The sequence below is a fragment of the Myotis daubentonii genome, chromosome 17 (genome assembly GCF_963259705.1).
Source record: "Myotis daubentonii chromosome 17, mMyoDau2.1, whole genome shotgun sequence".
NCBI classification, from domain to species: domain Eukaryota; kingdom Metazoa; phylum Chordata; class Mammalia; order Chiroptera; family Vespertilionidae; genus Myotis; species Myotis daubentonii.
This window is the reverse complement of record NC_081856.1, coordinates 50419048-50921881: the sequence shown is the minus strand read 5'-3', so window position 1 is coordinate 50921881 and position 502834 is coordinate 50419048. Positions and strand designations below refer to the sequence as shown.

Sequence of the window (502834 nt, the reverse complement as noted above, 5' to 3'; positions counted from 1 at the left end):
TGTCTCTCAGCCTCAACTTCCTCATCCATAAAATGGGATGAAAGTGCCCCCTGAGTCACGCATCTTTATGAGTATTAAATGGGTCCGCGCAGCAAAGACTGCGAGCTCAGCACAGTGCTAGCCTCGGGTAGGCTCTTCCGAGGGGGAAGCTGCCATGTTACCGCTGTTGGCAGCAGCAGTGGTGGTGGTGGTGGTGGTGGTGGGGGAGCTGCCATGTTACCGCTGTTGGCAGCAGCAGCGGCGGTGGTGGTGGCGTTGGTAGTGGAAGGCGTTTTTCTGGTTTCGGGGACCATGTGGATTTTTCGGCTTCCAGGTGAGACGGCAGAAGGAAGAGACCAGCCGGGGGCGGAGGTTGGCCAAGGCCTGTCCATCCAGCGGAACAGATTCTTCCCCCGCTGCCGCACACGAGGCAGAGCGGACACAGACCACGTGGCTTTTGAAGTTAGACAGACAGAGGTCTGACTCAGCTGCCCCGCCACGTGGAGCTCTGTGATACTGGGCCCATCACTCAGCTCCTTTGAACCTCAAAAGTCCATGTCTTGCGATCCTCTGCGGAGTGGAGCATCGCCTTGTTGTCATGGAGAAGGTCAAAGAGGAGAGGGTGAGCAGACACAGTGGCATGAGAAAGGATTCACTTTAAAAATGACCCGCCTGCCCGGCCGGCGTGGCTCAGTGGTTGAGCATCGACCTATGAACCAGGAGGTCAAGGCTGGATTCCCGGGCAGGGGACATGCCAGGGTTGTGGGCTCCATCCCCAGTGTGGGGCGTGTAGGAGGCAGCCGATCGATGATTCTCTCTCATCATTGATGTTTCTCTCTCTTTCTCTCCCTTCTTCTCTGACATCAATAAAAATATATTTAAAAAATAATAATAATAAATAAAATAAAATAAAAATGGCCAGCTTGACTTTCTGGATTTTGAAAGCGATTCGCCACTATGTCACTTAAATAAAAATAAGAAAATTCAAATAAGCAAAAGAGAAAAAAATGACCCAGGATCCCTCAGTCCATGCCAACATCTTGATGTTTATCCAAGAAAACTGTCTCCATGGTTGCAAGGTTGAGGAGATGTGAAAGCAGGCCACCCAGGGAGAAGGCCTTTGCACATGGATACAGCCACCATCTGGGGTCAGTCGTGTGGCCACTGCCCTGCGGGAGGCAGAGGGCTCCGCAGGCCACAGGCCCAGTCCCCTGCTGTGACCTATTATAAGGGCAGTGCCATCAGCTGTCACCCTGGAGGAAAGTCCGCTCACTCCCCACCCCCGACGTGGAGGTCAACATGAGCACACGAGTGAGTTTTAAAGAAGACCCTTTATCAAAAGGGAGGTGTGTCCAGTCTCTCGGGGTGTCCCTGCCTTTCTCCCCTCCGACTTGTGTTTGGCTCCTGCCCCCCTGTTAGTTCCGAGCTCCTTGAAGCTTGGGGCTCACAGTCTAATGAACAAGTAGACAAAGAGGCAGCGACGTCAGTGTGATGAGCAACCAGACAGAGGGGGACTCCGGGTATGAGTCTCATTTTATAGTTGAGGGTCCCAGAGGGCCATGCGGTTGCCTGAAGTCAATTGTTAGCCCCTGGAGGAGCCCAAACTAGGGACCCGTGTCTGGCTCCAAGTCCAGAGCGTTTTTTCACTGGTACCCCCTGCCCACCTCACCCCAGGCTGTTGCCATGATTAATTATAAACCAGAAGCACATGCATTCAGGGTTCCGTATCCCAGGAAGTAGGGCAGGTGTCCTCCTGGCTTCCCACAGCTACTTCTGGATCACCGCCCCTCCTTCTTCCCAGAAAACCTCTAGTTTTTGAGCTCATGCCATAGGTGGCACCACCTGCAGCCATTTCTTGGCGCAGTCACCTACTGACCCCTCATTCCTTGAAGACTTAGCAGCTCCCTCATGTCTCTCTTGCCCAGCACAACTTCTGTCAATCTTGGCGATTTCAATACACACACGATATCCCCTCGAACACCTCTGACCTCTCGGTGTCTGGCCTTCTGTGCCTGATTCTATCACTTACCAGAAAGTTTTCAAGGTTCATCTATGTTGTAGGATGAATCGCTACTCAGTTCTTTTCATGGCAGAATAATATTCCACTCTATGGACACAGTACATTTTGTGTATCCATTTGCCCATCGGTGGGCATTCGGGCTGCTTCCACTCTTAGGCTGTGGTGAATAATGCTGCTATGAAATCCACTTACAAGTCTGTGTTTGAATTTCTCCTGGGTAGAAAACTAGAAATGGAATTGCTAGGTCGTATGGTAAATGTATAGCTAACATTTTAAGAAATTATTTTTCTTTTCTAAAGTAGCTTCACCATTTTCTATTCCCGCCAGCAGTAAGCGAGGGTTCCAGTTTATCCACATCCTCACCATCACTTGGTCATGTCTGTCCCTTTTATGATAGCCACGCAGGCAGGAGAGTGAAGTGGTACCTACTGTTGTCTGGATTTGCAGTTCCCTGGTGGCTAATGGTGTTGAGCATCTTTACTGTGCCTCTTGACTGACTGTCACTTTCTTTAGGGGCTCTGTGCTTTTAACCTTGTCTTCCCCCTAAAATCGCTCACACACACACTTTCACAGTCAAACCCTGGCCCTTGTCATTCCCTCCGTCATCATCTCCATGTTGCACATTCCGCTCTTAACCATCACCCTCTTTCCAGCTCACTCCCTCTCCACCTCCGACAACTTCTCAACGTGATTGGGGTCAAATTCTATTGATCGAGACACCTTCTCACTGTCTCTCGGGCCCCGAACATGCCTTCATTTTTGTTCTCTGCCTTGGATTCCGTGAGCTCTCGTTGAAGTCATTTCCCTGCACCTCCCTCTGGTCACCGTGCTTCCCTGGCAAAACCACAACTCCGGTTGCAGCCAACGCTACATCTGTGCTCCCACGTTGCCCATGCTGTGAACATGGCTTGAGAGAAAACACACACCATCAGGCCTTTCTTTAAACTCATGACCACAAACCTCACGGTGTGTTGGGTGGTGCCTGCAACCCTCTTACCTCATCCTGTGTGCTCACCCTCCCATCACCCCGGGGACTATTTCATACCTTGTCCTTTCTCCTCAAACCTTCAGGAGATCCTTCCTGAGTCTCGTGCTTAGCAGGTGTCCTTGCTTCCCATTCCGCTGAGAAAATAGAAACAATTATGAAGGCACAGCTAGCCATGGGCACCCTATCTGTACACCCACAAGCATCTGTTGCTACTCTCATGCCTTCCAGTTCCATAGATAGAAAGTCCTTGCTGCTATCTAAGGCCAAGTCACTACCCATGGCGGCCACCCACCCCCTCTTATCTGTCCATGGAAGTCACTGCAGGAATTGTCCTCTCCCACAGGGCAGCCTGCCAACACCTGTAAATAGCACTTTTCCTAATTAAGGCCTCTTTTGACTCCATATCCCTTACAATTATTCCCCTTGTCCATTGCCCTGCTCCCAGGGGCAGCAAATTTCCTTGATAGATTTGCCTTCTATAGTTTGGTTGTCCTCAAGTCTTCTCCTCCAAGTCTTTCTTGAACCTACTCCAGTCAGGATTTCGCCCCAACCATTCACTGCCACAGCCCCTGTCCAAGCTGCAGCACCCTTCAATGTTGCTAAATCCGATACTTAATTCTTAGGCCATCATTTGACTTGACATAGTGCCGGGAGCCAGTCCATCCTTGCTGTTTCAAGGGACCTGGCATATATAGCATACGGTTCTTAATATGTTTGCTCACCTTCTTGGCGCTGTGTTTTAACCAAGGTCACCTCTCCGAGAAAGGTTGAATCCCAAGGTAGGGATTTTCCCCTGAAGTTAGGGAGGGGATGAAACTCCTTAACTAAGTGCCAGGCGGGTAGTTAATCAATTTAACTACAAACAATCATGCTTAAGCTACATAATCTTTACTCCCTGGAATGGAGATAAGAAACGCCCTAACCTTTGTAATAGAGATTGATAGGATTGAATCAACTGGTATAAATACAGTTGTAACAAGACAGAAACACTCAGAACTTAGAACAGAATCAAGAAGACAGAACCTACACGGAGCCTAGAGACAGAAGAACTTCGCTGGAGAGAGCATGCTGGAGGATCCTGGACAGGGACTGGCCTGGGAGCCTGGAGGCGGAGCCTGGAGAGAGAGCATGGCAAAAGATCCTGGACTGAACCTGACTGTGGAGATTGGCAGGAGAGCCTGACTGGAACCTGGTGACTGAACCTGACTGGAGTACCTGGACAGAACCTGGCTGGAGATCCTAAGCAGAACCTTTCTGGAGATCGAGACCAGAACTTGGCTGGAGATCCTGGCTAGGCTGCTGATGAACTGAACGCTGTCTCCGTGTCATTCCTTCTTCGCCGACTCCGTCCACACCTTTGGGGACCCCTGGACCCGCTGGGGTTGGACCCCGGCAACATAGTTAGTCCCTCCCTCCTCCTTAAGCTACTTTTCTTACTTGGCTTTTCCTAAGACGTCACTGATTTTGTCTTCGTTGCTAATTCTCCCACATCTTGCCAACTTTTAAATTGTGGAGTGTCCTCAGGCTCAGTCCCTGGCCCTCTTATTGGTGGAAACTCAGTGGTCCCCCCCAGGCGTGTGAGCGTCAACGCCTCTGTAAACCATGATCCCTCCTGCTGTTATTCCAGCTGCAATGTCCGCTCCACTTTCACGTACCCAGTCGCTCTCTCAGAGTGTCCAGGTGTCTAGAGCATATCTCGGATTTAACAAGTCCATGTCGGAGCTCCTAATTCCTGCCTCCTCCAAACATGCCCCTCTGCTGACCTCACCATCTTAGTCAGTGGAAATGACCTTTCTTTCCCCCAGTTTTTCCATTAAGAATTGGGGACTGACCGGTGTGGCTCAGCGGTTGAGCGTCGACCTATGAGTCAGAAGGTTACAGTTCGATTCCCAGTCAAGGGCACATGCGAACTCTAGCCCCGGTGTGGGGCATGCAGGAGGCAGCCAATCAGTGATTCTCTCTCATCATTGATGTTTCTCTTTCTCTCTCCCTCTCCCTTCCTCTCTGACATAAATAAATAAATGTTTATTTATTTATTATATAAAATAAAGAATCGGGGAGTCATCCCTAACTCCTATATTAGTTTGCTAGAGCTGCTATCACAGAGAGCCACAAGATGGACGGCTTAAATGACAGAAACTTATTTTCTTGGAGTTCGGGAGGTGAGAAGTCTAAGCTCAAGGTGTCGGTAGACGTGGTTCCTTCTGAGGCTGTCAGGGCAGGGGCTGGTCCGGGCTCGTGGATGGCCTCCTTCTGTACCTGCCCGTGGCTATCACTTGGACTCACCCCCTATCTCCTTACCAGCTCCTCCAGGAGTGCTTGCCTCCCAGCTCTCCCTCAACATTTCCTCTTTGCTGGTCTGCCCCATCACCCTAGCAGCCTTTTTCTATTCCTTTCACAGGCCTAGGTGCTCCCCAGTCTCAGAGCTTTTGCACCTTTTCTCCCCGGGGGGGTGGGGGGGGGAATCTTCCTTTAGCTCTCACATAACTGCCTCCTTCTTGTGCTCAGGTCTCACCTTAAGCGTGACCTACTCTGACTGCCCCGAGTCGCCCTCCTCCGAACTTCACCTATCAGCCCCATGTCCCTTTCATAGCACATTTCATCTGCAACCACCTTATGTAGCATTCATGTGCTGACTTGTTTACCATCTGTCTCCTCCTATGAGTATATAAGTTCTGGGGTGGTCAAAACCTCATCAGTCTTGGTCACTAGTCTATCCCCAACACTAGGGGCTCAATCTCACGTTTGGGGGCAGGGGAGGAGATAATGAATAAATGGGTTAATGGGCCTCTCTAATGCCCACCCAGGTTAGGGATCTTTGTCACATACTTGAAACAATTATTTGGACACATACACATACACACATATGTTCAAGTAGATGAGAGGAGACAGAACAGGCAGGAGAAGATTACATTAAAAACAAAGTTTGGGCCCTAGCCGGTTTGGCTCAGTGGATAGAGCGTCGGCCTGCGGACTGAAGGGTCCCAGGTTTGATTCCGGTCAAGGGCACGTACCTTGGTTGCAGGCACATCCCCAGTAGGGAGTGTGCAGGAGGCAGCTGATTGATGTTTCTAACTCTCTATCCCTCTTCCTTCCTTTCTGTAAAAAATCGATAAAATATATATTTTTAAAAAAGAATATGGCAAAGTTTTTAATAAATAAATAAATAAATAAATAAATAAATAAATAAAAATAAAAACAGAGTTTGGAACAGCCAATGTCAGTCTCCTTTGTCCATGTAACCAAAGCCCTTAAAATACGACTTTCCTCTAAGCTGCGGTGGGAAGCCGTGGATTCTAGAAGAACTGGTGGGGACGGCCCCGCTCTGCCCTTGGACAAATGGTGCCCTGCCAAGCCGTGCGACAAGGAAGGTGAAATCACTTTCAGCAGCTGCCACCCAACTTGATTGATGTGACAAAGCCTTTCCACAAAGCACATAAATCAAAGCAGATGACTGACAGCGAAGTAAACATTTTAGAACTAGAGTAATTAGGAATATATTAGCAATTAAAATAAACTTATTATCATTAGCAAAATTGGCAGCTACTTGCAATTTCCCCAGGGGCCTCCTTTCAAGTATACCCTGGTAGATTATATTAAGGCAAGATTAATGTTTTTGTGGATACAGTTTTCATTTGTCTCAATTATTCCTCACAGTGCCTGGTGTATGGGAAGACATTTGATAAATATTTGCTGATGGAAGGAAGGGTGGAAGGAAGGAAAGAGGGAAGGAAGAAAAGAGGGAAAGAAGGAGGAAAGTAGAAAGGAAGAAGGAAGGAAGGAAAGAAGGAAGGAAGGAAGGAAAGAGGGAAGGAAGAAAAGAGGGAAAGAAGGAGGAAAGTAGAAAGGAAGGTGGAAGGAAAAAAGGAAGGGAGGGAGGAAAGGAGGAAACAAGGAATGAACTGAAAGTCTAGAGGTGCCAGTAAACACGGGAACTGTTGACCTGCCATAAAGTTGCAATGAGGAAATTGCTGAAGGAAAATTAATGGAATACAATGGAATTGTAACCACCGTGCTAATTGCTCCTCATAAAAATATTAAAGTATATACAGTAATGAAGATAATAAGAACCCAATAGCTTTCCAGGCCAATGTCCCTGGAGTTTATCCAGCGCAGAAGTAGGAAGGCTACTTTGCTCCTGGAATTGCCAAACACCCTCTTCCAGATTTCCTTCTCCCGCGTATATGCACAAACACAGGGTCACAGTTCCCTCAGGAAGCACCACGCATCTTGTCATATTTCCAGGAGCCCAGGAAATGAGTCTCTTTTGAATAATGATTTGCATAAACAGACACACACCGGGACTCCTTCAACTGTCTCGGCCAGTTTGAGTGAAATGAGCTCGACTTGACTCGGAGCTGTCACGTTGTGTGATTGATTGCCCAATTTCCCTTCCTGTCCCTGGACGGTAGCCACCACAGCTCATCGGTGCGCCTGTCCTTCATGCCCCATGGGCGCTCTGCTTCTGAGAAACACTGTGATGTTGGTGGGAGGAGGGCACGGCATAACCAGCCCAGCTTGGCCCCCTGACACATTATTAAGTAGGGCTCCTGCTTCCCCTGATTCATCCATCGCCCAAGGCTCCGCTCTGTCCCACCAGAGCGCTGGAACCACCTGTCGAGACCCTGTTCCTGGAAGGAGTTCTTAGCCTAGATTTGGGTGAAAAGGTCCCAAAGGCACAGAAGTGTCTGATGACCAGAGGATGGGGCACCCTTCCAGGGTAGCCTGCTACATCTCCTTAAACAATGGGCGCCTTCGTGATGATCCTACTGAAGTCATGAGACGTGGTCCTCTCCCAGGACAGCCACTCTCCAAGAGAGGCTGGCTCACCAACCCGTTCATTCAATCATTCAACTAACAGGTACTGGGCACCTAGTGAGTGTCGGGAATTGTGCTGAGAGCTCGGATTCAGAGATGAGAAATGGACTCCCTTCCTGCCCTTACGTAGCTTTCAGCCTCGAAAATGATGCCGTATGGGATGCAGGTTAGGCCACAAAAGCCTGGATCCACTATCCTCCTGGTGGTATAATCTCACTGGGCCTCCGTTTCCCTATCTGTAACATGCAGAGGATAACATTGCCTGTAGCCCAGGGTTGCTGTGAGAATTAATTAGCACCTCAAAGCACTTGGGCAGCCTTGAGCACACATGCAGAATGATAGTTCCATTGCTTCACTTGTGGAGGGACCAATAGAAGACCCCAGTTTCAAAGGCGTTAAGTTTTGCAGGAAGAATGCAAGGCCCCGAGGACCACTACAGAGTTTAAGAGTGAGGCTGAGAGTTCAAGAGTGAGTTTGTCTGAAGGCGAGGATAGAAGCTGAGTCAATATAGCAGTCACCTGGGCTGTGATTGCTCTTGAGAACTTTCTGGAGTCCTAGACTGTCTCCCTCTTTGGACCCCAGACCCTGAGATCCTTTATACTGGACCCCACTTCATGCCTCTGTCATCTTAGAAACTATCTTCTTATCTGGATACCCCCTAGCACCAGCTTCCTGCCAGCAGCCAGATGAACCCCTCACTGTCAAAATGCTCAAATTCATGCACAGGCATATTTGCTGCTCATGGCAGGCCATCTCCTCCAGGAGGAATCAGACACCAGCACACACAGTTGCCAGTGGCTCGGCCATACATGATCGTCTGTGTGGTTACCTTCACATGGAAATGGGTAAGCTTTAGCTCTGAAGGTGGAGTCACCTGTCTGGTGCCACGCAAATGCCACACAATAATAAATCTGGGTTGGAACTGGTTCTCTGAAGCCAGAGGTCAGACTCTTCACCCCACACCGCCCTCCTTCCAAAACATGGCGAAATGATGGTGGATATCACCTCAATTTATAGTTTGAGTGGCTTTTGGGTACCTCCTTAGAACTCCACTTAAACCCCACTGTTCCAGTTCCGCTCCTTTGGCGTGGCATCTAACACCTCCACCACCCTGATTAATTTCTCAGATTTACTGTCCCAGAACCCCCTCTATGCAGTCATCTCCACTGCCACGCGAATTAGTCCCTATACCACTCCCCCTGCTTTGGCTTTCCTGCCGCTCTGACTCGATCCATGAGCTTGCCTCCATCCTGCAAACCCTCATGACTGCCCACGACGAACCATGAACACTCAGCCGTGCTCTATGAATCTTCTCTGCAAATGCAAACATCATACACATATCAAGGCAAGACTATGACTGGGATGGGAGGGGGCTTCTGTTTTAATCTTTTACATGTTGCCTTTTGTTGTTGCTGCAAATGGGGTAGATAGAGGGTAATAATTTTCTAGTAATAACACATTAAAAATAAAACAACTTTTGGGAGGCGTAAGACATCCAAACATCTGAGGGCGAATGAGCGTCCCTGGTCCAGAATTGGGGGGACAGTGTATGGGGCACTTTAGGAGAGAGGCTTGGGTTACTGGGAGGTGAGTGCGAGCCACAGCAGGTAGACTTCCTACCCTTTACCGTTAAGACAGTGGTGTGTAGGGAGAGTTGACGGAGGGGTAGTGGGTGGTGTTTTATTTTTTTTTAATTTATTTTTAAAAATCTTGATTGTTGAAAGTACTACCTATGTCCCCTCCCCTCTCATTGACCTCTTCTGGCCCCTCCCTGCTCCCCTGCCCCCAGGCCTTCCTAGTGGGTGGCGTTTTTTAGAAAACTTTTTAGTAGGAAACTGGTGTTGGGCTGTGACTTTCAAGAGACGACAACGAACCTTTATATTGAGCCGCTGTTTTTACCAAGTGTCTCTCATTCACTCACATTAGCTCATTCAAGCTTCCCAGGGACCCTTGCGGTCATTGTCGTTACTCATCGTACAGAGGGAGAAACTGAGGCTCGGGAAGCTTAAGGTCACACCGCTAGTACGTGGAGTGGAGGCCAAATCCAGATCGCCGGGCTCCGGAAGGTGTGAGATAAAATACAAAAAGATAAAAGGGTAGAGGGCAGGCCAGGAGGCACGCCCAGCAGGCGGGTCCCACCAGGAACTGAGGGCCCCTGTGGTTCTGGGGTGATCTGGCCAGAGCTTTGTGGGAGGGGATCAGGCTGTGGCAGGTCGAGGGTGGGGCGGGGAAGAGGCGAGGTTTGGGGTGGGGACAGCCCCGTCTCCTCCCGGGAGCCCCTCCACCGCGGGTCTCACCTCTCGGCTCCTCCCGCGCTCAGGAAACGCGGCGCCGCCTGGCCCTGCGCGGCCGCCGTAGAGTCCCCGTTGCCATGGTTCCCAGGGCAGGTGTGGGCGCGCAGAGCCGCTACAGGGACGCGTGAGCGGAGTTCGCGGGACTCTGGGTCCGGCTTCGGGGCCCACGAACCCGCAGAGGCACCATGGGCCGGAGTAAGCCCCCTTCCTCTCCCACCTTCGCTCTCGATGGTCCCCTTTCCTGGCATCGGCCCGGGTCCACTAGGACCCTCGGCGCCAGCTTCGGACCAGTGCTGCCCCTTCCCGCCCGCGGGCCCGAGCCCAGCTCTGCAAATCCCGCCCCTTGGCCCTGGGCAGACCCACTGTGCCAGGCCCGCCTCCGACCCGCCGGGCAGCCTGGCCCTTGAGGGGCTCAGGGTCCTCCTCTATGAAATGGGGTGCGCGAGGGGGTGGCTGAAAGGCGCAGTGAGTGCTGGGGTCAGACACCCCAGGTCGGGCCTGCGCCGGCCTTGCTTGCTGTGTGGTCCCGGGCTCCTCACTGTCCCAGAGCCTCAGCCTTCAGACCCTTGGCAAGGCAGTGTGCCTAGTGGCCCAGGAACCGAACCAGCCGGGATACCATGCCTGTCTGCAAGCTGGCCTGCCTCCTAGCGGGGGCCTCCGGGGACAGAGGAGCGCCCCAGGCCGTGGGCGCCCAGCAAGCCCTGGTGGCCGGCTGCCAGTTAGCCTCTTCCTCCCCAGCCACGTGTGCAGTCATCTCTGCCTGTTTGTGGAGCCAAAGCTTAGGGCAGCGGGCACGTTCCCCTGGGTGGTATTTCTCTCCCCACCTCTCCCTTTCCCTTGTCTTTCTTCCGAAGAACGGACATGGCAAGCCACTCCTGTCACCACAAGTAGCGGAGGGCTCAGCTAACTGCACACGAATGATCGGGTTCATACATGTTTCATATTTTTTAATAAAGGCCAACTCCGCTTCAAGGATGTGGCATGGCCGGGGGGCAGCCGAAGGTGCTGTGCAGGGCTTTGCCTCAACAGATTTAGGACCTTGGGCGAGTTTGCAAACTGCACCTTCCTCCTCTCCTGACAGATGTAAATAGACACTGTATCTACGCATATGTTATTACATGCAAAGCATTTAGGGAAGTGCCTGGCACCTTGTTAAATGAGCAATAAATGAATTTTGATTATCTCTTGGGGTGAAAATGGAATATTTTCACATTCCTAAAATGTAAGGATCAAATGGATTAATAATTTGATTGATTGATTTGAGAGAGGGAGGGGGGTGGGAGAGAAAGAGAGGAACATCAATTTGTTGTTCCACTTATTCATTCATTCCTTAGTTGATTCTTGTATGTGCCCCGATGGGTGATCAAACCCACCACCTTGGCGTATCAGGACGATGCTCTAACCAACTGAGGTACCCAACCAGGGCTTGGATTAATAATTTTTAACAGCCCTGGAAATGCAGGGTTTCTCCATTGTCAATGTCCCCTCGACTTTAGTGTATCTTCTGAAGATGACTTACATGTTGTCCTTGGTTCGAACTGTGGGCCCCAGGGCACCATCTCCAGGCCCTTGGTGCCCGTCAGGCCAGCCCAGTGCTACCCATCCCCGGGCAGGAGAGTCTTGTTGCCCCTCCTCCTCTGAGCAGCCAGCTCCTGTAGTTCCTCCTGGGAACAGACCGTGTGGCGGTTGCTTTAAAAGATCGTGATGCCAACTCCGGTGTCCCTCTCTCCTCTGCAGCTTTCGTGACACTAGTGCTGACCAGGTGAGTGAATGAATGGCTGCACCTTTCCTCACTGCTGCCCTCGGTCAGCCCCACTGTGCCTCTCAGTGGCCAGTTGCTCTGTTTTGGTTTACCTCCACGGTCTCACCCAGTTTGACCACGAGATGCCATGGCCACAAGCCCATAGTCCTCACCCATCAACTCTGTCTGCATCCACACTGCACCATGTGTGTAGCCCAGCCGGCGTGGCTCAGTGGTTGAGCATCAACCTATGAACCAGGAGGTCACGGTTGGATTCCCGGTCAGGGCACATGCCGGGGTTGCAGGCTCCATCCCTAGTGTGGGCGTGTAGGAGGCAGCCAATCAATGATTCTCTCTCATCGTTGATGTTTCTCTCTCTCTCTCTCTCTCTCTCTCTCTCTCTCTCTCTCTCTCTCTCTCTCTCTCTCTCTCTCCCTCTCCCTTCCTCTGAAGTCAATAATATATATATATTTAAAAATGTGTGTAAACCCTGTGCAAAAGAGGCAAAACTATGGGGTCCTGTCCCTTCCCTCTGCCCCACGGTGGGTCAGAACCACCAGCAGGGGGCAGCACTGCTCCGAACTGTTTGATCTATCTGCAAGGAAAGACCCATGGGGCAGTCATGTCATCACCCCATGATGAACATGAGGGCGGAGGTGTGACCTGTGACAAATGTCCTTGCAGTCACGGAAGACCTGATTCGACGGAATGCCGAGCACAACGAGTGTGTGATATTTTCCCTGGAGGAGCTCTCCTTGCACCAGCAAGAAATAGAGAGGCTGGAGCACATTGACAAATGGTGCCGCGATTTAAAGATCCTCTACCTTCAAAACAATCTCATCGGGAAGATCGGTAAGTTCCCAGGACTTTATGCTCATGGTTTCTGGAGCCCCCGGAATGGGAGAACTGTGGACAAGACAGTGTTCCCCATAGAGCAGCAGTTCTCAACCTGTGGGTCGCGACCCTTTGGGGGTCGAACCACCCTTTCACAGGGGTCGCCTAAGACCACCGGAAAACACATATATAATTACATATTGTTTTTGTGATTAATCACTATGCTTCAGTTATGTTAAATTTGTAACAATGAAATTGGGGGTCACCACAACATGAGGAACTGTATTAAAGGGTCGCGGCATTAGGAAGGTTGAGAACCACTGCCATAGAGGAAGACAGCAGCTAAGAAAGAATTTCTTGGGGGAGTGGACACAGCCATAGCAGCCAGCGATCGCAAGGGGTGTAAGGACGACGTGAAAGGTTGCGCGGAGCCTGTGCTCACTGGGTGGGTGACACCTGCTGCCACGATTCGTGCTGTCAGGTACCCAGGGTGCCCGGGCCAGCGCATGAAGATCAGAGCAGAAGGGAGGACCAGCCAGAGCTGGAGGGCAAGGGGTGGGTCAGGGTTGACGAGGCAGAGTGAGCGCCAACCTCTGTGGGGCTGGCCTGGAACCAGAGGTGAGCCCTTGAGGTTAGGTTTTAACTCCTCGTGGCAGAGAAAATATAGGTCAGATGTATTGGGGAAGGAGGTGCTGAATGAACTCGGGACCAATGAGCCGAAGGGGTCAGGGAAAGAGAGGCTCATAAGTACAAATGCCTAGAGCCTCCAGCGGGGCAAGGACATTTGTCACACGTGGCTTTGGCCACGTCTGCAGACATTTCTGGTTGTCACCAGTGTGCGTGTGTGTTGGGTGGTGTGCAGGGGCCAGGGATGCTACTCACCACCCCAGGGTGGCAGCCTCACACGAGAAGTTCCCAGGCCTGGGTGTGCAGGCGCACTGAGGGCCTGAAACCTGGGGTGCACTTGCCTCTCGTTGGCTGGGTAACTCCCAGTTGGCTCTAAATTTGCAAAAACCTAGAATTTGCATCATCTTTTTGAAGATGTATTTGGATTCTTCCTATTTCTTCAGGACGTGATTTCCAGCATCTTGGACTTTTCCAGAAACGGGAACCTTGGCACACTGTTCAATTAAGAGGTCGATCTGACCACCTGCAGCTTTCACGCATGCGGCATTAAAGGGCCATTCTGACCCGGCCGCTCTGACAGTCCCTGCATTTTTCAATCTGCACAGCTGGTCCTCACAATGACGACTGAGAGCGTAGATTTCAGTCCTTTTCAGAGCTGTGAGAAGGCTTACATTTTGGCTTCCACAGTATTCCGAAATTACACAGCCTTTTACACGTTAACAATGGGAGTTTTCAGAGGCGCTCAGGCACTCCTGTAGCTGGGAAAAGGATCTCTCTTGGATTCCACTTGCTCTTGTGCCCTGGGGGTGGAGGTTTGCTCCTGAGCTCCGCCCCTCACTGGAGATGCAGATGAGCTTGGGGGGAAGGCTCTGCTAGTTGTGGGTCCAGCTGTGAGCTGAGGACCCTCTGGGGTCCTGTTAAAGTGGGGCTCAGAACCTGGGCGGTGGGCTCCCAGAATCTGCATTTGTAATGACTTTCCGATGAGCCTCAGGCGAGCCCAGAGCTGCTTGAATTGGGGCAGGATGGGGCTGGCTGGTCATGGCAGCTGGTGGCAGCTTGCTCCGGGATGGCTTGGGCTAGGATGCTCAGACCCCTCCCTGCCCCGCTGGAGGCTCTAGGCATTTGTACTTACGAGCCTCTCTTTCCCTGACCCCTTCGGCCCATTGGTCCTGAGTTCATTCAGCACATCCTTCCCCAACACATCTGACCTATATTTCTCTGCCCGATGATGACTCTTTTAGTATTGAAGAGGTAATGCATATAGCATGTGTGGGAGGAGGAGGTATTTGATTGCGGGCTGGCGATGCTATGTGTTAACTTCAGGTGTTTCTGTTTGGGATGCAGGGTAGACACTCTTATCGGTCAAACCCTTGTCACGTGGCGCTCCGCATGTCCTTTGAGTCTCAAATGCTCAGGTGTCGCCTGGAGTGCCTTCGCCAAGCCTCGGTGCAGCTTAGGGTACCAGAACTGCTGAGAGCACTTGAGTAATTTTCTCTGAAGTTCTCATTTTGAAAAATGAGCCAACTGAGGCTTAGAGATGGAAACTGCTATCCTTGGGTCTGTGATAACATATATGATATTTCGTAAATGTTAAAATGAAACGGGGCGACAAGGGTGATGGTTGTAAGTCATCACAGTTGATCTCTTACTGCCCCTGAAACCCGGGCGGGGGAAGCAGTCCCTCTGCAGGGCTGCCCAGCCACACCCTTCTCTGGGGGGTGGGGGTGGGTTTCACATCCGTGGGGTCTGAGGAAGGACTGTTCTTTCAATGCGCAGTGGGCGCAGTGACTCGCCGCCACGCTCTGGAGTCAGATTTCCTGGCTCTGCCTCTTGACCCTGAACCGGTGGATTGAGGCTTCACGCCTGGGGATTCTCCGGGAGAAAGGGGGAGGATGCCAGGGTTTTCACCGCGCAGGGCCATGTTGAGGATCAGTGGCGGCAGGTATGCAGCACGCTGAGGAAATCCGTGGTTGTAGGAGCACTCAGCAGTGTTAGCCCTGGTGGCATTAGCTGCTTGCAAAGGCCACTGACTTCTCGACTTACTCATGGTGGTTGCTTTGCCCACGTAGGCTTTCTTTCTTTCCTTTTCTTTAAAATATATTTTTATTTATTTCAGAGAGGAGAGGAAAGGGAGAGAGAGAGAGATAGAAACATCAGTGATGAGAGAGAATCCTGCATGGATCAGCCACCTCCTGCACTCTCCCTCCAGGGAAGCAACCCTGCAACCCAGGCACATGCCCTGACCAGGAATTGAACTGTGACCTCCTGGTTCATAGGTTGTCTCTCAATCACTGAGTCCACGCAGGCCAGGCTACATAGGCTTTCATGTTCATTAAAAGCGATGGTCCTGTGTCAGGGTGACTTGGGCTCCAAGTAAAGGAAGATCCAACTCGGTCTGGCTTTCCAGTAAGGAGACCTAGTGTCGGACCCAGCGATGCATCTAGAGGTAGGCAGGCTCCACCTCGTGGTTGGCTGACTCCTCTCTGCTGAGCAGCCACAGTGGGCTTCGTCCTGGACCTGGAACCCTCCTGGTTGCAAGCTGACTTGAGTATCAATAGGGGATCACACTTCCTCCTTTGTAAACATCCAGCAGAAAAAGAGAAAGGAACTCCTCAAGCATGGATTACAGAGCTTCCCCTTCCATCTGGCCGGGAGCGCTTGGCCTGCGTGCCCTTCCCTGCATCACGCCGTTGCCAGGAGGCTGCCATGGGCTGGCTGAGTTACACCTGGGACCCTGAGCCGTCACTAGCATGGGACGTGGGGTTGCCATGCACCGGCCCAGTTAGGCTAAGCCTAACCCCTGGTGTTGGGTAGAGACGTGAGCAGAGCTGGCTTCCATGAGAAAGGGTGGAGGGTGAAACCAATGTTGCGTTGCCAACCCACAGTGTGTGGGGTACAGGTGTGGATCTGAAAGACCGACATGGTTTTGATAGCTGTAATAATTCTTCGGTTCTCTTTACCATCTTCACAATAGATTATACAAATATGTCTTTGATCTTGAAGGTTGATTACATTCTTTGTGTATTTCAGAAAATGTCAGCAAACTCAAGAAACTCGAATATTTGAATTTAGCTTTAAACAACATTGAAAGAATTGAAAATCTGGAAGGTAAGACTTTTCTTCTTATTTTTGCGAATTAAAATGGAGACTTAAGATTCGATTTAAACAGTATTGCTTAAACACTATATCCTCCCATTTTGTGGGGTTTCTTGTTAACTTCCTTGATGGCGTCCTTTAGAGCACAATTACTCTTTTTAACCAATAGCTTTATGGAGGAATAATTGACCCGCAAAAACCTGCACATGTTTAAGGCATGCAATTTGATGACTTTGGACATATGCACACATGTGTGAGACCATCACCACAATCAAAGGTAATAGACATACCCATCACCTCTGTATTATCTGATCTCCCCTCAAACTTCTTTTAAATATGTTTTGGTTGCACTAGATCGATCCCCCATGCCTTTTAACCTGCAGTCCTTATTTAACCCGCCTCGTCTTGTTCTGCAAGGGAAGGTTTCCTGTTTTACTCTGCAGGCTGCTGTTTTGCACTGTTTTTTTGTGTGTTTTTTTTCCTAAGTGTCTGTTAATCATCTGAAAGGATTTGGTTGACTCGGTGGCTGGCGTGGGCTCCTCTGCCCTTGTGAGGTTGGGCTCCCAGGTCCAGCCCTGGCTGGCGGGGCTGCTGCGGGCTGTGGGAGTGGGCAGGGGCGGGCGCAGCGGCAGGCACGCCCACTCCCATCTGCCAGGAGCTAACATTAGGAGGATATTACTTAAGTGATGGTCGTGTTTAGCCTCTTCACCTCCTGGTGCGGAAATTGACATACTTATTCATTATGCATTTAAGATTTCATCCTCAAAGCCTAGAATGTCATCACTACTGAAGACCCAAGGCCAGATCAGTGCTGGCCTTGAGATGGTCCTTCCCGTGTCCGGCGTTTTTCTGCGGTAGAAACAGAGTCATTGCTCTCCCAGCTACCACTCTGCGGCCCTGTTACCGTGTTCCCCTGTGAGCCAAAGGCATGACACATCAATCAGGGTCCATGTTTTGTAAATATCCATCTAAGCTTTCAGAGGACTCATTAAAACGCTCACTCTCAGTGGGCGTGGCCACGGCTCATTTTTAGGAAAGGATCTGAAAGGACAGGGACAATTCTATTTTTGCTGCGTGGCTGGTCATCCACCACTGGAGGGCAGCATCGTCACTGTTGTCTTTTGGGGCTTTGGGAACCAGGGTCCACCTGGGGCCTGTTACCTGGATGCCTCTTCCTGTGGGGCCCCCCTCCCCGCTCTGATATGGATGCACTGGGCCAGGGTGGTTTGAGGATATGTGTGGAGGGACGAGCGCTTGTCAGCTGGCAAGTATGCACTTTTTATTTCATTTTAAAGGTGAGGGAGGAGGAAGATGCATATACGCACTCAGCCCACCCACTTGAGTAAATCTGAATGTAATTTTAAACACAAGTTGCATTTCTGTTTGTTTTGCTGGACTGGAAAAAAATAGCTAGCATCCTTTTTTCCTTTTTCCCTGTTGTGGAATCCCTGGGATAGAATAAAGTACCTTCTTTTTCTATCCCTCCTCCTCACCCACCCTGACCTGGAGGTGGGGTTCCTAACAGTCCGAGCTTTCGCCCTTGGGCAGTCAGCGTGGTTGATTTCAGTGACCTTCAGACCCCCGTGGGTCATCGCAGAGCCGGAGAGCAGGGTGGGGTTCGGTGAAGGAAAGGAGCGCTAACTCCAACGAGGAGGCATTCTCAAGCCTGGCTCGTTCAGCAGGAATCGTTCTGTAAGATGGCAAATGTGGCTGGATTTCCGATGTGTGGGCTGAGCAGAAGGAAAATGAAGAATCCACCTCTCTCAACAATATGATGGCCATGTGGAGGGTCCTTCATCTGCAACTCTACAGCGAAACCCAACAACAGACGAATTCTTAAACCCGTTGGAGTCTTTCACATGTCAGGCTGCTCTTACATGAAAGAGAAACAGCATGGAAATGGCTCCCAGAATCTGTCAGAGTAACTGGGAAATACCGGGAACCTGGGCCTGAAGTTAGATTGCCCCAATGTGTCTCCCACATTTCATAAACGCCATCTGACATTTCTTTCCAACGCAGAACAAACATGCAGGCATGGAGACGCAGCCTTAATTGTATGTATAGACACGTGCAGTTTCGTGTTCACTCTTCATCTAAGTGGCCAAGCCCACAGTTTTATAATTTAATGACTGAATTACCAAGCATATTGACGTGTTTCAAATACTCCTTACTGTGTGGTGCCTGAGGTGTTTTTAATTACGTTTGCCATTGTGAACAGGGCTGTTCTGGTCAGCTTTGTACAATCACCTGTTCTCAGTTGATGTGTCCAAGTGAAATTCTGGACCCACGGGAAGACATTTAAAAGCCTGTATTATGTATTGTCAGATTGAGAGCTGGAAAGTATCATTATAGTCTTATAAGCTTCACAATCGTATTTAAAATTTTGTCTCTATTGTTGCTAGTTTAATAGAAATGATGGCTTTGTTGTCTTTTTTCATATATGTGATTGCTTTTGAAGATGTGACGTCATGAATTGCCATCACCTGTGTAGCAGAATCTAGACTATATAACAGTGTTTATTTGTTCTTGTACATTTTGTTTTTGTTTTTAATCCTCACCAAGGATATATTCTAGAGAGAGTGGAAGAGAGAGGGAAAGACAGAGAGAAACAGCGATGTGAGAGAAACACATCGATTGGTTGCCTCCTGCACATGCCCCGCCCGACCAGGGCCCAGGTATGTGCCCGACCAGAATCGAACCCAGGACCTTTTGGTCCGCAGGCCGACACTCTATCCACTGAGCCAAACCGGCTAGGGCTGTTTTTGTGCATTTTGGATAGTCATCTTTTTACCGATTAATATGTAGTAATAGATTCACAGTTTAAAAAGTCAAAGCGAAGCGCGCTCTATATTTTTGTTGGAAAAGGTGGGTCTTTATTTTGCCCTCAGACCCCTGAGCCCTGCCCCTGGGGGTGACTAGCCTCAGCTCCCCTCTGCTCTGGCACGGCTCCAGACAGTGTGCTGGGACTGTGCGGTATCTGCGGCCCTCGCTGTTCTCATTGGGGGCCTCGTCCTTTGACGTCCCGATGAGGAAGATGCAGGCTTCGCTCTCACCCCACCCCCAGGGTTCTCCGTCCCTTCTCCCCACCCTGCTTCTATTTTCTCTCACATGTGGGATATCGTAATGAGACCTGGCTATGGTGCCTGGGGTTTTGAATACACACGAATCATTTCATACTGTCTTCCCAACAACCTCTGCCCTGGGTACCAACGCCATTCTGATTCTACACAGGAGAAAGCCGAGGCTGGTAACTTCCCAAGGTCTCAGTGCGAGGCTGTGACGGGGTGGGGCCTGGGCAGCAGTGCGACTCGCCAGCAGACCTCCTCCGCTGTGGCTACTGCTACTTGCGTGAACTGTCACCGGCAGTTCACGGTGATGGCCCTCACATTTTATGACCGATGCGATGCACCTCTTTGCTTTCATTTCTCTCACCAGGATGTGAGGGGCTGACGAAACTTGACCTGACAGTAAATTTCATCGGGGAGCTGAGCAGCGTGGAGACCCTCCGGGGCAACATCCACCTGCGGGAGCTCTTCCTCGTGGGGAACCCGTGTGCCGACTTCGACGGCTACCGGCCGTTCGTGGTGGCCACGCTCCGGCAGCTAAAGGTACGCTGGCTCCGGGGACGCAGAAATCGCGGAGAACATGCGAACGAGCCGCTACAGTTCTCCCGCCTCAGAGAACGACACATCCCAGAAAACCAAAGCCAGTTCCTGACTTACTGAGCCGTTAAAGGCGTTGGGCTGAGGTTTCTGGGTTAACAGGACACATGTCTCGTGGAGAATTTCCTTGAGGACGAGAATGAGTGACTCAGGTCATTGAATCTGGAATGTTTAGAATAAAGAGACATTGGCTGATGGTCATTGCCCAGGGACTCTGAGAGAACACACCGGTGGGGGCAGCGTGTCCGAGGGATGGGTCCCGTGGCATCACCTGGGAGCCGTGTCCCCGGGAAGGTGTGGGCGTCCCAGCTGAGCCTGCTCCGTGCGGCTGGGGACCCGTTGGAAGGGTGAGCGCCATCAGGTGGGTGCCCGAGACCTAGGCCCCGGCTGCTCCAGGTGCTTTAGGCTCCGCTTCTCAGATCCCCCTGGACCCCAGCAGGGAGATAGATGGTGAGTGTAGGCGGGGTAGGAAGTCGGGCCTCGGACGGCTGGTGCTCCTGTGGAAGTCACACACGGGGCACGGGGCATGGGGCTTGGGCGCGATTTGAACCCGACGGCCCACCATTCACACTGCAGCCACTCTCACTGCCTCCCTCGGCTGATGTGCGGGCTTCGGAGCAAGTCCTTCCTCCCGGAAAGGCCGCTGTGAGCGGCGGTTACACCAGGCGACAGCCTCTCTCTGAAAACAGCGTTCATAACGGTTTACTAGGACTTAAAAATAGGCTGGTTAACTTGATCTTTTTTAAAAAAAAAATGCATTTTTACTAATTTGAGAGAGAGAGAGGAAGGGAGATGGAGAGATAGATAGAAACATCGATCAGTTGCCTCCTGCACGCCCCCTACTGGGGATGGAGCCCTCAACCCGGGCATGTGCCCTGACTGGGAATCAAACCGTGACCTCCTGGTTCCTAAGTTGATGCTCCACTGAGCCACACCGGCCGGCCACTTGAGGATCTTAATCACCATTTATTTCGCTGAAAGCTGCGATCTACTTGAAAGGAATAGTGTTGATCGTATGAAACCAACATGGACGGAGATGAGAGTTTCTGATGTTTCCCCCATCACCCGGGTGCAGTTCATTGTCTCTAAGTTTAAAATCTCCCCATCCAAGTCAGCTGGGGCTGATTCAGATGGCGGCTCTGGGATAATCGCTCCGTGTCGGCTGTTTTTTATTCCAGTGGCTGGACGGGAAAGAAATAGAACGTTCCGAAAGGATCCAGGCATTGCAGGACTTCCCTGAAGTTGAGCGACAAGTCAGAGAGCAGGAGAAAGCCTACTGCCTCAGACGAGCCCGAGATAAGAGCGAGGCCCAGAGGAAACTTCGAGAAGAGCAGGAGCGCGGAGGGAAGGAGGGCCACCCAGGCTCAGATGGACGCTGGGACGCAGACGTCGCTGTGGATCCGTATGTAAATCACGAGCGTTCATCTTCCCCTTAACTCTTTTTTTAAAATATATATTTTATTGATTTTTTACAGAGAGGAAGGGAGAAGGATAGAGAGTTAGAAACATCGATGAGAGAGAAACATCGATCAGCTGCCTCCCGCACACCTCCCACTGGGGATGTGCCCACGACCAAGGTACATGCCCCTGACCAGAATCGAATCTGGGACCCTTCAGTCCGCAGGGCGACGCTCCATCCACTGAGCCAAACCAGTTAGGGCCCCTTAACTCTTGTTAAAAGCCTTCAACCGTGTTCTCTTCCCAAGGGGTCCGGGCGTGTCACCTGCATCCCAGACGATTCATCTGAAGAGTATGTTGTTACACTGATGGCTCTGGCAGCCACCGTGGTACGTGGAGGCTCTGGTACTGTCTCCGAGAGCCAACCAAGGGGCTCGCAAATAGAAAGCCCGTGACTGGGAGTAACAGCATTGTTTTCACAGGAAGCGTCTGCCCTCTTCTCCCTGTCCCTCCTCCAGGGCTAAGGCTCAGTAGGCCCTGAGTTCGCCCAATGATCAGAACCTCCTGCCAAATATTATAAAAGATTCCTGGGCCTCGACCCAAAGCTGCTGAGTTAGACTCTCTTGCGAGAGCCCAGGAATCGGTACTGTTTATAAGGCTCCCAGGTCACTTCCATCGCCGGGTGTGTGATCCCTCCAATCTGATTCCTGCCGTATTCCTCCTGGTGACAGCCGCCAGCCGAGAGGGCCCGCCCGCGCTGGGCCGGTGATCCCTCCAACGTGGCTCGGATAAGCTCTCCTTCAGACACGTTCTGTCGAGAAGGTAACACGAGAAAAATGAGTAAGATACGTAAGGAGCAGCGTTAAGGATGAAGCCCGCACATCCATCTTTGCTCTCACGTGCTCTGTGTCTTTCTGTTCTCTCCTAGCCCACCTTCTGTGGGGAGCAGAGACCACCCGCAGGCACCGGAAGTACAGGAAGGGGAACCCAACAAGAAGAAAGTAGACGACGTGGAAGATGACCTGGAGTTCTGGAATAAGCCCTGTTTGTTTACTCCTGAGTCTAGATTGGAAACTCTTAGACATATGGAAAAGCAACGAAAAGACAAAGAAAAATTAAGGTATTTCGTTTCTCCCATCATTGAGAGGAAGGTTACACTCTCTTACGGACTCTATTTTCATGGTTGCTCTTTCTTTCACTCGTTATCTGTGGTCAATCTTCCTTAGCCATCACACATAAACTGTGCTTTTTTTAAGTTCAGTGTTTTGTTGAATTGTATTCTCTAATATTTATTAATATCAAATGACCTTTAAAAGGTCATGAGTTACAGCATTTTCGGTAGAGTTTCGTTTGGATGTCTTTAGTTCTTGAAACATGTCGAGTATTAGTAGGGCCTGGGTTAGTAGTAATAGTCATCATGACACCGAGAGAAAGACCACTTTGTCAGATGAATGAGTTCCTTTGTGTATTTGCACTTGCAAAATCAATAATTAGAAATTAATTTCATTAGGTGCTGTATTATCCTACTGCAGCTCTCTTGGACATTTAACGGCATGCTTTCACTTTCACGTTATTTATGTGTAATTGTCAAAAGCTAGAACACACAAGCCGTTATTTCCAGAGTAGGATTTTTTGAAAAACAGGCTCCGTGCCTTTCCAGTTCATGCCCTTGCTTAAGTCCAGCGTGCAAACTGTGCCACCCGTGGGAACGCTTCTGATTCAGGAGCTTGGGATGCAGTCAGTCAGCTCTGAAATGCAGTAAGAAGCCAAAAGAGGAGCAAAGCCAGTGCTGCTTTCATCACATTTTCCTCATGAATTAGGTAGATAGCCGGCTACAAACATGAGAAATTTCGTTAAAATACTTGTCTGTACAACTTGGTGATTTGAGAAGAACATTGGATGACATCAGAAAGTGTGGATTCCTGTTGCAGCTCTGCCACTCACGCTGGGTAACCTCCTCCTCGGTTTCCTCCTCAGTTAAACGGACCACACACCCACCTTCCCTGCCCACTGTATTGTTAAGAGAATCAAATGGGCCAATAGATGTAAAAGTGCTTTGCAGGCTCAAGAACTCTTCGAAATGGAAATTCTATGTTTACTTAACAAGTACAGTATTTCTGATGTATATGCACCCAACTGTATGTGTGTGTGTGTGTGTATGTATGTATATATATATATATATATATATATATATCTGTATATATACACAATATACTTGTATATGTTTATATATATGTATATAAATGTATACATATACAGGGTGTCCCCCCAAATGTGTGTCCACTTTGAATAATTATAAAGGTAGAATACATTTCATTTTCCAAATGTCATAGAATCTACAGCTATCAGCTATTAAAGTGTGTATATATTTTGGGGGAACAACCTGTATATAGACATTCCATTTCATTGGGCCTGAACGCAGGATACATTTTGCCTTCCCTGACAGCCTCAGAGAGCACGGCGGACTCGGGTGAAGGCGCGGCTGCTGCTCAGTGCTCTGCATTCTACCTGAACAGATGTTCCGGATGCCCCTTCGTCGTCCGGCTCAGGAAAAATAATGTTCAAAGGAACATTAATTTATTGGACCTGGGGGCCCAGTTTAAGAGGCAGGGAAGTGTAAATACATTTATATTTTAAAATAAAGTTAACTGACACAAATACCAAAAGAACAATAGGGAATCTAGTCAATAATGTTGTAAGAACTATGTTCGGTGCCAGGTGGGTGCTGGAAGTACCAGGGGGATCACTCTGTAAAATATATGATTGTCTGACTGCTCTGCTGAACGCCTGAATCTAACAAAATAATATTGAATATAAACAGGAATTGAAAAATAAAATTAAAAAAAAGAACAATACAGACCGAGGCAAGGAATTACCTCCAATTTTGTCATCTAAACAAATTTGTCCATTTGATCATTGATCGGCTGCCTCCTGCGCGCCCCCTACTGGGGATCAAGCCCGCAACCTGGGCATGCGCCCTTGACTGGAATCCAACCTGGGACCCTTCAGTCTGCAGGCCGGCGCTCTATCCACTGAGCCACACCACCTGGGGCCATCATCAATGCTTTTCTGTCACTTTTTACATCAGTAGGTGAAGAGCAAGCACATGTTTTCATAGCTACAGAAGATCTATGACTATACCATGTTGCCCCCGTCCCTCCTCCATGCGGGCACTGGGGGCAGTTCCAGAGTGTTGGCATGACAGAAAGTGCTGTGATTAGACCTTCTACATGGGCCCTTATGTTCTGGTATTTTTCTTTCTATAAAATGGATTCTATGTGGCATTATAAAAATTGTCGTTTTAACGAAAGCAGAAGCTGCACACACAAATGGAGAACTGACAGTGATCTGGGTAAATCACGCATAAAATTGACTTATTTGAATATTAATGGGTATGGCGTGAAAAGGATTTCTCCCCCCATTAAATTATCTGGCAAATCGTCTTGCTCACATTTTCGCTTTGCAGACATAGATACAGCCGTACGGAAGCCTGGCTTCGCGGTCAGTTTCCAGCACAGAATGCACTTCCTAGCAGCCAAGTGTGGATGTTGTCACACATTTCTGATTCCTTTTTCTTACGCTCTTCCTCAGATCAGTAACGTGTATTCCTCCTGTTTATTTTTCCCCTCTTCCCTCTGCCCCTCGTTCCCCCCCACCCCCAACCTTCAGCGAAAAGAAGAAGAAAGTGAAACCACCCAGGATGTTGATCACTGCAGATGGGAGGGCCCTGAACGTGAACGAGCCCAAGTACGTGAGCCCACGTGGAGACGAGCAGCCCAGAGGGCGGTGTCGGTCATTCCCATGACAGGTTTGCTCTGCAGAGGACACGCCTGACCTGACCTCTCCCCACCAGGTCGATGACTCTAACAAGAACCACACGTGTGCACATTCGAAAGCAGAGCATCCATTATGTTCTCGGGTGCACAATGTTACATGTTACTGCCTTGACATCCAGAAAATGACCTTGACATACGGAAATCCTGGGTGTTTATGTCTCTCTCGAAACTTTGGGCCATCTACAGCTTTATGTCTGAAAATTGCCAGTGCATCCTTCTTGTGTGTATTAATTTTTTAAGTTCTGCCATGAACACGCTGGCTGAGAATATTGATATGTCTCCAACCCATCTACTTTATTAAACCCTGGAACACATCCTCAAAGCATTCGGGAGCTAGGGGAAAATTGATATAAATATCTCCGTGAAGTTAATGAGAGAGGAAAAACATTCACACTGGAAATCCTTAAGTGTAATAATATCTGATCTACCCTCTCTAATCCAATTCATTCTCTTCCCTGCTCCTGGACCCCCCACCCCCCACTCCCGCCACACACACACACACACACACACACACACACACACACACACACACCAACTGTGCCCTCTGGAGCTTATTCTGTGTCAACAAAACCTGGACAATTCCAATAGCTTCTTAAGTACACCCCGTGGTTCCTCTCTTGGCCTCCTATAATCTCTTCTACTCAACTGAACAAAGAAGGGGGAAGGAAAGGAAGGATACACACTGCCTCTCTTTAGGAAAATTCCCAGGAAGAGCCACACAACACTTTCCTTCCCAGAACTAAGTCACATGACCTCATCTAGCTGCAAGGGAGGCTGGAAAATGTAGTCTTTATTCTGCAGAGCCCTGTTCCTAGGGGTGCTATTCCTAGTGAGAAAGGGGAAGCAGATCATGGGGAATGAACGCAATCTCTGCCATAGGAAACCTCTGAAATTACCTTTCAAGTGATGTATGAAGGGAGAGTTTGGGTTGGCTGGCTGGAACATTGGGGAGTAGCAACCAGGGCAGAGGGGCCAGCACATTAACAAAGCTCCTGAGATGAGATTTAAAAAGTTCATAGGCCATTTGAGTAACTGCAGTCCCGTACAGCTGGACTGTTGGAATCAAGGAGAGTGGCTGCTACAAGCAGACAAACTGCTGACAGCCAGACCTGTGGCTAATGTTACCTTTTCCGAACAATTGGGCTTATATTCACTACTGCTGGGTTATGTGTTTTACAGAATAACGTGCTAAGTGAATGCTGGAAATAAAAGTGACCAAGTAACTCTGACACAGTGATTCTGCACAGCATGGGAGTCACACCGAGGACTTGGCCTCAGGGTGTAGCTGAGAGGCCTAGGGCTTTACAATCCTGCCTCTCTGGGCCCGTGGCCTCTTTCTCAGCGGCGGCAGCTCTCTGAGCCTCTGTTTCCTCATCTGTGAAATGGAGGGGATAAGTAATGGGCAGGCCCAGCTGGTGTGGCTCCGTGGTTGAGGGTCAACCTATGGACCGGGAGGTCAGGGTTCCATTCCCGGTCAGGGCACATGCCCAGGTTGCGGGCTCGATCCCCAGGAGTGGGTGTGTAGAAGGCAGCCGATCAATGATTCTCTCTCATCACTGATGTTTCTATCTCTCTCCCTTCCTCTCTTTCTAAAATCAATTCAAAAAGATTTTTAGAAAAATAAAATAAAATAATGGGCAGTGTCTCAGCATTTCCCAAGGCGATGGAAAGGTGGAGGGAGAAGGAAAAAGATGGCTGGGGAATAGGAGACAAGACCGTTTAAAACTGAAGGACTAGCATGCATGTTGGGTAAGGGGAGACAAATACAGCATTTAGTTCTCAATATTTCCAGTAAAATGGAAAGGAAGACTTTAACCACCAGACGTCTCTGTCTCTGCACAGTGCCCATTTTGTGGATGTAATTTACCTTCAGATCCGCACCTGTAAGCAATGTAAACAAAGTATGAGCACATTATAGGTGCCTGTTGACATTTTTAAATCAACGTCGACATTTCATTGTTCAGCTACCAAAATAAGTGTGTCATGGGAAATTATAATAATTATGAAATTTGCTTTTGGTAATGGGACGAAGCTACCTATAAAGTATTGCTAAAGATGTCATCTTTTTTTCCCCTCCTCCTTCTTCCCAATATGAGTTATTCCTTAGACTTGACTTCTCTTTGAAAGATGATGAGAAACGCAACCAGATCATCCTGGACCTGGCTGTGTACAGGTAAAGACATTTCACTGTGCATTTATGTAACGGCACTTCCACCTGTTTTCATTCTCAGTTGCGATCTCTTGAGTTGTGACACGTTTTGAAATGAAACTTGGTTTGATATAAAACAGTACCCACTCCTCTCCCAGCACTTCTCTCTACCCCCCGCCCCCCCCACACACACTTTTTGATTGCTACCTGACAAACTATAAATTTACTTGTATTTTTAAAAATCTATGGTCAAGGCAAGAACTTTGTTTTGTTTATTTGTTTCCCCCTTCTTATGTCTCCAGCACCTAAAACAGTGCCTGGTACCTGGTGGGAATTCAATAAGTACAGGAATGAATGAATGAATGAATGAACGAATGAATGAATGCTGATGATGGGAGCCAACATTTGTACACATGAATTATCGTACAGGTCTTCCTCTTTTTAAGGACTTTTTTACTTGCTCTCTTTTATTTGGTCTCTCATAACCTGGTGAACCAGGAGGGCTTATTACCCTGGAGTTACCCAGGAGGGGGTACATTTTCAGAGTGAGGGAAAGCCAGCGATCTGAGCACTGAAAATCCAGGGATGAGAAGCAGTAGGGTCGGCGTAGAACGGGCAGGAGGGTGCTTGAGGCAGAGAAAAGCAGCGCACGCAAAGACCTCGCCGGTCGGGCCAGGTGGACACACCTTCCGAGGCCCTAAGCATGAGAAGGAATATGCCATCCACTCATGCGGCAGGTATTGAACCTGAAGTTTTAGGAGACCTTGACTCTCCCTTTTAGTACCAGGATTTTGTAAAAATAAAATGACGTTTTATAAACACTAACTGTGTACTAGGCAACATGCATGCATCTTCATAGCTATCTTAGGGAATAGGCACTATTTTTATCTTGATTTTACAGATGAGGAGGCTGAGGATTAGAGAGGTGAAGGAACATGGTCCCAGGTACTAACACAGGAAGGCGTGGAGCCCTCCCTCACAGGTGTGTGACTGAAGCCTGTGCCTGCAATCCCGGGGTTCCCCACCTGCCTGAGTGTGTCTGGTTTTTGAATCATCACTGGATTTTCTACTACTCAAATCAGTATTTTAAAATATATAAGTAGCCCGGCCGGTGTGGCTCAGTGGTTGAGTGTTAACCTATGATATGAACCAGAAGGTCACTGTTTGATTCCCAGTCAGGACACATGCCCGGGTTGTGGGCTTGATCCCCCAGTAGGGGGCGTGCAGGAGGCAGCAGATCAATGATTCTCATCATTGATGTTTCCCTTCTCTGACTATAGTATATACACACACACACGCACACACACACTATATATATATATATATATATACACACATATATATATGTATATGTATATGTATATGTATATGTATATATATATATATGTATATATATATATGTGTATATATATATATATATATATATATATATATATATATATATATATATAGTGTTTGGCTAAAGGAGAGAGGTGAAATCTACATCTTCCATTTGCTCAGAAAGTCAAGGAGAATAATTGCCAGCCGATCCCGGCGTCTCTGCCGTAGACTGCGCACTCAGCAGGCCGTGCCTTCCAGGGAAGCAAAGCCCGCGGGGGAGATGCTAGCATGGCGGCTGCAGGGCACCGCCAGGGATGCAGAGCAGCTAAGGAAGCGGGCCGGGGTTGCAGGCCCCTAGCAGAGTGCAGTCAGCATCCCTGACTATTCATGTCAGTCTCAGGGGCTTAAAATAAAATATTCACGAAAGACCATGGCAAGCTGGTTTTTGCAAGCCTCTGACGTTTCAGACCTCTGATACTTTTGGGTTAGGGGCAGTCAATGCCAAGTGTACACATGGGTCTAAAAACGGAATTGCTGATACATTGCATTTCCTTTGGTCTGAGGATTAACTCAAAGCTAATTTTTTAAGGCCTGTTTAGCATGGACATTTTAAACTCTCTCCATTTAAAGGGGTCCCCTAAGTGAGGGGTTGTATTTGTAAATTTGTTTGCAAACTTAACGTTCTTGGAAACTCACAAGACTGAGTGTGTTTCATGTGTTGAATTTTCAAGGTACATGGATACCTCTCTGATCAATGTTGACGTGCAGCCAACTTACGTGCGAGTAACGGTCAAGGGAAAGGTGAGGATGCCCTGTGGGCTGGCTCCGTCTCCAAAGTCAACCCTTGGACTATGCTAGTTGCCTGAACGTTTTTTAAAGTAACATTAAAATGGAAAAGGAGAAAGCCAATCTGAAAGCTGTTACTTAGGCATGTGACTCTGCCAGGGGAGGGGTATTTAGCAGGAATGCTTGCTGACCGCTGTGTGGCTGGATAAATTAATATGTTTATCCTGTGTCTGTTGCATGAGTACCTTGTCCAAGGCTGATTTTTATATATGTCATAGGCTACACTTGAAATTATATTTAAATAATATGCCCATTTTAAATTTAAATTGCCAATGCTTTCCATTCTTGGTAAGTGTAGTTTCATCATTTTTGAAAGAGGAGTCTGTGCTAATTCTGATCATTCATCTGAGGTCGCTCAAAGACTTTAAAATGGAAACATGTTCACGTCTAATGACAGTGATTTTTATCCGCAAACTCTTTATCAGCCACATTAACAAAAATGGACCGATGAGTGTTTCCTTTGATTTTGATTGATGATTATTCCTTAGACTGACTGTTCATTAAAATAGGTAAAACAGATCATGCATGTGAAGCACAGCCCATGTATTAGTGCTCTTCTAGTCAATCTAAGCTCATCTTTAAAAATTGAATGTGGAGTCGTAAACTTGTCATGAAAATACCTCCTCAAGCAACTGCTCTCTCATGTCAGATGCACTTGCTCTCTGACACCTGGTGTTCACTTTCAGCCATTTCAGCTCGTCCTCCCGGCAGAGGTGAAACCTGACGGCAGCTCTGCTAGAAGGTCTCAGACGACAGGGCATCTGGTCGTCTGCATGCCCAAGGTGGGTGACGGCACTGGGTCCGCTTCGCGTCTGGGTATGTTGGTTCCCGCGGGTACTTGCCCTGCCAGGGCTGAGTAGGACTTCTGATCCAAGTTCTTCTGGCTGAGAAAGCCCGAAAGGCTATTCCCAGCAGCTCAGGCGGGAGGACAAAGACCCAGGAGAACAGAGAGTGGGACTGGGACTGGGCGGGGCCCAGGGTGACTGGTCCTGCCAGGAGTTCTAATCTCCCAGCAGCTGGCCCTGCCTCTGCAGACCAGAGCATGGGTGGGAGTTGGCCTTTATAAATCGCAAGGTTCTTCGAGCAAGTCTGTTACCGGGTGGTCAGTACTCTCCTTACCCATAACCGTGAGAGGAGATGCTGTCATCCTTGGTATGTGTTTAAATTCCAAACATTGAGCTTACCATGTTTGTGACGTGGGGCAAATTATGAATCTTTCTAGGCCTCCCTGTCCTAATTAATGCTTAAGAGAGACGATACACACAGCATTCATGTACCGTGAGCACTCAATAGATATTGCTAGTGTTATTTTTTATATCATGTTTATGATACGGACAAGATATTATTTTAACTAAAACTCCTTTTTGCCTACTCTTTGGGGGGAGGGTTGGCGTAGATGTACTTTTGCTATGAATCAGAGAAAGAGACAAAGAGCTCTCTCCTGTCGCCGTGGAGTAACAGGTCCTCTGGTTGGTTCGGCCAGCTGAGTCTGTAGTTCAGTCCTGGACACGTGACCCGATCTCTGGCCAAAAGAGATGGTAGCGCTTTGTTGCGTTTCCATTGTTTTCCGTTTGGTTACTGTCACCTCATGGCATGAGCTGGGGGTGGGTCAGCTTTGCCCAAGTCGCTCGGGTCAAAGGGGAAGAATAGATAAGCCAGTTAACGTGGGGTTTGGCTTGTGAAGAAGAGAAGGAGATGGCCGGGCGTGACTGCCGCAGCGAGTCAGCCCGTGATTGACCAGGGAGGCGTCGATAATGACCTAATAATCCTTCATTCTCACGGAGCCAGTTTTGCCACAGATTGATTATGGGTAATCTATGTATTTTCACTCTGAGGCCATAAAACAGCAAGTACAATTTGTTGTCGAGCAAAAAAATAAATACAACTGGAAGAATCTCATTGTCCTTGGTGACGGCAGCGAATTAAGGAAATGTATGCTAATTAGAATATCCTATAGGGAAATGGAAGAGATCACTTAATTACCTCAGGACTTTGATGTAGGCATTTGTATAACACTATGATCAGCGGGGTGTTTGTGTATGTGTGTGTGTGTGTGTGTGTGCGCGCGCGCGTGTGTTGGGGAAACTTCCATTCTGACTGAGGAGCCAAAGACAATGGCAGCTGCTACTTCCTCAAAGGAGATCATGGTTCCTGTGCTATCGCAGGGGGCGGGTAGCTGATGCTAATGCATCTTCCAAATAAACACAGCATCCTATTTCCATGAGCCTTTCGGTGTTTAGATCTGTACATTTTCCATGTTCAATACCCTGAAAACCATAAAAGTTCCATATCCAATAATGTATGTTTTCCATTTATTACTCTTACTTTATGTCTCTCAGAAGTTTTTTTCTCTAGAGCTGCTACATATTCGCAGGTACCATACGTACAGTTTGGGTTCCCATTTTGAGTGGGAATTCCCGCATTACATTTTCCTAAAGTTTATGCTTGGCCTTCCGTATATTTTCTTAAGTGTGAGGTCAGACTGAGTTATACGCCTGTAAACAGTCTCCCCACCAGCGGCCGGGGAGTGTGGGGCACCTGACCTCCTCCCAGGGCAGCCTAACCGGACTTCACTGAACATTTGGTCAAGTCATTAAATTAAACTCCCATCTAGGCCCTCAACAGACAATTATAGGGACACTCCAGGAAAATGCTCCATGATGTCCTGTGGGAGTTCTTGCAGAATAATTAACCGAGATTAAGGAAGTTGCCATGTGAACGGAACAGCAAAATACATTTACAGCTCCAGTGGGTGAACATATTGCTCGGTTCTGCTCCAGTGAGCACAGAGGTGAAGGTCAATGTGAAGGTCACTGTTACAGGCCATGACTCTAAAAAACACAGTCTCCGATGCCCTTCTCCTTATCGGTTGGACATCCATTTCTCAGGACGTTTTACTCAGAGAGACTTGCCTGTGCCCATCCTGAACTCACCTCTAGTCTCTGGGTGATCATTTCAGTGAGGGCTTGCTGGGTCGTCCTGTTCCATTCATACTTCCACTCTTTTCTAGAACACTGCTCCTCACTCCTAAAACTTCCAGAAGCAGCAGGTTAACTTCCACAGACTTCATCCCTCTTGTCTTCCCCTGCTAGGCCTTCCTTCCGGACTCTACGAATGAGCTGGCTGTGATCCATCCAAACCCCCCAAGTGTGTGTGGGCTCCTGTTTCCACTGGCCTTGGAGAGGCCACAGTCCCCTCCGACAGCCCCCTGTTCTCTCAGCTGCTGGTCGCGTTTCCCCTCTGCACCTTACGTTAGGAAACGTGCTGAGCCATCTCCCCTCCTAACAACAGAGCACAATGAAAACGCCCCCCTCCACTTACTGCCCTGACCTGCTTTACAGCAAAACTCTTAGCACAGACATTTATGTCTGCTGGCTGGTCCTTTCTCCTGGCCAGGCCTCTGAGAGTTGGCCAGCCTAGTGCCTGAACTCTGGGACCCTTTCTCTTCTCCATGTATATTCATTCCACACATAATCTCTTCTAATCTAAGGATTTTAAATAACACCTCTAGGTCTCCATCATCTGCTAGTTGCCAACTAGAGAATCAAGAATAGCAAACACAATGAGGAAAAATTCTCAACCTTCCTCATGCCGCGACCCTTTAATACAGTTCCTCATGTTGTGGTGACCCCCAACCACAAAATTATTTTCGTTGCTACTTCATAACTGTCATTTTGCTACTGTTATGAATCGTAATGTAAATATCTGCTATACAGGATGTATTTTCATAGTTCGCTACCCACAGGTTGAGAACTGCTACATGTTTTTAAAACATCTCAGTAATATCAGTACCTACTAAGAGAGTGAGCAGTGACCGCCCAGTGATTCAGAAGGAATGGCTGAGGGAATAAACCATGTTTTCAGTGACTATGCAGGGATGAGAAGAAAAGAGTCACATTTCAGAGGCTTCCGTGGATAGGGGTTCTAGAAACCTCCCCCACTTGGCAATATGACTGAAGGAGGGGAGGTCAATGAGAGGGCACTCGATCCTCAGAAGGTCTGGCAGCCTGTCTAAATGGTTCCCAAGCTGGGCCTTGACTTGAAAGAAGGTGGTCTTAGGTGAGTACCACCCGCCCACACATGCCTCACAAACCCAGAGAGGAAGTAAACATCGCCATGGACTCAAATTTTTGACAGATAGATAAGTAGATAGATAGATAGATAGATAGATAGATAGATAGATAGATAGATAGATAGATAGATAGATAGGTAAGCAGATAATTGTGGGGTTTTTTCAAATAGTCCACAGCACACACAGTTAAGCTAGGCGCTCCCTGAGACATGAGTGGGCGCCAGGAGAAACTCAGTCAGTGTTTGGGAGTCTGGTTATACCAGGCTGTTCCCTTCCTCCTGAGAGTCCCACGGTTGTTGCAGGGTTAGATTTCGAGACACAGGCTGTAAAACACTGTTTTAACTTGAGGTCTCCCAGAAGCGGAAGCTACTGTAGCGCTGTGAGTGCGGCAGTCGGTTTGGTCAGTGAGGGGATGCTGGTCGGGAGCAGGGAAGGGAAGCAACCCTCGGCAGTGCCCTACTGAGCCAGCATCCCCGCGGGCAGCTCTAGGGTGCAGATCGCACACCTCGGGACCCATCTGCCCAAGGGGTGATGGGGCTGGGATGGGGCACACCAGCCCCAGGCTCTGTGGCTGATGGCTGCTCCTGCTGTGGGGGTGCTGGGGTGGGGGAGGGGTGGTATAAACGTCCCAGCACTTCCGCCCTGTGGCTGGTGTGGACCAAGCAGGATGGTCATGTGGACGGAGGACATTTCCAACCGAGACTCCCTAGTGAGACTGTCAAAGGATGTTTTCTCTTCTTTTTAAACATCGTTATCACCCTTGATGTTCGTCCTAACTTCCTCAGACATCTTCCGTTTTAGGCTGTGTTGTGGGTGTCAGATGAGATTGCACCTTACAAGCATGAAAGAATTTTGAGGGACCTATTGTTAGTTAGACATGTTCTACTTTTACTTCAAAGTCTTGTAACTGTCAATATTGATTTCACATAGAAAGATCAGTAATCGCGCCTTTTAAAAATTTCCTCTGACAACTTGGGTAACTTTGGAATCAAAGCTAGTATTTTTATGTTTGTTTGTTTTTTCAAAATTTAAATTTTCTTTGCTGCTATGTATGTACTTATTTGAGATAGAATATACTTCAGAAATGTTTGACTTATATAGGTATTTTTATCTGTTCAAAGAGTTTATATATATAAATGTAGTCTAATGCCAGAGGGAAATAAAAATGTCTTATAGATTCTAAAGTTTTATATTAATACTAGAGGCCCAGTACAAAAAATTCATGCACTCGATTGGGGGGGGCAGTCCCTCAGCCCAGCCTGCGCCTGCTTGCAGTCCGGGAGCCCTGTGGGGATATAGGCCCCCTGGAAGTGGGCCTGAGCCATCAGTCAGACATCCTTAGTGCTGCCGTGGAGGCAGGAGAGGCTCCCGCCACTGCCGCTGCGCTTGCCACCTGTGAGCCCGGCTTCTGGCTGAGTGGCGCTCCCCCTGTGGGAGCGCACTGACCATCAAGGGGCAGCTCCTGCATTGAGTGTCTGCCCCCTGGTGGTCAGTGCACGTCATAGTGACCAGTTGTTCCCCTGTTTGGTTGATTTGCATAATAGCCTTTTATTATGTAGGATTCCTCTGTTTTAGGAATCTGAACTTCGCATGTTAAAATGTTCAATATCAGAATTATGGATAACTAACCAATCAACAGAAACACCAGAGATATGTAAGCAGGTGAACAGTTTATGTGACCCGCCGCCTCTGGAGCTGCTACAGGATTGGTGGAAGCAGCCGCCATTTCAGTGTAGGGCAGGCCCGTGGCTGAGGGCCCTCCCACTAACTGATCCTGCTCCCCCACCCGCCCATCAGGCCATGGGCCTATGTCAAGGCCACTGGTTTCTAATGGTCATAGGCAGTGCGGAAGTTTTACAAGAAAATAATGGGGAGACATTTTTAGAAACTACTTCTGAGGCATGGGCGAAGACATCAGGTGTGCACACCAAACAAAATGCTGATGCACCGTCAATAAATTATATGGGAAGCATTAGTACCAGGCGAGGAAATTACTTCGTCTGTTGGGTTGACCCAACGTGGAAGTGGGGTGCTAGAACTCAGAAATAGAAAGCTTTCTGCAACATCATGAACAACTTTAGACAATGAATGAATTATTAATCAAGCAATTAAAATATTTATTCAATTTACCAAAGATTTATTAAGAAGCTGGCATGAAGAGAGCGCTGTGGGAATTGCTGTGGGGGAACAGTGAGTGACACTGGGCTCCTTGGTCCTTCTGCCTTTTCCCTGTTGACTCCCCTGACCATCCTCCCCGCAGGCCCAGGTCTGCCCTCGGCCCGTTCCTACGCCCCAGTGTTGAGCAGGCTCAGCAAATACGTCTGATTACACCCCGTTTTCTTTGCCCAGTCCCTCTTTTCATTTCCCACCAGCAAATCTTCATCTGAAACAGAGTGATGTCGGCCCTTTCTCATTCAACTTCACACAAATAACTCTGACGTCGAACCATGTGAAATCACCGCTGTGTGGGTCAAAAATGACCAGGTACTGGTCATTTCTGCGGCTCAACCTCAACATCAGGAAGAAAAGCCGTGTCTCTCCCTGGCATCTGTTCACTGGCTTTTTACACGGCGCACCCGGCCTCGGCGTCTCGCGTTGGCAGCTCTCCGAGTTGGTGAAGCAGCCACACACATGGCAATCAAGTGAACAGAGACCGTGTCCGTGCAGGGTGCTGCCTGGGAGGTAATGCGACCTCATCCCCCGGCACTATTTCAGCAAAGGCGGGCAGTCACCTGTCAGGAAAGTGTCGGAAGGGACTGCGCCTTCTGCAGGACAGTCAGCGGCACGGCTCTGCGCGTGGTCAAGTGAGGCTTGACATCCTGAAAACACTCATCTGGACCCGCGTGCCACTCCCGCAACCCACTCTTCAAGCAGCTGCTTACATGTCTCTCTGTGGATTCAGGAAACCATTAGTCCCACGTTACCGAATGTATTAAACAGTCTGTATTTTGGTCCTCCCAGCGTTTCCATTAGTCGCTCCTGAGCGTGCTTAGCACAGATGAAGGAGATGCTTGGTGTTAATGAACATGGCTTCCCCCCCAGAGGAGGAGCAGCCCTACGCCGCCGTGGGCATGGCAGGAGCCCGAGGTCATTGCCCCGGAGCGCCCAGCCCACCATCCTCCAATCGGGAGCAGGAGTCTCTCACCAGCAGAGTTTTGCCTGCGGTTCATGTGAATGTGGGTGTCAGCATCTCACACACGGCTGAGCTCTCAGTCCCTCCTAACTTTTTAGCCTAAAGGGACCTTTGAAACTAACTGAGCTGAAAATAGCTTTTAAAAAGAAGGGACACATTTAGATTCTGGTGCACAGCAAATTCTCTGCGAAGAAAGTCCCACATTTGTGATTCTGTTTGCATTTCCATAAACACAGAGGATCTTCGTCTGAGCTTATTACGTGACAAGTAACAGTGTTAGAAATGGGTGTTTTAAGACGCTAATTATGCCTGTGCTCCCGTTCTTGTTGGTGCATTTACAATACGAAGAGATACACAACTTGGACCTTGGGCTCAAGAGCCTTCTTCTTAAAGTTGCTATTCTCTTCTGTAATATCTACTTTTATTACACAGTCTTATAATTTACTTAATCCCACCAACTTTAAGAAGAAATTCAACATATCTTTTAAAAATGTTTTCCCTTGTTATTGAATTTATTGGGATGACACTGGTTATCAAAATTATACAGGTTTCAGGTGCACAACTCTGCCACACATCTGTACACGCACTGTGTGCTCACCCCAAGTCAAGTCTCCATCCATCACCGTTTACCCCCCTTTTCCCTCCTCCCGCTCCCCGCAGACACCACACTGTTGTCCGTGTCTATGAGTTTTTTCTCTTTTTTCCTCTATCCCTCCGCCCCCAACCCCCAACAGCTGTCAGCCTTCTATCTATGATTTTGTCTATATTTTGCTTATTAGCTTATTTTGTTCATCAGATTCTACATATGAGTGAGATCATATGGTACTTGTCTTTCTCTGTCTGACTTATTTCACTTAGCATAATACTCTCAGGTCCATCCATGCTGCCACAAGGGTTAAGAGCTCCATTTTTGTTTGTTTTGTTTTTTTGTTTGTTTAGCTGCATAGTATTCCATGGTGTAAATGTACCACAGCTTTTTTATCCACTCATCTACTGATGGGCACTTGGGCTGCTTCCAGATCTTGGCTATTGGAAGTAATGCTGCAATAAATTTTCACTAACCTTGGCCTCATTCATGTAATTAAAATGTGTCCCTCACCTGTCAGAGGAGTGACCTGCCCACCAGGGAGATGTGCCCAGTGAATGAAGCATTCCCCCGCCACAGAGAAGCTGCTGATGAGGGTGGAGAGAGCCATGGACACTCGGATCTCTCTCTCCCTTGAAAAGAAAGGGCGGAAGCCCCCACATTGGCCAGGGGACCAAGGCAACAGGAGGCCAGTTTTCAAATTCCTTCTCTCCGCCTACACGCAATCCCTGTCTCATGGGGACACAGGGAGTTGCGGGGTTAAGTAAGTGAAATGTGTAAACTGCCTGGCTCGCACAGCAGCATGGCCCGGCATGCTGTCGGGGCTGACACGCACCCGCACGGCCTCCCCGCCCCTCCCCCGGCGAGCTTCCTGAGGGAGGGTCCTGCGTCTGAACAGCTGTCCCGGATGTTTGTTGGATCGGTTTTCATTGTGGAGACCTCCCATGCGCAGCACTGAGGTCATTTAGCGAAAAAGAAGCAGTAACATCACAGAATTTTTCAGACCAGGGAGGGACCTTGGAGATCACATCTAATTCCTTCATTTCTCAGAGGAAGAGACTGGGGCCCAATGAGCTGGGAGGACAGGGACTCGCGGTCCGGGCTCATAGTGCTTTCCGCGGCAGCACGTTCGCGGGGCGCTCCTCAGGGCATTCGCAGGGCGCTCCTCAGGGCGGTGTGTCAGTCCCATCTGGGTCCCCAGCACTCCCCAAGGGTCAGGCCTGCTGCTGGCGCTCAGGAAACTCATTAGTAAACGAACTCACTCGCCGCATCCCCGGCATGTCCTTTGAAACATAGCTCTGGCCTTACAAGACTATTGTGAACAGATCTATTCTGTTTTATACCTTCCAGGCCACATATAGAGTGTAAAGTGAGGCTCTGCCATGGACTGTGTAGTGAAAATTAAAGCGCTTTAGCGTCTTAAGATATATCCATATTCATATGGAATATGTTAAAAGACATGACAGAGCGTGACACACCGCTTAGCGTGTGCTGTATTTTCATTCCAGGTGGGAGAAGTGATCACAGGGGGCCCGCGAGCACCCGCGTCTGTGCGGAGTACCTCGGAGAGCAGCAGGGAGCGCACAGGCGAAAGGTACCGCCTCCTGGGCTGGGCTGTCTGTGGCTTCATCATCTCATTCTCTTCCCTCTCTCGGGCCGCTGGGAGCACCTCCCAAAGAGATGCAATTATTTAAAGTTTCAAAGTGAGTCATACCAGGAAGGTTAGTTCCCAAAACTTAGACTCGTGATGGGCAAGGCCCTGGGTCGCCGAAAACAAATCGGTGTCCCTGTAGGTCCCGATTTCTTGCGATAATACAAATGGTGGTGTCAGCAGCGACACTGCAGGCGTTTCCTGAGCCCTTGCTCTGTGCCAGCACGTGAACCCGCACGAGCTGTGTCCTCAGTTCACAGATGGGGAGTGTGAGGGAGAGGGAGGTCGTGTCGCCATGCGGTGCTGGGACGCTGCGGAGCCTGCTGCTGGTGCTGTGCACACTGCCTGCCCGGATGGCCCACGTCACCCCATGGAGCCCGACCTCTCAGGCTGCCGGGGCCAGGGGCCCCGTCGTGTCTCCTCCTGTGAGAGGTCATCATCTAGCCTTCGCTTAAGCTTCGTCCCACCGGGACCTTCACCCTCTCGAGAGAACATCCACCCCTTTTGAGTATTTGCTGGTGTTGGCAAGCCTCTCTGATCCCTCACTGAAGACTCCGGCTCTGCCCCCCCGGGGACCCTCAAACAAAGCCCACCCCCCCACTCCAGGCAGGGATGCCCCTTACAGTATTTCGGACAAAGCTCTCATTGTTTCCCAATTCCTCCTCCGAATGAACACCCCAATTCTTTCAACTTTCCTTCTACTTGCCATGATTCCAGACTCCTGCGGGCCAGATGGCAGAGTCTGTTTTGAACCCCCGCACACTATCTTGGTGACACCAATGTCTATGCTGGAATTATCACCCTATAAACACCTGAGCAGGGGCTATATTGACCTCTTGCATCATACAAGCAGTTAGGTGCGCGTGCATTCAGAGACTACTGTCGGCGGTGCGCAGGGGTTTCTAACACGGGTTGGTTTGAACAGGTACGGCGTTCAGTTCCTCCTGGAAAGTGCGGAGCTTTGCTCGCCTTGGAGACCCACTCGTGTGTCCCAGCCGTGATCTCCATTTCAGATACACATGTAACCGACAGAGACTCACGGGCACTGTGACTGTCATGGGTACTCACGGTCAAAATTAACCCCCAACAGCATCAACATGGCTTCAACATGTAAAGATCGGAACCTCATTTGGGAGGGATCGGGTCTCGACAGGAAGTCCAGTCGAGCAAGCAGTTTGGAGCCGATTTCACACCCAGGAAACCCGGCATCACTGTGATCCCACTCGGTGACTGGAGGGGTCTTTGCGCCTTTCTTCCCAGTAGCACCTCCGATGCTATTTTCATCTTTTTTTTTTTTTTTTTTTTTTTTTTTTTTTTTTTTTCGTCCTTCTGTATGTCCTCTTTCAAAAAGTATCTATTTATATTTAGATCCTTTGTCCATTTTTTTTAATTAAATCTTTATTGTTCAGATTATTACATTTGTTCCTCTTTATTTTTTCCCCCCATAACTCCCCTCCTCCCAGTTCCCGCCCCACCCTCCGCCCTCACTCCCCACCCACTGTCCTCATCCATAGGTGCACGATTTTTGTCCAGTCTCTTCCCGCATCTCCCACACCCCTTTCCCCCCCAAGAATAGTCAGTCCATTCCCTTTCTATGTCCCTGATTCTATTATAATCAACAGTTCATTCTGTTCATCAGATTATTAATTCACTTGATTCTTAGATTCACTTGTTGATAGATGCATATTTGTTGTTCATAATGTGTATCTTTACCTTTTTCTTCCTCTTCCTCTTCTTAAAGGATACCTTTCAGCATTTCATATAATCCTGGTTTGGTGGTGATGAACTCCTTTAGCTTTTCCTTATCTGTGAAGCTCTTTATCTGACCTTCAATTCTGAATGATAGCTTTGCTGGATAAAGTAATCTTGGTTGTAGGTTCTTGGTATTCATCACTTTGAATATTTCTTGCCACTCCCTTCTGGCCTGCAAAGTTTCTGTTGAGAAATCAGCTGACAGTCGTATGGGTATTCCCTTGTAGGTAACTGAGTTTCTTTCTCTTGCTGTTTTTAAGATTCTCTCTTTATCTTTTGCTCTTGGCATTTTAATTATGATGTGTCTTGGTGTGGTCCTCTTTGGATTCCTTTTGTTTGGGGTTCTCTGCGCTTCTTGGACCTGTAAGTCCATTTCTTTCACCAGGTGGGGGAAGTTTTCTGTCATTATTTCTTCAAATAGGTTTTCAATATCTTGCTCTCTCTCATCTTCTGGCACCCCTATAATTCTGATGTTGGTACGCTTGAAGCTGTCCCAGAGGCTCCTTACACTATCCTCGCATTTTTGGATTCTTTTTTCATTTTGCTTTTCCGGTTGGATGTTTTTTGCTTCCTCGCATTTCAAATCATTGACTTGATTCTTGTGCTCCTCTGGTCTGCTGTCGGGCGTCTGTATAATATTCGTTATTTCAGTCCGTGTATGCTTAATTTCTTGTTGGTTCCCCAATATAAGATCGAGGGTCTTATTAGTTTTCGTGTAGATCTCATTAAGTTTATCGACAGCTTCTAAACAGTTCTTGAGAGACCTTAAAAGTGTGGTTCTGAACTCTATTTCTTCCATTGACAATTTTGTCCTGTTTCTTTGTCTCCGCATTTTGTTATGCTTCCTTGGTGTACCCCCTAGTGGTCTTTGTTCGAAGTCTTATAGTTAAATCTTGATTGTTGTAGCTAATTCCAGGGAGGGTTTGACCTCCAGGCCAAGTGGCTATGAGAATCAGCTGTGTCAGCAGTGAGAGAACTTCTGTCCTCTAGGGAGGTGCTAATCTAGCCTTTGCCTGAGGCTATCCGGCAAATGCCTCTGTGCAGGGCTTGGGCGGGGCGGGTCGCACAGGATCAACAGGGTGGGCCGGAGAGAGCAGTTATGGCGGCTCTCTGTCCTGTCCCCAGGGGCTCTGCCTCTCTGAGTCCCAGCACCCGCTGCAAAGCTCAGAGAGAAAGCTGCACTCCCTCTGACCAAAGCCAGACAGTCCCGCTTCTCCCGTTTGAGTCTGGGTCCCTAAAGACTCGCCCGGATCTGGTGCTCAGAGTCTGCGACTCCCTCCCGATTGAAAACAACAACCGCGCCCTCCGCCGCCAGCCTTCTCCACGCACTCCGCACCTCAGAATTTGACTTAAGCACTGAGCCTCCTCTGAGTGTCCGTATGCGTTTCTCTTTCCTCCTAGTTGTAGGACTTCCACTCAGCCAGCGTTCCTGTGGTTCTGGGTGATGTCCGTTCCGTGTTTTAGTTTCACTTTTGAAGTAGTTGTTCAAAGCAGCAAACTCCGGCGTTAACCTATGCCGCCATCTTGGTTCTCTCTCTATTTTCATCTTGATTAGTAAGAATTGATCCCCTCGCGACCATACCTGGTGTGTGGTGCTCCTGAGCCACCGACCAACTTCATTACCAACTTCATTACCCACATTGCCCCAGCCCTGGCCCGTCCCGAAGGTACTCGGCCAGGAAGCCCTGGCAGGCGCTCTGGGGCAGACCCGAAGGCCCTGCCAGTGGGGAACCAGTTGACTCTAAATTCAGGGTTGGGGGTTTTTAACCGCCCGCTGCCATGGAAACCACCAGATCTTACGGAAATGTCAGCGTGCGGTGACAACTCAGCTCTCCTCAGTCCTGCGGGGCCAGCCTCCTCTCAGCCCCGGGGGTGGGCTCACTTCCTATTCCCTCCGACAGGAGAGGAGCCCTCCGAGACCCCACCCTCGCCCTGTAAGACTGCCCACCTGGCCCGCTCAGGACCGTGGCCTCTGTCCCCGGACTCCATGGGGTCAGCGCGACCAAGCACAGCCTCAGGGGCCCAGCAGATGCCCCCGGGGCAAAGTGGCTTCGGGATCTGCTTCCCTCTGGGCTCCTGTATCCACTAAGTTCTGATCTCTGGTCGTTCCTTGCTGTCAGGTTCTTCATGACCTCTAGAAAAATTTCAGCTGGAAATGGGAGACTTTGGGCCAAGTACGCCAGCCCGCGTATCGCTATTCTTATGCTCTTTAATAGAAGGAATCAATCTTTGGTGGTTTTACGCCTAGTAATACTTTTTTTTTTTGCTTCCTTTTTTGGTAATAAGTATATCAATTTTGTCTTCCAGTTTTTCTTACTAGACTTAGCGGTTCTGCTTCTGGCAGCCAGGTGGTGGGTGAGACCACGCTGGGCACCCGGGCTTCAGGCCCCGGGCTCTGAGGAGGAAGCAGCAGGGAGAAGAGCCGCCGCCTCTTTCTGTGGGGATGAGTGCGGCCCTCGCGCCCCAGGCCTGGCTGCTCGCTGTTCCTTACCCAGAGTGTCATGAGTAATTAAAGTCCTGCCTGCCAGTCAGCCCTCGGCCTCCGAGGTGGGAGAGCGGCAGATAACCCGCCCAGCTGAGCTCACTCTCTATTACTGAGACCGGAAGTTGTGGCCCAGGAGACACGCTGGCAGCGAGAGAGGCTGTTTTTCCACTAAGTCAAGGACAACGCAATTATAATAGATGATTTGGGTGTTTACTTAATTAAGCCACTGGTATCATAGCCTTTTCAATAAGAATCTAGCAATTAAAAAGTAGAATGCTATTTAATAATGACTTTAAATATTCTTTAAAGATTTTCTTAGAGAGAGAGGGAGGGAGAGAGAGAGAAAGACAGAAACATAGATGTGAGAGCGAAACATCGATTGGCTGCCTCCTGCATGCCCCCTATTGGGGATCAAGCCCATAACCCAGACATGGGCCCTGATCGGGCATCAAACTGGAAACCTTTCAGTGCACGGACGATGCTCAACCTACTGAGCCACATCAGTCAGGGCTAATAATGACTTTAATATGGGTCCCTGAAAACGATAACTTCCTGCATAGTTTGTAGTGTACAGTCAAGGACTTACTACACTGTTGGATGTAGTTACCAGGGGACCTGTCTGCACGGACCACTGGTGTCTAGAATATAGTAGACACTTAGTATATATCTATGGAATAGCTGACTAGACCCGTGGTCAGCAAACTGCGGCTCGCGAGCTACATGCGGCTCTTGGCCCCTTGAGTGTGGCTCTTCCTAAGCCTTAGGAGTACCCTAATTAAGTTAATAACAATGTACCTACCTATATAGTTTAAGTTTAAAAAATTTGGCTCTCAAAAGAAATTTCAATCGTTTTACTGTTGATATTTAGCTCTGTTGACTAATGAGTTTGCCGACCACTGGACTAGATGAATGGCGCAGTGATTCCAAAATAATTTGACTGACCGACAAAATCACCAGGGGAACTTTATATAAATACTGCTCACTGGGCCCAGCTCCGGCCTATGGGATCGAAATGGCCAGAAAAGCAGCCCAGCGACCTGTATTATCTAGACCAGGGGTGGGGAACCTTTTTCCTGCCAGTGGCCATTTGGATGTTTATAACATCATTTATGCACCATACAAAATGATCAGCTTAAAAATTGGCCTGCTGTATTTGGTCAAACATTTAATCAACTCACCCCTGATGCCTTGGCCGGGCCAGGCCAAATGATTTGACGGGGAAGATACCGCCCGCGGGCCAGACATTCCCCACCCCCGATCTAGAGTTTCACCGACTCTTACAATGGGAATCCCTGGCCAGAGGGGCTTCTGTCCCGTGTTTCACTACAGCTGCTGCTGGGAGCTCTGGGTGTGGGCAGAGGAGCAGGTTCTCCTGGGCGAGGAACGTGGTGGGCGGAGCTCGGCTAAGCACCTGCACTTGTAGTGTGAATGCTCCTGCGGTACCACCGCAGGTTGGGTTGTCTGACCCAGCAGGTCCATGGGCCTTAGTAGCGACACTCAGGAGTAAGACCCGCCTGGAGCGATTCCGCTGTGATCCCGGCTGTGGGAAGCAGGCTTTGACTTAGGTAAGCAGGCCTTGGGCCAGCTGACCACTCCGCAGCTGCCTGGGCCTTCGCACAGCCCGGTAGCACTTGTTTACACCCCATTACTCCAAGGTCATGCTCGTGCTTCTACAAGGCCCCGAGCCACGGGAAACCAGGCACAGCCTCTTATCGGCGTTGCTATGCGGCAGGGGTAGTACCTACCACGTTTGCTGCAGAAATGAATGCGCGAGTTGAATCTGTTTGTGATTGAATTTTAAACTATGTTCCAATTTCCCTTGGCCTTTTTTTTTGTTGTATTAGAAGCAGACAAACTGAGAAACTCGAGGTGGATCCCAGCAAGCACTCGTTCCCCGACGTGGCTAACATAGTCGGAGAGAAAACACCAGCACCCAGAAGAGTCCGACCTGAACCCAAAGTCATGCCACATGAGGAAGATCCAGGCTTTGAAGATGACCCGGAAGTGCCCCCGCTGATCTGACACGTCAGGCTGCAGCGACTGGGACCCCCTCCCAGGACCCAGCTTTGCTCAGTGCGGACAGTGTATGCATCTCGCTTATGGGACACACACAGAGCTATTTACCAACATCACCACCCCAGTGTCGGAGCTCCCACTTGCTGCAGTAATATTCTTAAACCACTTTAAAATGAGAAGTGTACCTTAAATGTGCTATAACCCACTATTTGTCTAGAATAAAGTGTTTGCTAGTGAAAATGAATGTTCAGTAAATCATAGAGCTAACCTAATGCAAATATTCCTTAAACAACCAGAACACATGGTGTTATGGACTGAATGTGCTCCCCACCCCCCAGTTCCCATGTTGAAGTCCTAATCCCACTGAGGTGGTGTTTGGAGGTGGTTAGGTCAGATGAGGTCATGAGGATGGGCCCCCTGGTGGGATTAGTGTCCTTAGAAAAGAGGAACCCCAGCTCGCTTTCTCTCTCCCCCCTCTTCTCTCTCTCCACCTCGTGAGGACTCTGAGAAGACAGCCGTCTGCACGCCAGGAAGGACTTCCCAGGAACCGCACCAGCCGCACCTTGAACTCAGATATCCAGCCTCCAGAACCGTGAAAAACCGTTTCTGTTGTTCAGGCACCACCCAGTCTATAGTATTGTGTTACAGCAACCTAAGCATCTGCTGTCAACCTCCTCCCCCACCCCCAATATGAATGCCCCCTTTGCCGGTTGCCTAGAGGACGAATCTGGGCTCCAGCTTGTTGTGAGGTCACAGCTCCCACCACTGCCCTGTGGGCACCAAGCTGCCCCCACACGGAAGTTGCCATCCTTCCTGCCAGTGCACGCGGCCCTCGGAGGGTGGGGCTGTGTGTTGCCAGGGCCGGGTGAGCCCCTCAGGGTGATGGGAGCAGCATGTGCTGCCAAGGCCCAGGGCCGGGGTAGGGGCCCTGCTGGAGGGAGACCGTGAAACCGAACCCTGCCTCCCACTAAGCTCAACACATTGAGGTTATTTTTTAAAAATATATAATTTTTATTGATTTCAGAGGAAGAGAGAGGGAGAGAGAGATAGAAACATCAACAATGAGAGAGAATCACTGATGGGCTGCTTCCTGCCTGTCCCCACTGGGGTGGAGCCCACACCCCAGGCATGTGCGCTGATGGGAATCAAGCCGTGAGCTCTGGTTTGTAGGTGAGTGTGAGCCATGCCGGTTGGCACTACTAGGTTATTTTTAGGGCTGAGTGTGAAAGGTGAGCCTCTAGATCCCCTTGCCTGGGCCTTTGTAAAGGGGAACCCAGTCTGTCTGAGCCTTCGCCGAGGTGGGTTTGCACAGTGAGCCAGAAGGTGCAGCGTCGGCTCCCACTCGGGGCCCAACTCGAATTTCCCTGCCTGAGCCCATCTGCTGACAAAGAAGGGACAGCTTGTGTCCCAGACACTCCTGGGGAGCTCTCCGCGTGCCAGTGCTGCTCCACCCTGCCTGCCCGCCCCTCGGGGCACATCCTCTCCTCCAGGCGCCTGTCTCTGATCTCTGCTAGGGCCCTGACCATGCAGCACGCCTGCCGATTGCACGTGACCTTTACTTGGAGGGCCCACGACTTCGGGGGAACGCACTTCTGCAGGGGAAGCCCTTGCACCCGGCCCTCTGGGTGTGTGGCGGCTGGTAGCACCGGACTAGAAGTGACAGCACCTTTTCCCTCTCTAGCCTGTCTACCCGCAGGCAGACGATGGCCACCCCCCAGCATGTAGTTGACAATGAGCACAGCGATGGAGCCACCTGCCGCCGTGGCCGGCCTTCCGCACATGCGGGCTGTCCAGGAAGGTGTGAGGAATTCTCTCCCGGGTCAGGGGCTCGGCCAGCCTTGCCCCAGTGGGTGAAGATATGGACCTGCCCCCGCCCCTTAACTACCATCCCAGGGGCGTTACATCCTAGGACTGGAGAGAGGCCCTGTGCACTCACACTCTTTCCAGAATGCCCTTTTCCACGCCTCTCTCTTCTCATGTCCTGTCTTATTAACTCTCTTTCCAATGCGATACTGTGATCTATACGACACCATACTGATTCATAAGAAAACTGTACAAAATTCCATACATGTACATCAACAAGATTAAACCCTTACCTCCCATGACATGTGAAGAATCCCAAACTCTCTCTCTGCATGAAAACATTTGCAGTGACTCTAGTTTCTCACCTGCCGTGTCTCTTTAAATCAACCCCTTACTCTTTCCCCCATTAACCAGCCAGGTTGCTAAGCTGGTGTTAACACCACCGTGCAGGGGTGTTAAAGTGTCCCCAAATTAATAGCGCCTCCGCAGCTCCAAGGCAGCGTGTGAGATCGCCTGCCCGAGTGCTACCTGAGCGCAGTTAGCACCCCCTCCGTGCTGGCTTCCGACCAGTGGGGACTCAGCAGAAGAGTCAGCGGGGCGGCATCAGCCGCAGCGAATCCTGTGCTCGGAGAAGGTGGGGCCTTCGTGTCCACGGCGTCCTTGCCACCCTCTGCTCCCCTCGGTTGCACTCTCCCCTGCGCATTCAGCCGCCGGCACTCAGGGCCCCAGGCTTCCAGGACTACTTGTCCGCCTCTGGGATTGTTCTGTCCAGGGCGCGCCCCTTACATAGAGCGCATTGCTTCTCCAGGCAATGGGTAGACCAGTTGTGAGCTGTTGGGGCAACTCCCTGGCACCAAGGACGCTGCCCTGCTGCCTTCAGTGCTGCGTCTAAGCTCCCAGGAACCCCCAGGCCAGGTGGATGAGGAGCTGGGTGGGGGGTGTCAGCATAAAGAAAGCTCAGTGGAGCCTCCTAGTGGAGTTTCCTCCAGGTGCATCTGGAGGCAGCCCTGCCTGTGCTGAGCCCTGCCTGCAAGGTGAATCTTCTCCCCGGGGTAAACACCAGTGATTCCCAAAGCGGCCAGTCTTTATCTTTAAAAAGGTTTACAAGGGCTAATAATCTTATTTGAGATTAAATCTACTCATTTGTCTGTTCATAAAACAGAGCAAACTCGGGCCAGGCCTGTCTGTCCCACAACCAGAAACAGCCTCGTCGACACCAGAGAGGCGCTAGGTAACGGAAGGGCAGGTGGTAGCTGAGGGAAGGACTGAGGTGAAAATAGAAAGTCCTAGAAGACGCAGGTTCCCACAAAGATGAGGCACATCCTTGTTTGCCACTTAGGAGCAGTGTGATCTTGGGAGTTCTATCCACCTCCTTTGGGCCTGAGTTTCCTCATCTGTAAAATACAGTTTATAATAATACTGATCTCATGGAGTTGGTTAAGTGCCTGTGATGCTGCTGGTACATAATAATCATACCAATAACTGTTAATTACCAAGATGATGATGATGATAGTGATGGTGTTGGTATTGGTGATGATGGCATGATGATGGTGGTGATGGTGATGGTAATGATAGTGGTGGTGATGTTGATGTGATGATGGTGATGATGATGATGGTGATGGTGATGGTGGTAGTCATTATTTTGATGACAGAGAAGAGTAATGTATACAACTGAGTGAGTAATGAGAAGTGTGGTATTGGAACTGAATAGAGTCTAGGAACAGGACCGTCCCATATGGACACTTGATCTATAACAAAGGAGAGACTAGAGCGCAGGAGAGAGAGAATGGCTGCTTCGGTGACTGTGCCACATCAGGGACTATCTATATGGGAAAAATGAAGCCTGGCCCCAAGCTCACATAAAACCCAACATAAATGGTTATTTTTAGATGTGAATGCGCTTCTGGGACAGCGCCACCCTGCTGGGGCCTTCCCAGGCGGTTAATGCAATCTGTCTGCCCCCGTTGCTCACCAGCGCACATTTTAATAGTGAGCCAGATAACTATGTCTTAAAAGCGAGAATAAGGGCAGCTGCTTCCTCTTCCGTTTCCCTCGATCCATGTGGTGAAATCCGTTCCTCTTGTTCCCACGTGGTGAACAAAGCTTGGGATGAGTCTAGGCAGGAAAACCATTGTCTCGGCCCCACCTGCAGCATGTCTGTGTGGCAGGCCCGTGACCCTGTCCATGCATGCAGTGGGTGCCTGGTTTCAGAAGCTGTTCTCCAGGACCCGTCGTCTCTCTCACAGCCTCATGAGCACCCAATGCCAGGGTCTGGATGCGGGTACAGCCCTTTTCCAGATGGCCCCACACATATGGAGGTGACATTATACTAAAAGGAGACAGGCTATTAATAAACAAACAATAAGCAAGCCAGCCAGCCCCGTGGTGCAAGAGGGACGGAGAAGAGTGAGCAGGAGGGAGGCACAGAGATTGTGAAGGGGCTGCTGTGACATGGTGTGGTCTGGGAGGGGGGCATTGAAGCAAAGAACTCGGGGAGCTGTCAGAGCCAGGCTGGCTGCTTAGGGAAGAGGGTTCTGAGTGGGTTAAGGAATCAATGCAAAGGCCCTGTGGTGGGAATGAGCCTACTTCCTTGGAAGAGTGACCAGGGGCCACATGCTAGAGAAGGAGGGGCAGGTCAGTGAGGGAGGTGCCGTGAGGGGGCTGATGGGGCCAGAGGCTATGGCACCTCACAGAGCTCTGTTACCTCTTTATTCCGCGTGACACGGCAGTGTGTGGCAGGGAGGACATAAGGGTGGGGCAAGGTGCAAGACTGTTCCCAAAGGCCCACCTTGGCTGCTCCCTAGGGGCAAGGAGAAACGCCAGGGACCTGTTCGAAGTGATGGTGACAATGCAGAGAGAGGCGGTGCTGGCTTGGATGGGGGGTGGTTGCGGAGGTTGGGAGAAGTGACAGTTCTGCATAGAGTTTGAATTTTGAGGAGTGATGCATCAGGATTTGTAGATGGAATGAGTGTGTTTTTTTTGGGGGGGGGGAGAGAGAGAGAGAGAGAGAGAAAGAGAGAGAGAGAGAGGTCAAGGGTGGCACTGAAGGGTTTGAGGCAACTTGAACCGAGATCTGTGAGAGTGGGAGGGACGGTGGTCTGGGCGGTGGAAGGTGGGTTTGTCCAGGGAGATGCTGAATTGCCAACGCCTGCCTTCTGCATAGCCAACGAGGGGCGTCCTAGGCAGACGGGCCCTGGGTGGGAGCATGTTTCAGGGACACTCAGCGGCGACTCTCTCTGCCTCATTGCCAGCGAAGGACATTCACTTGCAGAGGTTACTACGTCTGACATCCAAGACCAGCTGACGAGCCAGCACTTGAACCCAAATCGGAAACCACCCTTCCGAGCAGAATTCCTCTCCCGCTGAAGGAGGTTTTAGATGTAAAAGAAAATCCTGTCTGAGCCAGATCCAGAGCGGCAGCCTCCCCATCACTAGAAAAAAAAAAAAAAGGTGAAATCCCGCTTTGGAGCCGCTCGCTGGCTTCGAGAGCAGTCACGCGTCACAGCTCGCCCAGCGAAGTGTTTCTGGCGGGGACACGGGGGACAGGTCCTCCTCCGCCCGGGACCCCGCGTGCCTGTGCTTTTCCCACCTGCAGGACTGGGACCTGAGAGCCGGCGAAGACGCCTGCGCAGGGAACCGGGGGATGACCCAGAAGCTCCGTCCGCCTCTCCCACGGAGTCCCTCCCGCGGGCTGGGGAGTGGATGGACGGTCCCAGGCCCGCAGCCTGGGAAAGCGGGGCCCAGAGACTGGCTCACGCAGACGGGAGCCGCCAGAGGAGGAGAGGCCGGTCCCGCGGGCCTCTGCCGCCGCCACGCTGGCTGGAGGAGCAGGAGACAGGCTCCGGGGAAGGAGACGCACGTCCCTATGTGCCATCCGTGCAGAGGGTATGAAACGCTGCCTCCCCCGCACCCTTAGGAAGAGCACGGGGTGTGACGTGGAAGAGGCGAGGAGCGGGCGGGGCAAGCTGTTTCCTGCCTCTGCGCCTGTCACGCGCCTCTTAACAGCCACCCCTGTCACATGTGGATTCACCCTTCGAGGAGCGGTTTAAACGTAACCATTTCCAGGAACTTTCCAGGCAAATTGAGGGCCCTGCTCCCACATGCCGACCCGCGTTGACAATGTTTCCATTAGGGCAGGTATTTCATCACGTCCTGGCCATCTCTGTGCCAGCACCAGGGACGCCCCAGCAGCCGCCTGGTGAGTCTGCCCCATGACCTTGAGCATCTCCAAGGCTGGACCAGCTCTCACCCGCCTTGTATCCTCAGCCCCGAGCAGAGAATCCAGGCTGTCGGGACCGCCACGACCTCAGGTATGGCTGGTCACCGTGGTCTGAGGAAAAGGAGTGTGGATAGCTGCAGCCTCGCCCGGGAAGGACACGTCAGTTCTGTTTTCTGGCCAAAGGAGGTCGCGTGGCTGTGCTCCACTTCACAGGGGCAGGGAAGCGCCATGCTCACATGCCAAGCAGAGAACTGGGCCCTAGCTGGTTTGGCTCAGTGGATAGAGCGTTGGCCTGCAGACTGAAGGGTCCCGGGTTCGATTCCGGTCAGGACACATGCCCAGGTTGCGGGCTCCATCCCCAGTAGGAGGTGTGCAGGAGGCAACTGATCAATGATTCTCTCTCATCATTGATGTTTCTATCTCCCTCTTCCTCTCCCTCTCCCTTCCTCTCAGAAATCCATAGAAATGTATATATAAAAAAAAGGAGAACTGGGAATTAGGGCGCACAGTACCAGGGACTGCCCCAGTGGATAAGGCTTTCGGCACTCCTGGAATGGTGTAAGTTTTAAGGATTAGGTAATGCATGCATAAAGTGCTTAGAAAACTGAAATGCTGCACGGAAATCATTTCTAAGTTGTCATCAAAGCATAATGTTACAGACGTGCAGACAAAGAAAATGTTAAATCCTACATGAGAGATTGGGGAAGGCTTCGTGGAAATAGCAGCATCTGTAAAATAATTAGAATCTAGACACGTGGAAACGGTAGAGCAGGCCTCCCAGGAGGCGGGCAGCAAAGGTCTGGAGAGAGTCCAGGAAGGGGCACATTCGAGGATGGCGCGTCTCGGGCAGCCTGCGGAGGAGGCTCTGTGGAAATGGCCTCCCTTGGAGGGAGGAGCTCCAGGGCTGGCTGGGAAATAAAATGCCATCTCAGAAGCAAAGGTGCCCATATGCAAGCACCCAGATGCCACGGACACAGCCCAGCCCCAGTCCACAGTCATGCGGGCAGACCGCTGAGCTCATCAGCCTCCCGAGAGCTCATTACACAGGCTGGCACGTGCGTGCCCCTGCCACTCATCCACCCAGACAGAACCGCGGAGATGAGATCATCCCCATCTGAAAAAAAAAAAAAAATCCTCACTTAAACAGCAGAAATGCTCGGCCACCTGCTGTCAGGGAAGCTGCCGCCCTGGAAAAGAGAGAGAGAAAGTCCCCCAAATTAGTGTTGAATCTCTCCCAAGAACCGTCAATATTTCTGGAAGCCCCCAGAGAACAAATGCTTCTTCGAGCCTGGCGAGATCTGCGGCATTGAAAGAGACTGACTCCAGGCGGATGGCGGGAGGCCACTCAGTGCCGTGTTCGGTGGGTGACATCTAAGACAGGCGGTCGGCAGCTTGGGAGGAGAATATGCCCCGCCCGTCGGCTGTTGAGAACACAGGCAATTTTTTTTTTCCCCCAGAAAACTCAGAGCAGGATGCCTATTACAGGCCTGTGTTCGTATTTGTAACCCGAGTTTTCCACTGACCTGCTCAATAAAGCAGAACCTTCAAATGCTGCCTCCCCCAGTCTTTCCTTTTCGGGCGTCTCACGATGTGAACCAATCTTGTTGGCCATTGTATCGATCAGAGTGAAGGCACTCTCCAGCGAGGCTAACGAAGGAGGGCCTATGAAGGGGACTATACTCAGGGGCATGGGCAAGCGACGGAGGAGTCCCAAGGATGAGAAATAGTGGGATTGTTACCTTCGCACTCAGTCACTAGCTGCCCCACGACAGACATGATCTTGGGTGCGGCAGCTCAGTCTCACCCTGAAGGGACAGACTACTGGAGGGTGTGTGCTGACCATGCTCCCTGTGACCGGCAGCAAGTGCCTCCTGAGAAAAGCATCCGGACAGTCCGTCCACATGTCCGCTGCAGCCCCCCTTGCCTTGCTCAGACCTGCTTCTCCACCTACATTGGGGGCGTCAATCCTGGTGGGCTTCTCTTCCTCGGGGGCACGTAGTAGGACAAACTGCCCGCCCTCAGCTACCGCAGTGGTGGTCATTCTTCCTTGGTTCCCTCGGCTGCCACGAGCTGAGCACTACCCTCACCCCTGCTCATCTGGTTTGCCCCTAAGGAGGCCACACTGTACTAACCATCTCCATCGTCCGGGTGTCAGGCCCCCCTGCCTGACAATTGTAGTAGTTGCAGCCATTAGGCTTTTGACAGTTAAGCCTGCCCACTGGCCTCTCTTGTTTTAGGGCCCTGTCTTCCCCATCGCTGTCTGCAAGCCATGTTCTTTAACAGCCTGTCCTACATCAGCCCTGACCCACCCAGGAGATCCACCACGTTCTGTGATGCTGGGCCCCGCAGCAGAGGAGTCATGTTTGTGGTACATGGTTTGTGTTCTGTTTGGAGCCTTCCCACGAATCATTTCATGGGTCTTCCCCAGTGTAAACTGGTGAACCAATTCCAGATGCCCACTTCCCTGAGCTCTCAATCTCTCCCCTCACCACCTGTCAGGCCGTTTGAGATTTTCAACTTTTCTCAAGTTTCAGACACTGCCTTTCCAATGTCTCTGGGATCATGAATGCATACCATGTCGATGGGTCCTGGGCATGATGTTGAATTCTATAACTAAGGCAAGTGCACTTGAGTCAATAAACTCCATCCAATTTGACATCCTGCCTCCCTTGACCAAGTACCTTAGAATCTACTCCCGCGATACTCTCTGGCTTTGGGTGAAAAATGATGGCTCTGTTTACATCCTGTCTCCTCATGAGGGAACCATCTACGCCACATTCACTGCCCCTAGTCTTGTATTAGATTTATTGTGTTACAGATACTAGTAAAATTAGTGTTGCTAGTGAAATAAATGATCCTATGGATGAGGCAGAATTTTGTGTGATGTTTGAAATTTCTCTATCTTGAGAGGCAACGAATGTCCAAGGGATGCCTACTTGCAGGCATGATCACAGTAAAGAACCCAGAGGGTGGGATTGAACCAGGAGAGACTGAGGAAAGACCAGTTTCATGGAGAAGATGGCCAGTTGTGTCAAACTGACCACACAGATGAGACCCGGAGTGTGGGGGGCCACTGGTAGGCACCACAGGCATTCTTAAAATATTGTCAGCTGAACCCAGGGTGCAGGCAGAGCCACGCCCTGGAGGAGGTCCTAGCCAAGAGGCAAGGATGCCACTCAGTCTGACCTTTCCAGCCCAGGTGCTAGTGGGGTGGATCCCATTATGTCGCCAGGAACTCAAGGCCCCCCCCCCCAGATGTGATGTAACTTCCTGTTACTTGGAGTATAAATAAAGATCCCACAGGTGTGAGAGGGTGCTCTGTTCATCTATCAGGGGGCAGACGCCATACCCAGGCCCAGCTTTTCCCTCTATTTCTGTCTCAGTCTCCTTTTTTCATTCTTCCTTAACCCTCGTCACGTTCTACTCAAGAACCATGAACCCCCGCATTCTCTCTTTCGGCACTGGTCGCGGGAAGAGAGAACGTACCTCCGTACCAGAAAAGGCTCTGGGATGTGCCGAGCAGGAAGTTGGGAGGGATGTGAAGAAGACCTGGCAGAATAGCCAGGACAGGCAGGGAAGCTTGGGACCTTTCCATTTGTTACCAACCTCTGCTTTTCTCCTTGTCGTCCCACGGAACTCAGCACAGTGCTGGCAAAGGGAGGGAAATTTCCTCCAAAGATTAAGTGCAATGGAATGTCCCAACATGGAGAAAATTTCTCCTCTTTCAGATATATCATAAACCCTTTCTGTATTTCTCTGGGGTCACTTTAGAAAGAGGTCTGGGCCCTGGATGGAGGTCTGTGCCCAAGACAGAGGTCTGGGTACTAAGATGGAGGTCTGGGCCCAGGATGGAGATCTGGGCTATGAGTAGAGGATTGAATTTGGATTGGTGGTCAGGGCCATGGCATGGAGGTCTGGGACCTGGATGGAGGTCTGACCCCGGAAGACGGTGTGGGTCCTGGAATGGAGGTCTGGACTAGTGTGGACATCTGGACCCAATAAAAGACTAGATATTGGGTTCGAGGTCTGGGCCCCGATATGTCCTTCTTGTCTTGGCCATAAAGATCTGCGACCCAAATGGAGGTCTGAGCCCCGGATTGAGGTCTGGGTCCTGGGATGGAGGTCTGGGCACTAGAGGGCTGTGTGGGCCCCGGGCAGAGATTTTTGGTCATGGGCAGGACCTTTAAATCATGAAATGGTGGTCTGGACTACCCTGGATGTCTGGACACCGGTAAAGGACGAGACACTGGGTTCGAGGTCTAGGCCCCGGGATGGCGTCTGGGCCCATGCTAGAAGGTGTGGGACCTGGATGTAGGTCTGCGTTCTGTGACGGAGGTCTGGGTACTAGAGGTCTCTGGGCCCCGGGCGGAGGTTTGGGTTGGGGCAGGACCTCCGGATCATGAAATGGTGGTCTGGACTACTGTGGATGTCTAGTGTCCGGGATGGCCTTTTGGGCCCCGCCGAGATGTTGTGGGACCCAGATGTAGGTCTGGGTCCTGGGAGGGAGGTCTGGGCACTAGAGTGATGTTTGGGCCCCGGGTTGAGGTTTGGGTCCGGGGCAGGACTTCTGGATCATGAAATGGTGGTCTGGACTATTTCGGATGTCTGGACCCTTATAAAGGTCTAGACACTGGGTTCTGGGTCTGGGCCATGGGGTCGCCTTCTGGACCCCCTAGAAGGTGTGGGATCGAGGTGGAGGTCTGGGACCCAGAGGGCTGTCTGGGCTTCTGGATGGACTTCTGGTCCCTGGTATAAAGGTCCTGGCCCCCGACTGAGGTGTGCTTTGTGGGCTGCACCTTGGCTCTAGGAATTGAGGTCTGGGTCCTTGATATAGGACTGGATTCTGGGCTCCAGGTCTGGGCCCCGGGATGTACTTCTGGGCTCTTTTATGAAGTTCTGTTACCAGATATAGGTCTAGGCTCTGGATACAAGCTGGATTATAGGTTGTAGGTCCATGCAGTGGGATGGAGGTCTGCTCCCTGGCATGGTGCCTGTGCCCCGGATGTAGGTCTGAGCCCTGGATGGAGGTCTGGGTGTTGGGATGGAGGTGTGGGCCTCAGAGGAATGTCTGGGCCCCAGATATAGGACTAGATTCTGGGTTGGAAGTGTGAGCCCAGGATGGAGGTCTGGGTCCTGGGTTGGAGGTGTGAGCCCGGGATGGTGGTTTGGGCCCTGGATGGAAGTCTTCGTGAGAGAAGGAGTCTAACTTGCTTCTTTTACACTTACCAGCTAATGTCAATGATGAGACCGAATACCAAGTCTGTTAATGTTCATGACTTTACAATCATCTTGGATTCTCAGGCAGCACCTGTCCCCAGTTCACATGGAAGACACATGGATAGGTGCTTGGGAGGTATCTCTTTTATCCATATTTTGTGTCTTAATCTTGCCAAGACCTGATGAGATATGGACAGCAGTCCCTGCTTTACAGATGAGACCTTCCCTCACAGGGAGACTTCCTTGGCTCAAGGTCACCTGGCCAAGAACTCTCAGAGCAGGACTCTGAGCACAGGTCTTCATCTGGGAGGAGACAGGGTTCAGACCTTCGTGGAGGCCATGTGGACAGAGGCCTCTTTTAGAAAGAGCAGTTAGTACTGAGTTCACGTGGGGGACACGCAGAGTTGGGATTCAGCCCTGTCTCTAGAGCTTATGCTTGTAACCACTGGGCTGCATTGCCTCCCGGCTGCTGGCAGCCAGGCTGGCCTGCGAAGGTAAGTGGAACAACAAGTGAAGGCGGGATGGCACATGTGGGCAGAGGGAACCACGTGTGAGGGCTCAGCACTGGGTCTGGGGCAATGGCAGAAGTTCATTGGGGCAGGGGGTTCATCTGGAAGGATCAGCATGAAATGACGCTACAGAGGAAATGGGGCCTGTGTTGGCGATGGTCAGAAGTTGAGTTTTAAGAGCAGAAAAGGGTGGTCAATGAGTTTTCTCAAAGGTGGGGTGGCTGGAGGGCAGGAGGGAGGACTGGCAGGTGGTTTATTTCCTCGTATCAGTTCTCTGTCTCCTGGGAGCACAGGCCACATTCAAGGTGGATTTGGCCAAACTTAGGGAAGCAGGATGTGTTCTGTGTAAGTTCCCTCTGCAGTCAGTGGCCTACCTCTGAGTCCGAGGCGTCCCCCCTTTCTGAAAATGAGTCTTCTAACCACTTCCCTGCCCACAGCTCACCCTCTCCCCGCTGGCAGACTTACTGTCCATGTCCCCTGAGCACTGGGCCTCAGTAGGTACATTGTAGCCAACTCTCTACACAATAGGTCAAGCCCTAGTGGTGCTTTAAGGAGCAAAAATGTCCATACTTTTAGAAAGTGTTCTTTTTCAGTTCACAAGAAGCACCTCATTGATCTCATTTTGACCCCATAATGTGGGCACTCTCATTTGAGAGGTGCGACATAACATAATGGGGCTCCAAGAGGCAAACAAGAAAATTTATGAATGGGCAGGTGCAGCAATTAAAATAATGTTAACTTCAAAGAGCATCAGTTCCACTAGGGGAGAGACATTTGGGGTCAATGGGTGGGGCAGAGTGAATGAGAGTCCTTGGGAAGGATGTTTTGTCTGTGGGGTTCAGGGTTCTGTTTGGTTTATGCCTGGTTTTCATGTCCCTGGGCTGTGGCTCCTGTGTGTTTCTCTCCCTTGGGTTTTCATACTTCCTGCTTTCACAGTTTCGTAGCCCAGATGCATATCCTTAGCACCCCGAGCTCACACACAGCCTCCATGCCTACAGCTTTCCTTCTCTGTGTCACCGGGGCAAGGATCCACCTGGATGTCATGCCTGCAAACTCACCCCCAAACTCACCTTCCACACCAGCTCCTTGCTTCCCAAGCTCACCATCTACCCAATCTCCCAAACCCACCATCTACCCAATCTCCCAAGCCATGGATATGGAGCCATCATAGTTCTGTGTGCACAATACATACATGTCCAGAAAATGTTGCTAGTTCACTCCCCTGTCCATTTGAGAGCTGACGTATACGTATGCTTTTATTAATTAGACAAATAAAGAACTTTGAGAGCAAAAAACAAGGATTATGAAAATGAGGCTGATGATTCAAGTCTGAAAATTTAGTTAAGTGTTGTTCACCCCACATGACTTTGCTAAGGAAATATGGGATTGGAAAAGTATTGGGCGGCTGGAGGAAGTGAGGGGGAGTTGGGAAGAGAGACCACCACTGCGGAAGGCACGCTGCAGTAGAATTAGCCTGTGGAGTTTTGTAGAGAAGCTGATGAGAGGAAGTAGACCCAGGCAGAGGAAGGCACCCATCACTTCTTTCATTATAGAAGGCCGAGCAAGACATCTCTCCCCCCCCCCACCCCCCCTCCCAATCTACAGGCACAGAATTTTGTGTGATCACCCTTTTAGGACAAATTAAGCATTGTGACAATTCCTGTGAGCTCCGCTCTTTCTCTCTCATGTTCCCTAACATGTCTGTTGAAATGACTAACTGCCTGACCTAGATGTTGGAATCATCGAGGGGGTGGGCATTGACTGACTTATTCTTGTATTCCTGGTGCTTCGATCCTGCCAGGTAAATAGAATTTAGTAGTCAATATGTCTGTTGAATGACTGAATGAATGGATCAATAGACAATGACATCTATTATCTGCAAGAAAATTGCAATGCATTGTACGCAGGAGAGAGCACCCAGGGAGAGAGAGTTAGAAGGTCTGGAAAATCCAGGGCACAGCTCTCAGAGCTGCAAACTGTCCTTAGTGTGGGAACAAGGCTGAGGTAGACCGGTAGGCCTCCAGGGCTTCGAATCTGGCCCTAGCCTGTTTTGCTCAGTGGGTAGAGCTTCGGCCTGTGGACTGAAGGGTCCCAGGTTTGATTCCTGTCAAGGGCACATGCCCGGGTTGCAGGCTCGAACCCCAGTCTGGGGCGTGCAGGAGGCAGCTGATCAATTATTCTCTCTCATCATTGATGTTTCTGTCTCTGCCTCTCCCTCCTTCTCTGAAGTCAATAACAAATAAAAATAAAATCTGAATGCCTCATTTCTCCTGTGGTTCGTTCTACATTGCAGACCATGCTGGCAGTATCTTTAAAACGATGGTGCACGATAATTCATAATCCCAGCGTGTTTGAGGTGGAAAGCGCTGGGAAGCTGGGAGATGTCGCAAACCATCTATCTCAGAAGGCCTTCTCACAACGTGAATGACACTCACACGGAAGGGAACTGGAAGACCTGTCAATCCACCTTCCACATTAAAGATGCGTAAGCTGAGGCCCAGGAAAAGGAGGCGATTTGGTCAAGGGCCATGTAATAGAGTTGTTGGTTTTTTAAACATATTTTTATTGATGTCAGAGAGGAAGGGAGAGGTAGAGAGAGAAACATCAATGATGAGAATCATTGATTGGCTGCCTCCTACACACCCCTCACTGGGGATTGAGCACGCAACCCGGGGCTTCTGCTCTGACCGGGAATCAAACCCTGACCTCCTGATTCATAGGTGGACGCTCAACCGAGCCACGCCAGCTGGGCCGTGTAATAGAGTCTTTATAAGTGCTCTCTTGTCCTCATTTTGAGGCCCTGGCTATAAGATAGATAGTTCATGGCCCGAGCAGCTGGTTAAATCCACACCCCAACCCCCTTCCTCCCTTCCGCCTTTCCTTTCTATATGTATATTTTATTGATTTTTTACAGAGAAGAAGGGAGAGGGATAGAGAGTTAGAAACATTGATGAGAGAGAAATATTGATCAGCTGCCTCCTGCACACCCCCTACTGGGGATATGCCCCGCAACCAAGGTATATGCCCTTGACTGGAATCGAACCTGAGACCCTTCAGTCCACAGGCTGACACTCTATCCACTGAGCCAAACCGGTCAGGGCCCCAACTCTCTTTTTTGCTGGGACCTCACGCTGTGGGCTGCTGCACTCAAGCTAATTGCCCCAGGGCCAGGAACGGGACAACCAGGGGCAGTCCCAACGCCCTGAAATGCACTGAACTTGCTCCAACCAGCCGATCCTGAGGGGCTCAGCCTGCCTCCCTGGTTTCCTCCCGGGAAGCCACAGCAAAGGAGTCTGCCCACGGTTCCCCGCTCTGCCTCCTGAGTGACCCCAGAGCACCCCCAGGGGCGACCCTGCCTGGCAAACCCTGCGCCCCCCAGCGAGCTGAGCTGAGAGGCTGACAAGACAGTAACACCCCTTCCAGTCTCCCTCTCTTTCCTTCCCACCCTTCCCTCCCTCCCTTCCTTCCTTTTTTCATCCCTTCTCTTTCTCCTTTCTTACAAAATAAACCACACACACAGACATCTCACCATTGCTAATAGCTTGTTTATTTCTCGTTCTTTGTGGAATAAGGTTCAGGGTGAATGCCTGGGACCTGAGGACTGGCCTGGAAGGAAGTGCATGCCTCTAATGCAGTGGTTCTCAACCTTCCTAATGCCGCGACCCTTTGATACAGTTCCTCATGTTGTGGCGACCCCCAACCATAAAATTATTTTCGTTGCTACTTCATCACTGTAATTTTGCTACTGTTATGAATCATAATGTAAATATCTGATATGCAGGATGTAGTTTCATTGTTACAAATTCAACATAATGAAAGCATAGTGATTAATCACAAAAACAATATGTAATTATATATGTGTTTTCCGATGGTCTTAAGCGACCCCTGTGAAAGGGTCGTTCAAACAAGGGGTCGCGACCCACAGGTTGAGAACCACTGCTCTAATGGCACTCTCCCATCTGACGTATCCTCAATTTCACTTTCTCCATGATCAGAAAATATTAAATGGAGAATTCCAGAAATAAATAACCCTTAAGTTTTACCTTGCTCACCTTCTGAGTAGCGCGAGGAAATCTCGCGAGTCCCGCTCCGTCCCACGTGGACGTGAATCTCCCAGGCACCATTCTGAGTAGCGTGAGGAAATCTCGCGAGTCCCGCTCCGTCCCACGTGGACGTGAGTCTCCCCTGCGTTTGACGTCTTCACGCTGCGGACGCTGCCTGTTGGTAGCGTCTTGGCCATCGCCTCGAATGTCAGGTGTCTCGGTGTTTGCATGCCAGTCACCCCGATTTTAGTTCTTTATGGCCCCAAAGCGCGAGGGCAGCGATGCCAGCAACCTGGTCGCGCCACCGAGGAGCCTAAGCGAGAAGGTGAGTAACAGAAGCTCCGTGGAAACAGGCCGAGTCCGCGAGGAAACGGGCCTCAGACCAGGAGGGGTTGGTGGGCGCTCGGGGCTGGCCTCCTCCCGCGCTGGGAGCCGGGCGGGCGGCTGCATCAGCACCGAGCGGCACACCCACGGCGGCTGCCTGGGGAGGAGGAGGAAGACCAGCTCTTGCTGGGGTTTGTTTTGCTGGGAATGGGAGCCATTTCCCAGAAGCCCCCCCGCGGGCTCCCTTCTCAGGACTCCGCTCCTAGAATCGGCCAAGTATTTGTTCCTGAACGAGTCATGGGCAGAGAGCAGCGTGCAGTCGCACAGGCCTCCCAGACTTCTGACGGTGGCACCACGGCCCTTTTCACACTTGGTGTGTCGGACACTAAGCTCAGCACCTTACCTCGGGGTAGTTCTCCAATGACAGTCCCCGTTAGGACGTTTACAGCCCACGCCTGAGTTTCAGTGTATCCACCATTCTTCATGCCCAGGCATGTGGTGCATGCAATGGGCAGGAAGGCAGCCAGACCTGGCACAGGTCTCTACCCCCAGGACCTTGGCAGCCGGGAGATTCATTAGTACCTTGAGGTTCTGTTTCCTGATCCCCAAATGGGTGGAAATCATAGTACCTACCTCTAGGATCGTTGTGAGGTGGACCTCCTAGGAGATCATCAATACATCTACAGCACAAAGTCATTGCTCAGCATGGCAGCCACCCCCGGGACCAGGGTGAGCCAAGGGCGGGGCCTCAGGTCCCTGCCTGGGTGACAGGCTTGGGCCACTCTTGTCCTAGCCCTGGATATTCCTATTGTTGTCGAACATGTGTTGACCTTCGATGTAGATGAGACTGTGCTGCCCACAGCTTTAGCCAAAGGCCACTAGGAACACACCTGTAGTTGACCATTGCCGCAAGGAGCGGGATGGGGGTCGTTTCAGTAAAAGGGTGCTGGAAAGACCTATTCTAGGGTTCTGGCTTTGTTTGGGGGCTTAGGGGGTGTCTAAAGAAACAGGGCTCTAGCTGGTTTGGCTCAGTAGATAGACTTCGGCATGTGGACTGAAGGATCCCGGGTTCGATTCCAGTCAAGGGCACATGCCCAGTGTGGGGCGTGTAGGAGGCAGCCAATCAATGATTCTCTCTCATCATTGATGTTTCTATCTCTCTCTTCCTTCCTCTCTGAAACCAATAAAAATATATTTTGGGGAAAAAAGAAACAGGGATCATTTCTGGTTGGGTGATGTCAGAAAGCGGGGACAAGTAGATGATTCGGTGTCTAAGTAAATCTCACCTACACTGAGGGCGCAGGAGAGGGCGGATGAGACTGTGATTGAAAGATGAGTCGCAGTCACGCATTCTAGCAGAGAGAGGGTGCTGGCCATTTGGTGGGTGGATATTTTGTTTTCGTCTGAGCTCAGACAAAATTGTGAGGTGGCCTTGTTTTGTCTCATTTCCCCACAGTCTCAGAGTAACCTTGTCCGGCGTTGGCATTGTGTGAGCTTGTCCATGTCCAGCAGGAGAGTGGGCATGCATCAGCTGGGAGTGCCCAGCCGGCTCCCGGAGGGTAGGGGCTGCTGGTTCTTCTTTCTTAGACCCAGAGGCTAGAGACAAAACTAAGTCCCTGCCCTCAGGAAGCTCACAGCCTTGAGGGCAGCAAACCTTTACCATATTCTGTGAGAATAATGCAATTGTCATCATTATTATAATTATTATTACTGCAGTCATGGAGGTCTATCCACAGAGAGGAGAGCCCTCCAGCAGTAGGCGGGAGAAGCAGGGAAACCCCCACAAAGGAGCATGCATTTGATCTGGGACGGAGAGAGGGAGAGAAAACCCTTTATGTGCGCGGCAGGCGATGTGTTCCAAATTATAAATTCAATTCAAGCCCCAGAAACTTTGCAACTATGGACGTTTTTTCCCCCAGGAAGAAAAATAGCCTTTCTATTTTCATCACGGAAACCGCCATTTGTCATTCTCAAGGTGCCTCCCGTGCCTTTGTCTCTTCCGTCAGCTGCCAGCAGCGTTGCTAAAAATAGCAGGTGGAGGGCACCGCTCCACACTGAGCATTAAAAATAGAAAGGGAAGCACTGCTGTGAATAATGCATAGGAGAGAATCCCGCTCACGCCCACGCAGGCCTCCAGGTCCTTGGGGCCTGGCTCCCGGCAGAGGCCCACTGGGCATGGGGGGATTAAAGCCTTTGTTTGGCTCCTGCTTCAGTGAAAGGGCATCCCACAAGTTCCAACCTGCTTCTCAGCCGGCCATGGCAGGGAGGGAGGAGAGAAATGGCTCCGCCAGCATTCTGGAATGCAAAGCAAGTGTCTAATTTGTAGGTGCAAACTCAAATGCCATCCAGAGCCAAGACAAAGGGGGCCACGCCCCATCTAAAAGCATGTCGTTTCTTTCTTTCTTTCTTTCTTTCTTTCTTTCTTTCTTTCTTTCTTTCTTTCTTTCTTTCTTCCTTCCTTCCTTCCTTCCTTCCTTCCTTCCTTCCTTCCTTCCTTCCTTCCTTCCTTTTTTTAATACATTTTTATTGATTTCAGAGAGGAAGGGAGAGGGAGAGAGAGATAGAAACATCATTGATGAAAGAGAATCTTTGATCGGCTGCCTCCTGCATGCCCCCCACATGGTATGGAGCCCACAACCGGGGGCATGTGCCCTGACAAACCATGACCTCCTGGTTCATAGGTTGATGCTCAACCACTGGGCCACAAAGTTTCTTTAAAAAGTACCCACTGCTAAGCGAGCCGAGCTTGTCTGCAAGGGGCGGGGCTCTGACCATCAGGTAGAAATCTCTGTGAAATCCAAGCGCTGCTCAACGTGGAAACATCAGCCAGAGGGCCTCCCCACATCCGTGAGCACCGCAGGCTACCCATCAGTCTGGCTGAGTAACCAAATCCTCCAAGAAAGACACACAAAAATTTCCCTTTGCATCGACTCGTCCCCCATGACCAGACTTGACTTCCTTTCTGTGGTCCCAGACGGTTGGAGCAGAAAGAACTGAGATTGGTGGGTAAATTAGAGGCGCTGAGGTCCAGAGAAGGGGAGGAAGTTGTCCAGGTCACACTGCACCCTAGCCTCACTGGTCTGCCCCTGACTTTGCCTTCCCCATGGGTTCTTGCTGGGTCCCATTTTCAAATCCTTGGTGAAATAGGAAACTCATTCCCAAATGCAGACTCCCTCTGCTCCTCTGAGCCTTGAGTCCTATAGAATTCGTCCGGTCTAAATGGGGTATGCCTCACTTGTGGGATGCGGTCCCTTTCTGGTCCTGGGGTGTGGAAAGTTCAGCATCCGGGTGGTGGGTGGCCATCTGGCTGTTCATGTTCACTGTGGAGGAGAAGACTGAGGGGAAACGGGGCTATTTTCAAATACCTGTGGGTTCTCAGGTGTAAGGGGAAAGTGGGTGTCTGTGTGGAGTGGAGGCAGAAGAACTCAGCAGAGGCAGTGCAGGTATTAAATCTGATTGTCTTCTTTGTCAGGACCATGTTTCTAGAACCACAACTGTCCAGGGGTGGAATCGGCTGGCCATGGCAGGGGACCTAGCTGAGGGCCACGTGGTCTGGCCCTGGGTGGGCAGGGCTGGTTGGGAGCCCTGGCTCCGCCCCTCACCAGCTGAGGGGTTTGCCCACTTTAGTGAACCTCTCCAATCCTACTTCCCCATCTGTGAACTGGTGGTAACACCAGCACCTGCTTCACTGGGTTGTTTTGAGGATTAACTGAAAGGAAGCTCAGTCCTTGGTTAAGTTCTAGTTATAAATACTGAGCTGCTAGGCTAGGAGCTCCCGTGCCAGTAGTTAAGGCTAGACAGTCCCTTGGGATCGATAGTCCAGCTGCAAATTGAGAAGCATACTTAGGACTCTGCTGAAATTTTCTTTCTGAGCCCTCATTCTGTTTCGATTGGATTTTGTATAAAAGATGCTGCTGATACAGCTGTTTCAGAGATGGGTGCTTGCCATGTTTTGACAGTTTCCTTGTACATTTCTTTGGGGCTTCCTGAAAATGCATTTCGATGAGCTGTAAAATGAGTAGCTTCTATCACCCCCAGCTGTCTGGACCTGGAGTAATTTCTGCCCCTGGCCACTTTAATGAAGTCGTTACAGTGACAAAGTGAGTTGTGGGCCACAGCTCCCCAGGAGGTTTGGGCCAGGGAGACACCTCTTTTCAGCAGCAATCCCAGGATGGAAGGGGTCTTCTTTCTCCCCCACCCCCACCTGACCAGTTTTCACGTGCCCATGAGAGTTCCAGGGCATGGGAGATGCTCAGTGATAATGTGTTCTCTCCCCTGACGCCCCTATCGAGCAAAGTGTATGCCCTGAAGGCCCACCAGCCACGTCAGAGCCGTGTAATGGGGACAGTGTGTGATCTTCCTCTCTGCTCCCCTGCTGGGCTCCGGTTGAGCCATTCCATGCTCTGTGCAAGGCATAGGGAGGGAGGGCAATGATGACGTCAGTGGGAGACTGGAGAGAACCATGTGTGTGCAGTGATTCTATAAACATGGAAGCGTGAAATCGCTGCCATGTCAGTTTCAGGGGCTGGCGTGGGACACCAGATAGAGGCAACCTGGGTACCTAGGAAGCTGACTTGAGATCGTGATAATCACTGAAAAGCATTGAGCACTTAGTATGTGCCAAGTGACTTACATGATCTCTATTCTCACAGCAGTCTTGTCACATAGCTGCCGTCGGCATGGCATCTCATCCTGAAGATGAGGGAATTGGGGCGCTGAGGGTGGAAGGACCGTCCCCAAGGTCATTCAGCTGGGAGCAGTACACTTGGGCTCACAGTTAGGGTATATAGGTTTGGTAGCTGTAACAGGTTCAAATACAGTGGCTTAAACAAGTCAGACGTCAGTGTTCCTCATGCGCACGTCTTAGTGGACATTGTCAGGGGCTAGGCTTCTTCGCTCCTGTCACTCAGCCATCCCTAGGGTGTTGCCCCATCATCATGGTCCCTGAGGACTGGCCATCACATCTTCTCCCAGGTGGCGGTAAGTGGGTTAGGGGCAACACCTTACCCTGTTTTTTTGTATGTGTTTTTTTAAAATATATTTTTATTGATTTCAGAGAGGAAGAGAGAGGGGTAGAGATAAAAACTTCAATGATGAAAGAGCATCATTGACTGGCTGCCTCCTGCACGCCCCCCCCTGGGGATCGAGCCCACAACCCAAGCATGTGCCCCTGACCGAAACTGAACCCGGGACACTCCAGTCCGCAGTCCAATGCTCTATCCACTGAGCCAAACCAGCTAGGGCCCTTACCCAGTTTTAAGTTAAAATTTATTGTTGTCACTAATGCAATAGTAACAAGGGAGTAGTAGTGGGCAGCCACTCTGTACTGTATCTCTCACTGAGAGGTATTGGGCAGGGCATGACTGGGACTTTGACATGTAAGACAGAAACATAAGCTGCAACATAAACATTTGGCAGCACCTGCTGTGTACGAGGAAATGTCTGAGAGGCCACGGAGAGGACTTATCCTATATAGTGAAAGCCAAATATGTTAAGTGTCTGACCATTCATTCGACTGTTTGACCAGTTGCTATGATGCGCACTGACCTCCAGGGGACAGACGTTCCAACTGGTAGGTTAGCTTGCTGCTGGGGTCCTGCTGATTGGGACTGGGCAAGATGGGCCGGGCATACCCTGGAGCCCTCCCACTGTCCCTACCTGGCCTTGATCGTGCATCAGTGCGAGGTACCCTACCAGTGTACAAATCCGTGCACCGGGCCTCTAGTAAGCTATAACCCTGCAGACAAGAGGATAGCAGGAGTTGAGTCCCTACTTAGTGCCTGGAACTAGTCTGTATACTTCCCATCAGTAGGTCGTACAATGGTCTCAACACAGCAGTTGAGAGAGGAGAACATTAAGACTCGAAGAGTGAAATACTTGTCTAAGTTCATGTGTGTAGTAAGTGGTCAGGTCAAGATTCAAAATCCCAGCAATGTGACCTGGGGCAGGTTGCTTAATTTCCCTGTGCTATGACTTCCTCAATTTCTAAAGTGGAGAAATGGCACCTATCCCACAGGATTGCTACAGGCTGTGGCTGCTCCCATGCACTTAATGCTCTTGGGAGAGGACCTGGCCCATAGTAAAACCCCAGCAAATAGTTAGACATTATTATTGTTGTTGTTGATATTGCTGTTAGTATTAGTACTAATATTATCTTTACACTCTGCATCCGATCCTAATCCAAGCGTGATAAATGCTACATTAGGCCTACAGGAGGCTGGGAAGGTCCACAGAGAGGGTAGACTATCCTTTTGAATCTAAAACATAAACGAGCCTCATAGGAAAAAAGCATTTGCTGGATTTGGTGAGAAGGATAGGATTTTAACAGGCAGAGATGGGAGTGAGCCTGGATGACATTCCAAGGAGGGGGATCTTAGAAAAAGGCATCGGGAAAGAAGATGGCATGTGTATCAGGGGATCGAGAAACAGTGGAGGTGAGGCAAATGAGTGGGACATGAGGCAGGAAAGGCGGGGTGCACCAAAGCAGGGAGCTAATTTAAGGAGGTTAGCCTTTTACCTGAAGGCAATGGGGAGTCCTCCAAGGTTTTGATCAGCACTGTGCCAGGGGAAGATTGCCATGGCAACAGCTCTGGGGGAAGACTGGCGGGCGGAGAGGCCAGCTCAGTAACTAGAGCCGTGGTTTAGGTAAAGATCCGAATTATAGCTATGGCTTTGGGAGAGGCTAGGAGGGAACTAAATAAGGGCAGCGCGTAGGGGAGAATGAAAGGATCCCAGTGTTTTGTGCATTGAGGGAAAGGGAGATGGAACAGTGAAGCTGCAGTGCATGGGACCACTGTCTGAAGCACAGGCTGTGATCATTCAAGCCTCATAGCCTGACGCTGTCTGCCTGTGGTGACACATTTCTGAATAATTTCCTTTTATCTTTTTCCAATTGGTTTTGGTTATACTTTGAACTATTCACTCACTTTGTTAAGCCATGTGCTCAGAGTCTATGTTAAACAAGTTCAATCAGTAAAGAGGACATGTCTGCTTTAGGGAATCCATTTGTATTTATTAGCAAGGTATAGGGTTGGCTGCTGTAACAAAGAGGCCCTGCTATAGGCCGGATATTTGTGTCCCCCTATCCCTGCTCAAGTTCATATGTTGAAACCTAGTCCCCAATATGCAGAAATTAGGAGGTGGGGTCCTGGGAAGTGGATTAGCTCATGAGGATGGACCCCTCATGAATGGGATTAGTGCCCTTATCAAAGAGACCTCAGAGAGCTCCCTCAGCCCTTCCACCATGTGAGGACACAGCGAGAAAAGGACTGCCTGTGAACCAGGAAGGGGGCTCTCACCAGAGATTGACTTGGCCAGAGCCTTGATTTTGGGTTTCCCAGCCTCTACGACTGTGAGAAATGCTGTTTCTAAGTCACCCCGTCTGTTATTTTCTTACAGCAGCCTGAATGGACAGGCCCCCAGTTACACTGGTTTGAACAAGCCACACATTAATTTCTCTTTCTTGTGTGAGTCCAGTGTTTGTTCAGAGGTGGTTGGAGGGCCTGCGGGTGAAGGGAGATTTGCCTACTTCTCCAGCGGTTCTCAACCTGTGGGTCGCGACCCCTGAAAATACATCCTGCATATCAGATATTTACATGACGATTCATAACAGTAGCAAAATTACAGTCATGAAGTAGCAACGAAAATAATTTTATGGTTGGGTTCACCACAGCATGAGGAACTGTATTAAAGGTTCGCAGCATTAGGAAGGTTGAGAACCACTGTAAGCTGTTCTGCCATCACATAACCCACAGTGGCTGCTCTAGATCCTGCTGTTGTGTCTACATTCAAACAGACAGGAAGATGGGGGAGAAAGGGAGGACTCCCTTTACTTTTTAAAAAAAAGATATTTTATTGATTTTTTACAGAGAAGAGGGGAGAAGGATAGAGAGTTGGAAACATCAATGAGAGAAACATCGATCGGCTGCCTCCTGCACACCCCCTACTGGGGATGTGCCCGCAACCAAGGTACATGCCCTTGACCAGAATCGAACCTGGGACCTTTCAGTCTGTAGGCCAACGCGCTATCCACTGAGCCAAGCCGGTTAGGGCTCCCTTTCCTTTTAAGATCATGACCCTGAAGGTCAACACATTGCTTCCATTCATATCCCATTAGCTACAACTTGTACACATGGCCACCTACCTTTAAGGGAGGCTGCAAATGTACTCTTTAGTTGGGTGTCTATGCACCCAGATTGGAAAGAAAACCTACCATCAAGGAAGAAGGGGAAGTTGGCCAGCAATTATAGAAGCGGTTCTCAACCTGTGGGTCGCGACCCCTTTGGGGGTCGAACGACCGTTTCACAAGAGTCGCCTAAGACCATTCTGCATACCAGATATTTACATTACAATTCATAACCGTAGCAACATTACAGTTATGAAGTAGCAATGAAAATAATTTTATGGTTGGGTCACAACATGAAGAACTGTATTTAAAGGGCCAGAAGGTTGAGAACCACTGAATTACAGTGGTTCTCAACTACTACTCTGCTAAATCCCCAGTGCCTAACAAACTGCAGGGAATTGAGAAGGGACTCAATACATTTGTATTATGACTTAATGAAAATATCACACTAGGTATTGGGGACTCCAAGGTGAAATAATATAGTACTTTCTGCTTTGAAGGAGCTTTTTTTAAGTCTAGAGCTAGGGGTTAGACAAGTAAAGAAATAGATGCAGTGGCCCTAGCTGGTTTGGCTCAGTGGATAGAGCATCAGCCTGAGGACTGAAGGGTCCCAGGTTCAATTCCAGTCAAGGGCACATGCCCGGGTTGCGGGCTCAATCCCTAGTAGGGGGCATGCAGGAGGCAGCTGATCAGTGATTCTCTCTCATTATTGATGTTTCTATCTCTCTCCCCCTATCCCTTCCTCTCTGAAATCAATAAAAATGTATTTGAAAAAACAATAAATGGATGCAATTAATTGCTATGTTGGGTAGAATGGCAGCCTGTGGAGGGCATAGTTTCAACAGTCACCAAGGAGAAAGTCAACAAATCCAACTGGGACAAGAGAGGTCAGACAAGACTTCCTAGGAAGGTGATGCTCAGCCGAGTCTGGAAAGATGAGTAGATGTTTGCCTGGTGCACCAGGTGAGGAAAGCTGTTCAAGGACGAACGAAGAGCAAAGACAGGAAAGCTTAGAAACAGCCTGATATATTCAGAGTAGGGCAGGCGTGGGCACGTGGGCGAGAGGGAATGGCAGGAGAAGCTGGACGAAGTGGGTGGGGGCCAGATCCAGGGACCTAGTGTGTTTCCCTCTGGAAATGGCCCATTGAACAGTTTCGAGCACAGATGTTTCAGGTGGCCGGGCTGTATGGACGTAATTACATTTGCATTTTTGGAAGATTGCTTTGGGCATACTCTGTGGCAGATGAACTAGCCGTGGGGACACGATGAGCAGGGGGAAGCAAAATTTGTGCAGAAGACTAGCTTTTCTTAGTAAACCCTCATGTTTGAGGCAAATATCACTTTCAACAGTCCAATATCTCTCATAAATAAAGCCAGACATATTTTATTTGAAATCAATTAAAGTTGCAGTTGACTATTTTGAGACCGAGGTGAATTGATTATTTTGTCATCAGTTTTTCTTCTAGAGGCCATATTTTCCCTTCCTCTGAATCTATAAACATATTTAGAGAAGTGGGGGGTACCTTTGGGAAGGTCTCCTTCAGGTGCCTTCTGCACCTTACCTGATTGATGAGTGGGCTGGAAGGGACGAACCCCAAGGCTTCTTCCTCTTCACTGTAGGAAGAGTCCGTGGCATCCAAACCATGAAAATGATGAGAACTAAGGAATCTAAGGGGTTAGCAAATGTTCCATTTAACAGTGAAGAAACTGAGCTCAGAGGAGTTCAGTGGTGTGCTCAAGGTCACCCAGCCAAGTAGCAGAACAAAACCAGGGGCCAGGGCTTGGGTCCTTCCTAGTTCAAGTTTTTTCCCACTAATAGAGTCAGGTGTCACAGCCTAACCAAGGGCCCCTCTTGCCCCTCTAGTCTTCACTGACCCTTTCTTTCTCTCAACCAGAGCAGGTATCCTGAAAGGATGCCTTCCACTAAGGTTTCTTCCAGTTTTAAGTTTCCATGATGTATAGGGTTTACCATGAGAGTACTTTGTGGATATTTTTCTACTAACACTTTCACACAACATCCGTTCTCCCATTCATTCACTGGTTTATAATTTAATGAGAATTTTCCAGTCTTATTATCACCTTCAGCAGCCGCACTTTGAAGGACACCCAGTCCTCCAGTCTCGTGATGCCGGACATCATGGTAGCTTCAAGTTTTTGACTTACTAATAATGTGATGAAGAAACCCTCTGAATCTTGACGGGCAGCTCTGATTATTTCCTTATGGAAAACCCTCTACCAGGTTCTGCCTAATAGCCATTTCACAATTACCAAGGCCAACGTAAAATCTTCTTTTAAAATATATTTTTATTGATTTCAGAGAGGAAGGGAGAAGGAGAGAGAGATAGGAACATCAATGATAAGAGAGAATCACTGCCTGCTGCATGTGCCCCCACTGAGGATTGAGCCTGCAACCCGGCCATGTGCCCTTGACCGGAATTGAACCTGGGACCCTTCACTCCAAAGGCCAAGGCTCTACCCACTGAGCAAAACTGGCTAGGGCCAAACGTATAATCTTGATTTACTGCCTCCTCAACACCATGTTCGCTCATGTACACACACACACACACACACACACACACACACACACCATCTGATTTTTCTTAGTCTTACTCATCCATAAATGACACCACATTGTACCCAATTGCTTATACCAAAACCCGATTAGTTACCCTTCATATTCTTCTCCTAGTCACCCTCTTATTGTCCCCTGAGCATGTCCTGCCAGCCTACCTCCCTATGTACCCTAATTCTGTCTACAGCACATCATCTCCAGTCTCAAGACCTTGGCCCAAGCCCCCAGCATCTCTTCTAACACCTGAGATAGCTCCTGGCTCATCTCCTTCCATCCAATCTGACCTCATATTCCTTTCTCTATAGGGCAGCCAGGATAATATAAAAATGTAAATCATTTGTGTCATTCTTCCTCACACAACTCTACAATGTTTATCATAGAGAATTAAGAAAAAAAAATCCAAACTCTTTAACCTGACTCACAAAGACCCCGCCCACCCTCTGACCACATCTCCTTCTGCCCCCTCTCAATGCATTCATTTATTCCATTACATGAAAGGGATAAGGTTACCCACTTGCAAGGTATCCGTGAGAAAAAATCCCCCAAAGATCCCTGTCTCATGGAATTTACATTTTCACTAGACAAGACAATAAGCATAATAAATGTAAAACGTAAAAGAGTCTGTTATGGGTGGTAAGTACTTTGGGGGAAAGAAAGAATAGAATAAGGGATGGGTGAGGCAGGGGTTATAGGATACAACCATGATTGTTGATCAGGTACCGTTTCAGTAAAGCCTGGAGTTTCCGGGGCAGGAGGTTCAGAAGACTGGAGTAAAATCTTATTCTCATTTTTTCTTATTTGTTGTGTTTACCATTGATCTTCCTTACCTGATATTGGCTTTTTGAGTGCAGGAATCTTTGCCTGTTTTGTTCATAGCTGTACTTCCAGCACCTAGTAGGGCACATGGTGTATAGTAATAGCTCATTAAAAAATGAATGAGCTTTTAAACATAGACACAGAACTGAGGGAGCAGGAAAAGTCAGGTCTTAGCCTTCTTCCGACCAAAGAAGGAAACTTAAGCTTCACAAGACTCCCAATGACTGCAAATAAAATCATACCAGATGCTTTGGAAAAGCCGAGCTACTTCTGGAACAATGTATTGCAATTATTTTTATTCTTGCCTTATCCTACTCCACCATCTTCCTAGATAGTGAGAGATTTTCCATGGTTTAGGTTGCCTCTTACCTTGTCCCTTGCCAAGCCTGGAAGATCCTAGAAACTCTTAGGTGCTCCAAAAATATCTAGTGAATGAGATCCCCTTGCATCCGCCACCATAGAGCCAAGTTTCATATCCGTGGAAGTAATGCAAAACTGAGCTCTGAATTTGGAAAGGAAAGGATCAGCTAATTAATATGCAATGTCAGCATCCTTGTCTAGTTTCTGGTTCCAAACAGAACTGCATGTGCCTCTGTCGGTCGATTTCCTGTTTGTTATCACATAGACCTCTTCTAAGGCAGATGGGAAATCTGAAGGACATCTCCAGCCACTAAGCTGGCATCAGTCTTTCGGAGCCGTGTGGAAATACACAACACTTCCCATGAACATTTGCAAAATCAGGATTTCTGCAATTTCTTGATTAAGTAGGAGTTCTTCAAGCTGATAATTGAGCTCCTTAAGTCTATAGTCCTTGGTCCCTGGTGATGTTAGCCCTGTTGTGGCCATCTGCCCCCCTCTTTCCAGAAGTGGAAGGAAATACGGTTGGCCAGCCAAAGGTCAACTCATTCAGATACTTGGTTTTGTGACATCATCCTCCAATAGTAGGGAAACTGGAGGTACTTGACTCTCACCTGGGGTGTCAAATGGATGCCGACCCCTGAAGGTGGGCTGAGGAACATGTTTTGTGAGTAGGGCTGGGTTTGTAGGACTCTGCAGGGGAAAGGGGGGGAGTACAGAATAACAGAATACTCATGGCAGATCAACCTGAGGGATCGTTTTACTTGACGACTTTTGAGAAATATTTTAAGTTAAAAGATGATAGCTATAGTATGGCACATGCAAATGATAAATGGTATATACTATTTAATGGATTATTTTAACGTGTTGTTTTATTCTTATTTTTGCCACAAATAATAACTAGAAAAACACTTGATGGTAAATAACCAAAGAGGAAGAAGGAGGGATTCAAGTTTGACAACCACTCGGGGCATCGCCCAAGAAGAAAGCTTGTGACCAGAGTGGGAAGTACATCGTGGACCAGGGAAACCCTGTAGAATAGGGCTAGTCCCAGTGTGGCCCTTTATTAGGCCTAGCCGATTGGGGACAGCATTGATTCCCCAGAATTGGGGGACCAAGAGTCTCCCCCTCCTTCCCTTAGTTCTTTTTGTTCTTCCTCTTGGTTCTTTATATCACCATCATCACAATCATGCCTGCCACCTACTATTTCTAAATTGCTCCCTCTTGTGTTACATGCTGTGAACTACACTTTACATAAGACCCCTGACTTTATGTCACCTGCTGGGTCCTTAGTGACAGAGGGGTTTGCACCGAATGTAGACCTCTCCCTCCCCCAGAAAAAAATTCTACAATGCAAAAATAAGTCCTTTGGGTCTTTCTGGCTGGCTTGAACTTCACCACAACCATAGGAGGTAGATGTATTCACATCTCCATTTTCCTGAAGAGGAAGCCCAGTGTGAGAAAACTGACAGGGTTTCCCAAGGCCACCTGACCAGAACGTGTCAAGGTTGGGATTGAAGCCGAGGTCCTGAAACCCTAACACCTATGGTTCGATCCCGGTCAGGGCACAGGCCCTGGTGCGGGCTCGGTCTTCAGTGTGGGGCGTGCAGGAGGCAGCCGATCCATGGTTCTTTCTCATCATTGATGTTTCTATCTCTCTCTACCACTCCCTTCCTCTCTGAAATCAATAAAAATATATATATATATATTTTTTTAAAAAAAGAGGACATTTGGACTCACAAAGAGACCTGACGAGGAGGCAGCTCACCTGCAAGCCAAGGAGAGGGGCTTCGGAACAAACCGGCCCTGCCGACAACTTAATCTTGAACTTCTGGCTTCTGGGACTGTGAGAAAACCAATTTCTGTGGTTCAAGCCACCCAGTCTGTAGTAGATTTTTTGCTTTTGGCAGCGCTAGCAAACAAGCAGGCTGAAGTCAGCACTTTATAAACGATGGAGCAGCAAGCAGCAGAAGGTGTCATCATTGTCAGGGTGGCCCTGTTTCAGTTGGTGATGTGTGTATTATGAGAACTGGGTTGTGATTTAAAATGGGAGTCACTGTCACCAAAGGTGGCCGAACACTGGACTTGCCACCCCAAAGCTCTCTTCTAATTTGGATATCATATGAATAACATGTATTATATAAAAATGTTAGTAGGCATGGCCTATCAGTTACACATATTAAGTGCCTCTAATGCCAAAGGTTTACAAATGTTAACTCTCTTCCTCCTGAAACATCCCTCAAGGTCATTGTTCTTCTTCCTATCTTCCAGGTGAAGGTGAGCCTGGTTATGTGACCTGTCCAGGGTCAAACACGGAGCATTTTTCAGGGACAGGATTCCTGCCCAGGGCAGACTGTCTCAGAACTCTGACTCTCTCCTCAGCATCCTTGTGCAGCTACCCATAATCCTCTGTCCGGTTACTTAGCACCCAGGCATTCACTTTCCCTCTGCAAAGAATCATTGATGGAAATGAGGGAGACCTTGGACTGGATAGGCTCTATGGGTACAACGGGTGTTTTATGATCTCAGAGCGCTTTGCCAGTGGCCAAGGAGCTTTTCTTCTCATCTCCAGGGTAAAGGGAGCATCAGAGCATCGGGCTGCCTGTGGGGACGGGTAATGAGGAACAAAGGTCTGGTCCATCAGGACTAGGAGGAGGGGAGGAAATGGCCCGCACTCCGTGTCTGGAGACCCGGTGAATCATGTCTGCACTCCGCATTCAGCCCTCTCTAGCACAAGCAGGCTCCTGGCCAGGCGCTCTTGAAGGTACAAGGGCTCATTAGCAGGAAACAGTGTGGGTAATTGGAATATGTAAATGGCACGGGCAAACAGGGTGTTTTAACAATCAGCCCCAAAGAGAAGGAGCTTAATTTGAAGGAGAGAAAGGAACAGACTGCCCAGGGAGCCAATTACTGCAGCCACAGGAGGAACGCTCAGCTTAGCAGGGGACCACAGTCAGGCTGGAGGGGGGCTGGGACATTGGGTGGGTCTGTTTATGCCTCCAAAATGCCACATGACCCATGACGCAGCCCGCCTCCTTCCAGATTCCAATTCCTGGGGACTCTCCTTCCTGAATACCTTTTGTAGCCAGCACCCCCTCTTCTCCAGGACCTGCCACCACTTTCCTCTGGACCTCAACAGTTCTCAGCTGGGCTCCCGAAACAGTCTTGTAACTGCTCTCATTGATGAGTCTCTCCCACTCCCAGCCTCTCCTGCACAGTCATCAGAAAGCCCTTTCCGAAAACCACCCGGGGACACATCAGTCTGTGCTTGGAGCACCCGTGGTCAGTCCATTTGTAAGCCTGGTACACAGGCAGGCGTGCCCCACGTGACCCCTGCTCCATTCATGCTGGCCTCCACCTTCTGAACCTCTTGCCCTGGAAACTCCAGGCTCTGCCCTGACTCTGACTGAGCCTTTGCATGTGTGGAACCTTCCATCCAGAAGAGCATTCTCAGCAAGTAATATGGCGCAGTGTTTCAAAACGCATAGACTGCCCAGTAGATAATCTGAGTTGGACTCCTGAGATCATCATTTCTTAGCATTGTAACCTTGAGCAGGGTCCTTAACCTCTCTAAGGGTCAGTTCATCATGCTTAACACAGAGGGCAATAACCATCATGCCTATCTCAGAGCTTTGTTGCTAGGATTAAATCTATAAATATGAAGCACTTAGCCCAGTGCCAGGCGTATAGTAAGCACTCAATAAATTTAAGTGATGATGGTGAGCGAGCGTCTATCATGAATGAGCCAGGTCATTGGCATGCGGTTACAATAGAGACTAGCAAATTGGTTTGCGTTGTTGATCTCATCTGTTCAAGTAATGGAATCAATTACTCAATTTTCCTTTCTTTTTCCCCTCCCATTTCTGAGAGAGAGAGAGAGAGAGAGAGAGAGAGAGAGAGAGAGAGAGAGGGAGCGAGAGCGCATGCGCGCGCAAATGCATGAAACAGGCTATCAGGGCTGCTCCCTGAAAAGCTGAATGAATGAATTCTTTAAATGGATGAATTGAAAATTTTACCTAATATAATCACTTAAAAGAAAAAGACAAAAATGGAATTAAGAAGCCTGCAAAATAAATGAAAAGGTTAATGTAAGACTTGCAAATGCGAGGAAGGGAAGAGAAACACTCTTTCCAACTGCGAGCTGTCTGAGCAAAGTCCTTTATTTCTTACCATCTGGAGGGGAGGGGAGCACCATGGGCTCAGAGCTCCTCCATCCCCATCATGCCTGACTTGCGCTCCTTCCACTGTCATGTCTAGACGCCTGCAAGTAATGTGGTCAATTGCATCTCAGGCTGCAGAGCTCCACCTCAGCATGGGTCTTGGAATGGTGCTCAGACCAAGTCTGAGGCGGGGAGGGTAGAAAACACGATCCCATTTTATAGACGGGTAACTGGGGCTAGATATAACTCTAGCCAATTGCGTAAGGTCACAGAGCCAGGACTAGGATTTGGGTGGGGGTCTGACTTCCCGACCTCATCCTCTGGGTGACATGGGCAAGGGCTTCCTTGGCCTCCCTCTTCTGGCTCATTCCCAGGAAGCCTCTCCTGCAGGGGAGCAATTCACCTGCCCTAACGAGTGAGATGAGGTCTGGGAAAAGGCCGCAAAGCAGGCATGGAGGGAGACAAGAGGACAGCAAACCTGAGGATTTTTAGAGTAAAAGATACATATAGGGGAAGGGTCCTTTCTAAACAGATTTCCTTTTGGCCTAGATTATTGCAAGACCCAAATGGGAACCTGCCCCTTCTCCTCTGAAAGAACCAAGGCCATCTCCTTAGCAGCCAAGACCTGCCTACCTGGCTCCTCCCAGAGGTGGGTGTCTAACCGGGGGCACATCCCCTGTTTGATCAGAAATCAATTTTTTTGGAATTCTGTGATGGTGCAGAAGGCATTTTAAGTTCATAGATAGTGATGTTACGGAAGCACCATGGGCAGGGGAGGCAGTCTTGGATCTAGGTGATGTGTCCATTCCTGTGAGGACAGCCCCCTGCCCCTCAACCAGGATCGGAAGGTCCAATGTAATCAACCTGCTACCAGGTGACTGGCTGGGCCCCCTGGGCAGGTGTGACACTGGGGGCTCACCTCTGGTCTCCCCTGTTTGCAGGTGAGGCATGCTGCAGGAGCTGTACCATGCCCCCTGCCTGGCCTTTGTAAATACCTAGTCGCAGAACTCTGTCTTGGTACCATGCCCAGATGGTACCTGAAGCTCTCAGGGACTTTAGACCTCATGAAAGGCTCCTTCCCATGGGACACAGGGCATTTGATTTCCTTTCTCTAGAGTGCTATGATATCATAGTCCACCAAACGGCACTCAGAGTGTACCAGCTTGTCATGACAACTCCAAACCCCCATCTGAACAACTCTGTCCATTGGTTTATAAAACCACTGAAGCAAATCAGCTTGCAAGCAACCCTGGCAGTTCCCCTATCACTGGATTTTACTGAGTCAGGGCTATGAATGTGATATTGACTTTACCTCAGACTTTATGGGAGGCATGAAAACAGCCCCTGCACTTGATCTTAAAACATTCATATTTGACAGTTGGTGGCTCTTGTCAAAATAGAAGCCTCTTCATGTGCCCAAGGGGCCACACTGCCATTTTGGAAATCTGAGCTTTTGATTCATTGCACAGTAATGAATTCGCCCGTCTTTCTACATGGTCCTTGACTACTAGTCTCTGATGCTTACTTAGTGAGGCTTTTTAAGTTCTGTCAGAATATTTTTGTCACCATGTTCCTGAAGTTGCAAGGATTACTAAAACTCCCTAAGAATAAAGACTTTCACCACAACAAAAATCTCATACACAAACATAAAGTGGATGTTCCTTGTGCACCAGGCAATGTTCTGGGGGTTTTACATCCTGCATTCATTTCTTCTTCCTTTGTTCATGCTGTGATGGGTCCTGAAAGCCTGTTGTGTACCAGGCACCCTTCTAGGCTGCAGGGAGAGGCTGCCGTGTCCCTGCTCTGGTTTGGTGAGGAAATAGGAACAAGTGAACAGAATGATAAATCTACTGAATAAGTAAACCAGGAGTGGGTAGAGGGGAAGGGGCGACTTTGGAAAAGGAGCTCACATAGGAAGGGCAGACTTGCTTCCTAGGGAGCTGGGATTGGGCTGGGACAGGAGGCACGTGTGTGTGTTGGCGTCTTGGGGGTGGAAGACTAACTAAAGTTCAGGGGCATGCATTGGGGTGCCCAGCTTCCATTGGGAGCTTTTCAAACCCACGTGATTCCCTTTCTCTGGGCTTTTGCTCTCTTCTGGAGTTTGCACTGACTATGCTCCAGCTCATTGCTGAACGATAATCTATATATATAAAAGGCTAATATGCTAAGTGTCCAACTGTGCAACTGGTCGCTATGCTGCATACTGATCGCCAGGGGGCAGACGCTCAACACAGGAGCTGCCATGATGTGCACTGGCCATTTACAGAGAAATGGCACTGCGGACCTGGCACCCACAAAGTAATACTCAGCTTCCCCTAAGTGGGACACAGGCCCCGCCTCCACCCCAGAACAACAGCCCACCAAATTGCAGCCAACGCTACAGAGACCCCATGGCACAAAATGTGGCCCAAAGCCCAGCTCAGAAACTGTGGCTGTGGGCGCCGGGTAATGACATTACGTAGCAATATTGACTTTCTCTCCCTAGTGACAACTAGCCTCCTTGCAGTTTCTTCAGCCCAGGAACACGACTTGCTTTATAGCCAGGTGGAAACATTTCACACTTCAACCAAATGTCTGTGCAGCGTTTTCCCGTGTCTCATCTCATTTGATCCTCACAGAAGTCCTGGAGTAGGTAGATAGGAGACTCAGTGGAATCCCATTTTCTTTTCATTAGCAAGACAGTGGAGATTTAGAAAGTTTAGAAACTTGACCTGACTGAAAAGAAGTAAGAAATGGTGGACCTTGAAAATCACTTCATGTTTTCTTGCTGCACAGACTATAGTCAAACCCTGCTGCAGTTAAATATTTTACCCTTTGTTCTCCCTGTGTGATCTACAATAATAATCTGCTTCGTGTTGATATTTACTGCTGTGTTGCTGACAATTACCTGAAAGAGAAGTTGGGGTGCTTCACTGGGTTGGAAAAAGTTTAGCTAAATCAGAAAGCAGGTCTAATTAAGCAAGTTTATTCTATATCTATAAAAGGCTAAGCTGACTCGTGCATGCCTAATACATATAAAGCTCTCACTGGTGCCAGTCGCACGCGTGTGTTTCAATCTGTCATTGTCGATCATGAATTTGGTTGACACTTCTATTATAGAGAAAGGGTGAATAGCGATATTAAAATATTTCTTCTAATTAATTTCCTTTCAATGTGCATGAATTCGTGCACCGGGCCACTACTCTATTCAGAAACATTTATAGGGTCCTACTGCATGTGGAGCATCGTGCTGTTTATTGCCTGTAATCCTCCCAAAATCCACGCAGCAGCCCGCTGACCAATGGATAACCTTTCTCCATCAGGTTGTTATGATTCTTCTTATCTTATTAAGTTCTCAGACACTTTCTGGGCAAGCTCTTCTGTTGCATCAAGCAATTTATTTTGGGGCCAATATGACCCTGTTTTAATGATTTTAGCCTTGTAGTATAGTTTAACTTCCTTCTTTTTTAAAATTTTATTTTTTATTGACTCCAGAGAGGAAGGGAGAGTAGCAGGTGAGAGATAGAAACATCAGCCATGAGAGAGAATCATTGATCGGCTGCCTCCTGCACGCCCCACACTGGGGATTGAGCCTGCAACCTGGGCATGTGCCCTGACTGGGAATCCAACCATGACCTCCTGGTTCATAGTTTGATGCTCAACCACTGAGCCACACCAGCTGGGCTAGCTCCCTTCTTGAAACTCCCCCTATCTTGGTTCTGAACTTGCTGAGTTTCTCCCCTCTGACACTTCTCCCCACCCACACACTTACACTTTCCCCTTCCCTCCCCATCTCCTCTTCCCTCCTCCCCTCTCCTTCCCTTCTCTCCTTTACCCTCCTTAGCCAACTTCTCCAGGCAAATCCAGGCCCTCTGACCACTCCTTTCTTATGTGCTAGGATAGATTCTTGGCTTAGCCCTGCTCACAGCCCTCCCCTCTGCCCAGGCTTCAGACAGAAGGGGAGAGGGTGGGAATAAAGGCATCCCTGTGCTGCAGGAATGGAGGGTTTCTCTAACCACCTGGGTGCCATGGTGGGAGGGAGGGAGAATTAGGCCCAACTGCAGGACCCCCAAGTCCCCTGCTTGTGGTTTACAAGATCCAGCCCAGATGCCCTGTGGACCCACTCTCCTCTGCTCTCTGCTGTTCCATAAACTCAAGGGACACCTCACTCACCCTGTGCTTGCCCTCTGGCCTCCAGGAGGGCTCTTCTGGACATTCACATCCCTGATCCAGCTTGTCATTTAGGCCCCCCCTTAAAATGTCACCTCTGCCATGAGGCCTTCTGAGGATGACAGGTCCATATAAAGAAGCTCCCATGACACCCTGTTTTGTTCCCTCGCAGCATTTGCCCACAGTGGCAATCATAAGGCTTCTATTTGTTTTTCTGATCCTGCTTCCACCTTTCATTGGGCTACACGCGGTGTCCGCGCAGGAACCTCCCAGGACCTGGTCAGGGTACATTGCCCCGCTGGGTAGAAGCTTGCTCCTGAGGGCTTAGTCATTGATTCTATGAATGAGAACAGAAACTCAGGCACCACAGGGAAGAAGGGCCAGGAACATGAGCTAGGAGCGAAGCTAGAAGCCAGGATTCGGATTCCGTGCTCTGCCCAAGTCCCCAGCCCTCGGTTCGCCCAGGCTGACGGAGGCGGGGCTGGCCCAGGGCCCAGGGAGGTGAGCGCCCGCCGTCCACCGAACCCAAGGGAGCTGGGAGCAAGTCATTACCACGGAGCGGGGAGCTTCGCGGGGCTCTCGGCCTGGGCCAACCCAGCAACTTGGATTTTACTTAGGAAGCGCAGACACTGGGTCGGGAGAGGGGCAGGGGAAGCAGAGGGAGACCCCACTCCCGGCTCCCTCCCCTTCGCCCCCCACCTCCGCTCCGCCCGGGGAAAGCCTGGCTCCCACGGGAGCGCGGGGAGCCCCGCAGCGCGCCGGCCTGAGCGGCGGCCCTGGCGCTCCGGGCCTTGGGGCGCGCAGGGGTGGGGGCTGCGGGGAGGGCGGGGCGCCGGCGGGGCGGGGCGGGGCGGGACGATGCGGCCCCACCCCGCGAGGCGTGCAGGAGGCGGGTTGCGCTCGGCCCGCGGCGCTCCTCGCTCGCGGCGGCTGGTGCGGGCTGAGGCTGGAGCAGCAGGAAGGGGGCGGTGGGAGCGCGGAGGAGGGAGGAGGCGGCGGCGGCGCGTGTGGCGGGCGGGCGGGAGGGCGGTTGGCACCGGCTTGTAAATAAACTGCGATGCTGTCTCTGGCTCGCCGGCCTGGGTGCCGCCGCCGCCGCCCGGGAGCGCGGGTGCCAGGCTCCCGCCGCCGCGCACCCTAGCGCCTCCGCGGCAGCCTCGCCCGCCCTCGCGCGCTCCCCGCAGCCCTCCCGCCTGCGCCCCCCGGGGTCCCGCGGCTGACCCGCGCGGAATGTGACCCCCTTTCACCCTGTCCGGCCTCCCCTGACCTCCGGGGGGCCCGCCTTTGCCTGCTTTTGGGGCGGTGGGTGGGGAGGGGCGCGCGGATCATGGCATTGGAGTTCCCGGGCTTGCAGCCGCCGCCGCCGCCTCGTCCACGCACCCCGAGCGCCCCTTCTTCCCGTAGCAGCAGCGGAGGAGGCGAAGCGGCCGGCGGGGGCGAGGCAGATGGGGCTCAAGGCGCGCAGGGCGGCTGGGGCGGCCGGCGGCGGCGGCGGCGGGGGCGGCGGAGGCGGCGGGGCCGCTAACCCGGCGGGAGGGGACGCAGCGGCAGCCGGCGATGAGGAGCGCAAAGTGGGGCTGGCGCCCAGCGAGGTGGAGCAAGTCACCTTGGCGCTCGGGGCCGGAACGGACAAAGATGGGACCCTGCTGCTGGAGGGCGGCGGCCGTGACGAGGGGCCGCGGAGGACCCCGCAGGGCATCGGGCTCCTGGCCAAGACCCCCCTGAGCCGCCCTGTGAAGAGGAACAACGCCAAGTACCGGCGCATCCAAACTTTGATCTACGACGCCCTGGAGAGACCGCGGGGCTGGGCGCTGCTCTACCACGCGCTCGTGTGAGTACCTGGCGTTCGGGGCGCCTCTGGGCGGCGGGGCAGGTTGGGGTTCGGGGTGGAGGCCTGAGATGAGGACCGGGTGCTTGACATGGCATTGGAGACCAGCCTGCCCCCAGTGCGCGTGTCTCTGCCGGTTTGGTCTGCGTGTCCATTAACCACTCTCTGGGGGTCGGACCCCAAGGCTTAAAAAAGGTCCAAGCGTGGTCCCTCAGACCGTTCGGAGGTTGGATTGGCGTGTTTGCGCATTGATGACACCTTCTCCGGAGGCTGGTATCCAAGCTGGAAAGAATTATGTGATTTTTCCAGCGAATGTGGAGGTTGAGCAGGATAAAGCGGCTCCTCCCTTGTCCGCTGTGTTGCTTGGGGCGGGTCCTTTCTCTTGGGATCGCTACTGAGTTTGGAGGATGCATCCTGGAGTTGGGATGGGAGTTGCCCACAGTGGTGTGTGTGTGTGTGTGTGTGTGTGTGTGTGTGTGTGTGTGTGTGTGTGTGTGGCTTGCATGTACTCCCCTTCTTAGGGCTGCATCCTGGTCTAGAAAAGGTCCTGGCGTTGCTGTAACTGGGGACTCGGACTGTCAAAGTGCATGTCTTTGAGTTCTTTTTAGGGAGGTTAATGAGAGAGTCTCAGGCTCGATGCCTAGACTGAGAGGCTGGGGCTTACCAGTGCCAGAGGGGGAGTGCCCTGAGGCTCATTTTGGCTGAGACATCTCCCTGACTTGGTGCTGAGCTCCCCTCTGCCTCCACTGCTGCCCGCTCTCCTGCTTTGGCTGGGCAGGAACACGGTAGAGGTGTGTGTGGAGGGGCCTGGGCTGGAGGAGTGCACCTGGGCGCCCTTCCCCCAGGAAAAGTCTCCCTGCAGTCAGGAGGTAAATGCCTGTGCACCCCACACTCTGGATAGAAAATCCTCCTGTGTTTGGGGAGAGGGAGAGGATGGGAGAGGTGGCTCCTCCCCCAGAAGGGGAGATCAGGGCTGTAGGCTGACACCTCTGAGCTGGCAGGGCACATCACCCCTTGCCTCCCCTTGCCTCCTGTCTGAGGCTTAGTCATCCTGATGGTTGCTTCTTAGGAGGCCGTACCTTACTGGGGTTTGGGTGAAGAACTGGCCATGACCTTGACCCCTTATAAGCGTTTGGCTCTGGATATTCGTCTCTGCCCTCCTCCATGATTAATGGGGCCCCAAGGGAGTTCAGAAAGCCTGGAGTTACACTACCTGCCAATCTTCCTGGGTTGGAATGCTTTCCCAGATTTGGCCACCAGGTGGGGTTGTTGGCACAGAACCTCTGAGTTGGCAACAGGTTTCTTTAAAGAGATTACTGAAGCCTGGAGAGGTGGCCTCCCTGGAAACTGAGGTACCAGCAGGAGGGAGGGGGCATCCAGCCAGGAGCATGGGTTTAGGGTGGCCTAGCCTTTGGCGTCCTCATATATCTGCAGGTATAAGCGGTGGAGAGAAGGGTTAGTAGTTAGTGCTTTTCCATTTGCTTTCTTCAGGTGGTAAAAAGGGATTAAAAATGCATTCATCTCGCTGTCTCTAGCACTGGATTTAGTGAAATTGAACTGCAGTTAATACTGGAATATGCGATAATAAAAAGGCACGAGTTATTTGAGTGCACACAAACATACACAGACTCACATGTTCTTTTGCACATAAATGGGGTTCAGTACTTATTAGCTGACTTCCAAACCGGGGGGTCCCCCTTGGAGCTTGTGGGCTTAGTCTTTCTTCTCCCACCTTTTCCAGCCACACCTCAGGCCTGCCTTGCCCAGTCTGGGGAAGGGGTAGCTGAGGCCTGCGATTGCCAAAGTCTCGATGATCCTTCCCTAGAATTACCCATCACCCAGAAGCAGGTATGGGAATACCAACACCTGTAGCCTCAGTTTCTCAGAAGGTTCCAGGAAAACATGAGACTGTGGGAGAGGGAAGAGTTGGATACTTAGCGATGCAGCCAGGTACTTCTAAATGATCACCATGGGCCTATGAGGTGGGACTTGCCTACATTTTGTAGATGAGAAGATGAAACCTTCCAGGGAGAAAACCACCTGTCCAAGATCCCACAGCTGATGGTGCCCGAGCTCACGTCTGAATGCAGTGGGTCAGGGCTGTTTCTGAGCCCGGAACCCCGCTCTGACCCTCTGCCAACAATGACAGGACGCTTAGTATTTTCACTGGGTGTCACTGGGTGCCCCTGCCCCATTGGTAACACAGGACTCTTACCTCCCTGTAATGCCTCTGACCCCTTCCCAGCTCCCAGTTGGCAAATGACTAGAAATGGACTTTGGAATGAAAACGGGCTGCTCAGAATTAGGGGATGTGGGATGGGCTGGGGGTGGGAGTGTGGATTCAGGTTAGTTCGGATGGTGCAGGAAAGCCTTGTGGGGCTGGGTTTAGAGGGTGTTGCAGGTTAAGTAGTGAGTGGGTGACTTGTACATCCTCCTCCAGCTTAGGAGGAAGTCCAGTCAGTTGCACGAAATTGAACCTTTCATTGATGATTCAGGATTTTGCAAGACACTGAAACCATCCATGGATGCTTCGAACCATCCATTATCCTGTCTGGGCTGTGGCTAATGGTGTGAGGGGGCCAGGAAATTGGGCTGACTCTGGGCTCACAGTCTAGTGCATGGTTTGTTTTGTTTGTTTGTTTTTAAATGAACCAGACTCATGAGATGCGATTTTCTTCCCTCTATTGCAGTGGTTCTCAACCTTCCTAATGCCGCGACCCTTTAATACAGTCCTCATGTTGTGGTGACCTCCAATTTCATTGTTACAAATTAAACATAATTAAAGAATAGTGATTAATCACAAAACAATATGTAATTATATATATGTTTTCCGATGGTCTTAGGCAACCCCTGTGAAAGGGTTGTTCGACCCCCAAAGGGGTCGCGACCCACAGGTTGAGAACCGCTGCTCTATTGTAAAGGTAGAATACAGCAAATGTGGACACCAAAGACCCCACCCCTTTGCCTTAAATGCCCCTCCCCCCCCTTGCTCCTGGCTGCTCACTTGGCCCAGCTCTGGGGGAACCTCTGGGAGAAGTTTTTCCCTGACCCTGCAGACTGAGCTGGAATGCCCCCCTCCCCCCCACTTTCAGCAGCATCCCAGCCCTAGGATTTTGCATGATGCATTGGATCCATCTGCCTGTTCGTCTCCCCATTGAACTGAGAGCTGCTTGGGAGCAGGGGCTGTGTGTTCCGTAACATCCTCGGTCCCAGCAGGCTGCGGGCCCCTGGGACCCAGCAAGCCTTTCCTGGATGGATGAGTGCAAGAACCCTCTCAGGTTTGCTAAGACTCCATTCCGTACAGCATTCCTATTAGAACAACAACAACAATGACGATACTAGGTAGCCAAGGTTAGCACGTAGGATTTTACTAATAAGAATGGTTCTCAGAGGTCTTATAATGGAGCTTGGGGAGGGGAAAAAGGAGGGAGACGATGCCCTGAGCCCAGGAAGGCTGGTCTCTTCTCTGCTTTGTTAGTCTTTCGGCTGAAAGGGATTATGGCGCTGTGGAAAGGTGTTGGGCTTGGAGTTCCCATCTGGCCTTGGCCTTAAGACTGTGCTTTGCATGAGCCAGGTTGGGGATGACCTGTCGTTGGGGAGGATAACGCTGCCCTAACACAGGGTGGTTTTTAGACCTAAAGACGATGGTGTGTATGAATGGAATTGACCCGGCATCAGCCGCTCAGTGTTCATTAGTTGATTTCCAGTAGGGGTCTCTGTCACCTTAGTCGTGTGCACTGACCACTGTGCTGTCAGCCATTGTCTCGTGACCCCCCTTCCTGGCCTGTTTGGCATTGTTGCTGGATTGGCATTGCACAAGCACTCATGCCCTGACCACCTCTCCATGGCCTGCTGGGTGTGGCCAGTCACCCACCTCTCCACAGACCAAGGGGGAAGCAGTCACAAAGACTGCCCACTGGCTGCCTTTTCATTTTGCTACAACCATAGGTTTGACAAGGGGTTACTATCCAAAATACATAGGGAGCCCATACAGCTCAATAGCAAGAAAGCAAATAAGCTGATGAAACCAAAGGGCAAAGGACCCAAATAGACATTTTTTCAAGAAGATACACAGATGGTCTACAGGCACATGAAAAGGTGCTCCAGCTCACTAATCACCAGGGAATGCAAATTACAATCACAGGGAGGTATCACCTCACACCTGTTAGAATGGCTGTCAGCAAAGAGACAAGAGTTAAGTGTTGGCAAAGATGGAGAGAAAAGGGAGCCCAGCGCAGTGCTGGTGCGGTTGTAAATTGGTGCAGCCACTATGGAAAGCAGTATTGGTTGAGCTGCATGCACTTCCTCTTTTTATATAATTTAAAAAATTCTTAAATTACAGTTGGCATACAGTATTGTATTAGTTTCAGGTATACAACATAGTGCTCAGACATTTCTATAACTTGCCCTATCAGAAGGACTATCATTAATAAATCAATAAATGACAACTGCTGGTGAGGGCGTGGAGAAAAGGGAGCCTGTTGATCAATATGCTGTTGATGGGAATGTGAATTGGTGCAGCCCTGTGGAGAGCAGTATGGAGGTTCCTCAAAAAACTAAAAATAGAATCTACCATATGACCCAGCTACTCACTTCTAGGTAGTTATCTGAAGAAATCCAAAGCACTAATTCAAAAAGATATATGCACTCTGTGTTCATTGCAGTGTTGTTTACTGCCCGATAAACGATCGGATACAGAGATGTGGTATATATGCACAATGAACACACTTGCTTAGATTCATGGATTCCTATAGACCATATCTCAGGCACTTTGGGCTTTGTCCAGGTAAGACAAACACACAGGAGAAAGGTGCATTCATTTCAAGGCCACACATGCCCAGTCAAGTGCAAGCCTTGTGCCAGGCCCTGAGCCACAACGCTGTCCCTGTGGAGAGAGACTTGAAACAACGGAATTGACATAGTCCAGCAAATGCAATACAGAATGCGATGAGGAGCCGAGGCGAGCAGACAGGGGAGGGCACTGGGAAGCCTCCTGCGTTACGTCAGGAGAAGGATTTGGAGATGGCAAGACCGATGCCAGCACCAAGGCCTCTAGGTTTGCAGGTGTCACGATGCGAATCAGATCCCATCTACACTGTTGCCACGGAAGAGCTAGAGGAGGTTGCTTGGAATGTGTTCCCGAGAAAACAGATGGGGTCAGAACTCAGGACCAAGATGGTTTCTTGCGTGTAGTTTACGAACGAAGGAGAGTAAAGGCCCAGGCACGTGGCCCATGGAGTGTGACATGCGCAGGCTCTGCGTGGCTCCCTCCCCTGGGTTTCTGTCCTTGCTGCAGCCCTTGGGGCTCAGCTCTGTTTCCTCCCCTCCTTCCCATCCTTCAAGAGACACAACATCCTCTGGACCCTGTCAGTATCAGAGTTGCGTTGGGGCATATAAACAATACCACCGTAACAATAATAACCAAGGTTTTTACATGGTGTCATCGCTTACTATGTCCCCCCTTTGGGCAACATCACCAGGGGGCCTGCTCTGTATGTATTAGCAACAATGGCTGTCACAGCGGGTGCCTTCTTACAGATCACACCAAGCCTGGTTCTCCGGAGCCAGTGTTGTATCTGCGGGCAGGCAGCTGTGCACGGAGCTCCTTTGGCGTCGACCCCTCGATGCTCTGTCACCTTGTAGCAGCTTAAGTCCAGCTCTGCCTTGTGGCTGTCTTTTGAGGGGGACAGGATGACATATTATACCCCACGACTTGAAAATACAGAGCGGGGGGATGGGGGATGTGCTCATCCATCCGCGGCTCTGTGCCTGTGGAAAATCTCTCACACTATCGCTCAGTTCATCTCCCCGCCCTGCCCCTCCTAAAATCCCAGCGTGCTTTATCTCTCCCACATACACTGGTTATAGCGGCTTCTAGCCGAGCAGTGTCAGTCCAAACAATGAAACCTCAGGCCTCAGGAATCAGCAAGTCCAATCAGACTTATCAGCAGATAGTTACTTAACGGCCTTTTATGGGGTTTTGATGGATCCAGCACTGGGAGCCAGTGGGCAGATTACAAAACCCAGAGGCCATGGGAGCTGGAAAGAACTCCGGAGGGGAGGAGAGCGAGGCCCAGGGCCGTAGGGTCAAAGGGAGGATGCAAATGCATGTTGCTCTTCATCCAAGGCTGGTCCCTTCGGCCAGGCCAGCCTCCCCTGAGGGTTCTCCACGGCTCTGTGCCAATGAACCCAGGGGTGCACCCACTTAGGACCTGGATCCAATGACCAGAAAAAAAGAGTGAAGCCTGGTGTGGGCTCACGGGCGTCCGCACACAAGCTCCAGGTAGCCTCTTGCCAAGGAGGTTTCTCCTGCTGAAGTGCCCAGTGCCCAGATCCCATTTTCTCTCCCTCTTTTTAAAAAAATGTATTTTTATTGATAGCAGAGAGGAAGGGAGAGGCAGAGAGAGATAGGAACATCAGTGATGATGAGAGAGAATAGGCTGCCTTCTGTTCGCCCCCTACTGGGAATCAAGCCCACAATCTGAAATTGTACCCTTGACCTGAATCAAACCCGGGACCCTTAGTCCACAGGCCAACGCTCTATCCACTGAGCCAAACCAGCTAGGGCCAGATCCCCTTTTCTCCATCCCATACCCCTACCCAGGCCTCCACCAAGAGTCCTGTAAACTAATCTCCGATCTCTACCGAGCTCAACACTGAGTTGAGACATTCACAACCTTCATAATAGTGATAACAAGTGTCTGTAGCCATTTGGGTTGTTCATAATGTCACCTGTGGGGCATCATCATCATCTGTTCCATTTGTGGAAACCTGATTTATTTTCATTAATAACAGTCACTGACATGTATGGAGTCATTTCCCTGGGCCATGTTGGGCTACGTGCTCTAGAAGGTTCTCCTAAGGGGATGTGGTGACTTGAGGTTCCCAGTGTTTCTGTACTTTCTTGGTGGTTCTTAAGTAAAGGGAGTCTCCTGGCCTAAGGCTCATGGTAATTCAGTGGTATTTTCTCCCCTCATTAATTTTTTTCACTTAGGATAGTCATTCAGGAAAAAAAAAAAAATCCAAATTAAAAGTCTTTGTAAATAGGTCGGTTTGGTGCCTGGCATCTTATAATAGCTCATCCATTTGAGCTCTTTTGGGTGCCAGGATTGGAGCATTCTTAAAAGCAACCCTGAAACTTGGCCACTGTCTGCCTTATCCTGTGGGGTGAGGCGCTGTGTTCTGATTTGAGGTTGAAGTGTGTTAGGTGTATTAGTCATTCTCACCAAATAAAACAGGAGAGTTCTTTGAAGTGAGCATGGAGGACTTGTGTTCCGTCAACACTCTCATCCGGCCTGGCTTTGTGATACTTTTCAAAGAATGAAGCAGCGTACTAATTTATAACGTGAGATACATTAGCATTTTCAAAACAACACTCCAATAGCCGTTCCAGCTGCTCTCACAAATTTGGTTGAGAAGACGGCAGAATCTCCGTTGTGAGGTGTGGGGCCCTGCCTTCGCCCTTTGCCCGGCTTCTGGTTTCCTGGGGAAGTAATTCACCTTCAGGATTCTGGAACATAAAAGGGGATCGTTGAGATTTCTTCTCAAATTCCTCTTTTGTGCCATGATTTTTTAAAAATATATTTTTATTGATTTCAGAGAGGAAGGGAGAGGGAGTGAGAGAAACATCAGTGATGAGATAAAATCATTGATTGGCTGCCTCCTGCAGCCCCCACACTGGAGATGGAGCCTGCAACCCAGGCATGTGCCTTGACTAGGAATTGAACCATGATCTCCTGGTTCATAGGTCGACGCTCAACCACCAAGCTATGCTGGCTGGGCTGTGCCATGATTTTAACACCTTATTTGGCTGGGAAGAAATCTCACAAGAATATCTTAATTTTTATTTTTTTAGGTTTATTATATATGCCTCCAAATATCTGGATCAAACTCAGGTGTGGTCATTCGGCAGGCAGGGATTCCAGGCCGAGCTGGTGCCGGGCTTGGGCTAGGAATAGGGGACCCAGCCATGGCTGAGTCAGTGCCCGCCCGTGAGGGGCTCCCGGTCGAGTGGGTGAGTAATTGCGTAGTGGTGTGATGCTCACTCTAACATACCTACCGCAGATCCTCAGATGGCATCCTTTCCTTATAATGTTGAGGAGATGCCCTTGGAACGTAGCTCTTGTCCGTAGCAATTAGCCTGTGGTAAAATTGGTTTCGTTATACGCTGTTTCACCGAAGTGCCAAGAGCCTATTGAGGACGTTGAGTGAGGACTTAATGTGTCCACGGAGCCTACTTGGGGCTCAGGTCGAGTTGCCAGCACCATTGAAGTCAGTCAGGGAAGATGCCCATCGGAAGAAGCAGATTTCAGGGTCAAAGACCATTCTTCCTTCATTGTGTAATTTACAACCGTGACCATGGCTGTGTCACTGAGAACTCGAAGGTCTGCTTTATTCCTGCTCTAACGGAGCAGGGCTGGACTCCATGGAAGGGAACGGGGGATCATGAAACGCAGAGCTGGGTGACCCCTGAGCTGTTTAAGGAGGCTGAGGACTTGCTTCAGGCTGTCCCTTCCGTGAGTGCAAATCTTCACTCTCTGTAGTCCAGAGCCTCGTGTGACACCGGGCACAGCAGCCAGACAGAACGGGGTTCTAGTAAAGGAGAAAGATGGAGCAGTGGTTTCTGGGTAGATACCCATCACGTCAGCTGTTCTAGTAAAGGAGAAAGAATGGCTGCCAGGCCTGGCCCTCTGCACAGTGGGCTGAGCCGTGTGCTCGCTGCCTTTCCCACCCAGAGTGGTGGAGGGTATGAGACCGGGTTGGGAAGCCCTGGGCTCCGATGGGCCTTGCCCTTTGCGATGTCCTGAGCCGCCTGCTGAGCCAGAAAGAAACGACTGGGCGTTCTCTACTATGTGATCGACGCTACTGCAGTGAAGTCTAGTGGGTGGTTGGAGGTGTGGGGTGGATACAGGCGACCGTGGGAGACTTCCCACTGTGTGGCCCACTCCTCACTCACTGGGCACCGGGAGCAAGCTCATTGGACGGGAGGCGTCCTGATGGGCGCTGGACCAGGAGGCAGGATAGCGGGGCTCTTATCCTGGGCTCTTCGACATCACGTATGGAGGGTTCACCATGAAGTAAGTGCGGAAGGATGGGTTAGACAGGGCTCCTGTCTTCAAATAGCCCACCGTCCAGACAGGAGGCAGACATGCCGTGACCACACAGGGAGGCAGGTGGCCTCGTAGTCATGATGTGGGAGCAAATCCCTGTTTTCTCACCGGTGTGACCCCCAGTAAGTTGCTTAACCTTCCTGAGCCTCAAATTCTTCATTGGTAAGATGGGATAATGTGACCTGCCCCTCCGACCACTGTGACTGCAGGATGGCATAATGGCTGTATAGCAGCAGCCCCATACTATTGATGACAGTGGTAACCAATGACTCTCATGCCAAGGCAGATTGGCACACAGACCTAGGCCCAAGTACAGACAGACCTACCTCCAAACCAACCGACAGTTGTTCTGAGATCAGATCATGGCAGGCTTCCTGTAGGAGGCAGCCTTTGACTTGGGCACAGAAGGCTATAGTGGTGTCAGGGTCTGGGTTAGGGCTGAAGGCAGAAGGAGTAGCTTTGGCAAAGCCTTGGAAGTGAGAAATGCAGCAGGTGAGTCAGGTGCAATCGCTCCCAGTGGCTGAAGCTGGAGGCTCTTTGGGTGGGGGTGGGGGTAGCTGGGTGGTGAGAAGATGAAATAGGAAATGTAGTTGGAGGGGTTAGACCTTTTTAAACTATGGAATTGCTGTGCAGCCTTGAATAAGAAACCTCCATGTCTCTGTCCTTTCCTTCTTTCCCAAAAAATCAGGAAGTTGTATCAATTAGCCTGTGGTAAAATTGATACTTTATAGGGTTTCTCAGCGAAGAAGCTATTGCATTGGGGATGTGACCGTTCCTCACTGGGCAGGAACATCACACATTTTGCGGGATTTTCGGCTCCTGCGGCCCGCGTACAGGCTTCCCCAAGAGCCAGTGATGTGTGGTGAACCAGGTGACTCCCAGGCCTTTCCAGAGGCTCTGCGGGGATGGCCACAGCCTGGCCTGAGAGCCCCCTGATGTGCCTGCCTCAGGTTCCCAGCGGCGGCGGCGATGCGTGAAGCACAGATACCGGTGTGGGGGCTGGGGGCTGGGTGAGACCTGCAGGGTTAGCCTCACTGGCTTTTGAGCTGAACGTTTGGCTCAGGTCAAATACCCACAGACATCCTTTCAGAAGGCGGGGAAATGAACCTTACCTAGAGCAAACCACACACAGACACACCCTCCGTCCCTAAGCCCCACTGTTTGGAACATTAATTAGTGTCACTGCATGAGACAAATTAAGCTGGGGACCTTGGTGCTCCATCTGGAAAAAAACAGCGCTGCAAAATGCTGACGTCGGAAGCGGCAGAGCAGGGCACGCGTTCCTGGGATCTCACCAACACACAGACCCTCTGGGCTGTGGAGCCCGCGCCCTTCGGCTGGATGGGGGTCGCTTTGTAGATGAAAAGATGGCTTGTTTCAGTTGAGAAAGGCATGTTGGAGCGGGGACTCAAGTGGCCTGCAGGTGTCTGAATCCCAATTGTGTGACCTAAAGCCAGCTCCACGTCTCTGGACCTCTGTTTCCCCATCTATAGAATGGGGATATTCGTAGTACCTACCTCAAGTGTGGACAAGAGGCCATGGAGGCTCAGCAAGGTTGGGTGACTTGCCCAGAGGCACACAGCCGCATGGAGACCTGGATGGGCCTGAGTCCAACCATGGCTTCCCCTCCCAGTCCGTTCCCGGGCCCTTCTCCCTGCGCTGCAGCCGGCCTGGCGCCCCGATTCATCCTGCAGGAAGCTCTGCCTTGGCAGGTTCCCATGAGTATCCCAACCAGATCGTGGCTGCGTCACGGGCAGGAGCCGTGCGTGATATGTTTTCTGTTCATTGACAGTGCCAGGCATGATGCTGGGCACGGAGTCCGTGTTTAACACACACTGACTAATCCCCTTGGCCTTGCAGCCTCCAAGCCCAGTTCCAAACAAAACCCACATCTGAACTCGGGCATCGAAAGCTGCTGTTGGCATGCCGAGCGCACTGACTCTGTGGGGACTTGGCGGCCGTGCGAAGGGTCTGTGCCCTGGTGCCCTTTCTCACAGCCACCCGGCCAGGTGGCAGAACTGAGCCGGGCTGTTGTGTGTGGACTCGGTCCAGCTTTTAAGCCGGTGTTGTGTGCGCTCGGAGATGACAATAGACAGTTTGATAGGAATTGATCTGTTGCAATCCAGCTTTCTGGAAGGTAGGGAGTTTGGGGTGGAGGGGCACCAGGAAGGAGCTCGCCGACCTCAGCCAGGGGTCCGGGGGGCTCCGTCAGCTCCAGGGGGCCTCTCAGGTTGAGCCCCAGGCTTGTTGTGAGAAGAGCGGAGGATTCAAAGATCGATGTTTCATGGTCTCTGGCCTCAAGGAGCCCCATCTACTGGTTCCGGGCAGCCCAGCATCTCTGCCCTCATCCCCTGCAATATCTTCTCCAGCGTCCACGCTGCTCACTTCCATCCGTTCTCCACCCGAAGGCAGGGTTGTCCTTTTTTTGGGTGAATTTGATCATGTTCCCACAGCTTGAAGCCCCTCAGTGGCTGCCTGTTAACTTTGGCACAAACCCCTCTCTTCTTGCCGAGACTCACAGGCCCAGTGGCATTGACCCTAGCCCCCAACACCTCCACCAGGCAGTCCCCAGTCCCAGCTCACTGCAGCCTGCTCCGGGCACACTGGGCCCTACCTCCCCACGGGAAGGGCCTTGACTCTTACCATTTTCTCTGCCTGGGAGACTGTCCCTTGACGTGTATAAAATGGCTTTTTTAGTTTCTCTTGGGGCCTTCGCGATCAACCACTTTCAAGTTAGTCTTCACTGTTTTTATATCCTTCAAAACACCCTGTCAGAGCTGTCATGACCTAAGCTCTAAGTTCCGTGCTTGCTTATTTGTTTGTTTCTCTGCACTAAATTGTGAGCTCCAGGTGGGCAAGGGCCATGTCAGCTTGGGGTCTGCCCACAGTGTGTGTGTGTTGACTGGCAGAGGGGCCCAGACTGTCTAGAGGAGGGTGAGCAGGACCCCCAGAGGACAACCCGAAACTGCTGTCTTGTTCGATAGATGGAGTTGGAAGGAGGAAGTGAGGAGGCCTGTGAGCCCAAGCCCCGTGCTGTGGGTGGGGACTGCCTTTCTGTGATTTCGGGGGAGCATGCAAGGAGCAAGGGGTAGAAGAACAGCAGGAGCGCCTGCTGATGGGAAGTCGGCACTAGCCAGGCTTGACTGCAAGGGGATGACTGTCTTGGAAGGAAGGGAGTTGACTCACCTTTGCTGGAAGGTGTCAGTGGTGGTGATGAACAGCACGGGGATGGAGTAGAATACAGCCTTCCAAAGGAAGGGCATCTGGCACATGCTACAACATGCATCAACCTTGGGTGCATTATGCCAAGTGAAATAGGCCAGACACAGAAGGGAAAATATTGTGGGATTCCACTTTTATGGAGCGAGGATCAAGGAAGTCTCCCCAAAGAGCGAGTCTTGAGCCTCATCTTGAGGGATGAGAAGTTCTTCAGAAAGGCCCCCCACAAAGGGCATTACACAGGCTTTTTCCAGAAGGTTGAATTCCTTCCCTCTCTAGAAAGAACTTTCTAAGTCAACCTTTCCGTCCATCCTTTACACCCCTTTGCGACTCTGCTTTTCCTCTTTCTTCTCACCCCTTCCCTGTTCCTCACCCACGAAGGGGCAGAGAGAAGAGAAGGGTGATTAGGTGTGGAGGATAGGTTGGGTGGTGAGACTGCTCTTGAAGGAGAAAGATTCCGCCAGCTCCTTCCTCTCCAACTCACAGCCTGTCACGTGCTCCTTGGGTCTTTGCTCGAGGGAGACGGTGCAAAGTTGGCCCCTCTGAGCCCGGTGGTCTTTAGAATTCACATCTCCTGTCCTGAAGCCTGTGGCCAGACCTTCTGAACATGACATGGATTGAATCATGAAGACATTTTCCTGGGAGGCAGGGTTGTCGTCATAATTCAGTGCGAAGAGCATCGGGGTGGGTGTCTGGACCCTGGACAATGGCCCAGGTGTGAGCTTGGGTGAGTCCTCCGCCCATGTCGGTCCTTAATTTTCCAACTTGAAGAACCTGAAGGCTTTGACCTGTGATACCAGCCCCACCCTTGCCTGACCGGTGGGAACTGGTGTTGACCGTTGATCTTTTGCTTCCCACATCAAGCCCCCATTTCTCTCTAAGGACTGGGGAGGGAGCCAGGAGAGGTGTCTTCTCCTGGGGGTGGTGCGGTTTCCCAGAAGGGAGTGGCACGATCAGATGCGTGTTTTGTAAGGATGGCTTTGCCGCTGGGTGGGGAAGGGATGGGGTGCAGGGGTACATGTGATGGTCAGCTGTTGGCTACAGTTCAGAATGGGGCCACTTGCTGAGCTCCAGCCTTGGGCCATGAGGCTCACGTAGTTCTCCAACTCATCAAATCTCTGCCGCAGCTCTGCTCAGCTGCATGGCGTTAGCCCCACGTTGTCGTCGGGATCATGCTCAGAGAGGGCCATTGTCTTCTTGCTCAAGGTCACGCACGTAGCCCAATGCAGCCAGGACCAGCCAGCCCTGAAGCCCTGGGTTTCTTCCTTGTACCAGAGGCAACACACTTCCCTCTCCCACCAGTGAGGCCCTTTTTCTCCCACACCCTCTCTGCAGCCTCCAGGAGCCTCAGGGCCAGGCTTGACATGTGTGTTCGGGAGGACTTCCTTCCTGCTCCCAATAAATGTCAAACCGAATGTTGAAGGTGACTCAGCACAACATAGAATCTGGGGGGAAAGAGCTGTGTATTAACATTTGCAGATGGATAAAAATCTGAGTCCGCCAGCGTATGCCAGCACGCTTGGAAGTTTGGGAGATATTTTTAGACCACGAAATCCAAATGGCACAGACCGTGGGTTGGAAAGATGGAAATGCGAAGATTCGTGAGCTAGCTGTGACCAGAGGTGGCTTCGCTGAGTTTCTTTTTAGCTATAAAATAGCACTGCATAGGCAGAATCCCCTGGGTGCACACTCTCCCCTCTTAAAAAATATTTCTCCTTCCACATCAGGAGGCCCAGGGCTCAGCAACCTGCTCTTGGAGAGATCTACATGCTGTTGGCTTTGAAGCCTCTTGACGCCCTTGGAGGCCAGTGGAGGCAGCCCTCCTGGACCAGCTGAGGATGCCAGGGAGCTTGGTTCTGGGCCCCGGGGGAGATCGAGAGCAGGCCCCATGGAGGAGTGGGCCTTCCTTGGGGCCCAGAACCCCTAGCCCCAGGGGCTGGAGGACCGCCCTGACTTGAGCTGTCATCTCTCTTCTCTCTGCAGACTCTCCCCATGTGGTGGGGACCATGGTCACCCACAGCGTCTGAGCCCCGGAAACTCCCTCTGATTTCCTGTGTATCTCTGTTCCCTTTGGCTTATGTCCTCTGTCCCCAGAGAGGGACTGACCTTGTTTCTCAAGTTAGGGGCTCAGGGTCCCACAGCTGGGTGCCCCATCCCAACCTGTGCCCATAGGGGCGAGGATCAGGAGAGAGAGAGAGAGAGAGAGAGAGAGAGAGAGAGAGAGAGAGAGAGAGACAGCTGCTGCAAATAGGGAGCAGAGTCATTGAGGAGTGCTTTTGAAAATCTTTGACAATAGCACCTGTCATGTATTGAGCATTTACATGTCACCAGGCGCTTTCCCACGGGCTGCCCCTGGGTTAACTCCTCTAGTCCTCATGCCAGCTGTACGGAGTGGGGCAGATACATGGGAACTCAGGATCCGATTGCCCTGTGGGGTTGTGGGGATGACAAGAGACAGCGTTGACGTGTAAGTGGCTGAGAGCGTGTCCAGCGAGTCCCACATCCTCCTGGTTAGCTTCCATCCCTTCAAAAGGTTTTCAGTTTTTATTTCTGTCAGAGGGATATGCATGCCCCACATTGTGCCCGCAGGTTTAAAAGGAGAAGCCACAGCCCTGCCCGTCTGTGGCATCCCATGCCCTGCCAGTCTTTGCCGTCTCAAGCTCCCCCCTCACCCCCCAGGCAGTGCCCATCTTTCTGTCTGTCCCCAGGCCTCCTGCAGGCACTCTCCCCTCCTCTGAATCTCTGGATGAATCAACTCCAGGCATTTTTATTGATTTCCTGTTCTATTTCTGCTCCTTATGGTTTCTGTTCTTTTAACAGCTTCTCTCTTCACCGCCACCCTGCTTCCTCTGTACCGCCAGCCTCAGTGATGCCGTGGTTCTCCCACAGCCTCTCTCCTCTCTTCCCTCTCACACCTGCGAGCGCCCTGGGGTCCTCCCTCCCTCATTCAGAGGCACCTCCTCCCCGGTTTTCTCTGCATTCTTTTCTGTTGTCTTACGATTTCTTGTCCACATCTCTTTCCCAGAAACTTTTAGCAACCCCCCTGCCCCTTCGGGGTATTTTCTTTCTTGATTGATTGACTTTAGAGATGGGGGAAACAGAGAGAGAGAGAGAGAGAGATTTGTTGTTCTACTTACTGATGCGTTCATCGGTTGATTCCTATGTGTGCCCTGACTGGGGATCGACCCACAACCTTGGTGCATCAGGATGATGCTCTAACCTACTGAGCTACCCAGCCAGGGCTTTGGGCATCGTTACTATGAACCTTTCCTGCTCATTCTGCCTTGTATTAGAGTTATTTATAGCCATGTGGTCACCAGTTTTTAAAACTCTTTTTCTTGCATACATCACCTTATGCAGCTTTCAGAACACCCCACGGCATGGATTTTTGGGGTTCTCATTTTGTGGAGGAGAGAACAGAGCATCAGAAGGATCCCACCAGGGACTCAGTCACACAGGAGAGAGGGAGGGTCACGTGCATAAGCTTGGTCAGGGCCAGGGCCCGTGGGACTCCCCTGGTTAACCCCAGCAGGTGCCTGATCCTAGGGTGGCTCAGGACATGTTTGAATGGGATTGGACAGAAAGTCACAGCCCACATAATTAGATGCACTGGACATTTTTCTCTATTATATTCTGATTTCCTGAGGCCATGCGTGTGCACAGACACATACACACATATACACACACTCTCCTACATAGCACACACATGACTCTGGCTCTCAATTCATCTCCTACATTTTTTTTAGCTTTCTATAAATCCTGATTTCTGTTGGGAGGGAGCCCACTTGTAACAAGCCATTGGTGGTTTTTGTCCTCCTGACACTCTGGGTAATTTATGGGCTGAGAGATAGAGAACTGGCCTCTTGCACTGTCAATATCGAATATACATCGCTTCCCTTACGAAATAGCTTCCACAGTTGCAGTAAATCCTCGGGAATCACCTGGCGTTAACTACAGGTTGGTGATGTGCCAGTAATGACACGTTCCCTGGGAATTTCTGCTGACATGTGGACGTGTGGCTTTCATGGTGCCCCAGGACCATAGAATTGTGGAGCTGGGAGAGGGCTCTGGGATGAAGAGCCTGAGCCCGAAGCGGGCCAGGGGTTTGCCTAAGGCAGTGATGGCGAACCTTCTGAGCTCGGCGTGTCAGCATTTTGAAAAACCCTAACTTAACTCTGGTGCCGTGTCACATATAGAAATTTTTTGATATTTGCAACCATAGTAAAACAAAGACTTCTATTTTTGATATTTATTTTATATATTTAAATGCCATTTAACAAAGAAAAATCAACCAAAAAAATGAGTTCGCGTGTCACCTCTGACACGCGTGTCAGAGGTTTGCCATCACTGGCCTAAGGACACACAGCTTACTACCGACAGAGGAGACCCGGATCTGTAGCTCTGTGGTCTTTCCTCCCTCATGCAGAGGCACCGCTTGGATCTCTTTGCCATCTTGAGCTCCCCCTCTCTTCCAGGCAGTGCCCATCTTTCCAGTCAGGGTGCTCTGAGGTCACGCTAATGTATGGCCTGCTGCAGTGTGCCAAGCTCTTTCGCACAGCCCTTCCCAAATTGGGCATTAATTGGGCACTAATCTCATTGGCTACAGTTCAGGCTTTGCTTGACCGGGACTGAAGGTTGACAGAGTGATGCCTGTCGTCAGCTTTGTTCACCTGCAATAGTTGTACTAACAATAATACCTCGCATTTATCCAATACCTTGTTGCCCGTAGCTTTCTTTAGAGCCTTACTGATTTTTAGCTCTCTCCACTGATACAGCTCTCTAATGCAGGTCTTATTATTTTACAAGTAAGGACCCCGAGGCACAGAAACGTGACATGACTAGTCCAGGTTCAATCCCAGACCCTTGGTCTGCAGAGTTCTTGCTCTCAGCCTGTGCACAGTGCAGTCTTTTCATTAGGAATCTATTCCTGATGATCTGGAATGATATTCATAATACTGTTGTGTTCTGTGTGGACACTCTCTACCCGGGACAGGGCACGTGCCCTCATCATAGCACGAAGACACAACCCGGCCAGCGTGGCTCAGTGGTTGAGCATCTACCTATGAACCAGGAGGTCAAGGCACATGCCCGAGCTGTGGGCTCGATCTCCAGTGTGGGGCATGCAGGAGGCAGCCAATCTATGATTCTCTCTCATCATTGATGTTTCTCTCTCTCTCCCTGTCTCCCTTCCTCTCTTACACACACACACACACACACACACACACACACACACACACACACACACACTCAGAGTTCCCAGTGTGGAAACAGCTCGATGCTAGGAGTGGGTCGTGGTAGCTCTTGAGGGCAGGATGGAGTACACAGGAGACAAAGAGAAAGCACCAGAAGGTGCTTTGCCCTCGCTTTCTCAGCTCTCACACCCCGCTCCCTGGAAGCTGGGATTGATGGAGCGATAGTATCATCTCCGTGTTATAATCGGGGTGGGGGGGTGGGGGTGGGGTTCTAGAGCCAGAACACCTGGGTTCGGATCCCAGCCCCGGAACTTACCAGCTGTACCACTTTGGGCAGTTTACTTAACCTCTCTGTGCCTCTCTGAGTTCTCATCTGAAGAAAAGGGACACAAATCCCCTGCTATGAGGATTAAATTACTTAGTGTGTATAAAGAGCTGGGATTAGTGCCTGGCTAACTTAGCTTTCAAAGTAGAAGTTAAGGAAATAAAACAAGTAAGTGGGGAAAAGAATCTCATAGGGGCCGGAAGACTGCACAGGGGTCCTCATGGGAACAGACCGGGCACTCCTGCAACAACCTGCATACATTCCTCCTGCTTCCCTTGTATCTCACGCCCGTTTGCAAAATGGAGAAAACACTATAAAACGAAATGAAAGCATGTTCCCCAGGGGCTGTCTATGGTTTGAGATGGGTACCCCATCGGGCGGGTGCCTGTGCCGGGGAACCTGGGTGGAGGGCCCTGGGGAAGGGGCGGTGGAGGTCATGGGGGCGAAGGTGATGGCATTTGGACCAAGGCCTTTCTCCACAGGCCTAGCCTCTCCCCCTTCTCTGACATGTAGACATCTCTGTCCCGGCCTCTTTCCAAGTCCCTTTGATTCTCATTAATGCTGTGTTTCAATTAAATTATCCTGAGCTCTAGAATCTGCCCAATTAAAGAAGCAATTTTCTGTACTTTCCCTGGAAGTGACTGCTTACCTACCTGGTTCGGGGTGCCTTTAGCCGTGAACACAGCTGGGTGAATTGCTGGGGCCACTGGCTCTGATTGGTGGGCTGGGGTGGGGTGGGAGATTTCCACAAAACCTACCCAGCCTGCTCCCGCCCCCTCCCCCTCCCCACCTTTATCTCCAAAGCCTGTGCTCATTCTCCAAAGGCCTCAGGGATTGCTCCCATTTGTAATTCTAATTTCCTTGGAAATAGGGTTAAATCGCGCATTTGTCACTCCTGTCTTCCAGGATTAGCTCCAGAGAGGAGGGTTTAAGGTTTGAGCCCCAGATAAGATCCAGGCGCCCCCCCCCCCCACTTCTGCCTCCCAAGGCAGAACCTGTCTGGGGCAGAGATGCCACATTGGAGCGCAGATTCCCGAGAAGGGGCGGGGGCGGGGTGGGGGCTGGGCGCTCTCAGTTAAAAATACCTCAAATGTGTTTTTCCTCCAAATCTAGAGGAAAGAAGAGCATGGCCTGTTAAAACTGATTCTGAACAGAACAGGAAGCAGGACAGCGATGTTTAAAGGGGTGAGATGCCTTCAGCAAGGGGCGTGGCCTTTCTGTCCTGGGTGGTTATTTGGGGAAGGAGGATGCTTTGGCTTTGCAGGGCCACTGGGTGACTCGCTGGCCTCGCTGAGAGCAAGAGTGGCTCCCCAGGCCAAGGGACGGAGCGGCTTTCCCAGTGAAGCCGGCGTTCAAGGAGTTTGACGTTAGAGGTTAGAGAGCCTGGTCTTGCAGCCTCTTGTTCATTCTGCAAATATAGTTAGCACCTGCTACCTGCCAGGCTCTGAGATGGGCACCGGCAAAGCCAGCAGTGAACTGAAACTGAACTGGACAACAGATGGGTCCAGGCTGCCTGTCACTATTTGAGCCAATTAAGCAGAGACGGGGTTGAATTGTGTTTGAGCATTTATTCCAATAATGCCGGCAACACGGGAGAGCAGCAGGTCACCCACAAAAGTCTGCTCTGCCCCTCCTTGTAAGCCAGCTGCTTATATTGAGTAGAAGGACGAAGATTACGTGCGGAAGTAGGAAGTGCAGGCATGGGGAAGCAGGCAAAGTATAGTGGTTACAGGTTACAGGCGATGCGGGCTGGGGGGTTGCAAAGGGCGGGCACCTCTGGAACTCCATTGTTTTGGCAACAAGGTTGTTAATCTTTCCAAGATGACGGGTAGTTCTCAGAAAAGGCGAATGGACCATTCCGAGGTTAAGTCCCATGTCCAGGGCGTACAACTCTCTGCCAGGTCAGAATGTGCTTTCTCTAATCAGAACAGAACAATCACGGCTAACAGGACACAATTTCTATTGCTCATAGCCCGGCCAGGATGACTCAGTGGTTGAGCATTGACCTATGAACCAGGAGATCATGGTTCCGTTCTTGGTCAAGGCACATGCCCGGGTTGTGGGCTCGAGCTAACTATAGTGTCTGGTCTCGGATGGAGACCAGTCAGGAGGCTGGTAAAGACGTTGTTGGAATCACGTGAGAATGTGGAAACGGAGCATGCTGTCCACCCCAGTCCAAGTGTTCGACTTGAATGTGTTCAGATAAATCGCTGATTGATTTCAACTCCGGACTTGAAAACAACCCCCAATATTTTGACAGATGGCAGTTTCATTACGTCTTGGGTTTTTGCCATGTTTCTTCAATTTCTGCCTCAGGCCCTAGATGTCTTATCTGGTCACATCTCTACCACGGGCCAGCAGGGTTGCCATGGATTCTTACCCTAACCCCAATTAATTCAATTCCGGTTCCCACCACCAACATGCACTGAGGACCTGCCAAAGGCCCGTCCCCTCTCAGGTGCTGCAGATGTTGTGATAAACAGTGTGGTCCCTGGGGGTGGGACTTTCTGTTCTGGGTCAATAGAGAATTAACAGGAAAACTTTGGGCAGGAATCGGGTTAAAAGGAATCGATAGGTGTCTTACCTGTGGTTCTGAATGATTCTTACAACAACCCCATGAAGTAGATTATATTAGAATCACTGTAGAGATGGGCGAGGCTGATGCAAAGTCACATGCTCAGCGTTGCACAATTAGTGAGGGAGAATAGGTGAGCCGTGAATCCAGGCCCCTAGATCTAGTAAAAGGCCATAGGTAGAGAGGGCTCAGCAGGTACCCGGTTGGGGAACACAGGGCTGGCCTCACCTGTTCCTCCCTCTTGGATCTCTGTGTGAGGGGGCATTGTCCAGGCTGTTGCTTCCTGGGCCCCAGCAAGAGAGATGAGAGTGCATTTCAATTGGCAGACATCACTAGTCAATCACAGGCATCACTGATAAATCATAAAATGAGTCACCCTTAGATACACCCTCCAGGCATCACTTATACCCCTTTCTTCCCAGTGTGGAGACTGTGGGGCCACCTGTAAGGACCACAACCACATACTTGATTAAGAAAAAGAAAAGGAAAGAATGGAATGGGAGATAGAGCTTGAAAGAGCCGAGATGCAGAGCTGGGGACAGGTGTAGAGGGGCAGGCAAAGGTGTAGAGGGACAGACACACCCTGGTCCCTGGGGGGCAGGGACCAGAGGCAGACGCTCTGGGAGAGACTGAAGGAGAGCGAGCAGGCCCGGGAGCCTTCGCAAGCTGAGGCACACTAAGACGTGGGCATGATTGCGAGACTGAGCGTGGCCAGGAAGCATTGCCTGTAATTGGTCCAGGGGGAATTTTTAATAAAATCTTTAAAGCGATTAAAGGCCATTTTATTGAAAAGAGAGCTGGGCCTCTCTGGTGAAGAGAGACCAGCCTGGGCCATTTTCTGCTCAGCTGAGGCTGGGTGGGGACCTGTGGATTTGCTGCCCTCTCCCCTCCTGCCTGGGCCAGGCTGGGGCCACCCTCCCCCGGTGATTCGGGAGGGAGTGTGCACAGGGCCCAGCAGTGGCTTTGGTTTCTTTGTCTTTGCTGCTCGGACCCAAGCCTTGCTGGAACAGGGTTTTATTTTTGCGTTTTCAATTGCCGTTGCTGAGAGAAAACACGGTTTGCAGAAATTCGTTTGCTTCCAAAGAAGCTCCCTTTGGAATCAGACCTGGTAGCAGTTCAAGGGTTAATCAGGAAATAGTGCAGTTATCCAAAAGGAAAGTCAGAGTGGTTTCCTTCCACCCTTCCTGAGATCTGAGACCCCAAGCTGGGCCCTCACCACGATGCGAGTCTTTGATTTGGAGGAGACAGAAGGGGGAAGAGGTGGGACCTCACAGGTCATTGTTCAGTCCTTTCATTTCACAGGTAGAGAGGCTGAGGCCCTGAGCAGGGGATTGACTAGAAGCCCAGGTTCTGTCTCCTATTGATCCAGGGAGGGCACCCAAGCCCTCACCCTACTGCCTTGCCCTTACCCTGCTGCCTGACCCCAACCCCTTTCCATGGCAGACATCACTAGTCAGTCAGAGGCATCACTGATAAATCATGATCCTTGGCTTTGCAAGCAGTGCTTGGGGAGCACTAGCAACCATTTGGATTCTGCGTGTGGGCAGGTCCTCCCCAACCTCCTTGCACTGTACAGTGCTCTCCTGCTGGTGTATCTGTCTTTCTGTGTAGATCGCTTTCTAGTTTTAATCTGTGGCCCACTCCCCACTGATTAATAAGAGCACACATAATGTTAGAGTAGAAGAACTCTAACCAGTCCCTTCTCAAGAGTCCAGGTGTGGTTTGTATATGAAAGTGGGGAGTGAGCGGGAACATATGGATGGGGCAGTCTCAGCAGTTATTTATCTCCTTGCTTCCTGTTATTTGGGGGACAAGGGAGCCCCTAGGGTTACACTATAGGAATTGATGCTTTGGTGCTTTGCAAGGAAGATTTTCTCTCCTGGAAGATGAGAAAGCCATTGGTCAGAGAGCTTGGCCAAGCTCACGCAGCTGGGTTTTTAATCACCCCGTTGGTGAAGGAGGGAGCTGGACCTAGGGTCATAGGAATGACTGAGCCCAGCACCCAGCCCTGGACAGGTGTATTGCAGTCGTTTATTATTCACACGTGCTCACGCCTAGGGAGGGGGACACCGCCCACCACCTGCAGCCCTGTGGGGCCTGCATCTGTGAATAAGCAGCGACAGGGGGAGGCAGGCTCTGCAGTGACAGGAAGGCAGGTTCCTGCGGGAGGATGTCATTGGCTCATTTGAATAACTCTGTGGGCTGGTGGGAAACTAAAACCCGCTATTCAGGGATGAGTGGGGACTGTCCCCCTGACAAGTAGACAAGGAGGGTTGGCAGTGGTCGGCAAACTGCGGCTCTCGAGCCACATGCGGCTCTTTGGCCCCTTGAGTGTGGCTCTTCCTAAGCCTTAGGAGTACCCTAATTAAGTTAATAACAATGCACCTACCTAGATAGTTTAAATTTAAAAAATTTGGCTCTCAAAAGAAATTTTAATCGTTGTACTGTTGATATTTGGCTCTGTTGACTAATGACTTTGTGGACCACTGGCTAGGGGACCTCATGTGCCCGTCTGTGAATGCACAGAGTAGAGAGGAGACTGTGAGGTGAGGCTGTTCAGGGCCCTCCGATTTCACCAAGTGTCAGGGCATAAAGTTGGACCCATATTTTAGGCTGTTTACCTCAGCAGGGTCAGGCAGAGCTGGGATTGGAACCCCGGCTGATGGCTCCAGAGTCTGTGGTCTAGTCCACCCTCCACGGGCCGGCGCTGTGGAATCAGCTATTGAGTGAATGGTCCTTCAGTCTCCTGGCCTGTCGGTTACTCTGAGTGCTGCGTCTATGTTTGTGTTTCTTCACACCGGGGCATTGCGTGGTGCTAACATTCGTTTCCTTCTCAGTGTCTCTGAGTTTGTCACACGACGGCGGCCGGGAACCAAACATTCTAAGTGAGCTCAGGCATTATCTAAGGATCAGAGAAGGAGGAGAGCAGCCAGCGGGGCTGAACACCCGGAGGGTGGAGACCACAGATGGATGCACAGAGTGGACAGGCTGTGCCCCACTGAAATAGTTCCAGTGTGAGCGCGCGCGCGCGCGCGCGCACGCGCACACACACACACACACACACACACACACACACACTAGAACAGATAAACCTTCCACGAGTATTCATATGCCTGGGAATGCTAAGCCTTTACAGATGGGGTCCCCCAGGGGTTCCTTTAAACAGCAAACTTCCTGGTGCATTTAATATTCCAAGTACATATGTGCTGTGTATGCACTGTGAAGATTTTGGGGTCACAGCTGTTAGGAAAGGAGATACAGCATTGGTATGTAAAAAATAAACAGATGCTGCCCAGCTGGCATGGCTCAGTGGTTGAGCATTGACCTATGAACCAGGAGGTCACGGTTCAATTCTCGGTCAGGGCACCTGCCTGGGTTGTGGGTTGGATCCCCAGTAGGAGGCATACAGGAGGCAGCCACTCAATGATTCTCTCTCATCAGTGTCTCTCTCTTTCCCTTTCCTTTCATCTCTGAAATCAATAAAATATATTTTAAACAATCAGAGGAGGACATGGAACAAATAGGGGAGTAAGGACGATGACAACGATGATCACCAAAGCTTCCTAAGTGTGTCTGTGTTGCCTTTGTGCTAAGCCTTCCTTTCCCTGGCGCGTTCTCCTTTACCTTCCTAAGGACCTCTCCGAGCAGGTTACCATGTTTAAGATGAGGAAACTGTGACCTGCAGAATGTAGTTGTCTGAAGTCATCCCGCCAGCCAGTGCTGGGTGGAGTTCACAAATACTTCCCTTGCAGGGCAGTTTCAGGATGAAAGAATGTGTGTAAGGAGTTAGCCCAGTGTCTGGGATGCAGTAAGCTTTCTGTAAGCCAACCTCTCTCTTAAAAAATATATATATATATACATATATATGTATATGTACATGTACATGTACATGTACATGTATATGTATATATAAAGATTTCAGAGAGGAAGGGAGAGGGAGAAAGAAATAGAAACATCAGTGATGAGAGAGAATCATTGATCAGCTGCCTCCTCCATGCCCCCCACACTGGGGATGGAGCCCGCAACCCGGGCATGTGCCCTGACTGGGAATCGAACCGTGACCTCCTGTTCATAGGTCGACACTCAACCACTGAGCCACGCCGCCGGGAGAGTAAGCTGATCTCTTGATCTTGACCCTGTGGGTTACATGCCTCTTGTCCCTCTGTGGCCAGTGTGCTGGTCCTGGCTGCATACCGATGTGCTGCTCTGCTTTGTGCACATCTTGGGTCAAGGGTCTTCACCCACAGCTGTGCTTACAGTTCCTGATTTGCAGAGGGCCCTGGGATCCCCAGGTAGAAGTTGGTTGTAGTGGGCTGAATGGTAGTCCTGAAAAGATATGTCCTGTGAAGGGACATTATTCAGGAAAAGGGTGTTTGCAGATGTAATTAAGTTAAGGGTCTTAACACATTGTGTGCGGAAAACGTGTTTACACATTGTACGTATTAATACGTTTTTTATAGACTAGCGGTAGAATGCGGGTAACGTATAAATACGTAAACTAAAGTTATCGTAATTTTACTGAACGTTGCCATTTGCGCAAAAAATTAGCAAAAATGGCCCGCGCCACCTGTTAGCGCGCGATAAAAACTACCCGCAAACAATGTGTTAAGATGAGATCATCCCAGGTCACCGGGGTGGGCGCTGAATTCAATGACAGGTGTCCTTGTAAGAGACGCAGGAGAGACATGGGGAGAAGAGGAGAAGGCCCTCTGAGAACTGAGGCAGAGATTGGTCAGGGTGATGTGGCCAAAGAGCACCTGGTGTCACCAGAAGCTGGTGGAGTCAAGGAAGGATTTTCCCCCAGAGCCTTCGGCAGAGGGAACGAGGCCCTGCTGACACCTCAGTTTTGGACTTCTAGCCTCCAGATCTGTGGGACACGACCTCTCTGTTGCTTTGAGTCCCCATGTTTGTGGTACTTGGCTACGGGTGCCCCAGGACACTAGTGCAGTCATCCCCTATTATTCGAGGTTTTGCTTTCTGTGGTTTCAGTTACTCACAGTCAAGCTCAGAACCAAAATATTAATTGGAAAATTCCAGATATTTTGAGAGAGAGAGATCACATTCACATAACTCTTATTACAGTATATTGTTATAATTGTTCTGTTTTATTGTTAGTTATTGTTAATCTCTCACTGTGCCGAATTTATAAATTAAACTTTAGCATAGGTGTGTATGTATAGGAAAAACCATAGTATCTATAGGGTCCGGTACCATTCTTGGTTTTAGGCATCTACTGGCTGTCTTGGAACATGTCCCTGCAGATAAGGGGGGACTCCCGTACACCCGTGGTGTCTCAAGTCCCCCTTCTACTCATGGGGCAGAAAGATGAGCAGCCCGAGTGCCAGAGGCCTTGGGCTCTTTCCCTGGTCTGCCGTGAATGGGCTGTGGGCCTTGGGACAATCAGTGCCTCAGTTTCCTCACCTGTAAAATGAGGGGTGGGGGGTGGTCATGACGCAGTGGAACAGGGTGAGCTGAGGTCGTGGCTAGCATCCCTGGAGGTACTGACAGTGTCTGAGTCTCCAGGTGGCTGCGGCATTCAGAAGGGGCAGAGGCTGGAGCACAGCGGACTTGGGAGGAAGGGCCAAGGCCACGGGCAAGGCTTCCCCTTTAGAATGTGCCACCCGGGCGGAGCCAGAGTCTGCAGCCATGTGAGTCAGCAGCCAGCCCGGCCCCTTCCGTGACCTGCTGGTTCATAGGTCGATGCTCAACCACTGAGCCACGCCAGCTGGGTGGCATCTGATGAGTTTTTACAAACCAATGCCATATCTTGGCTGGGCCTGGACACAGCTTGGGGGCGAGGGTGAGTTGCTAATTGGAACTGGCTCATTCCAATCAGGAACAGGGATGTGACTTGGTGGGAAAGAAAATGGATAATAGCAAGCCTTCCATTTGAGATCTTTGAGATTATTTGGCTGCAAAAGCTGAGACACATTTAGGATATTCCTGCAGGTTTTTTTGTGGGGGTTTTTAGAAATCCCAGAAATAATTCTTTTGCCCTAGTTTTAGCTGTGCTCAAGATGTGGTTATAGTTAACTGAGCTCTACCATACGGTTGTTCCGTGTCCCCAAGCCACCTCCAGAGCTGCCTGTCAGTCTGCTCGGGTCCCAGTGGTGGATGGACAGAGTGGGTCAGGGTTAGGCGCCACCTGAACCCCAGCAGGTCATTGTGGCTCCCAGGCAGTGACATGGGCTCTGCCACATGCTGCTGTGTGACTGGGTGAGTGACTGACCTGTCTGAGTCAGTTTACTCGGCTGCAAAATGGGTATCAGTCTGCCTCCCTTGGAGGCCTTTGTGTTTATTCCTCACAACCCCTGGGGGCGGAGCTATTGACCTGTTGCAGGAGGAGGCCTGGCACCAGGAGAAGTTAGCTAGCTGTCGCATGGCCATATCTCATGGCCGTAGAGTGGCGAAGCCAGACTCTGACATGAGTCAACGCTTGAGTTCACTAGCTACTCCATCATTAAGACGTCAGCCCTGCCTGGCTGGTGTCACTCTGATTAAGCGTTGACCCTGGATCCAAGAGGTCACTGGCTCGATTTCCTGTCAGGGCACATGCCCAGGTTGCAGGCTTGAACCCCAGTAGGGGGTGTGCAGTAGGCAGCTGATCAACGATTCTCTCTCATCATTGATGTTTCTGTCCTCTCCCTTCCTCTCTCTCTAAAAATCAATAAAAATATTTCTTTAAAAAAGACACCAGCCCCTTCTCCAGAGCAGGAAGAAGCCAGATTCCTTGTCGGATGTGGTCTGACAAAACGGGGTGCTGCCTCGTCCCGTGACTCCACTGCCTGTGTGAGTAGAGGACACGGTTTGCATTTCCCTGGGGGCACAGAGCGGCCAGGACGGGTCACCACTTCCATTTCTGGGACAGGATGGCGAAGCAGGTGTCTAACAGACCAGATGCAGCGTCTCCCAGGCTGTGGTTTGGGGCTTGGAGCCCTAGGTTGGCCGCCTCCCCATCTCTCCTTCCTCCCACTCGGCAGCCACTGACATTCCAGGACTTACCCCAATTCCACGGAATCAGGTCCACGTCCCAGCAACCTCTCTCCCCCAGAGCGGCCAAGACTTAGTTTCTTCCACCAAACGGTGGTCTCACGGCCGAATCCCATCAGGAGAGGCGGGAGGGGGAAGCGGGTCAGCATTTGCCCATCATGAGGACCCGGGCCTCGGCCGATCCCCTGTTTGAAAATGAAATTTCATTGGCAATTCCACAGACAGGTCTAGGCGGAGCGTCTGCCTGGGCCAGCGTCTCGCATCATGTATCATCTCTCCCATGTTCCAGTTTTCTCCCGTCTCCTCAGACTCTAGCTTGGAAAACATTCTTTGGCTGAGGACAGAAGCACCGGTTGAGGAAAAAAAGACCCCCTTTCCCCCCTCCCAGGTGGTGAGCTCACCATCTGCCCCAGTTAATCCCCGTTTGGTTCCCGCCCCAGCACTCGATCATATGGTGCAATTTTGGTCCTCGCTGCTGCCTTCCTGCTGCTCCTTCTGGGTCTGCGCTTTCTCTTGCTCTCCCTGCCGCTCAGAGACACTTGTTAAAAAATATATTTTTGTCGATTTCAGAGAGGAAGGGAGAGGGAGATAGAAACATCAATGATGAGAGAAAATCTTCAATCGGCTGCCTCCTGCACGCCCCACGCCGGGGACCGGGCCTGCAACCCGGGCCTGTGCCCTGACCGGGAATTGAACCTCCTGGTTCATAGGTAGATGCTCAGCCACGCTGGCCTGGCTAGACACTTTCGAATACGCCTCCTGCAGCTCATCTCCTGCTCCGCTCACTCACTTGCCCTTTTGTAACCGGTGGTTTTTAGAGAGCATTTCCCAGTTCCCAGCACTGGTTTCCTGAGAATTCTTATCGAACCATCCGTGACTAGATTGTCGGAATCCCATTTTCTTAGAGCTTTTTTGGATCAGAGCAAAACTACCATTTTACTGAACTATCTATGTGCCAGTCACAGGCATGAATGCACTTAGTGATCAAATATCTTAACATATTTTATTCATATCTATGGATACAATGAGTACAGTACTGTATGTTATATCCATGCATATGCATATATCTCAGAAAATACGGTGAGACCCTCCTCAGTATACATGTTACTGTATAAACCTTCGAAACATTCACTCTTGTTTCCTTCTGTTCGAACTTCTAGTTTACTTCTCAAACATGACATTTGGATTAAAAGGCAGGTTTATTCCATGTGAACCCAAGCAGCATTTTGGGGGGAGGGCACCTACTATGTGCTGGTTGCAGGGCTGGAGTTACAGAGGGACGTGGGGTGGGATACTTGCCCTGGAGAAACACAGGGGCCTTCTGTGCTGGGCTTGCAGGGCCCGAAGCCACCACCAGAGAAGCAGGCACTGTCCTTGCTCCGGCTGCAGAGCCGGGTGTCGGCTGAGGCACAGGCCTGCTGGGACACTCAGGTGGCAGGGGCTGGAGAGGAAGAACAAGGGGGTAGCAGCCTGGAGTCTACGTCCAGGCAGCATGTGGCTCCGGGGGGCTGACGGTCCTCCCACGAGGCCCCTCCACCCAGGGTCTTCTGCACCTGCCCTGGCTTTGGGGACCTGAATCTCCTTTGCTGGGGTGAGGTGACACAGCCCAGCCAGAGGGCACCAGGGTGGCACTGGGGCCCTGCCAGGTGTCTAACAGACTGGATGCAGCGTCTCCCAGGCTGTGGTTTGGGGCTTGGAGCCCTAGGTTGGCCCCCTCTCCATCTCTCCTTCCTCTGGACTGGCAGTGTATCGTGTGTGACTTAGCATTCCTCTCCTTTCTTTGTGTTGTTTTTTTAAAAAAATACATTTTATTGGTTTTTTACAGAGAGGAAGGGAGAGGGATAGAGAGTTAGAAACATCAATGAGAAAGAAACATCGATCAGCTGCCCCCTGCACACCTCCTACTGGGGATGTGTCCGCAACCTGGGTACATGCCCTTGACGGGAATTGAACCCGGGGGACCCTTCAGTCCGCAGGCCGACGCTCCATCCACTGAGCCAAACCGGTTAGGGCTCCTCTCCTTCCTACCTGTGTGTTTCTGTTTTGCCAGGGTGGATGGAATCTTGTGAGTGACCCCCAAACCCCTTGTGAAACAAGGAGGGTCATAAATTTATAACAAGCAAAACGCCTGTTTGTTCTCTTGATGCATTCTTTTGCTTCATGCCTACTTTCATTTTCATTCTTCTCCTAAATGGATCAGGCCAGTTGTCCCATCTCCTTTCCCGAGATTGGTCCCGGGGGTTGGGCATTAATAACTGTTGACCTGCTAAGGATCCCCCTCCCTTGACTCCCTCCCCAACTCTGCAGTATCTAACTGTCCATCCTCCAGAGTCATCGATTCAGCCACAGAAAACGCGACAGGGCTTCTCTGGGAGAGAAGCTGCTGGAAATAGCAGCTGCATTTGACCCAGCTGGGCTGGTGGTGGCTCAGTCATCCTGCCTGCAGGTGCTGCTCTGAATGTTAAATCCAGAGCGGGGAGGGGAGGCCAGGCATTTCCCAGCTCAGCCTGTGGGGATCCCTCCCTGGGCTTTGTGGGGAGGCTCCTTCCTCCTGCAGGGGAACAAGGACTTCCTAGCAACCAGGGGACCTGCAGGACCTGGGGCTGGTCCTGTCCCCTTTGCAAGGCCGACCCATAATCTGTAACCTGTGAGCTGTTGTGGAAATTAAATGAAATAATACAGGCTAAGCTCCCAGCGAGGCAGGTTGTAGGAACTCAGGACAAGGTAGATGTTGCTGCTGTTATTAATGATTATTATTTCGTGTAATGGGGCCTGAGCCCAGGAGTCACAGGAGGTGCTTCTCCTGGCTGCACACCCCCCTCCGGGAGGCTGGGCCCAGCATCTCCTTGGAATGAATAATTCATCGCCCGTCTCCTTTGCTCCGAAGCAGCAGCTCCTGGCAAGCACTGCAGACGAATTCGCTTGTCATGGGTGGGCGTGGGCAGGAGCAGATGGGATTCCCCAGTCACGTGCGCCTGCAGACAGCGCGACCCACACGCGGAGGAAGCCCTGCTTCTCGGAGGAGCCGAGCAGGAACCTCAGCTTCTGAAAATGGATGCGGAGAATCTGCTGCCATATGTGGCGAGAGCTTTGTTCTGTTCTGGAGGAAAGGGGGTGTTTTCCCTCCTGCTGCATCCTTGGCAACATCTGACAGAGTTTGTTAACCATTGAGGCACCTTCTGGGGATCACAGGGTCCATTTATTTAACTCATTCCACAATCAGGCATTTCATTCCTGCAGGCCTTTGGGCCCTGTGTTGGGAGAACAGAGATGAATGGAGACCCACAGAACGTCATGGAAACCTGAAGAAAGGGGTTGCTGACATAGCATAGATATTTAATCACCCTACTCTGAATGAATAACCATCACTGAAAGCTACTTATTTCAGTTTGTAGCAGTCAGGGAAGGCTTCCTGGAGGAAGTGACAATTCAATGGGCGGTTAGAGGGTGACCTGGAGTTTCTAGATGGAGATTTTGAATGAATGGTGAGAAAGAATGGTGTTTTCAGGACACTCTTAAGTAGATGAATGTCAGAAGGATAGGCATGAACCATGCTGTAGAGGTCCTGGCACACCGGGATGGGTTTACATTGGATCTGGTGGGAGCCACTGGCAGGTGTTGGGTGGGAGCGGCACGTGTGTGATTTGTATGATCGCAAGGGTTCTCTGGCTGCCTTGCGCAGAGTGGGTTGAGCAAAGGACATTTGGAGATTGGGAGGGAATGGGTGTGCATTCACTCATTCTTTTATTTATACAGCAAATAGTTTTCGAATGGATACACTTTGAGGTGTCGGTGGGGTGCAGTGGTCACACAGCTGATGTGCTGAAAGGTGAGGGATGGGGAAGCCAAGGCTGCCTGTTGGATCAGATCAGGATCATTTTGCTTTAAATTAATGTGGGTGACAGAACTAAGCTCTCGGTCCAGTCGGAACCTGCCTCAGGATCCTGTTTGCAGTTGGGACCTTGCATGTTGCCCCGGCTGTGGTGCTGGGCAGCAACTGGCGGTCCTCTGAGTGCTGCCCGGGGCCAGGCAAGGTGGCCCTGCTGTCCTCCCTTTGCTCCTCGAGTCCCCACAGGGCATCAGCATGGCCCGCAGCTTTAGAGCCAGGCGGCTCTCCGGGTCCCCCTGACCCACCCATTCCGCCCCCGACCTAAGAGCCTGAAGCTGCTGGAACACGATGCCAGGTGTTTTGCACGCACAGCAGGGTCGCAGATGCCAGGTCTGTATCTCACTTCGAGAAGCGGGGCAGGTGTGGTTGTGTCACGGGGGCCCTGCTGAAACCGCGGCAGACGGGTCCCACTTTGCCATCTGTCACGCCAGCTATAAATTAGCGAAGCCGCCTCCAAAAATATCTCCGCAGGGTCCCACGCGGTGAGCCGGCCTTGGCATCCCTGAGGCCCAGCGCATCCCTCCTGGCTGGTTAGAAACACGGGATCCGAATGTCTGCAGAGGGGCGGTTGGTGTCACTTGTCCAGGTGTCTCTCCAAGGACCCAGCAGGAGGGTGTCCTGCGGCAGCTGATGGCAGCCACTGAGCACTTGCTGTGCCGGGCACTGGGCAGTACTCTGCCTGCATCGCGCTTTCTCGCAGGATTTCCCATGAGCTTCTCGAGCCCAGCCCCAAGGACTGGTGTCTCCCCTGTGGGCGCCTTTCCTTCTTTCCTCTCACAGCGGCAGGTAGGAGGTCCTGGCGGCCCAGAAGCTCAGGAAGGAGCTCAGTCCAGTTTGGTCGAGCCGAAGGCCCCTGTCACTGGAGCCCCATTTCCGATGCTGTGTCCCTGTGTCGATTCCCCTGGGGCAGGACTGCCCCGCCGCCTCCGAAGCCCAGCCCAGCCGTCTCCGGCCCTCGCGTGCTGGTGTGGTGAGGCTGAGTGGCCAGCTTCCCAGCTCAGCTGGCCTGGGTGGTGGTGTGGCCTCCGCAGTGTCTGGGTGTGACCAGAGCTCTGAGGTGGGTGACAGAGGCCTGGGCAGGGCGCCCTCTGGGCCTCAGTTCCGCAGACAGGAAACATATCCACCACCTGCCTTTCCATTTCCTGGGAAAGAGCAAGAGAGACGCCTAGGAGGAGGGAGGGAAAGGGGCTGTGGTTCATGCCCTCGTGTGCAGACATGGGGGCCTGGGGGGCAATGCACGCGTCTGACCCTGGGAGAGGCCGCTGCTCTGTGCCTCCAAACTGTTTCTCACTGCCTGTCTCTCCCCACGTGGACGCGGCTCTGTGACTCTGTCCCGAGGAAGGGAACACGGGGAAGAGACCCTTTCACAGAGCGCATGTCCTGTGTCCCTCCCGGGCTTTCTCGGCTGCCAGAGCCAGAGCCGCCGGGGATGGCTGTGCAGGAACCTGTGGTGGCATCGGCAGGGCCAGGGAGCTGGCTCCTGGCCCGGGCAGCCTGGGCCCTTGTGGCCATCCTGTTGGGAGCCAGTTGTTCCAAGTTGATCAAGTGTCACTTCCAGATGGTGCTTGAGCACAGGCTGCATGGAGAGGCAGAGCTGGGCTTCGGCTCCGTACTAGCACTCAGACCATGATCACAGGAGCCAGCGACCCAGCCCTGTGACCTTAGAGGTGGATGGGCTTTGAGCTGGCTTTTAGCTGAGCTCCCTCGTTCCAGAGAAGAGCATTCAGCTGGAAGCCAAGTAAATGTGTGTTGGATGTAGTAATAAATTCATGGTTGAGTGGCACATATGTGTTTGTCTGGAGCCCTGTACATGCCCTCCCATCCTTCGCTTGACTGATTCCCACTCACCATCCCGGTCTCAGCTATTGGTCGCTGCTTCTGGAAGCCTTTCTTGACGGCCAGGTTGGGTTCTGAGGCATGCTCCCTCCTTAGCATGAACCTTTGCCTATTGACTTGGCCTTCTTCCCTGCTTGTCTCCTCCACTCGACTGTAAGTGCCTGGAGGGCAGGGGCCCTGTCTTATTTATTCTCTCTCCAGTGCCTGGCTCAGAGTGTGGACAGGAGACTATTTGCCAAGGGAATGAATGAACAAATGAATGAGTGATTGGTTGGTTGAAGCCAGACTGAGCCAAGCAACTCAACCTCTGGAAGCTGGGATCATTTTTTCAGTGGACCTAAGAGAGGTGGAAGACGTGATTTTGCTGTGCATCCATGATGACATACTGAGGAAAAGAGTTTGGAACACTATAAAACAAAATAGATTCAAAGCCCTAAATTGTACGATAGTCTCCCCCTTAACAGTAGCTCTGAAATTGGGACTTTTATTTATTGGTTCTCTAGCAAATATTTATTGAGCATCTGTGAGATGCAGGGCTGGAAATTTATCCCCAGACGAGATGTAGAATTGGCCCTGATGGAGCTGACGGCTAGAGTGGGGAGACCACAGGGCCAAGAGGACTCTGTGAGGCCTAGACCTTCACTCTGGGGATTTGAAGAAGCTCCAGGAGGAGTTTTGAGGAGTCATCTGGGTTTAATAGCTTCTCTCTGGCTCCTGTATTGAAAATAGACCATCAGTGAGAGTGATTCCATTTTTCAGAAGAGAAAACTGAGGCCCAGGGAGTGTTCCTCTGAAGTCAAATAGGTGGTAAAGGAGCGGGCCCTGGGCTGGGTACTGGGGACCTAGAGATGGGCAGGAGTATCCTGTCCTCAGGTATCTCGCCATCTTCTGTGCACGCAGACCCCTAAGTGATGGTGCATTGTGACCGTGACCCTGATGGAGGTCTTCCCACTTTAAGGACACTTGGTATTTCGGACGATGTAAGGGGTTATTGACCTCTCAGGGGCGTGGTCCCCCTTTCTCTCCTCTCTCCAGCTCCATGGGCCACAGGTAGAAAGTGGTGTCTGAAGGCAGGACGGTTGGGGAGGGAGGAGAGGAAGTGGGAATGGGAGCCTCAGGAGAGACGTCTTCCAAGGGGCAGGCAGCTCGTCGCTAACCTAACAGCTTCTTATGAGACCCAGACTGTTCAAACTGGAAGAAAAAGTGCCAAGAAAAAGCTGCTCTGTGGGTGCATAGAGGTGAGAGCTATTTCTGTGACTCGTGGAAAGAGTTTTTATTGCATCGTTGTTAATAAAAACCTGTGAAGCAGGTTGATTCTACTGCCTGTACAGAGACGCAGCTGGTGGATAAACATAGACATCACACGTATATGATGCCAGGAGTGTGTGCGCAGCATCTTGTGGGCACCTCCCAGGGTTTGCACAGGAACCTTGAGAAGCCATGCCATTGTGTTGGTGAGTTTCTTGGATGGCCCGACTCAAAGGGCACCTGCCATCTGGGGGCTCTGACTGTGTCTCCCGGTGTTGCAGGCACGGTGGCTTCACCCCGTGGCTACAGGTGTGCAAGCCGGGGCGAGTGCTGATTGGGGATGGGGTCTGATGTTCCCCTCCTCCCTCTGGGAAGAGCTGGCATCACATGGCGTTGGGAGACAGCCCACTGGATCCCTCAGACACTGTCGTTTATTTGCTTCCAGCTCATCCTCCCACCTCTCTCTCCCTCTCCCCCGCCCCCTGCATTCTTAGCATCATCCAATCTCTTCCTATCTCTCTGTATCCAGCCACCTAACCTGTACTCTTTATACTATTGATACATTTCTAGCAAAATTAAGATAACATTTTTTTAAATATATTTTATTGATTTTTTACAGAGAGGAAGGGAGAGAGACAGAGAGTTAGAAACATCGATGAGAGAGAAACATCGATCAGCTGCCTCCTGCACATCTCCCACTGGGGATGTGCCCGCAACCCAGGTACATGCCCTTGACAGGAATCGAACCTGGGACCCCTCAGTCCGCAGGCCGACGCTCGATCCACTGAGCCAAACCGGTTTCGGCAAGATAACATTTTAATAGAGGAAAAGGTTATGCAAGTAACCTTTAATACAATGTTGAGTTTTTGGGGCTCCCCAAATAAGATTCTGACATTTGAAACTTTTTTTGGCAGAGGAAAAGTACATAGAGAATTTAGAAAATGTGAATAATGAGCAAATCATTTTAGAGAATGCCATTTAAAAAAAATAAAAGCCACTATACTTTGTTTTTCCCCCATTCTTTTCTATTCTGACACATTTTAAAAAATGAATAAAATGCAAAAGCAAAAGCAAGAAGCTCCAAAATTGGGGGGCTCAGAGAGAGTGTTCATTGCACAAAAAAATGAAAAGAAAAAAGAACCAATGAGTCAGAAAGGCAAAGAATGGCAGAGACCTGAAGTCCTTTGTGTCTTGGTTCAGCACAGACTCATTGCAGGGTCATGACTGGATTCTGGGACTTGGGCTTGCCCTTGAAGATGAAAGGTTTCTCTAGAAACCTGATGATTTTATTAACTGATGGGGAATTGGGTGAAACTCTGGAGTTTGATTCTCAGTCTTTGCCTTGACACCATCTGTCTCCCCCTGCTCTCCCCGAGTAACCACCCAAACACACACACGCACACATGCACACACCAATGACCTTGTGAGGCTACTGCACAGGAGTAAATGTTTCATTTGATTTTTAAATAGTAGACATACTTTTCCTTAAAAGACAATCCTAGGATGACAGACAGACAGACAGATGGGTAGATCGTGGTCATTTAGCTTAATTTAGGAAAATAGATTCCTGACCTTGGAGTTAGGGGGATAATGACTTTGGTTCCTGCATCTTCTGTGTGCCCTTGAACAAGTTACCTTCTTTGGGCACTATCTTTTTAACCTTTCAAAATAATTATTATAAATGTAATTTACACTATTATTATAAAGTAATTAAAATTTTAATTAAATTAGTAATAAAAGTATATTTAAATTAAATTTACAATTATAATTACTAAGTGGGAAGGAAGGGCCGGTTCATGCCAAATACTCTATGAGCCAAGGAGGTTTCTGCCTCACCCATGGTCACACCTTAGACCTTTGCTCCCCAGACTGGCCCTCCGCTCACTGTGCATTGCAAAGGCCACTGAAGTCAGGTGGGGTGGAGGGGTGATGGTCAGCCACATGCAGGACGATCACGTGGGACACGGGAGCCCTGCGCAGCCAGACTGCATAGTGTGGTTTCAAGTAGTGATTTGGTAAAATGAGATTTCAGCCCATTAAGCCACCATCAAACTAAATCAGCTGAATCTGATGCGTGTCTTTGGCAGTGGAGCTTTTTATGAAAAGTGCAGTAGTAATAATGCACCACGTGGGAAATGAACGGGCTCAACTGTCAGAAGGTGACATAACCCAGCTATGGTCATCCCGGAGTATACTAATAAATAGTATACTAATAAGTAGTAATAACAGGAACTATAATTATTCTTGGAATAAAGTAAACTCAACCATTATTATTAAGAATATGAACTACTATTTTTTAAAATATATTTATTGATTTCAGAGAGGGAGGGGGGAGGAGAAAGAGATAGGATCATTAATGATGAGAGAGAACTATTGATCAGCTGCCTTCTGCACACCCCCCACTGTGGATAGAGCCTGCAACCCAGGCACGTACCCTGATCAGGAATCAATCTGTGACCTCCAGGGTCATAGGACCACATTCAACCACTGAGCCACGCTGGCCAGGATGAACTAGTATTAAAGGAGGGTAGGCACCATGTAAGATGGAGATCCTTCCATAAACCATCTGGTCCATCCTCATACCCTGCAGGCCGAGGAGTGCCCGGCATGCTACAGGTGCTCAGTAGAGGGCGCTTTTATCACCTAGTTTTTGTCCTTTGGATAGGGATGCTTGTAGCTGCTCTTGTTTTTCCCTTTGACTTGCTCGTTAAGGAACTCAGAAATAAACTTGAAAATCTAGCATCCTGAAAGAACTTCGTTTTCTAATTTACTCTTATTTTGTTTATTTTCTCACTCTCAGTGATGATTCCTTTGATATTCTCTTCCCACGTCTCCTTTCTACTGACCTACTGCCTTGGTCTAGGTTCTTCTTCCCTTGCAGGTAACGACACATGTTGACTATTTATGCCAAGGCTTTCTAGGTGTTCTCTAATGGAATTATTGCGCTGACTTGCTTTACAAAGGAGAAACCAAGGGATGTTGCTGTTTGGTTCACTGCTGTGACCCCAACACCGGGCCAGACAGGAGATCCTGGTTTTAGACCAGCAGATGGCTAGAAGTCAGTGGCTGCAAAGATGTGCAAGTGGCGGTGCAGGAGGACTCTGTGATGGATTAACTGGGACCGCTCAGGGAGGGAAGAATTGAGGATGATTTCCTAGAGTCCAGTTGTAGCCACAAGGAGGGAACCAGTGGTCTTTTCTGAGATGGAGGTCCAGGAATCAAAAGCTTTGGAAGGGAAAGCAAGTATTTAATTTATATATATATATATATATATATATATATATATATATATATATATATTTATTAACGTCAAAGATGCCAGTGAACCGTCCAGGTGGAGATGCCAGGTGGGTGGACGGCTGTGTGAGCCCAGCTCTCAGAGGAGTGGGCTGGCTGCAGCTGTGACTGTGGCCCCGGGGGTGTGGACAAGCTCACTCAGATGAGACAGTGTGCCAGGGGCTTCTCAGGGACACTCTCTTTTAATCCTCACCACAATCCTAGGAATAGGTACTAGAATGCCTCCAATAGCAGATGAGGAAATTGAAATTACTGGCATTCAGTAACGTGCTGGAGCTCAGACAGACCGTAGTGGCAGAGCTGGGGCTGAACGTGGGGCTGTGACACGGCCTAGGACTAGCATCTGGGAGAGGAGCAGACTAGCTAAGGTCATCACTTAATGCCAGTTCTAGTCCCCATGAATATTCCTGGTCTCTGGTGAGATGTGTGTTCCTCTGGGAGGTGCCATTGGTTCCTTTGTACTTGAATAAGTCCCTTAAGCTCCCTGAGCTCCAGCCCCTATACGGGTGGCCCAGTGCCTTTCTGGGGGTGTTGAGAGGAATCAATAGGGAGAGCACCTGTCCCGCCCAGAGGCATCCGAGAAGCTCTGTAGTGCTTGCTGACTCAGAAACCTCCTTAGGACAGGATGCGAGGTAACCACAGGCATTATTACTCTTTGATTAAATGCCTCTCCACTTTCCTGGGTTTGTTTTCATGTTTCTGAACTGCGTTGGGCAAGTTAAAAACTGGTTGTCAAGATGTACTGAGTGGAGTAGGGGACTGCTTTGATTTAAACTGCGTTATGTGAAATCAGACTCTAAGCCAGTGGTTCTCAACCTGTGGGTCGCGACTCCTTTGGCGGTCGAACGACCCTTTCACAGGGTTCACCTAAGACCATTGGAAAACACATATATAATTACATATTGTTTTTGTGATTAATCGCTATGCTTTAATTATGTTCAATTTGTAACAATGAAAATACATCCTGCATATCAGATATTTACATTACGATTCATAACAGTAGCAAAATTACAGTTATGAAGTAGCCACGAAAATAATTTTATGGTTGGGGGTCCCCACAACCTGAGGAACTGTATTACAGGGTCGTGGCCTTAGGAAGGTTGAGAACCACTGCTCTAAGCCATCTCTTGGCTACTGAGTTAGACTCACTCTGCGGCTTCTGTTTGGGCAGCGGCGGGGCACCTTTTTCTGCCAAAGGCCATTTGGATATTTGTACCATCATTCACAGGCCCTACAAAATTATCAGCTTAAAAACTAGCCTGCTGTATTTGCTCAAACATTTCGTTAACTCACCCCTAATGCCTTGGCAGGGCCAGATCGAATGATTTCACGGGCCTTATGCGGCCCACAGGCTGGATGTTCCCCACCTCTGTCTTAGGGCCTGGTGTGGATGGAGAGTTGCAGGAAAAACAGCAGGGACTGGAAGGGAATAGTAAGGAAATGCCCATCAGCGCTGCACCCCCATCTGTGTGCTCTGAATGAGTGACGCTTGGGCTGACTAATCAAGTTAGGGTTGGCAGCCAGGGAGGCGGGCCATTACCAGCAGACCCCAGCCCAGTTTCCACATCCTCTGTGATTGGAGCTGGCCCTTGGGTGTGATGTAAGTTGTATCCCTGGGCAGAACAGGGTTTGTCTTCCCAAGACATCCAGACAGCCCTGGCCAAGGTGCACGTCATCACCTCTTAGCAACAGATGGAGTTTCTCCGTGGGGCCTGGTGCTGGTTAAATAAGCAAATGATCCGATTTGGGGACTTTTCTGGCTAATTAACGTGCTGCAGGTAGACCTGGAACTTCTCCCTCTACCCCACACTCATCACACTGTGCTGAGCCCCCCTCCATCCTTCAAGGACCCATCAAATCATGATGACGAGGTGATAGTGGTGGCCACCTTTTAAGTATCTAAATTAGCCCATTTCATTTTCTAAAAACAGGTTTTAGTGATGGGGGATTGTACTGTTTCTAATCACAATTTGGAGACATGGGGAAATAGAGTCATATACCCAAGGTCTCAGGAAATGCCAAGGATGAAATTTGGTCCCCAAATTCTGACTCCCCAAAACTTAAGGCTCAACTGTGACCTTCTGCTAAAGACTTTACTGAGCTTCAAGGTCATAGTCTACCTCTGTCCTCAGGGCTCTCCTTTGTCTGGATTTTCTGGTGGTGCCCATCACCTTCCGAGTGTGGCAGGAAGGATGTCACACAGCCTGGCACAGAGAAGGCCCCCCGAGTGCTTGCCCTTCTTGCCTTTCCCCCGTAGGCAGACCCGAGTCAGAATTGGGTTTTTATGCCCACAGCCTGTCCCTGGCCCAGGGTCTGTATTTGCCACATGCTGGCTGCGTCTCTGCTGGACTCTGGGGTCTGATTTGGAGCCTGTTTCCCACTGAGCAGATCAAGGGGCTTGGGGATACTTGGCTCTGTTAACAGAAAAAAACATTGAAACCTGTAAAGAATTTTTGTGAGTTTATTTGAGCCAACTGTCAACATATGTCGGGAAGCAGAACCTTAATGAGTTGAGATAATGCTCTGGAGAGTGGCGGGCTACATCTGTATTTGTGCATTGCAATCAAAGGAAAGGGACGAAGGTGGGCTACGTGAAATCCATTGGTGATAGACTAGAGAGGCGAGAGAAAGCAAAGCAGGGAAACCCCTGGGATTGGATAGAAGTAAAATGATAGACACATCCTTAGGTGGGTGCAGGAACAATCAACATGATAACAATGAAGGAATTTGTGGTCTCTGTCCTGGTGCCCAGCACATTAGGTTGTGCCCCAAGGGGTCCAGAAAAAGGGAAGTTACAAGTTACCCAGACATTTCAAGGGTATGTTATTATAGATGCAAAAAAACAGATAGGCTCCGTTAAGGTAAAGGTTGACTTTGTCAGTGAAGATACCGGCTTAGGACGTAACTACCCACCGTAACTGCTTTTAGTTAAAGTTTGATTTCAGACCATCCTTTGTGGCTACGCTAGGTCTCTGAGTTTGCAAGACCGCCATGCAGGCCTTTACTGAGCTTGTCAGATTAGCATGTGGCCCCTTTCGTCCACAGTACCCTGGCTGCACAGAGGGTGGAAGAATACATGTGCAGGGAGCGACAGAGAGTGACAGCCCTCATCTTCATCATGACTCGGCATTTTCACGGAGCTGCAACAAGAATGGGAGATGCATGCCCAGCGGTGGGATGAGCAGGGGCCTGAATGATCGGAATCAGTCCCCACGTTGTCACTTACAATGACCTTAGGAAAAATCACAGGACCACTCTTAGCCTCTGCCCTTTGACCTCTAACTCGGGGCTCAGAGTCCTTCATTTAATAGGTAGTTCTGCGGCTAGAATGAAATGTTTGACAGAACACCCAAGTGTGGTGCTGCCACAAAGTAGGCACTTGATGAATTATGCAGTTTCTTCATCTATTCAGCAAGTGCTTATCGAACACCTACTATGTGCCATGCTTTGTTCTAGATCAGGGATCAGCAAACTATGGTCTGCAGCCCCAATCCAGCCCATGACTTCTGCTTGTAGATAAAGGTTTATTTTGGAACACAGGGTACTTATTGTTCATATACCGTGTTACAAGGCAGAGTTGAGTCATTGAGACAAGGATATTATAGCTGCAAAGCCTGAAATATTTACGTTCTGTTTTGTTTTCTGTAAAGGGAAAATGTGCTGAGCTCTGTTCTATGTGATTGGGATAGAGACACCAGCACCAAGAAGGGTAGAACGGTGCCTCTGACGCTGCCTAGTATCAAAGGGCACTGCATTCTAGGGTGAGAATAAAGTGGTGGTGGGCTGGGGAAGCAGAGGGAGGACTGTTAAATAGGGTGCCCTCTCTCGATGTGACATTTGAAGAGAGATCCACCTATGAAGCCATATGCTTCTTCATGGAAGAAGACTTCAGTGGGAAAAGATGGGCTAGTAATAAAAATGTCAAAATATTTATTAAGGACCTCCTATGTGCCTCATGTTGGGGACTTAGAAGTGAGTAAAACGAAAATTCCTAGTGTCATGGAATCTACATTCTAGAGCAGGGGTGGGCAAACTTTTTGACTCGAGGGCCACAATGGGTTCTTAAACTGGACTGGAGGGCCGGAACAAAAGCATGGATGGAGTGTTTGTGTGAACTAATATAAATTCAAAGTAAACATCATTACATAAAAGGGTACGGTCTTTTTTTTTTTAGTTTTATTCATTTCAAACGGGCCGGATCCGGCCCGCGGGCCATAGTTTGCCCATGGCTGTTCTAGAGCATGTGGGACATAAAGAACTTCAGGAAACAATTTTTAAAAACTACATCTTAAGTTAATTATAATATGAGAAGTGCCATGGACCAGGGTTAAGGGGTGGTCAAAATGGGGTGGAAGAGAGCATTGCAGTTTTAAAAGGGGAGAAGTGTAGGCATCACTGGGAATGTGACACTTGAATAAGAAGTCAAGGGAAATGAAGGGATGAGCCATGTGAAATAAGAACTTCTGGGCCAAGGAAACAGCTAGTGCAAAGGCCCTGGGGTAGAAATGTACCTGGCATTTTTGAGGAACAGCAAGGAGGCTAGCGTGGCCGGGGTCGAGTTAGGAAGATGACGAGTGGCGGTAGTTGAGATCAGACAGGTAATGGGTTATGGGCAGGGCTAGGGGGCCAGCAGAGTGTCTCTATTTTGAAGATCACAGCAAAAATGGTAAATTCTCATCCAGAAAATCTTAACCCATCTCAGGAACAAAGATGAGTCCTAGAGAGTTTCCACTGGAGGCAAGTCAATAAAATTGACCCAAGTGCTGATGGAGGGAAAGTGTCTCACTCGATTCAGGTCTGAGGAATTACGCTGTAACCGGATACATTTCTCCAGGGGAAAAGCCGATGCTGATGGTATTGAAAGGATCTGGCTTGGAACAGCAGGGTAATTAAAGTGGTCCAGGACAGCGTCCTGCGTGCACACAAGAGCACCCCCCCCCAGGTGAGGTATGTGAACACATGCACCTTGTTCATATGTCACGGTCAGAGTATGCGTTTGGTGAGGGCTTTAGGATGGATTATTTTTCCTTTTTCTGGATCAAGAAAACACCGTGTGCGCACCCACCTTCTCCAAGCACAGGAGGCAGTTTCCAAGACAGTGCCGGGAGCATCTGCACAGGAAGCAGTCAGAAGCACCTGGGAGGTCGGCTGCAGAATGCCACTCCCGCGTGGAGTGTGGGCCAGAGGCTGGCTGGCCTAGGGCTGAGCATCAGTCTGCAGGGGAGGAGAATGCAGAGGAGTAAGGCAGCGTTCTGTTGTTTTTTAAAAAATATATTTTTATTGATTTCAGAGAGGAAGAGAGAGGGAAAGAGAGATAGAAACATCAATGATGAGAGAGAATAATTGATCGGCTGCCTCCTGCATGCCACCTACTGGGGATCGAGACTACAGCTCAGGCATGTGCCTTGACTGGAATCAAACCGTGACCTCCTGGTTCATTGGTAGGTGCTCAACCACTGAGCCACACCAGATAGGGCGGGGCAGCCGTCTTTTTAGTCTCCTGCTGCGGGGGGGGGGGGGGGGGCGGGGAGATGTGTTCTGTCTTCTGGCTGCTGTGGGCCAGTGGGAAGGGTGTTTCTGTTTTCCCTCAGCAAGCACTGTGTCCCCAGTGCAGCCTTGCCGAGCAGTAAGTTGGTGTTTGTTTTAGCTCCTAAGGCTCCTAAAATCCTGATCTGTCTACAGACTTGGTTTAATCAGAGTCACTCCCCAGCCACCTGCTGGGCATGGGGGCACAGAACATTGCTCAGCTGAGCACATACTGTATGTCCAGGGCTTTGTATCCCTGATGTCAGCTCAGACTCACCAAAACATGGAGGACAGGTGACAGAGCTGCCTTTGTCACCTTCTCCGTTGTCACCTTCTCCATTTCAGGACACTGAGGCTTGCAGAGGGTATGTGCCTGGCCCCCAGTCAGCCAGCCTGGGAAAGGTGGAGGGGATGCTTAAATTCTGGCCAGTTTCTGAGCGACAGAGCAAATGAACCTCAATGCAGTGCACACCACCACTCACAGGGGGCGCTGCAGCCACTGTCCATAGAATCAAGAAAAGGGTCTAGTCTAGTCTCTGGGGAACTTATAAAACTCCCACAACTGCCTCCTCTCTTTGGATTCTGAATGACATTTGGTATTTTCTGAAATTAAATCCCACCTCTCCCCGCTGCTCCGCCCCAAAGGATAAAGGCTTTCCACTACTGAGCATGCTCTTGATTTGTCCTGAGATTGTAGAAACCAAATATTTAACACTAATAACACTTTTCAAAGAGCTTACTAAGTGTTTGGAGTTATGCTGATTCCTTCATTCACATTATCTAATTTAAAAATATGTGTTGCTACTTTATTATTATAAAGATACTAGCCTATGGCCTGGATCAGTGGTTGAGCGTCAACCTATGAACCAGGAGGTCACAGTTCAATTCCTTGCCAGGGCACATGCCTGGGTTGGGGGCTTGATCCCCAGTGTGGGGCATGCAGAAGGCAGTCGATCAGTGATTCTCTCTCATCACTGATGTTTCTATCTCTCGCTCCCTCTTCCTTCTTCTCTGAAATCAATAATTAAGATATATTTAAAAATTAAAAACAAAAATTGTGAAGAAAAAAATACCAGCCTAATGCTTATTGGGGACTGAACACATGCCAGGCAGCACACCAAACCCTTCATGGGCATTAACATTTGTAATCCTTAGAAAATACTTAGAAATAATGCTTTTGCACCCACTTTACAGAGGAAACTGAGGCATGGAGAAGCACTTAGAGTCCCAGAGATAAGGCGAAAAGGAGATGGCAGACTGGAGAGCGTGTGCCTGGTCTTACCTGTTGCTGCCAGGGCTGCTTCTCCGCCCTCGGGCTGCATCAGGGCGCCTTGGCCTTGGGCGTGTTTGAAATCACAGGTGCCACGCCTCCCATCCCAATTCTGTCTCATTGGTCTGGGATGGAGTTCAGGCATCAGTTTTTTTGTCGTCGTAGCTTTAATATCTTTGTTACTGTGATCATGACATGTAGGAAGAAAAATGCAGGACACAAGTGTACCACTTAGCGGATTGATGTTCAGCTGTGTCACCACCATTAGGGAAGAACAGTGCCAGGACTGGCAGCTCCCGCCCTGTCCCTTTCCATTTACTGCCCAGACTCTCCCCAGAAACTAACCACTCTCCTCACTTCCACAATAATCACTTTCTTGCTTTTCCCTTAAGTAGTCATTGCCAAACACTGTATTTAACCGTTGCCTGTCTTTGGACCTGATGTAATGGAACCAGATACAAGGTATTATTTTGTGTGTAACTCCTTTCATTCAGACTTAGGTTTGTGAGGTATATCCATGTTATTGAGCGTCGCTGTAGCTCATTTATTTTCATCACTGTATGGAATCCCATTATGTGACCAGACCATCAGTCACCATTAATGGACATCTGAGTTGGTCCCGGGATTGGATTATTACAAATAATGTCACTGGAACTTTCTGGTATGTGCTTTTTGGTGCATATACCTACGTGTGTTTGCAAGGTCTGTACCTCGGAGCACAATGGTTAGGTAGAGGATACGTTCACCTTGAAATATAGGATGTATCTGTTTCCCACGTGGTGGCACCACTTTCTAGTCTGGTCTGGTCATAATGTGGGAGAGATGTCCCCACACCACGTCTTAGCAAACCTTCATACTGTCAACCATTTAATTCTAGCCATTCGGATGGGTGTGTGGACCTGTCATTGTGGCTTAAATTTGCATTTCCCTGATGGCTTATAAGGTTGCGCACTTTTTATCTGATGAAAAGCCATTTTGTGAAGTGAGTCCCCCAGCCTCTCCATTGCTTTGCCATTAGGTTGCCTGCGTTTTCCCTACATATTCTGGATAAAAGCCTTTCAGGAGGTGTGTGTGTAGCAAGCAGATATCTTTCCTCACTCAGCGGCTTCACGTTGCTCTCTCTTAATAGTTTTGTTGCTACTGTTTTGTTTTGGGAACGAAGGTTCTGAATTTTAATGCAGTGAAATTGATAAATTATTTCCCTTGTGAAAAAGCCACGCAGATCAACTCCATTATTTTCTTCTACAAATGTCCTTGTCTTTGCTTTTATGTGGGGGTCCACCATCACCCGGGATTTGTTTTTTGTGTGTAGTATGAGGTTGAGGGCAGTGGTTTTTTTCTATTGCTATGAAGCTTTCTCGGGAACCTTTTTTGAAAAATGTGTGTTATCAGTTTATGTCTTCGTATTTGTTTAAGCTTCCCAGCAAAGCCCACATTATAGCCTAGACTGAGAATGGCACTAAGCTTTAAATCATGTTTCATGGAGGGCATTTGGGGGAAAGTATAAAATCTCAAAGAAAAACATGAAAACCACTATAAATCCCACCTCACAGAAGGAGCCACATTTGTTTATTTCCTGAAGACAGTTCTCTTGTCTGTTTGATTTGACAGTGCTTAGAACCCAGTCTGGTACGTAATAGATACTTAATCTATATTTTTTGAAAGAAATAAAAAATACATTCTTGCATGATTATCAGCTGCATCTCAGATATGTTCCCCAAATTGGCACTTGTCTTTAAAATTTATTGTTTGCGTTTTTCTTCTTTGAAAGTTTCACATCTTTATATGCAAAATTTACCCCATCAAACTCTTGTCTTATGGTTTTATCCTTGAATTTCTGCTTTCTAAAGCCTTCTCTGTATTGCCTTAGTGGGAACATCTCTCGGTTTTCAACGTTAGGTATAAGATGTTTCCTGTTGGTTTCAAATAATTTCACCATATTAAGGTATTCTTTCAATGATACTAATTTAGTAAAAATATCAGGAACAGGTATCAAACTTGATCAGTTACCATTGGGCGTCTATTAAGGTAATGATATGGATTCATTCCCTTTGACTTATTAATGTGATGACTCCCATAAATAACTTTTCTAATGGTAGACTGTCTCTCATGTTCTTGGCATAGGCGCCTTGCTATTTTCTGCCTTACTGGACACAATGTCCTATTTGGACACAATAAGTTTTGTTCTCTTAGTATGCAGCTGGATTTTTCTCCTAGGATGTTATTTCAGAAGTTTGATACTGTAAGTATTTGACAGAATGCTTTTTCTTCTTTTTTAAAAAAAATCTTATTTTTGTTAGCTTTTCACCATGACGCTGTTCTCCCCAAAATGGATTGGGAGAACTGTCCTTTTCCCTGAGAGCCAGAGGAATGATTCATGATCCGTTTCTGCTGATTTAAAAGAACTTTAACTTTTTATTGTATCTCTCTGCTGTGTTGAGGGTTTATTTTTTGAACTAATTTTGGTAATTTATATTTTCCTTTAAAATCATCTATCAACTTTTAAAAAGTTCTAGCATAGAACTAACTATAAAACATATTTTTTGTGGTTAAAAATGTATCTAGATCTGTGGTTATAAAAGCTTCCTATTAAAAATTTCTTCGTTTTTATTTAACCAGCTCTAGAATTTTAAAAAACTTATTCTTAATTCATGCTTTTGTGTTTTTAATCCCATTAAGCTATTCCTTATAGTTTTAAAAATTATATTCAATTTAAAGCTCACTTTATTTATTTTAATATAACCTCCTTCAATATTGACAGCATTAAGGCTATACATTTTCCTATGAGAACAGCTTTGAATAATATCCCTAAATTCTGATATGAGATGTGCTCATTATTATTGGCATTTCAGTCAGGAGAATATGCTCCTCTAGGAAGATATAGATCAAAATCACCTAAAGAATTTTTTCAAACAAGGTAGAGATCCCTACAAGTCTGATGTATTCCCTGCCCCACCCCCACCCCATCCCTGAACCCTTTCTTAACATTTGTCTTTGTTACTTTGTTTTAGGTGTGTTTCTAATAGGCAGTAAATTGCTAGGTGTTTTTTCCCCTCTCATAGTGTTTTAAGGATATTTTGATCTATTTGCATTTGTTAGATATTTGGTCATCTGCCATCAGAACTATCTTGTTTTATCTTATGCTTCTATACATTATATTTCCTTGTTTCTTTGCTATCCTTTTGGGTTTTCTTTCTTTTTTGCTGTGGGCCTACTGCTGTACCTCTTTTACTCTTTACTCTAGGGTGGAAATTCTTGATCTGTCATGATGTTATGTAGGAACCTGATGCTGATCAACCAGACACACTGCAAGTTCTTAAATGATGGTGCTGGCTGACGTCTGGAAGGCAGGAGAGGGGTCCGCATACTCAGACTGTGTGTCAAGTGGAATGGCTGCCCATTCTGGGTGAACAGGAGACAATGTACACACCTTGCCTCCCAGGGGCTGGCTGGTCATCTCAAGTGATGGTGGTGTATTGGGCTCTCTGCGTAGGTCTCTTTGCTGGTGGGTTGGGTTCTGCAGAAGCAAACTCTGAGAGGGACATTAGCCTGCAGGACATCTGTGAGGGAGTGCCCTTTAAATTCACAAGGAAGACGAGGGAGCAGAACTGAGCAGAGGGAGACTAGAGCTGCCGTGGAGTCCCTACAAAGGCCTTAGCCAATGCCACCGGATCTTAGAAGCTGGGATGAGCTTTCAGAATTGTGCCAAGTTGGGGCAAGGGGACTGGGCCTTTGTCCCCCTGGGCCGGTCAGTTGATGGCTGAGAACCACCACCTCTGCAAAGAAGTATGACCTTGGGTGAGGGGTTTCTTTTGCCAAGACAGTCCTCTAGGGCTGGTGGCTGGGTGCGTGCAGCATTCCAGGGCCTGGAGGGGCGGAGGGGCGCCCTTTGTTCCTGAAGGAGAATCTGGGAGGTACATCCCAGTGCCCACCACAGCCAACCAGTGCCAGTCACCTGACGCAACACTGTACATGCACCGTCCTGCTGACCTCTCACAAATGACTGTGAGGTGGGCACTGTCCGTGTTCCCATTTTATGGACGGGTAAGTGAGGCATCGAGACATTAAAGAACTTGCCCCTGTTCACTGAGCAGCAGAGTTGGCACTCACACCCAGTCTAAGAGTAATAGACTATTGATTTATAAGGTATAATCCCTGCTCTGAATTTTCCTAGCAGTTACTCTAAAGTATTAAAATAACTCCTTGAACTTGGACTTCCCCAGTGACTCTCTGCTATGCCTCCCTGGTGCTGTTTACACATGAATGGCCAGCTGACAGGTATAGAGCTTTGGGGTAGCAACCTTTTCCCATTAAGCTTCCGCATGAATGTTCTGCCGCCTTCTGAGGTTTCATGCACTGGCCAAGCAGTCCTAGGCCCCGTCTTTTGTCTCCCATTGGACACGACCTCTTGGTTTTGCTCGTATGCTTGTGGGGTCTGTCTCCATCTTGGAATCTCAAAAAGGCCATCCTGTTACTTTAAGATGTTCATTTTCTATTTCCTCTCCACTTGGGGAGATCACTCATTCATTGTTTCATTTTAAAAATGTGTTGGCGTTCAGTCCCTGCCAGACACAGTGGTGGGTGATGGGTACACAGAGATAGGCCAGGCACAGCAGCCCGCAGGGACGTGGAGATGGACAAGAAAATAAAACACAGCACCTTGGGGGGGGGGCGTGTGCTGGGAGACCCACCCAGCAAAGACCCCTTGAGTGTGGGGACCAGGCCGTAGGGAGCAGAAGCGAAGCCTCGTGTAGAAGGTGAGCGCTGATTTGGGCTTTGAAGTATGCATAGGAGTTCTTCAGGTAACAGACTGAAACTTGTACAGTGACTCCTAGTCTCCCCCGGTGGCTTTTCTCTCAGCCACGGAGGCCTGGCAGAATTCATCATGGCTGCTCACAGCTAGTGCTCAACTCAGAAACTCTCTAGATTCTTTTCTTCTCTCCATCCTTATTTCTCAGAGGAGAAGCTGAGGCCCAGAGAGGTTATGTGGCTTGCCCAAAGTCACACAGCCAGGAAGTGGCAGAGGTACAATTTGGTTTCCAGAGGGAAAAGCGGAGCCAAAGGCTCAGTGGTTGACCTGACCCATGCTGGGCCATAGGGAAGAGCCTCCCATAGGTTCTTCCTCCACCAGGAAGCCCTTCCTTCTCCACCCCACTCCTCACCCCATCCGCCCTCTTAGCACACCCTGCCTGTGCTGTGTCAGCAGCACTCAGGTGCTCTGGGCTATGGAGATGAACAAAGGTGGGCCTCTCCAACACTTGTTAAAACAGTGGGGGAGCCCAGCTGGCGTGGCTCAGTGGCTGAGCATTGACCTATGGACCAGAAGGTCACGGTTCAATTCCCGGTCAGGGCACGTGCCTGGGTTATGGGCTCGATCCCCAGTGTGGGGTGTGCAGGAGGCAGCAAATCAATGATTCTCTATCATCATTGATGTTTTTCTCTTTCCCTCTTCCTTCCTCTCTGAAATCAATAAAGATATTTTTTTTTAAAGGAGAGAGTCTTTGTCACTAGTCGATGTCATATAGCAGGGTCTCAGCCAGGGGTGTTGAATGTCTGAAAGCCAGGCAGGTGCTGGACGCCTCCCTGCCCAGCGAGTGGGCCTGACTACCTGGCTGTAGTCACCGCTCTTTCTCTCCATCTTGTTGCCCCTCCTGCAGCCTGAGGCTCTCTCACCTCTGCTGTCCACTCAACACCCCCCTGCTTCCGGTGGGCTGGCAAGGTCCAACCCGGGCCCCATCTCCACGACGATCTGCACTCCGCCCGTAAAACACACTGCGCCGGTCGCTTTTTATTGGGAAACGTCTGATTTCCCAGCCCCTGCATGCCGTGCTGCCTCCGCAGCAGCTGGAGGGAGTCCTCCCAACCCCTTCTCTCCCGCCCCCCTGCCGTGAAGCCTCAGGGACAGGGCGGCATGTGGTCTTCAGAGGAGAGTGGCCGGTTTGTGGGGGAAGACGGCAGGAGTGGTTCAGGCGTGGGGTGTTGTCAGTTGTGGGCTCTTATAAGATGAGGGGGTGGGGTTTTGTCTGTTTAGAATGGGAAAGTTTTAGGAAGAATGAGGATACTTTGGGCCTAGAGTGAGGTGAGGCTCTGTAGAAATCCTGCCTCATGTAACACCCCCAGTGGCCTCTGAGGCAGACACTTGCCTTAGCTCCATTCTACAGATGGGAACACTGAGGTTCAGAGCGGGTCAGTAACTTAAGTGAACAGAGCTGAGATCTGGGTGTAGTCCACCTGACCCCAGGCCCTAGCTCTCCACAGTATCGGCCTACAGAGATGGCACGCCCCTGCCATCTCCCATCCTGTCCCCAATTCCTCCGCCTCTCAGGGCTTGGGTCTGCACTTCCTTTCTTGGGGCTAAAGGCATGTCTTTCCCCTGGGGCCTTGCCTCCTGTCTCCCTACCTCACTCCCAAAAGCCTGACCTTCACAGTGAGATGGGTTCAGTATCCTGTAAATATTCTGACATGTGAGTTATACCTCGGTAAAACGCTATTTCTTCAAAACCTGCACAGATGGAAAGCAGCACATCACTGCCAGCTTCCCCTGTACTTTTTCCTGGAGATGCATCCCTGCATTGGCTGTTACTGAATGTGATGGAACCTTTGCCTGGAGAATGCAGGGGAGGCAGCGGTGGGGGAACTCAGCCAGCGTGGGCCGCCAGGCTGGTAGTGAAATGGGAGTGGCTGCCCAGCAGGCTTCACTCGTGTGTCTGGGATACTCTCACCCCAGTTCTGGCACTTCGCTCAGCTTGACCACAGAGAAGGCCCCCAAGCCCCTCCGAGCCTACATTGTGTCCCTGTGCATGTCAGATGGTCGGGGCGGGGGCCGCATGGACGCTGGCGGTATCTGCCCTCTGCATCCGCCACTAGAATGTCAGTGCCGCACAGCCAGCCTCCCGGTCGCTGATAAATCCCACGCAGCTGGAAGAATGCCGGCGCATGGCAGCGCTCAGTGAGTATTCGTTGAAGGAGACCACGGTTGGAGGTGGTTGGAGGCGACAGTGCTGAGTAGGAGTTGTCCCCGGGGGGTTTCCAGGTGCAGGAAAGCCCTCTCTTCCGGCAGCATCATGGTCCTGGCTCGCTCTCCACATTTTGGGGGCCTGTAGTCTGGGAGCCCGGATACCCTGGATAGGACGTGACATCAGGCGTGATCGGAAGGGCCGTCCCTTCTCGGGGGGAAACTGTATGAAGCCTCGATCCAGATGTATGGCTCCCTTTCCCCTGCCACGTCTCCCTGCCTCTGTTCTTTCTTCAGGAGGGCATCAGGCCCTGCCCATTTGTCCCCCCAGCCAGGCTTTGCCATACGTCGTGACCCCCAAACCACAGGGAGCTGTCTGTGCATCTGTGTGCACAGGCCCCCCGGCGGGCTGGCTGTATGTATGTTCAGTTCCCCTCTGCACCTGTTTCTCACTCAGCTGGAGAGAGAACTCCCCAGGAAGAAAGCCAGTCTTAAGTCTGGTGAATGTGGCTCAGATCCTGCAGCTGTGTGTGTGTGTATGTGTGTGAGTGTGTGTGTGCGCGTGAGTGTGTATTGTATGTGTGAATGTGTATATGTGTGTATGTGTGAGTTTGTGTATGAGTGAGTATGTGTGTCTGAGTGTATGTGTGTGTGAGTGTGTGTGTGTGCATGAGTGTGTATGTGTGAATGTGTATATGTGTGTGAGTATGTGTGAGTTTGTGTATGAGTGAGTATGTGTGTCTGAGTGTATATGTATGTGAGTGTGTGTATGTAGCCCAGGTGTGTGTGTGAATGTGTGTGTGCGTTTATATGTTATTGAGTGTGCGTGTGTATGAGTTTGTGTGTGTGTGTGAATGAATGTATGTGTGAGTGTGAGCATGTGTGAATGTGTATGAGTGTGAGTGTGTATGTGACTATGAGAGTGTGTGTGTGTGTTTAAGTATGTCTGAGTGTGTGTGACTATGAGAGTGTGTGCGTGTGTGTGTGTGTAGCCCAGTTGTATGTATAGGGAGATGCAGGGTGCAGGCGTGCAGAAGGCGGGCTCAGTGTAAGACTCTGGCGTGGGCAGCGTGGGAAGAGTGCCAGGTAGAGGCAGCAGACTTCTTAGTCTCTGGGCTGTTTCGGGGGAGTCCTGGCACCTTCCTCACCTGGCTTGTGATGCACAGCTTGACCCACCAGCGTGGGGAAGATCACTTCCTGTCTGTGAAGGTGGCCGTAGGCACAAAGTGCGACTTGAGATGCTCTTCTCTTTCCGTGGAGTCAGTTATGAGGCTGGGCGGGGCGGCTTTGGGCGTCCACTGCCCTGGGCTCCGGACCCCTCTGCTGATGCCCAGCTGTGTGCCTGGTGCCCATGGAGGTTTTCCTTCTCCGATCTTCAGTTCTCATTGAACTAAGAGTGGGGAGCAGCATCCCTTAAGTCGTTCCTGAACGAGACAGAGGAAATAGTGAATTTTTTCTTACGCCCAGACCAATGCTTGGCACACGGTGGGCATTCAGTGAGCACTATTTGTGCACTTTTTCCTCTTTTATCAAGTAAAACACACAGCTGCACAGCTTTGCATTGTCTTAATGACTGCCATCGTTGTGGTAATAGTACAACCCTAGGATTGGTTGGCCATTATATAATCGTAGGTAGGCTGAGCCAGAAAATAATGCCTTTTTTTTTTAAGATGCCAAGATTTCCTCGGGAGGTCCTGTAAGGGAATCAAGGGGATGTAACCCAGCCCCAGTGGTAACAACAACAAGCAAATACTTAATTTGGTGCGATGTGTTCCCTGTGTTTGTCTCTTGAACAATTAGCTGGATGAAAAAATAGCTGTCTGCCCTCCGAGAGGGAGTATAATATGCAATTAAAATTAGGACTTTCTATTCGAGGGGACCTGTTACATGAAATTATAGGAGGACGCGATCTGGGAATGTTAGTGTTGCGCATATTTAGGAATCAGGGTAATTAGTAGATGGCAAACACCCAGAGCCGCCTGGAGAGGATGCGGGGGGGGGGGGGGGGGGGCAGAGAGGCCCACCTGCTGGGCCTGGGCCGTGGCTGGGGACAGCTGTTACATACAGAAAACGGGGTGTCTCTCAGCCATTGCAAATGACGGGGTGCATCGTGGGGGCTGCAGCCATGGAGAAGAAAGGCGGACAGGCTGCCCTGGGCTCACCTCCGGCCCTCTGTTTAGTTGTTGTAATTTCCCTTCTCAGCTTAGGTTTCCTTCTCATCTGTATGATGCGCTTGATGACTGTGTCCCAGGACCAGCCCTGTCAGCAGTGATGGCGTGGGAAAGCCAAAAGCCAGAATCCACGCCCAGCTGCTGTGGCTCAGTGGTTGAGCATCAACCTTATGAACCGGGAGCTCATGGTTTGATTTCTGATCAGGGCACAAGCCCGGGTTGCAGGCTCGATCCCCAGTGTGGGGCGTGCAGGAGGCAGCTGATTGATGATTCTCTCTCTTCATTGATGTTTCTCTCTCTCTCTCTCTCTCTCTCTCCCTTCCTCTCTGAAAAAAATAAAATAGAAAATAAAGAGATCACTCTAATCCCCTGTTCATCATGTAATAAGATGTTAGGAGTGACATGTGTTGAGTCTTTCTACCCGCCATCCAAGACCTGAGGGTCCTAGGTGTCCCCAGGCCACAGTGTGAGAGCACTTTAAACCCGGTGCTGGCACACTGGCTGCCAGAGTGATGGGCTGTCCTGCGGGTCTGTTCTCTGCAGTGCCAAGTGCTCTCAGGGCAAGGCCCTGGCTCCCCTGTCGGGCATCATCTGCCCTCTCATGGGCTGGGCACTGCCGCCCTCTCCGGGGCCCTCCCTGAGAAGGGCAGCCACACCTGCCGCCTGTCTGCCTTTGCCTGGGTTCAGCCTGCTCTGGCCCATTCCTTCCTCCTGAAGGTTCCCCACAGGCTCCCCTCCCTGTAGGACCTCCCTGTGCTGGGGGCAGATGGGGCTGGGCAGGAACTAGCAGCCGCGGGCAGGCCTGGGATTAAATGCCCCTGAAAGACTGGCTACTCTTTCCTCTAGGGCAGTGATGGCGAACCTATGACACGCGTGTCAGAGGCGACACGCGAACTCATTTTTTGGGTTGATTTTTCTTTGTTAAATGGCATTTAAATATATAAAATAAATATCAAAAATATAAGTCTTTGTTTTACTATGGTTGCAAAGATCAAAAATTTCTATATGTGACATGGCCCCAGAGTTAAGTTAGGGTTTTTCAAAATGCTGACACGCCGAGCTCAAAAGGTTCGCCATCACTGCTCTAGGGCTTGACCTCGGCTTTGTACCCGCCATGTGCAGAGAGATGCCTTAAATGCCAGTCATCCCTCCCACCCGCCGGAGTAGCTCTCGGGACGGGACCACAGGCTGGCGTCACCAAAGGGCATTGGCATAATGAGTTTGCTGTGTGCAGAGGGAGAGTGAAGCACCACCAGGCCCTTCTGGTGATATTTACTCTGGAATTACGGGCCCTTCACATCGGAGCCCTGCTCAGGGAGGATCCAGCCTGCGCCTCTCTCGTCTTAAAGGGATAAGGCTTTATTTTTTCTTCATTGGGTGGGGGTGGGTGGTGGTCTTGTTTTGTTCCCAAACACAAGTGCCTCCCTCCGTGTCTCTGGAAATACTTCTTCCGGCTTTAAGCATGCAATCTTCCAGAAAGGGTCTAAACCAGCCGTGGGCAAACTGCGGCCCGCGGGCCGGATCCGGCCCGTTTGAAATGAATAAAACTAAAAAAAAAAGACCGTACCCTTTTATGTAATGATGTTTACTTTGAATTTATATTAGTTCACACAAACACTCCATCCATGCTTTTGTTCCGGCCCTCCGGTCCAGTTTAAGAACCCATTGTGGCCCTCGAGTCAAAAAGTTTGCCCACCCCTGGCTCTAAACTGTAACAAAAACCTGCTCTTTGAGGGGGCCAGTGTGTTGAAAATGGCCACAAACACACTGATTTCCCACCAACCATTGCCATCTCATCCTTGAAGTCTCCTCTCAGATGCCTCCTACTCCAGGAAGTCTTCTCTGATTGCCCAGACTAGCTTGGAGGCTCCCTCCTGCATCTCACTGCCCCCCCGCACGCCTGGATTCTTGCCCTCACCGTACTTTATTGAAGCCTATGGCTCACACCTCTGCCTCCTGCACTGGGCTGCGGGCCCAAATTCGACCACCCCAGGAGGTAGGGTATTCATCCCATTTAGAGCGAGGAGCAAGTCTCTGAGAGACTAAGTCACTTCCCCACATGAAGTGCCTGTCGTGGGGGTCAGTGTCATTTCCAGTAGATCACATTGCAATCCACACAGCGACTAGAGACTCCAGAGGCACACGGAGGCCCAGAAAATGACAGGAGCCCAAGAAATGGCCAGTCAGCAGATGTGCTGAGGCGCCTGCTAAGCGAGATGGGAGACCTCAGTGCCCGCCCTGAAGATGGGAGCGGGGAGACAAGGCCTGGCTGTGAGGTGACTATGGGCACCATCTCTGTGTGTGGCCGGAAGTTAGTGACATGAGCTGGGAGTGAGCTGGGAACCAAGGGGCCACACTGAGAATTTGGGGCATGGGAAGGGCACAGAGCCCTGGAACAATAAACGGTTAAGGGCTTGGACTCGGGAGCTCATTTCCTGCTTAGCGGATCGCTAGCTCTGTAATCTTGGAAAATGTACATGATCTCTTTGTGCCTCAGTTTCCTGATCTGTAACATGGAGGCCGTGACTCTGACCTTGCTGGGCAGTGGTGAGGAGTCAGTGGGACCAGGCATGACTCCGCACAGCGCTGTCTCTCGTTATGAACACGGTTCTCCTTTGCAGCAGTGCCAGTAAGAAGGGCATTCCCGGCAGAGCTGTTCCTCGGCGTCTGCCCTGGTTTGGGGTGGGTGGTTCTCAGTCCTGCCAACTGTGTAACAGGATCCCCCACTGCTCTGCTGCCAATTCAGCCAGGCACCTCTGCTCTCCTCTGACTCACTGCGTTTCTCTGAGGCTGGAGAGAACACACGGGTCTCTAATGGCACAGAGAGCCTGCCGGAGGGGGCAGGCCAACGGTTAGCAGACACCCCTCCTGGCGACCAGCTCACCAGGGCCCTGGGGGCTCACTGCTCCAGGCAGGCATCCGAGGGCTTTGTAGGACACCTTTATTGTGCCTGTTCCTTCTATGGGTCAGGTTTCTGCAAGAAGATGCATGCATCCATCCACCTGTCCTCCCATCCATCCGTCCACCCATCCGGCAAGCATGCATTAAGCTTAAACATTGCGCTGGCCAGTGTGCTCTGCTTCTCTGGGAGTTGCACATTCTGACTCTCAGGTATGTCTGGGAGCTCCTGGGAGGGGCCACGCCGTTCTCATGGAACACGGGGACAGGGAGCATGCTTCACGCTGACAAGTTACCTGAGGGAAAGGTATTAGCAGGAGGCCTAAGACGACCCACAGCACGAGGTCTACCAGCAGTAACCAGAGCGTGCTTCTGCCTCACCTAATCTCAGCGGCTCATCTTCTTTGTTTGATTGTATCTTTGAGTTGGGGCTGAGGGGCACTAGAGGTTTAGGAAAAACGTGGGGAAATTGTTTTTCAGTTGGAAAAAAATCCTTCTAGTAGCTAGTTTGTCACGCAGACTAAGATCTTGTGCACGGGTGCTACATCTTATTTCTCCAGGTCTTGCCACCAGGCTTAATAAATGCTGGGCAAACAAGTGACCGAATGAGCATGTGAATGACTCAATTGGTGGCATATCTTAGGTCAGCTCTTTAAACACCGGTGTGTTGAAGTTTAAGAACTTCTCTGGGGGGTGGCTGGCCACTGTTGCTCAATGGTTGAGCATCGACCCATGAACCAGGAGATCGGGGTTTGATTCTCTGTCAGGGCACTTGCTCCAGTTGAGGTCTCATTCCCCAGTGGGGGGACATGCAGGAGGCAGCCAATTAAAGATTCTCTCTCATCATTGATGTTTCTATCTCTCCCTCTCCTTTCCTCTCTCTGAAATCAATAAAAAATATTTTTTAAAAAGAACTTTTCTGAGGTAAACAAATAGTCTCATAATCTTGCCGAAACCGGTTTGGCTCAGTGGATAGAGCGTCGGCCTGCGGACTGGAAGGTCCCAGGTTCGATTCCGGTCAGGGGTATGTACCTGGGTTGCGGGCATATCCCCAGTGGGAGATGTGCAGGAGGCAGCTGATCGATGTTTCTCTCTCATCGATGTGTCTAACTCTCTATCTCTCTCCTTTCCTCTCTGTAAAAAATCAATAAAATATATTTTAAAAAAATAGTCTCATAATCTTGCTGAAGAAGGAAGAAATACTAACACAGGAAATCATTGGGACCAACGTGCAGTTGTATTCAGCTGCTCTGAACGGGCGTTGGTTGGTTGGGAGAAGGCAGCAGGCTTTGTGTGAAGTGGCCTAGGCTCCGAGCGCTCTTACATCCCCATCTTTGTTTCTTAGGAATGTGCCCTCCATGCAATCTCTTTCTTTTATCCCCAAAACATCCTTCCTTTGCTGATCTCTACTCATCCTCTAAGACACGCAGCTCAGAAAGAAAGGAAGGAAAACTTCCAAATTCTGTTTATAATGCAATCATAACATATATTGATGCCATAATGATACCATAAACTCAAGGAAGACTGTACAGAAATAGCAAACTACAGTGCAGGCTCACTTGTGAATATCAAGGCAAACATCCTAAATAAAATATTAGCGCAGTTCAGCAGGACATTAAAAGAATATTCCACAATCAAATGGGATTTGTTCTGGGATATAATATTTTCATCTTAGTAAGTTGATCTAAGGAGAACAAGCACACAATCATCTTGGTAGCTGCTAAAGAGACATTTGAAAAATTCAACATCTATTATTTGAAAGATTTTTTAGTAACATTAGAATTGATGTATACTTTTTACCTAGTAAAATAGACTTAATTCAAAAACCAGCATCATGCCTACTGAGAAAACACTGGAAGCATTCTAACTAAAAAACTATCAGTGCTGTTATTTAACATTGTACTAGAGATACTAGCCAATGTGATTATATAAGAGAAAAGAACTGGAAGTATGAAAATTAGAAAAGAGGAGGTAAAATTATTGCTATTTTCAGATAATATGACTAATGCCTGGAGCATTTGAAAGAACCAAGTCAAATATACTAAGAGATGTCATAAGGTGGCAAGGCAAAATATGTATGCACAGAAATCAAATAGACATTAAAATGAAATCAAATACCCAATTGATCATAGTAACAAAAAGATAAAATACCCAAGGATAGCTTTAACAAGAAACGTGCAAGAGTTATATGAAAAGAACTTTACACTACTCTGAAGGTAGTTAACAAAAACCCAAAGCAAATGGGAGGGTTTGGTATGCTCTTAAATTAAAAAGCCTTTACATAAAAATATTGATTCTGTCTATATTCGTCTTTAAAATTAATCCCAAGGTAAGCAGGCTGGTAGTTGTTTAATTAGACAAGTGGATTCAGACATCGAATGCTTGATTTGTTCCAGATAGTGTTTACATTCTTTACCAGCATTCCCTTATTTAATCTATTCACAAACCATGAGTCATGCACCATTATTATCATCGTGTCTATTCTACAGCTGAGGGGACCAAGGCACGTAGAGGTTGTGTAACTTGCTCAAGGTCACACACAGTTGGGTAATGGCAGAGCAAACCTGAAAACTCATGGAGTTCACCTCTAGCACCCTCCCCAACTTCAGCCCTGGTGCTAAACTGGGAAGTAATAGGGAACAGATATTGTGATAGAAAGACATGCATAGGGACCCAACTCACTGTCTTTTTTATGGATAAATGTAGGGGGGGGGGAATGCCTGCCTGGTGGGGTTATTGTAAGAATAAAGTGATTTCACACATATAATGCATTTAGGTCAGTGCTAGCACAGAGCAGCTGCCCAGTGAATGTTAGCCCCTTTGCACCTAGGATGGAGCCCAATGGAGTAGATTTAACATTCACGCCTGAATGTGCTCAGTCTGATTTATTACACTCTTACTCTTTGCAGTTTTTATGTTTGGTTGTGAATAATAAATGAATGAGTGCAGAAAAGAAACAAGAAAATAAAAAGCAAAAAATAAAACAAACTCAGTAGCAGGGCTGCTGGAATAGCCTTTATCCACCTTCCTGTTGACCTTTGCTGTCGCCATACTGATATTGACATTGTGATCAATTGATATTCTTTATCACCAGATAAAGGTGGAGAATAGGAGACAATCACTTCCAAGCTCTGTGATCTTTACCAAGTCCCTACTCCAAGCCTAGTTTCTTTGTAAAGTGAGGAGGAGGATAATAGTACGTACTACACAATGGAATAATCTATACCCGAAAAAGTAGCTAGGCTATTCATCAATGGTCACTACTATCTGATTATTGTCTGTTGTTACTGTTGTTGTGTTGTCACAAGATCATGCTGACCCTGCATGCTATCCATCCATCCATCCATCCATCCATCCATCCACCCACCTACCCACCCATTTATTGGATCCATTAATAAAATAAGCATTAAGTACCTACTATGTACCAGGCACGTGCTAGGCCCCGGGCACACAATGGTAAGTCAAGAACACCTATATCTCCCCTGGGGAATTGACAGTCAAGTAGCAGTGACAGTCTCACCAGCCTGGGCTCTCACCCAGAGCCCTCCTGGGGCCATAAACACAGCTGGCTTTGCCACTGCGATGATCGAGAACTTTTTCATAGTGAAAAGGAAGATTCGATGGAGAAGCCTTAGGGAATCCATTGTAGCTACATAATGAGAAGTTATCTGTTATATAGATGCGTTGCCAACACTTAGAGACCCACACTAGGGTGTGTTTTCCCCCCTTTTCTTCCTAAAGTAATTTCCTCCTTAAATGTTTTCAAATTATACCATCTCGGTATTGCCTTTCACTGTGTTAGCCACATCCTGTGTCATCATCTGTATTCTACCTGCCCTGAAATGTTTTAATTCAATTTTTGCATTATGTTCAATATGATGAATTAGAGCCAGGGAATCATTGACTAAGTGTCAGGGAAGATGGATTGAGGAGTTGGAACTAATGGCATTTGGGGACAATATTTTTCCGCAAATATCAGTCACCAATCAAGAGGTAAGTTAGGTCGCAGCCAAGAGCAGACTTCAATGACACATGGGGACTTTTTAAAGAAGGGAGTAAATTGCATCTGAGTTTGGATTCTTTGGGAAATTCCAGTTTTAAATACAAAGTCAACGAAGGATAAAGTAGAATAGCCCAGGGATGTATTCCCCAGTGGAAACGGTGGCAGGAAGGACGATGGGCAAGGAAGTGGGAGTCAGCGGGATGCAGAGACGGAAATGGGGCGGACGTGGAACTTGGTTTGGAGGGAACCAGAGTGAATAGTGTCGGGACGCTGGAGCCACGTGCTGGGGGTGCTGCATTGGTCCCGGGCTGAGTCTGCAGGCTCAGAAGCTATGGAGGGCACATGGGGACAGTGCAGTGGGATCCGAAGGTCACTCTGGGTCAGCACCTTTGCAGATGTGGGTTTATTTTTAGGAACACAGGGGCTTCTTGCATCAATGAACCCTCCTTGACATGGTGTATTACAAGTGCCCTTTTTTAAATGTGAGTATATATCTATCAGAACCACATACTATGCATGCTCTCTCTCTCTCTCTCTCTCTCTCTCTCTCACACACACACACAGACACACACACACACACACACACACACACACACACACACACACACTACCCTGCTAACATTTTCCAAAGTGTATTCCAAAGGACACTAATCAACTATGAAAATAAGGGTTTAATAACAAAATATTTGGGGAAACTTTCACTTGCCAGTCATTTGGAGAGTCATACTGCACAGAGGTTTATTAAAGGCTCTGAGCAGTTCAGCAGGTTCTAGCCTGCCACCTAGCCTTTACCAAACTCATTTGCCACGTGGAACCTCTATGTTTGGGGGTTTTATGTACGAATACCCTTTAACAGTGTTCCACTGGGTACCATTCGGGAGATTTGAATTAGATGCTCAGCACATCCTGTTAGCTCTCCTGCAGGTGGCCAGGTTTTGCTGGCCGGGCTTGCTTCTGAGTCTGGCTTCTCACCTGGGCACTGCTTCGCTTGATTTAGTCAATGCCTACCGAGTCTGCCAGCTGCCAGGGCTCCTCTGTGAGGTTGCCTTGGTTCCTGTGGGTGCAGCCTCCCCTTCGCCATTCAGACCTTTGCCTGCTGGGATTCCCTACCCTTCACTTCAGCCTCTAAACCCCAACTCGACACGGCGTGCCCACCTTGCTTACCAACTCCTCACTGCAGGCCTCACTGCCATGGTCATGAGCCCGCAGCTCCTCTTGTCCGTTCCCTTCTCAATACATCTGCTCTCCCGCAGCCGTGAACCTGAAGACCGCTATGCCCTTCAGGCCCGCTTGCCTTGGCATTTGGTCGGGGCCTCCTTCGTCATGCTGCCCCTTCTTTACCTGGCTCAGCCCGTGTCCCCTGCATAACCTGCCTCACATGTTCTGCCATCTGGTATCGGGGTGCTTCGGTGCGTGTTCCGTCCCCCAGTATTTCTGAGACTTGCAGACGCCTGGTAGACCGCTTGCGCAGAGTGCCGTCGGTTCCTGTTGGTTTGTTGAAGTACCCGTCTCCCCAGCTGCCCGGAGCTTCTTAGGGGCACGGTGTTTGCTTATTCCTTTCTGTTTCCACAAGAAGTGAGAGGTGCTCAGTAGATGTTTACAAATGACTTGGCAGGTCCTTAAAGCGTGATTTGAATTTGGAGAAGTGGTAAGAACTAAAGGTTTTCCGGGGTAAAAATGCAGCATTCACAGAAAATGCCAGAACCTGTGTTTAGAATCCTCTGGTGGAGCTGCACTTAGATGTTGAAGGACCTTGTTGTGTGGCTTACAGCACATTTTTAGGGTTTATTAAATTATGCTTGTTTCTCCAGTATGAAAGTAATGCTGGTCTCTTTTGAAATATATCATCAAAAAAGATTGTTAAAGAAAATCACCCAAGCCCTAGCCAGTTTGGCTCAGTGGATAGAGGATTGGCCAGCAGACTGAGGACCCCGGGTTCTAGCCTGGTCAAGGGCACATGCCCAGGTTGTGGGCTCAGTCCCCAGTGGGGGGCATGCGGGAAGCAGCCAATCAGTGATTATCTCTCATCATTGATGTTTCTCTCTCTCTCTCTCTCCCCTCCTTCCTCTCTGAAATCAATAAAAAAATTAATAAAATAAAAAGCCACACCGAAGCCACACCCAAAAGAGAAAACAGTTAACATTTTAGAAGGCTTTTTTTTGCATTTTTTCTTTGCTCATCATATAATTTAAAATCCTGCTCATTTCATTTCCATAAAGCATCAGTATTTTGCAATGTTATTACTTAATATTTGCTAACATAATTTTGTTAATGGGATTTTAATGCCTGCATAATACTCCTTCTCATTTATTAGCAGGGGGGTACTGTTTTCCACAATTACATTATTATAAATAATACGGAAGGGCTTTACAGGGCCTATAATTCTGTCTCAGTTTTAGACACATAAATGGACAATTTAAAGGCCTAAATAAATTTTGCCTGAATTAATTTACAAAAGATAATTACCAGAGTATACTTCCTTAATCATTGAGAATCCTGCTTTACTGCCCTCTTGGCTTGTCTAATTTTATGGGTGGAAAAGGAAGTTTTTTAAAAGATTTTCTTTGATTACTATTAATGTTGCCTATTATAGACATTTTGTTTTCTGTTCAGGTTTCTTTACTAATTTATGTATCAGAGATTCCCCACCAACAGAAATTTCACAGTCTGAGAAACAGTTGCTATTATGAGACACAATTAAAACAACGATCGGGAAGTCAGCACCCCGAGAAAGTCAGAGATAAATATTCTATTGATTTTCAAAAGATACAAACATAAGAAAAACATATTAGACCTAAAAGACCTCTGCTTTGGAGATACCAGCCATGGCTATTGGGGGAGTTTTGCTAAGAGGATCTGGGAAGAGAGGTTTACTCAATACAAATAGCAGGTGAGGCCAAGTGCTTGGAAGGGGGTGTTCTCTGAGCAGTTCCATTTGTCACCAAACCACTTGGCTTGAGAGAGGCCTTTGGAGAGTGGCCAGGGGCCTGGACTTTAGAGCCCAGCATCCAAGCTCATCAGCTGTGTTTCCTAGAGCAGTGACTGCCTTGCTCTGCCCCTCAGCTTCCTTTTCTGTGAAATGGGCTGGTGCCAGGGATGAAACTAGTTACACTGAAAGCATCCAGAATGCAGCAGGCAATCTCTAAACATGAACTGACACTGGTTGTTTCCTGACTTGGTTTAAGAGCTGACTGTTCTACTTCCTGAGCAGCCTTTTAGTTCAGGGTCCCTCGCAAATGACTCCACATGCCTTTGGTGGCCCAGGAGTAATCCCTCACATTGAGGAGGGCTTTACAGGTTGCAAAACACTTCCAAGGGGCATGTCAAAGCCTAGCGGTGAAGGTGTCGTGAAGGTGTCGCTGATGGCTTGACCCAGGCAGAAGGGATGAGAGAACAGCAGACCCCTGCCCAGAGCCCCCAGGAGGACAGTCTTGGCAGAGCGCCAAGAGTGGCCAGCGCACCCACAATAAAGGGCAATGGGTAATGCAGCAAACTGGGAGCCGTTCTGGACGTCGGGAAGTGTCTAAGTCATGAAATATTAGCTGCGGTTGCCTGGCGGGATGGCCCTGGTCTGAATCACAGATAGGGCCCTTAGATTTAAACCGAAGAGTGAGCTTTCTCTTGTTTTTGGGGGGCGGGTAATTTCGTTGAGTCTCCACTACTATTAAACTGCGTGGTATGTGGCACTTTGTCATCCTGTGTGACCTGCACCGTTACTCAGTGCCATTCCCAATTGACAGATAAGGAAATGGGGGCTTAAAGAGGTCACATACAAGGTCAAGGTCAAAGAGAGAACAAGCCTGAGAGCAGTAGTGCAGGACATTGTTAATGAGCCTACCTGAGGCAGGATTCCAGCAACAGACAGGGATGGCCCAGACCCTGTTCTCCCTCCACAGGGGGAGCCTGATGGTGCCTGGCTGTGGTTTCTGGTGGAGGTGTCAGCTGCCAGCCTGGACCACCCCTGGACTCCAGGCGGTCCAGGTGCCTTCACCTGGGGGGTCTCAAAGGCCTTTGAGAGCCTGTTGACAGCACTGGCTTCTATCCAGGAAAAGTGTGTTCACACACATTAGGGGCATCCCAGGGGCCCATTCAGATCCACCACAAGCACACCAGTGGATCCAAACCAAGATCCCTGGTCTCTCCACGCCCCACATTTGAATCCCGCATCCCTGGTGCCAGCACTTGGCAGGGTTTATCCATTCTTTCAAACACCCACAGTCATGATTGCAAGCTCTCTACCTCCTCACCTTTGGGGAGTTCTGAGATAACATTGTTTCCTGAATCAAATAAGTCTGGAATGTTCCGTTAGGTTATAAGTTGATGATGATTCTAGAATTCTTGAGCTGGAAGGAACCATGGGCGCCTCTGGGCTGATTTTCTCCCAGGTGTCTTCCTGGGGATCCCACCCCCTTAGATAACCTGGTGTCAGAGTGAACGTGTTCTGTGGCTCATTGAGTTGAGACATTGCTGACTTGGACAGAGGTGACCAGGATTCTTGAGGGGGGGGCGGTTCTTGGGGAGTCTAGGGGGCTTCCCAAGGGGAGGTGGTGGCCAAGGATGGAGCCTCCCCACGCCCAGGAGGCCTCAGAATAGGTTGGTCAGAAACATCTTGCAAGCCCGGTGTTTCTCAGGAAACTCACATCCAACGTGGCCTCTTCCTCATTCTGATGCCAGGAGCTCAGTCCCAGAGGCACTGAGGGCAGCCCTGTATCAGGCGCCCTTTCCTCATGCAGCAGCCTCTGTCACCTTCACACCAGCTCTGCACCTGCAGTGAGACCCTGACCCTGAGCTCAAGGGGCTCCTTTTCTGTGCGGGACATTGACATTTGCACAGATGACAGTTCAGTGCAGTGAGTGTGCAGACTGTGAGGTTGGAGCCCTGGAGACGAGTTAGCTCAACAGAGGGCAGTGAGCTTGGGCTGTGGCTGCTGCTGGCGCCTATGCCCTTTCCCCTCATCCCACGTCTCAGAAGTCCGTGCAGCCCTAGCCGGTTTGCGCAGTGGATAGAGCGTTGGTCTGTGACTGAAGGGTCCCTGGTTCCATTCTGGTCAAGGGCACATGCCTGGGTGGTGGGCTTGATTCCCAGTAGGGGGCGTGCAGGAGGCAGCCGATCAATGCAGATAACTCTGGGAGATCCTGAAGTCTCTGGGGTGGTCTTGGCAGGATGGAGCCCCTGTGCCCACAGCACAGGCTCCCACGGGCTTTCTTCCCTCCCTGCTCGCCCCCTCTGCCCCTCCCCCGTCCCTCTTGCTTCCTGGAGTTACCTCTCAGATGAGCCACCCACTCCAGGCCCTTTCTTCAGGCTCCCCTTTTGGGGAAACCTACGCTAAGACAGGGACATTGAAACAGTGGGTGGTGTTTTCGTTCTAAGTCAAGTGAGTCTAATGCCAGATGGTCTGACTGGGTGAGTAACACAGTATTCTCTGGCTGGTTTAAAAAGGGATGGTTTTCAAGATGTTCTTGGTGTTCCCTGGGTAAGTGACTCAAATCCCAGAATCCCAGGGCCTTTTGTTACTGTTATGATTAATAAATTGTTGTGGATTTACTTCATTTTCTCCCAAGCTACAGGATTACAGAACCTCAAACCTAAAACATTTTCTAAAAGATATCGAGTCCAACCTAAAACTCATATTTAAATGGCCTCTCTGTATCACTTTTGTAATGTGGCCATTACTCTCTGTTGTTTTTCCTCTTGCGACGGGGAACTCACCACCTTCCAGATAGACCATCCTGTCCCTCAGCCGTCACTCAACAGTCAGATCAACTCAGCGAGTATCTATTTCGCATCTGCTGAGTGCTGGGCGCTGGGGGTTTGAGAGGAGCCTTCATCACTGTCCTCTTTGCTTCAGGTTGTAAGTCTTTTGAGAAACCTCACGGAGGTCAGATGGGGCCTGTCTCAGCTTTGTTTCCAATAACATTCATTAGGACCTGGGGCTTTGTCGTGAGCCCAAAGAGCTTCCTAATATTTCTCTTGTCAGATACAGACCATGGGACATGCCTGAGGGGAGATGATGGTATGCAGTTCGGACCCATATCTGGCCACGTCTATGGAGGACTGGGGCTCTCCTCATTGCTCTCATGTACGGAGGACCTGACCCTCCAACTAGGAAGATGAGTGTGTGTCATTCCTGCTTTGTAGGGAAGTGGCCCTGGGATGTCCCATTTTATAGGTGAGGAAACTGAGGTTCAGAGAGGAGGTGTGATGCTCTGAGTGCCATTCAAAGGTGACCTGCCCGCAAAAGCCTGTGCTCCTGACTTCCTGGGATCTAGGTGATGTCTGCCTTTTGCCATTCCTTTTCCCTCTGAACCAAGAGGACCATCTGAATCCCTGGAGTCTTTGTTTTCTGAAGGCAAATTCAGGACCAGGGTTGTTAGAGGACTCTGACTCTAACTTTTCCAGGGATGTGCCTCAGAGGTCCTATGAGCCTAGACTCCTGGGTTGCAAGTGACGGAAACTCCACTTGCACTAGCTTAAGCACAGAAGGGGCTGTGTCAGCTCATGTCAACAGACCACGTGATGGGCAGGTTCAGTTGAAACCAGAGACACACTCAGACCCCGTCCACATTCCCTCTCTCATCCCCACTCCCCCCTGCATGCCCGCTTCGCTCTTTCAGACCAGCCTTCCCACGAACGTGAGAACACTACTGCCACCAACTCCAGCTCGAACTTCCCCTTCTAATTGCTTTGGGTGCTTCCTTTTCAACTCTCATTTGAAAATTCCCAGGGAAGGATTCTGATTGGTCACATGCCAATCCCTGGCCCAATCGCTGTGGTGGAGAAGCAGAGCATTATGATTGGCTCAGCCTGTTCATGAGGGCCTCCTTAGACAGAGGACTCTGGAGAGGTGTGACCAGCTCCATCAGTGTAGCAGCAGCTCTTTAAACCAATCTGTGATGGTACGGGTGGTGGGGAGGCACTGAGGACCCGGCTGGCATACCAGACCCTAGTAGAAACAGGGAAAGAGCTCTTACTAGATGTGTGATCCTTGCACCTTGGGTAAAAAAGAACCTGGAGGTCTTTTTATAGCAGTAATTTATGCTCACCCAGCCCACAGCTCGCAGCAAGGGAAAGAAAAGCATCTAAACCCTGGCCTCCATCTGGTTTCTAGGGGTGTTTTGTGTCATTTCTACAAATAGATCAATTCTTAATTAAGTAACATAAAGAGCAAGAGCCCAACTCAGTGGTTGAGCGTCAAACTATGAACCAGGAGGTCAAGGTTCAATTCCCGGTCAGGGCACATGGCTGGCTTGCAAGTTTGACCCCCATTGTGGGGCATGCAGGAGGCAGCCGACCAATGATTCTCTCATCATTGATGTTTATAGCTCTCTCTTTCTCTCTGAAATCAATAAAATATATATATATATATATTTACAAGAAGAACAAGGTCGATTCTACCTTCACTACCCTGGGCCATTTTAGAACCACCACTGTCGCTGCTTGCCCTTAGGGGTTGAGCCCTGATGCTAGAGCAGCGACAGTATCAGGATGATACTGCAGGCATGCTGCAGGAGTGCTGAACCCCTGCACCCCAACACTCCCCAGGTCAGAAGGCTGCCTGCTGAGGAATGGCAGGTCGGAGGCTACCAGGGAGTAGTGGGGGTACCCCACCCATGCTGCAGGCCCAGAAGAGTGGGAGAGATGGAAATGCCAGGCTGGCTAGAAGCTCAGTGCCAGGAAACATTCACACAATGTAACGAATGCCTCTTGTTTTGACTCCTGCTTCGCCACGCCAACTTCTGGTTATAGCTAGTCTGCAGGGATAGCCTGTCCTGACCTAAGAGCCTATTGTCTGCTACCCTTGGCAGTTGTTCTTGCTGTATAGTCATCATTTGGCATGCTGGTTTATTCCTCAGTGTCTTTGAGTTTAGTTGATGTGAGTCTACCTATGGGAAGAGAGGGCCTGAAAATGGCAAATGCATAAAGGCTGAATTCCATCCGGGAGGGCACATGGCAGCCAGCTGTGTCCCCTGTAGAGAGCCGCCTTAGCTTTCCTTCAGAGTTGTGCAGTGGGCGTTCAGTGAGTGCTCAGCACAGGCTAGGCATTAGGAGGAAAAGCAGACAAGCTCCTGCATCTCCCAGAACCGCAAGCCCTCTCTTGTTTGAAGCCCCGACCAGGTGAATGGGGAGAAAGGAGAACGTGGTCACCCCCAGGCACTAGTGGTCAGACAGGGACCACCTCTTCATGACCACAAGCTGTGATGACCTCTGCCTGCAGCCATGGTAGAGCTCCCAGTGTTCTCTCTCGGCATTGATCTCATCGTTTTGCTCTAAAATCCAGTTTGTGAAGGCAAATCAAATAAGGAAATGAAACTGAAGGCATGACCAGCTCTGCCCAAGGTCCCTTGTCACTGAAAAAGCTAAAAGTTGAACACCCATTTGTCCACTCCAGTTTTGACCTTTTCCATGTGCTAATAGCTGCCCCTAGTTGTCCATTAATTTTTTTTCCGTAGTCCTCTGCCTGAAAATCCTCTCCTTCCTCTTCCACTCCCTTTCCAGTACAGTGGGACCTTGACTTACGAGTTTAATTCATTCCGTGACGGAACTCGTAACTCAAATTACTCGTATGTCAAATCTTAAAGTGAACGAGTGAGACACGTGATGCTGGGCTGATGTTGTGGCATTCACTGTGGCGTTCGCTGTGCCAACTAGTGGTGGGGTATCTGAAGCTGGCTCGTAACCCAAATTTTAGCTCGCAACTCAAAGCAAAAAATCGGCCGAGAGACGGCTCGTATCTCGAAAAACTCGTTAGTCGGGACACTCGTAAGTCAAGGCCCCACTGTACCTTCTTTCTGCCTTCTGCGTCCCCCAGGTCTGCTCAAAATCCTCCTTTTTGTACTCAGCTCTCGTGCCTTCCACGAATGCCTTCCACGAATCCAAGCCGGCATTTTTCAGACATCGTGGCATGTGTGCCACGGGGGTCAGGGCAGCGGAGAACCAGCAAGTCCCCAAACTCCCCGAAGGGTGAAAGCAGCTCGAACTCTAGGAACCATGATGGAGCTGTCAGAGACTCATAAACTCAGCTATGCAAATATGACACATGAGTCATCGAGTATTTTTGCCCTAACAGGTTAAAATAGCATCATCTCCATCAAAAGGAAACATAAAGTCAGAGAAAAGATGAGCACATCCACATGATGTAACTCTTACTTACTAGTGCCATCATGTGGTTAGAGCTGTCACTTCCAAAGCTAAGTCACACCCCAGCCCTTTGCGTCCCCCTAAACCTGATGGTGCTCATTGCCAGCTGACAGGTCTGGAATTTAAATCCGCATCTATTGGAATCGGAATCATTTCAGAGTTCCATTGTTATGCTCAGTATCCCCTTTTACTCTCCAAAGAGGCTCCACTTAGAGGGCTAGTTGTATGATCAACCCATCCGTGAAGTATGATCTCATTTCAGGCAGGTTAGCATTCCAGCTACACACTGGCTAGTGGTGTGGCCTTGGGCAAGTCACTTCACCTCTGAGTACATCAGTCAGCTGTTGACACACAAATGCTGCATAACAAGCAGGCCCCCAATCTTTGGTGGCTCAGGATCTTTTCTTCTCATGAAATTGCAGGTGGCTAAAGGGGTTCAGCTGACCTCAACTGGGCTTGCTATGTGTCCAAAAGTGCAGTAGGGTTGACTAATAAAGACTGGGCTTGGCTGGTGGCTCCACTTCAAACTGCGGGTTGCAGGTTGACTGGGTTCTGTCCAGGGCATAGCTGAGGCATCAGAGAGCATGTCCAAACTTGGATGCACATTCCAAGCTTCTGTGTGCATTATGTCTCATATTATGAAAAGCAAGTCCTGTGACAACCTGGATTGCAGAATAGAATAGTCTACTTTGTCATGATAATATGACACAGATATTTTAAGTACTGGAAGCCACCTCTCCAGGTGTTTTGAATCGGAGCAGCTCACACGTGGGCTTATTATCCCCAAAGCCGTGGTTCCTGATGAGAAGCTGCACATAGCAGTTCACTTCTCCTAGGGTGTGAGTGAGTTAACTTGTAGGAACAGATCACAGTGTGTACGATACAGTATGTTACAGTAAATTACAATGTAGGAAATGAAGCAGAGGCTCAAGAAGCCACAAGCTCTTCCCTGCCTCTGAGCATCCTCGTGTGCTATTCCCCCTAGCTGGAATATTTTCCCTCTGTTTTTATGTGGGTAACTCTTATCCCATCCTTCCTGTCTCATTTTTTTTAAAAAAGATCTTCTTTGATGTGGCCATCTTTAACATCAGTGAAGATGATGATGGTGGTGGTGATGCCAGTGGTGATGATGGTTATGATAATGGTAATGGTGACAATGGTGGTGATGATGATGATGGTAACAGTGACAATGATGATGATGATGGTGGTGATAATAATACTGGTGACAATGATGGTGGTGGTGATGGTGGTGACTGTGATGGTAATGATAAGGCTGAGGGCCCTGTCCTTTCACCTCACAGCAATTGTCACCATTGACCAATATGTTGAGTGAGTGTCAACAAAGGGGACTTGTCAGGCTTTTGAAATATTTTATGAATAAACAGTGGGTCGGGGACTTGGCGGGCGCACACTGCTTGTTGGTGGCCAAGTCACGGTTAGAATCCATACCTATTGATTGGCAGGTGCCTTTTCCAGCACACATCGCTTCTGAGAACCACAGACTCTAGGGGCAGAAGGGCTCCCTAAAATCAGCCTCCCTGAGGGGCTACCAACTTGTGTCCAAGGGCCAGGCAGATACTGTCCATGTGTGAACAGCCAGCACAGGAGAGTGGAGGATGCTGAAAACCTGGCAGCATCTCACCTAGAAGGGGGTTCAATTCAACTGTAAAAAACCAGGCTGACCCATTGACCTGGACTGCTGACCTCCCGTTAGCCCGGCCTGCTCTGCACTAGATTTCCCTCCATGGCATCTCCATAAATGTAACCAGCTTCCCTTCTCAAAAAGCAGCTGTTTGGCACTGAAGGCAGCTCTACACAGAGCCATCTCCCCGGAGAGTGGGAGGGAGCGGCTTCCTGATCTCCCCTCCCAGGCTCTGGTCTGTATGTTGAGGCAGGCTAACTGGTGCGGGGCTCTGCAGCCTCCTGGGCACCTGTTTACCTTTCAGCCTGAGCCTCCTGGGAGATATTTCCAGCGAACAACCAGGAATTTTGTTCCGTGGCTTTGGAGTTGAACCATCAGGTCCAGCTCAACGATGGAAATCACCTACATCCCCTCATTAGACTTGCAGGAAGGGGAACGAAAGGGCGGGCCAGGCCTCTCACCGTGGCGGGAGAGTGCCGAGAGCTCCAGTCTCCTTGTGCTGCAGCGTCACCGGCCCCTCTCACAGAGCTCTCAGAGGACATGAGTCACCCTGACCTTTGGAGAGGCTCCTGCCTGCCTCCCGAGACTCCGGCTCACCTCGCAGAGGCTGGCATCTTCTCAGTGAGTGACACATACGCAGAGGCCAGGAGCAGAAATGTAGCTGGAGGAAACCATTGTGGAAGTGCTAGTCTGCTCTTTTTTGGAACCTGACAGCCAGGTAGGGCATCCCCATGGCTTCAAGTCCCAGACTCACTTGTAGAGTAGTCCCCATGGGTCCTTAGGGTGAGGAGAGTGGGACCAGGTAAGATCGTGCTCTGATGTAAGTATCACTACCACCACCATGCTCACCATCACCATCATCATCACCATCACCCTCATCATCATCATCATCACCCTCATCATCACCATCACCCTCATCATCACATCATCACTGTTGCCATCCCCGTCTTAGTCACCACCATCATCATCACCATCACTGTCATCATTATCCTTTGCATGATGAGGATCATAATTACACCACTTCTCCTGGGAGGTCAGTGAGTCAACATGTGTTGAGTGGCTAGGACAGTGCTTGGCACCGACAACAAACTCAGTAAATGGTTGCTTATTCCATCCCTAAAAATAAGACAAGCGTTCTGCATACACAATCTCGTTTTAGTCCACGTGGCAGCTCCAGGAGAGAGTTATAATTATCTGTATTCCAATCCGGATCTGTCTCCTTCCAGCACCCAGGCCTTCTCCATCTTCTTCAATAATGAATTCATTAACTCATTTAGGAGGCCTGTTTTTCCCTCTGTATGTTCTCACGAGCCTATAAAAAAATGGACTCATCAATTTCTCTCTTTAGAAAGGCTTTTCAGAAGAGAATCTCCGGTTGAAAATTCTAGGCGCCAGAGCTGCTGATGGAGGAGATGCTTATGGCTATGGAGAGGGAGGGGGCACAGCACTTTCCTCAGATGACACCTGGCAGGTAGCTTCCTATGGGTGGACTTGGCTTTGGCAGTGTCTCCTGGTCTGGGCTCTGGTCCAGCCCATACATTGTTCGGAAGAGGTTCCTGAAGCCCAGAGAAGGGAAGAGACTGGCCCGAGGCCACAGAGCTGCCTGCATAGTGGTATGAGGGGAGCTGGAATCTAGAACCTTCTTCAACTCGGATTCTAATGCCTCTTCATCCTGTGCCAGGAGTGCTCGTCCTGTGGGAAATGGGAGTTTTCAGTGTGCACCTGCGTTACTGGGCTGCCCTGCGGCCCCTCCTAGTGCTCCGCACTGGCTTCTGCTCAGGTTTGCTAAGCTGGCCTCCCCCGAGCATGCATAAGCCCCGTTAGGAGAAAGCTCCAGGGGCGGGGATGAAGGCTTCAGAGTCCATGCCTCTGTGAGGTCTCAACAACCCGTCACCACTTGCCCCAGAGCCGGTTTCTGCCTGGCTGTTTCCTGCCAGAAACAGCTGGTTTTTCTCTGTGTCAACATCCCCTCCTCAGGAAAGGGCACTGGCTGACAAATAGCCGGCATGTTCCGGGTGCACAGATGGGACTCCTGGACGGGCGGGTGCCACTGGGCGGATACTTGCACGCCTTCCCTCACCCCGGGCTTTGCTCCGCACACTGCCGTCCAACCACTGACTCCCCAGCAGCCGTGAGACCGATCCCAGCCATGCCGTGAGGTGGACAGTGCCAAGTGTCGGGCCCCCTTCTGAGTGCTGCCAGGATGCTCTCTATTGTACTGTTCTCAGAGAGGGCCTGGGCTCGTCCAAACCAGAGTTAGGAAATGGGAGAGCAGGGACCCAAACCTGCCTTAGACATTAGTGTGTGACCTTGGGGTCACGCCTGACCCACCCCATCAGGGCTTCCTAGGCAGGGTCAGCCACACCCTCACAGGGTCATCGTGAGAATGTGCAAAGCGCTTCTCCCACATTCTGCCCACCACCCGGAAGGTTCTCAGTGCATTGGAAGAGGAAGAAATTGCCGGAAGTCCTTTGCTTCTCCAACCATTCGGCTAATCTGAGGTTTGCCACTGAACCAGCCCCCTTGCCCGGCTCCTCCCTGCAAGCCCTGGCCGGTTCCTGTCCTCCCTCTGTTAGGTTGATTTAGAAAAGTAGTGGGATGCGAAGAACACGACGTGCCATTTTATGAGTTTTCTTTCTTGGTGAGAGGTTTGCCAAGCTCATTCCTAAGCTGAACTCAGGTTTCTAAGTTCAGCTTTATGGCACAGAATCAACCCCACAGGGCAGTGGGAGTGTGGCTGAGTGCTTGTGATATGCCAGGCACGGGCCCAGGCATTTGGATTCAGTCCTCTCACGGAGCCAGATGCACTAACCCATGGCCATGATGATGCAGGGCGGTTCCTGAGCTGCAAGGTCAGCAGCTTCGGGGCGGTGCTGAGCTCTTGACCTGCTGTGAATTCTGTCCGCAGAAACGTGCTCTGAGCCCCAGACTTCTGACCAATGCAGGGCCTGTTGGTACCTGCTGTCATTCATAAGGTGGGAGCTGCACCGATTCCTGAGCCGAGGAGCCACGCTGCCCTGGTCATTCCGCGGGCAGCTTCTGGGCTGCTGCTCTCCTTGAATCTTGATCATCGTCCGGTCTGTCTAGGCCTCTCGTCATCCTGTTTTCTTCCGTTGGGACCGCATTGTTGGACCTAGTCACCCAAGGGTCACAGCTGGGGCAGGACCTGGAGGTCTGTCATGTGCAGCTGTGTGAGTCAGCTGAGGCTGCACAACAACAGTTACCGCGGGCTGCAGGGCGTGGTGGGGCATCATCATCAGAAATGGATTCTCTCAGTTCTGGAGCCTGGGGATTTGAGACCAAGGTGATGGCGGGGTGGTTCCTTCTGAGGCCACTCTCCGTGGCTTATAGATGGCTGTCTTCCCCCGTGTCCACACAGGTCTTCCCGCTGTGTGGGTCTGTGGCCCAGTGTCTTCTTCTTATAAGGACACCAGTCATATTGGATCAGGGCCCACCATAGCGATTTCATTTTAATTTAATTACCTCTTGCCCATCCAGCATGGCTCAGTGGTTGAGTATCGACCTATGAACCAGGAAGTCATGGTTTGATTCCCGGTTAGGGCACATACCCAGGTTGCGTGTTCGATCCCCAGTGCAAGAGGCAGCCAATCAATGATTCTCTCTCATCATTGATGTTTCTCTCTCTCTCTCTCTCTCTCTCTCTCTCTCTCTCTCCCCCTCTCCCCACCCTCCCTCTCTCTCTATCTTTATCTCTGAATCAACAAAAATATTTTTAACAATTTAATTCCCTCTGTTAAGACCCTGTCTCTAAATAAGCTCACATTCTGCGGTCCTGGGGGTGGGGGTAGGACTTCAACACTTGAATTGAGGCAGGGGCATAATTCAGCCCATTAAACAAGCCAACCATCTCCTTTCTCAGATGGGGAAACTGAGGTCCTGAGTAGGTATGGGTCTTGACCAAGCTCCAGGTCTGTCAGCCTAAAAGGGACCCATTTCTCTCACCCCTGTTCCCTCTCCATCCACGTGGCAGACGTTTCCTGAAACACATCCGCCACTCTTGCAACGATCGGGTTTCTCCTCTCTTTACTGCAGGGTCCCCTGTCCCCTTCCGTCCCTCCGGGCCCCGGAAGAGGCTGGAGAAAGCTAGCCTGTTGCTGTGTGGGCGTCGGCTCTGCCCACTCCCGAGCTCCTACCGAGCTGTGGTGTGTGGCCATCCTAGAAACGGTGGGATCGCGGCCAGGGAACACGCTGGCCTGATTTATGCTTTTCTTTTAAAAACATTTAACTAGGACAGTGAATACAACTTTATTCTGGGCTTGTTCAGGCAGGGAAACCTCTAACTCGCTTCATGAAACAATGGAACAGCAGAGGACCTCGATCACAGGGAAGCAGGGGAGGGTGCACATTGAAGTGACAGCCGCTGGAGCCAGGAGGGCTGGCCCCACGCTCTGTGCTGTCCCTGGCAGCTGGGACACCTTGGGAAGGTCACCCTTTAGCCTCAGTTTTCTCATCCCATAAAAATGGAGCCGATACCCATCATCCTTATCCTGCCGACGTGATGATTTGAGATAATATATATGTAAAGAACTTGGCACAACATTGGCACTTGGTGTACAGTGGTGAGCTAGATATCCTGGGGGTGGTGACGCTGTGACCTTGGGAAAATCATGTCATCCTCCTGAACCTCGGTTGCTACATCTGTAGAACAGGCAGGTAATGCCATTGCCATAGTCAAGGTCAGCATTCAGATGAGATGTGAGGATGCTGCCCTTGAGCCATGTTCATCTCAGTTATTCCTGGCATTAGCTCTGCATATGGGCATATGGGCAGTATCATCCCCATTCTAGCAGATGGATAAACGGAGCATTCAGTCACTTGTCCAAGGTCACATATCCAGTAAGTGACAGAGCCGGGAATTTACCCTTAGTGATCGGACTTCAGAACCCAGTCTCATGGTCAAACATGAGAACTACAAATCCAGCCATACAGGGGGGGCAAACGTAGGTTTCCAGTGGTTCCTATGGAAAATAACACAATAATGAATGAATCGTACAAAAATAAACTGTGTTTCACGTACTCACAACTGTAAACCTAACTTTGCTCCAGCCCGTATGTGAATGTTTTTAAGGATTGTACTTTCAAAGGGTACAACTTGCCCAGCTGGTGTGGCTCAGTGGTTGAGCGTTGACCTATGAACCAGGAGGTCACGGTTCAATTCCCAGCCAGGGCACGTGGCTGGGTTGCGGCTTGATCCCCAGTGTGGGGCATGTAGGAGGCAGCCAGTCAATGACTCTCTCGCATCATTGATGTTTCTCTCCCTCTCTCACTCTCCCTCGTTAAAAAAAAATAAAACAAAGTGGATAACTTTACTATTTGTTGGAAGTAAAACCTTTTGGGTTGATTAGAAATCACAGCAGGAATTTATTCATCTTTTTATTTTGTTCATTCATTCAACATGTAGTCCAAGAGGTGTCTAAGTCTGGCCCTCACAGGTGCGGTGGGAGTAAGGGGGTGGCCACATCTGGGGAGCCTAGAACAGTGATGGCGAACCTTTGGAGCTCGGCGTGTCAGCATTTTGAAAAACCCTAACTTAACTCTGGTGCCGTGTCACATATTGAAATTTTTTGATATTTGCAACCATAGTAAAACAAAGACTTATATTTTTGATATTTATTTTATATATTTAAATGCTATTTAACAAAGAAAAATCAACCAAAAAAATTAGTTCGTGTGTCACCTCTGACACTCGTGTCATAGGTTCGCCATCTCTGACCTAGAAGGCCAGGTTGAGGTTGGCCTAAATAAACTCTTCATTGGATGAAAGTCTCCCATCGCAGAGTCGCGAACAGGCCCGTGTCCCTGTGTTCGCTGTGATAAATCCACTCTGACAGGCCGGACCATTAGCGCGATGGAAAGCCCATTACATCATGCCGCGCCAGCGATCCAAGGATTATCGATGGGCCTGAGAGGACGCGGGAGTCCGGAGGGACTTGTCACCGTCATCCGTCACCTCCGGGCAGTGCCGCTGCTTTGTGGTGGGTGCCCAGCAGGCCATCAGACCAGGGTCAGACCAGCCACGGGGCCTCACGGTCCTGGCAGCCTGTCTCAGGCCTGTGAGAAATCGGCCTGTTCTCTGCTCTGATCGCGGGCATGTTTTTGAGGCGCCTATGTGTTGATTTATCCTTTCAACTCACTCGGCCAATAAGTACTGAGCCTGCTGGGTGCTGGGAGGCAAGATGAATGAGAAGGTCCCTGCCCTCAGGAGTCCGCCATGCAGGTGAAAGCAAGGCCAGTAGACAGGCATCACCATGCAGCTGGGGCTTCATGGGATGGTCACTAGAAGGAAGCCTCCTGGCTGAACTCAGTGTCCAGTACTCCCTGGTGAGGGAGCCACACTCTGTTATGCTTTCACGTTTTTCGTTTCTCAGGATCTGGGAGAAAAGTGTCTAATAGGAAAAATTAGACAGACCTGAGGTCGAATTTCCATCATGTCAGCCGTATGATCTTGAGCTTGAACAAGTGACCATCCTCTCTGAGCCTCAGTTTACCTAACAGTCTATAATCTGCCCAGTCTGAGATGCAGGGGTGACTTGGGCTTCTGTCACAGTTCCTAATCCTGGGTTTAACAGAGAAGCAGTGCCATGCCCTCAACATGCCCTGTCTCTTAAATCCCGGCTCTGGGTGGCCGTGGTCAACCCCAGATGGTTACATCTCAGGGCACACTGGGGCTCCCACTTCCATGTTGTTTAATTCCAACTTCCTGAAACCTTCCTTAGTCTTTAGCATTCATCTCGGTTTGTATCTCCAACCCTTGGCAGCTTCTCGCACTCACACCCTAAAGTTTCTCCTGCCCATCCAAGGCCCTTCTCCAAGGTCATGGGGTCTAGATGTCCTTCAAGATGAGGGCCCAGGATGCCTGGGGGCCACCCATTCAGGGTCAGCAGATGCTTCTGCAGCACCCGGCACAGTGTCCCACCCAGCATAGACTCTCAGCAGATCGGCTCAGTGACTGAATGCATCACATCCATTTCCTTCATTTTGCCACTTCGATATGGAGGTAACTGAGATCCAGAGAGGCTGGTAGACTAACCCCAGGTCACACAGCTGGTCTGCAGCAGCACGTGACCCCAGGCTGCACGGTGCGGTGTGCACATGTGCAATATTGAGGTCTGCCTCCGGGCTGGATGCCCTACTCATCTTCCTCCAGGATCACTCACTGATCCTCACAGTGGCCTCTGTCCAAGGTACCTTTGACTTCCCCACTTTGCAAATGAGGGATCAGAGTCTCGGGGACATCAGGAACCAGCCCCCAAATCACAGAGCTTGGGAATGAGCAGAGCTTTATTCTTAACCCTTATTTCTCAGCTCCTTCCTAACACCCAACTCTTTGAGGTGGTGAGTAGTTTAACAGAGTGATGAGAAGAGAAGTTAGGCATATCCAAGGCAGACAAGGTGAGCTGAGCCTTTAGATATCATCTTCCGGGAAGGATGAGGCTGGGAGAGTTTATTTCAGGATAATTTGCCAAAGTCCTGGAGTTTGCATAAAAAGGGCCCATTAATCACTGTGCCTCACCCGGGGATAAATGTGAGCTTTTAAAATACCCCGAACATTCAGGAAAAGGAAATAAGCAAAGAAACACACAGTAGCTCACATGTTCAGAGCCTGCAGCCGAGACTCTGCTCCAGGGTCGTTGTTAGTAAAAAATGTATCTATAAAAGTTTCCAAAATGATAGACTTCTCAAAGATACCCATTGCACTACAGCGAGGCTATTTTAAGGCAGTTCCCTCACTGCCTCCAAGAGATGGAAGACCATTCAGAAGCATGAATCATAGACCAATAACCTGTGATACATGAGAGGAACTTCTGTTAGTTCTAATTCAATTTCAGCCTGAAACGAAGTTGGCTAATCCATAGAGCGGCCTCATGTTCCTCTTATTAAAGTGAAGGATATGACTTCAGGGAGAAATTAGCTAATTGGATAGGAACATTTCACATGTAAGAAAAATGAAGGACGTGGACTGCCCTTGTAAAAGGGAAAACAAACAGGAACTGAGATGCTGTGACTAATCAGTTATCTTCCAACTGGAAGATACTGCGTGCAGGAGAGAACCTGTCTTACAACCCAAAGACCCCAAAGGAAAATGAGCCAGAAAAGCAACAATTTTTGCCACACCAAATCCGGCGGGGCTCAATGGTTGAGCGTCAACCTATGAACCAGGAGGTCATGGTTTGATTCCCAGTCAGGGCACATGCCTGGGTTTCAGGCTCAATCCCCGGTGAGGGGACATGCGAGAGACAGCCAGTCAATGATTCTCTCTCATCATTGATGTTTCTCTCTCTCTGTCTCCCTTCATCTCTGAAATCAATTTTTAAAAATATTAAAAATAAAGAAAAGAAACAACTTTCCTTTTAAGGTAGACATTGGACAAGTCAAGCCCTGGGAGTATAAGAGCTGTTACTCCCCCCGCCCCCGCCATAAAGTCACAGCTCAGCTCCTCCACCATTCACATACACGTGTCCTAACCATTATCCTCTCCGCCTCCTGACTCCCTCGTCCCCATCATTGTCCCTCCACTGCCACCAACCAGAAACCAAGCCCTCATCCTCACCTTCTTTCTCACCCTACCTCCTCCCATGTAGGCATGAGTCTAGCAGGTCCCGTACCTCAGCCACTCTTCAGTCCTGTACCTGGCCACCTTCTTCCCCTCGCTCTCATTGCCCTAGCCCGTGCTTTCGTCATATTCCAAGTAACTACATACACTTCCCCATTTCCCCAGTGTCTCCTCCACCTTGCACCTAACCGAGCTTCTTAAATTATTAACCTGACCACGTCTCCATCTGCTTAAGATCATTCCACAGTTGGTTCTCCATCACTTGTAGGATGGCATCGAAAATCCCTAACTCCAATTTCCCTTTCTGGTTTCTTCCCTTCCATCCCCTCCCCTGGAGTCCAGTCCCCCGTCTCAGCAATTTCTGGCAGATGTCTGAGCAGGTGTCTCTCCCTCAGCTGGCACTCATGGGTATCTTCCTTGCCTGACAAGAATGCTGTGACCTGAGTTGTTTCTAATCCTGCTTATCTTGTAGGACTTCTCGCAAACATCGCACCCTCTGTTAGGACTCTGGTCCCGTGTTGGTGTTGGCATTAGAGGAAATAACTAATTTTGCTCATTACTTTGGAAAATACTTATTGGGTTATTCTTTCTCTCGCTCGTTTCTGTTGCTACCTTCCCATAAAGTAAATTTCACAAGACCAGGACCTCTTTCCATGTATTTTTTCTGTTGCTTTTTTCAAACAGTTCCTGTTATACCAGTTATGATTCTTGGACTGCACTGTTTTGATTATTAAAGGTATCTTTTTTTCAGGGCAAGGCTCCTTTATGACTCTGTTTTTCCAAACACTCCAGGTCTTACTTTTGAACAGGCTTTCTAGACTCACCATCCTGGCTCCCCTGCCTGTGTCACCCCAAGCCCTAATCCAAAAATGGGGAAGTGTCCTCACTGCCTAATCAGGATTCTCTGTTGGGAGGCCTGTGATGCCATACGGACCCCACCTGGGAAAGCACCTGTGCAGTCAGACACCCCCCTCCCCATGTGGGGTGGAAATGACCAGCCTCACATCAGTCAGTTACAGGAACACACATCCAATCCAGGCAGTGGGTTCACCTCCCGGCTCCCATCACTCCTGCTCCCATGAAATGACTACTCTGTGACCCTTACGTGGTGACGGGTGGAGCACTTTGCCCCTCAACCCTGAACTGCTGTGGAGACCAGAGTGAAAGCAGCCTTAAGGGGCCCGGGCAGCAGATTCATGCTTGGAGAGGGAGAAGCCCACAGCAGAAATGGGCGCTGGCGGGGGGTGGGGGGGGGGTAGGTTCAATGGAGACTAGCCTGAGGGTGCACAGCAATGCAGACAAGCAAACAGCTAGTGCATGAGAAAGACCAGCTGCCCATCAGCGGGCCAGCAGGAGAAGGAACCTCAGTGAGGACACAGGGTCCCTCGGCCAGTCTCAGACACTCAGAGTCCTCCCTCCACATATGGGGGCCACACGGACTGATGACTTTAGTTTTCAAATTGCTTTGCACATCACATTCTGGGGCCTGCACACTGTTTATAGTAACTCATTTATGGGAGGGGATCTGGCTTTCCTAGTAAAGGTCATGATATCAAGTTTCCTTCCGTTAAGCTCTAATGAGATTTAAGTGGAAAAGAAAGTTGATTTAAAAAATAGAAAGTCATTACTCTCACCGTAGTACCTGGATAAGGCAACGATGTGATGGAGTGTCTGACCAACTGGCATTTGGAAAGGTCTGGAAGGTTCCTGGGGCTTCCAAGCTCAGTATTTCACAGACGGACTTGCTTCAAGACTTGGCGGTCAAAAATAATATGGACTTGTCCTGCTGTCTTGTGCTCCTTCTATTCACTTCTTTGTTTGCAAAGTCCTTGTCATGCAGTTACCAATTCATTCCTTTAGCTGGAACATGGTGAGAATCTGATTTCTTTTGTGTGGTTCTTGCTGTTCGGTGTTGCAGTTTGCCTAGCAGTGAGGCTGGATCCTGGCTTTGCTTTCTGGGGCACACCTCTGAGGTTGGCAGGTTGAGGGTGCCAGTCCTGAGGGGGAGCGGAATGGCTCATCAGCTCACCCAGCTCTGTCAGTGTGCACATTGCTCCATCCAGTGGCTAAGCCCTAGAAATCTGCCTCTAAATCAAAGATCAGGAATCAACATAAGAAAATACAGTGCCTCGCATAGAGTAGGTGCTTGATGAAGGTTTGTGGAATGAATGAGTGAGCAGCAGGAGACGATCACAGCTAACAAGTCAGATAGATCTGGTCTAGGATCCTGCTGTGACACTTACTGGCTGTGGGATCTGAAGCAGTTGACTTACCCTCTCTGGGCCACTGTTTCTCTGTCTCTAAAGTGGGGATGATAACACTCTTATGTAATGGGGTTATTGTGAGACTTATATGACTCATATGAGCAAGGAAACCATGTCAGTCACCATGCCTGCCCCCATTGGGAGCACTCAGTAAATGCTACCTCTTGTGGTTATTACACCCTCATTGATGATAATAATGATCATAAAAATGTACACAGGCAGTCCCTGGATTACGGGGCCTGATGTGCACACCTGCCTCATGTGTGCCCCCCACATGACTCCTTAGTGAATGGCTTTGAGAACTGCTTTGTTCCCTGTTCTTGAATTCTCCATGGAAATGCCTTCCCCTCCTACACCCCCGCCCCCATCCATGTTCACTCTCCCTCCACAGCCAGGTCCCTCTCCCTGTCCTTTCCCAGCCTGAGTGCCTCGTCCCCTCCTCTGTTCTCCCATAGCCATCATGCGCCCTCTCTCCGACTGTGCTTGTCACTGGATGCTGAGTCACCTCTTTATCTGCTCTCTTCCTCATGGGAGTGGCTTGTCCAGGGTCTGATTGCAGTTGGAGCTACTGATAAAACAGAAAGCCCAGGGACCCAGGAGACCATAGAGGAAGGGAGGGTCTGGGCTCAAAGCCAAGGTCAGTACAGAGCCCAGCTGTATTTTTTTTTTCCACCAAAAACCTGGACCGGCTTCTGTTGTGAGTCCCTGGAGTTGTCTTGCCTTTCCTCATCCTTTCGCCTCCCTGCCTGTGACTCCCCGTGGGCCCGCAGGAAGCCTCTGTGCTTGCTTCTGGGACGGGAGGCAAATGCTGCCGTCCTCGGGGACAGGGAGGACACGGGCTCTCATGGGCAGAACCAGGTGGCCCACGGAGAGAAGAAGCTGGCCATGCCTCTCTGTCATCAGGGAGCATGCGGAGAACCCTGTGGGAGCTTTGTGACGCTCCAGGAGCCACATAATCGAGTCTCTGATCTTCTGCTTCCTCCACTGTAAGACCTAGGGCTTGCTTTAGGAGAACAGAGTTCCCAAGCATTCTCCAGGCTGATTCAGCCGCCAGGACTGGGAAGAAGGAAGAAGCCCTCCCTTTCGTACACTACTAATCAAGAGGCCCTTCCTTGCCCTGGCCAGAGCATCACCCCTTACATCAAAAGGTGTGGGTTTGATTCTTGGTGGAGGCATGTACGAGAGGCAACCAATCAATGTTTCTCACATCGATGTTTCTCTCTTTTTTTTTCCCTTCCTGTCTCTCTAAAAATCAATAAACATATTCTCCACTGAGGACTAGAGAAAAAAGAGGCTCCTCCCCTTCTTACCTTGCCAATCACAGAGGCCCCCTCCCCTTCTCATGCCACCAATCACAGAGGCTTCTCCCTTCTTACACCGCCAATCAGGATAGCTCTAAAAGTGTTTTGCATACTGAGATTTCCTCTGTGCTGTTCTTTTAGATGATAGAATTACTAGTATTTGGCTTTTAAATAGTTTAAAATGCTTCTGAATGAGATTATTTATTTGTCTCTTTCCATGCTCAAAAATGTCTGACACTGAAAATTCCACTAAAGATTACAAAGTCAGTAAGGAGAAGGTGAAGGGATGGGCATTTATCAGCCACCTTCCTTAGACTCTGCACTGCTATGATTTTCGTTTGTTTTGCATTTACCTCAAAGCTAAGCTTATTGAGGATTAGATCCTGCTTGAGATCATTAATTCAATTCAGTTAAACAAGTACTTATAAGTGAGTGCTTTGTGCCTTCCACTGGACTCTGGGGATTCCACACTGAACAGAACATTGGCCCTGCTGTTCCGGAGCTCACGGTCCTCTGAGGCGTGCTGGGTCTGGAAAGGATGTTTTAAACACAAGCTACTTAAACCCAGAGAAGAGAAGTGATTTGGTCCAAGTCACACACAGTAAGTGATATGCCTAGAACGAAGCCTTGGTTTTCTGAAGTGATTGCTATAACCTACTTCACTCCTACCTTCCCAGTTCATTACCTATTAGCAGGAAGACCGATCGCTCCCTCCTGAATTCGCCACAATCTCAAGTTGCTTATGTAGTTTAAAAAGGATCTCTCTCTTTCTCTCTCTCTCTCTCTCTCTCTCTCTATATATATATATATATATATATGTGTGTGTGTGTGTGTGTGTGTGTGTGTGTGTGTACATATATATATATATTTAGAGAGGAAGGTAGAGGGAGAGAGAGATAGAAACGTCAATGATGAGAGAGAATCATTGATTGGCTGCCTTCTACACACCCCACACTGGGGATGGAGCCCACAACCTAGGCATGTGCCCTGACTAGGAATCAAACCATGACCTCCTGGTTCATAGGTCAGTGCTCAACCACTGAGCCACACCGGCTGTGTGGAACAAGCCCTCTCTTATTGTTCCCTGTGGAAAATATTTGGAGTCTACTCAGTCCACTCCTGCTGTCACTTCTCGTGGCCACATGGTGTCACTGTTGAACTCAGGTCCTGCGCAGTCCGGAGTCCACAGGCTGCTTGTTTGCCCTGCTGAGGAGTTATTCCTGGCCCAAATCCTACACTTGCTTCCAAGGAGCCACAAACTTGGGTTCCAAGATTTCACCTCAGTAATTCCATGCTTGTAAGCTTAGCCATCGATTAGCAAGGAATAATTCCATGGCAAGGTGTCTGGATCAGCTTTAGCTACATATGAGACAGGAACCAACCTTCCGCCACAAATTCTGTGACCCGTGTATTAAACCAATGTCACTGACCAAGATTTTCACAATCTCTAAGCCACTTTGTGTCCTGCCTTGGTTTATTTCCATCTTGGATTACATTGACTCTTTTTCCAAATTTTCCACCACCTCCCAGCTCAAGATCTAAAGGAATGGTATCAAAGGTCTGCGTTCACTGGGCCTGGTAACGTTCCACTGTATGTGTATGTAACTAAGGGACATCACCCATGAGACTCCCCCCTCGGCCTCCCTAAGGTTACATGTTGCATCTGTCTAGGAGGATTTTGTTTCCCTTTATGCTAACTTCTAATCCACTCCATTTCTTGCTTGTCTGATCCCTATAGTAATTTCTCTTGGGCATAAATGCCAGTGTACTTGCGTCGTCTTGATTTAGCTGTGCTAGACCTATGTGCACTCAGCTGGAAACAGATTTGTGTATTGGATAGACAGACCCATTTGAGGCTCCAGTTTGCACCCCGCCTCCTTGAAGTCATCATGTGGCCTCTGTGGCTCTGGATTTCAGAGCACTGGCATCTGCCAAGGCCTGGCCGACTTTGAGATGGATGGTCAGGGATCTGCAAGGAGAATAAATGATCCCTTTGCCTGGCTGCTTCTTAGAGGAAGCAAGGGAAATATGTCAGTTCCTGGGGGGAAGCTGTGAAAGCTTAATGGGAAGTAATACCAGGATTGGGAGAGAGGGGAAAAAACAAAAACCAGCATGCTGAGAACAACTCCAGGAGCCAACAAAACATTCATTTCAGGGGAAGAAAGAGCCATTTTTCAATCAACCACACTGGGGTTCGGTGCAGAGTAGTAGAAAGAACAGACGCTGGAATTTGCAAGGGGCGTGTTCCTGCACTGCACTTTGATTGGCGTGGCCTTGGGAGAGTCACTCAACTTTGTGTCACTTTCCTCATCTGTAAAGTGGGGTTGGGTGCCTGTTGTGCACATTTAAAGAAACAACCCAGGGAAGGGAGCTTAGCACATTGTTTGACAGTACATAGCACCATGCACTATCCGTTACCAGGACACTCAAGTAGCCTGAAAATAAAGACTGTTTAATGAAAGGATCATGTGTAGATCACAGGCAGAGTTAAGGGGACAAATAAGGGATAGTGACTAGTAACTTCAAAAGCCATGCCCACCCCAAGGTTGCAAGGACCAGAGGAGGAAAGTGTGTTAGTGGAGCTCATAGAGTGGGGGCCACCAGGCAGAAGCTATAGTTGGGTTGGGGTATAGCTACTGCCAAAGCCAGGGTTGAACCTGGGGGGGGGGGAGTAGGGAAGTCATGACCCACCGTTCTGTCCTCCTGGCTCCTGCCATTGCCTCCAGTTGGAGCCCCCGCCAGCAGGGGGAACTGGTTTACTAAACCCAGCTGGGTTTATTCAGTGTGATGAGCAAGGAAGAGCAGCCTAGAACAGAATTTCAGAATTATCTCAAGAGAGGCCTTAGGGAAGGTACTTGTCAGGTTGTGGGCTGGGGCCAGTCATAGAAGGGTTTTAGGGCAGAAGTTAGTAAGCGTGGTCTGGACGGAGATTGGCCAGACTTTGTGAACGAGGTCAGTGGTCTCATCTCGGGAACAGATGAGTTCACAGGAGCTGTTGTTAATCAGTTTGTGGCCTTATCTAGGAGCATACGGGGCTGAAGGAGCTGGCGTCTTTTAGAGCTTAATCTGGGCTGCATGTCATGGCAGGTCATCGCTCATTGTGCAGATTGGTTTCTGTTTTGTCTCACGCTCATTAGCCAAACCCACCATCAGGCAGCCAGCGAGGGAGCCTGGGTGAGGATGTCTGGTCTGCTAGATCGGCCTCCCAGGCACTGAACAGGACAGCAAAGGAGAAGTGGGTCTGGGGAATGAAGGCAGAAAGCCAGACCCTCACCTGCCTGTCTGCCCCCTTTCTTCGCTCCCTCTCCCTTGCTTCATCTCTCAGCTGATCTTATCCTTTCTGATCTGTGTCACTATAACCTACCACTCTTTCCTCTGTTTATTTCATACTTTCAGAAATACTACTCTTAGCATTTGCAAATTAAAAAATATATATATATTGTAATAATATAATATAATAGTATTATTATGTTATGTTATTGAACATTTTTGTGTGCCATCCCTATGCAAGGTGCCTTTTATACCCAGAAGTAGTATCTTCTAAATCAGCAATGTCCAACAGAACTAACTTTCCAGAAATATTTTATAATCTGTATTGTCTAATATGACAGCCATTTTTCATAAGTGGCTATTGAGCATTTATACTGTGACTGTTGTGAAAACCAAGCTGGATTTTTAATTTGATTCTATTTTAGTTCATTGACATTTAAATAGCCATAAGATGCTAGGGACACTGTGCTAGACAGCGCCACTCTAAACAGCCCTGTGCGGGCTGCTCTTATTATCTGCATTTTAGACATCACAAAACTGAGTCCTGGAGAGGTTAAGGAATGCACCCATGAACACCTACCTGGCAAATGATGGATTCTGGACAGGAACCCAATTCTCAGTGGCTCCAGAGACACCCAGCTTTATGACACAACTGCTCCCTCCACCTGGATACCCTTCTTCTCAGCCTCTTGGCCAACTCCTATTCATCCTTCAAGATCCAACTATCTCTTCCTCCAGGAAGTCTCCATAATCCTCCAACAAAGATTTAAATGCATGTCACCATTATGCTTAGTAAATATCTCAATCAACATGATTTCACATTGTATTGCACTTGCTGTTTAGTGCAGGGGTGGGCAAACTTTTTGACTCGAGGGCCATAATGGGCTCTTAAACTGGACCGGAGGGCCGGAACAAAAGCATGGATGGAGTGTTTGTGTGAACTAATATAAATTCAAAGTAAACATCATTACATAAAAGGGTACGGTCTTTTTTTTTTTTTTTAGTTTTATTCATTTCAAACGGGCCGGATCCGGCCCGCGGGCTGTAATTTGCCCACGGCTGGTTTAGTGTCTTAATAGAATGTGAAGCCTTTGAGGGTACGAATGGAATCACTTATAGGAGACATATAGTAGGAACAAAGAAAAAGTTGAGTCAATGAATGAATCACCGTCATTGGCTCCATAGATGCCATTAGCACTGAAGGTGTCTTGCTATTGCATGGGCTTGTTGGTCCTAATCTCCTCTATTTCCTTGATAGGTTTGAATTCTGTAGATCAACAAGATCTCTGCTGAGAGAAAATTCAGGCCTGCCTGCCTCCCTCTGGGGCTCCTTCTGCACTGCTGTTTTTAGGCGATGGATATCTCCAGCTCAGAGTATTTTTAAGCCTGCTGTCCTTTGGATATGAGTCTTTTCTTCTTCCAGCCATCACACATTTCCCAGCATGACTTCCCAGCAGGGTGCCTGAAGCTTGTGATATGTAATTCAATAGGCTCTCCCCAACAGCATGGCCCACTGACTTCTGGACAGACACATACACCTCTGGATGGCCAGGCAGCCGTGGGTCAAAGGACTACTGTGCTGAGGGCCTTGGGGGTGGGCGAATTCCCTGGCCCAATTAAATAGAGGCATTCTGACTCGATACCAGGGAAACAGCATTGTTACAAATGGATTTGAGCGGGCAGGAGAGAGAGGAAAGCTGTGTCCTGGGAAACCGACTCTAAAGACCAGAGAATGTTCTGATGGTGTCCATTCAGGACTAGTTTGTGGTCAACCCTTTCAGGAGAAGGGACTCAAAGGAAATGACCTTGTCTCTGAGTCTTCATCATTCCTTCCACTGTGACCATGCTTGCCTTCAGCAGCATTGCATCACCCTCAGAAATAAGTGCAAACGCCTTAGCATTGTTTTCCAGCCACGGCAGTAGGTCAGGTCTGAAATGCCAACTAAGGCCAGGTGGACGATAGCAGGAGTAGATCGCAGTTTGGGGGATTTGGTAAGTTGGAAAGCACGGGGCTGTTCAAAGGGAACCCCTGTTCCACTGACATGGACACATGTGAGGATGAGAGGCAGGACCTCCGTTTTCTTTCAGTAGAAGAGGGAGATCTGGAATTTGGTGTAAAACATCTAGTTTCTTACTTTGTAGACTAAGTTGAGCATATCTCTGGGTCAGATTTGGTCCCCGGGCTATTTCACAGCCTTTTACCTGCCCAGCTCCACTTCCTGGATCCCTTCCCAGACCTTACTCTTCCTCCATCCATCAGGCTTGCCACTTCCGGACACTCCATCCTCATTCATGCCTTGGTACATTCACACATGCCGTTCCTTCATCCCAGGACCCCTCTTCCCTCCATTCATCTGTTAAGCCCGTACTAGTGCTTCGAGAACCAGCTCAAGTGTCCCCTCCTCTACAAGTCTCCCGACAACCCCAGGCATTTGCTTTTCCTCTGGGCTCTTCATTTCCACCTTGTCTATTGCATTCACTATTTTCCGTTCTAGTCTGTGGACTCATTTGTGGATTTCCTTAATTAGCTCTGGGACTAGACAATTGGCATAGCCAACGTTCTGCTGGACACTGCTCCTTGAGTGTTCCACAGCGACATCAGACCTGAAGTGTCCCCATTGGAACTGATTCGTGTCCCCCTCCCACCAGCCCAATTCCATTCATACGCCGCCATCTCACCGAATGGCACCTTCACCCAGTTATCAGTCCTCTTAGATTCCTTCATTTTCCTTACCTTCCTAATCCCTGTGAGTTACCAAGCAAGACTCCTTTCAGTATTCCCATTAAATGACCATCTGTGTCAGTTGGCCCTTATTGTCACTTAATAGGTGGCCAGTAAATGCTTCTTTAATGAATTGTTTAGTTGCGGGCTTGTTGCCATATGAGTTTGAAGTCAATCACACAGGGAGCACTGCAGCAATCAGGAAGACTCCCCAATGAAAATGGGCTTGAACGGGACCTTGCTGGCGTAGCTGGGGGCCAGCTAAAGGGACCAGGAAGGTGTGACCGGTAGGGAGGGTAGAATAGTGGCTGGAGTGAGCAGGGACCATTTTATAGCAAGAAGGTGCGGGATGGACTGGCATGAAGTGTCATGGGGTAGACAGAGAGCAGTGAGTGGGATGGGTGAGTCAAAGGGTCAGTGTGGAGGGTGTGGGAGCCTGGAGAAGATATTCAAAGTGTATGCATCAAGAACTCTAAACAGGGAGCCTTTGCTGGTTCTGGAGCAGGGATCTGAGTTTACCTGCCCCAGGTCGGGAGCAACAGGCATAAGACAAAGAAAAGGTGATGGAGAGGGAGGCTCAAAGCATGGGTATGAGCACGGGGCTCACTGACAACTGGGTCAGACACAGGGTAGCTGGACAGCGGGGTGTGTCTGGGCAGGGCAGTGTTGGGAGGGGGAGTTAGGATATCAGAGGAGCATGGCAGGTTTGGAAAAAGGAGAGAGAGCAGTGAAGCCCATCACCTTGTAGGCTGACTTGCTGAGCGCTGGGTTGGCTGAGCCTCCTCTCTAGCGAAGTTGGAAGGAAAAGTGGCTAAGCTGGCAACATGGCTCGTTCTCCTGCGGCTGGCTGAGCCCCTAGGAATAGCAGCGAGTTAATAGGAGGGATGGTCACTGCCCTGATGCCAGTGGCCCTTGTTCATGCTTTCCTGGTGACAGAGCGCTTGGTCACCATCTTCTCTGACTCCCACTCTAGGTCATGGGGGCTGCCAGTCCGGCATCTCACAAAGGAGGCCACTAGGTCCTGGTGGAGAATAAATGTGCCAGAGATCAGGCAAGTGGGGATTCCATTTTCACTTGAGTTTCAGCTTAAAACGTAGTTTCTGGAGCCCAGCCACTGCTGCTCAGTGGGTTGAGAATAATTCCATGCACCAAGAGGTCTCCAGTTCGATTCCCAGTCAGGACACATGCCAGGGTTGTAGGCTCCATCCCCAGTAGGGGGTGTGCAGGAGGCACCTGGTCAGTATTTCTCACTCATTGATGTTTCTATCTCTCTCTCCCTCTCCCCTCCTCTCTCTCTAAAACAAAACAACAAAAAAACACATTTCTGGGGTGGAGTCCCTCCGGGATTCCTTCTGGTGCATGGAGAGACTAGCCTGCCCAGGCCGTTCCTGAAACCACAGCGCCCCTGCCCTGCGTGGGCAGAAGACCAGTTATGTTACAGTTGTGGGTCACGATGCCAGGCCCCGCTGTGTCCCAGAGCTCCGACTCCCACGGCCACGCCAAGCCCCCGAAAGGCCTTTTGGGTCGCCTCTCAGCAGGTACCCACTTTAAAACCTGCCACTTTCTGACAGCCCAGGAGCCTGCACTGTACCTGCCTTCCCCAGCCCTTCAGAGTCAAGATTGAAATAGCCCTTCCTACTGGGAACAAAAATGGAAATCGTGGTACAAATCCTTGTATTCTTACCTCTCAGCAGGGCACTGCTGTCGTCCAGGCAGCCATCACTGCCCACATTCTGCCCCGCGAAATGGTACCAAAGGGCTTTCCCTGTTGGGAAGGGAGATGCAAAAAAAAACTGTTACTTTCCATGATGGAACAAGCCACAGTCTACTCTTGTCCTGCCTTTGCTTTTCCTTGTGTTTTCTTTCCTTCCCTTAATGGACATATTCTTTCAACTTGCCCCCCTGTAGCAGGACTCAGGTAATCCCGGGTGTGAATGTGCCCAGGCACGTGTAGGAGATGATGGATGAGATGCAGTCCCGCCCACAAAGGGCTTCCCATTCGTCGGGGAAACAGACACATCAGTGGACAAATGGGGCTCACAGGCGCTGGGACAGGCAATCTGGGAGGACAGAGAAAGAAGGCACCCGCCCTCTATAAGCCAGTGTTCCCCCTGCAGACAGGGAAAGCGTGGCATCAATTCTCTGACCTTATAAACAGGATGTAAATTGCTTCATTTTTCAGAGAGGCAGGAGAGAATTGTTTGGTTGAGACTTAAAACCTGTGTGCTTGACTCCGGAAGAGGCGATGGACCTGAGGCTCAGGCCACGGGCACCTCCCTAATTATATTCCATTTTCCAAAATGAGGACAATGCCATTTCTCAGATCTCAGAGCAAGGTGCCTCCCAGGGATTAAATATTAATAGGCTCCTTCCTTCCTCTTTTCATCCTTACCACATTTAAAAATGCATTTTCCCTCCTCCCACCTCATTTATGTATTCATTCATTCTGTTGGTCCCTCCAATCAGAATTTGCCAGGAACGCTGCTGGCCCAGGGGGACAGATGAAATAACCACTTCACCCCGTGGGTCTCAACCCTAAGGTCCATTGGAATCTCTCAGGATCCAACTCCCGTATGAATATGAGCGCTCTGGATCCCCCTCCAGATGAAAGTGAAATGTAGGGAAGTGTGTGGTCTGGTACCATTTGTGTGGGAAACAATTTGGGGAGAAAAAAACATGTGCATATTTTTCCTATGTCTGCACAGAACATGCCTGGTAGAATGTCTACGAAAGAGCCTAGAGGCATTGGTTGCCTGTAGTGGTGGGAACAGCCATCTAAATAGCAGAGTAGGAGAGAGACTTGATTCTATACCCAGTGTGTTCAAGGAATGAGATAGTCTCTGAGCACAGGCACCAGAAAGCTAAGATGTAGTCAGAGATGCCCCTACAGGCCAGCTGAGCAATAGGTCGCTCTAACCGGAGCCATTCATGGAGCCACCACATCCCCAGTGTCCAATAAAGAGAGATCCAGGCCCTGCTGGACCCCTTTCCTCCTTCCTGGCGCCATTTCTCTCTCTGTTCTTGGCCTCTTTTGGTTTCATCAACAAGGTTTTCTTTGGACCTGATGGTGGATTTAACATTTACAATCTCCTTCGGCTCCATCCACCTCTGGTCATTTAGGTAAGTGGCTTGACCAGCCCCCACCCTAGGGGCATCATTAGCACCAACCTCTGGGTCAGTGCCCTCGGGGCAGCACCTCGGGGAACAGGATGTCTGTGGGGCCGCAGGGTACATCAGTCAGTATCAGATCAGCCCTGCCATGGGAATCAGAGGACCAGGAGGCGGGGTTCCAGCCCGGGAGGCCAGCCCTGGGGAGAGCCCAGTGAGAGAGCCTGGAAGTCTGCAATCACTGAGGCAGGAGAAGGGTTACCAGGCAGGTGCCCGGCCCGGGACCGAGCTGTAAGAGCTGGGCGACCAGGCAGAGGGTCCTGGTCACCATCAAAACCAACAGTGAGGTCAGCACCAGACCAGCAGGACATGGGCACGGTTCCAGCTCAGGGGACAGGAGAACGGCGGGCACTGGCTTTGGGGTCGCCAGCTCCACCTCGTAATTGTGGCATCTTGGGCCCATTGCTCAGCCCTTGGCACTTCAGGTCCCTTGACGAAAATGGCGACAGTGATTGTGCCCACTCCAGGGTCGCTGCTGAATTCAGTGTGTGAGTTCATCCAAGGGGCTTGGCCGGGCATCCATAGGAAGAACTCAGCAAATGCCGAGCTCTGTGTTCCAGTTAGGGTGAGGCTCTGGTGTATAAAACAGAGAGCCAAGTGACAAAACCGATGTTTCCTTTTGCCTCGTGGACATGAAGTCTGGACATACCCTCTCCAAGGCCGCTGTGGCAGCCGCCGGGTATCAGAGGGGACCCGCCGTGCCTTCCACTTTTCCCTCCACCCTGCTTACTACCTGTCTATCCTCCAGAGCAGGTCAGGGTGTACGATGGCTGTGAGATGCCCCATCCATCGCTGGGCACAGCCTGCTGGCCCTGCCTCTTTCCCTGCAGTGCGTCCATTCCCTGGATGCCCTTCCCCCACCTGGTCATCCTGAACTTCTCCGTTCAGAGGCGCCTTCCCAACAGAAGCCTTTGCTGACATCCCCACTGAGGACTTAGCCTGGCCAAGCTGCAAACCACACTATTTTTAAAAATTATTTCTTCTTGATTTAAGAGAGGAAAGGAGAGAGATAGAAACATCAGTGAAAGGATCATTGATCAGCTGCCTCCTACATGCCCCACATTGGGGATCAAGCCTGAAACACGGGCATGAACCCTGACCTGGAATCAAACCACGACCTCCCGGTTCATAGGTCGATACTCAACCGTGGAGCCACGACAGCCGGGCCAAACCCCACGGTATTGACCTGTCAGCCTGTCCATTGTCTCACATGCCAGGTGGGACAAAGAGCTCCTTGATGTGGGAGCCTCACCAGCTCCCCCCGGAGCCCAGCCCTTTGCCCAGGGCCCGGCATAGAGGGTGTCACCCCAGCCCTGTTCCTACAGTTAAAGAGTTTGACTCTGGGGCTGAAATGCAACCAAGCAGAGCAGCCTGATTCCCTAGGCAGAGTGTTGACATTGGCCTCCAGGGCTGCAGGTGAAGGCTGGACACAGGAAGCTGCCCAGTGGGGGCAGCGAGGTCAGCTCTGAACCCCATCCCCCAGACTGTCACCGCTGACTCTCCCCTGTGCTCCCAGTCGCATCAGCTCCTGCCAGCTGGGTCCCCGCTGTGCTGCCACCCACACATCCTGCCAGTCGCCTCTTCTCTGCAGAAAACAGAGGGAGCTGCTTATTGCCTTTCTCTCCAAGCCTCAGAGCATCCTCCGCCATTTGGGAAGCCCGCTGCAGAGATGAGGGTGTGGCTGTGGGCCGCCTGGGAGCAAAGGCATGCCTGCAGGGCCCGGGCTGTCCATGCAGAATAATAGTGGGACAGCTGGGTCAGGACTGTGCGGGTCCATTTAGCCACACGGAGCCCTGCTGGGCGAGGCGGGCAGCCTTCATTGGGGCAGAGAGGCAGGCATGTGTGAAGGTGGCTGCACTGGGGAGCGTGGCAATAAAGAGGAGCCTTCAGGGAGAAAAACCAATACATCCGCATGGACCAATGGCTTAACACCCCACCCCACTCGTAGTTATGGCAGCCCGGATAAGAGCTGAATCGCATGTATGTTCCCAGGCCCTTTGCTGCCTCTGACCTCCTTCGTAGGTAGAGATTTAAATTTTAGGTCAGCTGGGAATGGTGAGTTCATAAGGGGTTTTTGTGGGGGATGATGAAATGTTCTGGAAATGGATAGTGGTGATGGTTGCCCAACTTTGAGACTATATTAAAAGCCAAATTAAATATGTATGCTTTTTTTAAAAAGTGACTTTTATGGTATGTGAATTACTTGTATGTCTTAATAACAAAAGAATGATATAGGAGGATGAATATATAATTAATTAGATGGAGGATGGATAGACTGAGAGTTGGATAAATGGATAATTGATGGATGGATTGAGGGTTGGATGGTGAGTTGATGGGTGGGGGTTTGATGGATCGAGGCAGACACAGACACATGAACTGTGAAGGCTCCAAGCAGATACATTTCATTTTAGCTGCTGTGGGAGTAAGTTGGGGAGCATTCCATGGTGAGAAACAAGAAAATATCATGGATTAAAATCCTTCCTCATTATTGGGAACAATTTTCCAGATACTAGTGCTTATTACCCCCAGCTACCCACGCTCCAGCATTCCTCATGCCCCCACCAGATGTGCCCCTCCTTCCCCCTTAGCCTAATTATTCTCTACAGCACTTCTCCCTGTCTGACATAGTGTGCATTTATTGCTCATCTTTTAATTGCTTCTGTTCCCACTGGAATGAAATCTCCTTGAGAAGAAGGAACTTTTTCGTGCTCTGTTCATGGCTGTGTAGCTTACAGAGCACTGCTTGACACATGGATGTGTTCAGGAAGTCATTGCTCAGCAAATGACTGTTCTTAGTTCTTGTGGGAAAGGAGATGCAGCTCTTCTTCCCCCGCAGTTCAGACAGGAGAAAACATAGGTCATATTAGCACGTGTTTTGTGCACCCTCCTCATTACATTTGGAACCCACCTGAGTAATTGGAGAAGAAAACTGGGAATGTAGGTCAACTTGGAGCCAGATGGTCTCAACTTGTGAGTTTCTGCAAAAAAAGACAATTAGAAATTTGATAGGGATTGCACTGAATCTGTAAGTCAGTTGGGGAGTATTTTTAACCTTAATAATGTTGTCTCCTAGTCCATGGGCATGGATGTGAGAACATTTATTTAAAATTTTTAAAAATAATTTCAATGATGTTTTTCAGTTTTCAGTGTACAAATATTGCACTTGTTCTATTAAACTCACTCCTGTTTATTCTTTCAGATGCTACTGTAAATGGAATTCTGTTCTTAATTTAATTTTCAGATTGTTTATTGATTTTGCATATAGAAATACAATTGATTTTTAGATATTGATCTTATATTCTATAACTTGGCTGGATTCATTTATTAGTTTTAATCGTTTTTTACTGGGTTCTTTGGGAGTTTCTATATATAAGATCAATGTCATTTGCAAAGAGTTTACTAATAATTTTTCCTCTCTAATTCCAATGTCTTTTATTTCTTTTTCTTGCCTAGTAGTCCTGGGTTGAATCTTCAGTATGTGGTAGAAGTGGTGTGCTGTTCCTGATTTTGCTGGGCAGAGAGGAACTCATTTTTTACTGTTCATTAAGTATATTGTTAACTGTAGGGCTTTTGTAGATACCTTTTATCAGATTAAGGAAGTTCCCTTCTATTTCTAGTCTGCTGAGTATTTTTTTTTTTTCTTTTCTGAAAGGTGTTAGATTTTGTCAGAAGTTTTTTCTGTGTCTGAGATGATCATGTGTTGTTGTTTTTTGTCCTTCATTTTATCAATATTGTGTATTTCATTGACAGATTACATGTGTTGAACCAACTTTGCATTCCTGCGATAAATCCACTAGGTCATAGTATACAAACCTTCTCATTTGTTACTGGCTTCAGACCGCTGCTATTTTGTTGAGATATTTTGCATCTATATTCTTAATGGATATTGATCTATAATTTTCATTTGATGTCTTGTCCTGGCTTGGGTACCTATATTTTCCTTTTTTATATTCTCTATTTGGTGAGACATTGTCCTCATACTTTCCTTTATTTCTTTATGCATAGTTTCTGTTAGTCCTTAGATCCTGTTTAAAATAGCAGACTTAACATCTTTGTCTAGTAAGTCTTATACCTGGGCTTCCTAGGGACAATTTCTGTTGGCTGTTTTTGTTTTATTTGTTTTTATTTTTTATTCTGTGTGTGATCAATACTTTGTTTCTTTGCATGGCTCATATTTTTTTTTATTAGACACTGGACATTTTAAATAATAAAATGTGGCAACTCTAGAAATCAGATACCACCAGGGTTTGTTGTTGTGCTGCTGATTATTATTGCTGGTATTTGTTTGTGTACTGAGTTTGATGAATTAATTTTGTAAACTCTGTATTTTTTTTCATGAGTGGCTACCTAGGTCTTCAGGTAGCGTACTGGTCAACCAGTGAATGGGCAGGGATTTCCTTAAATTCCTGGGACCAGTACATCCCCTGTCCTTGCTAAGGGACTCTCTGTGTGTTAGGGTGTGCCTTCAATGGGTAGGCAGGCAGTTTAAACTCTACCTTAGTCTTCACTTCCTGCTCGTTCAGAACTTCAAAGTGGGCCAGGAGTGACAGCTTAGGTCTTCTCAGCTCTTCCCTGGGCATGTGCACAGCATGTGTATGTGTCTGGTTCTAGACGCCAGGAGCCCCTATGGCCAGATTTTTTTCTGTAAGGTTTTTGGTTAGCTTATTGTTTTCCCCAACTGTGATTGCCACCTTGGTCAGCTGCAACATTTAACAATATCCACTGAATGTTTCCCACAGAATCGTCTCAGAGAAAAGCTGCTGTCGCTGGCCAGGCTTTGAGTTAGGTCAAATAAAGACAAGCCCTTGAAGATGGGATTTTCCAGGGAGCTGCCAAACAGATCGAGTAATGACAGCTACTGGGGGTTGGGCTCAAAGGCGCGGCAACCCATTCTGTCCCCTCCAGAGGCCACTGTCCTGCTGGTTTCCACTCTGATTTGCAGGACCATTAGTTTTTAAGGCTGCTGTGGGGCCAAGGGACGGGAAATGAGATGATGGCAAGTTAAAATGCAACAAAGATGGCTCTTCCTACTGAGATTCAGCTGTTTTCCTTGAATAAATACGCCTGGATTATTCCAAGACTTTGCTTCATTTCCAGAGCTCTGTAAAACTTGGCTTTAGTTTCCATTGTCCTGGTTGAAGAGAGGACGTTAGAGGGTGCTTATTGTGTCGTTCCTGAACAGTCCTTTCCATGCATTCATTCTGAAAACCTTCTCCGTCAGCCTTTGGGATTTGAACGAGAAGTAATATGCACTCCTTATCCTCAAGCTCACAGTTAGAGGAGACAGACGCATATAATGATAGCAGGACGCGATAAAGGCATTAATGAATACAGCCAGTGAAGATACAGCCATCGGTTCTGTGATCATGCTAGTATCCTCAGGAGATGGGCCAGTATATCTCGCTTTTTGCATTGTCTATAATCATAATTTATATGTGTTTTACAAATATATTTTTTTATTGATTTCAGAGAGGAAGGGAGAGGGATAGAAACAAAACATCAATGATGAGAGAGAATCATTGATCAGCTGCCTCCTGCAAGCACCCCACTGGGGATCAAGCCCACAGCCCGGGCCTGTACCCTGACCTGGAATCAAACCATAACCTCCTGGTTCATAGATTGATGCTCAACCACTGAGCCACACTGGCCGGGTGCAAATTGTTTTGTTTTTTTAATTGTTAATTTGTTTCTTAAAGACCCCTGCCATTTCTGAATTTCTTGCTTACCAATCACTCATTTGCTTCACACGAAGGGCATCTTCTCCCCACCACCAGGCAGTGGAGAGGACATCCATTCTGCTGCCCCTTCCATGTATCCCTCCCGCCCTCCCTAATCCCACACTCCTCTCGTGTCAGTGGCACACCAGCCTGATTCAGCGGGTCTGCAGTGACTCTTAAGAGTCTTCATTTGAACAAGTTCCCGGGAGTGCTGGTCCGTGGACCACAGTTTGAGTAGCAAGGTCCTGAAGGGTTAGCAGCTTTGGCGTTTCCAAAACCTGCCCTCCACATCTCCTTGAAGCTCCCGTCTGCTTCCTCCACCTGGGCTATTTATGAACTTGAACTTTAGAATGTGGGTCCCCGAGGGAGCCTGCAGGAGGTTCTTGGTGGCCTTTTGAGTGGAGAAGAAGTTCGTGCTCTACAGTGAGTTTCTGTGAGGTTCCGCTCGAAGGCCAGGAGTAAGCTGGAGGGGATGGCCAGGTCACTGTGAGGTCAGTCATGGCTCTCTGAGTGCTGGGCATTATGGGTGCTGAAGGGGAAGCCAGGAGAAACCGGGTGGTTATAAAACATGGCAGGTGTCTCTTCTATGCCTTCTCCGTAAGCCCACTGAGGAGATGAGGAGGGAAGAGAACACGTGTGTAAAGTGGACCTTAAGGTCCACCCACTCCTCTTGGAGATGGCAAAATGGCCCAGGGATGGGCCCAAAGCCTCCTCATACCCTGTTCATGTTCATATATGACTAGGCCATTAAAGTCCTCAAATGCCCACTTCATATTTTAACATAGGTGTAATCCTAGTTAAACCCACCCCCAAAATTCGGGACTTTATGAAACATTTGACAGTATATGTCCCTCCTCCCCCATATACGTGGTAACCACAAATTATTCACCATGCAGTTGCTGTCCGCTGAGACACAGGTCACGTTCAGAGGCGACATTCCATGGGGTCTGCCTTTCTGTTTCTCTTCATGAACAGATTGCTGAAGAGCCAGCCCTGCCGAACCCAGGGCGCCAATGCTGCTAGGGATCTCACTTCCTCCGCCTCTTGGCTCTGCTCTGTATAGCTCCATTCATTCTTAGACTCTCTCCTCCTGGAAGCAAGACCACCACCAGCCCCGGTGGTGTCCTAGCACTGAGCCATCCCAGCGAAGGGAGAGATCTCTTTCCCAGCAAACACTCTCCCGGCAGGCCTCTGATTGAACTAACCTGCAATCACGCTGCTGATTGCCTGGATCTGGGGCCTGTGCCCAGGCCTGGTGGGGGAGGGGAAGCTCCACATGACTCCCACGGGCCAAGTATATGGGAGTGGAAGGACGAGCCAAGAATATTGGGGTGCCACTCTTAGCTGAGCTGTCTGCTGCTTTGCCCACTGTGCTGGATAGGTGAGTTCCGAATGGGGCAGAGTGGGTCTTGAGCTCCCCCTAGAGGCCGAGATGAAGGAATCAGTGCTCTAGTCACTTTGCTGCTTCTAATTGGGTCAATCCTATATTCTAGCTGTATCTGGACAGGTATAGACTGGGAAAGGTCTGTGGGTCAGCTTTTAGGAGCTACTGTGGTGGAGTCTGGCACCAGAAGAGTAAGAAATGCTGACATTTACCAACTCGGAACCTTTGGTGGATCGTATACCGTCTCAGTCTCCACCTCTGTATCCTAGGGACATAGCACCTACCCCAGGGTGTGGGTTAGGATCAAATGACTTCATGTTTGTGAAGTGCTTGGACCAGTACCTGGCACATGGGAAGTGGAATATGAGTGTGTGCAACTCTTCCCTTCATTTCTCCCTCCTTGTTTAAACAGTAATGTTGACTGGAACATTCTTAGCTTTTAATGGGCATTTCCCTTGCCTTTTAGCAAACAGGGAGTTAGGATGGCTAAGGGGAATTAGAGTTAACTGTGAACTTGGAGTTTATCCTACTTGGGGGACCTTGGCGAACACACTCAGCCTCTTTGAACCTCACTTGCTCTTCAAGATATAAAAGGTACGCAGTGTCATCGCTGGGGGCATTGTACAGATACAATAGGATGGAGAGAAACTGCACACACATCGCTTCAGGTTCAAATTTTGTTGGAGTTCGTGGGGATCCTGAACGCTCCAGGAGACCATGGCTGGGGAAAAGGAAGGTCAACAGATGATCACAGAGATGCTGAGGGAATAGATAGGGATGTAGCAACATGTGTGCTGGGGAAGAGCTAAAGAAATTGGGACACATTTATTCCCAGAAGTACTGTGCTGTAGTTACAAAGTATGGGGTCTTCTATATGTTCTAATGTGCTTAGACCATATGAGACATGCTATGCAGGAAGATAATACAGCAAGTGTGATGCTTATATAAGACACATACCAACCTCTGCATTGATCAGCATGCTGCTAGTTTCAGCGTGGATACTCTGGGCAAGGGGATGAGTCACCTCTCCTGATGATTGACTTGGCAGACGAGTGTCGGAAACAAGTGACTGAGTTATTTCCTTGGTGAGCATGGAAAGACGGGTGGTTAAAATTGTAACCTTATCTACAATATTTTAAACCAGCACCATGGGGGTGGGGACAGGATGCTGAGGGAATAGATCGGGGGGGACCCCAACTCATCCTTGGAAGATGGAACACCAGGTGGCAAAAAGTCTAATACCTGTTATCATTACAGTGACCGTCATTTCTTAGACAGTGGCTATGGGCAAGTAATGTAGAAACACCTCATTGCCAACATGCAGTTGATGAGGTGGATACCAACAACCTATACCTCAGATACAGAAGTGAGACGCAGAGGGATTAAAGCATGTGCTTAGAGCCTCATGCCCAGCACCCCTGCAGTATACTCTCCAAGGTGCTGGGGCCTTTCTGGGGGAGGCAAGGCTTGGACTGAGGTCTGAGGGGTGGGTGGAGTTGGTGAGGGAAGGAGGTGAGGGAAGACCCTCGGGATGGAAGGGCCAGCATGAGGAAAGGCAGGGTGGGGAGAGAATGTGCTACCTTGACTCTGGACGGAACACGCCATTAAGCAATCTGATGTCATGGGAAGCGCACACTGCAACAATCTCTCAGAGCCTCCAGCGTCCCGGGGAGAGAACAAATGAGCCAGGGACGTGGTCGAGGCAGCGGTCGGGCTGCCTGAGCAAAGAAATGGCTCTCCTCCGGCTAACTAACTTGACTTGGGGCGGTGAACACACAACAACAGTATCCAGATGATGGAGTATTGAATTGTACACCTGAAACCTATATGAGTTATTAACCAGTGTCACCCCAATAAATTCAAGAGAAATTTTAAAAGCCCTGGAAAAGTAAATAAGTATTGTTTATATTTCCAACTCCACGACTGCCTCACAAAAGAAACCAGCACCCCAGCCACACCCTGAGGATGCGATGCTAAAGAAGCACATTTCTCTGCAAACCTCCTGTTTCCGTTAACTTTATAGCTTCTTCATAAATTTGCTGCTTTGGGCTTTTTCCCCACCCACATTTCTTCTCTCCTATAGAGAACCGGTTTATTGGAAATGTCCCATTTGGCTATTTTGAGCAGTGACTTATTTATTCCCTTGGTTTATTTAAATCCCCTCCGCCTGTGCCCAAAGGCTCTGGGCATTTGCACAAGAATCAAAAAATGGGAAAGGCATTTTGTTTACTGTAAGCTGCTGGCCTCCCCTGAAATAATTGGGGGCCCCTGGCCATGTCCCATGTGGAACACTGCCCATGCTCTGAATTTTCAAGGTCCACAGATTGGATTCTGGAGCAACCCCTAGATTTTCTCTTCATTCATCTGTTTATCCCTTCATTCATTCACCACTGACTCGCTGAGCATTTTGTAACAGACTCTGCTGAGTTAAAGGACTGCTGAGATATATAAAATTAGACCCATGCCCAAGGAGCTCAGACTAACAGAATAGACAAGCAAATAGATGGCACCTGCCCAGGAAAATCTGTATAAGGATGTAGCAACATGTGTGCTGGGGAAGAGCTAAAGAAATTGGGACACATTTATTCCTGGAAGTACTGTGCTGTAGTTACAAAGTATGGGGTCTTCTATATGTTCTAATGTGCTTACATTTGAGACATGCTATGCAGGAAGATAATGCATCAAGTGTGATGCTTATGTAAGAGACACATACCAACCTCTGCATTGATTAGCATGCTGCTAGTTTCAGCGTGGATACTCTGGGCAAGGGGATGAGTCACCTCCCTTGATGATTGACTTGGCAGACGAGTGTCGGAAACAAGCGACTGAGTTATTTTCTTGGTGAGCATAGAAAGACAGGGGTGGTTAAAATTGTAACCTTACCTACAATATTTTAAACCAGTAAATGTTTTTATATAATATTTGTCTATTTGGAGTTCAATTTCCAAATGCAACATTAGCTGCATGTAGAGGAGGCTGCAGACATAATATGAAAAGAGAGTTTCAGGGAGAAGGGACGTTTTCCTGCAGGAGGGCTTTGACGAGTAGATAGGAGTTTTCCAGAGTGTTGAAACTGAACAACATGCAAATAGGATCAAACTTCAGGAGATGGCCTGAGAATGGTGGGCACGAATTAGATCCTGGGGGCTGGGGGTCAACATGAGGAGCACAGCAGAAGGGAGTGCTAAAGGGCTAGGAACTGAGCTGAATTCATCTCAGCTTTAGAAACCAACCTAGGTCCCTGCAGAGGCCTGCCCAGACCTAGCTCTGGGCTGATGAAGGTAAACAGCAAGAAACTACAGGAGAAACAAGTAGTTCTTTCTACATGCAAATCCAGGCTCTCACATCCATCACCTCATTGAAATCTCATGCTGCCCCTTGAGGAAGTGCGCTGGGATTACACCCATGTTACAAAGGAGGACACTGAGGGACAGGCACTTGGAAATGATCACCAGGGAAACGCAGCTCTTCCCCAAGGCCTTGGATATGGACAGGCACAAGTTCTGTAGGGTGAGGTGACACCTCACATCCCTGAGCAGATATGGCAGGACCCTTCGTGGGGCAAGAAAATAAATGTATGCATGATGCGGTTGACGTTATGTCACTAAATGCATAAAAGAAATGCTAACCGAAAAGATACCCAAGTGATAGGGTAGTGGGATTGTGGGTAACCTTTTTATCTCTCCTTTTCATCGGTTATGTTTGGGCTGTGGTGATGTTACTTTTATAAACAAAACCACGTTTCTATAAATAATGAAACGACTTTTGGCTCCAGGCTCCAGAGTTTGCCGTCAATGATTACGGCTGACACGGGCAGGAATGAGAGGCGCTCCGGTGTGTCCTGGCGCCTGTGCAGACGGGAGGGCGGAGCGGAGGGCCCAGGCTTGTGTCTGTGCCGTGGGACTGGGATTCAGGGCCCTCAGACCGGACCCCAGTCTCCATGGGCACATCAAGGGCTGCTCCATGTTTTCCTGGACACGGATCTTGTCCATGAGATGTTTTAAAAAAGTAAATGGATAAACAGGACACAAGTGGGGGGGTGGTTATGGGCGGAATGAGGTCACATATGTAATACCTTAATCAATAAATTAAAGATGGGGGGGGGGAACATTGCATCATGAAGTATAAGAGGTTTTAGTTTTTTTATTCTTTCAATCTTTTAGGTTAAAAGGAGAAAGTCTCATCTTAGTGATACAGTAGCCCCTCCTTATCCAAAGGGGATACGTTCTAGGAACCCCCAGTGGATACCTGAAACTGTGTATAGTACCAAACCCCATGTATACTATCTTTATAAAAATATATATACATATATTTTTCACGTAAAGGCAGCATTTTATGTTTCTATTTGGCATATTCGAATTGCCAGAATCACTCTTCCGGCACTTTGGGGATATCGTTATGTAAAATAAGACTGACTCGGACACGCAAGCACTGTACTACCGCGAGGGAGTATGGATCTGGTCACCAGGATTGTTGTTCAGCAACTAGCGGGCGGGAGTGTGGATCCTCTGGGCAGAGGGATGAGTCACATCCAGGCAGGATGGAGGGACATGCTGTGAGTCTCATCGCACTACTCAGAATGGCCACACTTTGAAACTTATGATTGTTTCTGGAATTTTCCATTTAATATTTTTGGACCACGGTTGTCACATATAACTGAAACCATGGAAAGGAAAACCACAGCTAAGGGGGAGGGCTTATGTGGTATATTTTTATCACTTCTCTATCACTTGCAAGTTACCTTTTCTCCCTCTTTCCTCCCTTTCTTCCTCTCTTCCCTCTTTTTAAAAAAATTTATTTTTATGTATTTCAGAGAGGAAGAGAGAGAGAGAGAGATAGAAACATCAATGATGAGAATCACTGGAGATCGAGCCCGAAACCTAGGCGTGTGCCCTGATCGGGAATCGAACCATAACCTCCTGGTTCATAGGTTGATGCTCAACCACTGAGCCACACCAGTCAGGCATTTCCTCCTCTTTTCTTGAGAGAGAGAGAGAGAGAGAGAGAGAGAGAGAGAGAGAGAGAGAGGAGAGAGAATGAAAATGCCCTAGGCACAGAACTGTAGTCATGCAGTATGTATCTGGCTGTAACTTAATCATAGTCTTTTTAAAAATTGTACTTACTTTTATAATTTCTTTCTATAATGGCAGATAATATGACATTTCCTTTTAAAAATAAATAGGAAAATACCTTTTATGTTAAAAATTCAAGTCTAGCAAAAGGCACAGTTGATGGTACGGGTGGTGAATACTTATGGAGAAGGCACCCCTAAAGCTGGAGCCCTGCTGTCTGTCTCTGGTCCTGTCCAGTCCTGAGAGTCCAGGGTGTGGGAAGATCAGGAGCCTCGGTCCCTCATCAGTGTCTGAATCTGCACAGGGACAGCCCAGACAGCTGCTTCTGCACTGGGCTGTGGCTCTCCTCTCAGCCGCTGGCCCCGCAGGCTCAGTAACTGCTGGGCCATTGATCTGCCTCAGATGCTCAGCAAAGGCTGGGCGCACGGGCACCGTGCGATGATAATGCCTAGATTGGGAAATCAATGCATCATGCTAAGAGCTTAGAATCTGGATGCAAGGATAGCGGCTGGGCATTTTTACCCTTCCTGGTTCATCAGCGAAGGGAAGGCAGATGATCATGTATTAGTAACTTCATCCTGCTTTCACATGGAGGCTCAGGTAGGTTAAGTAATTCAGCCAGGGACACACAGCTGTGAAGCTGGGAATCAGGATGTGACACCAGACCTCTGGCTCCAAAGCTATTACTCTTCCCATGAGACAGCGCTTGTCTCACTGGACGAGGATGTGATACACCCTTCATCTGAAAGAAAAAGATTCACTTTCTACTGACTGTGTTAACTGTGCTCCCATCAGGCTGACACCCCTCAGAATTCTTCATGTCTTCCCTTCCTGGCCCCCAAACCTTTGCAGTTCCTCTGCATAGAATGCCCGCCCTACTCCCTTCTGACTTGCTCTCCGAACCAAAGCCACCTGTCACCTCCCCTCCGGGAGCCATTAGGCACAGTTCCAGACCACATTCCTTCCCCTGCTGAGAGTGCCAGTGTGAGACTAGAGACTTGTGAGGTTGTGTTACATCTGATACGTGAGGAGTCAAATCCTGGCTCGTCCACATTCTGGCTTCGTACATTTAGACAAGTCACTTTACCTTTCCAAGCCTCGGGTTGCTCATCTGTACAATGGGCTCAATACCACAAAAGTCAAGCCTCCTGGCACATATCAGAACTGAACTGGCATATTAATGGATGGCTCTTCTCCTTCTTCTGTCTAGCATCTCCCCACCCGGATACTTTTTATCCACCAATGCAGAGTTCCTTCTGTAAGAGGGATTGGATGATCTTATTCCTCCTCCAAAGCATGCAAAGACTGCCGGTTCCCTTGTGTAAGGCATCATGGGAGGATGGAGGTGGCAGTCCAGCCCCTGCTGAAAAGTTCTTGTGCACAGCAGGTCCTGTTCTCTCTGAGAGTTACATTCTCGTCTATAAAACTAGGACAGGGAGGTGCGCGCCACAGGATTTGGGTAAACAAAGTGCCTAAAAATGAACATAAACATTGCCCCTAAATACAATTGCAGGTGGTATAGGAAGCCCTGGGAATTCTAATAGTAAAAATAAGTTAAATATTCATTAGTTTATTCAGTAAATGTTCCTTCTGTATCTGTGATGTGTGGGTGCTGTCCGAGCTGCTAGAGAGCCAGCCATGAATGAAATAGACATGGAATTCACATTTTTAGCATACCTAGCAACTCAAGTTTCCTACCGATTATCTAGTTAGAATGACAAGCAAGAAAACGGTCATTATAAAACCAGATCCTATGCTGTTGACGGTGGTGTAGTACAGAAGTCAGACTTGCAGCTCTGGAATCAGAGAGATCCAGCTTCAAGTCCTACTCTTCCACTTAACTGCTGTGTGGCCTTGGGTAGGTGTTTTGACATCTCTGAACATAAACAGAGCCATTATCATGAGGTTGTTTTGGTGGTCAGATGAGACAAGGCACTTATACACAGGGTGGGAGTACCTTCCACCACCCACCCCATAATTCCTTACACAGCATCCTACACACAGCAGGTGTTCAATAAATGCCTGTTGATTATTAGTAAAAAAAAAAAAAATTACTGGACAGAAGCAAGCAAATGCATTAGCCACCTCTCAGGTCAGCTACTGTGACTCACTTACATGCAAGGTATTTGCCATTCTGCGCGGCTCGCATAGATACTTCTTTCCCACTAATGCATCAGAAAGCAATGAGCTGAGTTCACTTCCTGCCCCAGAACTTCGGTGGTGTTGTTAAGTGGTTGTGCAGAGGAGGCTACGTGCTTAAGCATATTAAAATACCCTGCTCTGTCCAGGTGCCCTTGACCATGTAATGCTTGACGCAGTCTGGAGAAAGTCATTTCAATTCTCTCTTCTGTTTGCACTTCTGTGGCAGTTTTCCAGCTGTGTGACCTTGGGCATATTGCTTAACCACTAAGTCTATGTCCTCATTTGTTGAATGGTTGTAAGAATTATAGCTATTTCATAGGGTTGTGGTGGGAGCTAAAGAAATTAATATATGTAAATCCCCTAATATAGCATCTGGCACATAATAGACTCTCATCAACGAATTCATTTATTCCTCAAATATTTATTGAGAGCCTACTGTGTGCCAGGCACAAGGCTAGGTGCTGCGGATACGTCAGTGAACAACACCCACAAAAGTCTCCGTGCTCATGGGGAGGTGGGGCCGGGACACTGCTACTGGCCCAGGGTCTGTGGGCTTCCTGTGATGCTTCTGGCCTCCAGAAGGTATCAGCTCTATTTTCTGGGCTTGGTACACAGAGGAGGTGAACATGGCACAGGCTGGAGGTGAGCGGGCTCCAATCTCAGGGTGGGTGTCTGCCGGTTCCCTTCTGTCAATCCATGTCAACATTTAGTAGCAGGAGGAGCTGTCGTGAAGACAGCATTCCTGCTGCGTTCCCCAGCCCACCTGGCAATGGGGCATTGGGCTCAAGCTCAACATTTCCCTCAGACCTAGATCATTCCCAGGACAGTAAAATTAGTGACAGAGCCAGGATTTAAAGACCAGTCCAAGGGCCGTGAGGGGGATGGGAGATGGGAACGCTGGCATGTATGTGCCACCTCCTTTGTGCCAAAAGTTGTTCTTGGTGTTATGACATCAGGACTTAAATACTCACAACTCACGTACTGTTTTCTCCATGTAGAAACAGGCTCAGGATGTTTAAATGTCTTGGCTAAGGTTGCTCATCTGTTATGGTGTAGAGCTAAAGTTCAAGTTCAGGAATTGCTGTGTTACATTTCACTGAGAACTTTTCTACAATCAATATATCATTGGCCTTCTGGAGAGTGTAGTTCAATCATTTGAGCCCATCTTCCATGTCACATTTCACTGGAAGTCATTGCTTGGGTCACTCATGGTATCGGCACATCGCAGCACTGGGCATGGCCTTTGTTTTTGCAATCTGTCATTTTCTAGGGTAATACCACGCTTCCTGGAGGACTGGCAATCTCCCTGCAGCCTCCTCCTGTCTCAGATTACTTCGAGTCTCATTTTGTCACCCCCACATCATGGGCTTTCTAAATCAGTGGCTTTCATGAAATGTGCTTTAATTCTGCCAGCCGTAACCTGAGAGGTACTTACAGAGGTATTAAATTCCCTCCGTCTCTCATATGGCCTTTATTTATTCATGGGCTACAATGGGCCTGATTATATCTTCTTGGGATTAGCAATTTTCCAAAAGCAGGGTGTGTTTGCAGGAGCAATTAGACCATGGATTCAAATTAAGTAGGAAGGTGGGCTGGAGTAGGGTATGGGGCAGCCTTAATTTTTCTAGCATTTTCGAAATCTTTTCAAGTTTGGTGTGAGGATCAACTGAGATGTGTGCTCAGCACTGAGCACATAACAAAGTACTGAGCAGATGTTATTTCTCCTCCTCCTCCTCCTCCTCCTCCTCCTCCTCCTCCTCCTCCTCCTCCTCCTCCTCCTCCTTCCTCTTCTTCTTCTATCATCATCATCATCGTCATCACTGTTATCCACTCCCCATTGTAATCTGACTGAATGCTCCTTGGAAGGTTATTGTGAGTGCATTCGCTTTGCACTGCTGTGTAACTAATGACCATAACTCAGTGGCTTCAATGAGTCTGGCCCATTGGGGAGCTCTCAAGGCTGGAATCACGGTTTTCAGCAGCTGCATCCTCACCTAGACCTCAGCGTCTTCTTCGAAGCCCATTTGTGTTGTTGTAGGACAGAGGTCTCTGTCCCTTTCGCTGGCTGTTATCCAGGGGCCATTCTCGGCTCTCAAGGGCCACCCCCATTCCTTGCCACGTGGCTCCTTCGTCTTCAGAGCCAGCAGTGGGGACTCCTTCTCACATGGGCTGAATCCTTCTCATTCCTCAAAGCTTCAGCTTCTGACTGCTTGCTCCCAGGGCTCATATGATCAGGTCAGACCCAGACAACCTCCTCCACGTCAGCTGTGCCATATAAGATAACCCAGTCGCAGGGTGAAAGCCTTCATGTTCACAGCCCCTGGAATTATGCAGGGGTGCGTGGGTCCTGGGGGTCTTAGAACCCTTCCTGCCATCCTGGACCTGTAGAGATGATGTGAATAAACCTCTTAGCATCTTCTAAGTCACATCTAATCATAACAAGATGTGATTCCATTGTATATGCCAATTTATCTTATATATATATATATATATATATATATATATATATATATATGATAAATCATATATATATATATGGATTCTGTAAAATATTAATAAAGGTAAACACGTTTTCCGCATCCTCAGGCTGAAACAGAAGGGAAATGAGGGGGGCCCGTGTACATCGGGGTCTCTCCTAAGCAGGGAAGAGAGTGATGTATACATGTGTGAATGAATGAATGGAGGAAAGCAGGATGTAGGTCTATTGCTTTTTCCTCCCATCAGTATCAGAAGTCTAAGGGCGAAACCAAACTTCCATTGATGCTTTAGACTCGGCTGTCCATGTGATTTATTAGCTCTGAGCCAATGCTAATGTTGAGCCTGCAGCTCAAAGATAACCCGGAACACATCCTGGAAGCACAGGGCTTCCCACGCGCACTGGCAGAACATGGAGGTGGAGCGGCAGCTCTCGGCAGACTCAGGATTTCACATTTTCTGTACAGAGTTGAGTCGGAATCGTTTTATGAAATGGACAGACAGCATCTGGATGAGAAAGGGGACAGGAAAACAGGACAGAAGATTTGCTTCCGAGAGACTCCAGCCACAAGTCACAGAATATTCTCATTGGCATTTGGCTGGAACCGATTTACAAAACACGAGTTTTTAACATTGGATGCAGTTTTGCTTCTAAACATTAAATAGACCAGCTGGTGTCGACTGGCGTGTCCTGTCTTGGGTAAAGGAGTTTTTATTAAGGACACTCTGGGCTGCAGTTCGGGTCACCAGAAAGATTGGCTTCAGGAGAGGATTTTATTTTCTCTCATATAACAAGAGAGATGAGGCAGGCAGCTGCGGAAATTTGTTCAGCAGCTCAGCAACACCAGAGCCAGTGTCGAAATGATTATCTTGGCTTCTCCCTTATGTTAGTTGCCTCATTGTGATAAACACTGTGGCTACATTCATTAAACCCAAGTACAAGACAGAAGAAGGAAGATACAAGAAGATTTTATAAGAAACAACATCACAGGACCAGCCAATCCACAAGGGAGGGTGTGGGAGTTAGTGTTTGGGCTGTTCTTAATGATACTGGGTACCATTCATAGTGAAGAGAAGGTAGAATGAATGCTAGTTGTTGAAGAGCATCTGCCACAGCGATAAACTTCAGTAATGATTTGGCGACTTAGAAGGTGGGTGTGTGAACATGTGTCAAGTGCTTCCTCTGTGCCCACTGTGTTGGTTGTTCAAAGGGAAATAAGTCAAAATGCCCTGACGGCATTTAAAATGAAGTTCTTAATTCATTTTGTGCCTATGTTACCCCACACGGTTCTAGAAGCATAGGAAACCCCGAAGGTGTGGGGTGGAGAATTCGTCTCCATGACCGTGAGAAGAGAAAGCATGGGACCATTGGCTGCTGAGACGTGTGGTGCAGATAGAGCCTCGTCAGAGTGTGGTCCGTAGGCCAGCATCACCCGGGAGCCCCACCCCAGACCTGCTGACCAGAATCTGCTGCTGACAAACTCCCCCGGGGACTTCATGCACATCGAATGCTGAGAAGCGTTGGGGTCACAGCAGTGCTGGAAGTGGCTCGATCACATTTGCAGAAACAGGAATAAAGCCCTGGAGCAGGAAAACAGAATTTTCCCGGGGTACAGGGGAAGGAACATGTGCTAAGAGGTCACTTGTCTGTTATTGAAATCTAGGTCTCTTCCTCTCCTATCTGGGTGACCTTCATCAATGCCTGGTCTCCGGTGCCCACTGGAATCTATCGAGATGGTTACGGCCATTCCTCACGAGGAGGGCAAGCCTTGCCTGGTATGTTGTGGGAGCTCAATATGGCAAACCCCCTTCCTAAGAATATTCCAAATGAGAACCAGTTGCAACCATGAGGCGCACCATCGCTCAGGGCAGGGGAAAGAGCTGAAGAACAGGATGGCATGGGGCCATCCATCACTCAAAGCATGAACATGGCCTGGGACACGGCAGAGGCCTGGGCTGGACATCACAAGTGCAAGGAAAGCCTAGAGGCATCTTCAAGGAGACCCACCTATCTGAGTGCGTAAGTTTCCTAGGGTTTCCATAACAACGTACTGTAAACGGGCTGTAAAACACCAGACATTTATTCCTGCAGAGTTCTGGAGGCCAGAAGTCCAAAATCGAGGTGTGGGCAGACCTGTGCTTTCTCTGAAGGCTCCGGGGAAGAATCCTGGCTCACCTCTTCCAGCTCCTGGGGTTTATGGCACCCCTTGGCACCCCTTGGCACCCCTTGGCTCATAGCTGCATCCCTCTAACGCATGGCCATTGGCTCCCTGTGTGTCTTCATATCGTCTTCCTTCTGAGCATGCCTGTCTCTGTGTCCAAATTCTCCCTTTTTATAAGGACACCAGTCATGTTAGATTATTGACCTCATTTTAACATGATTAACTCTGTGTAGACCCTATTTCCAAAAAGGTCACGTGTTGAGCACTTCAGCATATCTTGGAGAAAGGGGAGGGGGGCAAAATTGTACCCATAATGCTAAGCAAGTGTTCTCGGTGAAAAATGGATGCCATTCTTGCCCTAGCCCGTTTGGCTCAGTGGATAGAGCGTCAGCCTTTGGACTGAAGGGTCCCGGGTTTGATTCCAGTCAAGGGCACATACCTTGGTTACAGGCTGGATCCTGGCCCTGGTTGGGGCAGGTGCAGGAGGCAACCAATCAATATGTCTCTCTCACATAGATATTCCTCTCTTTCAGTCTCTCTCCTCCCTTCCACTCTTTCTAAAAATCAATGGGAAAATATCCTCCAGTGAGGATTAACAACAACAAAAAATGGATGCAATTCATGAAGGCATGGAGGTGGCTGAAGCTATTGGGGAAAATAATGTTGCATATAGGGACATAGCAAAATGTTGACAGAGGGCGGGGGGGAGAGAACGAGAACCAGTGAAATATAGTGCATTCTTCCCCAAAATTATCATGGGCATGACTTTCAAGAATTACGTCTTTGCATTGCTCGGTTGCCCATGGATTGGGATAAATCCTCATTTCCTCCTCTCTCCGTAGATACGTTCAAAGTAATGTGGCAGGGACCTCCTTGGTGAGTAGCAGGAAGACTCCCTAAAAGAAAATCCCGTGACAGAATGTGGTGGGAGGTGGGAGGGTTTTCCTTCTCTTTCTGCCTGTGGTGGCCTGGCAGCTGCCTCTTTCTCGCAGCGACAGGCTGAGCCGTGGGAGATGCATTTCGGCTGGGCGTGGGTGTGATTTCTCTCTCTCTCTTCTCCCGGAGGCTTCATCGGGGGAGGCAGGCGCTGTTTGCATCCTGGCCCGGGAACTGTCAGTGTGCAAATGAGGACTTTGAGCCCTGGCTGGGGACCAGTTGGAGTGTTGATTGGGTCTCCCCCTGGGGAGGCAGCCTTGGGGAGAAGCTAGGAGGGGTGTTGGGCACTGTCACCTGTAAGCAGGTGAGCTGGTTCCAACATGACCCTGAGGCAGAGAAACAAGCATGTTAGTGGCAGAGCTGGCTTCCTAGGCATCCTGCCCTCCGAGAGCCAGCAGCAGGTCTTCTGTGAGAGATGCCAATTATGTGAGTTGGTGTATCTACCAACTCCCCCCCTTGCCGGAGAATGGGGCATATTTCTAGTCTTCATGCATTCTGCCTGGGGCTCCTCCCTACCCTGTCATGTTTTGCGCAGAGGCAGTGGTGTATTTGCTCCCTTCCTCAGCATATTTAGTGACAAAAGCATACCTCAGGAAAGGTCTAGAAGGGTCTCACCATCACCCTCTGCTCTTCTGCAATGCCTTGCTTGGTCCTGTCCACTCCCATGGTTAACTGACCACCTATGAGCTTAGGACTCCTAAGTTTCTAGCTCCAGATGGGACTCTCGTAGGAGTTTCAGCCTGTCTCTGCTGACTAGCCATCACAGCCTGGAAACTGCCCCACAGGCACCTTAAACACAACTGTCAGATTTAAACCCATCCGTTTTCTTCCATACCCGCTTCCAAACCAAGAATCAGTGATGGGCACGTGCCAGCCATGCCACCTCCAGTCCCTGTCGTGGTCGATTCTCCATCTCACTGCAGTCGGGAGGCCACCCACATTGACGTCACATTCTCAGTGTATTCCGACTCGGCCTGCTCCTGCTGCCGTCTGGGGCCACTGGCGTGGTTGAGTCCCTCAGCAGTCACCTGGGAAAAGCTGTCACTAGCGGCAACTTCTGTGTCATGCTTCCTCAGAACCAATCCAGAAAGTTCCTTAGGAAACACACGCATGATCACGATCGCACCCCCTCTCCCTGTTTCTAATCCTTTGTCAGGGAGGGAACACTGTCCTTCTACACTCTTAGGTTCTGTAATGGGGCTCTGCAAATTAAACTCAGAGAAAGTGAGGCTTATATACCATCTCAATAGGAGAACGGGGAGGGGAGAAGGGGCAGCTACAGAAAAAGGAATGACCTTGGGGAAAGACACATGGGCCCGGAGGGCACTGGATCAGGTAGCTTTGTGACAGGTTTGTTTAAGTGCTTGCTCATCTCAGTGCTGACTTCAGTTTCTGGTGATGGGAATGAATCTTTCCCCCAGAGCAGGAGCCAGTCTCAGAGGGGGCCTCATGGCAGTTGCAGTTGGATTCTTTTGGAAGGCCCTGCCTTTGGGCAGATGCGGTTTAGGAAGGAGAAAGCCTTTTCCCGCATCTTTTGAGTCTCAAATATCTTCAGCTCCAAGTGATTTCTGATGTCACAGTGATGTATATTGTGGGCGCCTTCTCCTTCAATAGCTTCCTGTTATCTGCAAGGTAAGTGCTCGGCTCCTGAACAGCACATACCAAGCTCCTCAGGACTTGGCCTTCATCTCCCTGGCTTCATCTCACAGAACACCTTTTCTTTCTTCTTTGTCGGCCTCTGCTTCTCTTCTTGCACCTGAGGGGATATCCCTGGCCTTCCAGACATCCCCGGGCTGGGATAGATAGCTCCAGCTCTACCCCAAGATTACCCTTATCCTAACTGTGACCCCAGTGAACCGAACATGGTTCTTGTCTCACTTTCTGTCATAAAACAATAAAAATGAAAAGCTATATTTTCTGAGTGTTCACTGTATTTTATACAGTTTTCTAAGTGTTTCCATGAAGGAATTCCTTTAAAACTCACAATGACTCCCTAAGACTAGATTGTGAGCTGCTTGAAAAAAAAGGATTGTTTTTCATGCAATGATGTATCTTCTGTGGCTAATTCTATGCCAGATGCATAGTAGGTGCTCAATAAATATTTTTCCTTAATAAATGAATGACCAGGTGGATGCATAAATGAATTATTCAGTGTAGTAGGGTACCCCCATGTCCCCATTCTAAAGATCCCCCCTCCAATCTGGGCAGGAAGTGGTGGCTGTGGTCACTGTCCCTTCGTTATCCCTAACTGTCCTAAGCGTGGGCTTAGGCCCTCATGGCCAAGCCGTCCGTCTGGTCTGAGACAGGCTGCTAATGAAAACAAACCCCGAGTCTGCGCATCGCTCTGTGGTTCTGGTGCTTGGACTCGCAGGGAGCAGTTCTGGAGAAACACGCAGACCTGAGTATGCTGCTCTCGGCCAGTAGGACCTCTTGCAGCGATCTCGGGGAAGCAGCATCGGGGGGAAGTGGAAAGAAAGTGGTTGGCGATGCAGAGCCTGGTGCCATGGCGAGAGAACCAGAAACTCAAGGGAAATGTCGACAGGGTCTTGGGATGCATGCTCCTCCCGCAGTTGCCTTCCTAGGACCTCGGGTGAGGGCTCGGACCTCCCTGGGAGTCCTCTCCTCTCCTGTAAAACTGAGGAAACAGATTCGATTGGTTAGAGGTATTCTTACTTTTGGGGGGGGCAACAAAATATTTTATGTTATTTTTTTAAATATGTTTTTATTGATTTCAGAGAAGAAGGGAGAGAGAGATAGAAACATCAATGATGAGAGAGAATCATTGATCGGCTGCCTCTTGCACGTCCCATACTGGGGATCGAGCCCGCAACCTGGGCGTGTGCCCTGACCGGGAATGGAACCGTGACCTTGTTCATAGGTCAATGCTCAACCACTGAGCCATGCTGGCTGGGCTTTTATTTTCTTTTTAATTAAATTTGGGGGTGAACCACAATATCCACAGTAGATAAAAACTCCGTGCTCTGGTTAATGAGGATTTGGGACAAGGGGCTCGCTGCCTTCCCATTTCTTGAATCAGAGTGACATCATCAGACTTGCATTTAAACAGCTCACAGTGGCTATTTATGAAAACTGGATGTGAGGGCCTGGGCTGCAGGCTCAGAGACCATTTATTCACAGAGGCAGTTGCTGTGTGTGGGCTGAGAGGAGAGCAGGGAAATTGTGAGGCTCCAGGGAAAACAGCGCTATGGCCTAGACACAGAGAGGAGGCGGGGAGGCAGCCAGACCCCAGTGCGGACAGACAGCTGCCCACCTGGTCCAGTTAGGTCCCCAAGAAAAGAGGATGAACCGAGAACTGACCCTCACCGAGGGATGAGCTCTGGGAAACCCACTCACCCTGTGTAGGCAGGCACAGGGCAGAGCGTGCATAGAGCTGCTCACCCAACGTGACCTGAGACCTTGGCAGCCCCTGGCAGCATGCCAGGCCTCCCCCCAGACCCGCTGAATGGAGTCTGTGTTTTGTGAGGTCCCCGTGACTGCTGTGCATGGTGCAGTTCCAGAAAACTGTCAGAGGAAACACGCTTCCAGAAAGATGAGTCTGCGCTCCATTCCCAGTTGTCCCATTTGCTGGTGTTGACCTTGGCCAATCACATTCCTCCTCTGGATTTTCTCACCCACAGGTGGAGGCCATAATACTCACCTCACAGAGGGTGTAGGGGGTGGAGGAGCCTCAGGTAGAGGTTAGCACCAAGGTTACTTCTGAAGCAAAGGCCCATGTTTAAGAAAAGAAAGCTCAACAGTAACACATACACAAACACCGTTCCTCTGTGGTCAAGAAAAGAGGCAAGGAAGTGAGCAGGGGCTTGTGCTACTGGTACGAGTTTTTAATATTCTACCTTCTGCAGTAAGGGAAATTTCCTATTTTCTGAGGAGCAAGGGAACATTCTATTTTTAAATGGAGTGTTTCCAGGAAGATTTCACCATTTCATGGTACATGGGAAGGACATAGGTTATGAAGTGAAACAGACCAGACTTTGCCTGCTTAGTAGGTTATCAGCAATGGATGAATGAGTGAAGCCGTTTCATTTATTTCCTCTGCACACTGTCTGGACACTTTTCTAGGGCTCTTCTCCCGTGGCGTGTTGGTAAATGTCTAACAACCAAATCTTAGCTATTGTAAATTGTGCCGCTATGAACATAGGGGTGCATATAACCTTTCTGATTGGTGTTTCTGGTTTCTCAGGGAGGGGGGTCAATTGGGGAAAAAGAAGACATATGTAAAACTTTAGACAATAATAAAAAACAATGTCTAACAGCCAATTCTGAGCAGGGTCAGGGCAGAACCCCAGTTTGCCACAGTTCCTGATTTCTATCATATAAATAATCCCACCGTAGTCAGTTTCAAACTACCAGCATGACATCACGGAACACAGGGAAGAAATATGCACCGTTGTATTTCTACCACATTGACAGCCAAAGCCATACATCACCTCAAGGGCATAGAGAAGAGAAAGACGTAAAATAAGTAGATAGTGATGAGTTCTGAGCCTTTGTCACCTTCATTTTTAATACAATTTATTGTAAGTTTGTATCCTTTAGCTTTTGATACCAGCTGTATTTAACTGCGGCCTGAAAAATGCCTGAGGGTTTAGCAGTCAGCTGCCAGGAGTCCTGTGCACAGGCCCCGGCTCACCACGTTGAACTCTTGGAGTGACTGACAGCAGCTCACACTCTCTGTGCTTCCCTCCCTGTGCTGTGGGGCAGGACAGTGAGCCAATAAGGGCTTCCTTCGATGCAAATAACCGCATGACGGGCTGTGCTCTCTCCCTGCAAGAAGCTCCTCGATCACTCTGCTCGCACCCCGTGAGTGGAGTTTTCACTTTCTTGGATGTGTATTACTAGCGGTTTGTGTATTTGTCCCTTTCGCCGGGGTCTTTGCAAACAAAATTGTGAAACCCAGATGTCAGCTGAAGTTCCCTGTCCTTGGAGATCCAAGTGGAACTGGCTCTAGCCCTGTGGCACCACTGGTGGGAGCCAGCTTCCCTTTTCAGGGACAATCAGTGGGGCCGGGCTGCCTGTCACTACTTGAGCCAATGCGGCAGAGACAGGGTTGAATCATACATGAGCGTTTATTCCAGTCCTGCCGGCAGTGTGGGAGCAGCAGGCCATCCACAAAAATCTGCTCTGCACCCCCATAAGCCAACTGCTTATATTGCATAGATCAGCGGTTCCCAACCTGTGGGTTGCGACCCCTTTGGCAGTTGCATGACCCTTTCACAGGGGTTGCCTAAGACCATCTTGCATATCAGATATTTACATGACGATTCATAACAGTAGCAACATTACAGTTATGAAGTAGCAACGAAAATAATTTTATGGTTGGGTCACAGCATGAGGAACTGTATTTAAAGGGCCAGAAGGTTGAGAACCACTGGCATAGAAGGATGAAGATTACTTGGGAAGTAGGCAAAAGGGTGTTCCAAATGGGAAGTTAACAGGTCTGCAGATTTGCAAAGGCCTGCAGGTGTGCAAAGGCTGGGGGCCTTTAAAGGCTGGTGGTATGAAAGGGCTGAATGTTTCCAAAGGGCTGGCGGCTATTCATCTGTCCGTGATCACAGGCAGCTTCCTGATGGGGAGGGTGGGCCGCATCTCCAGGTGAGCTCCCAGGTCCCGCGCAACTCCCAGCCAGGTTAGGATGTGCCTTCTTTAATCAGAATAAAACAATCACAGTTAGCGGAGCATGATTAGTATTTCTTACAATTCTAGCTGGCCCCCAATATTCTATTTCTGCCTGTCAGCTGGAGTGTGGTCGTGTTTGCCTGGGGTCCTCTGGCTGAGAAGTCCGGCCCAGACCTGATCCTGTGAAAGGGTCAGTGCTTCCCCACTGATGCCTGTGACATCCCAGACCTGGAACGCAGCCCTTTCTCCCCTCACGTCCTTCAGAATGACACACACGACAGTTGGGAATGGAGCAAACTTTCCTGAGCGTCAGGGCTATTGTTATTGCTGTCTTTGTTGTTGTCATTGTTTTATATTCCCATGTGGTTCAGCCCTCATCTCTGTTTAAAGCTTCCCATCTCCCCTTTCTCCAGCCTCCAAGTCTGCAACTCTTCCACGAAATGTGGCTCCTCTCCGTGGATCATGAGTTTATTACAGAGAAATGTGCCTCTTTGTGCTTTTTGGCATATTCTCAGAATCATTCTGTTTACTAATAACTACAGACCCTCGTTCCCAAGTCTCCCCTTTGTCTTACATCAGGGTCCCCCAAATCCAACTAAGGTACAGAATATAAAACAAGGGACACTTTTAGTAAAGACCCATGGAGGGTAGCTTCAAGCTGATCCCACAGGGAGCTCTAGAATGTGAGCCTGGGAAGCTGGCCTTCACCCACCTCACCCCACCCATCAGTCATTGGCTAAGCCCCGCCCCCACAGATAAAGCCATTCTCATGGGCTACTGCCACCAAAGAATAGCAGGTAAAGCTCATTGGAGGCAGCAGCCCAGGGAGCTGTTCGAGAGCCTTGGCTAGAGCATGGGCAGTGTCTGCTACAATTCTTTCAGAGCAAAACAGAACTTCCCCAGGCTTTTGAAAACCTTTCTCTATTTTTCCTTAATCATCTTTAAAAGAGAAGAGAGTGGGATGGTGATTTATTTCCCTCTGCTAGGACCGATATCACAGCCCTTGGATATTGTGCTGCTTTTGTTTGTGGGAGGTAGAGGATAGCCATCCCCAACCGGCAGTCCAGATTTACAAGGTCGTATTTGGAACTGATCATATGTTCCCAAAACGCAGAGGTCGAAAGGACTTGGAGCCCCAGCCCATGCAGGGACTGATGAGGAGGGTCAGCAAGTCCCCTGCCACTCATAGAACGACTGTTCCGAGAGCGCCTGCTGGGCCCAGCCACTGTCTCCAGATACAGCAGTCATCAAGAATGACATGTTCCACCGGCCGGTGTGGCTCAGTGGTTGAGCATCGACCTGTGAACCAGGAGGTCACAGTTTGATTCCTGGTCAGGGCACATGTCCAGGTTAAGGGCTCGATCCCCAGTAGGAGGCATGCAGGAGGTAGCCAATCAATGATTCTCTCTCATCACTGATGTTTCTATCTCTCTCTTCCTCTCCCTTCCTCTCTGAAATCAATAAAAATATATTTAATTTAAAGAAAAGAGGTGACAGGGAGGGGCCTCAAAGCCAGGGAGCTGTGCATTTTTGGAATTGTCGCCGAGAGCTGCTACCCTGAGCGTTTATGAAGTAAAATGCGCTTGACCATCCTGGGCCGCCTCCACTTCTATCTCAAGGGCAGAACTGAGTCTGGAGTCCACTCTGTCCCTGGCACCGGGCTCAGTACAGAGTAACTAGTTGCTCTGTGAACATGTATTGAATGAAGGATGGTGAGTGCATGTAAAATCCAGGAGCCTTGAGATATGAGTGTGGATCTCGGGGAGACCAGGAAATTGCCGAGAACAATCAGCCATGATGGCTATTGTTTGTTCACTGCAGCTGGGCACCCAGATGTGTTTCCGCGGTGCCAGCCTTGGTGAGTGGCTCACGCTTTTCGCTTTAATCACTCTCCTTTGGGAAACGTGAAGCCACTGAATGTTTCCATTCTAGTGCGATTTCCAAACGGAGAGAAAGAGAAAAATCTGATGGGGGGGAAGGGGGAAACAGTGTGAGACCCGAATATTACTTTGCATATGACTTTGCATCTGGTCTGCCTTTGGCTCTCCAAAGAAACCTGGAGCCACTGATAGGAAAGCGCTCATGGGATCAGGAAATAGAAGGTGTTTACACCTTCGGGTTTGGGTCTGAGAGGACCAGTTTTTCTATCTGAATGTGAAAAGTCTCCAGGGCATGGGAAGAAAGTAAGTAATCCACCAATTACATGCTGGCATTTTTCCCACGGTCTCCAGCCTGAAGGCACTAAAAAGACCAGGCACCATTGTGGGTAAGGGAGGTGAGTGCCTACTTGGGATGGTTTCAGACTTCCTCCTCTTTCTCCCAGAGCCTCTGTTCCTCACCTAGCGGTCCGGAAAGAAGGACCTTAGCCCTGTGGTGCCAGGCTGTATTTCCTGTTAAAAGATGGAGTATCTTGTCCTAGCTGGTTTGGCTAAGTGGATAGAGTGTCGGCCTGTGAACTAAAGGGTCCTGGGTTCGAATGTGATCAAGGGCACATGCCCAGGTTGCGGACTCGATCCCTAGTGTGGTGTGTGCATGAGGCAGCCGCTCAATGATTCTCTCTCACCACTGATGTTTCTCTTTCTCCCTTTCCTTTTCTCTCTGAAATCTATAAAAATATATTTTGGAAAAAGATGGAGTATCTTGTGGGAAGCCATCCAGCTCACAAGAAAGAGAATTGGGATTCCAAGCCAGGTCGTTGTAAATGGGGGCGCCTGTCTGGGTGAGTCAGGCACAAAGGGGAGCGGTTAGCAGGGAGGATGCCTGCAGGGTTCCCGAATCCCAGCACCTGACTTGCATCCCGCTGCTCGCCCAGGGGAGCCCCGGAAGCTTAGATCCATGAGAACACAGGACTTCTGTTCCTGGGAAATGAAAGATGGGAAATGTGTAGAGCAAGCATGTCAAACTCAAAGGCTGACATGAGCCAAATAAAGGAGGCATGCAGCCCGTGGGCCGTGAGTTTGACATGCTCGGTGTAGAGATTCAAACTTGGGGCTCTAACAGCTTCAGTAGGAATGGAAGGGCTTAGGCTAAATAAACATGGACCCATATTTCAGTGCCGGGGCCCTCCTGGTGCTGGGGACGTAGGATCCGCCCAGCCCCTCCAACACACTCGGAATCATGTCCTCACACCTTGTCAGTTAAAGGGTTTGTCCTAAAAGACCCAGCTGTAAGGCAGTTTTATCTACCTCTGTTTCATCCGTGCTAAATGCTTATGTGGCCCCATTTTAACATCTCTGAAATGAGGATGTGAAATACAATCAGTGACTGTAATAATTTAATTGGCAGTTTCGCTTTCTTAGTAGTTTATACAGTGATGAGTCTTACAATGAATTGTGTCTGAGAGAAAATGAAATGTTATAGGATTTCTTGGTGGAGTTACCCAAAGATGATCTATGTTTGATGAATTCCAAGTGTATTGGAATAATGACAGCTGCTTCCAGTTATTGAGAATGTACAAATTCCCAAGCTCTGGGTTTGATGGAGTGATACAAAATAGCAGTCATATTAATCATAACAACAATTGCCGCAAGATTTAGTCATTCATTTATGTGTGCCGTGAGATGAAAAAGGTTGAAAATCGCTGGTTTAGATGGTCAAACCTGCACCTCTATTGCACACCTGTGGCTCTATAGGTTGGTGTGTGGATCAGATAGAGATGGGTGGAGATCAAGATACAGATAGAGGTCTCCATGTGCTTATTTATGAGTACTGTTCTCTTACCTCATTTCAAGAACGTGGATGTTTTTTAAGAAATTTGATTTTTGCTCTATACCAGGGGTGGGGGACAGACCTTTTTTCTGCTAAGGGCCACTTGGATATTTATAACATCACTAGAGGCCCAGTGCATGAAAATTCATGCACTCAGGGGGGTCCCTCAGCCTGGCCTGCACCCTCTCGCAGTCCGGGACCCCTTCGGGTATGTCCACCTGATGGCTTAGGCCCACTCCCCATGGACATTGGGCCTAAGTTGGCAGTCAGACATCCCTCTGGCAGCCCAGGAGCCCTTGGGGGATGTCCAAATGCGGCTTAGGCTCGCTCTCTATGGGGGACGGGCCTAAGTCGCAGTTGGACATCCTTAATGCTGCTGAGGAGGAGGAAGAGGCTCCCGCCACTGCTGCTCGCAGCCATCAACAGGGCTTGTGGCTGAGTGGAGCTCCCCCTGTGGGAGCGCATTGACCATCAGGTGGCAGCTCCTGCATTGAGCATCTGCCCCTTGGTGGTCAGTGTGCGTCATAGTGACCGGTCATTCCTAATCATTCTGCCTTTAGGGTCAATTTGCATATTATCCTTTTTTTATATAGGATTCCCGGGCCATAGAAAATTATCAGCTTAAAAAAATTAGCCTGTTATATTTGGTCAAACATTTAACTCACCCCAGACCACATGATTTCAAGGGCCTTATAGGGCCCGAGGGCTGGATGTTCCCCACCCCTGCTCTACACAGTTGTCTCTCAGTATCTGTGGGAGATTGTTTTAGGGACCCTGTGGATCCCAAAACCCAGGGACACTCAAGTCCCTTATTTAACATGGTGTGATATCTGCATATAACCTACACACATCCTCCCGTGTACTTTAAGTCATCTCTAGAGTACTTATTATACCTAATACAGTGTAAATATTATGTAAACTAGAGGCCTGGTGCACGAAATTCACGGTACATGGCAATCAGGGCCAATCAGGGCCTTGCGTTTGCCCGCTGGGACCTCCCTTCCCCGGCTGCCAGCTGCCAGCTGGAGCCTTTCTTCATTCTGAGCCGCCCCCTGGTGGTCAGCACACGTCATAGCAAGCGATCGGTCTCCCGGTCAAACTCCCACAGGGACAATTTGTATATTAGGCTTTTATATATAGAGATAGTTGTAGTAGTATATTGTTCAGGGAATAAAGTCAAGAAAAAAGTGTGTACATATTCAGTACAGACACAGCCATCATAGACCAAACTACACAGGGCATGTTGGCAGCAACCTAACTTTTATTTTTCTCTAATATTTTCAATTCTTGGTTGGTTGGATGTGTGGATGGGGAACCTGAGATCCAGAGGGCGACTATACTATTAAAGGCAAATATTTTTACACTCCCCAATGAATATAAGATGAGAAAGAAAGGGGTAAGAAACTCGCATCTGATAAACGCCTGCTCTTCTCCAGAACCCTAGGCAGTTCACACACTTGGTTCTCTTTGAGTCCACTTGGTCATCCCGGTACAGCTGTAATTAACTAGTTATAAATAGCAGGAAAGGAGCCAATGGAAGGCCAGATATTATAGGCATGTCATGGAGCAGCTTTTCCTGGAAGCTACAGCTTTACACTCCCCAGGGAGCCACCAGTCCATTCCCCGATCACTCGGGGAAGGGACCAGACAGGGAGGAGAATAGACTCACTCCCAGTAAAGTCAGGGTGACTCCTGGAAGGTATTTGTCTATCAGTCATACCTGGGAACAGGTCATTGTCCAAAATGGGTGTGGCCACTGCAAGGGCATGACATTTGGAATATTTTGTCTCATAAACAAATGAGTCCACTCTCTCTCTCGTGCTCTTGGTTGACTCCTGGCTTGTGGGGCTCTCACACTCCTGCTCTCCTGCATTCACCCACATGGTTCATGGCCATGTGGACCCCACACACACAGTGGACTAATGGACTGCAACCAGCCTGATGCTGAACTGGACCTGGTACAACATGGAATGGAAACTGGCCTGCCAGTGTCTTTGCTCCTAGCTCTACTGAAGCCCCAGCTACACTTCTTCAATGACTGGACTAAGGGAAATAGGACTTTGGAATCCAAGGCATGTAATTCCATGCAAATAAAAATAACTCATCTTCCCGTGAGAGTCTCAGAAAATTCCTTTTCTCGAGATAGCATAAGGACTCTCCCCCCAGCACTCAGTGGGGATGGGGATCCCCCACCTACACAGATAAGAATCCCATGAGGTAGAGTTAGAGGACCCCTTTATTCCACAGGTAGGGGGAATCATCTACTTAAAGAGAATCTGCTGAAAATGGAACCAAAACTTCATATCAACAGTGGAGAAAAGTATGAGTACTTTATCACCAAAAAAAAGTGTTATTCAAATGTTTATCTCATAGGCGGCAAAATGTAGGTTATAACTGCAACAATGCTCTGCTTGTTAGAAGGAACAAAGACTGAATCAAGGGCTAATTTGGGGATATATTTTCTACGCCGAAATTACATGATAACACAAGAGAACCTCACATTTCATTTTCTCAACATTCAGGAGGAGGATTGTCTGATACTTTTAATCCTTTGAAGCATCAATCGATTTGTCTTTCGTTGTTCCAGGAGGATTGTCCCTTGTTAATGGCTTTGGTGTGTTTAGCACAGCTATCCATCCTCATATCCATCAACTTTATGAAACCCTGAATCTATTGTACCTCTGCCTTTTGACTTTGCAAATGATTCATATTGTACTATTAGGTGCTGTACCCGATGGGGGAGGCAGAGACTGGCCTGCAAAACCAGGCACAGCGAGGACAGAGGCTGCTGTGAAATCGTCAAGGATGTTTGCACGGAGACGTCTTCAGAGGAGTGGTTTTTGGTTATAAGGACTTTTGCTGTGCTGTGCAATCTCTTAGCAGCAAAGACTGGGGTAACGACTAAGAGAATGAAAGTCCTTTGAATTGTCCTGTGTTATCGATGAGAATTGGAGGTTCAGAAAAATAAACCTACCCGAGGTCATCTGGTTTTCAGGTGGTGAGCCCCAATTCGGATCCTGGCTAACTAGTGTTAGTTATCTGTTCCTGCACACCAACTACCACAAAACTTAGTGGCTTAATACAGCACACACTCGTTATCTCAGTTTCTGGGCATCAGGAATCCCGGCACGGCTTACCTGGGCCTCGTGTTCAGGTAGCTCACAGAGGCTACAGTGAAGGTGTCCGCCAGGGCTGGGGGCCCATCTGAAGGCCCGACCGGGGAAGGATTCTCTTCCAAGCCCCCTTTTGTGGTTGTGGGGAGAATTTGGTTCCTTGAGGCTGTAGGACCCAGAGTCTTCGTTCCTTGCTGGCTGTTGGATGAAAGCCGCGTTTAGTCCCATACCATGTGGGCCTCTCCAACATGGCAGCTTGCTTCATCAAAGCCAGCAAGAGAGAGTCCACCAGCAAGATGGCAGTCACAGTCTTTTGTAACCTAATCGCAGGAGGGACACCTCTCTTTGACTTCTTTCTATTGGTTAGAAACTCATCACAGGTCCCAGCCACCTTTCCTCAGGGGGGATTAACTACACGTGTGAATGGTGAGAGGGGCCCCTGGAGATCATCTTAAGCCTTGGTACAATTAGACCCCACACCTTTCCTTTTTTCCTTTGTGGTACTGTTATGAGAAGAACACGGCAGATGCCTGCAACATGAAGAAGATGCTCAAAACACAACCTCCCATCACTTTATAGCACCTACTCTCTTAGGATGCAGTTTTGACATGTTGAACAAAAATGCTATGTTGGTAACCAGGCTTTGCAGAGAGGGCGGTCCCCAGAGCAGTCCTGACACGTGGAAGCACGCTGCCCAGGATAAGTTGGATGCCATTCTCAGAGAGGGGGTTGGGGACCAGACTGATATCAACATCTCAGGATGGTCAGAGAGATGGCTTGTTCTGGAGGAAAAAGGAAACATCCAGAGATGGCCTATTTCTCCCCACGTGTTTGGCCCAGATCCCAGTGTGTCTGCCACTCAGCCTGGCTGGCTTCTGTCTCTAGCCCTCAGGCAGAAGAGAATGTGACCTGCCAGAGCTTCGATAGCCTCCCCTCTATCTGGAAGTGTCCGATCAAGACAGGGGTGCTGGGGCGGGAGGCGGGGGTAGGGGGGAGGGTGTTGGCTGCAGTGTTAATGGGACTGTTGTGTATTTCGGCTGAGGCCCTTGCTAGTGTGGAGGAGGTCAGAGGCCTGGAACAGAGTAGTGGGTCTGGAGAGGCTGGTAACCCTGGCAGAGGCCTTCACCTTTCCCACGCCGCCCAGACATAATGGTGGTCTTCTTTCGGAGGCTGGATGGATCCGAGGACAGTGACAAGCAGCCCTGCAGAAGTAGCCAAATGGGACTCAGACTGGTGTAGCTGGTGCAGTGCATCATGGGACTCAGCACCCAGCTAGGGCCTCATCCAGTTCTTAGTTGATCTGCCCATTCTGAATAAGGAACCCACGTCTGATGGAATGGCAGCACGTTCCTTCAACCACGTGGGACTCAGTCATCGGCCTGACCCACTGGAGCTAAAATTCACTCCTGTGGTTCCTAGCAGGTCATCGCTAGCAGATACTGACCTGTGAGCTACACCAGGCCGGCGGTAGTGTCTAAGCATTGTCCGTCTCGTTTACTTCTCACCACAGCCCTGAATTAGGAGCCACTGTCATTCCCCTTTACAGGTGAGGAAACAGGCCCCGGTGGTGAGTGACAGCCGAGAAGGAAACTCCAGCCTGTTGGTCTTGGAAAGCTCTTTCGGGCCTTCTCACCGGCCCCGGAAGCCTGAACCCGCAGGAAGTGCCCCGATGGCCTTTGGCATCGTGTAACTCAGTCCCCTCATGTCGCAGACAGACACTGAGGCCTGGGAAAAGGTAGATGTGAGCTGTGAGCTGTGAGCTTCGTCAGCCAGCCCCTTGGGCTGTGCACTGTGATTCCCAGAAGCCCTCGGGCTGACTCCGGGAATAAAGAGCTCCCCGCACACAGTGGGTGCTTTACCTCTGGGGCATTTCGGATGGGGAGCCGTAGCTTTTGTCTCCTGCTGGAGACCAAAGACCAGCGGTGGTGCCTGAGGATCAGGACAGTGGGCTAAGGATGGCGTCAGCAACACCTGCTCTGTTAGGGGGTTCAGCCTGCCTTCGCCTGGCTAGGGAGAGATTGCACACATCCCCATTCAAACAGGTTTGGCAGCTCTGTTTCTTGTCTCAGCCCCCAGACCTTCCACTTGAGACACCAAGAGCAGCTACGGAGCCGCTTCCTGTGTTGGTTTCCTCCCACCCTGTCTCCCCCCTCCCCCACCCCACCCCGGCCTGGGTGGGCAAGGGCAGAGGAGTAGGCTGGAAGCATGTAGGAGACTGACAGTGTCTGCTGTAAGGGCATGTCTGAGACCCTTGACCCTGACTGGCTCATTTGCAAAGACAGCCCACCTTGCAGACAGAAGGCAGCTGTTGGCTCTGCCCAGGACTCGGCCCATAAGCCCCTGCTCACTCCTGAAGGTCCTGGGGGGGGTAGGAGGGGGTGGGGGGCGGGAAGGACTGGGCAAGAAGTGAGGAGAGAGGAAGGGGGAGAGAGGAGAGAGGAAAGGAGAGGAGTGGAAAAGAAGTTAGGGGAGTGCACATAAAAGTGGGGTGAACCACAGAGACGGAAACCGCCATGTCAGAGGAGGAGAAGCATCCTTGGGGAGGCAGGGAGAGGAGAGAGTCAGGACAGGAGAAGGGAGGACTGTCCAGCCACGCAAACCTGGCTTCCACCCCGGCATCAAGTTCAATGGAAAGAGCAAATTGAAACCTGCAAGAGGCCAAAAGGCGTTTCCTCTTCTCAGGCGCAGGAACTTCCTGCGTGCGCTTTGCTTTATAAATAAATTACTGTTCTCAAACCTCAGAAAGCGACTCCCTGAGGTGGCTGGTGCTTTTCCTTCTTGATGGGCAAGGAAATGCTAAGCTTGGCCTGGGGCCTGGCCTTTGCTGCCCCCCGCTGGCCAAAGCCCGGCTCTGCGCCCTCCCTCCGAAGGGAACCGGCTGAACCTGCGCTTTGGTGATTGGTTAAGGCTGAATTGTTGCCTCTGCTGGCTCTGCGGTCCCAGACTATTAGCGGGGAAGGGATTGAGGTCCCCAGGCCCGACCACTGCCCTAAGCTTTAGACTTGAGCTTCGGTCAGCCTGCTGGCTCTTTCCGCAGGTCCACGGCGTGGTTCATCTTTCAGTCCTGCCGGCTTGTGCGCATGCTCCTATGTCAGTGACCAGCACTTGTCCACCCTGTCACCCACCCCCGAGACCTCACAGCTGCTCCTCTTGTTCAGCCTCTGCGCCCCGTTCGTCACAGATCCTGCCAAGACCTCCGAGACCCTCGTTCACTCTCATGGGACCCTTGTCATCTCGCCAGTCAGCCCTCACCCTCTCTCATCCACCCATGTCAGCAGCTTCCCGGAGCTGTCCTGTCCGGGGCAGACTTCGTTGATATAGATCAGGAATGGGAAATCTTTCTTCTGGCCAAGGCCATTTAGATGTTTACAGTGTCATTCGCAGGCCATGCAAAATTATCAGCCTAAAAACTAGCCTGCTGGCCGGCTGGTGTGGCTCAGTGGTTGAGCGTCCACCTATGAACCAGGAGGTCATGGTTTGATTCCCAGTCAGGGCATATGCCCAGGTTGCGGGCTTGATCCCCAGTGTGGGACGTGCAGGAGGCAGCCGATCAATGGTTCTCTTTCATCATTGATATTTCTATCTCGCTCTCCTCTCCCTTACTCTCTGAAATCAAGAAAAATACGTTTTTTAAAAATTAGCCGGCTGTATTTGGTCAAACATTTCATGAACTCACCCCTAATGCCTTACCAGACCAAATGATTTCTTGGGCCTTACACGGCCCGCAGGCCCGACGTTTCCGATAACACAGACAGCGATGTGAAGATAAGATACAGAGGTAGATGATATGGGTGTGGACGTGGAGCTGTGTATATTTAAAGATCTTCTGCTGAATCAAGTCCATACCCTTCCCTTGGTCTACAGAGCCCTTCCCATCCCTCCGCCTGTCTCTCCAGAACCACTGTATGTCCTTTGCCTTTGACTCCAACGGCAGGGCAGTTGCTCATCCCTGAAGTCATTTCTATCCATTCTCCAAACACTCACGGGTTCGTAATAAGTGCCAGACTCTGAGACAGTCACTGGGGTTCAGGGAGAAGCCAGACAGTGTCCGCCCTCAGGGAGTGGAGTCTCAGAGACCAAACACACAGGCGCAGCCCAGACACAAGCTGATGAATTGGGGGGTGGGGGTGGGTGGGAGTTACCCTGCTCTGTAGACACTGGATGCATGTGGCACAGATTCCCATTCCACACTGTTAGTTTTCTATGGCTGCATAACAGCTAGCAGCTTATAAGCAACACGCATTATTGTCTCGCGGTTTCCGTAGGCTGGGAGTCTGGGCACAGCTTCACCGAGTCCTGGGCTTGGGGTCTCACAGAGCAGTTTGGGGCTGGGTGACGTTCCTTTGTACAGCTTGGGGGTTCTCCAAGCTCACCCGGTCGTGGGTCTCACTTACATGCTGGCTGTCAGCTGGGGGCTTCTCTAGGGTCCTAGAAGCCACCACCGTTTCTTGCCTTGTCGCTCTCCAGCCCCTTCACAGCATAGCTCATGCCAAGGCCAGCAGGAAACTCGCTCGCTCCATCCTGCTAAGATCGAGTCTTATATAAAGGAACATCGTCACAGGTGCGTCTATCTCATTGTCTTTGCTGCATACCAAAACCTAATTGAGGGAGTGACAACCCATCATCTTTGCCTTGGTCTGTTGTAAGAAGCAAGTCAAAAGTGCCGCCTGCACCCACGGAGGGGGAGTATGCCAGGGCGTGACTCACTGGGAGCAGCCTTGGGGCAGGCTCACCGCACACGCCTCGTGGGATCTCCCCAAGGTTTACATACACTCTGGATACGGAGCGTAGGTAGGATCTCTCTGAATGAGGTCAGCTGTGGGACGCCGAGCGCTTCTCTCTCCCAGCCACGGGCTGCAGCTCCATGTCCGATGCCAACTCAAGACAAAGCCACTCCCACAGGCTGTGGTTGATGGGTTGCGTTGCAGGGCCACAAGCCTAACATTTTAGATGTTCTTGTTCTTAAAAACCCTTCAGCACGCGGTGAAGTGTGTCCTCTCTGTCATCATTCCCAGCCCTGAAGACCAACTCCCGCCTCCAGTTTTTTTTTTAAGCAAATTTTATTAATTTGAGAGAGAAACATTGATTTGTTGTTCCACTTATTTATACAGTCATTGGTTGCTCCTTGTGTGTGCCCTGTACAGGTATGGAACCTGCAACCTTGGCGTATCGGGACAACACTCTAACCCACTAGCTACCCGGCCAGGGCCCTCCTCCAGTTCCTTCATTTGTGTTGCTGAGGAGGTTAGCAGTCTGTGTCCTTAGGGTTGCAACTTCCACCTTGTCTGGCTCCGTACACGGTTTCACTAGATGAAAGGGGTCCCACCCAAGAGGGACTCTGGGGCCAGGCATTGGGATGGCGTCCTGCCTCAGGCAGTGTGGTGGCTGCTGTTCTGCAGGAAGAACGCTCGGCAATCTCACAAACGATTCTGAAGATCCTCAGTGGAAAGAGGTTATTTCCTTGAGCACCTACTGGCTGTAAAAGGCAAAACAAACAAAAAGGAAACCTACTAAGACGTGGTGATCGAGGCCTTTGCGGGATGGATCACGTTTGGAAGGAGTTTGTGTTTTCCTTACCCTGAGAACTTTTTCACATATTTTAACATCAGAGTCCTGTACGAGCAGGACTTGTCATTCATGCATTCACATTCCTGATGGTTTACTAAAGCGTGTGAAGACCTTTGGTCTCCCGGGGGTTCTGCAGCCCCGGGGTTGGGACCAGGTGATCTAGTGCGAGTTCCAGCTAACTAACCGATGCCACTAACGAGCTGGTAAAGCAGAAATATGCACAGCCTTGCCTTCTTTAACTGGAATATTAACCTTACCCGCCTTGCAGTTTGTTACGAGGTTAAATGGAATATCACGACACATGCCCAAGCCCGATGGAGGTTGTGGCGTCCATCCCACTGTCTGTCACCTTTCCCCGTCTAGCCTCGGAGCAGCCGGGACTCGGCGCTGCCTCAGACTCCGTCTTCTTTCCCTCCCAGGTTCCTGATCGTCCTGGGCTGCTTGATCCTGGCCGTGCTGACCACGTTCAAGGAGTACGAGACTGTCTCGGGGGACTGGCTTCTGCTGCTGGTGAGATCGCCGACCCACCACAGCGCTGCGTTTCTGGTTGGACTTTCATGGCCAAGGCCAGGAGGCTGCCCTTGGGTGCAGTTGTGCCCAGTTAGTTTGGGCTTCCTGGGGTCTCTGGCCAAGCCATGAGAAAGCAGTGCCCGGATGACACGGTCAGGTCTGCCAGGGCCATGGGTGGATTGGGGAGTGCCATTTGTTATTCTAGATCAGATATAACCAGTGCACAGCCTTGGGGCATGCCCACTGCACACGCCACGTGGGGATCTCCCCAAGGTTTACATACACTCTGGATACGGAGCGTAGGTAGGATCTCTCTGAATGAGGTCAGCTGTGGGACGCCTACATTCTAAGCTACATTCTAAGCTACAGCTCCCAGTCCCCTGAAAGTTAGCACAGAGGCATAGTCCATTCCGGACCCTGCCTCTGCTTTCCTTCCTCAAGCCTGCGGGTCTCTAACTCCGCTCAAGGCCAAGTACCAAACCCCGTTCCCGCATAAGCTTACCTCCCCCACGGCCTCTGCCTGTTTTCCTTTTGGTTCCCCGTCAGGGTGTGGTACAGAGAGAGGGGCCTAGCGTTCTTCGGCAAGTTGCCTAATGGCCCTGACTCGGATTCCTCACGTCCTGGCCTGAAATACGTGCAAATAGCAGGTGGGCAGCCATGCCGACGGGCTGGGAGCAGCCTCCTCTGCTCTGGCAGAGGCCCCAGGAGGGCCCTGGCCTTTGGGGTGACCACACCCTTGCTGGATGCGGACTCAGCCCACCTCTTCCGGGAGCGGGTGCCAGTCCCCCAGTTAGGGTTCACAAAAGAGCAGAAGCTTTGGCTGGCACTCACTTGCCATCCTTGGCTCCGAGGCCATAGATTCCTTCTGAGAACAGGTGTTTACGATCCACGCACCCCGAGCTGAGACCTGAGCGGGTGGATCCTGGGCGACCGGCTCATTCCAGGGACTAGGTTTCTGGGGTCACCATGGAGCAGCCGCTCCCCAGGGCCCCCGGAGACCACCAAAGAGAGAGGGAGGCAAAGCTGTCCTATGATCACAGGGAGGTGCAGGAGGGACAGGGCCCACCCAGTGACCCAGGAGGTGGCATGGGGCTTACGACATGGGCTCCATGCCAGGTTCCTAGCCTGGGCTGCTTTCTTTGCCACTGGTAGCCTTGAGAAATATGCCTCCCTATTCCTTGCCTTGGTTTTTCAAAGTGTAAAATGAAGATAATATTACGGAACCCTGTCTGGCTGGTGCCTGGCCCAGGAGCCAGGCCCAGTGACACTGGAACAGTTAGCAAAACCAGGGCCCTCTCTTTTCAACACAACTGCACTTAGTAGGGGCATTGAACACATTAGAGGGATTAAAAAAACAATCCATTGGAGCAGAAATATAGAAAAAGGCCCGGCTGGCATGGCTCAGTGGTTGAGCTTTGACCTATGAACCAAGAGGTCGCTGGTTCGATTTCCAGTCAGGGCATATGCCCGGGTTGCAGCCTCGATCCCCAGTAGGGGGCGTGTAGGAGGCAGTTGATAATGTTTCTCTTTTTCCCTCCTTCTTTCTCTCTGAAATCCATGAAAATATTTTTAAAAAAGAAAAAAGAACAAGTAATCACTTTGCAAGCCTGAGTGTTCGGGACCCTGAGCCCAAGGGAATGAAGGCAGGAGCTGTCCAGCGGAGGGGAGGACCCATTCTCTCCCCTCCGCCACAGAGCAGCGACCGGTGCAGCCACTGCGGGTTCCCGGGGCCTGGGCCCTGGTCAATCCGTGTCTCCGCTTATTTCTTCAACACAGGAAACGTTTGCGATTTTCGTCTTTGGAGCCGAGTTTGCTCTGAGGATCTGGGCCGCTGGCTGCTGCTGCCGCTACAAAGGCTGGCGGGGGCGGCTGAAGTTTGCCAGGAAGCCCCTGTGCATGTTGGGTAAGCCCACCCCTGAGCCACCTGGCCAAGTCCCCTTCCCACACTCTTCTCCTGGGGATGCCTGGGCTCTGCTGAGGCCAGCCCAGCCTGCCGCACCCCCCACCCCACCTCCACGAGTTCCTCCTGCTGCTGAATCCTCCTCTGTGTCCCCTCCTCGTGATTCCACAGAGCAGTGATTCTTCCTGGGCGTGCGGGCACGCTCAGCATTTGGACTTGGAAGGAGCCAGCCCCTTGCAAGCTGTTGAGCATCCCGGTCCCTAGATCGTAGCACCCAGTCATCCCTGCATATCTGGACTGATGGGGGGAGGCGGGGGAAGAGAGACACCACTGCAGGCTGAGAATTGTTTCTAGCGGACCCTGTTGTGCCCATTTTCCAGAGGTGGGGACTGAGGCTCACAGAGCTGAGCCATGTTCCAGTCACACAGTATATTCCTAACATCCAGGTCTGGATGAACCTAGCACCTGTGCCCCTCCCTGCCCCCCCCCCCCCCCACCACCATGTTGCTCTGTCTTGACCCAAGAGTGGCTCTGAGGAAGTGTCCCTGGGCCCTTCATTTGGGTGCAGGCATTCTGATAGCAGAGAAGGTGGGAGCTGTCATTCTCCCCTCCTGGTACAGCATAGACCCGTATGTCCCATCTGAACATCCTACTAAAATCATAGCATGACAAGACAAAGTCTGCCCACAGTGATGGCTAGGGGACGTAGAACATAGAATCCCAGGGATGGTTAAAGTGTCAGGATTATAGAACGCCGGCGCTGAAGGGCCAGCCAGAGGCCTTTGGTCCACATGCCCTCCTGTCTAATGTTTCAGTCCCCTTCGCAGCAGCCGTCAGCTGGTCATGCAGACTGCTTGCATACTTCCAGTCATGGGGCGCTCACTACCTATCAAGGAGTTTATCCATCTTAACTCCTCTGACTCCTCCAGATATTTTGAGTTCAGCCACTCTGTTCCTCCTCTCCATTCCAGTAGATTCTCCTTTTGTCAGGAAATGTGGCTTCAACTACACCTTTCTAGTATGTCCCACGTTCTGTCTCAGGAGACTGATTCCACTTCCCACGTGTGGTTGATGCACGATTTCACAGGCAGGGCTTGGCACTCGCCTGTGCCAGCAGACAGGGCCTGTGGTGGCTTCGTTGTAGCCCGGACAGCTCTGGTCACGGGCCCTTTGTCTGTGCTCTCTCCCAGACATCTTCGTGCTGATTGCCTCTGTGCCCGTGGTCGCCGTGGGCAACCAGGGCAATGTCCTGGCCACGTCGCTGCGGAGCCTGCGCTTCCTGCAGATCCTGCGCATGCTGCGGATGGACCGCAGGGGCGGCACCTGGAAGCTCCTGGGCTCGGCCATCTGCGCCCACAGCAAAGTAGGTGCCACGGAGAGGCCACGAGGCCACGGGGCTCCCACCCGCAAAGCTTTCCAGGGCGTGCCCTCCAGCAGGGTGTCCCCGGAGGGTATTCTGCCACCACTGGTGATGACAAGAGGGGGGGCGAGGGAGGGCAGAAGCCGGTGGGCTACGGGGAACTGAAGCAGGTAGACCTGGGCCCGGCTCAGCTCCACCAGATACAAACGACATGTCATTCAACCCTGTTGACCGCAGTTTCCTCATTTCCAGGCAGGGCTCCTCAGGCCTCTGCCTCTGGGCTGTGGAGAGGGAGACCTGAGCTAAGGCAAGGTAGCGTCGGGGGAGGAGAAGGCTCCAGAGTCACCCAGATTGATTGGCACTGCTGTCACCTCGGGGGCCAAGCACCCAGCACACGCCCAGCATGTGGAAGAGGTTCAGCTGCTATTGGTCGGTGCTGAGCCCGGATCCGCTCAGCCGGGAGTCGGGCACGATTGTTTCCCATCACACGGACAGGGAAGCAGACGCGGAAGGAGGAAGTAGCTGCCCAAGGTCATGCCCTGGGACGCACACCGGGCAGCCTGGCTCCAGCCCAGGTTCCGTGGTTTGCTGCTGGGCGTGGTGGAGCTCACCTCTCCGAGTGAGAACGGCAGCTCGAACCACGGGGCTTAGTCTGATCCCCTCCCAGAGTGCCCTGTACCTGAGCCGGGGTGGAAACTGAGGCAGGCAGAGCCTGTGCCTGGAGCCGAGGTGCTCCATTAGTCCAAACCTTAGCTGTTCCCTGGAGAGTGCAGGAGAACCGTGTGCCTCGCTCAGGCAGGGAAGCCCTTCGGAGGCCCGGGCAGGAGAAAGCAGAGCCAGGAGCCCGCGGAGGGAGTTGTCCAGGGAACCAGGTGACGAGGGCTCCAGGCCCATGTCCCACAGAGTTAGACTCCGCAGGGCCAGGAGAGGCCAGGCTCTGCTCCCAGAACCGAGGACCTGAGAGTGTTGACACCTTCTCGCACACACAGCTCTGATGTGGCCAGAGGGCCCCATCGCTCCTAAAAATGAGCCTTGAGTCACCGAGCCGAGGGAAGAGGGGCCTGGAGCACCCTGCAGAATGGCCCTCCGCCCCTCACTCCCCACATTGGCTAGATCTTCCCTCAGCCACCACCGACCGCAGGAGCTCAGGCAGGTGCAGGCGCCCACGAGGCAGGTGCAGGAGCCACGGCGCCGGGAGCAGCCACAGGCTCTGCTTCGGAGCTGCTGGTGAAAACCGCGTCCAGGCAGGATTACCCTGAATAGCCTTTTAAATGGCCGCAAAGCACAGGACTGGGACACATTTTTGCTCCTCGCCCATAACCATTATACCGCCTCTTAATAACCCGCAGCTAGTTTTTCTGGGCATAGGATGTGTGTTTGGTTAAGCATCAGATGAAACTTCTGACTCACATCTGGGGTCAGAGCGTATGAAAACACGCAGGAACGCTGGAACTGCCCACAGCCTGGCCGGAGGCTGGTGCTCACACAGGAGCCCAGGGAGGGAGTGCCAGTTCCTGCTTGCCCACTCGAGCCCCCTGCAGGGCAGACCCTGGAGAGGGGAGCGGCTGGCTGGATCGCGTGCACCGTCTAAAAGAACCTCTCTCTCTGTGGCGTGAGCTCACACATGTGCACTGGGCATAATGAAGTGTTAGTCATTCAGACAAGTCTGCTTGGAAAATAGCAAAGGCAGCCCCAGCCGGTTTGGCTCAGTGGATGGAGTGTCAGCCTGCAGACCAAAGGGTCTCAGTTTCAATTCCGGTCAAGGGCACGTACCTGGGTTGTAGGTTCCCAACCGGCCTGGGCCCTGGTCAGGGTTCGTGCTGGAGGCAACCAATCGATGTGTTTCTCTCACATCGATGTTTCTGTCTTTCCCTCTCTCTTCCACTCTCCCTAAAAATTAATGGAAAAACATCCTCCAGTGAGGATTAACAAAAAAAGAAAATAGCCAAGACATAAAGGAACTAGAGATAAACCCGCTCTCTAATTCGGGGAGCAGATCCGGGGGAAGTTCACAGTGGAGGTGACATGAGTCTGCAGCTGGCGCCACGCTCTGGTTGGTCCCGTGGAGAACGGCCGTTTAGGCAGCGAGACCAGGGTCGGCAAAGGCCCGACAGAGGCAGGAAGCGAGCTGTCAGTGAGAGCCCAGCGACCCGCAGGCCCGCTGACCGGCCTCCTGCGGCCAGACAGGTGACAGATATTGATATGAACAACTTTGTTTTCTGACGACTCAGCGGGGGTGACAAACCTAATCTCCAGATCATGTGCGTCCATAACCTTGACTTTCTCCCCACCCAGGCTACCGAGCTGCACCTTGAAGCTGGAATAGAATGAGGGAGAGCGAGCCTTAGGGATTGTCCCCGTCGGGTGTTTGAACTCCAGCGACACCCATCATTGCCATATCTCTGCACCATCCTACTCTTCCTTAACTTTTTTGCAGTACCTTTCTCTGGTTTACTTACTCATGTGTCCTAGTCTGTCATGTGATAACATACATGACATCATAGGTTTTAGGTGTCATTTATGCTCATTTTTAATATGGTTTCAATCAGTAGGTGACTCACATGAAAACTGCCTCTGCATTCCCCCAGTAATGCAGGTGGCACTTTCTGGAACTCTGTGGTCCAGTCTTTCATTGTAAAACTCGGGGAACCGAGGCTGGGAGGAGGGTCCTGTGCCCAGGGTCACACAGGCACTTGGCAGGCTGGGCCTGTCCACAGCGCTGTGCACTGTGCACACTAGCCCCCCCCCCCCGCCCCAGTGTCAGTTTCCAGTGGAACGAGCTTTATTCTGCCCAGTCCTGCGTGGAATCAGTCTCCTGAGTTCCAAGCCTTGTCTCAGAGACAGCAGTCTCTGAGCTGTGATATCGGGGTCCTCCCCCTAGAGGTGGAAATCTCCCCCTCCACCGACAGCCAGGCACTCACGGTGTTCATGCTGGAAACAATGACCATGTCACTGGCCCCATTTCACAGTGATGGGAGGTGAGGGCCAGAGACGGTGAGTAACTTGCCCAGGGTCACGGAGCTGGCAGAGCTGGACTCCACCGCCAGCACCCACCCCACGGCCTCCAGGGTCCTCTTCCCTTGTCCCCTGCTCTCTCCAGGAGCTCATCACCGCCTGGTACATCGGCTTCCTGACCCTCATCCTTTCTTCGTTTCTTGTATACCTGGTGGAGAAAGACGTGCCGGAGGTGGATGCGCAGGGAGAAGAGATGAAAGAGGAGTTTGAGACCTATGCAGACGCCCTTTGGTGGGGCCTGGTGAGTCACCCTTTGCCAGCCCCCTCCCCCCCTGCCCCTGCCATGGGGATGGCCTGTTATCCACAGAGAGAGATGGGCGGCTGCACTCTGCAGTCACAGTGAGAGTGAGACCGCCTCCATTTCCCATCCTGCCCTTGGGCGACCCCTCACAGGCTGCACGCTTTGAACAAGCAGGCTTTCCATCGTGTTTATAAGAAGTCAGGCGTCGCAGCAGTCTGGTCCCAGGGTCACTAGGGCCCTTACCTCATTAGTTGTAGGCTGTTATCAACCAAGCCACACGTGTGCAAACACACACGGTGACACAGGCCTTCAGACACACCTAGCGACTCAGCACCACACCCACAGGGACACGTGGCACAAGGTGGCACCTGCCAAAGGCATACTTGCTCCAGAGCGCTGCTTTAGGCACGTCACCTTTATTAACACAGTTTAAACTCAAACAACTCTTATTGTGCCCTTTATAAATGGGGAAACTGAGGCATGAAGCGGGTAAGGAACTGATTCAAGGCAGACCCTGAGCCAGTCCGTGGTTGACCTGGGATTTGAACTCCGGCTGTTGGGCTGTGGAGGCCAAGCTCTTACCTGCTTTGCTCTCCTGCCTCCTGGGTTCACAAGTACATGTGTTCACGTTAATACATGTGATCATACACAGGAGTGCACAGCACATAGCAGACATTGGACACGCACACCTGTGTCCAGATACATGTAAATGCACTCACAAGCACACATACTCGGTAACGTGGCTATACACAAAATCACACAAATACACGTAGGTACATGCACAAACATGTTTGCAGTTACTGAAACATTTGTGAGTCGTCGTCTATAGGTAGGAAATCCTTAACTCAGGGCAGGTGTGCCCTCAAGGATCCATGTAAGTTCCTTGATACTTGGTAGCTTTTCTCCTACGGGATCTCATTCTAAATAGTCACAGCCCCCCGCCCCCAAGTCAGTACAGAGGCTGATATGATGGGGGGAGCTCAGGGATACACCCCTGGTTTCCCTCTCCCTGGGGACCCCTCGTCTGAGCCCCTCTCTCTTCAGATCACACTGGCCACCATTGGCTACGGAGACAAGACCCCCAAGACGTGGGAAGGCCGTCTGATCGCAGCCACTTTCTCCCTCATCGGCGTCTCCTTCTTTGCCCTGCCGGCCGTGAGTACCTCAGTGTGCACCCGAGTGCACACGCAGGACCCTCCCCGCCTGGCCCCGCTCTGCCTGTCACCTCACCTTCCATCCTTCACGCCATGAACTCCAGCGCTGCCCACTCACTGGCCATCCCTGCAGCATGGTGTCTGCTCTCTGCCACGCGCTGTGCAGGTCCCTTTGCCGGGAGTGAGTCCTCCTCCAAGACCCAGTGTCCCCGCTGCCATCTTCAGACTGGTCGTCGCTCCCTCCTCTGGCAGAACCCTGGAGGGCATCTCCGAGCCTGTCCTGGGATTGCTCAGCTCCATGTCTGCGGAAAAGCTGAGCCACACAGATAACAGACTTGCTCAGGGCCTCACGGCTGAAAAGTGGCAGAGTCAGGAAGTGGCCGAGTGGCCGAAGTGGCGGGCAGAGCGCCACTAAGCTGCAGAGGCAGGCCTCCCAGACGTCAAGGCTCCATTTCACCCAGCAGCCTACTCCCTTCTCCCCAGCACTTGGTGTTGTCACTGCGGCCGGGAGTGGGTGGGTTCCCAGGAGTGTCTTGGGGGCTGCCTCCGAGCCTGACTTTCCCTCCAGGGCATCCTGGGGTCCGGGCTGGCACTCAAGGTGCAGGAGCAGCACCGGCAGAAGCACTTTGAGAAAAGGAGGAAGCCGGCTGCTGAACTCATTCAGGTCTGTCTGCTGCGGGTGAGCGGGATGGGATTAAATCTGTGTGCAGGCCTGGTGCATGTGTGCACACATATGGGTGTGTGAACATGCATGTGGTGGCGTGTGCATGTATGTGGGCATGTGTACGTGTGTGTGTGTGTGTGTGCTTCTACAGGGGTGGGCATGCCCGTGGCCTGGGACCCAACCCAGGACCAGCTTGCACATGGGTGGCTGTGGTGTTTCTGTGGTTGTCTGTCTGGCCGGGCTCGGTGGGTGCTTAGTGACAGTCCTATCCCTCTTCCTTCCGGGTCCTAAGCCAATCAGGAAATAGACCATCTCAGGACTCAGACCAACCCATCTGCTATGTTTTTTTAAATATGTTTTTATGAATTTTAGAGAGAGAGAGAGAGAAACATCAGTGAGAGAGAGACATCAATCGGCTGCCTCCTGCATGCCCCCCACTGGGTATTGAGCCTGAAACCTGGGCATGGTTCTGACTGGGAATCCAACTGGTGACCACTTGGTGCCTGGGTCAACACTCAACCACTGAGTCCCACCGGCCGGGACCATCTGCTGTTTTACTAACTAAGCTGCAGTGGAGAATTTGGGTCTTTCTACTCCCCACCCCAGTCTTTACTGGGGGACCCACCAGGAAGTCAGCCTGGCGTCCAGGAGCTGAGCCGGTCGCTTCAAGAAGGTGTGGCCTCACCTCTGCCAGGGCTCGGCTCGGGAGCCCATAAGCCAGAGAGGAAGAGAGGCCTTACACGGGGAACTGAAACTCACGCTGTGTTCCACTGTCACGCATCCTGCGGCAATGCTGCTGCCTGCCTGCCGGCTCTCCGTGGCCAGCACGCCCTGCCCTGGGCTGGAGGCTGGGACGATGGTGAGAGGTGGTGGCAAAGGCAGGAGTGCTCCCATCACGTCAGAGGGACTTCGTGCTTCGTGGCCTCCTGGCCGTGGGGAGCACAGAGAACAGGAGAGTGGAGAGTCCTGGCTGCGGCTGCATGGGACTGAATGGCCACCCACTCGTAACTTGTGTCCGGGTAGTGTCTCCGTGGGTCTGATATGGGATGGTCCTAGATGCTACCCTACACACTGTCGTTTCCAGGCCAGCCCCAGTCTCCAAGAGTGTACACCATGACCCCCCAACCCCAAACCATCCCAGTATCCAGTAATTCTAGCACATTAGCCTCAAACCCCCTCTCCGCTATCTCCTGCACCCAGAAGTGGCACCAAAGACAATATTTGTCTTCCTATGGATTTGTGAGTCTCTCCCTCCAAGGGCATGAGCCGTGCTCTAAGGCTGTGGGACCGTGTGAGCAGTCAGGTGACACCAGGTCGGTCTCTTCTCCCCGCAGGCTGCCTGGCGGTACTACGCTACCAACCCCAACAGGATCGACCTGGTGGCCACGTGGAGGTTCTATGAGTCGGTCGTCTCTTTTCCGTTCTTCAGGCAAGTGGTGGGTGACCCATCTGGACCGCTCAGGGCGTGGCCAGCTGCCCCTCCCATGGGTCTGCATTGGTGCCCATGGGCACACATTAGGATCACAGGGAGCTTAAAAACTCCCAGGGACCAGGGTGATTAATCAGACTCCCCCGGGAGGGACTCAGGCATCAGTATTGATCGGCTGCCTCCTGTACACCCCACACTGGGGATGGAGCCCACAACCCAGGCATGTGCCCTGACTCTGAATCAAATTATGATCTCCTGGTTCATAGGTTGACGCTCAGGCATCATTTTTAAAGAAACCCCAGATGACTCAGGGTGCCGATGCTGAGTGGCTGATAAGGGAAGGTCGTATCGATGTGTGAGCGGGATCAGTGGCTGAGGAAGTGGGGAGCCAGTGTGAGGGGCCACCCTGGCGATGCCTGCTCCCCCGCCCCACTTGTTCTGCCCCTGCTGCCGCTCCGGATGCTGAGAACGGCCAGGCGGAAGCTGCAGGAGGGACCCTCAGGGGACCCCAAGATGTCATTTGTGCTCTCAGAGGGGAGAGGAAAGGAAGGGGAAATAAAACCCCTTTCCATGGCCAGCACCTGGGAAAGGGCGGGAGAAATTAGTGTTTATTAGATGTGCACTACGGTCCAGACCTCCAAGGTCAGGTTTCAGTGAATCCTCACAGGCACCCTCCAAAATAAGTGAGAGGTTCTCAAGTGTAAGGCACGTTGCCATGGAAATGGGAAGGGCCTGGTAGAGCGGGTAAAGGTGGGCACAGTGGGGAGGGAGGACTAGAGGAGAGAGCAGGGCAGAGGGCATGGGCTCCGAATCACAGGCGGAGGATTGGCCATCGTCAGCGGGACCCTTCATCGTCATCGTTGGCACAGAAGGGAAGCCGGTGGGTGGGGCCAGGTGTAAGAGGTGGTGTGTTTGGAGGTGAGACCATGGGGCAGATCTTGCGGAGAGGTGAGTCAGGGTCGAGCGCTGGGGAGGGGGCAGTGGGGAGTGTGATGATGGAGAAGGCCTGAGCTCATGGTCTTGGAGAAGGAGAAAGGATGGGAAGGGATGCCCCTCATTCTTTAACACTGCTCCCCAGTCCTCCTTCTCCTGTCTTCCCTCAGCCCACTCCCGCACCCTTTCCCTCTGTCCTCGTGCTTCAGGGGGGAAATGGGCCAGAGGCTGTGTGGCCAGCCCAAGGCCAGACTGGAACCAGATGTTGAGCTGACCATGAACTAGAAATTCCTAACTCTCCCGCTGTCCCTGTACTCCACTATCATGATGCCTCTTCTCTCCCCATTTCTCCCCTCCCCCCTCCCAGCGATAGGCCAGTTATCCCCTCAGTGTTTACTGTGCACGCACCGTGGGCCAGGGTGTGGGGTGCTCAGATTTTGGAGCTAAAATACCAAGGCTCTGGCCCCAAGCAGTTCATGGGCTACCACGTAATTCTGACTGACACCATGCGATCTGAATACAGTCCCACCTGCGAGATTAGCTCAGTGTAGACCCTGGGGAGTTGGATAAGAAATACACAAAAAAAGAGGGGCCCTTTCTGCTGGAACGCTAAGGATGAACGTGACTATCCCAGGCAGGGCAAAGAGGCAGGGAGTTCCCGGCAGGGCCTGAGTGAAGGCTCAGAGTCACAAATGTGTGCAGAGCATACGCGGCCTTGTGGTTAGTACTATGGGCACCGAGCCAGGTGGCCTGGGTTTGAGTCCTGACTCTGCTGCTTCCTAACTGTGAGACCTCGAGCAATTCCCGTAGCCTCTCTGTGCCTCAGTTTTCTCATCAGGAAAATGGGCATGGTAATACTCCATAGGGTTGGTATCCATAAAAAGCACTTATAATGGTCTCTGCCTGTTAATTATTGCTCAGTAATATTTGTCATGATGATGTCGACTATGGTGATGATGGTGGTGACAGAGTGATGGGTGTGTAGCTGCTAAATGATGACATTCCTGGTTCCCTGGTCTGTCCCCATCGCTAGACAGATGCCCTGAGCCCAGCACAGGGCCTGGGGCAGAGAAGGTGCTCAGAAACCATTTTCTAGATGAGTGAATGGATGGATGAATGAATGGCTGAGAAGAGCCTTGAGCGGGCAGAGCAGCAGGAGCCTGGGGTCTAGCTGGAGACGCCCATCTCATTCAGTGGGTCCCCTCCAGACTCACCGCCTCGCCCTGGGGTTCCTCTCTCTCCCTCTGCCTTCATCAAAGGGAAGCTGCGGGCACATTGTGGGGCAAGGGTTCTGTATAATTCATGCTCTGTTTCTCTCTCCCTCCTCGCCTTACAGGAAGGAACAGCTGGAGGCAGCAGCCAGGTACGTTTCTGATTGTGAATTTCTCTTCCACCGCTGTGTCCGGACGGAGGGCCCAGCTCTGTGTGGTGCAGGGCCCCTGGGCGGCCATGCTGGTGACGGATAGAGCGTCACCTGCTTCATGTTAACTTACTCCAGGACACCTTCCTGGTGGGAACAGCCGCGCCACTTGCTCAGTTTCTCCTCGAGGTGGGTTCGGTGCCGGCAGTCCCGCACCCGCTGTCTCAGTGGGTCCTCCCCACCGCAGTGCACCCCCGAGCCTCACGTTTAGATTCAGGAGACTGGGCTCACTCCCTCTGGGTCACCCGGCTCACTGAGTGACAGACCAAAATTCAAACTCAGGCCTGAACACGAAGACCATGGTACTTCACTACGTGTCGCTTCCTTTGCTTCCTGGGCCCCCGGGTGGCTCTTTGAAAAGGGAGTCGGGACTGGAATTCGTGGCCCCACAGCTGTGGCCGTGAGCCTTCTCTGTCCCTCCCTCTCGCTCCCTCTCGGGAAGATGCCGCAAAGCAGAGAGCCTGGACCTGCTCGAGGCTGTGAAGCAGGACCGTCCCTGCCAACGTCAGCTTAGATATGTATTTGCTCTGTTATGTGGACAGACTGCTTGGGGACCTTGCACTCGGTCTCCTAGCCGTTCAGCTCAACCGCGTTCTTCTGCAGCTGGCAGGAGCAGGGCAGAGGAGGTGGCAGGGCCCTGGACCAACTTGTAGGGGAACCACTTGGGGACAGTGGTCTGTGGGAAACTGGGTCCGTCCTTCCGAATGGGGTCCATGGTGCCCTATCCCCTCCGTCACCCCACCTTAAAGAGCCCCTTACAGACAGCACTGAGCTCCCAACAGAAGCAATGCCGCCTTGCCACCTTCTTTGTGCCTGTTTTCAAAGGACGTGCGTTTCTTTCCTGGACCCAGTTTGGGCTGTAGGGGGCGCTGGGGGATACTGCCGAGGAGGCTCAGGGGACATCTGCTAGGGAACTGCAGAGGCAGAGCGGGGAGACACCTCAGAGGGGTGCTTTTACAGAAGCCGAGCCTCCTGGGGGGTGGGGGGGCAGGTTCACCCCAAGTTACAGGGCCTGTGAGCTCCGGGGGTGACACAGCCAGGTCTCAGGACTCCCAGCGGGTGCTCTTTCCCCTCCTTCTCTCAGGACCAACAGGGTTTTAGATCATGCAAGTGTTGATACTGCAAGTTACTCAGTCTACCTTAGGAGCCTTTTCTGTACCGGCATGAACAGAATTCAGCCAATCTGGAACGTCCATGCCAAAATCACAGTGCACTGGGTTAACGAAGGCCAGAGAGAGGCATTTTGAGGCTTACAGAAAAGTGGGTGGGTGGGTGATGGATAGGCAGACTCTATGTTCTATGAGTGTCAGAGACCCAACTTAAATGACCTGGGACTGGGAGGACAATGTCATGGCTCAAGTCACCCATCAGACGTGCTGGGAACCATGGCAAACAAGGAATGGGGCCTTCTGGGATTCCTCCGTTCTCTCCCCTCTGCTTTTCTTTGTGGTCTCACTCTTTCGGCTGACCTTCGCCATCCTGATAAAGTGTGGGTGCAGGCAGCCCCAGAATCCTACATTTTTTCTTTGCACGCAGCTCCAGTGCAAAAATTCCCAGGGAAGCCCTTGGGTCAGCCCAATTTGTGTCCCACATGCACACTTTGGACAGACTCTCTGGCTCAGAGAGTGAGAAGCCACTGCCAGCCCAACCCTGGGCCATGTGTCCACTGTTAGAGTGACTGGGTGTGAGGTCACGATGCTATGATTGGCAGCTCCCGTTAGAGTCACTTGATTGAAGTTGGACAATCAGTTCCCCAATAGAATACGGTCCTTTTCCCTGAAAAACAGGGATGAAACATAGAGCAGACAAAAATCACAGTTGCCCCTGACAGGCATCAGTTCTCCCCATAAATTCTTAACGCCCTAAAAATAATATTGCATTACACACCATCAACAATGAACCCCTCCGAGCCTCATTTATTCCACATATTGCACCAGAAAAGACGGGTGTGTTGTGTGCGGGACATCATGTGCTCTTGTGTGTGTGTTTATTATTGATAGAGGAAGGGAGGGGCAGAGAGAAACAGAAACATCAGTGATGAGAGAGAATCATTGATTGGCTGCCTCCTTCACACCCCTTACTGGGGATCGAGCCTGCAACTCAGGCATGTGCCCTAGTCCAGAGTCCATCCCAGGACCCTTCAGTTCGCAGGCAACACTGACTAGGGCTGGGACATCATTTTAAGCATCAGTAGGGACTGTTCATTAGAGAGGCAGCATGGCTGATGATCAGGGGCATTTGTTTGATAGAAACTAGCATTTTCAAATGTTCAAAACAGGTACCTGTTGACAATGCTGTTTACTGGAGCCCAGTCGTTCGCCTTGTATTTCCGAGCATTTCAGGCTGAACAGCAGCCTTTGGGCTGTCTCTGCATTCGTCTTTGGAGAGGGAAGCAGTGTGTTCCAGGCAGCTTCTTTATCTCCTGTCTTGTATTATGTCCTTCCCGGCACAGCTGTCAGATTTAGTAGACGATCATTCTTTGGATCAGAGAATTCAAACATCATAACAGTCATTTATAAAGAATGCTCACGGCTTGCCGGGTATAGTTCTAAGCACATCCAGCCTCACAGTGAGCCCTTGAGTAGAAGCTATTTTTAACCCCCATTTTACACATGAGAACACTGCGGTTCAAAGAGGCAAGTGACTTGCATAAGGTTATACAGCTAAGAAAGTTGCGAGAGCAGGACGTGGCCTATCTTTGTAGTTCACGGTCGCAGTCACTGGTAGTTGGGAACTGTTAACCTAATCTGTTGGTTTGTTTTCTTCCGCCTTTTCTTGGCTCACGTACCTGGAGTCCCTGCCATGAGGCAGGGAAAGGCTCGGAGCCAGGATATACTACTGAGGGGAGGAGCATCGACAGGCGCTATAATTCAGGCTTTGCCTTCTCCCTGTGACATCAGCCACATGAAATTCATCTCCTGGGGTGATGGAGGATGTTGGCCATAAATCTCCTTCCGTGCCCTGGAATTAATGACTGTTAAAGGTGTGCAGAAATCGAACGCTCAATTAAGCCAAACCCCTCATTTCACTGATGAGAAAATTATTACCCAGAGCAAAATAAGAGCCTGGCCCCATTCCGACCACTGTTAGTATTTTCTGCCATCCAGACCCTGCCAGTGGGGCCAGGCTGCGAGTAACTGAGATGCAGAGGCGAGGCCTGGGCCAGTCTAACCTCCGGGGGATTCCTGGCACGTCCTAAGGGCTCGGTCTCACTTCTCCTTTTGGAACATGCAGGAGTACCCATTGACAGCACCCCATTCCCTCTGAATTATGAACCAATCGAAAAATAGACAGGAGTTTCTGAGAGAATCAAAGTACAGGCTACGTGCTGGGGGAAGCCCGTGGGCTCTGGGGGCGACAGTGAGCGTCCTAGCCACGTTTCGGATAAAGAGTCGTTGAGGTGACAGGAGGGTGGAAGGTTTCCCGGGAACAGGTCACAGCAGGTGCAGAGGCCCGGAGGTGTGCAGTCAGGGAACTGCCCAGGGGCGGGGCTGGACTTCCCTGGGGCTGAGAGCGGAGTCAGGAGCCCCTGCCGCCTCCCTCCGGACAGAACAATCTTGAGTTGACCTTTCCGTCCCCAACCCACTGAGTTGCAGTTTTCCCAGTTCACGTTTCAGAATCGCCTGTCCTCACCTTCCCAGGAAATGGGGCGTCAGCTCCAGGGAGGGCTTCTCCTGCCAGGCCCGCAGCCCCTCAGAGCCCACGGCCCGAGTCCTGCCCTGGAAGTCCGAGTGGAGAAAGGCCGGGATGGGTTTGAGTTTCAGGGGTGCACTTTGCCTGGCACGTGACGGTCCTTCGGGCATGTCAGATTTCAGGCAACACAACTTAGAGGTAAGCTGATCGCCCACTTTTGCTGGAGGGAGAATTCCCTAAGCCTCTTAGATGCAATGGCCGTGACTTGTGCCCGCCGCCTCCGGGTTCCTAATGCTGATGAAATCACATCTTGTCAGCCATCTTCTCTGAACAATGGGGCATTAAGTGAATGGAGCGCGGCCGTTCAGACTGTTCGAGGTTGCAATGAACCGTGTAAATGCCAAACCAGCGAATCCCAAACTCAGCAGATAGAAGCTGGGGAGGCCTCTCATTAGCTCTCAGATAGTCAGCACTTCCGGGGGCTCTCCTGGCAGGACAGAGTGGCTGCCGATGCTTTTGTTTTGCTTATTTTAATTGGAATTAAGTCCGCATAGACTTATCTCCTGCCGAGGTCAAGTTCAGTGACAATGGGGAGTATTTGAGTCTAGTGTGAATAAGTACTGTAAAATAATAGAATATTGGATGCCGATTGTAATAGAGAAATAAACAATTAAAAGGAGTGCTGTAAAATGATAGAGAGCTCCCAGGAACTCATTTCAGTTCATTAAAAAAACAAGGGCACACAACTATTTTTGTGGCCCAGGAAATGGTACCCATCCTTTCCACACATCATTAACGTTCCTAGGCGGCTGCGGGAAGAGGATTGCTAACGGAGATAATGGTGACAGCCAGCGTTTCTGGAAGGCGCTGGCATCCCAGACAGTGGCTGGCGCTCAGCATGCATTGCTCACTTACCCTCAGTCAGCCATGTGCAGCCAGGGCTGAGAGGAAGCGGGGAGCCGAGAGAATGAGTCCCATGTCCAGGGCACACCTTTCTCAGGACAGGCCCGTGCAGCCTGCTGTTGCCCCAAAGCCCGTGGTTCTCGCTGCTGCCCTGCCCATCGGGGTGTGCCGAGCAGGGCCGTGTGCTGGGTTCGGAGATAATAAGGCAACGTGTCTGCTCTGCTCGGACCACACAGTTCAGGGGCGGGCAGAGTGGGAACGCGCCATCTCCACACAGTATGGCAAACTGACGGGAAAGCGCAGCGTGTCTGTGCGGCAGAGGCGGGTGCGGAATGTCCAGGGGACGCTCAGGCGGCCTTAAAGGGCAGGTGAGGATGGGGGCCGCTGAGAAGGCAAGAAAGGGAGTGACAAGCCGTGGGCCTGAGTGCGGCCAGCCGTGCAGGAGGCGACCGGACAGGCGAGGGGCTTGGTGGGCATAGAAGGACAGACCCTCAGGACACATGGGCAGGGGCCGAGGAGAAGGGGGCCTGAGAAGGGACTGGGCCACAGCCCCCCTTTCCCGCACTCATAAGTAGGGAAATCTTCCACGTGGGTACAGCCGATCGCCTGCCTTGTCAGGTCATTCTCTGTCCTGGTAGCCATTCGTTGTCCTGGCGAGGAAAGCAGGTTTGGAAGCTGTGACTTCAGGTCCGGGAAACTGCATGTCTCTGAATCGGCCCGGGCAGGGCATTGAGGGGGCAGTGCTGTGAGAGAGCGGGCCGGAGGGAGTCGGGATAACAGGGCTTCAGCCATCCACTCCCTCGTGTGTTGTGTTCTCGGGGGCCAGGCGGAAGGCAAGAAACCTGGCAGATGTTATTCTGTGTGATGCTCCCCCGGCGCCTGGGAGGCAGGTGTTGTTAGACTCAGCCCGCGAGGACTTGGTGCGCAGAGAGCACAGGGCACCTGCTCGGTTGGCGGAAATGGGGGTGATCCAGCCTCCTCTGCAGCCCCAGCACCCGTGACCTCCTTGCCACGCCACCACAAAGATGTCAGCAGCTGGCACCATGCACATGGCTGTCATAACCAGACACACTCTTTAGAAATGCTAATTATCTCAGTTCCATGCAGAGCTGGTTCATTTGCTCACGCATTTATACCACAAGTGCACCCACTGTGTGTCAGCCCCATGTGGGGGATGGAGAGGGAGCACTGAGCTGAGTATATTGGTGTGTGGAAACATGCAGTGTGGGTTCTCTCTGCTGTGTACCTCCCAGAAAGGACTTCATTCCGCATGCTCACTAGGGCTAGAGGTGCAGGACCGGAAATAGAAGGCACAAAAGAAAAACAAACAACAACAACAAAAGAAATAGAAGGACCAAAATAATGTCTAGAGCACCTACTATGTGCCAAGCTCTATGCCAAATCCTTGACCAACATCATCTCAGCAATCAGGTGAAGTGGGGATGCTTCTCTCCACTTTAAAGATGTGGTAACTGGGGCTCACGAATGGTCCCAAGGTCACAGAAGTGCCCAAAGGTCACCTGGCTGGTGAAGGGTAGAGCTGGACTTCAAGTCAAGGTGCAGCCGGGTTTTGCACCAGGGCAACTTTACGTTTACTGGTGTTTATGTTTTGTGTGTATGTGCCAACCACACTCTGGGCGTAGGAAGCCCAGGGACCCTTTCTCAGAATAGCAACTTTTAATCCACAAGTAAAATGCATGCAACTACAAAAGAAAGTGGTTACAGGGAACCCTTGAATAACACCAGTGCTGACCCCCACAGTCACACATCCACCTGTACCTTTTGACTCCCCCAAAATATAACTACAGTGGTCCCTGGTATCCATGGGAACGGGTTCCAGGACCCCCGCGGATACCAGAATCCATGCATGGCCCAGGTCCTTATGTAAATGGCAAAGATCAATGCCTACAGTCAGCCCACCATGTCTGTGGATGCCCAAGTGCAGATCAGAAATACTGTTTTGATCCTCGGTTGGGTGACTCTGTGGATGTGAAACTGGGGGACACAGAGGGCCAATTTGTATAATCTTTTTTAAAACATGTTTTTCATTGATTTCAGAGAGGAAGGGGGAGGGAGAGAGAGAGAGAAACATCAGTGATGAGAGAGAATCATTGATTGGCTGCCTCCCGCACACCTCCCATAAGGAATCGAGCCCACAACCTGGGCATGCACCCTGACTGGGAATCAAACCATGACCTCCTAGTTCACAGGTCAGTGCTCAACCCCTGAGCCACGCCGACCTGGCTAGCGTTTTACTAGTACATTTACACCTAAGCATAGGAGGAAACTGAAGTCGGAGGAGCTCAGGCGCATGCCCAAGGTGTAGCTAGTCCACCGCGGAGCTGGGATCTGCACCCAGCCCTGCCCAGTCCCAGCACCTCCAGCAGCTTTAGCCCTGAGCGCCCGCCCCGTTCAGGCGCGGAGCAGAATGTGCGTGTCTTTATGGAGAGGGTCGGGAAGTCCGAAAAGCCTGCACTCAAGGAGGAAAATTGTTCACTTTTGCTTATTTTGTAGCCAAAAGCTGGGTCTCTTGGATCGGGTTCGCCTTTCTAATCCTCGTGGTAGCAATACTAAAGGAAAGCTATTTACCCCTCTGAATGTAGATGCCATAGAAGAAAGTCCTTCTAAAGAGCCAAAGCCTGTTGGCTTAAACAATAAAGAGCGTTTCCGCACCGCCTTCCGCATGAAAGCCTACGCTTTCTGGCAGAGCTCCGAAGGTAAGGCCTGTCCTCGACCCGGCCCGAGACCCCTCCCTTCCTTCCTCTCTCCCTCCCTCGTTCCCTCCCTCCCTCCTTCCCTCTCTCCAACTCTCCCCCACCTTGAAGTGCTCTCCAGTCTGCAAAGTAGCCCATCCCCTGCCCTCCCTCAACCCACTGCTCACTGCCTCCTCTTTACTCCCTCATCCCCACAGCTTGAAGGGCAGGGGGCGCCCAGGTATCTGTTCCTGGGCCATAGTTACCACACTCACCTGCGCAGACGCGGCTGGGAGCTTGGGGGCCTGTCACCATGGTCCCTTGGGTGGCAATGATGAGTGCATGGCCATGGAGTCCACGCAAAAGGTGGAGAGGGGCCGGGTGCAGAGCGATCCGCAGCCCGGGGCCTCAGCACCCTCAGGGGTGGGAGGATGTGTCAGAGAGCAGCCCTCAAGGGTGTAGGAACAACACCTCTGTGTTCCCTTTCACTTACGGAGAGAGGATAAGTAGGGCTCAGAGAGTGACCTCCCCCAAGGTCACCCGGCTGAGGACTGGAAAGAGCAAGAATGTGAACTAATGCCCACCTGTGTGACCTTTGCTGCCACCCTGGGAACTCGGAACGCACGTTCTGAACTGCAGACACCCGTGGCTCAGACTTCTGGGTAATAGGAGGGGATGCTCAGAAAGGCTGAGTGACCTCACAGCTGGAGGACCCTGCGGGGTTCCCGGAAGTGGGAACACAGACCCTGGAGCTGAGCCTGGAAGGCTGTGGCCGAAGGAGGGCCCTGAGCCTCTGCAGGTGCTGTGGCCGCCGTTGATACACGTGTCTCCCTCCCAGATGCCGGGTCCGGCGATCCCCTGGCTGAAGACAGGGACTACGGGAATGACTTCATCGAAGACATGATCCCCACCCTGAAGGCCGTCATCCGAGCCGTCAGGTGAGGCCCCACCCCCGCCCGTGGCCTCCCCAGGCCCCAGCTCTGCCCAGGACAGGGCTTTGTAAAGTGCGCTTGGCTTTGGGGAGGTGGGCAGGAGGCCCCGGGAGTAACCGGAGGCCGATGCAGAGTCTGTCCATACTCCACAGGGGATGCTGCTGAAGACAAATGATTGCACATCAGCACGTCGTCATGGGGTGTGCTACCCCATAAAGCAGCAGTTCTCAACCTTCCTAATGCCGCAACCCTTTAATATGGTTCCTCATGTTGTGGTGACCCCCAATTTCATTGTGACAAATTGAACATAATTAAAGCATAGCGATTAATCACAAAAACAATATGTAATTATATATGTGTTTTCTGATCGTCTTAGGCGACCCCTGTGAAAGGGTCATTCGACCCCCAAAGGGCTCGCGACCCACAGGTTGAGAACTGCTGCCTTAAAGGAAACTTTGATCGGAAGGCCCTTGCCAGGTGGCCCCGTTAGTTAGAGCGTTGTGGGTTCAATCCCCCTTAAGGCACATACAAGAGTCAGTCAGTGATGCATAAATAAGTGGAACCACAAATCAGTGTTTCTCTCCCTTTCTCTCTCAAATCAATTTAAAAAAATAAAATATATCCTAAAAACAACTGTGATCAGGATACAGGCGTGTAGAAAGTCCACAATTCACTGCCACAGTGAATTCTAGAAACTAAGTTGGTTCTCCAAGAGCCAGTCATGGTACTTGCAGAAGGTCCCGGTGCAGTGAGTCGGGGAGTGTTATCATACGGGGACCTCAGCAAAGCCATTGGCCTGCTTTCTCATGACACCATCGTGTCCAGTGTGACCGTAGTGCCACTGGTGAAACAGCTCCTGGCTTCCTGCCTGGTGGGATGATCTCCCTCAAGAAGACCCAAGGAGGCATCTGCCAGCCTGGAGGGAGGCCTGTGCTGCCATGCTCCCTGGTCTGCCTTCTGTCCTGTCCTTGTAGCGTGTTCACTGATGCCTTCGTTCAGGGTGGGCAGGCTTTTTTCTGTAAAGAGTCAGATAGTAAATTGGTTACACTTTGTGGCCGTGCATCTCTGCTGCCTGTACTCAACTCTCTGTGGTTGTGGAGACAGTCCATACATGGGTGGTGTGGCTGTGTTGCAGCATAACTTTCAAACCAGGCAGTGGGTGGGTCTGGCCTTGGAGCCGCAGTTGGCCGACACCTCCCTCAGTGGAGGTGTGCAAAGGGCAGGCTTATAAAAGGACACGAGGTTGGAGGGGATGGCAAGTCAGTCGGATGGTTTAATCAATATGTCAGAATAGTGCTGAGGGACCAGAGTCATGGGCTGTGACAGAATGAACTTTGCACAGCGGCCATAAGAAGGCCTGTGTGAGCACTGGATGGGGTCAGCTGTTTCCTACCGCTGGCCTGCGGTTAGGGGTTGTAGTTGCCCCGTCTCAGTGGGCACTGGCCTCGGCATGGGCTTCAGGGAGCATTAGCCACCCAGGTGGCTGCTGGCTCCCAGGAAGATGGAGGTGAGGGCTTGGCATCTATGAGTCCTGGGTGCCCCCTTTACTCAGAGCCTGAGAAAACGGGGGGAACAGAAGCCAGTTTCTCTTTGTGAGGAGCTTACAAGCCAAAGGATTAAAAAGGCGATTCAGGAAGAGAGATGTCAGCTGTGTGACTCGGGCCTTGTCAGCATCCAGACCTGGCCTGAGGAGCGCTCCGAGGCTCTTGGCAGGTGGCCCCGCCCCGGGAAGCGCCCGAGCTCTCGGCCACAGTCTCGCCGTCCAGAAAGCGGTCTGTCCGCAGATTGTTCATGAAACACGCAGCTCAGTGCCTGAATGAAGACTCGGGAAATGTTCGCTCGCAGTGTTACTCTAATGTTCTTAGTATGCAAATGATTGAGGGGAGGCGCCAAGGCGGAGAGGTTCCACCAGCCTCGTCTGTGTGGCTCGAAAGGCTGTCTCCCCATCAAGTCCTTTTCTCTTTGGTTCTCTTTTCCCCCACTGCCCCCGAGTTTGCTAGTCTCGAGTTATAGTTTCTCTACGCATGACACACACGTCTCTACTTCACCTTACAGGATTTTACAGTTCCGTCTCTATAAGAAAAAATTCAAGGAGACGCTGAGGCCGTATGACGTGAAGGATGTGATTGAGCAGTATTCCGCAGGGCACCTCGACATGCTCTCCCGGATCAAGTACCTTCAGACCAGGTAAGACGGCCGCACGTGGGAGGACGGTGCTCTCCTGACCGCAGAGGAGCCCAAGCCAGGTGGACCTCAGAGCGGAGCGTGCCAGGCCTTCAGAAAGCATGCGAAGTGCAGAGAGAAATTTGAGGAACAAATAAGTCCATCAAGCACTGCGGATGTCGGAGCCAACCAGCTCCAGGTCAAGCAGGCTGGGAGGAAGCTCGGTGACATTGACACGGCCAAGGTCAACCCCCTGATGGGGCCTCGTGGCAAGAAAGCATATGTCCGACTGGCCCCTGGCTGCGATGCTTTGGATGCTGCCAGCCAAGTTGGAATCGTCTAAACCCAGTCCAGCTGGCTAATTCTAAATATAAATTTTTCACCGTGTTGAAAAAACGTGCATCAGACGTCAATCCTAATAGCAAAAACATGGAAACAGCAACAATGCCCAGCTAATTGCCACCATATTTTGTTGACCACCTGGGTGCTCTGCCTATATGTGTCTAATCCCTTATCACCCTGTGAGGCAGAGCGTAAAAGGCGCCATTTCACTGATGAGAAAACCAAAGCTCAAAGGGCAAAGGACTTGCCAAAACTTACCCAGCCAGGAGGTGGCAGAGCTGGAGAGCAATCCAGGTGCCACTGGTTGCCTCACTCCTACTCTCTCTAACAGCCGCACCTCCTCAGTCACAACATAGACCAAGAAGTGAATGTAGCCCAGCCTTGGTGGCTCAGTGGTTGAGCACCAACCTAAGAACCGGGAGGTCACAGTTTGACTCCAGGTCAGGGCACATGCCTGGACTGCGGGCTTGATCCCCAGTGTGGGGCCTGCAGGAGGCAGTGGATCAGTGATTCTGTCATCATTGGTGTTTCTATCTCTCTCTCCTCCTTTCCTCTCTGATATCAATAAAAATACATTTACTTAAAAACAAAAAGGAAAGAACGGTACCTACTCTCATTCAAGTTATGTAGCCATCAAATAACATTTGCAAAATATATATCATGCGGTGAAAAAATTATATGACCTGTGAATATATTAGTAGCCATAATATGATTACTAATGCACTCAGCCCTAGATATGCACACGTACACATGTCCATATGCATGACTATGTATGTGATTATATTTAGACATATGACTTTATCCTCTGATGGCCAGAGAATACTCCCAGCAGCAGAGACCTGCAGAGCCAAGCACAGAGCCTAGGGTGTGGCAGGAAAGGCTACCTCATTGATGAGCTGAAGGCCAGCTAGGCCTGCGGGGCACAAGGCATTTCCGCTGAGAATTAAGGAGATGCCTCCCTCACCCTGTCTCCATGGGCTGGCTGCCTCTCTCTCCCCTGGGATGGGGATGATGCCGTCAACACCAGCGGACCCAAAAAAGATAATCTGTTGAGATGATACATTTTCTCTTTTTCTTTCTCTCTCCCTTTCTCTCCCTCCCCCTCTCTCTTTTCCCTTTAATTCCATATTCCACACCCACACCTGACAGGAGGGATTAGAATGAGTTGCTTTCCTCTCTGCCCATGTAAAGCGCCTTGTCACTTAATCCCCTCACTGTGTGTTCTCTTCCAGAATAGATATGATTTTCACCCCCGGACCACCATCCACTCCGAAGCATAAGAAGTCTCAGAAAGGGGCAGCGTTCACCTACCCGTCCCAGCAGTCTCCCAGGTGGGGTCTGTGCACAGTGCCGGACAGGCTGTGGGCGCCACAGCCCCGGGGGCGTCCCCATCCCCGAGTCTCTGTGGTTGCTTTCTGGTCGGGTGAGGTTGCCGGTCCCCGAATGGAGAGTTTGAGGGCTGCTCTGATTTGTGGCCATTTGAAAGGTTTCTGTGCAAACCCTGACCTCCCGTCTCTACGCAGACCACGTGGTGACACTTTGTTTTATGGCTGTTGAAAATGAAAAGCATGGCTTCTTTTTTATAAAATAAGAGGTTTTATTGGAGCCAGTCAAATACTTCATAGTAGCAGAACTCGGCACCCATCCACCTCCCACTCCTACCACGTCATCTTTCACGCCGTTCTCTAGATTCCGCATGTTTTCCACTCTTAATAAGATGGGAGGGATGAAATGCTGACCCCCACGGTATAGAATTTCAGAGGTTAGACCCCTCCCTGCGCCCACACCACACACACTTGGGGGAGCTCCCAACCAGCCGCCTGAGACTGAGGCCCAAGGACAGTCATTTCAAGGAACCAAACACTGGGCACAGTCAGGAGCTTGGGTCCCTTCCCTGGCCCACATGGCCTGCGGGATTGAGTGGCCTTTTCCAGCTGCACACGGGTGCGGTGGGAGTCATGGCTCCTGGGACCATGGCCCGCCGAGCTGAAGCGACCTTGCAGAGCAAAACCAGGTTTAACGATCTTATAGGCCTGTTGGCTCTTTCCTAGGAACGAACCCTACCTAGCCAGAACATCCACGTCAGAAATGGAAGACCAAAGCATGATGGGGAAGTTTGTGAAAGTCGAAAGACAGGTAGGTCTTTCCTTTACTGACCCAAAACTCCAGCATATAAATTAATTTCCACATGTCACTTTCCTCCCATAGATCAATAACACACGTGAGTATCTACCATTCCAAAAAGGATGTGGAAATTCAATGCCAGCTCCACAATTGCTGGCTGGGTGATCACGTGCACATTAATGAATTGTCCTGAGCCTCAGTGGCCTCACCTGTAAAATGGAGATCTTAATCCTCCTAAGCTTGCTGTGAAAACGAAATGAATTGGTGCATGTAAATTACCTAAAAAGGAGTGGGTGTACAGGAAGCACTTAACAAGTGGTAGCTATCATTCTGTGCTTCACGGTGTTCCCTTAAGAAGTGTTGGTTTCCTTCCCCCCTTCCCTAGATCCTTAAGGTTACCCGGGAGAAACGGCACTCTCAGTTGCTATTAGGATTTCTATCCATCCTTCTATTTTATTCATAATTCACAATTGGATCGGTGCAGGAGAGTGAGAGAAAAGCTCAATGATTCTTCTTTTTTGGCCTGAAAAGAATATCATCGTTCAGTTCTAAATTTTAATTTATATTTTAAAAGATCTCAGCCCGTCCACTTACCAGCTCTGTGACTTTTGACAAGTTACTTCATCTGCTAGTGCTTCTGTGTCCTCGCCTGCAAAATAAGAGTGATACTAGTATTCACTTCATAGGGCTGTGAGAAATTAAATGAGGTCGTATCTTGGAAGTGCATAAAGCAGGGTCAGATAGTAACCGCTATGTGTTAGTGACTGACGCTTGGCTACCATCTCAGCCATTACCTAATTCTGTGCTGTGCATCCTCATCGGTTGGAGGGGATGATATACCTGCCCACAGTGCTTGTTTGGTGAGTATGACTTGTCAGGGAGAGAAGGTCTCACACACACATGCGTGCATATACACACACATGCACACATGCATGAGCACACAGAGACACATGTATGCAGGCGCACATTCACACATACATACTCACATGCGCGCACACACATAATGCACACACATATGCACACATGCGCACACAGGCAGGCAGGCGCACACGCCGCACGCACACCGGCATATGCACTCACAGAGATTAAATAAATCCCCAGTTCGGTAGGTAGGAGCAGACCAGCTTATCTCTGCAGCTCCCACTGGCCGCGAAGGCCCCCAGGCAGGGTCTCCAGTTCTATGAAGCTCAATCCTTGCTCATCACCGCCCGCATCTTTGGGGCTCACATCACCTCGTAGGAGCAGCAAACACTACAATCCACATGCTTCTGGCTAAGGGAACGCTTGCAAATCAAGGACTCCCGCTCCTCAACCCACACGGCTGGCAGCCTGGCCCCTTCTCCCAGGGGAGAGGGAAGGCCTGTAGCGCCTGTCCTCGCACTCCCCGCCTCCAGCCTTCGCTTAGGCTGCCTGGGTTATGTCTAGGTTTGCACCACGTCGTGCGCAGGGCTTGCAATGGGGAGGCACGGACGAGTTGGCCGTCAGCATCAGGACTTGCAGGATCCCTCTTCCTTCCCGATAATTAAATGTGGTTGTAGCCTCTCCCGACAGGTGACAGGCACCCGCCCCGAGAAGGCAGTGATCCCGCCTCCTTGTGTTCCAGGTGCAGGACATGGGGAGGAAACTGGACTTCCTGGTGGACATGCACATGCAGCACATGGAGAGGCTGCAGGCGCACATCCCCTGCTATGACCCGGCCAAGGGCACCTCCCCGGCCGCGGAGGAGGAGAGAGGGGACCCCCGGGATTCGGAAATGAAAACCATCCTTTGCAACTATTCTGAGACGGGGCTCCCGGACCCGTCCTTCAGCTTCCACCAGGTGCCCATCGACAAAGTCGGCCCCTATCGGTTCTTCGCCCACGACCCCGTGGGCCTGCCCCGTGGGGGGCCCGGACCTGGCAGGGTTCCCGGGACCCTTTCCTCCTCCACCCCGGCGTATATGGAGCGGCCCACCGTCCTGCCCATCTTGACGCTTCTCCCGTCCCCCACTGACCCACACGGCCTCCGGCAGAGACGCAGCTTCACGCGGGACAGCGACACCCCCCTGTCCCTGATGTCGGTGGACCACGAGGAGCTGGAACGGTCTCCCAGTGGCTTCAGCATCTCCCAAGACAGAGACGACGTGTTTGGCCCGGGCGGGGGCTCGAGCTGGATGCGGGAGAAGCGGTACCTGGCCGAGGGCGAGACAGACACGGACACGGACCCCTTCACGCCCAGCAGCTCCATGCCTCTGTCCTCCACGGGGGACGGGATCTCGGATTCCATATGGACCCCATCCAACAAGCCCGTGTAAAGGGGTCCTGGCTGACTCCAGGGAACGTCCACAGACTCTGTATAGCTCACTTGCTCTCACGCCTGACACTCACCAGTGCGGTCCCCAGTGGCCACATCCGACGCCTGCATGTGCGTGACGGCCCCCAGCAGGGGCCGGCCATGGCCTGTCCTCCCTCGCCACCACCGTGAGGCCGCTTCCTTTCAGCATGGTCTGCATGCCCTTGCACTAGCTCAGTGGTCCACTCGCCTCCTCGGGACACACGCTCACCTGCTCTTCCTCTTTTTGCTCGCAATCGGACCAGTCCAGGGAGAGATCGCCCACGAGCTCTTCGTCTGTCTGTCTGGTTGGCTGGTTTGGGTTTGAGTTTGGGTTTGGTAAGCAGGAAGGTAGTTTAGGTTCTTTCTCCGGTCACCACCCCTTTCTGTACAACAGGCCCGTGGTTGGTCGGCTGTGTGTGAGAGCCAGCCACCAGTGCTCTCACATGCCAGTGAGGGTGTCTCCTGAGCTAAGATGTCAGGAGAGGAGTGAGATAGTCCCACATCGACAAAACCAAGAACCTTCCAAATTGTTTCAGTGAGGCCCCCAGCCTTCTGAAAGCCCTCCACAGGACCTCACGTGGTCTGCCATTGTCTAGTGTCACGCATCAATTTCCTCATCGTAAAAAATGGTGGTTGTCCCAGTGTAGCATTTCCGATGAGTTATGAGTTGGCGGGGAGAAAACACACACACACACACACACACACACACACACACACACACACATTTAAAGAGTTGCCAATTCCTGTAGCCAAAGATGGTGACATTGATCAGAAGTGGGGTGCCCCTCTGCACAGCAGCCAAGTTCAGTGCCTTCAAAATGAGGTTCCCACTCACAACCTCCCCATGAGACTTACACAGAACACCCATCTCAAGTGGAAACCGGAGTCACAGGGCACACGGCCTGTCTGGTCCACGTCTCTTTGTAAAACTGCGAAACCTTCGGCTCAGCTCAAGTGACGTGCCCGGGGCCACGCCGTTGTCCCTGGAGAGCTGGGCCCGGAGCCCAGTCCGCTGACTCGCTCTGTTCCCTGGGCTCCTGGCCGCACCGCTCTGCCCTTCCTGCAGGGGACCCGGGAATTGTGCCAAGACACCTGTACCCTGTGTTGTGTGCAAAGCACTTACCACACAGTTTATCCAGGAGGAGGGGGTTGTCTGCTCTTTTTTGCCAGATACACTTCCTGATGCGTTGTGTTTGGGATCCAGAAAAAAAATAATAGTACAGGAAAGCTACTTGTAATAGTAATTAATATGCAGATGGGCAGTATTTCCAGAACCGTCCATTTTCACTCCTGCAGATTTTTCAAACCACTCCCCACCATGAGACAGCGGAGGTGTCAGCCCCCAGCCTGCAGAGCACTGCTCCCCTGTATGCATCTCACCGTTAATCACAGGCCTCATAAGCTTAAGAGGCTGTGGCCTCTTATGGGATGCCGCTACTCTCTGAAACACTTTGATGGAAAAGGTTTCTGTGAGGTTTGGGCTGAATTAGCTAAATGACGGCTCTGCAGTATTATCACCTCACCCTTTTCCGCACATCTCAGCACTGGTTGAGGATGGTCGCCATGGAGACCATCAGGATGACTGAAATGGCGTAAACAAATGTCTGCATGTAAGTGCCACTGATGTCCTCCCTCAGTCTTGTCAAGAGCCATCAGGGCCGTGGCAGACATCTGGTTGATGCCGTCATCATTACCCGATGCAGCGGCCTTACATCCTGCTGGAGAGAGGGGCTATCTCCTCACAGTTCAGTTTCTGTCGACAGGGACTGTACCAGAGGCTCAGCATGCAGCGAGCAGGCAGGGCTGCTGCCTGGCCTGAGGAATTCCTGACAGGTAGAAAGCGCCTTTTACATGGAGAGTGCTCTGAATGGCTGGGTGTTGACCTTGAAGTCTGAGGTGGGAAATACACAAGAATGATCACACACATCGGATCTGAAACCCCTTCCCATATGGTTTGCCTTTGACCTTCCAGCAATCTGAAGGGCAAAGGGCATGGCTCATTGGTTCTCTTCTCGGCTCCCCTCAACATGCCTGCCGGTGCCATTGGAGTTGGCGCGGGAAAGCCTTAGCCCCTTCCTTAGGGCTTGGTTCTTGATTCTGACCTCCTGGGATCTTTCACCAGAAACGATGGAGCCACCTACCATCTAGCATGTTACTGTGTTCTTTTTTTATGTATGAGTTATTTGAAACAAAAAAAAATGGAGACTGAATCAAACAATCTACATAGGCACCAGTTATTCCCCCTAACTTATTAATATTCTTGAAGAACCTACTAAGCTTAGTATCTTACAAATGGATCCATGTTCCAGGAACTCAGTGGAGTTCGCAGCTGGAAGAGTGGGACTTCTCATCCTCCAGCTAAGAAATAATTACCATGGGCCCAAGGTGAGAGGACTGCCTTAGGGTCTTTTAATAACTTACGAAGGAGGGAGCTTGTATTATTTCCCAAACCGCTGGCGGGCAGGCCAGCTTCCCTGCTGGCTCCTAAGGCCAGGATGGCAGGGACTGGGTTTGTGCTCCTCACCACCAGTCTCCTACATGTGTATGTTGCCATTATCAGTGCAAAGACCGAATACATTTTTCATGAATGAATAAAGGATAAGAGTCTTAAGAGCTATTCTTTCCCATCTAAAAAAAAAAAAAAATCTGAAATCCTTTGCTTTGCTATCCTCTTTGGTTTGAAAAGCAAACCAAACCTGCTCAAGTTGCCTGCCCCCAGGCAGTATCACCAACATGATTGGCGCTGATGAAGCAGAAATTCAAGGTCTACGATTGAGCATAAGTTACAGGGAGAAAGTGTGTGCTTCCACAAAGATCTTTGTGTCAGAAGAACAGAATGATGGGATAATCCAACAGCACTGGTTGATAATGTGAAGGTTATATTTCAGATACACCAGTGGTTCTGAAGCTTACCCAGGAAATTGCAGTGTGAACAGGATCCCATGAAATAGTGACCAATTAATTCCATTATAAAAAGTAGGAATGGTTTTCCCAAGTGAAACTATGGCCTCATTACACAGCTCCAGGCTCTGTGTGTCGCAGTAAGACACATGAGAATGTGAAGAGGTCATGTTTTATCAGGATCAAAATGAATGAGACAAATTTACTTTCCCAGCGTCAGGTAAAGGGATATCATTGGGCTGAGAAGAAAGTACTTGATACCAAGTGTGAGTTCTGACTATCAAATACCAGCACACGAGGAAACACAAAAAATATTTTTTTTAATTGTGAGAGAAACAACAAAAAAACCCCACACCAAATTGAGAAAGTTCTATTCACTAGCTGCTTTTTCTGGGAACTGAGCTTAGATTTATTAGACATGACATTGATATTATGAAACTCTGGTTTTCATAAAAAAAAAACCTATCTAGAAAACCCCAAGGTATACTATAGTTCAAAATTAGCTAATTAATTGACAGTTGTGCATTATGCCTTGCCTATTTTGTGCCAGGCAGTTCCTGGACACTGTAAATTGAAAGAATAATTACTTGTTGGAAATCCTAACATAACAGGATCTACTCATAATTTGCCAAGACCATTCTCATAATTTGATGCCACTGTAATGACTGTAATAAAAACATTTACTTATTAATTTATAAGATTAAGCTGTGTGCTGACTCTAGGCAATGCACTTGAAATTCAGAACTATGAAAACCACAGTTCCTGCCATCAAAAAGCTAGGAACTTGGTGGCCTCAAATATTGGAAGTCCCCTCAAACTATGTGTACCACCAATGGCAAGTCTCTGATTTCATCCCTGAAGAACGCTCCACAGACAGGAATGTTTCCTAGCTTGGAGTCACTGGGAGAGAGAACATGGAAGAAATGGAGAGCAAAAATTCTGCATCAAAACAGTTATGACCCCATCAACCAGAGAAGACTGAACGGATTGAAGGGGGACTTTGAGTTTGGGTTCCATGCTTTGGACTTTACAGCCCCAGATAAGCACACGTGAAGAAGGTTCTAGAGTACCTTGGAAGGTTCTTGGGGGGCAGTTAGGGGTACAGGTTTTTCCTCTCCAAATACCTACGAGGATTGAGTTCTGGCAAGTCACTGAGCTACTTTAATTTAATTGTGTTGACCAAGAGAACCGCATGGTACAGGCCCAAGACACAGCGTCCGTTACAGGAGAAAGGTGGGGCTACCTGTGGGGTCTGCTGATCAGATTCTTCTGGGGCAGGAGAAGAAGTTTATCCAGACCTCCGAGAAGCGGGCTGCACTTTGGAAAGAGCTGCCAAGCCCACGCCAGGCTTCCCCCAGAAGGTACCACGTAGCTGGTCTGTTTTCCAGGAATACGCTTCCGAGGCATCTAGAACCAAGGCCTCGGCCTCCACATAGCACATACGTTTCAGGGGGAAATAAGTTAAAATGAGCTCTAGATACAAGTGGCCTGAGTGTGACTACAACGGAGCCATCAGAAGCCTAGCCCAGGGCCTGGGAACATACTCGCCATTCCTCTTGGAGTTGTCAAATGAAGGGAAGTTTGATGCCGACGAGTAATGAAACCTGAGCATGTTCTTCAATGTCCATTCTCCTCTGCCCAAAGACGGAGGCCAGGGTAGGCGGAACTGGCCCTAGGCTCTCTGTGAGTTGCTGGCGATGTAATAGTTTTCTCTCTTGACTTCATGCAATCCTCTTTGCAGCCCATGGGGGAGGCGTGTGGTCCGCATCCTCTAGGTGAGGACACTGAAGTAGGCAGGGGAAATACCGCGCCATGGGTCACTCATTGTAAGAGTAGATCTGGGATCATCATCAAAACCCATGTACCTCCAAAGCTCATTCTCCCCCAGCCACGTCTCCCAGGAAAAGCTGCCAGGTCCCGCCCTGCGGTCCTTCACCACCTTGCCTTCCTCCGCCCGGTCAGCTTTCTAGTAAAATGATCACAGACCCATTGCTTCCCTGGAGGAAAGAGAGAGTCCAGTGTTGGTTGCTCCACTTGGTTATTCAGCGGGTCCTGCCTGTTGCTTTGAGTGGTTTCACAAGCCAGCTTCTGTCAGTGGCAGGAAACAATGCCACGTAAACCACTCATCTGGTCCATGTTGGAATCCGTCGGCTCTTAGAGGTGGGTGTGGCTGCAGATAATCCCCTGAGCACCCCTTGTTCTCGGTCCCCAAGGATCTCCTGTCATTGTTTTAAACAAGGTCACTGTCCCTCTAGACTCTGGTCTTCTGTGTCTAGACTGTACCTTTATGTCAGGTCTTTGAAAACCTGCAGAAACAGGTGCATCTTCCAAAACACTCTGTGTTTCTCTTTCTTGATGGGAAAAGATCAAAGTTCCCAGGAGAAGCCAGCTCTGGGGATGGGGCCTTCTTTTCCCTTTGAGGACTTTTCCAAGGAGAGGAGAGCAGCCCCCCCTTCCACACGCGAGGGCTGTGTCCAGGCGGGAGGCCAGGTTCCAAGATGGGTGGAGTCATTTTATCAAGTGTCGGGGGTTTTGCTACTGGAGACAAGAGGCAGGCTCCATCTTGAAAATCCCCGTAGAAAGATGGGCCAATTTCATCAGCTTTGTCCATCATTCCATTTTAATGAGAAAAATGCTCTCTCTGTTGCTTCCGATGTGATATGGCTGTTCTTTTTTTCTCTTTCTAATGTAGCAGTGATGGAAAACAGAGACTCACTGTATTTGCTTTGGGATTGTATTTTCTTTAACCCCCTTTTACGGCATAGAAATCTGGTGCCTTGCTCCCTGAAATTGTCTCCATGCTATGAGTACGCTTTCTTCACCTTCTGGCTTACACGGGAACATTCCACAAGTGGCCTTTAGTGCTCTTTATAATATCATTTCCTATGATTTTTAAACTGTACGTGTACTTTATATTCTGGCTCCGTCCAATATTTGAACAACTTTAATAGGTTGATTTCCATATATATTATGCAAATAATTCTTACCTGATTTTTTATGTTCTCTCTTAAAACAAGTAAATACTGCACCACTTATTAATAAATAGACATTTCAATGATTATGTGGCGGAATGTTATTTGCTTCAATGATGACAAGGAGTGACAAAAAAAGAATTGGTTATTGGTTGCAGGTGGGGCAATGAGGGAGACTTGAGTATATTTGTAAGATGTGAGGAAAGAAGCAGTTGAGAGGGAGAGAATAAACAAGAAAGAACACAGTGAGGGAGTGAAGACCCAGAGGAAGACAGGTGGGTGCTCACAGCCGTGAAGAGCGCGCTGTGGGGGTTGCTCATTTCCTTGGAAACAGCCACTGTGCAGGCTGTGGACATACAGGGTTTAATAAAACCTTATCCAATTATTACAGTTTTAAGACATTACTACTCCCACTTTACAGATGAGGAGATCGAGGCCCAGAAACATCAAAGGACCTGCCCAACGCCAGACACTAATAAGTGGAAGAGTCACACACAGACCCAGGACCTCCTGCCCCTGGGCCGCATGTGACTTCCTTTGGAGAAGGCCCCCCCCGCCCCCAAGCCACAGAGGAGGAAAGCAGGTGACTCAGAGACAGAGTCAAAGGTCATATCAGACCCCCTCTCCTTTGTCAGTGTAACAGGAGGAGGTGTTTTCTCATGAGAGGGTGAGTTAGGGTGGGAACCTCAGGGTTTGTGCCTTAAGTTACCACCTATAAAGTGGGGCGACTACTGTCTACCTTGAACGGTCGTAATCTGGGTTGATGTGAGTAGAGAACTTAGGATCCAGCACACAGCACATCCTCAGTGAGTAACTGCTTGCGACCTTACCCTTGCCCACAGGCCCGGGCTCCACAGGCAGAGAGACAGGTGCTGGTGCAGAGCGTTTATTTGGGAAGTGATCTCAGGAAACGCAACTGAGATGGTAAGGCCTGTGGGGGAAGGGCCAGTGAAGAGTGGGCTCAACCCACCAGGAACCCTCTAAGGACCCACATAAATGCACCGCGGAATTGTCCCGCCTTGGGCAGGAGTCTGGGCCACTCCTCCGCTCACTCCTCTTCTTTAAATGCCTCCCTCTGACAGGTCTCCCTGTGCGACAGTCAGGCCAGCTCTGAGGAGCAGGACGGCACGGCCAGTGGCGCTGGGGGCTGTCAGTGTGCTGCGACCCACCTAGTGCAACTGCAGGTGAACTCGGGTGGGGGGAGGGCATTCGGGGTGGGATATCAGCGTCTGGCGCCTGCGCCCTCTTAAAATCCCTACATTCACAAAGGTAAACAAATCCAGCCAGGTTGCCCCAGTTCACGCTCTAAGTCAAAGACAGCACTGGGCAGCCGAGCCATGATGCCCGCGGGCATGACTCATGGTGAAAACAGTGCTTTAGCCTCTAGGAACCCGAGCAGATGATGCTCTTCTGGTACAATGTCATGATCCAGCTCCGGGGCCCACATCTGTCATCACTAAGCCCGAGGCCGACTTTGCAATGATGAGCAGAGCATCCACTCCGGCAACCATTCATTCCTCCCCCAACCAAACTCCCCCGCCCCAGCCTCCTCCGTATGACAGGCAGAGAAAGAGCCTAAAAGTTATATCCCTGAGAAAATGCCTTCCCATCTGCACAAACGGAGCAAGCCCATTCACAGCCTCCAGTCCCAGATACCCCCGGGGACAGTTACTGTTCCCAATAATGTCCGTTTCCAACAATGAGCGGAGCATCCAGGTGACCTGGGACCCAGTGGCTTCCCGGGAAGACGTGTAAGGTGTCTCCCCTGAGGAACTACCCCATTGTCCTTGTACCCTGCCTCCACCTCGATTATGGAAACGCGCCCAGCCCAGCGGTGTACCTCCTGGCCCTGGGCAGGTCAGCCTCAGGCCAGGGGAGTCAGCAGAGAGGAGAGGAGGAAGATACAATCAGAGGAGCGACAGGACAGGTCATGAAGGGCCTCGTGGGCCATTACAAGGACATTTGCTTTGACTCTGAGTCAGACAGGAAGTCACTGACTAGAGGGGTGACAAGATCTGATCTTTGCTAACGGGGTTCTCTGGCTTTTGTGTTGAGAACCCTGAAGGAGGCGAGGACAGCAGCAGGGAGATTAGTCAGGAGTGGTATTGTCGCTGACAAATCCATGCAGGTGAAAAGCAGATGGTTGCCTGGGGCTGAGGGTGGGTGGAAGGATTGACTGTAAATGGGCACAAAGATCTCACTGGCTGGCAAAAATATTCCCAAACTGGACTGTGGTGGTCATCCAACTTGTCAAATTTAAAAATTACAATGAGTGAAGTTAACAGGATATAAATTACACCTCAACACAGTTGTTTAAGAGATCTCACCTGGCCAGCATGGCTCAGTTGTTGAGTGTGGAGCTATGAACGAACCCGGAGGTCACGGTTCGATTCCCGGTCAGGGCACATGCCCAGATTGAGGGCTCGATCCCCAGTAGGGGGCGTGTAGGAGGCAGCTGATCAGTGATTCTGTCTCATCATTGATGTTTCGATCTTTCTCTCCCTCTTCCTTCCTCTCTGAAATCAACAAAACTATATTTAAAAAAAAAAAAAAGATTTCGCCGAAACCGGTTTGGCTCAGTGGATGGAGCGTCGGCCTGCGGACTGAAAGGTCCCAGGTTCGATTCCGGTCAAGGGCATGTACTTGGGTTGCAGGCACATTCCCAGTAGGAGATGTGTAGGAGGCAGCTGATCGATGTTTCTCTCTCATCGATGTTTCTAACTCTCTATCTCTCTCCCTCTCTCTCTGTAAAAAAATCAATAAAATATATTTTTAAAAAAAAAGATTTCTATGGCTGATATAAGGGACAGTCATGCAGGGAACCAAGAGTGGTAGCAGGTGACAAGTTAGCAAGAATCTCAGAAGCCCAGACAAGGAAGACCAGCCTTGAACTTGGGTGGTACAAGCAGAAGGAACATGACTGTGCAGGTTCTTCTAGGCCCGGGGTTGGCAAACTTCTCCTGTAAAGGGCCAGAGGGTCAGTACCTCAGCCTTTGCGGGCCATGGGGTCTCTGTCCCAACTTCTCAACGGGGCCGTGGTAGCACACACAGCCTCGGAGAGGAAGAATGAGCGCAGCAATGTGCCAGTAACACTTTATTTGGAAACATTGGAATTTGAATTTCATATCATTTTACGTGTCACAAAATACTGTTCTTTTTATTTTTTCGCCCTAAACCCATCTGAGCCAGGAACATAGGCAGCGGGGCCCAGGCTGGCCGCCCCGGCTCCGGGCACCTGCCGAAAGGGGTGAGCGCTGCCTCCGCCCGCACGCCAGGGGCCGCTTGGCTCCCAGACCTGCCGACAGGAAGGGGAAATCATCGCTCAGGACCCTGCCTGCTCCTCCAATTCACATAATTGCCGTGTGGAGCGCCTTCCAGCCCACGCTGAATTGCTGCTTTGTCATTCCGCTCACGATTCTATTCAGCCCCTAGCACCGCACTTTTCTCCAGCGAAGTTGATCCAGTTTCACCTCCCTGAGTTCTTGGTAGGATTATTATTCCATCCCCCGCTTCCCCCCGCCCCAGGACTTAAAGCAAAATGATCAAGGCTTCCCCACCCCGCCACCTCCTGTATCTTTCACTAAGAACTCATATAAACCCACAGGCCTGCCTGAGCTGCTAATCTCTCTGGCTGCTGAAACCCTTTGAAGCCGCTGACCCTGCTCAGGAGACAGGTAAGTCATACACTGTCGATACTCCAAAGCCCTCCGGCTTCCTCTCCCCCCACCCCCTCCCCCCAAAGCGTGGAGCCAGCGAAGAATGCATCTGCCATGGACCCCAAACCCTGGGCTCCTGGATGCTGAGAGATGAGCAGGAGGAAGCTGGGCGTTCTGTCACCCAGTACCCACGTGGCACTTGTCTGACTGAGCCTTAGTTTCCTCAAACTATAAAATAAGGGTCATCAGCCCGGCCCGCGTGGCTCAGTGGTTGAGGGTCGACCTATGACCCAGGAGGTCACAGTTTGATTCCCGGTCAGGGCACCTGCCCGGGTTGCAGGCTTGATCCCCAGTGTGGGGCGTGCAGGAGGCAGCCGATCCATGATTCTCTCTCATCATTGATGTTTCTATCTCTCTCTCTCTCCCTCTCCTTTTCTCTCTGAAGTCAATAAAGATACTTTTAAAAAACAAAATAAGGATAATGACAACCAAGTAGGGTTGCTTCGAGGACCAGTGGGAGGACACATGGAAAGTTCCTGGCACAGCAGATGGTCAACAAGTATTAGATTCTGCACCTCGTTTTCTGCGTCGACTATCTTTGAAAAGACAGAACTATTGCTGGAAAGGGGGCCTGGCCCTGCCCGGGGCAGGAAAGAGGTCCCACAACACGAATCCAGGTGGCTTTGTAAGTCTGTCTATTAAAGCTGGGGACGGTGAAGCAAGGGAGGGCCAAGGAAGGGCCAGGATGGAAGAAGCCATAGGAACGCCCAGGCCGGGCTGCCCTGGTCCCTGGGTGTCAGAGAAAAGGGGGCCTTGGAGACAGGTTCAGGGGGTGAGCCGGGGCGAGCGGCCGCTGCCCATTGCTCTCCTGGTTGCAAGTCTCCTGGGTCCCTTAGAGTTTAGGAGATGCAGCCTGTGGGGGAGGGGAAGGGGGAGGGAGAGGGTGCTGGGTCCTCTGTCCTAGGGCTTTTAAGGGTGGGATTTCAGGGGCAGACTCAGGGCAGGGTTTCGGCAGAATATTCCAGGTGTGCCCTGTCAGGGTCATGTCCTCCACGGATTGGTCAGCGCCAGGGAGGTCATTAGTCATGGCAGCTGGTCCTGGCCTCGCCCTCCTGGTTTTGCTATTTTTCTGGGCCTGGGGCTGAAATACAGCCGAGGCCTAAATCAGTGGTTCTCAGCCGTGGCTGCCCATTAGAATCACCTGGGGATCTTTTTAAAATCCTGATTTCTGGGCCTCATCCTCGGGAAATTCTGTTTCTTTGTGACTAATGTTGTGGCCCCACCCCATCACAGAGAAACAGAATTTCCGGAGGACGAGGCCCAGAAATCGGGATTTTAAAAAGATTCCCAGGTGATTCTAATGTGCAGCCACGGCTGAGGACCACTGGCCTAGATGTTGGCTCCAGGGAGGCGGCCTTCCGTATCTGGCTGTAAATCGCTCGGCCAGTCTGTTCAGCCACCTGCCTCAGTTTCCCCGGTCCACTTGGCAAGGGATTTCCCTAGCTTCTTCCTATGCTGCCTCAGAGCCTCAGCCTTCAGTGTTGTCGGCCAGGCCCGAGTGTGCAGTCTGGGCTGCCGCTCCCCTGTGGAAGGACCCTGGGCCAGTGGTCTGGCACCCCGGGTCAGGAGGAGGGAGCTGACGCTTAGGCTGAAGGCGGCTGAATGAACCGACCGGGATCATGTACTGAGAGCATGTCGCTCTCCCTGCGGCTGCCCAGACGAGATGGGACTTCGGCGTGAGTCCCCGCTCCACGGAGCCTCGCGAGGATTCTCTGTCTGACGGGGCACCTTCCTTCGGCTGCCCAGTGCGGTGAGGAGGGCGGGGTCTTTGGCGGCTAAACTAACCGTGGCCGACGGTGACCCTTGTGAAGGGGACGTCACGCAACGTGAGGCTCCAGGGACAAACTGTGAGTTCATTTCATAAGAATTTTGGGCCGATTCTTGGCTCCTCGGTCACAACAGCACTCGGCAGCCCTTTTCGGGGAGTGTGACTGAATTTCTCACTCGGTCCGGCCACCCAAAGGCTTTGCAATAATAACCCTGTTGGTCCTCAACGTCAGGCCCATTCCTGGCCGTCCAAGAGGGCGTTCCAATGGGCGGGGGAACAGAGTAAAAGGTGGTGGAAAAGGACACAGACTTCAGCATCTGAGGGACCTCAGTTCAAATCCCAGTTGTCCCACTTACCAGCCCTGGAACCATGGGGCTCCACCTCTGGTCTGTGGGTTCTTCTCTGATGTCATCGGAATGTCAGGTCTCTCTCAGAGGATGATGGAAAAGGTAAAATAACAGAGACAAGTGGGGGGCGGGGAGGGGAGAAGAAAATAAGAGATGATGCCTAAAAGTGAAGGCTGTCAATTACACTGTTGGAGAGTTTCCTCCACACTCTTAGGTTTGGGGGCGGGGTCCTGCAAATACAACCGGCAAAAGACAGGGCGACAGCACAAAAACATTTAAAGCTCGTGTCCAGCGTGGCATCCAGACGAGACACCAGTCCCTACCTACCAATAATTAAAAAGCAATTTAAATGTTTATGAGGATCTTTCAACAAAATTCCAAAGGTGGGTCTACCAGGGGTGGGCAAACTTTTTGACTCGAGGGCCACAATGGGTTCTTAAACTGGACCGGAGGGCCAAAACAAAAGCATGGATGGAGTGTTTGTGTGAACTAATATAAATTCAAAGTAAACATCATTACATAAAAGGGTACGGTCTTTTTTTTTTTTAGTTTTATTCATTTCAAACGGGCCGGATCCGGCCTGCAAGCCGTAGTTTGCCCACGGCTGGCTAGCCAGATGGACCACAGAACTTCTTAAAAGATGTTCTTACTTTGCCACGAAGATGCTCAACTCCTAAGTCGCTTTCCTCAACCCCACTTCCTCTTGACTTTCCTCCCCTCCCTAATTCGCCTTCCAGATCTATTTCATTCTCCACCAACGGCAAATGCCTGCTCTTTTCACATCACGCCTGTGCAGGCTGGGTGCTAAATGGGAATTACGCGAATACTGACACACACAGGTTCTGTGGTTGTTAAGTGATGATATGCGTCAGACGGCATTTTGTGTGGTGTCTGGCACCCAGACAGCACTCAGGAAATTGTCACCATTATTCTTATTAGTCTCAGCTCTGCAGCCTCCACTGTCACACTAATTCTGCGCAGCAAGTCCCAGGGGGACCGCTGGGACACAAAGGCAAGCAGGTCTGAGCACTCACACACACTCACATGTTAAATGTTTCCTAAGCAGCTAGGATGCTGCATGTGGAGCGTCGCTCCCATCTAAACAGCCAGAAAAGCCATGGACTAGACACTGATTCTCCCTGAATAGGGGTGCACGCCCCACTCCTGTCCCCAGATCTCCTTCGGGTAGGCAGGGCCGCGTGAGTGATTCTGGCGTGGGCTGTAAGTAAAAGTGAGTGTGTCCCTGCCCGCCAGAGCATTTACGAATTGGTACACAGGCCCGGTCGGCGTGGCTCAGTGGATAGAGCGTCGGCCTGCGGACTGAAGGGTAGCAGGTTTGATTCCGGTCAAGGGCACATGCCCGGGTTGTGGATTCGATCTGTTGGGGGCGTGCAGGAGGCAGCCAAGAATTGATTCTCTCTCATCATTGATGTTTCTATCTCTCTCTCCCTCTCCTTCCTCTCTGAAATCAATAAAAATGTATTTTTTTAAAAAGAGAGAGAGATGGTATACCAGTGATGGCGAACCTATGACACGCGTGTCAGAGATAACACGCGAACTCATTTTTGTGGTCGATTTTTCTTTGTTAAATGGCATTTAAATATATAAAATAAATATCAAAAATATACATCTTTGTTTTACTATGGTTGCAAAGATCAAAAAATGTCTATATGTGACACGGGCCCAGAGTTAAGTTAGGGTTTTTCAAAATGCTGGCACGCCGAGCTCAAAAGGTTCGCCGTCACTGTGGTACACAGTCCTCGGCTCCCTCCTTTCCACTGCGCAATAAATCAATGGCTAGGCGGCCACAAGGCCCAGATGGAGACTTACAAGCCCGCGGAGCCTCCGCCAGCCAGGGGCCCTGAGAGACAGTGTTGCTCCCTCGCATAGCCTCCCCTCTCCTAACTATGCTGAGCCTTCTCAGCATGTGCTTCTCATGACGCCCAGGCAGTGTTCGCAAGGATGGTCTGACCCAAGGGTCCTCAAACTACGGCCCGCGGGCCACATGCAAATACAAATATTGTATTTGTTCCCATTTTGCTTTTTTACTTCAAAATAAGATATGTGCAGTGTGCATAGGAATTTGTTCATAGTTTTTTTTAAACTATAGTCCGGCCCTCCAACGGTCTGAGGGACAGTGAACTGGCCCCCTGTTTAAAAAGTTTGAGGAGCCCTGGTGACCGATGCTGCTCGTCCCCAGGTGGTCCCGGACGCCGCCAGCATGCCGGGCTTCCTGGTGCGCGGAGCCCCGGGGAGGCTGTGCGTCGGCCTCGCCTGCGCCCTGGGCCTTTGGAACACAGGTGGGTCCAGTGGGAGTTCGGGAAGTGTCCGGTCTGGGTGCTGAGCGTGGGGACTCATTGTGCCGTAGGGACGGGCAGCCGTCAGCATTTCAGGCCAGACCCCTCGATGCGCTTGCCCGAAGTGGCAATAATAACGTCCCCATTTCTGGTTTTGGTCCCTGACTTTTTGCAATTGGGCGCCGTTTATGCAACAGAATTATCTCCACCGCCACCGTTACCGCTCTTGCCCAAACATCGTCTTCTCTTTCCCGGGCCTCGAAGTCAGCTCCCGGCTTCTCCTCGCGTCTCTCCAGGGTCTGTTCTGCCCTCACCTGCCTGACTGATCCCCTCAGAAAGCTCATGATGTCACCTTCCAAGTTCCTCCCTCATTTCTATCCCCTCCAAGTAGTTATCCAGCAACTGCCCACTTCTTTTTGGAGGGGACCTCACGTCTTTACCTGATGGGACCTGCCCCTGCCCCCCACGCCTGGGCCACTTCCTGCAACCCCCATCTCCTTCCTCATTCCCTGAGTCCCATCACTGCTGGCCTCTTTTGCTTCTTTAAAGTCACGCTCACGCCCATCTCGGACGCCGGGCACTGCTAGCTGTGCACCGGACGGCCCCTCCGCCAGTTAACCCACTGACACCCTCTCCCGCCTCAGGTCTCCGCTGGCTGCCACCTCCCAGGGAACCCTTTCAGATCACTGAGATTGTGTCGGGCTCCAACATAAGCCCCCAGGTGCCCTTCGAAGTCTCTAACATTGTTCATAATAATATCCCGAGCCTGCATTTTCTGGATGTCTGCCTTCCCGGCTAGAATGAGATCCATAGGACAGAGTCTGTATCCGTTTATTGTCATACCGCCCTGGCAGCGAACACACACAAGGCCTGTGCAAGTCCAGGTGCTGAAGCGTCATCCATCCTTAGCACCATCCCAGCCGGTCGGCACATATCTGATGACTAAGTGACTGAACGACAAGCTACGTGTGGGATTGTCAGCTGCGTCCCCGTCCCAGACCATCATGTCCTGTCTTTCACCTGAGTATTTTGGGTTCGTTCCCTCTGAGGTCATGTCTGGGTTATACTTTTCCTGATGAAAACTCTTTTTATTTTAGTGGCTGCTATTAAAGGTGAAGCCAAGAAGGAGAAGGTCACAACCTTCCTACCGACAACAGGTACACGGGCAGGTGCTTCTCCCAGCTCACTCTGTCTTGGGCAAATTCCTTGGCTTCTCGGAGCCTCAGTTTCTCCATCTGTAAAATGGGGATTGTGTCTATAGCTCAAGCTCTCACAGTCATAGGTACAGTTTCTATGAGTTGCTCATTGCTTTACGGTTCAGGGAACTCCTGGATTCTCCTGATCTTATTAAACCCACAAAGACCCTGACATTCTATGAGCGATGGAAGATTTCACAATGGGAGGTATTGTAATATGCCGCCATCATCGCCTTTGAAATAAGTCCATCTTTCTTTGCAGTTTTTTTTCTTTTTTCTTTTTTTGGCATCTGGGCAAGAGGGTGAATGCATTCCAACATCAAGCACACTTCTGGGTCAGGGGCTGGGTTTCCATTTCTCACCTTTTGCTGAATGCACGGGGTAAATGTTTTGTTTGCTTTTGCTTTGGGGAAGTGAGATGGGCATTACTCTTTCTTTTTAAAATTTCACTTACTTTTAATTAGCACATTCATATGAGTCAAAATGCAAATGGTACAAAGTGTGTAAAGTTGAAATGCTCTCCTAGCCCACCAGAGGACACCGTTTATACTGATTTCTTGTGTTAATTTCCTTTCCTTTTTTTTTTTTAAAAAAAATGTTTATTGTTGACAGTATTACAGCTGTCTCCCATTTTCTCCCTTTTTGCCCCCCTCCACCCAGCCCAGCCCCACCCCAGGCCTTCCCCATGCTATTGCCTGTGTCCAGGGGTTATGCATATAGTATAAACTAGAGGCCTGATGCACGAAAATTCATGCAAGAGTAGGCCTTCCTTCCCCCGGCTACGGGCACCGGCCTCCCTCTAGCACTGGTGACCCAGGCTGCTTCGCTCCGGCCACTGGCCAGCACCCGGGACCCAGGGGGCTTTGCTCCAGCCCTGGCTTCGTCGGGAAGGACATCTGGTCTAATTAGCATATTACCCTTTTATTATTATAGATGTTCTTTGGTTAATCGCCTCCTGTCCCCTCTCCCGACTCCCTGCCTCTGAGATTTGTTACTGTTTCGTGCATCCATCCCTCTGGATAGATTCTGCTCGTTGGTTTATTTTGTTCTTTAGATGACATGTATAAGTGAGATCATGTGACACTGTCTTTCTCTGACTGGCTTATCTCGCTTAGCATGGTAGCCTCCAGGTCCCTCCATGATGCCCCAGAGGGTAAGAGAGCCTTCTTTTCTACAGCTAAGCAGATACTTTCCAATAAACATGTCCCCTGTGTGAGCCTCCAGTTTCCTCCTCTTTAAATGGTAACAACAGTTCTGCTGTCCAATTAATAAAAGAATAAAAGGCGATAAAAATACTAAGGGCGAATACGTACGGAAAGTGCCAATGCCTTCTATTTTAAAGTTACTAGAATGGTGGCCTTTTGATGTAAAGAGAGAGCACCAGTTGTCGATGGTCTGTCTAAACAAATGGATTTGAAAAAGGCTGTGGTGTAGCATCCTATTCAGAAACCCCTGCTTTAGGCAGTTCAAGGCGCACTGCAAATATTGTTATCAAAACCCACCCGTGGGTTTGTCATTGTAAAAAGGGGGTGGTGGAAATAATTTCTTTCTGGGAAAGCAGTGGTGTTTGAGTAAAGTTCTTGGTCCCAGCCAGCGTGGCTCAGTGGTTGAGTGCCGGGGTCCAACCCCAGCAGGTCCAGGGGTCCCCATAGGTGTGGACGGAGTCGGCGAAGAAGGAATGACACAGGGACAGCATTCAGTTGATCAGCAGCCTAGCCAGGATCTCCAGCCAAGTTCTGGTCTCGATCTCCAGAGAGGTTCTGCTTAGGATCTCCAGCCAGGTTCTGTCCAGGCTCTCCAGTCAGGCTCAGTGTCCAGGTTCCAGTCAGGTTCTCCTGCCAATCTCTGTAGTCAGGTTCAGTCCAGGATTCCTTGCCATGTTCTCCCGCTAGGCTCTGTCTCTAGGCTCCGAGGCCAGTCCCGGTCCAGGATCCTCTGGCATGCTCTCGCCAGCGAAGTTCTTCTGTCTCTAGGCTCCGTGTAGGTTCTGTCTTCTGAATTCTGTCTCCTGAGTTCTGAGTCTTTCTGTCTTGTTACAACTGTATTTATACCAGTTGATTCAATCCTATCAATCTCTATTACAAAGGTTAGGGCGTTTCTTATCTCCATTCCAGGGAGAAAAGATTATGTAGTTTAAGCATGATTGTTCGTAGTTAAAGGGATTAATTACCCGCCTGGCACTTAGTTGAGGGGTTTTATTCCCTCCCTAACTTCAGGGGAAAATCCCTACCTGGGGATTCAACCTTTCTCGGAGAGGTAACTTTGGTTAAAACACAGCGCCAAGAAGGTGAGCAAACATATTAAGAACCGTATGCCATATATGCCAGGTCCCTTGAAACAGCAAGGATGGACCGGCTCCCGGCAGTTGAGCATCAACCTATGAGCCAGAGGTCCCGGTTCAATTCCCCGTCAGGGCACAGGCACAGATTGTGGGCTCAATTCCCAGTGTGGGGCGTGCAGGAGGCAGCCGATCAATGATTCCCTCTCATCATTGATGTTTCTACCTCTCTCTCCCTCTCATCATTGATGTTTCTATCTCTCTCTCCCTCTCTAAAATCAATAAAAATATTTAAAAATAAAATAGTCAAATGCACAGAAGCAGGAGGGAGAAAGGTGATTCCAGGGGCTGGGGCTGGGGCTGGGGGAGGGGAGGCAGGGCCACCAGCCAGGCGTGGGCATTAGGAACTTTGCTCCCCTTTTTCATGGGCCTCGGAGTCCTCACCCTTCCAGGGAGCGCTGGGCAAGATGCTCGTAAGGATGTCATCAATTCTGTGAGGCTCTGCTCCCGTGATGCCATTTGAGTCCTGAAAACTTGCATTGCAGGGGCTGGCAATGAAGAAGCCGGGAAGGAAAAAGCCGGGGCTTTCCTTGGTGTGACAGGTAACGAGGCCTTTGGTCCCGGCTGTGACACTGTAACCCGGGAACACCCGTCTTGGCTTCTCCGGGCCTCGGTCTTTCCATCTGTGGAATGGGCATAAGGCACTGTCTCCACCGGAAGGCCACATGGAAAGTGGTCATTGCAACTAGAATAGTAGCACGTGCTGTGCGATTAAATGGCATCTCATCCACAGCAACGGATCTTCCAGATCTCGGCTTTACGTCACTTCCACGGCCGGGGGCCTTCTCCATCCCCTAGACCAGGTTGGGTGCTCACGGCACCGCATTGTTCCCTGTTTGATGCTCCTCACGTGCCATACGCGTGACTCTCCCTCCCCCTCCCTGAGCCACAGACAGTAAAAGCCACAGACGGGGAGCTGGAGACCTGGTCCTTTTCCTTGACCCATTAACCCCACACCTCGCACCCGCTCGGCCCTCGGGGCGTGTTTGTTGAATGAACGAGGAATGCTGAATGCTCGGCTTTTCAGCATTCCCTTTGACGTGTCCTTCTTGGAGGCCACAAACTGCCGTGCGGGCAAGTGGCCTAATATTTTGAAGGCCCCGGGCTCTCAGCTCTAGGAAGTAGGTCCTGACCCCTTCCCCAGGGGCTCAGATGTGCAAGTTTAGGCAAGTTTCTCTCCCTCTCTGAGCCTCGGGCTCCTACCTGGGTAAAGGGCGAGGCAGATGAGTCCCCCGCACCGGAATCGCCTGCCTGTTCCTTAGAAGGTGCACGTCAAGGCCGCCTGTGGGCCCAGGAGGCCAGACTCTCCAGCGGCGACTTGGAATTGGCCTTTTCACATGGTCCCCAGTGACCGTCACGGCCACCGGCCTGAGGACCGCGCAGTGCAGGCCTCACAGGCTGGGGTGGGAGGCTCCATTTCCCCCAAGAGGAGGCTCCTGAAGGTGAGCCACAAGGACCCATTCTCTTCCAGAGCTGCCGGCCAGGGCGGTGGACCTGTCCGCCCTGAACCTGACGGAGGTGGTGAACAGCATGCTGAGCAGAGCGTTAAAAGGTCAGCTTTTCTTGCCCAACAACATGGCTTGGTGGTTGAGCTTCGACCTATGAACCAGGAGGTCACGGTTTGATTCCTGGTCGGGGCACGTGCCCGGGTTGTGGGCTTGATCCCCAGCGGGGGGTGCACAGGAGGCAGCTGATAATGATTCTCTCTCATCATTGATGTTTCCATCTCCTTCTCCCTTCCTCTCTGAAATCAATAAAAATATATTTAACAACAACAAAGGTAAGCTTTGCTTAACAGCACCATCCAGGCCCACCTCGGCCTTGGGCCAGTTTCTCCGCTGGACTCTGTGACCTGGGCCCACGCGTGAGCCAGCTCCCCTTGTTCAGAGTGAGGGTGTGCGGTCCTCGCTAACGCGGGCGGGAGGGAAACACCCGTGCAGGAGGGCTGCCAGCACTGTGAGAGCTGGCCTGTCCCGCACGCCAGGTGCCCAGTTCCCGGCCATGACTGCCTTCAGAGAGAGCTGTCCTAGATCCAGGGCCATTCATGCAACAGCTCTTTACGGAGCACAGAAAATGCAGCCAAGTGGCGTGTATTTTTGCATTTTTTAATTTGCTTTTATTTTATTTTTTAAGTCACTGTATTAGGTGTCCGCTGTGTTGTTAATTTCTGTGATCGGTTTGCGAATGTACGTTGGTATTTACCTTTGTCAGTAGGCGTGTGTCCGTTTCTTTATCTCGGTGTCGTTGGCAGATCGCAAGAAGTTCTTCTCCTTGCTCAGCATCACGTCCTACAGCTCCTTCGCCTTCCACAAGCTCTCCGTGGCCGTTTACAACAGTGAGTGCCTCCTGGCGGCCATCACGGTGGGCGGTGCACCGCGGGGACAGGTGGCGTCAGGACCCTGTGCGGACTGTTTCTCTTTACAGTTTCTCACCTGAAGACAGTGGACCAGGCCACGTTCCCCACGCGGTACTGCTACTGCTTAAGCAATCGGACCAATGACCTGTCAGGTGGGCGGGACTACCTACTGCTTCAACTATCAAACCAATATCCTGTCAGGTGGGAAATTGTGGGGTGAAACAGGAAGGGTGTTGCAGATCATGTAGAAGTTTGTAGGATAACAGGGGGAAAACAAGTCAGCAAAACCATTACTCAACAATATGGCCTTGCACAGCTCTTGGGGTTGGCAGACAAGGGTTTGGGGGAAGAGGGCAATGGAGGAGAAAGAGGGTTTATAACGGCGGGTCCAAAAAGTGTTCTGCCTGCCGGAAATTAAGACTTTTTAAAATAACGAGTGGCATTTATATGATTGTTAATATTCCTCAAATCTCTGAACTGAATCAAACTTGTAAAATTGACTCTGAAATATCCAAATATAATGTACTTTCCCCTTCAAGTCTCAGAAACTGAAAGCTCCTCAATCTGTCTTGCAGATTTCACAGCCCTGCTGGTGGACATCATTGGGAATTCCACCAGCTACCTCACCGAGATTTTTAAGTCGACCTCTATCCTCTCAGGTGTGTTTATCTTGAAAACACTTGGCAAATTTGAGATTTGGCATCTGCCATGGAGTCTAATCAAACCCAGTGGACCACCCCAATCCCTGCCCCAGCCCCTGCCATAGGCCAGGCTGCCAGGAACGTTAGCGTAAGTTTAATTTAGACAATCAGAGTGTCCCGTTTCAACCACCAGCACCTGCAGGTTCCATCTTCCCATCAGAGCTATTCCTGGTTCAGAACATTGGAGGACAAATCCAAGGCTCAAAGTTGGGGGGAATCTAGGCAGATTCAAGGAAACAGCTTCTATTGGACAGCTATGCTCCCATTTTAAAGATGAGAAAACTGAGGTTCAGAGAGGTTGAATATTTTCTCAAGGTTATTCAGAATTCAGATTGAGATCTATGCGGAGCTGAGAAAGACATGCCTCATTTATAAGGTGGCGTCACATAACCTCCAGGCAGTTCCCCTGGGGACCCACTTTGCAAAGCACAGAGTTAGTTAGCAGCCCAACACTTGGGCTCATCAGGAGGATGGCTTGCTACACTCTGGAGAAACTGCTGTTTTAGAAGAAGGGAGACCGGGAGAGAGAGATCATGATAGATGTCATTAGGTACATGTACCAGGGAGTCTTCTAAAGGCTTACCGTGTATTCCCTCATTGTAACGAGGACGGCACCCTATACAGCTACGACATTGATCACCACTTTACACGAGAAACTGTGGCACAGAGAGGCTAAGCGACCTGCCCAAGACCATTCAGCCGAGATGGAATCCTAGACCCAGGTGATCTAGGTCTGACGTTCATGCCCTTGGTCACTATGCTAATTCATATGATGATAGTATCACATTAGTGGCAACAATAATAAGTATTATAACTCTTTATGGAGCTTTTCTATCTGTCAGGCATCATACTTAGAGCTTCACGCACATCTCATGGTGTCATCAACACCACCTCACTAGGGCCATGCGACCACCCGCCCACAGTCCCTAAAGGGACCAGGATGTTTAGGGACTCAGAAGCTTTCGGATGTTTGAGGGTCTAATACGGTGTCTGCATCGTCCATGACACAACCTTCAGCAGCATGAGGGCGGCCTCCTGTCATCAAAGACGCCCTATTCGATTAGCAGAGGGTGACCCTGCCCACCACGTGCGAGAGAGAAAGACACCTCACATCTGTCAAGTCAGGTTTGGCCACCAAATGAGTTTGGTACCAAAATGACATGAAACCTCCCATCATACAGAGATCTGGGGATTTGCAAATTGCAAATAAGGGACTGTGGGGTGAGAATGTTCACCATTTTAAAGGTGGGTAAACTGAGTCCTAGAGAGGTCAAGCAGTCCGTCCTTGCTCAGGTAGCTAGGAAGTGGCAGGCTGATATTGTAACGGGGGGAGCTGACCCCAGAGGCCGTGCCCTTAGCCATTTCATTATCCGGCATCCCCCCCCCCCCAGCCCCCCGGAAAAGCACGGCTGCCTTCAGAGTGAAGACACAGCCTCGCTTCCCACAGCACCTGCGCTGGGCATTTGTAGCTTCATTTCATTTCGACCGAAGACGCTGCAGCTCCAGAGCCATTGCTCAATCTCATGTGCTGCTCGTTGTCTTGCAGTGAGTCAGACGAATGCCTCCGACTGCATCTTCATCTGCGTGATGACGGGGAAGGCAGGTGAGCCCGGCCGGTCCTGGGCAAGTTCTCTGAGCTGAGACATAGACGCAGCCGCCAGCAGGCGGCCCAGATGGAACCTGTCGGTGGGGTCTTTGCAGGACGGAACCTCTCTGACTTCTGGGAGTTGGCGGAGAAATCTCCGGTCATCAATTACACCTTCACCAGCAGCCTGGCCGCGGCTCCGGGTGAGTGGAAACGGACCAGACACCAGCTCTAGAGTCTCCAGGCCAGGCTCCCTCCTGGCAAACGGAAAACAGAAGACAGAGCGCTGCCTGCAAGGTTTTATTTAGCTATCCTCATTAAAAAGGAGGGTGTTGCCATTTTAATTTTTGCAAAAGATCTGGATCCTCAATCCTGGATCCTCCCCCTCACTCGTGCCACAAGCAACTGATGTTGAGTAGCTGCCGCCCTCATCCCCCCACCCCCCCAATAGGAGGGCCACCTTCCTCCTGTTTGCCGCAGTCCTCTCTGCTCCCTGTTGCCTCGCACTGGGCTTTTGACAGCTTTGCCTTCTGTTCGCTGTGCTTCTGCGCATGGCTTTTTCAGAGGCTGATGTTTTAGATTAGTTTGTCATTCAAGGAGAACCCGTCTCTTTGGTGACATGTGGAGCTGGTCTGAGTAGGGTTTGAGTCTCTGCATCCTAAATACGTGCTGTACGATGATGACCTTCCAGTGATGCAACAGTTCTTTACGTCCAAAGTGACAAACATGTTACAGCTACCAGGGGGACAGCTGTGGCTTCCAAGCTCACACCCACAAGCCAGCAAACACCGCTAAGGACAAGCCCACCACGCCCAGCCCGGAGCACCGGCGTGTCTGCTCTGAGAGCCTCTCCCTGGACCGAGGTGCCTGATCCTTCGGAGGGAGAGCAGGCGGTGAACACAGACAGGCTTCCTGAACTCCTCGCCACGGCCACGGCCACGCCGGGCAGCGTCTCTCCCACCCTCCCAGGCTCGGGTAAGATTTCTCACCCTTTCCTCTCCTGCCCTGTTCCACCCTCCAGTGAATATAGACAGAGAGCTTTCTAGGACCCTTCACCCAGCATCCCCCAAGGAGAATCTTTCAGACTTGAAATATATTGTAGCAAAAAGGTATTTTTATTTCAGCAAAGCATTTAGCAACGTCTCTCCTGAGATTCACACAAAACGGTGAAATGCACTCAGCTCTGTATGGCAGGGGTAGGTTAACTCGCAGCTGGCTGGATAATGATGCCAAGAATATGTTAATGACGATGCTGGCGTGAAAAGCTACCGCTGATGGTGGGCCAAGAGCGTCCTCCTTCCCCACCATCTCTGTGGGCACATCCGTGGTATTTGCGCTGAAGACGCAAAAGGTGTGCTTATCCTATTTGGAAATAAGATACAACTGGGGTGACTCTTTCAGTTAATGAGTTCCAGCAATGGACCGGTCATTTACTCATCCATCCATCCACCCGTCCATCCATCCATCCATCCATCCACCTACCCGTCCGTCCGTCTGGCCATCCATCCATCCATCCATCCATCCATCCACCCATCCATCCATCCACCCGTCCATCCATCCATCCATCCATCCACCCATCCATCCATCCATCCACCCGTCCATCCATCCATCCATCCATCCACCCACCCATCCATCCATCCACCCACCCGTCCGTCCGTCCGTCCATCCATCCATCCATCCATCCATCCATCCATCCATCCATCCATCTATCCATCCATCCAGATGTAGTTTATACCAGACACCAGGCTGGCTGCTAACAACACAGCTCTGTCAATGTTTCCTTTCTTCCTGAGCTCACAGACCAGGGATAGAGACACAGGCAATAAACTGATAGCTGTGATCCAGACTCCAAAGGGTTCTTGTCCCGGAGGCCCAGAGCGGGGCTCCCCACGGAGGTAAGGATTGATGAGTCGGGCAGCAGGCCTAGAAGAACACATAGGCAGTAACATCTCGGACATTCCTCAGAGCAATATTTTTTCTGATATATCACCTAGGGCACAGGAAACAAAAGAAAAAATTAACAAATGGGGCTACATCAAACTAAAACGTTTTGCACAGCAAAGGAAGCCATCAGCAAAATGAAAAGACAACCCACTGAATGGGAGAACATATTCGCCGCTACATCTGATAAGGGGTTAATATCCAAACGTTATAAATAGCTTATAAAACACACCACCAGGAAAAACCCCAAAGAATCCAATTTAAAAATGCCCAAGGGACCTGAATAGACACTTCTCTAAAGAGGACATACAAAGGGCCAGTAGATATATGAAAAAATGCTCCATGTCGCCGATCAGCAGAGAAATGCAAATTGAAATCACAATGAGGCATCACCTCCCAGCTGTCAGAATGATTGTTTGTCATCAATAAATCTACAAACAGCAGGTGTTGGTGAGGCTGTGGAGAAAAGGAATCCCTCGTGCACCGCTGGTGGTCATGCAGACTGCTGCAGCCACTGTGAAAAGCAGTATGGAGTTTCCTCCAAAAATTAAAAATGGAACTGCTGTTTGACCCAGGATCTCCCTTCTGGGAATATATCCTAAGAAACCCAAAACACTAATTCAAAAAATATATGCACCCCTATGTTCATTGTAGCGTTATTTACCACAGCTGCGATCGGGAAGCAGCCCGGTGCCCACCAGTGGATGGTGGGTAAAAGGCAGCGGTGCATGGACACAAGGGCATGCTGCCAGGCTGTGGAGGGGAGGACATCTTGCCTTTTGCAGAAGTGGATGGACCTGGAGAGTGTGGTGCTGCCGGCAGTGGGCCGGTCAGAGGGGACAGGGGCCATGTGATATCACTTATATGTGGAATCTAATGAATAGAATAAACTCACAAACAAAATAGAAACAGACTCACAGCTGTCAGGGGGGAGGTTAGGTGGAAAAGGTGAAGGGATTAAGGAAAAAAACAACCACCTCATAGACCGACAACAGTGTGGTGGTTACCAGAGGGAAAGGGGGTTGAGGCAGAGGTGAGGGCAAAGGGGGGATAAATGGTGATGGAAAGAGACTTGACTTGGGGTGGGAAACACACAGCACAATGTACAGATGACGGCTTATAGAATTATACACCTGGAACCTATATAATTTTATTAACCAACTAGGGGCCCGGTGCACGAAATTCGTGCACTGGGTGTGTGTGTGGGGGGGGGGAGTGTCCCTCAGCCCAGCCTGCCCCCTCTCACATACTGGGAGCCCTCAGGCATTGATCCCCATCACCCTCCAATCGCAGGATCAGCCCCTTGCCCAGGCCTGACGCCTCTGGCTGAGGCATCTGGCCCGGGCAGCGGGGACCCGCAGCTGCAGCGGCCCCGCGATCGTGGGCTTCGCTTTAGGCCCAGGCAAGGGACCCCTAGCTCCCGGGACTGCCAGCTTCGACCTTGCCCAGCTCCCATCGCTGGCTCCACCCCTACTTCCTGCTATCACTGGCCAGGGCGGAAAAGGCACCTGATTCTCCGATCATGGCTGGGGGGCAGGGCAAAGGCGGCCCCAGGGCCGCCTTTCCCCTGCCCCCCAGCTCTTAGCTCCCCCCTGGGTTTCCGATCACTGTCAGTGGCAGGGGGCTTCTTCCTGCTTTCCCTTTCGCCTCCCTGCATTGTGCCTACATATGCAAATTAACCGCCATCTTGTTGGCAGTTAACTGCCAATCTTAGTTGGCAGTTAATTTGCATATAGCCCTGATTAGCCAATAAAAAGGGTAGCTCGTACGCCAATTACCATTTTTCTCTTTTATTAGTGTTGATGTACTATTGTCGTGAGAGGTGGCTACAGGGGCCGGACTAATAAGGTGGCAAGTACAACAGGGTCTCGAATGGGATGAAGAGAGTCGGGCAGCAGGAAAACAAGGATGGGGAAGAGGAATCAGCTTATTAACTAGAAAAGTCCTTAGTCCCATAGCCGGCATCATGAGACGCAAAGCTAGGACGCTTTACGGTGTAACAGACGTGACTGCTAGTGGCCAGAGGAAGGATAAATGTCCTCGCTGGATTCCGCACAGAAGTGCTGGCTTTATGTACACAAAACCACACAGCTTTCATGAACTTTTTAAAAAAAGCATCTTTAAGTCAATGAAGCAACATACCGTTTTCTGGATAAGGAATCTGAGTATTTTGAAGATGGCAACTGTTCTCAACTTAGAGGTTTAAAATCCTCAAGGGATTCGTTCTGTAAAACTTGAAAAAAATGAATTTTAATCCCTACCATGGGAATGGACAAGCGTGAATCGCTAGCGGTTACTTACAAGACCAGCCAGGGCAGGTTTGTCTTCATCACCATCCTCTGATGCTATAGGGTGTCATTATGATCTCCATTTCATGACAAAACTGAATAGCGTTCAGTAACTTGCCCCAAATTTTACAGCACGGGGGACCCTCTGGGTCCCCTCACCTCAGCCCCATCACCTTTCCACTATGACACGTGGTTGGAAATAATGGCGAGATTGCTGGGGCGTCCCAAGGGCTTGGAGATGTTTCTATATTGATAGTTAGGAAATGAACGTTTAGTTTGGTCCACGTATTCCAGTTCTTGGTCGCGTTTGAGTCCCTAGATTATCAGATTATGCAGGCACCGCGCATTTACCCTGCAATTACATTTCCATGTCTTAGCAATTTTATATCTAAATCAAAGTGGTCAAGCATATAAATGGCCTGTTACTGTCGCTTGTGCAGCTACCAGGAGGGCGGCCGGAGCTCCATGGGTGACAGACGGCAGGCAGGCCTGGGCGTCCACACTGCCCGCGCCCCGGGCTCCGACCACTGGCGAGGAAGCACCCGGAGGGCCTCCCTGGGAAGCACTTTCCTCCGCAGCGACATCGCCCGCAAAGACCAAGGACACGGGGACCACGGGGAGCCTTTCGGAGCCTCCTGCCGGGGCACACGGCAGCCCTTCCCAGGCCAGCCCAACCTCGGGTAAGAGAGATGTTCTCCCCCAAGCCCCCCGCTTTAAAAATATATATAATTGATTTAAGAGAGGAAGAGAGAGAGAAACATCAATGATGAGAGAGAATCATGGATCGGCTGCCTCCTGCACGCCCCACACTGAGGATGGAGCCCTTAACCCGGGCCTGTGCCCTGACCGGGAATCGAACCGTGACCTCCTGGTTCATAGGTCGATGCTCAACCACTGAGCCACACCAGCCGGGCTATTTTTTTCTCATCGCTGCATCCTCAATGCCCTGCCTGGTCCCTGACTGGATAACCAACATGGGCTGCCTAGGGCAGGACTGGTGGCCCGGGCCCCTGAGAAGTGCAGGCTCACCTGTGTCCCATCTCACCCCAGGGACACTCACCCCGGGCACACAGACTTCCAGTCCCACCAAGGCCCCGGCCCCCCGGTATCCACAGACAGGTAAGACATGCGTGCGCTGGGAAGGGGGCCCCAAACCACAGGAAGGAAACCGCTTCGGGGCAGGGCCCGGTGGGCCGGGTGTCAGGAGGCGGACAGAGCCGGCGGTTGCACTTCCTTGGCGGGAGTTGAGCAGGCGGCAGCGCTCCGCCTCGCTGTGCTGCTAACTTGCCCGTGAGCCTGGGCAGATCGCCTCCGCCTTCGGGGTCACCGTTTCCCCATCGATTTCGAGAACTCTTTATCCTTCAGGTGCTGCGATTCTCTGCTTGTGAGGTTAGCCCAAGGCCACTTGGTTTGGAATTTTGAGGCCATACTTGCCCCTTGCAGGTGACCTTCTGCGGCCATTGCCCCCTGCAGAGGAGCCCGCCCTGGTCCCGGGACCCCATCACGTTCATGTCTCAAGTACGTCCCGCACTTGTCACTCCTGTTGCTCGTGTTGGTTTGGGGCGAGGTCGTGCAGCACCATAAAAAGAGGTGTGCGTGAGCGATCCAGAGTCAGACTCTGGGACCCACAGCCCAGCTCTCCCATTTCCCGGTGAGGCGGCCCCAGAACCCCGTGCCTACGGCCATATCGCGGGGATAACAACCATCACTCGGGCCCTGGAGACGGCCTGTTCCCCCAGGGCTTTGTCTGAAGGGAGACAATGTGTGTGGAAGTGGCTTGGAACGGGGGCTCCGTGTGATTTAATTCAGCCGATTGTTGTTGAGTGAGCGCCCGGTGAGAACGCCTGAGCCCTTGGCGAGTGGACGTTGTCCTAACGGGCGCGATGTTAGAAGAGAAGGAGGACAGAATGACTCCAAAATTCAACCCCCACATTCTGGGTGCACTTGGCCTTTCTTCTGTTTTCAAGGCCGCCCTGCCTTCCACAGCCCTGCGCACTTCGTTCTTGTGAAATTCCAGACGAGGACAGCCTCCCGGCTGGGGTTGGTGGTCAGAGGCCTGGGCCCGGTTTCTGTGGTTTGTGCTGTGCTTTGGGGTGACCCTCCTCCTTCCTGTTGAGCCGGTTTCCATGAGGGGGAAATGGATCCGAAGGGAGTCCTTCAGAGCTGACTGACCCTCGCGCCCTCCCTTCCCGGAGGCCTTTCCAGACGGGCCTCCTGATGTCCCAGGCGTGTGTCAGCGAGCCTTTATTAAACGCTGGCGCCTGCCCAGTCTCTGTTCCTATCGCCCCGATCGGCCTGAACCCCGCCCTCAGCCTGCCGTGAATGGGCCCCTCACACACAGAGACGGGATTGTGCTGCCGCAGGAAATGGCAGCCCTCCCTCCCCGGGATCCACAGAAACTCGCCAGCGGTGCAGAGGGGGCAGTGGGCAGATGGACCTTGAGAAAACAAGTTGGCTGTGTCTGGATCTTTGCTGTTACTGGCCCTGGAGTTGGCTCCGACTCCCAGAGACCCTGTGAATGAGCGACGGCCACATGTCCCGTCCTCCCAGCATGCTCAGCTCCTGCAGACTCCTGTCCGTGGCCTCTCTCACGGAGTCAGTCTAGCTCCTAGTTCGTCTTCCTCTTTTCCTGCTGCCTTCGATTTTCCCAGCATGATCATATTTTTCAAATAGCCCCGTCTTCTAGGTCTACCTGTATCTATAGCTATCGCTTTATTTGATCTATACCTACATATCTATGTTTGCTTATATAGCTCTATCATCTATGAGAAATCCTATATAATAAAAGGCTAATATGCAAATTGTCCCCTCGGGAGTTCAACCAGGAGACTGGGATTTCGATTGTTCACTATGGCGTGCACTGACCACCAGGAGGCAGTGCGGAACATGGCGGGTGACCAGCAGCAGCAGGGTGCTGAGGGAGCGAGAGAAGGAGGAGGCAGGGAGGCCAGCTGGCAGGGAACCTAATTGACCCTGATCTCCAGCCAAGCCTAGGGACCCTACCTGTGCATGAATTTTGTGCACCGGGCCTCTAGTCTAAGTGTAAAATAACAGGGTTCTGGCATCTTTCAGTATGTGATTCTGCCCATTCACAACGTATGCCACCAACTTTCTGACATCCACTCATTCTTCCACTGGCTAAGTATGTATTGAGTTCCTCCTGCGTGCCAGGCGCCGGGTCATGCCTAGTCTCACTTTCTCTCCGCAATGATTCTGCAGGGCAGGTCATGTTATCTTCAACCACTTTTAGTGAGTCCTTCCTAGTAAAGAGTGACTCTGCTTTGAGCCCAGGTCTACCTCATTCCCCAGCCCGTTCAGTGTCTCAGATCCTTGTGGGACGTTTACTCCTCAGTAGAACCGTGTCTGGTTCCCTCCAGGAACTGGATCCCACTTGTCCTCCTCCGTCCGCTCAGACCTGGCGCAGAGCTTTACAGGGCAGCGCTGAAGGATGCCAGGCTTCCCCGTCTGTCTCAGAGCCGCCTGAGGTCAGGGCAGGACCACAGCCACTGAGCACAGGATCTACCAAAGGGAGACCCTGTGCACACTTTTGTTGACTCGACTGGTCTGGGATTGTGTCTTCCAGGGTGTCCTCAGCAGCTCCTCAGAGAAGGGCCCCTGACAGCCGGGCCCCTCCCCGGGGCCGCCCACAAGCTCACCCCCTGCCTGATGGAGCTGTGCCGGTTTTTCCAGCAGTGCCTCTGCGCGAGCCCGAGGAGGGACCCCAGGATGGAGGCCATGAGGTAACCTGGGCCAGAGGCCGCCGGTCCAGCATTTATGCGCGTCCTACTCCGCACGGCTTCTCTGCAGGCACGGACTGCAGAGGGGCGACAGGGGCGCCTCAAGGAAGGGACTCCCCAGTGAGTTCTTTGCTAGATTGTCACCTTCTCAAGAGCCAGGATGAAACCTTATCCATTTCTGGTCCCCAGAGCCAGGTGCAGAGCCTGACATAATAAGTACAGTTAAGTCAAGTGCAATCAAGTGGAGTTGAGTTGATTTGAACTGTGTCCTACCTGGTGGAACGGTCTCAGAGGACTCTGAGTTGTCCCCAATGCCTCCATCTGGTGAGATTCGCTAGATGATAATAATAATCAGAGGACAGGTCTGATAATGATCTAAATGACAGGTCTTCAGAAACCCCGCGCTGTCATTTGCAGGCCAAATGAGAAGGTTGAGCCAAGAAAATTAGAAGGCAGACCCCGTTTTCTATTAAGAAGTTGTAGGCGTGGGCACCCTCCTGCCCGGGGATGCTGACACACTGTTCCGTCTTCTGGAATTTATTCTTGGCTGGAAACCCAGAGCCAAACAACCTAGATAACTAGCTCTGCTCCCCGGTCTGAGGTCAGTCTCCCAGACCTTTAATGTGACTTTCAAAGTCTATTCTATCCTTCAGCTCTTCCAGGCTCCATGATCCACCGGCTCTGAGCCTCAAGGTCAGGGTTGCAGCCTTTTCCCATCACCCCTTTCTGGCCCTGGCCTTGGACCCTTCATGAGTGTGGCTGTTTCCTGCACCCAGAGAGGGCCATGAGCAAGACGCACAGGCCCGCAGGTACTAGCCCGCACGGTGGAGGCATTCCCTCCATGGCGAAGGCAGCGGCGTTCTTGCCGGCACTGCCAGGCTGTGGTGAGAGCGAGTGGAGCTGAATGGTCCCGCACAGGCCCGGGCGGCTGCATGGTGGCTGCTGGCTGCTGGAGATACTCTCGCGGTTGGCGGTGCCTCGTTCCCTCCTCCACTCTCATGCCACGTTGGAACCTCAGCTCTAGCCTCCTTGATACGTTGTCGCTGTGGCACCAAGTACCCAGTGGCCGTGTCAGCTGTGGACCAAGCTGGACACGTCAAGGTTGTTGACCGAGGTTTGGAGATGTCACCGTGAGAGTATGAGGTCACACGCTCACAGCCAAGTACCCCTGGTGGTGGTCATCATTCCACGCGGCCCTCAGATCCACGCTGCTCTTTCTCTGCCATGTGTGTGGTGGGGGCGGGGGGGCACCCGGGGGAGGCCGACTGGTACATGTCCCATCTCCCAGAATGCCTTTCCAGCCGTCTCCTGTAAGTTCATTCAATGGGAGATACCGGCAGGAGATTGGGGGACAGAACAGAGAAGCCAAGGATTTTCTCCCCTTTATTTCTACTTTAAACAAGACTTCCCTGTTGGTTTCTTCTACCTCCTTCGTAATGGTTCCCAGCATTGATTCCCTCTGCAACAGCTGGGGTTTGTCTTCTCCTCGCGGGGCCCGGGCTCTACCGTTCTTCTTGCCCAGTAGATGGCAGTGTGTTCCGGCTCTACCACTTGAAAGCAGTGTGTCCCTGGGCGAATCCATTTACCTCTGGGCCTTGGTTTTAAATTGAGGGGGATAGAACCTGGGAAGTCTTTATGGCTAACTTTCTTGAGCAGTTAGTTGCTCCCCAGCGTGTGCTAGAGTCACAGGATGATGGTGATGGAAGAGAAATTGGAGAATGCTGAGCCCACCCTCCTCATACGTCAGGTGAGGGTTGAAAGGGAAGTGGATTCCCAGAGCCCTGCAGTGAGCCAGTCACACAGCTGCCCTGAACCCCTTCTTCCTACAGCAGCGGTTCTCAACCTGTGGGTCGCGACCCCTTTGGGAGTCGAACGACCCTTTCACAGGGGTCGCCTAAGACCATCAGAAAACACATATATAATTACATATTGTTTTTGTGATTAATCACTCTGCTTTAATTATGTTCAATTTGTAACAATGAAATTGGGGATCACCACAACATGAGGAACTGTATTGAAGGGTCGCGACATTAGGAAGGTTGAGAACCACTGTCCTACAGGGTCATCAGTGCTGTTTCCCCTCAGCCCTTCGAGGCAATTGTGCAGACCCCAGCCAAGAGCAGGGCATTGGCTTGCAAAGTCTTCCTGCCCTGTTGACTATAACAGCACTACGCACCGCACACACAAAATAGATCAATGCGCATCGTTTATCGAGCACCTGTGACAAGCCTGGCACTATTCAGGAACTTGGCAAATCCCCACAGTGTAGGTTCCAGTATTGCCTTTCATTTACAGACGAACAAGCTAAGGCCCGGAGAATTAAGGACTCAGCCTGAAGTCACACGTCCTCCTAAGACCTAGGTAGTGATGCTCGGACTAAAAATAGGTCTTTCAGATTCCAACGTACAAGTGCTTTCCTCCTCATCCTGTACCGATCCTCCCACACCCTGTGAAGATGGAGAAGGGCTTCCTTGCTCTGGATAATTGTCCATTATGACTTTTTTTAATAATCCTCACCCAAGGCTATTTTTCCCATTGATAGTTTTAGAGAGAGCAGAAGGGAGGGAAGGAGGGGGATATATATATATATATATATATATATATATATATATATATATATATATATATATAGAGAGAGAGAGAGAGAGAGAGAGAGAGAGAGAGAGAGAAAGAGATACAGATGTGAGAGAGATACAGTGATTGGTTGCTTCCTGCATGTGCTCTGACCAGGGCTGGGGATCAAACCTGGAACTCAGTTACATGCCCTTGACTGAGAATGGAACCCATGACCCTTTGGTGCAGGCCAACATTCTAACCACTGAGCACACTGGCCTGGGCCATTATGACTTTTTAAAATCCTGGTCGTCTCCTAACAGCCACAAAAGATAGCGATTGCTCTCAGCTCTGACTTAAACTTTCAGGTACTGTCTTGAGTTCTATTCCTGGTTTCTGAAGAATGCAACCCACATCTGCCAGGAGGCGAAGAGGGTGCCCCACTCGCGCAGTGAGTACGCGGCCGGGCCGTGCTGTGCCGGCGATAAAGGCTTCTGGGACAGGGTCTGGCGCTCTGAGTGTGTTTCCTGCCTCAGCAGGGGCGCGGGAACTCACCTGGTCATTGCTATTCCAGACGAGGAGTCTAGGGCAAGCATGTCAAACGCTAACACAGGCCAAAGACATGAGGGGGGCGGCCCGCGGGCACGAGTTTGACATGCTTGGCCTAGGGGTTCCCGATTCCTCTGCACCCAACAGTTTGATATTTCCAGTCGGTGTTAAAAAAGCAAAAAGCCGGAGTCAGGCAGGCCGAGCACTGCTGCTTTCTGTGTGTGACCTTTCTCCTCCCGGGGCCCGTGAAGCTAAAGACACAGACAAAGCAAAATTCCAGACAGAAGACACCCCCAGGACACCCACATTCCCGACCCAAGCAAAGGTACACAAGTAATGCAAGCAAAAGAGGGCGCCCCACGCTGCTGGAAGTGGGGTGTTTGGTCCCCCTCTCCTCGCTCGCTCTCAGGGTGCCAGGCGTCGGCTTTGTCTTGTCTGCCGCTCCTGCCGACAGAAGCGCCGATCTCGCCTGCCTGGTGCTGAAGCCAGTGCCTGGCCGTTCCATTGTGCCCTCTAACAGCACCGTCTGGCCAGGGGCCTCTGGTTTTCCAAAAACCACGGAATTGTGTGCCACCCTGTGAAAACGCCTTCCTCAGGAAACCCAGTGTAAACATGGCCCCATCCTGGCAATGTTTTCCATTAGAAAACAAAGAACGTTTAGCCACCCAAGCCTTCCTGTGGCTCTTAAGGGACATCCAATGAATACCGTGACCACACTTCTTAGACACTCTTCTTACTCGCTTGCCCCCGTCTTCTCTCCCTTCTACCAGCTGCCGTCTCAGAGCCTCATCCTCGCTTTTTTGTCCACCTACCACTCGGCAGCCCCCTAACACCAAGCTTCCTGGCTCCCCAGTGTCCAGGCGCCTCCTCTGTTTATTTTCATTTCCTTTGCCTCAATGCTTTCTTCCTTCTCAACACATTCCCTTATTCTGCAAATCCATCTCCCCACTTCCTCTCTCTCTCTCTCTCTCTCTCTCTCTCTCTCTCTCTCTCTCTCTCTCTCTCTCTCTCTTCCCCCTTGTTCATCCTCACCTGAGGATATTTTCCCCTTTGATTTTTTAGAGAGAGTGGAAAGGAAAGGAGGGAGGGTGATGGAGGGAAAGAGAGAGAAACATTGATGTGAGAGAGACATATTGATTGGTTGCCTCCCTCGTGCACCCCGACCTGGCCTGAGGATTGAACCCTCAACCCTTCAGTGTGTGGGCAGACACTCTAACCACTGAGAAACCCAGCCAGGGCTGTCTCCTCTTTCTATCATCGCCTTTTCGCTGCAGCACAAAACCCAAGCCTGGGAGTGGCACGTGGGGGCTCAGCAGTCAAAGGAGAAATCCCTTTCCCTGGCGCAGGTAGAACTGGGAAATCTTGCCAACGACTTACAATTGAACCAGTGTCCCGGTGCATGGATTCGTGCACATTGAAAGGCAATTAATTAGAAGAAATATTTTAATATCGCTATTCCTGTCTTGCTAATGAAAAGAAAATAGGATTTCACTGAGTCTCCTATCTACTTACTCCAGGACTTCTGTGAGGATCAAATGAGATGAGGCACGAGAAAATGCTTCACAAACATTTGGTTAAACTGTAAAATGTTTGCATCTGGCTATAAGCAAGTCGGGTTCCTGGGCTGAAGAAACTCCAAGGAGGCTAGTTGCTAGGGAGAGGAAGCCGGGCGTTGCTATGTGGTGTCATTACCTGGTGCCCACAGTGACCGTTTCCAGGCTGGGCTGGGTTGTGGGTCACATTTTGCACCCATGGGGTCTCAGCAGCGTTGGCTGCGATTTGGTGGCTGTCACTGTAGGGTGGTGGCGGGGCCTGTGCCCCCCTTGGGGGAAGCCGAGTGTTGGTTTGTGGGTGCCAGGTCCGTGGTGCCATTTATTTTTAAATGGTCAGTGTGCATCATGGCAGCTCCTGCGTTGAGTGTCTGCCTCCTGGTGGTCAGTGTGCGTCATAGTTACCGGTTGGGCAGATGGACACAGCCTTTTATTTATATAGATAGCTCTTCTTTTGTCCTGGTCACATTAAAATCGACACACAAACAACATATTGCATTTACGGAGCAGCACAGGAATGAGCTCAAATTACTTTTATGGAAACTGGGCAGATGTGTGGGTACAGCGGCATTAGAAAAACATCAGTGAACAGAGAGCCGCTTTCCACTCAACTTTGCTGCTAACGAGCCAGGGGGTCTTGCCCACGGTCTTTCTAACTGTGCGGGGAAGGGAGGGAGTCTGGGCAGCTCCCTGCCAGTCCCTGCCCCTGGCACACCGCCCCCTGGGAGAGCCGGTGCCCTTAGACTCGATGTCTCTGTGGCATCTCCTCCTCAGCCCTTGAGCTCCCTCTTCTCCTTTTCTTTTTCAGCCTTAAAACAACGATGCCTGGAGAACATCTGCAGGTCCGTGTGAGGCCTTGAGAGAACAATGGGACCTCACCATGAACCCAGCCATCTCTTCGCCCTGGCCCTGGCCCCAGTGGGCTGCACTGGCAGGAGTCACCCGGCCTCAGCTAGACCAGGGGTGGGGAACCTTTTCCTGCCCAGGGCCACTTGGATACGCCCAGCATCATTGGAGGGCCATACACAATTATCAGCTTAACAGTTAGCCTGCTGTATTGGTCAAGCATGTAGTTAGCTCACCCCCAACGCCCCGGCAGGCCCAGACCTAATGATTCTGTGGCTTTACCCCAGTGGTTCTCAACCTTGGCTGCACATTAGAAGCACCTGGGAATCTTTTTAAAATCCTCCGAGATGAGGCCCAGAAATCAGGATTTTGAAAAGATTCCCAGGTGATTCTAATGTGCAGCCAAGGTTGAGAACCACTGCCTTATACAGTCCTGGGCCGGATAGATCGCCAGCTCATTGGAAGCAGTGCTTTTGGAAGCAGCATTTCTTTCTCTCCCGTGAGCCCACGGGAAATATGGAAGGGGGGGGGGGGGGGGACGGGCGTGTCAGAAGCCTCAAGGTGAATGCAGTCCCACCAGCCCTCCAGCTGCCCAAGGTCACAGAAACCTGGTCTCTCCGCTCCGGACACTTCCATGATGCTTTGCAGCCCCCTGTCTCCCAGAGTTTAAGGGGGAGGTGCCCCGCCCTGAGCTGAATGCTTTCTGACTGGGGGATGCGAGAGCAAGGAGGTCTCGGGGTGCTGTGTGTCTGTGGCCACACGCTCACTGATGCGGTAACCGAGACAGGCGGTTATTGTCCCGCTGTCGAAGGAGACTTGGCAGTTACACGTGTGACATCATTAAACGGGATTCTTCCTGGAGACAAAGGCGCAGGTGCTTTTCTGTCCCTTTCATTCTTGCCCCAAAGAAAAGCCAAATTAGCTAGAGAAAGAGGAGGGGGAGGAAGGGGTGGGAAGAGGGAGCAGAGAGATGGGGGGAGAAGTGTTAGTGCAGTGGTTCTCAGCCTTGGCTGCCCATTAGAATTACCCGGGAATCTTTTTAAAATCCTGATTTCTGGGCCTCATCCTCCGGAAATTCTGTTTCTTTGTTACTAATGTTGTGGCCCCACCCCATAACAAAGACACAGAATTTCCGGAGGATGAGGCCCAGAAATCAGGATTTTAAAAAGATTCCCAGGTGATTCTAATGGGCAGCCAAGGCTGAGAACCACTGTGTTAGGGGGAGGGGAGCAGGGAGATGAGGCGGGGGTGGAGGGGGTGGTGATAAGTGGAGGGGAGCAGGAGGGAGGTGTGTTTCTCAGTCCCTGTGTGTGCACGGTGCGCCCTGCTGTCGCTTCCTGTGCGTGAGAAGCCGGGTGCTGTCATGGTGCCATCTGTCATTTAAACTCACGCGGCAGCCTTTCCCTCCGTGCCTGAGTCCCTGTAGCACCTTAACTCTCACCCTGTTCCGCCCCCAGAGAAGAGAAAGGCCGGAGCCCCACAGCAAAACCCATTTGGCCCCAAGTGTCGGGAGTGGTGAGGTTGAGGGACAACGAATTCTTCAAAGAAACGTTCAGGGGGCTCAAAAGGCTCGACTCCCCCCAGCGCCACTGCTGGGCGAGCCCTGGGTCCCCAGGAGGCCGGGAGACCGAGCAGCTGAGGGTCGCAGCCGGGCTGACCTGCAAGCCCAGAGTGTCCCATCACGTGGGCCGGGACAGACGCCTCGACCTGGAGGTCACCCTTCATCCTGTCTGTGCGATGGAGCTGATCTGCACCTGCTGGGGGTGGGGGTGGATGGCAGGGCCAGACGCCTGTGGACACACCTGATTGTGGGGTTGATGAGCACTCGCTACAGGTGCGCTCTCCTTGTTAAACTCGGGGAAGGACTCATTCTCGAGGGCCATGAAGGCAACGAGCCCACTGCCGCCCCCACACTTCGCGGGGCTCACCTCACTCTCCATCCTAGTGGGACTGTCCCCCTAGGGTGGCCTCAGGAGCCGAGCCTGAGCCGGGAGCTCCATGGCCCACAGGTAATCCGAGACCAAGCCTGGCCCGGCCCCCAGGAAGCCTGGGTACGAAGCCCCCTCCTGCCCTGCTCCAGAGCTTAGGAGAAAATCCCCGAGGAGCGAGGCATCACGTTCCCAGCCAGGAATGTATGAGAAGAATCATCGAGATCTTGCTGAAGGATTAGCTACAAAGCCGGCCCCTTCCTCACGGAGAGCCAGGACTTTCACCGTCTCTCATCTCCCAGGTCACCTGTCTCTCATCCCCCAGAGACCCCGAGGCATAATCCCGGCTCCGAGCCTTTGAGGTGGGGGGGGGGTGCGGAACAGGAAGCCTTTGTTCTCTAATGAGAGCCCGGGGCTCCCTGAGGCTCAGGGGCGGCCTCTCCCCGAGCTGCACCTGCCGAGCCCCTCGGAGGCAGCCCACCTGCCACTCATGGATGACCGGCCTCTTGATGAGAGGGGAGGGTCACATGACCCAGGTCTTTCCTGGGCGTATAAAGGGCTCGTCCCCAGCTTGTTCAAAGCTGCGTCCAAGTCCGTCCCAGGGGACCTGCACGGTAGGTAGGCACCCCTTCTCCTGATGGGGGGGCCAGGAGGGAGGCAGGGAGGGTGGGGGCGGGAGAATCAAGGCAGAACGGGGTGAAAGAAGAAAAGAAGGAAGGGAGTTGGGGGAGAGGGAAGGAGAGAGGGAGGGAAGGGGAGGAATGGATAGAGAAAGACGGGAGTGGGGAGGGGGGGCGCGTGGGGAGGGCTGCTCCCAGGGGTGTCTGAGACCCGGCACTGCTCCCGGGTGTAGCCAGCAACCCAGGGCGCCCCAAGCCCTTGTCCGAGCAGCGGCGATGCCGGGAAACACCACCAGGTGAACTCACTGGGGCACCATCACAAGGCCCTGCGATCACTCCCTGCCCCCCGCGCCTGGAGCGGGAATGGATCCTGCATCATGGCCGGCCTTCCCCAGCTCCCCCTGCGCCAGGCACGCGCCGCATGTACCAGGCTTAGCCCCTTAACCTCCCGACGCCCCATGAGGCACCACCAAGTGGGCATTTACTGTCACAGAACGCGCTGCAGGCAGCTTCCACGCCTGGCTCAGGGCCCGGTGAGGGCAGAGCCTGAGCCCCACCCAGTGTGGCCCGTGGCAGGCCCCGCTCTAAGGCCTCCCCACACTGCGGGGCTCGGGGTGTGCAGACCAAGGCGAGGCCTGAGTCCCTCAGTCCCGCAGGACAGCACTGCCCACCTGCTCCTCCCCCAGGGCCACTGGCAGCCCAGCGGCTTCCTCTGCAAACTAGGAAAAGGCATCTTTCCTCCAGGTGGACACAGTCCCACCCAGAGCCCCTGACCTGGCCACCAGGGGGGTGCTGGGTGCCCAGGAGGGGGCAGCCCTGGCCGTGTCCCCCTGGACCCTAGTGTGCCTGTCCCATCGGGGCTCCCTCACCACTGCTGGGGCCGCCCCGGTTTCCCTTTCCTTAGCTCAGCCGGGGGTTGTGCCGCGGGCCTGCCAAGCAGGTGTCACAGATGCCTGGGAATTGAACCACGACCCCCTGGTCCATAGCTCAACACTCAACCACTGAGCCACGCCGGCCGGGCGCACCTTACCCTTTGCATTCGTTCAGCCCACGTTTATTTTACAGCCACCAGGCTGTGCTAGGCCCCGGGGTGGGCTCGGGGCAGTGATCCCACAGCCTACCGATGCCTCCTCTGAAACGCCTTCCTCAGTACCGAGCCCCGCCCTCCAGGTGGAGTGGCCCCCACAGCCCTGGGCGCCTATGCAGGACCCTGGGGACAGGGCAGCCTCCTCGTCTGGGAGGACAAAGAGGAGGCAGTGCCACCCGGCTCCCCACCCCACTGGTTGTGCAGCCCTGCAGGGGGCGAGCTGAGAGTTGAGCACAGGCTGCGTTCCAGCCCCTCCTTGCTGGCTCAGTGCCTCACTCTGGCCCAGTGCGTGACTTGGATGGCCGTCCCCAGCAGCCCGATGTGCCACGGGGTCACATGATCACACTGTCTTATCACACTTGGTCCTAAAAACACGCTCTAACGCAGAATAGCCATGCTCAACCATCCTCCGTCTGACATTAAGGAGTAACCCCCCCAGGAGTTAAAATCATTTAAAACCCCTCTGGTCTGTAAGGTTTTTTCCTTCCCGGGGAAAAGCATGGCTGACCTGCTTGAGTGCAGGCGGCACCCACCAGGGTTAACTGCTGATCTGAGCACAGGGCAGCGGCGACGGACATGGTGGGTTCCTGGACCCTGTCCACCTTGGCCCTTCCCCCATGGCAGCCCGAGGCACAGCTCTCTGACCCCCGGGACAGCAACAAAGTGTTCAGATCGCTCTTAAGCCAAGGCAAGGAGGCAAGAGGGAGCATAACTGGCTAGCAGGCAGCGCCGTCGCTCCACGGCCAGGTTTCTGCGCGTCACGGATGCTAGTGGGAAGGCTGAGGCCTGCTGAACAGTGTGGCACAGGAATGCGGCCGCGGCGTCAAGTACAGCTCAGTTGGCCCCAGTCAAAGCAGAGTGCCGGCTCAGCTGCCTCCTGCCAGGGGCCGGTAAACACGGCACAGGTGCTATCCTCACCTTGCGGCCCAGGATCCCTGCCACCTGCCTGACACAACGAGTGACCGTGGAATGAACGAGATGTTTCCTCAAGGAGCACCCCGTTAAGTTCCCATTTTACAGACGGCTAGACTGAGTCTCTTTGGTGGCATAGTGTTAGTTAGGGGCAAAGCCGGGACCAGACGCCTTTCAGGCTTTCTCCTTGGCCCTCACTGCCTGTGGGACAAGGGCCCCTGTGGGTTCTTATTTCAGGGGTTTCGGGAAGCAGACTCGTCACCCCCCCGCCGGCTTCTCTCCCAGGAGGCTGCTTCTGTCCCGCCTCAGTCCTTCCTGGGCTCCACGATGGCCGCGCTTCTCCTCATCGGCATGCTGATGGCCCCGGGTGCGGGTGAGTGTTGGTATTTATGCCGCCTTCTGCTTAGCGTGTGATTACTTAACCTGATCCCTGGGACCGATTGTCGAATTGCATCTGACCTGCTCCTGCCTGCGTCATGGACAGCAAGTGAGTGATGGACAGCAAGCGTGCATGAGAAGCTGTAGGTTTGATGCAACTGACCGCTCGGAGCATGCTGGCTGCATACGGCATGGAAGGCGAGGTGGGGAGCCCGGGCGCGCAGGCCAGGTGGCCGGTGAGCGATCTGCTCTCCGCCCGGCAGCACCCCTGCCCCTCGCCCCTGTGCTCAAGGCCCGCTGTCCCTTGTGCTACTGTCCTTGGAGCGGCCTTGCACCCCGTCCTCCCCACTTTTGTAGGTATGGCCAGTGTAGAAGGTGAGAACTGGCACCCCCTGCTCTAAACTTGGTCCCCTGACACCAAAACCCGGTCATCAGAGTAATTTCTTGGCAGCTGGGGTAACAGCTCCACTGGAAGTCTTGGTTTTGAAGCTGAGTCTTCAGCGCCGTCTAATGTTCTGTCTCATTCACACGTTTGTGTCGCTCTCAACACCCAGCCCACCTCGCCCACTTCTCTCCTCCCACGGCGGGCTGGGCACCGTCGTAACCGAGGTCAGCCTGTATCTGGGCCTTCTCTGTCCGTTCCCAGCTTCAGGCAAACTCGACCAGCACACCCTCCCCTCTAAGGCAGTGAGGGTGAGGCGAGCGGATCCACAAACATCACTGGTAGTTTACTTTGACCACGACCCAAGTCAGCGGACGGTCCGAGAGGTTGCTGGTTACCCAGAAGCTTGTCAGTTGAAATTACAGCATCACCTCTGTATCAGACTCGACGTCTTCCCCAGGTCCAGACCCTCCAGACTCCACCCAGACCTCCTTTCTAGGCAGAGAGGATCAGCCGCCTCGACAAGCTGCTGGTTCAAGCAGGAGATGGTTGGGCAGAGCGAGGCAGGGGCCGGATCAAGGAAAGCCTGTGGTCAGTGGGTCTCAGTCTCACCTGCAATAATAAAAGCATAATATGCAAATCGGCCGAACGACCGAACAGCAGAACGACTGTCCGGATGACCTTCCAGATGAGCACGCTATGACACGCACTGGCGCCAGGCCAGCCAAGGCGGGTGCCATGCAATTGGTCAGGGGGCCCCACCATCACCCCATGATTACCCCGCAGAGGGAGGCCCAGGCCACCGGCTGTGGTGGGTGTGCAGGGCTGGCCAGCAATCTCCCCGCAGAGGGAAGCCCAGGCCAGCCAAGCGATCACACCCCACGCCTGTCGCCCACAGAGGGAGGTGCCCGGTGGCGGGGCGGAGGGGCGGGACAGTGCCGCACAGATGCCAAGCAGTGGCAGTGGCAGGGGTGGAGCCAGCTGCTGGCAGCTGGGGGAAGGAAAGCCCTGATAGACCCTGATCGCTGACCAGGCCTAGGGACCCTGCCCGAGAGGTCCCAGATTGTGAGAGGGTGCAGGTTGGGCTGAGGGACACCCCCTCCCCCTGCACGAAATTCGTGCACCGGGCCTCTAGTTGTCTATAAAATGCTAATGATGACAATACCTGCCTCACAGCATGGGCAGAGGGCGGATGGGGTGCTGTGTGCAGAAGGAAGCCAGGAACAGTCTGCATGCGAGTCAGCTTCGCTCATGGCCACCTTTTACTGAATCGGGAGCATTATTCTGGTGGAGTTCCTCCTCATGTTCCTTCTGGCCTTCCGTCCCCCCTCCCCCACCCCTCTGCACTGAGTGCGCCAGCCCAGGCCTCCGAGATAAACAGTTTAAAATCCAGGATGACTCTAGAGGCTGCTAATGAAGATGTGTGGGCGCCGATATCCTGAAAGCAGGGAGGGCGCCAGCACCCTCTGTTAGCACCTGTCAGTAACGGGGTCCCCTCCACCCTCTGGAACCGGGTCCCTGTGACCAGCTGCACAAAGGAATGCCGGCGAAGGAATTGTCAAGAAGCCGGCAATATTTTAAAATATATATATTTTTATTGATTTCAGAGAGGAAGGGAGAGGGAGAGAGAGAGAAACATCAATGATGAGAATCACTGATCGGCTGCCTCCCGCACGCCCCCTATTGGGGATCGATCCTGCAACCTGGGCATGTGCCCTGACTGGGAATCGAACCGGTGACCTCCTGGTTCATAGGTCAAGGCTCAACCACTGAGCCACGTGGGCGAGCGGGCCATGTTTCACGGGGGCGGCTGGAGTGTTCTGGCTGCTGGCGGGTAAGCTCTCTAATAGCTGCTGAGGCCGTTGGGCCGAATGCACCCAGCGATTCCATTCCATGGGCTCTGAGATACGAGCTCAGATGGAACTGAAGCCCCCAGAGCCTCCTGCTGGGGAACCTGCGTTGTTTCCTTCAAGCGCTGCCAGGACACCCCACGCAGGGCGGGCGCCAGGGAAACACGCACCGGATCGGGTTTGCGTGCGTCCCGCTGCCGTCCTGGCCGGTCCTGGCCGCCACCCCGGCCTCCGCCAGCCAGCGGGCCGGGATGTTCAAACCCCCCCTCTCCCCCCGCAGGGAGCCACCCTCTGGACACCCCGCACCGTCCGCACGAGCTGCCTCCGGGACTCTCAAAAAACCTCAGTGAGTGTCCCTTGACCTTTCCCTGGGGACTAGCGGGCAGGAGGTTGTCTGGGGACTTGGCAGAGAAATGACCCCCGATGAGCAGCTCACCGAGAGCCGCTTCCTGCTGGACGCCGGCAGCAGAGGGATGGCGTGGGACCCGAAAGGCTCTCCCTCGGCAGAGCCCGGACTCTGCCCGCCATGGGCCTCTCCTTTGAGACGAAGCGCTAAGGAAGTTCCCACCAGCAGATAAATGTCTGCCGAGGGCGAACCAGGAGAAAGGAGCTAGTGGTCGGGTCAGGGGGTAGCTGTGCTTTAGCTTCAGGTTGAGCTCGGATCTCCCGGAGGCAGAGCCATCGGGAGATGGTGCCTCACGGGGACTGGAGGGTGAGCACGTTCCCGTTTCCTGCTGGTGGGTGGTGACGGCTTCTCCGGGAGGGGCTCCCGCGGCCCTCGCTGAGGAAGGGTGCGGTGAGCTCTGATGCCAGCGCTGGGCGGGAGGCTCGCTGCCCACCTGGTGGGGGGGTGGGGGGGAGCAGGCAGCCGAGTCACCAGGTTGTGTGTGTGATCCCCTGCAATCGAAGTGATGAGTCCCACCAGAGCCCGTGACCATGGCCTCCCTCCTCACGGCATGGTCCCCATGGGCAGTGCCATGCCCGCCAGGAGGGGCTAGGTGACCGTTACCCTCGGGCCACGCTGGCTCTCGGGAGGGTGGAGGCCGCGAGGCAGTGAGCCCGCAGGCCCGCAGCCGGCCCTCTTCAGGGGCAGCAGTCCCGCAGTGACCGCACAGCCCAGGGGCCCCGGGGGCGTCTCAGGGGCAGGGCCTGGGCGCCGGTGGAGCAGCCTGGACCCTCTGCCTAGAAGCTTCACTCTCCACAGGAGTCCGTGTCTCCCGTGACCGCTGTATGGCTGCCACTCCTAGGCTGCCCAGAGGGGCGTTCACCCCTAGTTCCCGCCAGTCCCGGCCACCCTGCCATCCAGGGGCCCCTTTGTGTTGTTAAATCACTGAGCAATGTTGCCTAGTAACAGAGGCCCCGTTCCATCTCATCAGGTCTCCATGACAACCAGTGTTACTAGAAGTTAGCCCAAGGTCAAATCTTTAGAGAAAGAGAAAGGGTTTTAACGACTCTTCACCCAGGGCCTGCACAGGGACCGGAGAAACCACGGCTCCATCATCATTTTTCTCTTCCTTCCACTTAGATGCCACACTCTTCAATGGGATGTTCAAAAATGTGGAGAGCGCGACCGAAATTTTTGGTAAGTTCAATCTGAAATGGCTTTTCACCCCCTCCTCCCCGGCCCAGGTGTCAGAGCACACGTGGGGGGGGGGAATCTAAGGAAATGACCTTGGTCTCCACCCTCGGGGCGCCCACAGTGGGACCAGGTGCTGAGCGGGGAGGTGGTATCTGTCTTGCGGGTGCCTCAGAGTAGCTTCAGAGGTCAGTCCTGACCCAGCCTGGCCAGGAGGCGAATGGTAGGCCTGTTTTACAGAAGAGAAAACTGAGTCTAAGGAAGTTCAGTGACTTGTCCAAGGCCACACGGCTGGACGTCCTCCTTGGTCCAGAGCTGAGTAACCTCCTCCCAAGTCATCTCATCTTCTCTCCCCAACTAACAATGGGACATGAGGCCTAAGAACTGCAAAGGGCATCTAGTCTTCCATTTATCAGTAACAGAGCTATCAATCAAGCAGCTGTCAATCATCACAGCTGATCACGAAATTACTAAACCATCAGATGATACCGTGGCAGACACGAGCCACAGATGCTGAGCTGCTGCTGGGTTAGCGCTGGGCATGCGGCTGCGCCTGCCGGTGCGTGTGACTGAGCGCAGGCGCCCTGTACGTTGTTAAATAAGTTTATGTAAACACACACCCATCTTTTTTCTTTTGTCATGTTTTTATTTTTAGAGAAGAAGGGAGAGGGAGAGATAGAAACATCAATGATGAGAATCACTGATTGGCTGCTTCCTGCATGCCCCCTACTGGGTATCAAGCCCGAAACCCAGGCATGTTCCCTGAGCGGGAATCGAACCTGCAACGTCCTGGTTCCTGGATCGATGCTCAACCACTGAGCCACACCGGCTGGGCCACAGAATCCTAGAGTGGCTTTTTCCATCAGCATAGAGTCATTCATGCTTTTTTCAATTTATCTTCTTTGTTGAGGGTGTTACATTTCTTCGTGTCTAGGATGAGGGCATGTGGAAATGAAACATGGGAGGGCGATTCATGAGGGAGGAGGCAGCTGGAACAGTTGGGTGGAACTGGTCCTTATGGGCAACTCTAGATGCTCCGCACCGCCCGCCCCCCCAGCTCCCTGGTGCGACCCCTGCACTTCAGTGAGGTGGGATCACCCCACTTAGCCCTTAACAGCCCTGCAGTCAGAATGCCAGAGTGGAGACAGGGTGGGCATGAGGTTTAGAGCCAAAGCACTGGACACCATTTTCTTGCAAGTTTTGTTTGCAAAAGCATTTTTAAAAAATATGTATTTTTATTGATTTCCAAGAGGGAGAGGGAGAGATAAACGTCCATCACATCAATGATGAGAGCGTCATTGATCAGCTGCCTCCCGCACGCCCCCCACATGGGATCGAGCCCACAAGCCACGCCTCTAACACACTTCCCTGACGTTGTCTGGGCCAGACCCGGGCTCCATGCTCAGCCCCAGCCCGCCTTGGGAGCATGGGATGCCCACGACCTGCTGAGAGTGATCATGTGACCTTGCAGGGACCTGGGGAGACGGCTGTTTGTTGGCGAGGAAGAGGGGCTAACGGCGGTGAGGTGGGCAGCCAGCAGGGGCCCTGGCTTATCAGCCGGCCTCGCTTTAAGGGTCCCCCACAGTCCTGAGCCCACAGCAGGTGCTCAGTAGGTTGAGGAGACACTATCAGCTCAAGCTGCAGGGGGTGAGGGGGGGAGGGGGCTCCTCCTGGCCGCTGCCTCCAGAGCCCACCCTGCTCTCCTGCCGCAGACTGCCTGGGCTCCCACTTCACCTGGCTGCAGGCCGTCTTCACCAGCTTCCCCGCGCTGCTGCAGTTCGTGGGTGGCCTGCGGTGCGTGGCTGGCCTCTGCCCCCGGGACCTGGAGGACTATGGCTGCGCCTGCCGGTTTGAGATGGAAGGGCTGCCCGTGGACGAGTCGGACAGGTGAGCAGGAGCCAGGAGCGGCGGCCTGGCTGGCCTGGGCGGAGCGCACGCACAGAAAGCTCCGGATGGGGTCAGGCGGTGTCTGGGTTCTGTGACTCACCACGGGCGACTGCCTTCCTCATCTCTACGTTGCAGTTAATCTGTGATCTGCTCGTGTCCCAGGGAGTTCTGGAGAGCCTGTGTCAGGCCCGATAGGCAAACCTTTCCTTTCGTTTCTCATCGTGCGGGTCCGCTGCACAGGGCCACCCGGCTGCTTGCTCACAGGCAGCCCAGAGGCCCTCCCGCCCTGCCGACCGGGCACCCCGAGCTGGGCACCCCGAGCTAGAACCGGGAGCCTGGGCTTAACAAGCCGCCCGGGGCTCTTCAGCGGAGAACGTGAGAATCTTTTTAATTCAGGAGAGTCCTGGCCACCAGGGTAAAGCGACGATGAATTCAGTTTCACAGACATGTAGCAAACACCACCGATACGAGACCTGGGCTTAATATAAACACAGCCCCCCGCGCCCCCCCTCCCCCCGGCCTCGGAGAGGGGCCAGCCCAGCGGGAATGTGGGGACAACAGAAGTGCCCGCGAGAGGGAGGGTCGGCTCAGGCATGTGTATTTGTACCCGCAGCCCCTGGCACACGCAGCTCAGTAAATTAACCCATGACGAGGGGGTCAACTTCCGATTGCTTCTCAGAGATGAAAAAAGAATTGATTAGACAGTGACATGTCCGTGATCAACAAGGACTAATGGCTCTGGAATGAAAACACAGACCTGCCCCATCTTCAGATCTCCGAGAGGGTGCAGGTCACTGGACCGGAAGGGCAGTTTCCCGTTCCGGGGCCAGGAGGGGGCCGGCCCGGAGCCAGCTCCCTGACTTTCAGGAGGGGGAGCCGGTTCTGCCCGGGCACGGTGCCAGGGCCATTTCTGGGAACACTTTCCTTCCGGGTCCTCCCTTAGCGCTTCCTTTAATAATTAACACACCCGCAAACCTACAAGTCAGAGAAATGGAGCAGTAATTCGTCACCAACCCAAAAAGAAAGATCACAGCACGGAGGGCGGCGAACTGGCAGAATTCTGGGTCACGCTCAGCTCCAATCGCGTTCCACAGCTCAGCTGGCGGGGACGGGCTCCAGGCTCCTGGAGGGCGGGCTACTGCACCTCGAACTTGCCGCCAGATCGCAGAAATAACTGCTGCAGCCTGCGGAGGGCCCAGGCAGGGTGGGGTCCCTATGGAACCCCCCAATTCTTATGCTGTGTGAGGAACTTAGTAACTTGCCCAAGGTCATCAGCTGCCTGTATAGTTTTCCTTCTTTCCATCGATGTCCTGGGTGCCAGTGCCCCGACCATGCTGAGGCTCAGGAGGCTGGGGTCAGCCTTGACCTTGGCAAGTTACAGAGCCCACATCTCAGTCCCACAAACCTAAAGGCTCCTGATAAGAGCAGAACCTGCTGCACAGGCAACATACTTCCAGTATTGTGTGTGTGAGCGTGCATGTGTGTGTGAGCGTGTGTGTGAGCGTGTGAGCATGTGTGAGTGCCTGAGTATCTGAGACAGACCCCGCTGGAACCATCTGGAGGCACCGGTGACGGCAGGCTGCCTGCCTCCCTCCTGACCCTCCCCCACCCCCAGCTGCTGCTTCCAGCACCGCCGGTGCCACGAGGAGGCGGCTGAGATGGACTGTGTCCAGGACTCCACCAGGGTGAGCACAGATGTCAACTGCGCCAGCAAGAAGATCACGTGTGGTGAGCATCCCAGGTGCCCGGGGCTGGCGGGGAGGGGACCGTGGAGAGGCCCGTCTGGACCAGGCCGCAGGCTCACAGCCTCTCCCTTGCACAGCAGAGGTGCAGCGCGTGCTGAGTTGACACAAGTTACTCAGCCGGTTATTGGATTTGCAATTTTCACGTGTTGCAACCCAGGGACCTTGGGAGGGGCAGGCTGCTGCCTGAGCACCAGTGGGGCGATGATTGCCTCCTCTGAACGGCTAAGTGGGGGGCGGAGGGGGAGAGAATCTGCCTCGGAGAGTTATGGGAATGAACGCTCCCAGAGCAGTTAGCTGGGCCTGGTGGACGGTAAGGAGCAGTGGTGGGCGTGGAGGGAGGGACTCTGGGTGCAGAGGCCGTGGTGGGTGCTGTAAGCACCAGCTGCCCACCCTGCTCGCCGGGGCACCCGGGCACTTTATTTGTCTCCGGGCGGCAGCAGCAGCGCAGGGAAAGGCACAGGGAAGGGGGGGCAGAGGGGCAGGCGCGTTGGCGGTGCATCTCGGGGCCGCCCTCTCCGATGCCTCCAGGTGCCAGACGCTTTGCTCACAGCAGCCCCATCTTCTAAAGAACCGGGCACACGGGGCCTCACCCCAGCTCTGACCGGGAGAGGGGAGCGCAGAGAAAGGGAATAACTTGTGCAAAGTCCCATCAGTGCAAAGTGGCAGAGCCAGGGTTTGAGTCCAGGTGGGGCCGGCTCCACAGTCCTGGTGATGGCGTGGATGAGCTGGAGTACGAGCTTCCAGGATGTGAGAGAGGCACAGTGAACACTGAAAGCATTCACTCACTCACTCATTCATTCATTCATTCTCTCATTCATTCAACTGATAGGAGCTAAGCACCTACCCAAGTCCAAGACATGTCTAGGCACTGGGGACACCCTGGCATTCTGGAATTTTATCATGGTTGTCAGACGCTGCAAATACCAAAGACAAATGATACCGTCTATTAGTGCCGCGAGATGTGGGGGATATGGAGTCAGGGAAAGGCCTGGCAGGCGGGGTGGGGGCCCTGTTGAAGTAGGAAGGTCAAGAGAAGGTGACAGTTGAGCAGAGACGGGCGCTGTGCATCTGGAAGAGCCGTGTGGACGGCGGAACGGCCCCGGGACCCTGAGGCTCGGGGGCCTGGTGCTTGAGGAATGGAGGCCAGTGAGTCAGGACCGGGGTGAGGGCGGAGAGGAGGTCTGAGAGGGAGCGGGATCCGTGGCTTTGACTTTGAGGTGGGAGGTTCGGAACACAAGCACAGATGTGTGTGATGGTGTGACCTGAGCTTTCAGAGAATTGTCCTGACTCCTGGGAGAACAGACGCTCAGCCGGGCAGAGGCAGGGAGAGGAGTCAGCAGGCCACCCACGTAACCCAGGGGAGAGGCGAGGGGTGGCCCGGGAGAGCGAGGCGGAGATGGGGAGACGTGGCCGACTCGAAAGAGTTTCACTGAAAGCAGAGCCCGTAGAGGGCCCGACGGGTGGGGTGTGAGTGAAGGAGGGCGCATGGCCCAGACGGGACCTACACCGAGGAGGGGGGACACTTGCAGGGGGCGCAGGGTTTGGGCGGGCAGGTCGGGAGCTCAGCCTCGGCGTCTACATTGCCTCTGGGGATTCCAAGTGGCTTTGCCCTTGGTCTGTGCAGAGTCCAGGGACCCTTGCGAGCACCTGCTGTGCACCTGCGACAAGGCTGCCATCGAGTGCCTGGCCCAGGCCACCATCAACTCCTCCCTGAACCTGCTGGACCCTGCCTTCTGCCTGGCGCCACCTGCGGGTAGGAAGCACCTGGCCCCTGGCCCCTGTTGGGCTGGCGGTGGGGGCAGGGGCTGGCGTGGGTGCTCATGCTTCAGGAGCCAAGTCCAGCACCTCCTCACATTCCACACACAGCCCGCAGGCAGGAGCTGACAGCCCTCCTGCCCAGAGGTCAGGCCTCCGCAGGAGGCAGCTGCTCCCCGGATTGAGGGGTCATGTATGTTCACCAAAGTTCCCACGCTCTCCCAGCCCCAACACCAGGGGTACCTGGGGGTGGGAAGTTCAAGGTGCACCTCCAGAGCGTCCCCCGTTTCCTGAGCTGGGGTCTCTCTCAGAAATCGTCCTGCAGGGCTTGGTGAAGAGGGAGCTGGTGTGGGTGTGGGTGGTGGATGTCTGGGCGCACACGTGTGACATGGTGTGTGCATGTGTGGGGTGTGAGTTGCGTCTCCAGGTCTCCCAAGCCCAGCCGTCTTTGTCCTCTGCACCTTGCCTCCCCTGAGAACAGGTTTTCTCGAATCAGGACACCACACTCCACAGCCAGGCCTTCGGCTCTGCAGCCCTTTCACCGTCACAGCCTGTGCTCATGTCACCCTCGCCAGAACCCAGAGCCTCTGGAGTCCCTCTGAGCTGGGGCCTGGTTGGCACCTGCGTTCTGGGAGCTGGAGGAGGTGGGGGACCCTCAGGCAGAGGAGCAGCCCCTCCCCGGGCCCCGCAGTCCCCACCCAGCCCGCTCTGGGCCGAGACCCTTGGGAGGTGGTGTGGGCAGTGTCTGCCACTCATGGCTGCTGGGGCTCTTTTTCAGTGGAACCTGTGGAGCCCACAGACGCCAGCCTGGCGGCCCTCTCAGGAGAAGGTGAGTCAGGGACAGGCGTGCGGCCCCAATGCCCACATTTCCACTGTAGTACTGGACTAGCTGCAATGACCTCCCCTCAGATGCAGGTGGGACAGCTGGTGAGGAAGTGTGGTCCCCATCATGCGATGAGGCGATGAGGTGTTGAAGTCGGGCAAATGTGGGGTCGAATCCTGCCTCCCCCGCTTTCAGCTGTGCGACTTTGGGAGCGTGGTGCAACCTCTACACCCTTGCACAAAGCAGGGCTCGGCAAACTTTCGGTGAAGAGCCAGACAGTAAATGTTTTCATACAGGATCTCTGCTACAGCGACTCAGTTCTGCCACTGTAGCAGGAAAGCAGCCGTAGACGATCCATCACTGATGGCTGTGGCTGTGTGCCAATAAAACTTTATTTACACAAACAGGTCAAGGGCCAGCCCCTAGTTTGCCATCCCCTGGAAAGGGATGATGACACCTGACTTCAGGGTGGCAGAGGATTACATGATGGAGAGCGTGGAAGATTCTGGGCTGGCATCTTCTTCCAGAAATTCCAGTGGAACTTTAAAAATCAGCACATGCCATCAAGGCACATGCAGGACACTGGACAGCTTGCTCGGAATGTATAACCCCCTCAATGCTCCCACAACGTTAGGAGTAACTGCTGCAACCTTCATGTTGAGCTGGTACACTGAGCTGGAGGAGGCTGTCCAGGACACAGAGCCGAGGGGTAGGGCTGGGATTCGAGGCCTCCAGTGGGTCTTCCCTTTACTCCAGGAAGCAACTCCCTCTCAGGCTGCCTTCCCACAAGGACTTGGTCCGTCAGGCCCAATGCTGGCTCTCTCTCCCATTTGCTGGATTCTCTGAACACAGGACTGCCTCCAATCTGGCCCCCTCACCCACTGAATGGGAACAGAATTGAGCACCAATGAGTGGACAACTTACTCCCTGATCAGATGGCCGTGGGCCTTCTCTCCTTATCGCTCAGCTCCCTCCCAAACACGTTTTGTTTGCAGGTGATCCTGGCCTGGCCAAGGTGCTGAGCTGGACTGGTAACTGATCACTGACTGACAATCAGTTGATTTCTCTTCACAGTGTCTGCTGATACCAGAGCTGACCAGCTGGCCACGCCCCCCAGGACGAGTCAGCTGACCACTCGTTCCAGGACAGGTAAGTAGAGGGGCCTTCAGAGGACAGCACAGAATCCCGGAGAAACGCCACCTAAATAAACACTCGTGTTTAGAGCCCAGAGGAAATTATTATAACCCTTTGCAAATAATACAGGAAACTGAGGCTCTGGGGGTTAAAGTTCCAAGTCATCCAGCAAGTGATTTGTTCTGGTTTCTAACCCCCGACGTGAGGCTAAGACTTGTTTTCGTCCCATTACCTGACAGTGACTCGCGGAGAACAGCCCCTTACCTAAAATACTAAGCCAAGAAATACTAAGATGGAGAAAGCTGTCCTAACCCTTTACTTGGCTTGTGATGAATAACCATGGATACTTTATTACTAAGAAAAATCACTGGTAATGACTACCTACTTGTTACTGAGAATGGTTAAAGGGCAGAGACATGGTTGAGGACCTCGATGTGGTAGCATGTGTCTACGCCCCTGCATACAACATTCTCTGAGTTATTCTCCCTGGTTCTGGGAGGCCCATTTTCACCCCCATTTTACAGGTAAAGGAAAAGCTCCAAGTGGTAGAGTCGTCTGCCTGGGGCACAGCGTGGATCCCTTTACCTCTGAATCCATGCACTTTGCCCCAGCGCAGACGCCTCAGACCCTTGGCTGGAGCATCTGCGTCCCATCAGTGCACGTCTAAGCCTGACGGTCACATCACACCATCACAATCCTGATCTCAGACAGAGTTCCAGGCAGTTCCTTCCTTTCCAGAGCATTCTGGAAGGAGTGATTATCTCTGGTCTTTGTGGTTCAGCTAGTGGTGAAACTGCAGCCTAGCGAAGTGGCTCCCAGGGTCAATGCTAGCAGGTGACCTGGGTTTGCATTCTGCCACTTTCTAGCCCTTGAGCAAGTGACCTCACTCTTCTGCAGGTCACCTTTCTCATCACTGAAGGAGGGAGGGCATTGCACTAGCTCATGGGGTTGTTATGAAGTTAATCTGAGCAAAGTGCTTAGTGCTGTACCTGGTGTATAGTAAGCCTAGCCCGTTCAGCTGCTGGAACAAAATGCCAGAGACTGGTGGCTTAGAAACCACAGAAATGTATTTCTCATAGTTCTGGAGGCTGCACGTCCGAGGTGGAGGCACCAGCAGATCCGGTGTCTGGTGAGGGCTTCTTCTGACACAGACACCAGCCGTCTTCCTGCTGTGCCCTCCCAGGTGGAAGGGAGCGGGAGCTCGCTGGGGTCTCTTTACAGGGCTCTCATCCTATTCGTGAGGACCCCACCCTCATGACCTGCTGACACCACATTGGGGGCTGGGGTGCCAACATGGAACCTGGGGGAACTCGATCACTCGGTCTGCAACGTAGTGCGAGCTTAACTACTGTTAAAGCAACAAACTCATTTTGCAGAGAAACAGGCTCAGCAGCCTTCCTGGGGCCACACAGCAAGCAAAGGGACTCAATTCTTCCACATTTTTCTCTGTTAAAAAAAGAGATTTCAACAGACTCACCTGCAGTTGAGTTTCCCAGCAAGCCTGTGTGAGGGGAGGGGATGGTGAAGCTGGGGTCTCTTTTTGGCTCAGCTGTTGTCCCGGGAGGTGGCCAGGGGCAGAGCAAAGACCACATGGCCCCGGGGCCTGGTGGGTGGGCGCTGCCTCGGAGCAGGTGGGGCAGGCTGGGGTTGACACTTACCTGTCTCTCTTTTGGGAGCAGAACCACTCCAAGACCTGGAAGGCACTGAAGCTGCGAGGACCACAACCCCTCCAGGTAAGCACGCTCAGCTGCTCCCGCCTTTGGCTAGTTGCTGTCCCTCTACACTCATTAGATCAGGTGTGTCCCAAAGAGCCCGGGAGAAAAGGCCCCAAATTCAGTGTGGAAGCGGTCAGGGAGCCAGTTTACTGGTAGAGCCCCGCGGAGTAGACAAATGGAACTAAGAGGCTGATCCATTCATAGAAAGAAATGGAAACTTACCTGCTAAGGAGATGCCTTGCAAAAAACAAAGCTCTATCTCGTTTTCCATTTACATCAGCTGCAACCTCACACTGTAAAGGGAGCACTTTTAACATCTGAAGGTACTTTCTCCCAGTCTCCCCAAGTGTATCCACAATGATGCCCAGGCCTCACCCAGGGCCGGGCACTGGGCTGGGCAGCAGACGGTGGGGCCCAGTCACTGGTGCTCCTTGGTCTGGACCGGACTGGGCTGGAGGCGTGGCCTGTGGGATGGAGACCCGACTGCCTCCAGCTGAGAGGGCAGGTGGGGCTGACTGACCCTGAGACAGGGGACCCAGGCGGTGCCAGGGAGCCCGTGTGAGGGGGGTGCCCGTGTGAGGGAGCAGGGCCTTGCTGGCTGTGGTGCAGACTCACACTTAATTCCAAATATGGCCAGAAGCTGTTGCCGTGTTCTAAGGGTCAGAACAGTGTTGCTTGCCTACATGATTGTGGCCCATGCGTCGGGCTAATTTCCCCACCATTCTTGTCCCTGCACTTGTTGACGCTGTGATGGGACTTCACTTGGCCGGCACATGAGCGTGGACACGACACAAAGGTAGGCCTGAGGGTGACGGTTCTCACCCACCAGATGTCATCCAGAGGGTCTAGCCAGGCCTGTCAGTTTCACAGTTATCATAGGAAACTGGGGACCCACGCAGCATTCCGGATCCCCGAGACGCAGCTCTGACGTCTGCAAGCTCAGTCTGGTGCTTTGTTCCCAAATGTCTGTCTGCCTTTGGCCTTGACCTGGTGCCCGTCTGCAAATCCCTTCTTGGACCCTCTTGGATGAGGACTGTAAAGTTGTGCATTTTCAGGATCCGCAGAGATTGCTGCCACAGCTGGAGGCGTGACCGTGGTCCCCGCCGGCATGAAATCTCTGGGGCTGGCCGTGCCATCCGTCGAAAGCGGTCCTGAGGAGACGACTGGGCAAGGTGAGCAGCAGGCAGACAGGAGTCTGCCCTCCCGGCCTGAGAGCCTCTGGTCAGGCGGTTAACAAGGCCACTGTGTCGCACTGACCTTGGCACGTGGCTGTGACGGGAGGTGTTGCACGTTCCCTGGCAGACGAGCCTGGGAGAGGGGCACTGGCCGGCAGGCACCAGGGCTGGGGGCAGGGCCCGGAAATGGCAGGCCTTGGGCCAGCGCTCACCAGCACCGTCCATGCCAGTTTCCTGGAAAGAACGAAACACTTGGGTCTCAATAGTCCTCCGCAGGCCCTGCACCCACACGAGCACCAGGCAGCGGGACCCAGAGGAGGCACTGGCACTGCCTTCTAGTGCGCCATGCAGGGCTGTGCACGCAGCTGTGTGTGGGGAGGGGGGGATGGGCCTTCTTAGTCCTTCCCACCCAGACTATGAAGGTGGGGTTTTGCCCAGTACAGGAGGAGGGGGAGTAGGATGGATGGAGAGAGAAAAGCAGAAATAGAGACAGAGAAACAAGGTCTGGAAGACAAGCCCCATAGGTGTGCTGACCTGCGAAGCCAGGCAGCCTCAGGGGACAGCCAGGAGCTCCCAGGATGCTGGGTCCTGCTCAGTAGTAAATTCGGCCCTAAGAGCATCTTCGGCCCTGACGAGTCCCCATGCTGAGGGGCGGGGGAGGTATCGAGGAGCCTGGGCAAGCAGAGCCTGGTGAGGAAGACTTCTCCCTGAAAGACGACCATCCCAGACAGGGCCTGGGCACAGGACAGCCTCCAGGAGTGGGAAGGGGGTGAGGACGCAGGCTCCTGGCACGACTGGCCACGTGGAGCCCTCCTGGGAACGCTGTGCTGGCACTCCTGGCTACCTGAGCCCTCCTCTCTCCCCAGCCTGTGACAGGTCCACCTTCCTGCGCCTGGGAGCCGGGGAGGACACACAGGTGATGCCGCAGCTGGGGCAGATGCTCTTCTGCCTGACAGCCCGGTGCCCCGAGGAGTTTGAATCTTACGGCTGCTACTGTGGGCAAGAAGGGCGAGGCGAACCCAGGGACACCCTGGACAGGTAGGTGTGCGAGGGTGGCAGGCGATGGCGCTGATGCTGCCTGCAGGGAGAGGTGAGAGCCCTCCTCCACCTGGGCCGTCACTCGAGGTCCACAAAGAGCTTGCTGCCTGCCTTACCTCCCTCGGGTGGCTCCTTACATTACAGGCCCATTTTCTGGGTGAGCAGCTGAGGCTCGGCCTCATCTGAGGTCATTCATCCACGAAGGGGCAGAGCCTGGCAGACCAGCCACCTGGAGAGGGTCACTCTAAACACAGTGATGAGCGACAGAGAGGGTGGGTCTCATTGATGTGTGTGACGAGAGGCCACGCTGAAATGAGCTCCTCAACAAGGTTTACATTCTGGGCAATTGGAGTGACTTTCACTTTAGATGCCTGTGCAGTGCGCAGCCTGAGCCGGCACGCGTGGTGTAGGAGCCAGCCGTGCACACGGAGGGAGGCACTGGCTCACTGTGTGGGGGTGCAGGAGAAGCAGGCCCTGAGGGGCTCCCGGGGCGGCTGGGAGCTGGGCAGTAAAGGCTTCTCCTTGGTCGTAGGTGCTGCTGGTCCCACCACTGCTGCCTGCAGCAGGTGGGGAGGCTGGGCTGTCAGCGCGGGAGGCTTCCTCAGCCGCCGGTGATGTGCGTGGATGGCGCCCCCAAGTGTGAGTGCGTGGGCCATCCGGTGGGTTATCCTCTCACCCGCTCAGCATCATGACCACTCGGGCGTAGACACTCTCCCAGCACTTTTTCATCCATCGCGTGACCCAACAGGTCTTCCCTCTGAGGCGCGTGTTAGCCCCCTAGTCCACTGAGGAGTCCAGTTCAGAGGCGACGTCCGCGCCCAGGGCACAGGGCTGGCCAGGTGCACACCGGGCCGTTACACAGGCCGGGCGCATTGCGTGCTCACCGTGTGCCGTCTGCTCCAAGCTCCTGCTGTGTGAGCGAGTTCATCCTCACAACCGGCCAGGCCAGAGCACCAGGAGGCACCCAGGTCACACAGGCAGAGTCCGTGCTGAGCTGGATCAGGACCTAAGATCCCACGGCCGCAGACCTCGAGCTGAGGCCTCACCAGGCCCGTGGGCCCCTTTCCCTAAGCAGAACCTTTTCCCGGGTGACATCTTCCGAGGGGCCCCGTCAGGATGGTGGCCCTGGCTGAAGGGCCAGGTAGGCTGCAGCTCCACTCCTCTCTCTCCTGGAGGCTCCTCTGTGGCTGCTCAGGGCCTCAGGCAGGATGGATGGAAACTGCCACCGCCCCCTCTGCGCATCACTCTTACAGCACAGCGAGGGTTAGCACAGGCCTGTCGACTCTCTGGCTCCATTTCCTCATCTGCATTTTCCTGGGGAAGCCTCTGGGGGCCATTAGTCGCCCCCCCCCCCCTTCCTCTGCATGCACCTCCTTGTAGGATCATGCGTGCCTCTCACTTGCCCGGAGCGCCATCCCTTCAATTTTCTACTTACCCAACAAACCTTCATTGGTAACTAGGAAACAGTGAGCATGCAGGATCCCTGCCTCAAGTCCCTCAGCCTAGAGGGAAGAGAGACAAGTCCGTGACTCCCCCAATCTCATGCCACACTGCTAACAGGAGGTGGAGCCTGCAGAGTCTGGCAGTGAGGACGGGAGAAGTCAGGAGAGCAGTGAGGTGAGATCTCAGGTTTCCGCAGGCCACGCTGGTGTGGAAGTTCCAAGGAAAGGGAAAGGAAAACCGAGGCATTGTGGGGACTCCTGCAGCACAGGGTCAGCATATGGTTCTGTCCGGCCAGCAGGGAGAGTTGGGGTGGGGAGACTGCTGAGGGGGAAGGTGAGGCTGGGATAGACAGGTACCAGGTCAGGAACGCAGACTGAAACACTGATTCTGTCCTATAGCGGACCGGGGGCTGAGAGTGGGTGGAGAGCCCATGGGTGACAGATCAGAGTACTATTGTCGTGATATGCAACCATGCCATGAGGTCTCGCGTGCCCAGCTGAAGGCTCGCAGAATCCAGGGACACTGTATGTGCAGCTTGAACTCCCACAGAGCTTCAGAGATCTGGTCCCAACCCTGTGAGCTCTGAGCTCAGTGTCCCATACCTGGTGCCGGTGGCAGGCGCTGGGAGGACGAGCCTGCCGTGTCGTCCTGACACTGGGATGGGGCGGAAGGGCTGAGGGCTCCAGGAAGCAGGCTCATGTGTGTCTACTTTGCTCCTCTCCTCCACCTGCTGCGGAAATGACGTGTGTGCCTGGGCTGCTGGGAAGGCCAGTGTCTGAGACTTGGCGGGTTGGTGTGACGAGAGTATTTCCAGTGGCGGCATCAGTGCGCGCTGGACGCCCAGAGATTCAAGAGGGGGGCGGAGGCCACCTGGGGGCTCCATCTCCGTGGTCCCATGGCCCAGGGTGCTACTCTGTTCTTGCCCTCAAAGGTGTGGGCCAGAGCCTGTGCGAGAAGCTGCTCTGTGCCTGTGAGCAGACGACGGCTGAGTGCATGGCGTCGGCCTTCTTTAACCAGAGCCTCAAGTCGTCGGGCAGACAAGAGTGCCAGGGCCCCCAGCGCCCCTGCGAGGACGGCGGGCAAGGAGGGCTTTCGGCATCCTCCCTGGGCTCCAGCTCCGAGGAGAACAGCGCGGAGGCCCTGCCCCCCACTGCACACCTGAGAACCAGGAGGTTTCTGGGGAGGTCACTTGCGGCCCCAGATAGAGCCCCGGAGAAAATGCCAGGCACCCCTGCTCCCAGGCACCTTGGGGCCTGAGCCGCCTCTCGGTCCTCCTCTGAGCAGAGGCTGGGGACAGAGGACCGTGGTGCTCCCAGCTCCCCTGGAATGCCATCTGCAGGAGGTAGCGCAGGTGCGGCTCCACTTCCTGCAGCACACGACGGAGGTGCAATAAATAACCAATCAGTGCTTTTTCTGCCCTTGGTTTTGTGTGTTTTTAAAAGGTACTGGTGCATGAATAGATTGCAAAGGTAAGAGGACAGAGACTGTGTGTGTGTGTGTGTGTGTCCCCTAATCACTGGAAGCTAATTTTCTTCTATTAAAAAAGAATAGAAGGGAGTGTACGTAGTCAGCCAGTCTTATGAGGTCACCTATGAGTCATCAATAACTCACCAAAGATGTACGCCAAGGGCTGAGATGACAGCACTTTTGGTCCGTGCCCTGAAAACACACCTGCCATCCTAGTTACTAGGAGAGGGGGCATGTGTCTCCCCCGCCCCCACGATGAAGAATCACCACTCACCCGTCTTGGTCCTGGGCTTGTTTTCACAAATGAGGGTTTATCCCAGTGGCTGGAAGGCCAGGAATGAAGCACCGCTCGACACAAGCAGATTCTGTAAAAAACGGAACTATACCCGCCCACCTCCTAGCTGAGAGTTATTCTCTACCAGACTAAAGGCATCCCATCCTTAACCCTTTGCAGTCCAATTTTATTTTTGGAATTCAAACAGTCTGGTCCAAATGAATTGACGGGATTGAATGTTGAGGTTTGTGGTGTTGACCTCAGCCTCGACGTTGGACCTGCTCCTAGTGCCTGGTCTGTCAAGTCAGCCTCGACGTTGGACCGAAAAGGGTTAAAAATCCCTTCACCGACCCATTAAGCAAGACTGGGGGGGGGTGGTGGGGGTGGGGGTGGGGGGGGGTGGTGGTATTTGAAATGATAACCGCGTGCTTCTACGTTTAGTCCTGTCCTTAAGTATCAGACAAGGTGGTGCCACACTGGACGTCTTTTGCCAGCTCCACACCATCTGGTCCCACCTCTTGCTCCAGACACTGATGTGACACCCAGTTCCCGAGGCTCTGACCGGCCACACTGGGCAGTGGAGTCTGACAAGGCCCGCCACACCTCCTACCTGCTGGCCACACCTCCTACCTTCTCTGATGAGGCGTGGGGCCCCTTGGAAACTGCTCCACATCAGGCACACGCAATCCAGAAACGTGGGGGAGTGCACGCCAACAGGGCTTTGACCATGAGTAGAAGCCAAAGGCTACACGCTACGCTGCCTGCCCTCGCCTGGTGGACGGCCTGAGCTCTCCTCCTGAGACGCCTTACTGCCGCAGAGGCTGGATCTGCCCTCCCCCGGTGATGGCCAAGTCATCGGAGAATCCTCTTCACCAGCCCTTTCTCCATTTCAGAGGTTCCCTGGGATCACGCCCAGAGAAAGCCCTGCCCGTGAGCCTGCCTTCGGCTCTGCTGTAGGAGAACCCAGACTAGGACAGGGCGCCCGACAGGCCGCCTCTGACTCAAAGTGCAAGTCGAAGGCAAACAGAAAACCAAGAGGCCGACTGTGGTGCTCGTTTCCCTGCTTTTTCATTCGTGTGAACTGGTCCTTGAAGTTAGTAATTTATCAGATGACAGACTAGTAACAGGATCCAACAAGCTAAAGCTGGAAAGAAAGCACATGAGATAGCAAACCACCCCGACTGCTCATCTCACACCTAGGGAACAGGTTCCGAGCGTGGGGGGACTGGCCTGCGTCCACAGGACGGAGGCAGCTGCCAGGGGCTCGGGCCGCTCTGCCAACTGGAGGAGGATCAGTAATGAACATACACATGCCCTGAGGGTGGGACTTACTCCCCATCATGTTCCAGATGAGGACTTCAAAGCCCCAAGGGCAGTCCCTTGCCTACAGCCCTTACACAGGCAGTGGCAGGGGCGGGTTCCAGCCCAGAGCCCTGCCGCCCTGCCCTGCTTTGCTGCAGCCTAAAGGAAGTCCCTGAGGCCAGCAGGGTCGGGAGAGTCCCAGAGGTTTCCAGTAATTTATGCAGCAAGGAGGCGGGGCTGAAAAGGAACCTGAAGATTTAGCAGAGAAGCAGCTGTGCTTCCCCATGCCCCCCCTCCAGCTCACAGGTGACCTTCGCCTTGGCCACACCTCCCTACAACCAGCCTTCACTCACAGGTCTGAGACTCCGAGTGGGTGTGAGGAGGAATCCACTCGACAACCTGATTTCACTAAAAATTCTCATTTTAGCTACAGTAACATACTGAATAAATGTATTTAGTAAATGTAAAAATAGCCATTATAAAAGTGTACTTAGGCACCAATATTTTGATTTTGTTTTATTGCTCACATATGAATTGCAGAGTGGATTTTTACATTTCAAAAAGCTCACTTCGTTACATTGACAACATATATTGCCATGAATAAGACGAACGAGTTCCATTTTCAGAAAGGAAGAGAAGGGCTATTCTGAGGAGGGAAGTTAACCGCTGGTAAAGTGTGGCATTACTGTAAAAGAGAATGGGTTCAGAATTATTAAGGGTGCGTGTGTGCGTGTGTGCATGTATATGTGTCTGTGTGTGCGCCCACGTGTCTGACTAACTTCAATGACAACGAACTCTGAGCAAAGACAACACAAGCAAAGGAGGAACATTTAAATGTTAACTATTCAATGTCAAGAAAATATGATATAAGCAACTGTCTACAGCAAAAAAGAAAGTGGTAACAGTTTATAAGAATTTTCAGTATCTACAAAAATATAGCCATACAGTGCCCTTCAACCAATCCCACACTCGCCGCAGGCCCAGCGACAGCACAGTACGCACCCGCCTGCAGGAGCTCCTGAAGGCACAGGCCACAGGGCAGACCCGCTTCCAGGGAACCCTCGGCAACAAGACCAGCTCACGAACCGAGGGCACACAGAAGTCTGCTGTGATTTAAAAACAAAACAAAACCAAACCCCTACAGAACCCAACAGTTTACACACAGACCAGGAGGAAGGTGACAGCATGACCGGAAGTGGTTGTCCTGTCCATGCAACACGCACCGACCACGCCGAGACCTGGGATCCTTGGAGCAGGAGTGCAAACGAGTACTTTGTCAACAATTAAGATCCTTCTTTAAAAATACAGAAGAAAAAAAGAAAATTAAAACTAGGGCTTCTTCACGGACATGTACTACAGCGGCCAGGACGTCGAGTGTCATTTTAGAGGTTCAATGACTACTATCTCTTGCAAAGTGCTTTAAGATGCTATACTTTGGATCATATGTTGAAAAAAATTTGAGCATGCTTCTTTTCCTGTTTCTACTACATGTGCCCAGATAATCATAAACCAAAGGTGTAGCATGCCGCTCTTCACTGCAATTTTACAAACAAAAGCCAAAACCAAAACTGGTTTTTCAGTCACAATTTTTAATATGTATATTTTTTATGTAAAAAGAAATAAAATAAAAAAAGGTAGAACTATAAACAAGTTATGTTATATAAATGTCCTAGGAGAATGTTGTAAGATTTGCAAAGACAATTGTTCATTTTGCCGTGTAGTGGACTCACTGAAATGTATGTGGCTTTAAGACAATACCATGGGTCGGTCAGCAGGTGAGTAGAGTGTGAGTACACATCACCTTGGTGGCTTAAACCGACAGAAGCTTACACTGACAATCCTTAGCACACTTGATTGCTAAAACCATAGGCACCCTTTAAATGTAATATAACAAACCCTAAACACACATGTAATATAACAAACCTTAAACACAAATGCATACAAGCTACAGTTCAAATCCTACAAATTAAAGTCTGTTTTGGTAATTTTCTGAATATGATGATTAAAAACAATGAACAATATAAAAATGTAAATTAATGTGCTCTTAATAAAAATCAAAATGTGTGCTCTTCACAGATGAACTAGTAACTGTTTTAAATGTCTTTTTTTATACTAAATATATATATATCTCATTTAATTAATTGAGCCACAGCAAAATACTACTATAATTTCAAAGCACAGTCTGTAAACTAATACATCTTATGATGTAAAAAATATTGCACAGTTCGGTATCTGGAGAGCAAGCTCTAAGCCTCTCACGTAGAATGATCAAACTCTTGGCAGAAAATACAGTATTACAAGAACCAGACACTTTAAAGTATGCGGCTGATTTTAGGGTCATATTCTAGGCATATTATTCAACAAACATCACTACCATAAACAAGCGGAGGAACGCCTATCGCACGTATCACGGTAACTGAATGAAGAGACGCCTGTCGCAACATCGGAAACACAGGGACAAAAGCCACAGGGCAGTCAGCAGCCCAGGACTAGCGTACTCTCGCATGTTTTTGCTTTTGCAGATAACCAAAACTAAAGCAAAAATCCTACTTAAACAGTTGTGTAGATGTTTAAGAAATACAAGAGAGACTTCATACGTCTTTCAACCCTCGAAGGCCTAATTTTCAAAAAAAAAAAAAACATGTTTGAGAAAAGTTTAAAATATACTGTTTAACAATGAAATGATGTTGAGACCAATACATGCTCCACTTTAAAGCCAACAGGAACCTGAAAAGAAATTAGTGTGGCATAAATCTATCTTCAAAAGCACTTGAAATCACATATAGTTTCAAAATTTCTAGTATGGTATAACAAGCATTTGGTCAAATGTACGTTCCAACGCTGTTTTCAACAAGTGTGTTACAGACGTAAAGTAAAGAGCCCGGCCTGCATTCCCAGGCTGTGACATTCTATGCTGAGGTCTTCCTGAGCCACTCAGTACACACAGAGGTCAGGAAACTTCATCTCATAGACGGGGACAGACTGGTACTGGGCATGCCCAGAAGTAATGGTCAGTGTTCCCGACGGGCTGGGCGGAGGACTGGAAGAGAAGAAGGGCATTGTCAACAGTGACTTAGATGCGCTTCCCGTCACAGAGCGTCCTAACTGCTATTGCCCCAGCCGGTGAGGAACTGAGGAGAAATGTACCTGGTTCAACATAGCATTCGAGTGCAAGTCTTCCAAAGCACCCGCTGTCCTTCTAGGGACATTCTAAAGGACAGCTAGAAAGCCAGAGACACCTGGACAAGAAATGGGAACAGACTGGCTAGCGAAGACAATGCCTAGCAAGACAAGGTACTGTATGACCTCCTGTTTATCCTAAATGAAAAACGTAATTACTTAAACATAATCAGCTACAAGTTTACAGGGGCTAACCGTTCCTATTTTGTTGTTGTATTGCTGTTGTAACAGCCCTTACCGTATGGTGAGTTCCAGTATTTGAGTAAGTCTATCATGAAGCAAATTCGCCTATAAAAGAAAAAAAATGTTAAGAATGAATTTACTGTTCTCCAAATACCCATATGTAATAATACAAATGCAATTTAAAAGACAAAGCATAACTGTAACTATGAAGCTGATGGTACAGAATGCTGTAATATTTTGGTTTTGTTTGTCTCATATAATATAAAGTTTCTCTTTTATTCCTTTCCTAGTCTCACTGGTAAAAACAAACCAATAGACACACAAAATCACCCACAGCAAAAGCATTGAAAACCACTGCAAAAAAAAGTATCAAAGCCACATCAATCTTTAACATGCAGCTTGGGATCTCTCATTTCCATCAGCTTCTGTGACACTAAGAAACTGTTTAGCTTCACAGCTATCGAAGAGTTGAAGTTTCAGTCCCTGTCTGATACATCACCTTGTCTTCTGCTGATTCGTCTAAACATGGAGCCTACCAACCAATTACCAAGAAAGTTTCCCCCAAATCACACTCCACCCCTGCCCCTTCAGCATTTAGTCACTCACTTTGGATTCACACTGTGCTGCTATTTCTTCAAAAGGTGCTTTCTGGAATTTCTCTATCACCAGACGCCTCTTCTCCTTTTCTTGCTCTTCCATTCCATTGGTATCTATGTACATGTTTACAGAGACCCGTTAAAGCAACACAGAATTTCAGAGACCCTTCCAATGACCATAAGAGCAAATGATCTCAAAACCAAAAAGAAACAATTTATAAGATTACTTTTATAAGGAAAAAAGCAAAAGGTGTAACATGCTTTGAAATGTCTTAGTTAAGACTAGTAAGCAACACTTATGAAAAATGTTTTTAAATCTCAGGGTTCAAACTACACAGGCCCCTTTTCATAGACAAGCTCTGTTGGCCACCGAAACAGCAGACACGACCGCTTCCTTCCCGAAGGAGGAATCTTCTCTTGATAGCCACGCGCTGGCAGACAAGGCGCTGGAGGAACCTGCTCAACTGGCGACCGAAGGAAGGCACAGCACAGAACACTCTGGCTTGGCCTTTCCCATCTATCTCCCACAATCCGGAAAGCGGGTTTTTATCTGAAGATGATGTATGGTCTAGCCAAAGTCTGCGATACAGTAAAGTAACAAATGTCTACCTTGTCACAGATCATTATTTTCCTTGGTATAGACAGACTTTTCTAGAATTGTGCAAGCATCTTACAGTGCATTCTGATGCCACCCTTATTTGGTGGCCAGCATGCAGGCTGCATGAACTTATGAGAAACAGGACGAAAACTCTGAGAAGTACTGGGAGAAGTAAGCGGAGTGGTTTTTAACAGGCACACAGAAGTACAATGAGAAGTGAGTTTGCCGTGGGTGAGAGTATGCTTGTCAGCAGGCACGACAGTGTCACGTTAATCCCTGCTATGTCACCAATGAAAACACCAGGCAGGAAATTAACCTTCTCCCGAGATCACACAGCTAGAAATGCTGCAGCCAAATTTCACACCAGGTTGGACTGACTCTGTGGTCTTCACTTATCTTGGTATAAAGTATTACTTTCATTTTTTACAACTGTAAAAACCTAAAGAACGTAACTAAAGAAATCAATTACACATTTATATAGAAATCAGCATATAAACATGCACTAAGATAAAGATAAACTAGCAAAATACTGGGGGAGTTAAGGAGTACAAAAAATCTCACCAATTGCTTTCTTTAATGCTTCAAAGGTAATTTCTTCAGTGTTACTAACCTGGAGAAAAGGGATTTTAAGTAAAATAGTTAAGAAAGGTCGATATAAATAATACTTTCATGCAGTTACAAGTCATAGAAGAGCTTTTACAAGATTTTTTCTTCTCTGTGTTGGCGTGATTTGTAATTATACTCCACAAATGTGACAATGGTGTACTTTAGGGGTTCCCAAACAAGTCCACAGGCTATCACGGGGCTGGCCGGATGCACATCCTGGGCCCCCAAGCAGTGCTGAGTAGAACCAAGCTGCAGTGGGGGAAGTGCGACAAGGTTGGAGCCCCCCGACTGAACGGCTTCATAGGGACAGTGCTTGCAAGCACCCCAGGCAGAGGTTACACGCTGTCTCAGCCACGTAACCAGTGAGAAACAAGTTCTCTAGTCTAAGTTTCGGCACCTCATACTGTTACAAAGCGAAAATAAAATAATCTAAAACTGTAAATAGTTTAAAAGCAAGAATCCCTCCTTTGCAAAGTGTTCAGTGAGAACAGTTCACTGACAGCTTAAATGACCACGTTCTGGATCTCCCAAGGCCCACCACCAAGTCTTATGCTCCAGAAACCCCTCTGACTGGGGCTCCCCCATCTCCCTAGCGCTCGGAGATGTGCGAAAAGTGCTTTTTGATGAAAGTCAGTAACACTCGGTGGTGCCAGCACGTTTCAGGAAGGACTGTTTTCAGGAGGGATAGTAGATCCAGCGACTACGTTATCTCTGAATGAACATGAAGAAATGGGATGTGAGTACTTGCCTGGGCTCTGGTCATCCCTAAGTTTAGCTCATGGGCTTCCTTTGCTAAGTCTAAGGCAGTGAGACTAAGGAGAGCAGAAGCCTGCGCGCTGCGCCTGTGCGGCTGCAATGCAAAGGCTTGAGCGGAAGCCAAGCGGCACAGCTCCCCTGCCTCGGCTTCCTACTGAGGCTGGGGTTGTAGCTGAAGTCACATTAAACGTGGGGTCTCCGGTGGCTCTGTTCTAGATATCTGGAGCAGATATATAAGATGAGGCTCTGGCTGGTCAAGTATTTGTATCTAGAAGCAATCTAGTACCTCAATGAGAAAAACAAAACGGTGGTTCTTGTAACTGGTAAAGAGGATCGGACTTCCGACCAACCACCACAGCCCAGGAGAAAACACCGGGGACTTGCACTTATTACCTGTTCCATGTGGACAGGTGAGAAGCCAGCGTGCTTTACTGAACAGATCCTCTTCCCGGTTGGTTATTGTCCTTAATTCAGGTCACGATGACTGTCTCTCAGCATCTAGACCAAGTCGTCCTGCCCCTGTCCCTTTTGGTAACCTCCTTTCTCTAACTGGCTCTCAGTCTAACTTGCTCTGCCTTCAGAACAGAGTCCTGCTGCCCCTGACCCTCCTCTTCATCCCCGGCCTGGCCGCTCCAGGTCCTCAGAGCTCTGTCCAGGCGACTGCCAGGCTCTCCCCCTCCAGTCACGCTTCTCAGTGACTGTGTGAGGCAGCTCTGAAACGACTACCTGAATTTCAGTGTTTCCCTGCTTCCTACCCAACTACATGCAAACTCCTTAGGCTGGTAATAAAAACCTTCTATAATTTGTCTTCAATCTTGTTTCCCCAGATTCCCCTTTATGAACCCTATTTTTTAAAAATTGCTTTATAATAGTGTTTAATGATTCATATGTTTCATACAATGGAGCTGCTAAAAACAAGCCAGCTACTCCATTTGGTGCTCAGCTAAACTAGAATCTGCTCCAACTCTACCTGGCGTGCTGGAGTCACGGAAAAACAGGGCAAAGGCACCATCCCCGAGGAGCTTCCAGTTCCTCTTATGTATGGCTTTTGCCTCATGTGTGATTTATAGCTCTGACCTAGACTGTACAACACCCTTGGGCCTGCATAAAATCTGCGATTCATCTTTTTTCAATCAGTTCTAGGTCACTTCCACGGGCACTTCAGTAATTGTGTGGCACCTGGCACAGCAGGCCCTGACCACTGTTGCTGACCTTAGGATCACATGCAGGAATCTTCAGTTATAATTGGGAAAAAGGCAAGAGTATACATGTACCAGTACAAAATAGATCTGTTATTTGTCCTAGAATACACAATAATCCTGTTCAGCCAACTGTTGCTTAATTTTGCACAAAGAAAAAGTGAGTATACATACCCTCTTATCCATTCCCCCAAATAATTAAGCACTGACTACCACACCTCTTAGAGAAGAATGAGTGGTGATTCGAATCTCACATCCATTATGTACTGAAATCATGCCTACAGTGCTCAGAGAGAACACTAGAGGTCAAAGGTCATGCCTACAGTGCTCAGAGAGAGCACTAGAGGTCAAAAGTCATGCCTATAGCACTTGAATCTATTACTCAACTGGTAATTTTATCTCAGGAGGCAAGTACGCCTCCATTACATTTTAGCCATTTATCTTTTTGAAATAATTAAAGAGCTTTAGAAAAAGTTAACATGTGTATACTGATAAATAAGGTAATTGTTAGAAAAGTGAGTCACAGTAAGCTAAGGTTTGAATAGCAAATGTTGGAACTGACATACCTCAAGTGGACCAGATATCTCAACAGACTATAGTGACACTGTGAGTTGTATCTAGAGAGGACACAAGCTTGCTATGATCTCCATCTAAACAATCTTCTGACTTTGTTTTTAAGTTATAAACCTAAAAGCAGATATTAGTTAGATCTGAAGACTAACTGAGATTATGTATGTAAAATTTCAAATAATTTTGATTAAATATTAGAGTACTGTTTTTAAATGAGCAATTTTTTTTAACTGATCCACTATTAGCTAATGTACTTGTTCATGGTTTGATATTTTGCTACACAATCAACTGGTGAATACCTAACTGACCCAAATCTCTCCTACCCTCACCATGTAATTAGTTCTAGCCTAGAAGGTAATTTCTTTTGTCTCCTGGTATTTGAACAATCATTCCTAATATGCAAATCCGATTCCATAACGGTCAATGGGTTTTAAACTCCAACCAGCTCAAGGACATCTTTTAGTAAACAGTTTACTTAACTTTTCAAATGCTCAGTGGGAGGCATGTTTGACTTTGGACTTACAGTAAAGAAGGCTCTTTAACAAGTTAAGAAATATATTAATGGATTAATGTAAAGTTCATGTTCAAGAATCTTCCCTCGACCTTTATGCAAATGTCTTTTCAGTTCATTTTCTCAAAAAAGGACTGTTTGTAACAGTTTGAAGGGCTTTATATGTATCTTTAAAAGAAAGAAATACAGTTAAAAGGAAAATGGAGTAATACCAGTCAATAAAATAAGTTATACTCTTGACAACATAAAGTGTATAAACTAAGGCTTAAGATGATTTTCTTCCCTCAAAATGTAACAGCACCAAATTCAAAATCATTACAAGACAGAGCGAGCAAGATACCCTCCTCACCAGCAAGGAGAACAGAAATTAAAATGGCTCAGAAGAGGTGAGTTTGGGAAGATGATTTTTCTGGAGCCTTAAGTTGGCAAGAAACTTTCAACCAACCTCAGAGCCCCGAGTCCCACAAGGAGCACTAACTGCCTCGTAATGCCCTGCAGACAATTTCTTAATGAAATGGACTAGGTCTCCCCGATGGGGAGATGAACAGCATAGAAGATGCATGTTAGTCAACTGGAGCCTGGCCCCAAACTGTTTGAATTCTTGAGGACAAATTAACTGGCGGGGACCGAGGGGGGACGAGAGAGGAGGCTGAGAAAGCATGAATTCAGACAACTTCCTTCCCCTTTTCTTAGATGGATATTCTTTTAATGATTTATACTGTACAAATGAGAAACAATGAAGTACCTAGGAAGGCAAACAATGGATAAACCAAGGAGGAGGCTGACTTGGCATGCTGGCATTGCGGCACTTTTACTCGACTATCAAAAAGTCTCTGGTGACTGTGTGGTAAGTCCAGAGAGTGCGGCTGCGCTTCTTCCTACCACTCGGGAGGTTACACTCTCGTGCGCTAGTGAGACAGGAGGAGAGCGTTACATCTCTGAGGGGTCAGGTGAGGCCCAGCCCTTAAGACACAGGTCAGTGAGACAGCCTCACCAACGCTATGCTCATTACACTTACTATCTATTAAAGTGATAAAAAAATGTCCCTCACAGAAGAAGTTTTCAAAGTTTTAAAGTTGTGAGCATCTGAAGTATCTATTTCCATTTATTCTCATAATTTGTGTTTCATAAATCTTTAAAAACAGGATCTAAAGGCCTCCTAATTTAATGATAGGTCTTAAGTGACATTTCTTTCTCATAAAAAAAATCTTACTTGGTTCTGTTTTCAGTTCCTGTTATTACATTGTAAAACCTAATATCATACATGTTACATTATGTATCTTTATAAATAGCCAAAATGAGTTTAGTAAAATACATTACAAGTTCGTTCCAGGCTGAATCAGATTAATTTCTACTACAATAAAAACTGCTGATTTGGGGGTAATTAGAGTTACATTTGCTCCTATTTGAAGGCATGGAGGGCAAAAAATTCTTTTAAATTGATGTCTATCCCAAGACAGCACTGAGCACAAACTGTCAGCAACTCACCACGTCGTCAGAAGGGAGGCTGCCGGGTAGAATATCCACCTGAATGGACACGGTGTCCACGATACTTTTTCTTCTAGAAAGTCGATCTTCATCTAAAAAAAAAGCCCCCTGTTATATGCCAGCAAGAAATGGTGTGTCATTTATAAACAACATGCTTCAGGTTTCAAAACACTTCAGACAATTAAGACAGTGGGTTTTTTGCTTTTTCTAAATATACAAGGCACCTGTTCTCAGACCCACACATTTTGTGATGCAGCCACTTTATAGCCTGGGCCATTCTAGCTTCCTAATCCCACTTTGATTATCCGTGGTTTTATTCCTGAGGGGGAAGAGTGACGGACTAGGGAGGCGAGGATAATGAACCAGTTACTTTCTTACTGACCACCTCTCCCTCGGGTTGCCTTCCAAGGTAGTGATTGATGCCACTAATCGAATTTGGTAGTTGACTCTTTTTCTGGGCATACAGTAGGATTGCAATTATATGGAAGATACGCAGTTAGAATCTGAGCACCAAGGAAATTTTTTCCTGTTTCAAACCAGTAAGGAGCTGCGATTGTGCCATCACAGCCTAACTTGGGCAGCGTTCTTCACTGTGGCACTGCTGGCATTTTAGGCCAGGTAACCTGTAGGACCTGTCAGTGCACTGCAGGATGGTCAGCAGCACATGGTGATAACTAAACATGCCTCCGGATTGGTAAGTGTCCCCTGGGATGGGGAAAACACTCACTGAGAACCACCGACCCAGTCCATTCGACTGAGAACAGACCTTTGTACAGTTGTCCCTATGTGCCTCCATCACGATACAAGCTGTTTAAAGCACTGACCACATTGCTCTCCAAGCAGTTCTACTCCTCCCCTGATGAATTAAAAAGGCGCTCTGGGCCTCTCGTCAGATCTTACACAGTAACTTCCACTGCCCCTGACTGATCTAGTGCTCAAGTCCGAGTGCCTTTCCTACAACCTGAGTCTTGTTAGCTCACCGGCCTTCCACACCTTCCTACAGACAGAGACCTCTCCCGGAACTCTTCATTCCCTGCCCTGGACCACCCCCTGCCCCAAAGATTCCTATCTTTCAGGGCTAATCACATATATCACTTCCTTAAAAACCTTAACTATCACATACCCCTCTTTCTTCTAGCTATGAAAATTTACTCTCAGTTAGGACTGGTCTTCCCTTCAGTCACTGTCACCTTCCACCCCCACTGGGCCTTGTGCAGACAAGGAGTTAGTGTCTCATCTCCCCCCCATTCCAGAAATGCAATGACCGACGAATTTGGGTCTGTCATGCAGGAGTCACTTGGTTCTGCTCTATGAAGGCCGAGGGATGGAACCAGCACCTGCTCCACATGACAACTGCTCCTGCACCGAGTTCTGCGAGTTTTCAGGTCACTGTTTTACTGCCGGCTAGTAGCGAGCTCACCTAAGACACTGCATTCTTTCTGTTTCTCCTCCATGATCATGTGCTTTGATATAAATTAGCAAATATAATGGAACCACTACAAAATAGTATGTGATTATCATGCCAACTTGCTTGTACCCTCCAAGCAGGCCAATGTCCAAGGTCTCACTAGAACGCAAACTGAGCGACACACAGCCTACTTCACCAAGAGCACGAGAAGAATGCCTCGCTTGACATACGATGGCTGGGGGTTGCAGAGAGAGTCAAACTGAAACCTAAGACAGAGGGAAAGAGAGGGACGGGCAGGAAAGGGATCAGTGGGGGCAAAATCAGTGAGAACAGAAGGGAAGCATTGAGGAGATAGAAAAAGAGTCAAAGTTTTAAAAGGAAAGGAAATAAACTTTAATGGGAAACCATACACATACCCTTGAGCGTCTGACCTGTATAGTCACCTGCTTACAGGGCTGCAGCAAAGCCCAGGTGCACAGCCGGCACCTTGTCCATCTGCACAAACGTACTGTTCCTAAATCAGAGTGTCTGTTCCTGCGCTGCCTGGCATGCCTGCTGAGATGCAGCCTCGCCCCCTCCTGGACCGCCCTGCCCTCCAGCTCCAGAGAATGCCCTGCCGCCATCTCAGAGTCTGAGCACACAGCCTGGGAGACGTTTGCTTCCCTTCCCCCAGGGGGCTGGGGCAGTCCCAGACACTGCTGACTGCGTCCCTTCCACTTTCCACCGCCTCCCTCCTGTATCCTCAGGTCTGAACAGGGGCAGGATTTCAGAACCAATGCTTAGAGCTGCACCTCACTCCTCCCATGCTGCTCTGCTGCCACCTGGTGCACCCACACGTAACGTACACACTTGACCCAGACGGCTAAGGGAGAAAGGAGTCTGAATGCAAGTAGCACAGAACTACATTACATGGAACTTCCTGTGGCTATTTAAAAGTTAGATATAGAAACTGTCTTCAAACTGTATACACTAAATCATAAATGCGACCTGGGCTAAAATACTACTCATATTCTATTAAAAAGCTGACTGGGGAGAACAAAATTTCACAAATAACTTATCTTCACAAAACTCAAAATTTCACAGTTTAATGCTGATATTACTTACAAAGATATGTTTTGGTCCTATAGAAAAGCGCAAAATTCCACAGAATTAATGCATACAGGGTGGGGCAAAAGTAGGTTTATAGTTAAAATACAAATAAATAAATATAAATAAATAACTAGTAAATTATAATGTAAGAATAAACTGTGTTTTGCATTACTCACAACTGTAAATCTACTTTCGGCAACCTCTCTATTTATAGAATAAAAACCAACCAAAAATCATGGAATAAAAAGTAATAACCAAGTTGTTTAATTTCAGCCTTCCTATCCTCATTTGTAAACAAAGATAATGCTACCTCCCTCACTGAACTATTTTAAAGGTTAAATAAATAAGTGAACATGAAGTACACATCCCAGTGCCTAGCACATAGCAGGTGCCTAATAAATGGCAGCTGCTATCATGATGATGGTAGTGTATATATGTATATCTATTTCTATATCTACCTCCAATACACACACACATACACACACACACACACACACACACACACACACCTATGTCACACAACAAACTAAACGTGTTTTGGTTTTGGTTTTTTTTCTTCAGTATGATGTTCTTAAACCCCTTAATTTTCAAAATTATCACCTGATGGTTATAGAGCCAAAGAAAAACACAATGCCCGACTGATTGTCTCACAAGAAGCATGTATTCTGCGCTGAGGCAGGGCACACGCACCACAGACTGCTGTACACAACCCATCTTTACAAATCAGAGAACTCGCACTCCGACTGCTGCATTATATAACCAAGTATTGAAATGTTCGGAATTCTTCCAGTCAGTGATAGAGAGGCATTAAGAAAGGAATACAGCTTTTTCAGGGATGGGAAGAAATGAAAAGAACAAACCACCTGTTTAAAAAAAGCACCAGAATGTTCACTAAAAACTGTTAAGAGTTAAAGGATCAGGGTCGAAGGAAAGAAGCAGTGCAAATTAACTACGGCTATGGGGAGGCAGAGCAAAATCATAAGGGAACTGGTAGGTGTAGAAGGTGCGCAGGCACCGGTCCGCTCTAACAGGCATGTCTGATTAAGCTACTCTCCTACAGGATGGGGGGAAGGGCAGCCAGACCGACGCTGGGTTTACCTTCGTACTTGTGCCTGGGCTTAGGAGGGTTTTTGCCTGAAGGAAAGAGAGCTAAAGCCACACAATAAGAATGAAATATTTTTAAAGTCTTTTAAATTACAATGCTCTACTAATGTTTTATTCTTAGCATTTTTATTTCCCCAAGGAACTCATGCAGAATAAAATCTTGTATAGCACAGAATATAAAATAAAATGCAAAAGAATTCACTAACATCTCAGATGCTACGAACAACTATCTTTGTAATAAATGCATGTATTTTGGATCTACATTATACAAAAAGGTAAGTATTTATAAAGATTGTGCTACCTTTAGTGATTATTCCATAAAACCACCTAACTTAACTCAAAACAGTTCTCTTATACTACAGAGGTTTCCCCAAAGGAAGAACTAGTTCTACCAAATTTAATATTTATATAATCACCAAGTGAAAATGAAGGCGGAAGGTACTGTTTGGTTTTAGTATCTAAAGTAAAATTTGACTGTAAGACACTATGCAGTTTTGCCATGAAGCACTGCAGAATTACTGTGGTCAATGACAAGAACAGAGGAAATAAATAGTGCATAGAAGAAAGCATATTCTTAACTCACAACGTTTCAGACTTCTTTGCACAGCAAATGATCTGTACTCTTTCATGTGACCAAAGTTGCCTAATTCATTAAGCTCAATAAACACAATTAACTAATTAAACAATTTTCACCCATTTCCATAAGTTAAACACAACATTGGTTAATGAGGAAAGATCTCACTTTCCTTCTTTGTTTCAAGTATATTATTATTTAGTGCAACTATAATAATCACTTGAAGATTAAATCTGTTCATGATAAAATCACATACAGGGGTGGGCAAAAGTAGGTTAATAATAATACAATAATTAATAATAAAAGAATAACAGTTTAGCATATTTATAACTGTAAACTTACTTTTGCTCATCCCTGTATATACCTTTAGAGACTTATTAAGTTTTCAAGAGGAAAATAGAAAAATACAAGTAACCACCCTGAGCATTTGTAAAGTTGTGGTACAGTAAATATACAAACTATTTTCATCGCTAACTGAGAATGGAAAAGTTATTGAAACATCACTAGAATGAGAGTTCTAATCAGCCTCCACTCACCTGTGACTTGTGGTACATATGGCACTGACAATCTCTCAACACTATAGCCACTGCCACCTAGTGACTCTGCAATCTTGTTGGTCAAAAAGTACAAACTTTTGTCATGTTTCTCCAAAGATTTTGGAAGCCTGTCAGATTGATCAAACAAAAGTAATTCAGTGTTATTTAAATTACTGAGCAAAAATAAGTTATCATTCAAACATTCCAGGTCAAAGCCTAAATATTATAAATGAACTGTAATTAGCAATAGGCATAGTATAATTTAGAGGACTAATTTGGGCTCTTTAAAGCAGGACACATGGTTCCTCCTATTAACCATTCTGCTGTGACTCATTCCCCAATAGCGGTGAGGTCAGGCTTACATTGTCCTGTTGGTATTCACACATTACATGATAAAGAGGACTAAATTCAGCTTTAACTTGCAAGGTGATTAAAACCTACTGAGAGAGCCAAATCCGGTTTGGCTCAGTGGATAGAGCGTTGGCCTGCGGACTGAAGGGTCCCGGGTTCGATTCCGGTCAAGAGCATGTACCTTGGTTGCGGGCATATCCCCAGTGGGAGGTGTGCAGGAGGCAGCTGATCGATGTTTCTCTCTCATTGATGTTTCTAACTCTCTATCTCTCTCCCTGCCTCTTTGTAAAAAATCAATAAAATATATTAAAAAAAAACAACAAAACCTACTGAGAGAAGAACATAAACATGTCGTCTGTGCTAGTTAATGAAAAACCGTATGGGCCAGCAAGTGACAGGAAGCACTTGCCCAATCACATAAGCTTCTCTTTCCTATCAAACGGCCTGATTTTATCTTATGTTGATGCTTTCAATGGAAAACCGCTTTTAGAGCCCAAAAGTGTGAAGAACACATTTATTTTTTTGTTTGAATAGCAAGGAAGAATGTAGTGTATAAATTATTAATTTTCCTTAATATAGTCTTTCTCCCAGAATTTTATGAGTACTGTTATCTATTATGGAAAATCTTGAACAGGATATTGTATTTCTTTAAAGGAGTGTTCATTTATATGAGAACATGCTACTTAGGCGCTATATCTCCATATTAAAAAGATAAATATTTTTTAATCAAAGATTGATCTGTTTGCACAAGCCTATATTTATCATGCATAAGAGCTTCTATGGCAAGAGAAAGAAGTGAGACAAATTAAATGCCAGAAACACAAAACATGATTATTATAAAACACCAGAAAATTATTCTCAGCAGCTGATTCCTTTATAATCACTGACTTCTCTCAAGTCAGCACCCCGCCTTAAAATGTGAAGATTTAACATACGTGCACTTATCTCTGAAAACGTGCTCTGGCAGAAAATAAGGGGCTTCCATCGTCCGCATTTCAATAACCTGAAAAATACCCAGAAACAAAATAAAAATAGAAAACCTCTCTTCTCAGGACCCTGCTATGAAAACATAGAAAGCTAAAACAACAAACAAAAAACAGAAACAAAAACTAAACATATATGAGAAATACCATCACTTTATTTTTAAATTTAAACTATTCTTACAGCCCAAACGCAGAGTTCATTTTGTTTTTACATTTTACGTTATTTTTAAAATTCACCAGGTAACAAAATCATGACAATAAAGTAATACATGTAGTAAAAACACAATGACCCGTTACACCTGATTAAACCTACTGCAAAGGGTCAGAACACGTATGTTCTCAGCTGCCTCTGCTTTGGAAATCCCTCACAAAGCACCAGCCCTCGGCATGCCCCAACCCCGTGCTCCTTGGGCAGCCCTCAGGAGAGGGCTCAGTGCACGGGAAGTCTGGCTCCTCCGTCAACTGTGAGCAACCTAAGGGGTAACTCTGCTTTCACAGCATTATTCACTTGTTTAGTGAATGAATGAGTTCTATTTCTTAGAATGCACTAAAATCCAACATTTTAGTAAGGACTGAGAGATGTACTCCCAATTCCATAAGATGAGGTTCCCCTAAAATGTTTTTAAATCATTCAAGTAATTATTTAATGAGTTACTGCTGAAAAAGCCAAATATAGTCGAACGACCGAGAACAAATCTCTGAGAACAAAGTTATTCAACTTTTGAGATGTGGCTCAAGTAGACTAGTTTAAAACAGTAACAACAAAAATAGTAAAATTTAAGAAAATTTAGATGCTAAGATTCATAATAGTTTAATGTAGTTTCCATTTATGACAGAGGATCCAGAAAAGACCCAGTCACTGCATAATTCTATAGAATTATCTGAATTTGATACATAAACATCAAAATTGAAATTAATCATCACCAAAAGAAATTCAGCCATGTTTGTATAAAAACCAAGTTGAGGAGCTTTTCGCAATACCTGACCTTGGTAACATGCTGGCAAAACGCAGGGACGGCGATCATCTGGCTAACGAAGTTGAGGTAGGCGGCCACGAGCGCCATGATGCCGCAGCGGTGGAACATGGGCAGGTTGTCCTCGTTGAGGATGGCACTGTCCTTTAACAGAAAGCACAGCACAAGGCTTAGGCTCCCAGGTCCCTCTACGGCGCCACTGAGAGCTGCGGGTGGTGTGGAATGCTAACCAAAATGTCACCTTATAAGAAGTTTTTTTTTAAAAAAAATTCTAAAAGGAGAATAAATGCCCATTATAGAAGAGTAAAATCTCTCAACTAGCTTTTCCTAAGAAAAAATAGTATGTGTGTGTGTGTGTATATATATATATATATAAAATATATAAACATCTCTCTGATATACACATATAATATATACACATACTCTCATTGCTTACTGTCCTTTTTCACAGAATACTTAACTCCTAACCAAACAACTATATATATGTATTATTTAATGACTATCTTCCCCACTGAACTCCAAGTATGAGCTCAGGGATCATGCTGTCCTTTCATCACAGTATTTTCCTGGGGACTCGATCAATATTTAGCACACAAACAAATGCTCATTCAACATTTAACAAAACAAATGCCTATGGTCATTGTCTTGAGTATTATAGATTTAAAACTAGACACTCCCTTTTAAAAATTCATGTCCTTGGATAAGTGCAACAACACTTTAAAGATGGTATCTGTTTCATACAAAAATGTTTTCCTCAATGAAAGGCTACGAAAGCATACCTGTAAAGCAATGGCTAAGCGGATGAGATCAATAACCACCTCTTCATTGGCCAATTCAATTGTCATAAGAGCAAGAGAAGTATAGAGTAACTCATAGTTTTTCTGAACGTTGTCTTCCTCTTTACAGCCCAAATATATGTGCCGATATAGTTGTTGCCCATTCTGAAAAGGGTCATGACAGAGGAAAAAGATGTTTGCTTAAAATGTAGTAAAGGCAGATTTCACATGCATATAACCTCTTATAAAGTAGCTATCTTATTACACAATATATGGTGGAAGAGAAATTTAAACTGATAATTAGATGGTCAAATTGTATCCCCATCATTAACATCAACAAATATACCAGCATACAACTACAAACTAACAGAAGAGTTGATGAACAAGCCTTAAATAAAAACTGCAAGTAAGAAGAAGTTTTAGTGTCAACAATGAAAATATTTTCAGTGGTATTTGAAAAGATAAAAGCAAACTGCAGATTGATATAAGCAAAAACTAAAATGGATGGCAGGGTCAGGGGGGCCTTGGTAATGAGGGGGGATCTGGCTGAGGGCGAAGGTGCTAAGCTGCCTTGTCTGAGAGGAGCCTCCCGGGAGGTGGTTAGCGCTCGTCCAGGGAAGAGCCTTGAAGGTTCAGCTATGCGTTGGCATGAAGTCCCCAAAGGCAAGTCTGAAGCTGACACAGAGGGAGAGGTTACAGAAATTCCCAGGGACTGCGCAGAGGTTTTCCCCAAACCAAGCCAACCTCAATCTATTAATAAAGTATGGCTTCATTTCAAGGCCATATGTCAATATAAAACTACCTAACTATTCAAATGGCTTCCACTTACATCATTATTTAACTCATATCATGCATTATTTTTTAGAAGATAATCTCACCTTTTTCATGAAACTTGTGTCTTGTCTACAGATTTTTTCTCTTTTGATCTTTAGGTCAGCTACATCAGGTATTATTCTAGAGATAATCAATATATAATTTTTAATAAACAGCACATTTAGTTATAATATCACGGGTTATGTGGCAAATCAAGAGCTATACTTAGGAGTCTAAACTATGTAACACTCATTTCAATGAGCATGTTAAGTCAGTCTATTATGTAATCATATCACTGACTTAGGAAGTTTAATTAAGAATTTTATAAAGTAACCTTGACTCCTAATGCCATTTCTAAGTTTAAAGCAAAATTAAAATTCACATAACTAGTAACCACTAGTAGTTGAGATCTTTGAAAAGACCTCTAAACATCTGCTATCTTAAACTACACTGATAATTAAATGCTCTTGATACCAATTAAATAAAACTCTGGATTAATAAAACCTGAAAATCCTAGATTTAAAAATATCACATTTAAATACGTGAATGTAGAAACTAAAAAACATCATCATTAAGCCTATTTCAAGATGGCGCACTACCTGATCCCTCGAAGCTTTGCCCTGTTGTCATGGCGATCCATGAGATTATGCATCACTTCCAAGACTAACTGTCTCAATTCATAGTCCTCCATGAGGGATGGTGACAGCAGAGGATCCAGAAAAGACCCAGGTAGCGCAGTAACAATCGTCTTCGCTTTGTACCCAGAGGTGACCTGATTACAGGGAGGAAGATCAAAGAAACAAACAAGACACCTTTGTCATGAGTCCTTATTTGGTAAAATTCTCAAAACTGTTTTATGAGAGCCATAAACTAAGGGGAACAAGTATGGACATCAGCCTGAATAAAAAAATAAAAAAAATGAAAGTTTTGTAAGGTGCTGAGGATTTTACCGAATTACGAAAACATCATTCGTAAAGAGAGTAACCGTAATGACAGCCCCATTCCCCACATGCCAGGCAGGGTCTAAGCACTACGTGCATCAGCTGCACCCTCCCCACATCCCGTGAGGTGGGCATGCGTGCACCCCCACTTTATACGAGAAAACTGAGGGTCAGAGAGGGTAAGACCGTATGGGATAGGTAATCAGTGCTACATGAATATAAGATTAGCTAGCAAATGGTTCAAGTAAGAGCTGAAAATGTTTAAATTATTCTTTTAAATTAAGCAGTTTAGGTTAATAGGAATACATTTTCAGTTTGGAAAGCGGTACTTTATTACATACTTGATTTGACATTTCTGAATGAACCTCTATTTTACTTTTCATATCTTCAGCGTATCTTAAACGCTGTTAAACATTTTAACCATACCACACAGACCTTCTTTCAGCTGACTATGTGGTACAATTAGGATTAGGTCAAGATGATCTACTACGGAATTTGTTTAATGAAAAATAGGACCAGATAAAATTTGAGGTGGCAATTTAAATGTACATTTATATTTGCAAACATATTTGGAACATGTATTATAGGATGGAGATGACCTTATAAGCAAGCAAAGATATTGGTGGGACAACTGCTACCCCCCTAAAAATTAAAAATATATCCATGTCCCACACAACATACAAAAATAATCTTCAGATCAAAGTTTTAGATGTAGAAAGCCAAATTTTAGAAACTTTCTTAAGAAAATAATAAACAATGTGCTTATGTCATCAGAAGAGGCAAGGAGTGAAGACACAAATAAAGAAGAACAAAACACAGGAATGAACTGATAAAGTTGGCTATATTAGAATTTAAAACTTCTTTATGACAAGTACCATAAATAGGATTAACATGAAAATCACATGAGATGTTTCTGTACTTCTCCCCAGGTATGAAATATTCCTTTTAAAAGATGAAATCATGGACAAAAGATGTTCAGATTAAATTGTGAGAGCACCGACAGGGGAAGGACACATTCCCAACAGTAAGCCCCGCCTAGCATTATGTGAAGTGTCGCCAAGTCAAAGAGGAATAGAATTACTATGGAATAAGCACAGGGCCTCCCATGTTAGATATGCTTTTCCTTTTCAGCTACTTATAGCTGAATTATTTCCCAAAGAAGAAGCCACTGTTGGGTCAGTGTGTGAAAGAATAGCATGACCCATAGACAAACACTGGATTTCAAGCCCAAGCTCTATTCTTTAGCTCCGTGACGTGGTGAACCGCCCCCACGGCTTCCACTGCAAGTCCCTGAGCCCAGGCATCTCCAGCTATCACAGGGCAATACTTCCTGTCCTCTGTATGTTTCATCACCATGAATGTCAAATAAGACGACAAGAGAAGGAAGGAATAAATAGTAAAAGCATAATAAAATACAAGAAAATGAAAGCTAATATTTAATTACACAAACCACAGAGAAAACGAACCATAACTAGGACCTGACTATGTAAGAAAAGAGGCTCCCAATGGGAAGCTGCTTTCACCTCCTCAGTCATGTGAGGAGGAGGGCTCTCACCTGTCGCAATGTCTTACCATAAGCAAGGATCTCAGCAACATTATCTGAATCCGCCTGGTTCCCAAGTCCCTAAAAGATACAGCATACTAGCGTTATCTCATTAATAGTAATTAACATTCACATTACTTCATCTACTTATTATTCACTGATTTTAAAACTCTACTCATATTGGCTAAATAGATTTTAATAATAGCTAAGTCATGGCTCCCTTTATACTCTAAGTTTAATATAAATTAAAGAGCTATATGTAAAAAAATAAAATTCAAACAAAAATATTAAAGTTATTGGCTCTCAAAGGAAACAGACCTATGCATGTAATGGCATGAAAATTAAATCATATGAATATATAACAAAACAACACAAAAAGATGCTATACGTTGGGAAATATATTTACTGTAAATATAATTTAATTGACTAATACATTTAAAAGGTAAAACCAGATGATTCAAAAAACAATTAACAAGTGGAAAATGGGTTATCTAATTAACAGTCAAAGAAATATAAATCAAATAAGACTATTATTTCCTTACTAAAGTAGCAAAAAACACAAAAATATTCACAAACTAAAGCTTTAGCATGTTTTAAAATCAAATCTATAAAATGAGGTGACCAAGACATAGGATCTTTAAAATCACTTTCAGTTTTAGAATTGTAGGAATAAGTCAACATTCCTGCTATACTGATTTTAACTATTAAATTTTTACAGAAAACTTGAAGCTTTACCCTAAACATCCATGTATATAGACAATATCCAGGCTAAATAAACCTTCCACCTGGTCCATAAAAGACACAGAAAATTAGAGAATTTATGATATGCTGAAAAATGATTCTAAAAGCACACAATGCTGATTCAATTGCTTAGCAATCTAGCACCATAAACATACTACTTTCCACAGAACTTTTAGTACTAGTGATTAAAGAAACAATACAACACTTTCTAGATTTCTTTAAAATGAAATTAAACCAAGATTAAGTTGAAATTTATAGCTGGAAAACTACATATGCATACCCTAGTTGACTGACGTCCAAAGTATGAGTGGATGTTCCAAAAACTGGTACCTTCCCCATAATGAACATCATGATTTCTGACCTCTGATAATCTGGTAGGTTACTTCCAAAGAACCCTATAAAAATATTAAGATAAATTTTACAAACTGAAATTTTTCCATATAGTAAAAAAATATTTTAAACCAAATCTTTCAATATGTGGTAAACAATGTCTTTAAACACTAATGATATTAAAATTTCGTTTAATCAAAATCATTTAATCATAGACAATATAAGATTTATAAAATGGACTAATAAGTCTTTTGCATATAGTTAACAGTGGCAAATCATCATCAATTTGAGTTGGAGTTTTAGAAAAAGGAAAAAAACACCTTTTATTAGTATTTCTAATGAACTCGTGTTCATATGCTGTGAGCCTACTTTCTTATTCTAGTAAGGAAGTCAATAATGAGGACACAGGTAAAGAGGTCAATAATTAGGTCACTGCCTTGGTTTCCTGGGATTGTTAAATGTTTTAGAATGTCATAATAGGCCAAGATACAGTTTAACTCTGTGAGTTAATTCGAAACACATAATTCAGCTGATGTTAAAAAACAGTAACTTGTTTGTCATTTTTCTCATGAACTCCTGGGTTTTGTGGATATTTTAAGCTTACCTGCTCTAGATTTTGAAGGTTTACTTCCTGGTCATAAAATACTTACAAGATTTAATTAACACTTACTCAAACTTCAAACTTTTTGTTTCTTTGAAAGCTCAGAACAGATATCAAATCATGGCTATTTTTGTTCAGATCTTAAAATGTACAACAAAATCATTACAGAGACCTTCTGACTTGTCATCAGCCCCTATTATCTATAAATATAAAACCCTAATATGCAAATAGACCGAACAGGGGAACAATTGAACAACCAGTCGCTATGATGTGTGCTGACCCACCAGGGGGTGCGCATGGAACATGACGGGCGTTGGCAGCAGGTGGCAGAGCGCGGAACATGGCAGGCATCGGCCATGGCGGGATGGTGGAAGAGGTAAGCGGGGACACCAGACCAAGGTGGGGCACCGGTTGCTGTCATCGGGGCGAGCCTCTGGTGGTTACTGAAAATTCTTTGCTCTCACGCACTGCGGTCCTGCTGGGTGCTTGCACCTGCTGCTGGTGCCAGAGCTGCTGCTCACAACCGCTGGCCCTGATCGTTTGACGCCCTCAGCGGTTGCGAGCGGCAGCTGCCGGCTCTGATCACCCCTCAGGGCTTCTCCACCTCCCCCTGCTCCTGAGGGGTGATCGGGGCCGGCAGCTGCCTCTCGATGGCCCCGCTTCTGGCACTAGCCCCAATCACTTAACGCCGTCAGCGGGTGCGAGTCGGGGCAGCGCCGTCAGTGTGTGGGAGCGGGGCTGTGGGCAGACAGGAGCTGGGGGCTGGGGGGACCCGCAGAGGGAGGGGCCGGGCGGGTGCACGTAAGATGGGCTGAGACCCACCCCTGTGCCCACAGCAGCCTTGTGCGCGGCCCACAGTTCCTTTCAAGGTGCACGAATTCGTGCACTGGGCCCCTAGTTGGAGTTAGTAATAATCCACTTATACAAACTCAAGTTGTTCTACTCATGATTTTGATTGGACATGAGTTAAAAACCATTTCCCATTATCACATACTTCAGCAATAAAAAATCTCATGATCTTAATATTATTCAATCTGCATAAAATGTATTATTCTAGCTAACACTTAAGGAACACATATTTCTGGGGAAATAAACTCCTTTGTATTTGGACCTCACAACAACCTTATGAGACTAGTTACTATTATTAGCCTCAGTTTCGTCTAGTGGATGTGAAGACAAGAGAGGTTAAGAACTCATACAAGAAATTACACAGCTAATATTAACATTAGCCTAAGACGAGGCCAATGCCATTATCACTCTCTCCTTCCTCCTTATAAGGTACTTTTAACTCTTCAGGAACCCAATTAGAAATGTTTCCAATCACCCTACCAAACTGGACACTGACTTTCTGTTCCCAAGGAGCTTTTCGTTACCACCGGGACATAAAGTCTCTAGCATGACCACTGTGAGGAGAGCCCTGAAGGTGACTCATTCTCTGTACCCCCTGCTTGTTCTGGAACTGCTGCATAACAACACCAATGACCCCCAGAAACACCGCAGGGAGCTACGTTTTGGTAATTTTAAAAGAAAGAACGTGGCCAGCAGCCTCCGAACTTCCAGTGCTGAAGCTACAGCAGCGTGACCCGCGGCCCACAGCCAGGAATGTGCACCTCACCTGCCACCTGCCAGGGCACCGAGAACTTCAACAAGGAAACCAGAGTGTGGTTTACATAGAAATCGTACTTTCTGTGCTGCACTGCATTTATTCTGTCATGTTTTAATTTTCACATTTTATTTCTGGATGTGTTATGTCACAGAAATATTGCTCGAATCTGTTGTATATACGTTTATAATAAAATACTTGAGAAACTATAAATTAAACATTCTAAAGTAAAACGGTAACACTGAATTAACTAGAAGTTGCAAAAGCAATTTATATTGACTTTGTGAAAACAAGATGAGCTGATTTGATAGACCATCTTAAAGTATCACTGCGAACCCGTAAACAATGCCAGTCAATCCCGGAGCCACAGTAAGAGCGAAGTTCACCGCACACCGACACCAGCTGCTCCCGCAGAGCTTCTTCCTGCTGCCTCCCAGGGGCGTCTGGGAAGGGAGGGCCTCACCTATCGTTTGGATGATGGCGTTCTGCACGATCTTCTCGTCGTTGTCTTTGGAGGCCGAGTTTAAGCTGACGCTGCCCATCGATCCCCCGTGGACATCGCTCGCTTCGAATTCCACACTGAGACGCAGGTGCTTCAGCAGCGTGTTGAAGACCTCCAGCACCGTGGGTCCTGCAGGGGTCACGGAGGTGAGCAGACCACCTTCCCAGTGTGCACGCAAAGCCAGCTCCCAAGTCCCTCCAGAGATCTCTGGATATGTTCTAAGTAACTGAATATACTCACTGATTTATGAACTAACCAGTTCATTAAAAAAGTAAACGAGACGTATCTAACTAAAGGCCTAGTTATTCCAACAAACATTAACTGGCACCTCTAAGCAGCTCACAATTTGAATCACTGTCTAACCCACACAAAATGTGTATATATTTATAAAGATTCCTCAAAACTTTCTACCTATCTAATCTTGTCTATTCAAAATAATGTGTATGGGGACATTTAACTTGATTGTTGGGTCAAATCCATAGAATTATGATATTACAGCTCGTTGTAGCATAGGAAATTTATTTTGCATCTGTTGCAGCTGAAGAAGGAAGAATTTGCCTCAATTACTAGACAGACAGCCACATTCTAACACTTTTTGGGATGTACAGAGCCCAGCACATGGCAGCCCACACATAACTTCCCAATGATATAACCTGCTTCCATCTCTTTGAGATAAGTTACAAGATAAGCAGTGAGAAGTCAAATCAAAAGGCCTACTCTTATTTAACAGTGAATGAATGTGAGAATGTATCAGTAGAGTATTTCCACTTTGATTTTGAACCAAAAAAATATAACCAGATTTTCCTCCTAATGCCACTAATTTTGTTAAAGACCCTTCCATTCTTCTAACCACGTACACGTAAAAATATCACCATCTGTCCTGTCCCTTTTCGTTATAGTCAGCTATGAAATCCTGTTGACTTGACATTCCTATCGCTGCCATCGACATCAAGTCCCCTCCCTCATGCCTACCATGATGACAACTCGCTATTTCTAATGTCCTGCATTTTGCAGCCAGATGAATTATCCTAAAACACTTATCTGTCAAAGATTATAGTAACTCTTTAATGAGTGTCAATCAACTGCAGAGCTACATCTGTGATCTGGCCGCAACCTGAACTTGAAAGCCACCACACCTTGGAGCCAAACAGGCTGCATAATATTTGCTCCTGCCAATCCATTTTCCCTCACTTCTCTGACCCTGATTTTCTTACATGTGATCCAATTCTGCCTTTCATTACAGTACTAGGTAGAGTTGTTTAATTCCAAGCAAACTATAAGTTTCTTTTATCTGTCTCCTCCCAAATCTTTATAATATAATTGGCATCCAAAAATCTATATTAGAAAAAAGGAGGAAGGGAAGGAGAGATTTGAGGGAAAAATACTTAGTTAATTGTACACTAAGGAAGTCTGAGAATAATCATGTGAACCAAAAATTTCAAGAAAAATTACAGCACATTTAAAAAGATTAGAAATATTTTCAGAGGGTTTTGCATACACTGCACTATTGACTGAAACGTTCTGAAACAGATTAAGGCAGAAGTGGTTTCTTTGTTTCTGTTTTTCTGCTGGCACTCACCTATGGAACCTTTGGCAGCAATGGCGACAGCCTCTAACAGAACCTGAATAATACCTGCTCGAACCCGTGGAGAATCTTTTTTACGAGCATCAAGGTGCCCTAGAATCTCCTGGATCACATGGTGAGAATACTGAGCCTGAAAGAAAAAAAACAGCCCAAAGACATATGAACAGTTACATGCATCCCAGCAGAATTCATAACAAGACCACGTGACACTTAGATGTCCACTTACAGGAGCCAGTACTTATGTCATAGACCAATATGTCGCCATTAAAAATCATCCTTTTTAAGAATAAATAGGGATACTGGAAAATATTTATGATACCCTGAGTGAAAAAGTAAGTTGCAAAATATTATGTTTAATAAAATTCTATCTGGATTTTTAAAAATATAAAAGACTAGAATTATATATACCCAAATATTAAAGCTGGCCATTCCTGGCAGGAGAATTCACGAGAAATTTTTATTCTTTTTTTTTTTTTTTTGAAATTTTTATTCTTTATATTTTTCTGTAATTTCATAAAGAACACTTACATACTCTTACAATTTGATAACAGAACAAAATGTTGGTAAAAGATAAACAGACATGACATTTATAGTACCTCTCTCCTATTCAAACTAGATAAATACTACTTTTTATTGTGAACACGAACAATGCTAAACAAAGCTTTCACCTAATCATGAGCCATTATCAAAATGAAAATCTTATCAATGTGTACCTGATGAAATTTAAATCAAGAAGATATGAAATTTGCAATTTACAACAGACATTTTACCAATATACATAAATTTGATCAATAACTGTAATTGACATTGGGATGCAAGTCTAAGAAAGTGTTAAGTCTTGTTCTTGTAAACAGCACACCTGGGATATAAATCCTGGTATGACCATTAGTAAAGTTGTGTTTCTTACAACCTTATCTCCTTTGAATTAATGACTTTAATGTTAAAAACATACACGGTGTAAAAATTGACCTAACATCCCACTTATATTGAGAGCTAACTGGTCTGCTCTGGTTTGGAGGGAAGGCAAGGGGTCCTCTGCAGTAGACAGGAGTGTCCCAGCACAGGTTCTACAAAGACTAGGAGGTAACACAGGCACTACTGCAGAGTAGATACTCAATAAATGGTCGTTGTTATCACCTACACGCTGCGGTCACAAATATCAATTCCAATACTAGTTTATCAGTGAAATATAAGTGCACATTGTATTAAATAAATGCACAATAACAGCACTATCATATAATCATTTCATTCTTTTTGTTACATATCTTTCCATCCTGGCAAAGAAAAACAATTACGTAGTAAATAAAAATAAATGAGACAACTAAATTAAGGATATGTTTTATATCTTATAGCAGCAATTTTCGACCTTTTTCATCTCATGGCACACATAAACTAATTACTAAAATTCTGTGGCACACCAACAAATACGTTTTGCCACTCTGACTAAAAAGTAAAAAGGTATCATTCTGATTCATTCACACTGAAAGGCTATTGTTGTGTTGTCTGTTGTAGTTCTTTAAAATTTGGCAATCTAAGGGAAAAGAGGTTGGTGCCTCTGACTAAATAGTCAGGTACTGCATGTTTTAACAATTCTTGTGGAACACCAGTGTGCCATGGTACACTGGTTGAAAATCACTGTCCTACAGTGTTCTATATCTCTGATAAAATGTTTATCAACACAGAACCAAAATTACTTACCTGAATGGAATACATTATAATTTTAAAGCAGTGAACTGCAAATTCATTGGGATCCCACAGTTTGTGATGATCTAAATGCCTGAAATTAACAAGAAAATTACTTTAATAATTCCTTTTTTATTAAACTTATTTTCCTTTAGAATCCTTGACAACATGCAAATCTTTGCAATCAAAAAATTATCTAAAAGAAAGTCAATGTTCTAATTCCAGATATATGATATATATTACTCCCAAATGCCAAATTCTTTCATAAAACACCAACAATAAAAGGCTAGAATATATGTAAGACTTTTATATGAGCTGGCAAGAAAGAAAAGTTGCTCATTCCAAACTCCACAAAAAGGAAAGAATCTGGAGAGTTGAGTATACACTGAAGCCACCCTATTTTCTGCCTCTGTTCACGCATCTCAACCTGCGAAGACCTACTGCTCCAGCTAAGCCTACCTCCAAAGAAACACCCTCAACATCCCCAAATCAACTTGAATTCTGTTTTAACCCACTAGAGCACTTTTTGGCCTTTTCTCATAACCTATATATTGTATTTCATTATAGTGCATGTCAATTAGCCATCAAGTTTGTTAAGGACCAGGACAGTTTTATTCAGGTATATAGTCCCCAATATACCTGATACCTTACTTGCAGAGGACTTTCAATATTTAATTATCTAAACAGCTAATACATAATTAACGTTTTCATTAACATTAATTAATCAACCATCACAGAATCGGGTTTTAAGTCCATCAAGCTCTACATGGAATATAGCCCACTTCCATGTTATTCAAGTACAGTTAATTGGGTAATTTCTACCTTCCAGGCTAGCTCTATAGATTTTTAAGGCTTTACATTGTACTTTTTGGTAAAAAAAAAAAAAAAAAAAAAGAATACTTAATAAAAATATTAAGATAGAAACTAGAATTCTTAAATCAGCATGTCTGGACATTAAAAAATAAATCTGCCTTTAGTTATATTTGAAATCATTTTGATTATTTCTTAGTATATTTTTTATAAGAGTCCTTAAATGGTAATTTTGGAGGGGGGGGGCAGGTGGTGAAAATTGCAGATCCTTTTGAAAATCTAACGAGTCTCTGATTTTTAATATAATTTTGTGGTTTACATATTTTTATAACTATGATCCCAAGTATTTCCCCTAAGTAAAGACTTCTCGATGTTACTTCTGGACTGCTTTACATATTCCATAAACACATTCTTACAATCAGGAAGAGAAAAGAACAAGGCAAACGATTAAGAAAAGAAGAAAGACCTGCAAAAATGTGCAGCAGTGACACAGATTAGCAGTAGCTCTGTCATCTGAAGATTGAGGTGAACCCAGCGCCTTGACAGGGCTTGAACGACGGTGTATATGTGGAGAACCTCAAAGCTCACCAACATGTTTTGCCAGAGGGAGAATACAAGTGCCGATCAGAGATTCACTCTTCCTGCTCTGACTCAGTCACTGTGGCAAGAAGAAATTTCCTCAGAGCACAGGGTGTGCCCTAGGGCAGTCCAGCCACAGCAGAAAGAAAGCCAGGAAACAAGCCAGTCAATAAGAGGACCTGACCTCAGAGGTCAACAAAACGAAATACCTGATGCTTGGACGCTGTTAAGTTTTAATGTTTACCGTGGGTATGCATTTCCAGGTCTGTGGGCAGAAATTCAAGATAAAATGATGCACTTGGCAGCAAGCATATGACTGCACTTCACTTTTAAGGAGAAAAGGCTGGGGAAGCTTTTGGACCAACTCAAACATGTGGTATGTGACTCAATCCTGCACTTTTCCCACAATGCTCCACTGTTCCATTAGTAACCCCCTCATACAAGAAATGGTACTGTCCTCTGTAAGTAAGTTAACACAGAATACAGCACAGTCACAAATAACCAGGAAAATACCAACTACTTACGCAAAAACTGGTCTAACAGCATTATTCATATTCCCAAAAGTCGCTCGACCCAGCAGCTCTCTGAGACAGTTTTCAGCCAGCACAGCGGGATTCTCCTCTTTGTCAGCTGCGGAGGGAGAAGAAGGAGGGCCTATGCGACTGGAAGGAAAGAGAAATAATAAACACAAATGTAAGAATTCTAACACTGGTCTAAAATTAAACAGAACAGATTTTACTTCTCAGAAATGGAAAAATGACACTTTCTTTTTATGCCCAAATATCTTAAAGAATGAGCAAGGAATAAACACAGTTTAACCTTTTTATTGAGAAAATTATAAAGTAAATAGCTGGTACTATTATTATTATTATTTTGGTTATTTCTAACTCCATGAAAAGCATGATGGACCTCTAAAGAATAACAAAAGTTTAGCTCTAATTTCTATTTCTTACACTTGCAACTTTAAGTAATAGTAATTCAAATAACAATTTGGATGGTCACTAATAAGCTGCAAATAAAGTATAAAATTATTCTAAAACAAATAAAACTTGAAGTGTGAGTGAAAATCTGTGGTCTCCTAAGCCTAGTGCGATCACAAAAGACAAATACTCTGTAAGAAAGGGCAGATATTTACCAGTAAACCCCCTCTCAGGCTTACAGACCACGTTTACATGATACTAAAGACAAAACTTTCTTAGCCTAGCGCGCAAGCACACATACATTCACACAAAGGCAACGCAGCCCCAGCCCTAATGCCCTGATTCAGTACCTGTCGACCTCTTCTATCTTCTGCATGTTAAACAGCAAGGATGGAACAATTTTATCCATATGCTGGGGTTCCCAAATGGTAGCCCGAAGTTCATCATTAACTGTTTTGCGAACCACGCCTTGAATACCCCTGATTCCAGCAATTCGAATTCTATAAAAAAGAAAATTGAATCATGAAAAAAAGTTATTTAAACAAGTCTGCTTGTTTAGCTAAGAGAGTGAATCCCCCCCAAATATTGTTATCTCAAGTCAATAAAATGAAAATAACACAAGTCTAAGAAATTAAAATCTCAGAAATCTAAAATGGACAGAGAGATGAGGCAGCCCCAAAAGAGGCTTCCTTTCAGTCCTATCTTTTAAAAGTCAGCACTTAAAGTCTAACAGGACCGTAAAATACAGTAATATCTAGTCTACATATAATTTCAGTAAGAGAGTCAATCAAAAGCATTAGGTTTCCTAAGAGGATGATAATACTTTAAAGCAGTGAGCTAGATTCTCTCCCTTTCTTGCCTACAGGTCTCAGAAGCTGAGCAAACAGGATTTCACTCTCTCCGAGCACCTGAGTGCTTCCTCAGACTTTTCTCATGCTTCCTCCGGAGAGGCTCTTCCCGCCCCGAGCCCTTCTGGATGGAAGACTGCAGGACCAGGCTGGTTCCTTTCCAGGTCTGACAAGTGAGAACTATCACCAGGGAGTGCAGACAACCTCAGCCATATGTATACGTCCCTATATACCTGTGTGTACTGACATTTACATTATCATGTGCTTCTGTGACTTAAAATTCATCCCTCAGTGAGAAAATGCAGCCCACCCTCCCATCCCGATCCACAGCCCCAACTTCCTCAAGCTCTTCCTCTTTCTTACATATATAAAAACATCCATAGGCTCAAGAGTAAGAAGTGACTAGAAAATAGCATGGTAGCCTATTTGCGCTAAAACATGTTCCCTCTGGTCAAATCTGCTTACTTTCTTTCTCACTACAACCAAACTATCCACCACTGAAGGTCTATTCAGCTCATCCAGCACTGTCTTCCAACACCTACGAGAAGGGTTAGAGAATGGCAGCTATGGGACGAGGGTGGCACTGCTTTCCAAACCCCTGGGGAAAAGACACAGGCCTCAGGGGGAGCAGATGGAGAATGGGAGCTGGCAGTAACACAATGCTGAACAGGTGAGAAGTGAACTGGGAGACTCAGAGACAAAGTCTGCCTGTCTTGAAGTTGTGTCTATTCATGCTGCTCCCTACGACATAAAGGGTGAGAGACTCTATGGCTATCACAAGTGGGCAAGCCTGACGTTACTACACGGTGTCTGCTTTATGCACCTGCTGCTACTCCTTGGGTGATGACAAGGTGGAGCAAACAAGATGACACAAGAATGGTGGCTGGTGCCTCGTGACACAGTAGCCTGAAGAGTGCAGCGGAGTGTGCTGCCCCTGTCGGGGGAGGTGGGACTACCTATAGCTATTACAGCTACCCAGCTGGCATCCAATTCAGGTCTAGTATCTGGTCTAACCAGTATATTCTAGTCATGACCTCAAAGAAATTTTATAGTTTCCTTATCAGTAAACAAGACCAACTGTCTTACCTAAAGCATAGGAATGTTTGAATGAATTAAGGTTTGAATAAATTAATTCATATAAAGTGCTCAGTCAATAAAGGGTTAAACAAATTGGCCCAGAGTAAGCACTCAATAAGTGTTAGTTAAGCACTGTGATGATAATGATTATTTCTACCACAGCTGAAGGTTGCTCAGGAAATTAGAGTTTAAGACTGTGATGCATGACTTTACATGTAGGAACTGCTCCTGCAAGACAAATATTTTAAGAAAATCTTAACCGTTATCAGACCCATTCCCCATTTCCCACCGCAGAGGCCCTGAGTTCTATCTGGTTGGGTTTTGCTAAATTAAAGGGATTGATAATAAGTATCGCAGCTAAAATCTAAAGAGGAATACAAATATCCCTGAAGAAAACCAAAAGAGCTTTGACTTAAGGCACAGCAGGAAAAATCTAGCCACCTAAGTATGGCAAAGCATTTTAGTTTACTCATTTGTTTTACAGGGACTGCAAATGAAATGTTGTCATTTTGGAATTTCAATTATCACAAAATACTAGAAAAACATCCAGTCAGAAAGAAGTACTACAAGGCCTCTCACTTGTGTATAGAAAATGTCAAGCTTCTTTTTGTAAACATTAATGAAAATTGTTACATGAAAATGTTTAAAAGACAAGATCTTTCAGTAGGGGGCGCTACATACTTAAAAATAAGATAATGTAATAAAATTTTGAATTTCTTAAATGCATCCTTTCATTAATTTTATGGATCTCATCAACACTTTTCACCTACACTGGTTTATATGTGAAACTCACCTCAACCAAAATTTAAGAAATGTCCATGTGCAGTTTATTAATCCTTATAATACTAAACTGAAAAAAAAACACGACATTCTGGATCATTTCTGTATTTTAAAAGAAAGCAAAATTGTTATAATCTTTAAAAAATTGCCATTTTCTTTAGCTAATTTTTATACTTCTTTGCCCCATTAACATTTTAATGTAAGCCCCTGAAAACAGGGAACAGTTTTATAAAACATTTTTAACGTCCTTTAGGGATAAAAAAAGATATTTTAGTGGGGACTGGGAGACATAGGAAATTAATTATTACAAGATAGTTACAGTTATCTTTACATTTCTAAGGTTTTACCCTCATAATAAAGGAAGATCATCAGGAGTCTAAATGGCCTTGAGGAAAAATTATACTAACAGCATCTCAGACAGAAACAAATCTATCTGAAATCTCTCAGCTTTTTTCTCCCAAGTTAAAATAACTTTTATACTTGCTTTTGTTTGTGTGAACCAACACTGCAGGTTACACACTAAAAGCTAGTTAGTTGTATTTCTGCACATTCCCTTATTTATTTTGAAAGAAAAGTAAATTACAAAGCATGCTAAATCTTGCTAAACTGGCCCCACATAACTATGAATTCAGGTTAGTTTCTTTCTTTCTAGTGTATTATGGAAAAGCTCAAATTACTTTATTTACCAGGGTAATTTTTATTTTTAATTCTTAACTTTCAGCCTATGTATAGGCTGTGTTTGGAGATAAGTATTTGATTCCAGATTATTACTAGGTTGTATTTAGGAAAAATGTTTAAAAATGCTCAAATTAGTTGTTATGAGAACCTGAGATTGACAATGACTAGTAACATACCATTCAATCTATGCATTCATTCAAAAGGCACTTACTGAGAACCTACTATGCGCCGGGCACAATTCAAAGTGTTAGTGATACAGCGGTTCTCAAAATAAAGCTGTGGCCCTCCTGGAGTTCAGAGTCCACAGACGAGCAGAAGACAGAGTAACTGAGATGGGATGGGAGGGTTAATATTTAACAAATAAAAGGTGGCCAGGGCAGGACTCTCATGATAAGGCGACATTCGCAGAAATCTGAACAAAGTGAGGTAAGCAGGGTGCTTGGGAGTTATTCTACAGTGACCGCTCAGTCCAAAGGCCGGGAAAAGTGTGCCTGGTGTTCCAGAAGTGGCTGGGTTAGAGTATAAGGAGGAAGAAAGATAGGATGACAGGCTCTGACACTGGGGGTTACAGTAGTAAAGACTGAACTTTATTTGCGATGAGTTAAGAAACCATGCTCAAGTTTGCTACTTCAGTCAGTTCTAACAGTAAGAAGTTGTACTTCAGGAACAAAGCATGTATTTTCATGTTTTCTTTAGTAATTATTATGTAATATATAAGCATGGTACTCATTAATAAATCATGCTATGCCTTTAAATTATAAAGTTAAACAATACATACTCCGTTCGTACATCTGGATCACTATGGCAGGAATGACACATGGCACTGAAGCGAGATACAAAGAAATCATAACGTCTGTGATAGGATGGCGTGTCTTCTTCAATATTTGCAAATTTGACAAACTAAAGAAAATAAACAATATAAATACGTTACCACCTTTTTTAAAGTGGACCAAACACATTTATTTTCATTTATTACTTGTCACATTAACAAGCAATGTCCAAATAAGAAGCATTTATCATAAATACCACATACATATACAAAAAGAATTTCTGAACAAAGAGCTTTAGGAAATCAAGGCTATAGCATTATGCATGTTATTATAACTGCTAATCCCGTTCCTTCTGAGTGAGTGAGCGGACGCTCTAGAACAGGGGTGGGAACGTCCAGCCCTCGGGCCGCAGAAGGCCCACAATTCACTTGTTCGGGCCCTGCCACGGCATCAGGGGCGAGTTAATGAAAAGTCTGACCCCATTTGGCAGGCTAGTTTTTAAGTGGATAATTCTGTATGGCCCGTGAATGATGTTATAAACATCCAAATGGCCTTTGGCAAGAAAAGTTTCCCACCCCTGCAGGTCTAGAAGGAAAGGCCTTGCTCTGAAGCTCGCCTACATTTCCTGGGAGCTGGCTTCAGTGCTGCCCTCTCAGGCCCAACCTAAGGAATTTTCTTAATTGTGAGTAGGAAATCTTTCTGGACAGCTTTCTATACACATGAGTGAATAACCTTTATACAACTATAGGACAAGGAAAAGGGGGACAGAAACTGAAAGAAAACATAAATTCAGTAGAGGAGAAAAATACTGAGATGGGTAGAATTCATTCTACCTCCTTTCTAAAGATTAAAAAAAAAAAAAAAAAAAGGAAATATCCATGTCTAGAAAATGTTAAATACCTACATGAATCATAGGCCTGGCCCTAAGAGTCCTTAATATGCACCATCGCTTCTCATTAGCTTCCTTATTCATTTGAGGATTTTTTAATTCTGGACACTAAATAGCCTACAGCAATAAACTATTGATTTACTTGCAACTTTAAATATATACGTAAACACCTGCCAGGTTCTAGACTGCTGGCTATAAAGGGCTACATCCAAAAGGATTATTCAACCAAGTTTACGGATACTTTCTGAGAAACAAAACTGAAAGAGCATAGGTAAATTTTAAAGAATGAAATTGTGATACCAAAAATATTTTAAATTAATTCAGCCAGAGCTGTCATCCCTTTTAAATTATACTCTTAGATGATTCACATTATCTAGAAAAAAGACACAAATAATACACTTGCTTGAGACTGAACTGAAGTTCATTACCTTCTGTATCATACACTGAGCTAGGTGTTTTCACAGGTTCTTTTTAATTACTCCAATGACACTGAAAAGAATGTGTCGTTTATCCCCATTTTACAGATCAGAACACTGAAATTCAGAGGTGAAATCATTTGCCCACAGTGACATAGTAAATAGTGAAACTGGCATTACAGTCCTGGAGTTGTACTCCACTTTTCAAGATTCCCACACTGCACACTAACCATATGAATAATTTTGGAAAATATTAAACCAAATATTTATACTTTTCATAAAAATAAACCTTAAATGACATGAAAAATGCTTTAAAAACATATAAAAAACATACACACACAAGTCTATACACAATATGTTCCTCATTTTCTAATATGTATTTTAAGAATAAATATAAAGGATTACTCCTGAATACTGGAATTACAGGTGTTTTTAATTTGTTTACTCTTTTACATTTTCTAAGAATTGTCCAGCCTGGCTGGCATGGCTCAGTGGTTGAGCGTCGACCTATGAACCAGGAGGTCATGGTTTGATTCCTGGTCAGGGACGTGCCCGGGTTTCGGCTTGATCCCCAGTGTGGGGCGTGTTTCTATCTCTCTCTCCCATCACTCCCTCGTCTCTGAAATCAATAAAAATGTATTTTTTTTAAAAAAAGAATTTTCCAAATTTGCTACAATAAATTTACATTACTTTTAAAATTAGAAAAATTTAATCAGAAATAAAAATTTGGCCACTAAAATGTTAAAAGTTCTACAAAAACTTTTAGAAGGAGGGAAACTTTATTCTCTTTTAATCTACTGGAGCCCCAAATAATGGTGTGGTCTGTGTGATCATTCCAGAAGCAGCCCCCGTTGCCCCTGGGTGTAACGAGCGGGTTGAAAGCAGCAGCTCCCTCCAGGGGAAGGCACAAGCCCATCTCCTTATTGACTTCATGGAGAAGCCTTCTCATTCCTGCAGCTCTGGGAGCTCCCTAACCAACTCCAAACCCATATGCTCTGCGCTACAATACACTTCTCAGATGGAGGGTGAAGGAAAATGAGGCACAGTACAGTGCAGAGATTATGAACAGACTGTTAGGTGGCTCTAGATTTGGAACCTGGGTTTGCTAACATAATGTGTGACCTGTGAAATGGAATATTTAACTTACACAGTTGAGAGGTTCAAATAAGAAGCAAACAAAAGTTAGCAAAATGCCTTGCACATAGTATATACTCAACAAAAAATAATCCCTAGTTTTCAATTAAAAATTGGAGAATTAGCCGAAACCGGTTTGGCTCAGTGGATAGAGCGTCGGCCTGCGGACTGAAAGGTCCCAGGTTCGATTCTGGTCAAGGGCATGTACCTGGGTTGCGGGCACTTCCCCAGTGGGGGATGTGCGGGAGGCAGCTGGTCGATGTTTCTCTCTCATCGATGTTTCTAACTCTCTATCTCTCTCCCTTCCTCTCTGTAAAAAATCAATAAAATATATTTTAAAAAAAAAATTGGAGAATTAGATTATGTTTCAAAAGGTACAATAAAAGACAGCAGCAATGAAATTCCCGACACTGAATCCCAGCTATACACAGCATTACTTCAATGGGTCTTTGGACAAGTTTTTAGCTTCAATTCGTCTATTAGTTGATAAAAGCCTGGATGGGAACATACAGATTGGCTGAATGCCTGAAAGCTTCCTCAGAGATGAAGGTGGAACTGAAAGACTGAACATCCTAGCTAATAAAAGAGTAATATGCAAATTAACCATCACTCCAACACAAAAGATGGCGGTGCCCAGTCCTCTCAGCCCCGCTGGAGTCCTCCAGTCGCAGGGGAGGCCGCTGAGAGCAGGGCAGGCCGCTGAGAGCAGGGCCGTTGCTGCAGTGACCCGGGAGTGGCCAAGCAGGCCCTGCAGACAGCAGAGAACCATGGGGAGTGGGCCTAAGCCATCAGTAGGACATCCCCTGAGGGCTCCTGGATTGGAGAGGGTGTAGGTTAGGCTGAGGCACCGCCCCCATACCCCCTGTACGGATTTCATGCACCAGGCCTCTAGTTATGTAATAAAACTAAAGACAAGAAAGATTATCCCTATATTTTATTTTCCTTTTCAGATATGCCTTCCCAACCCCACATATGCTTAACAAGCTCTGGTTTAGGATAGAAGAAAATGAGTGTGGTGAGCAGCAATAATTCAGAAGTCACGTGAGAAAGCCTGGGGAAATACTCCCTTTCTTTGATGGCCAACTCATCTTCTGTTGCCTCACGATGGGCTGATATCACAGATTTCGCAAGGAGCAACAGCAAAACTAGAGACAAAGGGATCTCATCGTCTGCATCTGTACTGGTGCCAAATGCCCTGACCAGAGCCTGTGCCTTTCTAAGGTGAAGATGTTCTCAGAGAGATTAATTCTGAATATGCTTATTAAATTTAAAATCAGTTAAGCCAACAGTTTTACTCACAGAGTTTGTTCCAAGAACTTGAAGCTTTGGTTCCCCTGATTCTAGCAGCTTTGCTACCATATGAAGGAAGCTTTCTACAAATGGCTTGATGCTTTGAGAATGGCAAGCCATGAGAAGCTGGTCCAATGCCTCCATAGCAATTAAGACATACCTACGCGTAAGAGAGAAACAATGTCAAAGCCTTTCTAGCTGTCTTAAATCTAAGTGCTTTTCACTGGAAAAATAAAAATGAGTTTATTCAAATGCACAAAACACAGCAGGGCAAATTCAGTAGTTTCTAGGGGAAATCTTCCTTTTCACAGGACTGATGGCCTTAGGTTATGAAACAGCCCTCATGCTGAGGGACAGGAAAACCAGCCAGCACGCCTGCATTTCCTCCTTCTGACCAGAATTCTGCCACAGCTTCTTTAACAGGACCTTTGCGTATATCTGTCTCTGCAAACAGGACATTTTGTTTTCCAGATTTTTAACCATATTTCTTTGTAACCATAAATATCATAAGCAATGTGCCTAAATTTCCAACATAATCTATTTATATCTGTAATCGTGAATATATAAAACATCAGCAACAACAGTTAAGGAAATGTCCCATAAATGTTACCTTACAATTCATTGAATTTTAAAGATTCTACTAAAAATTAAAATTCAGACTTTAGTAAACTTTGCTTCAACAATCAACTATAAAACTATTGTATGAAGACACCCAAAATGTTCTACGTGGTAACAATGTGGAATTGGAGAAAGCCAATAATCACTTGGGGAATAGAGTGCCCTAAAAACCAGGATCACAGAATGACAATATGGGAAAGTAGTTACTCCAATTATCCAGGTTATCACTGTTCACGCCCAGAGAATGGATTAAGGTGGTAGAACTTATTTATAGGTAGCTGGACACCACACACCATTTCAAATCAGCATGCTTTCAACTTCTGAACCTTAGTACCCAAGCCTACCACAGTTCTCTCAGTACTCTTCTGACAGGTAAAACTGAAACTGTGTTACACAAATCAGTTGGTTAACAGGATCTTTCTCTTTGTTTTCAATTTAGACACTGGTTTTTAAATTACTGTATCAGACTAACAGAGTAAGGGAGTCAATTTCTACTATTACCATTAAAAAGTCTCAGAAATTAATGGACGCTTCAGCTAAAGGCGACTCCGTTAACTAACATGAGTTTATTTTTAAAATCTGAGCACCAGGAAAGTAATAAAAGCTGCAGCATTTATATGGTATTACATATTTCCTAGTGTGGTAGTACAGTGTCTTATCATCTACCTATCATTTTTGCCTGACTAGACGGCAAAATAACTTAAAGGATGATGTAACCTGGGGAGAATTTTCCAAGACACGATATTAGCAGCAATGAGTTTCCTTACCCAGAACGATGTCTGACAACATCCCTGCTCAACCTTTCTGCCAGGTAAGAACCAATTCGATCCAGTTTCTCTGGAGCAGATACTGCATAAAATGTCAATTTTTCCATATCAGCTTTAACAAGGCCATCCTAAAAATAATAAGTTAAACAGGTTATCTATGTTTTCATGCTTATTTTTTTTTTTATTTCTAAGTATTGCTTGCTGCATATTTCCCCTTTCTGGACTGGTGACTAAGCCATATTTATGCTGAACCTTTCTGGACATAGCTTTCTTAATGCTAATATTCACCATTTTAGATGCACAGAATTTAAAGAAGTTAAAGAAATGCCCCATTTAGATAAAGCATTGAAATATACCTTCATAAGCAATGAATTACTCTAACACATCATCATTTAACATGGCTGCATCTCATCCACTTTTTTACCACTTACTAATTTTAATGAGGAATAATTTATATACAATAATCTGCACCCATGTATGTATCATTTGAAATATGACAGCTGTATACATCCACGGAACCCTCAGTAACAAACATCATATAGGGTATTCCCATCATTTGCAAAAAGATGCTTCATGACCTTCCCTCTCCGCTGACGACTGCCCTGCTTTTCTCACCATGAATCAGCATGTATGTTCCTCCCACATGTTCTTGTAGGTCATGGCACTTACCCTTACACTCATCTCTACTATCATGCTTTGTCACATCAGTTTTCAATCTTAAACAAATGCTAATCAGGAGCTAACTTGTGATGGACACCAGGAATCAATGTGAGCAAAGAATTGTGTTAATTCATCTAATCCTCATGAGGTCCTTATGAAATAAGTACTATTTATAATTTCTACTGCACAATGAGACACTGATCACACTGCTACTAATTTTAAGAAATGGGTGGTTATCTGCCCCTCACTAGAGAGCTCTTTAAAGGCAGGGACTATGACTGAAGCCCTCCATGCCTGGGCACCTACTATCTGATCCATTTTGGATAGAGAAGATTTTTTTTTGTTGTTTAATAAGTTAAAATTAAGAAAAGTGGTCAACTGAGCTATGCATGCAAGGTTCATGTAAACCTTTTTTAATTTTCCTCTACAAATTGCTATTTAAATAAATCTTATCTAAATCCTTGGTAAATATTCTTTCTGTAATCATTCTCTAAGTTACCTGTCATCCTTCCCATGGTCAAGTTTTCAAAGCTCCCTCACCACCCACAAGTGAAAGTGCATAAAGTAGACAGCCTGCCTGTCAATCCCATTCCTCTAGATCTGGCCTCCACCTCATCCTTAGTAACCATTTGTCTCAGACGACTGAGAGAAATGATCTGAATATTCAGTCCATTAAATAACACTTCTGGAATTTCAAATCAGAAATTGTGCTCAACATGATTACCACCCAACACTCTACAATTTGAAGGTTCTTGATCCCAAATGTACCTCTCTCTTGCTTTCCCGGGCCTTTTCTCTCACATGGCCCATCACTTGCAACAAAGAGACTAACCTCGACTTCTCCAGATGGTGTACATCCTTCAGAGCTCAGAAAGTCTCATTTCTCGGAGAATGCTTCCCAGAGATTCCAACCCACTGACACCACCCCTGCTTTATGGGAAACAATACCACCTGCTTCACGTAACATTTTCACTTGCTGATTTATGCACTGTGATTTAATATTCAGTCTGTTTTGCTCTAAACCAATGGATGGAAAGCTCCTTAAAGGCAGGAACCACATCTTAGGGTTTTTTATATGCCACATATTATGCAGAATATCTGGCAGCCCATGGCATTTAACTGATTAGCCTCCTCTAAATAGCTGGATGTTTACATTAGATTTGACTAAAAATGAGATATAGCTTGAGATATATAAATTGTTAAGGTAGCCAAAAGGTTTCTATAGTTGGCTACATTTTAAAATAAAGCAAATTCTGGAAATCAAACACGCTAGCAATTTTTATTCATGTCCATTAACACAAGACTAAAGAAGTCTTGGAAAATTTAAACTAAACCCAGGTGCCTTGAAACCAGTAATCTTCCACAGTAAAGTGACTTTTATAAAAAATTTACAAGAATTTCAGTAAAAGGAGGACAAACTCTGCCCGGAGGGTTCTTACTTTACATCTCAATTCTCTTCTAAAAACTGTGTGACCAACTCTATTTATTCTTTGAATCTTCGCTTCATTTCCTTCAGGCCTTTCTTCTCCCAAACCCAAACCAGATGCCATTCCAGCCCCTCCCGCACACCTCCTGCGCTTCCTCTCTCTTTCCCGCCATACTGTAATTGCCCATTCACTTGTCTAGGAGTGTGGTGAGCGCAGAGAGCCATGTCTGTGTTCACAGCTATAGTCTTAGCATTTCATACAAGTACTCTGGCACCAGTTCATAAAATTTTGATGAGTATTACTTAAATTCAGGAACTATAGAGACAAAGAACATCACCTATCCACTATTCCAAATTCATGCCTAATCTATGAGAAGGATCTGAAAATTAGACAAGCAAGCATAGGTCATTTTAAAGCAAAAGAAGGAGAAGTATAAAATAGTAGTGTGCATGGTGAGATTCAGGAGTAAAAGTAGGAAAATGAAATTAGGGACCCCTGAGGGGGGTCAGCAGGGGAAGGATGGGCCAGCAAAGAGAAGGATATGCAGATGTAGATCAAATTACTTTCGGGTCTTCAGGGAATATGTTGTCCACCAGGCGTTTGTAGCGAGGACGCAAAGCAGAACAGCAGCAACACACTCCTGTTCAAAAGAGAATAAAAGCACAAAGTGCAGGGGTTATTCATATTGTAAATGGACTCAGAAACTAAGCTTCTGCATTTTAATGGGTTATTTAAAATGAAGGGGGGGAGTTTAAAATGCCACAAACAAAAAAGAAGTACGCAGATTCAATTACTGATTAAGAAATGAAAAGGTTAAATTTCTTCTTCCCTCCCCAAAGACACCAGGTCAAGATGAATATACTAATGAGTTATTTCAAAGTTCCAGACCAAATTGTTTTGGGGCATGTGTGTAAATGTACACACACATGCACACACCTGCCAACTTCATCCTATAAAGCAACAACATAATTTGTATCTCCTTTACCTCTTCTCAGATCTCATCTCATACTACTCTTCGCATCCCCTACACTCCAGAATCCCCCACCCCCCACCACCCCTGCCTGACCAATCCACTCAGCTCCAGCCACAGTGGTCTTAAAATGACAGTTCACTCCTAGTACAGCTGGTGAAAACAGTGAATACTTGTATCTACGCAATGATCATATAAGGAACTACCAATAGATGGGAAAACAAGCTCAAGGTAAGTCCAGGAATTTTTTAAAATCCTCACAGGCTGCTGTACATATTCTCAGTTGTTGATGTCTCGGAAGGGTATGGATCTAGAAGTCCTGGGCTCATTCCAATTCTTTAACTCAAGTTCCTACATGGCCCCGGGTAAGGCACATCCGCTCTCTGGAAGAACTATGTAAGTGGGAAGGATCAGTTTTCTTGTTCTGCAAACTAATAACTTCATAGGAATATTGGTCTTGAACCATTATAAATTTATTCTCAAAATTGATGAAACTGGGGTATATGTGTCGCTGTATAAGTGGGCATTTGTATGTATTTAAAAACCAAAGTATGGGACGAGAGAACACTTGAGCAACAAGTTAAAAGAACTCGGATCTAAGCAGACATCTGCTACTCTCTTAACAAGTAACATTATGCAAGAGACTTGTCCAGATCTCTCTTTGCTCATAAAGTGTGCATCATTCCTGTATGCAGTCAATACTCAACGTCAACCGAGTGCCCAGCACAGGCCAAACAAGTAAGACTGGTCCAGATTTGCAGGAGAGTGAAGCCATGAAAAGAAATGATGAAAGCAGGTCAGTTAAGATGCATACAGCATCTTTAGGAATCACAAAACATACATACACAAATTTACACACATAAATAATGCATACGTTATTTAACATACTCGCAAACTAGTGAGGTATTACAATTGCAGCAGAACTGACCACATAACTCACTCAACAGCAGTGGCTGGGTGAGAACCCAATGTCTAACTCTACAAGCCCAGGCTCTTCCCACAACACAGTAGATATTAGTGGTCAAATCAATCAACTGCCCAATATGTCATTTGCACCTACTACGTGGTATCGTGCTAGATGCCAAAGATACAAGGAAGTATGAAAGACACAAGCTCCTTGCCCCTGAGGAGTTTAGAATCTGCTATTAAAAAAACACAGTGAATAACTCAGTAGTCTATACTTAGGCTGGTAATATAAAATGCTATCCATTGTTTAGGATGCTTTTTACTTTAATAGAAGAAAAAACAAATGCCAAAGAATCCATTAGGGGGATTTTTTTTTTTTTCCACATTAACTAACACCAAAAACATCTGCACTCTTTTTAGAGTCCAAAATCAAAACACAGGTCTGATTATTACCAAGAAAATCAAGGGTAACAGCCAAATAAGCAAGTCAGGTTTCTGTGTTCATTATACGTAACACAAATATACTTCAGATAAATGTCAACGCACTGAAAGAACTTAAAACCAAACTTACTGCAGGGCACTGAGCACTAGCCCAGGTACTGCTACAACGAAAGGAGCTTATAGTCTGGTAAGAAAATGAAAAGACACTTTGTGAACACTAATGTGAGGCCAAACAATAAATTCAAATTACTGTCATAGCAAAGGGGCTAAAACAGGTCTCAGGGCTCCCAGTTTCCCATCAGGATGGTAGCTACATTATGCTCAGTAGTTAAGGATTCTTAATATGCTATGAAATGTCAGTCACACTGACACTTTCTGATATTCTATATTGCGCTTAGTTTAAAGAGGCCTCAAAAAATGTGAACTTGGGATACACACATTATTCAGTTCCTACTTTCAGAAATCTTAGGTCTACTGAGGGAGACAGCTGAATAGAAAGTCAAAATGCCAAATAGGCAGCATGGGGTTACAGGGCATGGGCCCTGGAGACAGACAGACAGAAAGACCTGGGGTGGGCGGGTTACTTTCTCTTCTCGTGCATTTCCACAATAGTTTCATAGGTATAACCATGCATTTTTCATATTTATTGGGAAATTAAATACAATTATATGTGACGTTCTTATGAAGGGTGTAACATACAGTAAGCAGTCAATAAAAGGCTAGCTATTGGTGGTAGTGCAGTAAGAGAAGCCTAACAGGTATTTAAGGCCCTTGAGACAGTATTCTCAACAATGGCAAAACCTTTGCTGTAAAGCAACCACCTAAAACTCAACCAATTTCACAGGTGATTCACAGAAGCTTCCAGAATGTCAGCACAGGGGTGCCTGCCTCTCCTGGACATGTGTGTGCAGTGCTAGCCTAGGCACCTACCACGTTATTCACCTGCTGTGCTCATTCTCGCTGGGTGGTCACTCCCCTCTGGTGAATGAGGAGAGAGGCTCAGGGGCACCATCTGTCCCATCACAGTTGGCTGGAGAGGAGCTGGGAGTCCAGCCTCTCTGAGGACTTCAAGGGGTCATTGCCACACGACATTCAGGTACTGAACAACTTCTAAATCCCTGTAAACATCTGAGCATTCCGCATTCCATGCCCAATGAACAGGCTGCAGGAATGTGCCTAACAGATGAGGAATGCACTTCTGCGCAAGAAAATAAAGATCACATCAAGTTTCCCCACAGGACCCCAAACAAACAAAAACACCTTCTTGACCACTTAGCATAACTGAAAAACTACCAACTACAGAGAAATAAAGCCAGGTTTAAAATAGCCATTTACTTGAGTTTCTATAAAACAAGACCATATTGAAGATAAGGTTATAATGACTATGACAATAATCACAAAAGAAATAACTATCGACTATACTTAAAATAAAAGAATGTTGAACATATAACATCACAAGCAGAATGACAAGGAAATCACTGGACCTACTCAGGCACAGGAATGCGGTGGACTCCCTGGTCGGAGTCAGCTCATAAGGCTTTTCGAGGTCGGCCGCAGGGACCTGGATGTAGTCTCTCATGCTGTCGTAGGTGGCTTTCCAGCCGATCTTCCTGCCCCAGGTCCTTCCACCTACTGCGCAGGCAGCGCCGAGCTCACTTTACTTGTACTTGATTAGCAGAGGGCACTAGCGTAATGGAGCTCATCGGCTTGTTACTGACATCAAATGTAAAGCTATCGAGAACCTGATAATATCCTTATCAAATTCTGCTGGCGGGACCCAACAGCGTCAACAGGATCTCATGCAAGCATTCGTACTGCTAGTTGAAGAAAAGCAGGTTTTCATAAAGTTCAAATAAGAAAATAGAAGTACTTAGAACTGTTTTCCTTAAAGCATTCCTTTAATTCCTCCTTTTCTTACTTCTGACCTCTTCCCAATATTCTCTTTTCCAAGGAAAAAACCGGGCTAAGCACATCACCAAAAGCCTGAAGCAACTGGCAAGTCTGAGCAACATGAATTCTTCCTTTACATTTAATCCCAGCATATAAAGAAGGTAGCCCACTATACTTCCGGAGCATGTGGCATTCAGAACCCTGCTAATGATATACTTGGGAGGAGAAACACGAAGTCTCAAGTGGAATAACTAAGCTATGAGAAAATGGAACTGGGACAGGGTTGGAAAGAGAAAAATTATGATCCCTCAACAGTGCCAGGCTTATGGGGCAAGTTGTTCAATACGCAGAAAAATCCTTCTACCTGCTTCTCAGGGTTATGAGTTTTAAATTGAAATAAAAATTTCCTATAATGTAGAATTCACTTAAAACAGGTTAATATCTTTTTAGTAAAATTTGCATACTCCTGTTAACCATTTCTTTTTTTTAACCATTTCTTTTTTAAAACACCCCAAGACAAGTTTCCTCCTAGCTCCCCTAATACCACTTTCATGTGGACTCACCAATGTCCCCTAGCCTCTCCTCTAACACCCTCCCTTGATGGAAAGATTTAGAATTAATTTCCAACCCGTCCTAACATATCCATAAGAGGATTCGAGGAATGGCACAGAAACCCTCATGGTATGGATCAAGCACCTGGGCACACAAAGGTTCTGGAAGAATTCTGCTTACCTGTAAGTGGCTAGTCCACCAGCAAGTACTTCTAGTCTGTGATGACATTTGCTTTCCTGTGCAATTCTGTAAGTTTGGGGGTTTGGGTAATTAATAAAGACCCTTTTTAAAATAAGCTACTTACACTTTTGACTGACTATATTATTCAGTGATAATTTAAATTTAACTGGAAATATTAATGTCTTCATATTAAATTGTTACTAATCTATCAATGCCTCTGTTATTAAATACCACCATGGTACTGGGTACTTGGTATAAAACTATCCTCTAAATCAAAAATAACTTGCTAACACTGTCTCTGGAGTTGAAGAATGCTGAGATCCCAGCATGGGAATCAACTGTATGGCTTTGGAGCAGGTTGATCTTTAAGAGCAAAACATAACAGTATCTATACCATCTACATAGCAATTATATCACCTTAATTCTAAATTATAATGGATTAGGAATTCATTGACATATTTAGGGCTCATTAAATTTCATACTTTTAAATAGGAATAGCTGTGATTACTGGGTTTTAGTCCTTTATGTATATTTCTAACATAGCACTTGTAACAATTTATTGTACTTATTTATATACATATCTGACTTTACCACTAGGACATGATACTCCAACTTAAAGCCCATATCTTATTCATTATTGTGCATGTCTGAAATATAGCAGACACTTATTTAAAAAAATGTTGCTTTACTAAATGAATGTAGACCCAAAGTTTACTGACAGACAAAATGAATTTGATATCTGCTCTAATATGTGCTATAAGAATCAAAATAATGACAAAGTACACTATCCACTAAATAAATGCCAGAACAATATGATTTCTCTAATGTATAGATGACAATGTCAATTGAATCAGTTTAAACAATTAATGGTTTATTTTTAGGCCTGGCTGTAATCAATAATCAAGGTGAAAAGAGACAGGCTGGTTTTTTTCTATTAGATTTTAAAAATTCATCACTTCAAGATTCTAGCTTGTGGTGTCCAAAACCCTTTAAGAGTCTGCATCACATATTCCCTTCAAGGTTAAAATTAAAAGTCAAATTACACATAAAGTTAGTACCAGAACAACACATTCGTTTCATACAATTAAAAGGATTTAGAATATTACAGTCCCACTCACACACAGCCCTCCCAAGTATCAAATACTGAAGATATAAATATGTATACATACCATATACATATATAAAGCCTGTACTATGGTGTTATTCCTGTACTTTAACACATGCGTACAGGACACTGTGCTAAGGACTATAGGGGATTTAAAAGGAACCATCTATTTGAAAAGGCAAAGGAGCCTTTGTAGTAATTGAACTTTACAATAATATTTTGACAATGTTTGAAGACAAGGGATGTCCAATATCAAATGGACCACACGGCCATAAGGGCCACAGTTCAGAGAGGAGGACAAGACATGTCCAATGTCAAGTGGACCACAAGGCTATAAGGGCCACGGTTCAGAGGAGAGAAAGCACCTGCAGCTCGAGTATGGAGAGGTTTTAGGGAGGGCACGGGCCTGAGCTGAAGCTCCCCTGAAGAATGAGTAGACTGAACTATAAGGATAAGCTGGGGACAGTGAATTACAGTCAGATGGAACAACCCAAGCATCTCTAACTTACTTGGCATGTAAAAAAGTCAAAATGCATTTTCTAACGACCCAGAGCTTAGAAAGGAAGGAACATGGGAGGTGGCACAAACTTAGCATCAAAAGGGTTTGGTAACTAATTAGATAGGGGGTCAAAGACAGGGGAACAAAACAGTCTTATCTTCAGGAAAGTGTTCCTTTTAAAGGGATTGTAATCCATTAGCGGAGTGTTCTGTTACCCGATTCTTTCCACATGTAATTCTATACCTCCTCTCCATTCATTCTCAATTTCACTGCTGGTTCTTTATTCCCAGGCGCATACGCTTTATGGAAAAGAGGATGACAACAAAGGCAATAAAGGGAATAAAAGCTCAAGTTCTGTCTTAAAGGATGGTCTTCCCACTGGACTATAATTCCTGGCTATACACAACTGTTCGAAACTGCTCTGAGTTACTGTCTGTAGAAGAAACACTTTATTCAGAGTCACCTGGTGTCTGGTCTATATTCCACATCTGTCTCTTCCCCACTCTTAGAATTTTTAATACAATAAAATGTATTAGATAGTCTCCTCCTTACAAAATCAATTTATAGATCTTAGACTTAGACTTGACTTTACTGTGTATATCATATTTAACTGAAAAAATTAAATATTACTTGGAGTAACACAAGGACAAGAGCAATAAAATGTAGAATAATCTGACCAAGGAAATATATTCCTGAAAGATTGCATGTGAAAAGCCTTCTGGCATCATCATATGAAAAAAAATTACTGCAAATACTAAACTCAGAAAATATAATTCTCTATTCATTTCATCTGATGTTGGCTTAGTTCACAAAACAATAAGAAGCCAGCCAGTGGATGACACAGAAACCAGAGCTGCAACCAGGACAGAAACAGGCTCCTACCCTGTCCCCACCAATGTTAGACGGAGCATGTGGGTCCTGGCTACTTCTAGCACCATGTCCGGACCTGGGTGCCCAGCCCTCTGCAGATGTGCCCAGGTGCAGTCCTGGAGGGAGTACAGCGCTCCTGTGTCCCAATCTCCGGAGGTAAGCAATTAGATGAGGCAGAACTGAAATAGTATATGACTCCCTTGTTTATTCAATAGATAAAATATTAACTAAATGTCCTTTATGATGATGTCAGTAGCACTATTGAGAATTACAAATGGAATGACATTTTTTCCATATGTAATTGTGTGTGTTTTTAAAGTATGTGAGCAACATAAAACTGATGAAATCTGAGTAAGCTCTGTGGACAGTACCGATGTCAATTTTCTGCTCTGATACTGTACTATAGTTATACAAGATATTACTACTGGGACAGAATGAAGGGACCTACCTGGATACTCTTTTTCATAACTTCCTATTAATCGATAATTATTTCAAAATTAAAAATAAATAAAAAATTTTCAAAATCCTCTGAATATTTCACAAGATGGATATGAGTTATTTCAGGCAAAATTAAAAACACCTATAAAATTCCTCAAAAACTTAAATTTTAAAAAAAAATTTATTTTCTCATTAGTTAAAGAGTAACAAAAGTGTTAAATTTGTGGGGGTGTTTGTGACTCCCAAAACTATTTTTAGAACAAATACATGTAATATACCAACAGCATTGCTCCTTCTTATAGATTCCACAACACCCACAGTGTCTATGCCATGTTAAAGACTCTCATTTGAATTGAGATGATTAGGTTTTCTGATCAAACAGTAAAGGAAAAGATAGGCAGCACTCTAATTATGTATCTAAACAGGATGTATATTTTTAAGTTATTTCTCTATCCAAAGTTTGAAGATAGCAAAATATAACCTAGCACTTATTGAGTAAGCCTAGCTAAGTAAAAGGTTAAATTTAAAAATATTAAATTACTAATTTAAACCTTCAAGGCTCAATGCTGGATACAGTCTCCTCAAACTTCTAACTAAAGCTCAGAAACTCTAAACATTCTGTATTCGTTCCATACATGAGACTTAGGTAACACAAAGTCAAAAGCCTAAGACATCTTGAAATTTTCAAGTATTCTTTTAACGTGCACACACACACAAAACGGTCACAGTTAGTATATACAATTGAGTTTTCTGTTAATCAAACGTTTAGAAAGGCAATCCAATCTTTTCTAGTCAATATTCTTAAATGAATCATAAACCAAAATGTGATGCTACCATTAAGATTTCAATGTATTACTAGATTTTCCTCAATTTCAAAGTCAAGACTTACACTACTAATTCATGGGAGAAAAAACAGCAACTTTCCGCAGCATTACACACAAGGAACCTGGGACTTTGCATACAGTTATAGCATTCATTTTATTACTGCAACTATAAAAAAAACTTATTTTTTCTTGAAAATTTTAAAGGACTGATTTTAAAAAGTATTTCACTCTTAGCAAATACTCAAATTGTTAGCAGTGCAATTTTAGATTAAAGAGTTAATGTTGAATTAACTCTTTAATCTAAAATTGCAAAAACTCTACAGCCTAACCCAACTTAACCATTCTCATCCCTCCCTAATGTTCTTAGAACCCCTGGACACAGTTTTAAAGTTGTTCAGCCCTTAACCAGCGTGTTGCTGGAACCTATCAAGATGGTAACAAAGAGAGCAGCAATATTTTTCATTTAATGGCTCCAACAGCTAGTAAACTTACAGCTAAGTCTGTAAGTCAGTGGGAGTCGGATGTCACAAATGAGCCGCTCCTTTCCACGTCCAGGCCAGTACTTTAGCTGGCCAAGTTCCTCCTGCAAAATCTATGTGATCTCAGGAACTGATAATGGCAAACATGAACACTTTATATTTCATTTTCTCTGCCCAGCAGGAGTGAGACCCATTTAAAGCCATTTAAAGTTAAGTGCAACCACAGCACAGAGAACTTTGCAGCCAATTGCCAAGACATGAAAAAGCCAATTAAATAGCAGGGGTGTGAGGAACAGTTAGCATCATCCAGGAAAACTACTGCAGTTCAGGTAATGAAAGGACAAGGTACAGTGAATAACTCACCAACTAAGAACAATAAGAAAAATTAATGGCATTTAGGAGGGCAGAAGGTTTAACGCCTGATTTTAGAATACAGCAATTCAGAGGTACAATGAAAAAAACCTGAACTGTGATTCCTTCTTTAATAAAAGTTAGAATGCTGCTATCTCATAATACTTAAAGTTAGCAAGCAGTTAATAAATATGCAAAAGAGAGAACAAGACAGCCTACATGGAAAGAGGAAAAGTAATAGCAGCTCCTGTGTTTCAGAGCAGAAGCGTAAGCAGGCTCGTTTCAAGAACTGAATGAAGCTGGCAAGCGTGGATGATAAGAATTTTGACAAGTCTGACATATTAATCATAGGAGGGACTACTAACATTCACTTTGTGATTACACTTCCTCAGAATTGTGTTCATTCCACAGCACACAATCATTCCACAAAAAGAAAGAGAAACCTATAAATTCCGCACTTAAATAATCATTTATCTCGACCTTCTGGGGCAGCGGTTCTCAACCTGTGGGTCGCGACCCCTTTGGGGGTTGAACGACCCTTTCACAGGGGTCGCCTAAGACCATTGGAAAACACATATATAATTACATATTGTTTATAGTAGCAAAAGTACAGTTATGAAGCAGCATAACGAAAATAATTTTATGGTTGGGGGGTCACCACATGAGGAACTGTATTAAAGGGTCATGGCATTAGGAAGGTTGAGAACCACTGTTCTAGGGTTTCATCCTATATATTAAAAGGCTAATATGCAAATCAACCGAACAGCAAAACGACTCGTTGCTATGTTGTGCCCTGACCACCAGGGGGCAGACGCTCAATGCAGGAGCTGCCCCCTGGTGGTCAGTGCACTCCCACAGGGGGAGCGCCGCTCAGCCAGAAGCCCTGAGCCAGGCTCACGGCTGGTTGCTTAGGCCTGCTTCCCACAGGGAGCGGGCCTAAACCCTTAGCTAGACATCCGCCAAGGGCTCCTGGACTGTGAGAGGGCGCAGGCTGGGCTCAGGGACCCTGCCCCCAACCAACCCAGTGCATGATGTCATACACTGGGCCTCTAGTAAAATAATAATCAGAAATAATCTGAAATAATTTCTCCTTTCAGAATAAAATACCAATGATAAGAAAAAAGCCCCATTGTTTTACTTTCTATCCAGGAACAACATAATTCACCAACCATTGCTCAAAGTCATTCACAGAATTTTGCAATTTCTGGCAAGACAGCAATAGCTCCGATAGCAAATGCACTGTTCTCCTAAGCCAGGGGTGGGGAACCTTTTTCCTGCCAAGAGCCATTTGGATATTTATAACATCATTCACGGGCCATACAAAATTATCAACTTACAAATTAGCCTGCAATATTTGGTAATCATGTAATTAACTCACCCCTAATGCCTTGGCAGAGCCAGACCAAATGACTTTGCAGGCCTTATACGGCCCTGAATTGTGATTCCTTCTTTAATAAAAGTTAGAATGCTGCTATCTCATAATACTTAAAGTTAGCAAGCAGTTAATAAATATGCGAAAGAGAGAACAAGACAGCCTTGCGGGCCGGACGTCCCCTACTCCTGTCCTAAGCCGCATATTCAGTCCAAACTTTTGATCAGTTACTCAAAATTCTTTTCTATGGGCTAAACAAAGAACGAGATCAAGGTAAGAGTTTAATGTTTCACTTCAGGTTTTTGAAAGGATTATAAAAATTTTGCAAAAATTATGTTAAAGTTGTAAAAAATCTTAAGCACCTGGTTATAGAATAAATACTAACTGTAGACAATCTGGAAAACACAAATTACGAAAGAGGAACTAAAAATAACTCATAATCCCAGCACCTTCATCAGTATAATTTTTAATGGTTACATGATATTTTGTTGTAAGGCTGTTCTATACTCAATGTGCGCATCCCTGTTATTGGATACTGAATTTTCCAGGGTTTTGCTATTTTATAAATATTACAGTGCTAGACATCTCAGCGTATAAACCTGGTGTAGTCTACGTTTTTAATCATTTATAAAAGATAGAGTCCAAAGTGAAATTACTGGGCAATGCGATGGGTAGAAGCATCATCGTAGCACTGATAAAATATTGCCAAGTGACTTCCCGAAAAGGTTGTGCCAATTTAAACTTCTGCCATCTCTCCTGCCTTTGCCTCTTATTGTTTAAAAAAGTGTATTCACAAGTGCTGGCGAGGATACGGAGAAAAAGGAACCCTCGTGCACTGCTGGTGGGAATGCAGACTGGTGCAGCCACTGTGGAGAACAGTATGGAGTTTCCTCAAAAAACTAAAAATGGAACTTCCACTTGACCCAGTGATCCCACTCCTAGGAATATATCCCAAGGAACTAGAAGCACCAATCAGAAAGGATATATACACCCCTATGTTCATAGCAGCACGATTTACCATAGCTAAGATCTGGAAACAGCCTAAGTGCCCATCAGCAGATGAGTGAATTAAAAAACTGTGGTCCATCTACACAATGGAATACTATGCGGCTGTAAAAAAGAAAGAACTCTTACCCTTTGCAACAGAATGGATGGACCTGGAGAGCATTATGCTAAGTGAAATAAGCCAGCCGGAGAAAGATAAATATCACATGATCCCACTCATTTGTGGAATATAATGAACAACATAAAATGATTAACAAAATCAGATCTAGAGACAGAGAAGCATCAATCAGACTGTCAAACCTCAGAGGGAAGGTAGGGGAGGGTGGGGGTAAGGGGGAGAGACCAACCAAAGGACTTGTATGCGTGTATATAAGCCTAACCAATGGACACAGACAACAGGGAGGTGAGGGCATGAGTAGGGGGTGCGGTGGGGGGGCAATGGTGAGGATAACAACACATATATAATACCTTAATAAATAAAGAAGAAAAAAGTGACAATCCCAAAATGATTTCAGCTTTTAATTAACGTTTCTTTATTAATGAAGATGAATAATTTCCCCCTAACTCTTTACCAAGCATTTGTACTTAGACTTTTAAAGTGTAGGTCAGTGATGGCGAACCTTCTGAGTTCGGCGTGTCAGCATTTTGAAAAACCCTAACTTAACTCTGGTGCCGCGTCACATATAGAAATTTTTTGATATTTGCAACCATAGTAAAACAAAGACATATTTTTGATATTTATTTTATATATTTAAATGCCATTTAACAAAGAAAAATCAACCAAAAAAATGAGTTTACGTGTCACCTCTGACACGCGTGTCATAGGTTCGCCATCACTGGTGTAGGTGGTACTTTAACCATGCAGGGTTTTGGGTGGTTTGCTTTCTGTTTTGTATAAATGCCACAAATAGTTTTATATTTGATATTAACTTCGAATCCTTCAAACCTTTAGCCAGATTTTTATACTACTTCTAGCCTATTCCCTTCTCTCCCCCATGAAGGCAGCATGGAGTATGTAGCTGTGAGAACCTCCCACCCCAGTGTGCAGATGACCTGGGTTCTAGTACATCATTACCAGCCGAACGGCACACTTAATCCACTTGGCTTCACCTTCCTCTTAATGACTGATATAAATATTCTTTTTAGCTAGAAATTCAATTCAGTTTCATTTTTCCTTTTCTTCAGTTCCTTCTGTGGTGACCCTAAGATTCTTAAGTTAACTGTCTTCAGAGATGCTGATTTAAAAAAAAAAAAACCTATTGGATACTCATCTACATTAAAATTTGAAGATTTCAGTAGGCTAGCAGAGACAGAGAAATAAGAAAAAACAATGAGCAGCATGTACAAAATTAGGGGGAACGTTTAAAGCAGCAGAAAGACATATTTAGAATGGCGTGATATATTTGGCAAAGGATGATATTCTTCCACAACCGGAGTCTCAATGCTTTGCGCAAAGAATAACTGTCAATGGCACTCGGGTAATCTCCATTTGTCCAGGGATGCACCTCAGTGTGCCTTCGAATCTCTTGAAACTATGCAAAACTTCAAGTGAAATCTGGATTTTCTGGGGAAGAATAATCATGGCTTGCATGAGATTCTCAACAGGGTTCATTCTGCAAAAATATTTAGGAACCCCTAGCCTAGACAAACAGCTCATGTCTTATCTACTGCTCTTCCTCCTTAAAGTGGTGCAGGCCATATTGCGACATTCTGTGCCCTCCTCTCCATTTCTGAGAATGTCAGCGACTGGTTTCCTTCAATGATATCAATAAAACCTTTGTACTATCCCCTTGGATGAAGGGGTGCTCACTTTCTACACAGAGGGTAACTGACATGTAAAAATGGAGTCTGTAATGGAACCGGTGTTCACACAGAAACACTGTACCATTTGTACCATTCAGAGGTACAATAAAAATCCCTGAAGAGCCTGGGTGGTGTGGCTCAATCACTGAGCTTCCACCACCCAGGAGGTCACAGTTCAATTCCTGGTCAGGGCACATGCCCGGGTGTGGGCTTGATTCCCAGTAGGAGGTGTGCAGGAGGCAGCCGATCAATGATTCTCTCATCATTGATGTTTCCATCTCTCTCTCCCTCTCTCCTCCTCTCTGAAATCAATAAAAAATATTTTAAAAAATACCTGAGTAGTGCTAGTCCTTTTTAAATAAAAACTGAAATCCTGCTGCCTAATAATACTTAGCGGTAGAGAACAGTAATAAGTAATCAAAAGGGAGACTGTGATAGACTATACGGAAACAGATTTGTCCACTGCAACCCATCCCATGACTACAAACATACTATACATGATAACCTGACCATTCCATACCAAAGGTGACCTAGGTAATGGGTAAAACATGGTTTTCTCCTAAGAACTAGTACCTTCATCTGACTCAGGATAAAAGGACCTCGGCCTCCCAAAACACTACAGACTTCCTTCCCTTTTAGAGGGCTGTATGGGCTGGGGAGGGGACAGGGAGGTGACAGTGGAAATCAGAGCCTAGATCACCAAAGAAAGATAACTGTTTTTATTAAAGTTGTCCCCTCGAAATTACCCACATGGGAGTCTAGGTAGAGAGAGTTCCCCAAGGGGCAGGGCATCCTCCTCATGCCTTGCTCTTCTGCTCGGGTGATAGAGTTCTGGGAGGTGCTCAGAACTGTCTGGAGCCCCTGAGATGGAAGAATGAGGTTTGGGGTGAGGGGAACCTGTCCGCTCTGGCTCCCTGTGGACTATGACAGGGTCAATGCCAGGCCAGGGGCAGGCAAGACTCTGCTCTGACCCAACAGTTCCCTGCTGACTGAATTGGGCTTGCAGGCTCCTCGGGCCTCCAGGTTGAGAAGGCGATCTCTGGGGAGCAGGCTGCAGGGACTCAGGCTGTGGGCACAGCTTCATCTATAGCATTTAAATATTCAGACCAGTGGTTCTCAACCCAGGGACAATTCTGTACCCCAGGGAACATCTGGCAATGTCTGGAGATAGTTCTGTTGTCACGACTTTGGGGGACAGGGAGGATTACTACCAGCCTTAGTGGGTAGAGGCCAGAGATGCTGTTAAACAGCCTGCACTGCACAGGACAGCCCCCGCAATACAAAGGACAGGCCCTCACCTCCCAAACAAAAGTACTCAGTCTAAGACTTCCCTCGTGCAAAGACTGAGAAAACCCGACTTATCCTGTGATTTGCAGCCTCCATTTGCATGCCTGTCTCAAGCCTTGCAAATATGAACAGGCACACCTGCTAAGAACCGAACCATAATTATAAAAATGTTATAACACTGTTTTCATAGGGGGTGGGGGGGAGGAGAGAGTTATTTCAGGTTATGGTATCCAAAGAATAACTTCTCTGACTCCAGTTAAGATTCAATCAATCATTCATTCAATATTTATCAAGCACCAATTATGCAATTAGGCACAGTGCTTAGCAAAAGGTATGGTGTTAAAAGAAATGGACAGTATCTGATGACTAGATTCAGTTCCTGCCTGGCTCAGAGCAGTGAGTATGGGGGGTGGGAGGGGGGGGGGGAGAGTGGGACTTTGAAGTCAGACCCATCTAGTTCCAATCCCAGCTCTATCACTGTCATTAGACATGTCACTTCCCTTCCCTGAACTTCAATCTCTCCATTTCTCTAGGAGGTCAAATAGGATCTCTCTCAAAGTGGGAGGTAATTTTAAAAAAGATAGTTCATGCAAAGCACAACATACACTGCCTGGCACACAATCAGTACTAAGTCATTAATTCAACAGCAAATTTTAAGTTTTATAAGCTGGAAACTGCTAGTATGCTTATAAAATAGGTAGCCCCTTTAACTGTGACTGTGACAACATAAACCCAACATTAGTCAAGTTCATTGCATGGCATATAAATTCCTTCCAATTCTGGCTCCCATCTCCATCTCCAGACTTATCTCCCACCATCCACATCGTCGGAAATGCAGCCCTCGGTCCCCATAAGTGGGGACACACTAAGAGATGAGATGTGATGGTAACCAAAGCAGTGGTAAGCCAAAGGTCACTGTGAGAAAGAAATCCTTCAGCTGTCACTCTGCAGCACACACAGAGAGTGGGCGGGAGGGTGGGAGAGGGAGAGGCGATGCACAAACACAGAAGGCTCCACGCACGCACGCCAGTAATCTGTGCTCCTCGTGGTTAGGGGTTACGGGGCCCAGACATGTGACCTCAGTCAAGTTACTGAAACTTACTGAGGCTCAGTCTCCTGATAAGCAAAATAAAATAAAATGAATGAGTTAATAAGCTTTAACATTTCTCCCACTCAAATTCTGATTCAGGCTTGGAAAATCTTTAAGATTAAAAATGTTTCCTAATGATCCTTTGAAGGGGGGAGGATGAAATAAAAGGTTTTAGAGAAATGATGTGTCAAATTAAGGTCTGAGAAGATGGCTTAGTGGAATAGTCTTGAAATCTGTGCTTAGTGACTGTTCACTGTCCTTGTGTCACAGCAGCTTCTGTCAGACATCCATCCTTGCAGGGAGTTCTTTCGGAAGAAGAATCTATAGCAGCGGTCGCCAACCTTTTGGACCTCACAGACCACCAGTGGTCTGTGGACCACCAGTTGGCGACTGCTGGTCTATAGCTCCCCCAACTAACTGCAATCACGCTCCTGTTAACATTCACGAGCTATGCAAGTGCGTAGCCTTCAAGGGTATTCCATGCTCCCTTGGATTCTACTCATCACTGAGAGCATCAATATTCCACACAAGTAACCGAAGAGCAAGAGCAGAATAATTCTGACTTGGAGCAAATGTCACTTTCAGAATTATAGCCTGGGAGACCCTAATAATCATCTCCAACACCTTCACTTTACATAAAAGCATCACCTTTATTTCACTAAACCCTGAAGGATGAGCTGGTTAGATTTGTAAGAGAGGCTCTTAACTCCTTTTGGCAAAAGTTAGCTTATTTGGAGAGCGTTTTCTTCCTAAAAGCATCCCTAAAGAAAGGAATACTTTTACTACTTCTGCTTATGCACTTAACATGCTTGAAATTTATCCTACACACAGAATTCCTTACCAGTGCTACTGTCCACTGCACTATCCCAGCAATTTGGGAGATGCTGGCCACAAAAAGAAAAGAAAAGATGAACACTACTGACTTCACAGGGGTACCAGCAATTGGGACCACAGTCTTGTGTAATTACAGCTGTACCATAATAAATATTAACAATAACAATGATAAATAACAAACATTTTACTTGTCTTCCAGTCAGATCACGGAATCTGCATTCCAACTGTGCGAAGTACAGCAGGGCTCATCCTTGCGTCATTCTGCATTGCAAATCACACATTTTAAAAGAAGTGTGTTTTCCATATCCACTCTATGAAGCGACATAGCCTTAGAACATAATAACCAGCACCGTGTTTACTTTCACAGGATTCTCACGGTGCCATTTCACCAGTAAATCCCACGGGAAGCCTTCACTTTCCAGAGCAGAGGCGTTCACCCTCTTCCTTTCGCTCACCTCAAATAGTTACGGAATAACACGAACTCAGAAATAACAAAGTGACAACAACGATGACAGTAACCCTCCAATCCAGAGGAATAAAAATACAAAACCCAAGAACAAGAGTTAAGGCCACACAGGGCTGTACTAAGAAAACAAAAGCCACCTTACCCACACACCTGTGAGGAGTTACAGTAACCTCTATAGCAACATGATCTGAAGGTTTGCCACAGAATCACATCAGCCTTCTAGTGTCAGGAAATACCTCCTCTTTACCCGCCACTAGACAAAGCGTGCATCTGAGGCTGACCTGGAAATCCAGTGTCCCCTATGTCCACCCAAATACGGGCAGTCAGGGCTTATGAACCTAAGAAACACGAGCCGACAAGCCCAGGAAGATTCTGCAGGGCAGAGCACTCACTCCAAGGGGCCGACTCCAACCCTCCTCACGCCTCCGCTCCATCCAGACCAGACCGGGCCACTGGGTCTCAAGTCACGCTGCCATCCATTCCCTGGGTCGTTTTAAAATGGGTCGCGGGTAGTACCGTGCAGCTGCCTCCACCATTCCGTGATTCTCACACTTTACGGTCCTCCCCGTAGATCCCGGGGCCCAAATTCGGGAATCTTCTTCTTCAAAGTGTCAGGTGAGGAGCCCTACACCCAACGGCGTGTTTGTGTAATGACCTCCAGGTGAAGCGCATCAGGTGGACCAGCGGCCAGGATCTGGGGCATCTGACCCTAACAGGCTCCCCCAAAGCACACCTACTTTCAACCCCGCGACGTGTTGCGAGGACTTGGGGTGCCGCGGGGCAGGACCCTGGGCCCACGCATCCCACCAGGCGACGCCTGGACCCCAAGGAGGTGGGAAGGCGCCGGCGATGGGGCCGCCGTCACCTCCACTGGCCCATCAAGTTGCACTTGGCTCGGGAGGGGGCGGGGGAAGAGCTTAGCCTTGGACGTCCCGAGGTCTCGGTGACCACGCGTTCTGCCACTTAGTAGCGCAGCGTCCTGAACGCCCGGCCTCAGTTTCCCCATCTGTGCAACGGGCTCGCGCCACCCCCCGGAAGCCGAAGCCGAAGTGAAACTAACTGGGCAGGTGGCAGGCACTTCCTGGCTCTCCCAGCCCCGCCCCGCTGCCCGGTTCCCGAGGAGGGCGCGCCCCGCGGGCCGCAGCCTTTCGGCCCCCGCCCGGCCCGACCCCGGCCCCGGCCCCGGCCCCGGCCGGCCGGCCACTCACTCACGGGTAGGCATGGTGACCCGAGCCGCGCTCGCCGGCGCTCGCTCCCAGGCTCAGGGGGCCGCGCAGGTCACGCCGTTGGCACCATGACGCGCCGACGCCGAGCCGCGGGGGCCGGGACGAGGCGGGGGGCGGAGGGCACGGACGCCAACCCCGCGGCTCACGCAGCGATGCCGGCCACAGCTGCCAGGGCCGGCCCAGCTCCACGCCGGACGACGCGTTGGGCGTCCGCACGGCCTGACGTCAGCACGTCGCCGACGCCCAGGCCCCGCCCCCACCGGTCGCCGAGCTCCGCCCACAAGCGATCACTCCGCCTCGGGGGCGGGCAGCGCGGAGGGGCTGGAGCCCGGCACGTGGGGAGGGCAGCGCGCGGAACCACCTGGCGCTTCGTTTATTGTCAAACTAGCGGTTTGAGTAATGTTCGTTTCCACGAATCCTATTCGAGGGGCATTAGCAATACTGTTTCTTAGTTTAAGATGTTTGTGAGGAAAAGCGTGGTTGCTGTCGGTGCATGCATACCTACCCACCTAGCTACTGTGGCTTTTTCTCTTAGGAACTGCTGGACTTGCCCGGCCTTCTGTAGTCTTTTGAGACGCGCTGAGGTCGTTTAGGGTGATGGCGGCGCATTTTTGGAGAGCACTGGAAAGGCCATTTCCTCCTGCCCTACTGGGGACTTTCAGAGACATTCTTACGCCTCGGGAGTCATCCTCCAGAGAGGCCGGCAGTCCACTGGCGGAGCCATTTTTCTTGACACTCTGAGTGTCATTAATAACGGATGCATCTAAGTTACCCGGCTAAGCGGCACTGGGAGCCCAGGCATTCAGCAATGCCCTGCACTTCGCCAGGCACTGGGGGCTGTGGGCAGCCTGCGCCCAGAAGTAGGAGGAAGCCACAGAGGCCTGACACTTTCTCAAAGCGCGTCAGGATCCTTGGGTGCCTGAATCACCTGGGAACCTGTTTAACCCAGATTTCTAAGCTTGGAGCTAACCCTACTGAATCCCACTGGAGGATGATTCCACTGCATGTTTAAATCTAAGAACCTTTGTCCTAGGAGGTGGTGCCCACATTCTGGTTAAGAAATGATACTGTGCAGCATGGAGAGAAGAGAAGATAAAGAAGGAAGGCCTGGCTGGGGAGCTCAGTTGGTCAGAGCGTCCTCCCTGATAAGCCAAGATTGTGGCTGTTGATCCCAGGTCAGGACACATGTAGGAACCAACCAATGAATGCATAAATACTAATAAGTGGAACAACAATTCTCTCTCTCTCTCTCTCTCTCTCTCTCTCTCTCTCTCTCTCTCAAATCAAAAATTAAAAAAGAAAGCACCAGGAGCATGGGGGACATTCACCTTGAATTTCTTGGGAAGAAAGCAGAATTTGAATTAGCAGGGACTTGGCCAGTCCATCAAGAGGCTGGAGGAGGGTGGAGGCAAGTCAGAGTGAGTCACAGAAGCTGGTCCGAGGGGAGAGTCTTGATAATGGTAAAGGCCAAACTACAAAGTACTTGGCCAGCACTTCTCCTCCCACACACTTGCATGTTTTCATTATCTATGAAGTCTTTACCGCTCCCAAGTTTTCTCCCCAAGACATTCACAGTGTCTCCATTTGAATCCACTGGAGCACTTTTCCATTTGAATCCTAATTAAACTGTGCTAAGTGTGTTGGCATTCTATCACTGGACTGCAAACTTTTCAGAACATGGCAAAAACACATTTTCTGTTCATATTTATGTATTTCTCCCTGGCCCACAGCAAGGGGCTAACAAAGTGTCATGCTTTAAAAAGATAGTAGCTTGTAAGGACAGGTAATAAATAACTTTAAAATGCAATGGGTATTTAATTTTAAAGCGCACCTTTAACATTTATGTAAAACGTTTTTTTGTACTCATTCAATAGAAACTTACCTGGCCCCTGGGTAAAGCTAGCAATAAAACTACTGGTCCGCAATGTGTTAATTTAATAACTATATAAATATAAGTGCATATCCATTCAATGAATAGGAAAATAAAACAGCTAAAATAGAAACAGTTAACGACTTTACAAACAAGCTTGGAATTTGTCCTTGAAGAGGCCATTCTAGGTTGGGTATCCAGACAGTTGTGTATCTAGCATTACATCACCAGAGGCAGGGCTCCACAGAGCAGACAGCGTGGAGGGAAGGCCTCAACACTTACACAGAGAGGGGGTGCCCAGTCTTGGTGGTGGCTGCAGAAAGGGAAGAGATGAATTTTACTGCAGAAGAATCCCTGGGATTTGTTGGCTGCTACTTGGGAGCAAAAGCGAGGCATCTGTTGGTTGTGTAACTCCAGGGTTGGCATAAGGAAACCCAGGGGTGCTGGGAGAACCGCAGACAGGGTGGGAGGAACCCTGCTTTAGGGAGAGGGCATGACGAGAGGATGTGAGCTTCTCTTTGATATATTAAGCATCCAAGGTTAGACATTCCAGTGACTAGGGCTGGGCACACACACCAGGCTGAAGGCAGGCAGAGAAATCTCAAGGTGGGAGATTTGGGAGCCTTTGGCTCAGGGACAGAGGCTGGAGCCAGGAGTCAGAGAAAGCCAGGGAGGGAGGGTGTTGGAGCTAAAGAGTCGGTCAGAAATAGAGGAGATCCAGAGGGCATGGTGCCCAGAAGCCGAGGGCGGATATGTCATTAGTCAAAGAAGACACAAATCCCAGAGGCCATGATACAGTACCGCCCATAATGGATTTAGTTCTTCTTGTTCTTCTTCTTCTTTTTTTTTAAATCCCCTTGGTCTCTTGCTTTTGTGGTGTTGCCAGAAATAAACATCAGCAGCCAAAGATGGTGAGGAAGGACTGCTGAAAAGCAAAGAATGATACCATCATGATTGTTGGGTCATCCATACCGCACTGAAGTGTTTTTCCAGTCTGGACACATAGGCTATGGGTAACACTGTTGCTATACAGACCGCCTTGATCCAAATCCTGTGATTAAGTTCTGCCTGTGGGTCTCTCCAACCCCGACCCCTCCAGTTCCTGAGAGGACTGTTTCAGCACCTTGGTTAGTGCCTGACCTGAGAGTTTGCCGCTCCTGGACTGCTTCTTCCTCTCTGGCAAACACATCCGCTCAGTCCAGTGCTCCTCACTTGAGGCTTACCGGGAACTGGTGGGAACTGGTGGGAACTGGGCTTTCTCCATCTCCGTCAGTCCTCACACTGCCCGGCCCTTGTCCTTGCATAGTGTGTGTGGCCACACCGAGATGGGACACCCGGTCCCTTCTCCAGAAAGGCCGCCTGCCTGAAAAATAGCGATTAAAACGACATTAGATCATTGTCAACATCCTATTAGAGCATTAGCTTTTAGCCCAAATTGCCCCAAATAGCTCTGCTTCCCGTTCAGTCCAGTATTTGTTCCAATTTTTAAATCAGGCACTGAGGCGATTCACTTTTAATTAGCACGGAATTTACTGTTCAAAGGTAATTGCCAGCAAATGTACAGTTGATAGGAAATAACTGTAAGAATATTTGCTTCTCCCAAAAGTGTATTCCCCAAAGGTCATAATGATGCAATTTGATGCTCTGGCTGCTTAGTTTTCTTCCTCCCTAAAGATATCAGTAACATGCCCTTTTTGTTTCATTACCTTCTATTTTATTTCTGCCATTGCTTAATAGTGACTCGGGGCTTTCCAGTTCTCATGAGGCATAAAAAGCAGACTTTGGACTTAGAAAAGCTAAGTTTGAATCCTGCTTTCCCCCTGACCTGGCCTTTTGACAATCTTTGACCTCTCTGAACTCAAGTCTCCTCAATTTCAAAGTCAAGAGCCATCCCCTTGTGTTGTGATGTCCTCTGAGTCTGCGCAAGGCAGTCGTTCTCAAACCGGACTGGCCTTTGGAATCACCAGGGAAGCTTTAAAATAACACCAGGACCCCACTCCCAAGATCCGAACGTGATTGGTTGCAGCATGGCTGGGCTTGGACTTGGTTTCAAAGCTCCTCAGGTGGGTCTGTGTGCAGCCAAAGTCAACTTCACTGCTTCAGGGAAGAACTGAAGGAAGAGGAGGCTCCAGTTCAGTCTCATGAGCTCATTTCTGCTGCCAGTGGAGCTCATGTGTTTCTGCAGCACTGCACTCTGAATTAGAATCATCTCTTCCACTCACATGCCGGCCAAAGGAGCTGGAAACACTTATTAAAAAAAAAAAATTAAAAGGCTAAGCCTCTCATCCAAAAGGTCACTGCCCAGCCCTTTCTGCGCCAATTAGGACGCTGTGCCAGGCACACATTCCCTCTCTTCCCGGGAGCCAATGTCACAGACACGAGAGGAAGGGAGAGGGAGAGAGGAATAGAAACATCAGTGATAACAGCATCATTGATCAGCTGCTTCCTGCACACCCCCGACAGGGGATCGAGACCGAAACCTGGGCATATGCTCTGACTGAGAATCCAACGGTGACTTCCTGGTTTCTGGGTTGATGCTCAACCACTGAGCCACACCAGCTGGGCAAGGGGGAACTCTTTTAAATATAGTGGCATTCTAATATATGCCTAACCCATGGACACAGACAATAGGACGGTGAGGGCCTGGGGCAGGGGATGGGGATGGGCTAGAAGAGGTCAATGGCCGGGGGGGGGGGGGAGAGAAGGGGACATATGTAATACTTTCAACAATATAAATAAATAAATAAACAAATAAAATAAATAAATAAAATGGCAGAAATGAGCAGCCTATGTGAGGGCTCATGGGAAGGAAAGGAAAGGATGACGTATGAAAGCTTAGAGCTGAGTAACATTCCCCCCTCTGTTATTGGACCCTCAATCCTGCCAGCTCTGTGGTGGTCACGACAAGGAGTCATGAACAAGAACCTGTTAAAGAGGACAGTGAACTTCAGGGGAATGAAGGCGGGGCTTCCAGGTCCAGCTTCCCTCTCCCTGGGAAGATTTCACCTCCAGCTGCCAACCTCAGAGGATTTGGAATTTGGTTTTCGAAGGAAGAAGGCGATCTTACTAGTTTACAGAGTCTTCAGTGGGGAAAGGAACAGGTCCTTGAGTTTGGTGATAAAGGGTAACCAGGAACCGTGAAGAGAGCATCTTTACCAGAGTACGTGGTCTATGCATCAATGAAGACGAAACAGACTGGGGAGGAAGGAAGGGTACAGGAATAGATGTTTGCAGCAGAATGAAGGGGAATCTAGTCTCCCAAAGAAGGGATTAGTTGGTCAAAGGAAACCCCAGTGATTCCTGAAATATGGCAAATAGAATCCCCCATTTAGCTATTAAACTTAATTTCAAACTAATTGTCCAAAACCACAGTGAAGTGTGTACCCTTTTAAATGGCACCAGAAAAGGCACGCTTGGTGGGGTGTTGAATTCTGAACATAAGGGACCGTCAGATGACTCAGATAAACAAACACAGCAGGGGAATGAGCTGTGGGGGAAAGGAGAGAGAGAAAATGCCCCCAGTTTCTGTTGATACGACTGCTCATTCACCATCGACGTAAAGTAATATCATTTTACATAATTAGGCAGGTGCCAGGGGTAGGCATTTAATAAGTCGATTGTAAAACTGCCTAATTTAATTGAAAATCTTTTAAGGATAATTTCCGCCCATTGCTGTTTCTTCCGATATTTAATAAAATGGTTATTAACGTAACCTGCCCCGCTTTTTCTTGTTTTGCAACTGTGCTGAGACTAAAAGAAGGCCCATCTTCCCAAGCATATCAAGACATACTATGTTAATAAATTTGGTGCAACCTCACATAAACCACATACAGTTTCCAAAGGCTGGTATAATGATGCAGAATAGTGGAAAATACTAGTATTTTTTTTTATTGCATTAACAAAAGATCTTTGCAGATTCCAATGATCCCAGTCGTAGAATAAAATACAATCTGTCCAATGGGAAATACATGCTTTTAAAAGACATACATGCCAATTAGAATCTGAAGAAAATACCAGGTATGGCATTCTCTTACTCTGAAACAACATTTTGCTTCAGTATCTGGAGAAAAATCATGTCAGGGACTTCAGGGAACTACATGTGGAAAGGACAACAGAATCACTATCAAACATGTTTTCATTCTTATTTGATTAACACCCTCCTCTCTGTAGACTGTAAGCGTCGCAGGGCAGGGGCCAGATCTGCATTTGCTCACTGCTGTGTGCATGGTATCCAACAGCACTAGCTCACTGTCTTTTACATAGAGTCCAATTCATATTCATTGAATGAATGACATGTAACAGTCAGGGTTCAAAGTCTGAATCAACAGAAAACAACTCTGTCTGGTTTAAGATAATTGGGTAACTCACAGGATAATCAAGAAGGACTGAGGTGCCCAGTTGGCGTGGCTCAGTGGTTGAGCATCGACCTATGGACCAGGAGGTCACGGTTTGGTTCCTGGTCAGGGCACATGCCCAGGATTGCGGGCTAGATTCCCAGTGTGGGGCATGTAGGAGACGGCTGATTGATGATTCTCTCTCATCATTATGTTTCAATCTCACTCTCCCTCTCCCCGCCTCGCTGAAATCAAAAAATACATATTTTTTTAAAAAATAAAAGCCTGAGGTTTCAGATCAGAGGTTCCAGATAGAAACACCACTTGAGTCACAGGAAACCAGCCTGATGAAGTGTCACTGGGCTACTGCTCCCAACATGGATACACTCTTGTCACTGGCATGACTCACTGACTTTGGACATTGCTACTTTTTCCTCTGGCAACTCAGCTACTGTTGCTGCGGTCCACCCCAAACAGAGATCCAGTGAGTCTCGCCCTTTTTTTTCCCCATCACCACCTTCCGATTCAAAGTTTGGTGTGTGGTAGGCATGGCTGAGTCAGGTGCCAAGAAGAAGTGGGCAATAGCCAGATGGCATTGTCAGGTTGTAGTGGGAGAAGGGTTTAGCCTTACCAGGGGTGGGGTGTGCTTTCACACACAGGGAGGAGGTTTAGATGCTGGGCAGCCAAAAATCATGGCAAAAGCTCACCCTTTGGCTGCTCGACATCCACTGTTTTCCCCACATGTACGGTATTAAATCAATCTCTCTCTCTCTCTCTCTCTCTCTCTCTCTCTCTCTCTCTCTCTCCAGAAGTCACCGAAGAGAATGCAAATATTCCTCATAAAATACAAAATATTTTCATCTGCCGAAACCGGTTTTGCTCAGTGGATAGAGCGTTGGCCTGCGGACTGAAGGGTCCCAGGTTCGATTCCGGTCAAGGGCATGTACCTGGGTTGCGGGCACATCCCCAGTGGGAGATGTGCAGGAGGCGGCTGATCGATGTTTCTGACTCTCTATCTCTCTCCTTTCCTCTCTGTAAAAAATTAATAAAATATATTTAAAAAAAGTATTTTCTTCTCCCTCAAAGAATCCAACACAAAGTCGTTTGAGTTACCAAGTCCAGATCCGAGTCTGGCAGGTCTGGGTGTTTCCCATTCTTCTTCTAGTCCAGGCACAATCCCATCTCAATAGTCTGTCCCCTACGGAGGTACACTGTGACGCCGACTACCACTAACACACCTTATAACACACAGTGGGACAGGGGAGAGAGAAGAAAGTTGGTCAATACACTTGTGTACACGTCAGACGACGAGGAAGAAAGGGCCAGTAGACGCTGAGCTCTAAATTGGGGAATTGTTGCGGACGCCCCGCGGGTATTTATGAACGTGTGACTTCTCTACCACCCACTTCCCACTGCCTTTGACTTCAGCCTGCCTCTCAGCTGTTTGAGGTCACCCACCTGGTGGAGTGACCCAGATTTCCATTCCCGAGGCCAAGTCCTTTGTGTTCTGTCTGCATGGGGCTGCTGTTATTTTTCCATTAACTTTTGCCACAAGATGAAGCAATAACACCAAAAGGCCATCTCGGGGGATCTCCCAGATTCAGACATAGCCTTCCATGCACCATTGTGGAGTAAGCAGACCAACCTCTCCTAGCTGATGAGAGTTCATCATTGCCGGGAGCCGGTCCATCCTTGCTGTTTCAAGGGACCTGGCATATATGGCATACGGTTCTTAATATGTTTGCTCACCTTCTTGGCGCTGTGTTTTAACCAAGGTCACCTCTCCAAGAAAGGTTGAATCCCCAGGTAGGGATTTTCCCCTGAAGTTAGGGAGGGAATAAAACCCCTCAACTAAGTGCCAGGCGGGTAATTAATCCCTTTAACTACGAACAATCATGCTTAAACTACATAATCTTTTCTCCCTGGAATGGAGATAAGAAACGCCCTAACCTTTGTAATAGAGATTGATAGGATTGAATCAACTGGTATAAATACAGTTGTAACAAGACAGAAAGACTCAGAACTCAGAACAGAATCAAGAAGACAGAACCTACACGGAGCCTAGAGACAGAAGAACTTCGCTGGAGAGAGCATGCCGGAGGATCCTGGAGAGGGACTGGCCTCTGAGCCTAGAGACAGAGCCTAGCGGGAGAACATGGCAAGGGATCCTGGACTGAACCTGACTACAGAGATTGGCAGGAGAACCTGACTGGAACCTGGACACTGAACCTGACTGGAGAGCCTGGACAGAACCTGGCTGGAGAACCTAGCGAGGGAACATGGCTACAGAACCTCGCTGGAGATCCGAAGCAGAGCCTCTCTGGAGATCGAGACCAGAACTTGGCTAGAGATCCTTGCTAGGCTGCTGATCAACTGAACACTGTTCCCGTGCCATTCCTTCTTCGCCGACTCTGTCCACACCTTTGGGGACCCCTGGACCCGCTGGGGCTGGACCCCGGCACATCATCCCAACCACCACCTTAGCTCTTGTGTCCCTTGTTCCTCGAATGGGGGAGCCTGAAGAGGCAGGTGGCAGCTCAGCTCCCCATGAGGAGAAAACAGTGCTATGCATCCCAAAGGAAGCATTCCTCTCTTGGACACTAAGTTATCCAACCATGAATGTCTACACGTGTGGGAATGGAATGCAATGTTTTCTGGCTATCGAGGAAAGAGCATACATCTTATCTCGCTCAGAGCATAAAGCACATCTTATATGCATAATTGTAATTTAGCCTAGCAAAGCAACCCAACTGGCATCGTAACTAAATTTTCAAGGGGCCTCCCCACTGTTCTAGAAGGCCAGGAGTCCTTGGGTGATGGGGTACATGACAACATGAATGAGTCCTTGGGCTTGAAGCTCTAAATTTTCTCTTCACTGTAAAACGAGGATCTTTGTCCAGAGCTAAGTCAAATGCAATGCTCGGATGGTGACTAAGGCACTTAGAAACGTCAGGGATCTCCCAGCAGAGCCTTTGGGGTCAGGGAAAACTCGTTTTCAGATTCTGCAGGGAATCCCCAGAAGGAGCATTTCTGCGGTGGGAAGGGCCTTTGTGCTGCAGGGGAGGGGAGGGAAGCACATTTCTGGTCTTTCTCCCAGATCCAGACTGGGAGGTGGATTCTGCCTCCTGTGTGTGGAGGTCACACGCTAGATTGGCAAAGACTCAAGACTGTCCTCTACAGAACAAGGAATTCGAAACATGCAAAGCAGCAGGGAAATGAAGGTTAGAACTGAAAGGTGATGGCCAGATGCCTTAGGAAGGATTCGCCTGCTCCCCTCCCTGAGCCCCCACAAGCAGCTGTAAGGACCACTTAATGGCTGGATTTGGGGTGCAAAATAATTGCGGTCATTTCACAAGTAATCTACCACCCAGGTTTACCCATCTAGACAGACTCTCTGTTGCTGAGGCAGGTTCCTTTTACCCTCTATGCTTTTAACAGGAAAACTAGCAAAAGGATAGGTAGAAAGAGCTAGGTTGTGCATCTCCAATCCTTTTTCTGAAACTCACCAAAATGCACTCTTGCCTTGGGGAGGCCCTGTGAAGCTGGGAGAAGCCAGGGATGTCACTGTGATGGTGCTCCCTCGCCTTGGAAGGAAACAACAGGTGTGGAGCAGAAAGATTCTCCCTTTACCAATAATTGCAAGCCCCTGTCTTTTCTTTTGAATGAAACTACCCAGAAGATGATGTGCCATTTGTCCAGGCAAAATCCTTCCACGCTTGAAAACGTCATTCAAATCTACCTCAGCAGGAGTTGATGTATTCTTTGTTTTCCAGGCAGAAAGGACAGGATTACGAGTATAGAAGCATGGGATCATGGGGAATTGCAAGTGTTCAGGACTGCTGCCATGAAGAGGGAGAAGGTGGGGAGAAGGGGAAACATGGGTAAGGGGGTGAGTTGTATCCTGTAGCCCGAGAGTGGCCAATCCCAAAACCTGCAGGCGAGGCAGGTCACCCACGTGAGAAGAGGGGCTGTTGGGGCCCTGGCCAGAAGGGCAGCTGTCACTTAGTTCCAGCCAACTGTTACCATATGGACTGTGAGAGCTGAGCTGCCCGATTTCCCTATTTTTATGAGAATCTGGAAATACAAATTTCCTATAAAATTTTTCAGTGTTTAAATACGGCCACCTCATTTCTTTTTGAATCATTGACTAAACATGTAGTGGGGCTAATACGCCCCACAGGCCACCAAGCTGGGTGCTCACTAGACCAAGACAGGTCCTCAGACAGGATTGTCATATTTATTGTTCACAGTGCCCCCCAGAGGCAGGTGCTGTTATTATCCCCATTTGACGGCCCCTGAGACTTATGGTTAAGTAATTTCTCCAGCATCCTAGTCCTCCTACATGGCAGGTAGAAGCCTTTTCAGACAAATCCTGCCTCCCTCTTCTCTGCTCTGTTCCCCCACAGCCACCCATATACCCACTGGCACCGTCCTTGCTTTTAAAATATGTTCTTATTGATTTCAGAGAGGAAGGGGGAGGGAGAGAGAGATAGAAACATCAGTGATGAGAGAGAATCATGAATCGGCTGCCTTCTGTACGCCCCCTGCTAGGGATGGAGCCTGCAACCCAGGCACGTGCCCTGACTGGGAATTGAACCACAACCTCCTAGTTCATAGGTCAATGCTCAACCACTGAGCCACACTGGCTGGGCTATTTTGTCTTTTTATCGTTGAAGGTGCTGAGACTGTGAATGAGTCCTCCCTGACCTCCCCCTCACCCGGCACTGTTCCAAATTACTCCAGTACTTTTACTCTCCGTCATTAGTTCTTTATCCCAGGATGCAGAGAAAACAGGGGGAGATGGGGATTCCAGCATGCCACGCCCTGACACGCAGGGATTGCCTGGAGCAGACTTTGTTGTCTGGTTTCCACGCGTGACATCTCCTTTACGACAACCTTTCTTTCTGTACGTGGGTGGCCTGCTGACCCTGCCGTGTGAGGCCTTTAGAAATGGATGGGGAAGAACGGGACATTGGTGCGGCCAGCCCACGCGTCCCAAGCTTCTCCTTGGAGAACTCATCCCTCCGCCAGGATCCAGGTCAGCTAAGGGAAGCGGCTTGAAGTTTCTAAGTTCCGTTCCTATTGCAACTGAAAGGCATTTGCCGATTCGGAAAACGATTCGGAAAAAGCAGGAAGACACTGTCTGGATTGCTTTTGTCTTGAAACCTGTGAGTCAGTGATCTGTCAGGAGAGTGAGGAAGTCAAATCGCGAGAGACGGTGCGCATCTGCAGAGCATAATGCAATCACGGCTGTGCAGGCTGGCGCCCCAGAGAGATGGAGCGGCGGGTCCCTGCGGGCAGCGTTTGTTGTGCCTAATCATTTGGTTTTAGTCTTGACAATAGTCTGTGGATGTGTGTGAAAGAGGTCCCTGTGCTCGGCTAATAGAGAGCTTTTAATCACACCATTAAAATGGGGAAGGAGGCGGGCAGAGAGCCCACAAGGATGTCACCTGAAGGGGACATCGGATCGAAATGCCCAGTGTACCGAGGGCAGAGCTGAGAAACGGGCTGGGAATAAAGGCAGTCTGGGTGCTCCCCAGACATCATTCTGTGCGCACTGGCTTTGAATGGGGGGGGGGGAGCTATCTGGGGAGTGTGCAAACAAACAGGAGCAAATGCTTTTCAGAAGCAGTTGTTACATAAAAATATTCAACTCTGTTCGACTGATGTGAATTGCATCCAATTTGTTGTTTTTATTTTCCTGAAACGCCAATCTGTCCACAAAGACATTTAAGCAGGAAAATGTATTAGGAACTATTTTGGGCAAAAGAAGAACACCAGCTTCAAGAGGGGGGTTCAGAGACGGTGTGGACCCCCTCTTCCAAGACCTCAGTGCGCAGAAGGGGAGAAGAGGTTACCTGTGTCTGTCAGAGTTCTTAGGTGCAAGAATGAAAGTCACTTGTTTGGTTTTTCTCTTGGTGTACGGCAAACGAGCCCCAAACTTAGTGGCTTACAACAATAATTCAGCCTGGCTGGCGTGGCTCAGTGGTTGAGTGATGACCTATGAACCAGGAGGTCACGGTTTGATTCCCGGTCAGGCCACATGCCCGGGTTGCAGGCTCAATCCCCAGTGTGGGGCGTGCAGGAGGCAGCAGATCGATAATTCTCTCTCATCACTGATGTTTCTATCTCTCTCCCTTCCTCTCTGAAATCAATAAACATACATTTTAAAAAAAGAACAATAATTCATTGGCTGTCGTGATTCCATGCTTGCCTGGGCTCAGCCAGGAGGCTCTGGCATGGAGTCCCTCAGACAGTGTGACCAGTTACTGGCCGTGACTGTGGTCAGCTGAGGGCTCGCTGGGCTAGATGTCCCGATGGCCCACTCTCATGCCTGGCAGTCGGTGCTGTCCGTCAACAGCGACCTCAGCTGGGCTACAACCAGAGCGCCTACTCTTGGGAAATATAATTAAAAATGAAATCTACTCCCAACCCAGAAAACCTGTCCCCAAAGACGGTGGAGAAAGAAAACAGTTTTATTATTGCATGAACATCAAGCCAGAATGCGATGCACGTCAGAGGCAATCTGCTAGGAGATTGCATAGAAGGAAATCTCACCCTGTTCTCTAGCCAAGCAGATGCAGCCTATTGCGACATGTTCTCAAGACAAGCAATAACCAGTCCTCAGCGGAGGGGACTTGATGGCACCGTTTGTCACACGCAGTTCATTCTAACTTTACCTGGTAATTGGGGTGGCCACCTGTGTCAACTGGCTTTATTCCTCTACATAACAAACTTGTTATCTTTACGACAGGAGATGGTTTTGCAATGTGGACCAAGGCACCCACTCAGGCTAGGCTTCTACCCTCTCAGAGAAACTGTGAGTGTTGAGTGTGTGTGTGTGTGTGTGTGTGTGTGTGTGTGTGTGTGTGTGTGTATGAGAGAGAGAGAGAGAGAGAGAGAGAGAGAGAGAGAGAGAGAGAGAGAGAGTTACTTATCTTGATGTTTATATTTTCAAAGAAATGACTCCTTGAGAAAGACATTCCTGGATCATAAAGCTGACAAGACACCTAACTAGTTTTCAAAAGCGTTTCTATACATTTCAAAGAGAGGAACTTATAATTACAAGTTTTCTAAAGTCATCTGTACCATATGGCTTCACTCATACGTGGGGGACATAAAACTGAGAGCAACAAATGAACAAACAAGACAAACAACAAACAAAAACGCGTAGACACAGACAACAATATGGTGGTCACCAGGGAGGACAAGGGGAATGGGAGGGGAGTGGAGGGTAGAGGGGTCATGTGGATGGTGACGGAAGGAGATGCGACGTTGGGTGGCGGGCACACTGAGCAAGGTCTCTTCCTTTTTTTAAACAAAATATATTTTTATTTATTTCAGAGAGGAAGGGAGAGGGAGAGAGAGATAGAAACATCAGTGATGAGAGAGAATCATTAACTGGCTGCCTCCTACTGGGGATCGAGACCGCAACCTCGGGCATGTGCCCTTGACTGGAATCAAACCTGGGACCCTTTGGTCCGCAGGCCGACACTCTATCCACTGAGCCAAACTAGCTAGGGCAAGGTCTCTTCCTTTTAATCTGATGTGTCCTTACATGACACAGCCTCTCCACGAGGCTGAAGCTTCTCGCAGGATGGCAGCTGGGTTCCATGCAGAGATCTTCCCAAGAGCCAGCCTTCCCTGAGGCACAGGCAGAAGCTGCCAGGATCCTTATGACTGAGCCCTGGAAGCCGCACCGAGTCATTCCATCACGTTCTGTCGTGAGCAAGTCACACGGCCAGCCCAGATGCAAGGCGGGGAAGGGGCACCACCAGGAGGGGAGGCTCACAGGGCAGTCACCTTCGGAGGTCATCTGCTATATCGTCCTGTGAAATGAACAGAGGACATAGAGACGCCCCAGGAAAGCAAGAAGAATCAGGCTTGGAAGTGTGGACAAGTACATGGGCCACACACTAAACCTGACAAGCTCAGGGGAGGCCTGCAGGGTGGGCCTTACAACCTCAGAGACCGAAAGGAACCAGCTGGGATGGTCTGAACATAACCCTTCCTGACTAAGAGCTGGTCACGGCAGGCAGTCACGTCCTAGGCCTGTGGCTTCCCTGCCACGCTCAGTCTGTGCCTCCGGGAGCTGCCTGCTGTGGTTCCGTGTCTACGACAGCACAGTCTTGGGACATCAGCGTCATCTCCTTTTCCGGGCCCTTCAGAGCACACCCACCGCCCGGAGCACAGGCCCCAGACCCCTCATGGTTCTCTTGCTCCCCGCATGCCATCTCTCTGTGCTGCCAGTGTTAACTGTCAACTGTCCTGCACCCACCATGTGAAAGAAGTGTGTGTTTCTGTTTTGCCCTTGTACCGAATCCCAAAGATTTCCCCACTTTGCTTTCTCCAGCCCCTTAATCTACCACCAGTGGATTCATGTAACCGCCCTTTGATGCTATTGTATACAATAAGCTGCAAAACTGCCATTCTCCGAAGCACTTTCTGAGATTTTGCTTCCTGATAAGGGTCAGTGAGGCTCACAGAAGCCCATAAAAATCCTCTCCAGGTTTGGACTTTCTTACACTCAGAACAGAGCCAAACCGCGACGCGAAGCTCGCGGAGCAGAACCCACTGAAGTCAGGCCTGGGCACAGATGCAGGATGCTAGCCTCTGTGTGCTCGAACTTCCACTACTTCACCCCCAATCTCTCTGAGACAACGAATTCCATGTGCTGACGGCCTCCTCCCATCGCTCACTTCTGAGTGGACGCCTTGTGCTGGCGCCTCTGATGGGTGGAGCACAGGTTGCGTGACTGAGCCTACTGCAGAGGAGGCTGTGGAGGTGAGCTCCTGCCTTCCTTCTCGGCCTGAGGGAATGCGTAAGGTGTTCACGAGTCAGATTCCGGGAAGTCGGCAACTTCAGTCTTCCTCTGCCCCCGCCCCCCTCCAATCCAATCTCAGGATCAAGTCATATCAATTCTATTGAAAATAACCTTTCTCCTCATGTTATTTGCCAAAATCTTTATGCCTGTATGGATGAAACTACCAGGTAGGGGGGTAGAATTTTATTTTTTAAATTATCTTTCTTTTTACAATTTGCTAATTTATTTATTCTATTGTCTTAACAACTAAAAGTAAAAGAAGCTCCTTGCCATCTTGTGGGTCCATACTGGACTTGGAAAAAAAATCTTTCTTTGCTTCAATATCCCCATTGGTTGAAGGGAGGATATGGTTGGCATGTCCTCTGAGATTCTCCCCGACTGTATCAGTGAGCAGATTATTTTTTCTGAAAAGACCAAAGGACATGGAGAAAATAAACAATAACCTGTGTCCGCGTCTCTGTAGACTGGATGGCCATGAGCTCTCCAGTGCAAAGATTTCATGTATTAGTCAAGCACCAATCCCTTTTTCATCCAGACGGGAGCTGGCTGCTCTCCCAGGCCGCCACCTGAGGCCATGCCTTTCTTGTGCCTTGCGGTAAATCCATGGTGGCAGGATTCTGGTTATCATAACCTCCCAAAATAGAAGCTCATTATGCCCTTCTCAACAAAAGCAGGCCTGCTGAAAACTTTATAGGGAGTCTTTAGCAATTTGCATCTCCTCCTGCCATTGACTATGTTTTTCTTCTTACATTTTTTTTTTGTACATCATAGAGACATTTCTTTCTGCATTTCTTAAAAGGCAGCTGGCATGTGTTGGGGGAGATGGTTGGAATGTTAAAAAGATGTTCAAAATCCTTTATTGCCCTAGCTTGCTTGCAGGAAGTTAAACAGCAAAATGTCTTGTAATGATTCACCAAGAGCTCTTGAACTCAATGGGAACATCTTTGTGGAAGTACAAAAGCCTAAGGACATCTTTGTCATCAATATGTTCTCACCTTTGTGTGAGTGAGAATAAGGAGTAAAACCACTACAGTGAGAGCACAGCCCCACAGCATTTTCCCTCTGAAGGCTACCTACAAGGATCTCTTGAAGGTGTCGCTCAGAACCATGTGCGAAGGTGTTTCTAGACTCCCTACACATTCATAGATATTGCTCCGGGATTATTGTGCCATACACCACAGAAGTGACATGTGACCATGGTTTGACAATGAAAATCTCTAAGAATTTAGGAGAGCATTTGCTGAGTATATTGGGCTTCAGGAATGCTTTTAAAAATGTTTCTTTCTGTTCTCTAGAGGGAGACCTGGTGGTGGGGGTGACATGGATGGAAGAAGATTGTCCCCATCAATTTAGTGTATTCTTAGTAGTCAAATAATTTTCCAGAAAAGCACATATTCAGGATTTTAATAGATGTCCCATAATTTAATCATTTTTCAGAGAAGCATATTATGGCTCCCTATGATTCAGGCTGGTTAAATCTTTTCAAAATATATAATCTCCTTTTGACAAGTGTTTATTAAACACCAATTATGTTCTAGGTACTAGGGATGCAGGATCGAAAAACATGTGCTACCTACCCTCAGGGAGATCACAGTCTAGTGTGAGAGAGAGGTACTAACTAAGCATATAAGGGAATAGGACATTTTCAGATACTGATGAGTGCTAGAGCAGAGAAAGAGAGAAAGAGAGAGAGAGAGAGAGAGAGAGAGAGAGAGAGAGGCCTCTCTTACACTATAACATTGTATCCTTTGTAAAATGAGGATTTCACTTTCCACTTCAGTGAGGTAATGTATGTAAACTTGGACATATACAAGAATAAACACACACACACACACACACACACACGATACTTTAGCAAAGAATGCGCAATATATCAAATTTGTGCAATTCCGTTTTTCTGGCAAGATACAAATTCATCAAGATGCTGCCAGCAACTGGATTTTTTATTTGTATTCAGTTCTGGAAAGTTCCCTCTGGTACAGAGGTACCCATCAGAAGGCAGTCTGGGGCTCAAGGCAAACTGTGAGGCGTCCTGCAGTGAAGGTCAAGTCCGTCCACAGTGCCCACAGTTCAGCCATGACCCCACTGTCTGATCCTCGTTGTCAAAACCAACCACGGTGACTCTCGTCAGCTTCCTGGTCAAAGCACATGCTGACCTGTGGGTTCCACCCCAGTCAGTGGCCTGTGGGAGGCAGCCTATCAATGATTCTCTCTCATCATTGATATTTCTTTCTCTCTCTCTTTCCCTAACCTCTCTGAAATCAATAAAAACATTTTCAAATGTATTTTTAAAATCAATAATATGTAAACAAAACTTTAAAGAAATATTTACCACCTGCATTTCCCATTTATTTTACTATTTTATTATAAACTGGAGGCCTGGTGCACAAAATGCATGCATGCGGAGCGTCCCTAGACCTGGCCACCAATCAGGGCTGAACGGGGCCTTCAGGCTGCCAGCCGGGGGACTTCCTTCATTCCAAGCTGGCCCTTGGTGATCAGCACATGTCATATGAGTGACCAGTCTCCCAGTCAAACTCTCGTGGGGACAATTTGCATATTAGGCTTTTAGATATATACATGTCCTTGGGGTTAATGATTGCTTCCTTGTCATATGTGGGAAATAAAATATGATGATTTGCCTAAAAAAAAAAAAAAAAAAAAAAGATGCTGCCAAATCACCATTGACCACCCGCATGAGAATGCCGTCCTCATCACATTCCTTACTCACAAGGGGACTGGGGACAGCGGCCCCTTGACCTCGGAAATCCCTGCTGCTCCTGTCCACCCCCACCTGCGTAAGGCAGGGACCACTCATCGCACAGCATTACTAAGCGCCAGGCCCTGTGCAAGGCACTCTATGTGCATTCTTGCAGCTCATCCTGGCGAGAACCCCGAGGCCTGGAATCTGAACCTCCTTACAGATGAGAGCCTTGAGGCTCAGAGGGCTGACATATTGCTTCACACGTGGATAGTGAATGACAGGTGTGGGCCCAGCTCCCAGTTAGGCCTAGCTTCAAGGGCGAGTGCTTTGCTAGGCCAAGGGCATGGCAGAGCCAAAAACATCAGTTGCAGGAGACCTGGGACTCTGACCAGGTGAATCAGTGGCCCACCAATGAAATAGCTAGCTAATTAATTAGCTAATTAATTTATTAGAATCTCTTTCCCATCCCAGTGATGGTGGTGGTGTCAGAGCCAGACAATAAGCAAAATAAATAATGAAACCTTGCCGTGTGTCAGACCGGGATATGTTCCACGGAGAAGGAGAAAGCAGGGACGGGAGCAGGGGGGAGGGTGGGGGGCGTGGGGGTAGGGGAGTAGGGAATGTTAGAGAGTGTTTTCATTTTTAACTGGGCAATCAGGAAAGGCCTCGCTAAAAACTTGCTGTTTGAGCAAATCCAAGCGGTAGATGGCGCTGTAGGGGAGGCAGAAAGACGTGCAGAACCCTTACCCTGCGCTTAGCTGTGTGCAGGGGAAGAGGCCCTTTTGTTGCCACAACAGATAACTAGTTCCTCTCACCTGAGGTGTTGCTGTGATTGTTGATCAGGACCTGGAAGACTCTGCCAATTCCAGCGTTAGAGCTGAGAAATATTTAAATGTGTGTGGCTCACCAGCTAGGAAAGCAGGTGCTGTTGAGAAGCAGTATCTTCGGAATGGAATGAGCCTAATCCCCAGGAACCGTGCCTTCTGCGTCCCGTGAAAAGCGCAGATCACCCTCGTAAAGTACCAGAGTAGCCTTTCCTGCTGCCTGTAATAAATGGCCCCTGACCCCCCGTTTTCCAGCCCCAGCCCAGGAAACAGCTCAGGTACTCAGCCTCCTCAGGAGGCGCCAATCTCTGCAGACAAGGCTGCTCGGGGAACGGGAGCTTGCTGTCTCCACTGGGGGGACCTGCACATTCTTTGGGCTGTCTGGGTGATCTGCCTGTGACAGCCATCACCCACTGACCTCCTGCAACGAGCCATTTATCTGGGGGGGTTGGGGGGAGCTGCCTCAGGTCCGCACTGCTCCATGCACATCCATCTTGAGCTATTCCTTCCATTAAGGAGGAGGCACATTCTTCAGCCTAGAAAATGGGACCCTTACTTCTTAGGGATCTAGCTCTAAAGTCATCGTTCCCATGAAAGCTTCCCCGAGTCGCTCCTATGGTAGGAAATCGCCCTCAGTGAGGATTTTAGGTGTGAAGCTTTGCATTCGGCGCTTCCACATAGAAGTTATATAATCCTTGCAACGCGATGTGGCCATTTTCACAGAAGAAACAGACTCGGAGATCTAAGGCTGCATGTCTTCGAACCCTCCGCGAGGAAATGTTAGAGCTGCGATTAGGTCCCTGGTTGGCTGGCATCTTATTTTGGTATCGAGTTCATTGATCCATTGAACATGTCAAGTTCATTGCTCCTTCTGCGTTCCCACAGACCTTGACATTTGCTTTTATTGGGGGGGGGGGGTTGTTACATAGATCCCCTGGGCCCCCTATGCCTTAGCAAAACTGCTAGCTTAGCCCGTACCTTCTGCTTACCCTTGCCCAAATGGACGACGGCCCTTGGCAGAATTAGGAGCCTTCGGGACCTGCCCTCTGTCCATTGCCTCTCTTCATGGTCTCTGCGGGGCTGTACCCTGACACAGCACAGGAACCCCCAACGCCCTCTGACCCTCTTTCTCTCTGTCCCAATCCACCCTCTCTCTCTCAACACATGCAATGAATGACTGCATCGTTTAACCTGGCAATGAATCAAAATGCGTTTGAGCGGAAAGAGAGTCTCATATTCTCTCAGTGGTGGGGAATGCTAACAGCCACACAGGTGCTGGTGGCAGAACACGGGGTGGCACTGTTTCTCTTCAGCCACATCCGTGACCATGTGTGGGGTCCCTCTGCTTCAACACTGCTGAGTCCTGAGACCCGCCTCCAACGTTATGCCTATTTTGTTCGCCTTTAAGTGCAGACATTCCTATTGGGATGCAAGACAATGACTGGCATATAGGCACCCCCTCTGGTGCCCTTGATGCAATGGATGATGGCCCGATGGCCCCTGCATCCCTTCTGTGGGGACCTAATGTTCATGGAGCGTTCGGCTATCCTACCGTCCTTGCCCTGAAAAATCCAACCCCACGCCGACAGTTTTCTAATTTCATGAAGGTTGGGGCTGTACTTACCTACCCCCTTGTCCTCTTTACCTCCTTCTCCAGTTGCCTTTCTTCCCGTGAATTCCCTCAGTTTTGTCGAGGAGCCCCGCTGCTCACTGGCGCGTTTCTGGCTCTCTCCCCTCGCCCCCGTTCGTCTTGCAGGAGCGTCTCCGCCGGGCTTCACAGTCTGTCCTTTTCCAAAGCTCACTCGTGGGTCTCAGCGATCATTTGTAACAACAACACGAAGCAGGTACGGAGGGAAACCAGACGGTCGTCAGGGGCCGACGGGAGGGAAGAGCACGGGCTCCACAGAGATGATGGTGTGGAGGTGAGTAGAGAAAATTCTTTCTTCTGTAACGCATTTTTCTTTAAAAATGTTGTGCTTTTTTAACAGGTGAGAACACGGAGACCCGGCAAGTAGAGAGAACAAGGGATTTGCTATGAAAGAGAGCAAGGAGATACAGCACTAGCTCCCAGGGGCTAGAGGAGGCTTATTAAATGAAGGCGGGAGAGAGTTAGTCCTTATGCATGCTGACGGGAGTGGCCTAAGGCAGAGGGAGAAAATGGAGGAGAGAGGTTGGGTCAGTGTTGTTGAGCACGTAACAGGGATGAGGTCGAGAGCACACAAGGGAGAATTTGCTCTAGATAGGACCATGGAAAGTCCACCTATGGTCTCACACAAGAAAGAGATGCAGCCCCACTGGTGTGGCTCAGTGGTGGAGCGTCGACCTATGAACCAGGAGGTCACTGTTCAATTCCCGGTCAGGGCGCATGCCCAGGTTGCAGACTGGATCCCCAGTAGGGGTCGTGCAGGAGGCAGCTGAACAATGATTCTATCATCATCATCATCATCATCATCATCATCATCATCATCTCTCTCTCCCTCCCTTCCTCTCTAAAATCAATAAAAATATATATTTAAAAAAGAAAGAGATGCAGGTGAGGGTACGGGGAATTTCATCAGAATATCTCCATTTTCTCATCATAGAAAGCAAGGTCATCCACTGAAAGTGAGCTTAGAAGAGGTGGTATTAAGGATTTCATGAAAGAGGAGAAGTTTTCTAATACTAATCTCATTATATTGGACAAATAACTCCCTAGCAAAAAATTAGAGATTGTGACTTTTGATGATTCATTTTATGTGTCAACTTGACTGGGCCAGAGAGTAACCAGACATTTGGTTAAACATTGTCCTGGGTGCGTCTGGGAGGGTTTCTGGATGAGTTAACTTTAGAATTCACAGACTAAATGAAACGAAAGGCCTGCATAGAACTGAAGGTCAGAGCAAGAAGGAATTCTCTCTCTCTGCCTGTCTTTAAGCTGGGACATCAGTCTTCGCCTGCCTTTGGACTTGGACTCAGACTCAAACTTACAGCATCAACAATTCTGGTCCACATGCTTCAGACCCGGACTGGGGCTATACATGTCCATACAGTTGGCTTGCTGACTGCAGGAGTTGGGACTGCTCAGCCTCTTATAATCATGTGAGCCAATTCTTTCAAATCTCAATCTCTCTCTCTCCCTCTCCCTCTCTCTCCCTCCCTCCATCCCTCCCCCCTTTCCTTCCTCCTTCCTTCTTCCCACCCTTCCTCCAAATCTAAATATTGGGACCTGCCTCTGGATTGGAGCTGCACAATTACCCATCCAGGTATATAAAAAATAGTTAAGTTTGTCTCACAAACCAATTTTAGGCAGAATAAAGAACAAAGAGGGCGAAAGAAAAAGTTAAAAAATAGGCAGGCATGCCCTAACAGGTTTGGCTCAGTGGATAGAGGGTCGGCCTTCGGACTGAAGGGTCCCAGGTTTGATTCCGGTCAAGGGCATGTACCTTGGTTGTGGGCACGTCCCCAGTAGGGTGTGTGCGGGAGGCAGCTGATCAATGTTTCTCTCTCATCAATGTTTCTAACTCTCTATCCCTCTCCCTTCATCTCTGTAAAAATTCAATAAAATATATTTTTTAAAAATAGGCAGGCAGCTATGGTGCAAAACATATGCTCTTCCTAATCTCATGACTCCCTGTGGGTGAAAGGTAAAGACACAGACCAGACCAGATGCATTCTCTCCAACCCTCCTGGAGCTGGGACAGAGTGACAGGCCCCTTGGCAGCCTACGGGCCTCAGTAGGAAAGTGGGCTGAGAGACAGTCAGTGTCTTCCTGGCTAAGGAAGGAAGACACTGAGAGCATCCCCTGTATCCTCAGTGGGTATGGGTTGGTCCTGCTGCCATACTTGTGCCCAGCCCACCTATCATGCACGTGTACTATGTTTTTCTATGTTATTCCAGTAATCTACCACAGACACGTTTCCACTGCAGAGGCCTGACTACTTGGTAGACAATGACAGGGGATAAGATTGTCACGGAGGAAAGCACACAGGGCAGTGGAGAGCAGGACACTTCTGCCGGCACAAGACCAAGTGATATAACAGCTGGAGCATTTTATTATTTTAAAATAATTATGTATATGTGATCTCATTTAATCCCTATACAGCACTATAAGAAAATGACTTGAATTATCCTGTTTGTCAAAATGATAATATTAATGATTATAATTGTCAAAGGGTGGAAGGAGGGCAGAAAAAGAAAGTATGTTGGCACCCAAAATTCCTACACAAAGTGAGGACCATAAGGTGAGTTTTTTTCTTTTATTAATCCTCACCCAAGGATATTTTTCCATTGATTTTTAGAGAGAGTGGAAGAGAGAGGGAAAGACAGAGAGAAATATTGATGTGAGAGAAACACATCGATTGGTTGCCTCCTGCATGCACCCTGACCAGGGCCCAGACCGGGGGAGGGGGTTAAGGGGGATAGGGTAGCCTGCAACCGAGGTATGTGCCCTTGATGGGAATCGAACCCAGAACCCTTTAATCCACAGGCCAACGCTCTATCCACTGAGCCAAACTGGCTAGGGCTGTAAGGTGAGTTTTAAAACCACTCCCAAACCAGCATTATAAAGGTATTTCTTGAGCTATAATTTATTTCCCCAAACTATCCCATTGCTTTATATTCTTGTATAATACCTGATGCTTCATACTAAGATGTTTTGCCATTTTTTATGAGTCTTAAAGAAAAGATTTCTTTTCTTTTTATAGCTAGGCAGTGAAATGGTAAACATAAAAAATGTAGAATTAGCTCAAAATTCTGTGAAGCTTTGCAAGAATCTGATGTAATGAACCAAAATGTCCTTTTTCATTTTCTATCATTTTCCCCAAGATGTTAATGTTTTAGATCTATGTGTAAATGTTATGTGGGCTCTGTCATTAGGTAGATATTTGCTCCTCAATGAGCAAACGGTACATTTTTCCCTCCCAAATTTAATATGATTCTATTGCAACTTTGGCCAATGAGGAATAGTCTTTGGAGAGGAGTGTTGCCAAGTGTTCTTGTGACATCTTGTTACATGGAAAAAAAATTGCCAGCAATCTGAAAAGTATAGACCCTGAGGGAAAAGATTAAAGGCCATTTCTCAGACTACATAGAGGATTTGTTAGTAAACTCATAGACTCTTAGAGCTTAGAAAAGTCCCTACTCATTCTCTAGTTTTCTCTAGTAGCTTGCAAGGCCTGTTACCAATGTCCAGCTCACACACATAAATATCTGGGCACAAAAGTTTTCCACCTGCCATTCTCCATGCCTCAGATGGTATGTCCATCCTGAGTTTATCACATGAAAGTGGCCTCCATGTGAACACGTAAGTGTTCAATACAAAGGTATGAGGGAGTAATGGCTCCATATTTTCGCTTTGCTCCCTTGTGTCAGTAATCAATTCTACAAAAGGCAGGGGTCAACTCTAGCCTTCCTTCTTCCTTAATGTGTCTGAAAAAATGCTATGTTGTCAGACTAACCCATTTCGTTTTCTTCTTGGGCGCACAGGAAGACCGTATTCCCAAGATTCCCTGGCAATTAGATGGGGGCAATGTGACTGAGTTGGCACAGGGCAATGTGTGCAAAAGTATGCCATACCTAACCAAGTTCCGTCCTGTGCATGGAAACTCCTATGCTTGCTTTCTCTTCCATGAAAATTTTAAGGACTGATTGTTGAAGATGGTTGTGCCACAAGATGGATACATAAATAACTGCGTGGAACAGTGCTCTCTGCCTACTGTATTGGACTATGTACAGTGATGGCGAACCTTTTGAGCTCGGCATGTCAGCATTTTGAAAAACCCTAACTTAGCTCTGGTGCCGTGTCACATATAGAAATTTTTTTATATTTGCAACCATAGTAAAGCAAAGATTGATATTTTTGATATTTATTTTATATATTTAAATGCCAATTAACAAAGAAAAATCAACCCAAAAAATGAGTTCTCATGTCACCTCTGACACGCGTGTCATAGGTTTGCCATCACTGGACTATGAGGTGAGCAAGCAAACATAATTATTGTATTAATCCACTGACTTGCTGTTTGTTACCATGTCTGGGCAATCCTAAAATATTTAATGTTGCCACCCCTCTTGTTTGTATTATTTGGAGGAACATGGTATTACACATTTGAACTAACAAATTAATAAGTGGCCCCTCCAGTGCTAGCCTTTCCATGTTATTTATTTTTAAAAAAATTAAAATTGATTTTGAGAGAGAGAGAGAGAGAGAAAGAAAGAAAGAGAGAGAGGTTTGTTGTTCCACTTATTGATGCATCAGCTATTGGTTGATTCCTCTATGTGCCCTGACTGGAGATTGAACCAGCAACCTTGGTGTATGGGGATGACGCTCTAACCAACTGAGCTACCCGGCCAGGGCTAGCCTTCCAATTTTAAACACATGAAAAATCTGACCGAACATAAAAGCTATTGGAGTCACATGGTCAAAGATGGGAGACTGACATGTCACCTCACCAAAGAGGGTCCCAGCCTTTGAGTTCTTGGCAACATAGATGCTCAGCCAGCAAAGACCTTCTGAAGTGGCAGGTAAAGGACCTTGGCGGCGAGCCACCAGTGACAGCAGGAACTATCTTCCCTAAATGTTTCGCTTTCTCTGGTTATAAGTGTTTTCCTAGTAGAAAGAAATGTCTCTTCTTTTGTCTAAGTGACAGGTGGTTGGGATTGTTATTTTTTCTTCGGCAAACCCCCTGGAGCAGATGCAAATGCTCTTGGTCTGGAGCTGGGGATGAAACTAAACATAAAGATACGGTCATAAGACTTAGCAGCCACAAATAGATACAACCTCCCACCAGCAGCTCTCCCTGATCCTTCACCCATGATTCAGTCATCCCCAATTACTTGCAGCTTTCCCAGGAACACCATGGGCTGCCTGCCTCAAATCTGGGTTCAGGATGTACTCGCCGCCCTCACAGCCTCCATCCTGACACCGGTGGTACCTATGTGTCCTTCAGCACTGAAGGCTTATCCCCTTCAGAAAGTCTCCTCTGACCCCCGAGCTAATGAAAGCTCTTCTCCTTGGTGCCCTCATGGCACAGTACTTAATCCTTATTGTGAAAATGATCAGTCTGCATGGTAAATATTGATTTATGTCTTCCCAATAGGCTAGGAACCCTGGAGTATAGGGTTGCCTTTTGTTTATTTCTGCACCCCTAGGGCTGGCAAATGCTTCGCATATTGGAGGGGCTCAGGAAGTTCATATTGAATTAGATTGAGCTGACCAAGAAGCAGAAGTACCAGAAACAGAACAATTTAAAAATGTCATCTATAATTGCCCGGCCGGCACGACTCAATGGTTGAGTGTTGACCTATGAACCAGGATGTCACAGTTCGATTCCGGTTGATCCCCAGTCGGGAGCATGCAAGAGGCAGCCAATCAATGATTCGCTCTCATCATTCATGTTTCTATCTCTCTCTCCCTCTCTCTTCCTCTCTGAAATCAATAAAAATATATTTAAAAATAAAAAATAATAAAATGTCATCTATAATCTATAGACAGGGCAACCTATACCCCTCTAATCATGTGGTTGGTTCTCCTGGCCACCACTCCCATGCTGAGGTGCCTTCCAAAAGTCACCTCATTAATGTGGATCTGATCCCTTAGGAAATTCCAAGGGTTTTAGGGTCTTTGTGCCAGAGACAAGACCACATTCTGTACATACAGTTGTTATTATACATCACAGTCAATGAAATGCTTTCAACAGTAACAGTCACTCATTCACTAGATGTGTGCCCATTACACTGTGTGAATTATCTCTGATTTTCACAACAGCCCAAACTGGTATTTTTCTCATTACTTTTCCAGATGAGGAAACTGAGCCGAGATCCATTAAGAGCCTTGACCATATCACCCCGATAATAAAAGAGCAAAGCTAGGATCTCAATCCTGGTCAAGGCTGACTTCAAAGACCATGTTCTTTCTTGTCCTCTTTTCATCAATCATGTAAGGTAGGCAACATTTTATCCCCATGTTTCTGATGAAGGATGGGAGACTAATACAATGATTCAATATGAGAATAGTAAGGACTAAGGCTTGAGAACCTACTAGGCTGAAGTCCCAGAATGCCTCGTCTCTCCCACCTGCCCAACTTATGCCAAGAATAATTTTATTCTTTCCAATTAATATGGAACTGGGAGCTAAAAAGAAGAAGAAGAAAAAAATGCCCTGTGCCTATTGACTCAGTGACTCAGCAACTGGAGGCCCTATCGAGGGAGAGTGAAAATTCATTTCTTTTCTGGAGGCTCATGGAAAAGAACAGACAGGATTTATCTGGCTTAGTTTAGTGTTTGAGCTGGGAGATAACAAACGGATCTCTTGTGTCCCTTCTCCAGTCCCCAGACTTGATGATTCAAAACCATTTCAGGGAAATATGATTTCATTTTAGCCGATTTCTTTAATTAGCAACCCTGCAAGCCTTCTGTGTATCCCCCCACATTACGAATCTAGATGGGGGAACTTTGGATTACATAGCACTTTCAGAAACTTCATTGATTTTTTTAATTGAATTTTTATAGAATTTCTTGGCTCACACACATAAAAAACAAGCGAGGAAGTGCAATTTGTCTTCTGTTTTTAATCTTTACCAAGCATTGGAAATAAAGAAAAAATATTTTATGAAAGTAATAAGGCTTCCTGGGGCTCGCGCTCAGGGACCTACTTTTCTATTGTTCCAGAGAAAAAGCACATTGGCCCTGATAGAACTGTCCACTGCACTGCTCGTTCCGAAGGCAGACGTGTGGGCCTTTATTGCATTGCTCTCTCCCTCCTTTTTCCTTCCTTCTTTCTTGTACCTCCTGCAAGAACTCCACAGAAACCGACATTACATGAACCTCTGTGTCTCCTGCCTGCCAGGGACAGATGGCATGGAGCACACACAGGAAAATTAAGTGAGAGAGAGAGTTCATGGAACAATATTTGGGGCTGGAATTCAGAAGAGAAAACATAAATAAACAGTAACTCCTAAGAGTTATACAACCCTAAGTATTTGACAAAACGATGGCCAGGAAGAACCATGGCTCTGCATTCCTACCCTCATTTAGCTGAGCCCCTGCGAAGCCCAATGAGATGGGGAGCTTCCCCAGGCGCAGGGGACTTTCTGAGGAAAGTGACCTTCACCACAGCCCCTGGGGAGCTTGAGCAGGACAACCACGCACGTGAAGGGGGAGTTCACACAGCCAGCCGGCCTTTTCTTCCAGCACTGAAAGGTGCCTCTTGGCTCAACACCACAGGGATGGCGAGAAGTTATGAGGATCGGAGTCTGGAACAGTGAAGAAGCGTTTCAATTTAGCAGCAACTCACCATTTTGCAGAATCCAGCACACTGACCTCTGGTTTACCAGCATCTGCTGGCCACGGTGCTGCTGATCTGGTCATTTCAGGCTCCATCATCCCCTGACCAGACTGGCATTAAGCTAATGAAAAAAGAAGATAGGTATATTTGTGGTAATAATAACCTGTGCTCTCTCCCCTCCTTTTCCTTCCTTTCCTCCCTCCCTCCTGCCCTCCCTCCCTTCCTCCCTCCCTCTTTCCCTCCCTCCATCCCTCCCGGCCTCTCTCTCTTTTTATCTCTTCCAACTTTAAAAGTACTTTCTGGTCCATGATATCATCACATCCAAGGCAGTAGGGCGAGTACTATAATTCATTGGCTGTCCACGAGAGATTGGACCTCTGTCCAATGTCACACAGGTGACTGGTGGCAGTCTGGATAAGGAACAGGCTATCTAACTTTTGACTGGCATTTAAAGCAGTAAAATGTAACAGGAAAACACACACAAAAGAGCAAACGGTCAACAAGAGCCAAGAAACGGAGATTTTTAGCTGTGGCTGGGGACTGACATGCTGTGTGACCATGCGCAAGGCACCTCTCCCAGTCTGCATGTTTGCACCTGCGTTTGGCGGGAGCTGCACCCGATGAACTGCGAGTCGCCTCCCTCACTGGCTTCTAAAGAGCGATCGATGGAGGACAGACGCAGCCTGCCTCTGGGGGAGGGTTCACGGAACTTGAGTTCATCCTCTCCACCCTTCATAGAAGATTTACTCTACACAGGCTTGTGCTATGAGACAGGTTTTAATCTCCTCATTGTACGGATAAGAAAACTGCAGCTCAGGGAGCTGACGGAATTCAGCCGTGGCCAGAAAATAGTGGAAATGGAATCTGAACGTCTGATGTCAAGGGTCCAGGACTTTGGGCACAGCCTAGAGAAGCTGGACAGTTGTTGGCCGTGTGGAACTATTCGACATTTTATGTCCGGGCACTATTTGGATTAAAAACAAGTAGATCAAATAAACACGAGGAGCAGAGAGGTTCAATGTCAAAATGAAGGTCACAGGTAGTGGAGGCAGAACAAGATCTGAAATGAGGTGTAGCTGATTTAAATAACCCTGCCTGTTAGCTCCCCTCCTCCCCAGTGTCGCCCCTCCCTTCCCAGCTCCCCTCGCCTTATCCCCAGTGCCATGCCCTGTCACTCATTTTATTCTCTCTCCTATTCGTCCCTAGTCTCCTCCCTCCTCTTTTGCTACTTTCTCTTCCACCTCCTCTGTACTCTGCTCCCTTGTCCGGAAGTGCACCCGAGCTCCGGACCTGCACGGCTCTCAACAGGCCCTCCTGGATTTCGGGGTCTCTGCTGGGTCCCTACCCCCTCACCCAGGCCCTCGTCCAGCCTGTGCTGGTGCCATTGGCACAACTGGTGGTTCTGCTTCTGAAATTTAGGGTTGGCATTTCTCACATGCGAGGTCTGAACTCTGCAGGGTGCTATTTTCAGAACCACCACGTTAGGAGCAGGCACAAGCCCAGCTCCCTGCGGGCAGGTTTCATGACTCTCCAGGAGCATCCAGATGAAAACAACCGAAAGATACTTCCACTCTCGAGTGATTTAATAGTTTCTTGGCTCAGCAGGTACATTGTTTTGGTACGTTAGGATGAAAAACTTCTTTTTTTTTATTATAGCAAAACTAATCATTCTTTCTCATAAAAACATAGGAAATACAAACAACAAAACAAGGAAGCCCGGCCAGTGTGGCTCAGTGGTTGAGTGTCGACCTATGAACCAAGAGGTCACTGGTTTGATTCCCCGTCAGGGCACATGCCTGAGTTGTGGGCTTGATCCCCAGTAGGAGGTGTGAGGGAGGCAGCCAATCAATATTTCTCTCATCGATGGATGTTTCTATCTCCTTATCCCGCTGCCTTCCTCTCTCTTTCAAATCAATAATAATAATTGAAAAAACTTCTTTCAAAAAAAAACAACAAGGAAGAAAATGGGAACATATGTGATACTTCCTTCTGGAGACAACCAGGCTGACCTCATTGGCATTATCCTTGTAGCATTTTTAATGCATTTGTACACATTTATTACTCTGACAAAACTGAAGGCATGCTGGATATATTAGTTTATAAGACTTTTGTATTAATATTTTATAGATCTTTCCTCTAATATAACTATTAATTGCTACATAATATTTGGGGATATCAATATACTACAATTTGGATAAAATTTAATACACACTTTAAAAGACTCAGAGACATTATTTATGAAGAGTGGCCAACATTAACAGCACTCTAAAAATATTTTGTACTCTCTCCCAGGGACCATGTGGCAGAGACAATACTTAAGAATTCAACAAATCCTGTTCCTTATTCCTCCCATCTGGACCTACGGGGACTCTATTGCTCAGTCCCCCGTGGGGTTAGAGGAGGCCCTGGAGCCAGTTTTGGCCATAAATGTGAGTGAAAGTGAAGCGTGTTGCTTCTAAATGAGAGGGGAGGAGGAGGAAGCATCACTGAGATTGTCCAATCTTCCCTTTGCTGCCGTGGAGATCATGGAAGCCTTGATTTGGGATGGCGACGTCACAGGACGAAGCCTCCTCGGTCTCTGAGTCACAGCGTGGAGCACAGGCTCTCTGGAGAGAGACCCGACCTATGGATCACTCTGGAAGAGCGAGAAATAAACTCATCGGGCTTGACGCCCAAGATTGTGAAGTGTATGTTTCTCAGCAGAGGGCTAGTCTATCCTGACTGGGACAGACCAAAAATAAAAGGGTTTAACATGATTCAGAGTATTTCTTCCCTGACATTCTCAGGGTAACGCAATTACTGATTATCGTTTAGCACTTATTGACTGTGGATTGTACATGCAGGCAGAATATCAGCCTCAAAAGGACACAAAGTAGAAAGAGACACAATCTGGCTCCCAAGTAATCAAAGGAGGATGGCATCTATATATATAAAAAGCCAGAGACTGGAATGCCGAAACGACTGGTCGCTATGACGCCCACTGCGGCCAGTGAACTGGCCTGATTGGGCGGGGGGGCCGGCAGGCCGACCTCTCGCCATCTCCTCCTTCTGACAGGCCCGGCCCCATCTGGAGCCCACCTGTATACAAATTCGTGCACTGGGCCTGCAGTACATTATAAAATTTAAAACAATAAAGTGCTGTCATAGAGTATGAGCAACTTTTTACAGGATCACAGAAAATGGGATCCATTTGGGGGAAGGATCCTGAGAACTAACCTTGACAAGGAAATGACCATGAGTACATGTGGCAGTGGAAGGTCATTCTAGGGACTGGGAACAGCATACACCAGCCACAGAGACTTGAAATGGCGAGCATATTTGGAAACCCAGTATATCCATGGGCAGGGAAGAGAAGACAATGAAACTATATTGTTTCTCACAATAGGAAACTCATTACCTTTCAAGATTAACTGTCTCATTGTTAAATCAGTATAAAAATCTTTCTTATGCAAAATGAAAATGCTCTACCTTCTAATTTTTCTTGACTTGGCCCTCATTTTCCTCTCTGGAGATGTTAAGATGAAAATTAAACTCTTTTTTATGCCATTTCTTCAAATATTTAAGACACTTTCTATTGTATTGTCCCTTTAAATTCTGTGTTTTCTTTTTCAAGGATTAGTTTCAATCTTTTAAAGGTGGTGTGTACAAACTTGCACAAAACCTGGCACAGAGCAGTTACTCAATGTATGTTTGATGAATGAATGTACAGATCAATTCAGAGGTAGACAGCAGTAGTCTCTGCTCAGTAAAAACTCATGAAGGACAGTAATTGATTATACTGATTAGTTAGCATTTATTGAACACCTACACTTCTGCCAGGCAATTTATCAAGTTCTCTACATGCATATTAGCTCATTTCATCCTCACAGCAACTCTAATATTAGGTCCTAATATTATTTCTATTTCAGAGATGAGGGTTATGAGGCTTGCAGAGGTGAAGTACCTTGCTCACTCACAAAGCTAGTAAGTGGTAGGGTCGGGATTGGAACTCATGCTGGCTGAACTTCAGAGCCCATCTTTACCCATTTTCAAAATGTCTCACGATCTCATCTGACTCTCCTGCAAACACTGTCAGGCGGGCATTTCACCTCATTTTCCACTTGAGTGCAGTGAGAGTCAGAGAAGCTAAAACACTTGCTCAAGGTCACACACCTTGCTCAGTTGGGAGCTAGGATTTGTCCAATGTCAAAACCTGGGACCTCGTGATCCTTTCATGCTATTCTGCTGAGAGAATGTCTTAGGTAGGGAGTTTGTCCGGATTTTCCTGATAAAGAGACTGAACACCAATTCACTCTGGCCTTTAACAACTTCGTCTCCGCGTTATTCCTTCACTCAGATCAACTTTCAGTGAACAAATTAAAAAGCCAGGAATGTAGCTGCTCACTGTCATTCTAGAAGGTTCTCAAATACCTGTATTGATGTTTGGGCAAAGGATCACCTTTTCCTGTCACCACTGGATCTACTTACTACTCCATGGCCTCTGTCGTGGTCGAGCACAGGGGTCTCTCCCTGATATTAGATGAGATGACGTGGGGCAGAAATCACCCCTAATTATTATTAGGTAGAAGACTTGAGATATTATCCTTGAATGGTCACCATTTGGCCTTATGAACTTGGGAAAGTCACATAGTCTCTTTGGACTTTGCTTTCCTTATGTATAAAGTCATAGGAAATTAAGTACCGAGATTATATAATTGTAATTACTATATTTTTCCTGTTTTATATGTGTCACACACTGTGTGAGACTCTTATATAATCCTCATGATAACCTGATGAGATGGTTATTAACTCAATTTTCTAGGTGAAGAATCCAAGGACCAGAGGAGTAAGATGACTTGCCTAAGGCCATACAGATAGCCATTGGGGTGGAATTCCCCATGTCAACCGTGGTACCATTGGGCTGTGGTTAAGAGCGGATGTGGGAGTTAGAACTCCTGAGGTAGGAATTTGCCCTCCATACTCAGTCAAGTCCAACATTCTCCTTATGCCTCAGCTTTCTCACCTAGAAGATGGGGACAACAAAAGCACCCACCTCGTAAGGCTATTTTTGCAATTAAAAGAGAAAATATTTGCACAAATTTTAAGTACAGTACTTGGCATGTAATAAGTGGTCAAAAACAGTAATTGATACAATTAAAGGGCTCTAGAGCAGTGGTTAAGTGGTTGCTAACTATTTCAGGGGAGTTATAAATCTGATCACAGATGTCCATAGAAAAATAGAGACTTGAGAAAAAGTCTTATATAAACTTTTGAGGATTGATGGATTTATCCCTACATCTGTAGGCATCCAAGGGTTAATAAATACAAGGTTAATATTTCCTGGGAAAGACAGAATCTCCAAGATGGGAAATTTGAGAACTGATGATTCTCTAAATGTCTCTTCCTTTAGGGCAATGGCTTAAAACAAAAACAAAAACACAAAACAGGTAACAAAAACCTTCTGTAGTAACTGCTTCTTCCATCAACAGACAACACTCATTTCACCCCCTGGGGGGTCGAAGTCACCTTTGCTGCCTGGAGCTCAGGGGAATTCTCTGGTTTTGTGTATTTACATGTTCAGCAGCCATTCTTGCATTTTCTGCCTCAGTTCCTTCAGTATAATTATCTCCACATAATATTTCTATCTATAAAAATGCATACTACCTGTCAGTGTTCAGCAAGCGGGGCTGTACTTTGCTGCTGGGGTTTGCTTTATCGATTTTTTTTTCCCATTTGTGAAAAAACTGAGAGTGGCATGAAATTTTGTATTAACATGCAAACCCTACTCTTGGGGGATGGGAGAGGGATGCGATGGAGGGTGAGAATGAAAAAACAAAACAAAACCCACACACCAACCTATGATTCCAGCACCAAGGACAGAGCCAGGGCATAGCAGAGCTCAATAAATAATGGTTGAATAAATGAATTCAGTGAAACAGGCAAAGGGAATTACTTTCAATTCTTCTTTGACTACTCATTTATTCAGCCACTATCTATTAGCCCCTGTTATGTCACCACTATACCATGCATTGGAGGTGTAACTTTAAACAGTACATATGGGGTCACAGCTGACATGAAGTCGATAATCCATTGTATATGTCAATTAAATATTACGAGGTCAATTGACCCAGTTTTCCTTAACAAAGTATAAAGCAGAAGCAAAATATTATCATGATGGCGACTACCTTTACCCATCCACTCATTCATTCATTTCTTCATTTAGTTGCAGACATTTATTGACAACCTAATGTAGGATGTATTTCTAATTGTTTTTCCCCTGACACAAGTTTTTTTTTCTTGTAAAAAGACTGCTCCAAAGCTTCGTGTAGCTCCAGATTCTGTGGCTGTCCTCAGATGTCTGGGCTCATTTCAGCATTTTGCCTGCACCTCACACAACATGGTGACCCTGCTAACTCATGTCAGGCGGTTCCCCGGTGGCTGAGAGCTTCCTCTTCGTCACAGCCCTTTGTCTTCTTTATCAGCTCTGTTCTGTGTTTTGAAAGGGGCTAAGGAAGGTGAGCATCACAAGAGACTCATTGCCCATCAAACTGAAAGGGAGGCTAAGCTAGTGTCTTAGAGGTCTCGGGAGGATGGAGTCACTGCTTGGAAGGTAAATGGGTTGTGTCCTAGGAGCAGAGTGGCTTTGTACGGCTTGTAGTTTTAGGATGGATTTCTCTAAAGGCTTATGATACCCTTGAATTCCTTCTCCTAATTGTAGGCTCTAGTGTTGACATCATGGACTGGGGATTTGGGTAGCAGAGTTTTACTGGGAAAAATGTCAGACAAATTTACTTAACCCTCCCCCCCCCCATGGACATGTAAAGAGAAAGAAACAAAAGAAAACACGTAAAATGCATCTATGTCTATGTAGATATAGCTGTTCTATGTTGGCACCGTCCATTGGTCCATTGCCACAATAGACGACTGCCTAAGTGCAATAATTGGCCTGGCTCAGAGGAAGACAGGATTGGAATCAGACTGTAGAGTCTGTTCCACTAATTACATGACCTTGGGCAAGTCTCTGACTTATTCTGAGCTTTGGTTGGTAATAAAAACTGCATTTTAGGGGGTACTCACCATGCACCAGGCACCTTACAGATATTACTTGTAAACCTGCAACCAACCCTGAAAGGTACTGAGCCCATTAAGTGGCCAGCTTAGGGCGACAGTGCTGGTCAGCCCAGGTCTAGGCTGAATGTAAGTCCGGTTGGCCCAAAAGCCCACAGTCTTCCCAGTACGTTTCTCTGTTTCCTTTTTCAAATGAAGCTAAAAATAAAAATCCTCCCCAACTCCCAAGGTTGTTTTAAGGTTGAAATCAGCTTAAATAAATGTAAAAATCCCGAATGCTGTTAGTTACTGATGATGACCATTATTTATATGATCATTGTCATTAAAAATATTTTTTATTGATTTCAGAGGTGAAGGGAGAGGGAGAGAAAGAGAGAGAAACATCAATGATGAGAATCATTGATCGGTTGCCTCCTGCATGCCCCCAACTGGGGATCGAGCCTACAACTCGGGCATGTACCCTTGACTGGAATCAAACCCGGGACCCTTGCGTCCACAGGCTGGCACTCTATCCATGGAGCCAAACTGGCCGGGGTCATTTTTATCTTAGCGGCCCGAACAAGCCTAACTGTGCTTATCATTACCACAGCCCTTAATACACGCACACATTTATTAGGCTGCTTTCTTAGTCTCCCATGCTAGATGGGGAGCACCTTGCAAGAACGGGTCTTGACTTGTGTGGTTGTGCGCTGCTAATAACTGATACAGTGCTTGGCGCGGAAGTAATGGTTCAGTTGTTGGTGTACTGCAGTGAAAAGATGTAAATTTCCAGCCCACCACTATGCAGAATATTCCTATATTTAGAACCATGTCTGTATTTCCAGAATTCACATTTTAAATGGCAAGAGCTATAAAAGAAAAGGTCTGGTAACACAGGCCTCAACATAGTAATAGGAATTTGGGGTGAATTATATTTTCTCCCTTTCCTTATATTTTCTAAGTTTCTTTAATAAACGTATTTTATTTGTTCAATTCAGATTTTTGGTTTTGTTTATTTTCACTACAAGGAACGGTGGCTATTTTTTCTTTTGGTAGAATAAAGGAAAGCCAGGGTCAGAATTATTCTCCCTGGACCAACTAGCTCTTTGAATGAAGAGCGTTAATCAGCCTCAGTGTAACACACACACACACACACACACACACACACACACACACACACACACACTCCTCCAGCCTCTTGAGCTATAGACCAGCCACCTCTTGGAAGAGGTCCTGTCTAAGCTATCCTTGGTCTCTCTGCACGGCATGGCCATTTGTTAGGAAATTGCCTCTCACTGCGAGAAATCGGGGTGCAGCGATATCGAAATACCTCCATGAGAAAGAACCTAAAGTGGAGGTGAGCCTTAGCCGGTTTGGCTCAGTGGACAGAGCGTTGGCCTGTGGACCAAAGGGTCCTGGGTTTGATTTTGGTCAAGGGCACATACCTTGGTTGCAGGCTCCTCCCTGGCCCGGGCTTGCGCATGAGGGAACCAATTGATGTGTTTCTCTCACATCCATATTTCTCTCTGTCTTTTCCTCTCTCTTCCACTCTTCCTAAAAACTCAATGGAAAAATATCCTCGGGTGAGGATTAATAAACAAAAAATAAATAAATACATAAAATAAAGTGGAGGTGAGAGGCAGAGCTCTCACAAAAACCCACAGGCTGGTGCTCAATCTGAGTGCAGCCCTTTCATCATGCTCAGAGATGTTTCTATTACCTTCCATAAACAGGCAAAGAGCCTAAATTAGATTAGTGGGGACGTTCATTTATCTCCTCGTGCTACAGCCTGACTGTGTGTGTGTGTGTGTGTGTGTGTGTGTGTGTGTGTGTGTTTGTGATACCTTTTCCCACACTGTATTTTTAAATATCCTCATGATATTGTTCAAAGTAATTGATGGTGGAGGTATAGGACATTTCTCAGTAAAACACACACAAAGCCAGACTTAAATCATGCAAATTGCTTCATTCGTGGGGATAAATAAAACCAAATCGCTTGGCGAGGCAGCGAGTCAGAGAAAACAGAAGAGAGCCAGAGGGAGCGGTGGAGGAATGATTAGTACGTTTTCCTTATTATTTGTCAAAATGGAACACACCCCTTCCTGTTTTATGTTCTCAGCTCTATACACAAGGCAATCAATGGCTTTATAAATAAGTCTCGTTTTGTTAGGGCATGAGGCTGCTCAGGGAATGGAACAGAAAATCACTTTCCAGTCTAGCCTCAAAATCAATTTCCCCCAAATTATTTTCCTTACAAAACCTTTATTCGTCTCTCTTGGAATTGTCTTTCATTTACCAATACCCCTTCCTCTCCTTTTAAAGGCATTTCCCTTTCTCTCTCTCTCTCTCTCTCTCCCCCTGTCTTTGTTCTGTTAATCCTCACCTTAGGATATTTTTCCATTGATTTTTAGAGAGAGTGGAAAGGAGGGGGAGAGAGAGAAGCATCGATGTGAGAGAGACACATGGATTGGTTGCCTCCCACATGTGGCCACAACCGGTACATGCCCTTGACTGGAATCGAACCCGGGACCCTTCTGTTTGTGGGCCCACACTCTCTCTCTTGAGCCCAAACTGGCTACAGCTCCCTTTCTCTTTTGACACTTGCAATCCTTGTCATAAAATCAAGCCCTCGATTACGTGTTGACATTTTTCTCATCAAGTCTGTAAGGTCCCTGAAGGCGGCCCATCTCGTGTATTTCTCTCTCCTCTGTGGAGTGCAGCTCAGGGCCAGCGACGGAATAGATGCACAGGAAACAGTGAGCTCTCTTTACAGCCTCTGGGAAACACTGTCCCACAGTAACAATGTATTAAGTGCCAATATGTGCCAGGGAGTGAGCAAACGGCTTTCTGTCATTTCATCTGCGCCCATAGTCTTGTCTCCTTGGTCAACGACGGGTGGCTCCTTAACCTTTCCCGCCCCAACCCACTGCCCTGGACCATGGCCGATTGGTTTAGGGAAAGAGACAAACCAAAGCTGAGCCAATCAGATGCCTCCTGATAGGGGTGTGAAACTTAGAGTGGATTTCATGGCACGACAGCCTTCCCATGTACAGTCGCCATGCCTCTGGTCCTGCTCAGGCTCATAGTCTAATAGGAGGAGAGTAAGCGGAAACGATTCCAGAACATGGTGACTTATTGTGGGAGTAGAGCTACGAAACCTGTCAAGGGGCTTGGTCCAGGAGAGGCTTTTCAGCTGTGACATCTACAATGAACCCCTCAAAGTGAGTGGGGTGAGTGGACCAGTAAGTGAGGAAAAGATGGGGCTCAGGAAGCAACAAAAACCGAGTTCTCCAAGGGCCTCCTGGGTTATATTAGGACATTGAGGCACTCATTGTCTTCAAAGCAAAGGGGAGCCAATGAGGGCTGGAAAGATGAATAGAATTTCAACACGTAAAGATGCGGGAAGGCGGGGAGGGGGGTTTCTGGAAAAGAGAACAGCCCAGCCACCCCTAAAAGCCAGATGCTGTTTGTGGTTAGGCTGACCGTGGGTTATTAACAAGGAGACAGATCTGGGGGCCCAGCTCAGGATCCATTGGGCATGGTGTCCCTCCTTTCCCCCACCCTCCCGTTGCAGAAATTGACCTGGAAAGTGGGGTTCTGTGGAGAGAATAGAATTTGCAGAGCATGCGTCAGTTTCACTGACGTTTTAAGGAGAGAGGAGAGATGGGGAGCCCGAGAAACGACAGAGCGTCTGCTGGTGATATTTTGTGCGACTTCTTCCCATCTGCAACCCCACTCCCGCTCTTGAGCCGCTTGGATTAAGAGGGGAAAATTGTGCCAAATGGATAAAGGAAACAAGACTTGTTCAGAAATGGCCCCAGGAGGAGCAGGGGAAGTGCCCCCTCCATGCAGTAGGTGGCGCTGTTGTCTGTGTCTCAGTTCTTTCTTGGTTGAACCATTTGTCAAATTTGTTTATTCTTTGCTTTGGGGATCTCAGTCTCTGTAGGGATGTCTTGTAACCTATTCAAGGAGGAAGGAAGGAAATGGTGCCTAACAGATATTCAGATGCTTTTATGTGCCAGGCATGTGCAAGACTCATTGAAATACAGAACCTTATTGGCCGCAGTCGGAACAATAACTATGACCCTCTTCCTACTCCATTCCTATTCCTCCATTCCTTCTTTTTCTGTCCTCTCTCCTCCTTCTTCCATTTCCATCTTAATTTTTATCATCACCATTGCAGCCGCCATCTACTGGGGACTTACTGTGAGCCAGAAGCCAAGCTGAGCCCTCTCCTGCATGATTTTATTTAATCTCCACGCCAAACTTCTCTGGTAGGTTCTATCATTATTCCCTTTTTGAAGATAAGGGAATTGAGCCGCAGAGAGATGAGTAATTTTTCAAGATCACACAAGTCATAAATGGCAGAGCAAAAGATTTGCACCTAATTCAGCCTTCCTCAACAGTAGGGCTCCTTTTTTTCTGTTACAACATGTTATTTATTCCTGTTTTTTTTTTAAGGTTCAGATTTACAAACACAATCTCTCCCCCGCTATGCACAGCCAAGAACTTTAGTCCTTTGCTCCACAGCACAGACCGAAGACTGCATTACACTGAGACTCAGGCTTATGTGCATCCTCAAAACAATCTGAGGAAAGTCAAAACGGCCCCTCCCCCGCTCACACACATTCACATCGAGAGCCCTCAGGCGAGGTGACAGCATGCCTGGCTCCGCTCCTGTCCTTCTCCCACCTCAGTCAATCCCAGTGTTAGCCGTGCACCTCCATGTTGTTTTTGGTAGATTGCATGCTTGACTGTTATTTTTTAACCCACTTCCTCTTTCATTCGTCGTTTCAGCTAACATTTCATGAATGCCTACTATGTGCCAGATGATGTTCTAGAGAGGCATCTCTATATATAAAAGGCTAAGTGTCTGTCCGTCCGACCGGTAGCTAGGATGTGCACTGACCACCAGGGGACAGATGCTCAACACAGGAGCTGTCCCCAGCCTGCAGGCCCCAGGCCAGCCAAGGCGGGTCCCAATCGTCTTGCTGGTTGCCCCACAGATCATCCCTGATTGCCCGCCAGGCCTAGGGAACCTTATCCATGCATGAATTTCGTGCACTGGGCCTCTAGTGGCTTAATAAACTAGATTCTCTTGTCTCAAGCAGCTCACAGTCTGGTAGAAGACCAGTAAGTACACTATTATACCACAGTAAGGTAACTGCTACAATATGGGCACCAGGTGGTGCTGAGGGAGCCCCCACGAAGGGCACCTCTTGTGTGTTCAGCACAGTGCCTGGCACTTAGCTGAGCGTAACAAAAGTCTGTCACATGATTGCAAGAATAAACCCAGCCTCAGGGTCAGATAAAGCTTTCTGGGGGACTTACATAGTCGCTGTGAAGGCCGGATGAGTTAAAGTGTATAAACTTGACTTGGCACATGGTAGGCACTCAATGGTTCATGGTAAGGGGAGAGGAGAGAAGCATTCTGCCAGGTGCTGGTTTGGCAACTGAATAAACTGTAGCCTCTACCCTCTGGAGGCAGAAAATGTGAGCAAGTAAATATTATTTGTGGGGAGAGGGCTCTGGGGGCAGTAGGTGAGCACATGGGGGATGAAGTTGGAGTTGTCTTTTCTTTTAGGGAAAATAAGTTTAGAGAATCTAGTGACTTGCCCAAGGACTCATAGGTTTTACAGGAGCCAGGCTTGCTGGATTCCAAATTCCACCGAGGCATCGACTATTCTATTCGCGCCACCCCATCCTGTTTGTGGCAAGTACATTTAGATCTAGTGATCTAGCCCTCAATTCACTCTCAAGTCAGAGAGGTACAAATGTCAGAAAGCAGGAAAGAGGCTGATGTGTTTTCAGTCATTAGAGTGTGTCTGTGCGTGAGCACACGTGTGTCTCTGTTGCCTGTGTTTGAACTTGAGCTACAATCCCCAAAGGGAATGGAACCTGGCTGCACACATTCCAACATACATACTGAGGAGGAGACTTTGGGAGCTCAGACACATGCTTACTGGGGTAGCAAGTCCAGTGTTCCCAGAAGAAGCTCTGTCCATTCCTAGCTGAGTGATCTTGGGCAATTTGCTTAACATCCGTGAGCTGTGCACCTCTTTCCTTGAAATGGGATGACAAGACCTACTTCCTCTTTATTAACATCAGTGGGTATCAGAGTCAGAGGATCCATCCATCCATCCATCCATCCATCCATCCATCCATCCATCCTTCTAACTGTGATATAATGATAACAAGAGCAGTAATCCTGCCCTGTCCTTCTGCCTGTGAGTCTTCCCAAGACTTTTACATTTTCTTTCCAATAGTGGAAAAGCAGGTCATTGGATTAAGCCGAGTTCAGGTCACAGTGGCCTGTGGTGTTATTGGGCTGAGTCACTCAGCGGAAAGGCCTCTCAGCTCCACTTCCTGCCTCAGGTCAGGCCCAGCCATGGCTCTTTACTGCTCCATTCCACCTCACAGAGGGCTTTGTGGGTAACATAACCCAGAATCTGAGAGAGTACAGGGCAGGTTGTATCTTCACCCACTTTGTCATCCACCTAGCCATCCATCTATCATTCCATTCATCCACTTATCCAACCATTCCACATTAACTGAATGTCCCTTTATGCCAGGCCATGGTCAAGATAGACTCTGCCCCAAAAGAACCCACAGTTTAGCAAGTTAGGATTTTCTCATCTTTTATCACAAGTAATTCTCATTTTCCATCATTCCAGCTACATAATATTATCACTGCTGGTCTGAAGACCCAGCAGATTTTCCCTTTAACCCATAGGCTTTTTGGGAGAATTAAATCAGATAAAGCACTGGGGCAAATGGCAGTTCCCTCAGAAACCCGCAGCATCAATCAGAAGGAAGGAATGCACCCCTATGTTCATAGCAGCACGATGTACAGTAGCTAAGATCTGGAAACAGCCAAAGTGCCCATTGGTAGATGAGTGGATAAAAAAAGCTGTGGTACAATTATACCATGGAATACTATGCAGCAGTAAAAAGGAAGGATCTCTTACCCTTTGAGAGAGCATGGATGGACCTGGAGAGCATTGTGCTAAGTGAAATAAGCCAGACAGAGAAAGACAAGTATCACATGATCTCACTCATATGTGGAATCTAAAGAAGAAAATAAACGGTTGAACAAAATAGATTCAGAGACACAGAAGCATGAAACAGACTGTCTAATCTCAGAGGGAAGGCAGGGGTGAGTGGATGGGTGAGAAGAGATTAACAAAATAACTTATATGCATATATGCATAACCCATGGACACAGACAATAGTGTGGTGAAGGCCTGGGGGGTGGGTGCGGGCTAGAAGAGATCAATGGGGAGATGGGGGGGGAGACATCCGAAACACTTTCAACAATAAAGATAAACTAAAAAAATTAAAAATTAGATAAAGCAAGTGGAAACCCTTCAAGACCCAAGGCCGTAAGCAAGCCTAGAGGCTGTTCTTTTTTCCTCAACATTTAGACCTGAGAGGAGAGAGCTGGGCAGGCTCTTAATCACACCTGCAAAGTCCCCTTTGCCCTGCAAGTAACATATTACACGATCTGAGGATTAAGAAGTGCTTACCTCGGGAGCACTCTTACTCTGTCCACCACAGGTGTAATCATAATCTAGATCCCTTGAGAACGTTGCTAAGTTTCAGTTTTCTTACTTGAAAAATGAGGCTAACGATAGCACTCCCATCATAGATTTGTGAAAGTTAAATGCGAAAGCGTAAACAATTTAGTGCCATGGTGGCACACAGCCAGTGCTCATTAAATTCTAGATCATTTAATCTACACTTCTTGTGAAGTGATTACCTTTTGAGCTTTTATGGGGATTGGTCAGAAGGATGTGGTGCAAAAAGGGAGGTGAAGAAGAGCTCTCCAATCTACTCTTTTTCCTAATACTTCTAGTAAAAGCCCACACGTCGTCTTTGAGACGGACTGGCTTACTCTGGTCCTTTTCTCAATCTAAGGACCTGGAGCAAGTTTTCCAGGAAGAAAAAGAGTTGTTTGCCACAATCAGAAAAAGCAATTTCAGTTCATGGCAAGTCTGCATGTGTCATTGTCTATTGGGAGGAAGAGGGTTGGAAAAGTGTGGGAAAAACTATAAAACGTCTTTGCCCAAAGGTACAATGTCTTGGAGCCCAGCACAGGGATGCTGTTTGTTTGTTTTTAGTTTTTATTTTGTCAGCATAGGAGATACCTGAATCCGCCAAAGCAATTTGATTTTTCATTTATAGGGACTGCAGGTATCGCTTCCGAATATTGTTCCGAATAAAACTTAATTGAGAATGTAATCAAACTGAAAAATTGCTTGACAAGCCGGGGTCACATTTATAAAGGGATGTTTGCTTATCCCTCAGCCATGACAGGGTCTGTGCTGGCACACAGGCCGGGGGGTTGGTCACATCACCCACTGTCCCTGCGCGGAGGGAGCCCCCCTCACTTTGGCTGCACGGCCTTGGCTGAAAGGTTACTCGTCAGAGAAGCAGAGAGCGACCCTCACTGGGGAGGCACCAAATAGGCGTCTGCTGACTTCATTGGAGAATGACTGCTTTCAAGTTCAAGTTGCTTGTCAGACAAGAGAGTTCTGCCGCAGAAGAGGGCTGCTCCTCAGTGATTATGTAAGAGCAACTCCTTCGCCTTGTCCCCTGACGCTGGTCCTGCCAGCAGGAACCCTGCCCTCCGGGGGTTAATGCTGGGAAGATCCATGCTATTGGGTGTTACTTGTAGGGAGGTGACTGCCATTCTGTGAGATGTTTGACAGAGACAAAAAGCAATGTAGGTCTAGTCTAGAACCTTAAAGGCCATTATGGGCTGAATGATGTCCCCCGAAAATCTATGTGTTGAAGCACGAACCCCCAGTATCTCCAGATAGGACAGAATTTGGAGACAGGGTCTCTAGAGAGGTGATTACATTAAAGGGGAGTCATTAGGGTGGCCCCTAGTCCAATCTGGTATCCTTTAAGATGAGGAAATCAGGACACACCCACCACAGGGGAAGGGCTGTGAGGACACAGGGAGCAGAGGACCACGTGCAAGCCAACGAGAGAGGCCTTAGCAGGTGCCAGCCCTGCCGATACCTTGATCTCAGACTTGCGGCCTCCAGGATTGTGAGAAAATGAGGTTTCGTTATTGAAGCCACCCAGTCTGTGTTGCTTTGCTATGGAAGCCCTGGAAAACCAATACAGACCTAATATTTAAATCCCACCTTCTTTGTATAACATCAAGCAAAGCGTTAGCTTTCTCTGAGTCACATCTCCTCATCTGAAAAATGTGGTTAATAATAGCCCTTGTCCTGACTAATTTACAGAGTTGTTAATGAGGGTAAAATAGAATCAAAAGATGTTCTCTTACATGCACCTCGCCAGCCCAGCCCGAGGCCTCCCACACCCCCTGTGCAGCCTCAAGATCCCCTCTGGTTGGCCAGTGGCAGCCCCGGCTCCACCCCACTCAAGCCTTCCGCCTTGTTCTGACCTTGGCTTGCTTCTTCCTACTCTGCTGAGCTACCTTATGTCTCAGTTTTGCCTGGTGCTACAGCCTGACACACTCTTGCCCCCTTGGGATTTCACCCTACGGCCCCATTTAGGGAGCAAGAGAGATTCCCCACTGATTCAGCTCCCTGATGCCAACTACCTGCTGGAGAAACTCAAGTCTCAGAATCTCCTGTATTTGGACTTTCTGCTGGCACAACATTCACTCATCCGTGTATGCACATGTATGCATGTATCTACCTATCATCTATATCACCTACCTACCTGCCATCTATCCATCTACTATTTATTGGACCTTGATCATAACCCCAGATAACACAGCAAGAAATAAAATGAAGTCCTGCCCCTCAAGAAGCTCATGCTCTGATAAAGGAGACAAGTAAGTAAATGATTAACAAACATAGTGAGAGACATTATTCAATTAATTCAGAAAACAAGTCCAGTGGGACCCCAGAGGAGGAGGCACTTCATTTTGAGGTGAAAGGTTAGGGGAGTCCTCACAGAGGAGGTGACGCTGGAGGGGGTGTTAGAGGCTGAGCAGGAGTTTGCCAAGTGGACAAGGAAGGGCATTGCTCCTGGCAACGGCCTGTCCAACCGGTAGCCGGTTCTTTGTAACTCTCAGCTCTCCCAAAGAGCAGCTGCTTGGACTGAACTGTGTCCCCTCCAAATTCCTATGCCGAAGCCCCAACCCCCACTGGGGCCGTGTTTGGAGAGGTCTTTAGGAGGTAATTAAGGTTAAAGGAGGTCATAAGGATGGGGCTCTAACCCAGCAGGACTGGTGCCCTCACAGGAAGAGGAGGAGACACCAGGGCGCCTCCCTCCATGATGTGAGGACACAATGAGAAGGTGGCCACCTGCAAACCAGGACAAGAGCTCCTACCGGGAACCCAACCAGTCTCTTGGGCTTCCAGCCGCCAGAACAGTGAGAAATAAATTTCCGTTGTGTAAACCCATTTCTCGTATTTTGTTATGACAGCCTGAGCCGACTAACAGAGTAGCTAAAGGAAAGTTGATGCACATCGATGGAGATGAACTAGTACTTACTGAATGCAAACAGGCTAAGTGTTTACAAATGCCACTCACTTGATCTTCATTATGACAGGGTTTGTAAAAAGGGATTATTATCCCCATTTTATGGATGAGAAAACTGAGGCTCAGGCTGGGTCAGTGACTTGCCTGAGGATACCTAGTACAGCTGGGATTTAAACTCAGATCTGTCCGGTGCCAAGTTTGAGCCGATGTTCTGCTGTCTAGATAAGGATTGTGCCTTGGTCCCATTCGACCATGTGTGGCACTCACTCTAGATCCATCCTAGCTCCTGAAAGGATCGGGAGGCAGCCTTGAATTTTAGGAGTGAGCTCTGTCCACTCCTGAGCTCTGTCCTCTCCACCCCCAAATCAGCCTCAGGACAGTTTCATAGGGCGCCCTCCTTCCACTGTGTGCATTTATGAGTACACCCCATAAATCTCAGGAACGGAAATAACTCACCCTACTCGAGCCTGCTGCTTAATAACTGCACTGGCCCGCGTGATGAATGGCTACAACACTGTGCCGCAGGAAGAATAAATAACAGTCACCCTCTGAGATGATGTAAATGAAACCCGTGCCTTCCCGTCTCCGCCTTAAGGAAGTCAAGGCAGTCTTCACAGGAGAGGTGTGCCAGGTTTCACCAGGGCACACAGGGATGGGGCACCTGCTGGATGCCCTGATAGGCGGTGGGGGTCGGGGGCAGAATAAGACAGGCTGCCCCCAGGAGTAAACCCACATCTAAGTGCACGTACCTCTGTCTGTCACTCCTGCAGCTGCGTGCCACCGGCAGCCCTTGGCCTGTCGAAGGCTCAGTGTGCTGATCTGAAAATGGAAGCAAGAGACTCATTTTGTTGTTGTTACAAAACTGCATACCCGCTGCTGTGCTTGCACCATGGGAGGGACCAATGCCTTTGTGTGTCCTCTTATGTCAGCGTGAGGGCAGGGGGATGGGCTTGGTGGGCGTTTGTCTTTAGAGGAACTGAAACTACAGCTGAGCTCTGAGGGGAGCAGTTGGTAGCCACTCACAGCCCTTCCCGACTTGTCTGACGAGGGAGGGGGCCCGTTCCTCCATCCACCTGAGGGTAGAGGGCTAACTAAATCACTCCCGGGTCAGGAGGTTTGGGGGCCCTTGGTTTAATCCTACCTTGATTGGTTTTACAGCTGAAAGTCTCTCTGAGCATGTGCTCAACGGGATGCGCTCTAAGCCATTCGGTTTAAGATCATTGCCTTGTCGTGCCGAACTTTGTAGGATTAGGAGATGGAATAGAGACGCGATAAAAGGGGACATCTGTAATACTTTCAACTATAAAGATACGTAAACGAAAAGACAAAAACCTGTGCTGATAACGTCTGGGAGAGCGGCTACCTTTTGTGGGCAGTGGGCAAGAATATGACTCAGGTCTGGAGCGTTTAATGACTGGCCCAAGGACCAATGGACAGAGTTGGTTTTTGACAATGACAAAACCAACTTTATTGAGTTATAATCGACATGTGAAAAGCTCTACATATTTAATGTATGTAATGTGATGAGCTGGGGAATAAGTATATACCCATGAAACCATCACCACCATAAACATGCATCACTTCCCAAAGTTTCCTCCCACCCTCTTTTTCTTCATCATCATCATCATCATTGTAGGAACAGTTAACATAAGAGCTATCCTCTTAGCAAATTTCCAGCATGCAATTCAGTATCATTCGCTCTATGAACTCCATGGCAGAGATCTCAGAACCCATTTATCTTGCATTGACTGCAACTTTGTACCCCTTGACCGTCGCCTTCCCATTCCTCCTGTCTCCCAGCCCTGGCACCCACCTTTCTACCCTCTGCTTCCAGGAGTTTGACTATTTTAGATTCTACATCCGCACCGCACATTGGGTTTTAAATTACGAAGGTGTGCACCCCAAACCCCATGACCTCCATTACCACACGAGCAGTGTGGCTGGGATTTATTTGTTACATATCAGCTTCTCCCTCTAGACTCCTCTGATGCATGAACGCTAATCTATTTATCTTGGTAGCTTTTGTACGTAACAGCTCCAGGCAGAAAAGGTGCTCAATCAGTATATTTTAAAAGAACGAATATGGGAATCAGGAGTCAAGAGAAGAGAGGACACACCAGGATAAAGGGAGGGAGAGGATAACATTTTATTGTCTCGTGTGTTGAGCTCCAAGGCATTTTACTTGCCTCCTCCTAGGAGGCCTTGCTCCCCTGCTGAGACTCCGAAGGGAAAAGCTCCAGTTTCAGACGACCCTGCAGCTAACATAGGCTCATCCATCCAGATGCACTTGAGGGAGATCTGGGAGGTGGAGCAGGGCTTGCTAGCCCCTTTGTCGTGGCCTCCCTTCTTCCCTCCCAGCCCATCTTTCTTCTTCTTTCCTTTCTGAGTCTTCACCTTTCCAGCCTGATTGTTTTTTCTGTTCTCCTATGTGTCCAGATTCCTTGCTGGGAACTTTACTCTCCCTGTTGTTTTCTTCTTGGGTAACTCCTCCTACTTCTTTAGAACTCTGCTCATATGTCACTTCCTCCAGGCAGCCTTCCATGACTCTGACAGTCTGGGTGAGGTGCCTTGCTGCGGTCAGCAGAATTCTTAAGATGCTCCTGAATTCTGCTGCCAACCTGGATAACTTTGAAATAAAACCAGAAAAAAGAGAGAAAGAGAGAAAAATAATGATGCTCCCACGGCTTCCGTTACCCAGTTATTCAAACAAACAATGATGCAGGTGTTGCTGTGAAAGGACATTGCAGATATAATCAACATCCCGCATTAGTGGATATTAAAAAGGGGGGATTTTCCAGGCTCGCCAGAGGGTCTTCAGATGGCTGAAGGGAGTGTGCCCACCTGGAGGAGGAAGCTGGCGGCTCTGTGATATTCAGGGAGACAAATTGCATCTCATGCCCGGAAGCCATCTGAAGCCACCTGAGCAGGGGCTATGTGTCCACCTGTCAGGGACACTGTAGACGGGAAACTTATTGTGTGTATTTCAAAATTCCTTGAAACTAAAAAGTCTGAGATTTGACATTCAGCCTGTCCCTTTCCAAAGTGGAAGGAATCAAAGCTCATGACTTATTCCTGGGCATGAACATAGAGGATCATAGGACAGTTAATCTCTGGTCACATCCTCATGGGACAGAGCTGAAAGCCTGGTACCATAAGTGCCAAGAACAATGTAAATTCTTCATTTTGTAACATGAGTTCAAAAGCTTACAGAAGTTGCCTGCTGGTTTTCTAGAATTTCTACCATTAAAAAACGATTCCATTTAAGGCTTGAGCCCCTTATGCAGCTGATCAGCCAGAAACAGTGGCCCTTAGGACAGCAACTCTATGTGACTTGAATTCAACCTCCTTATCTGCACATTAGGAAGATGAATGAATGCCCTCGGAGAATTCACATAGCTGCATGGTTCCATAAGTAAAGAAGGTGTTTATGTAAGTGGCATTTGGCATGAGCGCCAGCAGAAGTAGCAGCAGGCTGAGTAAATGACATTCTGGGATCGCGCACAGACAGGGACAGGTAGTACCGTAGCAGCGGGTTCCAAGCTGTTACTCTTGGGACAAGTGGAGCAAGTGCAAGAATACACAAATAAACAATAAACTCTGCAACAGAACATCCATCTTCCTTGCTAGACTTAACTTCTTAGTAAGTAGTTAAATATCTAATCCACAGTGGGCATGCCGTGAATATATGTTATGTTGAATGCTATTAAATCTGCCTGTTGCCTTAGCCAAACCAAATGAGTCCCGATTCCCAGAGCTTTCCCATGATTGCTGTGCTTCCCTGTGATTCTGACATGGTTTCTTGGCATGTTCTTGGCAACTGAAAGTCTTTAAAGCCAGCCTAAGTCAGGGGGGATATTAGGAAGATGTGATAGGCAAGTTCATGGATGTCCAAGGTAGGAAGCAATGTACCATTGCGCCACATAGACTGGAAACGAGATGCCGAGACTTCTGCATCTTTCCAGGGCACGTGGCTCCACATTTCGGTTTACTTCCATGGCGTTGCTCCATTCTCCTTCTGTCACTGTGCACCTTGCTCTGCGGGGTCACCTGCTGGAGGTAGGGACCTAGCATGGCATCTACAGGAGTGTGGGACTCCTAGCCCTCCCTTCACACCTGTAAACCCTGGTGGGCTCTCTCCTCTCCAGGCTCCTGCAGCTTAATTTGTACAATGAACACAATGCCAATGATGATAGAGTGTCATAAAGAAAAGCAATATTGCCAGGCCGGCATGGCTCAGTGGTTGAGCGTTGACCTATGAACCAGGAGGTCATAGTTCGATTCCCAGTCAGGGCACACACGCGGGTTGCCGGCTCAATCCCCAGTGGGGGGTGTACAGGAGGCAGCCGATCGATGACTCTCTCTCATTGTTGATGTCTCTCTCTCTCACTCTCTCCCTCTCCCTTCCTCTCTGAAACCCAATAAAAATAATTTTTAAAACAGAAAGGAAAAGCAATACCATGAGTTCAACATTAAATCTATAGCTGGATGCTGGATTCTTGAACATGAGGGTCTCCCTTGTAGGGGAATGCACCAAAAGAGCTGGAGGCAGAGAGAGCAAGAAATGGGCCAGAGAGCTACCTGCACTGTGGTGGGCTTTCCGATGACTTCACAATTGAGGAGACCTTTGTGGTCACATGAGGAAATCTTGAAATATCAAGACATTCCTTTCTTCCTCTACGTGAGAGCTTTCCTCTTTGTCACATCAGTGAGAAAAGAGTGGTACCTGCACCTCAGGAAAACACGGAGGAGTTTTGTTTCTGAACAGCCCGTGCTGCAGGTGTGAGAGCACATTTTTATTGCCGAGGGTTTGATCCGGTGACTATGCTGCACATGAGTTTCTCGCTGGTCCTGGGGGGCCGTGGCCTGATGGAGGCAGTGAGGCCTTGTTTTCATTTTCCCCATGAAGCCAGAACATTGCCAGCAAATAGGGGCCACTGGGGTGCTGGTGGATATTGCCACTGAGGCAGAAAGCCAAGCTGAGCCACCGGGGCCTTAGGAGACTCCTTGCTTCCTTCCAAGATGGCTGCCTGCACACCCGCTGGGCTTGCCTCTATTGGCATGAGCAAATGTTTACTGTGCACACCTTTAAAGCAGGCCCTCTCCTAGGTATTGCATTTAATTTTGACATTAGCTCAATGAATTAAGCACTAATATTCCCACTTTATGTAACAAATAACACCTCAGAGATGTTAAGCATTTAATTTTGACATTAGCTCACTGAGTTAAGCACTAATATTCCCACTTTATGTAACAAATAACACCTCAGAGATGTTAAGTGACCTCAATGAAGTCACCTGCTATTTCAGTGGGGCACTTGGAAGAAAAACCAGATCTATTTATCTTTAAAGTACAAGTCCTCCTTCCATAACAGGCTGTCCCTCAGTCTAAATAATGAATTAATCACTTCCATGCACAACTGTGTTTAACCGTCATAAAAGCAGGGCAAGGAGGCTGTTATCAAGGAATCTCAGTGAGGTTTATCAAATTATCCAGTCCCAAATTCACAGACCCCCTTATTTCTCCCTCTTACATGTGACAAATACTCACATGCTGCTGTGCATTGGGTTCTGGGTTGCCGCTGGGACAAAACATGGTATTTGTTACGGTAGCTTGCGTAGACTAATACAACAGGACTCAAAGCTACTTCAGGGAGGCCACAGACTGTTTCCTTTCCATTCTGCCATCAGCAAAGTAAGAAATATCTGCAACACACAGTTTTCCAAGCCCCTTGGTAACCCTGCCTGGTCCTGCACAGACCCTCCTGGGGCAGGTTAAGAGCAAGTCCGGGGAAAGTGATTTGCTTTCACTGGGGAGAAACCAATAGACATGTAGCCAGTAACTGCAATGTTTTTGGATATTCAGTCCATTTCTAGGGGAAATGGAATCTCGCTGAACTGGCGCCTGCTTATAGAGTCCTTATTTATCTAGTATTCTCCACATCTTCCCCCTTAATTCTCATAGTGATTTTTGTGGGGTCGGTTCTGTTACTATCCCCATTTTGCATCTGGCTCAACAGAGGCCAGAGAGGAATGGTAAGCTTTGTAGGAAGACTTCCCAGCTGGTAATTCTACATAGAGATGTGGTTTGGTGTGTTTCCAGGGTCTGTAATCTCTGGAATGTATATGTAACAATGAGTAAACACCAAACACCCACCTCCCAACGCTGTGCAGCTACTGACATATACACTAAGTGAGTGCTCACCCTCAGGCATACCTGGTATGTATCTGCAGGCTGCGCATTCCCACAAGGGTCCGAGGGAGCTGTGATCCCATCTGAGAGCAAACTGCCCCACAAATTGGTCTGTGCTCTGAGTTCCGAGAGGGATGAAGACTTTTTAAATGTGGCGGCTGCAACATCTTCTCCCCTGCGTCCGCTTCACAGCAGAATCTTTTGCAAAAAAAGACAAAGATAAAAAGTCACTCTTGAAAGTAGAAGAATCAACAGATGTCATGGATATTTTTAAACCAATTACCGAGGCATTCCTGCCGAAGCAGGCCCATGAAATATAGATGTGGCTTCCTGCACCAATCTAATTTATTCCTGCGATCACGCCTTCATCACAGCTGGAGCTGCATTCCCGAGTATCCCAGAGCAGGCCGAGGAGCAATCAGGGCATTGCTGGCTGTTAGCAACCCCGCAGACCATTCACCAGGCGTGTTACTGCCGTCGGCTTTAATAACAATTACTGCGCAGCTCTGTCTGTTCACCAAGGGCTGGGAGCAGGAAGGACTGTTTAGACCCTCCCACATGACTGTTTAAGCAAGTTCAGACCTCCTTCTGTCCCTCTTCCTTCTTCTAGGGCGGGTCTCATTGGAGATGAACACATGGGGTCACGGTGCCCATGAACATGGTTGCAGATGTGGGGAGGAGGCTCTCTGAAGAGTTTTAATCCATAACCTGTGTTCTTCCCAGTAGCACATACTCTGTGATACAACCTCACCGCCTTGTGGCAGGGCCAGATGTTCCTGTGTGACAGAGGCCCCATTAGTAAGGACAGGTGTTCAATCTAACTCATTAACAAATAATCATTGCACTTCTCATTTGCACTAGGCACTGGGGACCTAACTGTCAATAAGATAGACAAGGTCACTGCCCTCCTGGAATTTGGGGGAAACACCATTCAGTAAGGAACATGAACGCAGTGAGTAGTATGAAGAGCATTGCTTGCCCTTTCCCCCTTCCTGTGTTGAATCCAACAGCTCTCAAAGTGTGGTCTCCAGACCAGCCGCAGCCTCCCCTGAGAACTTGCTAGAAATGCACATCCCCAGGCCCTGCTCATCACCTGCTGACTCAGAAACTCTGGGGGTGGAGCCCACAGTCGGAGTTGTGACAAGCCCTCCTGGTGGTCTGATGCTTGATTTAACCCAATCAGCTAGAAATAAACCCATGGTAGCTGTGAAGGTCAAAGAAACATTGTTATAGAGCCAAGCAAATGCTCAGCTAGCCCTACAGCACAAGCTTCAGGGTGAACCGTGGTGGAGACTGTGGTCTTGAGGCCAGAGTAGGTGAACTCCTACCCCCATCCAGGCTTTGGAGCCTACCTGCAGGGGAAGGCGACGCCAGCCAGCCGGGGGCCCCAGGCAGCATGGCCGGACTGATGACAAACGCAGCAGCACAGGAAATTGCAGGCCTTCACTGTCCACCGCAGGATGACCTGAGCGGCTGGGCTCACCCCAGGAGAGTGAGAGTGGAGAGGGCAGCCTTCTTACAGCCCTGCATCGGGCAGTGAAAGAGCAGCAGAGGCAGGCTGTGCCGTGATGAAGGACAACTCTAACACGTGGGTCCCGTCCCTCAGTGAGACGTGGTTGGGGCTTAGGTTCCCAATGGTTAGAGGAGCCATTCTTTCTGGGCGAGCGGGGGAGGCATGGAGCATGTGGGAGAGTGTTGGGCTTCCTCTCCTTCGTTGGAGGAGGGGGAGACGTCTCTCTCTCTATGGGAATAAGGGATGGGGCTGAGGATTATGACTCCTTAAAAGGGGAAAGAGACGACACTACAAGGTGAGGCTGGGGCAGGTGTTTGAGGTGGGGGCGAGGTCAGCAACCTTCTGGGGCCCCAGAGAGGACACTCTGTTTTAATTCATGTGATTGGATTGTTCCCCACTAATTACATTCTTTTCATTTTTCTTCCTTCCTGACATTCCTCTATTTCTCTCCCTTTGTTTCTGACTTTCTTTCTCCTAAACCATTGTCCTTATGCCAGGCAACTGTTACTGACAGACCTTTGAAACATTGGCCAGTTCCTGTTGCAGGAACACAGGGCTACGGGGATGTCTGTGCTTGGGAAGAGTGATTAAGAGAAGACGGTGGCTGCATGCACAGGCCAGCCATGACCTTGAAAATTAATCAGTGACTTGCTGAGGCGGTTGGCTACAATTTCCAGGATGTGGCCTTGAATCTCATCAGGGGACTGTCATGGGACTAGATGAGAAAGGAGCAGGGGGAAGTGCATCTACCGTGTGAGGAGAGAAGCAGGCTCACCACCTACAGCCCTTTGGAGCCAGGTCAGATTGCATGCCACGTCACAGGAAAGTGGCAGATACCCCAGGAAGCCTGGGTGTTAAAGCCAAATTGCTCCCAGAACAGGAGAAAAGACCTTTGTCACCTTTTGTACCGGGGATTCTATTTTCTACTCATGGCCTCAGCTACCACCCAGGCACCAATGGCTCCTATCCTCACAGCTCAAACCGAGCTCGAGAGCTGCTTGCTTCCCAAGCACAGACAGCCCCGTAGCCCTGTGTTCCTGTAACATCCTGTTACAATCTGGGCTCATCAACTTTACTCCTCATCACCTCTTCTGTGTTTCCCATCACAAGCAGACACAACACAATGGGACACATGCTAGCCAGGTCAACAAAACAGATACGCAGTTTATCTACTGAATTGTTAGCGCTCTTTTAGGCAGCCCCCAAATATGGTGCTCCCCTTTCCCCATGTGGGTTGGAAACCAGTTGAGACGTGAGACAAAGTAGGCAGCAGATGGAGGCATAGAACATCCCTTTACTAATGATAAAGGTTAGGTTGGAAGGTGTTGTTTCGTTTGAGAGCCAAAATGAGCTGGCTGGTTCAATTTGAGTGTTCAAAGGAGACACTTACCCAGATCTCCACTTCCCACGGGTCCAAGTGGAAAAGGAAGGAGAGACCAAAGGACGGATGTGCATGGCCTTTGAGAGACCACCTCCAGCCTCTGTAGACATTGGGCTTGTCCTCCAACCGCTCCACCACCATGGGAGGAGCAGAGACAGAAGGCCAAGGCCATTTAGGAACCATCTTGCATACAGAAGAATGTTTTAAGAAACGAGAAGACTTTGCACAACAGCAACCTTACTTAATCTCCTTCATCTTCTCTTCTTTGAACTGAATGGTGCATAATGAGGCTGCGAATTCAACTAAGAAAACAAACAGTTGTGGGAGCCTAGAGTGGGGGGTAATTAATCTGACCTGACAGTTTGCAGAAAAGTTTCCCAGAAGAGATGATGGATGAGGTGGGTCTAGGAAGACGAGCTGGTGTTTACGAGGAAGGGAAAGAAAGCATTCTTGGCAGAGGGTGGCAGGGGTGGAAGTGCGGTGTGGAACAGTTCATCTTGTTTGGGGAACACCCAAATGACCGGCATCTTGATCGTGGGATATGTGGAGGGACTTGGGGGTGAGGGGAGGGGTTCTTATTAGATAACTAGGGGCCCGGTGCACGAAATTCGTGCACTGGGTGTGTGTGTGTGTGTGTGGGGGGAGTGTCCCTCAGCCCAGCCTGCCCCCTCTCACATACTGGGAGCCCTCAGGCGTTGACCCCCATCACCCTCCAATCGCAGGATCGGCCCCTTGCCCAGGCCTGAGGCCTCTGGCCCAGGAATCATGCCTGGGCAGGGGACCCCCATCTCCCTCTGATCGCTTGCTCCATCCCCCACCCAAGCCTGACGCCTCTGACCCAGGCTTCAGGCCTGGGCAAGGGGACCATCATATCCCTCCAATCCCCGGCTCCGCCCCCCACCCAGGCCTGATGCCTCGGCCAGAGGAGTTGACCCTCATCACCCTCTGATCACCAATCACCGGATCGGCCCCTTGACCAGGCCTGAGGCCTCCGGCAGAGGTGTCAGGCCTAGGCAGGGGACCCCCAGCTCCCCGTGGTTGCAGGCTCCGCCCCTGCCCAGGCCTAACACCTCTGGCCTAGGCGTCCGGCCCGGGCAGCAGGGACCCGCAGCTGCAGTGGCCCCGCGATCATGGGCTCCGCTTTAGGCCCAGGCAAGGGACCCCTAGCTCCCGGGACTGCCAGCTTCGACCGTGCCCAGCTCCCATCGCTGGCTCCACCCCTACTTCCTGCTATCACTGGCCAGGGCAGCAAAGTCGCCTGATTCTCCTTGGCAGGGGGCTTCTTCCTGCTTTCCCTTTCGCCTCCCTGCATTGTGCCTACATATGCAAATTAACCGCCATCTTGTTGGCAGTTAACTGCTGATCTTAGTTGGCAGTTAATTTGCATATAGCCCTGATTAGCCAATGAAAAGGGTATCGTCGTACGCCAATTACCATTTTTCTCTTTTATTAGATAGGAAGAGCAAAGAGAAAGATAAGTTTGGGAGGAAGGATGGTGAAGGACAGGGCGTATCTCTCAGGCATCACTGAGGCAGGAGCAAGAATGTGGGTCTTTGGAGAAAGTGTTCTTATTGATTAGGGACCAGTCTCCCTGGCTGTCCTGCCAGCATTGTCGCTGTTATAATCCTGGCTCCCATCACTTGGTTCAGGAGACCCTGGTTCTTTTACAGAGTCTCATGGCAAGTCACAGAGAGGAGGGGGAGAGATGTTACTTCAAACTCTTCACTGGCCCTTACGTTTTCTAAAGAGATGGGCAAAACGCCAGAGCAGAAATGGGATCTTTTGAAGCTGTAAAACGCAGCGAGGCGTCATCTTCGAGGGTCCAAGGAGTGAGCAGCCTTATTTTTGTTCCCAGAAATTCTTCGCCAAAGCCACTTTGCAATGTCTGAAGTGTTGGGTGCGTCACATTGAGGGCACTTGTGCTTTAGCCTTGGAAGAAAAAGTGCTGTCACCTCCCTTTTGTTTTAAGGAATGAGGCTGCTCTGCTGTTGTGAGAGCAGTGCTAGGCCATTTGCTCTCAAAAAGCACGTCTTTTATTTTCAGAGGCTGTGGGAGATAGAAATGTCCACCAAAGAACAAGGAAGGTGTGAGAAGTGGGCTGTGCACGCGTTTGTTCTTGACTGCTGCAGCGGCAGTGCTGGCATGGAGGAAAATAATACCAGAAGTTCCCCAAATGTGCCAGGTGTGGTACCAGGTACTCAAGGTACTTTTTTGAATCCTAAGAAATAGGGTAAAGTTATTCCCATTACACAGATGAGAAAACTGAGCCCAGGACTGTTTAGCTCATGACGCCAAAATCTGGGCTCTCCCAAAGGGACCATACTTGTTCTGAACACTGGACCAGAAATCAGATCCAATCTTATTTTATTTTTCTTTCTACACTCAGTTTCTGCATTTCTTCTTTCACTCAGAGCCAGTGGCTAGCACCTTTCCTTGTCCTTGGCATACCTGGGAGAAATAATCAAGGTGAGACTTTAAAATAAAATGAGAGGGACGTTTGTCCAACATCCCAAGGGTCGGTGTATCCCATGGCAAGTTCTAACTCCCACATCTACGACATTATTAGAAACCATAACCTTCAGGATCTGAGCCCCTATGGACCCACAAACTCCAAAATAAATGCCAAGCTGTTTTCTGTTGTTGTTTTTTGATCTATGGCACTGTTACAACATGTGTAGCACTTTTCATGAGAAACTGCTGTTAGTGTATGAGCCACACCGGAAGCATCACTACAGGAAAACCCACACCTTTCTTTAATGTGTATATTTAAACTTCCAAATTCATATATGCTCCTTAAAGATAATTTTAAAAAGCAAAAATGGAAAAATAAAAATTCTTCAAATTTCTACTAAGCACCACAATAACGGTCTAGCCATTTCTTCCAGGTTTAATGATAAAAACCATTTTGAGCCTGGCCAGCGTGGCCCAGTGGCTGAGCACTGACCTTGAACCAGGAGGTCACGGTTCCATTTCCAGTCAGGGCACATGCCTGAGTTGCAGACTCAATCCCACTGAAGTGTGGAGGAGGGAGCCAATCAATGGTTCTCTCTCGTTGTTGATATTTCTCTCTCTCTCTCTCTCTCTCTCTCTCTCTCTCTCTCTCTCTCTCTCTCTCTCTCTCCCTTCCTCTCTGAAACCAATAAAAACATATTAAACAGAAAAACCACTCTGAACCAAGACATTCAAACCCTGACTTCTTCATCTATAAGTCGGTCCAAGAACAAGTTATGTAAGTTTTCCAAGCCTCAGTTTCCTGCTGCTCCCATGGTTGGCATGAAGATGAAATGAAATTCTACAGGGCAAGTGTCCAGCACCGTGCCTGATACCAAATTGGGCTTTAATACATAGTGGCCAGCACACTGCCATCCAAGTTTAGGGAGCTGCACCTAGTTGACGGCTGCAACTAATAATTGAAGGGACAGAACGGAACTGATAGTAAAAGAACAGAACAGAACTGATAGTAAAAGAACACAACGGAACTGATAGCTGTGTCCCTAACTCCTCCTGCCCGGAAAGCCACAGAATGTATCAGTTACTCAGCCTGCCCTTATCTCAGCCAATGGGAAAGCAAGGGAAACTAGCCCCCCGGCCCTCACTCAACCAACCGGAATCAACCAAGTGCCTCCACCCCTCTCCCCAAGCCCTATAAATTCTTTGTTCTCTTGGGATTCCGGGCTCTCTCTCGCATCCAGTAATGGAGGCGGAGGGGGACCAAGCCCGGGCTTGAATAAATGACTCTATGCTTTTGCATCGGACTCGGCTCCCTGGTGGTCTGTCTTGGGGGATCTTGAAATCTGGGCATAACAATAATTCCATTATTAGTTGAATAGAATTAAAAGTGAGTGGCTCATACAAGACACTGACAGAGGTTTTGAAACCAGTTTGGACCACCTTTGCAGTTCTTGAGAAGGTTGGAGAGAGTCACTGTGTTTGCGAGAATCATAAACTGACGTCACATGACATATACTTTTCTTCCCAGAGACCCACTGACTTTTTATTTGGGGCTTTGGGGGTTTAAAAATAACCATTTGCCCACCATGTGAGCCCCATGGCCAGGGCTCTTGTCTCTCCGATTCATTGCTTGTACTCCCAGTACTTGGAGAAGTAACTGGCACACAGTTATTTCTCAGGATTTACTGTTGAATAAATGAATGAGTAAACAGGCACTCAACCATTTCTGGCACTTTTCATCCATTCACTCACTCCTAAGCAGTTATTAAATGTGTGCCATGTTCTGGGCATCAGAGCACATTACTGCCGAGGGGACATGTAAATTGGGCACGGATCCTGCTGTGAAGGAGCTTCTGGGCCGAGAAGGGAGACACACTCCAAAAGAGAAATGACAAGTGAGCGGGGATGTGGGTAGACAACGTTACAGGACTTAAGGAGGGGACATCACCACAGGATTTAAGGAGGGGACATCACTACAGGACTTAAGGAGGGGACATCACTACAGGACTTAAGGAGGGGACATCACTACAGGATTTAAGGAGGGGGACATCACCACAGGATTTAAGGAGGGGGACATCACTATAGGACTTAAGGAGGGGACATCACTACAGGATTTAAGGAGGGGACATCACTACAGGACTTAAGGAGGGGACATCACTACAGGACTTAAGGAGGGGACATCACTACAGGATTTAAGGAGGGGGACATCACCACAGGATTTAAGGAGGGGGACATCACTATAGGACTTAAGGAGGGGACATCACTACAGGATTTAAGGAGGGGACATCACTACAGGACTTAAGGAGGGGACATCACTACAGGATTTAAGGAGGGGGACATCACTACAGGATTTAAGGAGGGGGACATCACTACAGGACTTAAGGAGGGGACATCACTACAGGACTTAAGGAGGGGGACATCACTACAGGATTTAAGGAGGGAGCATCACTACAGGATTTAAGGAGGGGGACATCACTACAGGACTTAAGGAGGGGACATCAGTACAGGACTTAAGGAGGGGGACATTAGTACAGGACTTAAGGAGGGGGACATCACTACAGGATTTAAGGAGGGAGCATCACTACAGGATTTAAGGAGGGGGACATCACTACAGGACTTAAGGAGGGGACATCACTACAGGATTTAAGGAGGGGGACATCACTACAGGATTTAAGGAGGGGACATCACTACAGGACTTAAGGAGGGGACATCACTACAGGACTTAAGGAGGGGACATCACTACAGGATTTAAGGAGGGGGACATCACTACAGGACTTAAGGAGGGGACATCACCACAGGATTTAAGGAGGGGACATCACTACAGGACTTAAGGAGGGGACATCACTACAGGATTTAAGGAGGGGGACATCACTACAGGATTTAAGGAGGGGGACATCACCACAGGATTTAAGGAGGGGACATCACTACAGGACTTAAGGAGGGGACATCACTACAGGATTTAAGGAGGGGGACATCACTACAGGACTTAAGGAGGGGACATCACCACAGGATTTAAGGAGGGGACATCACTACAGGACTTAAGGAGGGGACATCACTACAGGACTTAAGGAGGGGACATCACTACAGGATTTAAGGAGGGGGACATCACCACAGGATTTAAGGAGGGGGACATCACTATAGGACTTAAGGAGGGGACATCACTACAGGATTTAAGGAGGGGACATCACTACAGGACTTAAGGAGGGGACATCACTACAGGACTTAAGGAGGGGACATCACTACAGGATTTAAGGAGGGGGACATCACCACAGGATTTAAGGAGGGGGACATCACTATAGGACTTAAGGAGGGGACATCACTACAGGATTTAAGGAGGGGACATCACTACAGGACTTAAGGAGGGGACATCACTACAGGATTTAAGGAGGGGGACATCACTACAGGATTTAAGGAGGGGGACATCACTACAGGACTTAAGGAGGGGACATCACTACAGGACTTAAGGAGGGGGACATCACTACAGGATTTAAGGAGGGAGCATCACTACAGGATTTAAGGAGGGGGACATCACTACAGGACTTAAGGAGGGGACATCAGTACAGGACTTAAGGAGGGGGACATTAGTACAGGACTTAAGGAGGGGGACATCACTACAGGATTTAAGGAGGGAGCATCACTACAGGATTTAAGGAGGGGGACATCACTACAGGACTTAAGGAGGGGACATCACTACAGGATTTAAGGAGGGGGACATCACTACAGGATTTAAGGAGGGGACATCACTACAGGACTTAAGGAGGGGACATCACTACAGGACTTAAGGAGGGGACATCACTACAGGATTTAAGGAGGGGGACATCACTACAGGATTTAAGGAGGGGGACATCACCACAGGATTTAAGGAGGGGACATCACTACAGGACTTAAGGAGGGGACATCACTACAGGATTTAAGGAGGGGGACATCACTACAGGATTTAAGGAGGGGGACATCACTACAGGACTTAAGGAGGGAGCATCACTACAGGATTTAAGGAGGGGGACATCACTACAGGACTTAAGGAGGGGACATCAGTACAGGACTTAAGGAGGAGGACATTAGTACAGGACTTAAGGAGGGGGACATCACTACAGGATTTAAGGAGGGAGCATCACTACAGGATTTAAGGAGGGGGACATCACTACAGGACTTAAGGAGGGGACATCACCACAGGATTTAAGGAGGGGACATCACTACAGGACTTAAGGAGGGGACATCACTACAGGATTTAAGGAGGGGACATCACTATAGGATTTAAGGAGGGGGACATCACTACAGGATTTAAGGAGGGGACATCACTACAGGATTTAAGGAGGGGGACATCACTACAGGATTTAAGGAGGGGGGCATCACTACAGGATTTAAGGAGGGGACATCACTACAGGATTTAAGGAGGGGACATCACTACAGGATTTAAGGAGGGGACATCACTACAGGACTTAAGGAGGGGGCATCACTACAGGATTTAAGGAGGGGACATCACTACAGGATTTAAGGAGGGGACATCACCACAGGACTTAAGGAGGGGACATCACCACAGGACTTAAGGAGGGGGACATCAGTACAGGATTTAAGGAGGGGGACATCAGTACAGGACTTAAGGAGGGGGACAACACTTCTGGCTGGGGGACCGGGGTGGCAATGACATTTGCACAGACCCTTGGCAGATACTACATTTATTTAGTCAGTCCATTTAGGAAAATAACCAGCTACTCTGTTGATAAATGAATTGGTATTTTTTTGAAAAAAATATCATTAAGGTAAATGATCAACTGAATTGACCAACTGTCTAACTTAAGAGTCACTGATTCAATCAAACAATTGATCTTGTTTGGGTCCCAATTCTGCCCTGGCAAATGAGAAATTAGTCAAGCCCAGGCAGTCCCCGCACTGAGAGTTCTTCCTTCAACAATTCATTAAAAACCCGCATCTGGGCCAAGATCTCCTTTGCTTCCTTTCCTCCTCTCCCCTTCGTTAAAACAGCGATTACGCAATCCTCTTCTCCTGCCCAGGGCTCATTCTAAAAACGTCCCCTGCAAAGGCCGCAGCTGCTGCCGAACGGCACGGGGAGGCAGCAGAGCCAGCAGCACCTCATCTCCTGAGGCTAGTTTGGCACATTGTTTTGTCAGGAATGAACCATGGGTCACTCTCAGCCCCAAGTGCACAGACAAGCAGGAGTCTGTGGGAGAGGAGACGGGAAGGCAGTGAGGAGAAGGTGAGGCTGAATGGGTGACAATAAATCATGGGCTCTCAGAGCTCCCAAGAAGCTTTGCACCCTGTGGTGCAGAGGAAGAAACTGAGGACCCTGAACAGGAGCCCGTCCTGCCCAGGAGCACACGGCTGGTGGTGGGAACACTAGGAAGTTGGAGAGCTGGTGCTTTGCCACCTGAAGGACTCCCCTCATGTTCAATCCTGGAGATCCAGCATCATCTCCTAGGATTGGGGAGGAGCAGGCAGAAGCCCTGGGCGTGGGGCAGCTTAGGAAATCTTGGCTAGCTTTTGCAGGAACCAATCATTGCTAAGATCCTGGACTAGACATTCCAGTCCATGAGCTAAGTCAAGGGCTTGCAAAAAGGCAATTAAAAGTTCCAATTTGAAACAAGTTCAACATAAGGAAAGAGAAAGAAATAACACCGTGTAGAAGCCCTAACTCAAGATCATCTTTCATGTTGAGCTGCTTACTGCGAACTCAGAAGGAGATCAGTGCTTCCCACTTCCTTTATTGGGAATTGAGTAATGGCTTCCTAGAGGCTCTGATGCTCTATCATTGTCAAGGCTACAATCTAATGGGTTATTAAGTGGGAACAGAGTGCTGTTTGGGGAGCAAGTCCATGTCCCTGAGCCCATCTTGACTTACCTTAGCTTTAACAATCACTTTCCTTCAAGCAGGCTCTGGCTTCTGCTTGGCAAGGTCTTAGTATCTTCTCCCTAACTACCAGGTCAACTGAGGGGCTGCTTGACGTCTGGCCCCTTGTTCTCAGAACTATTACAAAACTGGATTCTCCAAACCTCTGATTTCCGCTGCTTTTACTGAGCCAAATGCCTCAAAGATTTAGTCCGTAGATAGTGATATTTGTTCAAAAAATATAGAGGTCATAGAAGGTCACTTTATTTTCTGTATATCCATCCATCCATCCATCCATCCATCCATCCATCCATCCATCACAACCCCTCTGAGTATCGACCCTATGGTAGCTGTAGCAACAAAAAACCAGAGTGCCTGAGTTTGTAATGAGCTTGGCCTATTTGAGGGAGAGAAAGGAGGAGATGTGTTTGGAAGGTGGGGAGCTAGAGAGATATCATAGAGGGAGGCAGGGGCCACCATGGTACGGATTATAGATTTTAATCTAATTATAGTTGAATGTCATTGCAGAGTTCTAAGCAGAAGGCACTCTGAACTGGTTCTGTTTTAAGAAGACCACTATAGCTTCTGTTGGAAAATAGATTGGGGGGCAAACATAGCATCAGAGAGGCTAGTTAGGTGGGCATTGCAACATCCCAAGCACGATGGTGGCTTGACCTGAACTGGAAGGCAGCAATGGCATTTGCAAGAAGTCATTATATTTGGGATGTAATTTGCAGGTAGAGCTAACAGGTCTTGCTGATGGGGGGAAGGAATGATATCAGATGTTTGACCTGAGTAACTGTCATTGTCTTACAATGGGCCAGCCGGGATTTGGGTAAGATGAGAGACTCTAAGGTCCTTCTCGCTTTCACTGTACTTGACCTTCGGTAGAAGCCAAAAGCAGGTACAAGGATGGCCCCCCATTTAGCCTCGACTTTATTGTAGGTTTTCTTTGACAAGCAGCTGCAGTCATCACAGGAGCAAGGCCTGAGTGGCATGAGGCCCTGCTGAGGGCTGAGAGGCCAGGACCTTGGCCCATGGGCCAAGCTTCGGAGCAGACTGGCTGAGCCAGCACGGGTCGAGGCAGAGAGGCTCCCTCTCCCAGTGTGTCCTTCGCCGCTGAGGGCACACAGGGATGAATTAGGAGACGCCAAGAGGGACCTTGAAGGCCTGGAAAACCCAGGGCCGGAGCGAGCATCACCATTTTATTCACTGGCATGTAGGCAGCGGTTCACGGTGTGTTTTCACATGCATCACACAACTTGCTTCTCACTATAACTTAGAAGAAATAGTCCCCAAGATGGAGAAACTCTTACTGGAATGATGTAACATGCCTAAGAATAGTCAGAGGGTTGTGAAGACATAGAGAGATAAAGGGAATGAGGATAGAGATGAGAGTTAAGCATTAAAAAAGAAATTGAGTGTAGGTGCTAGAAAGAGGGCTACTATTTGCTTTATGAAGTTCTTAGAGGCAATTATATGAGCAAGCTCATTTGGAACTAGATGGAAGGGAAGACAAGACCCAGTGCATCCCAATGCACTGGATAAAGGGTTCTAGTCTCCGTGCCTTGGCTTGTCTGTCTCGTCCATCTCTAAACTTTGTCTCCGTTGCTCACTGAGAACTCCCATTCCGCCTTTAAAACCTAGCTCAGGTTGGAGGGACGAGAAGAGACACCCCAAAGAGCTTATACACTTACCTGCATAGCCCATGGACATGGGCCATCGGGTGGTGAAGACCTGGGGTGGGGTGGGCAGGGGCTGGGAGGAGGGCAGTAAAGGGGAGGAAAATGGGAGACATCTCTAATACTATCAACAATAAAATATATTAAAAAATAAATAAGACCTAGTTCAGATATTACAAGCTGACAGGCCCCAGGGTAGTTTTCTGACTTCAGAGTCTCTTTCTTTCTGAAATTTTCCTTCCCAGGAGAAGGGACGGGTTGAGGAAGTCACATTTGGATCACTTCACGCGCCACAGCTTCAGCATGGACACCGCCCCGGGAAGAATCAACGCATCAGCTCGCAGGTGAAACAGCTTTCTCTTTCCTCGGAGTCTGACCCAAGGGGACCCAGAGCCTTTTGCCCGAGGGTGATTTCTCCTCTTTTTCTGCTTTCTTTTTTATTGTTGTTGACAAATTTTGAAGGTCGAACATACTTTAATTTGACAATAGAAAAGAAGCTTTGATAACGTTGGTATGGACTAAACACCCCTGCTCTGATCTATAGTTTTATTTTGGGGGGAGGGACAAATCCGATGACACCTGAGCAAATGCTCTGCACCCCACCAAGTGCCACAGACACAGGACAGACACATCTGGAGCTTTGCTCAGTTTCCCTCAGTTTTGGCAGAAAAAGCTAAAAATACACACTTGTCATGATTGCAGTTCCATTTTTGCTGATATCCTTATTTAGGGATTTTGTTATGCTTGTTGATTTTTAAAATATGTTTCTATTGATTTTTAGAGAGAGAGAGGAGTGAAGAAGGAGAGAGAGAAACACTGATGTGAGAAACACTGATGGGTTGCCTCTCATGAGCACCTTTCCTGGGGGTCGAACCTGCCACCTTTCGGCGTACCGGATGATGCACAACCAACTCAGCCACACCGGCCAGGTCTGTTACGCTTGTTTAATATTGGTTTTTGCTATGAGGAAAGAAAGCAGTATTTTTTTTTTAAACCACTTCATTGAGGTATGATCGACATGGAAAAAGCTGTACATATTTAATGAACACAACTCGATGAGTTTGGGGATAAGTATTATACTGCCAAACCATTTGACATATTTTTTCTCCGGGAGCCTAGTGATGAGGAAATGGTCTACATACTTGCTTTAAAATAGGTCTCCTTGGTTTTTCTCTTACCATTTTGTTCTTCTTTTTTTTAAAATCCTGCCTTGGCTTCTTCCTCTTACTTTTCATCATTAAAAAGCTAAACAAAATATTTGGCACTTAATCTGTGCAGAAGATGTGAATGGTAAGTGACTAAGACATCGCCCTTGCCTTCTGGAACATTCCGCCCAGTGGAGAGTCATGGCACTAGAGAAGGAACCAATGGTCACGTCTGCCAGCTCAGTGCCAGGCCTGGGCTCTGTACAATTTCCATCCACTCTTCACCAGAGCTCCCTCGGGTAGACTTACTGCCCTAATGCAAATGAGGGGCTGAATGACTGCGTTCAAGGTCACAGCTCTAGAAAACAGAGGAGCTGGGATTAAAATGCTTCATTTACAGACCACAGAGCCTCAACACCAATGAGCTGACATGGTTGAGAAGTCTAGTGCCTTTCACCTGATTAGGACTCTGCTGGTAAATTCCAGTCACACAGCACGATGCGATGCGGCCTGAAATCATTAGCATCACATCAAATTCTATTCCCAGTCACCTCACATGTGGCCTCCTGTCTTCCCTGGTAACTGGCAGGAGCCAGTGGATCAGAGGTGCCTTCTCGTTATTCCCACTTGAGGTCTCTGCCTCTCCGGTGAGATCATGACCTGCAATTTCAATGAACAGAACCTTGGGCTCAGGAATGGAGAAAGAGGGCTTCCGCCCTCTCTCCTTCCTCCTCTGCCTTCTCCCCTCTGGGGACTGGAGGTCCTCATCCTGTGCGTTGGTGAGACTCTTTCGGTTGCCAGGTAAATGCCTCTTCAGGCTGCCGTAGACATGGAGAGGCCTTTGTAAGGATTCCTACAGGTTGGGATTTTGTTGACCTGGGATGCTGCCAGGGGCCACCTGGATGAAGGTGCTGCTATTTCCTGTCTTTCTCATGAGTCTCTCTCTAGGCCCCTCCATTTCTCTCCATTCTCTTCTCATTAGTGGCTGGCCATGCCTCCCTGCAGCCTCTACCACAGATTCTAGAGGGGCCTCTCTATATAATGGCTCCACTAGTTATTCTCTCCCCTGTCCTGCCCTGTGCTCCGGGTCACCCCAGGGGTCACTGATCAGCCTGCTGATAGCATCTCTTGGGTCAGATTTCCTTGTTGGTTCAATAGAAAGCCTTTCCTGAACAAAGACATCAGTGGTGCTGGTTCCCTGAGCATGGGATTGTGGGTATGTTAGAAGGATGGAGAAGCACCAAGAGTGTGGCGTTCAGTGCACTCACACACAGGTAAAGAAGGAATCTGGGGACACACCTTGCAGACCAGGTGTCTGCGCAGCACAAAGGAGGAACCTGTAGCCTCTGGCTCTTGGGTAACTGCTTGGGATTCTTCATAAGAATGGAGGAATGCATGCCTTTTTAGAATAACTACTCTTCTTTATTTCATATTCTTCTCTTGGTTCCATCCCACGAAGGTCACCATACATGCTTATGGATAGGCAGCAGATACCAAATTCACAGGGAAACAACCAGGCCATTAACGCAATTCTAAAATTAGTTGGTGGGATTTGTGCTTCTCCCTTAATTGAAGAGAGCATGGTAGCCCAGAAGTGGGACTTGGCTTAGCCAAGGCCACAGTCAATTAGTGGCAAAGCTGTGAGTCACGCCCAGGTCTGCTGCCCCTTTGGGTTCCTTTGACCCTCTGATTGTGGGCATGTTTGGAGTGTTGGGTGACATTGGAGAGGGCAAATCTTGGCTTGAGCTAGTTGCATTTGGCAGACTCTTGTCTTCTCTGTTGACTCAGATCTGGGACAAGTTTCCTCCTGCGTTCCCTCAGCATTGGCTTGGGCCAGCTGTGGGTCCCCACTGTGAGGTATCCACGCAAAGGAGGTGGGCCAGCATTTTCATTTCATAGGCCATTAGCTCTTGGAATAGGAACTTTTTTGTACCCTGGGCCTCCCATGTCTTATATCACCTGCTAGGTTGGTGGAGGAGGCTACGGTCTGGGAATCTGGGTGCACAGAGCCAATTAATAGAGCTGGATTTGGCTGGCTGAAAACTTTCCATCAGCTGCTGAGAACCTCACCCAGAGACACGCTGTCCTGGTTTTGATTATTTTCCCTCCTGCAGCCCTTGTTCACACACTCTTCTTCCAGATGAGAAAGGCACAGGGAGACAGAGGTAGACCGAGGGACAGAAAGGGAGACAGAAAAATACAAGGAGACAAAGAAACAATGACCATGCAAGGTTAGAGAGAGAGAGTGAGATAGTCTGAGAGAGCAGAAAGGCAGGGAGGAAAACATAATAACTGAGGGGAAAAGAAAAAAGACATGGAGATACAGGAAATGGAGAAGAGGTGGGACCACAGAATGGAATTTAGAGATTCTAATCACACCCTTTCACGGTGTCACTAAGGAGATCCACTTCCCCTAGGTCACCCTGAACGAAGTCCTAGAGCCAGTACCCAAAACAAGAATGTCTAATTCTTTCTGTGAAAAGCATTTCGTTTCTTGCAAACCAAAGATGCTCAGTACATTTTTACTGAGTAAACAAATGAGAGTTGAAATGGTCAAGAGACTTCAGCCAGGTCAGATGAGCCATGCTTACAATGGGGCATCGTCTGGAGAAGAGAACCCCACCGTGAGCAGAGTGGGGAGGCCACTGCCTCCTTTTCTGCCCCTTTTCCTCTCGGAAGGCAGCTGCACACAGGGTCAGAGAGCCTGTTGCCCCTCTGGCCCTGTTCCCTGGGTAAATACATCTGCCTGTTTCTTAAGTTCAGGCTCTTTACCTTTCGTACTAAGCAACATCCTCCTGCCTATCCTTTCTCAGCAGTGAAGACAATCTTTAGGTCTCCCCTGAGGATTTCGTTGTTGCCGTTTTGATTCTTCATTGGCTCAGAATGTGACAGAAGAAAATTGCTGCTACTTGGGAGGACCCAACAGAGACACCTGTAGAATGAAGATACACAGCAACAAGTAGAAGTGAGACCATGAAGAGAGAGAAGGTTCATGCATGTCCCTGAAGCTCTTGTTCTTGAGAAGCAGTTTTGTATTTTACAAGCTACCTGGGCACTCTTTCCAGCTAAGTCGGCTTGTGTATTTCCATTTAACTTTCCCTAGTCTGAGGTGAGTTTCCTTCAACAGAAACTAAATAGTCCTAAAACAGCTAGTTGCTTGTTCCCCTTGAAGTAATGTTTGCTACAGTTCCAGATGGAGCAGGTGACCTGGACAAGGCTAGCCTCCTGAAGGAGGGCTCGGCAAACCCGGCTTTGGGAGCAGGGCAGAAGGAATACAGTTCTTAGTCTTTGACCCGGGAATCTCATGTCTTTGTCAGCATCAATGAAACTGGCAGGCTAACCTTCTCGCTGGCACACAGGGTAAAATCTCAGAGCCTTCACAGTCACTGACAATTGGACTTATATGCTCCCCAGAGAATAACAGAAAAGTGGAGACATTTAGTGAAATTTCCAGAAATGTACTTGTTACTCATAGCTATTTCAGATACCTCCACCTCTGTCCAAAAATCCCTTTTCCATGGTAATTGTAATAAAAGTTGCTTATGTGCTGAGCTGGAGACTGTTCATGGATGGTCTGTGATGGGTTCTGAAGGATGCTTTTCTTTGTGTCTTTGATCCCAAGCATGGTTCAATGTTTAATACTGAGTAGCTACTAGATGCTAGACATTGTGCGAACAGCTTTTATACACATGACACAATTTCATTGTCACAGCAATACTGTGATATAGGTCATTATCCGTGACTTGCAGATTTGGGGTGTTGCGGGAAGATGCTGAAGCTGAGAGAGGCCAGGTGACTCCTTCAAGCTAGTAAATAGCCGAACTGAGCTGAGGCCCATTTCCAAAGCTCACGCCATTTCCACTGTGCTCATGGCTTCCATGTGGAGCTGCATGATTCACTGGACTCACACATGGGGTTTATTGTGGGACACGGGCGAACCCAAAGGGGGAGGGGCTCTACATTTTCTCTTTTATACTCTGAGATTCCGCTTCTGAAGACCAATTTGTAAACCATGCACTCTAGCGCTCTCACCAAACGAGGGCACAGTTTCTAGAATAAATTCTGCGACTCCAAGGACTAAGACAGCTGATTATGGAACAGAGAAAAGAATGACCTCCATTCCTTCATTCATTTCCCTAGTAAACATTATGAAGTCCCTATGGTGGGCTGTGGGAGAGCTAAAAAATAGAACAGAGGTTGCAAACTGGCAAGCCACATATTGTATTTGTCCTGTAGACTTGTTTTCCCTCATCTAAAGAATGTTTTTTTTTAAAATGCAAGACAGTCTTTAAAAACAGGCTGATTGTACATGAAAACTTCTTTTGAAGAGTTGTAAGTGCTGGCAGTACTGGTCACGCAGCAGCAATTGGCCGCTAGGAGCATGGCTGCTCTATCCACTCTCAATTTTGTAGTCACCAAAAATTTTTAAAAATGTGTTTTTATTGATTTTAGAGAGAGAGGAAGGTATAGGGATAGAAAGACAGAAACACTGATGACAGAGAAACATCAAACAGCTGCCTCCTGCACACCTTCTTCTGGGGATCCAGCCTGAAACCCAGGCATGTGCTCTGACTGGGAATCGAACCAGTGACCTCTTAGTTCATGGGTTGATGCTCAACCACTGAGCCACACTGACTGGCGCCACCATATTTTTAAAAAAAAATTGTTTCTTTATTGATTAAGGTATTACATATGTGTCCTTATTGCCCCATTGCTCCCCTAACCCCGACTCATGCCCTCACCCCCCTGTTGTCTGTGTCCATTGGTTAGGCTCATATGCATGCATACAAGACCTTTGGTTGATCTATCCCCCTTACCCCCACCCTTCCCTACCTTCCCTCTGAGGTTTGACGGTCTGATTGATGCTTCTCTGTCTCTGGATCTGTTTTTGTTCATCAGTTTATGTTGTTCATTATATTCCATAAATGAGTGAGATCATGTGATATTTATCTTTCTCTGACTGGCTTATTTCGCTTAGCTCTCTAGGTCCATCCATGCTGTTGCAAATGGTAAGAGTTCCTTCTTTATTACTGCAGCATAGTATTCCATTGTGTAGATATACCACAGTTTTTTAATCCACTCATCTGCTGATGGCACTTAGGCTGTTTCCAAATCTTAGCTATGGTAAATTGTGCCACTATGAACATAGGGGTGCATATATCCTTTCTGATTGGTGTTTCTAGTTTCCTGGGATATATTCCTAGAAGTGGGATCACTAGGTCAAATGGGAGTTCCATTTTTAGTTTTTTGAGGAAACTCCATACTGTTCTCCACAGTGGCTGCACCAGTCTGCATTCCCACCAGCAGTTCACAAGGATTCCTTTTCCTCTGCATCCTCGCCAGCACTTGTCATTTGTTAATTTGTTGATGACAGCCATTCTGACAGGTGTGAGATGGTACCTCATTGTCGTTTTGATTTGCATCTCTCGGATGATTAGTGACTTTGAGCATGTTTTCATATGTCTCTTGGCCTTCCTATGTCTTCTTTTGAAAAGTATCTATTTAGGTCCATTGCCGATTTTTTGATTGGGGTGTTTATCTTCCTTTTGTTAAGTTGTATGAGTTCCCTGTAAATATTGGAGATTAAACCCTTATCCGTGATAACATTGGCAAATATGTTCTCCCATGCAGTGGGCTTTCTTGTTGTTTTTTTGGTGGTTTCTTTTGCTGTGCAAAAGCTTTTTATTTTGATGTAGTCCCATTTGTTTATTTTCTTTTTAGTTTCCATTGCCCTAGGAGCTGTATCGGTGAAGAAATTGCTTTGGCATATGTCTGCGATTTTGCTGTCTGGGGATTCCTCTAGTATTTTTATGGTTTCCCGTCTTATGTTTAAGTCCTTTATCCATTTTGAGTTTATTTTTGTGTATGGTGTAAGTTGGTGGTCTAGTTTCATTTTTTTTTTTGCATATGTCTGACCAAGTTTCCCAGCACCATTTATTGAAGAGACGGTCTTGACTCCATTGTATGTTCTTGCCTCCTTTGTTGAATATTAATTGAGCATAGTGGTTTGGGTCGATTTCTGGGTTCTCTATTCTATCCCATTGATCTATATGTCTGTTCTTGTGCCAGTCCCAGGCAGTTTTGAGAACAGTGGCGCCACCGCATTTTATTGCCCCCCAGCACTTAGGTCGAGTGTCAGCTGCCATTTGTCATTCTACATATGTGGTTGATTTGATCAAAGAAAACTGTTTCCATATATCCGTGTCTTGAGGAAAAGTGGGACAATGAAAGATGGTATGAGGACCACATGATTTTTAAGAAACTTACACAATTTACTTGGTTATTTAAGGTACCAGCCTGGCCCAGCATTTGAACTTCTGATGCGTAAAATAGAAGCGATGATTCCTGCCCTCTGGGAACTGAGAATGGAGCAAAAGGTGGAGTTTGACCCCAATTTTGTCTTTTATGAGTTGCCTATTTCTCAAATGAAACCAACAGGATGAAAGCCAGGTTCATCAGCAGGAGGTCCATCATCTCTTCCACATGCCCACTGTTCCAGCCCCTTCTCCTGCCGAGCTCCATCTCAGATTTCCTGTTTTAGCAAAATTGAACTGCTTAAGCCGTTCCCTCCATCTGTAATGCCTTAGCTCTTACTGAACGATGTTTCATCTTTTAAGACTAAACAGAGGTCTTACCACCTTGTGGAAAATTCTGACTCTTCCTCTCTTAACTCTTTCGGGTTGGATTTAGAGGATCTCTCTTTTCTACTCCCCTGGGAGTTACTCACCAGAAAGGAAATCTGTTATATGGGAAGGGAAAGGCATCAAGGCTACTTGCTAGACAAAAAAAAAAAAAAAAAGTAGTTCAGTCAATCCATTCAGGAAAAGATGAAGTGAAATAGTCAACCTAGGAAAGGGAGAAATGAAACAAGGGGAGAACAAGGCAGAACTGTGGAATAGTTTATATTCTTTTAACCATAGAGGGAGCATAGTCAAGGTCACAGTGGGATGAGGACAAGCAGCGGTAAGATTCCCGCCGCAAATGTATTCTTTGTGTCATTTCACTCCCTGTTGCTCTGACTATAGGAAGTCCACCCTAGGTGAGAAAAGCCAACCAACCAACCAACCCACTAACCAACTAAACAAACAAACACATGCAAATGAACTAGCTGGTCATTTGAGAAGGAGATGCCCGTGGTCTGATTAGTACTGTGTTGGAGGAAGGTCTGGGGAGAAGGCTGTAAGCTAAGATTGAGATGCCATCTATCATTTAAATACTGTGGTGCCTACATTCTGTTTTGGCCTCTTTTCTCTCTCCACTGGGTGAGCTTCTCCTGACTGCTGACTCCCAAATCCATATCTCCAGCCACACCCATCCCCTAAGCACCAGATGTGTGGCTATAATTGCAGATGTCACATCTCCAGACACTAAGCATGTGCAATATTGAGTGCAGTGATTATGCATGAGATTCTGGAGGACTCGAGTGGTCCTGAGTTAAATTCCAGCTCTCAGCCTTGCTGCTTACCCACAGGCAAGTGACTAACAGCATAAGGATAAAACCATGTGTCCTGAAGCCAAATTGCCAAGGTTCAAAGCTCAGATCTACCCATTTGTCATGATTTATCAGATTAAGCACTTATCATGTGTCCATATAATCCCATATTTAATCAATTTCCTAACTACTTTGTTAGAAATAAAAATCTGTGAGGGCAGGGATCATAATATCTTATTTACCATTATATTCCCAAGGTCAAGCATAGTATCTTTCACAAAGTAACCGCTAAGATGTACCTGGGCATTGGAAAGACTGAATGAATAAATGAACTGGGCTGGCAACAGTGGACATATCCTGGACAATTTAGATACTTGACCCTTTTGCAGCCACATTAATATATTATGGCTAGGCACTTGAATGATTTCTAAGTTCCCACTAATAAACCTTATGGGTTTTATTATTATTCCCATTTTACAGATGAATAAACAGAGGCATCCAAAGGTTGAGCAATATGCTCAAGGTCACAGAGCTGGGAAGCACCAGAGGCAGGGTTTACACTCAGAGACATTATGACACGAGAGTCCCGGAGACAGATCACTGGCTATGCTGCCCGTGTTAGACACTAGGAAAGACGTGCCCAGGTTGTGGGAGTGGCTTCCAGAACACTTTGGTCCAGAGCTTTTTGTCTTGACAGCACGTAGACTTTCTGGAGTTATTTTCTCCAATTGTTCAGTTTTTATTCTTTAAATTCCAAATAGGATTCAGCCACCAGGAAAGTCAGGATCATTTTTCAATGCCTCACCTTTATTTCTGTTTCCAGGGAAGGAGAGTTAAAAAGAAAGTCAGCAGTCTGGAAAATGAAACATTCCGCCTTTGCCTCTGAACACGACCAGGCCAAGCTGTAACTCAAATCATTCTTTGTTCTGCTTGGTCATAAATCCCTCCAAACTGAATTGGCGTTAAAATTAATGAGAGAGCAGGGTCTGGTCATAAACCACAATGAACCAAACAATCAGACCACCGATAAAACCCCCCTCCCTTTACTCCTGACACTGATTTAAGGGGAGATGATTTATTACAACTAAAAGGCCCCACACATCATGCCCCATCCAGCAGGCTCCTTTGCTCCAGTACATAAGAGGTGTGTGCCCTCCTCCTTCGTTGCATCTTCATGACGCTGTGGGCCAAGCAGAAACGGGCATCCAGCGTGTCGTGGAAAGAGCCCAGGCTTGGGAGGCCAACGGCCCAGGCTCTCCCTGGCTCTGCCACTCACTCACTGTGTTACCATAGCTGAGACATTTTATCACCTGCAGCCTTGGTTTTCTTGCTCATAAAACTAGAATTATAACACCACAGCCACATTTCTGGGCACTCAGGAGCCCATCCTTAGAATTCTCATTTTAATGTTCCCTAAGTTATGGCTCTAGCTCTACCATTTCCATAACTCATGGACTCAAGGCTAACCCATGCTCTGTCTCACCTCTGGACCACAGCACATCTAGGCCTGATGAAGTGACTTGGCCCAAATCACTAAGTGATATGATGATGAGACGGCCATGAAGTATTAGCATCCTAGGGCTGCTGTAACAAATGACCACCAACTAGGGAGCTTAAAACAATAGAAATTTTATCTCTGACAGTGCTGGAGGTCAGAAGTCTGAAATCGAGGTGGTGAGAAGGCTGTGTTTTCTCTGAAGGTTCCAGGGGAGGAGCCGTTTTTTCTCTCTTCCTCACTTCTGGTGGTTGTGGGCAATCTTTGGGGTTCGTTGGCTTGTAGATACATCCTTCCAATCTCTGCTCCACTGTCACATGGCTTTGTCCCTGTGTATCTTCTCTGTATCCAAATTTCCTTCTCTGATCAGTCATAGGAATAGAGTGCATCCTAATCCAGTATGACCTCATTTTAATTTCTTAAGTCTGCAAAAACCCTTTGTATTTCCAAACAAGGTCACATTCACAAAGATCAGGGGGTCAGACTTGAGTATGTTGTTTTGGGTGACACAGTGTAACCCACCATACATGGGTTGTATCAGCACTCCTGGTCCAATCTTTGTGTCAGGCCATGGGGGTGGAAAAGAGGATACAGACACCTAAAACCAAGGTGTTAGGCGCTATTTTTGGCTGAAAAGCCATCACAATGAATAAAATACCTTATATTTACATGGTGCTTCTGATGGGTATTTTTAGGCATTTATTTGACTTTCACATAAACGTAATGAGGTCAGTAAGGCAGGAACTGTTCTATGCATTTTACAGATAAAGAGGTTTGGATACACAGATTTATCAGAGACATCCTCCAGGCACATTTATAGGTGGAGCTGCATGTGGGGAGAGTGGGAATGAGCAGAGAGATGAGAGCTGAAGGAAAAATCTATAATAATAAAAGTGTAATATGCAAATAGACTGAACAGCAGAACGACTGTCCGGACGACCACGCTATGACACGCTGTGGTGCCAGGCCAGCCAAGGCGGGTGCAATGTGATTGTTGGGGGGCCCCACCATTGCCCCATGATTGCCCTGCAGAGGGAGGCCCAGGCCACCCTCTGTGGGGTGATCGATGGGGGTAGAGTGCCTCTGTGGAGCTGGAGAACTAGGGGTGTGTGGCAGTGGACAAGGGCAGCACCAAGCCAAGGCGGGTGCAGGCAGGGGGCAGGGCCATGAAGCTGGCAGCCGAGGGGAAAGAAGACCTACCCTTGCAAGGATTTCATGCATCGGGCCTCTAGTTATCCAATAACATGAGAGGGTCCTTGCATGGACTAATGATAAGAGTGTGGCAAGACCAGAAAAATCTGATTGCCCCAATTCTCCAGACACCAACGCCAACCATCCAAATCAACCCACACCATCTGAGACCCAGAGTGATTTATCTAAAGTCAACTAACTCACAAGGGGTAAAACCAGATATTTCTCTAAAATGTTTATTTTCTCACTCAAAATTCTCCAGTTCCAATATTCTCTTTCATGAAATGCAATTTCCAGGTAATCCGATTGTTTTTGTTCTAGGAATCATCACTTTGTAGCCACCCTAAAAAGCAAGGCATCTGCTTGGGAAGCAGCTGGAATCTTCTTAATCAGCGAGGCAGCTCCCTGGGGCTGAGTAACTGTCCTCCAACCCAATGAGGTCAAGGGCAGAGCTGCTGCAACCCTACTTTGCTTGCAAAGAGCTGGGAGGTTTCTGAGGCAGGCCCTGTGTATCTAAGAGGCGCTGGTCCCCAGCCATAGCCCTCAGCATCTCTCCCGTGCACAGAGGCCTGTGTGGAAAAGATGAGATTTGCTAAAGTAGAGAGACTTGCTTGAAAAGTTGACCTTAGGTAGGCATCTTGCAATGTGGCTGGGAAACAGCTCCTAATATTGACATTAAACTTTCTACAACTGATAAGGAGAGCTCAGGGTGCCCCAGCGGTTTGTACAGTGTGGCTTCTGCTTTCTTTCCGAGAGTCTGGAATTTGAGAATGTGATAAGCAGAGGGTGCCTACGTGACCACCCCCCCCCCCCGCCCCCGCCCGAATAAAAACCTTGGGTGCTGAATGACTACTGAGCTTCCCCAGCAGACAGCACTCCCCACGGTGTCACACTTGTTCCTGCGGAAAGGAAGCGTGTCCCGTGAGACCACCGGGAGAGGACTCTTGGAAGCTTATGTCTGCTTTCCTCCAGATTTCCCTCCGCGCACGTTTTCCTTTTGTCAATTTGCTTTGTGTCCTGTCACTGTAATAAATCTTAGCCATGACTACAGCGATTTGCTGAGCCCTGTGAGTTCTGGCCAATCCCGGAAGCTGGGGATGGTCTTGGAACCCCCCACGCAAGGCCCTTCTAGCCTCAGACCTTCCCTCCCCAATGCTCTATCTTCTGGGAGACCTCTGAGGAAAGGCTGGCTTAGGCGGGAATTCCATCACTGCAGATGATCACTGACAACTGCCAGCTCGTTAGCTTGTCTCGTTAATGATGCATCCGGGCCTGCCTACTTGGTCACGTGTTTTTTTATTTTGTGATCTAATGCAAGGGGTGTTTTTTGTGGGAAAAGAGAAGCTGCTCTTCGCCTCCGGCCTTAGTTTGCCTGAGGATACAAACCTGAAAACATTTTGGTGAGCAAAATTATTTTAGATACATATCTCTATCTCTATCTCTATATCTATCTATGTCCCCTCTATTCTGCTCCCCACCATGTCAACATTTATTTATTTATTTTAAAAATATATATTTATATATATTTAAATTATTTATTTATTAATTTTATTGGTTTCAGAGAGGAAGGGAAAGGGAAAGAGACAGAAACATCAATGATGTGAGAGAATAATTGATGGGCTGCTTCCTGCACAACCCCTACTGGGGATGGAGCCCACAACCCGGGTATATGCCCGGACTGGGAATCGAACTGTGACCTCCTGGTTCATAGGTTGACACTCCACCACAGCCTTGCCGGCTGGGCCCACCATGTCTACATTTATAACCATCACCTACACCAACAAACTAGCTCCATCATCAGCATTTGATGCCCACAGCCACCACCATCACACCCACCTTTCTCACACCCAATCTCTCACACACCTGTCACCATCATCATAACTGATACCACTGCCATTGTCACAGTCATTACCAACTCCATCTGCACCACAAGCCCCATTGCCACCACCCGGCTGGGTCAGCACCCATTCTAGGGCGAGGTTCATGCCTTATTGCTACTGCCCAATCAATTAATCAGCATGTAATAATTCAATCAACAGCACCACCACCACCTTTACTAATGAAGTCACCACTCTGATAACCGTTAAAAATCCAGATAAACAGTAACAGCCCTTTAATTCTCAGAAAAAAATTGAATGCTTAACAGTGATCTGAACGGAGCAAATTTTTCTCTATAATAGCAGTGACAAGCTGCTCTCCAGTCATAGGTGGAGGAACGGAAAAGTACTGGAGGGCACAGAAGGAAGAGATGAACAGCTCCTCTCAGAATAGAAATCAGGCCCAATAACCAGTCCAGAGTCCCTCTGCTTGGACATCAAAGCCGTTGGTCAGGAGTGTGTTGAAAATCTCACAGTAGCTTGGAGAGAATTTAAACCAACCCCTCTTGTATGCCTCCCACCCTATTTGGTTTTTATGAACACATACCTTATAACGTACCAGCTTTAGCACTGTTGCTATTAAAAGGTGGTTTAGCCAGCAGGCTGGGGTGAGACAATATCTGACTGAAAATACCTGCCAGGCAAATGATATGCCGTGGTCGTTTCCTCACTGCCTGGACGTGGTCCCCTTTACATCAGGGCCTTTTGCTGCCCTGAGCGAGAGTAGAGTGGATCTGGCTTATAGGGCCTAGGAAATTGTCATTATCTCTCAGTGGCCACTAGCATGTGGGCTTCAGCCAGAAAAGGAAATAAGACCCTCCCGTTTCACAAGCAGGAAAGTGGGAGGCACGTGAGCCCCGCCCAGAAGACCCGGGTCAAGTTTTATGCTGCCCAGAGTTTTGCTTTCACTGGGATTATAGTTTTCTCCTCCGGCTTCACCCACTCCGGCCTTTCAAAAATTACTAAGGCTCTCCAGCTTCCCAAAATAGCTCAATCTTTCAGTTTTCCTGTGTTTTTCCACAAAGGAACTCGGATGAAATTTCTCAGCACCTGTCCTTGGGGCGTTTGGGGACACTGGTGGTGCTTTCGCAAGGACATTCTTTATTCGCCGGGCTCCCAGGGGGCCATCTAACTTTGGGCCTGCTCCCGCCTTAGGGCAGCCCTACATCCCTCTGTTTCTACCCTAGGCAGAGCATTGTCCAAACTGCCTCGGAACACACGTGCGTACGGCCTCCCTCCCCCTCTACACCTCGAGTATGTTGAGACTAGCGATCTTGCCTTATTCATCTTTTTCCATCCTACAGTCCCTGGCTACTGGAGGTCATCCATAAGTTTATATGAGAGAGAATGAATCAATTAAACTAGCTGAGCAGCATTATTAAATAGACTACTACTGCAGGAATTCAGATGATAACATGTCGGTTCCGATGGATTTTTGATAATAACTCACTTTCGTATGTGGCTTAAATGGTGACGAGGCGATTCCCTCCAAGCAGTATTTTATTTTGAGTCTCATCCTCACCTCCAACAGTCAGGCCCACAGAGCAGGTAACGTTTCTGCCAACCCACAGATCGGGACACCCAGACGTGGATAGTTTGAGGTCAGTGCAAGCCACACAACCAGGAAGTGGTGGGGCCTAGACTGGAAGCCAGTTTCCTCATTCTAAGGCCAGTGTCCCTTATCATGGAGGGTCACCCTTTTGATGGACACCAAGGCCAAGAGTTTAAGAGGCCTCGGCACGCCTGAGGGCTGGAATCAGGCTCCCAGAGCAGCAGGTCTCATTCCTTCAAGGCAGTATTCACAGCTGTGGGCTCTGGTGAAACAGCTCTGCATTCACCATCATTTGAGTCTGTAAATAGGTTAAGTCATCTGAGCCCGAATTTCCTTTCCTATAAAGTAAGTATAATCGTATTCTGAGTTTGTGGTGAAGATAAATGAGATGAGCGTAGAGTGCTGTGGCAGACAGTGGACTCAATTAAGTGCTAGCTATCAATCATGTTACTATTAGCTTTCTGAGAGCTGGGATCCAATTTTGAGACTCTTCAAAATAGTAATAATTTTTAAAATAATGTATCTGTTATGAGCCCAGCATTTTATATGCTTTATTATAACAGCCCATCCACTGTACCTGGCAGATAGATTGTGATGCCAGCAATGCACACTTTTCTTTTCTTTCTTTCTTTTAAAAATATATATATATATATATTTTATTGATTTCAGAGAGGAAGGGAAAGGGAGAGAGAGAGAAACATCAACGATGAGAGAGAATCATTAATTGACTGCCTCCTGCACTCCCCCTACTGGAGATGGAGCCTGCAATCTGGGCATATGCCCTGACTGAGAATGGAAACATGACCTTCTGGCTCATAGGCTCAACCACTGAACCACACTGGCCAGGTGCACCAACTTTTATTGATGAAGAAATGGATCCCTTTCCATGAGCAAGAGTGACCAAATTCTGAGCCATGTTTCCCTTCCTGACTACACTGGAGATGATGGAATCAGGTTCTCTTTCTCAGGAGTTTACAATGGAACATTCAGAGAGAATGAGCAGTTGTTACTGGGGGAAGGGCAGATGTGACACACACAGGCTAGTGGAAACCATAAATGGAGCTCTTGCGCTGGGAGGGACCACAGCCTCCAGGGCCTGGTGGATTAGGGTGAATGGAGCTTCCATGGATCCTGAATGATCTTCCCATTCTGTTCTTAAAGAGGCTCTGGGATCCACAGTTATCCTGGGCTTCCTGTGGAAAGCTGCCTTCCTCTACCTGATTTTTCTACTCTTCTCTTTACATGAGGCAAACTGAAGACATCTTAGCTACTTTTCATGAAGAGGCAAACACAGGTAATCATTATTATTTTCACAGGTAAGAGAAAGTGAGATTTATAGAGGTTGGTTATTTGCCTAAGACCATAAAACCAGCTGATGCTGAGCTGGGATTCAACCAAGATTGCCCCAGACCATGGTGTATTCTCTCCTAATTGCACTGCAAACCCAACACGGGATGAGTCTCCCTGGATTACACCCACTTTACCTTTTTATTAAATGAATTTTTAAAATTATATGAGTCATTTCCCACTAACCAGAAGGAATATGAGATCAGACATGTGTAGGCTAAGCTTTTATATAAGAGAAGTGCAGGGATGTGTCCTGTCTGTGTTGAAGATATATTTGTCCGTTCAAATATAGAAACTGAGAAAGCATCATCAATTTTAGCACACCTTGTTTGAAGGCATGTCCAAGGCTGGTGGACCATAAAGGTATTTTGACAGGATTACTGGGGCCCGACTCCTACAAAAATGATTGATCAGTAGATGGTTACACATAAAATCCTTTTTGACTGGTCAGGGCAGCATGTGGTCAATTTTCAGAGATTTTATTTCTTGAAGAAATTGCTTAATAATTTGCAGGGAAAGAACTTTCCTGTACAAACAAGATAAAAATGAAAAGAAAGTCGGAGTTTAGTCACAGAGTAATAATATGAGTAAAAGCATAGCACTGTTGGAGGTAAATACAGGTGTCTCTTTACATTGGTTGGAAATGATGGGGGTGGGGGATGGCATTGTCACTGTGGTTAAGAGAGGAAGTTTGGAATAAGAATCCTTAGTGTGGAGTCTCATCTTTGCCACTTAACTGCATGACCTAGGGACAATTACTTAACTTCTCTACGCCTCAGGTTCCTCATAAATGGGAATAAAAACAGTAAGTACCTTACAGGCGAGGAAAATAAATTACTTAGTCCCATGCTTAGTACAGAGTGCTATAGCTGCTATATAGAGACCTCTACTGATGCCGTGTTATCTTTGGTGTTTTTATTATTTCTTTATAAATGCAAATCTCTAAAAACTTCACCAAAGAAAGCCTTTGTGGAAATCTCTCAATATCTCTGCTTCTCTTATCTCTCTCTCTCCCTGTTTGCTCTTCATTCTTTCTTTTTCTCCCCCTTGCTTCTATGTCCTATTCAACTGTTCCAAATTTCATGGAAGTCATTTTCTTCTGTGTGTGAAAATGGTCAGGACCACGGTCAGCGGCACTCTGCTCTGGACTTAGCTTTCCATTCTATGGCCAATTCCTGAATTAGCTTGAGATCTCCATGATCTGGCAGTAGGAATGCAATATTGCCTCCAAGAAGTGAACTGGGAAATTAATATGCAATTAGCAAGAGAAATGATATGCAAAGTCATTAAACAGGGCCAGAAGATCTTGACTCTAACCTACTTGTAATTAAAAGCATTAACATAACATCCAGGAGACACTAAGTTAGATAACTGAAACTTTTCCTGTTTAACCATCACCTCTCCATTTCCCCTCCCCCAGCCCCTGGAAAACACCATTCTACTCTGCTTCTTTGAGTTTGACTATTTAAAAAAGAGAGAAAACAACACTGTGTCTCAAAAACGTAGTTCTTCAGCTACCTCAGGCATAGAAAATGGAGAATAGGAATAAGGTGCAGGCATTGTCCACCCAAACCCTGATCAGAGGAGAGGGTGACTTGGTCTTGGAATTCTTTCTGCTTATATAAGGATATATGCTATCCTTACTGTGAAGAAGAAGATGTGGACATATCATCGAATACCATGAAACATTCAACTATTTAGAGAAGTTCCTTGATATGAGTCTTTGTTCCCCAGACCATGTTATGTGACTTTGTATGTAGCTGGCTTATGGAAAGAAAATATATCATCTCCTAAGTATGTGTGATTTTTTTAGTAAGTAGGTTAATGTGTTAATATACTGATTGTAGAGTTTGAGGAGAGAAGCACACATTCTCCATTGAGAGTGATGGGGAGAGGGGCCATTCACTTACAAGCCTTGGTTTATGGGCTTGCCTAGTTCAGCTATAGGAAATATATGATTGTCATTGGTTCAATGCATGCACCATATTTGGAGACCATTTTAAACCACACAAGGTGTTATCTTAGGAGGGTGATACAATCTCAAATGCTAATCTCTTCTGGAAACACCTTCACAGACACACCCAAAAATAATGTTTATCCATCTTCAGGCATCCCTTAGCCCAGTCAAGATGACACATAAAATTAACCATCACACTGTCCAAGGAAAAGAAAATTAAATTACAAATAGAAAATGGGGTACAGGGCTTTCAAATGAGCCTTTTAAAAAACATATTTATTCATTATTTATTCTTTTTATTGAACATATTGGGGTGATATTGATTAATAAAATTATATAGGTTTCAAGTATACAATTCTATAATACATCATCTATATATTATACTAGAGGCCTGGTGCACAAAAATTTGTGCACTCAGTGTGGGGTCTTCAGCCTGGCCTGCACCTCTCGCAGTCCGGGAGCCCTCGGGGGGTGTCCACCTGCCAGCTTAGGTCCACTCCCTGGGGTATCGGGCCTAAGCTGGCAGTCAGACACCCCTCTGGCAGCCCGGGAGCTCTTGAGGGATGTCCAACTGATAGCTTACTGCAGTCGGACATCCTTAGCCGTGCCGAGGAGGCGGGAGAGGCTCCCACCACTGCTGCTGTACTTGCAGCCATCGGCCTGGCTTGTGGCTGAGCGGAGCTCCCCCTGTGGGAGTGCACTGACCACCAGGGGGCATCTCCTGCATTGAGCATCTGCCCCCTGGTGGTCAGTGGGCGTCATAGTGACTGGTCATTCTGCTGTTAGGGTCAATTTGCATACTACCCTTTTATTATATAGGATGGTATGTTTACCACCCAAGTCAAGTCTCCTTCCATCACTGTTTATCCTCCTGTTTACCCTCTCTTATCTCCCTAACTTCCCTTCTGGTAATTGTCATACTGTTGTCTGTGTCTATGAGTATTTTCTGCTTAATCCCTTCACCTTTTTTTACCCAGCCCTCTAACCCCTCCTCCCCTCTGACAGCTGTCAGCTTGTTCTCTTTCTATGAGTCTGTTTCTATTTTGTTTGTTGGTTTCATAGTTAATCTGTTTCTGCTCCCATCACCCTTGAAGAGCCCATCTCTCATATTCTTGGGACAGTACAGAAATCTATGTAGTCTGTGTATGTGGCCGATAAACTCAGGTCCCCATCAATGCCCTAGCTCTTGCCATGTCCACCTCTGCTGTGGTCACAACTACTTCTGTGGTGGGGCCTGATTTCCTGGTGCTTCCTTGATTTCCCTTGATCCAATTCACTATGCACCTCGCAGGTGGTCTCATAAAAAGCTTTCAGACAACAGCCAGGAATCATGTCCTCAAATGGTCATCAAATAATTTGTTGACTGAAAGGTTGAGGGGCTGTGGTTGTCTCATTGTATCACCAGGAATTAACCAGCTAGTGTGACCATTTGCAGGAGGTGACCCCCATGTCACCCCTACTGTCTTCTGCTTCTCTGAGATAAGATTGCTCAGTGTATAAGAGTGACTGATGGGCCAGGAACTCACACCTAGGTGTCCTGAGTTCCGTATTCATTCTTATAGAACATCTGCATTTAAAAAGCCTTCAGAAGGCATGGCCAGAGGTGCTGTGGATTTCTGGAGTAGAAAAGAGATTTTTTTTTGTCTGAGCTAGAGATGCTACCTGAAAGGGTTTTGGCCTTTGGTCATTTGTCAGTTAGGTGAAAGCTCTTGGGTCCCCAGCGGGTCATGTCAGAAAGACACAGCCTCTTTCTCTGAAACTGTGGCACTGACAGCCCTCCATGTCTGCTCAGAATCCCAAAAAGCCCAGTTTGGCAAAGGCAAGTGCATTACTGTGCTTTGATCAGGGTGGAATTAGTGTGGGAGGTGGGAAATCGCTTCCTTATTATTTTGATGACAGTCCTGAGGGTGAACCAGAAAATATATTATTTCATATACTTTGATCTGTGTGCAATTTTAGATGTCTTAGTACATCTCTAATATTTTGATCCAAATGACATTTTTATTCAGACTCATTTAACTCTGTGTCGGGGGGTGGGGGTAACGACAAGCTAGTACTCTGCAAGACAATGTCTTCTGTCGGCCCTGCACTGGGTCATCAGACACATGAGGAGCCCCTTGTCCTGGGAGATTCAGTCCAATCTTTTTGCTCACTAACTGGGAGCGACCTCAAGCAAGTCCCTTCACCCCTCAACCTTTGCCCTCCACACTAGGAATCTGACTCTTGTCTCCTTGTTCCGCTGGAAACACTCTGCTATTTTTAGGTAAAGAGATAGGGGCATCTTTGCAGATTCACTACATTATTTTAGTATTAAAAAAAATAAAACCTGGAATTTGAATTATTTATGTCTAAAGATACACCCAGAAAGCTCTGTTTAGGATGCCTTCTGGCCCCACCCTCCCCAGTTAAGCCCTCTTGAGGCATCTTATTGGTGTTTGAATTTTTATTTCCTGGATTCTTTGTGCTATTGAGACTATCTTCAGTACTTTTTAGCCTTTTGCATTCCCCCAGGAGTCAGTTCTGCCCCAGCTAGCAGATCTTGATGGGGGTGTTTTTCATGAGGGAGGGCTGGGCTCTGCCAAGGAAAGCAGGCGGAGGGTGCACAGTGGATTCAGGAGGAGCCTCCAGAGGAGGGAAGGAGTTGCTGAACAGGTTTAATTCCCAGCCTTTGCTTGGAGCCTGGCCACCTCCTTCTTTCAGGTGATGTTCGCTCTGTCCCCAGCACCTGGTTGTCTCCAGCGCGGGGTCTCCGTCCTCCCCTGGGATGATTTATTCTAACCAGCACCCATTTCAGCTCATCCCACCTGGAGATGCTGGAGGCCAAAGCACAGAGCATCCTCCGCCTGCAGCTCTGCCCTCCCTCAGCCTCTGAGCACACAATTCAGCAGATGCTGACAGCTACACCTCACATTTTGATGGGATTCTGGCAAATGCATTAAATATCTACTAGGCTATTTGTCTATGATCTCAAGTAATCTTTATGATACTTCTCTCTAAGTCTGGTCTTACCACCTTTCACAGATGTGGTAACTGACACTCTAGCTTAGCTCAGAGTCCCACAGCTAGCAAGTAGCAGGATTTGAACTTAGTCTTGCTCCTCCCCAAAGCATGTATCTCCTTGTGCTATGCCATGTGGAGTAGACTTACCATCACCACTAAACCAAAGGGGAGGGTGGGCAGAACCCTTCTCTCCAATGTCCCTACTTCTATTGAATGAGTAGACACTTCTCCCAACACTTCTGCCTTTTCAGGAACGTGCTAGCAGGGGCTACTCTTAGTCCTCTCAACCCTTCCTATAGGACAGCAGACTCTTAAAGCAGGTCCATGAAATATTTGGTTGGGGTGTGGGAGAGTTGAACTGAGGGGGAAATGCCAGTAGATTTCATGGGCAAAGTTATGTATGGGGGTCTTGGCCAGGTGCTACTCCATATCATGATATGAAGTCTCCTATTCATTTTGTCTGCAGAAATAACATTGGGCCACTTGCTAAGAACCAGAAGCTCTGGAGTAAATAAACCAAGAGTTTTCTTATTGGTTGCGAAGGGGATGACGTATAAGCCGTATAGCAACATTAATGTTGGCAGGTGCCTGTCCTTTCCCAAGTAACTGCACCTTTCTGCATCTTAATTTGTTTATCCATATGATAGACGCATTCATTCTTATCTTTACAGACTGCGCCAAGCTCTGGTGAAGACAGATGGGAATATATATGAGAAACAGTTCACTATCCTCAGGAAGGAAGCCAGCTTTTGGCGCCAACATATTTCTGCTATTAATTTTATTCAAAAATGAAAACTGGATTAGGAAGGCCACCAAGGCATGGTATCGCTCTAAGCTGTTAGAAGATTCCAGCTGAATGAACTCATCCAACGCGTTCTCCAAATGAGCAGGATTAAGCTTTTTTTTTTTTTAATCAATCTGGATGGTTTCTTTGCCAGGCACAATTTTTGAAACCTCATTGTGATTCCTTTTGACTCGCAAAACTTGGGCTGAGCACAGTTTAATAGTGAGGCAGACGGGACTGACATCTCTCTAAAGACTCTATGCGATGGGCTTCTAAGGCATGCAGAACGCAGGGCGGCGGCTAATTTGGTTGGCATTGGGTGCCGATGGCAGGAAGGTCAAGAGTTTGCCTTCTTCAGCAAACGACCTCCTTCTAGAAAATAAGAAAATCATAAGCTGAAAACTTGCTTGCACTAAACATATATAAACATGACTTGACATCTACTCTCCTTGTTCCTTTTCCATGTGGCTTATGGGAAAGAGCACGGACACTTCATCAGCAGAATGTCAGCTCTTCCTGGACCAGTGAGCTGAACTTGTGTATAGATCGTTTTACTCCTCGCCCCAGGCTCTGCATTTGTGAAATGGAGGCATTAGCACCACCTCCCTCCTTAGGTTTCCATGGAGTGTGGCAGGCACTCCTAAGTGACTTCTTAATATCTGTTCTCTTTTTCTAGCTGAGGAACTTGCTTTATTTGTGCAGAGCGGCAAATGCCCAGCTGAATACGGCACATTCACAGCCTCCCACAGGCTGGGGTTGGCGCCTGGGAGCTAGGTGGGTTCTACTGTGGGTCTCTGGAGTAGCTTTTGATTGACAGAGAAAAAGGGGGCAGCAATGCCTGGTGCCTTTGCCCCACCTGGTTCCCCTTTGAATGTGGAAGTGATGCCTGGAGCAGTGGCCGCTATCTTGCAGCGTGAGAACAAAGCTAAGGATGGCAGAACAGAGTACACTTTTAGTTGGATTATGCATGGACCTGCATGTATTTCTTACCCATAAAGAAAGCAAACAACGCAACAGTCATAACGGTATAACACGACGCTATTGTATAATGCCATAGCATGGGACATTGTGAAAATTCATTGTTACGTCCGCCTCCTTATGTTACCCAGTGAGTCTTTTGAGCAAGGTACAATTAATTAACATTTCTTTCAAAAATTAGCTTAACGAATATTAAACATCAGCGATGTGCTAAACATGTGTGAAACTCTGGAAATACGAAGATACATGAGACTGAGCCCTGGCTACTGAGGTCTTCAGAATCTCAATGGGAAGAAAATTAATTCCAACTCAAGGTAATAAGCACTATTGTGGGAAAATATATATGACCCTTTAGGAGCATGAAGGAGAAAACTGAATGTCAGTCTGCAAAACAAACACAGAATAGAAAGATACATCTTCCATCTCAGGACACTGGCCACACCAGCATGTGACCACTGGAGAATCTACCTAGAGGAGCTGCTATAGTATCTATGTCATGACATCGAGTTGCACAAGAATTTGAATGGAGCTCCCTGAATTATAACAATCCTATATAATAAAACCCGAATATGCAAATCAACTGAACAGTGGAACGACTGGAATGACCGGTCACTATGACGCACACTGACCAGATGTGCAGATGCTCATGCAGGAGGTGGTCAGTGCGCTCCCACAGGGGGAATGCCACTCAGCCAGAAGCTGGGCTCATGGCTGGTGAGCACAGCGGTGGTGGCGGGAGCCTCTCCTGCCTCCGCTGCAGGCGGGCAGTAAGGAGCGAGAGGACCTGGACTGCGAGAGCCCTGGACTGCGAGAGGGATGTCTGGGGTCCCGAACTGTGAGAGGGCACAGGCCAGGCTAAGGGAACCCCAGCCCCCAGTGCACAAATTTCATTTACCAGGCCTCTAGTAAAATAGTAACAGTTAACATTTATAGATCATTTCATTGGTGTCTGGTATGCAGCAAGTATTATCTCATTTAATACAAGAACTATCTGTGGTTTAAAAGGTGGAGCCAGGATTGGAGCCTTGTAGATATGACTCTACCTTGTACATGGTATCATGAAGTCTGTCCCATTAAAAATCGTGGCAGGGTCCTATTACTCCCAAGATATGCTAGCGATTTAACTTGTAATATTATGGCTCTCATGGTGAGGGGCTGCTTTCTGGTCTGGCATCGGCAACCCCTACCTGTCTGTGGAAGTTTCATTAAGTCAGTGGTTCTCAACCTGTGGGTCGCGACCTCTTTGGGGGTCAAACGATCCTTTCACAGGGGTCGCCTAAGACCATCGGAAAACACATACATAATTACATATTGTTTTTGTGATTAATCACTATGCTTTAATTATGTTCAATTTGTAACAATGAAATTGGGGTTCACCACAACATGAGGAACTGTATTAAAGGTTCACGGCATTAGGAAGGTTGAGAACCACTGCATTAAGTGGATGCCAATAACCTATTTTTATTTTCACTTGTCCTATTCGTGCCTGTTGGTTTTATGTCTCCACAGGACTAATCACTTCACAGAGACCTGGGGTCCCAGGGATGCGAGGGCTGGGAGCGAATTCAGAGGAGGATGAGAAAGAAGGCTTCCGGGGTTTGGTGGTGGTGGTTGGGGGACAGTTTGACTCACAGAAGACTTCGGAAGGAGATGGCATTTGAGCTTCATTTAATTGGATTGGTTCATATTAATATTGCTTTGGGCTAGGCACCAAGTCTAGCATGGTGATTTAAGGTCGGCTTTGAAAAGCTATTTCCAGTATTGCGGATTCATGTGGGGTGAGCTGGTTGAGTCTGAATCATACCGGAAATCCTTTGTAAAACTGAGGAGTTGTAATGGGGGTGGGGAGGGCTGAAGATGCAATATTCTTGAATGACCATCAAATCTGCAGTGTTCTCATCGACAGTGCTCTCTATATAATGAGCTTCACTCCGTGTGCATGCCTAGCCCTTTATTGTATGTAAAATCCTGCATATGCAGTATGTACCCGAACTTAAGAAATACATGAATTAGATAGGGAGTGTTATATCTGTTGCATTGTTAAGGAAACTGAGGCTCAAAGAAGTAAAATAACTTGCCCATGGCCACCCAGCTAGGAAATGGACTGAGTCAGAGTTTGTGAGCTTCAAGCCGAGTTTGTGAACTTTCCAGGACACCATGGTGCCTTCCTGACCAGAGCACAGGAACCTGGACCAGCCATGTCTCTGGGAGCAGAGGTCCATGAACTCCCTTCACCCTTCAGGCCCACTACATTTGGCATCTGTGAGGAAGCCAGAAGAAAGGGGGGTGGGAAGCCAGCTGAGTCATACACAAGAGCCAAAGAAGCCATGCGCGAGGGCATGGGGGGCAAGCAGGGGTTAGGGTCTGAGAGGTGAGAACACTTGCAAGAAAAGCCAGAGGGCAGCAGCCACCCAGGTGATGGACCTGGTCCTAGCGCAGCAGCATCCTCTGTGGGCCACCGGCTTTGACGGCGCGTTCATCAGCATCTACGGATGGAAGGCCAGGCACGTGGCAGGCTCCAGGGAGAACACAGTCAGCAAGACAAGCTGCCTGACTTGGAGAAGCTTGCGGTCCAGTCTAGAGACAGACAGTTGAATAGGTACCGACAGTCCAATGTTAGAGGAGGCCGTGCAGGATGCTCAAGCTGCTTCTGGGAGGAGACTTAACTCGAAGTGGAAGGTTTAAAATCAGAAAAGACTTCCTGAGAGAGGCGGCACCTAAAGTGAGTTCTCACAGACAGGCGGGAGCTGGCCAGAAGAGTAGATGACAAGGGACAGAGGAAGGACAGTCACGCTCCCTCAGCAAGGATATTTCACCAACCTCCTTCCTCACTTTGCCCCCCATCTTCCCGTACACCCCACTCCCAACATTTCTGTGGCTTAGTGGAAATGTGCCCCCTCGGGGGTCTCCACTTCCTGGGAAGTCCCAGCACTTCATCTGGGCTTCCCCAGGGAGATTTGAGGCAGTCCTTCCTTCCTCCACCCAGAGGGCCTTTTCCTGCCAAGACAGCAGCAACTGCTCCTGGTGTGGACACTTTGCATATGTATCAAGGTGATCGGTGAAGTGGGACTTAAGTCATCTTGATTCCTATTTTTTAAAAATTCTACATTTGAGAGTTGCTTCCACTTCTAGAGGCTGAAGCAATGACTTAGTACGGAATGATTTTTCTGTGCTCTGGGAAGGCTCACCAGAGGGCCTGTCTTGGTTATGTTCATGAAATACAGGCGTGCAGTCACCTGGGCCCTCTTGATGGCTTGGTCAAGGGACCCTTCTCAATCCCCTTTGGTCTGAAGAGTTCTACGGTTCAGGGGGTGCAGTGGCCACTTTGCATTGGAGCTGAGTAACTCCTGGAGAGAAAGGCCCGAGATCATCTCCATCCAGTTCTGCTTGGGAGGGAATCACCAAGGGGAAAGGGAAGCACACACAGTGACCTGGTCCCAACACTGGGGCCGAGGATTTTTGTCTCCTGGGGAGAGCTGGTCTGGGCATAATGCATAGCTGGGTTAGGTGTGCTGGTCAGTGTTCAACAACTGATCTTTGAAAAAAAGGCATGCATATATAAACATACGTAAGTCTATTATAATACTTATTGACACAAAAATATATATAGCACACACTTTATAAATAATAATTATATAAACAACACTCTTTATTGTAAATGTTATATAGCCAGTTGATTCTCAGAGAATGCTTTTGCTTGATTTTTGCCAAACTATTGACTCTGCAGCCAACTCTGTGGCACTTAGGATGGAGTAGGGTCTCATGATGAAGAGTTGGCATATATTTTCGTTTATGTTAATGAGTCAGATGAAAGTGAAACAACTCCATTAATGAGGAGAGTATTTCTTCCATGGATCAGATAATGGTTTTTAAATACTGGAAGAATATTTACTCCATTTTTTCATAATGGCTACAGACATGGTGCATTTTAAGTTCAATTTACATAATTATTTGCTCCGTTACCTAAGTAGGAGGACGGAGGCCTGGAATCACTGGGAGCCCCAAACAAACTAGTCGCGAGAATGGGAACAAAGTCAAACAAGGCGAGACGGAGAAATGCAGCCACCGAGGGAGCCTGCTGGCATTGCTTTGACCCCTGTGTCCAGTCACACCTGTAGACATGATACCTCTACAGTTTTGTTTGTTATATGAGCTCCTCCCATCCCCACCCCACAAAAAATAAAAATAAAAAAAGAGAAAAAGAATCCTCTTTGTTTCTCTTACTTTTGACTTGAGAAGACCTAACTACTACATTTTGCATCCTTTCAAAGGGAGAACCCTTGAGTACTTGGTCAAGGAGCTTGGACTTGGTGGAAACTCAGTCTTCAGTGATGCATTGTTTCCCATTATATCTCCAGTGCCACATCCATTGACTACCTTGCATAGGCCCTACTTATTTGGTATTTGAGTACCTGAATGTCTTGTTTTTTTAAAAGTCAGGCCTTTCTTGTTTTTCCTGATTAGTGAGCCTCTAGTTCCTAAATCCAATCAATCTCATTTTCTCTTTTGCTTAGACTCTTAAATTGGACGATTATAAACGATTTCTGAGGCCTTTTGGGATGCCCATCATGGCCCCAGGTCAAGCATGGCCATAGGTGACCTGCAGGATGAGGATCTTTCCTGTCTGGGGCGAATTAATTCATCAGTGACCAGGGCTTCCAGTTGCTTCCACCTGAAGTTTTCTTTCCCTTTCCCAGGAGCCTTCTGGAGCAGACAGGGATTATTTTTGGCTCAGACCTGTCTTGTCAAGCTTCCTGCCATCTCTAATTCACAGGCTGGCACACCAGGGGCAGCTCCTGAAGCCCAGTGGGCAGCTATTCTGGGATGTTTGCACTTGACACTCACAAGGGCTTCCTGCTGACTCACTCCCCAGTCCAGAGCCCATTGTGCCAAGCCAGGGTGGCTCAGCAGCCTGTTTTTATGCCCCTAATCAAAGAGCAGCATCCCGGATCTCGCAGTCAGCTGTGCAGACTGGCCTGGGAAGCAATTGTGGGCTGCTAAGTTTAACCAAAGCCACTTTAGGAAATGAGATGCTGAGAGATTCTGAGAATGGAAACTGGGGAGATTCTTTGTTTTTTTTCTCCCTTTTTATTTTTCTTCTGATATTTGAATTGACTGACTGAGTTAAATCCTGGTGAAGTATTCCTTCTTAGCTGTGCGATCTTGGGAAAGTTCCTTTATTACTATGAGCCTTAGTGCTCTTCCTCCTCCCAGCAAACAGGAATCATAAAATCCATGTAGTAGGGTTGTTTTAAGGATTAGAAATAAATAACTTGTTTACTATGGTAAAGTGTCTGATACAGTGCCTGGCATCTTATTGATACCTATGGCATCCTAATTTCCCACTGCATTTTCAGTATCTAGCATGGGTCTAACACATGCTCGTTACGTGCCAAGGGAATAAATGAGGAAGATAATGAGGGCATGCATGAATGACATTACAACCCTTGTCCTTCCTTTTCTGTCCAAGGCTGAGGATATTAGCAATCTACCCTGGCAACTCCCAGATGAACGTGTAACTGCCCATCTGCCTTTGTCACTGGAACCCAGCTCTGCCTACTGCTCACCTGAGCTCTGACCCTCTCCCCATGAGCCCAGACCCTCCTAAGACTTGATCTGATGGACTTTCTCTCTCACTCCCATCAGCTTAAAGATGATGCTACCGCCATCCTGGGATAGCCCCAGGGGCTCCCCTCTCACTCTGCCCTTCGGTGAGGAGGAGACACTGCCTCTGAACTACAGGCATCACAGCCTTCAGTTCCAGATCCTCTGTAATCGCTCACTCTACACGCACTGAATTATTAACATCGAGAGGTGAACTCTCAGGTACAGGGAGGTACTTTCATTTGGACTTGGGAGAAGAGGAGCAAAAGGTGTGACTAAGATGCATGACATTTAATGTCTAGAGATCTCAGATAATTGAAAACTGGGCCAGGTGGAAGAAATGGGGTGAGCTTGGAAAAATCAGAATATTGCTTTCCCAAAGGGACACCCAACTTCTACTCTTTTCTGTTCCCAGTCAGTTGTGTACATGTATCTGCTGCTGGGTTTTGCTCCTCCTGTTGGCTGGCTTTTGCTGAGAGAGAGGCACGAGAGCGGGAAAGCGAGTTAAATTTACTGAGCAAGGCAGCTGCCAGGCAACCACTTAGTGTACCTCAGGGACAGGTATAAGGTTTTCTTGAAAAGAGAGAAAAAGGGAAAAGGGAGAGTGGTGGGTTGTGACAGATGTGCCAACTTCCTCTTCCACCCTCTCTCTTAGTTGAGACCTGCAGATAGCTTCCATTGATGACTGTTCGATAAGAATTCATTGAGCACCAGCTATGAGCCAAGTCCCATGTTAGACCCTGGGACGCAGAAATGAACAGCACACCACGCCTGCTTGCACGAATCACCATTTGGCAGGGCAGACATACATATCAGCAACCATCAGCATATACCATACAGTGTCATGATGGAGTTGTGTGCAAGGAGTGTCCGCATCAACAAACACAAACAGCCCCACAGGGGCAGGAATGATGAGGAGGGGTCACGGAGAGGGAAGGTCTGGGCTGGTTCTGGAAGGATCAGTGGGCGTTTCAGGACCGGAAGTGCTGTGCAAAGCATTACCAGCAGAGGGAACAGCATGTGCAAAACACAGACATGTAGAAAACCATAGCAACTTAAACGGATTTAGCCAACTCTGGGGATAACGACTTTCTACTCCTCTGGGGGTGGGTGGGGGGGAAGCTGTGGTGTTGGAATAAAGGTTTTCTTGCACCCCTGTGTTTGCTTACTTGCTTTTCGTTGTCTTTCTTTTCCTTTTCCTAGATCACCTTGTATCTAATTGTCATCACTCCTGGTTACAGCTCTCGGAAGTCAGGGAGTGTGGCTTCCACGCTCATGTTTGTATTCCGTACCCAGCACATACCACGGTTCACCTCAGAGACTGTTCCTTGAATGGAGTCAGAGACAGAATGAGATCCCAAAAGGAGGTCAAAGTACAGCAGGGAAATAACGTCCAAGGGCCAAGAAATCCCAACAGTCTCTCCAAGAAGAAGCAAGGGCTTCCATGTCATTACAATCTCCCCCCAGACCCGTTCCCCAACTTTCTTCATCCAGGTCGTTCATCCTAAGGCCTTCGGTGTTTTTGCTCTTGACTCAGAATGACACTCCTCATCTCAGGTGGAGGGGCCAGGGAAGAGGCCCTGAGAGCTCCAAAGGTTAGGGCTGTGCCTCTTCCTTTGCTGGCCACAGGTCTCATGTCCGCGGTGCTTAGATTTCTGGAAAACAGACTCTCACAATGGAGGCAATCTGAACTTATGGCAGTTACTTGGTCCAAATAAATGAGAGCGTCCTTGACTTCACACAAAGAATTGACAAATAGAATTTTAGAAACTGGGTGGTCATGGAGGGACTCTCTTTTGCCAAGCAGGTCATTGGCAAACTCCAACCCAGTCATTTAGGGCAGCCAATCTGTTGGGTCTGTCCTTTAAAGAAATGAGTTCATTGAGAGCTACATGGATCTTAAGCTCAAACTGCTTCCTTCAGTTTGTCTTTTTGTCAGGTAAGCTATATAATTATTGATAACAATAAGTGTCCAAATATTTGCTTAAAGTGCAATTTAAAGCTTCTGATTTATATTCATGAGTTGTTAAGTAGCTGCATAGTTTTTGTGTACTTTTTCCCCCCTTAGCATAATGATGCATTGAGGCTTTAATGCAGATTTAAGAGGTTCTGGGTTTCTGACCTTGCTTTTTGCTTTTTTTTTTTTCTGATGTAACTAAATGTCAGAAGCTTATTAACACATGTGTTGCATTTGGGTTACAAGGGACTGAGTTACTGACATACTAGCCTTGAGGCAGCTGGGCAGTGCCTGGGGCAACTGAACTCCCTAAGCCAGTTGATTCTGGGTACATCACCTCATAGTCGACTCTAGAAAGCCCATCCATTCACATCTTCCCTGATTTAGTCTCCTGAAGAAACCTTATCCTCAATATCCTTCCACCCAGCTCCCAGGACTGTGGTGAGCAGATTAACTGAATATGTGTCAAAATAATGTGTAAAGTACAGAGCAAAATAAAAATTAAGCTTTTGACTTTGGGAGGCTGGTAATGACAGGGGAGAGACACAGACTCTAGCATTAGTGGATGGAGTTAGTTAAATCCATTGGGGATTTAAGAGCTGAATTATATTGGGAGGGGGGGGAGTTAGCATCTCAGAGTCTTACCTGTGAAGTAATGATAGTTAAAATACTTTCTTTGCAAGAAAAAGTATAAGTATGCTCTTTCTAAATGGTTAAGCATTCTATAAATATTCGGTGATGTTGTCATCTTCCTCAAGCTCTAAAATCTTAAAAAGATAAATTAGATCAACCCTCATGTTGGTTATAGAATCTGAATAAAGGTATTTGGTTTCCATGCTTCAATGTTATATATATTTAAACAAAATAAGAGAGGAGACAATTACCTCCTGCCCAGTATGTCCCCGTGAGAATTTGATAAGCAGAACAATCATTCAATTGGTACATTTCTACTGCCGTCAGGCTGAGGCAAGAGGCTACTTACGCAAATCAAGAGATTTGGGGAGACATATGCTGACTTACTGTTTACCAATGAGAAGTCAACACATTTTCCTGACCTTGGGAACTCAGCTCAAAGAGAAAGGTCAAGGACTCCAGCTCCAAAATGAGACAACACAGAAAAGAGTGGGACCAGGCTGATTTATTGATATTCTAACCTACTTATTATGGGTTATATGTGAATATAAAAGAATACACAACTATACATCGATATGGGCTGACTTGTGTCCCCCACAATTCATAATTTGAAGGCCCAATTTCCAATGTGACATTGGTATTTTAGGAGATAATTAAAGTTAAATTAAGTCATAAGGGTGGAGTCCTAATCAGATCCTATTGGTGGCCTTATTAGAAGAGGAGATATCTCTCCCTCTCTCTCTCTCTCTCTTCTCATGTCCATGTGCACACACCCAGGAAAAGCCACATGAACACACAATGAGAGGGCAGCTGTCTGCAAACCAGGAAAAGAGCTCTCACCAGAATCTGACCATGCTGGTCTCTGATATTGGACTTGCAGCTTCCACCACTGTGAGAACATAAATTTTTGTTGTTTAAGCCTCAGGCTATGGTATTTTGTTATGTTCTCTGTTGTTCATGTATTCAGAAAACAGTTCTTTTTTGTGAATATAATCTGTGCTAAATACTGTGCTGGCCCCTGGGTTAGCCAGTGCTATTAGAACCTGGTTTTTGCTTTTCAGTGATTCAGTTTAGTAAAATGGACATAATTTCAATAATTTTTTTTTATTTCAGTTATTGGAATTTTCAACTCTATAATTTCTATTTGATTCATTTTTATGACTTCCACTTTTTTGTTGGTAGTCTCCATTTGGTGAGGCATTGTTCTCACACTTTCCTTTAATTCTTTAGATGTGGTTTTCTTGAATTCTAAAATAGATGATTTAAAGTCTAGTAAGTTCAACATTTGGCTTCCTCAGGGACAGTTTCTACTATCTGCCTTTTTTTCCTGAGTATAGACCATACTTGTTCACATATCTTTTAATTGTTCTGTTGGAAACTGGATATTTAAAGTAATATAATACAGTAACTTTTGGTAATCAAATTATTTCCCCTACTCAAAGTTTGTTATTATTGTTGCTGTCTGTTTGCTTAGTGAATTTTCTGGACTAATCCTGTAAAGTGCATTTGATTTGTTGTGAGCGGGCACTAAAATCTCTACTCGATTAGCTTTGTCGGCGCTAATGATTAGAAAATGATAACTTTAAATCCTTTGAACCAATAAGCATCCTCGTGGTCAAGGGGCTCTGTAGTTGTCATCACACACCTTCTAAACTTTGGCAGCTGATGACTCTTCCAGCTTGTCCAGATGTTCAGTGGTTTGCTCAGTGAGGTAGACAATTAATGGCAGATCCATGATCTCTACTCAGGTTCCTCAGCCCTCCATTTATTATTCTTTCCACCGCCAGATAATGCAAAAGCTGTTAGCCATGTCACGGTGAGCCCCAGTGCCAAGGGAAGCCAGTCGAAACTGATTTTGTTTGAGATGATTGTTAGAATATGAGACTCTCACCCACAAAGCCAACAGGAAAACTTGCCAGATCTTCTGAGGGCCTTTCAACCTTTCTGTTGAAAAAGGAAACCCTACTTCCTCACTACTTAACACTCATGTCACAGTTTTGGTGAGGCCTTGTCACAACTGGCAACATTCTTTGTCAGCTGAAAGCTGCTCATGCATACACAGAAATGCAAATTAGAGCGTGTGCCCTGAACTGAGAAGAAGTTAACAGCCTGTAATGGCCGCCTCTGGCGCTCCAGCGTTCTTGTGTCTTCATTAAGCAGCAACAAACGAGGGCGGTTTCTCATGACAACCAGTTTTGTCTTTTGATGTGCGGGTACTGATAACCTGATGGTTTATATTTCTGATAACGGGACACCTTCTTCTTGGGCTTTTATTTTTCATTTGAGATTTAAAAGATTCAAAAATAAGCTTATACTCTTTCAATGATAGGGTCTTAGAATTGGGCATCCTGTTTAAGCAATCTTTTTATTTTATTAGCAAAGGAAACTAAGTCCCAAAGAAGCAATGTGATTTTCTGAGGTCCCACAGCCCAAGCTGGGAATTCTTTAGCCATTGTTTACTTTTCTTTCCTCGAATACACATTATAATCTCTCATTCAATTGTTTTGCATTTGTGCCACATCATCGTTAAATTTTCATACTTAAAAAACAATATATCAAGAATTGATTCTAGCCTATTTACTGGGTCAGCTCTTCAGACTGATGAGATACAGAGACTCATAATTAGGTAGAGGAAACACACAAAAGTTAACTAGCAAAATTATATATATATTCCTTCAGGGAGTATATCCATATGGTTAGTTGATGAAATATCTAATTGTTTTCCATTTGTTGAACACATATTATGCAAATACAATGTGACAAATGTTCTGGAAGGTAATAATGTGGATGAGACACAACCCTTGCCTACCTAGAGCCTGCAATTTAATAAAGCATCCAGCATACAAGCAAATATGCTAATAGACTGGTGTCATCACACACCAAACATACAAATAGTCAAGACTATGGATGATCTAGTCCTACAATGTTTCCGTATATCCTATTATATCTTTTCATTATTTCATCCATGTTTTGCTATCTCAGCCATTCTGGCATCTTATTCATCTGGAATCATCGCTTGTGAGACAGTCTAGCAGAGTGTGTAAGCATGTGGGTGTGGAAGCCACAGAGCCTGGTGTGTATGCCAGCTCTACTGCTTACTAATCGGTGGGGTAAGTTAACCTCTCTTTCTTTCTTTCTTTTTTTTTAAATATATTTTTAATGATTTCAGAGAGGAAGGGAGAGGGAGAGAGAGATAGACCTCAATGATGAGAGAGAATCATTGATCAGCTGCCTCCTGCATACCCACACTGGCGATCAAACCCGCAACCCAAGCATGTGCCCTGACTGGGAATTGAACCATGACCTCCTGGTTCATAGGTCGACGCTCAACCTCTGAGTCACATCAGCCTGACTGTTCCTCTCTTTCTTCATCTCTATTACATAATGCTATCAAGTGCACATACAGATGATGATTAAGTCTTGCAAATTAATTTTCAAGTTAACGAGCACCTGAATACTTCTTGGAAGTCTTCAATGGGGGGCATTTGATGAGCATTGCATTTGATAATCTTCAAGGTCCCATTTCAGGTAGAAGTGTCTAAGATCATCAATATAGCCTACACTTTGTATATAAGGAAATAGGACCACATAGAGATATAAAAGGTTTGAGTTACTTTTTATACCTGATGTTCCCATGGTGTTTGCTCTACCTCATTTATGATACTTTCTAGTTTTAGCTTGGACGTGGATTCAAGCCCTAGTCCTATCACTTAATGGTTGTGTTACTCTTGGCAACTTAACTTCCTGGAGCTTCAGTTTTCTTATCTGTAATACAACAATAGTAGTACCTACATAATTATAATTTTTCTATAAGCATGAAATGAGGTAATCTATGTAAAAGTCCTGGCACATAAACCGTATCTAAGAAATACTGATTTTCACCTCTTTCCATGTTCATTCCTTTTCTTGTATGTAGTATGGTAATTAGTGAAGATGTTTCTTTTCCTGCAAGAATATTATTGCCTTGAACAGAAATTCCATAGTTTATTACCATTTGTATAATTCTTTAATCCTTCTATCAATAGCTAACATATAGCAAGTGCTTAATAAATGTTAGTTGTAGGAATAGATAATGGAATCCTCTTCTGAAATTCAGATACTCTGGGGGATGAAGTGGATGTAAAATTTTTTTACAGAATTAAATATCCCATTTGTTAATTTATAAACTTGGATGGCTTAATAGTTCATTGTTGTCAGCTATTTCTGAGCATAAATTGCTTGATAAGATTGGTAAACTTGAGGGCAAATTACCTAGGGATCTGATGTAGAGCAACATAAGTGTTGGTAATGACTAGAAATGAATCCTCTGGTCTTTCATTTTTATCAATTATTCAATAAACATTCTTTTCAGTTCCTACTCCATACCTTTGTGTATAGGAATATACAAGTGATTAAAATAAGATCCCTATTCTCAGCTATCTCACAGTGTAATAGGGAAGATAGACTACACAGTACAGAGTGGAGTGTCATTAGTGGACATAGTAATACTATTATCTCCTCTAATTGCTTAACACACACTGAGCAGTCTTCTAAATGCTATTCTTAAATTAACTCACTTAACACTCACAGCCCTCTCTTTCAGTAGGTAATGTTAACATTTCAGTTTTACACACATGGGAAATGAAAACGAGTTAAGTAGCCAGCTAGAAATAACACCATTAGTGACTGACAGAGCTGGGGACTGAATCTCAGCAGTCTGGCTCCAGCGCTTCCACATTTCATAGAAGGCCCTTTTCCAAAGGGGAGAGTTCTGTTGCCGGGAAGGTGGAGGAGGCCTTGTGGATGAGCAGTGGCTCAGCTAGTGAAACAGCAGAGCTTAGCAATGAAAAGCAGCGTCTCTGGGTTACACGGACGCGATCTGAATCCTGCCTCTGCTCTTTATTAGCTGTATTTTTTGGAGCAAGTTATTTAATTTTTTCCCCCCAAATATATTTTATTGATTTTTTACAGAGAGGAAGGGAGAGGGAGAGAGAGTTAGAAACATTGATGAGAGGGAAACATTGATCAGCTGCCTCCTGCACACCTCCCACTGGGGATGTGCCTGCAACCAAGGTGCATGCCTTTGGCTGGAATCGAACCTGGGACCTTTCAGTCCGCAGACCAACGCTCTATCCACTGAGCCAAACCAGTGAGGGCTATTTAATTTTTTTATGTGTCACGTTCCTCAACTAGAAAATGGGATTAATGATGCATATGTTGCAGATTTATAGGTATAGATCAGATGACAATGTAGGGAGAAGCAAAATTGTTACCTAGTGGTGGATGCAGACAGAAAAGGGTGCTCCAGGGAGCAAAGAAAAGAGAAAAGTTCTCACTAGGTCTCCACAGTATCCCCCAGTTGAGGGTGAGGTGACTTCAGGGAACCTTCACCTGTTCCATAGGTGCCTCGTTGTTGGCCTGGTAGTGACTTTCTTTCTGAAACTCAAGTATTCCACCTCTGAAATGGGCATAGATTTACAGTGATGGCGAACCTTTTGAGCTCGGCGTATCAGCATTTTGAAAAACCCTAACTTAACTCTGGTGCCGTGTCACATATAGAAATTTTTTGATCTTTGCAACCATAGTAAAACCAAGACTTATATTTTTGATATTTATTTTATATACTTAAATGCCATTTAACAAAGAAAAATCAACCAAAAAAATGAGTTTGCGTGTCACCTCTGACACACGTGTCATAGGTTCGCCATCACTGGCATAGAATATTGGACTGTAATAAGTGTCAGGGATATGCAGGACTGAGTAGAGAAAGAATTTGGCACCCCTTAGGTGCTCAGACTACCTTGGTTAAATCTAAATCCGATCCTGGTCAAAATGCTTCAAGGGTCCATGCCATTTGCCAGACTCACATTTGCAGTGGTGCTGGTGTCAGTCAGTTGCAGCGTCAGTGGTTGGCGGCTGAGAAAGCCAAATAATGCTTCTCCAAGACTGAGGAACTACGTCGCTTCCGGTGCTGCTCTCTGCACTGGGGGAGGGGCAGACCTGACCAGCTGGTTTCAGTGTCACTGTTCCCTGAGGCCCTAAATCTGGATGAAGAGGAAGGTTTCAAAAGGGTGAAGAGCAGACGCCTTTAGAAATTGGCACTCAGCAAATAGAAAAGAACAGCATCGCCCTTCGTGAGCTGCTGACCAGCGTCAACGTTTGGGAAAGTCTGCAGGACACTCGTTTCCGGTTTCTGGCTTCACCATATACACAAAGCACAGTGGAGCCCTTGCAAGCTAACCTGACTCAGTTAAAGGCATTTGTATGCAGCCCACCTCCATCGAACTCTTACAATATATGATGTGTTGGGCTGGGTTTCATGAATAGAAAAGGCAATGCTGGTTTCAGTCTTTCCAGGAAAAGTATCAGCTTCCCATACATGTAAAAGTACCACGAGGGATACATTCAGCTTGAGGGTAGGGGGCTTTGGGAAGATGTCCTTTGGACTGATGAGCAAGAGTTCAAAGACAGAAGAGTATGGGCTCACTAGAATGCATGTCCCGAAAGAATGACTGAAGAGGGCACTCAGCCTCTGGGGACAACTTCATGCGCCTCAGTGGGGTTGTAAATTCAGACGTTGAAGGACAGAGAGGCAGGAAAAGAATTGAGTATTTGGAGATAGAAAATACAGGATTTCTGATTCTCAGTATGAGATATAATCTTTTGGCTCACTTTCAACAGCCAGGACTTAAAGGAGAACATAGAAAGCATACATAGTACATTACCCAAAGCTGTAGGAACAGCTACATGCTGGGCAAAGGATCAATACTTAAAATCTCTCCTTGAACTGGAAAGATTTCTCCAATGTGGATAAAGAAAGTCTTGCTGAATTAGAATCTAAAGAGTCAATTGCAGCAAAATGGTAGTGGAGTCCTGGTCTGTACATGTGCATACAAACTCGCCTGTGCACACATGCAGGAGGACATGACACTATATTTATCCATAAGATCAAAAGAAGCCAAAAGTGTGACATGGCTGTAAAAAAAGCTAATACTGTCTTAGACTACAGAGAGAAATGGTGGCCAAATCCATGGACGCAGCGTGACACAGAGGAAGTAACAAAGTCATAGACGCCAGGAAGACCTGGCTCCACTGCTTACATCTGTGTGGTCTTGGATCCATTCTGTGGCCTCGGTTTAATCGCCTATAAAATAAGGCTGGTTGCTAACTACCCACTCATGTGAACACTAAATGTGAACATATATAAAGTGCTTAATATGGTGCCTGACATGTGAATGGCCAAGAAACATTAATTTTCTTCTCCACGTTGATTCCATTCCTAAACTGATACTGAGCAAATGCAAACAAGACATCAGGAAACCAATTAGGAATTACCCAGGGAAAGAAGACTTAGATGGTCAGGCTGGGGGGCTGGACTTAGCATGCTTCTCATTTTGCTAAAGAGAAAATAAACAAACATGAATATGAAATATTTGAGAGCTTTCATGTGGAAGGAGAATAAGTGTAGACCAGCTTTAGAAGACAGAACAAAGACCATTCACCCCTCTTCTATTTCAGCTACTTAACCCCTGCTGATTCTTCAGATCAAAAGTCAGATGCCACTTCTTCCCATCAAGACTTTCTTTACAACTACATTGTCAAAGACCATCCTGGGGCTGAGTATTATATTTGTCTGATTATATGACCAAGGTTCATCTCCCCACTCAACTGTAAGCTCCAGAAGGTGGGGCCAGGCCCATTTCCTAAATCATGCAGCCAGCCCTCACATGGGACCAGGTCCATGGAAGTCCCTCACATATTTGTTGAATACGGTGCCTGCCTGCAAGCCTCCCAGCCCTGTGAGTGGGACTTCAGAGGAAACCAGACACCATGAAGGTGCTGCAACTTCTGGAAACAGAGAGAAGACGGCCGCGCCAGACTTCCGCAACCTTGAGCAGCAGAAGCCAAATAATTTACCCGGAGTAACTGATGCCTCCTCACCCAAAGGTTCAGCTCTCCGCCTCCCATTCCGGCTTCTCCACAGGGCCTTCATCTGAGCGTGTGGCCAGGTGGCCGAGGGTTAAAGGAGAGCAATGGCTTTGTCCTCGGGAGGGTATTTTCGGAGTTAACGAAGTGGAAAGCAGCAGAGTGAAACAAGGTCACGGCCCTGGAGAGGCTTTCAGGGAAGGCGGCCCTGGCAGGCAACCCAGGACCAGGGGGTCTCCTTTGATTGGCAGGGCGGCTTAGTCACTCAAAGGAATGGGAAGGAAGCAAGAGGGGGTTACCTTGGTGATGGGCAATGATGGCAAGGGACAGGAGACATATGGCAAAGGAGGAAATGCAAAGTTATGTCAGCCCGCAGTGATTCATAAATAACAGCGAGAGGTCTGCAAAGGCAGATTGAAGGCATGCGGGATGTTATGTAATCAGGTCCCAGCGAGGCATGCGGGCATTAAGCATTCTACTGCACAGGGCCTGATGTACCTGCTCTGTGGCAGCAGCCTCTGGTACTGTGGCTCTGGAGACGCAGTTTGTACAGCTTAAAAACAACCTTTAAAAAATAATTTTCTTAATGCTTTGATCCGACGTTGGTTAGAGCTCTTAAATACCTCTAGAATCCATTTCCATTTCCACCCAGGCCCACTCATTCATTCATGCTCACTCATCCATTCATTTGTTTACCCAACAAATTATTTAGCGTCTAGTGTGTGCCAGCTGCTAGGCTAGGTGGTGCGTTATTTCCCACTGCTGCTATTCAGGCTCAGGTGACAATCATCTCTCCGTGATATTCGTGCCATGGTCTTCACCTTGGTCCCCCATCTCCAGTGTGTCCATGTCTAATCCTTCCCCACTCCTCAGCCAGGATGCTCGTTCTCAATTGTCATGCTACATGTGTCTCTCCCTGCTGTAACATACATTCTTCCACCTTTTGTAAACAGCATCTACCCTCCTGCTCATCCTCTGCCTCAGTGACATTTTTGGCAATGTTCCCTATGAGGGTTACTATTTATAAGTTGTCTTACCTGTTATGACTCAATTGACTGGTCTAGAGGTGGGCTGATGGTCTGCCTGGGCCAATCAGAGAATCCCACTTTACTCTGGCTGTAGGGGTGGGCTCAGATTTAGGCATATGCCACAAGCTGAGCCAATCACAGCAACTTTCTGAGCGTTAACTGGAGCTATAAGGCAGAAGCAGGATTCAAGAGGCAGAGGCTCTCTGTTCATTTTCTATGACTGTGTAACCAACTACCACAGCCCCAGTGGCTTAAACAGTGATGACTTATTAGCTCACACTCTGGAGGTAAGAAGGCTGCACGGCATGGCTCAGTTCTCTGCTCAGACTGAAGAAGTTGAAATCACGAGGCTGAAATCAAGGTGTTGGCAGGTCCTAGCTTCCCCACTGGAGCATCTGAGGAAATTCACTTTCAAGCCTGTGTTTGCAGAATCGAGTCCTTACAGTTGTAGGACTGTGTTCCCAGATTCCTTGCTGGTCATCAGCTAAGGGCTGCTCCGAGTTCCTAGAGACTATTCACTTTCCTTGTCACATCGCACCCTCCATCTTCAAACCAGAAAGAGTGCGTCGGTTCCTTCCTTCGTCTTCTTTGGATCTCTTACTTCCACTTCTGCCAACATCTGGAGAAAATGTTCTGCTTTAAAAAAGTGTATTGCATCTATGGGGGTGACATTGGTTAATAAAATTATATGGGTTTAGGTGTATAATTTTATAATATAATGTCTGTATATTGTATTGTATGTTCACCACTCAAAGTCAAGTCTCCTTCCATCATCATTTATACCTCCGTTACCCTCTTCTACCTCCATCACCCCCTTTCCCTCCACTAATCACTATACTCGTTTGTGTCTATACATTGCTTTTTTGTTTTTTTCTTTGCTTACTCCCTTCACCTTTTTACCCAGTCCCCCAACCCTCTTCCATGCTGACAGCTGTCAGTCCGTTCTCTGTAACTATGAGTCTGTTTCTATTTTGTGTGTTAGATTCCACATATAAGTGAAACCATGTGCTAAAATGTTCTGCTTTTAAAGAGCTCAAGTAATTAGAGCAAGCCTGCTTGAATCTCCTTATCTTAAGGTCAACCGTGCTGTATCGCATGACCTAATAACATGTTTGAATTCTGCCCACCACATTCTCCTCCTTCATTGCATAGGTTGTCATAGCTGTGAGGGTGGAGCTTTGGTGTGCCTGTCTCCACCATGTGAGGATACGTGTCTGCCAAGGAAGAGAAGGAACTCAGTAGGCAGAGGGAAAAGAAGAAGAGCCATGTAGCCTTGTGGTGACTGGATTTCAGTTAAGCCCCTCTATTCAGCTGCCCGCCCAGTTACGTGAGCCAACCATTCTCTGTTGGGTTATTGTAACTTGCAAAGAAAAAACATCCTGACTAATAAACATGCTGAAGGCCCACAGGTTATTCATTATTCTTGGGACGAGGACCGAACATCGCATACAGGGTCATTTGGCATCTGGTCCCTGAACACCTCTCCACTTTCATCTCTCAATGTTCACTCCTTACACACACACACACACACACACACACACACACACGTACATACAAACACACACATACCACCCACTCATGCATGCACACACAGACTGGCATACATGGATGCACACAGCCTACACACACATGCACAGTTCAGTGCATGCCATGGTCTTCCTTGAGCATGCCTGACTTTCTCTCACATAGGCTTACCCTGTGCCTTGAAGAGCACCTCCAACCCCATCCCCCCCAAACTGACTCCTATTTGTCATTTTGCTTTCAACTAAGAGATTAGTTTCTCTAGACCCGGGGTGGGCAAACTTTTTGACTCGAGGGCCACAATGGGTTCTTAAACTGGACCGGAGGGCCGGAACAAAAGCATGGATGGAGTGTCTGTGTGAACTAATATAAATTCAAAGTAAACATCATTACATAAAAGGGTACGGTCTTTTTTTTTTTTTTTTAGCTTTATTCATTTCAAACGGGCCGGATCCGGCCCGAGGGCCGTAGTTTGCCCACGGCTGCTCTAGACGCTTTCCTTGACCACCCAAGAAAAGCTTTTGTAGCTTACCTCGGTCTCCCACAATACCTTATGCTGTCTTTACAATATTACACAACATTGTGATTGCAAATCTCTTTGCCGTTTCTCCGAACAGACTTAATGTTGTGAAGGAAGGGCCCTGTGCATTCACACTTACATCTCTCGAACTTAGCTCAGTGCCCAGCACACAGTGATCACGGAATAATGTTTGTTGAATAAAAGAATTAATCTGGCATTACACAGCCAGCATCTAATGAACAATAAAACTCTCTCCAATTGATGGTAATTCAGATTTTACCCTGAACGCCCTCACTATAGCTTACCATGGACTCCTTTTCTTAAAATTTTCGGCTGATCTTGACTTCTTGCCTGAACTGATGAACAGGGGCTTAAAATCATCTTTGGAAAAACCAAACACTCATAGACACACAATCAAAATCAAACACAAAAACTCATAGACACAGACAACAGTATGATCATTCCCAAAGGGAAGGGGGGAGAGGTGTAGTAAAGAATAATAGGGTTCAAATATATGGCCATGGATGATTTGCTTTGGCTGGTGAACACAGAGCAATATACAAATGATGTTTATTGTACACTTGAAACATATAATTTTATTAACCAATGTCACCCCAATACATTTAATGATTTTTTAAAAAATCTTTTGGATCTGAAAACCAATGCTATTATTCTCTTACTGGCCTCCTCAGTATGTAGCCCCTTGTTTCTGCCTTTTTGATGGGGACCAGCTCTGGCCTCTCTGGAACTACCTTGGCAACAACACAGCTGGTCTCTCTGGTTTCTGGCTCTGAACTTGGACTGATTCCCATGGCTGCCAACCTGCCAGATTGGACTTGGCTCTGGCAACAGGGAACCAGGCATCAGCTGTCAGACTATTATCTCCAGTCTCTTTGAACTGGAATCAATAATTTTTTTCCTTCCACATGGTTGGTTCCAATCACTTCCAGCCAATTCTCACCAGGACAGCAGTTACATCATCAGCTTCAGTGCATCGATGGGTGAAGTCTGGGCTTGGTGTACATGCTGAAAGCTGAGTGTCCAATGACACTGAGATGAACTCAAGTGCATGTCAAATGAGAGCTTCACACTGCTTGGTTATTAACTAGATTCTTACAAAGGAATATCACTCATCACTTTGTCAAAGTACCATCACACCCTATCACTAACATATGCCATTTTTACTTATGTGGATTGCCTGCCAGATTGCATGTGAATTCATTGCTGGTCCGTTTTCATGCCTCGGAGCATTTGATCCAATCATACTGCTCATGGTGGTGTGTTCTGGAGGAGTCTTGCTGATAACAGAGATTTGTACAAATGCTAACTTCCTGACTCCACTGGAAATTGTAGCAACCTCGGTTCACAATACCTCTTTAGGTGCTAGGTATTAGGTTTACAGGTAACTCTTCACCTCTGTCTCTTCTCTCAATGGCCAAAGGTTCATATAGGTCAGTAATGGCGAACCTATGACACGCGTGTCAGAGGTGACACGCGAACTCATTTTTTTGGTTGATTTTTCTTTGTTAAATGGCATTTAAGTATAAAAAATAAATATAAAAAATATAAGTCTTTGTTTTACTATGGTTGCAAGTATAAAAAAATTTCTATATATGACACGGCACCAGAGTTAAGTTAGGGTTTTTCAAAATGCTGACATGCTGAGCTCAAAAGGTTCACCATCACTAATATAGGTTGACTACTTTCCTGCCTGCACCAAATTTATTTCCACTCTTTTCCTAGTGGGAATGTAGTTGAAGACTCAGAATATCTCCTATATGAATTCAAATAAATAGAAACTCTGACTATATTGTTACCACTGGTCAAGCAACTTCCTCTTAACTTCTCTTTTCCCACCAGCAAAACTGACATGTTTGAACCCAGCACTCTCTCATGACCCTACTGGTCTCTAATTCCTAAGTTCCAACTGAGTTCTGTCTTTCAATTTTCTTAGGTTACTTTTGTCATCCATTTTCTACATTCTTTAGTAAACTGCCTTATTTCCAATCTTACTTCTTATTGCATCAATGATGTTAGGCTTAAGTGATTGAGTGCTGTCTCATTTCATGGGGTTCAATATGTACTGCACTAACTGTCTTATCTTTCTAATAGTCCCTAGTTTAGTAATTTTCTTGTCAATCAATGGCTTATTTGGAAGGTTTTTATGTGTATGTGTTTTACTTTTTGAAAGAATTACTTTTAATAAAAGCAATACAGAGAGAAAAATCAATGAAACTAAAGGCTGGCTCTTTGAAAAGATCAATAAATTTGATGCCTAGAAATTCTGTCTAGGCTAACCAAGAAAAAAGAGAGAAGAAAAAAATTATTAATATCAGAAAGAAAAGAGGGGCCATCACTATTGATGTTCTGGACATTAAAAGAATTATGAAGGAATATTATGAACAACTCATGTCCACAAATTTGATAATGTAGAGGGCATGGATCAATTTCTTGAAAGACACAACTACCAAAACTCACACAAAGGAAATAGGATCATCTGAACTGGACTATTTCAATGAAAGAAATTAAATCAATACTTAATAAGGTGCTATGGGCTGAATGTTTGTACCCCTCTCCCCAAATTAATATGTTAAAGCCCTAGCCCTCAAGGTATTAGGAGGTAGAGCGTTTGGGAGGTGATTAGGTCATGAGTGTGGTCCCTTAATGAATGGGATTAGTGTCCTTATAATATTCTCAACAGAATATAAGCAAATAAAACCCAATAATATATAGAAAGAATTATACACCACAACCAGGTAGGATTTATTCCAGGTATGCAAGGCTGGTTGAACATTCAAAAGTCAGTTAATATAATCACCACACCAACAGGATAAAAATAAATAACATATGATTTATGAACTGACAGAGAAAAACAAAATTAACAAAATTTAACAAAATTAACATGTCTTAAAAAACACTCAGAAAACAAGAAATAGAATAAACTAACTTGATAAAGAACATCTGCATAAAACCTACAGCTAAAGTAACACAATGGTGAGAAACTCAATGCTTTCTCCCTAAGATTGATGCGTGTCCTCTCTCACTACACTTTTTCAACATTTTACTAAAAGACCTAGCTAGTGCAAAAATTTTTTTAAAAGGTTGGAAATGAAGAAATAAAATATTTACTTTTCAGAAGAGATTATTGTATATTTATAGATAATTCTAAAGACTCAATAAAAAACTTCTAAAACTAGTGAGCAACCATAGCTACATAGCAAGATACACAGTTAATGCACAAAAATCAATTGTTTTGCTATATCATCAATGAACAGTTGGAATTTGATACTGGAAAAATGTACCATTCACTAAACACCAAAAAAAAAAAAAAACCACACACACACAAAACAACTATAAATATAACAAAGTATGTACAGAATTTAGATATGGAAAACTAGAAAAATCCAATTCTTTCCAACTGACCCATAGATTCTGTGCAATCCCAATCAAAATCCAGTAATCTATTTTTTCACATATTGCAAATGGATTCTGAGGTTTCAAAATACCTAGAATAGCCAAGACGAACCAAAAGAGAGGAACAAGATTGGAGGATTCACAGTACTCAACTGTAAGGCTTACTCTAAAGCTACAGTAATCAAGAGAGCATGGGGTTGGGGAAAGAATAGATACATAGATCAATGTGACAGAACAGAGTCCAGAAATAGACCCACACAAATACAGTCAACTGATCTTTGACAAAGGAGAATAGGCACACACTTTGGAGCAGCCCCACTCTCCACCATCTTTCTCTGAGGACCTGACCCACACCTTCAATATCCCAAATCACTAAGAACAGCTTATGGATCTAAGCATAGGCCTAGCAGAAAGGAACGTTTTTGTTGCTGAATTATACCTAATATTCTGCTGCTGAACTACATTTAAACAGCGATTGTGTCCACCTGCCCCTATCCCCTGGTATCTTGGTTGGCAGTCATACATACAGGGGATGTTGCTGGTCACACATTCATGAGGCCCATGATGGTCCAACTTAGGGCCAGGAATTGGAATTTGTGAGTGGAGTATTCTGTCTCACTCTCTGACATTCTCCTGCTACTGAAAACTGTGTGCCTCCTCTTCTCTTATTGTCTCACTGTAGCATCATCTTTAGTCCTCCAGAGTTCCCTCCTGTATGTACAGTGGAATTCACTAGGTCAGCGAAGGCTAAGGTCAGGGGTGATATAGCAGGTCCACCAAGGTAATACACACCAGTCAGTGGCTGTCCCAACAGTCATGCCTTCAAAGGTTGAAGAACCTGATTGCAGAGCTGGATGTGGCGTGAAGGCTTTGATTCTTATTGCTCTGAACCCTTCCTCTGCTTGGTTAAGGGCACCCTGATATTAACATCATAACTCACACTCAGAGCACGAATGGCTCAGCTATCCTGGCATAAGCTTTACAAACGTTACCTTGTACCCACCAGGCCACCTGGATAGTGCCAATATTATGCCCACCCCCCTTTTGGTCACATGTCCCTGACATGCAATTAAAACTGACATTTATCAGAAGATACCCTTAGGTTTGATTTCTCCAAGAAGTTCCCTCTTTAAATTCTCCAAAGACAACGTAATACTTCCAAATATGTGTTTTAACCATGTTTGCTATTAATCTCTGGTGGATGGCAGGAATCCTTGAGAGATTTGGGGGCATTGCTTCAAATTGACACACCTCCTGTGAGATGTAAGATATGATTTCCCTCTTTTTCCTGTCAGCCAGGGGTATTTTAAAATAATCTACAGCTTCTGTACTTTTTCATCAACAGAGAGCAAGAATTTTACTGTTTTATTTTCTGTTGAATCCTCAGCAACTGAACCAGTTTCTAGTAGACTCACTGGAGATTTGCAGAGAATAAAATCTCTTATTCAGTGATTTATAAACAGCTGTTGAGTGGACTAATGAATGAACTGCTCTCTGAAAAGTTTAGGAGACAGTGTATGATTTGATGCTCACCTACCCAGACTATGGTATATCCACACACGTATTTCGTTTTCTTTCTTATTCCTTACCAAGACATGGGGGCACAGGGACTATGGATTGGAGAGTTTCTGCAGTTAATCACCATTCAAATGCTTTTACAAGTTCTTGACTTTGAAAGGAAAATGGTTTCTAGACCTTTCCCTTAATGATCAAGAGCTTTGCCCTAGCCGGTTTGGCTCAGTGGATAGCGTGTCAGCCTACAGACTGAAGGGTCCTGGTTTTGATTCCAGTCAAGGGCACATGCCTGGGTTGCAGGCTCGATCCCCAGTGTGGGGCATGCAGGAGACAGCCAATCAATGATCCTCTCTCATCATTAATGTTTTTCTCTTTCTCTTCCTCTCTGAAATCAATAAAAAAAATAATAAGAGCCATGCACTTCTAATGGACGATGCGCACATTCCATTCATGGGGACAGAGAATATCACCCTTGCTTGCGACTTTCTTTTTCTATTCTTCTACTCTTCGTATTATCAGGGAATCCTGCAAATGAAAATTCGCAGGATCTAATCTGGGAGGTGGGCATGTGGGTGATGATACTTGAGAAAAGGCAGGGCCTGGTTAGGTTTCCTTCGCTTATGATTTCTCACTGAGGCAGTTTCTGAAGGAGGGACCAAACCAGTTCCACATCTGGGTATTCTGCGCCCCGTGGCCGCTGACTGTGCTGGGCTAGCGTCTTCAAACAAGGGAGTTCGTTACAACAGATGCCTCCATCCTCGCTGTGTCATTGGTTCTAAGAAAATACCCACTGAGGAGTTATAGCCCACAATAACAAGCGTAAACCACGGCTGGGCTTTGTTTTTCAAGCTGCTCCAGTCTTTACTGCCAACTCCCGAGACCCACCAGACACAGGTGAAGAGGAGATGGCTAGGCAGCTTGCCATGAATCTCTCCTGGCAGGACACAGGACAGGCCCGTTTCCAAGGCCTTTTCATCCATTTCTAATCCTTTGCATTGAACCCCTCAACCTTTCAAATACCAGAGCTGAATCCTCTTTGCACATGTGTCCCAGGCCCCCCCCCCCGCCCCCGCCCCGCCAGATGGCAGATCAAGGAGGGATTGTCTGCATTGAGGGATGCTGGGGTCACCTTGTCCTGGAGGCTTGGCAAGGTCTTGGGGAGCCTGAGGAGGTATACCCACACCTTGCTTCCTAGTCTGGAAAACCAGGATCCAGGATTTCCACATCGGAGCCTCTGCTGGTCTGTGGCTCACCTCGCAGAAGGCATCTCTTTGTTTTCTTTCCTGAGTAGCTTCCACCACGGGAGAAGTTGAGCCATTTGATTCGGTGGAGAAATAAAGACGTGTTTTATGCAGGGGATGCTTGCTCTAAGTCAGTGGTTCTCAACCTTCCTAATGCCGCGACCCTTTAACATAGTTCCTCATGTTGTGGTGGCCCCCAACCATAAAATTATTTTTGTTGCTACTTCATAACTGTAATTTTTCTACTGTTATGAATTGTCATGTAAATATCTGATACGCAGGATGTATTTAGGCGACCCCTGTGAAAGGGTCGTTCGACCCCCAAAGGGGTCGCGACCCACAGGTTGAGAACCGCTGCTCTAAGTGGTCCTGTGACAATTTTCTCCATCACACAAACTCCAGCTCCAAGAAACAGGCTCCTTTGCAGCACATGCTCTCCCAGGATGTGGCTCCCAATTTCTCTGAGCACCTGCTGGCCCGAGCTCAGCTTTGTGGATTGCTTCCAGGACTGGGCCTCTGGTGTTCCCTCAGCCTTCTTTGCTGTTGTCCCTCTGATAGAGGCACTTACCCAGACAGCATCCTGGCACTGGGGTAGAGCATCCAAAACACAGCTTCACATTTTGATAATACTATTTCCCTTCAGGACTAAGGGATGTAACTTTTCTAATAATGTTCCCTATTGCTGATGTGGTCTTTTGAGCTTTTCATAGGAGGCTTCTGATTCTGGACTTGACTCCCTGGCTATGCTAACTTATATCCATCTAATTTTCCCTTCAGAAATTGGAACTCTTTAAAGTATGTTATATATGGGAAGGTGGGTGTGTAGATCAATTTCTGTTGCTAATCCAACTTGCTCCTTGGGAGGGTGATTGGTCTGAAAAGCGTGTCATAGCTCAGAGAAATCATGTAAGACTCATTATCTTGCTGATGCATGGTTTCTGAAATTGACACTATCCTGTGTCATACCACTTCCGGGTCCTTCAAACCACTGATAGATTCTCTTAACACTGACTCATTATAAGAAGGGTTTCTTGCCATTTCCCTGCACCATTCTTCTAGCAATTGCTTCCTACTTGAATGATTCAAGAAAACTAGGAACTATATGAATCATGTATTAGCAACATACAGGGTAAAAAAGCATCCTGTAATGAGCTCACACAATTAACAAGGACGTGTCTTCCCTGCTGTCTGCCGCCTTCAAAACGGAGCGAGGGTGCCCCTGCCCTCCCTTCTGGTCTGTTACATTCATATATGCACAAAAGAACGGAAAACGGGAATGCAACCAAAATTCGTACACGGTTGTTCACAGAAGCACTAGTCACAATAGCCAAAGCATGGAAACAACCCCAAACCCTTCAACTTATGGATGGATAAATACAATGTGATATATTTCAGTCAATGGAATGCTATTTAGCCATAAAAAATAAAGTACTGACACATGCTACAACATAAGTGAACCTTGAAAGTATTATACAAACTAAAAGAGCCAGACACAAGAGGGTACATATTGTCTGATTGTATTTATATGCAATATCCAGACTGGAAAACCCATAGAGACCGATTTGTACAGCAGTTGCCAGAGGACAGGGGAATGACGAGTGACGACTAAGTGGATTCTGGGTTTCCTTCTGAAGTGGTGAAGGCATCCTGCAATTAGATGGCTATGATGGTTACAACATCGTGAATGTACTGAATGCCATTGCATTTGGACACTTTAAGATAATGAAAATGGTTATGTTATGTGTATTTTGACTAAAATAAAAATATTGAAAAGACTATGAAAGTTATAAGACAAATGAATTAGAATACTTATATATCATAGGACTGGGCAAGGCCTTCCTATATATAAACTCCTAAAGCCAGAGATAAAGGAGGAAACAATATAGCTACTTAAAAACTCACAACTTCTGCTTGGTATAATATACCATAATAATGTTTCTGATACATTTGAGATCTATTTGAGAACCAAAGGGCAAAGGAAACTAAGGGGAAAATAAACAAATGGGACCACAGCAAAATGAAAAGTTTCTGCCCAGCAAAAGCAACCATCAACAAAATGAAAAGAGAGCCCACTGTATGGGAGAACATATTTGCCAATGACACATCTGACAAAGGGTTAATTTCCATAATATATAAGGAATTTGTACAAATTAACAAAAAGAAGGCAAACAATCCAATTAAAAAATGGACACAGGATCTAAATAGACACTTTTCCAAAGTGGACATACAGAAGCCCAAGAGACATATGAAAAAATGCTGAAAGTCACTAATCATCTGAGAGATGCAAATAAAAATGGCAATGAGGTATCACCTCACACCTGTCAGAATGGCTACCATCAACAAACCAACAAACTACGCATTGGCCAGGATGTGAGAAAAGGGAACCCTCGTGCACGGCTGGTGGGAATGCAGACTGGTGCAGTTACTGTGGAAAACAGAATAGAGTTTCCTAAAAAAATTAAAAATGGAACTCCCATTTGACCCAGTGGCCCCACTCTAGGAATATATCATAAGAAACCAAAAACACCAATCAGAAAGAATGTATGCACCCCTATGTTCATAGCAGCACAATTTATAATAGATTTAGAAACAGCCCAAGTGTCCATCAGTAGATGAGTGGATAAAAAAGATGTGCTACATTTACACCAGGGAATACAATGCAGCTGTAAAAAAGAAAGAACTCTTACCATTTGCAACAGCATGGATGGACCTGGAGAGTATTACGCTAAGTGAAATAAACCAGTCACAGAAACATAAGTGTCACATGATCTCACTCATATGTGGAATCTAATGAACAAAATAAACTGATAAACAAAATAGATCCAAAGACATAGAAGTATGCAACAGACTGAGGTTTTCAGAGGGAAGGTGGGGGTGTGGTGGTGGAAGGGGAGTGATTAACCAGGGAACTTATGTGCATATACACATAGCCCCTGGACACAGACAATAGGGTGGTGAAGGCCTAGGAGGGGCAGGTGTGAGGTGGAGGGGGTCATTGGGAAAAACAAACAAACAAACAAACAAAGGAGACATTGGTAATACTTTCAACAATAAAGAAAAAAAGCATAAAACTATACATATATACCACAATTCAATGAAAAAATTTAAAAGCAATAAAATAGTAACAAATATTAAGAAAATTCACAAAATGCAAATGCTTTCAAACATAAACATGCTTCCTTTCACCAATATTTTTAAAATAAAAATGGAAACAAAGAAATAGTCTTTACACGTATGAAGTTAAGACATTAAAAACATCCTAGGTAGACAAGAGAGTATAGACATGGGCACTCTATATGCTCCTGGAAGTGTAAATTGCTAGAGGAATTTTCAAAATTTTATCAACATTTAAAATGTGCATAACCTATGTCCTTCGAATTCCACTTAGATAATTTTATACTATAGAAGTTTACTTTATATCACAGAAGTAATAGCATGAGAGTCTTAAGATATACATATGTAAGAATTGTTATTGCAGCTACATTTTTATTATCAGAAAGAGTGGAAACAGCCTAAAAGGATTTCCAACGGGGCGGTAATCATTTCAATAAAACAGACTGTAGCGAGGTGCTCTACAACCATTAAAAATAATGAAGTAGAACCGATACGGAAGCACTGAATGGGGAAGGTACCCACTATATACAATTATGTGGGGGAAGGAAGACGCTGAAGGATATTTAGAGTACGATCTCAAAACTGAGAAGGGGAAAGGCTAGATCTGTAACCCAAAGTATAATTTTGTCACCATGATCAAGTTTTTATTTTATTTTTTGCATTTATTTAAAAATAACTATATCTTTCTGTCTTTGTAACTTTGAAAAAAATGTCCTTTCCTCCCAGACTCATCACTGCTATTCCAACCTTGTGCTCTTGGACAGTGAAGGAATTTCTATGTCGCGATTAGAGACATTTGCTCTGCGTGTTTGCGTGCTTACCAGGTCTCAGGAGGAATCCACCTTCTCTTACCTCCTCTTTCGGCTTCAGGTAGGCTTCTGGCTGCCGCTCCAATTTCCCCGTGAGTCACCTCTGTTTTCACACAGGCTAATGGGGAGATGAGCCCTGGGAGTCCATGAGCCGTCACCTCATTTGCACTGGGCCTCTGGGGCTGTGGTTTGCATTTGTAATTTTCTAATTTGTAAATGTGCTACCAGAAATAGCAACAAATACGCCTCAAGGCATCCAGAGTTGGGTTCCAGGATCTGAAATGTAAACACATGAAAGCCAGTTAGCAGGTGGCTCACATCTTCTCACTGGGCCCACCACCTTCCCAACTGTCCTTCTTCATTGGCTGCCTTTCTCCTCTTCTTCCTCATCTTCATACTGTTATGCCCAGAATTCAAGATCCCCAAGATACCACGCCAGGGAGCCAGTCCGATGCAAAAGCAGAAGGTCCTTTATTGAGTTAGCTAACCCGACCCGGGCCTCCAGTCGACGCAGCGACCGGAAAACCGAGTGATATCCATGGGAAAATCAGGGCTTTAATAGTGAGGGGAGGGGGCTAGCTGTGGGCCCTTCGGATTGGCCAGGCGCCAAGTCGGGTCTTGTTGCACAGGATGTGGTCATCTCTATGGCGCGAACATCCCTTGCTTGTCATTAGAAATCCCGGGCGTGGCCAGCAGGGGCCTGGGCTTCCGGGAAGAAGGCACTCTTCTGAGCACATGGCCTCTGTCCCAACATGGAGGATCCAGGGTAGGATGGAGGGCATAGCCCTCGCCCTTTCATTCCCCCCTTGTCTTGGAACTTCCGTCTCAATCATGAGACGGACTGCACTTTTATTTCACCGTTGCTAGGGGCCCATAGTGAGCACACAGAACTATCAACTGAACTATTTTATACACTTAACAAATGGTCCGGTGGAAGGGAAAGAAACCATTTTAGCTTTAACAACTTCTATTGAAATAGGATTTTTCTTCTTAAAATTCCTCCATAGCTATTAAAAAGCCAAATCAAGATAAATTTATTTACTGTCCTGATGTTTGCATAAACACAACAAGAATGGTAACTGACTATCTTTGCTGGAATTTCATGGTTGAACCTTAATGTGCCCCGTAGGGCCAGGAAGCCAAGCCATCCAGATGCCATCAGGCCTGCCTGCAGTATCTGCTGAGTTAGGTGAATCCCTCACCTGTAGCAACTCCACCTGAGCCCACGCTCCAGGCTTTAAGGCCCATCTCAGTAGCCCTCCTACTTGTTGCGGCCCAGAGTGTGTGGGGGTTCCGCAGGGATGCAGAGGCATCTTTACTGCTCCCCTTCTACTCTTACCAACCGCCAGTGATGGTAGGGCATGGGCCTGACGCTCCAGCGCCAGCCATCTTCAGGGCTCCCAGGCAGGACACCAGGCTTTCTTCGTGGCATTCTTAGTGGCTTCAAGTCTTTAGAGCTCAGATAGGGCTCTTCAAAACATGATACTCCAGTCAAAGTTTTCCGTTAATAAAACCACTATTAGGAACCAGTCTTACTGAATCTATGCAAAGAAACGTACTTACTTAGCATTGCCAGATTTCGGAGGAATTACATAAGGAGAAAAACATATTGATCTACTCTAAGATTTTCTGACTTTCCTTGCTAATTCCTTTTCATGGATTTAAAACAAAACAGTAATTGTTGGTATAAAACCTTCTTTCTATGCATAACCATGCCTCAGACTTTCTAGTCTAAACAGGCTTTTTCCAGCTTTACTACCCCTGACATGGGCATGGTCACGCAGGCCTGCAAGACAGTATTACAGGCTGTCAACTGTTAGCTGTCTCTCAATAGAGACCAAAATCTGATGGGCACCCTTCCCTGCCCAGTTGGGCACCTGCCCCCTTGGCAGCTAGGCACCCTTTACTTTTGGGGGTCACCCCACACAGCTCCCTTCCAGGACAGCCAACATACATTCAAACCTGCAAAGGAATCAAAGGTTAATATAACATATCAATATAATGAAACATAATATTGGCATCATGGCCGCTTCAGGTAGCCAAATATTCTACTAAACATGTGATTCTATAAATGGTCCTTGTCTTTTTGGAGCCATGTCCATGAAGATGCAGGCATTATCTAAGTGTATTACACAGTATTGTGGGGGCTCCTGGTGACAGGAGCGATCGCGAGTCATGTTACCGGAATCAGGCAGGTCAAGCACTCCGTAGCTTGAGCTTGAGCAGGTTGGGTTGATCTCTATCGATCGATGCTCCATTTGGTGATGAAGTCTTTCCGGATGGACCCAGGTTGTGATGCCGTCTACCTTGAGAGCGGTGGGGGTCGTCAGCCCCATAATGTAGGGATCCTTCCAACGTGCCTCTAGGGTCTCCCGGCGGTGCCTTCTGATGTAGACCCAATCTCCTGGTCTGTGCTGATGAGGAGTTGGGGTTGGGCTGGTCTCATAGATGGCGCGGAGGCGTGGCCAAATGTCCTCGTGCGCCCTCTGGAGCCCTCTCAAGGAAAGAGATAGTTAAAGAAAAGCGACCCAGTCCTCGCCAGTCTCTGAGTCAGATTCCTCCTCTCTTGGAGAACTTCAAAGTCCTGATGGCTTCTAGGTAACCCTGTTTATCAGTTACAGCGCTCTGCTTTCTTGCCTTTCTACCAGTTCCCTTTGTGGCAGAGCAGCAACCAGGCCTCTTTGAAGGGAGTGCGCTAGAAGGGGTACCAGCCCCTCCTTTGCTAGCAGCAACAGGTACCAAACCCTTTCAGTACATTTGACCAGCTTCATTCCTGCCCACCTTTACAGATTCTAAGGCCCATTGTTTTCCTTTAACCAGCAAGCCAAATGACACTGACCTGTATTATTTAATTCAGCACAGGCAGGGGGAAGGGCCCATGGAATCTCTGCCCTGAGGAACTGTGAGCCTCACCTTTAAATGTCCCAATCAGACTAGAAAAGCCGTAAATACCTTTTAAATCTACCCTAGAATTCCAAAATTCCAACCTAGCGCAGAATATACTTCCACACTTACATGAACAAATAATTATACCCAAGTAGACATATAAACACCAAATAAACATCCATACTTACATCCTTTCAGTGAACAAATACTTTTACAGTCTTGGGATCTTGAGCAGACAGGAACAGATGGGGAGGGCTTCCTTTCTCACATCCTAGGACAGGACTTTTGACCTATGTCTCATCCAGATAGAAACGGTCCACATTTATATCACAAAATACCAACAAATCAGTTTCAGTTGTGTAGCCAGTCTGAGTTTTGACTTCTCTCTGGAAGTCTCAGAGATGGTGAATACCATCTAGAAGCTATTAATCCATTCACACAGTCCCCCAAAAGTTAAAGAGGAAGGAAAGAATCATTCAATGTCACTCAAGAGGATTTCGGCGAAACAACAAAATTGACAGATTAAACATATTGGAAAACCAAGGCCAGAAGTACCCTCTGACGTTTCAGGGGTACCAAGGAAGGAGAAGTTAGGCCACAACCAGCCCTTCTCACAATCCACCATTAGTGACCAGTCCCAGCTCACTGGTCTACCATCCATTTAACATTTCTTTTTTCCTCCTATCACACCAAGGCCATGCTTTCCAGGTAGCTAGAACTTTTAGCCTTAATTTTTAGGTGATTAGCACTAGTTAAACAATTTTAAACAACAAAGATACATATTTAAGTAAACACATTATCTAGAACCTAGGTTAAACTTAGGCATATCCTGGGTCTCCCAAATACTGAGTTGGCAAGGTAACTGGAGCCCTTTAAGATCAGTATGAAACCACAGTTTCTACCTGAAAGACTTTGACATAACCTTTAATTGTCCTTAGTTTAAGGAAAGCAGTGTTTTCTAGATTTCATTTCTCAATACTTAACCAACAGATTTAATTCTGTCTTCTAGATTTTTCATGAGGCAAATTACTTTTTACTTTCAAGCGGCTCTGGAGAACCACATTCGAGCCTTGCAAGACAGGTTTTTGGCCTCCCTGGTCTTTTCAGATGTAAATTGACCACATTCTTTAAGATTTTGCTGCAGGCAGGAGGCGACTATCTCCTCCCTCCATTAAGAAAAGCTTTCTTAATTAACAAAGGACCAGTTTTTTGTTTTTTTTCCCCTTTGGAAAAACTGTTCTTTATTATGGATTAGTCTTGGGATTTATCCTGCACTTTTGAAAGGAGACGCTAGCTTAAAACCCTATCCAAAATTGGACGGTGCGCACATTAGTTTTAAGCCAGCTTTTCTCCCTACACGTGCACAGAAATCCCAGACGCATTTACCTGGGGAGGGGGTGACCTGTTTCCACAGACCCTCACTCAGGCAGCCGCCGACTGCCACACAAAGGAGGGGTGAGAGCAGTCCCCCCTCCCTCCACATTCATACACTTTCATTAGACATTCATTCAGAGTTTAAACAATCCATTCAACTCCTAACAACTTCCCCATTCCTGAGGGAGCTCTAAAGCCTCCCCCAATCTCCTTGAAATTATTAATCCAGCAAGTCCACAAAATAAAACGGAAACACAAACAACTAAAGGGCCCAAAGAAATACAGCCTTCCAACTCCATGGAAGCAAAAAACAAAGACAAAAAACAAAACAAACCCAAAGCCAGACGTTGGCTGCGCGCCAACCAGCAGGAGCGACCCGCCTTTTCTCAGATTGAGGGGTTTCTACAGACCTTCCGACTCCGCGGAAGCAAAATTTCCCCTCTTCAGATGGAGGATCGGGGCGCCCCCCGACTCCTCCTGCCTGTCTCAGATTAAGGGGCTTCCTACAGACCTTCCGACTCCGCGGAAGCAAAGCTATACCCCTTCAGACGGAGGATCGAGGCGTCCCTCGGCTCCTCCCACCTGTTGATCCCGTGCATCCACGGGATCATTATTACAGGCATTTACAGGCATTTACAGATTTCAGAAGTGAGCTCACACCAAAACACACGACACACACAAAACACGACCTACCGCGGTCAGTCAGGCCCTCCGGACTGGGAGTCCCATCGATGGTGTTGGGGATCCCGGCGAGCCCCCAAAATGTTATGCCCAGAATTCAAGATCCCCAAGATACCACGCCAGGGAGCCAGTCCGATGCAAAAGCAGAAGGTCCTTTATTGAGTTAGCTAACCCGACCCGGGCCTCCAGTCGACGCAGCGACCGGAAAACCGAGTGATATCCATGGGAAAATCAGGGCTTTAATAGTGAGGGGAGGGGGCTAGCTGTGGGCCCTTCGGATTGGCCAGGCGCCAAGTCGGGTCTTGTTGCACAGGATGTGGTCATCTCTATGGCGCGAACATCCCTTGCTTGTCATTAGAAATCCCGGGCGTGGCCAGCAGGGGCCTGGGCTTCCGGGAAGAAGGCACTCTTCTGAGCACATGGCCTCTGTCCCAACATGGAGGATCCAGGGTAGGATGGAGGGCATAGCCCTCGCCCTTTCACATACATGTGGACGAAAAAAAGGGCCACATGTTAACCTGACTAACTCAGGGAAGGCCTGTGGCAGCCTTGCAAACTTGAGAGACCTAAAGTAACCACAGAGGATGGTCTGAAATGAAAAACATTTCATTAAAAAGCAGTTTATAGTGGGGAGTTGTGTCCTAGGCCAGTATATTCCTTGACAAGATCAACCACAATCTTTGCTGAGCCTACTGTCTTTTTGCATCTAAGATAACGACCTGAAAGGTCAGGGTAACTTGTAACTTCCCTTTTTCCGGACCGCTCAAGGCACAACCAAATGCGCCAGGGTGCCAGGACCAGGCCATCAATTCCTTCATTGTTATAGTTATCATGCTAATTGCTGACTGTTAACCATCCTGTACCCACCTAAGTAAAAGAAGTATATGTCTATCGTTTTATTTTTTATCCAATCCCAGAGGTCCCCCCCGCCCCGCCCCCACTGCTTCGCTTTCTCCCGCCTCCCTAATCTATCACCAATGGATTTCGTGTAACCCACTTACATCTCCTCCTTTGATGGTAATTTATACAACAAGGTGAAAAACTGCCATTCTCTGGAGCATTGAGATTCTGCTCCCTGGCAATTGTTGACAGTTTGGCTCAAATGAACTCACAAAAATTCTGAGCAGGTTGGATGTTGTTGTTTTTACATTAACATACATACTGGGTTTTTGTAAATGTAGAGAGTCAGTAAGAAAAATGGCTTCCTGCTTACGCATAGACCAACAATACACAACAGCCAGACAAGACTTAAACCTGGGTGCCTGGGGTCCAGCACCTGCCCAGCCTGCTATGCAGAATTACCGTACAGAGGCCAGAACTGTGGGTTTGTGGAAGGGATGAGAAGGAGCGGTTCCATTTTGGTCATGTCCAGTTTGAGCTACTAGCATCTGAGAGATATCCGGGTGGGATCCACGCATCTGGTGCATAAGAGAGATCTGGGCTGCGGACACCAGATACGGAGTCACCGGCTCCTAAGATCACCCAGCTAGTAAGTGGCAGAGTTGGGATTCACACCCAGGCTGTGGGACTCCCAAACCCTGAACATAGCCATGTGCAATACAGATGAATTCTTAGATGACCCCAAGGTCTGTGCCAAGGTTGAGATCCTGAAGATGGTGTTACTGCCAGTGGCTGTGGTCCCAGACAAGCCTTCATCCCCTGAACCTCCTTTTCTCATCCCATACCCTTAGGGGCCTCAGAGCCATCCTGCCCTTTGCTCTGCTCTCACAGGCTGTTTGCAGAAATTGGCTCTAGGATCCTGTAGCTTCAATCCGACAGCTTTTAAAATATAAATTAAAGAGAAAGAGAGAGAGAGAGAGAGAGAGAGAGAGAGAGAGAGAGAGAGAGAGAGAGAGAGGAAGAGAGAGAGAGACCTCTATGTGAGAAAGAAACATCGATCGGTTGCCTCCCAAATGTGCCCGACAACCTGTGCTGGCCTCAGTTTTCTCATCTCTAAGGTAAGAAAGAGAATGTCAGCCCAAAGCATTCATGGCCACAGATGGACTCGTGAATTTCAAAGGCGTACACAAGTATGTGGTGTTGCTGTCATTATTACGGTGGTATTGGTTTTTACTGGCTGTTGGGCAGCCCCTCTGACTATGGCAGGCACTGGTAATCACTAAGCCCTTGACTGTGAGCTCTATGAAGACAAGGATCAGGTCTGTCCTGGGTAACTAGGTCTGACCACAGAGCACAGATTGGGGCACATGACATTATGCTCAAGAATAATTGGCTGAAGGAATAATTCAATCCCACATTCATCAGCCTGAGATTCACAAAGCTGGAGCCTTTATTCCATATAACCGTAGGCAAGTCTTTCACCCACAATGTGGTTCTCTGTTTCACTTAGAAACAGGATAACCATACGTTGTAAGGGTCAAATGAAACTATACGGGTGAAGCTCTAGGCTCATTTATGACGTGCTGCTCATCTTACATGTTTGGAGCTATTCTAAGTCGCAAGGACAATCAAGTCAAGATTCACTGAGTGCTTGCGACATTGCTGGCCCAGTGCTGGGCATGGATCTACCTAGATAAAAGCCTCACATTCTGCCTTGAGCAGATCCAAACCTGTGGGCCCTGGGAGCCGAGCTGGCCTGGGTTCCCCTCTGGCCTGTGAGCAGTGATTTCAGATTCAACAGGAGGAGGTCTTTCTCGCTTTCAAAGGACAGCTGGGCTTTCAGGTGTTGAGATGAGTTGAAACTCAAACATTTGGTGAGGGAATGGAGGGAGTCTATATAAATAGAAAGTAAGTAGGAAGAGATTTTATTGAGGGAATGAAAAAAGCTCCTGGCCAGCCTTCAAAGTGGTGCAATTTCATAGAAATCTCCCACTTTGAAATGGCTTGTCCCTAATTCAGAAAGTTTCATCCTCTGTGATGAGCAGAATCTAAAGGGCTCTAGTGGCCTCTTTTTGCTTTAATGGACCTAGGAGCTCCAAGTTTCTATTTTCTACCCTAACCAGAGGCAGAGGGAGCCAGCAGAGGATTGCACAGACACAGACACAACCATGAGGTCATCTGGGGGCATTATTCTAACCAATTATTCTGGAAATAAAAATTTCTTGGGGAGGAATGTGCTAAAGGGTTTTAAAAATAAATCTAGAAGAGAGAAAATACAGAGCTTACAGTTCATTTAAGTTCAGCTTCACAGCGAAGACAGCTTCTAGCATCTGGCTGACACATATGGACCATGGAGGGATTTGTTGAGCACCTATTTAGCTATCAGCTCCTATACCAGGGAGCCAAGAGAGAATAGATTAGTGGTTTTCCCCAGGAAGCAATTCCAAACTGGAAGTGGGTCCCAGTCTACAAAGAACAGTCTCTGCCGCCTTCTAAAGATGTCAGTTCTCACTCATTATGTTCCTTATTGTCTTGGTTAAACATTTTTAAAAGCTTTCTTAGCTGCCCTGCTGGTGTGGCTCCCACTTCAATTCCCAGTCAGGGCATATGCCAGGGTTGCGGGCTTGATCCCCAATGTGGGGTGTGCAGGAAGTGGCCTATCAATGATTCTCTCTCATCACTGATGTTTCTGTCTCTCTCTCCCTTCTTCTCTGAAATCAGTAATAATATAGATATTTTTTAAAGTTTCCTCAGGCTTTCCTGGGGAACACAGTTATATGGCCACGTGTAGTCAAACCATGATAACATCCCCACTTCCCACATCAGTCTGAATGTTTCCACAGTTCTATGCCAAAGAACTCCTGACATCTTTGCCTCATTTACTGCGGGTCATTACTGTGTCCGAGGTTCAGGGGGCCAACCAAGCAGACTACTGTCTAGTCCAGAACATCGTTCTCTAGTTACGGATGAATCCTCCAAGTAGATGGCTTTTGCAGTCAGGGGTCCCCGGTGCCCGTGGCACGTATGAGGCAGGTTCTGCAGTTATTTTTGTGCGGGGGCTATTTTCCCTGGGTTACATTTCTTCACTGAGATTGGCCTCCCCAGGAGTCTCGGTACTGGCTTAGATGCAATGAGGGGACATGGGAAAGATCTTTAGGGGGAAAGAAGGCATCTTGTGAGTTATCTCTTTTCATGGGTAAGGTCATTGCATGTTTCCAAGCAAATGGGAGACGTTCTCCTTCAGCCAGACAGACTGGAGCCCCTGTGGGTACAGTCCAGCCGTCATGCTGGGGTGTCGATCTCTCTTTTCCAGGGGATTCTGCACCTGTTCTTTCTAGTGTTGGTGGTGGCGGCAGTAACAGCCTGCGTGGCAGCCATGGAAACATAGCAAGCCAATGCTAGGGCCAGAGTGACAGAAAGTGTGCTCGTCTGAGCTGAGGTAATGGAAAAAAAAATCAAACCAAACAAAATCCCCTTAATTGATATTATGCCAAAGAAATTCTCACTCTTCTACTTTCTTATCGCAAAACATCTTTAAGTCCAAGCTCTGAGGAGACTTTCATATATAAGCAGACCATTTAGACTAGTCAAGGTATTGAATTCCAAGTCTTGGGTAAGTGTCCCCATGCTGGTGAATTCTCCCCTATCCAGTGTCATGGTCCGCTCACCTGGCTCACCATCCTCAGGCCCCACTCCCATCCGCGTTCTTCCAGTTTCTGCAAGGACATATTAACTTGTGCTTCCTCAAAGTGTGCCAAGTAGATGAACAGCGCCCACGTGCCACCGTCTAAGGGTGGCACTTGTTAATATTACAGCTGTTACTTTACAAACAAGGAAACTGAGCTTCGAGAGGCCAGGTGAGTTGCTCAGGATGATGCCAATAATGAAGGGAATCATGGGATGAAATCCAGGTGTCACAGCTACAACTGTACGCTCTGTCCTGCAGATAACCAATCAACTCAGCAGCAGCCCAATCACTCAAAATCTGAGGGAACATCCATCGAAACAGAAATTCCTACTGCATAATATCAGCCAAGGCCAAGTTAAGATGGGCTTTTATTCACTTACTGTCTCAGATTATGGGAGACCATGTGCCCCCTGGAAGACAAAGATGCTAATGCACAACATCCCTGGGAGGTAAGTGGGGCGAGACTTAACACGTTCACTGCTCAGCTGGGGAGTGTACAGCTCAGAGTTGGACTGTTTTGCTGGAGTCTTACAAGTTTCCAGGGTGGGGCTGCCATTCTAGCCCAGTCTCTTCTACTCCAAAGCTCATGTTCTGCCCACTAATCTTCTCCGAGTATTTTCACCTTATTCAACCATTTGTTACTCAGGCTGCTTCAGGTTGAACCGTTACTGATTACCATGTTCCGTCTCCTCTGTCTTCAACTTGCATCCTGTTCACAGCGGGTTGCTATGGAAACATGACATATTATTGGTCTCTCCGTAGGATAGTGACCTGGCATATTTAAAAATGTTCTGAGTCTCTTAGCAACTCGTCCAACATTATCCATCTTTGCCTCCAGGATCTGTTCTTCTGCACCACACATGGAACCTGGATCACGGCGAGCTTCCAGGGATGGTAATGGAGTTTTGAGAGAGGAGGTGAGCATTACAAGCATCACCTACAAACCCCGTTCCATCAACTGCCTGAGCAGAGGCCACCATCACGCGGAAGCCGCAGGTGAGTACCTACAACTGGGGCATCTTATGTGACGGGACAGGGATGCATACCTGTTGGCCTCCTATGTTTGGGCCAGTGTTGGAAGCAGAGACAAAAATTAGGAAAGCTGCCTGTTGCTAATCAAATCTTGGCCGTTTGGGGTTAATTGTTATCAACGTTATTGTTTAGCATCCTGGATTGTCACTGGAGACAATTATTACCAACATTAGTGTCTGGCTTCCTGCAAGTCGGACCTCCCTCCACCAGGCTGGCTTTGTAGGGAGCTTATCGTAGGGCAGAGGTTGGCTCCCTGGACAGGTTGCTGCAGGTATGGGTCAGAGTTCTATGTTTATAGATGGACTGGCCACTGTCTGTACAGTCAGTCTCTCAACATATCTGTCTACTTAAACGCCTTGAAACCAAAGAACGGCCTTAGCTGTGTAGCTCCAATACCTAACACGGCATCAGATAAATGCGGGTTGGTGCGTGGATAGGAGGAAAGACAGAAGAAAGGAAAGAAAAAAGAAGGGGCAAGAGGAATGGAAGAGTGAAGCATAAAAAGGGAGCATTTCTGTTGACATGAGCAAGAGGATGGACACTGGAATAATACACGTCTGAGGGAAATGGTGAATAAATTGGCTGGACAGGAAGCAGTGGTTCCTGTAAGTGGGTAGTGTTGAACCCAGCTGATTTATAATAATTCTCTAGATGAGCCCCATGCAGCAGAGAAGGGGCTGTCTTTAAGTGGTCAGGAGTGAAGACAGATAGGGTCGGTCATACAGCCAGGGGCCAAGGGGACACAGAAAAGGATGCTCTAATGGAACTCAAATCCTTTAAAATGCAGTTGTAGTTAATAAAACGACTTGTTTTGAAATATACTGTGACATTATCGAGCTTCAGGGAAATAATCTAATACACTACCGTGCCTCTTCTGAGATTTTCATTAGTTTTCTGAAAACCTTGCGTTTTATAAACCCGAAAGGATAACCCTTTCCTGGGTGGAACTTGGCGCCCAATTTCCTGAAGACAGTGTGTCTAAGTGGAATCCGTTCCTGAACCTTTTTTCCAAAATGTGTTCGGGGGGTGGGGGTGGGGTGGAGTGGGGGACAGGTTTATTAGCCAATTCCTCATCAACAAGCTTCTCAGGTCAAACTGATTTTGGAGGATCTCTGCCTCTCCCTTGGGTGTGGAGAGGCTGATATCCTACTGAAGACTTTGCCGGACATTGAAAGCCCTGAAAAATCTTGTAATTAAAGACTAGTGTTTGGGTATTTTTTTAAAAAATGCATTGCTTCCAAAATTTAACCAACCGTGGAATTCTGTTTCTGTAAGACACCTAGTTTTGTGATACCCACTTGGGTATTACTGCATTAAATTTTGATTTTCATGGGTGCCAAAATTCCATGGAGAAAACAATACGGAAGCATGTCTGCATGGCTAGCTACTTGCTCACCCGAGTGCCTTTTTTTCTTATCTTACAGTTTGGAAGGTGCCTTTGTAACATTATCTCTTTCGATCCTCAATTGTCTAGTGAGAGAATCAGAGAAGAGATCATTATTCCCATTTTACAGTTGAGAAAACTGAGGCCTAGAGTATGGTTCATATGAATGGATAAGGGACTGAGTGTATTAGTGAGCTGAACATACATCCAATCTTGGCTTGGAGATTTTTCCAGTTTTATGCGTTTTGGATATATATATATAAAATTTATTAATACAACCCCTAGGCTCTGTCAAAGACCTAGAAAATCAGAATCTCTCAGGGTGGAGGTTGAGAAAATCCTCAGGGGATTTCGATGCCCACTAATTTTGTGAACTGTTGCTGCAAGATAGGGAGGCTCAAAGGAATGATACATTAGACAAGTTCCCACACTTGCCATCACAAAATGTCATGGTCTTCTGTGAATAATATAACCCTAACCTACTTACATCTCCACCAATGGTAGCATATTAATTTGTGTTCTACCCATAACCAGCACAGCGCTGGACTCCGGAGAGGTCCTTGAAGTTGTGTCATTGGTTGATGTATTAACCTTCCCTTCTAAGGGCAGGTGCTACACAGGGCAAGCTCTGTGGTTTGCATGCTTGTCCATCCCTTTGCAATTGGGTGTCTTTCTACTTGTTCAGTGTCATCTCTCTCTCTTTTTTAAAATACATTTTATTGATTTTTTACAGAGAGGAGGGGAGAGGATAGAGAGTTAGAAACATCAATGAGAGAGAAACATCGATCAGCTGCCTCCTGCACACCCCCCACTGGGGATGTGCCCACAACCAAGGTACATGCCCTTGACTGGAATCAAACCTGGGACCCTTCAGTCCACAGGCCAATGCTCTATCCACTGAGCCAAACCGGTTAGGGCTCCGTGTCATCTCTTAAACCTTCCACTTTTCTCTCTCAAATCGTTCATGTACTTTCATATCTCTCAGCCATTGCACAGCAAATATTTTGCTGGGAATGTCTTTGTCCCTGTTCCCCCTTATTCAAGTGGTAAATTCTAACTCTAAACCTGGTAAACGTCACCCAGCTCAGAGGCCCCATAAGTATCTGTTGTGTTATTGAGCAAGCGTATCATTCAGCCCTTTTTATGACATAGTTGAACCTCAGTGCATTAGACATGTTTATTACTCAGACTTACACAGGTGTGGGCAAAAGTAGGTTTACTGTGCCACTGTGACATTCTTTTGAGTTAATAAAGCTATCGTAATAATCGTAACCTGTGTGTCTTTTCCCATATCAACAACTGTAAACCTACTTTTGCCCACTCGATATATCCAATAATTCAAACCATACCCTCTCCTCTGACACAGTCTATATTGTCAGTAAAATTCAGAGGCAACTAAATCAATAACTAATATTTCTTAGCACCTATTATATGAGAATATGAATAACTATTTTGCACGTCGCATCAAATATGTGTAAAACGAGTGGAATAGTGCGTTTCAAGACAGAGTTACTATGACGACCCCCATCTATATGGAATATTTAATGCAGAGTCATTTTACAAAGGTGAAGTGAACATACACACACACACACACACACACGCACACGCACACACACACATGCACGCACACACACAGCTAAAGATCCAGGGGAGCTCCAGTTCAGGTCTGAAGACCTGAAAACTAGAATGTAGATGGTGTAAGTCCCAGTTCCAGGTCAGGAGAGACCAAGACCGACGTCCCAGCTCAGCGGTCAGGCAGAGAGAATTCTCCCTCCCTCGCCTTTTTGTTCTATTCAGGGCCCCCTGGATGGGACGCTGCCCCCTCACATTGGGGAGAAGAATCTACTTTATTCAATCTTGTGAATCTCTTCCAGAAACATCCTCACAGACACACCAGAAATAATATTTATATCTGGCTTAGATCTGATATCTGGGCATTTGCGGCCCAGTTGAACTGACACACAAAATTAACCATCACACATTTATTTGCAAGATTTCCAGTACTCCCACCTCTACCCCCTCCAAGTAGAGAACAGGCCTCTATTTATTTAGATAGGCACTGTTAAATCTTTCCAGAAAAACCTGGGCTAGAAACTTGGCTCTATTCCTTTGATTACTTGACCCCTTCTAAGCCTGAGTACTTTGTTTCTAAACTAGGAATAATTTTTAATGGACAGGTAAATTATGTAAATTTAGATTTACATAAGCTAAATTTACACGAAATACCCAACACAATGTGTGCCATGTAGCTGGACCCCAGGAAATACTTCTCTCCCCCTGTACTTCATCCTTGTCATACTGGCTGCTGCCATTATTTTGATATCTCTTCTGGATCTGATACAGATTTCTTCTTTCCACGTACAGGAACCTTTGCTTGTATTTTGGACCCAGAGTTGCGCGCTCGGGCACATCCTCCGGAGAAGTGGTCTGGCTAATGTCGTCCTGAATGGTAAGTGTAGAATTGGATTACACAGGAAGAATACGCTCGTGTCTTCAATGATTAATAATGAGTGGCTGAGCAATTAACAAGTCAAGGTACATTTGCTGGGAAGTGGAGGATGGTGATATTTTTATTCAGTGATCAGAGCAGCAATTTCCAAATTTCACCTGACCATTCACAAGTGCAGAATACTTTTCTCCCAGTGGCATGTTATCCTGATCCACCTTTACAGTCAATGAGGCTTCACAACTGTTTTGAAATCCAAGAGCTCTTGGTACTTATGGCTTTTACTCATTCATATTCCAGGCAGTGTTAATAGCACCATACACTAGAAAGCTCTGTACAGTACAATACTGGCATGGTGAGTGGGCAAATATTTATTAACCCTACCCATGCAGGGAATTGAAGTTAGGAATCATTCAGTGTCACTCTGGAAACAGGCAGGTTAAAATTGTGTTTTGTGTTATATAATTGAAGAATAAATGAGTTGATCATCTTTATCAGAGGCCTTACGACTAAATGCATTCAGGACCAGGAAGTTAGAAAGCAGGAGTCAAGCAGGCAGGAGTAGGAAAACAATCGTAGCCAAAAAAAGCTGGTGAGACACCAGCTAAAGGGAGAGAGTACGTATGATGCGTCTGAAGAGGCCTGGTATTCAGCACATCAGAGATCTTGGATGTTCTTAAGAGAAGCCAGAAGTCTGAATCTTTTAGGCTGCATTTTTTACTTTTTAAATTAATGTTGGCAACTAATTTGATTTTTTTTTTTTTTTGCAACACTGCATGGGACAAACAAATTATCTTTGCAGGCTGGACACTTGGGTGCACTCTTATCTTAAGTGCACCCAAGATCAGATGGATGGATCTGTCATTGTTTCTCCATAGACAGTGAAGGGAAAAATTACAGAGCATTTTGTTGTCCTTGGTCAGTGATTGTATTCACCTTCAGATGCTTGCATCGTGGTGGCTCTGATGACCTCCAAGAAGAGGGCCTTCTATTCAACTCCTTCTTTTGGAGACTGAAAAACAACCCATAGGAAATGATCAAGTTTTTCTTCCTGCCTCTGGGCATCTTGGTTAGGAGAGTGGTCCTGCCTGGGATTGCATCGCACCTGTTCTTCCATTCAGCCCTCAGCCCTCCGGTCGGCAGTCACTATTTCCACACACCTTCCATTGCACCCCTTTCCCCCCTCGGCACCTGGTGCTTCAGAGCTCAGGTTGGGGATGAGGCTGACGTGGGTTTGATTCTCAGGTGAATCACTCAAAGGTGCAAGTGCCTCACTGCTTAACCTCTCTGAGTCTTGGTTTCATGAGCTGTCAAGTGGGGATGAAAAGATCTAAACTATGGAATCACTACTTTGAATGAGAAGTTTTTACCATACTTTATGGAGTTTCTAGCACATAATAATGGCTTAGAAAATGGCGTTCTGTGGGCCTATGCATATATATGATGTGTGTAAGTTAGTGTGACAAGTAGTATAATGTAATGTGTAAGATATTATGATACTTATATTAAATACCAACTCTTTTTCTTTTCCCTCAGTACCTATATATACTTTTCCTCTCAGTATATATGATATATATATATATATATATGAAATATGAGTTCTATACACAGTATATACATACATATATAAGCAAGTATATACATGTGTGAGTATATAGATATACACACATCTATACTATATATAGATGACCTTGTCATTTTCTTGTCCTTCTGTATCTTTCATGTTGTTTTTATTACAGGCTTGTTAGCAGGTCTCATAAGCTGTCTGACCTGGCTAGCAATAAGAACTCGGAACATAGAAAAAAAATCAACAAACCCAATGGTCAGAAACCACTTTCCTTTTCTCCCAGCTCCCCACACTCACAAAGGATGAAATTGAATTTGTCTAATAAGGTTTCAAATTTTTGCTTTAAAAGTTTATTTAAAATGATTAAATTAGGAAGGAAACGTGAGGCTTGTCCCATAGATCTTTTATGATGAACGAGGGCACATCTGTCAGAAGGTAAAATGGAGTCTCATGTCATTGAATACCTTTGACTTCAAAATGCATACACCCCGACTACTGGCGGCAATCTGGCCTGAATTGGGACATGAAATTCTGAATGGGTCACTGTCTTCCTGGATCATTCACATGCCAAGTTCCCCCGTGAAATTGGGAAATCTCTTTAATTGGGGTGTTCTGTTTCCATCCCAGCAAGGCAGATGTCTCCAGCCATCCTCGTTATGTCTGTCAGCTGTCAGTTTATGGCGTTACATTCACCTCCAGCTCTTGTCCAACTCACGTGTAGCCCACGTCCGTGTGCCCAGCCTCAGATGGGCAGTAAGCCTGTTTCTCATCTGGGCGACAATATTCACTAATCTACCCACCCCGGTCTGCACGTCTGCCTCTGTCTGGTGCGTTAAGGATGCATTCACGGAGCGCATCTAGACTGGCTGGAGGCGTCCACAATTTCTCCCATGCTGTTACCAGTCTCGCTCAGGGTGCACCGTGTGCAGCCCACATCTCTCAATCACCTGGGCCCCTAATGGCATTTCTTCTTCTTCTTCTTGTAAATTACCATCACCTTCTTGGCAGCCTGGCCTGCACATTTGTGGAGAAAGGGAGCCAACAGGCCGCCTCACCATCGTGTGGCTCTAATTATCTGCAGCACACAATGACGACTTTGGACCCTGCTGGTTTTGTGCAGTAATTAGCAAGGGCTGAGTTTCTGCAGAAAACACTGGCATCTGGGTGAACAGATTAAATATTGGAACAAAGGCTCTGAGAGGGCCTCCTCACCTCGCCCTGCCATCAGCCTGGGCTTGCCAAGCTTCATGCCCTGTGAATGGTATAGTTCAGTACAGGGAAGAAGGGCACGCTTTTTGGGGCCAGCCAACTTCCATTCAAGCCCTGGCTCTGCCCCATTCTGGCACAACCTGCGACCGAGGAGACTTAAGGCGAGTTCGCTCCCATTATTGTGATATTGCTGGAGGCAACCTCAAGATGCCTCTGCTTTAAGCTCCTTGCCCTGTCATTCAGCTGCCTTCGCGGTCTGACGCTAGCTAGCCATTCTTCCACATCTGCCTCCAACGTGTCTTTATCTCTAGACACCCTGGACTAGTCACCAGCCCCTGAATGTGGCCTACTAACCCATCCATTTTAACTTTTGTCATCATCATCATCATCATTATTACTCCGATTGCTTAACACACCCCATCCATTCCTTCTACCCTCAGAGTGCTTTCCCAGAGGCCAGGGGTACAGGAGGGTTAATTACCGAGGGGGCATATTTTGACTAAAGGATGAAAGAATGTGGAAAGAATCTAGAAGATAAATTCTTCTCTCTTCCTGTCTTTGTAGTACTTTGCTCCTCATCCTCACTTGTCCCATTTCCTATTTGCCTCACCTTTGCTGCTCTGAGATGTTCTTCACAATAAAGTAGTAGCGGTGATAGCACAATCCGTGAGGCTGCCTCCTGACCCTCATTTGCCTTACGCTCAGGTGAACAGGTAGGGCGAGGGAAGAGCCAAGGAAATGGAAGCATGGAAAGGGAAACTCTTAAAGGAAGGGCAAAGGAAAATCTCAGGGGACGGTACTCCATGTTCTAGCGGAATTCACTGGAGTAGAAGAAATGAAGAGCTGAAAACTCCATTGGTTAAGCATAATGACCGTATTTCCACTGCTATGCCCACTACTCCCATAGCCCACAGGAACTAAGCATGCAATGCCTACAAGGGACCAGTCAAAGCTGGAATTCTATCCATTCTTTTGTAAGAAACAGAGCTCATCCTGTCATTCCCTATATCATCCCATGTGCCTTTCCGACGAATTCTTTGGAAATTGTCCAAGATATATTAATCTTATCTGGAAGCTGAGAGCACTGAAGTAAGGGCTTAATGCAATTGGAAACCTATGTTATTTGATTCTCCCAGATTTTATCAATGGAGCAGGAACAAACAATTCAACAGAGCAGTTTCAAAAGGGCTGAAGTAATAAAGCATGCAGCTTCTTTCTGCTTGCATCCTACCAAGTCTGCCTTTCATTAAATAACAAAATGTTGTTGATGTCATTTTTATTAATCTAGTCACTGAGTAAATTGTGTTGAGTGCCGATGGTCTCATGTTAGAGTAGAAGTAAGAGATTTATTAAAATCAGACATGTTGAGAGTGGTGAATATGGGATTCAAAGCCAGTTAATCTGAAGTAAAAAATAAATAAATAAATCAATGAGTCTGAATGCTCCTTTCCTCTTTAAAGCCTTGACTATCACCTCCTCCCTTCCCCAACTAGAGACAATTGTCCAAGTCTTCTTTGTCATCTTTATATCATCCCATGAGCCTCAACTCAATAGTAGCTATCTATAATAATAAAAGCATAATATGTTAATTAGACCGGACATCCTTCTGGATGAAGTTGGGGCTGTGAGGGAAGCTCAGATCCCAGGTGCCTGCTGGTGGCCAGAGGGAAGCCTGGCTCCTGGGTGCCAGAGGGAAGCTGGTGCCAGCAGCCAGGGAAAGGAAGGCCTACTCTTGCATGAATTTCATGCATTGAGCCTCTAGTAATAGTGAATTTCACAAGGCTTTATCATAGAATATCTTTTAATATAAGCCACAACATTTAGTCCAGTGAACTGAAATAGTCTATTCCAGCTATAAACTGTTTCTAGATAAAGGAAACTAAGAGTGGCAAAATCCAGCGGGATCAGTGCTGGTCTTGGCCATACTCAGAAGTTTGCAGAAGGTCTTAAGGCCTTTGGGGATGGCACTGATAATGTCTAAACAGAGTGGTAGCCTGGTCATTGCTTTGCTTTTGAAAGATTCTTCTGCTTGTTGGGGAAAATGGATATTACTAAAGTGAGGTCTACCAGTTGTCTGCATTTTCCACACGCTGTTTCTTACCCTCATTGGAAAGCTCGCTTCCAGCTGCTCTTTGAATCACAGCTGAGCTTGCCCCACTCCTGTTATATCCATGGCCCTGCTGAGATCCAAGGGCATCTCTCCCCTGTGATCATTCCCTCAAATGGCGCCACCATCAGGAGGCAGGCCTGAGCTTTTGTCTATTCTACCAAAAGTGATTTCTCAGGCAAAACTCGTCTTCATTCCCACTCCCATCATCTAACTTAACACATCCCCTCTTCTCTAGACCTTTGCTAAAATCGCCTCCAAACAGCACTGTCACTGAGAATTCACTGTTCAAATCCCAGTGAATTCTGTGTAAATCTGGACAAGTTATTTTACCTTTCTGATTTGGTTCTGGATAATTCTAGGAAGTTAACCAGAAATTAGGACTAAAGACAGGAATGTCAGACACAATCTGAGACCCGTGGGGTGCACAATGATATTTCTAAATTCATTTTTTCTCTTTCTTCTCTTCATTTTGATTATTTCTCTTCTTTTCTTCCTCTACTTATTTGGTATCTGTGTGTACATTTATTTTATTAATTATACTTAAATATGGATATATATGTTTGGGTTTGTAAAGCTAAAACAGTAACTCTAATCTTCATGTGACCTTACACAGGTTTCAGGGTGCTTGACTCCAATCTCCTCATCTTCCCTGAGCATGCGGTCTATTATTTCATTGGGAGCATGCAATGAAGTCTATCATTATCAATGCACTTTAACATAATTAACCAATATCTCTGTTTTTCTAATGTGTTTGCTAAGCATTGACTCTCACGTCCTATTCTTTCCCTTAAGTTCATTACTTCACTATCACTAATGTGCACATCTGACACATTTATTTGTCTAGCAAGTATCTATGAATGGTTCACTTCCTCAATTTTCATTTCTCTGAAGATATATCACTCTCATCACTGATGACTGTTCTTTTAATGGGAACATCAAATGTAGATAAGAAAGTTACTCTTACAATGTGGGGTTTGGAGTCAAACTTCCTGGGTTTGATTCCCAGATGCACTTCATAACAGCTGGAGCGAATGATTTCCCAAAACTCAATTTTCTAGTTATTTGTTTTGTTTCTGCTGTATATGAAATTGACATCTGTATATTGATCTCAAACCCAGTCACCTCGCTTAACTTTATTACTCTTTTAATAACTTCTTTATAGAAATTCTTGTGTGGTTTCAATATGAATGATCATAACATCTGCCAAAAAAAGTTGTTTTAATAATTTTCAATCTTTTTTTGTAATAAATACCATGATATAATGATATTTAATACCTATTCTGAATGGAAAAAGAAAGAAGTCTGATAATGCCACATGATAGAGAAGATGTATAGCGACAGGTTATCTTATTAACTACTGGCATGTGTGTCAGTTGCCCATACTCATTTTGAAAAATGGTTGACATGATTTTGAATATATTTTCACATTCTTTAGGGTGGAGTTATTTTCCTCCTAGGTTCTAAGAGGAACCTAGTTCACAGAGGCACTCACTCACACATCTACTCAGGAGCTATTTATAAAAGCAGTCAAGCCCTGACCGATTTGGCTCAGTGGATAGAGCATCAGCCTGTGGACTGAAGGGTCCCAGGTTTGATTCCAGTCCAGGGCATGTACCTTGGTTGCGGGCACATCCCCAGTGGGGGGTGTGCAGGAGGCAGCTGATGGATGTTTCTCTCTCATCGATGTTTCTAACTTTCTATCCCTCTCCCTTCCTCTCTGTAAAAAAATCAAAAAAAAAATGTATATATTTTTAAAAAGCTGTCAGGCAGATGTCTTCTCTGTGGCATTTTGGTGCAATAACAAAATAAAATAACATAAAGTCTAAATGAATCAACTGCAGATGTAAACAAAATGAAGGATTCCTAGCAGTATACGATGGAGTAAGAGCATATGATAATTAGTAGTAAAATACTGAGTACAAAATAAATTGCAAAAAAGGCAATCACTGTAGTAGCCTTTACATGAACCAAATAAAGAAAAAAATACATTTTAAAAAATGCAAGTTAAATGCAACACAGTTATTTTTTAAGCAAGAAAGTGACCCATATGAGAATCAGGATAGTGATGTTTGCCTCGGTTATGTAGAGGCAGGGGTTTGGAATGGGCAAGGACCAGGTAAGGACATGCAAGTTATAACCAGTGCACTAGGTTCTGGTCCTTGGGGGTCCAAGGTAAGACTGAATTCAATAAGATAATACAAATGGCTTATCACCGAGGCTGACCCTGAGTACATACTCCTGGTTGTTTTCACTACTCAGCGCACTTGCTTTAGAGGCATGTTCCATCCTATTGGCTTTTTCATGCTATGTTATAGCTAAACCCTGAATTATGATGCCAGCTGACTCATAGCTTTGTAAAATTAGCAAAATTCAAGGACTGGAAAGCCACACCAAGAGAGATTTCACAGAAGACTATGGAAAATAACAGCTGGGCATCCATAATAAGCATGTGTCCCCAGTACCAAGGACCATGTCCAACACATAGGAGATATTTCATAAATGTCTGCTGAGCAAATAAATCCATTTCTACCCCTTTATTGAGAGTCCAGATCTGTGTACAAAGAAGAACTAGTTTTAAATGTAATGCTCATCAGTTTTTGTTAGTAAACAGGCAATATACATAACTATTTCTGACCCATCAGTCGGGGGGGGGGGGGATCTAAAAACGAAGTCTTCTCTGGAATACAAAAATTTAAAAATTATTCAGGTAAATGAATATAACTATTTCCATAGTGGATTAAATTTGCAAAAGTAAAACTTAATATTTGAAGGAGAAAGTTAAACATGGGGAAATGCTACCTGGCATTTTCCCCCCTGCAATTTACTTTTCTTTTAAGTCATTTTTGTTTTCTTATTGGGTTTGCTTTGCCGAGCACACCATTTGATTAAATTTTGATTTAAGTAACAGAATTAGTTCATCCATTGTGTCAAGTCTGAGGGAGGAGTGGATCCACCATATTGATATTTATGATTCTCATAGCTGGGATCGATAGTGATGAAAGTTTGTCCTATGAATGCAAAACGTTGGTTCATTGTGTTGTACCAGGTGAATGCCTGAGAAGTTTTGCTTCCTGAAAGTTATGGAGGACCTAACAATACTGCAGACTAATTTGCCAAATATCACACACACATACAAATGTACACACAATACTAGTTAATTAAAGGTAGAATTCAATGTCACTCAACTAGTCTTAATTAAAATACAGTTGGTTAGTTTTAGTTTCCAAAAATGCCAGACCATCAAAGGCGGCATGACCTCTTCTATCTGCTTTATATGTGACTTACCTTTTCCTCTGGGAGAATTAAACATGTTCTCCTTATCCTCACTACTCTGAGTTTCCTTAATGATATGCTTGGTGCATGCTGCTTTTTTCCCATTCAGTGTTAGACACAGACTGTACCAAGGCTTGTATTTTCAGTACTGGGTAATTACACTGCATTTTTTGGTTATTGTTGTTAATTTCCTCTTTTCTTTTTACTCTGTTCACCGTGTCTCCCTCTTTTGTCTTTTTAAACTCCCATTCATTGGATATTGTACCTCATGGAGCGATGCTCTGATTTTCATGTACTCCTATTTCTTTTCTCATGGCTTGTTTTCTGGGAGATTTTCTCAATCTTAGTTTCTGACTTTTCTAATGATGTCTTTTTTTTTTTAATATTTCAAGAAAAACGATTTTAAATGCAATAATATTACATGCAATAAAATTAATATTTCAAGAAAAAAGATTTTAAATATAATAATATTACCAAAACTGTAATAACATAGTATAATATCACAAAAGTTCTAGGAAATATTAAAAATCTGTAAATAACAGGATTACTTCTATTATATTCTAAAATATTTTTTCTAATGATGTTTTAATTTCAACTATTGAATTTTTATATTTCAAGTGTTTTTTTTTAAATTATCTGATTGTTCTTCCTCTAGCCTTTTATTCTGACTGCATGAAAGTAACATCATCTTTTAGTTTTTTCAGGATATTCATTCTAGTTGGGGTTATATTGTGTGTGTGTGTGTGTGTGTGTGTGTGTGTGTGTGTGTAGGGGGGGTAGTTTACTTTTTCCTGATTTGAATATTATTTTAGTTTCCTCCAGTTTCTTTTTGTTTGATTATTTTGGTTTTTCATATATATTATAGATTACCTTAAATATCTGGTTATCTGTTATCCTATATAATAAAAGCCTAATATGCAAATCGACCAAACGACGGAACAACCGATTGCTATGACGCACATTGACCACCAGGGGGCAGATGTTCAATGCAGGAGCTGCCCCCAGCCCACAGAACCCAGGCCAGCCAAGGTGGGTGCCAGCGGGGGCCCTCCAATTTCCCTGCTGGTCGCCCTGCAGAGGGAGGTGACCGGTGGCAGGGGGCTGGGCCAGTGAGTGGGCGGCGCCAGGCTGGCAAAGGCGGGTGCCAGCGGGCGCCCCCTGATCGCCCCACAGATCAACCCCGATCGCTGGGCAGGCCTAGGGACCCTACCTGTGCACAAATTTCATGCACCGGGCCTCTAGTTTCATAATAAAGTGAAGCAACAGAAAAACTGATTGGCATCTCTATGTCTATAGGGTTGGGTCCCTGCCATCAGAGACTTAAGTCCTAGCAGGGAGTCTGAAAATCACCATGTTAAGAATGAATAAATAGGGCCTGGCCAGGTTTCTCAGTTGGTTAGGTTGCAGGTTTGATCCCTGGTCACAGCACTTACAAGAATCAACCAATGAATGCATAAATAAGTGGAACAACAAATTGATATTTACCTCTCTCTCAGCCTCTCTCTCATCAACTAAAAAAAAAGAATGAATAAATATAATTTCAGGTAGTAATACGTGCTATTAAGAAGACTGATGCAGATTGTGGTCATCAGGAATGCTTTTTACCAAATACTCCCAGTGTCCCCTCTGGGCACACACAAGGATGGCACCTTCCTGCCCTGTCGACCATCAGTCCTACAAGATGGTCCCCGACCTCCTTCAGATGTCAGTCCCAAGCCCAGGTTGTCACTGTGCACCCGACCAATCAGCTTTAAAGTGCAGGTGCCACTGACTCCCTCCAACTGAGGATGACAATCGCAAGTGCAGGTTGTTGCCTGTGCTTCGGACTGAGTGGCTGTCAATCAGAGGTTGTGACCACCCCCTCACTGGGTTCAATTAAGCTGCTAGAGTAACTCCTAGAACTCAGGAAAGCCATTTACTCACTTAGATTACCAGTTTCTTATAAAAGGCCTTCCCTTCCCCTGGCTGCCGGCACCGGTTTTCCTCCGGCACCGGGGACCCAGGCCTTTGCTCTGGCTGGAGCCACCTTCCATCTTCGCTCAGCCGCTTCGCGCCTACGTATGCAAATTAACCGCCATCTTTGTTGGCAGT

At 48.1% G+C, this 502834-nt stretch overlaps 5 protein-coding genes across 9 annotated transcripts; 4 read left to right on the top strand and 1 right to left on the bottom strand.

Annotated features, from left to right (window-relative positions):
- The first annotated feature begins 10145 nt into the window (after positions 1-10145).
- DNAAF11 (dynein axonemal assembly factor 11) lies at positions 10146-45530 on the top strand. Its single transcript, XM_059672321.1, has 12 exons — positions 10146-10294; positions 12525-12692; positions 16332-16409; positions 19833-20005; positions 21238-21461; positions 22386-22577; positions 25127-25204; positions 27401-27466; positions 29494-29563; positions 30295-30390; positions 38908-38993; positions 45132-45530. Exons 1-12 carry the CDS (start codon positions 10285-10287, stop codon positions 45307-45309), a joined length of 1419 nt encoding a protein of 472 aa, XP_059528304.1. The 5' UTR covers positions 10146-10284; the 3' UTR covers positions 45310-45530.
- Positions 45531-82612: 37082 nt separating this feature from the next.
- On the top strand, positions 82613-247611 carry KCNQ3 (potassium voltage-gated channel subfamily Q member 3). Its single transcript, XM_059672320.1, has 15 exons — positions 82613-83428; positions 214343-214433; positions 216210-216336; positions 217524-217696; positions 220794-220949; positions 221994-222104; positions 222672-222767; positions 224102-224200; positions 226470-226492; positions 233600-233802; positions 234617-234716; positions 236766-236897; positions 238448-238546; positions 239267-239351; positions 240943-247611. The coding sequence occupies exons 1-15, from the start codon at positions 83043-83045 to the stop codon at positions 241630-241632; spliced, it is 2571 nt and encodes an 856-aa protein (XP_059528303.1). The 5' UTR covers positions 82613-83042; the 3' UTR covers positions 241633-247611.
- Positions 247612-251124: 3513 nt separating this feature from the next.
- HHLA1 (HHLA1 neighbor of OC90) lies at positions 251125-277729 on the top strand. Its single transcript, XM_059673002.1, has 17 exons — positions 251125-251199; positions 255557-255656; positions 256751-256810; positions 259673-259729; positions 260659-260739; positions 261439-261522; positions 261612-261695; positions 262119-262202; positions 263791-263847; positions 263946-264032; positions 264565-264804; positions 268499-268738; positions 269109-269177; positions 269502-269576; positions 271642-271798; positions 274717-274799; positions 277256-277729. The coding sequence occupies exons 2-17, from the start codon at positions 255578-255580 to the stop codon at positions 277297-277299; spliced, it is 1581 nt and encodes a 526-aa protein (XP_059528985.1). The 5' UTR covers positions 251125-251199; positions 255557-255577; the 3' UTR covers positions 277300-277729.
- A 4401-nt stretch (positions 277730-282130) lies between these two features.
- Positions 282131-299998, top strand: OC90 (otoconin 90). The gene is made up of 13 exons (XM_059673067.1): positions 282131-282213; positions 284731-284796; positions 285976-286032; positions 287739-287913; positions 289529-289641; positions 291283-291411; positions 292192-292242; positions 293311-293385; positions 295050-295103; positions 296141-296257; positions 297127-297298; positions 297831-297937; positions 299673-299998. The coding sequence occupies exons 1-13, from the start codon at positions 282168-282170 to the stop codon at positions 299996-299998; spliced, it is 1488 nt and encodes a 495-aa protein (XP_059529050.1). The 5' UTR covers positions 282131-282167.
- Positions 299999-302285: 2287 nt separating this feature from the next.
- On the bottom strand, positions 302286-362072 carry EFR3A (EFR3 homolog A). 5 transcript variants are annotated; one of them, XM_059672323.1, is made up of 23 exons: positions 361846-362072; positions 343835-343911; positions 341185-341312; positions 339809-339959; positions 336079-336200; positions 332268-332417; positions 331522-331659; positions 329624-329702; positions 327920-328055; positions 326302-326469; positions 323585-323699; positions 322593-322644; positions 320679-320851; positions 320145-320220; positions 319270-319431; positions 318503-318634; positions 317469-317536; positions 316183-316310; positions 311472-311563; positions 306903-306951; positions 305754-305857; positions 305203-305252; positions 302286-302469 (listed from the first exon to the last, which is right to left on the bottom strand). In XM_059672323.1, the coding sequence occupies exons 1-23, from the start codon at positions 361853-361855 to the stop codon at positions 302358-302360; spliced, it is 2472 nt and encodes an 823-aa protein (XP_059528306.1). In that variant the 5' UTR covers positions 361856-362072; the 3' UTR covers positions 302286-302357. The 5 variants fall into 5 exon arrangements, 4 of the variants coding, with proteins under 4 accessions (XP_059528306.1, XP_059528308.1, XP_059528307.1 ...); XM_059672325.1 differs by lacking the exon at positions 361846-362072 and adding an exon at positions 315067-315117 and having other exon boundaries at positions 302286-304824; XM_059672324.1 differs by lacking the exon at positions 343835-343911.
- Between the last annotated feature and the right edge of the window lie 140762 nt (positions 362073-502834).

Bases quoted from the DNA above. Each gene is read 5' to 3' on its own strand.
- DNAAF11 (XM_059672321.1), top strand. The intron at 12,693-16,331 runs GTAAGTTCCCAG...TGTGTATTTCAG, and splicing joins CAATCTCATCGGGAAGATCG to AAAATGTCAGCAAACTCAAG. The intron at 25,205-27,400 runs GTACGTGAGCCC...GTTATTCCTTAG, and splicing joins CTGAACGTGAACGAGCCCAA to ACTTGACTTCTCTTTGAAAG.
- EFR3A (XM_059672323.1), bottom strand. The intron at 339,960-341,184 runs GTAAGGAAACTC...TCTTACGCGTAG, and splicing joins GTTGTCAGACATCGTTCTGG to GTATGTCTTAATTGCTATGG. The intron at 316,311-317,468 runs GTATGTTAAATC...TCAATCTGACAG, and splicing joins GTTTTCAGAGATAAGTGCAC to GCTTCCAAAATCTTTGGAGA.
- KCNQ3 (XM_059672320.1), top strand. From the start codon at position 83,043: ATGGGGCTCAAGGCGCGCAGGGCGGCTGGGGCGGCCGGCGGCGGCGGC. The intron at 222,768-224,101 runs GTCTGTCTGCTG...TTCTCCCCGCAG, and splicing joins CGGCTGCTGAACTCATTCAG to GCTGCCTGGCGGTACTACGC. The intron at 238,547-239,266 runs GTGGGGTCTGTG...GCTCTTTCCTAG, and splicing joins CCGTCCCAGCAGTCTCCCAG to GAACGAACCCTACCTAGCCA.
- HHLA1 (XM_059673002.1), top strand. From the start codon at position 255,578: ATGCCGGGCTTCCTGGTGCGCGGAGCCCCGGGGAGGCTGTGCGTCGGC. The intron at 262,203-263,790 runs GTGTGTTTATCT...GTTGTCTTGCAG, and splicing joins GTCGACCTCTATCCTCTCAG to TGAGTCAGACGAATGCCTCC. The intron at 264,033-264,564 runs GTGAGTGGAAAC...AACATGTTACAG, and splicing joins CAGCCTGGCCGCGGCTCCGG to CTACCAGGGGGACAGCTGTG.
- OC90 (XM_059673067.1), top strand. From the start codon at position 282,168: ATGGCCGCGCTTCTCCTCATCGGCATGCTGATGGCCCCGGGTGCGG. The intron at 293,386-295,049 runs GTAAGTAGAGGG...TTTTGGGAGCAG, and splicing joins GACCACTCGTTCCAGGACAG to AACCACTCCAAGACCTGGAA. The intron at 297,299-297,830 runs GTAGGTGTGCGA...CCTTGGTCGTAG, and splicing joins CCCAGGGACACCCTGGACAG to GTGCTGCTGGTCCCACCACT.